Source organism: Hyla sarda, chromosome 5 (assembly GCF_029499605.1).
Source record: "Hyla sarda isolate aHylSar1 chromosome 5, aHylSar1.hap1, whole genome shotgun sequence".
Taxonomy (NCBI): Eukaryota; Metazoa; Chordata; class Amphibia; order Anura; family Hylidae; genus Hyla; species Hyla sarda.
The window spans coordinates 9,019,029-9,595,744 of NC_079193.1; the positions used below are offsets into that span (position 1 = coordinate 9,019,029).

The 576,716-nt window shown below is 44.6% G+C and overlaps 1 protein-coding gene across 8 annotated transcripts; it reads right to left on the reverse strand.

The window, feature by feature from the left end:
- Positions 1-17,824: 17,824 nt before the first annotated feature.
- ADCYAP1R1 (ADCYAP receptor type I) lies at positions 17,825-297,449 on the reverse strand. 8 transcript variants are annotated; one of them, XM_056518820.1, is made up of 17 exons: positions 297,125-297,441; positions 203,607-203,775; positions 159,027-159,129; positions 123,520-123,627; positions 97,923-97,955; positions 97,444-97,476; positions 89,877-89,980; positions 87,869-87,966; positions 84,565-84,697; positions 73,973-74,126; positions 61,811-61,871; positions 61,217-61,286; positions 56,622-56,713; positions 38,604-38,684; positions 27,476-27,605; positions 26,361-26,402; positions 23,261-24,825 (listed from the first exon to the last, which is right to left on the reverse strand). In XM_056518820.1, exons 2-17 carry the CDS (start codon positions 203,655-203,657, stop codon positions 24,607-24,609), a joined length of 1,512 nt encoding a protein of 503 aa, XP_056374795.1. In that variant the 5' UTR covers positions 203,658-203,775; positions 297,125-297,441; the 3' UTR covers positions 23,261-24,606. The 8 variants fall into 8 exon arrangements, with proteins under 8 accessions (XP_056374800.1, XP_056374801.1, XP_056374803.1 ...); XM_056518822.1 differs by having other exon boundaries at positions 23,261-24,812; positions 297,125-297,439; XM_056518825.1 differs by lacking the exon at positions 38,604-38,684 and having other exon boundaries at positions 17,825-24,825; positions 297,125-297,435.
- Between the last annotated feature and the right edge of the window lie 279,267 nt (positions 297,450-576,716).

Consider the following 576,716-nt stretch of genomic DNA (forward strand, 5'->3'; position numbering starts at 1 on the left):
CCTAATGTGGGGAACTATACTGCACCTAATGTGGGGAACTATACTGCACCTTATGTGGGGAACTATACTGCACCTTATGTGGAGGAACTGTACTACTAACCTAATGTGGGGGAACTATACTGCCAACCTAATGTGGGGGAACTACAACCTAATGTGGGGGAACTATACTGCCAACCTAATGTGGGGGAACTATACTACTAACCTAATGTGGGGGAACTATACTGCACCTAATGTGGGGGACTATACTGCACCTAATGTGGAAGAACTGTACTACTAACCTAATGTGGGGGAACTATACTGCACCTAATGTGGGGGACTATACTGCACCTAATGTGGGGGAACTATACTACTAACCTAATGTGGGGGAACTATACTACTAACCTAATGTGGGGGAACTATACTGCACCTAATGTGGGGGAACTATACTTCACCTAATGTGGGGGAACTATACTGCCAACCTAATGTGGGGGAACTATACTACCAACCTAATGTGGGGGAACTACAACCTAATGTGGGGGAACTATACTGCCAACCTAATGTGGGGGAATTATACTGCACCTAATGTGGGGGAACTATACTGCCAACCTAATGTGGGGGAACTATACTGCCAACCTAATGTGGGGGAACTATACTGCCAACCTAATGTGGGGGAACTGTACTACTAACCTAATGCGGGGGAACTGTACTGCACCTAATGTGGGGGAACTGTACTACTAACCTAATGTGGGGGAACTGTACTGCCAACCTAATGTGGGGGAACTGTACTACTAACCTAATGTGGGGGAACTATACTGCACCTAATGTGGGGGAACTATACTGCCAACCTAATGTGGGGGAACTGTACTACTAACCTAATGTGGGGGAACTATACTGCCAACCTAATGTGGGGGAACTGTACTACTAACCTAATGTGGGGGAACTATACTGCACCTAATGTGGGGGAACTATACTGCACCTAATGTGGGGGGACTATACTGCACCTAATGTGGGGAACTATACTGCACCTAATGTGGGGGAACTATACTGCCAACCTAATGTGGGGGAACTGTACTACTAACCTAATGTGGGGGAACTATACTGCACCTAATGTGGGGGGAACTATACTGCCAACCTAATGTGGGGGGAACTATACTGCCAACCTAATGTGGGGGGAACTATGCTGCCAACCTAATGTGAATACAAAAATATAAAATTGTACTATTCTGATCCCTATAGCACTTTTATTTTTCTGTATATGGGGATGTATGAGGGTCATTTTTAGCGCTGTGATTTGTAGTTTTTATCGGTACCATTTTTTTTTGCTTTTTAGATATTTGTTATGATATTTGAAGTGACCAAAAATGTGCTAATCTGATTAGTGCACTATTACGACTTTTGGGACCCCACTTCTGATTTTGCCCAGGACCATGCTAAGCCTAAAACAGGCCCTGGATCCTATCCTCCTATACTATGCAAGCAAGAGTGTGTGTGTGTGTATATATATATATATATATATATATATATATATATATATATATATATACATAAACACACACACACGCGTGCGCGGAGTGAGTTTGTGCTTTAGGGTGCACACCCTAATGCAATAGGCTGTGCACGCCTATGACAGGAGCAGTAACAGCCAAGAAAGTAGACAGAGTATACAAGAGCAGTAGCAGAGTATACAGAGTATACAGCATAAAGAAGCAGAGCATGGAGGGACACACGGCTCCTGCAACAAACCGACAGGATGAATCCTCATAACCTGCAGAGATCAGAGATCAGAATGCAGGGAGTCTGCTGATCATCCAGCTGAAGTGATCTACAAGAGGGAGACAAAGGTTAGTAATGGCGGCTGCACCGTCCGTCCATCAGTCCGACAGGACAGAAAAAAAACGCACTGTTGTTGGGGGAGTGTCCCCTCTTATAGGTAGGAGGTGGGGGGCTAATTAGGCATTAATTGCTATTTTATTTGCTTGACTTCATTAACATTCCGTCTGTCCTACCAGTTCACAGGGGCAGATATTCCCCACTGGTGCTGCTGGTTAGGACATTAGGGAAACAGTATATACCCCAGAGGAGATAATATAGCGAATATATACAGTATATACAGAGGAGATAATATAGAGAATATATACAGTATATACAGAGGAGATAATATAGAGAATATATACAGAGGAGATAATATAGAGAATATATACAGTATATACAGAGGAGATAATATAGAGAATATATACAGTATATACCCCAGAGGAGATAATATAGAGAATATATACAGTATATACCCCAGAGGAGATAATATAGAGAATAGATACAGTATATACCCCAGAGGAGATAATATAGAGAATATATACAGTATATACCCCAGAGGAGATAATATAGAGAATATACACAGTATATACCCAGAGGAGATAATATAGCGAATATATACAGTATATACCCCAGAGGAGATAATATAGAGAATATATACAGTATATACCCCAGAGGAGATAATATAGAGAATATATACAGTATATACCCCAGAGGAGATAATATAGAGAATATATACAGTATATACAGAGGAGATAATATAGAGAATATATACAGTATATACAGAGGTGATAATATAGAGAATATATACAGAGGAGATAATATAGAGAATATATACAGTATATACCCCAGAGGAGATAATATAGAGAATATATACAGTATATACAGAGGAGATAATATAGAGAATATATACAGTATATACAGAGGAGATAATATAGAGAATATATACAGTATATACCCCAGAGGAGATAATATAGCGAATATATTATCTCCTCTGTATATATTCTCTATATTATCTCCTCTGGGTATATACTGTATATATTCTCTATATTATCTCCTCTGTATATACTGTATATATTCTCTATATTATCTCCTCTGTATATACTGTATATATTCTCTATATTATCTCCTCTGGGGTATATACTGTATATATTCTCTATATTATCTCCTCTGTATATATTCTCTATATTATCTCCTCTGTATATATTCTCTATATTATCTCCTCTGGGGTATATACTGTATATATTCTCTATATTATCTCCTCTGGGGTATATACTGTATATATTCTCTATATTATCTCCTCTGTATATATTCTCTATATTATCTCCTCTGGGGTATATACTGTATATATTCTCTATATTATCTCCTCTGGGGTATATACTGTATATATTCTCTATATTATCTCCTCTGTATATACTGTATATATTCTCTATATTATCTCCTCTGGGGTATATACTGTATATATTCTCTATATTATCTCCTCTGTATATATTCTCTATATTATCTCCTCTGGGGTATATACTGTATATATTCTCTATATTATCTCCTCTGTATATACTGTATATATTCTCTATATTATCTCCCCTGTATATATTCTCTATATTATCTCCTCTGGGGTATATACTGTATATATTCTCTATTATCTCCTCTGGGGTATATACTGTATATATTCTCTATATTATCTCCTCTGTATATATTCTCTATATTATCTCCTCTGGGGTATATACTGTATATATTCTCTATATTATCTCCTCTGTATATACTGTATATATTCTCTATATTATCTCCTCTGTATATATTCTCTATATTATCTCCTCTGTATATATTCTCTATATTATCTCCTCTGGGGTATATACTGTATATATTCTCTATATTATCTCCTCTGGGGTATATACTGTATATATTCTCTATTATCTCCTCTGGGGTATATACTGTATATATTCTCTATATTTTCTCCTCTGGGGTATATACTGTATGTATTCTCTATATTATCTCCTCTGGGGTATATACTGTATATATTCTCTATAGTATCTCCTCTGTATATATTGTATATATTCTCTATATTATCTCCTCTGTATATACTGTATATATTCTCTATATTATCTCCTCTGTATATACTGTATATATTCTCTATATTATCTCCTCTGTATATATTCTCTATATTATCTCCTCTGTATATATTCGCTATATTATCTCCTCTGTATATACTGTATATATTCTCTATATTATCTCCTCTGTATATATTCTCTATATTATCTCCTCTGTATATATTCTCTATATTATCTCCTCTGTATATACTGTATATATTCTCTATATTATCTCCCCTGTATATATTCTCTATATTATCTCCTCTGGGGTATATACTGTATATATTCTCTATATTATCTCCTCTGGGGTATATACTGTATATATTCTCTATATTATCTCCTCTGGGGTATATACTGTATATATTCTCTATATTATCTCCTCTGGGGTATATACTGTATATATTCTCTATATTATCTCCTCTGGGGTATATACTGTATATATTCTCTATATTATCTCCTCTGGGTATATACTGTATATATTCTCTATATTATCTCCTCTGGGGTATATACTGTATATATTCTCTATATTATCTCCTCTGGGGTATATACTGTATATATTCTCTATGTAATCTCCTCTGGGTATATACTGTATATATTATCTATATTATCTCCTCTGTATATACTGTATATATTCTCTATATTATCTCCTCTGGGGTATATACTGTATATATTCTCTATATTATCTCCTCTGGGGTATATACTGTATATATTCTCTATATTCTCTCCTCTGTATATATACTGTATATATTCTCTATATTATCTCCTCTGTATATACTGTATATATTCTCTATATTATCTCCTCTGTATATACTGTATATATTCTCTATATTATCTCTGTATATACTGTATATATTCTCTATATTATCTCCTCTGTATATACTGTATATATTCTCTATATTATCTCCTCTGTATATACTGTATATATTCTCTATATTATCTCTGTATATACTGTATATATTCTCTATATTATCTCCTCTGTATATACTGTATATATTCTCTATATTATCTCCTCTGTATATATTCTCTATATTATCTCCTCTGTATATACTGTATATATTCTCTATATTATCTCCTCTGTATATATTGTGTATATACAGAATATACCCAGAGGAGATAATATAGAGAATATATACAGTATATACCCAGAGGAGATAATATAGAGAATATATACAGTATATACAGAGGAGATAATATAGAGAATATATACAGAGGAGATAATATAGAGAATATATACAGTATATACCCAGAGGAGATAATATAGAGAATATATACAGAGGAGATAATATAGAGAATATATACAGTATATACCCAGAGGAGATAATATAGAGAATATATACAGTATATACCCAGAGGAGATAATATAGAGAATATATACAGAGGAGATAATATAGAGAATAAATACAGTATATACAGAGGAGATAATATAGAGAATATATACAGTATATACCCAGAGGAAATAATTAGAGATGAGCGAATCGAAGTTGACGAACCTGAATTCGTTACGAATTTCATGAAAAATTCGATTCGCAACGAATGCGAATATCGCCACGAATCGCTTCATTAAACAACATTTTACAGCGTTCCAGGCTATTGGAGACCTAAGATGGCGGATCCACATGTGAGTACATGGGGCAGGGGATTATGGGAGGGTGGGAATGAAGGTAGGCGGGCTGACCCTGAACCACATGTGAGATGCAGCCTATCAGTGTTCACTGACCCCTGTGATGTCACAGCCCCTATATAATCGGCGGCCATCTTGCCTCTCTTCATTTCATCTATGCAGTCAGATGGAGAGGACGGGACTGCGTGTGTGTGAATAGCTCATACCACAGCGTTACACTGCAACTGCTAGTCACATCAGCATTAGGGAAAGGCAGGAGTGCAGAGTGCTGTGCTGCTACACTGAAAAGGATAATTGATTGCTAAACCTCCTATTCACGTTATAGAGCATTGCAGCAGAGAGGGGCAGATAGCTGTCAGCTGCCTCATACACATCTCCAAGCTGCCTCAACTTTATCAACCATCTTATCTCCTCATTGTTCAGCCCAATTGAGTTTTTCTTTTTTTGCTCCACAAATCTTCTGCTGCTCAGAATTGTGTGACAGAGTGCAATTTCGGGTTTAATCCCTGAATTTTTTCTTTTTTTGTGGTGCTGCACTGTTGGGTCCTGCTGCTGTTCAGAAATACGTGATTGTTCAGTGGACTGTAGTGCATTTGTACCATTTTGTACCTGTTAATCTGTCAAGGGACTCCATACCGTCAAAGTCCAAACAATAGTAGACAAATACTGTTTAAAGAGTAGTGTAGCGTATTGTAATACCCTCATAAACGCACTAAGTATGTCAGGGTGAGAAGTGCCAGGACGTGCATAGAGGAGTGGCAGAGGCCTAAATACTTCAGGCAGAGTTGGCAGCAGACTTGGGGCGAGTGGCAGCAGGAGTCGCAACGAGAGGCCTGAGCTCCTGTTATCAGCCAGCAGTCGTGTCTCCACCAGCAACCCATCTGCCGTCGTCGATTGGTTAACACGCTCCTCCACATCATCACAAGTGACATCTGACACCCCCAGTCAACAGTCGGTGGGTTCCTCAGAGACAACCCTCAGTTGGCATGGTCCGGGAGCAGTCCCTGTCCTCCCATTGCCTTTGTCCTATGCTGTTCCCTCTCCTAAAGAAGTATCTTATGCTGTGGGTTCAGCTCCACTATTTACTGAGGATGATCTAATAGAGGACAGTCAGCAGCTACTGGACAGCCAAGAAGGGGAGGAGACATGCGCCGCTTGCTCCACTAGGCGGGCAAGTAGTGATGCGGAGAGTGACGTGGGAGGCGGTGTTGCAAGTGTTCAGGGTCCTGAAGCAGATACTATTGGGGAACCTGAGGAGGACATCAGTGACGTGTACACAACTGTTGATGATGATGAAGCCGATCGCAATTGGGAGCCAGAAGGGGCTTCATCATCATCAGGAGAAGAGAGTTGCAGGTTGCCCTTGAGGCAGCAAGGCGGTAGCACGGTTGGCAGTCAGCGTGGTGGCAGTAGTGGAAATTCAGGAGCCAAACGTGCCCGGGGGAGACCACCTGCTTCGCAGCAGCCTACCTTTCCTGGAGGTAGTGGAACAGGGGATCCTGGAAACGGCGCCAGTATCAGTCAATTAGTGCGGACTGCGGGTGGGAAAATCGGCTACTTGGTGGTGTGGAAGTTTTTCATAAGGCATCCGGAGGAGGTTCACGTGGCCACATGCAAGATCTGTCGGCAGAAGGTGAAGCGTGGCCAGGGTCCCAATGTCGACACCACGGCCCTGCGTCAACACATGCTTTGCCACCATAAAGCGGCCTGGAAGAACCGTGGCTCCGATGTAGTGGTCCAGACTGCTGCATCACCCAGTGGCCATCCGCTCCCTCCTTCATACAGCCAAGGCTCCACCACCTCAGCCGAAGGGAGCTTTGTGTCAAACCCTCCTTCTGTCGCTCCTGCTTCTCCCGCTTGTAGTCAGCCATTCCGCCAACAATCCATCGGCGAAGCCATGTCCAAGAAACAACAGTATGCGCCCACTCATCCAATGGTGCAGAAGTTAAATGTGCTCCTGTCCAAGTTGCTGGTGTTGCAGTCCCTCCCTTTTCAAGTGGTGGACTCTTTTCAAGTGGTGGACCTTTCAGACAATGGATGGCTTGTGCCGAGCCGAGGTGAAGAGTCCCAAGCCGTAATTTCTTTGCGAAGAAGGCAGTACCAGCCCTGCATAAGTTTGTACAAGAGAAGGTGGGCCAGTCCTTGAGCCTGTCGGTGTGTTCAAAAGTGCATGGCAGCGCCGACGTGTGGAGCTGTAACTACTGGCAGGGACAATACTTGTCTTTTACGGCCCACTGGGTAAATGTGGTTCCTGCACAGCCACAACAGCAACTTGGACAGGTCACACCGCTTCCTCCTCCACGCTCTCGCTCCCAGGCAGTTGGTCCTGTTACAGTGTGCGACGCCGCCTCCTCATCCTCCACCGTGTCCTCGGCCTCCACTGCACGTCCAAATCTCGGTGGCCCTTCATTGTACCATGTGTGTAGGGCACGGCGGTGTCAAGCTGTTGTTCACATGGTTTGCCTTGGCGAACGGAGTCACACAGGGGAGGAACTGCTAAAGTTCATTCGTAAAGAAATCTCAGTATGGCTTACTCCACGAAATCTGGAAATGGGAACCATGGTGACTGACAACGGGAAGAACATTGTGTCCGCGCTGCGACAAGGAAGTGTGAAACATGCGCCCTGCATGGCACACGTGTTGAATCTGGTTGTCAAGCACTTCCTCAAGTCTTCACCCCATTTGCAAAACATCCTGAAAATGGCAAGGAAACTGTGCATGCACTTCAGCCACTCGTACACCTCCAAGCACACCTTCCTTGAGCTGCAGCGTCAGCGGTATCCCACAACATAGTCTTATTTGTGACATTGCCACGCCTTTGAATTCCACCCTCCATATGTTGGACAGACTATACGAATAGAGAAAAGCCATCACCGATTTCTTGATAATCCAAGCAGATAGAAGTACTCCCCTGTGTAACTTCAATGTGAACCAGTGGCAGCTCATACGTGACACCTGCCGTTTGCTGAGGCCCTTTGAGGAAGCCATATTATTTGTGAGTCGCCTGGATTACGCCATGAACGACGTAATTCCACTCCTACATTTCCTACAACAAATGATTGAAACCATGGCTGGTCACGGCAATGGAGACGTTGCACCTACATCTCAAGGCTACATGAGCCCTGTGGGGGCTGAACTGGAGGAGGAGGATGATGAGGGACAGAGCGGAGCACAGTTTAGGTTGGATGAGATTGCAGGTGTTTCTAGTCATCGGACAGGAGAGGAGGAGCAGGAGCAACCAGAGGAGCTGGAGGGTTATGAGGAAGGCGAGACAGAGGACCCAGACACACTGTGGCAGTATGTAATGGAGATGGAGGCAGGGAGTCCCTCCGAGTCACTGGCGCAAATGGCACGATGCCTGCTCAGTTGCTTGCGTAGTGACCCCTGAATTGTCAAAATTCGTCAGCGGGATGACTTCTGGATCTCCACCCTATTAAACCCTCGCTACCGTCCCAGAATGGGGGCCTTTTTTACACCCACTGAGAGGGAGGACAAACTGACCTACTACAGAGAGATTCTACGTAGTCAATCGCATGGCCACATGGTCCATCCACTCGCAGGTCTGACTCGGGGGGGCCCTCTGTGCTCACCTTCCACTGCCATGGCTGCTGGGGAGGGGAGGGGTGGCAGGAGCAGTACCAGCTCCATCAGCAGCAGCCTGAGTCTACAGTCGCTGATGAGTAGCTTTCTTCACCCGCATAGTGAAGCAACTCATCAGCAGCAGGTAGACATGGAGCAGGACCTGAACCAGCAGGTGGTGGCATACCTTGACATGACCATGCCAACAACCATTGAAGATCTGCTGGACTTCTGGGCAGCCAAACTTGATTTATGGCCGCAACTAGCAGAGTTTGCCCTGGAAAAGCTGTCCTGCCCGGCCAGTAGTGTGCCATCAGAGCAGGTGTTTAGTGCGGCCGGGGCCATAGTCACCCCAAGGTGAACTCGTCTGTCCACTAAAAATGTGGAGAGACTGACGTTTGTCAAGATGAATCAGGGATGGATCAGCCAGGATTTCCAGCCACCAATGCCAGATGCCTCAGAGTAGATTGACCATGCTGCTACACCAACATTTCCCAATTATGGTTGGTTATGAAACCCTCTTGGGTTATCAATTAGGGTTATGAAACCCTCTTTGGTACTGCCATTGCCTACTCCTGGCTCATCCTGTGTTCTTCAGGAACTACTTGCCTCACTGATGCTTCTGGCCTTGGGCCTTTAATTTTTGGAAGTTCAGCAGTAGCTAAATACATGCTTAATGCAAATGTTGTCACGATGCCGGCTGGCAGGAGGTGGATCCGCTGTGTCAGCGAGGGATTGGCGTGGACCGTGCTAGTGGACCGGTTCTAAGAGGCTACTGGTTTTCACCAGAGCCCGCCGCAAAGCGGGATGGTCTTGCTGCGGCAGTAGCAACCAGGTCGTATCCACTAGCAACGGCTCTACCTCGCTGACTGCTGAGAAGGCGTGGGACAGAAGGACAAGGCAGAGGCAAGGTCAGACGTAGCAGAAGGTCGGGGGCAGGCGGCAAGGTTCGTAGTCATGATGGATAGCAGAAGTTCAGGTACACAGGCTTTGGACACACTAAACGCTTTCACTGGCACAAGGCAACAAGATCCGGCAAGGGAGTGCATGGGAGGAGATCAGATATAGTCTGGGAGCAGGTGGAAGCCAATTAAGCTAATTGGGCCAGGCACCAATCATTGGTGCACTGGCCCTTTAAGTCTCAGAGAGCTGGCGCGCGCGCGCCCTAGAGAGCGGAGCCGCGCGCGCCAGCACATGACAGCAGGGGACCGGGACGGGTAAGTGACCTGGGATGCGACTCGCGAGCAGGCGCGTCCCGCTGTGCGAATCGCATCCCCAACGGCCATGACAGTGCAGCGCTCCCGGTCAGCGGGACTGACCGGGGAGCTGCAGGGAGAAAGACGCCGTGAGCGCTCCGGGGAGGAGCGGGGACCCGGAGCGCTAGGCGTAACAGTACCCCCCCCCTTAGGTCTCCCCTTTTTTTTGTCCGGTGACTGCCTCCCCTGGGATGAGGACACCGGGAAAGAATGGATGGTTTCCTCAATGGCAGGCAGTACAGCAGGAGTGGGAATGGGGAGGGAGGGCAGAGGGTGAAGCTTGGCACGGGGCAGGGGGACACAAGGACGGGAGCCATGAGGAGACACAGAGGCTTGCCTGATGGGACTGGGAGGGGGGGAGAGGCACTTCCTGTGGCAGGCAGAGTCCCAGTTCTTTATCTCCCCGGTGGTCCAATCAAGGGTGGGGGAATGAAGCCGGAGCCATGGCAGACCGAGGAGGACCTCAGAGGTACAGTTGGGGAGAATGAAGAACTCAATCCTTTCGTGGTGGGGTCCGATAGACATCAGGAGGGGTTCTGTGCGGTAACGCACGGTGCAGTCCAATCTGGCTCCGTTGACCGCGGAAATGTAGAGCGGTTTGACGAGACGGGTCACCGGGATGCTGAATTTATTAACAAAGGACTCCAAAATAAAATTCCCGGAGGCACCAGAGTCCAAGCAGGCCACGGCTGAGAGGGAGGAGTTGGCTGTAGGAGAAATCCGCACGGGCACCGTGAGACGTGGAGAAGAAGACTTAGAACCAAAAGATGCAACACCCACGTGAGCTGGGTGCGTGCGTGCGTTTCCCAGGCGTGGAGGACGGATAGGGCAATCCACCAAGAAATGTTCAGTACTGGCACAGTACAGACAGAGATTTTCTTCTCTACGGCGATTCCTCTCTTCCTGGGTCAGGCGAGACCGATCCACTTGCATGGCCTCCTCGGCGGGAGGCCCAGGCGAAGACTGCAAAGGATGCTGTGGGAGAGGTGCCCAGAGATCTAAGTCTTTTTCCTGGTGGAGCTCTTGGTGTCGTTCAGAAAAACGCATGTCAATGCGGGTAGCCAAATGGATGAGTTCTTGGAGGTTGGCAGGAATCTCTCGTGCGGCCAGCACATCCTTGATGCGACTGGATAGGCCTTTTTTAAAGGTCGCGCAGAGAGCCTCATTATTCCAGGATAGTTCAGAAGCAAGAGTACGGAATTGTATGGCGTACTCGCCAACGGAAGAATTACCCTGGACCAGGTTCAGCAGGGCAGTCTCAGCAGAAGAGGCTCGGGCAGGTTCCTCGAAGACACTTCGGACTTCAGCGAAGAAGGACTGGACTGTGGCTGTGGCAGGATCATTGCGGTCCCAGAGCGGTGTGGCCCAAGACAAGGCCTTTCCTGAAAGAAGGCTTACTACGAACGCCACCTTAGACCGTTCTGTAGGAAACAAGTCCGACAACATCTCCATATGCAGGGAACACTGAGACAAAAATCCACGGCAGAGTTTAGAGTCCCCATCAAATTTGTCCGGCAGGGACAAGCGGAGGTTAGGAGCGGCCACTCGCTGCGGAGGAGGTGCAGGAGCTGGCGGAGGAGATGGTTGCTGCTGTAGCAGAGGCAGAAGTTGCTGTAACATGGCGGTCAACTGCGACAGCTGCTGTCCTTGTTGGGCAATCTGCTGCGATTGCTGAGCGACCACCGTGGGAAGATCAGCGAGACTTGGCAGCGGCACCTCAGCGGGATCCATGGCCGGATCTACTGTCACGATGCCGGCTGGCAGGAGGTGGATCCGCTGTGTCAGCGAGGGATTGGCGTGGACCGTGCTAGTGGACCGGTTCTAAGAGGCTACTGGTTTTCACCAGAGCCCGCCGCAAAGCGGGATGGTCTTGCTGCGGCAGTAGCAACCAGGTCGTATCCACTAGCAACGGCTCTACCTCGCTGACTGCTGAGAAGGCGTGGGACAGAAGGACAAGGCAGAGGCAAGGTCAGACGTAGCAGAAGGTCGGGGGCAGGCGGCAAGGTTCGTAGTCAGGATGAATAGCAGAAGTTCAGGTACACAGGCTTTGGACACACTAAACGCTTTCACTGGCACAAGGCAACAAGATCCGGCAAGGGAGTGCATGGGAGGAGATCAGATATAGTCTGGGAGCAGGTGGAAGCCAATTAAGCTAATTGGGCCAGGCACCAATCATTGGTGCACTGGCCCTTTAAGTCTCAGAGCTGGCGCGCGCGCGCCCTAGAGAGCGGAGCCGCGCGCGCCAGCACATGACAGCAGGGGACCGGGACGGGTAAGTGACCTGGGATGCGACTCGCGAGCGGGCGCGTCCCGCTGTGCGAATCGCATCCCCAACGGCCATGACAGTGCAGCGCTCCCGGTCAGCAGGACTGACCGGGGAGCTGCAGGGAGAAAGACGCCGTGAGCGCTCCGGGGAGGAGCGGGGACCCGGAGCGCTAGGCGTAACAAATGTCAACATTGATTTTTAAATGTAAGGGGTTATGAAACCCTCTTGGGTATTGTGAATGACTGCTCCTAACTCATTCTGTGTCTTTCAGGAACTACTTGCCTCCCTGATGCCTCAGGCCTTGGGCCTTCAATTTTTGGATGTTTAGCAGTAGCTAAATACATGCTTAATGCCAATTTCAATATTGATCTTTAAATGTAAGGGATTATGAAACCCTCTTGGGTACTGCGAATGCCTGCTCCTGACTCATCCTGTGTCTTTCAGGAACTTCTTGCCTCCCTGACACTTCTGGCCTTGGGCCTTTCATTTTTGGAAGTTTAGCAGTAGCTAATACATGCTTAATGCAAATTTCAACAATGATTTTTAAATTCTCGGCGCTCTGCCAGGGCCTTCTCCTACCCCACCGGGGCCGATCCGAGGACCACACTAAACCATCCAATCGGTAGTAGAAACATGCGGTGTGTACAAAGGGCAGGGACTTAATGAACTCAAGCTTATGACCCGAACTTAGTTGTGATTCTTCTTTCCTGGCAAATAATTGCAATCCCTGATCCCTATCAGTGAAAGATAGACACACACTGGTCCGTTCAGTGTAGCGCGCGTGCAGCCCCGGACATCTGAGGGCATAACACACCTTAAAGCCTCTTGGGTACTGCTGATGCCTACTCCTGACTGCTCCTGTGTCTTTCAGGAAGTACTTGACTTCCTGATGCTTCTGGGCTTGGGCCTTTAATTTTAGGATTTTTGAAATACATACATACATGCTTAATTAAAATTTCAACATTTATGGTGCAATGTATGGGGCTATTAAACACTCTTGGGTAGTGTTTTTTTCAAATTTTCTGATAATTATCACAGTAATAAACTTGAATTTTCCACAATAATAACCATTACACCATTGAACGATTGTTGCGTGTGATTTTTTAAGTAAAATTTTCAAAAAAAATACGCAGAGGGATGAACTCTGCTTCTTTATTCCATAAAAAAATTACTTTATAGAAGAATGTCTTTTGGTGGTCCACCAGGACGCATTATAGAGTCTTCTGGACCGTTGGATATGCGCTTGTTCTTAAGCAAAGGTACAAAAACCAAAAATGGCCGGACAGGGCTATGGAGACGTTGTGCCTACATCTTACGGCCACATGAGCCCTGTGGGTGCTTGTGAGATTAGGTCCTTTGTACCCACACGGCGGGGTCCGGGACACAAATTTTGATTTAAATTTCAAATAAAAAAAAATCACACATTTCAATGGTCTCCTCATGCTGCAGCCAACTCCAGGCTGTGTCATTATGGTAATATATAGAGAGCCCTCGCTGTTCTGTTTTATTAGAGATTGTGAAGCTTTGGTGCGTACTCATGCATCAGCCAACTCCAGCCTGTGTCATTCAGGCAATATATGGTTTACCGATGGCGCTGCTGGGCCTGGGTCTGGGAATTTCAAATTTTCTCATAGGTAGCACCCGCTATCCAAAATCTTTTTAAAAAATGTATAAAATTGTTGTGTTTTTTGGGGGGGATTGTGAAGCCCTGATGTGTACTCGTGAATCAGCCAACTTCAGGCTGTGTCATTCAGGCAATATAAGCTTTACTGATGTTGCTGTGGGGGCTTGTTGGATTTGGTCCTTTGTACCCACACGATGGGGTCTGGGACACTCAAAGTTTGTTTTAATTTTCAAATAAAAAAAATGATGGCGCTGCTGGGCCTGGTAATTTCAAATTTTCTCATAGGTAGCACCCGCTATCCAAAATCTTTAAAAAAAAATTCTAAAATTGTGTTGTTTTTTTGGGGGGGGGGGGGATTGTGGAGCCCTGGTGTGTACTCGTGCATCAGCCAACTCCAGGCTGTGTCATTCAGGCAATATATACGTTACTGATGCCGCTGTGGGGCCTGGGTCTGGGAATTTCAAATTTTCTCATAGGTAGCACCCGCTATCCAAAATCTTCGGTTTAAATTTCTTAATTCATCTTTTAATCTTAGGGATTGTGAAGGCCTAGTGCCTACTCATGCTGCTGACAACTCCGGGCTGTGCCATTCATCCACTACATGGTGTCCTCATGCTGCCAACACCTCCACGCTGTGTCATTCAGCCACTATATGGTGTCCTCATGCTGCCAACACCTCCACGCTGTGTCATTCAGCCACTATATGGTCTCCTCATGCTGCCAACACCTCCACGCTGTGTCATTCAGCCACTATATGGTCTCCTCATGCTGCCAACACCTCCATGTTGTGTCATTCAGCCACTATATGGTGTCCCCATGCTGCCAACACCTCCACGCTGTGCCATTCAGCCACTATATGGTGTCCTCATGCTGCCAACACCTTCACACTGTGCCATTCAGCCACTATATGGTCTCCTCATGCTGCCAACACCCCCACGCTGTGCCATTCAGCCACTATATGGTCTCCTCATGCTGCCCACACCTCCACTCTGTCATTCAGCCACTATATGGTCTCCTCAAGCTGCCAACACCTCCACGCTGTGTCATTCAGCCACTATATGGTGTCCTCATGCTGCCAACACCTCCACGCTGTGTCATTCAGCCACTATATGGTCTCCAGACACTGATGCCACCACCAGGTTCTGTCATTGTGCTGCTGTGCGGCAGTGATTCTAAAAGCGATGCCGGTAATCTGCATGTTATTCTGAATAACAGTATTATTTCACTAACCAGCACACTCCATATGCGTTTTAGAACACAGCAAAGTGTTCTATACCCCTATAGAGGCTGTATGTAGGCTAGAAATAGCCTTTTTTAATATAGATTTGCCGTGAAAAAATTCGGATCGAAACGAACTTTTGGGGAAAATTCTGTGAATCGGCCGAATCGAATTTTTGAAAAGTTCGCTCATCTCTAGTTATATGGTAGACATGCACATGGTGTTTAGGGGATAGCAGTGGAGTCTGGTAAGTTAGAAGTAATGGCTGGGGAATCTTCAGTTCTATTGGTACGTCACTGAGGGCTGTTTACGGGCCATGACCTGCGTGCTTGGTTTCGGCATCTGCCCTTATCCCATGTCAAAGTATATAAAATACTACATACTTCCCTGGGTATGCTGGTTTTGCCCTCTTAAGGTGTACCACCCCCCCCGACGGCGGCCTGGGCACACCTCTAGCCGCAGATTAGGTGAGGTAGGTTTGGGTTTCTTATATCCTTGGACACAGGTTAGGTAAGTCGTGATAAGTTATCTCTCATTTTTTGTTAGTTTAGGTAGGCTTACATTCCATACGCACTGGAAGGCCTTGAAAATAAGTTGAAGGTTGGTTACAACCTGTGTTTATGGGAGGGGCCTGGGTCTAATAAATACTGGCACATGCATGTTCAGGGGCACGTCTGACGTCATGCTGTTCCACCCATTATCCCTCCCTCATTTCAGTATTTTTTCTTCAGTCTCATTCAGGGTATGCCCTCCAAAGGTGTACCCCTGACGGCAGAAGGCACACCTCTAGCCGCAGATTATGTGAGGTAGGTTTAGGTTTCTTATATCCTTGGATACAGGTTAGGTAAGTAGTGATAAGTTATCTCTCATTGTTTGTTAATTTATGTAGGCTTACGTTTCATACGCACTGGAAGGCCTTGACCATAAATTATAGAATGTTGCAATATCTTGTAATATCTTTTTTATTGGACTTACAGTATTTTGTAGATTTTGTAATCTTCCCTTTATCAAATCAAAAGCATTACAAAATACTGCTAGTTCAATAAAAAAGATATTACAAGATTCTGCAACAGTCTATAATTATACATCTATATAGATATATATGGGATAGACGGATAGATATGAGATAGACAGATAGATATGAGAGACAGATAGATATGAGATAGGTAGATAGATATGAGGTAGATAGATATGAGGTAGATAGATATGAGGTAGATAGATATGAGGTAGATAGATATGAGGTAGATAGATATGAGGTAGATAGATATGAGGTAGATAAATGATAGATAGATATGCGATAGATAGATAGATAGATAGATAGATAGATAGATAGATAGATAGATAAAGATAAATGGAAACGGCTGCAGCACACCAGACAAGCAAAAAGTAAAATTTTAATCCAGCTAAAAAATGTACAACGTTTCTTTGGTCTCACACCACCATTTGCGACTTGAAAATGGTGGCGTGAGACCACAAAAACGTTGTCCATTTTTTAGCTGGATTAAAGTTTTACTTTTTGCTACTCTGGTGTGCTGCAGCCGTTTCCATTTATCTTTACACTATTGGACCCAGGATTGGGGTCCCATAGATTACTTGCACCCATGGACTTATTCCAGCTTTCTTAGGAGTGCTGCTCCGTCTTTTAACTTTGCATAGATAAATAGATAGATATGAGATAGATAGATAGATAGATAGATAGATATTTGCAAGCTAAGTGCCTCACTATTTCATAGTTTCACATTTGCATCTATTACACCATAGCTGTATAGCTCTCCATGTTTTAACTGCATGTTCATGTTTCACCTATATCCTTGTGCTGGCAGTTTGCTGCTGTATTCTTTTGTTGCTGTATATCTAGCCTAGTACCGTGCACCTGCAGGCCAGGTCCATATAATAGTTTGGTATCAACTAAAGTGCTGGCTGACTTATTCTTTGACTGTATTGCACATACGGGGGAGGGGCTACCTCCATGTTGGCCTTGCACCCCACCCACCTCTATCAGGTGTGTATAAGGTGTCTTGGATGTTCCAGACCCTGCCATGCTTACTGAACTGTTCACACAGAGGCATATTCACAGTGTAGGGTCCGTCCCAATGAGGCCACCTTATCGCAGTGGGATGGTCCAAGCTATTTGACCGCCGGCGGAGACAAATTTGCGAGCTAAGTGCTATTACACCATAGCTGTATAGCTCTCCATGTTTTAACTGCATATTCATGTTTCACCTATATCCTTGTGCTGGCAGTGTGCTGCTGCATTCTTCTGTTGCTAGATAGATAGAGAGATAGATAGATAGATAGAGAGATAGATAGATAGGAGATAGATATGAGATAGATAGATATGAGATAGATAGAAATATAGGTAGATAGATACTCATTTACACAGGTTATGTAGTTAGCAAACACTGTTTAATAAGTTGACAATTTCTGTAACAAAACAGTTTTCCCCCAATATCAATACATTTCTAGTTAGATATTTCAAAAGTTAAAACAACATTCTACATAGATCAGGCGTAAACACATTGTTTTCATTTACAATTTATAAAAGAAGAAGAATGATCTAACATTAAGAAGCGGCAGATGCCGGATCGCAATACAATAAGCATTAAGAAGAAGACCACCTATCAAAATCTACAGGGGCACCTGTCGTTTACATAACATTATCAACCAAAAAGTTTAGAAGTCGTAAAAAAGGACAAAAAAGAAAGTTCAGAACAGAAGAATCTAAAGATTGTAAGTCATGATAAAAAAAAGTTTAAAAATAATAATAAAAAAAAGTTTAAAAATAAAAAAGTCAACGGTACTGAACACGGTTAAAATGTATGTGAGGTTATCATTTTATACAGACATTGAAATACACTATACATTTTATCGAACTGTTCTCTCTATTACAAAAAAAACACACGACTGTACACCACGGCTTCAGTATTAGACGCTACGACATGCTACACACCTCAAAGAGTTAATTTGGCATTGACCACTGTACAACACATAGCAACAGAGGACATGTTACATTGTATTAAAGCTGTAGCATTTTTATTATTATTTTTATGCCTTTTTTTTTTTTTGCAGAGACATCAGAAGGCCATTGGTTCAATGACACGAGTTAAGACTTTTTTCTTTCTTTCTTTTTTTTTACATCATGGTAAACACATACAAATTAATAATGGTCTGTAATTGCAATAAGATACTCGAAATGTTTAGTTGCCATGATATATAACAGAGAAAACTGATAGGTATGTCTATTTCAGGAGCACTATTCAGCTAACAGTCGAGTGAATGTTTTTGAGAGGATCTGTTACGGGGGAACAACTTATTATCCAAGCGAGTCGCTATTTGGGGGCAAATTCCCACCTTATTTAACATTAAAGGGGTACTCTTCCCCTTAGACATCTTATGATAAGATAAGCGATAAGATAAAGGATAAGATGTCTGATCCGGCCGCTGGGACCCCGGCATTCTGAACATTATGTTTAGATCACCGGCTTCAGGTGGCCATAATTGTGATGTCATGACATGCCCCCCTCCATTCATGTCTATGGGAGGAGGCGTGATGCCCCCTCCCACAGACATGAATGGAGGGGCGTGACATGATGTCATGACCACGGCCGCCTAAAGCCAGCTTGTAGATCCAGCCACTGGGACCCCCCACAATCAGACATGTTATCCCCTATGGTTTGGATAGGGGATAAGATGTCTAGGGGCGGAGTTCCCCTAGACACCAAATCCCACTTATTGAGAAACCCATAACCAGGAAGGGGTGAAGGGATCCCTAGTTAAGTGAGACTATTCCGGAAACCTTTGTTGCTTTTTGAGTCTTTATGGGACAGAATTGACATAAGAGTCGTCTGTTTTCTCCAAATCGTGGGAAGAACTTACGAGGCACTAGAGAACATAGGTCATTGGTGAAGGAATGCGGTCTCCCGGGACAGATCCTCTATAATGTGGCATGACACAAAAAAAGGAATCCAGTTGTATCATATACAGTAAAGGACATTACATTTAAAAAAAAGAATTAGCATTTTTCCGACATCGAGTGGCCCATTCAGAGGGTTATGAAATGACCACATTTTAGGGCCCATATTATGGCTATGTAGAGCCTTATGTTGATACAGATTTGGTTCAGAAGAAATGTGTAGGGTCTTGGTGTTTTTAGGTGTAAAATGCACCATTTTATGTGATCATGTTATGGCCATCTTGGCCAAAGAGACCAGAAGAGATGGAAAGGTTGGAAAAACCTTTGGAAAATTTAGTCAATGTCAATAAATCATTCTGGAAAATTTAAATAATTTAGCATTTTGATAACTTTTTTATATAATGATGCAAATGTTAAAATTTTATTTTCTATCATATTCATTGATTTTTTAGATATGATATAAATCTTTTCAAAATTTTCAGTTCTCCGTAGCTTTTCCTTAAAGTTTAGAGAGAGCTATAAAGTGGTTTTCCGACTCGTAAGCCCCTGTTTGAGAATTATAAATATTTTAAATGTAGCAATTTTTTGTTATCCTATTTTATAATACTTAACATCGTCTTATTTCTATCGTCTGAGATAAACAATTCTGAAACTTAAAAAAATACATGAATCTTGCTTTAGACTGACTTATCTAAAAATATATTGCTAGTTCTGTGTTTCATAAGTTTGGCACATATATGGGCATCCATATGACTTGTGGAAAATATCATTATGGTTGATGAAATTAAAATAGCTTTTGTCTTTTAAAATTAAATGGTATTTTTTTTTGCTTGTATGTTTTTATAATTTTTTTTATTTTATTTTACTATATATTTTAATTTCCTGCATTCAGCTTAAGCTTTATCTGAAGGATTCTTAAAGTTAAAAGCAGTTTATTCACCAGAAAAAGCTGTAAAAAATTCTAATATTATGCTTCTTAAATGCCCATATATATATATATAGCTAGTTACATATAAGTTAGTTTTACTGTATAGAGAGACTTTAGTTATAGATATATTTTCTTTGTTTTTGAAAATATAGTCATCCTTCCATTTTTAAAAAATATTTCTGTAATTTGTATTTCTGTATTTTTTGCTTTGACACTCTAATGCTTATAGTGGCTTTACTACTTTTTTAGTACAGCTGGTTTAGTTTATTAATATTTTTATTAACATGTTAAGTTCTTTAAACCCGTGTGATGGTTGAGAGACCGAAACACTGTTGTGAAAAGGCACTTGAGGGACCACTGCAGTTGTAATGAAAATGCAGAAATTTGGACTGAAATTTAAACTTTTGTGTTTGTTTTGTTTTCTTCATTTACACATAGTTTGGAATGCCATAGGTGATTTATTAAAAATTAACAATTCGCCAAGTAAAGGTGCCTCATATGTGACAATTTTTTTTAGAAGGCCACCAACATTTTGTTGGATAAGAGATCTGTTAATTACAAATTTCAATTCCATTAAGTGAATAGATCTGTCAATCTATAGATTTTCTTTTACATTTTCTCATTTCACAAACAATAGAACTTAAAGGGGTACTCTGCCCCTAGACGTCTTATCCCCTATCCAAAGGATAGGGGATAAGATGTCTGATCGCAGAGGTCCCGCTGCTGGGAACCCCTGCCATCTTGGCTGCGGCACCCCAGACATCTGATGCACTGAGCGAACTTTGCTCCGTGCCGCATGACTGGCGATGCGGGGCAGAGCCTCGTGACGTCGCGGTCACATCGCGCTCCTGCCGTCACGGCCATGCCCCCTCAATATAAGATCTGAAGCTTTAAAAAATAGAAAAATGTGTCTGGTTGCTATGGATTATATGACAGATCATCAGGTTGTATCATGTATTCAAATACAAAGTAGCAAATATAAAACATAACTGGTTTTAGATGTTATTAGCAATCTGTGATAATTTCAGAATGAGAAACTGCTAGTAAATATTTGATAGAATCTTTTCACCTTCAGAATAAGAATTTATTAATTATTTTCCATCATTAGTACACTGGGAAAGAACAATCCACTTGGAGAGCCACCAGTCAAGTTGTTTAAAGGGGAATTGTAGTGTTCATACATATTAACTATTGTTCTAATTTATAGGAATCCAAGTTATGCCCATGGTCAGATGTTTTCGTAATTGGGAAAACCACTGCCAAAATGGCCATCACACCTCTATAATTAAATCTGTAATAGTGAAGGCCCCTGGGAATATAATTTAGTGGAGGGTCCCCCTCTCCAGTAGAAGTGTCACTGGGGCTCTGATATATGTTCGATTAGAACTTTTGTCTCAAATTTTTCCATATCTAACAAAGAAGAATAGACAAGCAGACATATCAAAATGGTGTACACCACGATGAAACATAAAGGATCCCATTGATGCCAAGTCAATGGAATTGATCAAGCGCCACTGGTGTCTTGTGTACAATACAGTTTTTCAGTTTTTTCAATGATGGAACACAAAAAAAATCTCAAAGCCTGGTTAATCCTAGGTTATCCTAGACATAATTGTTAGCTAATGGGAGGCCCCTAAGCAACCAAACATAGTGGTCAAAGTTTGGCTGCTGTTCTAACTTCCGATTTACTACTTTATGACCAAAATTATGTACGGCGTAATGCACTTTAACAAAAACCCTCTCTTCAGAAGATCCTGTTGATCAAGTGTCCAATAACCTATATTTTTCTGTTTAGAGGAAAAAAGGTCAATTCAACCAGTCAATTCAACCAGTTAAGACCAGTTTTATGGGGTTGTGTCATCTACGGAAAAAAGTAAAAAAAAAAATGGTAGATGTGGTTGCCTTGGGTCTTGGTCTACTTGACTGTGAGAGCTTTGTAGTTTAGTTTGGTGGTATTGCATATTATGTTTCACTTCCATCCATGGAGAAAATTCAAGAATAGTAGATGTGATGGCATTGGTTCTTGATCAACTTTGCTACGAAAGCCTTGTAGTAAAATCTGGTGGCGTTGGAGTCTACAGACAAGATTTTATGGAATAAATCCTCTTAAAACATTGGGATATTTTCTTCTTTGTGCAGTAGTGTTCCATCCATGGAATAAAATTGAGTGGTAGAGGTGATGGCCTTGGGTGACATCTGATAATGTGTTGGGGCTCAGCAAAAAGAGTCAGTAGTAAATCTTTTTCACTTGAGTTGGATTGTTCCATCCATGGGGAAAAGTCACCAGTGGTCGTTTTTGTTCCACTTGGCCAGAAAGGCCTTGTAGTGAAATTTGGCAATGTTGTACAGGTGAGATTCATGGTAAATGTCTTCTTAAAAGTTCTACAAGGAATATGGAAACTACTTCCTATCCTACACACACAAAATAGTTATCAGTTTTCAAGATGGCTCAGAGAGAACAATGGCACAACGAATATCACAGTCCATGTTTTTGAAATTGGAAAAAAAAAAGTTGCTTTGTATCATGTAAAGTATGTGAACTATACACATTCTGCATTTATTATACACATTCTGCATTATATATATACATTCTTATTTTCTTCTTGATTTTCTTGAATCCTACGTTCAAAAGTTACATTCTATGAAGCCAAAAGTAGAACTTTTTAGGCATCTTTTCCCTTATTGTGGTCTAAAAATACATTGGCCTCCGATAAAAAAAAAATAAAAAAAAAATAAGAAACAACTAAAAAATATTAAAAAAATGCATAATTATCCAGTTTTTCTCTCTCAAAATTATTTGCTTTCTACATAAAATAAAACGACTCATTAATCTTATGTGTAAAGTGTTAATTGACATCTTATTACTGTGAGTTAAGAAAATATGTACCAGAAGCTTCTTCTGGATACAAGGCAAAAGTTATGCAAGACTGTCACAAAATATTAATAATAATAGCAATAATAATTACAGATATATATAACTTTTTATTTTTTTTTCTTCTAAAAAATATAATTTAATACTGTTAGTGTTCTATTACATTTTATGCTATTTTCCAGTGTTTATGAGAAAATTGCCATTACCCCTGCTAAATTATACAATATTATTAAAATAATACTGTACGGTAATCCATATTTTGCGTTCAACCTGCATTTTTTTTGTTGTGCAGAAACACCCTGCATCCACCGTCACCATAACCAGTGCAATCTATGTACAGAATTCACCTTTAATCACTTAATTCACATTTTGTTTAATTTATAAAACAAAAGGATAAAAATAAAAATAAAAAATAAAAAAATTAATTCAAGCTGCCTGATATAGTATTATGTTGTAAACCAAAAATACATACTTGTCTTTGCAATTATTTTGCTAAAGACAATGAAAACAAGTGCTTTCTTCCTTTTTTGGACAATGGAAGACATATTTATGAAGACTGGTACAAAATCAAGGCAAAAGGTGTTTTGTAACCTGTACCGCACTGATTTAAAAAAAAAAAAATTGTAAAAAAGAAAAAAATATATATTTAAACTTCAAAGTTGTAAAAGGTTACAGAACATATTTTGCACCAGTTTTAATAACAAATATTCCAATGAATTTAGTATTTAGACTTTATTTTTATTACACATTTTTTGTTTTTGTGTTTTTTTATTTGAAACATTGATTAATTATCTAATTATTTTAATAATTTTATTTCTATATTTTATTTTGATTTTTGAATTTGAGTTATTAACTTTATTCTTGAATTTAAATTATTGACTTTATTTTTGAATTTTAAAATATTAACTATTTTTTTAAATTTAAAATAATATATTGTTTTATGAATTTGAGTTGCCTCTATTTCTGAATGTGAATTACTAACTTTATTATTGAATTTGAAACATTAACTTTATTTTTGAATTTGAAATATTACTTTATTTTGGAATAAGAAGTATTACATTTATTTTTGAATTAGAAATATTAACTTTATTTTTTAAAGTTAAAATAATAATTTTGTTTTTGAATTTAAGTTACCTTCATTTCTGAATGTGAGTGATTACCTTTATTTTTGAATTTGACATTTTTATTTTGTTTATTTGAATTATGAATATTTTTTCGCAGTTTAAAAAAAAAAAAAGATCTTCAGTGTAACTCATGGATTGTACATTTATGAAGTTATATTGCTGGAAAACAAACCCAAAAATCCATGGAAGTGACAAATTCTAGCTTATCCCTTCCATAAACAATCCTGGTACAATTCGCCATTATTGTCTCACCTCCTTTTCACATTCACTAAAAATAGTAGAATGAAGAAAAAATTGTAATAATAAAAAAAAGCGATGTTAGAAAACGTTTAGGCAGTGTCTGAGCTCATGTCGCCAGGTTCTCCGCATTTATGCTGGACATCCGGATCTGCGAGCTGCTCTTGCTCAGAATGGACAACTGTGTCCCCCCGTTGACTCCGCTGCTCGCCAGTGATGGATGACGGTGCTTGAAATCCACAGCAAAATACCGGTTGACTTTCCAGCTCCGCCATTTTCTCTTTATTTCTGATTGCACCTTTAGGGAGAAACTTTAAAAGGTCATTTTTTTATGTACTTTTTTTGTTATGGTGCAGGTTGGTAAATATGCAAATAACTGTAATGTATATTTATAATATAATATCTATCTATAATTTATCTACATATCTATTATCTACACTGAACGATCACTGCATTAAGAACATCTATCAAATAACTGATTGGTCCATCTTTTTGGATGATCATGGTGTGGCAATGTCGCGGAACTGACTCCATGAGGTTGTGATCATTATCCATACTCAACCCATGCCAGCTGAAGCAACTCCTCCAGTTGGTGCACATTTTGGGGAAGAATGGGATCAGAAATCCATCCAGTTTATCCTAAACATGTTACAGTCCGGGGCAAAGCAAATGTGGAGAATTTATCGCTAGTGATCTGAGCCCAATGACACAAATAATTGTTCTGATGATGCTGTGGTCGGGCAGAAGACCATCTGAAGATATGGGTGCAGATGGTCAGCAAGGCACTATAGCATTGACCATTCAAGGATTGTCCTAGGGCGTAGCTGGAAAAAGCTCTTCATACCATGACACCAACACTGCTGGCCTGTTGAACCCCAAAAGTTCGCCCATGGGATACAGCTGCTAATGCCAGATGTGAACACAGTCATCTTTATGATTCAGCAGGAAATAGGACTCATCACTCCAGACAACCTTCTGCCATGTGGCCAGGTTCCACTGACATCTTTCTTTGGCCCATGTGAGGCACTGTATGCCATGAAGCAGGGTCATCAGGGGCACCCTAATTAATCTTCAGCTATTAAACCCAAGTCAACTGAAGATACACTGCAGGGTTATTGTGAGAATATGTTCTACAGTACAAGCAGGTTGTTGTACCGCAGGGTCACTTGGTCCTTTGTGGTTTGTAACTGCTGAGATACCAAACATGCTCACCTCGTGGATCAACCACATGTGGCCGGCCACTGTTGGATGCCAGCACATGGTACATCCAGTCTTGGTAAACAAGATGGTTTGAAAACAGTCAACAAGTGCAGCTGTTTCAGAAATACTGGCCCCACACCTCCAGACCTCAACCATCTGTCTGCGGTCAATGACACTCAAGTCACTGCGTTCACCCAAGACTGGCAAATGTTGTCTTCTACTGTGTAGAGAAGAGAACCACACATTATCTGAGAGCCGACTATGATGTGGCCACCAAGTGGAATCACGTTATTGGTTACAAGTTGTCAGTCGTCAGCTGTTCCTAATACAGAGATCGATCAGTATGTGTGTATATATATATATATATATAGCTATCTGCAACCTACAAAACATTATATTTCAACACACAACTCTGAACAAAATGTAACAGCTTTATTAGTAATATATGATAAAATATAAATATTATTGATGGAAATCCATTGAAAATAAAAAATGGAATAAAAAAGTGAGAATTTATTTTTACCATGTTACTTTGGCTTTGCTAATACCAATTGTAACCAAAATTTTGCTCTACTCTGGATTTCAATGTGTCCAGTCTATATTAAAAATACAATAAAAACACAATCAAGAATAAACTGGATCTTACCTCTCCATTCAGGAAGCAATAGAGGATGGCGACAACAAATCCCTGTGGAAAAACAGAGAAAAGTAAAAAACAAAAAGATATACATTGGGTCTATTACCTGTATTACCTTTATTATTAGGACCTTGAGTGGTCCTTATATGGACCTGTGGGGTACTCCCTTTTTTTCTGCATGGTGGTCTGATTAACAATATATATAGCCATGTTACCTATTTTTCATGTTTTCATGTTTTTCATGTATTTCTTTGTACTCTGATGAAACCCATTATTGAAGCAGGGGGGAAACATGTTGGGATGTTGTAGCTTGATAACAGGAATTGCTTGTTTTTGGGGTCAGGACATTACACTAAGCGTGAGCATTAGATATATTGTTGGCATCCTTAGTGTCTACTGTACTGTGGCACCCAGTTGTTTGATTATCAATTGATTTAATCTTGTTTAAGGACTATTTACTAGAGATCGACTGATTATCGGTTTGGCCGATTATTCACGATTTTGGACATTATCGGCAATTACCTTGCTGATATCGCGATAATGACCTGTTGCCGGAGGCCTGAAGCAGCGCGGACCCGACCCCGGCAACAGGTAATTATGCAACCGGGGATGGGGGGAGGCAACGGGGCAGCTGCGCCGGCAATGGGTGCCGCTGCCCCTTCTCTCCCCCTGGCTGTCGGCGCCGCTTCTCTCCCCCTGGCTATCGGCGCCGGCAATGGGGTTCCGGCACCGATAGTCAGGGGGACAGAACGGGCAGCGGCGCCGATAGCCAGGGGGAGAGAAGGGCCGACAGCAGGGCTCTAGACCCCAGGAAAGGCAGGGGGAGAGAAGCGGGCAGCGACGGCCTCTCTCCACCTGCCTTTCCTGGGGGTGTATCGGGGTATACACGCGCACACACGCACCCTCATTTTACCATGGATATTTGGGTAAAAAACTTTTTTTACCCAAATATCCTTGGTAAAATGAGGGTTCGTGTTATAGGCCGGTGCGTGATATACCCCGATAAATACGGTATGTCTAGATATTTTTCTGTCTTAAGCATGAAATAATAATAAAAAACAGAATAAATAAACATCATCAGGGAGGAACAATATGTAACTTTTTTTTATCTTCCTAATATTTACCTGGAATGATCCAAGTCCTAACTCAAACACCAGCCGTTCCCTCTTACTGACATTCTCCGGTGAAAAGGCAAAAACGGTGTAATGTATTCCGAAGAGCGGGATCAGCAGGAGTGTAGAGCGGGCCAACCTCCTATAAAAAGAAATAATACATTATGATATAACTCAGGATCAGTACAGGATAAGTAATATAATATATGTATACAGTGACCCCACCAGCAGAATAGTGAGTACAGCTCTGGAGGGTGTGGTCACTAGGTGTGTCTGTTGCTGAGCTCCTGAGACTCCAGACTTCCAGAGGAGAGAGGCTGATTTTTCCACCTGCATTCCCAGGAAGGTGGCAGCTTCCTGGGGGAGCCATCAGCATGAATCCCCTGACCTCCACTCCTCGGTCCAGGCTGGCGAGGGGTGTAGAGGGAAAGCTACCAGCCAGTTCCCCGGCTGGAGGGGTTAAAAGATCTGGCAGGGTCTGCAGCGATGTTGATTCTGTCCCTCCAGCAATGGTTGGGAGCCGCAAGGCTCTCAGCCAGGAAGAAAAGCCTGCAAGCAAGACTGGTTTAAAGAAGGTCTCTGCAGCACAGAAGAGCTCCACCAAGAGCCAGGTTGTGGAGCAGTGGGGCCAGAGAAGACCCAAGGAGTCTATGGCGACATACAGCTCCAGACTTGCTGCCAAGATTGGTGAGTACGAACTCCTTGGGAAGAAGCTGAGGAAGCTGAGAGAGGAGCTAAAGTTTGCTAGGTATCAGGCGAGCACAACTACCAAGCGGAGGAAACCAGAGTACTCTGCAAGGGTTAAGTCCTTGAGGCTGGAGCTGGAGGAGACTGAGCTGAGGAGAATGACTGTCCTGGAGGGGAGCGATTTATTTAGGGAGAAACTTCTTAATGAGGATCGCTCCTCCAGGATGAAATCCCCAGTAAAAGAAGAGGAGATTGGGGGTGATTGTTCAGCAGAAGATGAGAGCAGTAGTGAGGATGAGGTCCAAGAAATGGAGGCTGAAGAGGCTGAGGTGCTGGCAAGTGGGGAAGCTGTGGAAGCCAAGCCGCAGCCAATGCAGGGTGTGAACATGTCCCAAGCAAGTCTACCTGCAGGACAAGTGGCATTACCACCTTCATCGGGCGAGAGTGCTGGCGAGGAGGAGGAGGGTTGTGGTGGTGCCCTGCTGGCACAAATTGTAAAGATGGAGTCCCCCATGCATTTGGATAATTTTTGTTTTGGTGATGACCTTGGAGAGGAACAAATAATAAAAAAGAAGAAAAGCCAGAAAAAAACATTTGAGCAAGTAAGCATGATTTATGTTCCTTTTGTGCACCCTGGGCCGGCTGCAAAGTCAGTTCAGGGTGCAGACCCTGGTAACCTGCCTGTCCCCCCTTCTGCAAATGTGGAGCGGGGCCAGAACACCGGGGATAATACAGTAAAGATGGGGGAAAGCGCTGACCTTGCTTGTCATAGTAGCGGGGCCAGCACCTGTAAAGATACGGCCAAGGGGCTGGACAGTGTTGCGGACAAGGTAGCATGTCCCCAGTTAGGGGATATTGGCGCTGCGGGGCACTCCTCTGCAGGTGAGGGGGGGGGGGGGGGGGGGAGTCTCCAGGTGCCAGAGGCTGGTATGGAGCTCGGGCGGCCGGGCAATTATAAAGACATGGGAGAGGGCAGCTCCCAGAACAGGTCTGGCACTGCAGGGCACTCCTCTGCAGGCAAAGGGGGGAGTGTCCGGGTGTCTGGGACCGGGGCGCCATTCTCGGCGGCCCAGTCAGCGGTGTCTGGCTCTTTTGAGTTGTGGCGCTGTGGTGGGGCCGCTGTGGGTGGAGCTGGCGGTGGAGGACTGGTACCACAGGAACATGGACATGATACAACATATGAAATTTTACTAGCAGTTAAAGAAATTGAAGCCAAGGTATTGGCGGAGGCTGAGGGAAAAGTATGCGACAAAGCAGCTTCTTCCGATATTCCTAAAGGGAAGATTGCTGCAAGGTTGAGTGTGCCCAATGAAGCCAATGATGCAAGTGTAAAGCCCAGCATCATAAAGCCAGCAAGATTACATCCCAGCCAGTCCAGTGCAGCTAGACAGAAAGAGACGGGCACAAATGTTATGGGTAATGTTACTGCCTCTACTGTTGTTTCTGGGGGGAGTGGTGTCGGTCCGGCTGCCCCCCCCGGTAGCGACTGCTCCAATAAGGAGTTATGCTAATGTCGCTGCTGGGGGTCCCAGGGGATCCTCATCTCTTAATCCAGGGGAAGGTAACTTGCAACAGCGCCTCCTGGAGGCTTTAAGGAGAGGGGATAGAACACTCCAGGTAGAGGGCCGGGAGGTCGACTTGTCTTTTTGGATAGAAAGACACGGACTTGGGGCATTCCGAGAGCATAATGGGGAGGTGGTCTTGTCCCTTCCAACAAGCGGGCAGGAGCGTGGCCGGAGGAATGTGGCCCGTCTGGTATGGAGAGGCGGTGATGCATGCCCTTCTAGGGCAAAAGTTGTGGAGCTTCTTTTCCAGATGGGATTCAGGGCTAATGACATCTTTGCTCTGATCCACCCCTTCGGTACCTCTGAGTTCGACATCAGTTTTGTGAAGCCAGAAGGGCTTGAGCTCTTTTGGTCTAATCACGCACTGGTGAAGGACAAGCCTGTCTGGCGGGATTTCGCTGTGAAGGCGGTATCCCGCCAGAGTTTTGTCAAGAAAGTGACCGTTCTGACACGTAACGAGTAGTGTTGCTCGCGAATATTCGCAATTCGAATTTTATTCGCGAATATCGCATATTCGCGAATTCGCGAATATTCGCGAATATAGCGCTATATATTCGTAATTACGAATATTCGTTTTTTTTTGTTGTTTTTTTTTCACAGTACACCTCACAGTGATCATCCCTCTCTGCTTCCAGCTTATGTGGTGTAAGAAGGCTCTAATACTACTGTGTGAGACTGGTGTGCGAATTTTCGCATATGCGAAAATGTACATATTCTAATTTTCGCATTTGCGAATTTCCGCTTATGCTAATTTTTGTATATGCAAATTTTCGCATATGGTAATTTTCGCACACGCGAATATTTGCATATGCGAAAATACAACGAGAATATTACGAATATGCGAATATTCGCGAAAATGACGAATATTCGTCCATATATTCGCGAATATTCGCGAATTCGAATATGGCCTATGCCGCTCAACACTAGTAACAAGTCTCTTTCTTGCTATGACATCATGACCTGACTGAGCAGGTATGGGGAGGTGACGGACGTCCCCAAGAAAAATCTGGATGAACATGGCATTTGGTCCGGAGCCTGGATGTTTTCCGTCCGCCTCTGCTGTTCAGGTAACCCTGTCGCACACATTCCATCAGCCGCCTTTCTCAGCCGCGATAGGATCCAAGTCTTTTACCGGGGACAGCCGAAGCTGTGCCACAAGTGTGGTGATCCCACCCACTTTAGCGCAAACTGCACTAAGCAGATGTGCACATTGTGCGGTGCGAAGGGTCATCTGGCTGCCACCTGTGGCCAGATTCGCTGTAACCTGTGTGGTGACCTTGGTCACCCATTTAGCCGGTGTCCCCGCTCATTCTCCAATGCTGTGACCACCCGGGATGGGGAGAGCAGTGAGGTTGCTTCATCTGGGGTGGGGACCAGCAAAGGAGAAGGGGCACTAGAGCCAGTGAAGAAAGTTAAGAACAAGAGCCCCTCTAAGCTTAGGAGGGAGGAGAGGCGCAGAAGGAGCAGGGATCTTGAAAGTTCCCTGGTAGAAGGTGTAGTCCGGGATCCTGCTCCGGACGCTGGCTCAGAGAAGACAGCTGAGGCTCTTGGGGACAAAGAGTTAGATGAAGAGATAAGGAAACTTCGTAAAGAGGAGGCAAATAGGGCCATTTCCTCAAGTTCCTCTCAATGTGAAAGTTTGGATGAGGAAGATTAGAAAGGGCAAAAGGAAAAACAAAAGAGCGGCAGAAGGAGGCAGGGCCAGAGGGTACTCAGGGCATCATCTTCCTCCTCCGGTGTTGCAGGCCAAGTGCCTGGGAAAAGCCTGACCAACCCCCCTCTAATCGTTCTATCCAATAGGTATCGGGCCCTTGGCAAGGACTCTTCCCTTTCTTTGGAGGGGGAGGCTGAGAGTCTTTATTCAGAGGCGGAGGAACCTCCGGGAGGTGCTGAGCCTGTTCCTTTTGAGGTAACTTCCTTGGGAGGGCAGGTGGCCCCTGGGTCAGGAGATGAGGATCGCAGGATGGATATATCAGCATCCCCAAAGAGGTCTAAAAAGAAGGAAAGGGTGTCTTCTTCTGACGGGGAAGGGGAGAAGGGTAAGAGGTAAAGGGAATAGGCCATCCAACTCGATCACTCAGGATGGCGGCACTCACCCCATTGACGCTGGCATCCATTAACTGTGCCAACATTAAGTCTGATACGGCTAGATTTGCAGCCTTTGATTTTTTCGGCCGAGTTGAAGCCGAAATTTTTTATCTGCAGGAGACCAGGTTGTCAGATCTAGCCTCCCTGGTAAAAGCCAGGAGAGAGTGGAGGCGCGGGCCCTCCCACTGGTCTCTTGCGGCTGAGCCGTATAGTGGGGTGGTGGTCCTTTTTACCGCTCCTGTTGAATGCAGACGGGTTATCGAGTTGGAAATAGGAAGGTGCCTGATCTTAGATGTCCTCATGAAGGGGCAAGAGCTCTGGCTCATTAACATCTACGCCCCACAAACAAAGTGGGACCGTAAAAGCCTCTTTATGAGGATCAAGCCCTTGCTTTTTACAAGTCGGCAAGTGATCTTTGGAGGGGACTTCAATACTGTCACGAGGTCCCAAGATAGGAGAGGCTCCAATGGTCCGCTGGCTTATGATAGTATAGCCCTCAATAGTATAGTTAGGGAGCTTGCCTAGAGGACGCCCACATCCGGAGCCCCTCAGGCCACACAGGTTTCACCTATCATCGAGGTAGCAGCAGGTCTAGGATAGACAGGTTTTATTTAAAGGAGGAAGCCGTCTCTTCCGCAGTGTCCGTGGTTGAGGTGGAGTTCTCCGATCACTGTATGATTTTGTTTTCCTTGAATGTTTCAGAGACCCCCGGATGGGTAAAGGTTATTGGAAGCTGAATTCATCCCTCCTGGAGGAAGCGGAGGTAAGACAGTCCTTTGAGGTTTTTCTTCAGAGTCAGGTACCTTTACTGGACCTATGTAGTAGTAAGAGTGGTGGGAGATGTTCAAGAAGCGGGTTGCGGGGTTCTTCCGCCAGCTCTCGAGCCTCAGGTCCCTGAACAGGTATCGCCTGTATCAGGGACTGAGGAGGAAACTTTAGCTTCTTGTTTCGACTGGAGGTAGCCGAGAGGATATCTCCAGAGTGAAATTCTTGCTGAGGAGGTGTCAGTACGATAGGCACACATCTTTGGTTTTTGAGAGGGATTTCGGGAAATACCGCTCGCCCGACCCTTACAGAAACTGTAAGATGTCAGTGAGTAGTAAAGTCATTTCAGGACTGATCGATAGTACAGGATCTCTGAATCGGTCCAGATCAGGGATCTTTGTAGGTCGTCAGATCCTTCTACTCGCACCTCTTGGGAAGGAAGGATCTAGATCGAGACAGGATGTCGGCTTTCCTGGCTGAAACCATTCCTGAGCCAGGGGTAGACCCCTCTCTTGATGTTTTGGCAGAAGAAATCGGGGAAGAGGAAGTGAGACTGGCGATCGAGGGGCTTGCCCCTAAGAAGTCACCAGGTCCGGATGGCTTAACATCCGAGTGGTACAGGACCTTTAAGGAGTCTTTAGCTCCCCTCTTGACTGAGGTATTCAATGAGTGTCTCTCCTCGGGCACTCTGCCGAAGTCAATGAGGAGGTTGGCCCTGATTCGTCTCTCAAAGGTTAAGGATCCTAGCCGGATTGAGAATTGGAGGCCCATAGCTCTTCTCAATACGGACAGGAAGCTTCTGGCCAAGATACTGTTTAATCGATTGGTGAAGTTTTCACCCCGGCTCCTTTCGGGGCTCAGCACTGCTCTGTTCCAGGCCGAAGCACCTTAAGTGCTGTCCTTAGTGTCAGGGAGGCAGTGGAGCAGAGTAGTGCGGGTCTCTGGACGGGGTACTTGTTGTCCCTGGATCAGGCCAAAGCATTTGATCGGGTGAACCACGAGTACCTCTGGTCCGTCCACCTGAGATATGGCTTACCGAGTACTTTTGTGAATTGGCTTGTCACCTTATATGCAGGGGCAGAGAATATACCGCTGGTGAACGGTTGGTCTGGCCGCTCTTTTGAGGTGGGGTCCGGAGTCCGTCAGGGTTGTCCTTTGAGCCCGCTGTTATAAGTGTTCGCAATCGATCCCTTCGTCCGGAGGGTAGATTGTGGGCCGGTGGCGGGAGTCGGGATGAGTCTGGCGGAGCCGGATGTCGCCCAGAGAGTGGTGGCGTACGCTGATGATGTCACCATTTTCGTCTCCTCGAGTGGGGAGGTCGAGGTGGTAATGTCGGAGGTGGACCGCTACTCGGAGGCATCCGGGTCCAAGATCAATCGGGATAAGTGTGAAAGTCTCTGGCTGGGAGGGGGGGATCCCACGTTTGATCTCCCGGACACCCTTTCAGGGCCCCAAGAGTCAGCAAAAGTTTTGGGCATCACATTCGGCCAGAATGATTATCCCACCAAAAACTGGGACGATAAGCTCCAGGATGCCACTCAGAAGGTGGACCAGTGGAAGGGTTGGTCTATGACCCTCAGGGAAAGGGTACACCTGATCAAATCGTACCTGCTCCCCTTGTTTATCTATCTGGGCAGCGTATGTATCTTGCCAGAGGCTTACTACACTAGGGTCTACAGCCTGTTTTTACAACTGTTATGGGGGAACAGGTTGAACCTAGTCAAGAGGGACGTTACGTACCGCACGAGGAGACTAGGGGGTTTATCTATGGTAAACCCTGTGGTGTTCTTAACGAACTCCTTCTTGAAAGCCAACATTGCAAACCTCTGGAAAGAGAGGGCTCCTCCGTGGATACTCTCCTGCAGGGAATGGTTTCGGCCTTTCTTCCAGGAATGGGAGAGAGGAGGGCGAGTGAAGGACCTCCGTACGCCCCATGGATATCTTCCGGCTTACGCTACCCCGACTCTGAAGGCGATATGTCGGTGGGGTCTGGGAGTGTGGGAGATCAGGACCCAGTCAAGGCAATTCCTTGACAAACGGGTTCTGTTGACCCACTTCCAGAAGCCTCTGGCGCTCAGGGACTGCCCAGGTCGGGATTTGAGGGTTGGTTTAAGTCTTTTGAACTCAAAACGGATCCCCCAGAAGTTTTGGGACTTGGCCTGGCGCTGCTTTCAAGGGAAGCTATGTGTAAGGGACAACCTGAAGTGTAGGAGGTCTGATGACCGGGACTGTCCCCGAGAAGAGTGCGGGAACATGCTGGAAAGCATGGACCACTTCCTGCTTCATTGTCCCTTTAACATAGGGGTCTATAACAGGGTGGGCGTTTCCATCGGCTGCAGTCAACTTGCCGGCCTTGCCTATCCGGTGTGGGCTTATGGAGCGTTCAAGATCCTGGGTGGCCGAGATCGGTGCACATTATTTTTAGTCAGTTTAGTGGTTAGGTACCACACGTGGAATGCACGGTGTTTAGTATCTACACAGCAAAAAGTCCTCTCTGAGGTGAAGGTCTGTAGGAATATCACTGGTGACCTCGGGAAGATCAGGTCTTTAGAGTATGGCAGATTGGGTACAAGTAGGGCTTCTCTCCTATGGAGAGGGTTTTCATTTGATGTGCCCTAGATGCTGAACCCTTTGGGGGAGGCACCTTAATTCTGGTTAGGGATAGAGTGGTAGGGTCAGTGTTAGGGTCAGTGTGTAGGGACAACTTAAACTTTAGGGGCAGCGATAGTGTGAGTCTAGGGAAATTAGGTGAGGGAAAGGTTTTAAAAATTATTTGGTATCTGGTCTGCCATACTCTGATCCCGGTGGAGGGCTGGCGCATCTCACCTTTAGCTTTTTGTTTTGTTTTAGGGAAATGAGTGTATGAAGGGCTTGCAGGTAACTGAACTTTGGCCTTACAATTGTTATGTATATAGTAATGTAGTTATATGTATAGTTATGTTATGTATATAGTTATGTTTATGTTAATAAGTGTATAGTATGTGTTTAAGTAATTATGTTGTGTGGCAAACCTTTTGGTGGCATGGCTGAATAGGCCTTGCTTTTACTTTCTTGTATATATGTATATAGGGGGCTATAGAATAGGTTGGGTGGGGGAATGGGGGGTAAGAGGTGAGCTGGGTGGAGCCATTGATGAACAATATTGGACTCCATGATGCCCGGCTCCTGGTGTGGATTATGGACTGGACTGGACATTTATACCATCTCATGGCCAGAGGGGCTGGAGGGGATTTGGGATTAGATAGTGAAAGAGTTGTTATTGTTATTCATTTACCTGTATTTCCGTATATTTATGCTAACTAATGTTTAGTTACCTTTCGTTTTAGTTAAGGCAGCCAGATCTATTTGTTTTGAAATTTTTTATATATATTAGGAGAGGATGGGTATGAGTGTGATATCCGCTAATGATGGTGGTGAGGATGGGTGTGAGTGAGTGTGGAATCGGCTGGTGAGAGAGAGAGAGAGAGAGAGAGAGAGAGAGAGAGAGAGAGAAAAGAAGAAAAAAAAGTGTATGTATGTTTATATGAATGTTTATATGTATGTTTATGTTTGTGTATGTTTATATGTATGTTTATGTTTATGTGTATGTTTATATGTAAGTGTTGTCTGTAATGTATCTGCTGCCTGTTAGTCAATATTTTCATTATGTCCAGGTTTGGACGGCTTTTATTTTCTATTGCCGAGCATGGCAGAGTTTTTGTTTGTGTAATTGGTGTGATGTATGGTGTGAGTTTGGTGTGATGTATGGTGTTGGGGTACACATATTATTTCATTAGTTTACGTACACGTATATATAATTAGTTTTAATTGAAACTGGACTGGCTGGTAAAAGTTACGTTTTTGTTATAATGACAATTTGTCTTATTTTGTTTCATATTTATGGTGCATGTAAGCTGAGTTTATGTTATGTATTATTGATTATGTCTGTTATGTTTTATATTTTTATATTAAAAAGATTTACAGGATATAACTCAGGATCAGTACAGGATAAGTAATGTAATATATGTACACAGTGACCTCACCAGCAGAATAGTGAGTACAGCTCTGGAGTATAATACAGGATATAACTCAGGATCAGTATAAGATAAGTAATGTAATGTATGTACACAGTGACCTCACCAGCAGAATCGTGAGTACAGCTCTGGAGTATAATACAGGATATAACTCAGGATCAGTACAGGATAAGTAATGTAATGTATGTACAGTGACCTCACCAGCAGAATAGTGAGTACAGCCCTGGAGTATAATACAGCATCAGGATCAGTACAGGATAAGTAATGTAATGTATGTACACAGTGACCTCACCAGCAGAATAGTGAGTACAGCTCTGGAGTATAATACAGGATATAACCCAGGATCAGTACAGGATAAGTAATGTTATGTATGTACACAGTGACCTCACCAGCAGAATAGTGAGAACAGCTCTGGAGTATAATACAGGATATAACTCAGGATCAGTACAGGATAAGTAATGTAATGTATGTACACTGTGACCTCACCAGCAGAATAGTGAGTACAGCTCTGGAGTATAATACAGGATATAACTCAGGATCAGTATAGGATAAGTAATGTAATGTATGTACACAGTGACCCCACCAGCAGAATAGTGAGTACAGCTCTGGGGTATAATACAGGATATAACTCAGGATCAGTACAGGATAAGTAATGTTATGTATGTACACAGTGACCTCACCAGCAGAATAGTGAGTACAGCTCTGGGGAATAATACAGGATATAACAAGGATCAGTACAGGATAAGTAATGTAATGTATGTACACAGTGACCTCACCAGCAGAATAGTAAGTACAGCTCTGGAGTATAATACAGCCTTTGACAGTCTGGGCATGCTGGGAATTGTAGTTTTGCAACAGCTGGAAAACACTGGCCTAAAGGGAAGGAAATCTCTTCATATCAGTCATTTCCAGCCCTTCAGGCTCGGCACAGTCTAACATTCTAGGCCTTGCTGACTGGGAACACTTGGGGTTACGTGTGTAAATCCCAATTTATTTCTTATCAAGTCTTACAGGAGGCTTTTCAGTGACTTTGAGATGAAATTGTACAAGTATCTCAAAGCAATTCTAGGACCTGCAAGGGTTTCAGGCAAGGCCTAGAGATATTGAGGCTATGAATTCCAAGGCCTGCATCCTACAGTGGACACTGCAGCTCAAGTTCCAAGGCCTGCATCCTACAGTGGACACTGCAGCTCCAGTGACCTGAGATACTTGAAAGCCAATAGTAAAGATTTCCTCAAGTAAAATATTCATATACCTACACCCCATGAGGTACCTCTTGTTGTAACTACTGTACTGCTAGTACTAGTCCTGTTGTCACTGTCGGTCACCACAATACAACCACTATAACCAGGTGTCAAGTTCTGGGAAAAAAAGAGTGCGGGAACTCACCCAAGATTTCCACTGAAGGGCCGGTCCTGCAGAACTACTGCTAATGGGAATGGTGTTCATGCTGTGGAAAAAGTGCAGGAACTTAGTTCCCACGCATTCCTGCAGGACTTGAGCCCTGACTATAACTATGTCAGAGGGCGTAAGTACTGTAATGCGCAGCCTGATCTACAGGGGGTGACATTACAAGGTAAGATTTATATTCTGAAAGCTGTAGACATCTTAATAAATGTATGAATGAAAAGTCCAACACTTAAAGGGGTACTCCGCTGCTCAGCATTTGGAACAAACTGTTCCGAACGCTGGAGCCGGTGCCGGGAGCTCTTGATGTCATAGCCCCGCCCCCTCAATGCAAGTCTATGGGAGGGGGCGTGACAGTCGTCACGCCCCCTCCCATAGACTTGCATTGAGGGGGCGGGGTGTGATGTCATGAGGGGGCATGGCTATGACATCACGAGCTCCAGGTGCTGGCTCCAGCATCCGGAACAGTTTGTTCCAAATGCTGAGCAGCGGAGTACCCCTTTAACAGTGACAGAGACAATGACACAGATAAAACATGCAGACAACAAATATGACACACACAACACATATGACGGCACGTATCATGCGGAACGGCACAGGGTAGTGCACACTTACAGCGTGACGATGGATAGCTCAGACATCTTGAATGAGTACTGGTTAACCCTCTTATTGTTACAGAAGCATTTCTGAAGGCAGCTGATGGACATGACAAGAGTAATATATATCAGCGGAGTACACGCCTGGACACGACTAACACAGACACGACTAACACAGACCCGGACACGACACCGCACAGCACAAGTACAGAACAAAACCACAAGACAACAAACAAAACAAGTACAGACATAATAGATATATTTTATGTAAGACATGAACAAGACATTCACAGCATGGAGTCTTATGTAATGTCACATGATAAAATTATACCAGAGGGGGCGGTATTATAGTAGTTATATTCTTGTACATAGGAGGCAGTATTATAGTAGTTATATTCTTGTACATAGGAGGCAGTATTATAGTAGTTATATTCTTGTATATAGGAGCAGTATTATAGTAGTTATATTCTTGTATATAGGAGGCAGTATTATAGTAGTTATATTCTTGTATATAGGAGCAGTATTATAGTAGTTATATTCTTGTATATAGGAGCAGTATTATAGTAGTTATATTCTTGTATATAGGAGCAGTATTATAGTAGTTATATTCTTGTTTATAGGGGCAGTATTATAGTAGTTATATTCTTGTATATAGGCAGCAGTATTATAGTAGTTATATTCTTGTATATAGGAGGCAGTATTATAGTAGTTATATTCTTGTATATAGGAACAGTATTATAGTAGTTATATTCTTGTATATAGGAACAGTATTATAGTAGTTAAATTCTTGTATATAAGAGCAGTATTATAGTAGTTATATTCTTGTATATAGGAGGCAGTATTATAGTAGTTATATTCTTGTATATAGGGGGCAGTATTATGGTAGTTATATTCTTGTATATAGGAGCAGTATTATAGTAGTTATATTCTTGTATATAGGAGCAGTATTATAGTAGTTATATTCTTGTATATAGGAGCAGTATTATGGTAGTTATATTCTTGTATATAGGAGCAGTATTATAGTAGTTATATTCTTGTATATAGGAGCAGTATTATAGTATAGTAGTTATATTATTATATATATGGGCAGTATTATAGTAGTTATATTCTTATATATAGGAGCAGTATTATAGTAGTTATATTCTTATATATAGGAGCAGTATTATAGTAGTTATATTATTGTATATAGGTGGCAGTATTATAGTAGTTATATTCTTGTATATAGGAGCAGTATTATAGTAGTTATATTCTTGTATATAGGAGCAGTATTATAGTAGTTATATTCTTGTATATAGGAGCAGTATTATAGTAGTTATATTCTTGTATATAGGAGCAGTATTATAGTAGTTATATTCTTGTATATAGGAGCAGTATTATAGTAGTTATATTCTTGTATGTAGGAGCAGTATTATAGTAGTTATATTCCTGTATATAGGAGCAGTATTATAGTAGTTATATTCTTGTATATAGGAGGCAGTATTATAGTAGTTATATTCTTGTATATAGGAGCAGTATTATAGTAGTTATATTCTTGTATATAGGAGGCAGTATTATAGTAGTTATATTCTTGTATATAGGAGCAGTATTATAGTAGATATATTCTTGTATATAGGAGCAGTATTATAGTAGTTATATTCTTGTATATAGGAGCAGTATTATAGTAGTTATATTTTTGTATATAGGAGCAGTATTATAGTAGTTATATTCTTGTATATAGGAGGAGTATTATAGTAGTTATATTCTTGTACATAGAGGGCAGTATTATAGTAGATATATTCTTGTATATAGGAGCAGTATTATAGTAGTTATATTCTTGTATATAGGAGCAGTATTATAGTAGTTATATTCTTGTATATAGGAGCAGTATTATAGTAGTTATATTCTTGTATATAGGAGCAGTATTATAGTAGTTATATTTTTGTATATAGGAGCAGTATTATAGTAGTTATATTCTTGTATATAGGAGCAGTATTATAGTAGTTATATTCTTGTATATGGGGGCAGTATTATAGTAGTTATATTCTTGTATATAGGAGGCAGTATTATAGTAGTTATATTCTTGTATATAGGAGGCAGTATTATAGTAGTTATATTCTTGTATATAGGAGCAGTATTATAGTAGTTATATTCCTGTATATGGGAGCAGTATTATAGTAGTTATATTCTTGTATATAGGAGCAGTATTATAGTAGTTATATTCTTGTATATAGGAGGCAGTATTATAGTAGTTATATTCCTGTATATAGGAGCAGTATTATAGTAGTTATATTCTTGTATATAGGAGGCAGTATTATAGTAGTTATATTCTTGTATATAGGAGCAGTATTATAGTAGTTATATTCTTGTATATAGGAGGCAGTATTATAGTAGTTATATTCTTGTATATAGGAGCAGTATTATAGTAGATATATTCTTGTATATAGGAGCAGTATTATAGTAGTTATATTCTTGTATATAGGAGCAGTATTATAGTAGTTATATTCTTGTATATAGGAGGAGTATTATAGTAGTTATATTCTTGTACATAGAGGGCAGTATCATATCGGTTTTATTTTTATACGTAAGGGTCAGTATTATAACAGTCATATTATTTTGTATATTGCTTCTGGTATGTGGAGAGGAATATACAGATTACTACATGATTTAGGTTTAGTTGTGTATGTATGAGTTGTTACTTTTACAGTCTATGAATTGATGAGTAACATTTGTATGTTACTTTGTATTAATATTTATTATCATTAGACGTCTTCCATGATTCCTTCACAATTGGCTCCATGTTTATAGAAGTTTCTGTGTTTTGCACACGGGAACATTATCTGATCCTGTTATAATGGTTACAGACACATGTGACATCTGGTTTACCGTCCTGACATTTTCTTGTGAGGTGTCTGACATTTGGCGTCCGGGTACGGTATCGGCGCTGAATACTGAGCAGCACCTCCTCGGTGACCACCGGCAGAAGAAACTGTCACTGACTAATGGTGGAGAACACGACAGTAATAGACCGGTGTACAGCCAGGACTCTGCAGAATTCTCACTGTGTCCATTGTACTTACTTTAGGCCGACAAGTAAAAAAAAAAAATCTTCTTTCTTAAAGAGGTACCCCGTCCCTAGACATCTTATCCCCTATCCAAAGGATAGGGGATAAGATGTCTGATTGCGGGGGACTCGCATCTGGGACCCCCGTGATCTCTGTGCTGCACCCGGTGTTCTTTAGGCAGGGTCATGATGTCATGGCCCCACCCCTTGTAGCATCACGAGGGGCATGGCCGGGACGTCACAACCCACGACACCCTCTCCAAGTGTCCGGAACAAAATCGGCAGTGGAGTACCCCTTTAAAGAAAAACTGAGAAGCCAGACAACTCTAACGTTCCTATATTACTGTAATAGTCTTTGTTATGTATATATATTGCTGTAAACATTTGTGCCAATACCTGCCCATATCTTGGATTCTTTCTGAGAGAAAGCAACAAATCCCCTGCATAACTTTATATGGTAAATATGAAGTAGCCTGGAGCTGGCACTAGGGGGCGCTCACTGCTTATATATACAGCTTCTACTAAAATCACTGAGAATTATGCTCCAGGCTGGGTACTGTGTGACCATTGATGCGGAGGGGTTTGGATGCCGCCCTAGACCACCGATGCAGTAGAGGAGGGAATCTGCTGTATTTTGAGCCTAGTTCCCCCATAACAGAAACAACCACGATGTCTTCATAATAGCGACAGTCATCCCGTAACACAGCTAAAAAAGACCCCATAACAAAGGCTTCTATAGGGCCTGCATATCAGATACAACCACAGTGCCCCCACAGGGGAAAGCACAGTGCCGCATAGTGAAGAACATAGGCCTCTACAACCCCCCATAACAATGCCATCCAGGGTACCTCTATAACATAGGCCTCCGCAACCCCCATAACAATGCCATCCGGAATAACCGCTATAACATAGGCCTCCATAACCCCCCTAACCATGTCATCCACAGTAATCTCTATAACATAGGCCTCCATAACCCCCATAACAATATCATCCAGAATAACCTCTATAACATAGGCCTCCATAACCCCCCATAACAATGCCATCCGGAATAACCTCTATAACATAGGCCTCCACAACCCCCCATAACAATGCCATCCACTGTACCTCTATAACATAGACCTCCACAGTACCCCATAACAATGCCATCCACATTACCAAACAACAATGCCAGTCACAGTACCTCATATTAATGTCTTCTAAAGAACATCAATAACATAAGCATCCACAGTGTCCCATAACTATGCCATTCACAGTGCCCCATAACAATGCCATCCACAATGCCCCATAACAATGCCATCCACAGTGCCCCATAACAATGCCATCCACAGTGCCCCATAACAATGCCATCCACAGTGCCCCATAACAAAGCCATCCACAGTGCCCCATAACAAAGCCATCCACAGTGCCCCATAACAATGCCATCCACAGTGCCCCATAACAATGCCACCCACAGTGCCCAATAACAATGCCACCCACAGTGCCCTATAACAATGCCATCCACAATGACCCATAACAATGCCATCCACAGTGCCCCATAACAATGCCACCCACAGTGCCCCATAATAGTGCCATCCACAATGCCCCATAACAATGCCATCCACAGTGCCCCATAACAATGCCATCCACAGTGCCCCATAACAATGCCATCCACAGTGCACAATAACAATGCATTCACAGTGCCCCATAACAAAGCCATCCACAATGCCCCATAACAATGCCATCCACAGTGCCCCATAACAGTGCCATCCACAATGCCCCATAACAATGCCATCCACAGTGCCCCATAACAATGCCATCCACAGTGCCCCATAACAATGCCATCCACAGTGCCCCATAACAATGCCATCCAGAGTACTTCTATAACATAGGCCTCTACAACCCCCATAACAATGCCACCCACAGTGCCCCATAACAATGCCATCCACAGTGCCCCATAACAATGCCATCCACAGTGCCCCATAACAATGCCATCCACAGTGCCCCATAACAGTGCCATCCACAATGCCCCATAACAATGCCACCCACAGTGCCCCATAACAATGCCATCCACAGTGCCCCATAACAATGCCATCCACAGTGCCCCATAACAATGCCATCCACAGTGCCCCATAACAGTGCCATCCACAATGCCCCATAACAGTGCCATCCACAATGCCCCATAACAATGCCATCCACAGTGCCCCATAACAATGCCATCCACAGTGCCCCATAACAGTGCCATCCACAGTGCCCCATAACAGTGCCATCCACAATGCCCCATAACAGTGCCATCCACAGTGCCCCATAACAATGCCATCCACAGTGCCCCATAACAATGCCACCCACAGTGCCCCATAACAGTGCCATCCACAGTGCCCCATAACAGTGCCATCCACAGTGCCCCATAACAATGCCACCCACAGTGCCCCATAACAATGCCACCCACAGTGCCCCATAATAGTGCCATCCACAATGCCCCATAACAATGCCATTCACAGTGCCCCATAACAATGCCATCCACAGTTCCCCATAACAATGCCATCCACAGTACCTCTATAACATAGGCCTCTACAACCCCCATAACAATGCCATCCCCCACATGTGGACTTTGGCCTGACTGGTATGTATGACTTCTGCACATGCTGAATCTTCTATAGGATTTGCTCAGTTTGGGCTTTTTTAGACACTAAAATCTGCATTTCTGTGGAAAATCCTTGCGTGTACAGTGCTGGGCTTCATTTTGGGTCTATGTCCAGATAATCTATGGGGTTGTCTGACTTTCTAATTTGGTAATTAAAGTTTTTACTTTGTCATATAATTGTGAAAATTGTTCAGGCTACCAGATGTGCAAAATGCGAAAAAAAAAGGGGGGTAGTGAAAGGGTTAAAGAATGAAACGTACGGAGTGTAACTTATCATTCCTGTTCTGCACTGATACAATGTATCCTCCGTAACAAGGTGAGAATAACAATGTCTAACACTGAGTCACCTTGTCACACGTCACTGTCACATAGTAACAGAATGACAGCTCCGATAAGGTGAGCGCTGCGGTAATTAGAATGCAGACCGACGCCGCGCTGACATTATGGCTCCGGCTACATAACAAAGCACCGCGCCAAAGCGAAAAGGTCACAAATACCCAGAGAAAGCGTCAGCAGGATGAAAGGTTATGGAAGGTTCTGTATCCGCATCTGGTATAAAGAGGATCAGCGGATATCAGCTGTATATAGAGAAGCTTGTGAACCCTTCAGACTTTTTCTACATTTCTGCATAAATTTTACCCAAAATTACATCCTAAAAGTAGATAAAGAACATTATGGAGGAAAATTATCCAATGTGACATATCTGTGAGTGGTAAAAGTATGTGAACCCTTGGTGTCAGTATCTGGTCAGATAATATACTGACATACTGATCTCATTGAGATAGCGGCAACAGTAGCAGTATACAGATAGAGCTGGAGGGGAGGTGGATAACTACTATGTATCCTGATCCCATAGAGATAGCAGCAGTATACAGATAGAGCTGGAGGGGAGGTGGATAACTACTATATATCCTGATCCAAGAGAGATAGCAGCAGTATACAGATAGAGCTGGAGGGGAGATTTATAACTACAATATATCCTGATCCCATTGAGATAGCAGCAGTATACAGATAGAGCTGGAGGGGATGTATAACTACTATATATCTGATCCCATTATATACTGTACTGTAATATATATATATATATATATATATGCAGTAACAGGTATATACAGTATATATTATATACAGGCACTTACAGGTATATACTCTATATTATATATATTCCCTTACAGGTATATACTCTATTTACAGTAAAATCTCCCTAAGTGGACACCTCCCAATAGCGGACATGGACACTCCCAATAGGGGACAAAATACTCCCAATAGGAGACAAAATACTCCCAATAGGAGACAAAATACTCCCAATAGGAGACAAAATACTCCCAATAGAGGAAAAAACACTCCCAATAGGTGACAAAACACTCCCAATAGGTGACAAAACACTCCCAATAGGGGACAAAACACTCCCAATAGAGGGGACAAAACACTCCCAATAGGGGACAAAACACTCCCAATAGAGGAGACAAAACACTCCCAATAGGGGACAAAACACTCCCAATAGAGGGGGACAAAACACTCCCAATAGGAGACAAAACACACCCAATAGAGGAGACAAAACACTCCCAATAGAGAACAAAACACTCCCAATAGGGGACAAAACACTCCCAATAGGGGACAAAACACTCCCAATAGGGGGACAAAACACTCCCAATAGGGGGACAAAACACTCCCAATAGGGGGACAAAACACTCCCAATAGGGGGACAAAACACTCCCAATAGGGGGACAAAACACTCCCAATAGGGGACAAAACACTCCCAATAGAGGACATAACACTCCCAATAGAGGACATAACACTCCCAATAGGGGACAAAACACTCCCAATAGGGGGACAAAACACTCCCAAAAGAGGGGGACAAAACACTCCCAATAGAGGACAAAACACTCCCAATAGGAGACAAAACACTCCCAATAGAGGACAAAACACTCCCAATAGAGGGGACAAAACACTCCCAATAGGGGACAAAACACTCCCAATAGGGGACAAAACACTCATAATAGGGGACAAAACACTCATAATAGGGGACAAAACACTCATAATAGGGGACAAAACACTCATAATAGGGGACAAAACACTCCCAATAGGGGGACAAAACACTCCCAATAGGAGACAAAACACTCCCAATAGAGGACAAAACACTCCCAATAGAGGGGACAAAACACTCCCAATAGGGGACAAAACACTCATAATAGGGGACAAAACACTCATAATAGGGGACAAAACACTCATAATAGGGGACAAAACACTCCCAATAGGGGACAAAACACTCCCAATAGGGGGACAAAACACTCCCAATAGGGGGACAAAGCACTCCCAATAGGGGGACAAAGCACTCCCAATAGAGGACAAAACACTCCCAATAGGAGACAAAACACTCCAAATAGAGGGGACAAAACACTCCCAATAGGGGACAAAACACTCCCAATAGAGGGGGACAAAACACTCCCAATAGGGGACAAAACACTCCCAATAGAGGGGACAAAACACTCCCAATAGAGGACAAAACACTCCCAATAGGAGACAAAACACTCCCAATAGACGGGACAAAACACTCCCAATAGGGGACAAAACACTCCCAATAGGAGACAAAACACTCCCAATAGAGGACAAAACACTCCCAATAGGGGACAAAACACTCCCAATAGACGGGACAAAACACTCCCAATAGAGGACAAAACACTCCCAATAGAGGACAAAACACTCCCAATAGACGGGACAAAACACTCACAATAGGGGACAAAACACTCCCAATAGGAGACAAAACACTCCCAATAGACGGGACAAAACACTCCCAATAGACGGGACAAAACACTCCCAATAGAGGACAAAACACTCACAATAGACGGGACAAAACACTCCCAATAGAGGACAAAACACTCCCAATAGACGGGACAAAACACTCCCAATAGAGGGGACAAAACACTCCCAATAGAGGGGACAAAACACTCCCAATAGGGGACAAAACACTCCCAATAGGGGACAAAACACTCCCAATAGGGGACAAAACACTCCCAATAGAGGGGACAAAACACTCCCAATAGAGGGGACAAAACACTCCCAATAGGGGACAAAACACTCCCAATAGAGGGGACAAAACACTCCCAATAGGGGACAAAACACTCCCAATAGAGGGGAAAAAACACTCCCAATAGGGGACAAAACACTCCCAATAGGGGACAAAACACTCCCAATAGAGGACAAAACACTCCCAATAGACGGGACAAAACACTCACAATAGGGGACAAAACACTCCCAATAGGAGACAAAACACTCCCAATAGACGGGACAAAACACTCCCAATAGACGGGACAAAACACTCCCAATAGAGGACAAAACACTCACAATAGACGGGACAAAACACTCCCAATAGAGGACAAAACACTCCCAATAGACGGGACAAAACACTCCCAATAGAGGGGACAAAACACTCCCAATAGAGGGGACAAAACACTCCCAATAGGGGACAAAACACTCCCAATAGGGGACAAAACACTCCCAATAGGGGACAAAACACTCCCAATAGAGGGGACAAAACACTCCCAATAGAGGGGACAAAACACTCCCAATAGGGGACAAAACACTCCCAATAGAGGGGACAAAACACTCCCAATAGGGGACAAAACACTCCCAATAGAGGGGAAAAAACACTCCCAATAGGGGACAAAACACTCCCAATAGGGGACAAAACATTCCCAATAGAGGACAAAACACTCCCTGCAGGGAGCCCCAGCACAAAAGCAGAAGATCGATGTGTAAACAGTGGTCTCCTGCTTCTGTACATCTGCCAGCCACATTGCTCCCCCCCTCTGATCCCCCCGTGCTGCTTTATTCCCTGTGTGCCAAATCACCCCCCCCTTTATTACCCCCTGTGCCATTTCATTCCCCCTTTATTACCCTCTGTGCAAATTCATCACCCCCTCTTTACCACACCCCGTGCCATTTCTTTCGATCCTTTATCCCCCCTTTGTTATTTCTTGCCCCCTTTATCCTTCAGTACCACTTTATTCCACCTGTGCCATTTCATCCCCCTTCATCCCCTGTGCACTTTATTTCCCCTGTGCCCTTTGCCCCTCCCCCTCACTCCTTGTGCCACATAACTTTTCCTTTTTCCTCCTCTCTCTGTTGTTCCTACCTGGCCAGCAGGCTCAGGTGCAGGGGCTCTCAGCAGGTTTGACATTCTTCTGACGTCCTCTGTGCTGCATTTACTGTGGGCAGCGGCTCCGGGCACTGAAGAGTGACATTGTTGCTGTGAGTGCAGCTCAAAGGATGTCAGGAGAACGGTAAACCCGCTGAGAGCCCCTGCACCTGAGCCTGCTAGCTAGGTAAGAAGAACAACAGGGGGCAGAGGGAAGGGGAAATTATGTGGCACAAGAGGTGAGGGGGGGATGATTTTGCACAGGGCACAGTAGGAATAAAGTGGCACAAGGGGATAAAGGGGCAATGAAATTCCACAGGGGGATGAAATGGCACAGGTGGGATAAAAGGTGGGAAAGAAATGGCAAAGGGGGGATGAAATGGCATTGAGGTGAAGAGGGGGCGATGAATTTGAACACAGGAAAATAAAGGGGGAATGAAATGGTACGGGGGGGGGGGATGAAATAGTATTGGGGGGTTATCAAACATCCCTGGGAGATTCTACTGTATTATTGCTTTTTATCGTGTTTTATAGTTTATTGCACTCTGAAGTGAGTACAGGACAGGATTCCATCATTTAGAAAGGTTTTTCAGCCTTTTGTCCCAATAGGGGACATCTCTCAATAGGGGACATCTCTCAATAGGGGACATCTCTCAATAGGGGACATCTCTCAATAGGGGACACTTTTTTCCCCCTGAGAATGTCCACTATTGGGAGATTTTACTGTATATATTAAATACGGGCACTTACAGGTATATACTGTATATATTATATACGAGCACTTACAGGTATATACTGTATATATTATATACTGCACTTACAGGTATATACTGTATATATTATATACGGGCACTTACAGGTATACACTGTATATATTATATACGGGGCACTTACAGGTATATACTGTATATATTATATATACGGGCACTTACAGGTATATACTGTATATATTATATTTATGCACTTACAGGTATATACTGTATATATTATATATATGCACTTACAGGTATATACTCTATATTATATACGGCACTTACAGGTATATACTCTATATTATATACGGGCACTTACAGGTATATACTCTATATTATATTGTTACGCCGAGCGCTCCGGGTCCCCGCTCCTCCCCGGAGCGCTCGCTACACTTCCCTCACTGCAGCACCCCGGTCGGTTCCACGGACCCGGGGCGCTGCGTTACCACCTCCAGCCGGGATGCGATTCGCGATGCGGGTAGCGCCCGCTCGCGATGCGCACCCCGGCTCCCGTACCTGACTCGCTCCCCGTCAGTTCTGTCCCGGCGCGCGCGGCCCCGCTCCCTAGGGCGCGCGCGCGCCGGGTCTTTGCGATTTAAAGGGCCACTGCACCGCTGATTGGTGCAGTGGTTCCAATTAGTGTTTACACCTGTGCACTTCCCTATATCACCTCACTTCCCCTTCACTCCCTCGCCGGATCTTGTTGCCCTAGTGCCAGTGAAAGCGTTCCTTGTGTGTTCCTTGCCTGTGATTCCAGACCTTCTGCCGTTGCCCCTGACTACGATCCTTGCTGCCTGCCCCGACCTTCTGCTACGTCCGACCTTGCTTCTGTCTACTCCCTTGTACCGCGCCTATCTTCAGCAGCCAGAGAGGTTGAGCCGTTGCTAGGGGATACGACCTGGTCACTACCGCCGCAGCAAGACCATCCCGCTTTGCGGCGGGCTCTGGTGAAAACCAGTAGTGACTTAGAACCGATCCTCTAGCACGGTCCACGCCAATCCCTCTCTGGCACAGAGGATCCACCACCTGCCAGCCGGCACCGTGACAGTAGATCCGGCCATGGATCCCGCTGAAGTTCCTCTGCCAGTTGTCGCTGACCTCACCACGGTGGTCGCCCAGCAGTCACAACAGATTGCGCAACAAGGCCAACAGCTGTCTCAACTGACTGTTATGCTACAACAGTTACTACCACAGCTCCAGCAATCATCTCCTCCGCCAGCTCCTGTACCTCCTCCGCAGCGAGTGGCCGCTTCTGGAATACGACTATCCTTGCCGGATAAATTTGATGGGGACTCAAAGTTTTGCCGTGGCTTTCTTTCCCAATGTTCATTACACTTGGAGATGATGTCGGACCAGTTCCCCACCGAAAGGTCTAAAGTGGCTTTCGTAGTCAGCCTGCTGTCTGGAAAAGCCCTGGCTTGGGCCACACCGCTCTGGGACCGCAATGACCCCGTCACTGCCTCTGTACACTCCTTCTTCTCGGAAATTCGAAGTGTCTTTGAGGAACCTGCCCGAGCCTCTTCTGCTGAGACTGCCCTGTTGAACCTGGTCCAGGGTAATTCTTCCGTTGGCGAGTATGCCGTACAGTTCCGTACCCTTGCTTCAGAATTATCCTGGAATAATGAGGCACTCTGCGCGACCTTTAAAAAAGGCCTATCCAGCAACATTAAAGATGTTCTGGCCGCACGAGAAATCCCTGCTAACCTACATGAACTCATCCATCTTGCCACTCGCATTGACATGCGTTTTTCCGAACGGCGTCAGGAGCTCCGCCAGGATATGGACTCTGTTCGCACGAGGCGTTTCTTCTCCCCGGCTCCTCTCTCCTCTGGTCCCCTGCAACCTGTTCCTGTGCCTCCCGCCGTGGAGGCTATGCAGGTCGACCGGTCTCGCCTGACACCCCAAGAGAGGACACGACGCCGCATGGAGAATCTCTGCCTGTACTGTGCTAGTACCGAACACTTCCTGAGGGATTGTCCTATCCGTCCTCCCCGCCTGGAAAGACGTCCGCTGACTCCGCACAAAGGTGAGACAGTCCTTGATGTCTACTCTGCTTCTCCACGTCTTACTGTGCCTGTGCGGATGTCTGCCTCTGCCTTCTCCTTCTCTGCTGTGGCCTTCTTGGACTCAGGATCTGCAGGAAATTTTATCTTGGCCTCTCTCGTCAACAGGTTCAACATCCCGGTGACCAGTCTCGCCAGACCCCTCTACATCAATTGTGTAAACAATGAAAGATTGGACTGTACTATACGTTTCCGCACGGAGCCCCTTCTAATGTGCATCGGATCTCATCATGAGAGGATTGAACTGTTGGTCCTCCCCAATTGCACTTCTGAAATCCTTCTTGGACTTCCCTGGCTTCAACTCCATTCCCCAATCCTGGATTGGTCCACTGGGGAGATCAAGAGTTGGGGGCCCTCTTGTTCCAAGGACTGCTTAAAACCGGTTCCCAGTAAACCTTGCCGTGTCCCTGTGCTTCCTCATGTAACCGGTCTCCCTAAGGCCTATATGGACTTTGCGGACGTTTTTTGCAAAAAACAAGCTGAGACTCTACCTCCTCACAGGCCTTATGATTGTCCCATTGACCTCCTCCCGGGCACTACTCCACCCCGGGGCAGAATCTATCCTCTGTCCGTCCCAGAGACTCTTGCCATGTCTGAATACGTCCAAGAAAATTTAAAAAAGGGCTTTATCCGTAAATCCTCCTCTCCTGCCGGAGCCGGATTTTTCTTTGTGTCCAAAAAAGATGGCTCTCTACGTCCTTGCATTGACTACCGCGGTCTTAATAAAATCACGGTTAAGAACCGCTACCCCCTACCCCTCATCTCTGAACTCTTTGATCGTCTCCAAGGTGCCCATATTTTTACCAAACTGGACTTAAGAGGTGCTTATAATCTCATCCGCATCAGAGAGGGGGATGAATGGAAAACGGCATTTAACACCAGAGATGGACACTTTGAGTATCTGGTCATGCCCTTTGGTCTATGCAACGCCCCTGCCGTCTTCCAAGACTTTGTTAATGAAATTTTTCGTGATCTCCTATACTCCTGTGTTGTTGTATATCTGGACGATATCCTGATTTTTTCTGCCAATCTTGAAGAACACCGCCAGCATGTCCGTATGGTTCTTCAGAGACTTCGTGATAATCAACTCTATGCCAAAATAGAGAAATGTCTGTTTGAATGCCAATCTCTTCCTTTTCTAGGATACTTGGTCTCTGGCCAGGGACTACAAATGGACCCAGATAAACTCTCTGCCGTCTTAGATTGGCCACGCCCCTCCGGACTCCGTGCCATCCAACGTTTTTTGGGGTTCGCCAATTATTACAGGCAATTTATTCCACATTTTTCTACCATTGTGGCTCCTATTGTGGCTTTAACAAAAAAAAATGCCGATCCCAAGTCTTGGCCTCCTCAAGCGGAAGACGCCTTTAAACGACTCAAGTCTGCCTTTTCTTCGGCTCCCGTGCTCTCCAGACCTGACCCATCTAAACCCTTCCTATTGGAGGTTGATGCCTCCTCAGTGGGAGCTGGAGCTGTCCTTCTACAAAAAAACTCTTCCGGGCATGCTGTTACTTGTGGTTTTTTTTCCAGGACCTTCTCTCCGGCGGAGAGGAACTACTCCATCGGGGATCGAGAGCTTCTAGCCATTAAATTAGCACTTGAGGAATGGAGGCATCTGCTGGAGGGATCAAGATTTCCAGTTATTATTTACACCGATCACAAGAACCTCTCCTACCTCCAGTCTGCCCAACGGCTGAATCCTCGTCAGGCCAGGTGGTCTCTGTTCTTTGCCCGATTTAATTTTGAAATTCACTTTCGGCCTGCTGATAAGAACATTAGGGCCGATGCTCTCTCTCGTTCCTCAGATGCCTCTGAAATTGAACTCTCTCCTCAACACATCATTCCTCCTGACTGCCTGATTTCCACTTCTCCAGCCTCCATCAGGCAAACTCCTCCAGGAAAGACCTTTGTTTCTCCACGCCAACGCCTTGGGATCCTCAAATGGGGTCACTCCTCCCATCTCGCAGGTCATGCGGGCATTAAGAAATCTGTGCAACTCATCTCTCGCTTCTATTGGTGGCCGACTCTAGAGACTGATGTGGTGGACTTTGTGCGAGCCTGCACTATCTGTGCCCGGGATAAGACTCCTCGCCAGAAGCCCGCTGGTTTTCTTCATCCTCTACCTGTCCCCGAACAACCTTGGTCTCTGATTGGTATGGATTTTATTACTGACTTACCCCCATCCCATGGCAACACTGTTATTTGGGTGGTCGTTGATCGATTCTCCAAAATGGCACATTTCATCCCTCTTCCTGGTCTTCCTTCAGCGCCTCAGTTGGCTAAACAATTTTTTGTACACATTTTTCGTCTTCACGGGTTGCCTACACAGATCGTCTCGGATAGAGGCGTCCAATTTGTGTCTAAATTCTGGAGGGCTCTCTGTAAACAACTCAAGATTAAATTAAATTTTTCTTCTGCATACCATCCTCAATCCAATGGACAAGTAGAGAGAATTAACCAGATCTTGGGTGACTATTTACGACATTTTGTTTCCTCCCGCCAGGATGACTGGGCAGATCTTCTACCTTGGGCCGAATTCTCGTATAATTTCAGAATCTCTGAATCTTCCTCCAAATCTCCGTTTTTCGTGGTGTACGGCCGTCACCCTCTTCCCCCCCTCCCTACCCCCTTGCCCTCTGGTCTGCCCGCTGTGGATGAAATTTCTCGTGATCTTTCCACCATATGGAAAGAGACCCAAAATTCTCTCTTACAGGCTTCTTCTCGCATGAAGAGATTCGCAGATAAGAAAAGAAGAGCTCCTCCCATTTTTTCCCCTGGAGACAAGGTATGGCTCTCCGCTAAATATGTCCGTTTCCGTGTCCCGAGCTATAAGTTGGGACCACGCTATCTTGGTCCTTTTAAAGTTTTGTGTCAAATTAATCCTGTCTCTTACAAACTTCTTCTTCCTCCTTCTCTTCGTATCCCTAATGCCTTTCACGTCTCTCTTCTTAAACCTCTCATCCTCAACCGTTTTTCTCCTAAATCTGTTCCTCCCACTCCTGTCTCCGGCTCCTCGGACATCTTCTCTGTCAAAGAGATCTTAGCCTCAAAAAAGGTCAGAGGAAAAACTTTTTTTTTAGTGGATTGGGAGGGTTGTGGTCCAGAAGAGAGGTCCTGGGAACCTGAGGACAATATCCTGGACAAAAGTCTGATCCTCAGGTTCTCAGGCCCCAAGAAGAGGGGGAGACCCAAGGGGGGGGGTACTGTTACGCCGAGCGCTCCGGGTCCCCGCTCCTCCCCGGAGCGCTCGCTACACTTCCCTCACTGCAGCACCCCGGTCGGTTCCACGGACCCGGGGCGCTGCGTTACCACCTCCAGCCGGGATGCGATTCGCGATGCGGGTAGCGCCCGCTCGCGATGCGCACCCCGGCTCCCGTACCTGACTCGCTCCCCGTCAGTTCTGTCCCGGCGCGCGCGGCCCCGCTCCCTAGGGCGCGCGCGCGCCGGGTCTTTGCGATTTAAAGGGCCACTGCACCGCTGATTGGTGCAGTGGTTCCAATTAGTGTTTACACCTGTGCACTTCCCTATATCACCTCACTTCCCCTTCACTCCCTCGCCGGATCTTGTTGCCCTAGTGCCAGTGAAAGCGTTCCTTGTGTGTTCCTTGCCTGTGATTCCAGACCTTCTGCCGTTGCCCCTGACTACGATCCTTGCTGCCTGCCCCGACCTTCTGCTACGTCCGACCTTGCTTCTGTCTACTCCCTTGTACCGCGCCTATCTTCAGCAGCCAGAGAGGTTGAGCCGTTGCTAGGGGATACGACCTGGTCACTACCGCCGCAGCAAGACCATCCCGCTTTGCGGCGGGCTCTGGTGAAAACCAGTAGTGACTTAGAACCGATCCTCTAGCACGGTCCACGCCAATCCCTCTCTGGCACAGAGGATCCACCACCTGCCAGCCGGCACCGTGACATATATACGGCACTTACAGGTATATACTCTATATTATATTCGGGCACTTACAGGTATATACTGTATATATTATATACAGGCAATTACAGGTATATACTGTATATATTATATACGGCACTTACAGGTATATACTGTATATATTATATACGGGCACTTACAGGTATATACTCTATATTATATTCGGGCACTTACAGGTATATACTGTATATATTATATTTATGCACTTACAGGTATATACTGTATATATTATATACGGGCACTTACAGGTATATACTGTATATATTATATACGGCACTTACAGGTATATACTGTATATATTATATTCGGGCACTTACAGGTATATACTGTATATATTATATACGGGCACTTACAGGTATATACTCTATATTATATACGGGCACTTACAGGTATATACTGTTTATATTATATACGGGCACTTACAGGTATATACTCTATTATATTCGGGCACTTACAGGTATATACTGTATATATTATATACGGGCACTTACAGGTATATACTCTATATTATATTCGGGCACTTACAGGTATATACTGTATATATTATATTCGGGCACTTACAGGTATATACTGTATATATTATATATGGGCACTTACAGGTATATACTCTATATTATATACGGGCACTTACAGGTATATACTGTTTATATTATATACGGGCACTTACAGGTATATACTGTTTATATTATATACGGGCACTTACAGGTATATACTGTTTATATTATATACGGGCACTTACAGGTATATACTCTATATTATATTCGGGCACTTACAGGTATATACTGTATATATTATATTCGGGCACTTACAGGTATATATTCTATATTATATATGGGCACTTACAGGTATATACTGTATATATTATATACGGGGCACTTACAGGTATATACTTTATATATTATATTCGGGCACTTACAGGTATATACTCTATATTATATACAGGCACTTACAGGTATATACTGTATATATTATATTCGGGCACTTACAGGTATATATTCTATATTATATACGGCACTTACAGGTATATACTCTATATTATATTCAGGCACTTACAGGTATATACTGTATATATTATATACGGCACTTACAGGTATATACTGTATATTATATACAGGCACTTACAGGTATATACTGTATATATTATATTCGGGCACTTACAGGTATATACTCTATATTATATACAGGCACTTACAGGTATATACTCTATATTATATACAGGCACTTACAGGTATATACTGTATATATTATATTCGGGCACTTACAGGTATATATTCTATATTATATGGCACTTACAGGTATATACTCTATATTATATTCGGGCACTTACAGGTATATACTCTATATTATATACGGGCACTTACAGGTATATACTGGATATATTATATTCGGGCACTTACAGGTATATATTCTATATTATACACGGCACTTACAGGTATATATTCTATATTATATACGGCACTTACAGGTATATACTCTATATTATATTCGGGCACTTACAGGTATATACTGGACTCGTTGCCGCCGATGTCCGGGGACTGAAGCTTCTGCACTAAGATGATGATTATTCCGACAAACAGGACGAAGTTGATCTGTTGGACAAAGTGAGAATTGAAAAGAAGAAACATTATTGGATTTTCTCGGTTTCTCGGAGACTTATTATCACATTCTTATGACCGTGAGAGGAGGAGTAATGATTGCGGCCGTAGAGCGCGGTGCCCAAGACATCGCAATGCTTCTGCAGTAGTGCGGCAGGATGTATAGACATAGGATAGAAGCTGCACGGCTTGGGATTGTTTTTCTATTATGGCTTATATTCATAAATGTATCATATACCAAAAATATATCATATACTATATATACATACATATATATATATATCTATATCTATGTTTTTAGCTCCACCCACTACAAACAGGGCCATGAAATCCAGCAGCCAAGCAACAGCCATAGATAGACATTGGCGGAAGAATGCGTCAAGCTTCTTTTATACAGGCAATGAACTGAGATTAGGAGAAGCCCCTTTAAAGGGGTACTCCGGCCCTAAGACATCTTATCCCCCTCCCAAAGAATAGGGGATAAGATGTCTGACCGCGGGGTTCCCCCGCAATATTGCATTTGGCACCCACCTCTTTGAGCTGCATGCCGCGCTGCCAGCTCACAAACTGCCAGGTGCCGACCATGGGATGGAGAATCGTGATGTCAGGACTCCGCCCCCGTGTGACGTCACACCCCCTGCCCCCGCTATGCAAGTCTATGGGAGGGGGCGTTTTGGCCGTCGCGCCCCCTCCCATAGACTTGCATAGCGGGGGTGATGCGTGATGTCACGATTCTCCAGCCCCGTGGTCGGCACCCGGCAGTTTGTGAGCTGGCAGCGCGGCGTGCAGCTCAGAGAGGTGGGTGCCGGATGTAAGATTGCGGAGGACCCCAGCGGCGGGACCCCCACGGTCAGACATCTTATCCTTATATTCTTTGGATAGGGGATAAGATGTCTTAGGGCCGGAGTACCCCTTTAAGAGAGTGCTCCTAATCTCAACTTCTAACCTGTATAAAAGACACCTGGGAGCCAGAAATCTTGCAGATTGATAGGGGGTCAAATACTTATTTTACTGATTAAAATGCAAATCAAGTCACAACTTATTTGAAATGCGTTTTCTGGATATTTGTTGTTATTCTATCTCTCAATGTACAAATAAACCGCCTGTACCCATTGGACCCGGCCAGGCTGCACATGTTGTTCTCAGATCAGGCAAGAGTTTCCGGCCCGGGCCAATCGGCAGCTAGAAGGGGTTATTTGTGGTCACCTGAGCCTTTCTAGATGGCTGCTAATTCTACTTCTACTTTGTCTCTGTATGTAATCAACTGGTGCCAGAAAGTTAAGCAGATTTGTAAATTACTTCTAAAAAAAAATCTTAATCCTTCCAGTACTTATCAGCTGCTATATGCTCCACAGGAAGTTCTTTTCTTTTTGAATTTCCTTTCTGTCTGACCACAGTGCTCTCTGCTGACACCTCTGTCCATGTCAGGAACTGTCCAGAGCAGGAACAAATCCCCATAGCAAACCTCTCCTGCTTTTCTAGTTAGTCTAGTGTGAAGTGTTGCATCCTGAGCTACACTGCTCAAAAAAATAAAGAGAACACTTACACAACACAATGTAACTCCAAGTCACTGACACTTGTGTGAGATCCCACTGTCCACTCAGGAAGAACACTGATTGATAATCAATTTCATATGCTGTTGTGCAAATGGAACAGACAACAGGTGGAAATTATAGGCAATTAGCAAGACACCTCCAATAAAGGAGTGGTTCTGCAGGTGGTGACCACAGACCACTTCTCAGTTCCTATGCTTCCTGGCTGATGTTTTGGTCACTTTTGAATGCTAGCGGTGCTTTCACTCTAGTGGTAGCATGAGACGGAGTCTACAACCCACACAAGTGGCTCAGGTAGTGCAGCTCATCCAGGATGGCACATCAATGTGAGCTGTGGCAAGAAGGTTTGCTGTGTCTGTCAGCGTAGTGTCCAGAACATGGAGGCGCTACCAGGAGACAGGTCAGTACATCAGGAGACATGGAGGAGGCCGTAGGAGGCAACAACCCAGCAGCAGGACCGCTACCCCCGTCTTTGTGCAAGGAGGAGCAGGAGGAGCACTGCCAGAGCCCTGCAAAATGACCTCCAGCAGGCCACAAATGTGCCTGTGTCCACTCAAACAGTCAGAAACAGACTCCATGAGGGTGGTATGAGGGCCCGACGTCCACAGGTGGGGGTTGTGCTTACAGCCCAACCCCGTGCAGGATGTTTGGCATTTGCCAGAGAACACCAAGATTGGCAAATTCACCACTGGTGGCCTGTGCTCTTCACAGATGAAAGCAGGTTCACACTGAGCACATGTGACAGACGTGACAGAGTCTGGAGACGCCATGGAGAACGTTCTGCTGCCTGCAACATCCTCCAGCTTGACCGGTTTGGCGTTGAGTTAGTAATGGTGTGAGGAGGCATTTCTTTGGGGGCCGCACAGCCCTCCATGTGCTTGCCAGAGGTAGCCTGACTGCCATTAGGTACCGAGATGAAGTCCTCAGACCCTTTGTGAGACCATATGCTGGTGCGGTTGGGTTCCTCCTAATATAAGACAATGCTAGACCTCATGTGGCTGGAGCAGGGCCGGATCATCATTTAGCGCTGATGGAGCACCTGCTCCGGGCCCCGTGCCCGCAGGAGCCCCCGTCACATTCGGGACATCCCTGCGGGCTGCTCAGTAGCAGATCGGGGCCCCCCCGATAGCCCGGCCACGGTCACTTTAAAACAGTGACCAGCGGTGGCTCCTGTGGGCCCGCCCCGGACTCCTGCTTTTTCTATATTTCATATTCCCTTACCTGGCCACACTCGGCAGGCTCAGGTGATGCGTCGGGTCATGTGGGCTGTGACGAGTGACGTCTCCTGCGGCTCCTCTGCACAGCGTCAGAGACGTCACTCCTCATTTCCGCCAGCCGCGCCGCTACAGGGCATAATTAAGTGCTCCGTCCTCCAGGCAGCCTTAATCTGGCCCTGGGCTGGAGTGTGTCAGCAGTTCCTACAAGAGGAAGGCATTGATGCTATGGACTGGCCGCCCGTTCCCCTGAATCCGATTGAGCACATCTGGGACGTCTCGCTCCATCCACCACAGACTGTCCAGGAGTTGGCGGATGCTTTAGTCCAGGTCTGGGAGGACATCCCTCAGGAGACCATCCTCCACCTCATCAGGAGCATGCCCAGGCATTGTAGGGAGGTCATACGGGCACGTGGAGGCCACACACACTACTGAGCCTCATTGGGACTTGTATTAAGGACATTACATAAAGTTGGATCAGCCTGTAGTGGAGTTTTCCACTGTGATTTTGAGTGTGACTCCATATCCAGACCTCCAGGGGTTAATACATTTGTTTTCCATTGATAATTTTTGTGTGATTTTGTTGTCAGCGCATTCAACTATGTAACGAGGAAAGTATTTCATACGATTAGTTCATTCATTCAGATCTACGACGTGTTATCACAGGGTTCACTTTAGTTTTTTTGAGCAGTGAATATAGTGTCTGACCTCAGTTAAAGGGGTACTCCGCTGAAAATATCTTATCCCCTATCCGGCAGCACCCGGAACACTGAAGCTTGCAGCTTCTGCATTCGTTATGTCACGCCACGCCCCCTTTATTCATGTCTATGGGAGGGGGCGTGACGTGAATGGAAGGGGTGTGGTGGCTGGCATGGCCACTGAATGACAGGTGTGCCGCATCGGAGATCATGGGGGTCCACAGTGGCGGGACCCCCGCAATCAGACATCTTTTCCCCTATTCTTTGTATAGGGGATAAGATGTTTTCCGCGGGGAACCCCTTTAGCCTTCCATCCCCTGCATTCCTGGTTTAGTCCCGCCATTACATATTTCTAGTTGTCCGTTTTTGTTATCATTACCATTCTTACCGTATCTGTCTTTCGCTTTATACCTGCTGCCATGTTTTCCTGATATCTATTTGTAACTACTTTGCATTTTTGCTGTTATTTAGTGTCCTGCTTCCCTGTCTGTTTTAGTTGATAACCTTTCATATCCTGACCTGTGTCACTGACCTTGTACTCTTATTTTGACCATGCTGCCCCTGCACTTCAGTCAGCAGAGGGACTGGTGCCCAGTTGTAGAGCCGCCGCTTAGGGCGTCTATGCAAGTAGGTAGGGAAAGCGGTTCTGAGATAAGCTCAGTGAGCACTCTTCCCTGATGTCATGGTCACGCCCCCTCAATGCAAGTCTATGGGAGGGGGCGTGGCGGCCGTCACACACCCTCCCATAGACTTGCGTTGACGGGGCATGGCTGTGACGTCACGAGCCTCCGCCTTGCATCGCCAGTCATCCAGCACGAAGTGAAGTTCGCTCCGTGCACTGGATGTCTGGGGTCCCGCAACTGGGGTCCTTTGGATAGGGGAGAAGATGTCTAGGGGCAGAGTACCTCTTAAATATAATAGACTGATCATTTCTTTGTATTTTTCCACCATAATAATTTTTGAGGGACACATAATAACCCATCGTACAACTCAAACACAACATTTTTGCCATCCATGTAAATCCCAACGTACCATGATGGAGCCGATGACAGGACCTTTAATCACCCACCAGAGGGCCACATTATTGTTCATTTCCCAGCAGCTGAAAAAACATAAAAAGCCCAATACAATTAACTTATATCATAACAATTATAACAGTAGAAGTCATGTATACAGCCAGATTGGTTTGTATTGGACAGCGCCCCCTCTAGTTGCCCATTGTGACCAATATGAAGGTTTTAAACATGGTAAAACTCCCAAACTCCTTGGAGCCAGTTGTCCATTCGGAAGCTCTCTCTGCTGTACGACAACCACTGTGTGCGTCATTAAATTATGGGATCGGTCCGTAGTGGCTCATGTTACGGGATCCTCCAACCAACGCGGAAGTAGTTTCCTTTCCCGATCCCATAATTTTATGACGCGTTTCAACTCTCACCATCCCCAATGTTCTAATTTTCTGGTCAGTTTCCTAGACCGATTGGCATTGAGAGTTTATATTTATCTTGATAACTGATCTATGATCTAAGAAAAATATCAAAATCATGTTTTTTTTGGTTTTGTCTTTTCACCTTCTCAGACTGTTCTATTCTAAGATGCTTGTGGTGGCTGAATAAATCTCATACGTACCCTTGGTCATCGAAGTGAAGTCTTAGGACGGCCCATATGGTCACACAGATCAGGGGGGTCCCTAAGGGAGAGGAAAAAGCTGTCAGTGAAGATGTAAAATATTTTATAGATCCGATTGCGTATAAAGGAGAAACTGATCGCTCCATCACCTGTCGCTCCATCACCTGTGTCACCAGGACGTCTGTCAAGTGTTACCAAGGAAAAAAACCTAACTGAAGGCGGCCATACACCCCGATGACCCAAACAATATCTACCCCACCTCAGGCCTCTTGTGTATATTAAAGAAGCACTCCGGAATATTCTTTTTTTACTTACATGCAACACAAGCTATTATTATAGAATAATGTAAAGGTTCTTGTGTATTCCTTGTGCTTACCTGTTTTAGCTGATGAGATTATATTACCCCATCAGTGGGTGGAGCCAAGATATTATATTACCCATCACTAGATGGAGCCAAGATATTATATTACCCCATCAGTGGGTGGAGCCAAGATATTATATTACCCCATCACTAGATGGAGCCAAGACATTAAATCACCCCATCACTAGATGGAGCCAAGATAATATATTACCCCATCACTAGATGGAGCCAAGACATTAAATCACCCCATCACTAGATGGAGCCAAGATATTATATTACCCCATCAGTGGGTGGAGCCAAGATATTATATTACCCATCACTAGGTGGAGCCAAGATATTATATTACCCATCACTAGATGGAGCCAAAATATTATATTACCCCATCAGTGGGTGGAGCCAAGATATTATATTACCCATCACTAGGTGGAGCCAAGATATTATATTACCCATCACTAGATGGAGCCAAAATATTATATTACCCCATCAGTGGGTGGAGCCAAGATATTATATTACCCATCACTAGATGGAGCCAAGATATTATATTACCCCATCACTAGATGGAGCCAAGACATTAAATCACCCCATCACTAGATGGAGCCAAGATAATATATTACCCCATCACTAGATGGAGCCAAGACATTAAATCACCCCATCACTAGATGGAGCCAAGATATTATATTACCCCATCAGTGGGTGGAGCCAAGATATTATATTACCCATCACTAGGTGGAGCCAAGATATTATATTACCCATCACTAGATGGAGCCAAAATATTATATTACCCCATCAGTGGGTGGAGCCAAGATATTATATTACCCATCACTAGGTGGAGCCAAGATATTATATTACCCATCACTAGATGGAGCCAAGATATTATATTACCCATCACTAGATGGAGCCAAGACATTAAATCACCCCATCACTAGGTGGAGCCAAGATAATATATTACCCATCACTAGATGAAGCCAAGATAATATATTACCCCATCACTAGATGGAGCCAAGATATTATATTACCCATCACTAGGTGGAGCCAAGATATTATATTACCCCATCCCTAGATAAAGCCAAGATATTATATTACCCCATCACTAGATGGAGCCAAGACATTAAATCACCCCATCACTAGATGGAGCCAAGATATTATATTACCCATCACTAGGTGGAACCAAGATATTATATTACCCAATCACTAGATGGAGCCAAGATAATATATTACCCATCACTAGGTGGAGCCAAGATATTATATTACCCATCACTAGGTGGAGCCAAGATACTATATTACCCATCACTAGATGGAGCCAAGATAATATATTACCCCATCACTAGATGGAGCCAAGATATTATATTACCCATCACTAGGTGGAGCCAAGATATTATATTACCCATCACTAGATGGAGCCAAGATATTATATTACCCATCACTAGATGGAGCCAAGACATTAAATAACCCCATCACTAGGTGGAGCCAAGATAATATATTACCCATCACTAGATGAAGCCAAGATAATATATTACCCCATCACTAGATGGAGCCAAGACATTAAATCACCCCATCACTAGGTGGAGCCAAGATATTATATTACCCATCACTAGGTGGAGCCAAGATATTATATTACCCATCACTAGGTGGAGCCAAGACATTAAATCACCCCATCACTAGGTGGAGCCAAGATATTATATTACCCATCACTAGGTGGAGCCAAGATATTATATTACCCATCACTAGGTGGAGCCAAGATACTATATTACCCATCACTAGATGGAGCCAAGATAATATATTACCCCATCACTAGATGGAGCCAAGATATTATATTACCCCATCACTAGATGGAGCCAAGATATTATATTATCCCATCACTAGATGGAGCCAAGATATTATATTACCCCATCACTAGGTGGAGTCAAGATAATATATTACCCATCACTAGATGGAGCCAAGATATTATATTACCCCATCACTAGATGGAGCCAAGATATTATATTACCCATCACTAGGTGGAGCCAAGATATTATATTACCCCATCACTAGATGGAGCCAAGATATTATTTTACCCCATCAGTGGGTGGAGCCAAGATATTATATTACCCCATCACTAGATGGAGCCAAGATATTATATTACCCATCACTAGGTGGAGCCAAGATATTATATTACCCCATCACTAGATGGAGCCAAGATATTATATTACCCCATCACTAGGTGGAGCCAAGATATTAAATCACCCATCACTAGATGGAGCCAAGATATTATATTACCCATCACTAGATGGAGCCAAGATATTATATCACCCATCACTAGATGGAGCCAAGATATTATATTACCCATCACTAGATGGAGCCAAGATATTATATTACCCATCACTAGATGGAGCCAAGATATTATATTACCCATCACTAGATGGAGCCAAGATATTATATTACCCATCACTAGATGGAGCCAAAATATTATATTACCCCATCAGTGGGTGGAGCCAAGATATTATATTACCCATCACTAGGTGGAGTCAAGATATTATATCACCCATCACTAGATGGAGCCAAGATATTATATCACCCATCACTAGATGGAGCCAAGATATTATATTACCCCATCACTAGATGGAGCCAAGATATTATTTTACCCCATCAGTGGGTGGAGCCAAGATATATTACCCATCACTAGGTGGAGCCAAGATATTATATCACCCATCACTAGATGGAGCCAAGATATTATATTACCCATCACTAGATGGAGCCAAGATATTATATTACCCATCACTAGGTGGAGCCAAGATATTATATTACCCATCACTAGATGGAGCCAAGATATTATATTACCCATCACTAGGTGGAGCCAAGACATTAAATCACCCCATCATTAGGTGGAGCCAAGATATTATATTACCCATCACTAGATGGAGCCATTCAGATAAAAAGAACAGAGGCGCCAAATACATCCGCACGTAGACTGGAGTGAGCAAAGTGGTGGTGATTATGGCGGCCAAGATATTGATACAGGTCACTAACCACACCAGACAGTACCTCACCTGATATATACTATAGCTTAGATACCCCAGCACACCAGACAGTACCTCACCTGATATATACGATAGCTTAGATACCCCAGCACACCAGACAGTACCTAACCTGATATATACTATAGCTTAGATACCCCAGCACACCAGACAGTACCTCACCTGATATATACTATAGCTTAGATACCCCAGCACACCAGACAGTACCTCACCTGATATATACGATAGCTTAGATACCCCAGCACGTCAGACAGTAGTGCACATAATTGGCTTACATACATCAGCTGACCAGACAGTATCCCACATCATAGCCTTAGATACATCAGCACAGTAAACGGTATCACACATCATAGGCTCAGATATAGTGGCAGTGCTGACCATATCCCATATGACAGACTTCAAAAAGCTGCTTACCAGTCAGTATCACACATAATAAGCTTAGATACAGTGGCTCAGCAGACAGTATCACACATGACAGCTTAAGATACATAGCTCAGCAGATACTATCACTCATAAAAAACTTAGATACAGCAACTCAGCAGCAAACACTATCACACATGGTAGGATTGGATACTCTGCTAAGGATATAACACACAAAAGGCTTAGATACAGTATCTCAGGAGACATTCTGCATGACAGGCTTAGGTACAGTGACTCAGCAACGCTGTTTCATAAATGATAGGCTTAGATACACAGGAACAGTAAGCAGTAACACAAGTGATAGGGTTAGATACACCAGCTCAGCAGACAATATCACACAAGACCGGCTTAGATACAGTTTCTCAAAAGACAGTGTTAGGCATGATAGGCTTAGATATAGTGACTCTGCTGCACAGTATCACACGATAGGCTTAGATACACAGGAACAGTAAACAGCATCATATATGATAGGCTTAGATACACAGGCACAGAAAACAGTATCACACACGATAAACTTAGATACACAGGAACAGTTAATCGCATGACACATCATGGGCTTAGATACACAGGAACAGTAAACTGTTTCACACATGATAGGCTTAGATACACCAGCTCATCAGACAATATCACACATGATAGGCTTAGATACAATGGCTCATAAGACAATATCGACACACCACAGGCTTAGATACAATGGCTCATAAGACAATATCGACACACCACAGGCTTAGATACAATGGCTCATAAGACAATATCGACACACCACAGGCTTAGATACAATGGCTCATAAGACAATATCGACACACCACAGGCTTAGATACAATGGCTCATAAGACAATATCGACACACCACAGGCTTAGATACAATGGCTCATAAGACAATATCGACACACCACAGGCTTAGATACAATGGCTCATAAGACAATATCGACACACCACAGGCTTAGATACAATGGCTCATAAGACAATATCGACACACCACAGGCTTAGATACAATAGCTCATAAGACAATATCGACACACCACAGGCTTAGATACAATGGCTCATAACACAATATCGACACACCACAGGCTTAGATATAGTATCTCAGAATACAGTCTCAGACATAATATGTTTAGTTGTAGTGACTCAACAGCACAGTGTCACACATCATAGGCTTAGATACACAGGCACAGTAAATAGTATCACACATCATAGGCTTAGATACAAAGGCACAGTAAATAGTATCACACATCATAGGCTTAGATACACAGGCACAGTAAATAGTATCACACATCATAGGCTTAGATACACAGGCACAGTAAACAGTATCACACATCATAGGCTTAGATACACTGCAACGGTAAACAATATCACCTATGATAGACTTAGATACACAGGAACAGTAAATAGTTTCACACATCATAGGTTTAGATACACAGGCACAGTAAACAGTATCACACATTATAGGCTTAGATACACAGGCACAGTAAACAGTATCACACATCACAGACTTAGATACACTGCAACGGTAAACAATATCACGTATGATAGACTTAGATACACAGGAACAGTAAATAGTTTCCCACATCATAGGCTTAGATACACAGGCACAGTAAACAGTATTACACATCATAGGCTTAGATACACAGGCACAGTAAACAGTATCACACATCATAGGCTTAGATACACTGCAACGGTAAACAATATCACGTATGATAGACTTAGATACACAGGAACAGTAAATAGTTTCACACATAATTGGCTTAGATACACAGGCACAGTAAACAGTATCACACATCATAGGCTTAGATACACAGGCACAGTAAACGGTATCACACATCATAGGCTTAGATACACCGCCACGGTAAACAATATCACGTATGATAGACTTAGATACACAGGAACAGTAAATAGTTTCACACATAATTGGCTTAGATACACAGGCACAGTAAACAGTATCACACATCATAGGCTTAGATACACAGGCACAGTAAACGGTATCACACATCATAGGCTTAGATACACCGCCACGGTAAACAATATCACGTATGATAGACTTAGATACACAGGAACAGTAAATAGTTTCACACATCTTAGGCTTAGATACACAGGCACAGTAAACAGTATCACACATCATAGGCTTAGATACACAGGCACAGTAAACAGTATCACACATCATAGGCTTAGATACACTGCAACGGTAAACAATATCACATATGATAGACTTAGATACACAGGAACAGTAAATAGTTTCGCACATCTTAGGCTTAGATACACAGGCCCAGTAAACAGTATCACACATCATAGGCTTAGATACACCGCAACGGTAAACAATATCACGTATGATAGACTTAGATACACAGGAACTGTAAATAGTTTCACACATCATAGGCTTAGATACACAGGCACAGTAAACAGTATCACACATCATAGACATAGATACACCGCAACGGTAAACAATATCACGTATGAGACTTAGATATACAGGACAGTAAATAGTATCACACATCTTAGGCTTAGATACACAGGCACAGTATCACACATCATAGGCTTAGATACACCGCAACGGTAAACAATATCACGTATGATAGACGTAGATACACAGGAACAGTAAATAGTTTCACACATCGTAGGCTTAGATACACAGGCACAGTTAACTGTATCACACATCATAGGGTTAGATACACCGCAATGGTAAACAATATCACGTATGGTAGACTTAGATACACAGGCACAGTAAACAGTATCACACATCATAGGCTTAGATACACAGGCACAGTAAACAGTATCACACATCATAGGCTTAGATACACAGGCACAGTAAACAGTATCACACATCATAGGCTTAGATACACAGGCACAGTAAACAGTATCGCACATCATAGACTTAGATACACAGGCACAGTAAACAGTATCACACATCATAGGCTTAGATACACAGGCACAGTAAACAGTATCGCACATCATAGGCTTAGATACACAGGCACAGTAAACAGTATCACACATCATAGGCTTAGATACACAGGCACAGTAAACAGTATCGCACATCATAGGCTTAGATATACAGGCACAGTAAACAGTATTGCACATCATAGACTTAGATACACAGGCACAGTTAACTGTATCACACATCGTAGGCTTAGATACACAGGAACAGTAAATAGTTTCACACATCATAGGCTTAGATACACAGGAACAGTAAATAGTTTCAAACATCATAGGCTTAGATACACAGGCACAGTAAACAGTATCACACATCATAGGCTTAGATACACAGGCACAGTAAACAGTATCACACATCATAGGCTTAGATACACAGGCACAGTTAACTGTATCACACATCATAGGCTTAGATACACAGGCACAGTAAACAGTATCACACATCATAGGCTTAGATACACAGGCACAGTAAACAGTATCACACATCATAGACTTAGATAGACAGGCACAGTAAACAGTATCGCACATCATAGGCTTAGATACACAGGCACAGTAAACAGTATTGCACATCATAGACTTAGATACACAGGCACAGTTAACTGTATCACACATCGTAGGCTTAGATACACAGGAACAGTAAATAGTTTCACACATCATAGGCTTAGATACACAGGAACAGTAAATAGTTTCAAACATCATAGGCTTAGATACACAGGCACAGTAAACAGTATCACACATCATAGGCTTAGATACACAGGCACAGTAAACAGTATCACACATCATAGGCTTAGATACACAGGCACAGTTAACTGTATCACACATCATAGGCTTAGATACACAGGCACAGTAAACAGTATCACACATCATAGGCTTAGATACACAGGCACAGTAAACAGTATCACACATCATAGACTTAGATAGACAGGCACAGTTAACAGTATCGCACATCATAGGCTTAGATACACAGGCACAGTAAACAGTATTGCACATCATAGACTTAGATACACAGGCACAGTAAACAGTATCACACATCATAGACTTAGATACACAGGCACAGTAAACAGTATCACACATCATAGGCTTAGATACACAGGAACAGTAAATAGTTTCAAACATCATAGGCTTAGATACACAGGAACAGTAAATAGTTTCAAACATCATAGGCTTAGATACACAGGCACAGTAAACAGTATCACACATCATAGGCTTAGATACACAGGCACAGTAAACAGTATCACACATCATAGGCTTAGATACACTAGAACACTGCTCCACTTCTGTCAGATGATGTATCTCCAGACACACAATGTATAATGCGTTCTCAGTGATGAGAGGAGTCACATTATAAAGGAGACTCAAGGATGAAACACAAAACAAAAAAACAAAAAATAAAAAAAAGCTTTAGCGCCGCCCGATGATGAAAACGCTGAAGATGAAACGCGGCGAGGCCGCCATGAGAGCCGCGGCACCCGATCCTTTGAAATGTAAAAGCTGGAAACCAAAGGCGACACCGGAATAAATTGTCCGAGATGGAATCGGCTCTTCTGATGGGAAACGTGCAATTAAAATGCAAATGAATGTCGCGCAGCGGCGCGGCGGCCCGGACGCCCTCTACCCCCTGAATTATTTAACGCCGCTCTCAGAACACGTGCCGAAACACAAGGTAAAAATTTCATCACCGACCCGTAAAAAAAATAAAAATAAATCCTATGTAGATCAAATGTTATTACTGACGGTGAGCAAGGGGTTAATTTTATATCATGTCTTTTCCTTTATATTAAGTCTTAATCTGGGAGGAATCGACAGATCCATCGTATTTGGTTGATGAATAGAGACTGACACTTAATACCTGTTGCAAAACTACAATTCCCAGCATGCCCGGACAGCCGAAGGCTGTCCGGGCATGTTGGGAGTTGTGGTTTTGCAACAGCTGGAGGCACCCTGGTTTCGAAATACTAGCATCTAGCGATTGTTACAATGTATCAGCATACTTGTACAGCTTAGATACCCCAGATCCTCACACAGTATCTATACAGTCATGGCCGTAAATGTTGGCACCCCTCAAATCTTCCTATAAAATGAAGTATTTCCCACAGGAAAGGATTGCAGTAACACATGTTTTGCTATACACATGTTTATTCCCTTTGTGTATATATATAGATCTCCTCTCCTCTGTATATATATATATATAGATCTCCTCTCCTCTGTATATATATATATATAGATCTCCTCTCCTCTGTATATATATATATATATATATTGCAGTAACACATGTTTTGCTATACACATGTTTATTCCCTTTGTGTGTATTGGAACTAAACCAAAAAAGGAGGAAAAAAAGCAAATTGGACATAATGTCACCAAACTCCAAAAATGGTCTGGACAAAATTATTGGCCCCTTTCAAAATTATGGATGAATAAGATTGTTTCCAGCATGTGATGTTCCCTTATACTCACCTGGGGCAAGTAACAGGTGTGGGAAATATAAAAATCACACCTGAAAGCAGATAAAAAGGAGAGAAGTTCACTTAGTCTTTGCATTGTGTGTCTGCGTGTGCCTCACTAAGCATGGACAACAGAAAGAGGAGAAGAGAACTGTCTGAGGACTAGAGAACCAAAATTGTGGAAAAATATCAACAATCTCAAGGTTACAAGTCCATCTCCAGAGATCTAGATTTGTCTTTGTCCACAGTGAGCGACATTATCAAGAAGTTTACAACCCATGGCACTGTAGATAATCTCCCTGGGCGTGGACGGAAGAGAAAAATTGATAAAAGGTGTCAACGCAGGATAGTGCGGATGGTGGATAAGCAGCCCCAAACAAGTTCCAAAGATGTTCAAGCTGTCCTGCAGGCTCAGGGAGCATCAGTGTCAGCGCGAACTATACGTCGACATTTAAATGAAATGAAACGCTATGGAGGAGACCCAGGAGGACCCCACTATGGAGGAGACCCAGGAGGACCCCCCTATGGAGGAGACCCAGGAGGACCCCGCTATGGAGAAGACCCAGGAGGACCCCACTATGGAGGAGACCCAGGAGGACCCCACTATGGAGGAGACCCAGGAGGACCCCACTATGGAGGAGACCCAGGAGGACCCCACTATGGAGGAGACCCAGGAGGACCCCACTATGGAGGAGACCCAGGAGGACCCCACTATGGAGGAGACCCAGGAGGACCACACTACGGAGGAGACCCAGGAGGACCACACTATGGAGGAGACCCAGGAGGACCCCACTATGGAGGAGACCCAGGAGGACCCCACTATGGAGGAGACCCAGGAGGACCCCGCTATGGAGGAGACCCAGGAGGACCCCACTATGGAGGAGACCCAGGAGGACCCCACTGCTGACACAGAGACATGAAAAAGCAAGACTACATTTTACCAAAATGAACTTGAGTAACCAAAATCCTTCTGGGAAAACGTCTTGTGGACAGATGAGACCACGATAGATCTTTTTGGTAAAGCAAATCATTCTACTGTTTACCGAAAACAGAATGAGGCCTACAAAGAAAAGAGCACAGTACCTACCGTGACATATGGTGGAGGTCAGTGATGTTTTGGGTTGTTTTGCTGCCTCTGGCACTGGGGGCCTTGAATGTGTACAAGACATCATGAAATCTGAGGATTACCAATGGATTTTGGGTCGCACTGTACAGCCCAGTGTCAGAAAGCTGGGTTTGTGTCCGAGATCTTGGGTCTTCCAGCAGGACAATGACCCCAAACATACGTCAAAAAGCCCCAGAAATGGATGACAACAAAGCGCTGGAGAGTTCTGAAGTGTCAGCACTGAGTCCAGATCTAAATCCCATTGATCACCTGTGGAGAGATCTTATAGTTACTGTTGGGAAAAGGCGCCGTCCAATAAGAGACCTGGAGCAGTTTATAAAGGAAGAGTGGTCCAACATTCCGGCTGAGAGGTGTAAGAAGCTTATTGATGGTTATAGGAAGAGTGGTCCAACATTCCGGCTGAGAGGTGTAAGAAGCTTATTGATGGTTATAGGAAGAGTGGTCCAACATTCCGGCTGAGAGGTGTAAGAAGCTTATTAATGGCTATAGGAAGAGTGGTCCAACATTCCGGCTGAGAGGTGTAAGAAGCTTATTGATGGTTATAGGAAGAGTGGTCCAAAATTCCGGCTGAGAGGTGTAAGAAGCTTATTGATGGTTATAGGAAGCCACTGATTTCAGTTATTTTTTACAAAGGGTGTGCAACCAAAAATTATGTTAAGGGGCCAATAATTTTGTCCAGACCATTTTTGGGAGTTTGGTGACATTATGTCCTATTTGCTTTTTTCCCTCCTTTTTTGGTTTCGTTCCAATACACACAAAGGGAATAAACATGTGTATAGCAAAACACGTGTTACTGCAATTCTTTCCTGTGAGAAATACTTCATTTTCTAGAAAAATATCAGGGGGGCCAACATTTACGGCCATGACTGTACATAAGCTGACCAGACAGTATCTCACATCATAGCCTTAGATACATCAGCACAGCAAACAGTATCAGACATCATCGGCTTAGATATAGTGGCACTGCTGGCCATTTCCCATATGACAGACTTGAAAACAGCTGCAAACCAGACAGTATTGACCATGATAAGCTTAGATACAGTGGTTCAGCAGACATTATCACACATCATAAGCTTAGATACAGCGGTTCAGCAGACAGTATCACACATAACAGCCTAAGACACACAGCTCAACAGATAGTATCACGCATAAAAACTTAGATACACTAGTTCAGCAGACAATATCACACATGATAAGATTAGATACACTCCTCAGGATCTAATAGGACACACAACAGGCTTAGATACAGTATCTCAGAAGATATTTTCAGGCATAATAGGCTAAGGTATAGTCAGCAAAGTGTCACACATTATAGGCTTAGATACATAGGAACAGTAAACAGTATTGATTGCACATGATAGGCTTAGATACAGAGGTGCAGTAAACAGTATCACACATGATAGCCTTAGATACACCAGCTCTGCAGACATCAGCATTGAATAGAATGCCAGACTTACAGTGTAGACTGACATTTAAAGGGGTACTCTGCTGCTCAGCATTTGGAACAAACTGTTCCGAGCGCTGGAGCTGGCGCCGGGAGCTCTTGACGTAATAGCCCCGCCCCCTCATGACGTCACACCCCACCCCCTCAATGCAAGTCTTTGGGAGGGGGCGTGACAGCCGTCACGCCCCCTCCCATATACTTGCACTGAGGGGGCGGGGCTATGACATGACAAGCTAGCAGCGCCGACTTCAGCGCACGGAACAGTGTTTTCCAAATGCTGAGCAGAGGAGTACCCCTTTAAACCTTTTGCAAAATGACAACTAACAGCATGTCCAGAAAGCTAACAGCTGTACAGGCATGTCGGGTGTTGTAGTTTTGAAACAGCTGGAGGCACACTGGTTGGGAAATACAAGTATATATTAGAACACATACCCCATCCGATTATTGTGTACCAATAGAAATATCTTCTCTCTGGAAAAAACGTTTCCACCAGGAGTGTGAAGAGGTAAAGTCCTTCTATGAAGAGCCAGAAGTAGTTGGACATGACGCAGTAGTGAAAAAAAACCATCACAGCTTTACATTCCACCTGCAAATATAAAAATAACGTATAAAATATTGTCGACCGGTCACAAAATGTGTCACTGAGTTAGTATAAATAGGATTTAAGGAGATCCTTGCTCCTCATGGGCGGAGCTACCAATCTGAGGAGCTCAAGAATTCAATTCTACCACTGATCCTTTTCAGAAACTGTCACCAAACTGAGATGCAAATTAGCTTTCCTCTAGAAGGAAGAACCTGGCAAGGGTCCTAACTGGCAAGAGAATGTAGTTGAGTTAAAGCGGTATTCCAGGAAAAAAAATGTTTTTATATATTAACTGGCTCCAGAAAGTTAAACAGATTTGTAAATGACTTCTATTAAAAAATCTTAATCCTTCCAATAATTATCAGCTGAAGTTGTTCTTTTCTGTCTGGCAACAGTGCTCTCTGCTGACATCTCTGCTTGTCTCAGGAACTACAGTGAGTAGAAGAGGTTTGCTATGGGAATTTGCTTCTACTCTGGACAGTTCTCTGAGAAGTAATTTACAAATCTGTTTAACTTTCTGGAGCCAGTTGATATATAAAAAAACGTTTTTTCCTCGAATACCCCTTTAGTTTGCATACTTTTTCCCCATAAAGCATTACCTGAAAACAGAACTATATGCATCAACTGTGTTACTTAGTTTTGTGGGTGGCAGGTCCAGGAAAAGTCCTGGTTGTTCCTTCTTCTTCCATGTAAGAATTATGGAGACCTCTGAGTTCTATGGAGCTTTCAGTGCAGCAGAAATGTTTTGTCCCCTTCCCCAGATCTGTGCCCCCACACAATCGTGTCTCTGAGCTCTACAGGCATTTCTTTCCACCTCATGGCTCGGTGTTTGCTCTGATATACATTGTCAGCTGTGAGACCTTATATAGACAGGGCTGTGCCTGAGCTCTACAGGCAGTTCTTTCCACCTCACGGCTTGATGTTTGCTCTGATATACATTGTCAATTGTGAGACCTTATATAGACAGGGCTGTGCCTGAACTCTACAGGCAGTTCTTTCCCCCTCATGGCTTGGTGTTTGCTCTGATATACATTGTCAGCTGTGACACCTTATATAGACAGGGCTGTGTCTGAGCTCTACAGGCAGTTCTTTCCCACTCATGACTTGGTGTTTGCTCTGATATACATTGTCAACTGTCAGACCTTATATAGACAGGGCTGTGTCTGAACTCTACAGGCAGTTCTTTCTCCCTCATGGCTTGGTGTTTGCGCTGATATACATTGTCAGCTGTGAGATCTTATATAGACAGGGCTGTGTCTGAGCTCTACATGCAGTTATTTCCTCCTCATGACTTGGTGTTTGCTCTGAAATACATTGTCAGATGTGAGACCTTATATAGACATGGCTGTGTCTGAGCTCGACAGGCAGTTCTTTCCCCCTCATGTCTTGGTGTTTGCTCTGATATACATTGTCAGCTGTGAGACCTTATATAGACAGGGCTGTGTCTGAGCTCTACAGACAGTTCTTTCCCCCTCATGGCTTGGTGTTTGCTCTGATATACATTGTCAGCTGTCAGACCTTATATAGACAGGGCTGTGTCTGAGCTCTACAGGCAGTTCTTTCCACCTCATGACTTGGTGCTTGCTCTGATATACATTGTCAGCTGTGAGACCTTATATAGACAGGGCTGTGTCTGAGCTCTACAGGCAGTTCTTTCCTTCTCATGGCTTGGTGTTTGCTCTGATATACATTGTCATCTGTCAGACCTTATATAGACAGGGCTGTGTCTGAGCTCTACAGGCAGTTTTTTCCACCTCATGACTTGGTGTTTGCTCTGATATACATTGTCAGCTGTGAGACCTTATATAGAGAGGGCTGTGTCTGAGCTCTACAGGCAGTTCTTTCAACCTCATGGCTTGGTGTTTGCTCTGATATACATTGTCAGCTGTGAGACCTTATATAGACAGGGCTGTGTCTGAGCTCTACAGGCAGTTCTTTCCCCCTCATGGCTTGGTGTTTGCTCTGATATACATGGTCAGCTGTGAGACCTTATATAGACAGGGCTGTGTCTGAGCTCTACAGGCAGTTCTTTCCTTCTCATGGCTTGGTGTTTGCTCTAATATACATTGTCAGCTGTCAGACCTTATATAGACAGGGCTGTGTCTGAGCTCTACAGGCAGTTCTTTCCACCTCATGACTTGGTGCTTGCTCTGATATACATTGTCAGCTGTGAGACCTTATATAGACAGGGCTGTGTCTGAGCTCTACAGGCAGTTCTTTCCTTCTCATGGCTTGGTGTTTGCTCTGATATACATTGTCATCTGTCAGACCTTATATAGACAGGGCTGTGTCTGAGCTCTACAGGCAGTTTTTTCCACCTCATGACTTGGTGTTTGCTCTGATATACATTGTCAGCTGTGAGACCTTATATAGAGAGGGCTGTGTCTGAGCTCTACAGGCAGTTCTTTCAACCTCATGGCTTGGTGTTTGCTCTGATATACATTGTCAGCTGTGAGACCTTATATAGACAGGGCTGTGTCTGAGCTCTACAGGCAGTTCTTTCCCCCTCATGGCTTGGTGTTTGCTCTGATATACATGGTCAGCTGTGAGACCTTATATAGACAGGGCTGTGTCTGAGCTCTACAGGCAGTTCTTTCCTTCTCATGGCTTGGTGTTTGCTCTAATATACATTGTCAGCTGTGAGACCTTATATAGACAGGGCTGTGTCTGAGCTCTACAGGCAGTTCTTTCCTTCTCATGGCTTGGTGTTTGCTCTGATATACATTGTCAGCTGTGAGACCTTATATAGACAGGGCTGTGTCTGAACTCTACAGGCAGTTCTTTCCCCCTCATGTCTCGGTGTTTGCTCTGATATACATTGTCAGCTGTGAGACCTTATATAGACAGGGCTGTGTCTGAGCTCTACAGGCAGTTCTTTCCCCCTCATGGCTTGGTGTTTGCTCTGATATACATTGTCAGCTGTCAGACCTTATATAGACAGGGCTGTGTCTGAGCTCTACAGGCAGTTCTTTCCTTCTCATGGCTTGGTGTTTGCTCTGATATACATTGTCATCTGTCAGACCTTATATAGACAGGGCTGTGTCTGAACTCTACAGGCAGTTCTTTCCACCTCATGGCTTGGTGTTTTCTCTAAGAAACATTGTCAGCTGTGAGACCTTATATAGACAGGGCTGTGTCTGAACTCTACAGGCAGTTCTTTCCCCCCTCATGTCTTGGTGTTTGCTCTGATATACATTGTCAGCTGTGAGACCTTATATAGACAGGGCTGTGTCTGAGCTCTACAGGCAGTTCTTTCCCCCCTCATGGTGTTTGCTCTGATATACATTGTCAGCTGTGAGACCTTATATAGACAGGGCTGTGTCTGAGCTCTACAGGCAGTTCTTTCCCCCCCTCATGGTGTTTGCTCTGATATACATTGTCAGCTGTCAGACCTTATATAGACAGGGCTGTGTCTGAGCTCTACAGGCAGTTCTTTCTCTCCTCATGGCTTGGTGTTTGCTCTAATATGCATTGTCAGCTGTGAGACCTTATATAGACAGGGCTGTGTCTGAACTCTACAGGCAGTTCTTTCCCCCTCATGTCTTGGTGTTTTCTCTGATATACATTGTCAGCTGTGAGACCTTATATAGACAGGGCTGTATCTGATCTCTACAGGCAGTTCTTTCCTTCTCATGGCTTGGTGTTTGCTCTGATATACATTGTCAGCTGTCAGACCTTATATAGATAGGGCTGTATCTGATCTCTACAGGCAGTTCTTTCCCCCTCAAGTCTTGGTGTTTGCTCTTATATACATTGTCAGCTGTGAGACCTTATATAGACAGGGCTGTGTCTGAGCTCTACAGGCAGTTCTTTCTACCTCATGTCTTGGTGTTTGCTCTGATATACATTGTCAGCTGTGAGACCTTATATAGTCAGGGCTGTGTCTGAGCTCTACAGGCAGTTATTTCCCCCTCATGGCTTGGTGTTTGCTCTGATATACATTGTCAGCTGTGAGATCTTATATAGACAGGGCTGTGTCTGAGCTCTACAGGCAGTTCTTTCCCCCTCACGTCTTGGTGTTTGCTCTGATATACATTGTCAGCTGTGAGACCTTATATAGACAGGGCTGTGTCTGAGCTCTACAGGCAGTTCTTTCCCCCTCACGTCTTGGTGTTTGCTCTGATATACATTGTCAGCTGTGAGACCTTATATAGACAGGGCTGTGTCTGAGCTCTACAGGCAGTTCTTTCCCTCTCATGGCTTGGTGTTTGCTCTGATATACATTGTCAGCTGTCAGACCTTATATAGATAGGGCTGTATCTGATCTCTACAGGCAGTTCTTTCCCCCTCAAGTCTTGGTGTTTGCTCTTATATACATTGTCAGCTGTGAGACCTTATATAGACAGGGCTGTGTCTGAGCTCTACAGGCAGTTCTTTCTACCTCATGTCTTGGTGTTTGCTCTGATATACATTGTCAGCTGTGAGACCTTATATAGTCAGGGCTGTGTCTGAGCTCTACAGGCAGTTATTTCCCCCTCATGGCTTGGTGTTTGCTCTGATATACATTGTCAGCTGTGAGACCTTATATAGACAGGGCTGTGTCTGAGCTCTACAGGCAGTTCTTTCCCCCTCACGTCTTGGTGTTTGCTCTGATATACATTGTCAGCTGTGAGACCTTATATAGACAGGGCTGTGTCTGAGCTCTACAGGCAGTTCTTTCCCCCTCACGTCTTGGTGTTTGCTCTGATATACATTGTCAGCTGTGAGACCTTATATAGACAGGGCTGTGTCTGAGCTCTACAGGCAGTTCTTTTCCCCCTCACGTCTTGGTGTTTGCTCTGATATACATTGTCAGCTGTGAGACCTTATATAGACAGGGCTGTGTCTGAGCTCTACAGGCAGTTCTTTCCCCTCTCATGGCTTGGTGTTTGCTCTGATATACATTGTCAGCTGTCAGATCTTATATAGACAGGGCTGTGCCTGAGCTCTATAGGCAGTTCTTCCCCCTCCTCATGTCTTGGTGTTTGTTCGGATAAAAATGAAAGGGTATGAATACTTTCTGAATGCCTTGTAGAAGAACACGTGTATTAGCTCCAGAGCCGTTTCTTTCTTACTCCTTGCCCTTTGGAAACCTCCTGCATGTAAACGGTGTTAACAGCCGAGTGTAACATCTTCTCCCTGAAATTGATCTCAATGACGTCGGTGACACATGAAGTCCAGTAAGATTTCTATGGTTACATTTTCTTTAAAATTTTAAGCATCTAGTTATTGCCTAAAAGTTCTGCCATCAAGAAAGCCTCCAATCCTCTAAGGAGAAAGGCAATGTTTCCATACTAGTGCGGCTCCAGCTGTTGCAAAACTACAACTCCCAGCATGCCCGGACAGCCAACGGCTGTCCGGGCATGCTGGGAGTTGTAGTTTTGCAACATCTAGAGGACTGCAGTTTGCAGAATACTGGATTAGGACATCATATTTTTAAACTTTTTTATTTATTTATTTATTTATTTATTCATTCATTCATTCATTTAATTATTTATTTTTATTATTTATCTACATACTGATGTTTATTTTTTCTATTATATTATATATTTTATTTATTTAAATGATTATTTATTTTAATTCATTTATTTGAGAACACTGGATTAGGACATCATATTTTTAAACTTTTTTATTTATTCGTTTTATTATTTTTTTTAAATTATTTATCTACATACTAATGTTTATTTTTTCTATTATATTATATATTTTATTTATGTAAATCCTTATTGATTTTTATTCATTTATTTGAGAACACTGGATTAGGACATCATATTTTTAAACTTTTTTATTTATTCGTTTCATTATTTATTTTTATTATTTATCTACATACTAATGTTATTTTTCTATAATATTATACATTTTATTTATTTAAATGATTATTTATTTTAATTCATTTATTTGAGAACACTGGATTAGGACATCATATTTTTAAACTTTTTTATTTATTTATTTATTTATTCATTCATTTAATTATTTTTTTTTATTATTTATCTACATACTTATGTTTATTTTTTCTATTATATTATATATTTTATTCATGTAAATCCTTATTGATTTTTATTCATTTATTTGAGAACACTGGATTAGGACATCATATTTTTAAACTTTTTTATTTATTTATTTATTCATTCATTTAATTATTTTTTTTTTATTATTTATCTACATACTTATGTTTATTTTTTCTATTATATTATATATTTTATTATGTAAATCCTTATTTATTTTTATTCATTTATTTGAGAACACTGGATTAGGACATCATATTTTTAAACTTTTTTATTTATTCGTTTCATTATTTATTTTTATTATTTATCTACATACTAATGTTATTTTTCTATAATATTATACATTTTATTTATTTAAATGATTATTTATTTTAATTCATTTATTTGAGAACACTGGATTAGGACATCATATTTTTAAACTTTTTTATTTATTTATTTATTCATTCATTTAATTATTTTTTTTTATTATTTATCTACATACTTATGTTTATTTTTTCTATTATATTATATATTTTATTCATGTAAATCCTTATTGATTTTTATTCATTTATTTGAGAACACTGGATTAGGACATCATATTTTTAAACTTTTTTATTTATTTATTTATTTATTTATTCATTCATTTAATTATTTTTTTTTTATTATTTATCTACATACTTATGTTTATTTTTTCTATTATATTATATATTTTATTATGTAAATCCTTATTTATTTTTATTCATTTATTTGAGAACACTGGATTAGGACATCATATTTTTAAACTTTTTTTATTTATTCGTTTAATTATTTATTTTTATTATTTATCTACATACTAATGTTATTTTTTCTATGATATTATACATTTTATTTATTTAAATGATTATTGATTTTTATTCATTTATTTGAGAACACTGGATTAGGACATCATATTTTTAAACATTCATTCATTCATTCAATGATTTATTTGTATTCTAATTGATTATCTACATACTAATGTTTGTTTATTCTATTTATTTATTTACATCATTGTTATTTATTTGTATTAATTTATTTCCAGGCATGCTGGAAGTTGTATTTTTGCAACATCTGGATGGCCACAGTTTGGAGACATAAAATGTTTAAACTTTTAGTTAGTTATTTATTCATTCATTCATTTAATTAGGTATTTTTATTTATAATTATTGATTTACATATTGTTGTTAAGCTATTCTAATATATTATAGTATATTTATGTATTTACTTATTTGATTCATTGTTATTTATTTTTATTAATTTATTTGAGAGCACTGGATTAAGACATCATATTTTTAAACATTTATTTATTGATTGATTTAATTATTTATTTGTATTATTTATAAATACACATAATTTATTATATTTATTTATTTATTTATTTATTTAATGAAATTCATTGTTATTTATTTTTATTCATTTATTTCTCAGCATGCTGGGAGTTATAGTTTTGCAACATCTGGAGGGCCACCATTTGGAGACTACTAGATTAAGGCATCATATTTTTGAACATATGGAAATTTGACATTTATTTATTTACCTTTAGCTTTAATAATTTACTTATGTATTGTTATGTATTTATTTTTATTTTTCTATTTTTTTTTAACTCATTGGTATTTATTTATTTTTATTTATTTATTTCCAAGGCATGCTGGGAGTTGTAGTTTTGCAACATGTGGAGGGCCACAGTATAGAGAACACTGGACTAGGACATCATGATTTTGAACTTTATGATTTTTTTTTGTTGTTTATTTAATCAATTAATTTTAATTGTTTATTTATTTACATATTGTTATTTATCTATTTATTCATTTATTAAAGGGGTACTCTGGTGAAATATTTTTTTTTTTAAATCAACTGGTGCCAGAAAGTTGAACAGATTTGTAAATTACTTCTATTAAAAAATCTTAATCCTTCCTGTACTTATTAGCTGCTGAAAACTACAGCGGAAATTCTTTTATTTTTGAAACACAGGGCTCTCTGCTGACATCATGAGCACAGTGCTCTCTGCTGACATCACGAGCACAGTGCTCTCTGCTGACACCTCTGTCCATTTTAGGAACTGTCCAGAGCAGCATATGTTTGCTATGGGGATTTCCTTTTACTCTGGACAGTTCCTAAAATGGACAGAGATGTCAGCAGAGAGCACTGTGCGCGTGATGTCAGCAGAGAGCTCTGTGTTCCAAACGGAAAATTATTTCTACTGTAGTATTCAGCAGCTAATAAGTACTGGAAGGATTAAGATTTTTTAATAGAAGTAATTTACAAATATGTTTAACTTTCTGGCACCAGTTGATTAAAAAAAAAAAAAAGTTTTTCACCGGAGTACCCCTTTAATTTATTTCTTTATTGAATTCATTGTTATTGTTATTTACTTCGCGCCATGAGCAGTGAGGTCCTGGCGGGCTCCTGCACTTGCTTCATGTTCATGGAGCAAATGTACATTATGGTGCGTTAAGTACCAGGACGACACAACGTACATTTACGCCCTTCATCCTCTAGGGGTTAAAGGGGTACTCTGCCCCTAGACATCTTATCCCTGTGGTCCTGCAGCTGCGATCCCTGTGTAGCACCCGGCGTTCATTTAGAATGCTGGGTGGGGGGGGGGGGGGGGCAGGACGTCAGGACCACGCCCCTCATGACATCAAGTCACGCCCCCTCAATGCAAGTCTATGGGAGGGGACGTGACGGCCGAACGATGGGGGAGCGGAGTATCCCTTTAAAGTAAATGGTTCCAAGTTGTAATACCACACACAACCTGAAAACAGAAGTGGCGCTGTTTTTAAATAAAACCAGCTATGTTTTTCTAATCCCGGGTAACCGCTTTAACATATAGTCATCATAGACCATCAGGTTTGCACTGGTAAGTTACCTGAGGGATCATTGGCATTCATACACACCCCAATAAATCATTTGTAAAGTCATCAAAAATAAGGCAAAAATAAATAAATAATCTGTCCGGCTTACTGACGGCTTCCTATGAGAATCACTAGTGGAGTGGCACTTAAATTGAAGAGGTTGGCTGCATTTAAAGGGGTACTCCACCCCTAGACATCTTGTCCCCTGTCCACAGGATAGGGGATAAGATGTCTGATCGCGGGGGTCCCACCGCTGGGGACCCCCCCCCCCCCCCAATCTACTTGCTGCACCCGGCATTCATTTAGAGCAACAGGTTCAGCGCCGGAGGCTCGTGACATCGCGGTCACGCCCCCTCAATGCAAGTCTATGGGAGGGGGCGTGACGGCCGTCACGCCCCCTCCCATAGACTTGCATTGAGGGGCCATGGCCGTAACGTGACTGTGATGTCACCAGCCTCTGCCTCGCATCGCCAGTCGTCCGTCACGTTCGCTCCGTGCACCAGGTGTCTGGGGTGCCGCAGCCGAGATCGCAGGACCCCAGCGATCATATAGGGCATAAGATGTCATGCACAGAGTGCCCCTTTAAATAGATGAAGATTTAAGGCTAAACATGATTTCATAAATCACATGTTCTATATCCTGGCTACCTCCAGAGCTGTATTCACAATTCTGCTGGTCGCTACTTGGAAATGCAATGGGAACTGTGTTTGTTAAAGGGGTACTCCACTGGAAAACATTTTTTTTTTAAATCAACTGGTAGCAGAAAGTTATACAGATTTGTAAATGACTTCTACAAAAAAAAAAAATCTTAATCCTTCCAGTACTTAACAGCTGCTATATCCTCCCCAGGAAGTTCTTTTCTTTTTGAATTTCCTTTCTGTCTTACCACAGTGCTCTCTGCTGACACCTCTGTCCATTTTAGGAACTGTTCGGTACGGAGAGGTTTGCTATGGGGATTTTCTCCTACTCTGGACAGTTCCTGACATGGACAGAGGTGTCAGCAGAGAGCACTTGTGGTCAGACAGAAAGATAATTCAAAAAGAAAAGAACTTCCTGTGGAGCATATAGCAGCTGATAAGTACTGGAAGGATTAAGATTTTTTTTAATAGAAGTAATTTACAAATCTGTTTAACTTTCTGCCACCAGTTGACTTAAAAAGAAATGTCTTTTTCCAGTGGAGTACCCCTTTAAATGCGCATAATAGGCAATATTGGTGATATAACCAGAGTATAGTGTGTGGTCTCTGTAGCTTCTGTGTCCAGACTGTGAATGAAGCTGCTCTCGATCCCCATCTCCCAGCAGGAAGTCCCAGCAGGAAGTCCCAGCAGGAAGTCCCAGCAGGAAGTCCCAACAGGAAGTCCCAGCAGGAAGTCCCAGCAGGAAGTCCCAGCAGGAAGTCCCAACAGGAAGTCCCAGAATAATAAAGATAAGTGAACCCAACTGATTCGTTACGATAACTATACCCTCCCTACTGTGTTCACATAGAACACTGGGAGCCTGGGTGCTTATGTTTACCTCTCACTCCAAAATCTCTAGTTCCACTGACTACAAATCCCAGCATGGCCTCATCATTTACACATGAGGCCTAAGAGGATACTTTCTACGTACCGTCGACACATGGCAGTGGTAGCTGTCTTGCTCGGCGTAGAGAACTTCGTCTTTAATAAAAACAGAGATAGCCCTCAGGATGAAGGAGACAAACAGGTTCATGTGGATGAAATTTCTGGTGCAGTGGAGTTTCCTGAAATAGTGAATTAACAATCAATTCATAAAAAACAATACATTAAATAAACAAATAAATAAAATAAAAAACAAGCAAATAAATAACTAAATTAATAAATAAGGTGGATAAAGTTTCTGATGCAGTGGAGTTTCCTGAAATAGCAATAAATAAATAACTAAATAAATAAATAAACAACAATGCGTAACTAAAATAAAAAATAAACAAAAATAAATGAATAAATACCGTATATACTCAAGTATAAGCCGAGTTTTGCAGCACGATTTTTTAGTGGTCTTCAACCTGCGGACCTCCAGATGTTGCAAAACTACAACTCCCAGCATGCCCGGACAGCCATCGGCTGTCCGGGCATGCTGGGAGTTGTAGTTTTGAAACCTCTGGAGTTCTGCAGGTTGAAGACCACTGCGGCCTTCGTCATCATCCAGACCCCCCCCCTTTTGTTTTCTACTCACCTCCCCTCAATAGGAAGGAAGGGTGAGCTGGTCCGGGCCGTCCATATTCGAACTCCTATGCTGCAGGGACCGTCCGGTGGGGAGGGTTAGTCGTTCCAGGTTGTCCGTCTTCACCGGGAGGCCCTCTTCTCCGCTCTGGGCCGGCCCCGGACTAGTGATGCTGCCTTGACGACGACGCGCAGGGACGTCCGTGCACAGCAGACGTCCGTGACATCCCTGCGCGGTGGCGTCAAGGCAGCGTCATTATTCCCAGGCCGGCCCGGAGCGGAGAAGAGGGCCTCCCGGTGAAGATGGACAACCCGGAACGACTAACCCTCCCCGCCGGACGCTCCCTGCAGCATAGATGGCCCGGACCAGCTCACCCCTCCTTCCCACCGAGGGGAGGGGAGTAGAAAACAAAAGGGGGGTTTGGATGATGACGAAGGCAGCAGTGGTCTTCAACCTGCGGACCTCCAGATGTTTCAAAACTACAACTCCCAGCATGTCCGGACAGCCGATGGCTTTCCGGGCATGCTGGGCGTTGTAGATTTGCAACATCTGGAGGTCCGCAGGTTGAAGACCACTGAGAAGGGATTGACAGGCGGTGATGATGAAGGGGGGATGATGACGAGGGGGATGATGACGAGGGGGATGATGACGAGGGGGATGATGACGAGGGGGATGATGACGAGGGGGATGATGATGGGGGGATGATGACGAGGGGGATGATGACGAGGGGGATGATGACGAGGGGGATGATGACGGGGGGATGATGACGAGGGGGATGATGACGGGGGGATGATGACGGGGGGGGGGATGATGACGAGGGGGATGATGACGAGGGGGATGATGACGGGGGGATGATGACGGGGGTGATAATGACGAGGGGGATGATGACGAGGGGGATGATGACGAGGGGGATGATGACGAGGGGGATGATGACGAGGGGGATGATGACGAGGGGGATGATGACGAGGGGGATGATGACGGGGGGATGATGACGAGGGGGATGATGACGGGGGGATGATGACGGGGGGGGGGATGATGACGAGGGGGATGATGACGAGGGGGATGATGACGGGGGGATGATGACGGGGGTGATAATGACGGGGAGGGATGATGACGGGGGGATGATGACGGGGGTGATAATGACGGGGAGGGATGATGACGGGGGTAATGATGACGGGGGTGATGATGACGAGGGTGATAATGACGGGGGGATGATGACGGGGGTGATGATGACGGGGGTGATGATGACGGGGGGTGATGATGACGGGGGTGATGATGACGAGGGTGATGATGACGGGGGTGTGATGATGACGGGGGTGATGATGATGGGGGTGATGATGACGGGGGTGATGATGACGGGGGGTGATGATGACGGGGGTGATGATGACGGGGGTGATGATGACGGGGGTCTGGATGATGACGAGGGGGATGATGACGAGGGGGATGATGACGAGGGGGATGATGACGGGGTGATGATGACGGGGGTGATGATGACGGGGGGTGATGATGACGGGGGTGATGATGACGGGGTGATGATGACGGGGTGATGATAACGAGGGTGATAATGACAGGGGGATGATGACGGGGGTGATGATGACGAGGTGGATGATGACGGGGGGATGATGACGGGGGGTGATGATGACGGGGGTCTGGATGATGACAGGGGGGGATGATGACATGGGGGATGATGTATTTCACACCCTAGGCTTATAGTCAAGTCAATAACTTTTCCTGGGTTTTTGGGTTGAAATTAGGGGCCTCGGCTTATATTCGGGACGGCTTATACTCAAGAATATACGGTAAAACATTTTTAATAAATAACGTGGATAAAGTTTCTGGTGTAGTGGAGTTTCCTTAAATAGTGAAATAACAATAAATAAAGGAATAAATATATGAATAAAAATTTATAAAATAAAAAAAAAATGTATTAATTAAATAAAATCTAAATAAAAACAAATAAATAACAAAGCATTAATAAATAATGAAAAGAAAAAAATAAACATAAATAAATGAATTATTAAATAATAAATTTTTAATAAATAAAGTGGATAAAGTTTCTGGTGCAGTGGAGTTTCCTGAAATAGTGAATTAACAATAAATAAATAAAGGAATAAATAAATAAATTAATAAATACAAATAAAATAAACAAATAAATAAATTAAATAAAAATAAAAACAAATAAATAATGTGTAAATAAATAATGAAAATTTAAAAAATAAACAAAAATTAAATAATTAATTTTTAATAAATGAAGTGGATAAAGTTTCAGGTGCAGTGGAGTTTTCTTTAAAAAAAAATTGTGAAAAAATGTATTTAGTAAAAAAAAACACTAAATAAATAACTAAAATAACCACTGAGACCCAGTCCAACAAATATCAGTAAGTTATGTGAATCTGTTCCATAATTGCAATAACATTTGTAGGTTTATTTATTCAGAAAAACAAAACAAATGACAACTATCTTATGGGCAATGCAAGTGTCAAAGGGGCGTGGCCTAGAGTCTGCTGAGCCCTAGGTCTGCAACGTTATTTTTATACGTTATGTCAGTAGATAAAAATTTACATTGGGGGAAAAGTAAAGAACTGACTGAAGGGAGTAAAAAAAAACGGACATAAAAGAAGCAACGGGATAAAATATTGTAGAATGGCGGTAAAATGGCGAATTCCATACAATTACAACATGGAAATGGACCAAGAACCAAGGACCTGGAAAATATAATGTAGGAAATTACCTGAAGCGGCACAGGATGACCATGGCGGTGGTGAGGGCCACGAGGGATGTGCTGTATCCTACTGTGTACAAGGCTTTCACAGACAGAAAGTAAGTGTCCTGCAGAAAACACCGGGAGGGATCAGAAGGGTCAGTAAATGGACAATAACTGTCTACCGCAATACGGAATCTCCCAATAGCGAACACTCACCTGGAATAAAAAAGTGCCACTTTATTACCCCTGTGCCACACCATTGCCCCTTTATCCCCAGTGTCATGTCATCCTCCCTGTGCCATTTCATTCCCCCTTTATCCCTCTGTGCCCAATCATCCCCCTTAATCCCTGTGCCACATCACCTTTCCCCTTCCCTCCTCCCCTGTTGTTCTTCTTACCAGGCCAACAGGCTCAGGTGCAGGGGCTCTCAGCTCTCAGGTTTGACATTCTCCTGACATCCTCTGCGCTGAACTCACTGAGAGGCTGTGAGCAGTGGCGCCTGTCATCAGTGACGAGTGACGCTCCTGACATTACTTGTCAGCGCCCGCAGCCGCTGCTGCTCTCAGTAAGTGCAGCGCAGAGGACGTCAGGAGAATGTCAAAACCCGCTGAGAGCCCCTATACCTGAGCCTGCTGGCCAGGTAAGAAGAACAACGGGGAGGAATAAAGGGGAAAAGTGATGTGGCACAAGGGGGAAGGGGGATTATATGGCACAGGGCACAGGGGAATATAGGGGGAATGCAATGGCACAGGGAGGAGACAGTATTATAGTAGTTATATTCTTGCAGACAGGGGGCAGTATTATAGCAGCTATAATCTATAAACCCGTTACATGATAGGTAGGACAGTAATTACTACCTTGAGGATGTTAACGTTGATATTGACTGAAAATTTATTGTATTTTATTGTTCTGTGTAGCAGTAGGTATATAGCAGTATGATTTTCACCCTGTGCTACCTACTGTAACCCTACACAGCATGCGGGAAACGTTTTACCCTGGATCTTTTTTTCTGGATAACAATTGTGATGTTTGTTCTGTATTCCGCACATCGGTAGCTGACAATCCATTATCTTCCACGTGCAGTCGGCTTCAGCTCCGAACGTCTGTCATTTCTTATTTTGTAACCCTGACCTACATTGGTAAATCCCACTCTAGATGTGTCTGTACGGAGGAGCGGAGTCTGTGCTGGATGAGGCGGGATCTTTTATAGAAAACGTGTGGAGGACAAAGCCCTATAAAGAAGTATCGGCAGGTTCTGAGCCCTTGTTGTGCTTTTTGCAAATTCTTGTGCTTTTCATCCCGGTTGGTTAAAGTGGGTACTCCGCCACCATACATCTTATCTCCTATCCAAAGAATGGGGATAAGACGTCTGGTCGTTGCACCCGGCATTTGTTTAGAACGTCGGGCACAGCGTCGGAGTCTCTTGACGTCACGGCTACGCCCGCTTGTGACGTCATGGTCACGCCTCCTCAATGCAAGTCTATGGGAGGGGGCGTGACGTACGTCACGCCACCTCCCATAGACTTGCATTGAGGGGGGCATGGCCTTGACGTCACAAGCGAAGCACGACTGTGACGTCACAAGCCTCCATTCCATATCGCCAGTCATCCGGCAGGGAGCGAAGTCCGCTCCGTACACCGGATGGCTGGGATGTCGCGGCCGAGATCGCGGTGATCCCCCGCGATCAGACATCACATCCCATCTCCTTTGGATAGGGGATAAGATGTCTAGGGGCGGAGTACCCCTTTAAGAGACACCATGTGACCTCATATTCAGTCATACATATAGTATTGGACCCATAAGGAGCTCTACAAATCGTCGTGCGGCCATCTTTTCTTATTGATTACCGATCTCTTGTGTAAAGATTATTTTTTTCATGTCTCCAGTCACATCCAGAGCTGCATTGAAGATTTTGCCTCATTGAGGTTATTTCCCACAATGCAGTGCACCGGGGGGGCAGACTCTCCTGGACCCTCATTGATGGTTATGGATAGAGATAAGTGATGGCTCATAGAGGAGGAGACGATTTTCTAACCTGGTCCTGACCCGTCTGATTGAGGTCGAAGCCGCAGGCGTCAGAGTAGTGGGGGAAGGGATCCGACCAGCCGCTCTCTGTGCAGTTCCGGCTGATAATTCCTTCTGTGGACGGGAAGAGGACAGAAAGACTTCACATAAGGGCCTTATAGGACTATTATAGGCTCCTCCTCATGGGGTGGAACATGACGGTCATCACTCATCATTGTTATTATCATCATCCTCAATATTACTGTCATCAATATCATTATCATCTCCACTAATATCATCTACAGTAACACCACTATCAATATCAGCATCATCACCAACCATATCCTCATCATCATCATCACCAACCATATCCTCATCATCATCATCACTAACCATATCTCATCATCATCATCATCATCACCAACCATATATCATCACCATCATCACCAACCATATCCTCATCCTCATCATCACCAACCATATCTCATCATCATCACCAACCATATCCTTCATCATCATCATCATCATCACCAACCATATCATCATCATCACCAACCATATCTCATCATCATCATCATCACCAACCATATCTCATCATCATCATCACCAACCATATATCATCATCATCATCATCATCACCAACCATATGTCATCATCATCACCAACCATATATCATCATCATCATCATCACCAACTATATATCATCATCATCATCATCATCATCATCACCAACCATATGTCATCATCATCACCAACCATATATCAGCATCATCATCACCAACCACATACCATCATCATCATCATCACCAACCATATGTCATCATCATCATCACCAACCACATATCATCATCATCATCACCAACCATATGTCATCATCATCATCATCACCAACCATATCCTCATCATCATCATCACCAACCATATGTCATCATCATCATCATCACCAACCATATCCTCATCATCATCACCAACCATATCTCATCATCATCATCACCAACCATATCATCATCATCACCAACCATATCTCATCATCATCATCACCAACCATATCTCATCATCATCATCACCAACCATATCATCATCATCATCACCAACCATATCTCATCATCATCACCAACCATATGTCGTTATCATCATCATTAACAACCAAATCATCATCATCACCAACCAACCATATATCAGCATCATCACCAACCATATATCAGCATCCTCATCATCATCACCAACCATATATCAGCATCATCATCACCAACCATATCTCATCATCATCATCACCAACCATATCATCATCATCATCACCAACCATATATCATCATCATCACCAACCATATGTCGTCATCATCATCATCACCAACCATATCATCACCATCACCAACCATATCATCACCATCACCAACCATATGTCATCATCATTATCATTACCAAATATATGTCATCATCATCATCATCACCAACCATATCATCATCATCATCATCACCAACCATATCATCATCATCATCATCACCAACCACATATCATCATCATCATCATCACCAACCATATCATCATCATCATAACCAACTATGTCATCATCATCATCACCAACCATATATCAGCATCATCATCATCACCAACCATATATCATCATCATCATCATCATCACCAACCATATATCAGCATCCTCAACATCATCACCAACCATATCATCATCATCATCACCAACCATATCTCATCACCATCACCAACCATATATCAGCATCATCATCACCAACCATATCATCATCATCATCATCATCATCACCAACCATCTATCATCATCATCACCAACCACATATCAGCATCATCATCATCCCCAACCATATATCATCACCAACCATATATCATCATCATCATCATCACCAACCATATTTCATCATCATCATCATCATCATCAACAACCATATCATCATCATCATCATCATCATCACCAACCATCTATCATCATCATCACCAACCACATATCAGCATCATCATCATCCCCAACCATATATCATCACCAACCATATATCATCATCATCATCATCACCAACCATATTTCATCATCATCATCATCATCATCAACAACCATATCATCATCATCATCACCAACCATATATAAGCATCATCATCACCAACCATATTTCATCATCATCATCATCATCATCATCATCACCAACCATATATCAGCATCATCATCACCAACCACATATCATCATCATCATCACCAACCATATATCATCATCATCATCATCACCAACCATATATCATCATCATCATCATCACCAACCATATATCAGCATCGTCATCACCAACCACATATCATCATCATCATCATCATCACCAACCATATGTCATCATCATCATCATCACCAACCATATATCAGCATCATCATCATCACCAACCACATATCATCATCATCACCAACCATATTTCATCATCATCTTCATCATCACCAACCATATCATCATCATCACCAACCATATATAAGCATCATCATCACCAACCATATTTCATCATCATCATCATCATCACCAACCATATCCTCATCATCATCATCACCAACCACATACCATCATCATCACCAACCATATCCTCATCATCATCATCACTAACCATATCATCATCATCATCACCAACCATATGTCATCATCATCATCATCACCAACCATATCCTCATCATCATCATCACCAACCATATGTCATCATCATCATCATCACCAACCATATCCTCATCATCATCACCAACCATATGTCATCATCATCACCAACCATATGTCATCATCATCATCATCACCAACCATATCCTCATCATCATCACCAACCATATGTCATCATCATCACCAACCATATGTCATCATCATCATCATCACCAACCATATCCTCATCATCATCACCAACCATATCTCATCATCATCACCAACCATATGTCATCATCATCATCATCACCAACCATATCCTCATCATCATCACCAACCATATCTCATCATCATCATCACCAACCATATCTCATCATCATCATCACCAACCATATCATCATCATCATCACCAACCATATATCATCATCATCACCAACCATATGTCGTTATCATCATCATTACCAACCAAATCATCATCACCACCAACCAACCATATATCAGCATCATCACCAACCATATATCAGCATCCTCATCATCATCACCAACCATATGTCGTCATCATCATCATCACCAACCATATCATCACCATCACCAACCATATCATCACCATCACCAACCATATGTCATCATCATTATCATTACCAAATATATGTCATCATCATCATCATCACCAACCATATATCATCATCATCACCAACCATATGTCGTTATCATCATCATTAACAACCAAATCATCATCATCACCAACCAACCATATATCAGCATCATCACCAACCATATATCAGCATCCTCATCATCATCACCAACCGTATGTCGTCATCATCATCATCACCAACCATATCATCACCATCACCAACCATATCATCACCATCACCAACCATATGTCATCATCATTATCATTACCAAATATATGTCATCATCATCATCATCACCAACCATATCATCATCATCATCATCACCAACCACATATCATCATCATCATCATCATCACCAACCATATCATCATCATCATAACCAACTATGTCATCATCATCATCACCAACCATATATCAGCATCATCATCATCATCACCAACCATATATCAGCATCATCATCACCAACCATATCATCATCATCATCACCAACCATATCATCATCATCATCACCAACCATATATCAGCATCCTCAACATCATCACCAACCATATCATCATCATCATCACCAACCATATCTCATCACCATCACCAACCATATATCAGCATCATCATCACCAACCATATCATCATCATCATCATCATCATCACCAACCATATCATCATCATCACCAACCACATATCATCATCATCATCATCATCATCACCAACCATCTAACATCATCATCACCAACCACATATCAGCATCATCATCATCCCCAACCATATATCATCACCAACCATATATCATCATCATCATCATCACCAACCATATTTCATCATCATCATCATCATCATCATCATCAACAACCATATCATCATCATCATCACCAACCATATATAAGCATCATCATCACCAACCATATTTCATCATCATCATCATCATCATCATCATCATCACCAACCATATATCAGCATCATCATCACCAACCACATATCATCATCATCATCATCATCACCAACCATATATCATCATCATCATCACCAACCATATATCATCATCATCATCATCACCAACCATATATCAGCATCATCATCACCAACCACATATCATCATCATCATCATCATCATCATCATCACCAACCATATGTCATCATCATCATCACCAACCATATATCAGCATCATCATCATCACCAACCACATATCATCATCATCATCACCAACCATATTTCATCATCATCTTCATCATCACCAACCATATCATCATCATCACCAACCATATATAAGCATCATCATCACCAACCATATTTCATCATCATCATCATCATCATCATCATCACCAACCATATATCAGCATCATCATCACCAACCATATTTCATCATCATCATCATCATCACCAACCATATATCAGCATCATCATCACCAACCACATATCATCATCATCATCATCACCAACCATATATCATCATCATCATCATCATCACCAACCATATATCATCATCATCATCATCACCAACCATATATCATCATCATCATCATCACCAACCAGATATCATCACCAACCATATGTCATCATCATCATCACAGACCATATATCATCATCATCATCATCACCAACCATATCATCATCATCATCACCAACCATATCATCATCATCATCATCACCAACCATATATCAGCATCATCATCATCACCAACCATATATCATCATCATCATCATTACCAACCATATATCATCATCATCAGCACATTCATCATCTCTATCATTCTCACATCAATATCATCATTGTTATCAACATTATCATCCTCAAGCACCACTATCAATAATATCATCATCATCATTAATATCATCATCATCATTAATATCATCATCATCATCATCATCATAATTAATATCATCATCATCAATATTATAATCATCATCATAATTAATATCATCATCATCATCATTAATATCATCATCAATATTATTATCATCATTAACCCCTTAAGGACCAAGCCTATTATGACCTTAAGGACCCGGCCATTTTTTGCACATGTGACCTCTGTCACTTTAAGCATTAATAACTCTGATGCTTTTACTTATGAATTTGATTTCGAGATTGTTTTTTCGTGACATAATTCTACACTGCATTTTTTTTTTTACTTTGTAGCTCACTGCTTGTAAGGAAAATGAATATTCCAAGTAAATTATATATTGATTCACAAATACAATATATTGAGATGTTTTTACTTTTGGAAGACACCAGAGGCTTCAAAGTTCAGCAGCAATTTTCCAATTTTTCACAAAATTTTCAACATCGTAATTTTTCATGGACCAGTTCAGTTTTGAAGTTGATTTGAAGGGTCTTCATATTAGAAATACCCCATAAATGACCCCATTATAAAAACTACACCCCTCAAAGTATTCAAAATGACATTCAGTAAATGTGTTAACCCTTTAGGTGTTTCAAAGGAATAGCAGCAAAGTGAAGGAGAAAATTCAAAATCTCCATTTTTTACACTTGCATGTTCTTGTAAACCCAGTTTTTTTTATTTTTACAAGAGGTAAAAGGAGGAAAAGACCCCCAAAATTTGTAACTCAATTTCTCTCGAGTAAGGAAATACCTCATATGTGTATGTGAAGTGTTCGGGGGGCGCAGTAGAGGGCTCAGAAGGGAAGGAGCGACAAGCGGATTTTGGAGAGTGAATTTTGCTGAAATGGTTTTTGGGGGGCATGTCACATTTAGGAAGCCCCTATGGTGCTAGAACAGCAAAAAAGAAAAAAAAAAAGAAAACACATGGCACGCTATTTTGGAAACTACACCCCTCAAGGAACGTAACAAAGGGTAAAGTGAGCCTTTACACCCCACAGGTGTTTGACAAATTTTCACTAAAGTTGGACATGAAAATTAAAAAAAAAAAATTTTCACAAAAATGCTGGTGTTACCCCAATTTTTTTTTTCACAAGGGGTAATAGGAGAAAAAGCCTCCCAAAATTTGTAACACCATTGAAATACCCCATATATGGATATAAAGTGCTCTGCGGGCGAACTACAATGCTCAGAAGAGGAGGAGCGCCATTGAGCTTTTGGAGAGAGAATTTGGTTGGAATGGAAGTCTGGGGCCATGTGCGTTTACAAAGCCCCCATGGTGCCACAACAGTGAACCCCCCCCCCCCTCCCACATGTTACTCTATTTCGGAAACTACACCCCTCACGTAATGTAATAAGGGGTGCAGTGAGCATTTACACCCCACAGGTGTCTGACAGATTTTTTGAACAGTGGTCCATGAAAATGAAAAATAAAATTTTTCATTTGCACAGCCCACTGTTCCAAAGATCTGTCAAATGGCAGTGGGCAGTGGACAGATCTTTGGAACAGTGGGCTGTGCAAATGAAAAATTTTATTTTTCATTTTCATGGACCACTGTTCAAAAAATCTGTCAGACACCTGTGGGGTGTAAATGCTCACTGCACCCCTTATTACATTACGTGAGGGGTGTAGTTTCCGAAATAGAGTAACATGTGGGAGGGGGGGGGGGGTTCACTGTTGTGGCACCATCTGGGCTTTGTAAACACATGGCCTTCAATTCCAGCCAAATTCTCTCTCCTAAAGCCCAATGGCGCTCCTTCTCTTCAGAGCCCTGTAGTGCGCCCGCAGAGCACTTTACATCCACATATGGGGTATTTCCAAGCTTAGAAGAAATGGTGTTACAAATTTTAGGGGGCTTTTTTCTTATTACCCCTTGTGAAAATGAAAAATTTGGGGTAACACCAGCATTTTAGTGAAACATTTTTTTTTTCATTTCAACATCCAACTGTAATGAAAATTCGTCAAACACCTGCGGGGTGTTAAGGCTGACTATAGCTCTTGTTATGTTGCGTGAGTGGTGTAGTTTCCAAAATGGGGTCACATGTGGGTTGTTTTTTTTGCATTTATGTCAGAACCACTGTAACTATGAGCCACCCCTGTGCAAATTACCTCAAATGTGGTGCGCTCTCACTCCTGAGCCTTGTTGTGCGCCCGCAGAGCATTTTACGTCCACATATGGGGTATTTCCATTTGCGTTACAAATTTTGGAGGTCTTTTTTTTTTTCCTTTTATCTCTTGTGAAAATGAAAAGTATGGGGCAACCCCAGCATGTTGGTGTAAAAAAAATATCCTCATCAATATTATCATCATCAGATACAATCAGATCAATGCTCCTGTTCACATCAGATTTCAACTCCAGTTTCTTCCATGTCCTCTATAGCATCCGTTGGCTGTCCAAGCATGCTGGAAGTTGTAGTTCTGCAACAGCGGGAGGGCTACAGTTTGGAGACCACTACTCTAGAGGATGGAACATGTATAATGTATAACCTTCTTACCTGACTGCAGCTCCTCCAGACTCTCCAGGGTCTCTGAATGATGGAACCAAACAAGATGATCAGTTATACAAGATACAATGTAACAATATACAGAGTCATGTGACCTGTGGGGATTAACCATAAAGGTGCCAACAGAGTTACCAGTATAAGTGTCGTCAGATCTATGGGGGATGAAAATATTGTGATGGCACCTCAGTCCTGGGGGTGTAGGAGACCCCAGCTGTTAATAAATTCCCATCAGCCTTTTACTCTGCAATCACTGCCCCATAGGTCAGTGTTTCCCAACCAGGGTAGCCTCCAGCTGTTGCAAGACTACAACTCCCAGCATGCCCGGACAGCCAACGGCTGTCCGGTCATGCTGGGAGTTGTAGTTTTGAAACAGCTGGAGGGCCCCTGGTTGGGAAACACTGCCATAGGTGATGTACTAATATGCCAGTCCTGTTATAGGGTATATATATATATACATGTCGAGGTCTTACCCAGTTCAGATTGCCCATCGGTGAAGTCCATACCTGCAACAAACAGAAAAAAAAAATATAAAAAAAATGACACCAAATCCATTGTATTGCCTGCACCATTTATTAAAAAATTATTTTGTTTCTATTATTTTTTAAATTTTTTTTTTTCATTTGTTACCATTCACTGACAGCAAGCAGAGATCTTGACAACAGTGAAGAATATAAACACAAAATAACACTTTTTTTTGCGTTTTTTAGTGGTTTTCTGGCTTGCGCCTTGTTTATTATTGGTTTTTGCTATTTTTTTCTTTGCGCAATTCTGCACTTGCTTTTTCTTTTATGTTATTTTTTATTTTAATATTATTTTTTACAAGGCTTAGTCTTGTAAACAGATAGATTCATTGGAATAAAAAAAAAAAAAAATATATATATATATATATATATATATTATTTTTTTTTTTTGCTCAAAATATCTCAAGTATTCTCCGCTTCCTGGGTGGCGTAGTCTTTTTGCCTGTTGTGTGTTTTTTTTTTCTCCCACAATTTATTCTGACAAAATCAGACATGGAAACCTCAACTTTGCGAATGGAAAGTAAAATTGTGCAATTTTTTTTTACGCAAATGATAGATCCTCCTTTAATGTATTATCGGAAGCTGCAGATTTTTTATTTATTTATTTATTTTTGTTTATTTATTTGTTTATTCAGATTTTGTATTGATTTATTGTTATAGATTTTGCAGTCACTTATTTTTTTATTTATTTTTTTATATTATACAATGATTAAAGGGGTACTCCGGTGGAAAACTTTCTTTTTAAATCCACTTGTGCCAGATTTGTAAATTACTTCTATTAAAATTCTTAATCCTTCCAGTACTTATTAGCGGCTGTATACTAAAGAGGAAATGAATTTCTTTTTGGATTTCTTTTCTGTCATGACCACAGTGCTGTCTGCTGACACCTCTGTCCATTTTAGGAACTGTCCAGAGAAGAATATGTTTTCTATGGGGATTTTCTCCTGCTCTGGACAGTTCCTAAAATGGACAGAGGTGTCAGCAGAGAGCATTGTGCTCGTGACAGAAGAGAAATCCAAAAAGAAAATAATTTCCTCTGTAGCATACAGCCGCTAATAAGTACTGGAAGGATTAAGAATTTGTAATAGAAGTAATTTACAAATCTGTATAACTTTCTGCAACCAGTTGATTTAAAAAAGAAAAAAAGTTTTCCTCTGGAGTACCCCTTTAAGATTTATCCATATAACACCAAAGTAGTTCTTTGCGGCATGGCTGGTGCTGACGGAGAAGCTCCCGCCACTAGGACACGGTATCAGCATAAAATAATAAAAATTTCCCATACAATAATCCCGTTCACAATGAAATTTCGTGCTACAGTATGAAAACTTTTCCAGTGATTTTTGTATTTACAGGAATGATACTTTTTTTAAAGTTTCATTTTGCAACAAGGCCGTCATAAAAATGTTGACCACTAGATGGCGACATAGTGACGCACATTTTCTGGGGGACTGAACGCGGTAGATAATGGGCTATTGTTGGGATCACTAGGGAAACCTCACGGAAGCTGCGGCAAAAAAGGAGACATTTAACATGCATCGGCCATAGGAATACAGTGCAATATGGGGGACAGGCACCCCAAAATAGGGCACCCTCAAATTCCTTATCTAGGGGGAAATTAGGTGATTTTCCCTATATCATTAAGGTGTACTGTAATCATAAGGTAAGATGTAGACCCTAAGACTCTAAACTGCATACCTCCAGCTGTTTATAAAACTACAGCATGGCTGTCTGGGCATGCTGGGAATTGTAGTTGTGCAACAGCTGGAGGTCCACAGTTTGAAGACCACTCAGTCCGTCAGATGGTCTATGTCAACTTATTACAAAACAATGCAGAAATCCAAGTTATTTTGAAAGGTTCAATAACTTTTTCTCTCTGCACTGTGGATGTTTACTCAATGTGCTCAATAATAGACACGAACAGTACAGCTGTCTGCGTGTTATTGGTTTAGTTACGTTGCGACTAAATGTGACTTAAAGAACAGTCAGACAGCAACTTAGTAATGAAGCATTCCAGGTAATTCTTAATGGTTCAACCACTTTTTCTTCCTGCACGGTGGATGTTTACCCAATGTGTTCAACAATAGATATGAATGGTGCAACTGTCTTTGTGTTATTGTTTAAAGAACTACAGCATGGCTGTCTGTGCATGCTGGGAATTGTAGTTGTGCAACAGCTAGAGGTCCGCAGTTTGAAGACCACTGTTCTATGGAGATGTAGACTTACGATATGTTGCAAAACTACAACTCCCAGCATGCCCGGACAGCCGTTGGCTGTCCGGGCATGCTGGGAATTGTAGTTGTGCAACAGCTGGAGGTCCACAGTTTGAAGACCACCGTTCTATGGAGATGTAGACTTACGTTATGTTCCAAAACTACAACTCCCAGCATGCTGGGAATTGTAGTTGTGCAACAACTGGAGGTCCACGGTTTGAAGACCACTCAGTCAGTCAGATGGTCTATGTTGAAGGTGATGCACCCATGTAATGTGAAGGGGGTGAGAATGACAGTAAGTGCTCATTGGCCTTCCAGTCCAGTGATTTTTCAATACAGCAAGGACAGAGGATCATAAACTGTAAGTAACTGTACCCCAGTGAGGAAAGGGTTATTAGGAGGAAATATGATGATTCTGCAATTCCCCTTTAAATATGTAGATTAAGCAGAGCTGAGTTTGTCCTTTTTACTGTTTGCACTCCACTGCTCTTGTATACAAATAACATAATAGATTTATATTTCGTCTAGCGGAAATCCTCATATATTACATTGTGCAATCCACAAGAGCCCAGTGATGAGCCGAACGGTTCCAGAACGGAAGTGTGAACTTACCCTTAGTTACATTGTGTTTGTATATAAATGGGACTTAGAGAACAATCAGACAGCAACCTAAAACAATGCAGAAATCCAAGTTATTTTGAAAGGTTCAATAACCTTTTCTCTCTGCACTGTGGATGTTTACTCAATGTGCTCAATAATAGACACGAACAGTACAGCTGTCTGCGTGTTATTAGTTTCGTTACGTTGCGACTAAATGTGACTTAAAGAACAGTCAGACCGCAACTTATTAATGAATCATTCCAGGTAATTCTTAAAGGTTCACTCACTTTTTCTTCCTGCACGGTGGATGTTTACCCAATGTGTTCAACAACAGATATGAAGGGTGCAACTGTCTTTGTGTTATTGGTTTAGTTAAATTGTGTTTGAATATACTGTAAATGTGGTATCGAGAACAATCAGGGCCCATTTAAAGGGGTACTCTTGTGGAAAACATAGGTTTTTTTTCAATCAACTGGTGGCGGAAAGTTAAACAGATTTGTAAATTACTTCTATTTAAAAATCTTAATCGTTCCAGTGTTATCAGCTGCTGTATGCTCCACAGGAAGTTGTATAGTTCTTCCCAGTCTGACCACAGTACTCTCTGCTGACACCTTTGTCCATGTCAGGAACTGTCCAGAGCAGGAGAGGCTTTGCTCCTGCTCTGGATAGCTGATAAGTACTGGTAGGATTAAGATTTTTAAATGGAAGTAATTAACTACTCTATTTCACTTTCTGGCACCAGTTGATTAAAAAAAAAATGTTTTCACCCAAGTACCCCTTTACCAGCAGAATATCCAACCAAATGGGCGTATAAACAGCAATTTATTTTGAATTAATACAGAATATACATCCAAATGGATCCATAAACAGCAATTTATTATGAATCAATACAGAATATCCATCCAAATGGGCCCATAAACAGCAATTTATTATGAATCAATACAGAATATCCATCCAAATGGGCCCATAAACAGCAATTTATTATGAATCAATACAGAATATCCATCCAAATGGGCCCATAAACAGCAATGTATTATGAATCAATACAGAAATCCAGGTAAATCCAGGTTAACCTACTTTTTTCTCCCTGCACTGTGGATGTCTAGGTGAACCTAGAAAGGTGCAACTGTCTGTGTGTTATCAGTTTAGCTACATTGTGTTAATCAGATCTCAATGGAGAAATCTGCATTAATTTTTCTTGCGACTCTTTTGTATTTACTATGATTTTTTGTATTTTCATGAATTTTGGATCATGCCGCCTGCAGCGCGCACTGTAATAATGTGTCCCTCTGCTGTCATTGTGTGCAGTAAGTGGCTTGTGGAGGGAATTTACACCATAATAAGCATTTTTCCACTTTTTGCTCCTAAATAATAAATGTTCGCGAGGCTCAGACATGTCCGATATATTATTTATTTGCCTAAACATGGCTGCTACAAGAGAGCAGGCGACGCTGCCGTCCAGCTGGTATCTGTAGGTAAACTAATGAATACTTAATTCGATAAAATGCGCATCTGGGGAGCGAGGACGAGGAAAATCTGCTTCTGCTTATCGCTTCTACGTATCTCAATGTGAGAGACAAGGGGGCGAAGAATTACAGCAACAAAAACCAAAAAGCAGCCATAGACATGGGGGGGTGGTAGGGAGAAATACTCTATTGGGGAATTATGGGTTAATAATGTGGGATCCTGATCTGTAAGCCAACAAAGGGCGCCTCCCTCTGGAGGACTCAGCACAGTTATGCTTCACATTGACAACCTATTGATATGAATAGACACTGTGTAATACTTCATTTGCCCTCTGGAGGTGCTGCAGGGAAGCTGAACACTTACTGCTAGGTTTCCCTGCAGATTACAGCTGAACGCCAGAGGTTGCCCCAGCAGGACTCTCCGTGATCAACTTCATCACTAGGGGAGAGCTCTACTAAAAAAAGGGACCAATCGAAATGGAGAAGCACGCCACACCTATCCTCAGGTTGTGTGTGGTATTACAACTTGGCTCCGTTTACTTCAGGGGAAATGAGATGCAGAACCGCACCTAACCTGAGGACAGGGGTGGCGCTGTTTTAGGCAAAAAAAAACTAGGTTTGTTTTTTCATTCCTGTATAATATTAATCATTTATATACAGTCCTGGCCGTAAATGTTGGCCCCCCTGAAATTTTTCAAGAAAGTGAAGTATTTCTCACATGAAAGGATTGCAGTAACACACGTTTTGCTATACACATGTTTATTCCTTTTGTGTGTATTGGAACTAAACCAAAAAAGGAGGAAAAAAAGGAAATTGGACATAATGTCACCAAACTTCAAAAATGGGCTGGACACAATTATTGTCCCCCTTAACGTAATATTTGGTTGCACACCCTTTGGAAAAAATAAGTGAAATCAGTGTCTTCCTATAACCATCAATAAGCTTCTTACACCTCTCAGTCGGAATGTTGGACCACTCTTCCTATAACCATCAATAAGCTTCTTACACCTCTCAGCCGGAATGTTGGACCACTCTTCCTATAACCATCAATAAGCTTCTTACACCTCTCGGCCGGAATGTTGGACCACTCTTCCTATAACCATCAATAAGCTTCTTACACCTCTCAGCCGGAATGTTGGGCCACTCTTCCTATAACCATCAATAAGCTTCTTACACCTCTCAGTCGGAATGTTGGACCACTCTTCCTTTACAAACTCCTCCAGGTCTCTTATTGGACGGCGCCTTTTCCCAACAGTAATTATAAGATCTCTCCACAGGTGATCAATGGGATTTAGATCTGGACTCATTGCTGACACTTCAGAACTCTCCAGCGCTTTGTTGTCATCCATTTCTGGGGGCTTTTTGACGTATGTTTGGGGTCATTGTCCTGCTGGAAGACCCAAGACCTCGGACACAAACCCTTTCTGACACTGGGCTGTACAGTGCGACCCAAAATCCATTGGTAATCCTCAGATTTCATGATGTCTTGTACACATTCAAGGCCCCCAGTGCCAGAGGCAGCAAAACAACCCAAAACATCACTGACCTCCCCCATATGTCACTGTAGGTCCTGTGTTCTTTTCTTTGGAGGCCTCATTCTGTTTTCGGTAAACAGTAGAATGATTTGCTTTACCAAAAAGCTCTATCTTGGTCTCATCTGTCCACAAGACGTTTTCCCAGAAGGATTTTGGTTACTCAAGTTCATTTTGGTAAAATGTAGTCTTGCTTTATGTCTCTGTGTCAGCAGTGGGGTCCTCCTGGGTCTCCTCCATAGTGGGGTCCTCCTGGGTCTCCTCCATAGTGGGGTCCTCCTGGGTCTCCTCCATAGTGGGGTCCTCCTGGGTCTCCTCCATAGTGGGGTCCTCCTGGGTCTCCTCCATAGTGAGGTCCTCCTGGGTCTCCTCCATAGTGGGGTCCTCCTGGGTCTCCTCCATAGTGGGGTCCTCCTGGGTCTCCTCCATAGTGGGGTCCTCCTTAGTCTCCTCCATAGTGGTGTCCTCCTGGGTCTCCTCCATAGTGGGGTCCTCATGGGTCTCCTCCATAGTGGGGTCCTCCTGGGTTTCCTCCATAGAGGGGTCCTCCAGGGTCTCCTCCATAGTGGGGTCCTCCTGGGTCTCCTCCATAGTGGGGTCCTCCTGGGTCTCCTCCATAGTGGGGTCCTCCTGGGTCTCCTCCATAGCGTTTTATTTCATTTAAATGTCTATGGATAGTTCGCGCTGACACTGATGCTCCCTGAGCCTACAGGACAGCTTACTTATCTTTGGAACTTGTTTGGGGCTGCTTATCCACCATCCGGACAATCCTGCGTTGACACCTTTCATAAATGTTTCTCTTCCGTCCACGCCCAGGGAGATTATCTACAGGGCCATGGGTTGTAAACTTCTTGATAATGTTGCGCACTGTGGACAAAGGCAAATCTAGATCTCTGGAGATGGACTTGTAACCTTGAGATTGTTGATATTTTTCCACAATTTTGGTTCTCAAGTCCTCAGACAGTTCTCTTCTCCTCTTTCTGTTGTCCATGCTTAGTGTGGCACACACAGGCACACAATGCAAAGACTAAGTGAACTTCTCTCCTTTTTATCTGCTTTCAGGTGGGATTTTTATATTGCCCACACCTGTTACTTGCCCCAGGTGAGTATAAAGGAGCATCACATGATTGAAACAATCTTATTTATCCACAATTTTGAAAGGTGCCAATAATTTTGTCCAGGAGTTTGGTGACATTATGTCCAATTTGCTTTTTTTCCTCCTTTTTTTGGTTTAGTTCCAATACACACAAAGGGAATAAACATGTGTATAGCAAAACCTGTGTTACTGCAATCCTTTTCTGTGGGAAATACTTCATTTTCTTGGGGTGCCAACATTTACGGCTATGACTGTAGCTGTTGCAAAACTACAACTCCCAGCATGCCCGGACAGCCTACGGCTGTCCGGGCATGCTGGGAGTTGTAGTTTTGCAACAGCTGAAGGCACATAGGTTGGGAAAAACTGTTATGTACAATATCCTATAAGAGTTTGAAATAAACAAGAAACTAAATCACATTGAAAGCGCTAATCAATTTTACTTGCAATACAAGGGCTGACCACTTGGGGTGCTGTTGAGCTATATGTAGTTTAATGTCTTACAGCAACACCTAGTGGTGTTAGTGGCATTTACAACAAAGAGAAATCTGCTTCTGCTTATCGCTTTCACGTATCTCAATGTGAGAGACAAGGGGGTGAATAAATACTACAACGAAAACCAGCCATAGACATGGGGGGGCTGGTGGGGAGAAATACTCTATTGGGGAATTATGGGTTAATAATGTGGGATCCTCATCTATAAGCCAACAAAGGGCGCCTCCCTCTGGAGGACTCAGCACATTGATGAACTGCATGGACAACCTATTGATAGGCATAGACACTGTGTAATACTTAATCTGCCCTCTGGGGGCACTGCAGTGAAGCTGAACACTTACTGCTAGGTTTCCTTGCAGATTACAGCAAAAATAAAAAAATGTACAGACCCTGAACAGGTTGGAGCACATCCTATGACAGCCGTAACATTAATTTCCATTACTGAGTAAACATCCACTGTGCAGGGAGAAAAATAATCTGATCACATGTATTAATGGGGTACTCCGGTGGAAAACTTTTTTTTTTTTTTTAAATCAACTGGTGCCAGAAAATTAAACAAATTTGTAAATTACTTCTATTAAAAATTCTTAATTCTTTCAGTACTTATTAGCTGCTGAATACTACAGAGGAAATTCTTTTCTTTTTGGAACAGAGTGCTCTCTGCTGACATCACGAGCACAGTGCTCTCTGCTGACATCATGACCACAGTGCTCTCTGCTGACATCATGACCACAGTGCTCTCTGCTGACATCTCTGTCCATGTTAGGAACTGTCCAGAGCAGCATATGTTTTCTATGGGGATTTTCTCTTACTCTGGACAGTTCCGGATTTTCTCCTACTCTGGACAGTTAAAATGGACAGAGATGTCAGCAGAGAGCACTGTGCTCGTGATGTCAACAGAGAGCTCTGTGTTCCAAAAAAGTAAAAAATGACCTCTGTAGTATTCAGCAGCTCATAAGTACTGGAAGGATTAAGATTTTTTAATAGAAGTGATTTACAAATCTAAAAAAGTAGCCAACCCCTCTAGGCTAGCATCAGTTGCCTGATACAGTGATGTAATGGTAAAAATGATGACTAGATCATGCTTCAATTATAATATGAAAGTGCAAATTTATTACACAATAAAATACATATAAAATATAAAATGTAGAAAATATAAACAATAACTCCTCGAAACACAAGGGCCCTTGTGCCGAGGAAAAATTACAATATAAAACTTATAAAACTTATACACACACCAATAGCTAGCATTAAGATTTTTTGAAAATTTTTTGAACAATGCAATAATACTTTAAATCCGGCCTCCGATAATGGGTTAAATGTCCCTTAAAGGTATGAATTCCAATTATACGTAAGGTAAAGTCCCATATAGGATATAGATTCCAAATTTTAAACGTAGAATGGGTAAATTATAGTTACCAGTCTGCAATACATCCTGATAAAAAGTCACCTTGAGTTGAAATGTGGAGTTCGCACGATTAGGTGGTACCAGCCCTCTTACCTCGGCTAGTTAATTGTGAGCTGCACATCCCCAGTGATTTACAAATCTGTTTAACTTTCCAGCACCAGTTAATAAAAAAAAAAAAAAAAAAAAAAGTTTTCCATCGGAGTACCCCTTTAATAAATGTGATCAGATTCTTTTTCTCCCTGCACAGTGGATGTTTACTCAATAAAAGAAATGAATGTTACGGCTGTCTGTGTGTTAGTTTAGTTTCATTTTATTTGTCTTTAACCCCTTAAGGACCAAGCATTTTTCTGTTTTTACACTTTTGTTTTTTCCTCCTTACCTTTTAAAAATCCTAACCCTTTCAATTTTGCACCTAAAAATCCATATGAGGGCTTATTTTTTGCGCCACCAATTCTACTTTGGAATGACATCAGTCATTTTACACAAACATTTATGGCGAAACGGAAAAAAAAACCATTGTGCGACAAAATTGAAGAAAAAACACCATTTTGTAAATTTTGGGGGCTTCTGTTTCTAGGCAGTACATTTTTCGGTAAAAATGACACTTTATCTTTATTCTGTAGGTCCATACGATTAAAATGATCCCCTACTTATATAGGTTGGATTTTGTCGCACTTCTGGAAAAAATCATAACTACATGCAGGAAAATGTATACATTTAAAATTGTCCTTTTCTGACCCCTATAACTTTTTTTATTTTTCCACGTACAGGGCGGTTTGAGGGCTCATTTTTAGCGCCGTGATCTGAAGTTTTAATCGGTACCATTTTTATTTTGATTGGACTTCTTGATTGCTTTTTATTCCTTTTTTTATGGTATGAAAAGTGACCAAAAATACGCTATTTTGGACTTTGGAATTTTTTTGCGTGTACGCCATTGACCGAGCGGTTTAATTAATGATGTATTTTTATAGTTCAGACATTTACACACGCGGCGATACCACATATGTTTATTTTTATTATGGTTACATATTTTTAATATGGAATTTGGGAAAAGGGGGGTGATTTAAACTTTTAATAAGGAAGGGGTTAATGTGTGTGTGTTTTTAAACTTTTTTTTTAACTTTTTTTTTTTTACACTTTTAGTCCCCTTAGGGGACTTTTAGGAGGAATCATTAGATTCCTCATACAGATCATTGTGGTTTCATAAAACCACAATGATCTGCGTGCTCTGCGCTCGATTGATAAAGCCTGGACCTGCCAAGCTTTATCATTCAGATCACCGGAGCCGCCGCAGCAGGAGAGGTAAGCCCTCAGGCTACCTCAGTAGTGGATCGCTCCCCCGCGATCGCGCTGCGGGGGGGCGATCCACCCCACTGGACCACCAGGGACGGGATACAGGCACCTTTAGATGCCGCTGTCAACTTTGACAGCGGCGATCTAAAGGGTTAATAGCCGGCCGCGGCGATCGCCACATGTCGGCTATTAACGCCGGCCCCAGCTACAGGAATCAGCTGGGGGCTGGCCGGTATGACGCGGGCTCGAGTCGGGAGCCCGCGTCATACCCCGGTAACGGCCATTGGACGAGTATAGACGTCCATGGTCGTTATCGGGTTAAGCTTGCCCTGGAATCCAATCACAATTCATTAATAATTAGGCCGGGTTCACACCACGTTTTTGCAATACAGTTCCCGTATCAGGTTTTTGGATGAAAAACGGATTCCTCAAAACCGGACTAAACTGTATCAAAATGTGCGTACAAATTTTAACCTGTAAACAGTTAGAAACCGTATACGGTTTGAAAAATAATGTTCGGTTGCATCTATTTTTTTAAGAAAAAAAGAAACTTATATGTTTTTAACTTTTCACTCCATTATGAATAAAGTTTCACTTGTTTGATTGAAATTCCAAGGAAGAAACTTTCTGTGTGCACTGCGCATGTGCAAAGTCAAGAACCGTATGATGAAAACCGGATGGAAACGTACGCACATACAGTTCTGTACGGTTCTCATTGACTCCCATGTTAAAAAAAAAAAACGTATACGTTTCAATACGGTTTTTCACCCGGACCCAAAACCGTGGTAGGCTATGGTTTTGGGTACGGAAAAAAAACTGACAAAACCGTACAGGATGCAAAACGGACACAACCGGATGCATCCTTTGACGTACGGTTTTCAATGGAGAGTCAATGCATACGGTTTTCTATACGGTTCAATACTGTTTTCAAATTAAAAACGCATATGGGAACTGGATTGCAAAAACGTGGTGTGAACCCACCCTTAAAGGGGTACTCCGCTGCTAGACATCTTATTCCCTACCCAAAGGATGGGGGATAAGCTGTCTGATCGCGGGGTCCCGCCACTGGGACCCCCCCAGGATCTCCCTGCAGCACCCGGCGTTCTGAACATTATGTTCAGAATGCTGGGTTTAGGCAGGCGCAATCGTGACATCACACCACGCCCCCTCCATTCATGTCTATTGGAGGGGGCATTGTCTGGCTGCTGGGATAGGGGATAAAATGTCTAGGGCAGGAGTACCCCTTTAAGGCAGAAATCCAGGACATACCACAGGGTTCGCTTACATTTTCTTACATTTGTTTTGCATTTACTGCAGTTTTCTTAATTATTTTGAAATGATTGGTCAGGGCCTAAACACTCATGAGGTGGGTTTAACCCTATGGTTTCAGATGAGATCCAGAAGACCTTTATCACCCTCAGCCTAAGGTCTGCTAAGAAGTTCATCTTTATAATAATAATAATAATGAGCTACAGTTTACTAATAAATACAAATACTTTTTTTTTCTCCCTGCACGGTGGAGGTTTACTCAATATGCTCAATAATTTAAATGAATGGTGCCACTGCCTGTGTTATTAGTTTAGTTGCATTGTGTTTGTATATAAATGTAACTTAAATCTGGGTAATTCTGAAAGATTTACTTACCTTTTCTCCCTGCACTGTAGATGTTTACTAAATTTTCTCAATAATAGACATGAACAGTAGAGCTGTCGGTGTTATTAGTTTAGTTACATTGTATTTAACTATAATGGTGCCCCGGACTGCAATCAGATCCCAATGTATTAGTGATTAATGCAGAAATTCTGCACACATAATGGAAAAAAAAAGTAAGAGAACCCTTTGGTATTAACTGTGATATTCTTGCATTTTTATGAATTTTTAAAGGTTTGAACACTCCATGAGGTATCAGATAAGGCCCAGAAGACCTTCAGCCTAGGATTTGTTGATGAATAGTCGCAGTCAGTTATATTCGGCTTTTTAATTCGTCCCTCCATGAATTGATGCCAGAAGATGATGGAGATGCTACCCGTGTGCCCTGGCATACCTACAGTAGAGGCAGGGCACACCACTGCTATGGCGCCTGGCACTAGGGCTTACCATGGTATTGTCTTTCCAGTGTACAACCACTAGGGGGCACTGGTAGAACTCAAGGATAATCAGTTCTGGTCCACGACCAATGTACGTCAACGTGACTCAGGCTTGTGTCATGGTTCAGCTCTGCCGGGTGTCATTTATCTTCTTAAATATATCAGCGGGCTATGACACAGGGAGGCGACGTCTCACATGACGCGCAGCCCACATAATACTGAATCACAGCTGCTCAACATTTCACCAAGTTTTATTTTGTAAGTTTTAACTTGTGTGATACATTGTGTGAGAACGTTACAGAAAAGGGTTAATTCTAATAATTAGTACATTTCCCTCCATTACCATGACGGCAGTAACGCAGTGTGCACAGGACATTCCCTACTGCCCATCATTGTGAATAATATCCCATCGGTTCGTGTACAATTGGGACAGGATTGAACTAAATTCCAAACATTTTCATAGAAAACGAGGAGTAAATAAATTCCTGGGGCCCCATTGCAAACGACATGGGCCCCCACCACCAAATGATGGAAAACTGAAACAGTGGTATAGGTAATAAGGCATGGATCATTGTAAATATATCAGATAAATAATATCACCATAGATCAGATAAATAATAGCACTATATATATCAAATAAATATTATCACCATAGATCAGATAAATAATAGCACCATATATCAGATAAATAATAGCACCAGATATCAGATAAATAATAGCACCATATATCAGATAAATAATATCACCATAGATCAGATAAATAATATTACTATATATCAGATAAATAATAGCACCATATATCAGATAAATAATATCACCATAGATCAGATAAATAATAGCACCAGATATCAGATAAATAATAGCACCATATATCAGATAAATAATAGCACCATATATCAGATAAATAATAGCACCATAGATCAGATAAATAATACCACCATAGATCAGATAAATAATAGCACCATAGATCAGATAAATAATAGCACTATATATCAGATAAATAATAGCACCATAGATCAAATAAATAATATCACCATAGATCAGATAAATAATATCACCATAGATAAGATAAATAATATCACCATAGATCAGATAAAAAATAGCACCATATATCAGATAAATAATAGCACCAGATATCAGATAAATAATATCACCATATATCAGATAAATAATATCACCATAGATCAGATAAATAATAGCACCATAGATCAGATAAATAATATCACTATATAGCAGATAAATAATAGCACCATATATCAGATAAATAATAGCACCAGATATCAGATAAATAATATCACTATATAGCAGATAAATAATATCACTATATATCAGATAAATAATAGCACCATATATCAGATAAATAATATCACTATATATCAGATAAATAATATCACCATATATCAGATAAATAATAGCACCATATATCAGATAAATAATATCACTATATATCAGATAAATAATATCACCATATATCAGATAAATAATAGCACCATATATCAGATAAATAATAGCACCATATATCAGATAAATAATATCACTATATATCAGATAAATAATAGCACCATATATCAGATAAATAATAGCACCAGATATCAGATAAATAATATCACTATATAGCAGATAAATAATATCACTATATATCAGATAAATAATAGCACCATATATCAGATAAATAATATCACTATATATCAGATAAATAATATCACCATATATCAGATAAATAATAGCACCATATATCAGATAAATAATAGCACCATATATCAGATAAATAATATCACTATATATCAGATAAATAATAGCACCATATATCAGATAAATAATAGCACCATAGATCAGATAAATAAGAGCGCCATGTAGTAAATAAATAATAGTGCCATATACCAGATAACTAATAGTACCATATATATCAGATAAATAATAGCACTATATATCAGATAAATAATATCACTATATATCAGATAAATAATAGCACCATATATCAGATAAATAATAGCACCATATATCAGATAAATAATAGCACCATATATCAGATAAATAATAGCACCATGTATCAGATAAATAATAGCACCATATATCAGATAAATAATAGCACCATATATCAGATAAATAATAGCACCATATATCAGATAAATAATAGCACCATATATCAGATAAATAATAGCACCATATATCAGATAAATAAGAGCGCCATATACCAGATAATTAATAGTAATAAATATCAGATAAATTATAGCACCATATATCAAATAATTATTAGCGCCATATATTAGATATATAATATCACAATATAGCATATAAATAATAGCATCACATAATAAATAATTAATTGCACCATATATCACATAAATAATAGCACCACATATCCGATATTTATTAGCACCATTTATCAGACAAATAATAGCGCTATATAGCAGACAAATAATAGAACTATATATTAGACAATTATTAGGCTCATATATCCCATAAATAATAGTGCCAAATAGCAAATAAATAATAGCGCCATATAGCAGACAAATAATAGCGCCATATAGCAGACAAATAATAGAACTATATATTAGATAATTATTAGGCTCATATATCCCATAAATAATAGTGCCAGATAGCAAACAAATAATAGCGCCATATAGCTCTAATAATTAAAAGTGCCATATAGCAGCTTAATAATAGCACCAGATAGCATATTAATAATAGTGTCATATATTACATAATTAACAGCACCATATTTAGATAAATTATACTGCTATATAAAACATAAATAATAGGGCCATGTATAAGTTAATTAATACTTCCATATATCAGATAAATAATCGCACCATATATCTGATAAATAGCATTATACATCAGATAATTAATAGTGCCGTATAGCAGGTAAATAATAAGGCTATATATCATCGGATAAATAGTGCCATGTATGAGATAATTAATTGCGCCACATATCAGGTAAATAATAGCGCCATATATAAGTGAAGCCACATAGTAGTACTAAATAGCGGAAAGTCACCATTGCCAAATTTATTCCAAAAAGATACAGTATTTGCCCCTTAGTGGCCCCCTCAACTCCCTCTATGGTTATTGTTACGCCCCCACTATTCTCAGGATAGGCCATTGATATCAGACTGGTCTCATATCCCCGCCCCTCTACCAAATGTTTTCCAGAGCTCCCCCGTGTGGCAGGGACCCATATAGCATTTCATCCTGATCTTACTGGTTCACGAATAGAATTCTAGAAAGGCAGCGAAGACTGACACGGAATCCGCTCCTGCAAAAACTGCTCCAAAAACTGCGCGTGTGATTCCAGCCTTAAAGGGGTACACCGCTGGAAACTATTTTTTTTTTACATCAACTGGTGCCAGAAAGTTAAACAGATTTGTAAATGACTTCTATTAAAAAAATCTTAACCCTTCCAGTACTTATCAGCTGCTGATAATCTTTTTGAATTTCCTTTCTGCCTGACCACAGTGCTCTATGCTCTATTTACTCCTACTCTGGACAGTTCCTAAAATGGACAGAGGTGTCAGCAGAGAGCACTGTGGTCAGGCAGAAAGGAAATTCAAAAAGAATATCAGCACTGTGGTCAGACTGGGAAGAACCGCACAACTTCCTGTGGAGCATAAAGCAGCTGATAAGTACTGGAAGGATTAAGATTCTTTAATAGAAGTAATTTACAAATATTTTTAACTTTTTTGCACCAGTTGATTAAAAAAAAAAAAAAAAGAAAAATGTTTTCCAGTGGAGTACCCCTTTAAGCTCCCGGCTCCACACATATGTGGGTCTTCACTGCCGCACAGTCAGGGTGTAACGCTCTATGGACTCCTCCCACACGGATGAGCATGGGATTGTGGGAAGCAGAATTTAGTGAACTGTCCTCAGGAGCTGCGATCTTGGGGGGGGGGGGGGGGGGGAGAAATCTTACGGTCGAAGATAAAATCCGTCATTTCTTCTTTTTTTTCTTCTTTTTTTTTCTTCTTTTTTTTTTCTTCTTTTTTTCTTCTTTTTTTTCCGGATAGAGAGGAATTAGATCAGTTTTAGGCGCAGTAAAGCGTTGTCAAGGTGTTTAGCCGCCGCACCTGCCGCTCTCCGATTATCTCGTCCCAATTAGGCAAACAAGATACAGAAACACCACTCGTTACCGTATCCACGGTAACCAGTGGAAAGCAGGCGGCGCGCAGAACTGGGGGGGGGGAATGAGAGGTTAATGAATGCTGCTGCACCCGCACCGTCTGCTCCCCGGAGCTGTCATACAGTCTGCGATCTGTCACTACGCAGGGGCCCCGGAACGTGGATAGAGTCCCAGGCATTTAACTATTAGATGCATCTATTCGGTTAAAGGGGTACTCCGGTGGAAAACTTTATTATTTTTTTTTTTTTAAATCAACTGGTGCCAGAAAGTCAAACAGATTTGTAAATTACTTCTATTAAAAAAAATCTTAATCCTTCCAGTACTTATTAGCTGCTGAATACTACATGGGAAATTCTTTTCTTTTTGGAACACAGTTCTCTCTGCTGACATCACGAGCACAGTGCTCTCTGCTGACATCTCTGTCCATTTTAGGAACTGTACAGAGCAGCATATGTTTGATATGGGGATTTTCTCCTACTCTGGACAGTTCTTAAAATGGACAGAGATCTCTGTGTTCCAAAAAGAAAAGAATTTCCTCTGTAGTATTCAGCAGCTGATAAGTACTGGAAGGATTAAGATTTTTTAATAGAAGTAATTTACAAATCTGTTTAACTTTCTGGCACCAGTTGATTTAAAAAAAAGTTTTCCACGGGAGTTGCCCTTTAAACCAGTGTTTCCCAACCAGAGTGCCACCAGCTGTTGCAAAACTACAACTCCCAGCATGCCCGGACAGCCTTCGGCTGTCCGGGCATGCTGGGAGTTGTAGTTTTAAAACAGCTGGAGGCACCTTGGTTGGGACACATTGGGTTAGACAGAGCAAGAGGCGTTCCCACTGTACCCTGTAGATTCACAGAATCGCAGCACGGAAACAGAGTAGCGCAGCGCCAAACATGTTGGTGGACGCTACGTCAGTATTCAGCTCCCAGATCCGCAGCGGCAGATTCAACAAAAAAAACAAAAACAAAAAAAACGAATTAAAAATAATAATAATAAAATTGTAAATATTGACTTTTCATTGCTAAAAAAAAAATCCACAGCATTTCCTTCCCCTGAAAGCATCCACAAAATCTTGTCAAGTTTTCTAGAAACATTCATACTTACCGCGTTTCTTTCGTCCTTTTATTTATGATAAATAGGCTGTTTTAAAATGCCAATTGACATGTTTGTCTTGTTAAAATTTTCAATAAAAAGTATATTGAAAAGAAAGTTGAAAAAAAAAAGTTTAAAGCGAAAATAAAAAAAATCTCGTAAAATAAAAAAATTGTTTAAATAGAAAAAGCCTAACTTAAGAAAACTAAAAGAAAAAACAAAGAAAAGTAAATCCCAAACTGCAAAAAACTAAGTTTCAATGGAGAAAATCCAAAATTCTGAGAAAAAAAAAATAGAGAAGATCCAGAATTCCTCCCCCCCCCAAAAAAAAAGTTTACATAAAGAAAATAAAAAATTCCCCCAAACAACCAAAGTTTAAAAAGAGAAAATCCTAAATTTCTAAAACAAAAACACAAAAATTCCCCCCCCAAAAATCTAAGTTTCAATGGAGAAAAAAAATATATAAAAATTTATAGAAAAGATCCAGAATCCTCCCCATCCCCCAAATAAAGTTTATATAAAGAAAATCCAAAATTCCTTCAAACAATCAAAGTTTAAATAGAGAAAATCTAAATTCCCCCAAAAAACTAAGTTTAAATTGAGAAAATTCTAAAAGAAAAAAAACAAAACAAAACAAAGTTTTAATAGAGAAGATCACTCCCCCCCACCCAAAAAATAAAATAAAATAAAAAGGGGGGTTACATAGAGAAAATCCCAAATTCCCCAAAACAACCAAAATAGGGAAGTTCAAAATTCCAAAAAGAAAATGAAAAACAAAGTTTAAATAGGGAAAATCCAAATTTTTAAACAGAAAAACAAAAACTAATTTTAAATAGAGAAAATCCCAAAAAATCCTGAAAATCTAATTCCTCTTCATCCGGAATATTAAAAATCCCCAAAAGAAAACAAAAATAGTACTTTCTAGTGACATCACTCATTTTACCATAATATGTACGGCAAACCCAAAAAATTATTAGGTGTGTGAGGAAATTCAAAAGAAAAGTGACATTTTGCAAATTTTGGAGGGTTTTGTTCTCCCGCTGTACATTTTATGGTAAAAACGACAGGTTCTCTTTATTCTGTGGGTCAATACGATTAAAGTGATCCTACGATTACTCACTTTTCTAATATTTTACCGCTTAAAAAAAAACTTGAACTTTTTTCACAAAATCATTATGTTTATAATCGCCCTATTCTGACCACCTAGAACTTTCTTATTTTTCCGTATACGCGGCTTTATGAGGGTCATTTTTTGCACCGTGATCTGTAGTTTTTTTGGTACCACTTTTGCTTCTACTGTATGTGACTATTTGATCACATTTTAATTATTATATATTTTTTATTTTTATTTGGGACTTGATGTGACCAAAACACAGCAATTTTGGACTTTTTTTTTTACATTTACGCCGTTTACCGTACGGGATCATTTACATTATATTTTGATCGTTTGGACATTTACACACACTGCGATACCAAAAATGTTTATTTATTATTTTATGCTTTTTGGAGGTAAAATCTGAAAAAAGGGCAATTTACATATTTATTGGGGGAGGGGATTTTTCACATTTTTAAAAAACTTTTTAAAAACTTTTTTTTTAACACTTTTTATGTCCCCATAAAGGACTATTTATAGCAATCATTAGATTGCAGATGCTGATCGGTGCTATGTATAGGCATAGCACTGATTAGTATTATCGGTGATCTACTTCTCTGGTCTGCTCGATGTCAGACCAAAGGAGAAGAACATGGGATGATGGCCACATCAGGTGAGGGGACCTCCGTCCGCCATCTTGGATGATCGGATCCCCGTGGCAGTGCCGTGGGTGATCCCATCATCCATTCAAAGTCTGCCGCAGATGCCATGATCTTTATTGATCACAGCATCCGAGGGGTTAATGGCGGACATCAGCACGATTGCTGATGTCCGCCATTACTGGCGGGTCCCTGGCTGCTGATAGCAAACAGGACCTGCTGAGCATGATGCGAGCACTGTTCCGATACTCGCGTCATGTACAGGATGCAAATCTACGTCCTGGTCCCAGTGGATTAAGACGTACATTTACGTCCTGTGTCCTTAAAGGGGTACTCTGGTGGAAAACTATTTTTTTTCCAATCAACTGGTATCAGAAAGTTATACAGATTTGTAAATTATTCAATTAAAAAATCTTAATCCTTCCAGTATTTATTAGCTGCTGTATGCTCCAGAGGAAGTTGTATTGTTCTTTCCAGTCTGACCACAGTGCTCTCTGCTGACACCTCTGTCCATGTCAGGAACTGTCCAGAGCTGCAGAGGTTTGCTATGGGGATTTGCTCCTGCACTGGACAGCTACTGACATGGATAGAGGTGTCAGCAGAGAGCACTGTGCTCAGACTGGAAAGAACAATACAACTTCCTCTGGAGCATACAGCAGCTAATAAGTACTGGGAGGATTTAGATTTTTAAATAAAAGTGTCAGGATCTGGATGGGTATACTTTGAGGATACTGGTGGTGGGTGAATCCTCTGTGTCAGTGGGGTGATGACGTGGGCCGTACCAGGGGAACGGAGTCTAAGGGGTTACTGGTTTTCACCAGAGCCCGCCGCAAAGCGGGATGGACTTGCAGCGGCAGGTAACCCCCTGGTCGTTCCACCCGATAGCGACTCAACCCCAACTGACGGCTGAGACAGGCGCGGTACAAGGGATTAGGCAAGAGCAAGGTCGGACGTAGCAGAAGGTCAGGGCAGGCAGCAATGATCGTAGTCAGGGGCAACGGCAGAGGGTCTGGAACACTGGCTAGGAACACACAAGAAACGCTTTCACTGGCACTGAGGCAACAAGATCCGGCAATGCTAGGAAGGGGAAGTGGGTTTTTATAACGAGGGCACAGGTGTGAGTACTGATTGGGCCAGGCGCCAATCAATGGCGCACTGGCCCTTTAAATAGCAGAGAGCCATCGCACGCGCGCCCTAGAGAGCAGGGCCGCGCGCGCCGGGACTGAGCCGACGGAGGACAGGATAGGTGAGGGGATCGGGTGCGAGCCGCGAGCGGGCGCGTCCCGTTACGCGGGTCGCATCCCCACCGGTAACACTGATGTAGCGCTCCCGGTCAGCGGGTCTGACCGGGGCGCTGCATGAAGGTGAACGCCGCGAGCGCTCCGGGGAGGAGCAGGGACCCGGAGCGCTCGGCGTAACAGTACCCCCCCCCTTGGGTCTCCCCCTCTTTTTGGAGATCAAGAACCTGTGAATGAGCTCCTTGTCGAGGATATTATCCACGGGTTCCCAAGACCTCTCTTCGGGGCCACAATTCTCCCAATCTACGAGAATTTTTTTTCCAACTCTGACCATCTTGGAAGCGAGGATTTCCTTAACAGTGAAGACATCAGAGGAGCCAGAGACAGGAGCTGGAGCAACAACCTTGGGGGAGAAGCGGTTAAGGACGAGAGGTTTGAGAAGTGAGACATGAAAGGAGTTAGGAATACGGAGAGAAGGGGGAAGAAGAAGTTTGTAGGAGACAGGATTGATTTTACTCTTGATTTTAAAAGGTCTAAGGTAACGTGGTCCCAGCTTATAGCTGGGAAAGCGGAAGCGGATATACTTGGCACAGAGCCACACTTTGTCCCCAGGAGCAAAGACAGGAGGAGTTCTTTTCTTCTTATCGGCATGTCTCTTCATACGAGACGAGGCCAGTAGGAGCGACTTATGAGTCTCCTTCCAGATAATAGAGAAGTCCCGGATAACTTCATCCACAGCAGGCAATCCAGAAGAAGTGGGAATGGGGAGGGGGGGGGGGGCAGAGGGTGACGGCCGTATACCACAAAGAACGGGGATTTGGCGGAGGATTCAGAATTTTTAAAATTGTACGAGAATTCAGCCCAGGGTAGAAGGTCGACCCAATCGTCTTGACGGGAGGAGACAAAATGTCGCAAATAGTCACCAAGAATCTGGTTTACTCTCTCTACTTGCCCATTGGATTGGGGGTGATAGGAGGACGAGAAGTTTAATTTGATTTTTAATTGATTGCAGAGAGCTCTCCAAAATTTCGATACAAATTGAACGCCTCTATCTGAGACGATATGCGTGGGTAGCCCGTGAAGGTGAAAAATATGCATAAAAAATTGCTTCACCAATTGTGGCGCAGAAGGAAGACCTGGAAGCAGAATGAAATGTGTCATTTTGGAGAAACGATCAACGACCACCCAGATGACGGTGTTGCCATGGGATACAGGCAGATCAGTAATAAAATCCATGGCAATTTGGGACCACGGCTGCTCAGGAACAGGTAAAGGATGGAGGAGTCCAGCAGGCTTCTGGCGAGGGGTCTTATCCCGGGCGCAAACTGTACAGGTCCGAATGAAGTCAGTGACGTCACCCTCCAGCGTAGGCCACCAATATAAACGAGAAATAAGCTGGATGGACTTCTTGATGCCAGCATGGCCAGAGAGGTGAGAGGAATGTCCCCATTTGAGGATCTTGAGGCGCTGGCGTGGAGGGACAAAGGGCTTTCCAGGAGGAGTTTGACCAATAGTAGCTGGGGCAGAGGAGATCAGGCACCCAGGAGGTACGATATGCTATAGAGGGACTTCAGATTCGGTGGCATCAGAGGAACGTGAAAGGGCGTCAGCCCTGGCGTTTTTGTCAGCAGGACGAAAGTGAATCTCAAAGTGAAAGCGGGCGAAAAACAATGACCACCTAGCCTGGCGAGGGTTCAGACGTTGGGCAGACTGGAGATTTTTGAGAGATTTTTGTGGTCAGTGTAAAGGACAATGGGGTGTTTGGAACCCTCCAATAGATGCCTCCATTCTTTGAGTGCTAACTTGATGGCTAGAAGTTCACGATCACCAATGGAGTAATTTTTTTCTGCCGGAGAGAAGGTTTTAGAAAAGAAACCACAAGTAATATTACGTCCAGTAGAGTTTTTTTTTGAGAAGTACAGCTCCGGCTCCGACTGAGGAGGCGTCTACCTCCAACAAGAAAGGTTTCGATGGATCAGGTCTGGACAGCACTGGAGCAGAAGCGAAAGCAGTTTTGAGGCGGTTGAAGGCCTCATCCACTTGAGGAGGCCATGATTTAGGGTTGGCATTCTTCCTAGTCAGGGCCACAATAGGGGACACAATGGTGGAAAAATGGGGAATAAACTGTCGGTAATAGTTGGCAAATCCTAGGAAGTGTTGGATAGCACGGAGTCCAGAAGGGCGTGGCCAATCTAAATCCGCTGACAGTTTGTCTGGGTCCATTTGAAGTCCCTGGCCAGAGACTAGGTAACCTAGGAAAGGAAGAGATTCACATTCAAAGAGACATTTCTCCATTTTGGCATACAGGTGATTTTTGCGGAGTCTCTGGAGCACTAGGCGGACATGACGACGGTGTTCCTCTAGACTAGAGGAGAAAATCAGGATGTTGTCCAGGTAAACCACAACACAGGTATATAACAAGTCCCGAAATATTTCATTAACGAAGTCCTGGAAGACCGCAGGAGCGTTGCAAAGCCCAAAGGGCATAACAAGATATTCGAAATCTCCGTCTCTGGTATTGAATGTGGTCTTCCATTCATCCCCTTTCCTGATGCGAATAAGATTATATGCGCCTCTTAAGTCCAATTTAGTGAAAATATTGGCGCCACGAAGACGGTCAAAGAGTTCAGAGATCAAAGGCAGGGGATAGCGGTTTTTGATGGTGATTTTATTTAAACCGCGATAGTCAATGCATGGCCGTAGGGAACCGTCTTTTTTAGAAACAAAGAAGAACCCCGCTCCAGCAGGGGATGAGGACTTTCGAATGAATCCCCTCTTTAGAATTTCCTGGATATAGTCAGACATGGCTTGAGTCTCTGGGGCGGACAGAGGGTAGATCCTGCCACGGGGTGAAGTAGTACTAGGAAGGAGGTCAATAGGGCAGTCATAAGGCCTATGAGGTGGCAAAGTCTCTGCTTGCTTTTTACAGAAAACATCGGCAAAGTCCTGGGAGGCCTTGGGAAGACCTGGTGTAGGTGGAGCCACAGAGGTTTGACTAATGGGAGCAGATGTGAGGCATTGTTTGAGACAAGACGAACCCCAACTCTTGATCTCCCCGGTGGTCCAGTCAAGGGTAGGAGAATGACGTTGGAGCCATGGTAGACCGAGGAGGATTTCAGAGGTGCAGTTGGGTAGGACAAAATTTTTTATTTTTTCGTGATGCAGTCCAATGCACATTAGCAGGGGTTCTGACGTCCCTGACTACGCATCCAGTCTCCAGCCTCAGACCTTAGCTTTACCCAGCCCACGACCTACCGACCAGCGGAAGCGACCAGGACGTCGCCTGCCGGTAGGTCGTGGGCTGGGTAAAGCTAAGGTCTGAGGCTGGAGACTGGGTGCGTAGTCAGGGACGTAGCAGAAGGTCAAGGGCTGCCGGCTAAGGTACGAAGTCGGGGACGTAGCTTAAAGGTCAGGTAGCACAGGTAGTCAACAGTAGTGGTACGCTTTCTCTAGGGCAATAGCACAAAGATCCGGCAGGGAACAAGGGAAGTGAAATGCTTAAATAAGGTGGGACCAACTAAGTGACAAATAGAAAGGGTACTGTCCCTTTAAATCTCACAGAGTGGCGCGCGCGCGCCCTGGGGGAGAGACGCGCGCGCACCAGCACTGCAGGAGGATGCACGGGAGACGCGCCGAGAGAAGCCCAAGGACGCGGCTCCCGTGCGAGCGGGACAAGGATGCTGCCCAGCGGGAGTGACAGAGGAGGAAGGTAAGTGGCGGGGAGGAGAATGCCGGGGCACGGGCACACAGGAGCGGGAGAGGAGGCGCAGACGGCCCCGCGCAGGGCACCGGGACACGGTGCGGGCCGTGACAAAGTGTAGGGAACATTGAGACAGGAAACCACGGCATAGTTTAGAGTCCCCATCAAATTTGTCCGGCAGGGACAGGCGGAGGCTGGGAGCAGCCACTCGCTGCGGAGGAGGTGCAGGAGCTGGCGGAGGAGATGGTTGCTGAAGCTGTGGCAGAAGTTGTTGCAGCATGACAGTCAGTTGGGTCAGCTGATGTCCTTGTTGCGCTATCTGTTGAGATTGCTGGGCGACCACCGTGGTTAGGTCAGCGACAACTGGCAGCGGGACCTCAGCGGGATCCATGGCCGGATCTACTGTCAGGATCCGGATGGGTATACTGTTAGTATACTGGTGGTGGATCCTCTGTGTCAGTGGGGTGATGACGTGGGCCGTACCAGGGGAACGGAGTCTAAGGGGTTACTGGTTTTCACCAGAGCCCGCCGCAAAGCGGGATGGACTTGCAGCGGCAGGTAACCCCCAGGTCGTTCCACCCAATAGCGACTCAACCCCAACTGACGGCTGAGACAGGCGCGGTACAAGGGACAAGGCAAGAGCAAGGTCGGACGTAGCAGAAGGTCGGGGCAGGCAGCGAGGATCGTAGTCAGGGGCAACGGCAGAGGGTCTGGAACACTGGCTAGGAACATACACAAGAAACGCTTTCACTGGCACTGAGGCAACAAGATCCGGCAATGCTAGGAAGGGGAAGTAGATTTTTATAACGAGGGCACAGGTGTGAGTACTGATTGGGCGGGGCGCCAATCAATGGCGCACTGGCCCTTTAAATAGCAGAGAGCCGGCGAGCCCTAGAGAGCAGGGCCGCGCGCGCCCTAGAGAGCAGGGCCGCGCACGCCGGGACTGAGCCGCCGGAGGACAGGATAGGTGAGGGGATCGGGGTGCGAGCCGCGAGCAGGCGTGTCCCGCTACGTGAGTCGCATCCCCACCGGTAACACTGATGCAGCGCTCCCGGTCAGCGGGTCTGACCAGGGCGCTGCATGAAGGTGAATGCCGCGAGCGCTCCGGGGAGGAGCAGGGACCCGGAGCGCTCGGCGTAACAAAAAGTAATTTACAAATCTGTTTAACTTTTTGGCACTAGTTGATATAAAGAAAATTGTTTTCCACCGGAGTACCCCTTTAAGGCTTAAAGGACTTCACAACCTCACATGCTTTTCTTCAGCTCATAGAATGAGATAGTAAATTCCTGCAGCCACCATAAGGGGGAGCCTAAGAGCTTCATTATGAACTATATACATCTGTAATGTGCGCCCCCTGGTGGTACCTCCAGGCAGTACAGTAATAGAGCACATTTTTGCTGCTGGTCACCCAGCTTTCCCAGGAACTGACATAACTAAGGGAGCTTAGAGCAGGTGACACTCACCATCCTCAGAATCGATCATGCTGAACCAGGCCGGGCATCGGGTATAGGCCACCTTGCCAACCACTGTGGGCATCCAGCAGGTTATGTTATCCCACATCCCCGGGCATCCTGAGACAGAAGAGAACAATGGGTCGTTAGTACAGGACAGAACGAAGAGTCAAACAGGGTTTCATCTGCTTGTTACAATGTAACATCTGATCCTAATAATGCACAACAAAAAGATTCATGAGAACGTGACCCTAAATCACTGTTTTCCAACAGGGCGCCTCCAGCTGTTGCAAAACTACAACTCCATGCATGACTGGAAAGCTTTCAGCTTTCCAGGCATGCTGGAAGTTGTAGTTTTGCAACAGCTGGAGGCACCCTGGTTGTGGAACACTGCCCTAAAGTGACACTCTGCCCTTAAACAGCTGGTTGTATGTTGATTTTGTTTTTAAATCTAATTCAATGGCTCTCCAGCTGTTTCAAAACTACAACTCCCATCATGTAGTAACAATCTTATAGGCTGTCAGGGCATGATGGGAATTGTAGTTTAGCAACAGGTGGAGATCCATTTGGTTGTCAAAGCATGATGGGAGTTGTAGTTTTTACAACAGCTGGCGAGCCACAGGTTGGGAAACATTGATCTAATAGATGGAATTTGGGCTGTAAATCAATGTCATCTACCCTTTTAATAAATCTTAATTAAATATAATATTTTTAGTTACAATAATAATAAAAATAATAACACAGATAAATAAATACATTTGTGGGAAAAAAATAAAAATAAAATAAATATATATATATATATATATATATGTATTAGTAAACAATATTATACTGATATTATACTAAAAATAATATTAGTTGTTATTATTCTTAAAAATATTTTTTTTACATTTGTTCATATTTATATGTTTTTATATATATTTTTTTACTTTATTATTTTTTTATTTTCATAATTATATTATTACCCAATATAAGATGTCAAATGTGAATGTAATATATTTTTTTGGATTTTTCTTTCTAGATAAATAAAGCAAACACTAATATTATTATTATAATTTTTATTATTATTATTTTTGTTATTATTATTAATAACAATAATAATAATAATACCAGGATAAAAACAAAACAATATACTAATAAAAATTAAGAAAAACTATTGCACTTCCACAAGGGACATGACTAAATATGATAGGGGGTGTGGCTTAATGATAAAAGGGGTGTGGCTTTCAATGCAAGAAGTTTTGGAGTCAAATAAGCAAATCAATTGTTGGACTAAAATTACACTAGACCAGGGTGCCTCCAGCTGTTTCAAAACTACAATTCCCAGCATACTCAGACAGCCAACGGTATTATATCCTGGAAAGGTGTGGGTGGCGCGGAGAATGCCCAGAATGGGGACGTCGCTGTATTGTAACTAACTACAATGCGTCACTTCATGGCCGACATTACTATAGTCCAAAAATAAATGACAATCACCAAAGTTGTTGTTTACAGGGAGATGGTGATGGAGCTGTAGAGGCTGGTCAGAGGTGGTGACATCACTCAGGGGGTGGAGCTAGAGTTCAGACATAAGATCCAGCCACACCTCCTGAGACAGCAGTGGATGATGCATCAGGAGAGAGGGAGGGGCCAGGGAGCTGCTAAGACAACACCACACTGAGCATGATAGGACTACAAAACTTCCTGTCAGGAGAGAGGAAGGAGCCGGGGAGCTGATGAGACAACACCACACTGACAGTGAGAGGACTACACAACTTCCTGTCAGGAGAGAGGAAGGAGCCGGGGAGCTGCTGGGACAACACCACACGGAGCATGATAGGACTACACAACTTCCTGTCAGGAGAGAGGAAGGAGACGGGGAGTTGCTGAGACAACACCACACTGACAATGAGAGGACTACACAACTTCCTGTCAGGAGAGAGGAAGGAGCCGAGGAGCTGCTGACACAACATCACCCTGACAGTGAGAGGACTACACAACTTCCTGTCAGGAGAGAGGAAGGAGCCGGGGAGCTGCTGAGACAACACCACACGGAGCATGATAGGACTACACAACTTCCTGTCAGGAGAGAGGAAGGAGTTGGGGAGTTGCTGAGACAACACCACACTGACAATGAGAGGACTGAAGAACATCTTGACAGTACAATTAGTGATAACACAATATAAGTAAGTTATATGTCTTGGGGTATTTTCTGATATCGGAATACCACTTTAAAGCTCTGATTTTGGTGACAGACAGTAGGATATTGAGATTATGATGAACCGTCCCAGATTACGTTCTTTTGACATGAAGATACATGGGAACATTGTGAGGGGTGGAGGGTGAATACACATGTGCTATGATCTCCCCTCATACTCAGGAATATTTAGTGCACAGGTTTAAAGGGGTACTCCGGTGGAAACTTTTTTTTTTTTTTTTTCCATCAACTGGTGCCAGAAAGTTAAACAGATTTGTAAATGACTTCTATTAAAAAATCTTAATTCTTCCAATACATATTAGCTGCTGAATGCTACAAAGGAAATTATTTTCTTTATGGAACACAGAGCTCTCTGCTGACATCATGAGCACAGTGCTCTCTGCTGACATCTCTGTCCATTTTAGGAAGTGTCCAGAACAGCATATGTTTGCTATGGGGATTTACTCCTACTCTGGACAGTTCTTAAAATGGACAGAGATGTCAGCAGAGAGCGCTGTACTCATGATGTCAGCAGAGAGCTCTGTGTTCCAAAAAGAAAATAATTTCCTCTGTATTATTCAGCAGCTAATAAGTACTGGATGGATTAAGATTTTTTTAATAGAAGTAATTTACAAATCTGTTTAACTTTCTGGCACCAGTTGATTTAAAAAAAAAAAAAAAAAGTTTTCCACCGGAGTACCCCTTTAATCCCTTAAGGACCAGGCCAATTTCATATTAGCATTTTTGTTTTTTCCTCCTCGTCTTCTAAAAATCATAACTCTTTTATATTTTCATCCACAGACTAGTATGAGGGCTTGTTTTTTGCGCGACCAGTTGTCCATTGTGATGCCATCACTCATTTTACCATAAAATGTATGGCGCAACCAAAAAAAATACTATTTGTGATGGGAAATTAAAAAGAAAACCACAATTGTGCAAATTTTGGAAGGTTTTGTTTTCACGCCGTACAATTTACGGTAACAATTATGTTTTCTTTATTCTGTGGGTCAATACAATTAAAATGATACCCATGATTTTATACTTTTCTATTATTGTTGCGCTTAAAAAAAATTGCAAACTGTTTAACCAAATTAGTATGTTTAAAATCCTTCTATTTGACGACCTATAACTTTTTCATTTTTCCATATAAGCGGCGGTATGAGGGCTCATTTTTTGCACCATGATCGGTACTTTGATTGATACCATATTTGTGTATATAAAACTTTTAATAATTTTTTTATTTTATATATTTTTTAAATAAAATGTGACAAAAAAGCAGCAATTTAGCGCTTTATTTATAATTTTTTTTACATTTACGCCGTTCACCGTACAGGATCAATAACATTATATTTTAATAGTTCGGACATTTACGCATGTGGCGATACCAAATATGTGTATAAATTTTTTTTTTACACTTTATCGGGGTAAAATGGGAAAAAAGGACATTTTAAATTTTTATTGGGGGAGGGGTTTTTTCACATTTATTTTTACATTTTTTTATAACTTTTTTTACTTTCATTTTTACACTTTAATAATCCCCATAGGGGACTATCTATAGCGATCCTTTGATTTCTAATACTGTTCAGTGCTATGCATAGGGCATAGCATTGATCAGTGTTATCGGTCATCTTCTGCTCTGGTCTGCTTGATCTCAGACCAGGGCAGAAGATCCATGGAAGGCAGCGGAGGCAGTTGAGGGGACCTCCGGCCACCATTACAGATGATTGGATCACCTCGGCAGTGCTGCGGGCGATCCGATCATCCATATATCTGTATTGATCACAGCATCTGAGGGGGTTAATGGCAGACATCCGCACGATTGCGGATGTCCGCCATTACCGGTGGGTCCCTGGCTGCGATCAGCAGCCGGGACCAGCTGCGCATGATCTGGGCCGGATCCTTGTGCGCTAAGTACCGCAGCCCCAGGACGTAAATTTACGTCCTTGGTCTTTATGGGGTTAAGTAAGCCAAACACCCCCCCCGCCGCCCCTGTTGTGGGAGGTTCCCCCTATTTTCATTCTCAGCTCCATCATATCCTTATGAAATACTGAATAAAAAGAAATCCCATTTGCTATATGATTGGTTCTTGCGGTATCCAGCCGGGGCCCCTCCTGCACATCCAGGCCCTGGGTGCTGCACAACCTCTTGTCATGTCTCATCTCTCAAACAGACCCTAATGTATATATAAGAGGACAGGACTGTATAGAATGTAATGGTGACATGGTGATCCGACCCGTCACATCTCACCGCCACCGTTATTACATCCGAGTGCCGGAAAACCCCGGGCGCTGCATGTAAGTCACTATTACAATGAAGCCATTGATGATCTGTCTTACAATGTTTTCACACTCTGGCCTCAATATACACTTCAGCCTCCAACAACTTCTCCGCCATCGCCTCATTGGCGCCATTCTGTAAATCACGTAAGTGAATGAATGTGATATAAGACGCATTGTGTTACAATTAAAGGGGAGTTCTTGTCTTATGTAAATGGACAGGGGTGTATACAGTAGACCACCCGGACGGGGATGTATACAGTAGACTGCCCGGTCGGGGGTGTATACAGTAGACTGCCCGGACGGGGATGTATACAGTAGACTGCCCGGTCGGGGGTGTATACAGTAGACTGCCCGGTCGGGGGTGTATACAGTAGACTGCCCGGTTGGGGGTGTATACAGTAGACTGCCCGGTCGGGGGTGTATACAGTAGACTGCCCGGTTGGGGGTGTATACAGTAGACTGCACGGTCGGGGTTGTATACAGTAGACTGCCTGGTCAGGGTTGTACACAGTAGACTGCACGGTCAGGGGTGTATACAGTAGACTGCCCAGTCAGGGTTGCAAACAGTAGATTGCCCAGTCAGGGGTGTATACAGTAGACTGCTCATTCGGGGTTGTATACAGTAGACCGCCCGGTCAGGGGTGTATACAGTAGACCGCCCGGTCAGGGGTTTATACAGTAGACTGCCTAGTCGGGGGTGTATACAGTAGACTGCCCGGTCGGGGGTGTATACAGTAGACTGCCCGGTCGGGGGTGTATACAGTAGACTGCTCGGTCGAGGTTGTATACAGTAGACTGCCTAGTCGGGGGTGTATACAGTAGACTGCCTAGTCGGGGGTGTATACAGTAGACTGCCCGGTCGGGGTTGTCTACAGTAGACTGCCCAGTCGGGGATGTATACAGTAGACTGCCAGGTCGGGGGTGTATACAGTAGAATGCCCAGTCGGGGGAGTATCCAGTAGACTGCCCAGTCGGGGGAGTATCCAGTAGACTGCCCGGTCGGGGGTGTATACAGTAGACTGCCCGGTCGGGGATGTATACAGTAGACCGCCCGGTTGGGTTGTATACAGTAGACCGCCCGCTCGGGGGTGTATACAGTAGATTGCCCGGTCGAGGATGTATACAGTAGACCGCCCGGTCGAGGATGTATACAGTAGACCGCCCGCTCGGGGGAGTAGTTATGTCACATCTTCTGTTACTGTTCGGTTGTATTTGTTACAATGTTTCAGGACATCTTGTATACAGGATTCTGGGGATTATCATTGTGTCGCTCTTGGATTCACCTTCTTCCCACTGACCAGATGATGGCGCTCTTCTTGCCTCTCTTGAGAAGATCCAGACACCTGACAATGGCAGAATAGTCACAGGGATTGCGGTATACAACGGAGGCGCGATGGGTCACCAGGAAAAATACCGAATGTGCAGTAAAGAATAAACTCATATAAACAGGTTTATTATCTGTATATTATAAGACTATAAAAGACGGATAATCCTACGGAAGGAATGTAGCGCTGGATTACTGGAGATTTCCTATTTTCATATCCAGGAAGACAAAACATAAAGAAAAACTAAGCAACGATATAGAAAGAATTAAAATACTCAAAAAATAACTAAATCAAATAACTAAATAAAATTAATACCAGACATCAACTATATTTCTTGCTGAGGTGAAGCGATGACTTGTCCCCAATAAACACATATATGAGTGGTACGAGATAGATAGATAGATATGAGATAGATAGATAAATAGATATGAGATAGATAGATAGATAGATATGAGATAGATAGATAGATATGAGATAGATAGATATGAGATAGATAGATAGATAGATATGAGAAAGATAGATATGAGATAGATATGAGATAGATAGATAGATATGAGATAGATATGAGATAGATAGATATGAGATAGATAGATAGATATGAGAAAGATAGATATGAGATAGATATGAGATAGATAGATAGATATGAGATAGATATGAGATAGGTAGATATGAGATAGATAGATAGATAGATAGATATGAGATAGATAGATAGATATGAGATAGATATGAGATAGATAGATAGATATGAGATAGATAGATAGATAGATAGATAGATATGAGATAGATAGATAGATAGATAGATATGAGATATACAGTTATGGCCGTAAATGTTGGCACCTCTGAAATCTTCCTATAAAATGAAGTATTCCTCACAGGAAAGGATTGCAGTAACACGTGTTTTGCTATACACACGTTTATTCCCTTTGTGTGTATTGGAACTAAACCAAAAAAGGAGGAAAAAAAGCAAATTGGACATAATGTCACCAAACTCAAAAAATGGGCTGGACAAAATTATTGGCCCCTTAACTTAATATTTGGTTGCACACCCTTTGGAAAAAGTGAAATCAGTGTCTTCCTATAACCATCAATAAGCTCCTTACACCTCTCAGCCGGAATGTTGGACCACTCTTCCTATAACCATCAATAAGCTTCTTACACCTCTCAGCCGGAATGTTGGACCACTCTTCCTATAACCATCAATAAGCTTCTTACACCTCTCAGCCGGAATGTTGGACCACTCTTCCTTTACAAACTGCTCCAGGTCTCTTATTGGACGGCACCTTTTCCCAACAGTAATTATAAGATCTCTCCACAGGTGATCAATGGGATTTAGATCTGGACTCATTGCTGACACTTCAGAACTCTCCAGCGCTTTGTTGTCATCCATTTCTGGGGCTTTTTGACATATGTTTGGGGTCATTGTCCTGCTGGAAGACCCAAGATCTGGGACACAAACCCAGCTTTCTGACACTGGGCTGTACAGTGCGACCCAAAATCCATTGGTAATCCTCAGATTTCATGATGTCTTGTACACATTCAAGGCCCCCAGTGCCAGAGGCAGCAAAACAACCCAAAACATCACTGACCTCCCCCATATGTCACTGTAGGTACTGTGCTCTTTTCTTTGTCGGCCTCATTCCGTTTTCGGTAAACAGTAGAATGATGGGCTTTACCAAAAAGATCTATCTTGGTCTCATCTGTCCACAAGACGTTTTCCCAGAAGGATTTTGGTTACTCAAGTTAATTTTGGTAAAATGTAGTCTTGTTTTTTTATGTCTCTGTGTCAGCAGTGGGGTCCTCCGGGGTCTCCTCTATAGTGGGGTCCTCCTGGGTCTCCTCCATAGTGGGGTCCTCCTGGGTCTCCTCCATAGTGGGGTCCTCCTGGGTCTCCTCCATAGTGGGGTCCTCCTGGGTCTCCTCCATAGTGAGGTCCTCCTGGGTCTCCTCCATAGTGGGGTCCTCCTGGGTCTCCTCCATAGTGGGGTCCTCCTGGGTCTCCTCCATAGTGGGGTCCTCCTGGGTCTCCTCCATAGTGGGGTCCTCCTGGGTCTCCTCCATAGTGGGGTCCTCCTGGGTCTCCTCTCCATAGTGAGGTCCTCCTGGGTCTCCTCCATAGTGGGGTCCTCCTGGGTCTCCTCCATAGTGGGGTCCTCCTGGGTCTCCTCCATAGTGGGGTCCTACTGGGTCTCCTCCTTAGTGGGGTCCTCCTGGGTCTCCTCCATAGTGGGGTCCTCCTGGGTCTTCTCCATAGTGGGGTCCTCCTGGGTCTCCTCCATAGTGGGGTCCTCCTGGGTCTTCTCCATAGTGGGGTCCTCCTGGGTCTCCTCCATAGCGGGGTCCTCCTGGGTCTCCTCCATAGCGTTTCATTTCATTTAAATGTCGCCAGATAGTTCGCACTGACACTGATGCTTCCTGAGCCTGCAGGACAGCTTGAATATCTTTGGAACTTGTTTGGGGCTGCTTATCCACCATCCGGACTATCCTGCATTGACACCTTTCAATTTTTCTCTTCCGTCCACGCCCAGGGAGATTATCTACAGTGCCATGGGTTGTAAACTTCCTGATAATGTTGCGCACTGTGGACAAAGACAAATCTAGATCTCTGGAGATGGACTTGTAACCTTGAGATTGTTGATATTTTTCCACAATTTTGGTTCCCAAGTCCTCAGACAGTTCTCTTCTCCTCTTTCTGTTGTCCATGCTTAGTGAGGCACACACAGACACACAATGCAAAGACTAAGTGAACTTCTCTCCTTTTAACTGCCTTCAAGTGTGATTTTTATATTGCCCACATCTGTTACTTGCCCAAGGTGAGTATAAAGGAACATCACATGCTGGAAACAATCTTATTTATCCACAATTTTGAAAGGGGCCAATAATTTTGTCCAGACCATTTTTGGAGTTTGGTGACATTATGTCCAATTTGCTTTTTTTCCTCCTTTTTTGGTTTAGTTCCAATACACACAAAGCAAAACCTGTGTTACTGCAATCCTTTCCTGTGAGAAATACTTCATTTTATAGGAAAAATTCAGGGGTGTCAACATTTACGGCCATGACTGTAGATATGAGATAGTCAGATAGAGACCACTCATACTTAGTGGTCTGAAACTGTGGCCCTCCAGATGTTGCAAACCTTCAACTCCCAACATGCCCGGACAGCTGACATCTTGAGGGCCACAGTGTGAGACGACTGATGTAAATGAATATACAGTCATAGAACTATTAAAGACCATGAGATTAAATACTGAGACGACATCAGCTACATGTAATATAACATATATATATATATATATATATATAGGTGACGGACGTCTGTATTATTGTCACTTTCCTCTAGATGTTTCCTCTCAGATTCCCGGTCCATCTCGTATATTCTGAGGCTGCGCCATTCCTAATCTCTCGGCCGCACTCTCACACACTATCAAACCTTCTCTAACATTCTCTCCAGTCAAGTATCTTCTTCAAAGTGTGTTTGAAACGCGTCCACTGCTACTTGTGCTGAGTCGGCGTCATGGAGGATTCAAGGCACAAGTCCTCAGTGACCTGGATAACGGTGTCTGTAGATCAATAATGACTACATATCCACTAATCTGAGAACAGAAGAGGGAGCGCCACGGCGGACATGACAGTGCAGGAGGCCAGAGAACTCCTGAGAATATAACTACTATAATACTGCTCCTATGTACAAGAATATAACTACTATAATACTACTCCTATATACAAGAATATAACTACTATAATACTGCTCCTATATACAAGAATATAACTACTATAATACTGCTCCTATATACAAGAATATAACTACAATAATACTGCTCCTATATACAAGAATATAACTACTATAATACTGCTCCTATATACAAGAATATAACTACTATAATACTGCTCATATATACAAGAATATAACTACTATAATACTGCTCCTATATACAAGAATATAACTACTATAATACTGCTCCTTTATACAAGAATATAACTACTATAATACTGCTCCTATATACAAGAATATAACTACTATAATACTGCCTCCTATATACAAGAATATAACTACTATAATACTGCTCCTATATACAAGAATATAACTACTATAATACTGCTCCTATGTACAAGAATATAACTATTATAATACTGCTCCTATATACAAGAATATAACTACTATAATACTGCTCCTATATACAAGAATATAACTACTATAATACTGCCCCTATATACAAGAATATAACTACTATATGTCACGATGCCGGCTGGCAGGTAGTGGATCCTCTGTGCCAGAGAGGGATTGGCGTGGACCGTGCTAGAGGATCGGTTCTAAGTCACTACTGGTTTTCACCAGAGCCCGCCGCAAAGCGGGATGGTCTTGCTGCGGCGGTAGTGACCAGGTCGTATCCCCTAGCAACGGCTCAACCTCTCTGGCTGCTGAAGATAGGCGCGGTACAAGGGAGTAGACAGAAGCAAGGTCGGACGTAGCAGAAGGTCGGGGCAGGCAGCAAGGATCGTAGTCAGGGGCAACGGCAGAAGGTCTGGAATCACAGGCAAGGAACACACAAGGAACGCTTTCACTGGCACTAGGGCAACAAGATCCGGCGAGGGAGTGAAGGGGAAGTGAGGTGATATAGGGAAGTGCACAGGTGTAAACACTAATTGGAACCACTGCACCAATCAGCGGTGCAGTGGCCCTTTAAATCGCAAAGACCCGGCGCGCGCGCGCCCTAGGGAGCGGGGCCGCGCGCGCCGGGACAGAACTGACGGGGAGCGAGTAAGGTACGGGAGCCGGGGTGCGCATCGCGAGCGGGCGCTACCCGCATCGCGAATCGCATCCCGGCCGGAGGTGGTAACGCAGCGCCCCGGGTCCGTGGAACCGACCGGGGCGCTGCAGTGAGGGAAGTGTAGCGAGCGCTCCGGGGAGGAGCGGGGACCCGGAGCGCTCGGCGTAACAGTACCCCCCCCCTTGGGTCTCCCCCTCTTCTTGGGGCCTGAGAACCTGAGGATCAGACTTTTGTCCAGGATATTGTCCTCAGGTTCCCAGGACCTCTCTTCTGGACCACAACCCTCCCAATCCACTAAAAAAAAGGTTCTTCCCCTGACCTTTTTAGAGGCCAAAATCTCTTTGACAGAGAAGATGTCCGAGGAGCCGGAAACAGGAGTGGGAGGAACAGATTTAGGAGAAAAACGGTTGAGGATGAGAGGTTTAAGAAGAGAGACGTGAAAGGCATTAGGGATACGAAGAGAAGGAGGAAGAAGAAGTTTGTAAGAGACAGGATTAATTTGACACAAAACTTTAAAAGGACCAAGATAGCGTGGTCCCAACTTATAGCTCGGGACACGGAAACGGACATATTTAGCGGAGAGCCATACCTTGTCTCCAGGGGAAAAAATGGGAGGAGCTCTTCTTTTCTTATCTGCGAATCTCTTCATGCGAGAAGAAGCCTGTAAGAGAGAATTTTGGGTCTCTTTCCATATGGTGGAAAGATCACGAGAAATTTCATCCACAGCGGGCAGACCAGAGGGCAAGGGGGTAGGGAGGGGGGGAAGAGGGTGACGGCCGTACACCACGAAAAACGGAGATTTGGAGGAAGATTCAGAGATTCTGAAATTATACGAGAATTCGGCCCAAGGTAGAAGATCTGCCCAGTCATCCTGGCGGGAGGAAACAAAATGTCGTAAATAGTCACCCAAGATCTGGTTAATTCTCTCTACTTGTCCATTGGATTGAGGATGGTATGCAGAAGAAAAATTTAATTTAATCTTGAGTTGTTTACAGAGAGCCCTCCAGAATTTAGACACAAATTGGACGCCTCTATCCGAGACGATCTGTGTAGGCAACCCGTGAAGACGAAAAATGTGTACAAAAAATTGTTTAGCCAACTGAGGCGCTGAAGGAAGACCAGGAAGAGGGATGAAATGTGCCATTTTGGAGAATCGATCAACGACCACCCAAATAACAGTGTTGCCATGGGATGGGGGTAAGTCAGTAATAAAATCCATACCAATCAGAGACCAAGGTTGTTCGGGGACAGGTAGAGGATGAAGAAAACCAGCGGGCTTCTGGCGAGGAGTCTTATCCCGGGCACAGATAGTGCAGGCTCGCACAAAGTCCACCACATCAGTCTCTAGAGTCGGCCACCAATAGAAGCGAGAGATGAGTTGCACAGATTTCTTGATGCCCGCATGACCTGCGAGATGGGAGGAGTGACCCCATTTGAGGATCCCAAGGCGTTGGCGTGGAGAAACAAAGGTCTTTCCTGGAGGAGTTTGCCTGATGGAGGCTGGAGAAGTGGAAATCAGGCAGTCAGGAGGAATGATGTGTTGAGGAGAGAGTTCAATTTCAGAGGCATCTGAGGAACGAGAGAGAGCATCGGCCCTAATGTTTTTATCAGCAGGCCGAAAGTGAATTTCAAAATTAAATCGGGCAAAGAACAGAGACCACCTGGCCTGACGAGGATTCAGCCGTTGGGCAGACTGGAGGTAGGAGAGGTTCTTGTGATCGGTGTAAATAATAACTGGAAATCTTGATCCCTCCAGCAGATGCCTCCATTCCTCAAGTGCTAATTTAATGGCTAGAAGCTCTCGATCCCCGATGGAGTAGTTCCTCTCCGCCGGAGAGAAGGTCCTGGAAAAAAAACCACAAGTAACAGCATGCCCGGAAGAGTTTTTTTGTAGAAGGACAGCTCCAGCTCCCACTGAGGAGGCATCAACCTCCAATAGGAAGGGTTTAGATGGGTCAGGTCTGGAGAGCACGGGAGCCGAAGAAAAGGCAGACTTGAGTCGTTTAAAGGCGTCTTCCGCTTGAGGAGGCCAAGACTTGGGATCGGCATTTTTTTTTGTTAAAGCCACAATAGGAGCCACAATGGTAGAAAAATGTGGAATAAATTGCCTGTAATAATTGGCGAACCCCAAAAAACGTTGGATGGCACGGAGTCCGGAGGGGCGTGGCCAATCTAAGACGGCAGAGAGTTTATCTGGGTCCATTTGTAGTCCCTGGCCAGAGACCAAGTATCCTAGAAAAGGAAGAGATTGGCATTCAAACAGACATTTCTCTATTTTGGCATAGAGTTGATTATCACGAAGTCTCTGAAGAACCATACGGACATGCTGGCGGTGTTCTTCAAGATTGGCAGAAAAAATCAGGATATCGTCCAGATATACAACAACACAGGAGTATAGTAGGTCACGAAAAATTTCATTAACAAAGTCTTGGAAGACGGCAGGGGCGTTGCATAGACCAAAGGGCATGACCAGATACTCAAAGTGTCCATCTCTGGTGTTAAATGCCGTTTTCCATTCATCCCCCTCTCTGATGCGGATGAGATTATAAGCACCTCTTAAGTCCAGTTTGGTAAAAATATGGGCACCTTGGAGACGATCAAAGAGTTCAGAGATGAGGGGTAGGGGGTAGCGGTTCTTAACCGTGATTTTATTAAGACCGCGGTAGTCAATGCAAGGACGTAGAGAGCCATCTTTTTTGGACACAAAGAAAAATCCGGCTCCGGCAGGAGAGGAGGATTTACGGATAAAGCCCTTTTTTAAATTTTCTTGGACGTATTCAGACATGGCAAGAGTCTCTGGGACGGACAGAGGATAGATTCTGCCCCGGGGTGGAGTAGTGCCCGGGAGGAGGTCAATGGGACAATCATAAGGCCTGTGAGGAGGTAGAGTCTCAGCTTGTTTTTTGCAAAAAACGTCCGCAAAGTCCATATAGGCCTTAGGGAGACCGGTTACATGAGGAAGCACAGGGACTCGGCAAGGTTTACTGGGAACCGGTTTTAAGCAGTCCTTGGAACAAGAGGGCCCCCAACTCTTGATCTCCCCAGTGGACCAATCCAGGATTGGGGAATGGAGTTGAAGCCAGGGAAGTCCAAGAAGGATTTCAGAAGTGCAATTGGGGAGGACCAACAGTTCAATCCTCTCGTGATGAGATCCGATGCACATTAGAAGGGGCTCCGTGCGGAAACGTATAGTACAGTCCAATCTTTCATTGTTTACACAATTGATGTAGAGGGGTCTGGCGAGACTGGTCACCGGGATGTTGAACCTGTTGACGAGAGAGGCTAAGATGAAATTTCCTGCAGATCCAGAGTCCAAGAAGGCCACAGCAGAGAAGGAGAAGGCAGAGGCAGACATCCGCACAGGCACAGTAAGACGTGGAGAAGCAGAGTAGACATCAAGGACTGTCTCACCTTTGTGCGGAGTCAGCGGACGTCTTTCCAGGCGGGGAGGACGGATAGGACAATCCTTCAGGAAGTGTTCGGTACTAGCACAGTACAGGCAGAGATTCTCCATGCGGCGTCGTGTCCTCTCTTGGGGTGTCAGGCGAGACCGGTCGACCTGCATAGCCTCCACGGCGGGAGGCACAGGAACAGATTGCAGGGGACCAGAGGAGAGAGGAGCCGGGGAGAAGAAACGCCTCGTGCGAACAGAGTCCATATCCTGGCGGAGCTCCTGACGCCGTTCGGAAAAACGCATGTCAATGCGAGTGGCAAGATGGATGAGTTCATGTAGGTTAGCAGGGATTTCTCGTGCGGCCAGAACATCTTTAATGTTGCTGGATAGGCCTTTTTTAAAGGTCGCGCAGAGTGCCTCATTATTCCAGGATAATTCTGAAGCAAGGGTACGGAACTGTACGGCATACTCGCCAACGGAAGAATTACCCTGGACCAGGTTCAACAGGGCAGTCTCAGCAGAAGAGGCTCGGGCAGGTTCCTCAAAGACACTTCGAATTTCCGAGAAGAAGGAGTGTACAGAGGCAGTGACGGGGTCATTGCGGTCCCAGAGCGGTGTGGCCCAAGCCAGGGCTTTTCCAGACAGCAGGCTGACTACGAAAGCCACCTTAGACCTTTCAGTGGGGAACTGGTCCGACATCATCTCCAAGTGTAATGAACATTGGGAAAGAAAGCCACGGCAAAACTTAGAGTCCCCATCAAATTTATCCGGCAAGGATAGTCGTATTCCAGAAGCGGCCACTCGCTGCGGAGGAGGTACAGGAGCTGGCGGAGGAGATGATTGCTGGAGCTGTGGTAGTAACTGTTGTAGCATAACAGTCAGTTGAGACAGCTGTTGGCCTTGTTGCGCAATCTGTTGTGACTGCTGGGCGACCACCGTGGTGAGGTCAGCGACAACTGGCAGAGGAACTTCAGCGGGATCCATGGCCGGATCTACTGTCACGATGCCGGCTGGCAGGTAGTGGATCCTCTGTGCCAGAGAGGGATTGGCGTGGACCGTGCTAGAGGATCGGTTCTAAGTCACTACTGGTTTTCACCAGAGCCCGCCGCAAAGCGGGATGGTCTTGCTGCGGCGGTAGTGACCAGGTCGTATCCCCTAGCAACGGCTCAACCTCTCTGGCTGCTGAAGATAGGCGCGGTACAAGGGAGTAGACAGAAGCAAGGTCGGACGTAGCAGAAGGTCGGGGCAGGCAGCAAGGATCGTAGTCAGGGGCAACGGCAGAAGGTCTGGAATCACAGGCAAGGAACACACAAGGAACGCTTTCACTGGCACTAGGGCAACAAGATCCGGCGAGGGAGTGAAGGGGAAGTGAGGTGATATAGGGAAGTGCACAGGTGTAAACACTAATTGGAACCACTGCACCAATCAGCGGTGCAGTGGCCCTTTAAATCGCAAAGACCCGGCGCGCGCGCGCCCTAGGGAGCGGGGCCGCGCGCGCCGGGACAGAACTGACGGGGAGCGAGTAAGGTACGGGAGCCGGGGTGCGCATCGCGAGCGGGCGCTACCCGCATCGCGAATCGCATCCCGGCCGGAGGTGGTAACGCAGCGCCCCGGGTCCGTGGAACCGACCGGGGCGCTGCAGTGAGGGAAGTGTAGCGAGCGCTCCGGGGAGGAGCGGGGACCCGGAGCGCTCGGCGTAACACTATAATACTGCTCCTACATACAAGAATATAACTACTATAATACTGCTCCTATATACAAGAATATAACTACTATAATACTGCTTCTATATACAAGAATATAACTACTATAATACTGCCTCCTATATACAAGAATATAACTACTATAATACTGCCTCCTATATACAAGAATATAACTACTATAATACTGCTCCTATATACAAGAATATAACTACTATAATACTGCTCCTATATACAAGAATATAACTACTATAATACTGCTCCTATGTACAAGAATATAACTACTATAATACTGCTCCTATATACAAGAATATAACTACTATAATACTTCTCCTATATACAAGAATATAACTACTATAATACTGCTCCTATGTACAAGAATATAACTACTATAATACTGCCTCCTATATACAAGAATATAACTACTATAATACTGCTCCTATATACAAGAATATAACTACTATAATACTGCTCCTATATACAAGTATATAACTACTATAATACTGCCTCCTATATACAAGAATATAACTACTATAATACTGCTCCTATATACAAGAATATAACTACTATAATACTGCCTCTATATATAAGAATATAACTACTATAATACTGCTACTATATACAAGAATATAACTACTATAATACTGCTCCTATATACAAGAATATAACTACTATAATACTGCCTCCTATATACAAGAATCTAACTACTATAATACTGCTCCTATATACAAGAATATAACTACTATAATACTGCTCCTATATGCAAGAATATAACTACTATAATACTGCTCCTATATACAAGAATATAACTACTATAATACTGCTCCTATATACAAGAATATAACTACTATAATACTGCCTCCTAGCTGTGAGGTTGTGTGTTTGTGGTTCTCCTCATGTCTGGAGCAAGCCCAGGGCGGGGCCACCCTGGGCGGGGAAGCTCCCCAAGCAAGGCCCAGGCTTCTCGGCCTACACTGGGGGAAAACTCCCAGGCTTCTTCTAATGTGGATGTAAATCCTGAAGTCATTGCAGTACAGAAGAATACTGAGCATGTAAGTCCAGCCATTGTAAAGAAGGAAAATACAGCAATGGACGTATGTAAAGAGAAGAAAGCAGCAGCAGCAGCAAGTATGTGTAAGGAATGTGATGTGGAACAGTCTGCCAGCCATGGTGAACAGTGTGATGGTAATATGACTGAATTCAAGACAGAATCCATTGTGGGAACTCCAAAGTCTGCTAACCGAGGCCATGTTGGTGCACAGGAGGTGAGGGGATCACATGGAGGTGCACAGGAGCTGGGGCAGAGTGGATCACATGTTGGTGCACAGGAGCTGGGGCAGAGTGGATCACATGGAGGAGCACAGGAGCTGGGGCAGAGTGGATCACATGGAGGTGCACAGGAGGTGAGTGGATCACATGGAGGTGCACAGGAGGTGGGGCAGAGTGGATCACATGTTGGTGCACAGGAGCTGGGGCAGAGTGGATCACATGTTGGTGCACAGGAGCTGGGGCAGAGTGGATCACATGGAGGAGCACAGGAGCTGGGGCAGAGTGGATCACATGGAGGTGCACAGGAGGTGAGTGGATCACATGGAGGTGCACAGGAGGTGGGGCAGAGTGGATCACATGTTGGTGCACAGGAGCTGGGGCAGAGTGGATCACATGTTGGTGCACAGGAGCTGGGGCAGAGTGGATCACATGGAGGTGCACAGGAGCTGGGGCAGAGTGGATCACATGGAGGTGCACAGGAGCTGGGGCAGAGTGGATCACATGTTGGTGCACAGGAGCTGGGGCAGAGTGGATCACATGGAGGTGCACAGGAGCTGGGGCAGAGTGGATCACATGTTGGTGCACAGGAGCTGGGGCAGAGTGGATCACAGGCAGCAGGTGTGCAGCTCCACTCTCCAGCACAGAGACAGAGGAGGACATCTCTGGAGAGACAGACCTTACAGGAGAACCTGCAGCAGCAAGATGTGGTCTCCAGCATGGCCCGCTCAGGCCGCACCAGATCCCAGGCTGGAGGTAAGAGCCATAACACTGCAGAGGGGTCTATGGAGGTGACACCTGGGAAATCTGCCGAAAAATCTGAAAGTGTTTACAAAACTGTTCCTGCCCCAGACCCTGGTGTATGTGACCGGGCCTCAGGAGATCCAGCCAGCCATGGCTCCGCTGTGTTTACCCAGCCTGAGAGACTGTCCAGACCCCTCCAGCAGGGCAAAGAGACCGCCCGGGCACCAGAGCTACAGCTGGCGGAGGAGATCCCTGCACTGGTGAGGAGGATGGAGGAGCTGAAGCATCAAAAACAAATGCTGCAAATGCAGATAGACTGTGTATATAAACTGAAGACAGCGAACCCACAGTACAAGACAATGCATGATAATAAACTGTATACACTGAGCACAGAACTGGCCACCATAGTGAGCGAGATGGACTCTATACTGGAGAGGATGGGACCTTTGGCGGAATCCTATATGAACAAGGAACGCTTTTTCAAGTACCAGCTTAGTTTTGGTGCAGAGCCCAGATCGGATGTGGTACCTGTCATCACCCCAGATGAGCCCCAGGAGGTGACAAGACCCCTTATAAAACCCCCAAGTTTCACCTTCAAGGATCGGCATGTTCATAAGCCCGAGGAGCAGCAACCTCAGAGACCTGCAGCTGTTCCGGAGCCTGCAACTCAGTTACCAGCAGAGGCACCACAAGTCCCAGAAGTCCCAGTGCATCAGGAGGACAGTGGACATTCGCCAGTCTATGAAGGTGATAGGGTGATGGAGCAGAGCTCTAATGTTTGGGCACGGACTGGGGGTGAGGACTGTGATGATGTTGGGGCACGGACTGGGGGTGCGGACTGTGATGTTCCTGAGGGGTTGGTGGCTGGAGGGGGTGCACAATCTGTGTGGGGTGTTGTGTCTGATGATGATATAGAGGTGGATGGGACAGGTGATGTTGTACACAATACTGTGCAGGATTTCCCCCCTTTACCTACAAGCACAGCAGCTGTGGCAGGGCCCCCTAGAGTAGACCCCAACCCTGTAAGACAGGACGCAGGTACCCACCAGGTTCCTCCTAGAAATGCCCGGAGCCGTGGTGCTCCATCCTTCACCTCCAGCGCCAATTACACTGGCCAGGCATTTAAAAGGAGGAACGTGGTGCGATTCCGGCACAGAGGTGCCAAGGAGGACCTTCCAGATAGCAGGTTTGTGGTGAGGGAGCTCCTGTGTCACCAGATGGGGTTTGTGCCAGCGGACATCTTGGCGGTAATAAACCTACCAGATAGACAGGGCTATGATGTCAGCTTTAAGCTAATGTCTAATCTGGATAGGTTCTGGTCCAACTTCCCTAGGTTCAGAGACCAGGATGGATAGAGTAAATTTAGTTTTATTCCCATATCCAAGCCAGATACCGTCATCATCAATATCATCTTCTGGAATGAAGCTGTTCCTCCCCAGGACATTGTGGTGTGGCTCCGCAGACATTGTGACCTGGTGTCTGATCTCACCAAGAACAGAGATGATGACGGTATCTGAACTGGAGGGTGGAAGGTCTTGGTGAAGCTGCGCCAACACGGGAACATCACCCAACATCTGCCAAATTCCTTCTTCATTGGTAGAGAGAAGGGCGTTTGTTTCTACCCCGGTCAGCCCAGAAAGTGTTTTAAATGTGGTAAACCTGGGCATCTGGCAAACACCTGTACTGTGGTAAAATGCAACCTGTGTGGTGAGACTGGTCATGTAAGTGCCGACTGCCAGAACATCAAGTGTAATTTCTGTGGTGAGATCGGTCACCCTCACCGGGACTGTCCCAATGCCTGGCACAACATCTGCCGGGAGCTTCCTGATGAGGACCTTGTGGCGGGGGCAGAGGCTGTAGAGGAGGAGGCTTTAATATCAGGCCCTATTCTGACCAGACAGGAGGTCCAGACAGATGTGAGTAACACTGCACCAACACCTCAGCAGTCAGAGAGCACACAGGGGGACATGGAGGTTGTACCACAAGACCAGCAGCAGCCGGGGGTATCCTCTTCTGTGTCTGAGGGGAATAGGATACAAGCAAAATAAAAGGAGGAAAAAAGACAAGTCCTCCCGCAGGCCTGAGGGAGAGAACAGCTCCGGCCAAAGTGTGAAGAAAAGGGCTGACAACAGGGCAGGAGTGATGGTTGTGTCCAACAGGTACGAGGTTCTGTCAGAGTCCGAGGGAGATTTGGACACTGAGATAAAAAGAATAGAAGGTGAATGTGATGGTGACACCAGGGACCAACCCCCAATGAAAAGAAAACCGCAGAGTGTGAAAGATAATGTAGAGTCAGACATGGAGACAGGTGGTGGCCAGCGGGACTCAGACTCTGACTTGTGATGATGGGGATCAGGTCTCTGCTCTTCTGTCTTATCATGGCTGGGTTTACTTTAAGGGTCCTTTCTAGTAATGTGAACAGTATTAAAGTTAGGAGGACACGGCACATAGTCTATGACCATCTTAGAGACCTGGACGCAGATGTCATCTTCTTACAGGAGACGCGCCTGACTACACTGGGGCACTTACGTGAGGCTGAGAGGGAATGGACGTCTGGGCCTTCTTTCTGGTCACTGGCTGTGGAGCCTTATGCCGGAGTGGCCATACTGTTTACCACCAGGGATGTGACAGTACATAGGATGACAGAGGTCGTCATGGGTAGGTGTCTGATTTTGGAGGTCACTAGCCATGGTAGGAGGTTCCGGCTCATAAATATCTATGGCCCACAGACAGTGACAGAAAGGATCCAGCTATTTAATGATGTCAAGCCATATCTATTCACATCTGTTCCTGTTATAATGGCCGGGGATTTTAATGTCACTGTCACGATGCCGGCTGGCAGGTAGTGGATCCTCTGTGCCAGAGAGGGATTGGCGTGGACCGTGCTAGTGGATCGGTTCTAAGTCACTACTGGTTTTCACCAGAGCCCGCCGCAAAGCGGGATGGTCTTGCTGCGGCGGTAGTGACCAGGTCGTATCCACTAGCAACGGCTCAACCTCTCTGACTGCTGAAGATAGGCGCGGTACAAGGGAGTAGACAGAAGCAAGGTCGGACGTAGCAGAAGGTCGGGGCAGGCAGCAAGGATCGTAGTCGGGGGCAACGGCAGGAGGTCTGGAACACAGGCTAGGAACACACAAGGAAACGCTTTCACTGGCACAATGGCAACAAGATCCGGCGAGGGAGTGAAGGGGAAGTGAGGTATAAATAGGGAGTGCACAGGTGAACACACTAATTGGAACCACTGCGCCAATCAGCGGCGCAGTGGCCCTTTAAATCGCAGAGACCCGGCGCGCGCGCCCTAGGGAGCGGGGCCGCGCGCGCCGGGACAGGACAGACGGAGAGCGAGTCAGGTACGGGAGCCGGGATGCGCATCGCGAGCGGGCGCTACCCGCATCGCGAATCGCATCCCGGCTGGAGACGGTATCGCAGCGCACCGGGTCAGTGGAGCTGCCCGGAGCGCTGCGGTAGCGAGAGAGAAGCGAGCGCTCCGGGGAGGAGCGGGGACCCGGAGCGCTCGGCGTAACAGTACCCCCCCCCTTGGGTCTCCCCCTCTTCTTAGAGCCTGAGAACCTGAGGAGCAGACTTTTGTCTAGGATGTTGTCCTCAGGTTCCCAGGATCTCTCTTCAGGTCCACAGCCCTCCCAATCCACCAAAAAGAACCTTTTTCCTCTGACCGTCTTGGAGGCCAGTATCTCTTTCACTGAGAAGACGTCAGAAGAACCGGAGACAGGAGTGGGAGAAACTAATTTGGGAGAGAAACGGTTGATGATGAGTGGTTTAAGAAGAGAGACATGAAAGGCATTAGGAATACGGAGAGAAGGAGGAAGAAGAAGTTTGTAAGAGACAGGATTAATTTGGCACAAGACTTTGAAAGGACCAAGATAGCGTGGACCCAGTTTGTAACTGGGGACACGAAAGCGGACATATTTAGCGGAGAGCCATACCTTGTCTCCGGGAGCAAAAATGGGGGGAGCTCTTCTTTTCTTATCGGCAAACTTTTTCATGCGAGATGAAGCCTGTAAAAGAGAATCTTGGGTCTCTTTCCATATGGTGGAAAGATCACGAGTCACTTCATCTACAGCGGGCAAACCAGAGGGCAAGGGAGTAGGGAGGGGGGGAAGAGGGTGACGGCCGTACACCACGAAAAATGGGGATTTGGAGGAAGATTCAGAGACTCTAAAGTTATACGAGAATTCGGCCCATGGTAGAAGATCTGCCCAATCATCCTGGCGGGAGGAAACAAAATGTCGTAAATAATCACCCAAGACCTGGTTAATTCTTTCTACTTGTCCATTGGATTGAGGATGATATGCAGAAGAAAAGTTTAATTTAATCTTGAGTTGTTTACAGAGAGCCCTCCAGAATTTTGACACGAATTGGACGCCTCTATCCGAGACTATCTGTGTGGGCAACCCGTGAAGACGAAAAATGTGTACAAAAAATTGTTTAGCCAACTGAGGCGCTGAAGGAAGACCAGGAAGAGGGATGAAATGTGCCATCTTGGAGAATCGATCAACGACCACCCAAACAACAGTGTTGCCACGGGATGGGGGTAGGTCTGTAATAAAATCCATACCAATCAGAGACCAAGGCTGTTCGGGGACAGGCAGAGGATGAAGAAAACCAGCGGGCTTCTGGCGAGGAGTCTTATCCCGGGCACAGACAGTGCAGGCTCGCACAAAGTCCACGACATCCGTCTCCAGAGTCGGCCACCAATAGAAGCGAGAGATGAGTTGCACAGATTTCTTGATGCCTGCATGACCTGCGAGATGGGAGGAGTGACCCCATTTGAGGATTCCGAGGCGTTGGCGTGGAGAGACGAAGGTCTTTCCTGGAGGAGTTTGCCTGATGGAGGCTGGAGAAGTGGAAATCAGGCAGTCAGGAGGAATGATGTGTTGCGGAGAGAGTTCAACTTCCGAGGCATCCGAGGAACGAGAGAGAGCATCGGCCCTAATGTTCTTATCGGCAGGCCGAAAGTGAATTTCAAAATTAAATCGGGCAAAGAACAGAGACCACCTGGCCTGGCGAGGATTCAGCCGTTGGGCAGACTGGAGATAGGAGAGGTTCTTGTGATCGGTGTAAATAATAACTGGAAATCTTGATCCCTCCAGCAGATGCCTCCATTCCTCAAGTGCTAATTTAATGGCTAGAAGCTCTCGATCCCCGATGGAGTAGTTCCTCTCCGCAGGAGAGAAGGTCCTAGAAAAAAAACCACAAGTAACAGCATGCCCGGAAGAATTTTTTTGTAGAAGGACCGCTCCAGCTCCTACAGAGGAGGCATCAACCTCCAATAGGAAGGGTTTAGATGGGTCAGGTCTGGAGAGCACGGGAGCCGAAGAAAAGGCAGACTTGAGCCGTTTAAAGGCGTCTTCCGCTTGAGGAGGCCAAGACTTGGGATTGGCATTTTTTTTGGTTAAAGCCACGATAGGGGCCACAACGGTAGAAATATGTGGAATAAATTGCCTGTAATAATTGGCGAACCCCAAAAAACGTTGGATAGCACGGAGTCCGGAGGGGCGTGGCCAATCTAAGACGGCAGAGAGTTTGTCTGGATCCATTTGTAGTCCCTGGCCAGAGACCAAGTATCCTAGGAAAGGAAGAGATTGGCATTCAAACAGACATTTCTCTATCTTGGCATAAAGTTGATTGTCACGAAGTCTCTGAAGAACCATACGGACATGCTGGCGGTGTTCTTCTAGATTGGCAGAAAAAATCAGGATATCGTCCAGATATACAACAACACAGGAGTATAAGAGATCACGAAAAATTTCATTAACAAAGTCTTGGAAGACGGCAGGGGCGTTGCACAGGCCAAAGGGCATGACCAGATACTCAAAGTGTCCATCTCTAGTGTTAAATGCCGTTTTCCATTCATCCCCCTCTCTGATGCGGATGAGATTATAAGCACCTCTTAAGTCCAGTTTGGTAAAGATGTGGGCACCTTGGAGGCGATCAAAGAGTTCAGAGATGAGGGGTAGGGGGTAGCGGTTCTTTACCGTGATTTTATTAAGACCGCGGTAGTCAATGCAAGGACGTAGAGAGCCATCTTTTTTGGACACAAAGAAAAATCCGGCTCCGGCAGGAGAGGAGGATTTACGGATAAAGCCTTTTTTTAAATTTTCCTGGATGTACTCCGACATAGCAAGAGTCTCTGGGGCGGACAGAGGATAGATTCTGCCCCGGGGTGGAGTAGTGCCCGGGAGGAGGTCAATAGGACAATCATAAGGCCTGTGAGGAGGTAGAGTCTCAGCTTGTTTTTTGCAAAAAACATCCGCAAAGTCCATATAGGCCTTAGGGAGACCGGTTACAGGGGGAATCACAGAGTCACGGCAAGGGGTACTGGGAACCGGTTTTAGGCAGTCCTTGAAACAAGAGGGCCCCCAACTCTTGATCTCCCCAGTGGACCAATCCAGGGTTGGGGAATGGAGTTGAAGCCAGGGTAGTCCAAGGAGGATTTCGGAAGTGCAATTGGGGAGGACCAAAAATTCAATCTTCTCGTGATGAGGTCCGATGCACATTAGAAGGGGCTCCGTGCGGAAACGTATGGTACAGTCCAATCTTTCATTGTTTACACAATTGATGTAGAGGGGTCTGGCGAGACTGGTCACTGGGATGTTGAACCTGTAGACGAGAGAGGCCAAAATAAAATTTCCTGCAGATCCGGAATCCAAGAAGGCCATAGTAGAGAAGGAGAAGGCAGAGGCAGATATCCGCACAGGCACAGTAAGACGTGGAGAAGCAGAGTAGACATCAAGGACTGTCTCACCTTTGTGCGGAGTCAGCGTACGTCTTTCCAGGCGGGGAGGACGGATAGGACAATCCTTCAGGAAGTGTTCGGTACTGGCACAGTACAGGCAGAGATTCTCCATGCGGCGTCGTGTCCTCTCTTGAGGTGTCAGGCGAGACCGGTCGACCTGCATAGCCTCCACGGCGGGAGGCACAGGAACGGATTGCAGGGGACCAGAGGAGAGAGGAGCCGGGGAGAAAAAACGCCTTGTGCGAACAAAGTCCATATCCTGGCGGAGCTCCTGACGCCTTTCGGAAAAACGCATGTCAATGCGAGTGGCAAGATGGATGAGTTCATGTAGGTTAGCAGGGATTTCTCGTGCGGCCAGAACATCTTTAATGTTGCTGGATAGGCCTTTTTTAAAGGTCGCGCAGAGGGCCTCATTATTCCAGGATAATTCTGAAGCAAGAGTACGGAATTGTACGGCGTACTCGCCAACGGAAGAATTACCCTGGACCAGGTTCAACAGGGCAGTCTCAGCAGAAGAGGCTCGGGCAGGTTCCTCAAAGACACTTCGAATTTCCGAGAAGGAGTGTATAGAGGCAGTGACGGGGTCATTGCGGTCCCAGAGCGGTGTGGCCCATGACAGAGCTTTTCCAGACAGAAGGCTGACTACGAAAGCCACCTTAGACCTTTCAGTAGGAAACTGGTCCGACATCATCTCCAAGTGCAGGGAACATTGGGAAAGAAAGCCACGGCAGAATTTAGAGTCCCCATCAAATTTATCCGGCAAGGATAGTCGTAGACCAGAAGCGGCCACTCGCTGCGGAGGAGGTGCAGGAGCTGGCGGAGGAGATGATTGCTGAAGCTGTGGTAGTAGCTGCTGTAGCATCACGGTCAGTTGAGACAGCTGTTGGCCTTGTTGCGCTATCTGTTGTGACTGCTGGGTGACCACCGTGGTGAGGTCGGCGACAACTGGCAGAGGAACTTCAGCGGGATCCATGGCCGGATCTACTGTCACGATGCCGGCTGGCAGGTAGTGGATCCTCTGTGCCAGAGAGGGATTGGCGTGGACCGTGCTAGTGGATCGGTTCTAAGTCACTACTGGTTTTCACCAGAGCCCGCCGCAAAGCGGGATGGTCTTGCTGCGGCGGTAGTGACCAGGTCGTATCCACTAGCAACGGCTCAACCTCTCTGACTGCTGAAGATAGGCGCGGTACAAGGGAGTAGACAGAAGCAAGGTCGGACGTAGCAGAAGGTCGGGGCAGGCAGCAAGGATCGTAGTCGGGGGCAACGGCAGGAGGTCTGGAACACAGGCTAGGAACACACAAGGAAACGCTTTCACTGGCACAATGGCAACAAGATCCGGCGAGGGAGTGAAGGGGAAGTGAGGTATAAATAGGGAGTGCACAGGTGAACACACTAATTGGAACCACTGCGCCAATCAGCGGCGCAGTGGCCCTTTAAATCGCAGAGACCCGGCGCGCGCGCGCCCTAGGGAGCGGGGCCGCGCGCGCCGGGACAGGACAGACGGAGAGCGAGTCAGGTACGGGAGCCGGGATGCGCATCGCGAGCGGGCGCTACCCGCATCGCGAATCGCATCCCGGCTGGAGACGGTATCGCAGCGCACCGGGTCAGTGGAGCTGCCCGGAGCGCTGCGGTAGCGAGAGAGAAGCGAGCGCTCCGGGGAGGAGCGGGGACCCGGAGCGCTCGGCGTAACAGTCACTAGGACATCAGGTGACAGGTCCTCAGGTAGAACGGTGGCCAGGGACTCCAAGGTCCTAAATAACATGATCTTGTAGTCTGGTCTGAATGATGTGTTCACACAGGGTGGAAGAAAACCAAAACTCACATACACCTGTTCTGACAGGAGCAGTAGAATAGATATGGCGTTTGTGCGTCCTGAAGAATTTATTAGTGATAGGACTGAGAGAACTGTCCCTTATTCAGATCACATGGCCTTAGTTTTCCATCTTGGTGTCACTAAGCGCCCAGATATTGGAAGGGGGCTCTGGAAGCTCAATTCTAGTATCTTGGATGATGTCTATGTCCAGAAATGTGTTTTTTCCTTCATGCAGAGCCAGCTAGAGCGGGTGGACTTCTATGATGATATGGCCGCCTGGTGGGAGGATGTCAAGGATGAGATCAGAACCCTCTTAAAGAGACTGTCCTTTAAAAAGGGGAGGAGTAAGTATGGCCAGTATCTCAAGCTGCGGAAAGAATTGGAGTCACTATATTCGGCGGGTGGGGACCAACAAAGGATAGACCGGCTGAAATCTGAGATAAGGCAGTATCAGTACAGCAGGTATACCTCCCTGGTTCTTGAACGGGATTATGGGTCCTTAGGGTCTCCTGATCCCTTTGAGAATTGCCGGGAGCGAGTGGCAAATAAATCTGTCACCGGTCTCACTGACTCCCAGGGTGTTTTGCAGGAATCTCGGGAGGGTATCCTGGGGGTGGTGAGATCGTACTATGCTGACTTGTTTCAGAGGAAGGTTTTGGATAGAGACAAGATGACCCAATTCTTGGAGGCGACTCCGCTCCCTGATACTAATGATTTGGACTTTTCTCCTTTGACAGCAGAATTGACGGTGGCGGAGGTTAAAGAGGCCATTGATAAGTTACATGTGAAGAAGGCTCCAGGTCCAGATGGGATAACAGCAGAATTCTATAAGACATTCAAAGATCCTGTTTTCTAGGTTAGTTTGTCTGTCCCCGGCACTGTTGGCAGGCTGTCAGTATGGCACAGTAAAAGGGCGGAACATCTCTGGGGCAGTGATCTCCATAAGGGAGATGTTTGAGAGATGTAAAGCCCTGAGGTGTGGGAGATATGTTGTCAGTCTTGACCAGGCTAAAGCCTTTGACAGAGTAGATCACGAGTATCTATGGGCCACTTTGTCAAAGTACGGTATTCTGGGACAATTCATCGATTGGCTGAAGACTTTGTATTGTGAGGCTGAGAGCTTTCCTCTGATCAATGGTTGGCAGGGTGACACCTTCAGGGGTGAGGCGGGGGTGAGACAAGGTTGCCCACTGAGCCCGCTGCTGTATGTATTTGCCTTAGATCCGTTTCTGAGGTCACTGCAGGAGTGTGGTTTTCAGGGGGTGCCGGTCCCCCACTGCCTGCCCCTGAGTGTTGTTGCCTATACGGATGATGTGACTGTAGTGATATCTGAGCCTCGTGAGGTGGAGATGTTGTCTGCGGCCATCAGAAGTTACTCGGAGGCCTCAGGGTCTCTGGTCAACCTTGAGAAGAGTCAAGCTCTCTGGATATCAGATACTGATCCAGACTTTGATCTGCCCCAATTTGTGAGAGCCTCCACCTATATTAAAATCCTAGGGGTCAAATTCGGGAGGGACGATAATGCCAAACTAAATTGGGAAGAGAAGTTGGAAACCGGAAATGCAAAGGTTCAGCGATGGAAGAACTGGAGGCTGACCTATAGAGAAAGGGTTAAAATGTTGAAGACTTACCTGGTCCCCGTCTTTTTGTATGTCTCTGTCGTTTTTCCTTTGCCAGAATGTTTCTCCGCTCGGCTCTTTAGCCTGTTCTTCCAAATGTTTTGGGGGAACAGGTTGAACCCAATAAAAAGAGGGATCACCTACCTACAGAGGAGAGAGGGTGGATTGGATATGCTGAATCCAAGGGTGTTCTTTGACTCCATGTTTCTAAAAGTTAATTTTGATTGCCTGGACTCAAACAACAGCTCCCTGTGGGCGAATAGTATCAGGGACTGGATATTGCCTTTTGCAGAGTCTTGGGTGCGAGGCGGCAGTCTCAAGAGGGGGAGATGGACGCGTGACTACCTCCCCCCGTACCTGGAATATGGGCTCAGATGTCTGAAGAGATGGCGCATTGAGAAGTCCTATATAGAGAGTAAGCCAAGGAAGGATCTATACGTAAGGGTTTGTAGGGCTTTCTTCTGCTCTCCACTTGCCTTGAGGGACTGTGTGACCAGCACTTTACAAGAAAGTCTTAAGTTCCTCAATGGGAAACGACTCCCCGCAAAATTCTTTGACATAGCTTGGCTGTCGCTCCATGGGAGGCTCTTTGTCAGGGGTAACCTGAAATATCTAAGTGTCTCAGATAGGAACTGTCCTCTGGGTTGTCAGCGGGAGGAGACCATGGAGCATTTCATATCTGACTGCAGGGCCGGGAGGAGGATATGGGAAGAAGTGTCCAGTAAGCTGAACATCCCATTACTGCAGAACCTGACGTATCCTGACATCATATATGCTGTACCATCCAGTAACAGGACTGTAGACAGGGGGACAATGTACATAATTATAACAATCATTAAATATTACCATTGGCACATGAGAACTAGAGTGTCCATACACAATGAGCCATTCCATCACAACACAGCAGTAAGACAGATCATGTCCGAGCTCCAGTGGGTAAAATCATTAGAAATGAGGAGAAACCAAAATAATGGGAAATTATGGAGGAATGTCTCTTTGGTTTAACACAGATGATGTCATGTTATTTTATTAAATTTTTTGTGTTTTTCCTTTTCCAGCAAATGTGGACTTTCTAAGTTTAATATTACTCTGTACATACTCTAGTTGAGTAGTCATTGTGTGTACAATGCTTGTTATTTTTGTTTTGCATTGTAAGAATTTGTTGATTGTAATTTTGTTTGTTTTCACAATAAAAATTGCCTCCTATATACAAGAATATAACTACTATAATACTGCTCCTATATACAAGAATATAACTACTATAATACTGCCTCCTATATACAAGAATATAACTACTATAATACTGCCTGCTATATACAAGAATATAACTACTATAATACTGCTCCTATATACAAGAATATAACTACTATAATACTGCTCCTATATACAAGAATATAACTACTATAATACTGCCCCCTATATACAAGAATATAACTACTATAATACTGCCTCCTATATACATAAATATAACTACTATAATACTGCTCCTATATACAAGAATATAACTACTATAATACTGCTCCTATATACAAGTATATAACTACTATAATACTGCTCCTATATACAAGAATATATCTACTATAATACTGCTCCTATATACAAGAATATAACTACTATAATACTGTTCCTATTTACAAGAATATATCTACTATAATACTGCTCCTATATACAAGAATATAACTACTATAATACTGCTCCTATATACAAGAATGTAACTACTATAATACTGCTCCTATGTACAAGAATGTAACTACTATAATACTTCTCCTATATACAAGAATATAACTACTATAATACTGCTCCTATATACAAGAATATAACTACTATAATACTGCTCCTATATACAAGAATATAACTACTATAATTCTGCTCCTATATACAAGAATATAACAACTATAATACTGCTCCTATATACAAGAATATATCTACTATAATAATGCTCCTATATACAAGAATATAACTACTATAATACTGCTCCTATATACAAGAATATAACTACTATAATTCTGCTCCTATATACAAGAATATAACTACTATAATACTGCCTCCTATATACAAGAATATAACTACTATAATACTGCCTCCTATATACAAGAATATAACTACTATAATACTGCCTGCTATATACAAGAATATAACTACTATAATACTGCCTCCTATATACAAGAATATAACTACTATAATACTGCCTCCTATATACAAGAATATAACTACTATAATACTGCCTCCTATATACAAGAATATAACTACTATAATACTGCCTCCTATATACTAGAATATAACTACTATAATACTGCTCCTATATACAAGTATATAACTACTATAATACTGCCTCCTATATACAAGAATATAACTACTATAATACTGCTCCTATATACAAGAATATAACTACTATAATACTGCTCCTACATACAAGAATATAACTACTATAATACTGCTCCTATATATACAAGAATATAACTACTATAATACTGCTCCTATATACAAGAATATAACTACTATAATACTGCCTCCTATATACAAGAATATAACTACTATAATACTGCTCCTATATACAAGAATATAACTACTATAATACTGCTCCTATGTACAAGAATATAACTACTATAATACTGCTCCTATATACAAGAATATAACTACTATAATACTGCCTCCTATATACAAGAATATAACTACTATAATACTGCTCCTATATACAAGAATATAACTACTATAATACTGCCTCCTATATACAGGAATATAACTACTATAATACTGCTCCTATATACAAGAATATAACTACTATAATACTGCTCCTCTATACAAGAATATAACTACTATAATACTGCCTCCTATATACAAGAATATAACTACTATAATACTGCTTCTATGTATAATTATAAAATTAATTGATTAGTGGCCTTTAAAGAAGAAAATTTAGATCTGCTTTCTATGTTTCACATTATTTTCTAGTGCTGCCCCCACAGGAGAAACATGGTATTGCAGTGGAATGTTATGTAAAGCAATGCCATTTATATATTTCTGTATCTCTATGACTCGTGTAAATTTTGTTGGGCTGCGACCTTCTGTCTCGATCCAGTTACAGTATTAAATTTTAATAAGATTTCTTGGTTGTTTGTTTTGCTCCTTGGCCGTTCACATCAGGGAATTCTATCCAGATGTTTTGTCTTTTGTTATTTTGTTCCAGTAAATGTCTGATGAACATAAGAGGAGACCCGGCTGTATAAGACCGCCTCCCCCTGTCCCGTTATATTAGTGTCTGCGGTGTAACGACTAAAAATATTTTCTCGCGGTTGAGGCCATCACGGTTTTATTGAGATTGTTTATTATTCTCTGTTCTGTTCTTTTTTTAGGCATTTGGGACAAAGTTGGGTAAAATATTAAATGGAAAATTCCCAATTTTAATCTTGTGAAATCACAGTTAACATTGTATCACATTTATGTGGTTTTTATACCACAAGTAACTCATTGTGTGCCGGGCCAGGGCTAGTGGTTGGATTATTGGGAGTTTTAATATTTGTTTTATTTTTTATTATATCTAAAGGGGATGTTATCACCATAGACACTTCTTCTCTCCTATCTTCTCTCTCTTCTCCGGATAGGGGGATGTGTCTGATTGTGGGGGCTTGACTGCTGGAACCCCCTGTGGAGTTGAGAATGGGCTCTCAATTGGTAGCAGTACGCAGACTTAAAGGGGTACTCCGCTCCAAATGATAGGGGATAAGATGTCTGATCGCGGGGTCTCACTGCTGCACTGCTGTTTAGAGCGTCGGATGCAGCGCCATGGGCTCGTGACGTCATGATCACGCCCGCTCGTGATGTCATGGCCACGCCCCCTCAATGCAAGTCTATGGGAGGGGGTGTCTGCCGTCATTCTCCCTCCCATAGACTTGCAATGAGGGGGCTTGGCCGTGATGTCATGAGCCGGGCGTGACGTCACAAGCCTCCGCCCCGCTGTCAGGGACCGACCGGGGGAACAGGGAGAGTGAGCCCTAAACAGGGAGAGTGAGCCCTAAACCCTAAAACATCTCTCCCTGCCTACTTGCCCACTCACCCTAAACGGTGAGTCAACAACTGGGAGCCGGTCCCTTCCTGCGCTAAAGTGCAGTGGCGGAAAAAAAAATTATAAACATAGTCGGTCACAGGCCAGAAAAGGAAAACTACTAAACAATACAAATACTAACAGGGCAGAACTCACAAACAGATCAGAATATAGTGACTAAACAAACAGTTCACTAAACCAGATATCAGATAAATGGCAGACATGATAAAAATGAACAAGACTAGGCAGAATATGAGTATACAGCAGGAGTATATACAGGAGATGAAGGGGATAGCGGAAGAACTGAGAGCCAAAACACTAAAACTGAATGGGTAAAATAGAACACTGGTCACATACAGGTACAAGTACAAAGAATAGAACAACCAAACCAAATACAAATATGACACTGTTCATACTGGGAAACAGAACATACAAACTGGACTTCACAAAAAAGGATACAAGAACACCAAACTCTACAACGTAGAGGAACACTGGTCAGGATACTAGACAGGATATTTCTCAAGATACAAGAATGGTACAAGTACAAACTAGTGTGTGAATACACACCAAAAGAGAAAAATACAAAAACAAACGGGCATTACACCCGCATTGCCAGTCATCCGGCACGGAGCGAAGTTCGCTTCATGCACCGGATGTCTGGGGTGCCGCAGCCGAGATCACAGGGATCCTTTGGATAGGGGATAAGATCTCTATGGGCGGGGTACCCCTTTAATCACCCTCCATTCATTGACTAATGAAACTTTTTTACCACAATAGACATTCCCTATACCCCAATTCTGTGGATAGGGGATGTGTCTTGTTGTGGGGGCTTGACTGCTGGAACCCCTTACATTCTTGACAATTGAGTCTGAATGAAGCAACAGTGCTCAGACTCAACTGCTGCTCCATTTGTTGTCTATGGGAGCACCAAAGATAGCGGAGTGCTGTTCTGGTTGATGAAACCATTTTACCACCATAGACACTTATCCCCTATTCTGTGGATAAGGGATGTGTCTTATTATGGCGGCTTGACTTCTGGAATGCATGCACAAACTCAACCACTCCATTTGTTGTCTATGGGAGCACCAATGATAACAGATTTCTGTACTGGTTGATGGAACTGTTATACCACCATAGACACTTTTATTCTGTGGACAGAATATGTGTCTTATTGTGGGGGCTTGACTGCCTGAAGTTCCCTGCATTCTCAAGAATGGGATCTGCATGGGTTGAGAGTGCTCAGAATTAACTGTTGCTCCATACGTTGTCTATGGTAGTACCAAAGATAGCAGAGTGCTGTGCTGGCTGATGGGACTGTTTTACCACCATAGACACTTGTCCCCTATTCTTTGAATAGGGCATGCTGTTAATGGGGCGCCAGTGTGCAAACTCAACCACGGCTCCATTCATTTTCTATAGAAGATCCCATCATGCTATCTGGCTGTTCTGGCTGATGGAACTGCATAGTCAGGAGTATTGCTAGGGGTTAACAGCAGGGAAGTAATGAACATATTATGGGCTGCAGGATAAGACATAGCTGCAGTACAGCACGTACCAGAAGAGAAATTAATGGAATGAGGGAGAAGCAAAATCCAAAAAACAATGGCAAGATCAGAATCTGTAACTGGAGCCATTTAAAGGATACACCTTAAAGGAGTACTCCGGTGGAAAACATTATTATTATTATTTTTTACTCAACTGGTGCCAAAAAGTTAAACAGATTTGTAAATTGCTTATATTAAAAAATCTTACTCTTTCCAATACTTATCAGCTGCTGTATACTACAGAAGAAGTTGTGTAGTTCTTTCCAGCCTCACCACAGTGCTCTCTGCTGACACCTCTGTCCCTGTCAGGAACTGTCCAGAGCAGGAGAAAATCCCCATAGTAAACCTCTCCTGCTCTGGACAGTTCCTGACATGGACAGAGGTGTCAGCAGAGAGCACTGTGGTCAGACTGGAAAGAACTTCACAACTTCCTGTGGAGCATACAGCAGCTGAAAAGTACTGGAAGGATTAAGATTTTTTAATAGAAGTCATTTACAAATCTGTTTAACTTTCTGGAATCACTTGATTTAAAAAAAATATATAGTTTTCTACCAGAGTACCCCTTTAATACAGAGCAGTATGGTGAGGCTGGTGGTGGAAAACATGAGATCCACAGCCAGGACCGGAAATGCCACAGATGTAGGAGGCCTTGCCGAACCAGAGTCAGGTGACCAGTGGACCCATCACTGGACCAGGTAAAGGCGACTGACAGGGTAAACCCTACACCATATTTATTATATTATTATTACTGTTACTTTGTTATTGTCAGTTTATACTGCAGTTCTGGCATTATATTCACGAACCGGAAGGCACAAGATGAAGAAAGTTCCTAACATAGTCCCTACATTGTGTATGTGGCTGTGTACTCCCACACAGCTGCTGTGACCGCTATAGGAGAGGATCTCGTGAGTATAGTGGGAGATATTATTAGCCACATACAGGAGGCCGCGCCAATCATTCCCGTATACGCCGAGAGTAATGATACAAATGAGTAGACTCCATAAATGTAAGTGTCAGGTTCAATCTACAAGTCCTAGGTCTGAGATGGTCTCTGCTAATAAGAGTCCGCAGATTAAATTAATTTATTGCGCTGAGTTTATTTAGATGATAATATCTCGCTGGTATCCTCTTATAATGATGTCACTGTACGGGGTAATGAGATAATCCAGACCTGAAGGGCCTGTCCGGGACTATATCAGTATAATAGGACCAGACCCCCACATTATAAAGGTGTCTATAGAGCCGCCTCAATGTCTCATGGGAAATTAAGGAAAAAGATCACAATCAGCGTGTAGGACAAAAATCCCAAATCAGATGTGAGAATATCCTGGGTTATATCCTGAATAGTGAGAATATCCTGGGTTATATCCTGATTAGTGAGAATATCCTGGGTTATATCCTGATTAGTGAGAATATCCTGGGTTATATCCTGAATAGTGAGAATATCCCGGGTTATATCCTGAATAGTGAGAATATCCTGGGTTTTATCCTGAATAGTGAGAATATCCCGGGTTATATCCTGAATAGTGAGAATATCCCGGGTTATATCCTGAATAGTGAGAATATCCCGGGTTATATCCTGAATAGTGAGAATATCCTGGGTTTTATCCTGAATAGTGAGAATATCCTGGGTTTTATCCTGAATAGTGAGAATATCCTGGGTTATATCCTGATTAGTGAGAATATCCTGGGTTATATCCTGAATAGTGAGAATATCCTGGGTTATATCCTGATTAGTGAGAATATCCCGGGTTATATCCTGAATAGTGAGAATATCCTGGGTTATATCCTAATTAGTGAGAATATCCCGGGTTATATCCTGGTTAGTGAGAATATCCTGGGTTATATCCTGATTAGTGAGAACATCCCGGGTTATATCCTGTTTAGTGAGAATATCCTGGGTTATATCCTGATTAGTGAGAATATCCCGGGTTATATCCTGAATAGTGAGACTATCCCGGGTTATATCCTGGTTAGTGAGAATATCCCGGGTTATCTATGATCTTTGTTACTTTGTTACTTTTTGTATCTGATAATAAAACAATAATAATATCACGTGACGCCATATACGACAATAATACAGGAGCCAATTACCTGGCAGTGAATCGTTCCACAGCTCAGACTCGTATCTCTGTATTTTCTCCGCACAGGCTTCCTCCTCCTTCTTGATCACACAGTACGGGTGCATGACGGCCATCTGCAAAAATCACAAAACCATACGGGTCACATGACTGCGGCTTTTTACCAACAATTTTTGGGTTGTATAACATTGCAATGAGCGCTAAATACAATGGAACCACCCTCATATTTTACCAACTGCCATCAAGATAAAGGTAAGTTCCCTCCTATGAGAAAATATATACTAAATAAAAAAGTATTCCTTACTTTCGTTCTAATTAGAGATGAGCGAACTTACAGTAAATTCGATTTGTCACGAACTTCTCGGCTCGGCAGTTGATGACTTATCCTGCATAAATTAGTTCAGCTTTCAGGTGCTCCGGTGGACTGGAAAAGGTGGATACAGTCCTAGGAAAGAGTTTCCAGCCACCGGAGCACCTGAAAGCTGAACTAATTTATGCAGGATAAGTCATCAACTGCCGAGCCGAGAAGTTCGTGACGAATCGAATTTACTGTAAGTTCGCTCATCTCTAGTCCTAATCTAATATTGCTTCCAATAAATTATGAAAAGATTTATTTTACAGCAAATTTCCCTTCCTACTCTATTTATCCAACCAATCCACCAATTTCTGGAATGTTGCACCATAACCTATACCCAGTGTTTCCCAACCAGAGTGCCTTCAGCTGTTGCAAAACTACAACTCCCAGCATGGCCGGACAGCCAACGGCTGTCCGGACATGCTGGGAGTTGTAGTTTTGCAACAGCTGGAGGCACCACTGGTTGGGAAACACTGACCTATACTATTATATAGTCCAACATGCTGAGAGTTGTAGTTTTGCCACAGCTGGAGGCACCACTGGTTGGGAAACACTGACCTAAACTATTATATAGTCCAACATGCTGGGAGTTGTAGTTTTGCAACAGCTGGAGGCACCACTGGTTGGGAAACACTGACCTAAACTATTATATAGTCCAACATGCTGGGAGTTGTAGTTTTGCCACAGCTGGAGGCACCCTTGGTTGGGAAAAACTGACCTATACTATATACAACTATATATTCCAACATGCTGGGAGTTGTAGTTTTTTAACAGCTGGAGGCACCCTTGTTTGGGAAAAACTGACCTATACTACTATATAGTCCAACATGCTGGGAGTTGTAGTTTTGCAACAGCTGGAGCCACCCCTAGTTGGGAAACACTGACCCATACTATATACTACTATATAGTCCAACATGCTGAGAGTTGTAGTTTTGCTACAGCTGGAGGCACCCCTGGTTGGGAAACACTGACCTATACTATATACTACTATATAGTCCAACATGCTGGGAGTTGTAGTTTTGCAACAGCTGGAGGCACTCCTGGTTGGGAAACACTGACCTATACTGCACTATATATTATATGGGCATGCTGGAAGTTGTAGTGAGTAACTAACTGCAACTCCCGAATTTAATTAAAAAAGGGATCAAAAAGTCCCATCAAAACAAAAGTGGTCCTGTTAAAAACTGCAGATTGGGGCACAAAAATGACCCTCATACAGCCCGTATAAGGAGAAAAAAATAAGTTATAGGGGTCAGAATAGGACACAATTGCCCCCCACATATGTGTTTTATCTCCGATGTCACTTCCTGTGATGTCATGCATATTTAATTATTTATGCAAATTAGCATGGCCAGTATTTTTTTGCAAGGAAGGTGGCGACCCTATCTCCGAGTTCTCCTCTTCTGTAAGGAGACAGGCTTCTGCACCAGCCCAACCCCACTTCCTATGATATGTTCTGCCCCTTAGTCGGATGACAGTGGGATAGATCAGGAGCAGTGGCTTCCTACCACAGAGACAGGGTACACCACTGCTATGGGGCCTGGCGGATCGGGGGGCTGGGTCAAGAACCAAATGGCAAACTACCCGATGTTGATTATAATGTTGGGCGGTTTGGGCAGCCGACCCATCCACCCAATTATCTAGTACACATACCTCAGATCCCCAGACCACCGAGCACCACCAAGCTGTTGGTGTAGACGAGACAGTGTCAAGCATATGGAGCGGGAGCGGAGACTGACTTCTGCCCTGGCACTTGCCACCTGCATCAGAGCAGAGAAGGTGGGCTGGCTGCTGTTCTATAGTTATTATTTTAGCAGGTAGGGACCACTGGCGGGGGGTTTCCTGGCAAATCTGGGCACTACCTGCCAAATTTGGAGAACTGCCTGCCTATTGGGGGATTGCTTGTCTACTAAGGGGGTACCTGGCTAATGGGGGGGCTGGGAGACTACCTGCCTATTGGGGTGGCTAACTAGTTACTGGTGAAACTACATGACTACTGAAGGTGCTACCTGACTACATGGGGGACTACCTGCATACTGGATGGGCTATCTACTTACCTGGGGACTACCTGCCTACTAGAGCGACTATCTACGTACTAGGGGGACTACCTGCCTATTGGAGGGGCTATCTACTTACTGTAGGGATTGCCTGCCTACTAGGGGGATTACCTGCCTACTGGAGGAGCTATCTACTTACTAGGGGGATAGCCTACTGGAGGAGCTATCTACTTACTGGAGGGATTACCTGCCTACTAGGGGGACTACCTGCCTACTGGAGGAGCTATCTACTTACTGGAGGGATTACCTGCCTACTGGAGGGGTTACTTGCCTACTGGAGGGGTTACTTGCCTACTGGAAGGGTTACTTGCCTACTGGAAGGATTACCTACCTACTGGAGAGGTTACTTGCCTACTTGAAGGATTACCTGCCTACCAGAGGGGTTACCTGCCTACTAGGGGGATTACCTGCCTACTGGAGGGGCTGTCTACTTACTGGAGGGGTTACCTCCATAATGGAGGGATTACCTGCCTACTGGAAGGGTTACTTGCCTACTGGAGGGGTTACTTACCTACTTGAAGGATTACCTGCCCACTGGAGGGGTTACCTGCCTACTGGAGGGATTACTTGCCTACTGTGGGGACTACCTGCCTACTTGGGGGATTTATTGCCTAATGAGGGGACTATGTGCCTCCTGCTATCCATCGGGGGGGGGGGGGGGGGGGGGGGATTCTATGTAGGCTCCTGATAAGGAGAAATTAGTCTTCTGTGTTTGAGAAGATGGCACCAGGAGCGTAAAATCAACAAGCCAGTGATAAAGGTTTTGGACTTGCCAAGAGCCAGTCAAGTGCACAACATATTTGTATTGGTTTATTGACCAGGAAAATGGTGACCTTCCACGGCAGTGGGTGGATAGACTGATCTCTACCCCTCCTCCTGCGCTCCGCCGCAGTGTCTAAACATGTCACAGCCTATACTTTGCCCCCATATTGAAGCCTCCGCCTTCCATTCTGTGTAAAGTGTCGAAAATTACAGTCATTTCATAGACACTTAGGGAAAAAATGAAAGAACAATCTTGTGTAATCCCCGCAGAAAGTGGCTCAGACAATTTGTATTACTTTCTGAGAAGGAAAAAATCATAGACATTCAGGAACGAAGCTACTAAGTCATTGAAATGTTCGGTTCTTAAAATATAACCCATTATGGGGAAGGTCCGGGGGGAATACAGAAAGACTGGCAGGAAGGGGCTCCGCATCACACTGTCTCCTGGAAATATTGGCGTTCTCCGTATGGGATAATTACACTTGTCTCTTCTCAGTCATTTATGATGGTGGGAGTAGTAGTCATAATAAGACATCAACATAATTCACCCGACATTAAAGTTAATCCTGTAGAGAACAACATGAGCCGCAGTAGGGACTGCAGCAGCCGAGGTGAGTGTTATTGGGATATGTTAGGTCCATGGAGTGACAAAAAGTTGGTCTTTAGATCGATGGTATAGACGCTGGTCTTGGAGACTTTCCTCGGTTTGGTGAAGGTCACCCGCATACAGGAGAAATTGCACCTTGGTGTCCTGGAGGGTGAGATCTGGTGCTGAGGAGGACACTAGAGCTCGGTCCAGTTCATCGATATGGATGTTGGGTGTAGACTACAGCCCTAACTCCTCGGCTATGCTGCTCCCATTTACCTTCAAGCACCATCGGTTCCGTGTCCGAGCTTCTGATGACATCATACGTCTTCCCTCCGATTCCACTCTCCAGCAGTTTCAGAACAGGTCCAGGGACCACACTGACTCATAGGCCTTTCTGAAGTCCACAAAACAGGTGAATATTCTTCCCGGGGACGCGGCTCTGGATGAGACTGTGCCGGGTGCGGTGGATTGGCATAAACCTGCTCGCCATCTGCTGAGGACATCTTGCTGGGTGAGGGAGCTGAGGAGTCTCTGCTTCAGGATGGTATTGAGCACTTTTCCCAGGTTGCTGCAGACACATATCCCCCAGTAGTGGGCCGGGTCCTACCTGTCCCCGCTCTGGTGTATCGGACCTATAAGGCCTTGGTATTTCGGGTGGGCTGTAGTTCATCATATCGGGTGGGATGTTATCTGGGCCTCTGGCTTTTTTTACACCCTATGGCTGAGATTGTCTCTGAGACCTTCTGCAGCGTTATTTGTTATCTACAGGGTCTTTCCTGCAGTTTTGTTATAATTTGTTGTGTTCAGGATTTATTCCTCCTTCACGATGTCTTTGTACAGATTTGATATATTGGAGCCAGATGTTACTGTTTTGCATGTTAGACTTGTTTATCTTATAATTTTCTTACATTTTTCTCTATAAATTAAGTATTGTTCTTCCATTCTCCCCCCCTCCCCCCTCTCTCTTTCTCTCTCTCTCTCTCTCTCTCTCTCTCTCTCCTCTCTCCTCTCTTTCTCACTCTCCCCTCTCTCTCCCCCCCCCCTCTCTCTCCCTCACCTCTCTCTCTCGCCCTCTCTCTCTTTCTTCCCCTCTCCTCTCTCTCCCCCTCTTTCTCTCTCTCTCTCTCTCTCTCCCCTCTCTCCCCCTCTCTATCCCCCCCTCTCTCTCTTGCCCCCCCTCTCTCTCTCTTTCTCCCCCCTCTCTCGCTCTCTTTCTCCCCCCTCTCTCGCTCTCTTTCTCTCCCCCCTCTCTCTCTTTCTCTCCCCTCTATCTCTCTTTCTCTCCCCTCTATCTCTCTTTCTCTCCCCTCTCTCTCTCTTTCTCTACCCCCCCTCTCTCTCTCTCTCTTTCTCTCTCTCTCTCTTTCTCCCCTCTCTCTTTCTCTCCCCTCTCACTCTCTCCCCCTCCCCCCTCTCTCTCCCCTCTCACTCCCCTCTTTCTCTTTCTTTCTTTCTCTCTCTCTCTCTCTCTCTCTCTCCCCCCCCCTCTCTCTCTCTCTTTCTCCCCCCCCCCTCTCTCTCTCTCTCTCTCTCGCTCCTCTCTCTCTCTCATTTTCTCCTTCTCTCTCCCTTATTTTCCTATTTTCTGTTCCTGTCCTGTCTGTGATGATAAGGAGGAGGCTGCTGGTAAGTGATCTGTCAAAAAGTAGATAGAGAAGACAATAGATGAAGCTTACAAATCAGCCTCCCCCTCCCTGTAGAATGACCTCTCCAAAGGTCACAGAGTGCGCCCAGTTCATATCAATTGGACAGCTCCTGTGTTTTGTGGTCGTCTAGGGGCTTGCTGTAAAGCGCATCTCTAAATGCTGTTCAAAACAGCCCAGGCAAGATGGCCACCCACTAATAATATACAAACATGGAAAAAAATCTAACATAAAATTACAGAAAATTCAGAAAAAAAGAAACAGATAAGGAAAAAAAAATAATATAGCTCTAATCAGTAATAAACTATAAGTAGGTGATACATTCCCTGTAAGTCTTTGACTTGAGCTTCAACCCTAGGTGCCCCCTCTCCCCCCACTACATCAGTTGTTCCTCGCTTCATTGTGATGTCAGGTCAGGTGACTTGTCCTTTGGTTGTCACCTTATGACTGTCCCCATATATATTTTTAAACCCCACATAGAGACAAAGGGGGAGATTTATCAAAACCTGTGCAGAGGAAGAGTGGTGCAGTTGCCCATAGCAACCAATCAGATTGCTTCTTTCATTTTCCACAGGCCTCTAAAGAGGCCTGTGGAAAATGAAAGAAGCAATCTGATTGGTTGCTATGGGCAACTGCATCACTCTTCCTCTGCACAGGTTTTGATAAATCTCCCCCAAAGAGGGAAATTTATCAAAACCTGTCCAGAGGGAAAGTTGCTGAGTTGCCCATAGCAACCAATCAGATCGCTGCTTTCATTTTTGAAAAGGCTTTTGGAAAATGAAAGTAGCGATCTGATTGGTTGCTATGGGCCACTCAACAACTTTTCCTCTGGACGGGTTTTGATAAATCTCCCCAGTAGAGACTGTAGTGACACATGACGTAATGACAGGCGTTCCCCATAATATTCCTCCCTGACTGTTTATACAGTGTATGACTGTAAGTGATCCAGATGGGCTTAGTACCGGGTGGGTCTACGTGACTCAGATCCAGCTGTCGGATCGACTTTAAGAAGCCAAAAAAAGTAAACGCGCAGAACCATATTCCCATCAGGTACATCGAAATCTGTGATGGATCCTCCGATGCAGGGGGAGCAGGGTCTGAGGTTGGTCATACATGTGGTATGAGGTGTGAGATGCAGGGCGGATGGCATTAACCCCTTGTATTCGTGACGCCAGGGCGTGGTTTATCCTCAATACCACCCGAAGGTATACCGCTGGATCCTGGGCTAGGCACAGGGACAATAATGACTCCGACACCAAGTTACGGACAACGGTAGTTTTACTAAGTGGACAGATGGCACAGTCTATACAGTTCAGCCAGGGCCCAGGGAGGTGACCAGTGACTTCAGAGACCTTAAGGGCTTGCTGGGACTTGCAGTGGTTTTGGACAATTTAATGCAGGCCACGTTGACTTGACAATAGATGACTGTGAATTGACTTGACTGGAGACAGACTAAGCTGTGACTGTATGTGTGGGTCCCCATAGCCAGAGTCCCTAGGACGTAGGGACCCCTGTTGTGTAGCCTAGCCCTTGTCGCCTCTATTCCAACTAATAGCCTAGTAATGTATGTAAGGGTAATGTAAATATAGTAATATATATGTAAATAAATGGTTAATTACCGGTTCCATAGCGTTGCAGGACCTGCGGGTCACGTGACTAGGTAAATTCTATGGTATTTTGCTTAAGGACCTTTGGGGGCCCTGTGACGTATGCTATCCCTTTACTCTGTGAAATGGTGAGTGACAGATGTTCGGACCAATCGGATTCACCCCGCCCCCTGCCCATATAAGGGAGCGGCGGCCATCTTTTCTCTCTCTTGTTCCTGGGCTGTCAAACGAGAAGGATCTGCGCAGCAACTATCGCAGTGAGCTAGGCCCGAGCCTTGCGGCAATGGCTGAGTAATTCAGAATATAGAGTGTATCAATCCCCAGACACTCTGCAGCATCACCGGACCTAATATAACCCCTAAATCCGGACGGATCTGCAAATATCTACCCTAAATTCAGAGACTTTCTAAATAGCTCAAGGTCCGCAACAACTGTCAGTCACTGAGAAATATAAGGACTGTTTGTACGAGACTGTTACTGTGCCTTGGATGTATCGCAAGCACTTAAGTAAAGTTCAAGTTCAATCTCCTTGAGGACCTTCAGTCATTTCATGCACCTATTGTTACTGGGAAGGGCGGCAATAGGCCGGAGCATTGCCTCAGCATACCAGCCCTCAGCCTGGCGTCACGAACTATAGGGTTAACATTAACCCCTCATATACCGATACCATACCACCACTACCATACACCCCCCAAGGGCTACCACACAGTCTATACAGTTCAGCCAGGGCCCAAGGAGGTGACCAGTGACTTCAGAGACCTTAAGGGCTTGCTGGGACTTGCAGTGGTTTTGGACAATTTAATGCAGGCCACGTTGACTTGGCAATAGATGACTGTGAATTGACTTGACTGGAGACAGACTAAGCTGTGACTTTTTCTTACTTGTAGCTTCAAACTTGACTTGAGGCCCCTATGACTCCAGACTCTTAGGCTCGACTGCACCTCAGCAAAGACTCAGGAACTAAGAGACTCATCCCAGGGCTTTTATGGGGGAGACTCTGGTGGGGGTCCCATTGGTCACCCTTAAGTCACCTGGTCACTGATACCTCCTGGGTAACAATCACATGACCACTCACATGACAACTGGTGATCACATGTTAACCTTTCTTAAAGATACAACATTCTTATATACATAATATAGGGGATAATATACAATTACTGTAGAACAGATGCAGGGGGGGGGGGGGGGCGGGGGGGAAGGGGGGCAGGGGACACTGCAGGGAGGCTGCCTGACAGGACAGCAAGGGTACGGGGTAATAACTCCCATATTGGGCCACCACATACATGTAACCATAGATGTCCATGACCCAAGAGAGCGTCCTTAAGGTCTTCATCAATCAATATACACTCACTGGCCCCTTCATTAAAGGGGTATTCCGGCATTAGACATCTTATCTCCTATACATAGGATAGGGGGTTAGATGTCTGATCGCGGGGGTCCCACCGCTTGGACCCACGCAATCCCAATTCAGCACCCGGCAATCTGTGCGGGGTGCTGCTTCAGTCTCGGAAACATTGGTTTTCCGAGATGGAGACGTGAAGTCACGCCACCCCCCCCCCCCCCCACCTCCATTCATGTCTACGGGAGGGCGGCATGGCGGCAGTCACGGCCCTCCCATAGACTTGAATGGAGGGGGCGTGGCGTGACCTCACGTATTCAGTCCTGGAAACCAGTGTTTCCTAAACTGGAGCAGAATGCCGGGTGCTGCATGGAGATCCCGAGGGGGGGGATTGGTCCCAGCAGCGGGACCCCCGAAATCAGACATCTTATCCTCTATACTTCGGATAGGGCATAAAATGTGTAAGGCTGGAATATCCCTTTAGATACACCTGTTCAATTCCTTGTTAATACAAATAACTAATCAGCCAATCACATGGCAGCAGCTCAATGCATTTAGGCATGTAGACATGGTGAAGACAACATGCTGAAGTTCAAACCAAGCATCAAAATGGGGGAGAAAGGGGATGTAAGTAACTCTGAACCTGACATGGTTGTTGGTGCCAGATGGGCTGGTCTGAGTATTTCACAATCTGCTAATCTACCTGGATTCTCACACACGACCATCTCTAAGGTTTATAGAGAACGATCCTGAAAATAGAAAATATTTAGTGAGCGGCAGCTATGTGGATGAAAATGCCTTGTTGGTGTCAGAGGAGATTGGGCAGACTGGTTCAAGATGACAGAAAGGTAATAGTAGCTCCAGTAACCCCTGGTTACAACCAAGGTCTACAGAATACCAATCTCCGACTGCACAACATGTCCAACCTTGGAGCAGATGGGCTATAGCAGCAGAAGACCACACCGGGGGCCACTCCTGTCAGCTAAGAACAGGAAACTCAGGCACCAAAACTAGAGAATGGAAGATGGAAGAACGTTGTCTGGTCTGATGAGTCTCCATTCCAGCTGTGACATTCAGATGGGTCAGGATTTGTATAAACATCATAAAGCCTGGATACCTCCTGCCTTGTATCAGCGGGCCAGGCTGGGGGTGGTGTCATGGTGGGGGGGAGGGGGTACATTTTCTGGGCACACTTTGGGCCCCTTAGTACCAATTGAGCCTGGTGTAAACACCACAACCTACCTGAGTATTGTTACTGACCATCCCTTTATGACCACAGTGGACCCATATTCTGATACTTCCAGCAGGATAATGCCCCATGTCAAATGACATCATCTCATACAGGACAATGAGGTCACATGACATTATCTCATACAGGACAATGGGGTTACATGACATCATCTCATACAGGACAATGAGGTCACATGACATCATCTCATACAGGACAATGAGGTCACATGACTCCAATGGCCTCCACAGTCACCAGATCTCATCCAATAGATCACCGCTGGGATATGGGGAAACCGGAGATTCTCAAATACATTTGTGGTAGCCCTTGGGGGGTGTATGGTAGTGGTGGTATAGTATCGGTTTATGAGGGGTTAATGTTAACCCAATAGTTCGTGACCCCAGGCTGAGGGATAGTATGCTGAGGTAATGCTCCGGCCTATCGCCGCCCTTCCCAGTAACGATAGGTGCATGAAATGACTGAAGGTCCACAAGGAGATTGAACTTGAACAACTTTACTTAAGTGCTTGCGATACATCCAAGGCACAGTAACAGTCTCGTACAAACAGTCCTTATATTACTTAGTGACTGACAGTTGTTGCGGACCTTGCTATTTAGACAGTCTCTGAATTTAGGGTAGATATTTGCAGATCCGTCCAGATTTAGGGGTTATATTAGGTCTGGTGATGCTGCAGAGTGTCAGGGAATTTATACACTCTATATTCTGGATTACTCAGCCGTTGCCGCAAGGCTCGGGCCTAACTCACTGCGTTAGTTGCTGTACAGGTCTTTCCATGTCAGGAGTACAGGAGCAAGAGAGAGAGAGAGAAGATGGCCGTCGCTCCCTTATATGGGCAGGGGGCATGGTGAATCTGATTGGTCCGAACATCCGTCACTCACCATTACAGAGAGTAATGGGATTGCTTACGTCACAGGGCCTCCAAAGGTCCTTAAGCTTAATACCATAGAGTTTACCTAGTCATGTGACCTGCAGGTCCTGCAACCCTATGGAACGGGTAACTAACCATTTATTTACATATATATTACTGTATTTACATTACCTTTATATAAATTACTGGTCTATGAGCTGGAATAGAGGCGACAAGGGGTAGGCTACACAACAGGGTTCCCTACGTCCTAGGGACTCTGGCTATGGGGACCCACACATACATATGTACCGTATAAGATGCGGTACCGGGGCACCACAAACCCCCTTACTTAAGATAAGTCGGCCTTGACGTCTGTCCCCTGAGACAGACAGACTAGGACTAGAACAGGATGCTATATAACAGGTTGATCTGTACTTTTGCCATACATCCTAAGTAGATTAAACACATTTACATTATTTTGATACCTTTACTAGTATTTGGATTGGGTAATTAGAAATCTATCTAGACATATAATGCTATTGTTACGCCGAGCGCTCCGGGTCCCCGCTCCTCCCCGGAGCACCCGCTTCACTCTCACTACCGCAGCGCTCCGGGCAGCTCCACTAACCCGGTGCGCTGCGATACCGTCTCCAGCCGGGATGCGATTCGCGATGCGGGTGGCGCCCGCTCGCGATGCGCATCCCGGCGGCTCCCGTACCTGACTCGCTCTCCGTCTGTCCTGTCCCGGCGCGCGCGGCCCCGCTCCCTAGGGCGCGCGCGCGCCGGGTCTCTGCGATTTAAAGGGCCACTGCGCCGCTGATTGGCGCAGTGGTTCCAATTAGTGTGTTCACCTGTGCACTCCCTATTTATACCTCACTTCCCCTTCACTCCCTCGCCGGATCTTGTTGCCATTGTGCCAGTGAAAGCGTTTCCTTGTGTGTTCCTAGCCTGTGTTCCAGACCTCCTGCCGTTGCCCCCGACTACGATCCTTGCTGCCTGCCCCGACCTTCTGCTACGTCCGACCTTGCTTCTGTCTCCTCCCTTGTACCGCGCCTATCTTCAGCAGTCAGAGAGGTTGAGCCGTTGCTAGTGGATACGACCTGGTCACTACCGCCGCAGCAAGACCATCCCGCTTTGCGGCGGGCTCTGGTGAAAACCAGTAGTGACTTAGAACCGATCCACTAGCACGGTCCACGCCAATCCCTCTCTGGCACAGAGGATCCACTACCTGCCAGCCGGCATCGTGACAGTAGATCCGGCCATGGATCCCGCTGAAGTTCCTCTGCCAGTTGTCGCCGACCTCACCACGGTGGTCGCCCAGCAGTCACAACAGATAGCGCAACAAGGCCAACAGCTGTCTCAACTGACCGCGATGCTACAGCAGCTACTACCACAGCTTCAGCAATCATCTCCTCCGCCAGCTCCTGCACCTCCTCCGCAGCGAGTGGCCGCTTCTGGTCTACGACTATCCTTGCCGGATAAATTTGATGGGGACTCTAAATTCTGCCGTGGCTTTCTTTCCCAATGTTCCCTGCACTTGGAGATGATGTCGGACCAGTTTCCTACTGAAAGGTCTAAGGTGGCTTTCGTAGTCAGCCTTCTGTCTGGAAAAGCTCTGTCATGGGCCACACCGCTCTGGGACCGCAATGACCCCGTCACTGCCTCTATACACTCCTTCTTCTCGGAAATTCGAAGTGTCTTTGAGGAACCTGCCCGAGCCTCTTCTGCTGAGACTGCCCTGTTGAACCTGGTCCAGGGTAATTCTTCCGTTGGCGAGTACGCCGTACAATTCCGTACTCTTGCTTCAGAATTATCCTGGAATAATGAGGCCCTCTGCGCGACCTTTAAAAAAGGCCTATCCAGCAACATTAAAGATGTTCTGGCCGCACGAGAAATCCCTGCTAACCTACATGAACTCATTCATCTAGCCACTCGCATTGACATGCGTTTTTCCGAAAGGCGTCAGGAGCTCCGCCAGGATATGGACTTTGTTCGCACAAGGCGTTTTTTCTCCCCGGCTCCTCTCTCCTCTGGTCCCCTGCAATCCGTTCCTGTGCCTCCCGCCGTGGAGGCTATGCAGGTCGACCGGTCTCGCCTGACACCTCAAGAGAGGACACGACGCCGCATGGAGAATCTCTGCCTGTACTGTGCCAGTACCGAACACTTCCTGAAGGATTGTCCTATCCGTCCTCCCCGCCTGGAAAGACGTACGCTGACTCCGCACAAGGGTGAGACAGTCCTTGATGTCTACTCTGCTTCTCCACGTCTTACTGTGCCTGTGCGGATATCTGCCTCTGCCTTCTCCTTCTCTACTATGGCCTTCTTGGATTCCGGATCTGCAGGAAATTTTATTTTGGCCTCTCTCGTCAACAGGTTCAACATCCCAGTGACCAGTCTCGCCAGACCCCTCTACATCAATTGTGTAAACAATGAAAGATTGGACTGTACCATACGTTTCCGCACGGAGCCCCTTCTAATGTGCATCGGACCTCATCACGAGAAGATTGAATTTTTGGTCCTCCCCAATTGCACTTCCGAAATTCTCCTTGGACTACCCTGGCTTCAACTCCATTCCCCAACCCTGGATTGGTCCACTGGGGAGATCAAGAGTTGGGGGCCCTCTTGTTTCAAGGACTGCCTAAAACCGGTTCCCAGTACCCCTTGCCGTGACTCTGTGGTTCCCCCTGTAACCGGTCTCCCTAAGGCCTATATGGACTTTGCGGATGTTTTTTGCAAAAAACAAGCTGAGACTCTACCTCCTCACAGGCCTTATGATTGTCCTATTGACCTCCTCCCGGGCACTACTCCACCCCGGGGCAGAATTTATCCTTTGTCCGCCCCAGAGACTCTTGCTATGTCTGAGTACATCCAGGAAAATTTAAAAAAGGGCTTTATCCGTAAATCCTCCTCTCCTGCCGGAGCCGGATTTTTCTTTGTGTCCAAAAAAGATGGCTCTCTACGTCCTTGCATTGACTACCGCGGTCTTAATAAAATCACGGTAAAGAACCGCTACCCCCTACCCCTCATCTCTGAACTCTTTGATCGCCTCCAAGGTGCCCACATCTTTACCAAACTGGACTTAAGAGGGGCTTATAATCTCATCCGCATCAGAGAGGGGGATGAATGGAAAACGGCATTTAACACTAGAGATGGACACTTTGAGTATCTGGTCATGCCCTTTGGCCTGTGCAACGCCCCTGCCGTCTTCCAAGACTTTGTTAATGAAATTTTTCGTGATCTCTTATACTCCTGTGTTGTTGTATATCTGGACGATATCCTGATTTTTTCTGCCAATCTAGAAGAACACCGCCAGCATGTCCGTATGGTTCTTCAGAGACTTCGTGACAATCAACTTTATGCCAAGATAGAGAAATGTCTGTTTGAATGCCAATCTCTTCCTTTCCTAGGATACTTGGTCTCTGGCCAGGGACTACAAATGGATCCAGACAAACTCTCTGCCGTCTTAGATTGGCCACGCCCCTCCGGACTCCGTGCTATCCAACGTTTTTTGGGGTTCGCCAATTATTACAGGCAATTTATTCCACATTTTTCTACCGTTGTGGCTCCTATCGTGGCTTTAACCAAAAAAAATGCCAATCCCAAGTCTTGGCCTCCTCAAGCGGAAGACGCCTTTAAACGGCTCAAGTCTGCCTTTTCTTCGGCTCCCGTGCTCTCCAGACCTGACCCATCTAAACCCTTCCTATTGGAGGTTGATGCCTCCTCTGTAGGAGCTGGAGCGGTCCTTCTACAAAAAAATTCTTCCGGGCATGCTGTTACTTGTGGTTTTTTTTCTAGGACCTTCTCTCCGGCGGAGAGGAACTACTCCATCGGGGATCGAGAGCTTCTAGCCATTAAATTAGCACTTGAGGAATGGAGGCATCTGCTGGAGGGATCAAGATTTCCAGTTATTATTTACACCGATCACAAGAACCTCTCCTATCTCCAGTCTGCCCAAAGGCTGAATCCTCGCCAGGCCAGGTGGTCTCTGTTCTTTGCCCGATTTAATTTTGAAATTCACTTTCGGCCTGCCGATAAGAACATTAGGGCCGATGCTCTCTCTCGTTCCTCGGATGCCTCGGAAGTTGAACTCTCTCCGCAACACATCATTCCTCCTGACTGCCTGATTTCCTCTTCTCCAGCCTCCATCAGGCAAACTCCTCCAGGAAAGACCTTCGTCTCTCCACGCCAACGCCTCGGAATCCTCAAATGGGGTCACTCCTCCCATCTCGCAGGTCATGCAGGCATCAAGAAATCTGTGCAACTCATCTCTCGCTTCTATTGGTGGCCGACTCTGGAGACGGATGTCGTGGACTTTGTGCGAGCCTGCACTGTCTGTGCCCGGGATAAGACTCCTCGCCAGAAGCCCGCTGGTTTTCTTCATCCTCTGCCTGTCCCCGAACAGCCTTGGTCTCTGATTGGTATGGATTTTATTACAGACCTACCCCCATCCCGTGGCAACACTGTTGTTTGGGTGGTCGTTGATCGATTCTCCAAAATGGCACATTTCATCCCTCTTCCTGGTCTTCCTTCAGCGCCTCAGTTGGCTAAACAATTTTTTGTACACATTTTTCGTCTTCACGGGTTGCCCACACAGATAGTCTCTGATAGAGGCGTCCAATTCGTGTCAAAATTCTGGAGGGCTCTCTGTAAACAACTCAAGATTAAATTAAACTTTTCTTCTGCATATCATCCTCAATCCAATGGACAAGTAGAAAGAATTAACCAGGTCTTGGGTGATTATTTACGACATTTTGTTTCCTCCCGCCAGGATGATTGGGCAGATCTTCTACCATGGGCCGAATTCTCGTATAACTTTAGAGTCTCTGAATCTTCCTCCAAATCCCCATTTTTCGTGGTGTACGGCCGTCACCCTCTTCCCCCCCTCCCTACTCCCTTGCCCTCTGGTTTGCCCGCTGTAGATGAAGTGACTCGTGATCTTTCCACCATATGGAAAGAGACCCAAAATTCTCTTTTACAGGCTTCATCTCGCATGAAAAAGTTTGCCGATAAGAAAAGAAGAGCTCCCCCCATTTTTGCTCCCGGAGACAAGGTATGGCTCTCCGCTAAATATGTCCGCTTTCGTGTCCCCAGTTACAAACTGGGTCCACGCTATCTTGGTCCTTTCAAAGTCTTGTGCCAAATTAATCCTGTCTCTTACAAACTTCTTCTTCCTCCTTCTCTCCGTATTCCTAATGCCTTTCATGTCTCTCTTCTTAAACCACTCATCATCAACCGTTTCTCTCCCAAGTTAGTTTCTCCCACTCCTGTCTCCGGTTCTTCTGACGTCTTCTCAGTGAAAGAGATACTGGCCTCCAAGACGGTCAGAGGAAAAAGGTTCTTTTTGGTGGATTGGGAGGGCTGTGGACCTGAAGAGAGATCCTGGGAACCTGAGGACAACATCCTAGACAAAAGTCTGCTCCTCAGGTTCTCAGGCTCTAAGAAGAGGGGGAGACCCAAGGGGGGGGGTACTGTTACGCCGAGCGCTCCGGGTCCCCGCTCCTCCCCGGAGCGCCCGCTTCACTCTCACTACCGCAGCGCTCCGGGCAGCTCCACTAACCCGGTGCGCTGCGATACCGTCTCCAGCCGGGATGCGATTCGCGATGCGGGTGGCGCCCGCTCGCGATGCGCATCCCGGCTCCCGTACCTGACTCGCTCTCCGTCTGTCCTGTCCCGGCGCGCGCGGCCCCGCTCCCTAGGGCGCGCGCGCGCCGGGTCTCTGCGATTTAAAGGGCCACTGCGCCGCTGATTGGCGCAGTGGTTCCAATTAGTGTGTTCACCTGTGCACTCCCTATTTATACCTCACTTCCCCTTCACTCCCTCGCCGGATCTTGTTGCCATTGTGCCAGTGAAAGCGTTTCCTTGTGTGTTCCTAGCCTGTGTTCCAGACCTCCTGCCGTTGCCCCCGACTACGATCCTTGCTGCCTGCCCCGACCTTCTGCTACGTCCGACCTTGCTTCTGTCTCCTCCCTTGTACCGCGCCTATCTTCAGCAGTCAGAGAGGTTGAGCCGTTGCTAGTGGATACGACCTGGTCACTACCGCCGCAGCAAGACCATCCCGCTTTGCGGCGGGCTCTGGTGAAAACCAGTAGTGACTTAGAACCGATCCACTAGCACGGTCCACGCCAATCCCTCTCTGGCACAGAGGATCCACTACCTGCCAGCCGGCATCGTGACAGCTATCTAGACATTCAATGCTATCTAGACATTTAATGCTATCTAGACATTTAAAGAAGCTATCTATCCCTTAGTTTCTAGCTTCCTATACAACTTTATCAAACTTATTATACATTTGAAGCTTACTAGACAATTAGGCAGCTATCAGACATGTAGTTGCTCCTAAGACACTTTATTAGCTCTCTATACATTTTTATGAGGCTAAACTGAACATTAGCACATACTTCTATACATAAGGCTAACTAGACATTTGTACAGCTCTCTATACAGTTAGCTTCAAGCTGACTAGGCATTTGTATTATCTCACACATTCTATTTGCCAACAATAAGTTACCTGTTAGTTAGTACACGAAAGGTATACTGGCTAGCCGGAAGCTAGGTCACAGTAAGGGTGTCTGCTAGGGTCGATTGGCTACACGCTACTTATCCCTAGAGCACTTTCAAAACAACCTATTAGGTTATTCTTAGAATTACGTGCTTATTTTTGTTTTTGCAAGAGCACCTACTGGCCAGGCAGAGCATCTCACACATGCAATGAATAAAGAAAAGAAGAAGTGTACCTAACAGTGGCAGGAATTGGGTATCAATATGCTACAATTCCTTAAGTGTTTTTCTTTAACCCCTTAAGGACTGAGCCCTTTTTCAAATCTGACCACTGTCAATTTAAACATTAATAACTCTGGAATGCTTTTAGTTATCATTCTGATTCCGAGATTGTTTTTTCGTGACATATTCTACTTTAACTTAGTGGTAAAAATTTTTGGTAACTTGCATCCTTTCTTGGTGAAAAATCCCAAAATTTGATGAAAAATTTAAAAATTTTGCATTTTTCTAACTTTGAAGCTCTCTGCTTGTAAGGAAAATGGATATTCCGAATAATTTTTTTAATTCACATATACAATATGTCTACTTTATGTTTGCATCATAAAGTTGATGAGTTTTTACTTTTGGAAGACACCAGAGGGCTTCAAAGTTCCGCAGCAATTTTCCAATTTTTCACAAAATTTTGAAACTTGCTTTTTTTCAGGGACCAGTTCAGGTTTGAAGTGGATTTGAAGGGTCTTCATATTAGAAATACCCCATAAATGACCCCATTATTAAAACTGCACCCCCCAAAGTATTCAAAATGACATTCAGTAAGCATTTTAACCCTTTAGGGGTTTCACAGGAATAGCAGCAAAGTGAAGGAGAAAACTCACAATCTTCATTTTTTACACTCGCATGTTCTTGTAGACCCAATTTTAGAATTTTTGCAAGGGGTAAAAAGGAGAAAATTTTTACTTGTATTTGAAACCCAATTTCTCTCGAGTAAGCACATACCTAATATGTCTATGTTAATTGTTCGGCGGGCGCAGTAGAGGACTCAGAAGGGAAGGAGCGTCAAATGGTTTTTGGGGGGCATGTCACCTTTAGGAAGCCCCTATTGTGCCAGAACAGCAAAAAAAAAACACATGGCATACTATTTTGGAAAATAGACCCCTCGGGGAACGTAACAAGGGGTAATGTGAACCTTAATACCCCACAGGTGATTCACAACTTTTGCATATGTAAAAAAAAAAATGTTTTACCTAAAATGCTTGGTTTCCCTAAAGTTTTACATTTTTAAAAAGGGTAATAGCAGAAAATACCCCCCAAAATTTGAAGCCCAATTTCTCCCGATTCAGAAAACACCCCATATGGGGGTGAAAAGTGCTCTGCTGGCACACTACAGGTCTCAGAAGAGAAGGAGTCACATTTGGCTTTTTTGAAGGAAATTTTGCTCTGGGGGCATGCCGCATTTAGGAAGCCCCTATGGTGCCAGGACAGCAAAAAAAAAACACATGGCATACCATTTTGGAAACTAGACCCCTCGGGGAACGTAACAAGGGGTAAAGTGAACCTTAATACCCTACAGGTGTTTCACGACTTTTGCATATGTAAAAAAAAATAAAAAAAATAACCTAAAATGCTTGGTTTCCCAAAAAATTTAAATTTATACAAAGGGTTAAAGCAGAAAATACCCCCCAAAATTTGAACCCCAACTTCTCCCGATTCAGAAAACACCCCATATGGGGGTGAAAAGTGCTCTACTGGCGCACTACAGGTCTCAGAAGAGAAGGAGTCACATTTGTCTTTTTGAAAGCAAATTTTGCTCTGGGGGCTTGCCGCATTTAGGAAGCCCCTATGGTGCCAGAACAGCAAAAAAAAAAACACATGGCATACCATTTTGGAAACTAGAGCCCTCAGGGAATGTAACAAGGGGTTAAGTGAACCTTAATACCCTACAGGCGTTTCACGACTATTGCATATGTAAAAAAAAAAAAAAAAAATTTTACATTTTTAAAAAGGGTAAAAGCAGAAAATACCCCCCAAAATTTGTAACACAATTTCTCCCGAGTACGGCGATACCCCATATGTGACCCTTAACTGTTGCCTTGAAATACGACAGGGCTCCAAAGTGAGAGCGCCATGCGCATTTGAGGCCTAAATTAGGGATTGCATAGGGGTGGACATAGGGGAATTCTACGCCAGTGATTCCCAAACAGGGTGCCTCCAGCTGTTGTAAAACTCCCAGCATGCCTGGACAGTCAACGGCTGTCCGACAATACTGGGAGTTGTTGTTTTGCAACAGCTGGAGGCTCCGTTTTGGAAACCGTGGCGTACCAGACGTTTTTCATTTTTATTGGGGAGGGGAGGGGGGCTGTGTAGGGGTATGTGTATATGTAGTGTTTTTAACTTTTTATTTAATTTTTTGTGTTAGTGTAGTGTAGTGTTTTTAGGGTACAGTCGCACGGGCGGGGGTTCACAGTAGTTTCTCGCTGGCAGTTTGAGCTGTTGCAGAAAATTTGCTGCAACTCAAACTTGCAGCCCGATACTTACTGTAATCCTCCGCCCATGTGAGTGTACCCTGTACATTCACATTGGGGGGGGGGGGACATCCAGCTGTTGCAAAACTACAACTCCCAGCATGCGCTGACAGACTGTACAAGCTGAGAGTTTTAGTTTTGCAACAGCTGTAGGCACACTGGTTATGTATCACTGAGTTTGTGACCTTACTCAGTGTTTCAAAACCAGTGTGCCTCCAGTTGTTGCAAAACTACAACTCCCAGCATGTACGGTGCATGGTGTAAGGTGACTGCTGGGAGTTGTAGTTTGCAACAGCTGGAGGCACACCAGTCATGAAACACTGAGTTAGGTAAAAAAAAAAAAATGGGTTTCACAACCAGTGTGCCTTCAGCTGGTGCAAAACTATAACTCTCAGCAGTCACCGACAGCCAACGGGGATGCTGGTAGTTGTAGTTATGCAACCAGCAGATGCACCACTACAGCTCCCAGCATGCACTTTAGCTGTTTGTGCAAGCTGGGAGTTGTAGTTATACAACAGCTGAAGTTACACTTTTCCATAGAAAAAATGTGCCTCCAGCTGTTGCAAAACCATAAGTCCCAGCATGCCCATAAGGGAATGCTGGGAGTTGTGGTGGTCTGCCTCCTGCTGTTGCATAACTACAGCTCCCAGCATGCCCGATTTGCATGCTGGGAGCTGTTGCTAAGCAACAGCAGGAGGCTGTAACTCACCTCCTGCTGCTGCTCCATCGCAGGACTGTCCCTCGCCGCCGCCGCCGCTCCTGGGGCCCCGATCCCAACATGAACGCCGGGGATCAGGGTCCCCAGCACCCGGGGTCGTCTTCCCGCACTCGCTCATGCCCTCCGGAAGAGGGGCGGAGCGGGTGCGGGAGTGAGACCCGCAGCAGGCGCCCTGATTAGTCGGCCGGTAATCCGGCCGACGAATCAGGGCGATCGTGAGGTGGCACCAGTGCCACCTCACCCCTGCAGGCTCTGGCTGTTCGGGGCCGTCAGAGACGGCCCGAACAGTCAGTAATTCCGGGTCACCGGGTCACTGGAGACCCGATTGACCTGGAATCGCCGCAGATCGCTGGACTGAATTGCCGACATGGTGGGGCATAATGACCCCCCTGGGCGATATGCCGGGATGCCTGCTGAACGATTTCAGCAGGCATCTGGCTCCGGTCCCCAACTGGCTAGTGGTGGGGACCGGAATTCCCACGGGCGTATGGATACGCCCTGCGTCCTTAAGGACTCGGAATGCAGGGCGTATCCATACGCCCTGCGTCCTTAAGAGGTTAAGTGAGATATTTATTTTGATATATGTACTAGAGAAATTTTGAGGTAATACATTTAAGTGAGTAATCTAGGGTACTGAAAAGTGATTGGCAGAGCATTGAAGTGGGTTATCAAAGGTACTATGTGTGCAGGTACTAAATGTGAGTCCTGGTACCTTATGGGTAGTTTGCCCTGTGTAGTCCTTTGAGACTGCCGCAACACCACCTCAGAGTCATCAGGAGTTCCTTCACTTGAGGATTCTTCAGAGACTTCAGTCCCTGAGGGACCGGCTGGAGGGCTGGAAACGGGAGCAACATCTTCGGTTGAACTGAGGGGTTCTCTTAAGACAGGTGGAGTAGTGGCATCAATATCTGGAGAAGTTACTGGAGCAGGAATGATGTTGGGTGTAGCAACCAATGGTGGTTGACAGGGAGCAACAGCTACTGGTAACTGACTGGGTGGTGCAACCAGTGGCGGCTGGCTGGATTGATCTGGGAACGGTATGCCCCAATACATGGTAGGCTGCTGAGATGGGAACAAAGGAACGTCCATAGTGGGATGAATTCCTTCTCCCGGCACATATTCTCTCATTGGCCTTGGTGGAGGTGGAGTAGAAATAGCAGGAGGAGGGGCCAAGCATATCTTCTTTCAGGCACACTTTTATCCTATTCCGGTGAACCACCTGTGGCTCGAAACCGTCTTTTTGTATCTCGTACACGTCCGTTTCAGGATAAGGAACCACAGTAATGGTGTATGGCTCCGTTTCCCACAGTGAGTCCAATTTATGGGTTCTAGGAAATTTTCTGAGCCACACTTTATCTCCAAGCTGCAAGGGCTGAGCCGAAGCATGTCGATTATAATCTTTCTGTTGGCGTTCATGAACTTCACCCATTTTCTTCTCAACGATGTCCTTGGCTTCCTCAATTCTTCGTCGATGCTCTGACACCCAACCTTGGGAAGCCTGAGGAGAATTGTTGAAAGGTGCCTGAAGCCCGAAGGTTCGATCCTTTGGCAATTGGCCGTGTCGGCCCATCATCAAGAAAAAGGGCGTATACCCCATAGAGCAGTGAACAGTGTTGCTGTAAATTTCCAGGAGTTCAGGCAACAGCTGAGGCCACTCTTCGTGCTTCGAGACAGAGGCTGCTCTGAGCATCTGGATGAACACTTGATTGATACTCTCGCAGAGCCCATTCCCTTGGGGATGGTAGGCCGTTGTCCGGAGCTTCTTGCAATCATGCAACCGGCAAAGTTCCTGGAACAACTGGGCTTCAAAGGCAGTTCCCCGATCCGTGAGGACCGATTCGGGACACCCCAGAGGTTGGATCCAATGTCGATAGAAGAGCTGAGCAGCAGTCTTGGGGGTAAGATCCTTGACGGGGACCACGACCACCCACTTGGAATAATGATCCACCATTGTTAGAGCATGACAATAGCCAGATCGAGTGGAGGCCAGCTTCACATGGTCCAAGGCAACAATTTTATTCGGCCTTTCTGTACAGATGGGATGCAAAGGGGCTCTTGCGTCCCTCCGGGGGTTCTTTATCACGTTGCACACGGAGCACTCGGCACACCATTTCTCAATGTCTCCCCACATCCCAATCCAGTAAAATCTCCTCCTGACGGTGATTTCTGTCTTATGGACCCCCAAGTGTCCGGACTGATCATGATAGGCATTCAGAACCATGGCTGCATCCCTCCTGGGGACCACAATCTGGTGTATGCGGTCTCCTGAGACTGGGTCCAGGGAATTTCTGTAGACCAACCCCTTGTGCAGCAACAGGCGATTTCTCTGCCACCACAGCCGCTTCAATTCAAAGTCTACGTGGGCCTTGCGCACCCGAGTAGGCACATTCTTGTGGCGGCAATAGTCGAGGAGGTCCCCGATAACTCTGCTTTCATCCTGAAGTGTCTTCCAGGTGGACAGATCTTCAGAGACTTTGGGAGATTCAGGTCCGTCACCTGCCTGGGCAGTTAGAGCGTTCTGGCTCACGTACCATCGGTAGAAGGGAGGCATTTCTACATTTTCCCACACATCTTCAGCAGGAGGTGCTTCTCCCGGGGCCATGCGAGAAAGTACATCCGCATTAACATTGGTTTTTCCGCTGCGGTACTTAATGTTGAAATAATAGTTGGCCAACTGGGAGGCCCAACACTGTTCAAGAACTCCCAGCTTAGCAGTGTTCAATTTAAAGCCCAGCATTGGCTCTTCCAGTGTCCATTCTTGTTACAATAGCTACAGACGGGTCTCTGACTCCCAGGTGGTCTCACAGGAGGGATACTAGATGGAGTAACAGGGCGAGGGTCAGCCTTCTTAGGTGGTGGTGTTGCAGATCTAGGAGGATTTGGCTGTACCGCCATTTCTTTAAAGGCCTTGGCTAACTGTTCAATGTCTTGTTTAATGTCTTGTAAGTCAGCTGTCCAAGGACTAGAAGAAGGTGTTGGTGGGGCAGATTGAAAAGGGACAGGCGGCTGGGGCACGGGCCCCGTAGATTCAGCAGCGGGGACACTAATCTCCTCTGTCTGAGGTCCTGACTCTATCACTTTAACCGCGAGTCTCTTAAAAGCTGGGAAAGCCATGTCGGGATTTTGCACGGCCAGCATCCTAAGTTGGGCCTTGTCCCATTTGTTTAGCGCCCCTTCTATAAAACGGTCCATCAGTACTCAGTTGCCCTGATCGGGCGTGATGCCGTCCAACTTCTGTACCGCCTCTAATGTGCTCTGCAAAGCCACTGCATATGCTCGGAGGGTCTCACCTGGCTTATGGGGTCGTTCATAGAGTCGGAGGCGTACCTCCGAGGGAGAATGAGATTCAAACACTTGAGAAAGTCCTTCAAAAATCTGTCCCACTGTGGCCTTATCAGCCGCTGGCCAGGTGCAAATTTCTTCCAAGGCGGGTCCCTGGAGTTGTCCCAGAAGCAGCTGTACCTGTTGATGAGGGGGAAGTGCATAAAATCCAAAGAGGCTGTTGAATTTTTCTTTAAAGTCTCTTAATGTAAAAGGGTCACCACTGTAGGTGGGAAGCACAGGATTCCCTAAGAAGACAGGTGCAGCGACTGGGGCTCCCAACACATAGGGGGAGACTGAAGGTGAACTGGTTGGGTCCTGTTCCGCCTGTGCTGGAGGTCTTGCTGGCATCACAGGCAGAGCATGTCCTTGTGAGGTCGAGAGCGTTGGTGAAGGCGGCAACATTCTTCTGGCTTGGGGTGGAGACCCCACTGGTGGGGCCACTGGAGCATCGCCCCCTTGCTGTTCAGGCGGGGACCGTAGGGCTGCAGGTTCTGACATCTATGTATTTGGTACGCTGGCCCTTTAAATAGATTTTGGATTCCTAGATCCCAAAGAAATGTGCAGTTGTTCTTTAATCTGGAACTTGAGAGCGTAGATTTCAAATTTGAGAGCGGTGACCTGAAACTCAACAGCCTTTAATTGAAATTTGAGTGCGTTGATCGGCAGCTGAAGCGACTCTATGCGGGACTTCAATTCGGCAATCTGATGTCTCAGAGTCCCGTACTGTTCCGGTTCCTCACAGCTTCCAGCCGGTTGTCGCACTCTGCGCCTTTTCCCGCGCTGAGCTGTCTTTCCTTATTGGTTCCTGGCACTAGGCTCCGACAAATGGCCGCCGCGGCACCGAGAGCTTCGGTGGGCGGGGTCTCTGGATCACGTGCGCCGGGATGTCCCGCACTAACTTGAAGCTCCGCTGTACTGTTCACCTCCCCCCTTACTTTACATGCGCACTTCCTCTACACAGCACCATGTGCGCAACCCCTTACTCCGGAGTAGAAATCTCAGTACATTAATAAAGTTCACTTCTTATGGTGGGAGTACACTTTCACTTGTGGCAATAGCAGGCACACACCCGAATCGTGCAACGCCAAAAAGGCTTTGTGGTAGCCCTTGGGGGGTGTATGGTAGTGGTGGTATAGTATCGGTATATGAGGGGTAATGTTAACCCTATAGTTTGTGACGCCAGGCTGAGTGCTAGTATGCTGAGGTAATGCTCTGGCCTATCGCCGCCCTTCCCAGTGACGATAGGTGCATGAAATGACTGAAGGTCCACAAGGAGATTGAACTTGAACAACTTTACTTAAGTGCTTGCTATACATCCAAGGCACAGTAACAGTCTCGTACAAACAGTCCTTATATTAATAGGTGACTGACAGTTGTTGCGGACCTTGCTATTTAGACAGTCTCTGAATTTAGGGTAGATATTTGCAGATCCCTTTGGATTTAGGGGTTATATCAGGTTCGGTGATGCTGCAGAGTGTCTGGTAATTGATATACTCTATATTCTGGATTACTCAGCCGTTGCCGCAAGGCTCGGGCCTAACTCACTGCGTTAGTTTCTGTACAGGTCTTTCCACGTCAGTAGTACAGGAGCAAGAGAGAGAGAAGATGGCCGCCGCTCCCTTATATGGGCAGGGGGCGTGGCGAATCTGATTGGTCCGAACATCCGTCACTCACCATTACAGAGAGTAATGGGATTGCTTACGTCACAGGGCCTCCAAAGGTCCTTAAGCTTAATACCATAGAGTTTACCTAGTCATGTGACCCGCAGGTCCTGCAACGCTATGGAACTAACCATTTATTTACATATATATTACTGTATTTACATTACCTTTATATAAATTACTGGTCTATGAGCTGGAATAAAGGCAACAAGAGGTAGACTACATGACAGGAATCCCTACGTCCTAGGGACTCTGGCTATGGGGACCCACTCTGGCTATGGGTACCGTACATTATGTAGAGGCTGTTATGTGTATGATCTGGAGAATGGTGGTCCTCAGCCCCCCTTCAGAACAGATCGGCCCTGCTTGGCAATATTCTGCAGTCCCATAGACAACGAATGTAAGAGTAGTGGGTATGCCAGACTGCCATTCCATTCCCATTGGAGAGTCACCGCCTCCATTCCTGAGATCAGAATGGTCAAACCCGCGTGATCATCTTTTCCCTATACCGTGGATAGTGGAGGACCCCTTAAAAGTAACACTAAATATAACATTTAAAAAACAAAGAATAGACACCCTTCCATCCATTAGTCATAAGTTGTATAATATTAAAAATTTAATTTTCTCAATTTATCTCAGGAGGCAAACTATGTCCCCCCTCTTCGTCCTCACTATCAATTGTTGGGCTATAAGACAACTAGCTGCAGCAGGAGCCTCCCCCCTCTGGCCTATCTGCAGTAGGAAAAAATAGACTGGTAAAGGGGTACTCCAAACTTTTTTTTTACTTTTTAAATCAACTCACAGCAGAAATGTAAACAGATTTGTAAATTACTTCTAATTAAAAATCTTAATCCTTCCAGTACATATCGGCTGCTGTATGCTCCACAGGAAGTTGTGTAGTTGTGTAGTTCTTTCCAGTCTGACCACAGTGCTCTCTACTGACACCTTTGTCCCTGTCAGGAACTGTCCAGAGTAGGAAAATCCGATAGCAAACCTCTCCTGCTCTGGACAGTTCCTGACAGCGACAGAGGTGTCAGCAACGAGTGGGGCGTTATGAGGGCTAATTTTTTTGTGCCGTGATCTGAAGTTTTTATCGGTACCATTTTTGTTTTGATCAGACTTTTTGATCGCTTTTTATACATTTTTTTTAGGGTATACAAAGTGACCAAAAATACGCAATTTTGTACTTTGAAATTTTTTTACGTGTACGCCATTGACAGTGCGGTTTAATTAACATATTTTTATAGTTCGGACATTTATACACATGGAATTTGGGAAAAGGGGGTTGATTCAAACTTTTAATATGGAAGAGGTTAATTGCTGTTTTTTTTAATTTTTAATTTACCTTTTTTCTTTACACTTTTAGTCCCCTTAGGGGACCTTTAGGAGGAATCAGTAGATTCCTCATACAGATCAATGTAATTTCATAGAACCACATTGATCTGTGTGCTCTGCACCTGATTGATAAAGCCTGGTTCAGCCATGATGAATCACAGAGCCGGGATAGCCGCAGCAGGAGAGGTAAGCTCGCTGGCTACCTCTGCAGTGGATCGCCCCCCCCCCCCCCCCCTCCCCGTGATCGTGCTGCAGGGGGGGGGGGGCATCCACCCCACTGGACCACCAGGGATGGTTTAAATGTCCTGTTTGACGCCGCTGTCAACATTGACAGCGGCGATCTAAAGGGTTAATAGCCGCCCGCGCCGATCGCCGCATGTCAGCTATTAACGCCAGCCCCCAGCTATAGGAATCAGCTGGGGTCCACCCGGTATGAAGCGGGCTCGAGTCCATCTGTACCCAATTCCTCCCTAACCTATCCCTTGTATACATTGTAATTTATTTGTCCTTTTTGTATGATGATTTCCAATTCTTTCGTGTCCCGGTTAGGCTGTAAATGGGTCACTATGTTCTGGGTCCTCTTTTCTTTCGATTCTTTTCTGTCGATTCTCTTGCGCAGTGAATCAGTATTTCTTTCAATGAGCCGCACATTCCATTCACAATGGAGAGAGCGCCGAACGTACGTCTGAAACATCACAAGATGAATCACCCGCAATTCAGAGTCACCTTGAAGAGGAATTCCAGTCACAGGTGATACCAACATGAATGGCGGAAATATGTGAAATACAAATTATTTTACTATAAATCCGTCTTATTGTAAAGAAATGTTTTACTATGTTATCTGCTCTCCCCCATCGGAGTGATGTAATATGTACAGGAGAAAAATGATGGCTCTAAATCATTGGTCTTAAACTGTGGCCCTCCAGATGTTGCAAAACTTCAATTCCCAGCATGCCCGGACAGCCGTTGGCCCATCACCTGCCCAATACCATCCCTACAGTATTCATGGTGGGGGCATCATCATGTCTGGAGGAAACCAGGCACTGCCCATCACCTGCCCAATACCATCCCTACAGTGATCATGGTGGGGGCAGCATCATGTCTGTAGGAAACCAGGTACTGCCCATCACCTGTCCAATACCATCCCTACAGTGATCATGGTGGGGGCAGTATCATGTCTGGGGGAAACCAGGCACCTCCCATCACCTGCCCAATACCATCCCTACAGTTATCATGGTGGGGGCAGCATCATGTCTGGAGGAAACCAGGCACTGCCCATCACCTGCCCAATACCATCCCTACAGTGATCATGGTGGGGGCAGCATCATGTCTGGGGGAAACCAGGCACTGCCCATCACCTGCCCAATACCATCCCTACAGTGATCATGGTGGGGGCAGTATCATGTCTGGGGAAAACCATGCACCTCCCATCACCTGCCCAATACCATCCCTACAGTTATCATGGTGGGGGCAGCATCATGTCTGGAGGAAACCAGGCACTGCCCATCAACTGCCCAATACCATCCCTACAGTGATCATGGTGGGGGCAGCATCATGTATAGAGGAAACCAGGCACTGCCCATCACCTGCCCAATACCATCCCTACAGTGATCATGGTGGGGGCAGCATCATGTCTGAGGGGAAAGCAGGCACTGCCCATCACCTGCCCAATACCATCCCTACAGTGATCATAGTGGGGGCAGCATCATGTCTGGAGGAAACCAGGCACTGCCCATCACCTGCCCAATACCATCCCTACAGTGATCATGGTGGGGGCAGCATCATGTCAGGGGGAAACCAGGTACTGACCATCACCTGCCCAATACCATCCCTACAGTGATCATGGTGGGGGCAGCATCATGTCTGGGGGAAACCAGGTACTGCCCATCACCTGCCCAATACCATCCCTACAGTGATCATGGTGGGGGCAGCATCATGTCTGGAGGAAACCAGGCACTGCCCATCACCTGCCCAATACCATCCCTACAGTATTCATGGTGGGGGCAGCATCATGTCTGGAGGAAACCAGGCACTGCCCATCACCTGCCCAATACCATCCCTACAGTGATCATGGTGGGGGCAGCATCATGTCTGGAGGAAACCAGGCACTGCCCATCACCTGCCCAATACCATCCCTACAATATTCATGGTGGGGGCAGCATCATGTCTGGAGGAAACCAGGCACTGCCCATCACCTGCCCAATACCATCCCTACAGTGATCATGGTGGGGGCAGCATCATGTCTGGAGGAAACCAGGCACTGCCCATCACCTGCCCAATACCATCCCTACAGTATTCATGGTGGGGGCAGCATCATGTCTGGAGGAAACCAGGCACCTCCCATCACCTGCCCAATACCATCCCTACAGTGATCATGGTGGGGGCAGCATCATGTCTGGGGGGAAACCAGGCACTGCCCATCACCTGCACAATACCATCCCTACAGTGATCATGGTGGGGGCAGCATCATGTCTGGAGGAAACCAGGCACTGCCCATCACCTGCCCAATACCATCCCTACAGTGATCATGGTGGGGGCAACATCATGTCTGGGGGAAACCAGGCACTGTCCATCACCTGCCCAATACCATCCCTACAGTGATCATGGTGGGGGCAGCATCATGTCTGGAGGAAACCAGGTACTGCCCTTCACCTGCCCAATACCATCCCTACAGTGATCATGGTGGGGGCAACATCATGTCTGGGGGAAACCAGGCAATGCCCATCACCTGCCCAATACAACCTTACAGTGATCATGGTGGGGGCAGCATCATGTCTGGGGGAAACCAGGCACTGTCCATCACCTGCCCAATACCATCCCTACGGTGATCATGGTGGGGATAGCATCATGTCTAGAGGAAACCAGGCACTGCCCATCACCTGCCCAATACCATCCCTACAGTGATCATGGTGGGGGCAGCATCATGTCTGGAGGAAACCAGGTACTGCCCATCACCTGCCCAATACCATCCCTACAGTGATCATGGTGGGGGCAGCATCATGTCTGGAGGAAACCAGGTACTGCCCATCACCTGCCCAATACCATCCCTACAGTGATCATTGTGGGGACAGCATCATGTCTAGAGGAAACCAGGCACTGCCCATCACCTACCCAATACCATCCCTACAGTGATTATGGTGGGGGCAGCATCATGTCTGTAGGAAACCAGGCACTGCCCATCACCTGCCCAATACCATCCCTACAGTGATCATGGTGGAGGCAGCATCATGTCTGTAGGAAACCAGGCACTGCCCATCACCTGCCCAATACCATCCCTACAGTGATCATGGTGGGGGCAGCATCATGTATAGAGGAAACCAGGCACTGCCCATCACCTGCCCAATACCATCCCTACAGTGATCATGGTGGGGGCAGCATCATGTCTGGGGGAAACCAGGTACTGCCCATCACCTGCCCAATACCATCCCTACAGTGATCATGGTGGGGGCAGCATCATGTCTGGAGGAAACCAGGCACTGCCCATCACCTGCCCAATACCATCCCTACAGTATTCATGGTGGGGGCAGCATCATGTCTGGAGGAAACCAGGCACCTCCCATCACCTGCCCAATGCCATCCCTACAGTGATCATGGTGGGGGCAGCATCATGTCTGGGGGGAAACCAGGCACTGCCCATCACCTGCACAATACCATCCCTACAGTGATCATGGTGGGGGCAGCATCATGTCTGGAGGAAACCAGGCACTGCCCATCACCTGCCCAATACCATCCCTACAGTGATCATGGTGGGGGCAACATCATGTCTGGGGGAAACCAGGCACTGTCCATCACCTGCCCAATACCATCCCTACAGTGATCATGGTGGGGGCAGCATCATGTCTGGAGGAAACCAGGTACTGCCCTTCACCTGCCCAATACCATCCCTACAGTGATCATGGTGGGGGCAACATCATGTCTGGGGGAAACCAGGCACTGCCCATCACCTGCCCAATACAACCTTACAGTGATCATGGTGGGGGCAGCATCATGTCTGGGGGAAACCAGGCACTGTCCATCACCTGCCCAATACCATCCCTACAGTGATCATGGTGGGGATAGCATCATGTCTAGAGGAAACCAGGCACTGCCCATCACCTGCCCAATACCATCCCTACAGTGATCATGGTGGGGGCAGCATCATGTCTGGAGGAAACCAGGTACTGCCCATCACCTGCCCAATACCATCCCTACAGTGATCATGGTGGGGGCAGCATCATGTCTGGAGGAAACCAGGCACTGCCCATCACCTGCCCAATACCATCCCTACAGTATTCATGGTGGGGGCAGCATCATGTCTGGAGGAAACCAGGCACCTCCCATCACCTGCCCAATACCATCCCTACAGTGATCATGGTGGGGGCAGCATCATGTCTGGGGGGAAACCAGGCACTGCCCATCACCTGCACAATACCATCCCTACAGTGATCATGGTGGGGGCAGCATCATGTCTGGAGGAAACCAGGCACTGCCCATCACCTGCCCAATACCATCCCTACAGTGATCATGGTGGGGGCAGCATCATGTCTGGAGTAAACCAGGTACTGCCCATCACCTGCCCAATACCATCCCTACAGTGATCATGGTGGGGGCAGCATCATGTCTGGAGGAAACCAGGTACTGCCCATCACCTGCCCAATACCATCCCTACAGTGATCATTGTGGGGACAGCATCATGTCTAGAGGAAACCAGGCACTGCCCATCACCTACCCAATACCATCCCTACAGTGATCATGGTGGGGGCAGCATCATGTCTGTAGGAAACCAGGCACTGCCCATCACCTGCCCAATACCATCCCTACAGTGATCATGGTGGGGGCAGCATCATGTCTGGAGGAAACCAGGCACTGCCCATCACCTGCCCAATACCATCCCTACAGTATTCATGGTGGGGGCAGCATCATGTCTGGAGGAAACCAGGCACCTCCCATCACCTGCCCAATACCATCCCTACAGTGATCATGGTGGGGGCAGCATCATGTCTGGGGGGAAACCAGGCACTGCCCATCACCTGCACAATACCATCCCTACAGTGATCATGGTGGGGGCAGCATCATGTCTGGAGGAAACCAGGCACTGCCCATCACCTGCCCAATACCATCCCTACAGTGATCATGGTGGGGGCAACATCATGTCTGGGGGAAACCAGGCACTGTCCATCACCTGCCCAATACCATCCCTACAGTGATCATGGTGGGGGCAGCATCATGTCTGGAGGAAACCAGGTACTGCCCTTCACCTGCCCAATACCATCCCTACAGTGATCATGGTGGGGGCAACATCATGTCTGGGGGAAACCAGGCAATGCCCATCACCTGCCCAATACAACCTTACAGTGATCATGGTGGGGGCAGCATCATGTCTGGGGGAAACCAGGCACTGTCCATCACCTGCCCAATACCATCCCTACGGTGATCATGGTGGGGATAGCATCATGTCTAGAGGAAACCAGGCACTGCCCATCACCTGCCCAATACCATCCCTACAGTGATCATGGTGGGGGCAGCATCATGTCTGGAGGAAACCAGGTACTGCCCATCACCTGCCCAATACCATCCCTACAGTGATCATGGTGGGGGCAGCATCATGTCTGGAGGAAACCAGGTACTGCCCATCACCTGCCCAATACCATCCCTACAGTGATCATTGTGGGGACAGCATCATGTCTAGAGGAAACCAGGCACTGCCCATCACCTACCCAATACCATCCCTACAGTGATTATGGTGGGGGCAGCATCATGTCTGTAGGAAACCAGGCACTGCCCATCACCTGCCCAATACCATCCCTACAGTGATCATGGTGGAGGCAGCATCATGTCTGTAGGAAACCAGGCACTGCCCATCACCTGCCCAATACCATCCCTACAGTGATCATGGTGGGGGCAGCATCATGTATAGAGGAAACCAGGCACTGCCCATCACCTGCCCAATACCATCCCTACAGTGATCATGGTGGGGGCAGCATCATGTCTGGGGGAAACCAGGTACTGCCCATCACCTGCCCAATACCATCCCTACAGTGATCATGGTGGGGGCAGCATCATGTCTGGAGGAAACCAGGCACTGCCCATCACCTGCCCAATACCATCCCTACAGTATTCATGGTGGGGGCAGCATCATGTCTGGAGGAAACCAGGCACCTCCCATCACCTGCCCAATGCCATCCCTACAGTGATCATGGTGGGGGCAGCATCATGTCTGGGGGGAAACCAGGCACTGCCCATCACCTGCACAATACCATCCCTACAGTGATCATGGTGGGGGCAGCATCATGTCTGGAGGAAACCAGGCACTGCCCATCACCTGCCCAATACCATCCCTACAGTGATCATGGTGGGGGCAACATCATGTCTGGGGGAAACCAGGCACTGTCCATCACCTGCCCAATACCATCCCTACAGTGATCATGGTGGGGGCAGCATCATGTCTGGAGGAAACCAGGTACTGCCCTTCACCTGCCCAATACCATCCCTACAGTGATCATGGTGGGGGCAACATCATGTCTGGGGGAAACCAGGCACTGCCCATCACCTGCCCAATACAACCTTACAGTGATCATGGTGGGGGCAGCATCATGTCTGGGGGAAACCAGGCACTGTCCATCACCTGCCCAATACCATCCCTACAGTGATCATGGTGGGGATAGCATCATGTCTAGAGGAAACCAGGCACTGCCCATCACCTGCCCAATACCATCCCTACAGTGATCATGGTGGGGGCAGCATCATGTCTGGAGGAAACCAGGTACTGCCCATCACCTGCCCAATACCATCCCTACAGTGATCATGGTGGGGGCAGCATCATGTCTGGAGGAAACCAGGCACTGCCCATCACCTGCCCAATACCATCCCTACAGTATTCATGGTGGGGGCAGCATCATGTCTGGAGGAAACCAGGCACCTCCCATCACCTGCCCAATACCATCCCTACAGTGATCATGGTGGGGGCAGCATCATGTCTGGGGGGAAACCAGGCACTGCCCATCACCTGCACAATACCATCCCTACAGTGATCATGGTGGGGGCAGCATCATGTCTGGAGGAAACCAGGCACTGCCCATCACCTGCCCAATACCATCCCTACAGTGATCATGGTGGGGGCAGCATCATGTCTGGAGTAAACCAGGTACTGCCCATCACCTGCCCAATACCATCCCTACAGTGATCATGGTGGGGGCAGCATCATGTCTGGAGGAAACCAGGTACTGCCCATCACCTGCCCAATACCATCCCTACAGTGATCATTGTGGGGACAGCATCATGTCTAGAGGAAACCAGGCACTGCCCATCACCTACCCAATACCATCCCTACAGTGATCATGGTGGGGGCAGCATCATGTCTGTAGGAAACCAGGCACTGCCTATCACCTGCCCAATACCATCCCTACAGTGATCATGGTGGGGGCAGCATCATGTCTGGAGGAAACCAGGTACTGTCCATCACCTGCCCAATACCATCCCTACAGTGATCATGGTGGGGGCAGCATCATGTCTGGAGGAAACCAGGCACTGCCCATCACCTGCCCAATACCATCCCTACAGTGATCATGGTGGGGGCAGCATCATGTATAGAGGAAACCAGGCACTGACCATCACCTGCCCAATACCATCCCTACAGTGATCATGGTGGGGGCAGCATCATGTCTGGAGGAAACCAGGTACTGCCCATCACCTGCCCAATACCATCCCTACAGTGATCATGGTGGGGGCAGCATTATGCTGCAGAGACAGAGAGACTGGTTAGGGTTGAAGGAAAGCTGACTGGAGAAAAGTACAGAGATATTCTTAATTGAAAGCTGATCTAGAGCTCTGGGCCTCAGAACGGACAGAAGGTTCACCTTCCAACAAGACAATGGCCTCCATTTACTATTGCAAACCTGACATCTTTTGTCGGGTTGTGCGCCAGATTCTGTCGCATTGCGCCAGAATGTGCGCCAGCATTTGCGGCAGAATTGAAAAAACCCCGACTACCTCTCCATTTTGCTAAGAAAACCCGAAAAAGGGGCTAGGCGGCGGGAAAAGGGGGCGTGGTCTCCGAAAAGGGGCCTGGTCCCGACATTTTCACAAAAACCCAACATATTTACTAAGGTTTCCACATAATGTAGGGAAGTGAATACCTTAGTAAACACTCTTAGTAAATACTGTGGAAAATAAATTGTAGGGAATTAAAACCCACAAAGAAACCTACACAACACTCTTAGTAAATGAGGGAGATTTATCAAAACCAGTGTAAAGGAAAAGTGGACCAGTTGTCCATAGCAACCAATCAGATTGTTTCTTTCATTTTTCAAAGGCTTTTTAAAAAAAAGAAAGAAGCGATCTGATTGGTTGCTATGGACAACGGGTCCACTTTTCCTTTACACAGGTTTTGATAAATCTCCCCCAATGACCCTAAGCACACAGCCAAGACAAGACAACACAAGAGCAGCTTAGGGACAACTCTGTAAATATCATTGAGTGGCCCAGCTAGAGCCCAAACCCAATATAACATCTCTGGAGAGACCTGAAAATGGCTTCCACCAAGGGCCCTCATCCAACCTGACAGAGCTGAGAGGATCTGCAGAGAAGAATGGACAAAATCCCTATATACAGGTATGAAAAACTTGTAACCTCCTCCCCAAGAATATAACTACTATAATACTGCTCCTATGTGCAAGAATATAACTACTATAATACTGCTCCTATATACAAGAATATAACTACTATAATACTGCTCCTATATACAAGAATATAACTACTATAATACTGCCCCTATATACAAGAATATAACTACTATAATACTGCTCCTATATACAATAATATATCTACTATAATACTGCTCCTATATACAATAATATATCTACTATAATACTTCTCCTATATACAAGAATATAACTACTATAATACTGCTTCTATATACAAGAATATAACTAATATAATACTGCTCCTATATACAAGAATATAACTACTATAATACTGCCCCTATATACAAGAATATAACTACTATAATACTGCTCCTATATACAATAATATATCTACTATAATACTGCTCCTATATACAATAATATATCTACTATAATACTGCTCCTGTTACGCCTAGCGCTCCGGGTCCCCGCTCCTCCCCGGAGCGCGTACGGCGTCTCTCTCTCCGCAGCGCCCCGGTCGGTCCCGCTGACCGGGAGCGCTGCACTGTCATGGCCGTCGGGGATACGATTCGCACAGCGGGACGCGCCCGCTCGCGAATCGCATCCCAGGTCACTTACCCGTTCCCGTCCCCTGCTGTCATGTGCTGGCGCGCGCGGCTCCGCTCTCTAGGGCGCGCGCGCGCCAGCTCCCTGAGACTTAAAGGGCCAGTGCACCAATGATTGGTGCCTGGCCCAATTAGCTTAATTGGCTTCCACCTGGTCCCTGACTATATCTGACCTCCTCCCATGCACTCCCTTGCCGGATCTTGTTGCCTTGTGCCAGTGAAAGCGTTTTGTGTGTCCAAAGCCTGTGTACCAGAACTTCTGCTATCCACCCTGACTACGAACCTTGCCGCCTGCCCCCGACCTTCTGCTACGTCCGACCTTGCTTCTGTCTACTCCCTTGTACCGCGCCTATCTTCAGCAGCCAGAGAGGTTGAGCCGTTGCTAGTGGATACGACCTGGTCACTACCGCCGCAGCAAGACCATCCCGCTTTGCGGCGGGCTCTGGTGAAAACCAGTAGTGACTTAGAACCGGTCAACTAGCACGGTCCACGCCAATCCCTCTCTGGCACAGAGGATCCACCTCCTGCCAGACGGCATCGTGACAGTAGATCCGGCCATGGATCCCGCTGACATCCCTCTGCCTTATATCTCTGATATCACCACGGTGGTCGCCCAGCAATCCCGACAGATCGCCCATCTAACCCACCAGCTGTCGGAAGTATTCACCATTGTGCAGCAACTTCAGTCGCAACTTCAGCAGCAATCATCTCCTCCGCCAGCTCCTGCACCCCTTCCGCAGCGAGTGGCCACTCCTAGCCTCCGCCTGTCCTTGCCGGACAAATTTAATGGGGACTCTAAGTTTTGCCGTGGCTTTCTTTCGCAATGTTCCCTGCACTTGGAGATGATGTCGGACCAGTTTCCTACTGAAAGGTCTAAGGTGGCTTTCGTAGTCAGCCTTTTGTCTGGAAAAGCCCTGTCATGGGCCACACCGCTCTGGGACCGCAATGACCCCGTCACTGCCTCTGTACACTCCTTCTTCTCGGAAATTCGAAGTGTCTTTGAGGAACCTGCCCGAGCCTCTTCTGCTGAGACTGCCCTGCTGAACCTGGTCCAGGGTAATTCTTCCGTTGGCGAGTACGCCATACAATTCCGTACTCTTGCTTCTGAACTTTCCTGGAATAATGAGGCCCTCTGCGCGACCTTTAAAAAAGGCCTATCCAGCAACATTAAAGATGTTCTGGCCGCACGAGATACTCCTGCTAATCTGCATGAACTCATTCATCTAGCCACTCGCATTGACATGCGTTTTTCTGAGAGGCATCAAGAGCTCCGCCAGGAAAAAGACTTAGATCTCTGGACACCTCTCCCACAGTCTCCATTGCAATCTGCGCCTAGGCCTCCCGCCGAGGAGGCCATGCAAGTGGATCGGTCTCGCCTGACCCTGGAAGAGAGGAATCGCCGTGAGGAAGAGAATCTTTGTCTGTACTGTGCCAGTACCGAACATTTTTTGGTGGATTGCCCTATCCGTCCTCCACGTCTGGGAAACGCACGCTCGCACCCAGCTCTCGTGGGTGTGGCGTCTCTTGATGCTAAGTCGGCTTCTCCACGTCTCACGGTGCCTGTACGGATTTCTTCTTCAGCCAGCTCTTCCCTCTCAGCCGTGGCCTGCCTGGACTCTGGTGCCTCTGGGAATTTTATTCGGGAGTCCTTGGTGAATAAATTCCGCATCCCGGTGACCCGTCTTGTCAAGCCACTCCACATTTCCGCGGTCAACGGAGCCAGGTTGGATTGCACCGTGCGTTTCCGCACGGAGCCCCTCCTAATGTGCATCGGACCTCATCATGAGAAAATTGAGTTTTTGGTCCTCTCCAATTGCACTTCTGAAATTCTCCTTGGACTACCCTGGCTTCAACACCATTCCCCAACCCTGGATTGGTCCTCAGGGGAGATCAAGAGCTGGGGTACCTCTTGCTTCAAGGACTGCCTTAAACCGGTTCCCAGTACTCCCTGCCGTGACCCTGTGGTTCCTCCTGTATCCGGTCTCCCTAAGGTCGTTATGGACTCTGCCCGCCTTAAGAAGTGCCTCTCCCCCCCTCCCAGTCCAGTCAGTCAAGCCTCGGTGCCTCCTCGTGGCCCTCGTCCTGGTGTCACACTGCCCCGTGCCAGGCCTCGCCCTCTGCCCTCCCTCCCCATTCCCACTCCTGCTGTACTGCCTGCCGTTGAGGAATCCCTCCATCCTTTCCCGGTGTCCTCATCCCAGGGGGGGCAGTTACCGGACAAAGAGAAGGGGAGACCTAAGGGGGGGGTACTGTTACGCCTAGCGCTCCGGGTCCCCGCTCCTCCCCGGAGCGCGTACGGCGTCTCTCTCTCCGCAGCGCCCCGGTCGGTCCCGCTGACCGGGAGCGCTGCACTGTCATGGCCGTCGGGGATACGATTCGCACAGCGGGACGCGCCCGCTCGCGAATCGCATCCCAGGTCACTTACCCGTTCCCGTCCCCTGCTGTCATGTGCTGGCGCGCGCGGCTCCGCTCTCTAGGGCGCGCGCGCGCCAGCTCCCTGAGACTTAAAGGGCCAGTGCACCAATGATTGGTGCCTGGCCCAATTAGCTTAATTGGCTTCCACCTGGTCCCTGACTATATCTGACCTCCTCCCATGCACTCCCTTGCCGGATCTTGTTGCCTTGTGCCAGTGAAAGCGTTTTGTGTGTCCAAAGCCTGTGTACCAGAACTTCTGCTATCCACCCTGACTACGAACCTTGCCGCCTGCCCCCGACCTTCTGCTACGTCCGACCTTGCTTCTGTCTACTCCCTTGTACCGCGCCTATCTTCAGCAGCCAGAGAGGTTGAGCCGTTGCTAGTGGATACGACCTGGTCACTACCGCCGCAGCAAGACCATCCCGCTTTGCGGCGGGCTCTGGTGAAAACCAGTAGTGACTTAGAACCGGTCCACTAGCACGGTCCACGCCAATCCCTCTCTGGCACAGAGGATCCACCTCCTGCCAGCCGGCATCGTGACAGCTCCTATATACAAGAATATAACTACTATAATACTGCTCATATGTACAAGAATATAACTAATATAATACTGCTCCTATATACAAAAATATAACTACTATAAAACTGCCCCTATATACAAGAATATAACTACTATAATACTGCTCCCTATATACAAGAATATAACTACTATAATACTGCTCCTATATACAAGAATATAACTACTATAATACTCCTCCTATATACAAGAATATAACTACTATAATACTGCTCCTATATACAAGAATATAACTACTATAATACTGCTCCTATATACAAGAATATAATTACTATAATACTGCTCCTATATACAAGAATATAACTACTATAATGCTGCTCCTATATACAAGAATATAACTACTATAATACTGCCTCCTATATACAAGAACATAGCTACTATAATACTGCTCCTATATACAAGAATATAACTACTATAATACTGCTCCTATATACAAGAATATAACTACTATAATATTGCTCCTATGTGCAAGAATATAACTACTATAATACTGCTCCTATATACAAGAATATAACTACTATAATACTGCTCCTATATACAAGAATATAACTACTATAATACTGCTCCTATATACAAGAATATAACTACTATAATACTGCTCCTATATACAAGAATATAACTACTATAATACTGCCTCCTATATACAATAATATATCTACTATAATACTGCTCCTATATCCAAGAATATAACTACTATAATACTGCTCCTATATACAAGAATATAACTACTATAATACTGCTCCCTATATACAAGAATATAACTACTATAATACTGCTCCTATATACAAGAATATAACTACTATAAAACTGCCCCTATATACAAGAATATAACTACTATAATACTGCTCCCTATATACAAGAATATAACTACTATAATACTGCTCCTATATACAAGAATATAACTACTATAATACTCCTCCTATATACAAGAATATAACTAATATAATACTGCTCCTATATACAAGAATATAACTACTATAATACTGCTCCTATATACAAGAATATAATTACTATAATACTGCTCCTATATACAAGAATATAACTACTATAATACTGCTCCTATATACAAGAATATAACTACTATAATACTGCTCCTATATACAAGAATATAACTACTATAATACTGCTCCTATATACAAGAATATAACTACTATAATACTGCTCCTATATACAAGAATATAACTACTATAATACTGCTCCCTATATACAAGAATATAACTACTATAATACTGCTCATATATACAAGAATATAACTACTATAATACTGCTCTTATATACAAGAATATAACTACTATAATACTGCCTCCTATATACAAGAATATAACTACTATAATACTGCTCCTATATACAAGAATATAACTACTATAATACTGTCCCTATATACAAGAATATAACTACTATAATACTGCTCCTATATACAAGAATATAACTACTATAAAATATATCCATCTATAGCAGTAACACAGGGGTGTCTCTTTTACCGTACTTTGAACCCATCTCACCACAGTCACTACAACCGCTACCTGTCCTGACGTCCCCCTCCCTGTGGAGTTATATAAACCGAGCGATATCTATGGAAACAGATCCCTGTGAATTATCGCTGCCTGTTAAAACACCTGCATTGCAGTCGAGTTTATTATTCGCTTCCAACACGGAGCCAAATTTATGACTCACGATTTTCGAATTTTCTTTTTTTACTTCGTGAGCCTTTTGCAACCTAAAAGAATGGCATTCCGGGGTTAATGAAATATCATTGCCGCACTTCCACCCTGAACGTCCATAGAAAAAAAAACAGCGGGGCATAGGTTGAAAAAACCAAAGAAATGCGTAATCCAGCCGGGAAAGAGCCGATTCATACGCCGTGATTACTGCGGCACCAGACGATCGGGAGGGGGGGAGGATAGGCAAAGAAAACTACTGTGTACAGTTTTAGGGGATGTTTCAAAACTACAACTCCCATCATGCCCGGACAGCCGTTGGCTGTCCGGGCATGCTGGGAGTTGTAGTTTTGTAACATCAGGCCCTCCTATCAACTATATTAAATTGCTGAAGGTGATAAGCTGCAGTACCAGGCACCACCACATCCTAATTGGTGTCACTGTACAGCTTGTTTATTCTCATGGGGACTCCCTGAAATCATCTCTTGATGGCCTATGCTAAGGAGATACCCCACCCTCTAAGGATGAGATGACTCTGCTGACCCCTCCCTCTAATGATGAGATGACTCTGCTGACCCCACCCTCTAAGGATGAGATGACTCTGCTGTCCCCGCCCTCTAATGATGAGATGACTCTGCTGTCCCCGCCCTCTAATGATAAGATGACTCTGCTGTCCCCTCCCTCTAATGATGAGATTACTCTGCTGTCCCCGCCCTCTAATGATAAGATGACTCTGCTGTCCCCTCCCTCTAATGATGAGATGACTCTGCTGTCCCCGCCCTCTAATGATGAGATGACTCTGCTGTACCCGCCCTCTAATGATGAGATGACTCTGCTGACCCCGCCCTCTAATGATAAGATGAATCTGCTGACCCCGCCCTCTAATGATGAGATGACTCTGCTGTCCCCTCCCTCTAATGATGAGATGACTCTGCTGACCCCGCCCTCTAAGGATGAGATGACTCTGCTGTTCCCACTCTCTAAGGATGAGATGACTCTGCTGACCCCTTCCTCTAATGATGAGATGACTCTGCTGACCCCACCCTCTAATGATGAGATGACTCTGCTGTCCCCGCCCTCTAATGATGAGATGACTCTGCTGACCCCGCCCTCTAATGATGAGATAACTCTGCTGTCCCCGCTCTCTAATGATGAGATGACTCTGCTGTCCCCGCCCTCTAATGATGAGATGACTCTGCTGTCCCCACCCTCTAATGATGAGATGACTTTGCTGACCCCGCCCTCTAATGATGAGATGACTCTGCTGTCCCTGCCCTCTAATGATGAGACGACTCTGCTGTCCCTGCCCTTTAATGATGAGATGACTCTGCTCTCCCCGCCCTCTAATGATGAGATGACTCTGCTGTACCCGCCCTCTAATGATGAGATGACTCTGCTGTCCCTGCCCTTTAATGATGAGGTGACTCTGCTGTCCCCGCTGTCTAATGATGAGATGACTCTGCTGTCCCCTCCCTCTAATGATGAGATGACTCTGCTGTCCCTGCCCTTCAATGATGAGATGACTCTGCTGTCCTCGCTCTCTAATGATGAGATGACTCTGCTGACCCCACCCTCTAATGATGAGATGACTCTGCAGTTCCCGCCCTCTAATGATAAGATGACTCTGCTGTCCCCTCCCTCTAATGATGAGATGACTCTGCTGACCCCGCACTCTAATGATGAGATTTTTTTATTTATTTATTTATTGAAAGAGCTTTATTGATCATTCAGTCATTACAAGTCATACAATAGCTATTGATGGCCTATGCTAAGGAGACACCCCGCCCTCTAATGATGAGATGACTCTGCTGACCCTGCCCTCTAATGATGAGATGACTCTCCTGACCCCGCCCTCTAATGATGAGATGACTCTGCTGTCCCTGCCCTCTAATGATGAGATGACTCTCCTGACCCCGCCCTCTAATGATGAGATGACTCTGCTGTCCCTGCCCTCTAATGATGAGATGACTCTCCTGACCCCGCCCTCTAATGATGAGATGACTCTCCTGACCCCGCCCTCTAATGATGAGATGACTCTGCTGTCCCTGCCCTCTAATGATGAGATGACTCTACTCACCACGCCCTCTAATGATAATGTGATGACTCTATTGACCCCGCCTTCTAATGATAATGAGATAACTCTTCTTACCCCGCCCTCTAATGATAATAACATGACTTTCCAGACCTCGCCTTCTAATGATAATGAGATGACTCTGCTGACCCCACCCTCTAATGATAATGAGAGGACTCTGCTGACCTCGCCCTCTAATGATAATGAGATGACTCTGCTGACCCTGCCCTCTAATGATAATGAGATGACTCTGCTGACCCCGCCCTCTAATGATAATGAGAGGACTCTGCTGACCTCGCCCTCTAATGATAATGAGATGACTCTGCTGACCCTGCCCTCTAATGATAATGAGATGACTCTGCTGACTCCGCCCTCTAATGATAATGAGATGACTCTGCTGACCCCACCCTCTAATGATAATGAGATGACTCTGCTGACCCCGCCCTCTAATGATAATGAGAGGACTCTGCTGACCTCGCCCTCTAATGATAATGAGAGGACTCTGCTGACCTCGCCCTCTAATGATAATGAGATGACTCTGCTGACCCTGCCCTCTAATGATAATGAGATGACTCTGCTGACTCCGCCCTCTAATGATAATGAGATGACTCTGCTGACCCCACCCTCTAATGATAATGAGATGACTCTGCTGACTCCGCCCTCTAATGATAATGAGATGACTCTGCTGACTCCTCCATCTTATGATAATGAAGTAGCGGTATGTAAAGGAGAATATGGTTCGGGCCTGCTAGTTGGGTCCCGCAATCATACATCTTATATCCCCTATCCTTTTGAGGGCAAGATGTTTAGGGGCTGAGTAGCCCTCTTAGTAATCGAGTGCCGTTAACATAGAACAATGTAATGCAATAACAGCTAATGATGGCTTAAAGGGGTTATCCACCATAAGGTGATTTTAGAACGTACCTGGACATGCTTAAGAAGGATCTGCACTTGTCTTGGGGCTAAATGGCTATGTTGTGAGATACCATAACACTGTGGCTAGCTTTTTGTGAACTGGTATTTCCTGCTTGAGTTTTCTTCTTTGCCTACAAATCCCATAATTTCATTTTGCTCCCTCCCACACATCAGCCACCCCACCCATTGAAACATAAATGAGCTGCATCCATTTAAAAGACCTGTGGTTTTCAGTCAGGGTGCCTACAGCTGTTGCATTAGTTGCAGATAGATCTCTCCCACCAAGCGATCGCTCCACCCACTGAAGCAGACAGGCTCCCTGTCATCAGCTGATAAGGTAGGCCCCTGGGGAGGGGGGCTCAAAATGTTTAAAAAAAATATAAACCCCCAATAAAAATTCAACTCACCCCCTTTTTTCTATTTTTCAAGTAAAACACATACTTGGTATCGCCTCGTGCGTAATTGTCTGAACTGTTAAAATATGACGTTCCAGATCCTGCACAGTAAACAACGTGAACGCAAGTAAAAATTCCAAACACCAAAATTGTTGATTTTAGGTCTCATCATGTCCCATAAAAACATAATTAACAGTGATTAAAAAGTCACATATACGCAAAAGTAGTATCATTAAAAAACTTCAGCTCATGGCGCAAAAAACAAACCCTAACACAGCTCCGTAGGTGAAAAAAAAAAAAAAATATATAGGGCTCAGAACACGGCAATTAACAAACTTTTGGTTTTCTTTTTCAAGTTTTCTATTTGTTGTTTTTTTTTTTACCATAAAACGAAAGAAAAATTATCCAAATTTGGTATCATTGGAATCATACTGATCCATGGAATAAAGTTTCCATGTCAGATTTACTGTAATGTGAACTTCAAAAAAATTATTGCTGGCTCCATAATACAATATATGATAAAATAAAAGTGCGCCAATAAAAAAATACAACTTTAGGAAGCCCAAATATAATTGTACAATCTGAGGAGGGTCATGCTGGGTCATGAAGGGGTTAGTGATAATAAGATTACTCTTCTGACCATGCCCTCAAATGAAAAGGAGATGACTTTGCTGACTCCACCCTTTATGAATAATTAGATGATTCTAGTGACCCCACCCTCTTCTGACCCCGTATTTTAATGATAATAAACTGACTCTGCTTACCCTGTCTCAGTCTACACAGCACAGTAGAAACGTAAGCTACAGAAAACAGAAAATGATAAAACCTACCAGAGAGGACGCCACAGTGAGCAGTAGGCACAGCCTGAAAATTGTCTCCATTTTTCTCTTGTGTGAAGATTTGCCTTGAATGACTCCGTTCAGTTCTCAGTAAATAATAAAAAAAAAAATAAAATAAAAAAATCTGCACGACAAAAGCTTCGGATTTCAGTCCAGGGCTCTGTAACAAATAGAAGAAGAAGAGGGTTAGAAGAAATAGTGGGAAAAATTATATCAACACAATTGGATCTCTGCCTGGGAAATTACACGGAAATTGAACCATAGAAAATTGTGAATTATTCTTTTTTTTTTTTTCTTTTCAAAAAGCCGAAGGAGAAATGTCTGTGAGGGACGAGACATGAAGTATTAGTTGTGAAATACTTAAATCCATGCGTAGTTATACACAGGACATTATACGTACATACTGGTGATGTCACATGACGTGTGCATCTGTCAAATACAAGTGTATAACAAAGGAAATTAAAGGGGTACTCCGCCCCTAGACATCTTATCCCCTATCTAAAGCATATGGGATAAGACATCTGATCCCAAGGAAACCCGCCACTGGGGGCCCCCGCGATCTCGGCTGCAGCACCTCAGACATTTGGGGCACGGAGCGAACTTTGCTCCGTGCTGAATGACTGTCGATGTGGAGTGGAGGCTCGTGACATTACGGCCACGCCCCACTCGTGACACCACGCCCCTTCCATAGACTTGCATTAGGGGGCGTGGCCATGACATCACGAATGGGGTGCGGCTGTATTGTCACAAGCCTCCGGCGTTGCTCCCGACACTCCAAACGAACGCCGGGTGCAGCAGGGAGAAAGGGGATAAGATGTCTAGGGGCCGAGTACCCCTTTAACAGACAGCTGATTTATTGCTGTGGGACAAAACAAGCTGTGGGGGTAACACCCACAAGGTGGAGATGAAACCCATGAGCTTGAAGTAACACATGCTGGACATAGCACTCACAGGCTGGAAGTGACACCCATGAGCTGGAGGTAAAACCCACAAGCTGGAGGTAACACCCATGAGCTGGAGGTAACACCCACAAGCTGGAGGTAACACCCATGAGCTGGAGGTAACACCAACAAGCTGGAGGTAACACCCATGAGCCTTTTAAGTAACGCCCCCAAAAGCTAAAAGTAAGACCTGTAAGATGGGGGAGACACCCATAAGCTAGAGGTAGCACACACAAGCTGAAAGTGACACCCATGAGCTGGAGGTAACATCCATTAACTGGAGGTAACACCCAATGAGCTTTTGAAGTAACACCCCCAAAAGCTAAAGGTTAGACCCACAAGGTGGGGGGTGACACCCATGAGCTGGAGGTAACATCCACAAGGTGGAGGTATCACCCATGAGCTGAAGTTAACACCCAGATGGTGGAAGTAACACCCATGAGCTGGAGGTAACACCCATGAGCTGGAGGTAACACCCATGAGCTGGAGGTAACACCCATGAGCTGGAGGTAACACCTTTGAGCTGAAGGTAACACCCATGAGCTGGAGGTAACACCCTTGAGCTGGAGGTAACACCCATGAGCTGGAGATGCAACCCACAAGCTGGAGGTAACACCCATGAGCTGGAGGTAACACCCATGAGCTGGAGGTAACACCCTTGAGCTGGAGGTAACACCCTTGAGCTGGAGGTAACACCCACAAGCTGGAGGTAACACCCATGAGCTGGAGGTAACACCCTTGAGCTGGAGGTAACACCTTTGAGCTGGAGGTAACACACTTGAGCTGAATATAACATTCACCTGGAGGTAACACTTATGAGCTGGAAGTAATATCACCATACAGTACCCAGCGAGCACTAGGCCTTCACAATGCGCAGATGACAGATACTCAGCTATTGGGTCACAAGTCTGACATTGGAGCCTGGCTAAACTGCTGTCTGTTACAAAGGGCGACCAGCAGAATTTTAAAAGCAGCTTTAGATGTGAATGGAAAAAGGGTACGAAATAAAGTTAGTTTTTGCTGTAATCCAGAATTATGTTTCTAATCCACGTGTTTTTCTTATGTTTCTTGCAAAAAAAAAGGAAAGCTGAGGGAGAAAGGAGGGGGGAGGCTAGGACTTTGCACCACAGTGTAGACAGTTTGACAAAAGTAAAGACTACAAAAATCAGGTGTGCCAGGGTCAGAATAGCTATAGGGGGTGCAGATTTATCAGTCACACCAGGCCTTGTTGCCTGAAATGGCCTAAAGGCCCCCTCTGTCATGTCAGAAGACACCTGTATAACAGATGGTAAGAGTGGGGGGTGGGGGCCATGGGTCTGGGCACAAGTATGGGGATTAAGCCTTATATAAAATCTATATCAAGTTCCCACCTACTATGTGTGATTTATAATACTGGTGTCTTCTTATGTGGCAGAGAGGTCCATGGGCAGTGCACCCTTATGCACACATCACTTCTATAAGGTAGAAATAAGGATGAAGGCCCGGACACACCCCTGAGGTACCAGATCATGTTCCACACGTTATTCTAGATTGAACAGTAAGTGAAACATGAAGTTTATCTTCCTGTGGTTTACTGCCAGGAGGAGCTGAGAGAGGAAGGTAACAAATAATGAACGGATTGTGAAAAATCTATCATTGGCCATTAGAGATGAGCGAATCGGACGGAGTTGAATTCGTTCCGAATTTCATGAAAAATTTGATTCGGACCGAATCCGAACTTCGACTCAATTTGAAATAATTTTTTTCATTAGCGACACCCGCTGCGATCGTCCTGTATAATGTATAGATGCGAGCGGCTTTCTCCTGCGCTCGCATCTCTGCAATAGGACGAACGCATCGGGTGTCAGGAGTGACAACCGCTGTGATCTGCCCTTAACTGCAGTGATCTGCAATTAACTGCAGGTATTACTGCTCCCAACATGGAGCACACTCTGTAGTACCTACATTAATAGACAGATCGCAGCGGTGTCACTTCTGACACCTGTTGCTAATTGTCTATTAATGCAGGTACTACAGCTCCCAGAATGGAGCAGAGTGTGCTCCATGTTGGGAGCAGTAGTACCTGCAGGTAAGGAAAGATTAAAGTGGGTGTCACTCCTGACACCCGCTGTGATTGCCCGGTATAATGTATAGATGCGGGCTGTCGGACGCTCTTCTCTGGTCCCACTGTAGTATGAGTATATGCCATATATATACCTATTATTCATATTTCCCGTAAGAGAGCTGTGATTGGCTGGAACCATCTGGCCCATCACAGCTCTCTGCGGGAAATATGAATAAGTGATGTGAATTCTATTCACATCACTGGCCGGCCGGAGTATAGTGCTGAGATGCAAGCGCAGGAGAAAGCCGCTCCATCTCTGCAATAGATAAGACAATTGCATCGGATGTCAGGAGTGACACCTGGGGCGATCTGTCTATTAGTACAGATATTACAGCTCCCATCATGGAACAGTCTGTTCCATGCTGGGAGTAGTAGTACTACCTAAAAAATTTAAAACATAGAGAGAAAAAAGTGAGACACACACACACTATTAAAATACATTACTAATACAAAAGTGGTAAAAATGTATTTAAATGGCCCCTTTCCACATTTTTATTATTGTCGGCTACATTTTTAGGTCCATGCCCGCTCACATATATTGATCCCTGTTTAAAAATTCATTTTCAATTTTTGGGAGCGGGCAGGGACCAGAAAATTCAGCACTCAATATTGAATATGAATGAGGAGTGCATTTCATAATTTATTTTCTAGTTTTTGTTCTAAATCATAATTTTTTTTATTCATTTTTATTATTTTCACTTTACGTTTTTAGCCCAATTTATAAAATTTTTTGGGCATTTAGATGTGCTGCCATGAATAATTGCGGGGGTCAGAGATGAGCCGAGAACAGGGACATCAGTAATATGTATAATACAGTAGGTAAAAAAAAAGGCTGAATTTCCTTAATTTCCCAAAAATCCATAAATTTACAGAGGTCTTCTATCAGAAATTAAAGATACTTCAAATTGTTATTTGCTAAGGCAGATGTCCGGGACAATAATGTATGTACGTATTTAATGAAATTGTGAAGGGCGATGTCATTGTAATTATACAATATGAGCTGGTTTTAAATCACAAATTACTGCAATACTCTTCTTGTAATTCCAATGTCTCTGCATATGCAGGAAGACATGGATGGGAGCTATAATTTCAGTAGGATGGAAAGGACTTTTTCGTTGCTGTAAGCTGTCGAAGGGAATATGTAAACATGGATGTGAGATGTGGGATTACCTTTTTATGGGAGTTGTAATTCTTGAATTCCAATTGCCCCCACTTGCAATCACAGTGGCTGCAGTGGGGACCAGCAGGCAGTTACTGGGGCCCTATGAATGGAAGAAAGAAACTTTTGAAATATACAATAGCTACTCTAATTGGAGCTAATTAAGTTTAATTGAATAATAAGACCGCAGCCAATTAAGGTCAAATAGGTAATAGAAAATCAAAGAAATGTAGGTCAAGTGGTTTGACCTTAATTGGCTGTGGTCTCATTATTCAAATAACCTTAATTTGCTCCAATTAGAGCAGCTACTGTACATTTCAAAACTTTCTTTCTTCCATTCATACGGCCCCAGTGACTCCCTGCTGGTCCTCGCTGCAACCACTGCGATTGCAAGCAGGGACAACTGGAATTCAAGAATTACAACTCCCATCATCCCCTACATAAAAAATAAAAAATAAAAGTCCTGAGCTGAGAGTACTGAACTTCCGGTGGAAGGACCAGAACCCTTTCAGCATTAGTCCTAAAAGCTGTACACTTGCTATGAAAAGCATAGGAAGCTGCCTGCAGACCAGGCATAGTAGAGTGACCCCTAGTGGCCAAAAGTATAAAATGAAAAAACTGGTATAAATATTAATATTTTTTAATGAAGATATATTACAATATCTCTTCATGATTATGAACAACATATTAAAAGTTTTTGTTGATGACAGGTACTCTTTAAGTTATGATAAAAGACCTCTGTAAATTTATGGATTTTTGGTAAATTAGGGAAACTCAGCCTTTTTTGCTTACTGTATTATACATATTACTGATGTCCCTGTCCTCGGCTCGTCTCTGACCCCTGCAATTATACATGGCAGCACATCTTAATTCCCCAAAAAAATAAAATTATGATTTACAACGAAAACTAGAAGAAAAAAAAATCAAACACACTTAATTTTTAATATTGAGCACTAAATTTTCTGGTCCCTGCCCGCTCCTAAAAATTGAAAGAAAAAAAAATGTTAATGTAAATTTTTAAACAGGGATCAATTTATGTGAGCGGGCAGGGACCTAAAAATGTAGCCGACAATAATAAAAATGTAAAAAGGGGCCAATTAAATGTAAAAATAATATATTTTTTTTATAATAATTGTTTTAAAAGTTTGTATTAGTAATGTATTTTAATATTGTGTTTAATTAAGTGTGTGTGTATGTGTGTTTCACTTATTTTTTTCTATTTTTTTAAATTTTTTAGGTAGTACTACTACTTCCAGCATGGAATAGACTGTTCCATGATGGGAGCTGTAGTACCTGTACTAATAGACAGATCGCCCTGGGTGTCACTGCTGACACCCGATGCAATTGTCCTATCTATTTCAGAGATGGAGCGGCTTTCTCCTGCACTATACTCTGGCCGGCCAGTCATGTAAATAGAATTCACATCACTTATTCATATTTCCCGGAGAGAGCTGTGATTGGCCAGATGGTTCCAGCCAATCATAGCTCTCTTACGGGACATATGAATAATAGGTACATACACGACATATACTCATACTACAGTGAGACCAGAGAAGAGCGTATACATTATACAGGACGATCACAGCGGGTGTCAGGAGACACACACTGTGATCTTTCCTTACCTGCAGGTACTACTGCTCCCATCATGGAGGACACTGTGCTCCATTTTGGGAGCTGTAGTGCCTGCATTGATTGACAATTCAAGTAGCAATTATGAAAAAACGCCACCAACAACTTGATTGCTTTATAAATTGCTTTAGTGAAAAAATGTTTAAAACATTCACAAAATGTAAGAATGAGTCTCATTGTTTTAAAAAAAATTTCAGTAAAGCAATTTAAAAAGCAATCAAGTTGTTGGTGGCGTTTTTTCATAATTGCTACTTGGAAACTCAGTGAGTTTGAGCCCTCACTATTGAAAAATGCAAGACCCCCGCCCAAGTGTGAACAGGTGACAATTAATATATTTGCTGGACTTAAGTGACAATTCGCAACAGGTGTCAGAAGTGACACCCGCTGCGATCTGTCTATTAATAAGGTACTACAGCTCCCAGCATGGAGCAGAGTGTGCTCCATGTTGGGAGCAGTAGTACCTGCAGTTGAGGAAAGATCACAGCGGGTGTCACTCGTGACACCAGATGCGATCGCCCTATCTATTGCAGAGATGCGAGAAAGCCGCCCGCATCTATACATTATACAGGACGATCGCAGCGGGTGTCAGGAGTGACACCCGGGGCGAGCTTTCTATTACCACAGGTACTACTACTCCCATCATGGAACAGTCTGTTCCATGCTGGGAGTAGTAGTATTACCTAACAAATGTTAAAAAATAGAGAAAAAAAAGTGAAACACACACACACACTTTATTAAACACATTATTAAAATAAATTACTAATAAAAATTCGCTACAAATAAAAATTTGACACAAATTTATTTGGATCCAATTAAAATTTTTGGGAAAAATTTGCTCATCTCTACTGGCCATACACATTGGTTATGTGTTGCACAAACCCACTAATTCTGTTGGGACATGTCCACCATCTAATGGCAACCTCCAGACACGTGTCAGCAGAGGGAATGGTTGGACCTGTTGGATTTCAACTCCCTCATTGTTTTTGATCCCATCAGTTGATGAGCTGCTGCCAGAGGTGTCTGACACCAGCTCCCCCCACCCCTCCGATTGAGAGAGAACTGTAGCGCCACCTCAGTTCCTCAGGGGTTGTCCCTCACTGGTCCTCAAAGCTGATCTGCCCAGTACTACATCTCACGACCTCCGCAAGAAAATTCCTTTAAAGGGGTACTCCGCAGCTAGACATCTTATGCCCTATGCAAAGGATAGGGGATAAGATGTCTGATCGCCGAGGTCCAGCTGCTGGGGCGCCCGCGATCTCTCGGAATTCTAAACAAACGGGTTCCTGCAGCAGTGGTCGTGACATCACAGACACGCCCCTTGTGACGTCCCACCATGCCTCCTCTATTCATGTCTATGGGAGGGGGCGTGGTATGACATTATGAGGGGGCCTGGCCGTGATGTCACAATCACAGCCTCTGGCTCTGAGCATTCTGAACAAAGTGTTCAGAGTTCTGGAGCACCAGAGTACCCCTTTAATTATTATAACCAACATCTAACAGTGATCTGAATGACGGGATAATCTCCGACTCGATGATACGTTCTTCACACATCTGCAGCAAGAAATCCTATAATTGGGCATCAGACGAAATAAAGCGATGCTTAATTACTGTGAAAATCCAGAGAGGAGATAAAAAGCCTCCAATTACTGCGGAGTGTGATCTGTGTCCTCCGCATTGTCACAGACCTATGAGTTTCATAATGGCGGTGACGGTGGGATACATTCTGCACGTTAGGAAATATATACATCATAATATAAAACTAATTAAACAATAATAATAATTACTTGCAATACCAGGCCTGACCACATGGTGCGCTGTTGCAAGAAAACTACAGCGCTATCATAGAGCACAGTCTTTCTTGTAAATGTACATGAAGCACAATGCAATACAGTGCCCCTAGTGGTAGAGAAAATATTGATTGCAGTCCATACAATATCACAGGGGTACACATAAAGCAATCAATTCACAAGAACAACACTTTATCAAGGATAACTTAGTCTTAAAGGGGAACTCTTGTGGAAAAGTGGAATTTTTTCCCCCCCAAATCAACTGGTGGCAGAAAGTTCTACAGATTTGTAAATGACTTCTATTAAAAAATCTTAACCCTTTCTGTACTTATCAGCTGCTGTATGCCCCACAGGAAGTTGTGTAGATATTTCCAGTCTGGCCACAATGCTCTCTGCTGCCACCTCTGTTCGTGTCAGTAATTGTCCGAAGCAGGAGAGGTTTGCTATGGAGATTTGCTTCTACTCTGGACAGTACTTTACACAGACAGAGGTGGCAGCAGAGAGCACTGTGGTCACACAGGAAAGAACTACACAACTTCCTCTGGAGCATACAGCAGCTGATAAGTACTGGAAGGGTTAAGATTTTTAAATAGAAGTAATTTCCAAATCTGTGGAACTTTCTGCCAACAGTTGCACCCCTTGGCACATATGTCTCCAAATATATCAACATGGCGCACGCTACATAATATATATTGGGCAAAAGATCGCAACGCTCTAGGCACAAATGTGCCGCCTCCTGGTACGTCTACACCAAAATATTACTATATCAGCCCTAGTCACAGCTGCAATACCACATACAGCCTGTGGGCAGGAGTGGCGCTGTTTTTTTTTTTAAAGTAAGTAGCCGTGTCCTGTTCAACCGTTTGATTATTTTTGGTGATGTCATAACCCAATGATATCATATGTTTAGGGGGGGAAAAAAAGTCAAAAATTATGGAAAACTCATCCAAGGACAGTGGACGACTTATCTCTACGGATATTTCCAAGCAGGTTACTGAGGTTTTCTTTTGTACTATGATGTATTTTTTTCTTTTGGCCTTGGACGGGAGCTCGTATTCATTCCACTAATATGTCTGGAGTCCCCACTTTAACCCCTGAAGTTTCAAGAAAAACAAACGTTTGTATAAATAGGAGATGGATTATATTTATTTACTCTGCTTAGTTTTTTTGGCGTAACAAAACCATACAGTATCGGCAATGTACCGCCATGTAGTAATTGCATGGAAATGGCGTGCCATAGGGCACGCCATTTCCATGCAATTACTACGTGGCGGTACATCGCATTGCATTAATTGTATAGGATTAAACACATAACTTTTATCCATCCAGATGTATGGGCAAAACCATAACAATGTGACCCTATATCAAAAACAGGTTAGATATTTGGAATCATATATGGTGTGAAGGGTTCCTAATCCTGAATGCAGGGCCACCTATAATGATCCAGTGATAAGTGCAGGTTATACACAAAAGAAATCCATGTACTAAACAAAAACATCCCTACGTGTTTCACCCAGATGGTGCCAGGATCATCAGGGGACAAACTGTAAGCAACTGACCTAGGAAATCATATATGATGTGAATGGTTCCTGAATATGAATGCAGGGCCATGTATGATTAGTGACAAGATTATCCAGTGATAGGTACAGGTTATATAAAAAAAATGTACTAAACAAGCATGTCCCTATGTGTTTCACCCAGATGGAGCTGGAATCATCAGGGGACAGATTGGGAGCAATGGACCAAGGAAATCATATATGGTGTGAAGGGTTCCTAAACTTGAATGCAGGGCCACATATAATGATCCAGTAATAAGTGCAGGTTATACACAAAAGAAATCCATGTACTAAACAAAAACATCCCTACGTGTTTCACACAGATGGTGCCAGGATCATCAGTTGACAAACTGGGAGCAACTGACCATAGAAAACATATATGATGTGAAGGGTTCCTGAATATGAATGCAGGGCCACGTATGATTAGTGACAAGATTATCCAGTGATAGGCACAGGTTATATATATATATATATATATATATATATATATATATATAAAAAAATGTACTCAACAAACACGTCCCTATGTGTTTCACCCAGATGGCACTGGAATCATCAGGGGACAGATTGGGAGCAATGGACCAAGGAAATCATATATGATGGTAAGGATTCTTAAACCTGAATGTAGGGCCACATATAATGATCCAGTGATAAGTACAGGTTATACACAAAAAAAATCCATGTAATAAACAAAAACGCCCCTACGTTTTTCACCTAAATGGTGTTGGGATCATCAGGGGACAGACTGGGAGCAATAGACCAAGGAAATCATATATAATGTGAATTTTCCTAAACCTGAATGCAAGGCCATTTAAAATTAGCGACAAAATGATCCAGTGCTAAGTACAGGTTATATACACAAAAAAAACATGTACTAAACAAACACGTCCCTACGCGTTTCACAGAGATGGTGCAGGAATCTTCAGGGAACAGACTGAGAGTATTAGGCCAAGAAAATCATATATGACGTAAAGGGCTCCTAAACCTGAATGCAAGGCCACATAAAATTAGTGACAAAATTATCCAGTGATAAGTACAGGTTATATACAAAAAATAATAAACTAAACAAACACGTCCCAATGTGTTTCACCCAGATGGTGCTGGGATCATCAGGGGGCAGACTGGGAGCAATAGACCAAGGAAATATAGACATAAGATAATGTCTCCAGATGGACTGGAAAAAACAGTTACCAAGTGCCATGAAATGTAGTGGTAAAAATGGGCAGAGCCTCTTACTGCTACCCTGAGCCTTGAGCGAAGGCCGGTAAAAGGAGCCTAATGATAGTCCACTGACTTTAATAAGGACTGTATAATGCTTCATTAGCCCTTTAAGGGGACTGACAGGATGCTCCACAGATCACACCTAAACATTGGGGGTGACATCCTCCCTGCTGACAGTGGAAAAGGATAAGCATGGAAATATGGGGTAGGTGAACTCGGATGTATAGGGTTAAAAGCAAATATGGTGTCTCTTCACAGTACCACAACTGTCCATGGGCTGTTTCTGACTTGACAATTCAACTTCATTGTAGTGAGTGAAACTGCAATACCACATACAACCTGTGGGCAGGTGGCGGTGCTGTTTCTGTAAGAAATTATCCTTTTTTTTTTTTTTTAAATAAATCCTGTACGATCCTTTTCAGCTAACATTATGGTGCTGTTTGAGGCTGTCACTTAAAGAGTACAAGAGGACACTTACTCAGTACCTAATCCTAATAAGGTACATATAGTTTTTATGTTTCTTACACCTATATTTCTCTCACAATGACCTTCTATCTGTTGCTCACTTGGTTTGTCATCCTGTGCTCTGGAGGGGGCGAGTCCTCACTTGACATGACTTATCTTCCCCCCTGAGTCTGCTGTGCTGTCCTGGGTATCTTCATTCAATCCCTGCAGGCTGCTCTGTAACCCCCCTCCCCTGTTTTCATGCTGCAGTCTGATAGGACAAGAGCGGGCACAGAGAAGTACTAGTCCCGCCCTCACTGGACTTTGTCCCCCTAGTGGTCTTTTTTATAATCCATGATTTCTATAAAAAATTAATCAAATTTTCTTATGAAGTATATTAGATAGTTGAATGTTTTGCCAAGATGTACAACCGATAAAAAGTTTTTGAATCTGACAGTGCCTATTTAAAGGTCTTACTGTTGGGAGGTGGCATTCCCCTTTTTTTTTTACAGATAGGCTAAAATTGGCCCTGGTAATTTTACAGCCAAAGTTGAGGAACCCCATTCTAAATAAATCAAATATGATCAGAATTTCCTTCAAAATCCAGGTTAGTTTGAAGCTCAATTCACCTTGATAGTGTAGCGCATCATGGAACAGGATCAGGGACTCCTGTTAAAGACAGACATCCCTGCTCCTGTACATTTTACTGAGCCCGGTGTTGAGTGCTTGGCCCAGCCAGTGTTTGCAAGTAGGAACTGTCGCTTATCTGTCGCTTACATGTGATACAGTACATGTGCTGAACCGTGTGCTCTGCCACTCAGTGGACAGGACCAGGAACTTCTATCTTTTAACAGGAGTCCCCGTTCCTGCACAAATTCAAATCCAATTGGATGGCCAATTAGAGTGAATCCAGACAAAATACATTTTGAGATATTTGTTCATCTCTAATGGCGGTCTAAGAATTACTCCAAGCAGTCTCGGAGGGTGGAAGTGATCCTACAGGCTTAGGGTGGACCACCATGTTATTTGGTGACCATTTAGCCAATTGCAACCTAAATACAAAAAAAAAAATCTAAAATACAAAACACGGCACACCATAAAGGGCTAATGCAAAAATGACCGAATCTGGATCTAATCTGATAGCTAGCCTTGGCTTCCTGCCCTTTTCTGTCCTCCGTCCGGGCCTGGCATAACAAAATCATAAGCGATAAAGTTTTCTGCAGGATATCAAATCAGACTAATGTCCATGGCAAACAACGCTCCGTCCTGATAAATGATCTTCATGGTTGATGTCATTGTCTCCTCCAGGATGACATTAGCAGCTTCTGTTTCTCGTTAGGACGAGGAACATTTCCTATGTCCTCATGGAGAACATTGGAGAATTAGGTTTTTAGGAACAGTTTGATGGGGTCCTATCCGAATAGTAAATTACATTGTTGCTTGGCTACTAAGACTGGCAAAGGGCAAGGAAGATTCTTTGGATTTTTAGACCAAACATGTTGAAAGGTCCATACTGGCCGGAGGTCTGGGAGATAAGACACTCAAAGGCAATAGTGCTATAGAATCGATGGAATCTACTTAAGCTGTGGTTTCAGACTATGGTCCTCTAGATGTTGCAAAACTTCAACTCCCAGCATGCCCGGACAGCCGTTGGCTGTCCGGGCATGCTGGGAGTTGAAGTTTTGCAACATCTGGATGGCCCCAGTTGGGGAACGCTACACTAAAGCCTACGAGCATGGGTGACCGGGATCAAGACTGGGATCCTTTTCCTATGGACACTGTTGGGACTTCTATCTTCTAGTCCTTCACTAATGGGATCTTTCCAACAAGCCTGGAGATATAAGAACAACCAGAACGGGAATTGACTCCATCATTCTGGATAGTGTCCCGGACCCCATATTGATTCCTACTGATTCCTCACATCTATTACAGGCAGATGAAATTCTAGAATCATCCTTGATATAAGGGGAACCAGGACATAGAGGCCAAGAGATCATCAGATGATGATGAGGTCAGATGGGCCATTATCACATGATGAGGTATTGGGGGATCATGGGGGATAAAGACTTCCTGTATAGCTGAGGATGACTTGTGATACATACAAGTAATAGGATGGTGGCCGGTGGCTTTTACAGGTCAGGAGGACCAGCTCTGAAGAAAGAAGAAGGACAAGGAGAAAAAGAAGAAGAAGAAAGCAGAAGAAGGAAGAAGAAGAAGGAAGGATGATGAAGAAGGAGGAAGAAGAAGAAAGGAGAAGAAAAGGAGAAATTGGAAGAAGAAGGAAGGAAGGAGATGAAAAAGGAAGAGGAAGAAAGAAGTAAAAGAAAACGAAGGAATGAAAAGAAGGAAAAAGAATAATAAGAAGAAATAGGGAAATAGAAGTAAGAAAGAAGAAGAAGGAAGGAAGAAGAAGGAAGAAGTAGGAAGGAGAAGAAGGAAGAAGAAAGAAGAAGATGAAGAAGGAAGAAGAAGACGTAGAAGGAAGAAGAAGACGTAGAAGGAAGAAGAAAGAAGAAGAAGAAGAAAGTAGAAGGAAGAAGTAGAAGGAAAGGAGAAAAGGGAAGAAGAAGGAAGGAAGGAGATGAAAAAGGAGGAAGAAAGAAGTAAAAGGAAAAAGAATTAAGGAAAAGAAGGAAAAGGAATAATAATAAGAAGTTGGGAAAAAGAAGTTAGAAAGAAGAAGAAGGAAGGAAGAAGAAGAAGTAGGAAGGAGAAGAAGGAAGATGAAAAGACAAAAAAGGAAGAAGAAGACGTAGAAGGAAGAAGAAAAAGATGCAGAAGGAAGAAGAAAGTAGAAGGAAGAAGTAGAAGGAAGGAGAAGAAGGAACAAGAATAACAAGAAGAAAGGAAGAAGGGAGGAGAAGAAGAAGGAAGAAAGAAGGTATAAGAAAGAAGGAAGAAGAAGACATAGAAGGAAGAAGAAAGAAGAAGAAGTAAGAAGACATAGAAGGAAGAAGAAGAAAGAAGAAGGAAGAGGAAGAAAGAAAAAGGAGTAGAAGAAGAAATGTCTTTGTTAAGTCCCTGAGGATGTTTTTCTGGTCAGATGGGTGTTGAGTAGATGATCCCATGTAGTGTAGAGTCTGGAGCAGAGACTGGAGCGATTCAATGTCCCATTGTTATCCAGACTAAAGGTTTCCACCGGAGGCCATTAGCATTCTACACACGAGCCTCCTGTCACCCGACAAAAATTGTCTTGCCTCAGCGAGCCGCCGAGTGTGTATTTAATGAGAAGGAATTTCTCCTCGTGCACCATTCTTCACCAGAAAAGAATCTAATTATGAGTTAACCAGTGATCTGCTGGAAATTACCGCGGTCGACTGATAGCATTGTGGATGAGGCTGGAGATGTGTTCAGGGACGAGTCACAAAACTAAAAAACTTCAGGGGGCCAAAATGTGATAACATAATATACAAAAAGAAGAAGGAACACTGTCCCCATACAAGTCCCAAGATACATCACTGTCCCCATACAAGTCCCAAGATACATCACTGTCCCCATACAAGTCCCAAGATACATCACTGTCCCCATACAAGTCCCAAGATACATCACTGTCCCCATACAAGTCCCAAGATACATCACTGTCCCCATACAAGTCCCAGTATAGTTCCCCCACAATGGTAGGCAGCTCCTCCCCCCCCCCCCACAATGGTTGGCAGTATAGTCCCCCCACAATAGTTGGCAGTATAGTCCCCCCACAATGGTAGGCAGCTCCTCCCCCCCAATAGTTGGCAGTATAGTTCCCCCACAATGGTAGGCAGCCCCCCCCCCCCCCCACAGACATACAGCTTCCAGCCATATACAGTGTATGGCTGGAGGCTGTATGTCTGTGTGCTGCCCCCACAGTGTTCCGGTCACTGCTCCTCTGACCCGGTGTCACAATCTACTGCTATGGCCTAGGGACCATAGCAGTAGGTGGCGGGACCGGAGGAGCGGTGACCGGAACGCTGAAGATTACACACCGCCGGTCAGTCACCAGGCCCCGATCGGCGCGCGTCTTCCTCCGGTCCTCCTGTCCTCCGGCGCCTCTATGGTTGTAGGCACGGGACGTCACTGAGGTCCCGTGCGTACAACCATAGAGAGGCGGAGGATCGCAGGAAGACCGCAGGAGGACCGGAGGAGGGCGCGCATCGGCTGGGGAATGGTTAGTGACCCGCGGACATCCTTATGTCCCGAAAAGATTTTTCGGGACATAGGGATGTCCGGCATAGGAATACCTATGATTTTATCTGCCCGGGCCGGCTCCTGTGTGTGGCTGCAGGCGGGGGCCGGTCAGAGCAGGTAAAAAATAATACTGTATATTAAAAACCAGGGGGCCTCCAGCTGTTGTGAAACTACAACTACCAGCATGCCCAGACAGCCTTTGCCGGTCCGGGCATGCTGGGAGTTGTAGTTTCAGAACAGTTGGAGGCACCCTGGTTTTTAGTATACAGTTATTAGTAATTCACTTGCCCAGCGCCCGGAACTGTATGTTCCAGGCGTATGGCAATAAACATAGCCGGTGTGAGGTGAAAAATTCACCGGCGGTCATGAGGCTGCTGCGGGTGGGGAGTGGGTAGTCAGCGCTGTACCGCACCGCCGCAGTCTCTGTACTTACCGCTGACTTCCCGCTCTCGCCCGCAGCAGCCTCGGGCGTATATTCGCCGTATAAGACGCACCAACTTTTCCCCCCACGTTTTGGGGAAGAAAAGTGCGTCTTATACGACGAAAAATACAGTAAGGGGTAGTATTGTAGTAGTTATATTCTTGTATATAGGAGCAGTATTATAGCAGTTATATTCTTGTATATAGGAGCAGTATTATAGTAGTTATATTCTTGTATATAGGGGGCAGTATTATAGTAGTTATATTCTTGTATTTAGGAGCAGTATTATAGTAGTTATATTCTTGTATATAGGAGCAGTATTATAGTAGTTATATTCTTGTATGTTGGAGGCAGTATTATAGTAGTTATATTCTTGTATATAGGGTCAGTATTATAGTAGTTATATTCTTGTATATAGGAGGAGTATTATAGTAGTAATATTCTTGTATATAGGTGCAGTATTATAGTAGTTATATTCTTGTATATAGGAGCAGTATTATAGTAGTTATATTCTTGTATATAGAAGCAGTATTATAGTAGTTATATTCTTGTATATAGGAGCAGTATTGTAGTAGTTATATTCTTGTATATAGGAGCAGTATTATAGTAGTTATATTCTTGTATATAGGGGCAGTATTATAGTAGTTATATTCTTGTATATAAGAGCAGTATTATAGTAGTTATATTCTTGTATATAGGAGCAGTATTATAGTAGTTATATTCTTGTATATAGGGGCAGTATTATAGTAGTTATATTATTGTATATAGGAGACAGTATTATTGTAGTTATATTCTTGTATATAGGAGGCAGTATTATAGTAGTTATATTCTTGTATATAAGAGCAGTATTATAGTAGTTATATTCTTGTATATAGGAGGCAATTTTTATTGTGCAAACAAACAAAATTACAATTAACATAATTTCTTACAATGCAAAACAAAAATAACAAGCATTGTACACACAATGACTACTCAACTAGAGTATGTACAGAGTAATATTAAACTTAGAAAGTCCACATTTGCTGGAAAAGGAAAAACACAAAAAATTTAATAAAATAACATGACATCATCTGTGTTAAACCAAAGAGACATTCCTCCATAATTTCCCATTATTTTGGTTCCTCCGTATCTCTAATGACTTTACCCACTGGAGCTCGGACATGATCTGTCTTACTGCTGTGTTGTGATGGAATGGCTCATTGTGTATGGACACTCTAGTTCTCATGTGCCAATGGTAATATTTAATGATTGTTATAATTATGTACATTGTCTCTCTGTCTACAGTCCTGTTACTGGATGGTACAGCATATATGATGTCAGGATACGTCAGGTTCTGCAGTAATGGGATGTTCAGCTTACTGGACACTTCTTCCCATATCCTCCTCCCGGCCCTGCAGTCAGATATGAAATGCTCCATGGTCTCCTCCTGCTGACAACCCAGAGGACAGTTCCTATCTGAGACACTTAGATATTTCAGGTTACCCCTGACAAAGAGCCTCCCATGGAGCGACAGCCAAGCTATGTCAAAGAATTTTGCGGGGAGTCGTTTCCCATTGAGGAACTTAAGACTTTCCTGTAAAGTGCTGGTCACACAGTCCCTCAAGGCAAGTGGAGAGCAGAAGAAAGCCCTACAAACCCTTACGTATAGATCCTTCCTTGGCTTACTCTCTATATAGGACTTCTCAATGCGCCATCTCTTCAGACATCTGAGCCCGTATTCCAGGTACGGGGGGAGGTAGTCACGCGTCCATCTCCCCCTCTTGAGACTGCCGCCTCGCACCCAAGACTCTGCAAAAGGCAATATCCAGTCCCTGATACTATTCGCCCACAGGGAGCTGTTGTTTGAGTCCAGGCAACCAAAATTAACTTTTAGAAACATGGAGTCAAAGAACACCCTTGGATTCAGCATATCCAACCCACCCTCTCTCCTCTGTAGGTAGGTGACCCCTCTTTTTATCAGGTTCAACCTGTTCCCCCAGAACATTTGGAAGAACAGGCTAAAGAGCCGAGCAGAGAAAGATTCTGGCAAAGGAAAAACAACAGAGACATACAAAAAGACAGGGACCAGGTAAGTCTTCAACATTTTAACCCTTTCTCTATAGGTCAGCCTCCAGTTCTTCCATCGCTGAACCTTTGCATTTCCGGCTTCCAACTTCTCTTCCCAATTTAATTTGGCGTTATCGTCCCTCCCGAATTTGACCCCTAGGATTTTAATATAGGAGGAGGCTCTCACAAATTGGAGCAGATCAAAGTCTGGATCAGAATCAGATATCCAGAGAGCTTGACTCTTCTCAAGGTTGACCAGAGACCCTGAGGCCTCCGAGTAACTTCTGATGGCTGCAGACAACATCTCCACCTCACGAGGCTCAGATATCACTACAGTCACATCATCCGCGTAGGCAACAACACTCAGGGGTAGGCAGTGGGGGACCGGCACCCCCTGAAAACCACACTCCTGCAGTGACCTCAGAAACGGGTCTAAGGCAAACACATACAGCAGCGGACTCAGTGGGCAACCTTGTCTCACCCCCGCCTCAACCCTGAAGGTGTCACCTTGCCAACCATTGATCAGAGGAAAGCTCTCGGCCTCACAATACAAAGTCTTCAGCCAATCGATGAATTGTCCCGGAATACCGTACTTTGACAAAGTGGCCCATAGATACTCGTGATCTACTCTGTCAAAGGCTTTAGCCTGGTCAAGACTCACAACATATCTCCCACACCTCAGGGCTTTACATCTCTCAAACATCTCCCTTATGGAGATCACTGCCCCAGAGATGTTCCGCCCTTTTACTGTGCCATACTGACAGCCTGTCAACAGTGCCGGGGACAGACAAACTAACCTAGAAAACAGGATTTTTGCCAGAATCTTCCTGTCGACATTCAAGAGGGCAATTGGCCTCCAGTTCTTGATGTCACTCGGCTCTTTACCTTTCGATAGCAGAATCAGCGAGGACACTCTCATGGATGGAGGCATCAGGTGACTTTCTAGACAATTTGTGTAAACATCCACGAGGATTGGGGCCAAGAGGTCTCTGAATGTCTTATAGAATTCTGCTGTTATCCCATCTGGACCTGGTGCCTTCTTCAGATGTAACTTATCAATGGCCTCTTTGACCTCTGCCACCGTCAATTCTGCTGTCAAAGGAGAAAAGTCCAAATCATTAGTATCAGGGAGCGGAGTTGTCTCCAAGAATTGGGTCATCTTGTCTCTATCCAAAACCTTCCTCTGAAACAAGTCAGCATAGTACGATCTCACCACCCCCAGGATACCCTCCCGAGATTCCTGCAAAACACCCTGGGAGTCAGTGAGACCGGTGACAGATTTATTTGCCACCCGCTCCCGGCAATTCTCAAAGGGATCAGGAGACCCTAAGGACCCATAATCCCGTTCAAGAACCAGGGAGGTATACCTGCTGTACTGATACTGCCTTATCTCAGATTTCAGCCGGTCTATCCTTTGTTGGTCCCCACCCGCCGAATACAGTGACTCCAATTCTTTGCGCAGCTTGAGATACTGGCCATACTTACTCTTCCCCTTTATAACTGACAGTCTCTTTAAGAGGGTTCTGATCTCATCCTTGACATCCTCCCACCAGGCGGCCATATCATCATAGAAGTCCACCCTCTCTAGTTGACCCTGTATAAGAGAGTGAACCTGCCTCTGCACAGAAGGATCCTCTAATAGGCTGGAATTCAGTCTCCACAACCCTCTACCTGTCTCAGGACCCTGTGTGACACCCAGACAAAAATATAAGGCCAGATGGTCAGAATAAGGGACGATCTTCTCATCTTTCTCACCAATCGTCTCTGTAGGACTAACCAGAGCCAAATCTATCCTACTGCTTCTTCCACCACAAAAATAGGTATACTTTGCCTTCCGACCACCCTGCACAAACACATCTGACAACCCGGCCTGTAGAATGATTTGGTTTAAGACCTTGGAGTCTCGGGTTAGAGGTCTATTAGAGGATCTGTCACTAGTTGTTCTGGAGGCATTAAAATCTCCAGCCAAGATGACGGGGACAGACGTGAAGAGATATGGCTTCACTTCATTATAAAGGTTAACCCTTTCAGTCACTGTCTGTGAACCATAGATATTAATGAGTCGGAGCCTTCTACCCCGAATAGTAACTTCTAGCATTAGGCACCTTCCCATCAATACCTCTGTCAGCCTATGTACAGTTACATCATTGGTGGTAAACAGAATAGAGACCCCGGCACTTGGTTCCACAGCCAGTGACCAAAAGGATGGACCAGACCGCCATTCCCGCTCTGCCTCACGTAACAGTCCTTGAGTATTTAAACGTGTCTCCTGTAAGAAGAAGATGTCAGCATCAATAGACTTTAGATGGTCATATACGACGTGTCTGGTCCTCCTCACTCTGACACTGTTCACATTACTGGAGAACACTTTAAGGGTAAAGTCGGCCATCATAACAAAGGAAAGCAGAAGAAGCAGATATGTCACCCCCATCATCACAGATCTGAGTCTGAGCCCTCCTGCTGACCACCTGTTTCCATGTCCGATTCGGACAGACGTTTATCCCGCGGGGGTCTCCTTTTTGTGGGGGGATCACCCTCTTGGTCCTCATTAAATTCATCTACCACTCGCTTCAACTCCCTCTCCATCTCTTCCTCAGCGTCTGACTCTGACAACACACTGTACCTATTTGTGATGGTCATTACACCTGACCCGGGGTCTACTTTCTTTTTGGAGGGCTTTTGGACAGTGGTCCATCCCTCCTCAGGCTTACGGCTGGTTTTGTCTTTTTTCCGTCTCTTCTGCGGATTTATTGATGCTGGGGCGGAAGAAGACATGGCCACAACCTGCTCAGTGACCTCCCTGTTCCCCTCAGTGGCTCCTGGCTGGGACTGGTCGGGCACTGTGTCACCAATATTGTCACCCATATTGTCACCCCTAGTGTCACCTACAGTGTCACCCATATTGTCACCCCTAGTGTTATGCTGAGGCTCGGGCTGTGTCACTGCTGACCCTGACACCAACGTCTCCTCCTCCAGGTCCTCTGCCCCCTCCAGCAGGTCCTCATCAGGGAAGTCCTTACAGATGTTATGCCAGGCGTCAGGACAGTCCCTGTGGGAGTGACCGGTCTTACCACAGAGGTTGCAGCGGATGTTCTGGCAGGTGGCGCTGACATGGCCGATCTCCCCACATAAATTACACTTCACCAGGGTGCAGACACTCGCGATATGACCGGTCTTCCCACACTTGAAGCATTTTCTGGGCTGACCTGCATAGAAACAAACCCCTTTCTCCCGGCCAATGAAGAAAGAATTGGGCAGATGTTGGGTAATGTTATTAATCTGCCGTAACTTTACCAGGACCTTCCACCCGCCCGTCCATATGCCGTCCTCATCCCTGGTCTTAGTCAGGTCTGACATTAGGTCACAGTGTCTCTTTAACCATACGACAATATCCTGGGGGGGGACAGACTCGTTCCAGAATATAATGGTGACATTCGCTGTGTCCGGTCTGGAGATGGGGACAAAGCTGAACTTATTCCAGCCATCAGCATCTCTCACCCGGGTGACATGGGCCCAGAAGCGGTCCAGGTCAGACATGAGTTTGAAGCTGACGTCATAGCCCTGCCTGTCAGGAAGGTTTATCACTGCCAGGATGTTAGATGGCAGGAAGCCCATTTGGTGGCACAGAAGTTCACGGACCACAAACCTCCTGTCAGGCAGCTCCTCCTTGGCCCCTCTATGTCTGAACCTGACCACGTTCCTCCTCTTGAAAGCCTGACCCGTGTAGTTTACATTAGACATGAATGGTGACCCACGACTCCAGGCATTACCAGAGGAGGCGCCACTACTTCTACCCTCCTGCTGTACTTGGGGGCGCTGTGATGGCTGCTGACCAGCCGTACTAGGGGGGTCTGACACTTGTGTGACTAAAGGGGGGAAGTGTTGTGCATCAGACTGTACAGCCCCCTCCCCACCATCAACCTCTATACTCTGGGGGTCACAAGCCTCTGGAGGCTGAACTAATGGTGGACCTGACCCCAGAGATGACCCCAGATCCCACACAGACTGTGAAGCGCCCCCCTCTGCAGACACATTATCAGTAATATCACATACATTCATATCATTGCAGTCACTGGCAGTATGATCCTGCACTACAGAGCCCAGCAAGCCCTGCAGAGCCATGTCCTGTGAACTCTCTGCTGCACTGCTGCCTTCAGGTAAGAGTCCACAGTCCTGCTGCTCTCTACTGCCCCCAGGGGCTTGTGGTGACTGCACTACTGTTACAGAGTTACCTTCAGGTATGTGTCCATAGTCCTGCTTCACCGTGCTGACTGCTGGGACTTGTGGTACCTCTGGAGGAGTCTCTGCAGGTCTCTGATGTTGCTGGACGCTTGCTTCTGCTTGTCTGTACAAATCCCCTTTTTCAAAAGGGAAGCTGGCTGGTCTGAGGAGTGGTCTTGCACAGGACTGCTGGATGTCCTCTTGTCTTGTACAGGACTGCTGGGTGTCCCCTGGTGAGGCTGTAGACTTGAGTCCAGCAGTAGATGGAGAGGACTTTGTTGCTGGTCTTTCCTTATATCCCTCAAATCGCTGCTGGTTTCTGAAGGTCTCAGCGACTGGTCCCATCTGGTCCAATACGTCCTCCATGTCCTGCACAGTGTCAGCGAGCTGCACAGCGAGGGAGCTCAGCTTCTTATCATGTACAGCCTGGTTATTGGGGTTTGCTGCCTTTAGCTTGTAAATACATTCAATTTGTTTCTGCAGCTGTAACTTTGTCTTTTTTAAAGTCTCAAGTCTCTTTACCAGAGCTGGGATCTGCTCGGCCAAACACAGTTCAGGCGCCCGCTGAGTATTGGGGGGCCGCGCTGGTGGGGTACTCACAGGACTCTGCTTCTGAGGTGGGATCTGACTCGGTGCTGTGGTCACTGCTGCGGGGTCACAATCTCCAGACTGGGGACTGGGCCCCTGGTTCTTCTCAGTGACCGCACTTGTGGCCCCCTGAAGCCTTCCTGGTTTATTCCCTCTGGTCTCATCTGGCGTGCTTGTAACTTTTGCGCTGCTCCCGCTCCCGTATCGTGTGCGGTCAGAACGTATCAGGACAGGCTGCTGCAGATTCTCCTGCATGGTCTGCTTCTCCAGGGATGTTCTCCTCTGTCTGACTGCAGGAGGGGTGGATTGCACCTGCAGCCATTACCTTACTTGATGATTCCTTCTTTAGTTCCACAACTTTCTTCTCATCTGTGCTTCTTACTGCACCAGAACTGACAACATTCTGAACATTTCTCACATCCAGAGAAACTTTAGGATTTTCATCCATGGATTGTGGTGTCTGGGGATTAATTCCCAGAATAGGCCGAGAAGCCTGGGCCTTGCTTGGGGAGCTTCCCCACCCAGGGTGGCCCCGCCCTGGGCTTTCTCCAGACATCAGGAGAGCAACACACACACAACCTCTCAGCTAGGAGGCAGTATTATAGTAGTTATATTCTTGTATATATGGGCAGTATTATAGTAGTTATATTCTTGTATATATGGGCAGTATTATAGTAGTTATATTCTTGTATATAGGAGGCAGTATTATAGTAGTTATATTCTTGTATATAGGAGCAGTATTATAGTAGTTATATTCTTGTACATAGGAGCAGTATTATAGTAGTTATATTCTTGTATATAGGAGCAGTATTATAGTAGTTATATTCTTGTATATAGGAGCAGTATTATAGTAGTTATATTCTTGTATATAGGAGCAGTATTATAGTAGTTATATTCTTGTATATAGGAGCAGTATTATAGTAGTTATATTCTTGTATATAGGAGCAGTATTATATTAGTTATATTCTTGTATATAGGAGCAGTATTATAGTAGTTATATTCTTATATATAGGAGCAGTATTATAGTAGTTATATTCTTGTGTATAGGAGCAGTATTACAGTAATTATATTCTTGTATATAGGAGCAGTATTATAGTAGTTATATTCTTGTATATAGGAGCAGTATTATAGTAGTTATATTCTTGTATATAGGAGCAGTATTATAGTAGTTATATTCTTGTATATAGGAGCAGTATTATAGTAGTTATATTCTTGTATATAGGAGCAGTATTATAATAGTTATATTCTTGTATATAGGAGCAGTATTATAGTAGTTAAATTCTTGTATAAAAGAGGCAGTATTATAGTAGTTATATTCTTGTACATAGGAGCAGTATTACAGTAATTATATTCTTGTATATAGGAGCAGGATTATAGTAGTTATATTCTTGTACATAGGAGCAGTATTATAGTAGTTATATTCTTGTATATAGGAGCAGTATTATAGTAGTTATATTCTTGTATATAGGAGGCAGTATTATAGTAGTTATATTCTTGTACATAGGAGCAGTATTACAGTAATTATATTCTTGTATATAGGAGCAGGATTATAGTAGTTATATTCTTGTACATAGGAGCAGTATTATAGTAGTTATATTCTTGTATATAGGAGCAGTATTATAGTAGTTATATTCTTGTATATAAGAGCAGTATTATAGTAGTTATATTCTTGTATATAGGAGCAGTATTATAGTAGTTATATTCTAGTATATAGGAGCAGTATTATAGTAGTTATATTCTTGTATATAGGAGATAGTATTATAGTAGTTATATTCTTGTATATAGGAGCAGTATTATAGCAGTTATATTCTTGTATATAGGAGCAGTATTATAGTAGATATATTCTTGTACATAGGAGCAGTATTATAGCAGTTATATTCTTGTATATAGGAGCAGTATTATAGTAGTTATATTCTTGTATGTAGGAGCAGTATTATAGTAGTTATATTCTTGTATATAGGAGCAGTATTATAGTAGTTATATTCTTGTATATAGGAGCAGTATTATAGTAGTTATATTCTTGTATATAGGAGCAGTATTATAGTAGTTATATTCTTGTATATAGGAGCAGTATTATAGTAGATATATTTTGTATATAGGAGCAGTATTATAGTAGTTATATTCTTGTATATAGGAGCAGTATTATAGTAGTTATATTCTTGTATATAGGAGCAGTATTATAGTAGTTATATTCTTGTACATAGGAGCAGTATTATAGTAGTTATATTCTTGTATATAGGAGCAGTATTATAGTAGTTATATTCTAGTATATAGGAGCAGTATTATAGTAGTTATATTCTTGTATATAGGAGCAGTATTATAGTAGATATATTCTTGTATATAGGAGCAGTATTATAGTAGTTATATTCTTGTATATAGGAGCAGTATTATAGTAGTTATATTCTTGTATATAGGAGCAGTATTATAGTAGTTATATTCTTGTACATAGGAGCAGTATTATAGTAGTTATATTCTTGTATATAGGAGCAGTATTATAGTAGTTATATTCTAGTATATAGGAGCAGTATTATAGTAGTTATATTCTTGTATATGTTACGCCTAGCGCTCCGGGTCCCCGCTCCTCCCCGGAGCGCTCACGGCGTCTTTCTCCCTGCAGCTCCCCGGTCAGTCCCGCTGACCGGGAGCGCTGCACTGTCATGGCCGTTGGGGACGCGATTCGCACAGCGGGACGCGCCCGCTCGCGAATCGCGTCCCAGGTCACTTACCCGTTCCCGTCTCCTGCTGTCATGTGCTGGCGCGCGCGGCTCCGCTCTCTAGGGCGCGCGCGCGCCAGCTCCCTGAGACTTAAAGGGCCAGTGCACCAATGATTGGTGCCTGGCCCAATTTGCTTAATTGGCTTCCACCTGGTCCCTGACTATATCTAACCTCCTCCCATGCACTCCCTTGCCGGATCTTGTTGCCCTTGTGCCTAGTGAAAGCGTATTGTGTGTCTAAAGCCTGTGTACCAGAACTTCTGCTATCCACCCTGACTACGAACCTTGCCGCCTGCCCCCGACCTTCTGCTACGTCCGACCTTGCTTCTGTCTACTCCCTTGTACCTCGCCTATCATCAGCAGTCAGAGAGGTGACCCGTTGCTAGTGGATACGACCTGGTCACTACCGCCGCAGCAAGACCATCCCGCTTTGCGGCGGGCTCTGGTGAAAACCAGTAGTGACTTAGAACCGGTCCACTAGCGCGGTCCTCGCCAATCCCTCTCTGGCACAGAGGATCCACTACCTGCCAGCCGGCATCGTGACAGTAGATCCGGCCATGGATCCCGCTGACGTCCCTCTGCCTTATATCTCTGATATCACCACGGTGGTCGCCCAGCAATCCCGACAGATTGCCCATCTAACCCACCAGCTGTCGGAAGTATTCACCATTGTGCAGCAACTTCAGTCGCAACTTCAGCAGCAATCATCTCCTCCGCCAGCTCCTGCACCTCCTCCGCAGCGAGTGGCCACTCCTAGCCTCCGCCTGTCCTTGCCGGACAAATTTAATGGGGACTCTAAGTTTTGCCGTGGCTTCCTTTCGCAATGTTCCCTGCACTTGGAGATGATGTCGGACCAGTTTCCTACTGAAAGGTCTAAGGTGGCTTTCGTAGTCAGCCTTCTGTCTGGAAAAGCTCTGTCATGGGCCACACCGCTCTGGGACCGCAATGACCCCGTCACTGCCTCTGTACACTCCTTCTTCTCGGAAATTCGAAGTGTCTTTGAGGAACCTGCCCGAGCCTCTTCTGCTGAGACTGCCCTGCTGAACCTGGTCCAGGGTAATTCTTCCGTTGGCGAGTACGCCATACAATTCCGTACTCTTGCTTCTGAACTTTCCTGGAATAATGAGGCCCTCTGCGCGACCTTTAAAAAAGGCCTATCCAGCAACATTAAAGATGTTCTGGCCGCACGAGAAACTCCTGCTAATCTACATGAACTCATTCATCTGGCCACTCGCATTGACATGCGTTTTTCTGAGAGACATCAAGAGCTCCGCCAGGAAAAAGACTTAGATCTCTGGACACCTCTCCCACAGTCTCCACTGCAATCTGCGCCTAGGCCTCCCGCCGAGGAAGCCATGCAAGTGGATCGGTCTCGCCTGACCCTGGAAGAGAGGAATCGCCGTAAGGAAGAGAATCTTTGTCTGTACTGTGCCAGTACCGAACATTTTTTGGTGGATTGCCCTATCCGTCCTCCACGTCTGGGAAACGCACGCTCGCACCCAGCTCTCGTGGGTGTGGCGTCTCTGGATGCTAAGTCGGCTTCTCCACGTCTCACGGTGCCTGTACGGATTTCTACTTCAGCCAGCTCTTCCCTCTCAGCCGTGGCCTGCCTGGACTCTGGTGCTTCTGGGAATTTTATTCGGGAGTCCTTGGTGAATAAATTCCGCATTCCGGTGACCCGTCTTGTCAAGCCACTCCACATTTCTGCGGTCAACGGAGCCAGGTTGGATTGCACCGTGCGTTACCGCACGGAGCCCCTCCTAATGTGCATCGGACCTCATCACGAGAAAATTGAATTTTTTGTCCTTCCCAATTGCACTTCCGAAGTTCTCCTTGGACTACCCTGGCTTCTACACCATTCCCCAACCCTGGACTGGTCCACTGGGGGGATCAAGAGTTGGGGTCCCTCTTGTTCCAAGGACTGCCTTAAACCAGTTCCCAGTACTCCCTGCCGTGACCCTGTGGTTCCTCCTGTATCCGGTCCCCCTAAAGTCGTTAGGGACTCTGCCTGCCACAAAAAATGCCTCTCCCCCCCTCCCAGTCCCTTCAGGCAAGCCTCTGTGTCCCCTCATGGCTCCCGTCCTTGTGTCTCCCTGCCCCGTGCCAAGCTTCACCCTCTGCCCTCCCTCCCCATTCCTACTCCTGCTGTACTGCCTGCCATTGAGGAAACCATCCATTCCTTCCCGGTGTCCTCATCCCAGGGGAGGCAGTCACCGGACAAAAAAAAGGGGAGACCTAAGGGGGGGGGTACTGTTACGCCTAGCGCTCCGGGTCCCCGCTCCTCCCCGGAGCGCTCACGGCGTCTTTCTCCCTGCAGCTCCCCGGTCAGTCCCGCTGACCGGGAGCGCTGCACTGTCATGGCCGTTGGGGACGCGATTCGCACAGCGGGACGCGCCCGCTCGCGAATCGCGTCCCAGGTCACTTACCCGTTCCCGTCTCCTGCTGTCATGTGCTGGCGCGCGCGGCTCCGCTCTCTAGGGCGCGCGCGCGCCAGCTCCCTGAGACTTAAAGGGCCAGTGCACCAATGATTGGTGCCTGGCCCAATTTGCTTAATTGGCTTCCACCTGGTCCCTGACTATATCTAACCTCCTCCCATGCACTCCCTTGCCGGATCTTGTTGCCCTTGTGCCTAGTGAAAGCGTATTGTGTGTCTAAAGCCTGTGTACCAGAACTTCTGCTATCCACCCTGACTACGAACCTTGCCGCCTGCCCCCGACCTTCTGCTATGTCCGACCTTGCTTCTGTCTACTCCCTTGTACCTCGCCTATCATCAGCAGTCAGAGAGGTGACCCGTTGCTAGTGGATACGACCTGGTCACTACCGCCGCAGCAAGACCATCCCGCTTTGCGGCGGGCTCTGGTGAAAACCAGTAGTGACTTAGAACCGGTCCACTAGCGCGGTCCTCGCCAATCCCTCTCTGGCACAGAGGATCCACTACCTGCCAGCCGGCATCGTGACAGTATATAGGAGATAGTATTATAGTAGTTATATTCTTGTATATAGGAGCAGTATTATAGTAGTTATATTCTTGTATATAGGAGCAGTATTATAGTAGTTATATTCTTGTATATAGGAGCAGTATTATAGTAGTTATATTCTTGTATATAGGAGCAGTATTATAGTAGTTATATTCTTGTATATAGGAGCAGTATTATAATAGTTATATTCTTGTATATAGGAGCAGTATTATAGTAGTTATATTCTTGTACATAGGAGCAGTATTACAGTAATTATATTCTTGTATATAGGAGCAGGATTATAGTAGTTATATTCTTGTACATAGGAGCAGTATTATAGTAGTTATATTCTTGTATATAGGAGCAGTATTATAGTAGTTATATTCTTGTATATAGGAGGCAGTATTATAGTAGTTATATTCTTGTACATAGGAGCAGTATTACAGTAATTATATTCTTGTATATAGGAGCAGGATTATAGTAGTTATATTCTTGTATATAGGAGCAGTATTATAGTAGTTATATTCTTGTATATAGGAGCAGTATTATAGTAGATATATTCTTGTATATAGGAGCAGTATTATAGTAGTTATATTCTTGTATATAGGAGCAGTATTATAGTAGTTATATTCTTGTATATAGGAGCAGTATTATAGTAGTTATATTCTTGTACATAGGAGCAGTATTATAGTAGTTATATTCTTGTATATAGGAGCAGTATTATAGTAGTTATATTCTAGTATATAGGAGCAGTATTATAGTAGTTATATTCTTGTATATAGGAGATAGTATTATAGTAGTTATATTCTTGTATATAGGAGCAGTATTATAGTAGTTATATTCTTGTATATAGGAGCAGTATTATAGTAGTTATATTCTAGTACATAGGAGATAGTATTATAGTAGTTATATTCTTGTATATAGGAGACAGTATTATAGTAGTTATATTCTTGTATATAGGAGCAGTATTATAGTAGTTATATTCTTGTATATAGGAGCAGTATTATAGTAGATATATTCTTGTACATAGGAGCAGTATTATAGTAGATATATTCTTGTACATAGGAGCAGTATTAGTCTGGGTTCCCACTACGTTTTCCCTCATACAGGAGCGCATATGGCAGGGGAGAGCTAAAAACTTGCGCTCCCGTATGTAATTCATTTCAATGAGCCGACTGATGCGCTTTTTCCCAGCACCTAAAACTGTGATCAACCACGGTTTTAGGTCCGGTTGTAAAAGCACATACGGGGCAAAAATGAGCCGACCGGACCGAACGTTTCACTGCGGTTGGCTCATTGAAATGAATTACATATGGGAGCGCATAGAAAGGCATACGGGAGCACAAGTTTTTAGCTCTCCCCTGCTGGATGCGCTCCTGTATGGGGGGAAACGTAGTGGGAACGCAGCCTTATAGTAGTTACTATACTATAATAGTTACTATAATACAACCAGTCTCCTTTAAGGAAACCACATGAAGTTGTCACAGCTCCGCCTCTCCTTCTTGCATATTAGGCTATGGTAACATGCACTCCCCCCCATTTTGTTGTGGTTAGGGGTCTGCATCTCCCGCTCACCATTCCCTATGAATTTATGCAGAAAAAATATATATTTGTAAGTTTCCGTGTCGCTTTAGAATTTTAATATGAGGTGGTTTAGTGTCCACGTTATGACGGTGGCAGATGGGTAATTTATATGGTGCCTACAGAGCGCGGCTCAGCCTCACGCTGAGACAACTATATATTTGCATTAAAGGAGATCAGGTTGCTAAGCAACAGCAATGTTGGTGCTACATTCGATCTGCATGGTACATACCGAACAATGGGAGAATTAACTTTATGAGCGAAATGTTCTGTGGGGGACATGGCGCCAAATCCACAGAATGTTCCGTTTACTTTTTCTAAACTATGAATATGAAAGGAAAATAAATATGAATGAAACTGATGCAATATTGGACAATGAGAAAACTCCCCACCCTGTCAGTCCTGTCCACGGGGGTCCGAGCCTTCTGTGTGCGCCAAATACGTACGACTGTGAGAAGTAACAGATATACCCTGCTACAGGATCATTCTGAAGGATCAACACATAAGATAAACCATAGTATTTCATGTCCAGACCTGGGAAGAAACAGCGATTCTGTATATAAATGGTGCAGATTATGATGCCAGGAAAGTAAACAAGATTCTACTGCAATACTGCTCCTATGTACATTAATATATCTACTATAATACTGCTCCTATATACAAGAATATAACTACTGTAATATTGCCTCCTATATACAAGAATATAACTACTATAATACTGCTCCTATGTACATTAATATATGTACTATAATACTGCTCCTATATACAAGAATATAACTACTATAATACTGCTCCTATATACAAGAATATAACTACTATAATACTGCTCCTATATACAAGAATATAACTACTATAATACTGCCTCCTATATACAGGAATATAACTACTATAATACTGCTCCTATATACAAGAATATATCTACTATAATACTGCTCCTATATACAGGAATATAACTACTATAATACTGCTCCTATATACAAGAATATAACTACTATAATACTGCTCCTATGTACATTAATATATCTACTATAATACTGCTCCTATATACAAGAATATAACTACTATAATACTGCTCCTATATACAAGAATATAACTACTATAATACTGCTCCTATATACAGGAATATAACTACTATAATACTGCTCCTATATACAGGAATATAACTACTATAATACTGCTCCTATATACAAGAATATAACTACTATAATACTGCTCCTTTTATACAAGAATATAACTACTATAATACTGCTCCTATATACAGGAATATAACTACTATAATACTGCTCCTTTATACAAGAATATAACTACTATAATACTGCCCCAAAACACAAGAATATATCTACTATAATAATGCTCCTATGTACAAGAATATAACTACTATAATACTGCTCCTATATACAAGAATATAACTACTATAATACTGCTCCTATGTACATTAATATATGTACTATAATACTGCTCCTATATACAAGAATATAACTACTATAATACTGCTCCTATATACAAGAATATAACTACTATAATACTGCTCCTATATACAAGAATATAACTACTATAATACTGCCTCCTATATACAGGAATATAACTACTATAATACTGCTCCTATATACAAGAATATATCTACTATAATACTGCTCCTATATACAGGAATATAACTACTATAATACTGCTCCTATATACAAGAATATAACTACTATAATACTGCTCCTATGTACATTAATATATCTACTATAATACTGCTCCTATATACAAGAATATAACTACTATAATACTGCTCCTATATACAAGAATATAACTACTATAATACTGCTCCTATATACAGGAATATAACTACTATAATACTGCTCCTATATACAGGAATATAACTACTATAATACTGCTCCTATATACAAGAATATAACTACTATAATACTGCTCCTATATACAAGAATATAACTACTATAATACTGCCTCCTATATACAAGAATATAACTACTATAATACTGCTCCTATATACTGGAATATAACTACTATAATACTGCGCCTTTATACAAGAATATAACTACTATAATACTGCCCCAATATACAAGAATTTAACTACTATAATACTGCTCCTATGTACAAGAATATAACTACTATAATACTGCTCCTATATACAAGAATATAACTACTATAATACTGCACCTATATACGAGAATATAACTACTATAATACTGCTCCTATATACAAGAATTTAACTACTATAATACTGATCCTATATACAAGAATATAACTACTATAATACTGCTCCTATATACAAGAATATAACTACTATAATACTACCTCCTATATACAAGAATTTAACTACTATAATACTGCTCCCATATACAAGAATATAACTACTATAATACTGCTCCTATATACAAGAATATAACTACTATTATACTGCTCCTATATACAAGAATATAACTACTATAACACTGCCTCCTATATACAAGAATATAACCACTATAATACTGCTCCTATATACAAGAATATAACTACTATAATACTGCTCCTATATATAAGAATATAACTACTATAATACTGCTCCTATATACAAGAATATAACTGCTATAATACTGCTCCTATATACAAGAATATAACTACTATAATACTGCTCATATATACAAGAATATATCTACTATAATGCTGCTCCTATATACAAGAATATAACTACTATAATACTGCCTCCTATATACAAGAATATAACTACTATAATACTGCTCCTATGTACAAGAATATAACTACTATAATACTGCTCCTATGTACAAGAATATAACTACTATAATACTGCTCCTATATACAAGAATAAAACTACTATAATACTGTTCCTATATACAAGAATATAACTACTATAATACTGCCTCATATATACAAGAATATAACTACTATAATACTTCTTCTATATACAAGAATATATCTACTATAATACTGCCTATGTACAAGAATATAACTACTATAATACTGCCCCTTTATACAAGAATATAAGTACTATAATACTGCCTCATATATACAAGAATATAACTACTATAATACTGCCTCCTATATACAAGAATATAACTACTATAATACTGCTCCTATATACAAGAATATAACTACTATAATACTGCTCCTATATACAAGTATATAACTACTATAATACTGCTCCTATATACAAGTATATAACTACTATAATACTCCTCCTATATAAAAGAATATAACTACTATAATACTGCCTATGTACAAGAATATAACTACTATAATACTGCCCCTATATACAAGAATATAATTACTATAATACTGCCTCATATATACAAGAATATAACTACTATAATACTGCTTCTATATACAAGAATATTTCTACTATAATACTGCCTCCTATATACAAGAATATAACTACTATAATACTGGTTCCTATATACAAGTATATAACTACTATAATACTGCCGCTATATACAAGAATATAACTACTATAATACTGCCCCTATATACAAGAATATAACTACTATAATACTGCTCCTATATACAAGTATATAACTACTATAATACTGCTCCTATATACAAGTATATAACTACTATAATACTCCTCCTATATAAAAGAATATAACTACTATAATACTGCCTATGTACAAGAATATAACTACTATAATACTGCCCCTATATACAAGAATATAACTACTATAATACTGCCTCATATATACAAGAATATAACTACTATAATACTGCTTCTATATACAAGAATATATCTACTATAATACTGCCTCCTATATACAAGAATATAACTATTATAATACTGCTCCTATACACAAGAATATAACTACTATAATACTGGTTCCTATATACAAGAATATAACTACTATAATACTGCCGCTATATACAAGAATATAACTACTATAATACTGCTCCTATATACAAGAATATAACTACTATAATACTGCCCCTTATATACAAGAATATAACTACTATAATACTGCTCCTATATACAAGAATATAACTACTATAATACTGCCCCTTATATACAAGAATATATCTACTATAATACTGCCTCCTATATACAAGAATATAACTACTATAATACTGCTCCTATATACAAGAATATAACTACTATAATACTGCTCCTATATACAAGAATATAACTACTATAATACTGCCCCTTATATACAAGAATATATCTACTATAATACTGCCTCCTATATACAAGAATATAACTACTATAATACTGCTCCTATATACAAGAATATAACTACTATAATACTGCTCCTATATACAAGAATATATCTACAATAATACTGCTCCTATATACAAGAATATAACTACTATAATACTGCTCCTATATACAAGAATATAACTACTATAATACTGCTCCTATATACAAGAATATAACTACTATAATACTGCTCCTATATACAAGAATATAACTACTATAATACTGCTCCTATATACAAGACTATAACTACTATAATACTGCTCCTATATACAAGAATATAACTACTATAATACTGTCTCCTATATACAGGAATATAACTACTACAATACTGCTCCTATATACAAGAATATAACTACTATAATACTGCTCCTATATACAAGAATATAACTACTATAATACTGCCCCTTATATACAAGAATATATCTACTATAATACTGCCTCCTATATACAAGAATATAACTACTATAATACTGCTCCTATATACAAGAATATAACTACTATAATACTGCTCCTATATACAAGAATATATCTACAATAATACTGCTCCTATATACAAGAATATAACTACTATAATACTGCTCCTATATACAAGAATATAACTACTATAATACTGCTCCTATATACAAGAATATAACTACTATAATACTGCTCCTATATACAAGAATATAACTACTATAATACTGCTCCTATATACAAGACTATAACTACTATAATACTGCTCCTATATACAAGAATATAACTACTATAATACTGCCTCCTATTTACAAGAATATAATTACTATAATACTGCTCCTATATACAAGAATATAGCTACTATAATACTGCTACTATATACAAGAATATAACTACTATAATACTGCTCCTATATACAAGAATATAACTACTATAATACTGCCTCCTATATACAAGAATATAACTACTATAATACTGCTCCTATATACAAGAATATAACTACTATAATACTGCTCCTATATACAAGAATATAACTACTATAATACTGCCTCCTATTTACAAGAATATAATTACTATAATACTGCTCCTATATTCAAGAATATAGCTACTATAATACTGCTACTATATACAAGAATATAACTACTATAATACTGCTCCTATATACAAGAATATAACTACTATAATACTGCCTCCTATATACAAGAATATAACTACTATAATACTGCTCCTATATACAAGAATATAACTACTATAATACTGCTCCTATATACAAGAATATAACTACTATAATACTGCCTCCTATTTACAAGAATATAATTACTATAATACTGCTCCTATATACAAGAATATAACTACTATAATACTGCTCCTATATACAAGAATATAACTACTATATTACTGCTCCTATATACAAGAATATAACTACTATAATACTACTCCTATATACAAGAATATAACTACTATAATACTGCTCCTATATACAAGAATCTAACTACTATAATACTGCTCCTATATACAAGAATATAACTACTATAATACTACTCCTATATACAAGAATATAACTACTATAATACTGCCTCCTATATACAAGAATATAACTACTATAATACTGCCCCTATATACAAGAATATAACTACTATAATACTGCCCCTATATACAAGAATATAACTACTATAATACTGCTCCTATATACAAGAATATAACTACTATAATACTGCCTCCTATGTACAAGAATATAACTACTATAATACTGCCTCCTATATACAAGAATATAACTACTATAATACTGCCTCCTATATACAAGAATATAACTACTATAATACTGCCTCCTAGCTGAGAGGTTGTGTGTGTGTTGCTCTCCTGATGTCTGGAGAAAGCCCGGGGCGGGGCCACCCTGGGTGGGGAAGCTCCCAAAGCAAGGCCCAGGCTTCTCGGCCTATTCTGGGAATTAATCCCCAGACACCACAAACCATGGATGAAAATCCTAAAGTTTCTCTGGATGTGAGAAATGTTCAGAATGTTGTCAGTTCTGGTGCAGCAAGAAGCACAGATGAGAAGAAAGTTGTGGAAGTGAGGAAAGAAACTTCATCAAGTAAGGAAATGGCTGCAGGTACAATCCACCCCTCCTGCAGTCAGACAGAGGAGAACATCCCTGGAGAAGCAGACCATGCAGGAGAATCTGCAGCAGCCTGTCCTGATACGTTCTGACCGCACACGATACGGGAGCGGGAGCAGCGCAAAAGTTACAAGCACGCCAGAGGGGACCAGAGGGAATACACCAGGAAGGCTTCAGGGGGCCACAAGTGCGGTCACTGAGAAGAACCAGGGGCCCAGTCCCCAGTCTGGAGATTGTGACCCCGCAGCAGTGATCACAGCCGCACCGAGACAGATCCCACCTCAGAAGCAGAGTCCTGTGAGTACCCCACCAGCGCGGCCCCCCAATACTCAGCGGGCGCCTGAACTGTGTTTGGCCGAGCAGATCCCAGCTCTGGTAAAGAGACTTGAGACTTTAAAAAAGACAAAGTTACAGCTGCAGAAACAGATAGACTGTATATACAAGCTAAAGGCAGCAAACCCCAATAACCAGGCCGTCCATGACAAGAAGCTGAGCTCCCTCGCTGTGCAGCTCGCTGACACTGTGCAGGACATGGAGGACGTATTGGACCAGATGGGACCAGTCGCTGAGACCTTCAGAAACCAGCAGCGATTTGAGGGATATAAGGAAAGACCAGCAACAAAGTCATCTACTGCTGCACCTAAGTCTTCAGCCTCACCAGGGGACACCCAGCAGTCCTGTACAAGACAAGAGGACATCCAGCAGTCCTGTGCAAGACCACTCCTCAGACCAGCCAGCTTCCCTTTTGAGAAAGGAAATTTGTACAGACAAGCAGAAGCAAGCGTCCAGCAACATCAGAGACCTGCAGAGACTCCTCCAGAGGTACCACAAGTCCCAGCAGTCAGCACGGTGAAGCAGGACTATGGACTCCTACCAGAAGGTAACTCTGTAACCGTTGTGCAGTCACCACAAGCCCCTGGGGGCAGTAGAGAGCAGCAGGACTGTGGACTCTTACCTGAAGGCAGCAGTGCAGCAGAGAGTTCACAGGACATGGCTCTGCAGGGCTTGCTGGGCTCTGTAGTGCAGGATCATTCTGCCAGTGACTGCAATGATATGAATGTATGTGATATTACTGATAATGTGTCTGCAGAGGGGGGCGCTTCACAGTCTGTGTGGGATCTGGGGTCATCTCTGGGGTCAGGTCCACCATTAGTTCAGCCTTCAGAGGCTTGTGACCCCCAGAGTATAGAGGTTGATGGTGGGGAGGGGGCTGTACAGTCTGATGCACAACACTTCCCCCCTTTAGTCACACAAGTATCAGACCCCCATAGTACAGCTGGTCAGCAGCCACCACAGCGCCCCCAAGTACAGCAGGAGGGTAGAAGTAGTGGCGCCTCCTCTGGTAATGCCTGGAGCCGCGGGTCACCATTCATGTCCAATGTGAATTATACAGGTCAGGCTTTCAAGAGGAGGAACGTGGTCAGGTTCAGACATAGAGGGGCCAAGGAGGAGCTGCCTGACAGGAGGTTTGTGGTCCGTGAACTTCTGTGCCACCAAATGGGCTTCCTGCCATCTAACATCCTGGCAGTGATAAACCTTCCTGACAGGCAGGGCTATGACGTCAGCTTCAAACTCATGTCTGACCTGGACCGCTTCTGGGCCCATGTCACCCGGGTGAGAGATGCTGATGGCTGGAATAAGTTCAGCTTTGTCCCCATCTCCAGACCGGACACAGCGAATGTCACCATTATATTCTGGAACGAGTCTGTCCCCCCCCAGGATATTGTTGTGTGGTTAAAGAGACACTGTGACCTAATGTCAGACCTGACTAAGACCAGGGATGAGGACGGCATATGGACGGGAGGGTGGAAGGTCCTGGTGAAGTTACGGCAGATAAACAACATAACCCAACATCTGCCCAATTCTTTCTTCATTGGTCGGGAGAAAGGGGTTTGCTTCTATGCAGGTCAGCCCAGAAAATGCTTCAAGTGTGGGAAGACCGGTCATATCGCGAGTGTGTGCACCCTAGTGAAGTGTAATTTATGTGGGGAGATCGGCCATGTCAGCGCCACCTGCCAGAATATCCGCTGCAACCTCTGTGGTAAGACCGGTCACTCCCACAGGGACTGTCCTGACGCCTGGCATAACATCTGTAAGGACTTCCCTGATGAGGACCTGCTGGAGGGGGCAGAGGACCTGGAGGAGGAGACGTTGGTGTCAGGGTCAGCAGTGACACAACCTGAGCCTCAGCATAACATGGGTGACACTAGAGGTGACGATATGGGTGACAATATTGGTGACACTAGCAGTGACAATATGGGTGACAATATTGGTGACACAGTGCCCGACCAGTCCCAGCCAGGAGCCACTGAGGGGAACAGGGAGGTCACTGAGCAGGTTGTGGCCATGTCTTCTTCTGCCCCAGCATCAATAAATCCGCAGAAGAGACGGAAGAAAGACAAAACCAGCCGTAAGCCTGAGGAGGGATGGACCACTGTCCAAAAACCTTCCAAAAAGAAAGTAGACCCCGGGTCAGGTGTCATGACCATCACAAATAGGTACAGTGTGTTGTCAGAGTCAGACGTTGAGGAAGAGATGGAGAGGGAGCTAAAGAGAGTGATAGATGAATTTAATGAAGACCAAGAGGGTGATCCCCCCACAAAAAAGAGACCCCCACGAGTAAAACGTCTGTCCGAATCGGACATGGAAACAGGTGGTCAGCAGGAGGGCTCAGACTCAGATCTGTGATGATGGGGGTGACATCCCTGCACTTTCTTCTTTCCTTTGTTATGATGGCCGACTTTACCCTTAAAGTGTTCTCCAGTAATGTGAACAGTGTCAGAGTGAGGAGGACCAGACATGTCGTATATGACTATCTAAAGTCTATTGATGCTGACATCATCTTCTTACAGGAGACACGTTTAAATACTCAAGGACTGTTACGTGAGGCAGAGCGTGAATGGCGGTCTGGTCCATCCTTTTGGTCACTGGCTGTGGAACCAAGTGCCGGGGTCTCTATCCTGTTTACCACCAATGATGTAACTATACATAGGCTGACAGGGGTATTGATGGGAAGGTGCCTAATGCTAGAAGTTACTATTCGGGGTAGAAGGCTCCGACTCATTAATATCTATGGTTCACAGACAGTGACTGAAAGGGTTAACCTTTATAATGAAGTGAAGCCATATCTCTTCACGTCTGTCCCTGTCATCTTGGCCGGAGATTTTAATGCCTCCAGAACAACTAGTGACAGATCCTCTAATAGACCTCTGACACGAGACTCCAAGGTCTTAAACAACATCATTCTACAGGCCGGGTTGTCAGATGTGTTTGTGCAGGGTGGTCGGAAACCAAAATTTACCTATTTCTGTGGTGGAAGAAGTAGTCGTATAGATTTAGCTCTGGTTAGTCCCACAGAGACCATTGGTGAGAAGGATGAGAAGATCGTCCCTTATTCTGACCATCTGGCCTTATATTTTTGTCTGGGTGTCACACAGGGTCCTGAGACAGGTAGAGGGTTCTGGAGACTGAATTCCAGCCTATTAGAGGATCCTTCTGTGCAGAGACAGGTTCACTCTCTTACAGAGTCAGCTAGAGAGAGTGGACTTCTATGATGATATGGCCGCCTGGTGGGAGGATGTCAAGGATGAGATCAGAACCCTCTTAAAGAGACTGTCAGTTATAAAGGGGAAGAGTAAGTATGGCCAGTATCTCAAGCTGCGGAAAGAATTGGAGTCACTATTTTCGGCGGGTGGGGACCAACAAAGGATAGACCGGCTGAAATCTGAGATAAGGCAGTATCAGTACAGCAGGTATACCTCCCTGGTTCTTGAAAGGGATTATGGGTCCTTAGGGTCTCCTGATCCCTTTGAGAATTGCTGGGAGCGGGTGGCAAATAAATCTGTCACCGGTCTCACTGACTCCCAGGGTGTTTTGCAGGAATCTCGGGAGGGCATCCTGGGGGTGGTGAGATCGTACTATGCTGACTTGTTTCAGAGGAAGGTTTTGGATAGAGACAAGATGACCCAATTCTTGGAGACAACTCCGCTCCCTGATACTAATGATTTGGACTTTTCTCCTTTGACAGCAGAATTGACGGTGGCAGAGGTCAAAGAGGCCATTGATAAGTTACATCTGAAGAAGGCACCAGGTCCAGATGGGATAACAGCAGAATTCTATAAGACATTCAGAGACCTCTTGGCCCCAATCCTCGTGGATGTTTATACAAATTGTCTAGAAAGTCACCTGATGCCTCCATCCATGAGAGTGTCCTCGCTGATTCTGCTGTCTAAAGGTAAAGAGCCGAGTGACATCAAGAACTGGAGGCCAATTGCCCTCTTGAATGTCGACAGGAAGATTCTGGCAAAAATCCTGTTTTCTAGGTTAGTTTGTCTGTCCCCGGCACTGTTGGCAGGCTGTCAGTATGGCACAGTAAAAGGGCGGAACATCTCTGGGGCAGTGATCTCCATAAGGGAGATGTTTGAGAGATGTAAAGCCCTGAGGTGTGGGAGATATGTTGTGAGTCTTGACCAGGCTAAAGCCTTTGACAGAGTAGATCATGAGTATCTATGGGCCACTTTGTCAAAGTACGGTATTCCGGGACAATTCATTGATTGGCTGAAGACTTTGTATTGTGAGGCCGAGAGCTTTCCTCTGATCAATGGTTGGCAGGGTGACACGTTCAGGGTTGAGGCGGGGGTGAGACAAGGTTGCCCACTGAGCCCGCTGCTGTATGTATTTGCCTTAGACCCGTTTCTGAGGTCACTGCAGGAGTGTGGTTTTCAGGGGGTGCCGGTCCCCCACTGCCTACCCCTGAGTGTTGTTGCCTACGCGGATGATGTGACCGTAGTGATATCTGAGCCTCGTGAGGTGGAGATGTTGTCTGCGGCCATCAAAAGTTACTCGGAGGCCTCAGGGTCTCTGGTCAACCTTGAGAAGAGTCAAGCTCTCTGGGTATCAGATACTGATCCAGATTTTGATCTGACCCAATTTGTGAGAGCCTCCTCCTATATTAAAATCCTAGGGGTCAAATTCGGGAGGGACGATAATGCCAAACTAAATTGGGAAGAGAAGTTGGAAGCCGGAAATGCAAAGGTTCAGCGATGGAAGAACTGGAGGCTGACCTATAGAGAAAGGGTTAAAATGTTGAAGACTTACCTGGTCCCCGTCTTTTTGTATGTCTCTGTTGTTTTTCCTTTGCCAGAATCTTTCTCTGCTCGGCTCTTTAGCCTGTTCTTCCAAATATTCTGGGGGAACAGGTTGAACCTGATAAAAAGAGGGGTCACCTACCTACAGAGGAGAGAGGGTGGGTTGGATATGCTGAATCCAAGGGTGTTCTTTGACTCCATGTTTCTAAAAGTTAATTTTGGTTGCCTGGACTCAAACAACAGCTCCCTGTGGGCGAATAGTATCAGGGACTGGATATTGCCTTTTGCAGAGTCTTGGGTGCGAGGCGGCAGTCTCAAGAGGGGGAGATGGACGCGTGACTACCTCCCCCCGTACCTGAAATACGGGCTCAGATGTCTGAAGAGATGGCGCATTGAGAAGTCCTATATAGAGGGTAAGCCAAGGAAGGATCTATACGTAAGGGTTTGTAGGGCTTTCTTTTGTTCTCCACTTGCCTTGAGGGACTGTGTGACCAGCACTTTACAGGAAAGTCTAAAGTTCCTCAATGGGAAACGACTCCCCGCAAAATTCTTTGACATAGCTTGGCTGTCGCTCCATGGGAGGCTCTTTGTCAGGGGTAATCTAAAGTATCTAAGCGTTTCTGATAGGAACTGTCCTCTGGGTTGTCAGCAGGAGGAGACCATGGAGCATTTCATATCTGACTGCAGGGCCGGGAGGAGGATATGGGAAGAAGTGTCCAGTAAGCTGAACATTCCATTACTGCAGAACCTGACGTATCCTGACATCATATATGCTGTACCATCCAGTAACAGGACTGTAGACAGGGGGACAATGTACATAATTATAACAATCATTAAATATTACCATTGGCACATGAGAACTAGAGTGTCCATACACAACGAGCCATTCCACCACATCACAGCAGTAAGCCAGATAATGTCTGAGCTCCAGTGGGTAAAATCATTAGAGATACGGAGGAACCAAAATAATGGGAAATTATGGAGGAATGTCTCTTTGGTTTAACACGGATGATTTATAAATTTTTTTTGTGTTTTTCCTTTTCCAGCAAATGTGGACTTTCTAAGTTTAATATTACTCTGTACATACTCTAGTTGAGTAGTCATTGTGTGTACAATGCTTGTTATTTTTGTTTTGCATTGTAAGAATTTATGTTACTTGTAATTTTGTTTGTTTTCACAATAAAAATTGCCCCCTATATACAAGAATATAACTACTATAATACTGCTCCTATATACAAGAATATAACTACTATAATACTGCCTCCTATATACAAGAATATAATTACTATAATACTGCACCTATATACAAGAATATAACTACTATAATACTGCTCCTATATACAAGAATATAACTACTATAATACTGCCTCCTATATACAAGAATATAATTACTATAATACTGCTCCTATGTACACCCTTTTTCTTAATTTCTTATTTGGACCTATGGTTGATGGTGGAGGACCACTATACTTTTCAACAGCCCTGAAAAACCAGGCCACAGAATGGACAGGGATTATGTACACTGTATCCAAAGTGGATTTATATGTTGTTTTTCTGGGTTATTTATCGGAATTTCCAAGCAGTCTCGAGGACGGGACACATATATTCCAATTTTGACTTTTTCTTTAAAGATATCAAATAGGTATGACAAGGACAATCGTTAATTTCAATGGGCACCTGTAGTTTCAGCTAAGGATCCGGCAGCAGTCTGGTGATTGTTGGTGCCAACTGGGCGGGGTTTATGTTTAAAGAGAAATTTCTGTTTTTTAACAGCATTTAGGGCTACGCTTTACAGCAGGACCCATGGTAAAGGTAACAATAGACAGAAGCTGTCCCTCTGAAATGAAAATGTAATCTGTCTGGGCATGCTCTGTGACCTTTTCAGGGATCATTCTACAGGGAGAGGGGGAGGCTGAGAAGTGAGTAGTAGCTATTGTGTGCTACTCTATCTATTGTGAATTTGTAATTTTATATTGCATAACCAAGTGTTTCCCAACCAGTGTGCCTCCAGCTGTTGCAAAACTATAACTCCCAGCATGCCCGGACAGCCGTTGGCTGTCCGGGCATGCTGGGAGTTGTAGTTTTGCAACAGCTGAAGGCACACTGGTTGGGAAACATTGGCTTAACCGCTCATTTTAATGGGCTCACCATATTGTGCACATTGCCCTTTATATGGGGATTTTCAAGAATTTTCTCAACCGGTAATCTCTCATGTTTCCTGCGGGTGGCGATGTCTCGTGGTGATGAATCTAATGAGCCATACGATGGACGTGTCAGGCGGTGAGCTGATACTGAGTGCCGCTCCGGCCGGATACTGCTGCCGTCATAGTGATTCATTGATTCATTAATTGGATTCTCTATGGTTACAGCCATAATATTCCTAGAGATGGTAATTTCCTGAGTTACAGAGTCAGAATGAAGAAATGCGTCGACTGACGGTGAGGACCATAGGAGGATCAGTTATGAGGAGAAATCCACCAGAATTACAGGAAAATGTCATTCTATGCTACCCTTACACCTTCCTGTGTTATCCCCTGGTGAACCCCAGACAGTATGAGGAAACACGTAGGGATTTTATGGTGTGTTACAGGAATTGAATGTTTAGGGATCTCTATGAACTTTTCTCAGATGACTTTTTGTGGTGTATGGGTTCAGGTGACTTTTTGTTGTATATGGGTTCAGGTGACTTTTTGTGGTGTATGGGTTCAGATTACTTTTTGTTGTATATGGGTTCAGGTGACTTTTTGTTGTGTATGGGTTCAGGTGACTTTTTGTTGTATATGGGTTCAGGTGACTTTTTGTTGTGTATGGGTTCAGGGGACTTTTTGTTGTGTATGGGTTCAGGTGATTTTTTGTGATGTATGGGTTCAGGTGACTTTTTGTTGTGTATGGGTTCAGGTGACTTTTTGTTGTATATGGGTTCAGATTACTTTTTGTTGTATATGAGTTCAGGTGACTTTTTGTGGTGTATGGGTTCAGGTGACTTTTTGTGGTGTATGGGTTCAGGTGACTTTTTGTTGTGTATGGGTTCAGGTGACTTTTTGCTGTATATGGGTTCAGATTACTTTTTGTTGTATATGAGTTCAGGTGACTTTTTGTGGTGTATGGGTTCAGGTGACTTTTTGTGGTATATGGGTTCAGATTACTTTTTGTTGTATATGGGTTCAGATGACTTTTTGTTGTATATGAGTTCAGGTGACTTTTTGTGGTGTATGGGATCAGGTGACTTTTTGTGGTGTATGGGTTCAGATGACTTTTTGTTGTATATGGGTTCAGATGACTTTTTGTTGTGTATGGGTTCAGATTACTTTTTGTTGTATATGGGTTCAGATGACTTTTTGTTGTGTATGGGTTCAGATGACTTTTTGTTGTGTATGGGTTCAGGTGACTTTTTGTTGTATATGGGTTCAGGTGACTTTTTGTTGTGTATGGGTTCAGGGGACTTTTTGTTGTGTATGAGTTGAGAGGACTTTTTGTTGTATATGGGTTCAGGTGACTTTTTGTTGTGTATGGGTTCAGGTGACTTGTTGTGTATGAGTTCAGGTGACTTTTTGTGGTGTATGGGTTCAGGTGACTTTTTGTTGTGTATGGGTTCAGGTGACTTTTTGTGGTGTATGGGTTCAGGTGACTTTTTGTGGTGTATGGGTTCAGGTGACTTTTTGTGGTGTATGGGTTCAGATGACTTTTTGTTGTATATGGGTTCTGGTGACTTTTTGTTGTATATGGGTTCAGGTGACTTTTTGTGGTGTATGGGTTCAGGTGACTTTTTGTGGTGTATGGGTTCAGGTGACTTTTTGTGGTGTATGAGTTCAGATGACTTTTTGTTGTATATGGGTTCAGATCACTTTTTGTGGTGTATGGGTTCAGGTGACTTTTTGTGGTGTATGGGTTCAGGTGACTTTTTGTGGTGTATGGGTTCAGGTGACTTTTTGTGGTGTATGGGTTCAGGTGACTTTTTGTGGTGTATGGGTTCAGGTGACTTTTTGTGGTGTATGGGTTCAGGTGACTTTTTGTGGTGTATGGGTTCAGGTGACTTTTTGTGGTGTATGGGTTCAGGTGACTTTTTGTGGTGTATGGGTTCAGGTGACTTTTTGTGGTGTATGGGTTCAGGTGACTTTTTGTGGTGTATGGGTTCAGGTGACTTTTTGTGGTGTATGGGCTCAGGTGACTTTTTGTGGTGTATGGGCTCAGGTGACTTTTTGTGGTGTATGGGCTCAGGTGACTTTTTGTGGTGTATGGGCTCAGGTGACTTTTTGTGGTGTATGGGTTCAGGTGACTTTTTGTGGTGTATGGGCTCAGGTGACTTTTTGTGGTGTATGGGCTCAGGTGACTTTTTGTGGTGTATGGGTTCAGGTGACTTTTTGTGGTGTATGGGTTCAGATGACTTTTTGTTGTGTATGGGTTCAGGTGACTTTTTGTTGTATATGGGTTCAGATGACTTTTTGCGGTGTATGGGTTCAGGTGACTTTTTGTGGTGTATGGGTTCAGGTGACTTTTTGTGGTGTATGGGTTCAGGTGACTTTTTGTGGTGTATGGGTTCAGGTGACTTTTTGTTGTATATGGGTTCAGATGACTTTTTGTGGTGTATGGGTTCAGGTGACTTTTTGTGGTGTATGGGTTCAGGTGACTTTTTGTGGTGTATGGGTTCAGATTACTTTTTGTTGTATATGGGTTCAGGTGACTTTTTGTTGTGTATGGGTTCAGGGGACTTTTTGTTGTGTATGGGTTGAGAGGACTTTTTGTTGTATATGGGTTCAGGTGACTTTTTGTTGTGTATGGGTTCAGTTGACTTGTTGTGTATGAGTTCAGGTGACTTTTTGTGGTGTATGGGTTCAGGTGACTTTTTGTTGTGTATGGGTTCAGGTGACTTTTTGTTGTGTATGGGTTCAGGTGACTTTTTGTGGTGTATGGGTTCAGGTGACTTTTTGTGGTGTATGGGTTCAGGTGACTTTTTGTGGTGTATGGGTTCAGGTGACTTTTTGTGGTGTATGGGTTCAGGTGACTTTTTGTGGTGTATGGGTTCAGGTGACTTTTTGTGGTGTATGGGATCAGATGACTTTTTGTTGTGTATGGGTTCAGGTGACTTTTTGTTGTGTATGGGTTCAGGTGACTTTTTGTTGTATATGGGTTCAGGTGACTTTTTGTTGTGTATGGGTTCAGATGACTTTTTGTTGTGTATGGGTTCAGGTGACTTTTTGTTGTATATGGGTTCAGGTGACTTTTTGTTGTGTATGGGTTCAGGGGACTTTTTGTTGTGTATGAGTTGAGAGGACTTTTTGTTGTATATGGGTTCAGGTGACTTTTTGTTGTGTATGGGTTCAGGTGACTTGTTGTGTATGAGTTCAGGTGACTTTTTGTGGTGTATGGGTTCAGGTGACTTTTTGTGGTGTATGGGCTCAGGTGACTTTTTGTGGTGTATGGGCTCAGGTGACTTTTTGTGGTGTATGGGTTCAGGTGACTTTTTGTGGTGTATGGGTTCAGATGACTTTTTGTTGTGTATGGGTTCAGGTGACTTTTTGTTGTATATGGGTTCAGATGACTTTTTGCGGTGTATGGGTTCAGGTGACTTTTTGTGGTGTATGGGTTCAGGTGACTTTTTGTGGTGTATGGGTTCAGGTGACTTTTTGTGGTGTATGGGTTCAGGTGACTTTTTGTTGTATATGGGTTCAGATGACTTTTTGTGGTGTATGGGTTCAGGTGACTTTTTGTGGTGTATGGGTTCAGGTGACTTTTTGTGGTGTATGGGTTCAGGTGACTTTTTGTGGTGTATGGGTTCAGGTGACTTTTTGTGGTGTATGGGTTCAGATTACTTTTTGTTGTATATGGGTTCAGGTGACTTTTTGTTGTGTATGGGTTCAGGGGACTTTTTGTTGTGTATGGGTTGAGAGGACTTTTTGTTGTATATGGGTTCAGGTGACTTTTTGTTGTGTATGGGTTCAGTTGACTTGTTGTGTATGAGTTCAGGTGACTTTTTGTGGTGTATGGGTTCAGGTGACTTTTTGTTGTGTATGGGTTCAGGTGACTTTTTGTTGTGTATGGGTTCAGGTGACTTTTTGTGGTGTATGGGTTCAGGTGACTTTTTGTGGTGTATGGGTTCAGGTGACTTTTTGTGGTGTATGGGTTCAGGTGACTTTTTGTGGTGTATGGGTTCAGGTGACTTTTTGTGGTGTATGGGTTCAGGTGACTTTTTGTGGTGTATGGGATCAGGTGACTTTTTGTTGTGTATGGGTTCAGGTGACTTTTTGTTGTGTATGGGTTCAGGTGACTTTTTGTTGTATATGGGTTCAGGTGACTTTTTGTTGTATATGGGTTCAGGTGACTTTTTGTTGTATATGGGTTCAGGTGACTTTTTGTGGTGTATGGGTTCAGATGACTTTTTGTTGTATATGGGTTCAGATGACTTTTTGTTGTATATGGGTTCTGGTGACTTTTTGTTGTGTATGGGTTCAGGTGACTTTTTGTTGTGTATGGGTTCAGGTGACTTTTTGTGGTGTATGGGTTCAGGTGACTTTTTGTGGTGTATGAGTTCAGATGACTTTTTGTTGTATATGGGTTCAGATCACTTTTTGTTGTGTATGGGTTCAGGTGACTTTTTGTGGTGTATGGGTTCAGGTGACTTTTTGTGGTGTATGGGTTCAGGTGACTTTTTGTGGTGTATGGGTTCAGGTGACTTTTTGTGGTGTATGGGCTCAGGTGACTTTTTGTGGTGTATGGGCTCAGGTGACTTTTTGTGGTGTATGGGCTCAGGTGACTTTTTGTGGTGTATGGGCTCAGGTGACTTTTTGTTGTATATGGGTTCAGATGACTTTTTGTGGTGTATGGGTTCAGGTGACTTTTTGTGGTGTATGGGTTCAGGTGACTTTTTGTGGTGTATGGGTTCAGGTGACTTTTTGTGGTGTATGGGTTCAGGTGACTTTTTGTGGTGTATGGGTTCAGGTGACTTTTTGTGGTGTATGGGTTCAGATGACTTTTTGTGGTGTATGGGTTCAGATGACTTTTTGTGGTGTATGGGTTCAGATGACTTTTTGTTGTGTATGGGTTCAGATGACTTTTTGTGGTGTATGGGTTCAGGTGACTTTTGTGGTGTATGGGTTCAGGTGACTTTTTGTGGTGTATGGGTTCAGGTGACTTTTTGTGGTTTATGGGTTCAGATGACTTTTTGTGGTGTATGGGTTCAGATGACTTTTTGTGGTGTATGGGTTCAGATGACTTTTTGTGGTGTATGGGTTCAGATGACTTTTTGTGGTGTATGGGTTCAGATGACTTTTTGTTGTGTATGGGTTCAGGTGACTTTTTGTGGTGTATGGGTTCAGTTGACTTTTTGTGGTGTATGGGTTCAGGTGACTTTTTGTGGTGTATGGGTTCAGGTGACTTTTTGTGGTGTATGGGTTCAGGTGACTTTTTGTTGTGTATGGGTTCAGATGACTTTTTGTTGTGTATGGGTTCAGATGTCTTTTTGTGGTGTATGGGTTCAGGTGACTTTTTGTTGTGTATGGGTTCAGGTGACTTTTTGTTGTATATGGGTTCAGATGACTTTTTGTGGTGTATGGGTTCAGATGACTTTTTGTTGTGTATGGGTTCAGATGACTTTTTGTTGTGTATGGGTTCAGATGTCTTTTTGTGGTGTATGGGTTCAGGTGACTTTTTGTTGTGTATGGGTTCAGGTGACTTTTTGTGGTGTATGGGTTCAGGTGACTTTTTGTGGTGTATGGGTTCAGATGACTTTTTGTTGTGTATGGGTTCAGGTGGCTTTTTGTTGTGTATGGGTTCAGGTGACTTTTTGTGGTGTATGGGTTCAGGGGACTTTTTGTGGTGTATGGGTTCAGATGACTTTTTGTTGTGTATGGGTTCAGATGACTTTTTGTGGTGTATGGGTTCAGGTGACTTTTTGTGGTGTATGGGTTCAGGTGACTTTTTGTGGTGTATGGGTTCAGGTGACTTTTTGTGGTGTATGGGTTCAGGTGACTTTTTGTGGTGTATGGGTTCAGGTGACTTTTTGTGGTGTATGGGTTCAGATGACTTTTTGTGGTGTATGGGTTCAGATGACTTTTTGTGGTGTATGGGTTCAGGTGACTTTTTGTGGTGTATGGGTTCAGATGACTTTTTGTTGTATATGGGTTCAGGTGACTTTTTGTGGTGTATGGGTTCAGGTGACTTTTTGTGGTGTATGGGTTCAGATGACTTTTTGTTGTATATGGGTTCAGATGACTTTTTGTTGTATATGGGTTCTGGTGACTTTTTGTTGTGTATGGGTTCAGGTGACTTTTTGTTGTGTATGGGTTCAGGTGACTTTTTGTGGTGTATGGGTTCAGGTGACTTTTTGTGGTGTATGAGTTCAGATGACTTTTTGTTGTATATGGGTTCAGATCACTTTTTGTTGTGTATGGGTTCAGGTGACTTTTTGTGGTGTATGGGTTCAGGTGACTTTTTGTGGTGTATGGGTTCAGGTGACTTTTTGTGGTGTATGGGTTCAGGTGACTTTTTGTGGTGTATGGGCTCAGGTGACTTTTTGTGGTGTATGGGCTCAGGTGACTTTTTGTGGTGTATGGGCTCAGGTGACTTTTTGTGGTGTATGGGCTCAGGTGACTTTTTGTTGTATATGGGTTCAGATGACTTTTTGTGGTGTATGGGTTCAGGTGACTTTTTGTGGTGTATGGGTTCAGGTGACTTTTTGTGGTGTATGGGTTCAGGTGACTTTTTGTGGTGTATGGGTTCAGGTGACTTTTTGTGGTGTATGGGTTCAGGTGACTTTTTGTGGTGTATGGGTTCAGATGACTTTTTGTGGTGTATGGGTTCAGATGACTTTTTGTGGTGTATGGGTTCAGATGACTTTTTGTGGTGTATGGGTTCAGATGACTTTTTGTGGTGTATGGGTTCAGATGACTTTTTGTGGTGTATGGGTTCAGATGACTTTTTGTGGTGTATGGGTTCAGGTGACTTTTGTGGTGTATGGGTTCAGGTGACTTTTTGTGGTGTATGGGTTCAGGTGACTTTTTGTGGTTTATGGGTTCAGATGACTTTTTGTGGTGTATGGGTTCAGGTGACTTTTGTGGTGTATGGGTTCAGGTGACTTTTTGTGGTGTATGGGTTCAGGTGACTTTTTGTGGTGTATGGGTTCAGATGACTTTTTGTGGTGTATGGGTTCAGGTGACTTTTGTGGTGTATGGGTTCAGGTGACTTTTTGTGGTGTATGGGTTCAGGTGACTTTTTGTGGTGTATGGGTTCAGATGACTTTTTGTGGTGTATGGGTTCAGGTGACTTTTGTGGTGTATGGGTTCAGGTGACTTTTTGTGGTGTATGGGTTCAGGTGACTTTTTGTGGTTTATGGGTTCAGATGACTTTTTGTGGTGTATGGGTTCAGATGACTTTTTGTGGTGTATGGGTTCAGATGACTTTTTGTGGTGTATGGGTTCAGATGACTTTTTGTGGTGTATGGGTTCAGATGACTTTTTGTTGTGTATGGGTTCAGGTGACTTTTTGTGGTGTATGGGTTCAGTTGACTTTTTGTGGTGTATGGGTTCAGGTGACTTTTTGTGGTGTATGGGTTCAGGTGACTTTTTGTGGTGTATGGGTTCAGGTGACTTTTTGTTGTGTATGGGTTCAGATGACTTTTTGTTGTGTATGGGTTCAGATGTCTTTTTGTGGTGTATGGGTTCAGGTGACTTTTTGTTGTGTATGGGTTCAGGTGACTTTTTGTTGTATATGGGTTCAGATGACTTTTTGTGGTGTATGGGTTCAGATGACTTTTTGTTGTGTATGGGTTCAGATGACTTTTTGTTGTGTATGGGTTCAGATGTCTTTTTGTGGTGTATGGGTTCAGGTGACTTTTTGTTGTGTATGGGTTCAGGTGACTTTTTGTGGTGTATGGGTTCAGGTGACTTTTTGTGGTGTATGGGTTCAGATGACTTTTTGTTGTGTATGGGTTCAGGTGGCTTTTTGTTGTGTATGGGTTCAGGTGACTTTTTGTGGTGTATGGGTTCAGGGGACTTTTTGTGGTGTATGGGTTCAGATGACTTTTTGTTGTGTATGGGTTCAGATGACTTTTTGTGGTGTATGGGTTCAGGTGACTTTTTGTGGTGTATGGGTTCAGGTGACTTTTTGTGGTGTATGGGTTCAGGTGACTTTTTGTGGTGTATGGGTTCAGGTGACTTTTTGTGGTGTATGGGTTCAGGTGACTTTTTGTGGTGTATGGGTTCAGATGACTTTTTGTGGTGTATGGGTTCAGATGACTTTTTGTGGTGTATGGGTTCAGGTGACTTTTTGTGGTGTATGGGTTCAGATGACTTTTTGTTGTATATGGGTTCAGGTGACTTTTTGTGGTGTATGGGTTCAGGTGACTTTTTGTGGTGTATGGGTTCAGATGACTTTTTGTTGTATATGGGTTCAGGTGACTTTTTGTGGTGTATGGGTTCAGATGACTTTTTGTGGTGTATGGGTTCAGATGACTTTTTGTGGTGTATGGGTTCAGGTGACTTTTTGTGGTGTATGAGTTCTGCACTCCCCAACTACATTGTGGACATTGCTCCACCTACCAACTACACCATGTACTGGAGGAGTCTGCGCGCTGAGCTCTGCTATGTCGGCTTATAGATATCTAAACATTGTCTGCACGGGGCCGGGACGCTGATCCCTTTTGTCTCCAGAATGGCTGCGGGATATTACGGTGCAGGAGACTGATCCCTGACGCCCTCTAATCCTCAACACCAAAAATCCTATAATATAAACAACATGAAAGAATATGAAATATTGATAAATGGCTGCGGCGTCCGAGACCCAAGACGAGACGGAAAGTTCTCTGTTGTCTAATATATCCATCTGTATACCCATCTATATACCCATCTATATACCCATCTGTATACCCATCTATATACCCATCTATATACCCATCTATATACCCATCTGTATATCCATCTATATGCCAATCTGTATACCCATCTATATACCCAACTATATACCCATCTGTATACCCATCTATATAGCCATCTGTATATCCATCTATATACCCATCCGTATACCCATCTGTATATCCATCTATATACCCATCTGTATACCCATCTATATACCCATCTGTATACCCATCTATATACCCATCTGTATATCGATCTATATACCCATCTATATACCCATCTGTATATCCATCTATATGCCACTCTGTATACCCATCTATATACCCAACTATATACCCATCTGTATACCCATCTATATAGCCATCTGTATATCCATCTATATACCCATCCGTATACCCATCTGTATATCCATCTATATACCCATCTGTATACCCATCAATATACCCATCTGTATACCCATCTATATACCCATCTAAATATACCAATCTGTATACCCATCTATATACTCATCTGTATACCCATCTATATACCCATCTAAATATACCCATTTATATACCTATCCGTATACCCATCTGTATACCCATCTATATACTCATCTGTATACCCATCTATATACCCATCTGTATATCCATCTATATACCCATCTGTATACCCATCTATATACCCATCTGTATACCCATCTATATACCCATCTGTATATCGATCTATATACCCATCTATATACCCATCTGTATATCCATCTATATGCCAATCTGTATACCCATCTATATACCCAACTATATACCCATCTGTATACCCATCTATATAGCCATCTGTATATCCATCTATATACCCATCCGTATACCCATCTGTATATCCATCTATATACCCATCTGTATACCCATCAATATACCCATCTGTATACCCATCTATATACCCATCTAAATATACCAATCTGTATACCCATCTATATACTCATCTGTATACCCATCTATATACCCATCTAAATATACCCATTTATATACCTATCCGTATACCCATCTGTATACCCATCTATATACTCATCTGTATACCCATCTATATACCCATCTGTATACCCATCTATATACCCATCTAAATATACCCATTTATATACCTATCAGTATACCCATCTGGGCACCTATATGACTGATACTATAATATGGGCACCACTATGACTGATACTATAATATGGGCACCACTATGACTGATACTATAATATGGGCATCACTATGACTGATACTATAATATGGCCACCATTATGACTGATACTATAATATGGGCACCACTATGACTGATACTATAATATGGGCACCACTATGACTGATACTATAATATGGGCACCACTATGACTGATACTATAATATGGGCACCACTATGACTGATACTATAATATGGGCACCACAATGACTGATACTATAAAACTGGGCACCACTATGACTGATACTATAATATGGGCACCACTATGACTGATACTATAATATGGGCACCACTATGGCTGATACTATAAAACTGGGCACCACTATGACTGATACTATAATATGGGCACCACTATGACTGATACTATAATATGGGCACCACTATGGCTGATACTATAAAACTGGGCACCACTATGACTGATACTATAATATGGGCACCACTATGACTGATACTATAATATGGGCACCACTATGGCTGATACTATAAAACTGGGCACCACTATGACTGATACTATAATATGGGCATCACTATGACTGATACTATAATATGGGCACCACTATGACTGATACTATAATATGGGCACCACTATCTATATACCCATCTATATACCCATCTAAATATACCCATTTATATACCTATCAGTATACCCATCTGTATAACCATCTGCAAAGCCTTACACAATAGTCTCCCTACCCTACCCCACCCCACACCTGCAGCACAGGGGGCACCACGGCAAAGAAGGGAAATTGGGCATCATGAGACCTTTGGATAGTGGATAGTATTATATAGGGCACTGGCTGGCACCTCATAGGGCACTTTGGATGGTATTTATGTGACATTACACTAAGTGATGTATGTATATTATAGATTACCACTAACACAGTACAGAAAGACAGGAAGGGAGGAAAGTCTAATACTATAAAACTGGGCACCACTATGACTGATACTATAAAACTGGGCACCACTATGACTGATACTATAAAACTGGGCACCACTATGACTGATACTATAATATGGGCACCACTATGACTGATACTATAATATGGGCACCACAATGGCTGATACTATAATATGGGCACCACTATGACTGATACTATAATATGGGCACCACAATGACTGATACTATAAAACTGGGCACCACTATGACTGATACTATAATATGGGCACCACTATGACTGATACTATAATATGGGCACCACTATGACTGATACTATAATATGGGCACCACTATGGCTGATACTATAAAACTGGGCACCACTATGACTGATACTATAATATGGGCATCACTATGACTGATACTATAATATGGGCACCACTATGACTGATACTATAATATGGGCACCACTATGACTGATACTATAATATGGGCACCAATATGACTTATACTATAATATGGGTACCACTATGACTTATACTATAATATGGGTACCACTATGACTGATACTATAATATGGGCACCACTTTGACTGATATTATAATATGGGCACCACTATGACTTATACTATAATATGGGCACCACTATGACTGATACTATAATATGGGCACCACTATGACTGATACTATAATATGGGCACCACTATGACTGATACTATAATATGGGCACCACTATGACTGATACTATAATATGGGCACCACTATGACTGGTACTATAATATGGGCACCACTATGACTGATACTATAATATGGGCACCACTATGACTGATACTACAATATGGGCACCACTATGACTGATACTGTAATATGGGCACCACTATGACTGATACTGTAATATGGGCACCACTATGACTGATACTATAATATGGGCACCACTTTGACTGATACTATAATATGGGCACCACTTTGACTGATACTATAATATGGGCACCACTATGACTGATACTATAATATGGGCATCACTATGACTGATACTATAATATGGGCACCACTATGACTGATACTATAATATGGGCACCACTATGACTGATACTATAATATGGGCACTGATATGACTGATACTATAATATGGGCATCACTATGATTGATACTATGATATGGGCACCACTATGGCTGATACTATAATATGGGCACCACTATGAGTGATACTATAATATGGGCACCACTATGACTGATACTATAATATGGGCACCACTATGACTGATACTATAATATGGGCACCACTATGACTGATACTATAAAACTGGGCACCACTATGACTGATACTATAATATGGGCACCACTATGACTGATACTATAATATGGGCATCACTATGACTTATACTATAATATGGGCACCACTATGACTTATACTATAATATGGGCACCACTATGACTGATACTATAATATGGGCACTGATATGACTTATACTATAATATGGGCACCACTATGACTGATACTATAATATGGGCACTGATATGACTTATACTATAATATGGGCACCACTATGACTGATACTATAATATGGGCACCACTATGACTGATACTATAATATGGGCACCACTTTGACTGATACTATAATATGGGCATCACTATGACTTATACTATAATATGGGCACCACTATGACTGATACTATAATATGGGCACCACTATGACTAATACTATAATATGGGCATCACTATGACTGATACTATAATATGGGCATCACTATGACTGATACTATAATATGGGCACCACTATGACTGATACTACAATATGGGCACCACTATGACTGATACTATAATATGGGCATCACTATGACTTATACTATAATATGGGCACCACTATGACTTATGCTATAATATGGGCACCACTATGACTGATACTATAATATGGGCACCACTATGGCTGATACTATAAAATGGGCACCACTATGACTGATACTATAATATGGGCACTGATATGACTGATACTATAATATGGGCACCACTATGACTGATACTATAATATGGGCACCACTATGACTGATACTATAATATGGGCACTGATATGACTGATAATATAATATGGGCACCACTATGACTGATACTATAATATGGGCACTGACATGACTGATACTATAATATGGGCACCACTATGACTGATACTATAATATGGGCACCACAATGACTGATACTATAATAAGGGCATCACTATGACTGATACTATAATATGGGCACCACTATGACTGATACTATAATATGGGCACCACAATGACTGATACTATAATATGGGCATCACTATGACTGATACTATAATATGGGCACCACTATGACTGATACTATAATATGGGCACCACTATGACTGATACTATAATATGGGCACCACTATGACTGATACTATAATATGGGCACTGATATGACTGATACTATAATATGGGCACCACTATGACTGATACTATAATATGGGCACCACTATGACTGATACTATAATATGGGCATCACTATGACTGATACTATAATATGGGCACTGATATGACTGATTCTATAATATGGGCACTGATATGACTGATTCTATAATATGGGCACCACTATGACTGATACTATAATATGGGCACCACTATGACTGGTACTATAATATGGGCACTGACATGACTGATACTATAATATGGACACCACTATGACTGGTACTATAATATGGGCACTGACATGACTGATACTATAATATGGGCACTGACATGACTGATACTATAATATGGGCACTGATATGACTGATAATATAATATGGGTACATAACAATTCTTCTTCCTGAGATGTCGGCTTTGTACGCAGCGCGGCGATGATTAGTGCGCGGGCCGCGCACACTGACGGGTTCACCGCTCCGGTACGATCACATCATGGTGTACACGTCGCGTCTGTGCGGGGTGAGGATTTACTATCTGATCATTCTCAGCACAGACACAATGACTAGTGAACTCTATCGGGCCGAGCACATGTACAATCTGCAGTAATTAGACAGCGGGGGGAGGGGCGGCCACATCCGACATCGAAGATCAGCGCAGATTCTTGATTAGGCTTCGTGTAAGATACATAAGATATAGACTATAAACCGCCATAAGTGGGAGGGGCACCCATACCGAGCGCTGAAAGTACAAATACAGAGCAATATCCACTTTATAAGACACCATAGTTGACGTGCTATACATTGGCCCCATAGGTCGACTTTTCTCTACAACGTAAGGATGAAATTTATGGAATCTCATCCACTTTGCTGTTACGGTCACCGCAGTTCTCCTCATGACTGAGGCCTCGCTCCTCCGGTTCTTTCCTACGTCAATGAAGACGTCGGCCAAGATCATGATCCTCAAGGCATCTGTGATCTCCACTGGTGAAAAACAAGCAGCAAAAACCGTCAAAGTAAAAATAACCATACCATGGAAAAGTATGTAGGGGAGAAAAAAGAGACAGATGTGGCGCTAATATAGTGCCGGGTATCCGTGGATAACGGATGGTTAGTAGAGAGTAGGGATTGACCGATTATCGGTTTGGATGATATCATCGGCCGATAGTCGCGATTTTGGACATTATCGGTATCGGCAATTACCTTGCCGATATGACGATAATGCCCCACCCCGCCCGTCACTGCCCCCCCATTGCCTCCACCCATCCCCTGTGTTATATTTACCTTTTCCCGGGGGTCAGCGATCCTTCTGGCTCCTGCGCTGTTGCTGTGCGCTGTGCTGCACTGCGTAATGACGAGTGACGTACCCAACGCGACGTCACCATCAGTACGCACAGTGACAGCGCAGGACACCGACGGAGCCAGAAGGATCGCGGACCCCCGGAACAGGTAATTATGACACCGGGGATGGGGGGAGGCGATGGGGCAGCGGCGGTATGTGGGCAAAGGATGGGGGGAGGCGATGGGGCAGCGGCGGCGGCATGTGACCAGAGGATGGGGGGAGGCAATGGGGCAGCGGCGGTGGTATGTGGGCAGAGGATGGGGGGGGAGGGAGGCGATGGGGAAACTCTGGTGGTTAGACCCAGGACAGGCAAGGGGAAGCGGGTGGTGGCGGCGGTCTCTGGCACTGCTGAAGTTCATTGATTTAAAGCGCCCGCTTTAAATCATTGATCTGCAACGGCTTCTGCCTCGGGGGGGGGGGGGGGGGGGGGGTTGAAATAGCCGATAACTTATACCGGAATATCGGTATAAGTTATCGGCTATTGGCCTGAAAGGTGACAGATAATCGGTATCGGCCCTGAAAAATCAATATCGGTCGATCCGAGAGATAAGAGCCTGCTCACCTTTAAGTGTTGCGCTAATTTCAGGCGCAACACTGATGTAAGTTTTGAGCAGGTCTTTCCGTAGGTACGCCGGGAGCAGCTGGGGGTCGGTCCCGTCGGAGACGGTGGATAAGATAATGTAGCAGATGTGGGAGGTTGGAATCCCGGCCCGGGTTTCCTAAACCTTCCCGTGGGTGACGACTTCGGCGCTGCAGCGCTACACCGGCGGGGTCATACAGCAGTTGGAGAGGGTGCAGAGAATAGTGATAGCTGTTTATTGTATAATCATAAATAGGATCGGTGCTTAGTTGGACAACGTGTTTCGGAGGGGCTCTCTCCTTCGTCAGGTCCACATGCGGACCTGACGAAGGAGGGAGCCCCTCCGAAAAGCGTTGTCCAACTAAGCACCGATCCTTTTTATGATTATACAATAAAAAGCTATCACTATTCTCTGCACCCTCTCCGACTGCTGTTTGACCGCGCCAGCATACTATGGAAAAGACCTATATGTATAAATACATAAAAGTTTGGTGTGGGGGCTTCATATATGACCTCCTGATCAAATAGATGAACACTAAATTACTATGGAGTCATTTCAATAAAGTTTAAAACATTATAATGTTAATTATTTCATTTAAAAATGCATATAGCACAATGGTAAAAACATATAAGAAAAGGGGAAACAAGTCCACTGGGGAGACGAAACAAGGGGGCGGCACTACCTGCTCATAGGATGACAATAGATAAGGTGCATGAAATGCCCACTCTTCTAGAGCACATGTCTTAGGGGTTAAAACCTCCAAAAAGTGCAACAAACAGATGGGCATAACAGTACATACCGAGCATTAGAGCGTACAATGTAACGCATGTTTCTGTGAGTCCTTCGTTCTGGGGGTCAAGGACGAAGGACTCAACGAAACGTGCATTGGGGTGGGGGTTTCCCCTTTTCTTATATGTTTTTACCATTGTGCTATATGTATTTTTAAAGGAACTAATTAACATTATAACGTTTTAAACTTTATTGAAATGACTCCATAGTGATTTAGTGTTGATCTCCATTGGTGTCACATGGAATTTAACTTAAGTTGGACCAGACGATTTAGGTCTACGATTTAAGATCTACGTTGAAGCTCCATACAGGAGAGTCCATCACAGTGTCCATACCGAAGAGTCCATCACAACGTCCATACAGGAGAGTCCATCACAGAGTCCATACCGGAGAGTCCATTACAAAGTCCATACCAGGGAGTCCATCACAGAATCCATACAGGAGAGTCCATCACAGAGTCCATACCGGAGAGTCCATTACAAAGTCCATATCGGGGAGTCCATCACAGAATCCATACAGGAGAGTCCATCACAGAGTCCATACCGGGGAGTCCATCACAGAGTCCATACCGGGGAGTCCATCACAGAGTCCATACAGGAGAGTCCATCACAGAGTCCATACCGGAGAGTCCATCACAGAGTCCATACCGGGGAGTCCATCACAGAGTTCATACCAGAGAGTCCATCTCAGAGTCCATACCGGGGAGTCCATCACAGAGTCCATACCGGAGAGTCCATCACAGAGTCCATACCGGAGAGTCCATCACAGAGTCCATACCGGGGAGTCTATCACAGAGTCCATACCGGGGAGTCCATCACAGAGTCCATACCGGGGAGTCCATCACAGAGTCCATACCGGAGAGTCCATCACAGAGTCCATACCGGAGAGTCCATCACAGAGTCCATACCGGGGAGTCCATCACAGAGTCCATACCGGAGAGTCCATATCAGAGTCCATACCGGAGAGTCCATCACAGAGTCCATACCGGGGAGTCCATCACAGAGTCCATACCGGGGAGTCCATCACAGAGTCCATACCGGAGAGTCCATCACAGAGTCCATACCGGAGAGTCCATCACAGAGTCCATACAGGAGAGTCCATCACAGAGTCCATACAGGAGAGTCCATCACAGAGTCCATCACAGAGTCCATACAGGAGAGTCCATCACAGAGTTCATACTGGAGAGTCCATCACAGAGTCCATACTGGAGAGTCCATCACAGAGTCCATACTGGAGAGTCCATCACAAAGTCCACACCGGGGAGTCCATCACAGAATCCATACCGGAGAGTCCATCACATCCCGGCTCCGCCAATTCACTCTGACCGGAGACTTTAGTCTCTGTTCTCAAGATCATGGGGGTCCCAGCACATGGCCCTCACCTGTGATCAGATCATTCTTCTCTATCCTGTGGAGATAGGATAATTTGGCAGGTTAGGACAACCCCTTTAAAGGGGCATCCAGTGCATCCGGTGCTCCAGCATTCTGAACATTTGATCGTGACATCATGGCCACATCCCTTCATGACATCACGTCACACCCACTCTATTCTTGTCTATGGGAGGGGGCATGTCAGCCGACATGCCCCCTCCCATAGACATGAATTGAGGGGGTGTGGCATGACGGCACGAGGGGGCATAGCGTGACATCATGACCACTGCTGCAGAAAGCCGTATTTGTTTAAAACGTCGGGTGCTGTGTGAGATTGTGGGGGCCCCAGCAGCGGGGCCCCTGCGACCAGACATCTTATCTCCTATGCTTTGGATAGGGTATAAGATGTCTAGCAGCGGAGCACCCCTTTAAGGACTGGAGGAGGAATTATCACTCATAGACTGACCCTGGGGTTATCATTTATGGACTGAATTTTATCATTTTTGGATTTGAGCTGGAACTATCCCTTATTGATTAGGACCAGGACTGCAGTTTGGGGCTGGGATTACGTTGCCAGAGTTATGGGACTCAGGGGCTTGGAAAACGCTTCCAAAGTCCATACAATCCAACCTGTGACCCTACTGTGTGGATCCAGAAGAAGGGTTTATTTTACTTATGTGCTGCATTAGGACGTGTTATCTTCTCTTATGAAAGGTTTTACTTACCGTATGTTGATATTAAATTGCTTTAAGTCTATATATATATATATATATATATATATATATATATATATATACAGTGAAATCTCCCTTAGTCGACACCTCCCAATAGGGGACAGTTTTTAATTCCCCGGAAGAGTCCCATAAGACTTTATGTATTTGCACCCTCCAAATAGGGGACACTCCCAATGGCGGATGTGGACACACCCAATAGGGGCCAACCAGGCTTATGTGTTGGCCTTACCTTGTAGGGCCGCCATCAGGGGCCCAGGCCACCCGCTGCACTTCATAAAGAGGGGGTGATGAATTTACACAGAGGGTAATAAAGGGGGAATGAAATAGCACAGAGGGTAAGGGGGGGGGGGAATAAGGTGACACAGGGTAAAAATGGTGGTGGGGGGGATATGATACGGGAGAGGGATCAGGGGAGATTAAACGGCACTTGGAGATTCTACTGTAATATTGCTTTTTATCATGTTTTATACATCATATTTTTGAGCCTTGTTGCTCACTAGGGGACGTCTCTCAATAGGGGACATTTTTTTATTGCCGGTGAGTGTCCGTTATTGGGAGATCCTGCTGTATATACTCTGGGCCCCAGCACTATGGATACATTTAGCCGAGGACTCACAATATGAGATGTGAATGACGTCTATCTGCAATAAAGGAATCTGAGATAGATTTGATCTTGTGGGATTCCTCATCCAGGGGGCACCTTGTATGTGATGTGTCTCATGTCTCGTACCTCACGTCTCATGTCTCGTACCTCATTCTTCATGTCTCGTACCTCACTCTTCATGTCTCGTACCTCACGCCTCATGTCTCGTACCTCACATCTCATGTCTCGAATCTCACTCTTCATCTCGTACCTCACTCTTCATGTCTCGTACCTCACGTCTCATGTCTCATACCTCACTCTTCATGTCTCGTACCTCACGTCTCATGTCTCATACCTCACTCTTCATGTCTCGTACTTCACTCTTCATGTCTCCTACCTCACGTCTCATGTCTCATACCTCACTCTTCATGTCTCCTACCTCACGTCTCATGTCTCATACCTCACTCTTCATGTCTCGTACCTCACGTCTCATACCTCCCTCTTCGTGTCTCCTACCTCACGTCTCATGTCTCATACCTCACTCTTCATGTCTCGTACCTCACTCTTCATGTCTCGCATCTCACTCTTCATGTCTCATACCTCACTCTTCATGTCTCGTACCTCACTCTTCATGTCTCGTACCTCACGCCTCCTGTCTCATGTCTTGCACTTCACACTCTGTTCTCTCCTCAGTACAGTGACCCAGTGGCGGTGTCAGACTCACATTCGCTGTCAGACCTCGTGTGTGACAAGAGATAAAAGACTCAGCGGGGAATCGTGTGGTGGAGATGGAGCACAATAGAGCGGCTGAGGAGCTTGCATCCCTCCCGCTGGCTCATACACTGAGCGCCTGTAGAGAGCCATCCAAAATATGAGCGAGTGGGAGAGTAACAAGTCTGTACAGCGACGCGGGTCATTCTACCCAAGGAACCGTATTCATCTGTATGTAATGATTGGGGAGGCGGACAAGAGCCCCCACAATGTGACATAATGGCGGCAGCAAAATAGCGAAGTGAATGGGGGTGCCGGAAAAAAATGCCACCAGGCTCCATGTATGTGACGGTCTCCCCTGAACAGCGCAGGATGAGCACTGATACTGGTAACCATATCATATACTTGGTTTGTTACAATGTGGCATTCAGGGGTCATAGTGTCTTTTTTTGTGGAGTTGGTAATTACTGGATCCTGGAAAAGCTAAGAGGTGGCATCCGATACCCAATTGCCTCACCAATAACGTCTTCCCATTAATAGGGCACAATCCATAGACTCCCAACCCTCAGAACAGGACTAGTAAAGGAAAAAAACTTGGTCGTAATTCTTTGCAGTAACAAATGTGTCTTCTCTAACTCAGCTCTTCTCTGACAAAGTCTCTTCCCTCCACATGGAACAAGTGACGTGCACACCTCTCAGCAGAGAGGCTGCCTCTTCCTTCTCTCCCTAGAGGTATAACTGGCTGAACTTCGTTTCCCTCAGCAGAAAGGCTGCCTCCTCAAGCTAAAGGTGATTGTACAACTGGCAGAACGCCCTTTCTCTCAGCAGAGAGGCTGCCTCTTCCTTCTCGACATAGAGGTTACACTGGCTGAACTTCCTCTCCCTCAGCAGAGAGTCTGCCTTCTCAAGCTAGAGATTATTCTACGACAGGCAGAACTTTTTTTTCTCTCAACAGAGAGGCTGCTTTATTCTCCTTTCCCAAGAGGTTACACTGGTTGAGTTTCCTTTTCTTCAGCAGAGAGGCTTCCTCCTTAAGCTAAAGGTTATTGTCCAACCAGCAGAACTTCCTTTGTCTCAGCATAGAGGCTGCCTAATTCTCCTCTCACTAGAGGTTACACTGGATGAGCTTCATTTCCACAGTAGAGAGGCTGGACTAGAACAAACTCCTCCCTTCCCACTGAAATGTTCCCATATTATGGGGTAACCCTTCTTCTCCAGTATAAACATATATAAAACAAGACACTGGCTGGATGACACCCAACCACAACCCCACAGGGATCCTAGTAGGACATTGCAGTCATGTATCAGTCTATATGGACAAATCAACAAACATCTCTCTCTTGTCCTGACTTCAAAACAGTTACCTGCCCCCAGGTGTGCAAGAAGAAATATTCATACCCTAACATAGTTATCAATGTACTTGATACATACAGATTCCGTAGAGAAACAATGCAACATGTACCAGCAGGACCCCATTCACTCTGCGTGTAGACCCAAACGAACCCCCCTTTATGTTAGAAGGACGGCAGGTACCCGCACATGACCTCCTCAGCCGCCTCTGAACCCTCATCCCCAGCAATTTCTACTACAAAAGGAGGAAAGTGAATTAGAGATTCCAAGAACTCGGATTCTAAGAACACCGAGAATGATGAACCAGGACTAAAGGAACGGAGGAGCGGAGGAGGGGGGGGGGTGAAGACTTCTTTGTGCTGCTCAGCATCAGTCTATATCAAGTCAACCATTTTTTCCTACAAAAATAAATCCTTATTTTTCACTAGACACAGGATCAAAAGTATTTGCCCCCCTGAATATGGCATTTATACGATTGGTACATTAAAAATGGAGTTAATTCCTCTCCTTATTCTATACACCTCCCTCCACTCTTCCAGTAGTCATCTCCATCCAGAACCCAATGACTGGTGAGGGGGTAATGATGGGTGGTCAGGCCGGGCTGAGGTCAGGATGCTGCGCAGACTCCAGACTATGCCAAGATGGGACTGGACCTCCCAAGACTGTCCTCAGAGAAGCATCACCCTCCACAATGTAAGTCTATGCTGGAGAACCTTCTGGAAAAGGGAAGAAGGATAAATGGGATAAACAATGGAGAAATGAAGGAGTATAAGGAGAAGGGAAAGTATGAGGAAGAACGGGAAGAGGAGAAAAGGGGGGGGGGAAGGAAACGAGGAAGAACAGAGAGCAGAGGAAAGAGCATAATGAGGAAATAAGAAGCAAGGATTCATGGGAGGAGAAATGCATAAAACCGTAACAGTAAAAAGGAAGTGAGGGAGAGGAAGTGAGGGAGAGAAGAAGAAGGGAAGAAAATGATAGAGACATTAAAAAGGAAGAGGAAAAAAGGAAAAATGAGGACAAGGAGGAAGAGAGAAGAGATGATATTGGATATGTATGGCGAGGTTAAGGGGGAAAGAAAGAAAGAAAGAAAGAAAGGAGGTAAAAGAAGAAGAAGGGAGAAGGAAGGGATAGAAGAGGAAAATGGAGGGACTAAACAGATTAGAAAAACAGAAAAAGGAAGGAAATAAGGAAGTTAAAAAGGAAAAAAAAGGGGAGGAGGAAAGAAGGAATGACAGAAGAAAGGAAGAGAGGAAGGAATGAAGGAAGGAAGGAAGGAAGAAGGGAGGGAAGGAAAAGAGGAAGGAAGGAAGGGAGGGAGGGAGGGAGGAAGAAGGGAGGGAAGGAAAAGAGGAAGGAAGGAAGGGAGGAGGGAGGGAGGGAAGAAAATGGAAAGGTGAAAAAAGAGTGATAAGGAAGATAAAAGATAAAAAGGAAGGGAAAGAGGAATAAAGGGAGGAAGAGAGAGACGAAGCAAGCAAGGATGAACAGAGGAAGAGAGGGAGGAAGGAGGGAAGGAAAGAAGGAATAAGGAAGAGAGAAAGGAAAGAATAAAAAAATGGGACAAGAAGAGAATGACCTTTAGCTCTGATTCTTCTTTTCTTCACCAGTTTTGATTAATCCCCCTAATTTATAAGAAAAGTCTATGGATATAGGGGTTGAGGGGTGTAAGCTATAGTCCGGGGGGGGGGGGGGGGGCGCGGGATGGCTCATTTATTCCTCTACATTAATGGAGGTCTCCGGCTGACCCCTGAGGATCCCTCACCACAGCCTCATTGTAGATTTTCTACAAACCAAACCAATTTCTCATCCTGCAAAAACATCCAGTCCCCTGCGGAGGAGAAATACGGGGTCAAGGAGGAGGAGCTTACATACAGGGGCCCTGTCTGCCTAATGGAAGCCACTCCATAACATCTCTGGGCACCTCCATGTCCTCCCCCGGGGGGCTCATTGTCACAAATTGTTCCCGTTCTCTTATTATTTCAGCATGCAGCAAAAAAACAAAACAAAAAAGAATCAAGAAAAGAATCAAGTGAACGCACAGGAGAAAAATACATCTATTTCTTCATATTTCCTTATATTTCTTCATATTTCATTCTATTTCTTTATATTTCATTCATATCTCTTTATATTTCTTTATATTTCCTTCTATTACTTATATTTTTTATATTTCTTTATATTTCTTCATATTTCCTTATATTTCTTCATATTTCCTTATATTTCTTTTTATTTCTTTATATTTCTTTACATTTCCTTCTATTTCTTTATATTTCCTTCCATTTCTTTATATCTCTTTATATTTCTTTATATTTCCTTCTATTCCTTATATTTTTTTTATTTCCTTATATTTCTTTATATTTCCTTATATTTCTTTATATTTCATTCATATCTCTTTATATTTCATTGATATCTCTTTATATTTCTTTATATTTCCTTATATTTCTTTATATTTCATTTATATCTCTTTATATTTCATTCATATCTCTTTATATTTCTTTATATTTCCTTCTATTTCTTTATATTTCATTGATATCTCTTTATATTTCTTTATATTTCCTTCTATTCCTTATATTTTTTATATATTTTTATATTTCTTGATATATCCTTATATTTTCATTTCCTTCTATTCATTATATATTTTTTTTACATTTCTTGATATTTCTTTATATTTCCTTATAATTTTTTTAATATTTCTTTATATTTCCTTCTATTTCTTTCAGATCAGCCCACAATAGTAATTGCCGGAAGCTTTTTATCATTTCTATTCATAGTAACCTCCAGAACAGTCGCCGCGGTGCTACCGAATACGTTTGGCTTTGGGCTACACCCGGGATATATGTCTGTGTGGATCTTCAACTGTTGCAAAACTGCAACTCCCGGCATGCTGAGAGAAAACACAGCGCTTCCCCAATGTGCACGTCTCAGTTGTATCATCTATGACATATCAAAGGGATTGACAGGATTTACCCAGGGCCGGCTCTGCCTAAAGGCAAAACAGGCAGCTGCCTAGAGAGCACTCTTGATGGGGGCGCCGCTCTGCCTGCTGCAATAAAGTTAGCCAACATCTGAAGCTCCTGCCCATCCAGCAAAACTTCACCACAACGCTTTGTTACAGTGTGTCACCCCAGTAGTAAGGAGATTGCATGAGGAGGAGGTTTGTTACAGTGTGTCACCCCAGTAGTAAGGTGATTACATGAGGAGGAGGTTTGTTACAGTGTGTCACCCCAGTAGTAAGGAGATTACATGAGGAGGAGGTTTGTTACAGTGTGTCACCCCAGTAGTAAGAAGATTACATGAGGAGGAGGTTTTTTACAGTATGTCACCCCAGTAGTAAGGAGATTACATGAGGAGGAGGTTTGTTACAGTGTGTCACCCCAGTAGTAAGGAGATTGCATGAGGAGGAGGTTTGTTACAGTGTGTCACTCCAGTAGTAAGGAGATTATATGAGGAGGAGGTTTGTTACAGTGTGTCACCCCAGTAGTAAGAAGATTACATGAGGAGGAGGTTTGTTACAGTATGTCACCCCAGTAGTAAGGAGATTACATGAGGAGGAGGTTTGTTACAGTGTGTCACCCCAGTAGTAAGGAGATTACATGAGGAGGTGGTTTGTTACAGTGTGTCACCCCAGTAGTAAGAAGATTACATGAGGAGGAGGTTTGTTACAGTGTGTCACTCCAGTAGTAAAGAGATTACGTGAGGAGGAGGTTTGTTACAGTGTGTCACCCCAGTAGTAAGAAGATTACATGAGGAGGGGGTTTGTTACAGTGTATCACCCCAGTAGTAAGGAGATTACATGAAGAGGGGGTTTGTTACAGTGTGTCACCCCAGTAGTAAGGAGATTACATGAGGAGGGGGTTTGTTACAGTGTGTCACCCCAGTAGTAAGGAGATTACATGAGGAGGTGGTTTGTTACAGTGTGTCACCCCAGTAGTAAGAAGATTACATGAGGAGGAGGTTTGTTACAGTGTGTCACCCCAGTAGTAAGGAGATTACATGAGGAAGAGGTTTGTTACAGTGTGTCACCTCAGTAGTAAGGAGATTACATGAGGAGGAGGTTTGTTAAAGTGTGTCACTCCAATAGTAAGGAGATTACATGAAGAGGAGGTTTGTTACAGTGTGTCATCCCAGTAGTAAGGAGATTATATGAGGAGGTTTGTTACAGTGTGTCACCCCAGTAGTAAGGAGATTACATGAGGAGGAGGTTTGTTAGTGTGTCACCCCAGTAGTAAGGAGATTACATGAGGAGGAGGTTTGTTACAGTGTGTCACCCCAGTAGTAAGGAGATTACATGAGGAGGGGGTTTGTTACAGTGTGTCACCCCAGTAGTAAGGAGATTACATGAGGAGGTGGTTTGTTACAGTGTGTCACCCCAGTAGTAAGAAGATTACATGAGGAGGAGGTTTGTTACAGTGTGTCACCCCAGTAGTAAGGAGATTACATGAGGAAGAGGTTTGTTACAGTGTGTCACCTCAGTAGTAAGGAGATTACATGAGGAGGAGGTTTGTTAAAGTGTGTCACTCCAATAGTAAGGAGATTACATGAGGAGGAGGTTTGTTACAGTGTGTCACCCCAGTAGTAAGGAGATTACATGAGGAGGAGGTTTGTTACAGTGTGTCACCCCAGTAGTAAGAAGATTACATGAGGAGGAGGTTTTTTACAGTATGTCACCCCAGTAGTAAGGAGATTACATGAGGAGGAGGTTTGTTACAGTGTGTCACCCCAGTAGTAAGGAGATTGCATGAGGAGGAGGTTTGTTACAGTGTGTCACTCCAGTAGTAAGGAGATTATATGAGGAGGAGGTTTGTTACAGTGTGTCACCCCAGTAGTAAGAAGATTACATGAGGAGGAGGTTTGTTACAGTATGTCACCCCAGTAGTAAGGAGATTACATGAGGAGGAGGTTTGTTACAGTGTGTCACCCCAGTAGTAAGGAGATTACATGAGGAGGTGGTTTGTTACAGTGTGTCACCCCAGTAGTAAGAAGATTACATGAGGAGGAGGTTTGTTACAGTGTGTCACTCCAGTAGTAAAGAGATTACGTGAGGAGGAGGTTTGTTACAGTGTGTCACCCCAGTAGTAAGAAGATTACATGAGGAGGGGGTTTGTTACAGTGTATCACCCCAGTAGTAAGGAGATTACATGAAGAGGGGGTTTGTTACAGTGTGTCACCCCAGTAGTAAGGAGATTACATGAGGAGGGGGTTTGTTACAGTGTGTCACCCCAGTAGTAAGGAGATTACATGAGGAGGTGGTTTGTTACAGTGTGTCACCCCAGTAGTAAGAAGATTACATGAGGAGGAGGTTTGTTACAGTGTGTCACCCCAGTAGTAAGGAGATTACATGAGGAAGAGGTTTGTTACAGTGTGTCACCTCAGTAGTAAGGAGATTACATGAGGAGGAGGTTTGTTAAAGTGTGTCACTCCAATAGTAAGGAGATTACATGAGGAGGAGGTTTGTTACAGTGTGTCATCCCAGTAGTAAGGAGATTATATGAGGAGGTTTGTTACAGTGTGTCACCCCAGTAGTAAGGAGATTACATGAGGAGGAGGTTTGTTAGTGTGTCACCCCAGTAGTAAGGAGATTACATGAGGAGGAGGTTTGTTACAGTGTGTCACCCCAGTAGTAAGGAGATTACATGAGGAGGAGGTTTGTTACAGTGTGTCACCCCAGTAGTAAGGAGATTACATGAGGAGGAGGTTTGTTACAGTGTGTCACCCCAGTAGTAAGGAGATTACATGAGGAGGAGGATTGTTACAGTGTGTCACCCCAGTAGTAAGGAGATTACATAAGGAGGAGGTTTGTTACAGTGTGTCACCCCAGTAGTAAGGAGATAACATAAGGAGGAGGTTTGTTACAGTGTGTCACCCCAGTAGTAAGGAGATTACATGAGGAGGAGGTTTGTTACAGTGTGTCACCCCAGTAGTAAGGAGATTACATAAGGAGGAGGTTTGTTACAGTGTTTCACCCCAGTAGTAAGGATATTACATGAGGAGGAGGTTTGTTACTGTGTGTCATTCCAGTAGTAAGGTGATTACATGAGAAGAAGGTTTGTTACAGTGTGTCACCCCAGTAGTAAGGAGATTACATGAGAAGGAGGTTTGTTATAGTGTGTCACCCCAGTAGTAAGGAGATTACATGAGAAGGAGGTTTGTTACAGTGTGTCACCCCAGTAGTAAGGAGATTAGATGAGGAGGAGGTTTGTTACAGTGTATCACCCCAATAGTAAGGTGATTACATGAGGAGGAGGTTTGTTACAGTGTGTCACCCCAGTAGTAAGGAGATTACATGAGGAGGAGGTTTGTTACAGTGTGTCACCCCAGTATTAAGGAGATTACATGAGAAGGGGGTTTGTTACAGTGTGTCACCCCAGTATTAAGGATAATCGATGAGGAGAACGTTTGTTACAGTGTGTCCCCCCCAGTAGTAAGGTGGGGCATGTCAAAGGGTTGAGCCAATGGGCGGCAAAATTAGCTTTTGCCTAGGGTGGTAAAAACTCCTTGCACCAGACCTGGATTCACCCCTGACAGGAAGTTGTGTATTCCTCTCATTGTGGTGTTGTCTAAGCAGATGCCCTGCTTCTCCTTCTTTCCTGACAGGAAGTCATGTAGTTCTCTCATTGTCAGTGTGGTGTTGTCTCAGCACCTCCCCGACTTCGCCCTCTCTCCTGACATAAAAGTTTTGTAGTCCTCTTATTGTTAGTGTGGTGTTGTCTCAGCAGCTCCCTGACTCCTCCCTCTCACCTGATAGGAAATTGTGTAGTCCTCTCATTGTCAGTGTGGTGTTGGGCATGCTGGGAGTTGTAGTTTTGCAACATCTGGAGATCCACATTTTGGAGACCACTGCTCTATGATGATGGACGGATCAAGATTACTTAAGTGTTGGCCAGGGATAGGTGGGGGACTGTGTATAGGCACAGGCCATTTAAAGGGGTACTCCGGTGAAAACCTTCTTTCTTTTAAATCAACTGGCTCCGGAAAGTTAAACAGATTTTTACATTACTTCTATTAAAAAATCTTAATCCTTCCTGTACTTATTAGCTGCTGAATACTACAGAGGAAATTATTTTGTTTTTGGAATGCTCTCTGTTGACATTATTATAATAATAATAAGTCTTTATTTATTTATTGTTGTCCTTAGTAGGATTTGAACCCAAGGCCCCAGCACTGCAAGGCAGCAGTGCTAACCACTGAGCCACCATGCTGCCCTTAGCATTCATCTGCTATGCACGGTTGCTAAAATGAACAGAGATGTCAGCAGAGAGCACTGTGCTCGTGATGTCATCAGTCTTCCAAAATGAAAGGAATTTCCTCTGTAGCATTCAGCAGCTAAGAAGTACTGGAAGGATTGGGATTTTTTTTAAATAGAAGTAATTTACAAATATGTTTAACTTTCTGGCACCAGTTGATTTAAAAGAAAAAAGGTTTTCACCTGAGTACCCCTTTAAGAATGAACAAGATTACGTGCATGCCCCCTAAAGGCCAGAACTGGAAGTGCCAGCAAGGGAGCAAGGCCGAAGGAGAGCAGCAGCATGCGGCACATTATGGAATCTGATAGCGTCGTTCGTGCACCGCAACGCAGAGGGAGAGCTCGGTCCCGCCTCTTGTTTTTGCTGGCTAAATGCAGCCGACGGAAACAAGAGTGATTGACAGGGTGAGGAACCAATGACTCTTCACCCTGTCAAACTTCCCACCCAGCGCCCCATTTAAGGCGGCATTCACACCACGTTTTTGCAATACCGTTCCCGTATGAGTTTTTTTTAATGAAAAACGGATTCCTCAAAACCGGACTAAACTGTATCAAAACGTGTGTACAAATTTCAACTCGTATACAGTTAAAAAACGTATACGGCAGTGGTCTTCAACCTGCAGACCTCCAGATGTTGCAAAACTACAACTCCCAGCATGCCCGGACAGCCAACGGCTGTCCGGGCATGCTGGGAGTTGTAGTTTTGCAACATCTGGAGGTCCGCAGGTTGAAGACCACTGCCGTATACGGTTTGAAAAATGATGTCCGGTAGAATCCGTTTTGTAAGAAAAAAACGTATACGTTTATAACTTTTCACTCCATTTTGAATAAAGTTTCACTTGTTTGATTGAAATTCCAAGAAAAAAAAAATGTGGAAAGTCAAAAAACCGTATGGTGCAAACCGGATGGAACCGTACGCACATACAGTTCTGTACGGTCCCCATTAACTCCCATGTTAAAAAAATAAAAACGTATACGGTTTAATAAAGTCTTTCAACCGGACCAAAAAACTGTGGTAGGTTACGGTTTTGGGTACGGGAAAAAAAACGGACAAAACCGTACAGGATGCAAAACGGACACAACCGGATGCATTGTTTTGCATACGGTTTTCAATGGAGAGTCAGTGCATACGGTTTTCAATACGGTTCCGTGCGGTTTTCACATTGATAACGTATACGGGAACTGTATTACAAAAACGTGGTGTGAATGCTGACTAACTGTAGGAGGCATTTACAGTTAAATACGGGTCATGTGGGGGCACAGTGTGAATATACTAAACCAAAGTCTTATTATTTGTTTTATAATTTATATTACATTTTATTATTCTATGTATATTGTATTTTTATTGTTACATTTAAAGGGGTACTCCGGTGAATTTTTTTTTTTTTTTAAATCAACTGGTGCCAGAAAGTTAAAAAAATTTGTAAATTATTTCTATTAAAAAATCTTAATCCTTCCAGTACTTATTAGCTGCTGAATACTACAGCGGAAATCTTTTTGAAACACAGTGCTCTCTGCTGACATCTCTGTCCATTTTAGGAACTGTCCAGAGCAGCATATGTTTGCTATGGGGATTTCCTTTCACTCTGGACAGTTCCTAAAATGGACAGAGATGTCAGCAGAGAGCAATGCGCTCGTGATGTCAGCAAAGAGCTCTGTGTTTCAAACGGAAAATAATTTCCTTTGTAGTATTCAGCAGCTAATAAGCACAGGAAGGATTAAGATTTTTTTTTAATAGAAGTAATTTACAAATCTGTTTAACTTTCTGGCACCCGTTGATTTAAAAAAAAAAAAAAAAAAAGTTTTTCACCGGAGTACCCCTTTAATGGTATTATCAATTTTATTCTTCTTCTTATTATTAATATTATATGTATAATATTTTATATTAAATTATACTACATTATGGTTAGCATATTTTTACTGTTATATTTAATTGTATCATTATTATTATTAGATGTAAAATATAGTATATTACATAATACAACATTATGTATAGTGTATTTTTACTGTTTTTTTAATTGTATTATCATTATTATTATTAGATGATATTTTATATGACATTATAAAACATTATATATAGCGCAAATTTCTTTATTAGAATTAATATTATTTCTATAATATTTCAAAAAAATTAACTACATTACAAATAGTGTATTTTTCTGATATTATATATTCAATTGTATTATTCGTATGGTTATTATTATTATTATTATTATTATTATATTAATAATATTTTATTAGACATTATATATAGTGCACATTTCTTTATTAGAATTAATATTAGTTTTATAATATTTAAAAAAAAAAACTTAAAGGGGTTATCCAGGAAAAAACTTTATATATATATATATATATATATATATATATATATATATATATATATATATATATATATATATATATAAATATCAACTGGCTCCAGAAAGTTAAACAGATTTGTAAATGACTTCTATTAAAAAATCTTAATCCTTTCAGTACTTATGAGCTTCTGAAGTTGAGTTGTTCTTTTCTATCTAAGTGCTCTCTGATGACACGTGTCTCGGGAACTGCCCAGTTTAGAAGGAAATCCCCATAGCAAACCTCTTCAAAACTGGGTGGTTCCCAAGACACGTGTCATCAGAGAGCACTTAGACAGAAAAGAACAACTCAACTTCAGAAGCTCATAAGTACTGAAAGGATTAAGAGTTTTTAATAGAAGTAATTTACAAATCTGTTTAACTTTCTGGAGCCAGTTGATATATATATATATATATATATATATATATATATATATATATATATATATATATAAAGCGTTTTTTCCTGGATAACCCCTTAACTACATCATGAATAGTGTATTTTACTGATATTATATATTAAACTGTATTATTCGTATGGTTATTATTATTATTATTTTGCCTTTTCCTATTTATTTGTATTTTTCGGTGATGATTCATACACTCAATACCATCGTGCTACATCACAATCAATCCCATCTAGACGTTGCTGTGTTACGACCCTTGTCCTCTCTAATGACTCTTCATTAATTATAATGACATTTTCCCGTTCATTATAAGGAACATTCTATGGAACAGTTTCTTGGAATAAATAAGTGTTTGGAAGCCCATAGAAATTCTCAGGGGAAAAATGACTTATTATTCTATTAAAATTGCTCTTCATTTCCTTCTCTGACATCAAATTGATAATTTCATGGTTTCTACCTTCTGTTCATTTTAACATTAATCTTTTTATTTCTACTGAATAATAATTTTCTTACAAGACATTAAACAGATAGAAAAAAAAACTACTCTATTTTTTCAAAATTAAAAAAAAATGAGGACGATTTATGTTAAATTGTATTAGCAATTGGTATTTCAGGCGAAAACTGGTGTTCGAGTCTAAACCCTGAGGCCTAATATACAAGAATGTAACATGTGTAGAGATCTACAGGTCTATAGGATGATATAGGTGATAACTACGACATTTATACATCAATCCAAGGGAATAAACCCTATAGAAATAATTACACACTGAAGAGGGAAACATTACAGTTATGTTCTTATTCATAGAAGGCAGTATTATAGTAGTTATATTCTTGTATATAGGAGAAGTATTATAGTAGTTATATTCTTGTATATAGGAGCAGTATTATAGTAGTTATATTCTTGTACATAGGAGCAGTATTATAGTAGTTATATTCTTGTATATAGGAGCAGTATTATAGTAGTTATATTCTTGTATATGGGAGGCAGTATTATAGTAGTTATATTCTTGTATATAGGAGCAGTATTATAGTAGTTATATTCTTGTATATAGGAGCAGTATTATAGTAGTTATATTCTTGTATATAGGAGCAGTATTATAGTAGTTATATTCTTGTATATAGGAGGCAGTATTATAGTAGATATATTCTTGTATATAGGAGCAGTATTATAGTAGTTATATTCTTGTATATAGGAGCAGTATTATAGTAGTTATATTCTTGTATATAGGAGCAGTATTATAGTAGTTATATTCTTGTATATAGGAGAAGTATTATAGTAGTTATATTCTTGTATATAGGAGCAGTATTATAGTAGTTATATTCTTGTACATAGGAGCAGTATTATAGTAGTTATATTCTTGTATATAGGAGCAGTATTATAGTAGTTATATTCTTGTATATGGGAGGCAGTATTATAGTAGTTATATTCTTGTATATAGGAGCAGTATTATAGTAGTTATATTCTTGTATATAGGAGCAGTATTATAGTAGTTATATTCTTGTATATAGGAGCAGTATTATAGTAGTTATATTCTTGTATATAGGAGCAGTATTATAGTAGTTATATTCTTGTATATAGGAGCAGTATTATAGTAGTTATATTCTTGTATATAGGAGCAGTATTATAGTAGTTATATTCTTGTATATAGGAGCAGTATTATAGTAGTTATATTCTTGTGTATAGGAGCAGTATTATAGTAGTTATATTCTTGTATATAGGAGCAGTATTATAGTAGTTATATTCTTGTATATAGGAGGAGTATTATAGTAGTTATATTCTTGTATATAGGAGCAGTATTATAGTAGTTATATTCTTGTATATAGCAGTATTATAGTAGTTATATTCTTGTATATAGGAGCAGTATTATAGTAGTTATATTCTTGTATATAGGAGCAGTATTATAGTAGTTATGTTCTTGTATATAGGAGCAGTATTATAGTAGTTATATTCTTGTATGTAGGAGCAGTATTATAGTAGTTATATTCTTGTATATAGGAGCAGTATTATAGTAGTTATATTGTTGTATATAGGAGCAGTATTATAGTAGTTATATTCTTGTATATAGGAGCAGTATTATAGTAGTTATATTCTTGTATATAGGAGCGGTATTATAGTAGTTATATTCTTGTATATAGGGGAAGTATTATAGTAGTTATATTCTTGTATATAGGAACAGTATTATAGTAGTTATATTCTAGTATATAGGAGCAGTATTATAGTAGTTATCTTCTTGTATATAGGAGCAGTATTATAGTAGTTATATTCTTGTATATAGGAGCAGTATTATAGTAGTTATATTCTTGTATATAGGAGCAGTATTATAGTAGTTTATATTCTTGTATATAGGAGGCAGTATTATAGTAGTTATATTCTTGTATATAGTGGCAGTATTATAGTAGTTATATTCTTGTATATAGGAGCAGTATTATAGTAGTCATATTCTTGTATATAGGAGCAGTATTATAGTAGTTATATTCTTGTATATAGGAGCAGTATTATAGTAGTTATATTCTTGTATATAGGAGCAGTATTATAGTAGTTATATTCTTGTATATGGGAGGCAGTATTATAGTAGTTATATTCTTGTATATAGGAGCAGTATTATAGTAGTTATATTCTTGTATATAGGAGCAGTATTATAGTAGTTATATTCTTGTATATAGGAGCAGTATTATAGTAGTTATATTCTTGTATATAGGAGCAGTATTATAGTAGTTATATTCTTGTATATAGGAGCAGTATTATAGTAGTTATATTCTTGTATATAGGAGCAGTATTATAGTAGTTATATTCTTGTATATAGGAGCAGTATTATAGTAGTTATATTCTTGTGTATAGGAGCAGTATTATAGTAGTTATATTCTTGTATATAGGAGCAGTATTATAGTAGTTATATTCTTGTATATAGGAGGAGTATTATAGTAGTTATATTCTTGTATATAGGAGCAGTATTATAGTAGTTATATTCTTGTATATAGCAGTATTATAGTAGTTATATTCTTGTATATAGGAGCAGTATTATAGTAGTTATATTCTTGTATATAGGAGCAGTATTATAGTAGTTATGTTCTTGTATATAGGAGCAGTATTATAGTAGTTATATTCTTGTATGTAGGAGCAGTATTATAGTAGTTATATTCTTGTATATAGGAGCAGTATTATAGTAGTTATATTGTTGTATATAGGAGCAGTATTATAGTAGTTATATTCTTGTATATAGGAGCAGTATTATAGTAGTTATATTCTTGTATATAGGAGCGGTATTATAGTAGTTATATTCTTGTATATAGGGGAAGTATTATAGTAGTTATATTCTTGTATATAGGAACAGTATTATAGTAGTTATATTCTAGTATATAGGAGCAGTATTATAGTAGTTATCTTCTTGTATATAGGAGCAGTATTATAGTAGTTATATTCTTGTATATAGGAGCAGTATTATAGTAGTTATATTCTTGTATATAGGAGCAGTATTATAGTAGTTTATATTCTTGTATATAGGAGGCAGTATTATAGTAGTTATATTCTTGTATATAGTGGCAGTATTATAGTAGTTATATTCTTGTATATAGGAGCAGTATTATAGTAGTCATATTCTTGTATATAGGAGCAGTATTATAGTAGTTATATTCTTGTATATAGGAGCAGTATTATAGTAGTTATATTCTTGTATATAGGGGCAATATTATAGTAGTTATATTCTTGTATATAGGAGCAGTATTATAGTAGTTATATTCTTGTATATAGGAGCAGTATTATAGTAGTTATATTCTTGTATATAGGAGGCAGTATTATAGTAGTTATATTCTTGTATATAGGAGCAGTATTATAGTAGTTATATTCTTGTATATAGGAGCAGTATTATAGTAGTTATAGTCTTGTATGTAGGAGCAGTATTATAGTAGTTATATTCTTGTATATAGGAGCAGTATTATAGTAGTTATATTCTTGTATATAGGAGCAGTATTATAGTAGTTATATTCTTGTATATAGGAGCAGTATTATAGTAGTTATATTCTTGTATATAGGAGACAGTATTATAGTAGTTATATTCTTGTATATAGGAGCAGTATTATAGTAGTTATATTCTTGTATATAGGGGCAGTATTATAGTAGTTATATTCTTGTATATAGGGGCAGTATTATAGTAGTTATATTCTTGTACATAGGAGCAGTATTATAGAAGTTATATTCTGGTATATAGGAGCAGTATTATAGTAGTTATATTCTTGTATATAGGAGCAGTATTATAGTAGTTATATTCTTGTATATAGGAGCAGTATTATAGTAGTTATATTCTTGTATGTAGGAGCAGTATTATAGTAGTTACATTCTTGTATGTAGGAGCAGTATTATGGTAGTTATATTCTTGTATATAGGAGCAGTATTATAGTAGTTATATTATTGTATATAGGAGACAGTATTATAGTAGTTATATTCTTGTATATAGGAGCAGTATTATAGTAGTTATATTCTTGTATATAGGAGCAGTATTATAGAAGTTATATTCTTGTATATAGGAGCAGTATTATAGTAGTTATATTCTTGTATGTAGGAGCAGTATTATAGTAGTTATATTCTTGTATGTAGGAGCAGTATTATAGTAGTTATATTCTTGTATGTAGGAGCAGTATTATAGTAGTTACATTCTTGTATGTAGGAGCAGTATTATGGTAGTTATATTCCTGTATATAGGAGCAGTATTATAGTAGTTATATTATTGTATATAGGAGACAGTATTATAGTAGTTATATTCTTGTATATAGGAGCAGTATTATAGTAGTTATATTCTTGTATATAGGAGCAGTATTATAGAAGTTATATTCTTGTATATAGGAGCAGTATTATAGTAGTTATATTCTTGTATGTAGGAGCAGTATTATAGTAGTTATATTCTTGTATGTAGGAGCAGTATTATAGTAGTTATATTCTTGTATATAGGAGCAGTATTATAGTAGTTATATTCTTGTATATAGGAGACAGTATTATAGTAGTTATATTCTTGTATATAGGAGCAGTATTATAGTAGTTATATTCTTGTATATAGGGGCAGTATTATAGTAGTTATATTCTTGTATATAGGAGCAGTATTATAGTAGTTATATTCTTGTATATAGGATGAGTATTATAGTAGTTATATTCTTGTATATAGAAGCAGTATTATAGTAGTTATATTCTTGTATATAGGAGCAGTATTACAGTAGTTATATTCTTGTATATAGGAGCAGTATTATAGTAGTTATATTCTTGTATATAGGAGCAGTATTATAGTAGTTCTATTCTTGTATATAGGAGCAGTATTATAGTAGTTATATTCTTGTATATAGGAGACAGTATTATAGTAGTTATTTTCTTGTATATAGGAGCAGTATTATAGTAGTTATATTCTTGTATATAGGAGCAGTATTATAGTAGTTATATTCTTGTATATAGGAGCAGTATTATAGTAGTTATATTCTTGTATATAGGAGCAGTATTATAGTAGATATATTCTTGTATATAGGAGCAGTATTATAGTAGTTATATTCTTGTATATAGGAGCAGTATTATGTAGTTATATTCTTGTATATAGGAGCAGTATTTTAGTAGTTATATTCTTGTATATAGGAGCAGTATTATAGTAGTTATATTCTTCTATATAGGAGCAGTATTATAGTAGTTATATTCTTGTATATAGGAGCAGTATTATAGTAGTTATATTCTTGTATATAGGAGGCAGTATTATAGTAATTATATTCTTGTATATAGGAGCAGTATTATAGTAGTTATATTCTTGTATATAGGAACAGTATTATAGTAGGTATATTCTTGTATATAGGAGCAGTATTATAGTAGTTATATTCTTGTATATAGGAGCAGTATTATAGTAGTTATAGTCTTGTATGTAGGAGCAGTATTATAGTAGTTATATTCTTGTATATAGGAGCAGTATTATAGTAGTTATATTCTTGTATATAGGAGCAGTATTATAGTAGTTATATTCTTGTATATAAGAGCAGTATTATAGTAGTTATATTCTTGTATATAGGAGCAGTATTATAGTAGATATATTCTTGTATATAGGAGCAGTATTATAGTAGTTATATTCTTGTATATAGGAGCAGTATTATAGTAGTTATATTCTTGTATATAGGAGCAGTATTATAGTAGGTATATTCTTGTATATAGGAGCAGTATTATAGTAGTTATATTCTTGTATATAGGAGCAGTATTATAGTAGTTATATTCTTGCATATAGGAGCAGTATTATAGTAGTTATATTCTTGCATACAGGAGCAGTATTATAGTAGTTATATTCTTGTATACAGGAGAAGTATTATAGTAGTTATATTCTTGTATACAGGAGCAGTATTATAGTAGATATATTCTTGTATATAGGAGCAGTATTATAGTGGTTATATTCTTCTATATAGGAGCAGTATTATAGTAGTTATATTCTTGTATATAGGAGCAGTATTATAGTAGTTATATTCTTGTATATAGGATCAGTATTATAGTAGTTATATTCTTGTATATAGGAGCAGTATTATAGTAGTTATATTCTTGTACATAGGAGCAGTATTATAGTAGATGTATTCTTGTATATAGGAGCAGTATTATAGTAGTTATATTCTTGTATATAGAAGCAGTATTATAGTAGTTATATTCTTGTATATAGGAGCAGTATTATAGTAGTTATATTCTTGTATATAGGAGCAGTATTATAGTAGTTATATTCTTGTATATAGGAGCAGTATTATAGTAGTTATATTCTTGTATATAAGAGAAGTATTATAGTAGTTATATTCTTGTATATAGGAGCAGTATTATAGTAGTTATATTCTTGTATATAGGAGCAGTATTATAGTAGTTATATTCTTGCATATAGGAGGCAGTATTATAGTAAGTATATTCTTGTATATAGGAGGCAGTATTATAGTAGTTATATTCTTGTATATAGGGGGCAGTATTATAGTAGATATATTCTTGTATATAGGAGCAGTATTATAGTAGTTATATTCTTGTATATAGGAGCTGTTAGGATTCAGCAGGCTGAATGTGGATCCTCTGTGTCAGCGAGGGATTAGCGTGGACCGTACCGGTGGACCGGTTCTAGGTTGCTACTGGTATTCACCAGAGCCCGCCGCAAAGCGGGATGGACTTGCTGCGGCGGTAGCAACCAGGTCGTATCCACCGGCAACGGCTCAACCTCGCTGACTGCTGAGAAGGCGGGGGACAGAAGGACTAGACAGAGGCGAGATCAGACGTAGCAGAAGGTCAGGGCAGGCGGCAAGGTTCGTAGTCAATGGTGATAGCAGAAGGTCTGGAAACACTGGTAAGGCAAACACAGGAAACGCTCTCTCTAGGCACAAGGGCAACAAGATCTGGCAATGCTGGGAAGGGGAAGTCAGGTTATATGAGCAAGGAGCAGGTGGAAGCTAATTACAGTGATTGGGCCAGGCACCAATCAGTGGTGCACTGGCCCTTTAAATCTTAGAGAGCTGGCGCACGCGCGCGCCCTAGAAATCGGAGCCGCGCGCGCCAGGACGTGACAGCCGGGGACCAGGACAGGTGAGTAGCTTGGGATGCGATTCGTGAGCGGGCGCGCCCCGCTATGCGAATCGCATCACCGCCGGCAGTGTGAGTGCAGCGCTCCCGGTCAGCAGGTCTGACCGGGGCGCTGCAGAGAGGGAAACGCCGCAAGCGCTCCGGGGAGGAGCAGGGACCCGGAGCGCTCGGCGTAACAGTACCCACCCCCCCTTAGGTCTCCCCCTCTTTTTGTCTACTTGTCCCTTCATGGGAGACGAGGTGATTGGGAGCGATTCTTTAGTTTCTTTCTGGAAGACAGAGAAGTCCTGGGTAAATTCATCAATGGCAGGCAGTCCAGAAGAAGTGGGAATGGGGAGGGGGCAGAGGGTGAAGCTTGCCACGGGGCAGAGTGTTACCAGGAAGGGGGCTATGAGGAGGCAAAATCTCTGCTTGTTTTTTGCAAAAAACACCGGCATAGTCCTGATAGGCCTTGGGGAGACCTGGTATAGGAGGAGTCACTGAGGTTTGACTGACGGGACTGGGAGCAGACGTGAGGCATTTTTTGTGGCAAGAAGCACCCCAGTTCTTGATCTCCCCAGTGGTCCAGTCAAGGGTAGGAGAATGGCGTTGGAGCCATGGCAGACCGAGGAGGACTTCAGAGGTGCAGTTGGGCAGAACAAAAAATTCAATCTTTTCGTGATGCAGTCCAATGCTCATAAGCAGGGGTTCTGTGCGGTAATGCACAGTGCAGTCCAATTTTACTCTGTTGACCGAGGAAATGTAGAGCGGCTTGACGAGATGGGCCACAGGGATGTTGAACCTATTAACAAAAGAGGCCAAAATAAAATTTCCCGCAGAACCAGAGTCCAAGAAGGCCACAGCTGAGAAGGAGGAGTTGGCAGAAGGAGAAATCCGCACGGGCACCGTGAGACGTGGAGAAGCAGACTTTGAACCAAGAGACACCACACCCACGTGAGCTGGGTGCGTGCGTGAGTTTCCCAGACGTGGAGGACGAATAGGGCAATCCACTAGGAAATGTTCGGTACTAGCGCAGTACAGACATAGATTTTTATCTCTGCGGCGAGTCCTCTCTTCATGGGTCAGGCGAGACCGATCCACTTGCATAGCCTCCTCGGCGGGAGGCACAGGGGTAGATTGCAAAGGATACTGGGAGAGAGTTGCCCAAAGATCAAGGTCCTTTTTCTGGCAGAGCTCCTGGTGTCTTTCAGAAAAACGCATGTCAATACGGGTGGCCAAATGGATAAGTTCATGCAGGTTGGCAGGAATTTCTCGTGCGGCCAGCACATCCTTGATGTTACTGGATAGGCCTTTTTTAATGGTCGCGCAGAGAGCCTCGTTATTCCAAGATAATTCAGAGGCGAGGGTACGAAATTGGATGGCGTATTCGCCAACAGAAGAATTTCCTTGAACCAGGTTCAGCAAGGCTGTTTCGGCAGAAGAGGCTTGGGCTGTTCCTTGAAGACACTACGAACCTCAGCGAAGAAGGACTGAACAGTGGCGGTGACAGGATCATTGCGGTCCCAGAGCGGTGTGGCCCATGACAAGGCCTTCCCAGACAGGAGACTAACCATGAAAGCCACCTTTGACCGTTCTGTGGGAAATTGGTCCAACAACATCTCCAAATGTAGGGAACATTGAGACAGGAAACCTCGGCAGAGTCTAGAGTCCCCATCATATTTGTCCGGCAGGGACAAGCGGAGGCTAGGAGCGGGCACTCGCTGCGGAGGAGGCGCAGGAGCTGGCGGAGGAGATGATTGCTGCTGTAGCTGAGGCAGAAGTTGCTGTAGCATGGCGGTCAACTGCGACAGCTGCTGTCCTTGTTGAGCCTAGTTGCGCTATCTGTTGAGACTGCTGGGCAACCACCATGGTAAGGTCAGCGACACTGGCAGCGGGACCTCAGCGGGATCCATGGCCGGATCTACTGTTAGGATTCGGCAGGCTGGATGTGGATCCTCTGTGTCAGCGAGGGATTGGCGTGGACAGTGTCGGTGGACCGGTTCTAGGTTGCTACTGGTATTCACCAGAGCCCGCTGCAATGCAGGATGGACTTGCTACGTCGGTAGCAACTAGGTCGTATTCACTGGCAACGGCTCAACCTCGCTGACTGCTGAGAAGGCGGGGGACAGAAGGACTAGGCAGAGGCAAGGTCAGACATAGCAGAAGGTCGGGCAGGCGGCAAGGTTCGTAGTCAATGGTGATAGCAGAAGGTCTGGAAACACTGGTATGGCAAACACAGGAAACGCTTTCTCTAGGCACAAGGGCAACAAGATCCGGCAATGCTGGGAAGGGGAAGTGAGGTTATATGAGCAAGGAGCAGGTGGAAGCTAATTACAGTGATTGGGCCAGGCAACAATCAGTGGTGCAGTGGCCCTTTAAATCTTAGAAAGCTGGCGCGCGCGTGCCCTAGAGAGCGGAGCCGCGCGCGCCAGGACGTGAAAGCCGGGGACCGGGACAAGTGAGTAGCTTGGGATGCGATTCGCTAGCGGGCGCATCCCGCTATGCGAATCGCATCCCCGCCGGCAGTGTCAGTGCAGCGCTCCCGGTCAGCGGGTCTGACCGGGGCGCTGCAGAGAGGGAAACGCCGCGAGCGCTCCGGGGAGGAGCTAGGACCCGGAGCGCTCGGCGTAACAGGAGCAGTATTATAGTAGATATATTGTTGTATATAGGAGCAGTATTATAGTAGTTATATTCTTGTATATAGGAGACAGTATTATAGTAGTTATATTCTAGTATATAGGAGCAGTATTATAGTAGTTATATTCTTGTATATAGGAGCAGTATTATAGTAGTTATATTCTTTTATATAGGAGCAGTATTATAGTAGTTATATTATTGTATATAGGAGCAGTATTATAGTAGTTATATTCTTGTATATAGGAGCAGTATTATAGTAGTTATATTCTTGTATATAGGGGCAGTATTATAGTAGTTATATTCTTGTATTTAGGAGCAGTATTATAGTAGTTATATTCTTGTATATAGGAGCAGTATTATAGTAGTTATATTCTTGTATATAGGAAGCAGTATTATAGTAGTTATATTCTTGTATATAGGAGCAGTATTATAGTAGTTATATTCTTGTATATAGGAGCAGTATTATAGTAGTTATATTCTTGTATATAGGGGCAGTATTATAGTAGTTATATTCTTGTATTTAGGAGCAGTATTATAGTAGTTATATTCTTGTATATAGGAGCAGTATTATAGTAGTTATATTCTTGTATATAGGAGCAGTATTATAGTAGTTATATTCTTGTATATAGGGGCAGTATTATAGTAGTTATATTCTTGTATATAGGAGCAGTATTATAGTAGTTATATTCTTGTATATAGGAGCAGTATTATAGTAGTTATATTCTTGTATGTAGGAGCATTATTATAGTAGTTATATTCTTGTATGTAGGAGCAGTATTATAGTAGTTATATTCTTGTATATAGGAGCAGTATTATAGTAGATATATTCTTGTATATAGGAGCAGTATTATAGTAGTTATATTCTTGTATATAGGAGGCAGTATTATAGTAGTTATATTCTTGTGTATAGGAGCAGTATTATAGTAGTTATATTCTTGTATATAGGGGCAGTATTATAGTAGTTATATTCTTGTATATAGGAGCAGTATTATAGTAGTTATATTCTTGTATATAGGAGGCAGTATTATAGTATATATATTCTTGTAGATAGGAGCAGTATTATAGTAGTTATATTCTTGTATATAGGAGCAGTATTATAGTAGTTATATTCTTGTATATAGGAGCAGTATTATAGTAGTTATATTCTTGTATGTAGGAGCATTATTATAGTAGTTATATTCTTGTATGTAGGAGCAGTATTATAGTAGTTATATTCTTGTATATAGGAGCAGTATTATAGTAGATATATTCTTGTATATAGGAGCAGTATTATAGTAGTTATATTCTTGTATATAGGAGCAGTATTATAGTAGTTATATTCTTGTATATAGGAGGCAGTATTATAGTATATATATTCTTGTAGATAGGAGCAGTATTATAGTAGTTATATTCTTGTATATAGGGCCAGTATTATAGTAGTTATATTCTTGTATATAGGAGCAGTATTATAGTAGTTATATTCTTGTATATAGGGGGCAGTATTATAGTAGTTATATTCTTGTACATAGGAGCAGTATTATAGTAGTTATATTCTTGTATATAGGGGCAGTATTATAGTAGTTATAATATTGTATATAGGAGCAGTATTATAGTAGTTATATTCTTGTATATAGGGGGCAGTATTATAGTAGTTATATTCTTGTATATAGGAGCAGTATTATAGTAGTTATATTCTTGTATATAGGAGCAGTATTATAGTAGTTATATTCTTGTATATAGGAGCACTATTATAGTAGTTATATTCTTGTATATAGGGGGCAGTATTATAGAAGTTATATTCTTGTATATAGGAGCAGTATTATAGTAGTTATATTCTTGTATATAGGAGCAGTATTATAGTAGTTATATTCTTGTATATAGGAGCAGTATTATAGTAGTTATATTCTTGTATATAGGAGGCAGTATTATAGTAGTTATATTCTTGTATATAGGAGCACTATTATAGTAGTTATATTCTTGAATATAGGAGCACTATTATAGTAGTTATATTCTTGTATATAGGAGCAGTATTTTAGTAGTTATATTCTTGTATATAGGAGGCAGTATTATAGTAGTTATATTCTTGTATATAGGAGCAGTATTATAGTAGTTATATTCTTGTATATAGGAGCAGTATTATTGTAGTTATATTCCTGTATATAGGGGGCAGTATTATAGTAGTTATATTCTTGTATATAGGGGGCAGTATTATAGTAGTTATATTCTTGTATATAGGGGGCAGTATTATAGAAGTTATATTCTTGTATATATTGGCAGTATTATAGTAGTTATATTCTAATACATAGGGGGCAGCAAACCTATTAATGGTAATTTTGTAAATCTTGACAACTAGATATTGGTTTGTAAATCTACCTTTTGTGCCTACAGAGCTATTGCTTTGTGCCATCCTAACACCTTATGGTTATTATTATGATTCATGGCTATTAGACTGATAAGTTGCAGATATTTTCTGTATAGTGTCTCATTTATAATCAGAATATTCCATGTTATAATAGATGTCTGTGATTTGTCCTGATCCGGTCAGGTTCCCCACTAATGATGTGTATACTTGTGTTTGTAGTGTGGTTTGTTGTTACCGCTGACAGAACAAACACTGAGTACTTCCCGTCCCGCGGGGCCTGTTACGCAGTGAAGTTATGAGATGGATCTCTGACCGCTGCGGTAGTCACGGAATAGATACTTCAGCTGTTTAATGCAGAAATCCAAACACCTGATAGCTGGAGCCGTGTCGAAGGGGTACTCCGCCCCTAGACATCTTATCCCCTATCCAAAGGATGGGGGACAAGATGTCTGATCAAGGGGGTGCCGACGCTGGGGACCCCCGCGATCTCCCTGCGGCACCCGGCATTCGTTTAGAGCATCCGGTGCAGCGCCAAAGGGTTGTGACGTCACAGCCGCACCTCGTTGGAAATCATGGCCACGCCACCTCAATGCAAGTCTATGGGACTTGCATTTAGGTGGCATGGGCATGATGTCACGAGAGGGTCGTGACCCTGACGTCACGAGCCTCCGCATCGCCAGTCATCCGGTCGCCAGTGGCGGGACCTCCGCGATCAGACATCGTATCCCCTTTCCTTTGGATAGGGTATAAGAATGTCTAGGGGCAGAGTCCTCCTTTAAAGGGGCCTTCTACTTAAAGGGGTACTCTGCTGCTTAGCGTTTGGAACAAACTGTTCCGAACGCTGGAGCCGGCCAGGAGCTCGTGACATCTTAGCCAAGCCCCCTCAATGCAAGTCTATGGGAGGGGGCGTGACAGCCGTCACTCCCCCTCCCATAGACTTGAATTGAGGGGGCGGATGTGACGTCATGAGGGGGTGGGGTTATGATGTCGCAAGCTCCTGGCCGGCTCCAGCGTTCGAAACAGTTTGTTCCAAACGCTGAGCAGCGGAGTACCCCTTTAACTGCTTTGATTCTAATGTTTATTTATTTACAGTTTAATTAATTAAATTCATATGTTACTGACACAATGGGAAACACCTGTGACTGTCCACATAGGGGGGTTATCATTGGTTTTACCCTGTTTTTGTGATGTTTATTTCTCAGCCCTTTTGTTGCAGTTGCTGTAGAGACTTTTCATTGCGTCTTTTGCTGTAGAAGCTTTTTGTAATATTGTGTAGTTGTGCCACAGTGGTCATGAGTTTATCATTCACTATTTGTCACAGAATTTATCGCAAAGCCATAAATTTGTCGTAAACCTACACCAGCCATGACCTGGCTTACTAAACTGGCTGGGGACCACTTTTGTAAAAAGTCGCACATTTTAACACAATGGTTTAAGAAGAGTAGGATCCATACAAAGTGGAGTACTGGGGTCTGGACTGGGGTCTTTATTAGTTTAGGAATCTGGTCTGGGGCCTGTATTAGTTTAGATGTCTGGTCTGGGGTCTGTATTAGTTTAGGGGTCTGGTCTGGGGTCTGTATGAGTTTTGGGGTCTGATCTGGGGTCTGTATTAGTTTAGGGGTCTGGTCTGGGATATGTATTAGTTTAGGGGTCTGGTCTAGGGTCTGTATTAGTTTAGGAGTCTGGTCTGGGATATGTATTAGTTTAGGGGTCTGGCCTGGGGTCTGTATTAGTTTAGGGGTCTGGTCTGGCGTCTGTGTTAGTTTAGGTGTCTGGTCTGGGGTCTGTATTAGTTTAGATGTCTGGTCTGGGGTCTGTATTAGTTTAGGGGTCTGGTCTGGGGTCTGTATGAGTTTTGGGGTCTGATCTGGGATATGTATTAGTTTAGGGGTCTGGTCTAGGGTCTGTATTAGTTTAGGAGTCTGGTCTGGGGTCTGTATTAGTTTAGGGGTCTGGTCTGGGGTCTGTATTAGTTTAGAGGTCTGATCTGGGATATGTATTAGTTTAGGGGTCTGGTCTGGAGTCTTTATTAGTTTAGGAGTCTAGTCTGGGATATGTATTAGTTTAGGGGTCTGGTGTATGGTCTGTATTAGTTTAGGGGTCTGGTCTGGGGTCTGTATTAGTTTAGGAGTCTGGTCTGGGGTCTGTGTTAGTTTAGGTGTCTGGTCTGGGGTCTGTGTTAGTTTAGGGGTCTGGTCTGGGGTTTGTATTAGTTTAGGGGTCTGGTATGGGGTCTGTATTAGTTTAGGTGTTTGGTCTGTGGTCTGTATTAGTTTAGGAATCTGGACTGGGGTCTGTATTAGTTTAGGTGTCTGGTCTGGGGTCTGTATTAGTTTTTAGCATAAGTCATATGCACTACCTGTGATTCAAATGGCCTAGGATGGGTGGAAGAATTATATATATATAGGCAGGGAATATGGTAAGAAATGCTGTGCCCTCCTCAGTAGATCTCTTCTTAGAACCATATAAATCTTGACAACCTCGCCTACAGGCATCTATGGACATTACTATACTCAGGCCAATGTATATGAGATGAGAACTGATGGCCGCTCTGCGAGTCCATCTCTGTTAGTGTCGGTCGGCTCTGCCTCATACATTGCACTATATTGTCTCCAAGGTTATTGGACGGTTTTGTCTCCATGAAATTATTTTTGTCTTTTCTGTGATTTTTTGATCATGAAAGCTACATGTCATCAGTTTCTTCATTTTTCCTTCAGCTCAGAAGAAATTCTCTTCAAATGCAATTTCATGGAGGCATCTGAATGATATGAATGGATATGGGTGCGCACTGCCTTCCGGAATAGAGACAGGAATGTATATATAAGACGCCATGATGTTTATACAAGTGACAGGGGATATATGTGTGCAGAGTCGGCAATGCGTAGTGTCAGCTCATTCACCAACGCCAGGTTATCGGAAAGCCGTACGGCTGTTTACATGTATGATATATTGTATATACAGTAACAGAAGCTATAAATGGATGCCGGATAAAAATAAAAGTCAGTAGGTAAAAAACCTCCTGGAATTCAGAATACAGTATAGAAAAAATCCTTAAATGTGGCTAATGACAGTCCAACATTTATAGGATTTAATGTAGTTATTTAGCCTGCAGCATGTAGAGCTGTGTACCATAGATACATGGCAAGAGGATGATGTATGGCTCCTCATGGGAGGGGCCTGACTTGTTATAACAATGTAATATACTTCCTGAAGACACCAGTAGGAGGAGCTCACTATGTAAGTTGATTTACATGTGGTGTATCTACCATAGAGGAGGGGCAAGTAAATTCTGTGGGGTTCTTCATGGGTTGTTGTGACAAGTGTGCAATAGACAACCTACAGCCACCACTAGGGGGAGCTCACTGTATACAGATGAAGAAAGCCATATACAGAGTACAAAGCTCCTAGTACTCTTCCAAGAGCCCTCTGATCCACATGGCAGGTTTTATATTTTTTTACTAATACAATGCCAGGAGTCACGATGATTAACCCTTAATCTTCACATTTTGTGGCATAGTAGTGGTAAAGATCAAACCTTTTATATAATTTTTTTACTGAATTTTACTTGTAACTGTTCTATAATTATCTGAACCACCAAAAACCATTGGTTTTGTTGGTATCCTGTCCCCTATTGTGGTGGCCCGGTACAGGAGTTGTACCCCTGTACCCTGTCAGGCAGCCTTCCTGCATTGTCCCCTGGGCCCCCTGCACCTGTACCCCCTGTATAGTAATCTTTATGCTGTGTATTGTATATAAAAGTGTTATGTCTGTAAGAACCGTTGTCATGTGATTGTAACCCAGTGAGGTATCAGTGACCATGTGACCTTAGGGTGACCTATGAGACCCCTCCTAGTCTCCCCCATATAAGCCCTGAGAGGAGCTATCTCTCTCTCTTGATTTCCAGTTAAATATTTGCTGAGGTCCAGTGCAGTCAAGTCCTAAGAGTGTGTCTGGAGTCCAGAGGAGGCCTCAAGTCAACCACGTTACCACAAGTCCACAACCCCATGGTCCCAGTCCCCTGCAAGTCCCAGCAAGCCCTAAGGTCTCTGAAGTCACTGGTCACCTCCGTGGGCCTGGCTAAGCCGTATAGACTATTCAATCTGTCTAACTCAATAAATCTACCGTTGTTCTGTTACTTGGTGTTGGAGTCATTATTGCCCCCCGTGCCTAGCCCAGGATCCAGCGGTATACCTTTGGGTGGTATTGAGGATAAACCATGCCCTGGCGTCACGAACACAAGGGGTTAATGCCATATGCCTCTCGGGTCATTCCATCTGCCCTCATCACAACCACTACCACACTATTACAGTGTTTCCCAACCAGGATGCCTCCAGCTGTTGCAAGACTACAATTCCCAGAATGCCCGGACAGCCAATATATCCTGTATTATACTTCAGAGCTGTACTCACTATTCTGCTGGTGAGGTCACTGTGTACATACATTACATTACTTATCCTGTACTGATCCTGAGTTATATCCTGTATTATACTCCAGAGCTGTACTCACTATTCTGCTGGTGAGGTCACTGTGTACATACATTACATTACTTATCCTGTACTGACCCTGAGTTATATCCTGTATTATACTCCAGAGCTGTACTCACTATTCTGCTGGTGAGGTCACTGTGTACATACATTACATTACTTATCCTGTACTGACCCTGAGTTATATCCTGTATTATACTCCAGAGCTGTACTCACTATTCAGCTGGTGAGGTCACTGTGTACATACATTACATTACTTATCCTGTACTGATCCTGAGTTATATCCTGTTTTATACTCCAGAGCTGTACTCACTATTCTGCTGGTGAGGTCACTGTACATACATTACATTACTTATCCTGTACTGATCCTGAGTTATATCTTGTATTATACTCCAGAGCTGTAATCACTATTATGCTGTATTATTCCCCTGTATAACTGGTTTGATTTATAAATGTATTGTACTTTCCTGGTGATCAGCGACTGCTCTATGTATTTCTATTCTTATTTTGGGACAGGAAGATAATGTGTTAGATATCAGACCAGAAATATTCAATCTTAGACCAATAATTCTATGGTTATTGTCTGGCATGGCGTCTCCATTGCAGATGCGCCCTGATCACATGACCATGTTTTGTAGCCCTGACCATATGTTGCCCCTGCAGCACCTAGATGACAAGGTCAAGGGGAAATTAAAAGAATTCAAGGACATAAGTCATTGAGGGGTTAACAATGGGGACGGTCCAGCAAGACGCATCGAACCAAAGCTATTGATCCCATCTGATACCGCGCGCAATATTGATCGTGAGCGCTGCAATCACAGACCCTGAGCGACGCGGCACGGTGACATTGCAGCAGATCCTCCGACACTTTTTGGTGCTACAGTATGACATCATCTGATCCAATCAACCACAGAAAAAAAAAATAATAATAATAATTGAACCATCATTTACACCCTGTGAGAGCAAAATACCTGTCACCAGTTTATACCACATAAAAAAAATGATGTAAGAATATTTAAAATAAGATTATAATACAAAATAGTTTAAATAGTAAAAATACATAAATAAATATAATAAATAAAGAAATGAATACAGAAATATATAATAGAAAAAAAATGAATCTAGGAAAAGATTAAAAAAAAAAAAAAAAAAGAAAGATTCAGATGTCAAACCTCGACGTATTTAAAAATAAAATAAATATAAATAAATAAATAAAACAGAAGCAGATGGAAACAAATACTTGGCTCCAAGATCCAGGATGATCTAATCTGTTTCAGACCAGCCCTGGAGTGTTAAGGGATTATTACGGTTAGGTATTGGGAGTGAGAATAAAATAAAATAAAACAATAAAATATAAAACAATAATTTAAAATATTAATACTGATATTATTAATAATAATAATAATAATAAATATATATAAATATATATAAAAAAATTTACGAAAAACATTTTTAATGTTTAGGTATTGGGAGTGAGAATAAAATAAAATAAAGTAAAATATAAAACAATAATTTAAAATATTAATACTGATATTATTAATAATAATAAATAATAATAATAATAATAAATATATATATATATATAAAAATTTTACGAAACATTTTTAATGTTTAGGTATTGGGAGTAAGAATAAAATGAAATAAAATAAAATAAAATATAAAACAATAATTAAAAATATTAATACTGATATTAATAAAAATAATAAATAATAATAATAAATATAAGCATTTTACGAAACATTTTTAATGTTTAGGTATTGGGAGGGAGAATGAAATAAAAAAATTAAATTAAATAAAACAATAAAATATAACAATAAAATAATTTAAAATATTAATACTGATAATAATAATAATTATTATTAATAATAATAATAATATATATATATATATAAAAATGTGACTAAACATTTTTAATGCAATTAAAATTTATTTTCATGTTAATAAACATTTCAAATATATATATATATATATATATATATATATATATATATGTATATATATATATATTATCTGCAAGATTTTTTCCGGCTTTAATCCATCAGCTACGTAACTGCATCCAATAGACATATTGCATTATCCTCTACGTGATCCCCATGAACAATTCAGGTACCATAGCAGAGCACTGCACTGGAATCTACACCAATGAGCTTACTAACCCCCCACCCCCCCCCACCCCCCTTCCTCTTTTTTCAAGCTGCAAAAAAAAAAAAAAAAAAACACAAAATATCTCCAAAATCCATCGCCGGTTCTATCCTGATCTCCATAAGATTCCTCAGGCAGAGAAGAGCCATTCAACCAGTGATCACAACATGTTGTTACTGTGACTACAAGGGCTGCGGAGAACAGAGAGGAGGGGAGGGTGTGTGTGTGTGTGTGTGTGTGGGGGGGGGGGGTATCTGCAATTGTATGAATCAGTGGTCTCCAACCTGCGGACCTCCAGATGTTGCAAAAGCGGTATACCGGCGATATACCTTCGGGTGGTATTGAGGATAAACCATGCCCTGGCGTCACGAACACAAGAGCTTAATGCTATCTGCCTCTAGGGCTATTCCATCTGCCCTCATCACACCCTCTACCACACTATTAGAGTGTTTCCCAACCAGGGTGCCTCCAGCTGTTGCAAAACGACAACTCCCAGCATGCCCGGACAGCCGTTGGCTGTCCGGGCATGCTAGGAGTTGTAGTTTTGCAACAGCTGGAGGTCCACAGGTTGGAGACCACTATATATATATATATATATATATATATATATATATATATGGCACAATGCATGGAAGTTAGAGATGAAGGTGAACACCTACCTCCCCTCTGTTCATAGTCTTAAATGACAGATTCAGCTCTGCTACATTGCATAGAACCAACAATAAATATACTGTCAGGTTCACTTACTTTTTATTGGAGGCGCCACAGTATCTGTTGGAACCAATTCCTTGTATCAGGTCTTCCCTCCTGCAGTCCAGGGGTATGTGATGTGAATACAGACTCCAGACACCAGGACCACATTCCCTTACAGGATACAAGATGCCATCCAGAAGTTGTGGTGTCTGTGAAGGGTAAATATGTCCTAGACCTAGACAGTATATATCCTCAGTGATACAATGTATCCCCAGCGGCTTCTGGTGTGAATTGTGTCTCTCAGGGAATTGCAGGTCCCTCTTCTTTAAGCACCAGACAAAGCACAGTAAACCTTGCAGGTCTTGCTGAGAGATGAAGACCACCCTACAGTCAGGGAGGGGGAGACACCGCAGCCAATCACTTCTAAGGCAGCGATCCTCATGAATATTCATTGGGTCCAGCGGGCCAATTGGGGGTGTGAATGGGACTGGGCGTATTGAAATTATACTACTAAATCAAACTGAGTCATTGAAGTCCGGGAGAAGGGACCCGGGTGCTGGGCTGTGATGCTGAGGGGAGCAGTGCTGGGTGCTGGGCTGTGATGCTGAGGGGAGCACTGCTGGGTGCTGGGCTGTGATGCTGCAGGGAGCAGTGCTGGGTGCTGGGCTGTGATGCTGCGGGGAGCACTGCTGGGTGCTGGGCTGTGATGCTGCGGGGAGCACTGCTGGGTGCTGGGCTGTGATGCTGCAGGGAGCAATGCTGGGTGCTGGGCTGTGATGCTGCGGGGAGCACTGCTGGGTGCTGGGCTGTGATGCTGCGGGGAGCACTGCTGGGTGCTGGGCTGTGATGCTGCAGGGAGCAATGCTGGGTGCTGGGCTGTGATGCTGAGGGGAGCACTGCTGGGTGCTGGGCTGTGATGCTGAGGGGAGCATTGCTGGGTGCTGGGCTGTGATGCTGAGGGGAGCATTGCTGGGTGCTGGGCTGTGATGCTGAGGGAAGCAGTGCTGGGTGCTGGGCTGTGATGCTGAGGGGAGCACCACTGGGTGCTGGGCTGTGATGCTGAGGGGAGCACCGCTGGGTGCTGGGCTGTGATGCTGAGGGGAGCACTGCTGGGTGCTGAGCTATGATACTGCGGGGAGCAATGCTGGGTGCAGGGCTGTGATGCTGCAGGGAGCACTGCTGGGTGCTGGGCTGTGATGCTGCAGGGAGCACTGCTGGGTGCTGGGCTGTGATGCTGCAGGGAGCACTGCTGGGTGCTGGGCTGTGATGCTGCGGGGAGCACTGCTGGGTGCTGGGCTGTGATGCTGTGGGGAGCACAGCTGGGTGCTGGGCTGTGATGCTGCGGGGAGCACCGCTGGGTGCTGGGCTGTGATGCTGCGGGGAGCACTGCTGGGTGCTGGGCTGTGATGCTGCAGGGAGCAATGCTGGGTGCTGGGCTGTGATGCTGCCGGGAGCACTGCTGGGTGCTGGGCTTTGATGTTGAGGGGAGCACCGCTGGGTGCTGGGCTGTGATGTTGAGGGGAGCACTGCTGGGTGCTGGGCTGTGATGCTGCGGGGAGCACAGCTGGGTGCTGGGCTGTGATGCTGCAGGGAGCACTGCTGGGTGCTGGGCTGTGATGCTGCGGGGAGCACTGCTGGGTGCTGGGCTGTGATGCTGCGGGGAGCACAGCTGGGTGCTGGGCTGTGATGCTGCAGGGAGCACTGCTGGGTGCTGGACTGTGATGCTGCAGGGAGCACTGCTGGGTGCTGGGCTGTGATGCTGCAGGGAGCACTGCTGGGTGCTGGGCTGTGATGCTGCGGGGAGCACTGCTGGGTGCTGGGCTGTGATGCTGCAGGGAGCACCGCTGGGTGCTGGGCTGTGATGCTGGGGGAGCAATGCTGGGTGCTCGGCTGTGATGCTGAGGGGAGCACTGCTGGGTGCTGGGCTGTGATGCTGCGGGGAGCACTGCTGGGTGCTGGGCTGTGATGCTGCAGGGAGCAGTGCTGGGTGCTGGGCTGTGATGCTGCAGGGAGCATTGCTGGGTGCTGGGCTGAGATGCTGCAGGGAGCAATGCTGGGTGCTGGGCTGTGATGCTGCAGGGAGCAGTGCTGGGTGCTGGGCTGTGATGCTGCGGGGAGCACTGCTGGGTGCTGGGCTGTGATGCTGAGGGGAGCACTGCTGGGTGCTGGGCTGTGATGCTGCGGGGAGCACTGCTGGGTGCTGGGCTGTGATGCTGCGGGGAGCACTGCTGGGTGCTGGGCTGTGATGCTGCAGGGAGCAATGCTGGGTGCTGGGCTGTGATGCTGAGGGGAGCACTGCTGGGTGCTGGGCTGTGATGCTGAGGGAGCATTGCTGGGTGCTGGGCTGTGATGCTGAGGGGAGCACCGCTGGGTGCTGGGCTGTGATGCTGAGGGGAGCACCGCTGGGTGCTGGGCTGTGATGCTGAGGGGAGCACCGCTGGGTGCTGGGCTGTGATGCTGAGGGGAGCACTGCTGGGTGCTGAGCTATGATACTGCGGGGAGCAATGCTGGGTGCAGGGCTGTGATGCTGCAGGGAGCACTGCTGGGTGCTGGGCTGTGATGCTGCAGGGAGCACTGCTGGGTGCTGGGCTGTGATGCTGCAGGGAGCACTGCTGGGTGCTGGGCTGTGATGCTGCGGGGAGCACTGCTGGGTGCTGGGCTGTGATGCTGTGGGGAGCACAGCTGGGTGCTGGGCTGTGATGCTGCGGGGAGCACCGCTGGGTGCTGGGCTGTGATGCTGCGGGGAGCACTGCTGGGTGCTGGGCTGTGATGCTGCAGGGAGCAATGCTGGGTGCTGGGCTGTGATGCTGCGGGGAGCACTGCTGGGTGCTGGGCTGTGATGTTGAGGGGAGCACCGCTGGGTGCTGGGCTGTGATGTTGAGGGGAGCACTGCTGGGTGCTGGGCTGTGATGCTGCGGGGAGCACAGCTGGGTGCTGGGCTGTGATGCTGCAGGGAGCACTGCTGGGTGCTGGGCTGTGATGCTGCGGGGAGCACTGCTGGGTGCTGGGCTGTGATGCTGCAGGGAGCACTGCTGGGTGCTGGGCTGTGATGCTGCGGGGAGCACCGCTGGGTGCTGGGCTGTGATGCTGGGGGAGCAATGCTGGGTGCTCGGCTGTGATGCTGAGGGGAGCACTGCTGGGTGCTGGGCTGTGATGCTGCGGGGAGCACCGCTGGGTGCTGGGCTGTGATGCTGCAGGGAGGAATGCTGGGTGCTGGGCTGTGATGCTGCAGGGAGCACTGCTGGGTGCTGGGCTGTGATGCTGCAGGGAGCAATGCTGGGTTCTGGGCTGTGATGCTGCAGGGAGCACTGCTGGGTGCTGGGCTGTGATGCTGCGGGGAGCACTGCTGGGTGCTGGGCTGTGATGCTGCAGGGAGCACTGCTGGGTGCTGGGCTGTGATGCTGCAGGGAGCACTGCTGGGTGCTGGGTTGTGATGCTGCGGGGAGCACAGCTGGGTGCTGGGCTGTGTTGCTGCGGGGAGCAATGCTGGGTGCTGGGCTGTGATGCTGCAGGGAGCAGTGCTGGGTGCTGGGCTGTGATGCTGAGGGGAGCACTGCTGGGTGCTGGGCTGTGATGCTGCGGGGAGCACTGCTGGGTGCTGAGCTATGATACTGCAGGGAGCAATGCTGGGTGCAGGGCTGTGATGCTGCAGGGAGCACTGCTGGGTGCTGGGCTGTGATGCTGCAGGGAGCACTGCTGGGTGCTGGGCTGTGATGCTGCGGGGAGCACTGCTGGGTGCTGGGCTGTGATGCTGCGGGGAGCACTGCTGGGTGCTGGGCTGTGATGCTGTGGGGAGCACAGCTGGGTGCTGGGCTGTGATGCTGCAGGGAGCACCGCTGGGTGCTGGGCTGTGATGCTGCGGGGAGCACTGCTGGGTGCTGGGCTGTGATGTTGAGGGGAGCACCGCTGGGTGCTGGGCTGTGATGTTGAGGGGAGCACTGCTGGGTGCTGGGCTGTGATGTTGAGGGGAGCAATGCTGGGTGCTGGGCTGTGATGTTGAGGGGAGCACTGCTGGGTGCTGGGCTGTGATGTTGAGGGGAGCACTGCTGGGTGCTGGGCTGTGATGTTGAGGGGAGCACTGCTGGGTGCTGGGCTGTGACGTTGAGGGGAGCACTGCTGGGTGCTGGGCTGTGATGCTGAGGGGAGCAATGCTGGGTGCTGGGCTGTGATGCTGAGGGGAGCAATGCTGGGTGCTGGGCTGTGATGCTGCGGGAGCACTGCTGGGTGCTGGGCTGTGATGCTGCAGGGAGCATTGCTGGGTGCTGGGCTGTGATGCGGGGAGCGCTGCTGGGTTCTACGCTGCGATGCTGCGGGGAGCACCGTTGGGTGCTGGGCTGTGATGCTGCAGGGAGCACTGCTGGGTGCTGGGCTGTGATGCTGCAGGGAGCAATGCTGGGTTCTGGGCTGTGATGCTGAGGGGAGCACTGCTGGGTGCTGGGCTGTGATGCTGCGGGGAGCACTGCTGGGTGCTGGGCTGTGATGCTGCAGGGAGCACTGCTGGGTGCTGGGCTGTGATGCTGCAGGGAGCACTGCTGGGTGCTGGGTTGTGATGCTGCAGGGAGCACAGCTGGGTGCTGGGCTGTGATGCTGCGGGGAGCAATGCTGGGTGCTGGGCTGTGATGCTGCAGGGAGCAGTGCTGGGTGCTGGGCTGTGATGCTGAGGGGAGCACTGCTGGGTGCTGGGCTGTGATGCTGAGGGGAGCACTGCTGGGTGCTGAGCTATGATACTGCAGGGAGCAATGCTGGGTGCAGGGCTGTGATGCTGCAGGGAGCACTGCTGGGTGCTGGGCTGTGATGCTGCAGGGAGCACTGCTGGGTGCTGGGCTGTGATGCTGCGGGGAGCACTGCTGGGTGCTGGGCTGTGATGCTGCGGGGAGCACTGCTGGGTGCTGGGCTGTGATGCTGTGGGGAGCACAGCTGGGTTCTGGGCTGTGATGCTGCAGGGAGCACCGCTGGGTGCTGGGCTGTGATGCTGCGGGGAGCACTGCTGGGTGCTGGGCTGTGATGTTGAGGGGAGCACCGCTGGGTGCTGGGCTGTGATGTTGAGGGGAGCACTGCTGGGTGCTGGGCTGTGATGTTGAGGGGAGCACTGCTGGGTGCTGGGCTGTGATGTTGAGGGGAGCACTGCTGGGTGCTGGGCTGTGATGTTGAGGGGAGCACTGCTGGGTGCTGGGCTGTGATGTTGAGGGGAGCACTGCTGGGTGCTGGGCTGTGATGCTGAGGGGAGCAATGCTGGGTGCTGGGCTGTGATGCTGAGGGGAGCAATGCTGGGTGCTGGGCTGTGATGCTGCGGGAGCACTGCTGGGTGCTGGGCTGTGATGCTGCAGGGAGCATTGCTGGGTGCTGGGCTGTGATGCGGGGAGCGCTGCTGGGTTCTACGCTGCGATGCTGCGGGGAGCACCGTTGGGTGCTGGGCTGTGATGCTGCAGGGAGCACCGCTGGGTGCTGGGCTGTGATGCTGCAGGGAGCACCACTGGGTGCTGGGCTGTGATGCTGCAGGGAGCACCGCTGGGTGCTGGGCTGTGATGCTGCAGGGAGCACTGCTGGGTGCTGGGCTGTGATGCTGCAGGGAGGAATGCTGGGTGCTGGGCTGTGATGCTGCAGGGAGCACCGCTGGGTGCTGGGCTGTGATGCTGCAGGGAAAACTGCTGGGTGCTGGGCTGTGATGCTGCAGGGAGCACTGCTGGGTGCTGGGCTGTGATGCTGAGGGGAGCACTGCTGGGTGCTGGGCTGTGATGCTGCAGGGAGCACCGCTGGGTGCTGGGCTGTGATGCTAGGCTGTGATGCTGCAGGGAGGAATGCTGGGTGCTGGGCTGTGATGCTGCAGGGAGCAATGCTGGGTGCTGGGCTGTGATGCTGCAGGGAGCAATGCTGGGTGCTGGGCTGTGATGCTGCAGGGAGCACTGCTGGGTGCTGGGCTGTGATGCTGCAGGGAGCACTGCAGTGATGTCTTCAGCCTCCTCTCCCATTGATGTGCAGATGCTGCTGTACTCCAGGCGCCCGTCACGTGAGCCCATTGCAGGGTTGCACACATTCATGCCGCCTCTCTGACCTTAGGGGTGAAAGAAAAAAAGGAGAAGCAGAACAATGAAAGCTGCAGAATGTATGAGGCGGTATTTTACACTCATAAGAACATTGTTTGGTTTATTAGGGGCCTCTCTCTTGTGATGGGCTGCATCCTTCTGCACTTTTTACTTGCACTTGTGTGAATGGAGAGCAGTATCTTGGCTCTTAATAAGAACATTAATCCCAATAAGTTCTGTGGTGTTGGGTTTCACCCCTTAGATCTTAGGAGGTCTGCTGTTTGTTCCCACCTCCCTTCATGATCCTAAGGGTTAACAATATATTGGGGAGCTCAGTGCAGGTTCTTACACTCCAGTATGGGATCAGGTATAACTAGGGCCCCTCTCTCCAAGGGCCCCATAACAGCCCCTGGTCTGCACTGATGACGTCCTCCTATGTTCGGGATAATACTATATGGGTACAGAGGTAAGAGACACACATGACCCTAACACCTGAAGGGGCCCAAAAGTCTCCAGTATTATTAGTAACACGAACATCCTGGACCCCAGACTGATACATTGTACATAGCTAGTCCTGCTCGCAGCTGAGAAGTGATACAATTTTATCCAGTCTAGACAATTGTTACGCCTAGCGCTCCGGGTCCCCGCTCCTCCCCGGAGCGCTCACGGCGCCTTTCTCCCTGCAGCTCCCCGGTCAGCGCTGACCGGGAGCACTGCCCTGTCATGGCCGTTGGGGATGCGATTCGCACAGCGGGACGCGCCCGCTCGCGAATCGCATCCCAGGTCACTTACCCGTTCCCGTCTCCTGCGGTCATGTGCTGGCGCACGCGGCTCCGCTCTCTAGGGCGCGCGCGCGCCAGCTCCCTGAGACTTAAAGGGCCAGTGCACCAATGATTGGTGCCTGGCCCAATTAGCTTAATTGGTTCCCATCTGTTTCCTGGCTATATCTAGTCTCCTCCCTTGCACTTCCTTGCCGGATCTTGTTGCCCTTGAGCCTAGTGAAAGCGTTTTTGTGTGTTTATACCCTGTGTACCAGAACTTTGCTATCTCCCCTGACTACGAACCTTGCCGCCTGCCCCCGACCTTCTGCTACGTCCGACTTTGCTTCTGCCTACTCCCTTGTACCTCGCCTATCTTCAGCAGCCAGAGAGGTGAGCCGTTGCTAGTGGATACGACCTGGTCACTACCGCCGCAGCAAGACCATCCCGCTTTGCGGCGGGCTCTGGTGAAAACCTGTAGTGTCTTAGAACCGGTCCACTAGCACGGTCCTCGCTATCCCTCTCTGGCACAGAGGATCCACTACCTGCCAGCCGGCATCGTGACAGTAGATCCGGCCATGGATCCCGCTGAAGTTCCTCTGCCTGTTGTCGCCGACCTCCCCACACTGGTCGCCCAGCAAGCCCGACAGATTGCCCAACAAGAACACCAGCTGTCGTACTTGACCACCATGACTCAGCAACTCCAGTCGCAGCTACAGCAGATTCAGTCTCAGCTACAGCAGCAGCAACCATCTCCTCCGCCAGCTCCTGCACCTCTTCCGCAGCGAGTGGCCACTCCTAGCCTCCGCCTGTCTTTGCCGGACAAATTTAATGGGGACTCTAAGTTTTGCCGTGGCTTTCTTTCCCAATGTTCCCTGCATCTGGAGATGATGTCGGACCAGTTTCCTACTGAAAGGTCTAAGGTGGCTTTCGTAGTCAGCCTTCTGTCTGGAAAAGCCCTGTCATGGGCCACACCGCTCTGGGACCGCGATGACCCCGTCACTGCCTCTGTACACTCCTTCTTCTCGGAAATTCGAAGTGTCTTTGAGGAACCTGCCCGAGCCTCTTCTGCTGAGACTGCCCTGCTGAACCTGGTCCAGGGTAATTCTTCCGTTGGCGAGTACGCCATACAATTCCGTACTCTTGCTTCTGAACTATCCTGGAATAATGAGGCTCTCTGCGCGACCTTTAAAAAAGGCCTATCCAGCAACATTAAGGATGTTCTGGCCGCACGAGAGACTCCTGCTAACCTGCATGAACTCATTCATCTAGCCACTCGCATTGACATGCGTTTTTCTGAGAGGCATCAAGAGCTCCGCCAGGAAAAGGACTTAGATCTCTGGACACCTCTCCCACAGTCTCCACTGCAATCTGCGCCTAGGCCTCCCGCCGAGGAGGCCATGCAAGTGGATCGGTCTCGCCTGACCCTGGAAGAGAGGAATCGCCGTAAGGAAGAGAATCTTTGTTTGTACTGTGCCAGTACTGAACATTTTTTGGTGGATTGCCCAATCCGTCCTCCACGTCTGGGAAACGCACGCTCGCACTCAGCTCTCGTGGGTGTGGCGTCTCTTGATGCCAAGTCGGCTTCTCCACGTCTCACGGTACCTGTTCGGATTTCCACTTCAGCCAGCTCTCCCCTCTCAGCCGTGGCCTGTCTGGACTCTGGAGCTTCTGGGAATTTTATTCGGGAGTCCTTTGTGAATAAATTCCATATTCCGGTGACCCGTCTTGTCAAGCCACTCCACATTTCCGCGGTCAACGGAGCCAGGTTGGACTGTACCATACGTTTCCGCACGGAGCCCCTTCTTATGAGCATCGGATCGCATCACGAGAGGATTGAACTTTTGGTCCTCCCCAATTTCACCTCGGAAATTCTCCTTGGACTTCCCTGGCTTCAACTTCATTCCCCAACCCTGGATTGGTCCACTGGGGAGATCAAGAGTTGGGGGTCCTCTTGTGCCAAGAACTGTCTAAAACCGGTTCCCAGTAACCCTTGCCGTAACTCTGTGGTTCCTCCTGTATCCGGTCCCCCTAAGGTCATTAAGGACTCTGCCTGCCACAGGAAATGCCCCTCCCCCCCCTCCCAGTTCCATCAGGCAAGCTTCTGTGTCCCCTCATGGCCCTCGTCCTGGTGTCACACTGCCCCGTGCCAGGTCTCGCCCTCTGCCCTCTCTCCCCATTCCTACTCCTGCGGTTCTGCCTGCCGTTGAGGAATCCCTCCATCCTTTCCCGGTGTCCTCATCCCAGGGGAGGCAGTTACCCGATAAAGAGAAGGGGAGACCTAAGGGGGGGGGTACTGTTACGCCTAGCGCTCCGGGTCCCCGCTCCTCCCCGGAGCGCTCACGGCGCCTTTCTCCCTGCAGCTCCCCGGTCAGCGCTGACCGGGAGCACTGCCCTGTCATGGCCGTTGGGGATGCGATTCGCACAGCGGGACGCGCCCGCTCGCGAATCGCATCCCAGGTCACTTACCCGTTCCCGTCTCCTGCGGTCATGTGCTGGCGCGCGCGGCTCCGCTCTCTAGGGCGCGCGCGCGCCAGCTCCCTGAGACTTAAAGGGCCAGTGCACCAATGATTGGTGCCTGGCCCAATTAGCTTAATTGGTTCCCATCTGTTTCCTGGCTATATCTAGTCTCCTCCCTTGCACTTCCTTGCCGGATCTTGTTGCCCTTGAGCCTAGTGAAAGCGTTTTTGTGTGTTTATACCCTGTGTACCAGAACTTTGCTATCTCCCCTGACTACGAACCTTGCCGCCTGCCCCCGACCTTCTGCTACGTCCGACTTTGCTTCTGCCTACTCCCTTGTACCTCGCCTATCTTCAGCAGCCAGAGAGGTGAGCCGTTGCTAGTGGATACGACCTGGTCACTACCGCCGCAGCAAGACCATCCCGCTTTGCGGCGGGCTCTGGTGAAAACCTGTAGTGTCTTAGAACCGGTCCACTAGCACGGTCCTCGCTATCCCTCTCTGGCACAGAGGATCCACTACCTGCCAGCCGGCATCGTGACAACAATGCTCTGTGAGCTAACCACCCTGGACTCCAGACTGATACATTGTACATAGCTAGACCTGCTCTCAGCTGAGAAGTGATACAATTGTATCCAGTCTAGACAATGCTCTGTGAGCTAAACATCCTGCACCTCAGACTGATACATTGCACATAGCTAGTCCTGCTCTCAGCTCAGAAGTGATACAATTGTATCCAGTCTAGACAATGCTCTGTGAGCTAAACATCCTGGACTACAGACTGATACATTGTACATAGCTCGTCCTGCTCTCAGCTGAGAAGTGATACAATTGCATCCAGTCTATAGACAATGCTCTGTGAGCTAAACATCCTGGACTCCAGACAGATACATTGTACATAGCTAGTCCTGCTATCAGCTGAGAAGTGATACAATTGTATCCAGTCTAGACAATGCTCTGTGAGCTAAACATCCTGGACCCCAGACTGATACATTGTACATAGCTAGTCCTGCTCTAAGCTAAAAATTGATACAATTGTGTCCAGTCTAGACAATGCTCTGTGAGCTAAACATCCTGGACCCCAGACTGATACATTGTACATAACTAGTCCTGTTCTCAGCTGAGAAGATACAATTGTATCCAGTCTGGACAATGCTCTGTGAGCTAAACATCCTGGACTCCAGACTGATACATTGTACATAGCTAGTCCTGCTCTCAGCTGAGAAGTGATACAATTGTATCCAGTCTAGACAATGCTCTGTGAGCTAAACATCCTGGACCCCTGACTGATACATTGTACATAGCTAGTCCTGCTCTCAGCTGAGAAGTGAAACAATTGTATTCAGTCTAGACAATGCTCTGCGAGCTAAACATCCTGGACTCCAGACTGATACATTGTACATAGCTGGTCCTGCTCTCAGCTGAGAAGTGATACAATTGTATCCAGTCTAGACAATGCTCTGTGAGCTAAACATCCTGGACTCTAGACTGATACATTGTACATAGCTCGTCCTGCTCTCAGCTGAGAAGTGATACAATTGTATCCAGTCTAGACAATGCTCTTTGAGCTAAACATCCTGCACCCCAGACTGATACATTGTATATAGCTAGTCCTGCTCTCAGCTGAGAAGTGATACAGTTGTATCCAGTCTAGACAATGCTCTGTGAGCTAAACATCCTGGACTCTAGACTGATACATTGTACATAGCTTGTCCTGATCTCAGCTAAAAAATGATACAATTGTGTCCAGTCTAGACAATGCTCTTTGAGCTAAACATCCTGGACTCCAGACTGATACATTGTACATAGCTAGTCCTGATCTCAGCTGAGAAGTGATAATATTGCACCCAGTCTAGACAATGCTCTGTGAGCTAAACATCCAGGACTCCAGACTGATACATTGTACATAGCTAGTCCTGATCTCAGCTGAGAAGTGATACAATTGTATCCAGTCTAGACAATGCTCTGTGAGCTAAACATCCTTGACCCCAGACAGATACATTGTACATAGCTAGTCCTGTTCTCAGCTGAGAAGTGATACAATTGTATCCAGTCTAGACAATGCTCTGTGAGCCAAACATCCTGGACTCCAGACTGATACATTGTACATAGCTAGTCCTGCTCTCAGCTGAGAAGTGATACAATTGTATCCAGTCTGGACAATGCTCTGTGAGCTAAACATCCCGGACTCCAGACTGATACATTGTACATAGCTAGTCCTGCTCTCAGCTGAGAAGTGAAACAATTGTATCCAGTCTAGACAATGCTCTGTAAGCTAAACATCCTGGACTCCAGACTAATACATTGTACATAGCTAGTCCTGCTCTCAGCTGAGAAGTGATACAATTGTATCCAGTCTAGACAATGCTCTGTGAGCTAAACATCCTGGACTCCAGACTGATACATTGTACATAGCTAATCCTGCTCTCAGCTGAGAAGTGATACAATTGTATCCAGTCTAGACAATGCTCTGTGAGCTAAACATCCTGGACTCCAGACTGATACATTGTACATAGCTAGTCCTGCTCTCAGCTGAGAAGTGATACAATTGTATCCAGTCTAGACAATGCTCTGTGAGCTAAACATCCTGGACTCCAGACTGATACATTGTACATAGCTAGTCCTGCTCTCAGCTGAGAAGTGATACAATTGTATCCAGTATAGACAGTGCTCTGTGAGCTAAACATCCTGGACTCCAGACTGATACATTGTACATATCTAGTCCTGATCTCAGCTTAGAAATGATACAATTGTATCCAGTCTAGACAATGCTCTGTGAGCTAAACATTCTGAACTCTAGACTGATACATTGTACATAGCTCGTCCTGCTCTCAGCTGAGAAGTGATAAAATTGTATCCAGTCCAGACAATGCTCTGTGAGCTAAACATCCTGGACTCCAGACTGATACATTGTACATAGCTAGTCCTGCTCTCAGCTGAGAAGTGATACAATTGTATCCAGTCTAGACAATGCTCTGTGAGCTAAACATCCTGGACTCCAGACTGATACATTGTACATAGCTAGTCCTGATCTCAGCTGAGAAGTGATACAATTGTATCCAGTCTAGACAATGCTCTGTGAGCTAAACATCCTGGACTCCAGACTGATACATTGTACATAGCTAGTCCTGATCTCAGCTGAGAAGTGATACAATTGTATCCAGTCTAGACAATGCTCTGTGAGCTAAACATCCAGGACTCCAGACTGATACATTGTACATAGCTAGTCCTGCTCTCAGCTGAGAAGTGATACAATTGTATCCAGTCTAGACAATGCTCTGCTTGTATACTGCTGCTACCTCTATGGGATCAGGATATGTAGTAGTTATAACCCTCCAGCTTTATCTGTATACTGCTGCTCCCTCTATGGGATGAGGATATATAGTAGTCATACACCTCCCCTCTAGCTCTATCTGTATACTGCTGCTACCTCTATGGGATCAGTATATATAGTAGTTATACACCTCCCCTCCAGCTCTATCTGTATCCTGCTGCTATCTCTATGGGATCAGGATATATAGTAGTTATACACCTCCCCTCCAGCTCTATCTGTATACTGCTGTTATCTCTATGGGATCAGGATATATAGTAGTTATACACCTCCCCTCCAGCTCTATCTGTATACTGCTGCTACCTCTATGGGATCAGGATATATAGTAGTTATACCCCTTCCCTCTAGCTCTGTCTGTATACTGCTGCTATCTCTATGGGATCAGGATATATAGTAGATATACACCTCACCTCCATCTCTATCTGTATACTGCTGCTACCTCTATGGGATCAGGATATATAGTAGTTATACACCTCCCCTCCAGCTCTATCTGTATACTGCTGTTATCTCTATGGGATCAGGATATATAGTAGTTATACACCTTCCCTCCAGCTCTATCTGTATACTGCTGCTACCTCTATGGGATCAGGATATATAGTAGTTATACACCTCCCCTCCAGCTCTATCTGTATACTGCTGTTATCTCTATGGGATCAGGATATATAGTAGTTATACACCTTCCCTCCAGCTCTATCTGTATACTGCTGCTACCTCTATGGGATCAGGATATATAGTAGTTATACTCCTCCCCTCCAGCTATATCTGTATACTGCTGCTATCTCTATGGGATGAGGATATATAGTAGATATATCCCTCCCCGCCAGCTCTATCTGTATACTGCTGTTATCTCTATGGGATTAGGATATATAGTAGTTACACTCCTCCCCTCCAGCTCTTTTTGTATACTGCTGCTATCTCAATTGAATCAGGATATATTGCAGTTATACACCTCCCCTCCCGCTCTATCTGTATACTGCTGCTGCTGCTATCTCTATGGGATCAGGACATATAGTAGTTATCCACCTCCTGAACTGACCCCAACCCACTTTTGAGTTTAATCAGTTTCCCTGAGTGACCTCTATCAGCCTAATTATATAACCAGGTGCAGTGATCAGACTCCACCCCTTCATTAGGAAAGTATTTCAATGATGGAATTGCAATCAGTATTGCTGAAAAGTACCATACCTGCCACATAAGCTAAAACAAGTAAGCACAAGGAATACACATTTGTAAATTACTTCTATTAAAAAAATCCCAATCCTTCCTGTACTTGTCAGCTGCTGTATGCTCCACAGGAAGTTCTTTTCTTTTTTAATTTCCTTTCAGTCTGACCACAGTGCTCTCTGCTGACACCTCTGTCCATTTTAGGAACTGTCCAGAGTAGGAGCAAATCCCCATAGCAAACCTCTCCTGCTCTGGACAGTTCCTGACATGGACAGAGATGTCAGCAGAGAGCACTGTGGTCAGACAGAAAATAAATTCAAAAAGAAAAGAACTTCCTGTGGATCATAACAGCAGCTGATAAGTACTGGAAGGATTAATATTTTTTCATAGAAGCAATTTACAAATCTGTTTAAAAAACATTTTTTCCCAGTGTAGTACCCCTTGAATAATTGAACTACTGGTTAGTCGCCGACTAATTGAGCAATGTACTGCCCTTTTTGGTGTTACAGTCTTCCGTGTCGCAGTGTATCCGTTGGCGCTGGATACTCCGCTCTCGGAGTGGACTTTGAATATTAAAAGAGTCAGGGGGTCTGTCTGAGTCCTTTCGGATTTCATTTTTTCGGTAATAATGGAATTTGCGCTCCGTTCGTTATTAACATGACACGACCCAACGGTGATATGCAATATTGAGCAGCATTTAATAAAACTCGAAGCGGCGTCATCCCCGGAGATCTTCATCATCCCGCTGATCCTTCCCTGGCAACCTATACGAATGCTTCAGATAAGTAGGCGGGGCTTAACTTACATTAGTTACAGCCGCAGGCTGTCAGGGCTGGCTGGGAGTTGTAGTGTTGCAATACCTGGTGGGAGATCATTGCTCTACGGCAGTGTTTTCCAACCAGTGTTCCTAAAGCTGTTGCAAAACTACAACTCCCAGCATGCCCAGACAGCCAAAGGCTGTCCGGGCATGCTGGGAGTTGTAGTTTTGCAACAGCTTGGGGCACACAGGTTGATGAACCATCGAGATACAGAGTAAAAAAAAAGTGAAGACAGATTTCACTTTAGTCCAAACTTTTATCAACAAGCAGCGTTGCAGTAAAGCATTAGGGGCAGTACATTGGATTGAGCCTGTGGTGAGATAGGCACCGGTGAGCTGTTACTTATACACAGCAGTCAGTCTGAACAAGCAGAGCTGCAGTGTAAAGCACAGGGGACAGAATCAGTGTGCTGGTGCTTATACACTGCATTCAGTCTGAAAAAGCAGGGCTGCAGTGTAAAGCACAGGGGACAGAATCAGTGTGCTGGTACTTATACACAACAGTCAATCTGAACGAGCAGAGCTGCAGTGTAAAGCACAGGGGACAGAATCAGTGTGCTGGTACTTATACACAACAGTCAATCTGAACGAGCAGAGCTGCAGTGTAAAGCACAGGGGACAGAATCAGTGTGCTGGTACTTATACTCTGCAGTCAGTCTGAACAAGCAGAGCTGCAGTGTAAAGCACAGGGGACAGAAACAGTGTGCTGGTACTTATACTCTGCAGTCAGTTTGAACAAGCTGAGCTGCAGTGTAAAGCACAGGGGACAGAATCAGTGTGCTGGAACTTATACACTGCAGTCAGTCCGAACAAGCTGAGCTGCAGTGTAAAGCACAGTGGACAGAATCAGTGTGCTGGTACTTATACACTTCAGTCAGTCTGAACAAGCAGAGCTGCAGTGTAAAGCACAGGGGACAGAAACAGTGTGCTGGTACTTATACTCTGCAGTCAGTCCGAACAAGCTGAGCTGCAGTGTAAAGCACAGGGGACAGAATCAGTGTGCTGGTGCTTATACACTGCAGTCAGTCTGAACAAGCAGAGCTACAGTGTAAAGCACAGGGGATAGAATCAGTGTGCTGGTGCTTATACACTGCAGTCAGTCTGAAAAAGCAGAGCTGCAGTGTAAAGCACAGGGGACAGAATCAGTGTGCTGTTACTTATACACAAAAGTCAATCTGAACGAGCAGAGCTGCAGTGTAAAGCACAGGGGACAAAATCAGTGTGCTGGTACTTATACACAACAGTCAATCTGAGCGAGCAGAGCTGCAGTGTAAAGCACAGGGGACAGAATCAGTGTGCTGGTACTTATACACAACAGTCAATCTGAACGAGCAGAGCTGCAGTGTAAAGCACAGGGGACAGAATCAGTGTGCTGGTACTTATACTCTGCAGTCAGTCTGAACAAGCAGAGCTGCAGTGTAAAGCACAGGGGACAGAATCAGTGTGCTGGTGCTTATACACTGCATTCAGTCTGAAAAAGCAGGGCTGCAGTGTAAAGCACAGGGGACAGAATCAGTGTGCTGGTACTTATACACAACAGTCAATCTGAACGAGCAGAGCTGCAGTGTAAAGCACAGGGGACAGAATCAGTGTGCTGGTACTTATACACAACAGTCAATCTGAGCGAGCAGAGCTGCAGTGTAAAGCACAGGGGACAGAATCAGTGTGCTGGTACTTATACACAACAGTCAATCTGAACGAGCAGAGCTGCAGTGTAAAGCACAGGGGACAGAATCAGTGTGCTGGTACTTATACTCTGCAGTCAGTCTGAACAAGCAGAGCTGCAGTGTAAAGCACAGGGGACAGAATCAGTGTGCTGGTGCTTATACACTGCATTCAGTCTGAAAAAGCAGGGCTGCAGTGTAAAGCACAGGGGACAGAATCAGTGTGCTGGTACTTATACACAACAGTCAATCTGAACGAGCAGAGCTGCAGTGTAAAGCACAGGGGACAGAATCAGTGTGCTGGTACTTATACTCTGCAGTCAGTCTGAACAAGCAGAGCTGCAGTGTAAAGCACAGGGGACAGAAACAGTGTGCTGGTACTTATACTCTGCAGTCAGTTTGAACAAGCTGAGCTGCAGTGTAAAGCACAGGGGACAGAATCAGTGTGCTGGAACTTATACACTGCAGTCAGTCCGAACAAGCTGAGCTGCAGTGTAAAGCACAGTGGACAGAATCAGTGTGCTGGTACTTATACACTTCAGTCAGTCTGAACAAGCAGAGCTGCAGTGTAAAGCACAGGGGACAGAATCAGTGTGCTGGTACTTATACTCTGCAGTCAGTCCGAACAAGCTGAGCTGCAGTGTAAAGCACAGGGGACAGAATCAGTGTGCTGGTACTTATACACAACAGTCAATCTGAACGAGCAGAGCTGCAGTGTAAAGCACAGGGGACAGAATCAGTGTGCTGGTACTTATACTCTGCAGTCAGTCTGAACAAGCAGAGCTACAGTGTAAAGCACAGGGGACAGAATCAGTGTGCTGGTGCTTATACACTGCATTCAGTCTGAAAAAGCAGGGCTGCAGTGTAAAGCACAGGGGACAGAATCAGTGTGCTGGTACTTATACACAACAGTCAATCTGAACGAGCAGAGCTGCAGTGTAAAGCACAGGGGACAGAATCAGTGTGCTGGTACTTATACACAACAGTCAATCTGAACGAGCAGAGCTGCAGTGTAAAGCACAGGGGACAGAATCAGTGTGCTGGTACTTATACTCTGCAGTCAGTCTGAACAAGCAGAGCTGCAGTGTAAAGCACAGGGGACAGAAACAGTGTGCTGGTACTTATACTCTGCAGTCAGTTTGAACAAGCTGAGCTGCAGTGTAAAGCACAGGGGACAGAATCAGTGTGCTGGAACTTATACACTGCAGTCAGTCCGAACAAGCTGAGCTGCAGTGTAAAGCACAGTGGACAGAATCAGTGTGCTGGTACTTATACACTTCAGTCAGTCTGAACAAGCAGAGCTGCAGTGTAAAGCACAGGGGACAGAATCAGTGTGCTGGTACTTATACTCTGCAGTCAGTCCGAACAAGCTGAGCTGCAGTGTAAAGCACAGGGGACAGAATTAGTGTGCTGGTACTTATACACTGCAGTCAGTCTGAACAAGCAGAGCTACAGTGTAAAGCACAGGGGATAGAATCAGTGTGCTGGTGCTTATACACTGCAGTCAGTCTGAAAAAGCAGAGCTGCAGTGTAAAGCACAGGGGACAGAATCAGTGTGCTGTTACTTATACACAACAGTCAATCTGAACGAGCAGAGCTGCAGTGTAAAGCATAGGGGACAAAATCAGTGTGCTGGTACTTATACACTGCAGTCAGTCTGAACAAGCAAAGCTGTAGTGTAAAGCACAGGGGACAGAATCAGTGTGCTGTTACTTATACACAACAGTCAATCTGAACGAGCAGAGCTGCAGTGTAAAGCACAGGGGACAGAATCAGTGTGCTGGTACTTATACACTGCAGTCAGTCTGAACAAGCTGAGCTGCAGTGTAAAGCACAGATGACAGAATCAGTGTGCTGGTACTTATACACTGCAGTCAGTCTGAACAAGCTGAGCTGCAGTGCAAAGCACAAGGGACAGAATCAGTGTGCTGGTACTTATACACTGCAGTCAGTCTGAACAAGCAGAGCTGCAGTGTAATGCACAGGGGACAGAAACAGTGTGCTGGTACTTATACTCTGCAGTCAGTCTGAAAAAGCTGAGCTGCAGTGTAAAGCACAGATGACAGAATCAGTGTGCTGGTACTTATATACTGCAGTCACTCTGAACAAGCAGAGCTGTAGTGTAAAGCACAGGGGACAGAATCAGTGTGCTGTTACTTATACACAACAGTCAATCTGAATGAGCAGAGCTGCAGTGTAAAGCACAGGGGACAGAATCAGTGTGCTGGTACTTATACACTGCAGTCAGTCTGAACAAGCAGAGCTGCAGTGTAAAGCACAGGGGACAGAATCAGTGTGCTGGTACTTATACACTGCAGACAGTCTGAACAAGCAGAGCTGCAGTGTAAAGCACAGGGGACAGAATCAGTGTGCTGGTACTTATACACTGCAGTCAGTCTGAACAAGCAGAGCTGCAGTGTAAAGCACAGGGGACAGAATCAGTGTGCTGGTACTTATACACTGCAGTCAGTCTGAACAAGCAGAGCTGCAGTGTAAAGCACAGGGGACAGAATCAGTGTGCTGGTACTTATATACTGCAGTCACTCTGAACAAGTAGAGCTGTAGTGTAAAGCACAGAGGACAGAATCAGTGTGCTGTTACTTATACACAACAGTCAATCTGAACGAGCAGAGCTGCAGTGTAAAGCACAGGGGACAGAATCAGTGTTCTGGTACTTATACTCTGCAGTCAGTCCGAACAAGCTGATCTGCAGTGTAAAGCACAGGGGACAGAATCAGTGTGCTGGTACTTATACTCTGCAGTCAATCTGAACAAGCAGAGCTGCAGTGTAAAGCACAGGGGACAGAAACAGTGTGCTGGTACTTATACTCTGCAGTCAGTTTGAACAAGCTGATCTGCAGTGTAAAGCACAGGGGACAGAATCAGTGTGCTAGTACTTATACACTGCAGTCAGTCTGAACAAGCTGAGCTGCAGTGTAAAGCACAGGGGACAGAATCAGTGTGCTGGTACTTATACACTGCAGTCAGTCTGAACAAGCAGAGCTGCAGTGTAAAGCACAGGGGACAGAATCAGTGTGTTGGTACTTATACTCTGCAGTCAGTCCGAACAAGCTGAGCTGCAGTGTAAAGCACAGGGGACAGAATCAGTGTGCTGGTACTTATACACTGCAGTCAGTCTGAACAAGCAGAGCTGCAGTGTAAAGCACAGGGGACAGAATCAGTGTGCTGGTGTTTATACACTGCAGTCAGTCTGAAAAAGCAGAGCTGCAGTGTAAAGCACAGGGGACAGAATCAGTGTGCTGTTACTTATATACTGCAGTCACTCTAAACAAGCAGAGCTGCAGTGTAAAGCACAGGGGACAGAATCAGTGTGTTGTTACTTATACACAACAGTCAATCTGAATGAGCAGAGCTGCAGTGTAAAGCACAGGGGACAGAATCAGTGTGCTGGTACTTATATACTGCAGTCACTCTGAACAAGCAGAGCTGTAATGTAAAGCACAGGGGACAGAATCAGTGTGTTGTTACTTATACACAACAGTCAATCTGAACGAGCAGAGCTGCAGTGTAAAGCACAGGGGACAGAATTAGTGTGCTGGTACTTATACACTGCAGTCAGTGTGAACAAGCTGAGCTGCAGTGTAAAGCACAGGGTACAGAAACCCTGTGCTGGTACTTATACTCTGCAGTCTGAACAAGCTGAGCTGCAGTGTAAAGCACAGGGGACAGAATCAGTGTGCTGGTACTTATACACAGCAGTCAGTGTGAACAAGCAGAGCTGCAGTGTAAAGCACAGGGGACAGAATCAGTGTGCTGGTACTTATATACTGCAGTCACTCTGAACAAGCAGAGCTGTAGTGTAAAGCACAGGGGACAGAATCAGTGTGCTGTTACTTATACACAACAGTCAATCTGAACGAGCAGAGCTGCAGTGTAAAGCACAGGGGACAGAATCAGTGTGCTGTTACTTATACACACCAGTCAATCTGAACAAGCAGAGCTGCAGTGTAAAGCACAGGGGACAGAATCAGTGTGCTGGTACTTATACACAGTAGTCAATCTGAACAAGCAGATCTGCAGTGTAAAGCACAAAGGAGAGCACATTGGATTAAACTTGTGATGAGATAAGGCCTGAGATGGTATTATACACGGTAGTCAATCTGAACAAGCAGAGCTGCAGTGTAAAGCACAAAGGACAGTATATTACACATTTATCACTCTAGGCTGCTCTTGCTCTGTGCTATTTTGTTACAGTTTTTAAAGCCGGTCAGTTGCAATGCCAAACACAACCTATGAGCAGGGCTGGAGCTTTTTCTGGTTGAAAGTAGTTGTACAACCAATACACTGGCTGGGCAAACAGGAAGCTCTGGAGTCTCCTGTAGTGTCCCCATAATTATGGAGGAGGCGGGAGCACTGTCACCGTATGAGCCACCCCCACCGCCATCATCATCACCATCATCATCGCTGCCACTGACAATATATATATATAATCAAGCTAAAAAGAGAAAAAAGAGTGCTCCATAGCATAATACCGTAGGTATAGGGTCCACAGGTAGAGTAGAAAATGCCCTTACCAAATGCGGTTGTGTAAGCTCACACACAACAGTGGTCAGAGTGAGTGAGAGATGGATCCAGTCTGCAGTCTTCCTATCCGAACACGGCAATAGCAGGAAAAGGACTTCTAAGGATGATGGGATTCAATGGCGCTGACAGGAGCAGACACATCAGGTAGGTAGATAGATAGCTTTATTAAAACAATGCAACACGTTTCACCACAGGTGCGGCTTCATCAGGCATCAGATGAAGCCGCACCTCTGGTGAAACGGGTTGCATTGTTTTAATAAAGCTATCTTTCTACCTACCTGATGTGTCTGCTCCTGTCAGCGCCATTGAAACATTGGATAAGTAATGTAATGTATATACACAGTGACCTCACCAGCAGAATAGTGAGTACAGTTCTGGGGTATAATACATGATATACCTCAGGTCAGTACAGGATAAGTAATGTAATGTATGTACACAGTGACCTCACCAGCAGAATAGTGAGTACAGCTCTGGAGTATAATACAGGATATAACTCAGGATCAGTACAGGATAAGTAATGTAATGTATGTACACAGTGACCTCACCAGCAGAATAGTGAGTACAGTTCTGGGGTATAATACAGGATATAACTCAGGATCAGTACAGGATAAGTAATGTAATGTATAAACACAGTGACCTCACCAGCAGAATAGTGAGTACAGCTCTGGAGTATAATACAGGATATAACTCAGGATCAGTACAGGATTGTTACGCCGAGCGCTCCGGGTCCCTGCTCCTCCCCGGAGCGCTCGCTACACTCTCCTCACTGCAGCGCTCCGGTCAGATCCACTGACCCGGGGCGCTGCGATACTGCCTCCAGCCGGGATGCGATTCGCGATGCGGGTAGCGCCCGCTCGCGATGCGCACCCCGGCTCCCGTACCTGACTCGCTCTCCGTCGGTCCTGTCCCGGCGCGCGCGGCCCCGCTCCTTAGGGCGCGCGCGCGCCGGGTCTTTGCGATTTAAAGGGCCACTGCGCCGCTGATTGCGGCGCAGTGGTTCCAATTAGCCTGATCACCTGTGCACTTCCCTATATCACCTCACTTCCCCTGCACTCCCTCGCCGGATCTTGTTGCCATCGTGCCAGTGAAAGCGTTTCCTTGTGTGTTCCTAGCCTGTGTTCCAGACCTCCTGCCGTTGCCCCTGACTACGATCCTTGCTGCCTGCCCCGACCTTCTGCTACGTCCGACCTTGCTTCTGCCTACTCCCTTGTACCGCGCCTATCTTCAGCAGTCAGAGAGGTTGAGCCGTTGCTAGTGGATACGACCTGGTCACTACCGCCGCAGCAAGTCCATCCCGCTTTGCGGCGGGCTCTGGTGAAAACCAGTAGTGACTTAGAACCGATCCACTAGCACGGTCCACGCCAATCCCTCTCTGGCACAGAGGATCCACTACCTGCCAGCCGGCATCGTGACAGTAGATCCGGCCATGGATCCCGCTGAAGTTCCTCTGCCAGTTGTCGCTGACCTCACCACGGTGGTCGCCCAGCAGTCACAACAGATAGCGCAACAAGGCCAACAGCTGTCTCAACTGACCGTTATGCTACAGCAGTTACTACCACAGCTTCAGCAATCATCTCCTCCGCCAGCTCCTGCACCTCCTCCGCAGCGAGTGGCCGCTTCTGGTCTACGCCTATCCTTGCCGGATAAATTTGATGGGGACTCTAAGTTTTGCCGTGGCTTTCTTTCCCAATGTTCCCTGCACCTGGAGATGATGTCGGACCAGTTTCCCACTGAAAGGTCTAAGGTGGCTTTCGTAGTCAGCCTTCTGTCTGGAAAAGCCCTGTCTTGGGCCACACCGCTCTGGGACCGCAATGACCCCGTCACTGCCTCTGTACACTCCTTCTTCTCGGAAATCCGAAGTGTCTTTGAGGAACCTGCCCGAGCCTCTTCTGCTGAGACTGCCCTGTTGAACCTGGTCCAGGGTAATTCTTCCGTTGGCGAGTATGCCGTACAATTCCGTACTCTTGCTTCAGAATTATCCTGGAATAATGAGGCCCTCTGCGCGACCTTTAAAAAAGGCCTATCCAGCAACATTAAAGATGTTCTGGCCGCACGAGAAATCCCTGCTAATCTACATGAACTCATTCACCTAGCCACTCGCATTGACATGCGTTTTTCCGAAAGGCGTCAGGAGCTCCGCCAAGATATGGACTCTGTTCGCACGAGGCGTTTCTTCTCCTCGGCTCCTCTCTCCTCTGGTACCCTGCAATCCGTTCCTGTGCCTCCCGCCGTGGAGGCTATGCAGGTCGACCGGTCTCGCCTGACACCTCAAGAGAGGACACGACGCCGCATGGAGAATCTCTGCCTGTACTGTGCTAGTACCGAACACTTCCTGAGGGATTGTCCTATCCGTCCTCCCCGCCTGGAAAAACGTACGCTGACTCCGCACAAAGGTGAGACAGTCCTTGATGTCTACTCTGCTTCTCCACGTCTTACTGTGCCTGTGCGGATGTCTGCCTCTGCCTTCTCCTTCTCTACTATGGCCTTCTTGGAATCTGGATCTGCAGGAAATTTTATTTTGGCCTCTCTCGTCAACAGGTTCAACATCCCAGTGACCAGTCTCGCCAGACCCCTTTACATCAATTGTGTAAACAATGAAAGATTGGACTGTACCATACGTTTCCGCACGGAGCCCCTTCTAATGTGCATCGGATCTCATCACGAGAGGATTGAACTTTTGGTCCTCCCCAATTGCACTTCTGAAATTCTCCTTGGACTTCCCTGGCTTCAACTTCATTCCCCAACCCTGGATTGGTCCACTGGGGAGATCAAGAGTTGGGGGCCCTCTTGTTCCAAGGACTGTCTAAAACTGGTTCCCAGTAACCCTTGCCGTGACTCTGTGGTTCCTCCAGTAACCGGTCTCCCTAAGGCCTATATGGACTTTGCGGATGTTTTTTGCAAAAAACAAGCTGAGACTCTACCTCCTCACAGGCCTTATGATTGTCCTATCGACCTCCTCCCGGGCACTACTCCACCCCGGGGCAGAATTTATCCTCTGTCCGCCCCAGAGACTCTTGCCATGTCTGAATACGTCCAGGAAATTTTAAAAAAGGGCTTTATCCGTAAATCCTCCTCTCCTGCCGGAGCCGGATTTTTCTTTGTGTCCAAAAAAGATGGCTCCCTACGTCCTTGCATTGACTACCGCGGTCTTAATAAAATCACGGTTAAGAACCGCTACCCCCTACCCCTCATCTCTGAACTCTTTGATCGCCTCCAAGGTGCCCACATCTTTACTAAACTGGACTTAAGAGGTGCTTATAATCTCATCCGCATCAGAGAGGGGGATGAATGGAAAACGGCATTTAACACCAGAGATGGACACTTTGAGTATCTGGTCATGCCCTTTGGCCTGTGCAACGCCCCTGCCGTCTTCCAAGACTTTGTTAATGAAATTTTTCGTGATCTTTTATACTCCTGTGTTGTTGTATATCTGGACGATATCCTGATTTTTTCTGCCAATCTAGAAGAACACCGCCAGCATGTCCGTATGGTTCTTCAGAGACTTCGTGACAACCAACTCTATGCCAAAATTGAGAAATGTCTGTTTGAATGCCAATCTCTTCCTTTTTTAGGATACTTGGTCTCTGGCCAGGGTCTACAAATGGATCCAGACAAACTCTCTGCCGTCTTAGATTGGCCACGCCCCTCCGGACTCCGTGCTATCCAACGCTTTTTGGGGTTCGCCAATTATTACAGGCAATTTATTCCACATTTTTTTACCGTTGTGGCTCCTATCGTGGCTTTAACCAAAAAAAATGCCGATCCCAAGTCTTGGCCTCCTCAAGCGGAAGACGCCTTTAAACGACTCAAGTCTGCCTTTTCTTCGGCTCCCGTGCTCTCCAGACCTGACCCTTCCAAACCCTTCCTATTGGAGGTTGATGCCTCCTCAGTGGGAGCTGGAGCTGTTCTTCTACAAAAAAATTCTTCCGGGCATGCTGTCACTTGTGGTTTTTTTTCTAGGACCTTCTCTCCGGCGGAGAGGAACTACTCCATCGGGGATCGAGAGCTTCTAGCCATCAAATTAGCACTTGAGGAATGGAGGCATCTGCTGGAGGGATCAAGATTTCCGGTTATTATTTACACCGATCACAAGAACCTCTCCTACCTCCAGTCTGCCCAACGGCTGAATCCTCGCCAGGCCCGGTGGTCTCTGTTCTTTGCCCGATTTAATTTTGAAATTCACTTTCGGCCTGCCGATAAGAACATTAGGGCCGATGCTCTCTCTCGTTCCTCGGATGCTTCGGAAGTTGAACTCTCTCCGCAACACATCATTCCTCCTGACTGCCTGATTTCCACTTCTCCAGCCTCCATCAGGCAAACTCCTCCAGGAAAGACCTTTGTTTCTCCACGCCAACGCCTCGGAATCCTCAAATGGGGTCACTCCTCCCATCTCGCAGGTCATGTGGGCATCAAGAAATCTGTGCAACTCATCTCCCGCTTCTATTGGTGGCCGACTCTGGAGACGGATGTTGTGGACTTTGTGCGAGCCTGCACTATCTGTGCCCGGGATAAGACTCCTCGCCAGAAGCCCGCTGGTTTTCTTCATCCCCTGCCTGTCCCCGAACAGCCTTGGTCTCTGATTGGTATGGATTTTATTACTGATTTACCCCCTTCCCGTGGCAACACTGTTATTTGGGTGGTCGTTGATCGATTCTCCATAATGGCACATTTCATCCCTCTTCCTGGTCTTCCTTCAGCGCCTCAGTTGGCTAAACAATTTTTTGTACACATTTTTCGTCTTCACGGGTTGCCTACGCAGATCGTCTCGGATAGAGGCGTCCAATTCGTGTCTAAATTCTGGAGGGCTCTCTGTAAACAACTCAAGATTAAACTAAATTTTTCTTCTGCATATCATCCCCAATCCAATGGACAAGTAGAAAGAATTAACCAGGTCCTGGGTGATTATTTACAACATTTTGTTTCCTCCCGCCAGGATGACTGGGCAGATCTCCTTCCATGGGCCGAATTCTCGTATAACTTCAGAGTCTCTGAATCTTCCTCCAAATCCCCATTTTTCGTGGTGTACGGCCGTCACCCTCTTCCCCCCCTCCCTACCCCCTTGCCCTCTGGTCTGCCCGCTGTGGATGAAATTTCTCGTGACCTTTCCATCATATGGAGAGAGACCCAAAATTCTCTCTTACAGGCTTCATCACGCATGAAGAAGTTCGCGGATAAGAAAAGAAGAGCTCCTCCCATTATTTCCCCTGGAGACAAGGTATGGCTCTCCGCTAAATATGTCCGCTTCCGTGTCCCTAGCTACAAGTTGGGACCACGCTATCTTGGTCCTTTCAAAATTTTGTGTCAGATTAATCCTGTCTCTTACAAACTTCTTCTTCCTCCTTCTCTTCGTATTCCTAATGCCTTTCACGTTTCTCTTCTTAAACCACTCATCATCAACCGTTTCTCTCCCAAATCTGTTCCTCCCACTCCTGTTTCCGGCTCCTCGGACATCTTCTCCGTCAAAGAGATTCTGGCATCAAAAAAGGTCAGAGGGAAAACCTTTTTTTTAGTGGATTGGGAGGGTTGTGGTCCAGAAGAGAGATCCTGGGAACCTGAGGACAATATCCTAGACAAAAGTCTGCTCCTCAGGTTCTCAGGCTCTAAGAAGAGGGGGAGACCCAAGGGGGGGGTACTGTTACGCCGAGCGCTCCGGGTCCCTGCTCCTCCCCGGAGCGCTCGCTACACTCTCCTCACTGCAGCGCTCCGGTCAGATCCACTGACCCGGGGCGCTGCGATACTGCCTCCAGCCGGGATGCGATTCGCGATGCGGGTAGCGCCCGCTCGCGATGCGCACCCCGGCTCCCGTACCTGACTCGCTCTCCGTCGGTCCTGTCCCGGCGCGCGCGGCCCCGCTCCTTAGGGCGCGCGCGCGCCGGGTCTTTGCGATTTAAAGGGCCACTGCGCCGCTGATTGGCGCAGTGGTTCCAATTAGCCTGATCACCTGTGCACTTCCCTATATCACCTCACTTCCCCTGCACTCCCTCGCCGGATCTTGTTGCCATCGTGCCAGTGAAAGCGTTTCCTTGTGTGTTCCTAGCCTGTGTTCCAGACCTCCTGCCGTTGCCCCTGACTACGATCCTTGCTGCCTGCCCCGACCTTCTGCTACGTCCGACCTTGCTTCTGTCTACTCCCTTGTACCGCGCCTATCTTCAGCAGTCAGAGAGGTTGAGCCGTTGCTAGTGGATACGACCTGGTCACTACCGCCGCAGCAAGACCATCCCGCTTTGCGGCGGGCTCTGGTGAAAACCAGTAGTGACTTAGAACCGATCCACTAGCACGGTCCACGCCAATCCCTCTCTGGCACAGAGGATCCACTACCTGCCAGCCGGCATCGTGACAAGGATAAGTAATGTAATGTATGTACACAGTGACTCCACCAGCAGATTAGTGAGTACAGCTCTGGAGTGCAATACAAAATGTAATTCAGGACCTCAGCTCTTTATGTAGATTACATCTTTCTCTAAACATGTTGCTTGCAGATGGACATATGTTTCTATAGATTCCTCCCCGCGGTCTGTACATTAGACCATTGTTTTGTACATTAATAATGTATCTGCACATGATTCTGGTAGAATATATTTCTCCTTCAGGGCTGAGCCGTTGCTCATTAATTGTTATTCCTTTACATTGTGGAGTGTGATATGTTACATTATTTAGTATACAGTGAGGCTGACGGATACATCAAAGTATCTTCAGTCAATGCAGGCGAGGGAAAGATGAAAACGTATGTGATAGTTCAGTATTATAAATAATACCGCCACATTCCACTCATCCAGAATGAAGAGACACCAACATGTCTTACCTGATGCCTCAGTTCATGATAAGTTCATGATATCACATCTATCTATCTATCTATCTATCCATCTCATATCTATCTATCTATCTCATATCTATCTCATATCTATCTATCTCACATCTATTTCATATCTATCTATCTCATATCCATCTATCTATCTATCTATCTCATATCTATCGATCTCATATCTATTATCTCATATCTATCTCATATCTATCTATCTCCTATCTAACTCATATCTATCTCATATCTATCTCTTATCTATCTATCTATCTCATATCTATCTCATATCTATCTATCTATCTATCTATCTCACATCTATTTCATATCTATCTATCTCATATCCATCTATCTATCTATCTATCTATCTATCTATCTATCTATCTCATATCTATCTCATATCTATCTATCTAACTCATATCTATCTATCTATCTATCTCACATCTATTTCATATCTATCTATCTCATATCCATCTATCTATCTATCTATCTATCTATCTCATATCTATCTATCTCATATCTATCTATCTCATATCTATTATCTCATATCTATCTATCTCCTATCTAACTCATATCTATCTCATATCTATCTATCTCTTATCTATCTATCTATCTCATATCTAGCTCATATCTAGCTCATATCTATCTCTCATATCTATCTATCTATCTATCTATCTATCTATCTATCTCATATCTATCTCATATCTATCTCATATCTATCTATCTATCTCATATCTATCTATCTATCTATCTTATATCTATCTATCTCATATCTATCTATCTCATATCTATCTATTTATCTATCTATCTTTCTATCTATCTATCTCATATCTATCTATCATATTTATTTATCTATTTATCTATTATCTATCTATCTATCTATCTCATATCTATTATCAATCTATATATCTAATATCTATCTATTATCAATCTATCTATCTCATATCTATCTCATATCTATCTATTTATCTATCTATCTTTCTATCTATTTATCTATCTATCTATCTATCTATCTATCTCATATCTATCTATCTATCTCATATCTATCTATCTATCTAATCTCATATCTATCTATCTCATATCTATCTATCTATCTATCTATCTATCTCATAGCTATCTATTTATCTCATATCTATCTATCTATCTATCTCATATCTATTTATCTCTCTCATATCTATCTCATATCTATCTATCTCATATCTATCTATCTATCTATCTATCTATCTATCTATCTATCTAAACAGAAGGAGAGCAGCACATCCCCAATGTAAGATGCACGGGTACCATCAACATAGAGCCCAGGTTCAGGGGTCCATAGAATAGCAGCAGATAGGCAGCAGCAACTTTAATGGAGTTGCTGCTGCCTATTTGCTGCTATCTATCTATCTATCTATCTCATATCTATCTATCTCATATCTGTCTATCTCAAATTTATCTATCTATCTATTTATCTATCTCATATCTATCTATCTATCTCATATTTATCTATCTATCTATCTCATATCTATCTATCTCATATCTATCTATCTCATATCTATCTATCTCATATCTATCTATCTATCTATCTCATATCTATCTATCTATCTATCTATCTATCTATCTAGAGAAAACAAGAAAGCAGCACTCCAAATTAAAAAAGTGCACAGGTGCCTACTGTGACAGATCCAGGTTGGGGACCCCCTTAGCTACAAAATCCAAAAGAACAGATGCACACCAGGTGTACAAAAGAATAGGTGATTTATAAAAACAAAAATTTGTAAGGCGATTTTCAAGCAGCAAATGACACTCAGTGGTAAGTATATATAGGGTATACAGACATTAACAATCAATTACATTTATTGGTATACAAATACGTGCAAAATACATGAAATACAATAAATATGATAATAAAGAAGTGTTTAGGACCCATATGCACATCGGGTATATGATCCGTAAACCGTATCGCAGTCCGATGTACATCTGTGTTTACATTATAAAGTGCATAGTGCAGGTGCACAGGTGTAGATTAAAATACGGAATCAACTGGGCGGGGAGATGAATAACACGCCACGAGGACGCCATTGTCAAGGGAACAACACACGCCAGGAGGTCATGTGACATTGCGTATAGTGCGCCGTGGCGCATGCGCAGAGCGTTAGGCAGAAGCATTGTCAGCCATCTTGATTATGGGCACACTCATACACATTGTAGTGAGGCGCACAGCAGTCTTCTAGGCAGTGTCAAAAACCCGTCTCTGCCTAGCGAACCTGTACCTCCTACTGTCCAGAGCACCAGTATCCCTGATGACACCGGGTTTCGGTGGCGCTGTATGGCACCATGTGAAGAAGTGCAACCTCTTTCCTTCGTGTTGGCCGGATGGCTTTCATATGTGCAGGATGACTTCATAGTAGAATACATTCTTTGCTGTTACGCCGAGCGCTCCGGGTCCCTGCTCCTCCCCGGAGCGCTTGCAGCATTTCTCTCTCTGCAGCGCCCCGGTCAGACCCGCTGACCGGGAGCGCTGCACTGACATTGCCGGCGGGGATGCGATTCGCATAGCGGGACGCGCCCGCTCGCGAATCGCATCCCAAGTCACTCGCCTGTCCCGGTCCACCGGCTGTCACGTCCTGGCGCACGCGGCTCCGCTCCTTAGGGCGCGCGCGCCAGATCTCTAAGATTTAAAGGGCCAGTGCACCAATGATTGGTGCCTGGCCCAATCAGTCTAATTAGCTTCCACCTGCTCCCTGTGTATATTACCTCACTTCCCCTTCACTTCCTTGCCGGATCTTGTTGCCTTTGTGCCTGGAGAAAGCGTCTATTGTGTTTGCCATTACTGTGTTCCTGACCTCTTGCTATCACCATTGACTACAAATCTTGCCGCCTGCCCCGACCTTCTGCTACGTCTGACCTTGCCTCTGCCTAGTCCTTCTGTCCCACGCCTTCTCAGCAGTCAGCGAGGTTGAGCCGTTTCCGGTGGATACGACCTGGTTGCTACCGCCGCAGCAAGACCATCCCGCTTTGCGGCGGGCTCTGGTGAAAACCAGTAGCAACCTAGAACCGGTCCACCGACACGGTCCACGCCAATCCCTCGCTGACACAGAGGATCCACATCCTGCTAGCCGAATCATAACAGTAGATCCGGCCATGGATCCAGCTGAGGTCCCGCTGCCAGTTGTCGCTGACCTTACCACGGTGGTCGCCCAGCAGTCGCAACAGATTGAGCAACTTGGACAACAGTTCGCCCAACAAGAACGGCAGCTGTCGCAGTTGACCGCCATGCTACAGCAACTTCTGCCACAGCTACAGCAGCAACCATCTCCTCCGCCAGCTCCTGCACCTCCTCCGCAGCGAGTGCCCGCTCCTGGCCTCCGCTTGTCCCTGCCGGACAAATTTGATGGGGACTCTAGACTTTGCCGTGGTTTCCTGTCACAATGTTCCCTACATTTGGAGATGTTGTCGGACCGTTTTCCTACAGAACGGTTGAAGGTGGCTTTCATGGTCAGTCTCCTGTCTGGGAAAGCCCTGTCATGGGCCACACCGCTCTGGGACCGCAATGATCCTGTCACTGCCTCCGTACAGTCCTTTTTCGCTGAGATTCGAAGTGTCTTCGAGGAACCAGCCCGAGCTTCCTCTGCCGAGACTGCCCTGCTGAACCTGGTCCAGGGTAATTCTTCACTAGGCGAGTACGCCATCCAATTTCGTACTCTCGCCTCCGAATTATCTTGGAATAACGAGGCCCTCTGCGCGACCTTTAAAAAAGGCCTATCCAGTAACATCAAAGATGTGCTGGCCACACGAGAAATTCCTGCCAACCTGCATGAACTCATCCATTTGGCCACCCGCATTGACATGCGTTTTTCTGAAAGACACCAGGAGCTCCGCCAGGAAAAAGACCTTGATCTCTGGGCACCTCTCTCACAGTATCCTTTGCAATCTACCCCTGTGCCTCCCGCCGAGGAGGCTATGCAAGTGGATCGGTCTCACCTGACCCTTGAAGAGAGGACTCGCCGCAGAGATACAAATCTATGTTTGTACTGCGCTAGTACCGAACATTTCTTGGTGGATTGCCCTCTTCGTCCTCCACGTCTGGGAAACGCACGTACCCAGCTCACGTGGGAGTGGCGTCTTTTGGTCTGAAGTCTGCTTCTCCACGTCTCACTGTGCCCGTACGGATTTCTCCTTCTGACAACTCCTCCTTCTCAGCTGTGGCCTTCTTGGACTCTGGTTCTGCGGGAAATTTCATTTTGGCCTCTTTTGTTAATAAGTTCAACATCCCTGTGACCCGTCTAGCCAAGCCGCTCTACATTTCCTCGGTCAACGGAGTGAAATTGGACTGCACTGTGCGTTATTGCACAGAACCCCTGCTCATGAGCATTGGACGGCATCACGAAAAAATTTAACTTTTTGTTTTGCCCAACTGCACCTCTGAAGTCCTCCTTGATCTGCCATGGCTCCAACGCCACTCTCCTACCCTTGATTGGACCACCGGGGAGATCAAGAGCTGGGGTGCTTCTTGCCACAAAAAATGCCTCACATCTGCTCTTAGTCCTGCCAGTCAAACCCCTATGTCTTCTCCTATACCTGGTCTCCCCAAGTCCTCTCAGGACTATGCCGTGCCTCCTCATAGCCCCCGTCTTGGTAACACTCTGCCCCGTGCCAAGCCTCACCCTCTGCCCCCCCTCCCCATTCCCACTCCTTCTGAACTGTCTGCCGTTCATGATCATACCCAGGACTTCACTGTCCCCCAGAAGGAGACTCTACAATCGCTCCCAATGTCCTCGTCCCATCCGGACAAAAAGAGGGGGAGACCTAAGGGTGGGGGTACTGTTACGCCGAGCGCTCCGGGTCCCTGCTCCTCCCCGGAGCACTCGCGGCGTTTCTCTCTCTGCAGCGCCCCACTGACATTGCCGGCGGGGATGCGATTCGCATAGCGGGACGCGCCCGCTCGCGAATCGCATCCCAAGTCACTCAGCTGTCCCGGTCCCCGGCTGTCACGTCCTGGCGCGCGCGGCTCCGCTCCTTAGGGCGCGCACGCGCCAGCTCTCTAAGATTTAAAGGGCCAGTGCACCAATGATTGGTGCCTGGCCCAATCAGTCTAATTAGCTTCCACCTTCTCCCTGTGTATATTACCTCACTTCCCCTTCACTTCCTTGCCGGATCTTGTTGCCTTTGTGCCTGGAGAAAGCGTCTATTGTGTTTGCCATTACTGTGTTCTTGACCTCTTGCTATCACCATTGACTACGAACCTTGCCGCCTGCCCCGACCTTCTGCTACGTCTGACCTTGCCTCTGCCTAGTCCTTCTGTCCCACGCCTTCTCAGCAGTCAGCGAGGTTGAGCCGTTTCCGGTGGAAACAACCTGGTTGCTACCGCCGCAGCAAGACCATCCCGCTTTGCGGCGGGCTCTGGTGAAAACCAGTAGCAACCTAGAACCGGTCCACCGACACTGTCCACGCCAATCCCTCGCTGACACAGAGGATCCACATCCAGCCTGCCAAATCATAACATTTGCATTAAAGGTCTCACTGTTGTTGGCGTGTGTTGTACAGTAAAAATAAGACTGTTATCCATCTCCAATGTCCAGTGATCTGAAAAGAATAAAAAAGAAAATACATAAGTAGGTTGTCAAAAAATACAGAGAGACAGCCAGTCAGGAAATAGTCAAATTGGTTATGCATTATATATTTCGTGTGTCACATTAAAATCAACATTGAGACCTAAGGGTCTCAAAGTATTTAACTCATAAATCCACCGTAATTCTTTGCACTTCAATATGGCCGTTCAATTACCTCCCCACTTGGGTACCGATACATGATCAATCAACATGAATTTTAAATCCTTCTCACAGTGTCCAAATTCAGAAAAATGTCTAGGAACTGGAAGATCAGTATGTTTTTTTATGAATAGAATAGGGGGGTTGGTTTAATTTTGTTTTGGCGTCTAATGTGGTCTCCCCTATATGTATTAAATTGCATGGACATTGTAAGATGTATATAACATGGTTCGAATTACATGTAACGTAATAACGGTTCGTGTATTTTTTGCCTGTTTTCGGATGTATGAATTCATTTTCATCATGTATGTGCAATTAACACAAGAACAGCACAGAAAAGATCCCTTGTTGGGTACTGTCAAATATCTCTGTTTTGGTTTGGCAAAGGACACGTCAGATTTCACTAGTCTGTCTTTTAGATTTGTCGCTCTGCGGTAAGACATGAGTGGAGGAGTAGTTAGTTCAGGTATGTGTGAAAGTCCAGTACTTAGTATCTTCCAGTGCTTCCTGACTATATTTGCTAACTTTTGTGATGCTCCTGAGTAAGTAGTGACAAATGCAATTCTATTATCTTGTTTTTTTATTGTATTGGTTTGTAATCTGTCTAGGGTCTGTGTCTGTCTAGGGTCCGCACTTTGTTTTTACATGTGGTTGCATATCTGTTTGAAAATTTTTCATCATGTTGTCTATTGCCGGTTCAACTTTTTGGTCAGTGCTGATTAGAGCGTTTTGCTCTGATCATCTGACTGACCGGTAAGGACCTAACCATACTCCATGGGTGGTTGCTGTCAAATCTTAATGTAGAATTGCAGTCTGTTTGTTTTACAAAGATGTCTGTCTCAAGATGATCACCTACTATAGAGACCATCGTATCCAGGAACTGGATACCCATAGTGGAGGAGGTTAAAGTGAACTGTATGCCTGGAGTGGTGAAATTGAGAAAGCTGCGGAACTCTGTCAGTTGATCTGCTGTTCCAGACCAGATCAGGAAGAAATCATCAATATATCTCCACCACCCCAGCACACGGCTGAAGTGCGGAAATATATAGATGGGTGATTCCTCAATACTTGCTACAAACAAATTGGTGTAGGTTGGAGCCACGTTCGTGCCCATGGCGGTCCCAGTTAGTTGGATGTAAAAATCGTCATTATAAGTGAAATAATTTTTTGTCAGTACCAGTTGTAGGAGTTGAATGAAAGTCAGTTCTGTCGGTAGAGAAATCTTTTGAGATCATGGACCGCACTGCCTGTACACTCATGTGGAATAGAGGTGTACAGGGTAGTGATGTCCAGAGATGTCAAGATGGTATTGTGAGGGACCTGTATGTCTTTCATTTTATTCAGAAAATCTCCGGTGTCTCTCAGGTAGAATTTTGCGCCATAAACATATGGTCTAAGAATCCTATCCAGGAAGATGGAGATGTGACTTGTTAATGATTTACACCTGGAGACAATGGGATTGCCGGGTGGATTTTGTACACACTTATGAATTTTCGGCAGTAAATAAAATACCGGAGTCACAGGATGTTTAACAATCAGAAAGTCAAGTAACGGTTTATCTATGATCTCTGAATCAAAAGCCTGTTTCACAATGTCCTCTATTTGGCGACTGAATTCCCATTTGGGATCTGAATGTAGTTGTTTATATGTCATGGTATCTAACAATTGACGTGTAGCTTCATAAATATATTTCAAACGATTCATGACCACAACCGCACCCCCTTTATCCGAGGGTTTTATTATCAGGTTGTGGTCATGGATCAGTTCGTTAAGTGCTGACACTTGGGACCTGGTCATGTTTGGATGCACAAGAGTATTTGAGGTGCTTTTTAATTTTTCAATGTCTTTTCTTTGACTTTGAGCGGTTTTTCTATAAACAGAAAGACTTTCTAAAAAAACTATGACAGGAACAGGAGGATGTAAAGCGACAAAGTGGGCGGGGGATACGAATTACTATGCGAATGGAAAAATGTATTGCTGGGGTGTACAGTCCCCAACTCCTAAATGGATTAACAAAAAATACAAGGATCCTAAGAGTGACTTTACTAGGAGAAATACTGATGTTGATTTAATTTCCTCTACAGATAAACCAAATTTTTAAGAGGTACAGGACTTGCCATTAGAAAACCCACCAGGCGAGGAGGCCGCCGGTGCAAACGGCACGGTACGGACCCGAGGACAACATATGACCAACAAGAAAGGGACACAGCCGAAAATTAATTTTGCCAAGAAGGGGGCATTGAGAAAGACGTGGTAAATATATGATCTATTACATTATCTATGGAACAAATTTGTTTATTGTCCAAGAGACTGGATTTTTGCCCTACTAATACTGCTGACTGTTTTCAACTTGACTTAGACCTACAGCAATTTAGTAGAAAGTTAAAACTTAAAATGTGGTTTAATTGTAAATCTGCTACTCCAATTGATGTTTCTATTGATGGCACTGCATGTAGTCACTGTTTTTCCTTATCTGGTGTTGGTATTAAAGTACCCAGTGACTTTCAACCACCTATGTCCTCACCAATGATAGACACATACCACACTCTTGTTAGAAATGACAGTGAAATATTAAAAATACACCTCAAATGCTCTTGTGCATCCAAACATGACCAGGTCCCAAGTGTCAGCACTTAATGAACTGATCCATGACCACAACCTGATAATAAAACCCTCGGATAAAGGGGGTGCGGTTGTGGTCATGGATCATTCGAAATATATTCATGAAGCTACACGTCAATTGTCAGATACCATGACATATGAACAACTACATTCAGATCCCAAATGGGAATTCAGTCGCCAAATAGAGGACATTGTGAAACATGCTTTTGATTCAGAGATCATAAATAATGACTTTCTGATTGTTAAACATCTTGTGACTCTGGTATTGTATTTACTGCAGAAAATTCAAAAGTGTGTACAAAATCCACCCGGCAGACCCATTGTCTCCGGGTGCGAATCATTAACAAGTCACATCTCCATCTTCCTGGATAGGATTCTTAGACCATATATATATGGCACAAAATCCTACCTGAGAGACACCAGAGATTTTCTGAATAAAATGAAAGACATGCAGGTCCCTCACAATACCATCTTGACATCTCTGGACATCACTACCCTGTACACCTCTATTCCACATGAGTGGGGTGTACAGGCAGTGCGGTTCATGATCTCAAAAGATTTCTCTACCGACAGAACTGACTTTCTCATTCAACTCCTACAACTGGTACTGAAAAAAATGCATTTCACTTTTAATGACGATTTTTACATCCAACTGACTGGGACCGCCATGGGCATTAATGTGGTGGCAACCTTTACCAATTTGTTTGTAGCAAGTATTGAGGAATCATCCATCTATATATATCCCCACTTCAGCTGTGTGCTGGGGTGGTGGAGATATATTGATGATATCTTCCTGATCCGGTCTGGAACAGCAGATCAACTGACAGAGTTCCGCAGCTTTCTCAATTCCACCACTCCAGGCATACAGTTTACTTTGACCTCCTCCACTATGGGTAACCAGTTCCTGGATGTGATGGTCTCTATAATAGGTGATCATCTTTAGATAGACATCTATGTAAAATAAACAGACTGCAATTCTACATTAAGATTAGGCCGCAAACACCCACGGAGTATGGTTAGGTCCTTACCGGTCAGTCAGATGATCAGAGCAAAACGCGTAATCAGCACTGACCAAAAAGTTGAACCGGCATTAGACAACGTGATGAAAAATTTCAAAGAGAGAGGCTATCCTAAGAAATTAGTCCCACAAGATAAAGAGGAAGTACTCTCCATGGATAGACAGACACTTCTTCATCCTAGAGGTCTCTTATCTCATATCTATCTATCTCATATCTATCTATATATATATCTCATATCTATCTATCTATCTATCTATCTATCGATCTATCTCATATCTATCTATCTATCTTATATCTATCTATCTCATGTCTAGCTATCTCACATCTATCTATCTAACCAAAGAATAAGTTGGCCAGCACTATTGATTCCAAACTATTATATGGGCCTGGCTTACAGGTGCAGGCTGCTAGGATAAATATACAGCAACAGGAGAATACAGCAGCACACTGCTAGCACAAAGATATAGATAAAACATGAGTATATAGATGAAACATAAGTATATAGATAAAACATGAAAAGCTATACAGCTGTAGTGCAATAAATGAAAATATGAAATCATGAAACAGTGAGGTACTTAGCTTGCAAATTTGGCGGCCAAATAGCTTGGACCGTCCCACCACGGTAAGGTGACCTCATTCTGGGAAGGACCCTACACTATGAATATGCCTCTGTGTGAACAGTTCAGCAGGCATTGCAGGATCTGAAACATCCACGGCAACTTATATACACCTGATAGAGGTGGGTGGGGTGCAGGAGCCAACATGGAGGTAGCCACTCCCCCATATGTGCAATACAGACAAAGAATAAGTTGGCCAACACTATTGATTCCAGACTATTATATGGACCTGGCTTACAGGTGCACGCTGATGGGCTAAATATACAGCAACAGGAGAATACAGCAGCACACTGCTAGCACAAAGATATAGATAAAACATGAGTCTATAGATGAAACATGAGTATATAGATAAAACATGAAAAGCTATAGAGCTGTAGTGCAATAAATAAAAATATGCAGTAAGTAAGTACCTCACTGTTTCATAATTTCATATTTTCATTTATTGCACTACAGCTGTATATCTTTTCATGTTTTATCTATATACTCATGTTTCATCTATATCTTTGTGCTAGCAGTGTGCTGCTGTATTCTCCTGTTGCTGTCTATCTATCTATCTCATATCTATCTATCTCATATCTATCTATCTATCTCATATCTATCTATCCCATATCTATCAATCTATCTTATATCTATCTATCTATCTATACAAGAAAAAAGAAAGATAGCCGGCACAACAGCCTAATACACGGGTGCACACTGCCATGGCATCAGAGTATACAAAAAAAGAGGATTGCAGCAGCACACATTGGTCAAAAAAATTGAGGCTCTTAGCGCACTTTTTGATCAAAACGTGTCCCCCATCCACCACGGGGAGGTGGCCTCATTTAGGATGGGAACCTAGCACAAATTCTGAGCCTAACACTCAACTATCCACTCACCTCTGCTGGGCATATAGCCTCTGACTGGGTGACATGCTGGATCCATTTAAAACTCCACCTGTGAGAAAGGGGGAGGGGTGCACAGCTAAACAGGGTGCCATTACCCCCTGAATTGTACATACAAGAAAAAAGAAAGATAGCCAAGCGCTAAGAGCCTCAATTTTTTTGACCAATGTGTGCTGCTGCAATCCTCTTTTTTTGTATACTCTGATGCCATGGCAGTGTGCACCCGTGTATTAGGCTGTTGTGCCGGCTATCTTTCTTTTTTCTTGTATGTACAATTCAGGGGGTAATGGCACCCTCTTTAGCTGTGCACCCCTCCCCCTTTCTCACAGGTGGAGTTTTAAATGGATCCAGCATGTCACCCAGTCAGAGGCTATATGCCCAGCAGAGGTGAGTGGATAGTTGAGTGTTAGGCTCAGAATTTGTGCTATGTTCCCATCCTAAATGAGGCCACCTCCCCGTGGTGGATGGGGGACACGTTTTGATCAAAAAGTGCGCTAAGAGCCTCAATTTTTTTGACCAATGTGTGCTGCTGCTTTCTATCTATCTATATATCTATCTATCTATCTATCTCATATCTATCTATCTCATATCTATCTATCTCATATCTATCTATCTCATATCTATCTATCTATCTCATATCTATCTATCTTATATCTATCTATCTTATATCTATCTATCTATCTCTCTCATATCTATCTATCTATCTATCTTTCTCATATCTATCTCATATATATCTATCTATCTCATATCTATCTATCTATCTATCTCATCCCTAGCTATCTCATATCTATCTATCTATCTATCTATCTATCTCATATCTATCTATCTCATATCTATCTATCTTATATCTATCTATCTATCTATCTTATATCTATCTATCTATCTCTCTCATATCTATCTATCTATCTATCTATCTATCTATCTATCTATCTCATATCTATCTCATATATATCTATTTATCTATCTCATATCTATTTATCTATCTCATCCCTAGCTATCTCATATCTATCTATCTCATCACTTTCTATCTCATCACTATCTATCTCATATCTATCTATCTTATATCTATCTATATATCTATCTATCTCATATCTATCTATCTATCTATCTATCTATCTCATCACTATCTAACTCATATCTATCTATCTATCTCATATCTATGTCTCATATCTATCTATCTCATATCTATCTATCTATCTCATAACTATCTATATATCTATCTATCTCATATCTATCTCATATCTATCTCATATCTATCTATCTCATATCTATCTATATATCTATCTATATATCTATCTATCTATCTCATATCTATCTATCTATCTATCTATCTATCTCATATCTATCTCTATCTATCTTTTAGTTATTCTCACTGTAGCCTTCCAGAATAAGATAATATTAATAAAAACATACTTAATAAAAATATCTATATGCTTTTTTAGATCCCCATAAATATTGCGCAGACGATGAGTCTCTCAGTTTGTTGCGCTGTAATCCCAATGAACAGACTTCAGTATTTCACGTCCTGATCCTTCGCTTTACATCGTGAAGTTTAATTTCTTTTACATTTTTGGGGATATTCTGCAGCTGCCGAGCGAAAATTTTGGATGAAAGTTAAAAATCATTTCTCCCGCAGTGAACTTTGTAAGAAGATTAACCTCTGCTCCATCAGTGATGAAGGCGGCAATGGAGGGAGATTAGCGCAACAATTGGCATGGAGTATAGCGGGAGGCTGAGAATATTCTTCATAAATATCATTATATCCCAGTGGGGGATAAGAGGTTGTATTGCTGAACGCCTTTCATTATATGACCCAGCAGTAATATCATCATTGCAGTAAAATGTGTCGTAACTTAAAGGGGACCCCTCCCAATGTCACTTCCTGTTGTATCAGGACTTTTCTGTGATGCCATATAAGAGGGGACCTAGTTGTACCCTAAGTTGAAAATAGACAATGTAACATTGAGCCAGTGTAATCTGTTTCATCCCAGCTCAGATTAATTCATTTTTGATCCTTTTATAATGGCAACTGTGTCACTTGATTCACAATCCTACTGCTAGTCCCAAGCTTCCTACCTTGTGTGGAGGGCCTCCTACTAAATACAGGATTACTTTAGCATCTATCAAACCCTTCCGGGCAATATAGACCCATCCCAACCCAGCTCCACCATTATTGTTCCAATGGCTTCAAATGTTTTTTTGGGTGCATACAGTGCTGCTAAAGAGATCAACTCAACACCAGGAGTGCAGTGATGTTTTAGGTGAGTTCATTCAATTATTATCTGCAGAGTTATAAAACTTCCCTGACTCAGGCTGTCTTCTCCTTCTATATGTAAGTGCTGTTTGCTGAGAGTACAGTGTATTCCTGTGAGATGCAGTTTCACACTTGCCTGTAATAACTGATAGGGGAAAGCAGTGTGAAGCAGCACCTCATAGGATATACTGGATTCTCAGCACCCAGCACTAACAGATAAAGGCAATATGAATCAGGGCCTTTTATAATAAATGTCCTAGTGTCTTACTGCTCCCCCTGCCTCCTGATTGTTAATGTTAGTTCTCTCCCTTTCCCTTGTATAAGCAGATCACAAGGGGGAGCAGTGAGAAGCTGCATCTCATGGGAATACACTGGGATCTCAGCAAACAGCACTTGCATACAGCAGAGACAGAGAGTGTGAGTCTGGAAAGTTTCTTCATCAGCATCTATGAGCAGAAGACAAGGGGGAGTAGTGAGAAGCTGCATCTCATAGGAATACACTGGGATCTCTGCAGACAGCAGTTGCATACAGCAGAGACAGGGAGTGTGAGTCTGCAATATTTTCCAACACTCCTTCTGACGGTTCCCCTCATCTGTGTTTGATTGGTTAAGTGTTTGTAGTTTGTCTCCAGCTGTTGGAAAACTACAACTCCCAGCATGCCTGGACAGCCAAGACGCATTGTTTGGAAAACACTGGATTAGTTATTCCTTTCGTATCTATACTCAGGAGGCATAGGAGAGCAGTGTGAAGCTGCATCTCATAGGAATACACTAGGATCTCTGCACTTGCAAACAGCACAGAAAGGCAGTGTTAATTTTCTCCCTTTAACTTGTATAAGCAGAAGGCAGGGAACAGCGGTGTAAAGCTGCATCTCATAGGAATGCACTGGATTCTCTGCACACAGCACTTACAGATAGCAAAGTAAGGCAGTATGATTGAGTGGGTTTTATAATTATGCTTCAAATTTATTCTTCAAGCATGTTCGCTCCGGGTCTGATTACTGTCGATCACCGGGCCGGAGCGCTGTGACGTCAAGGCGGCTCCGCCCCGTGTGAGGTCATGCTCCGCCCCCTCAATGCAAGCTTATGGGAGGGGGCGTGACAGCTATCATGCCCCCTCCCATAGGCTTGCATTGAGGTCACATGGGGCGGAGCCTTGACGTCACAACGCTCCGGCCCCGTGATCGACAGTAATCAGACCCGGAGCAAACACGCTCCAGGGACTGATTTTAAACGGGGTGCGGCGTGCAAAATCACGGGGGTCCCCAGTGGCAGGACCCCCGCGATCAGGCATCTTATCCCCTATCCTTTGGATAGGGGATAAGATGTCTAAGCGCCAGAGTACCCCTTTAACCTGCATCCTGTTTGTGAATGATAAAAACATAATAGGAGGCAAAGTGGAGCAGTGTGAAGCTGCATCTCCTAGGAATACACTGGGATCTCTGCGCAAAGCACTTATAAATAGCATAGAAAGTAAAGGAGATCCTGAAAAGTTTTATAACTTATAACCTTTGCCGAGGCATCACCAGCCTGTTGCTTGTGATTGATAGGTCTCTCCCTGTCACGTCTTCTGAACAGGAGGCAGCAGACAGCAGGAGGCAGGGAAGCTCTCAATATTATGTGTTTTCTACAGAATTCAATGTGTTCTGCAGCTTAGACCTGTTCTTATGGATTGCAGTACTGGTTGCCTCCTCTAGTTTTGTCTCATGCACCGGTGTAGTATTCCAACTGAAGAATAATTTTAGCTTATTGCATTGAGTAGCTGCATCTTATAGGAATACACAGGGGATTTTGCAGTATAAGTCAGGGGACAACCATACTACAGTGCCACTAAGTTTTATCACTGTTCTTACATATGAATTAAAGGCGTTCTCCGCCCCTATCCAAAGGATAGGGGATAAGATGTCTGATCGCGAGGGTCCCTAGACATCCGGTGCACGGAGCAAACTTCGCTCCATGTCGGATGATTGGCAATGCGGGGAAGAGGCTCGGGACGTTGCGGTCATGGCCGCTCATTATATCACAGCCACACACCCCTCAATGCAAGTCTGTGGGAGGGGGCATGACGTCTATCATGCCCCCTACCACAGATTTGCATTGAGGGGGCATGGCTGTGAAATCACGAGCGGGGCGTTACCATGATGTCACTGGCATCTGGCGCTGCACCCTACGGTCTAAACGAACGCCGGGAGCAGCAGGAAGATTGCGGGGGACCAGCAACGGGACCCCTGGAATCAGAAATCTTATCCCCTATCCTTTGGATAGGGGATAAGATGTCTAGAGGGGGAGTACCCCTTTAACATGATAGGACTAGGAGCAATGCCAAGAACGGTAGGAGGAGGCTCCATCCTCTTTGTCTCTGAAAAGCCAAAAGCATTATGGGAAACAGAGGCTTCATGGCTACACATTAGACTGCATTAGGAGAAATATAAGCCAAGATGGCAGATAAGCTACAGCGCCCATCAGCTAAAACAGCCTCTATTATGCTTTAATAATATTTTATGTTGCACTATAAAGGCAGAAGAAATTACCGAAGTGCTCCTTTAAGTACAAGTCTGCAGAGATGGCCAATTATTCCTAATTTCTGCCAGGCGTGAGTCATATTGCTGTTGCTTTTAATAGAGATGTAATAATCTATTATGATGGGAAACATTCCTTCAGAAAATATGAGCAAGGGAAGGATGATGCAGTGAGTGAGCCCAGGCGGCCATCGGGGGGACTTAAAGGAGAATAACCGGAGGAGGAACAAACAGCACACCAAGAAAACCAGCGTCTTATTCCTACAATTATTATATCTGGAATTACTGGCTTCCTGGAGGAACATCTTCGGTATACTGTGTCCCCATGACAACACTTCCTGCTCCTGGTATAGAACCTAATGGAAATCAATTCATAAAAAAAAAACATGAAAAAAAATTAATAATTCTTAACAAGCCTCCGTTTAACGGGTAGGGCAAAAACTAAAAGGCCATGTACAGTGGGGCAAAAAAGTATTTGGTCAACCACCAATTGTGCAAGTTCTCCCACTTATAAAGATGAGAGGCTGTAATTTTCATCATAGGTTATAACCTCAACTATGAGAGACAGAATGAGAAAAAAAATATCCATAAAATCACATTGTCTGATTTTTTAAGAATTTATTTGCAAATTATTGTGGAAAATAAGTATTTGGTCAATAAGAAAAGTTCATCTCAATACTTTGTTAAATCCCCTTTGTTGGCAATGACAGAGGTCAAAGGTTTTCTGTAAGTCTTCACAAGGTTGTCACACACTGTTGCTGGTATTTTGGCCCATTCCTCCATGCAGATCTCCTCTAGAGCAGTGATGTTTTGGGGCTGTCGCTTGGCAACACGGACTTTCAACTCCCTCCAAAGGTTTTCTATGGGGTTGAGATCTGGAGACTAGCTAGGCCACTCCAGGACCTTGAAATGTTTCTTACGAAGCCACTCCTTGGTTGCCCGGGCGGTGTGTTTGGGATCATTGTCATGCTGAAAGACCCAGCCATGTTTCATCTTCAATGTCCTTGCTGATGGAAGGAGATTTTCATTCAAAATCTCACAATACGTGGCCCCATTCATTCTTTCCTTTACATCCATCAGTCCTCCTGGACCCTTTGTTGAAAAACAGCCCCAAAGCATGATGTTTCCATCCCCATGCTTCACAGTAGGTATGATGTTCTTTGGATGGAACTCAGCATTCTTTCTCCTCCAAACATGACGAGTTGAGTTTTTACCAAAAAGTTCTACTTTGGTTTCATCTGACCATATGACATTCTCCCAATACTCTTCTGGATTATCCAAATGCTCTCTAGTAAACTTCAGACGGGCCCGGACATGTACTGGTTTAAGCAGGGGGACACATCTGGCACTGCATGATTTGAGTCCCTGGCAGTGTAGTATGTTACTGATGGTAGCCTTTGTTCCTTTGGTCCCAGCTCTCTGCAGGTCATTCACTAGGTCCCCCCGTGTGGTTCTGGGATTTTTGCTCACCGTTCCTGTCATCATTTTGACACCACGGGGTGAGATCTTGCGTGGAGCCCCAGATGGAGGGAGATTATCAGTGGCCTTCTATGTCTTCCATTTTCTAATAATTGCTCCCACAGTTGATTTCTTCACACCAAGCTGCTTGCCTATTGCAGATTCAGTCTTCCCAGCCTGGTGCAGGTCTACAATTTTGTTTCTGGTGTCCTTCGACAGCTCTTTGGTCTTGGCCATAGTGGAGTTTGGAGTGTGAGTGTTTGGGGTTGTGGACAGGTGTCTTTTAGACTGATAACAAGTTCAAACAGGAGCCATTAATACAGGTAACGAGTGGAGGACAGAGGAGACTCTTAAAGAAGAAGTTACAGGTCTGTGAGAGCCACAAATCTTGCTTGTTTGTAGGTGACTTAAGTCTTATGTAGAAGGGAAGATAATAAGGGTCCCTCTAATACCCTAACAGATAATGCACACCCTTGGTGTAAAGTAAATTATATCCACAAAGAAAGTACACCAATTAGGTAAATGTATAAAACATAACTTTTACTTATAGATCATAAACATAAAATAAGTCAAATACGAGGTTACTGCAATAACATCATCAGTGTGGGCGAATGGGGAAAAGGGTACAGGTGAATACCTAATCTTGACTACCTAATATAGTGTGGATAGGGTAAGGGAATTAAAAGCAGATAGTGGCAGAACTCCAACGCGTTTCATCCTGTAATGTGCAGGACTCATCAGGGAGTAGACATCAATTGGTAGTGCTATCAATATTCAAGATCTAATACCAATAAACAGTAACACATGTAGAACAGAAAGTAAGTTAGGTCAGTCAGACACTGTCATATGCAGTCAGTAATATGGTCGGGTCGTAAGGAGTAGTGACAGTAAAGATGTAACTTTACACATTAAGCACTGTTATATCAACACAGAATCAAAATATAAGATAATATAGAATGAATTCCCAGGGGATCCAAAATCGATCCAAGATGTACAAAATCCCTGAAAATGATACAAATATTCAGTATATGGTCCATAATGTAAGTATATAAATGTAAAGCTGATAATAATAATGGAGCTTACCTAACAGGTAAGTACTGGGTGATTATTGTAATAGTCATAAAAGATGTAACAGTGCAGTAAGAACGGTCTCTAGAGGTAAATTAGAGAAATAATAAGGGTCAATACAAAATCAGATAAATAAATAAATGTTTGATCCAAAGGTAAGAATCTTACCTATAGTCACTAAATTCCAGACCCGGTTATACCAGATGATAAGATGCAAATATAGACCCAAATACAAAATGACTGAGAAAAAAGCAATAAGAAAGGAAATCCTTAAGTGAAGGGACGAAAAAATCAAGGGAATAAGCCCCTATATAAGATAACACAATTACCTGCTAGTGGCTGAAGTGAATACTTCAAGAAGGTAGCAACCAAAAGACCACAGTGCAGGTCAGTGAAATAACCTATGGCCCAAATAGGGCTAAACAAGAAGTATGTATATGTAAAACCTATATTAGATATGACCCCAATAGATAACTAACAATGAAAAAGATGTAAATTACCTACTGAGTGAAGCAGCAAGGATATTGCCGACGATCCCTCCAGGTGGAGGACGCCACTGACATCTTGAGCAGAATGCGCTTGTTTTATATTACCCGGGCCGGAAGTACAATGACTTCACATCCGGCCGGTGGAATGCAAATGCGTTCCACCATAGAAAAGATAGGGGCGGGATGTATATGGCACCTGAGACCACCAGGATGGTAAACGCGGCCTCAATTGGGGTCTTAGGGTAATGATAGATGAAAATAGATAATCGAACAACTAATATATTTCAGAAATTCATAGTTAAGGAAAAAATTCCAGAAACGGAAAACCGGAAGTATCGACAACTTCCGGTCTATGGAACGCATATGCGTTCCACTCAAAGATGGTGATTATGAGCATAGGACAGTCCAAAATGATAAACAAAAGACAGATAATGAAAAGATATCTCATAAAACAATAGAAAATAGATAGAAGGTCAGTCAATTATTGTGATGAAGATGGACATAATTAAGGATATATGATATTATGATATAGATGGAGATAGGAGAGAGATAAATGAAAGCCATAAATTTATACAGAGAATCTAATATAGAGTAATTAGTACATGATTAATAATATAAAAAATGATGACATGATCAATGATGTAGACAATGGGATCAGAGAATAAAAGATGTAAAAGAAAGTGACTCGTTTAGACCAGATGGTGTCACGGTCTGTAGGCGATGGATCCACCTAGCCTCAACTTGCAGAAGTTTGGTATCAAAATTGCCTCCCCTGGGATCCTTTTTGGGCGTTTCAATCACCTGGAAGGATATATTAAATGAATCATCTGGATGGAAAGTCAACACATGATTTGCTAGGGGTTTGTCTCTCCTTTGTTTAATATCCCCTATATGTTCCAAGATACGCCTTCTCAGTTCTCTTTTTGTTTTGCCCACATATCCCAGGGGGCAAGGACAGGTGGCTAGATATATTACACCAGTTGATTTGCAGTTGGCATCATTAAAATTTTTAAAGATATGTTCATCTGTATACCTTTTGAAAGATTTGGATACTTGTACAAAAAGGCAAGCCTTACATGAACCACATCTGTAGGTCCCAATCGTTTTTTCCCCCAACCAGGTGGCTGTTCTTTTGGGTGGGGGTGGAGGGACATAGTGGCTATGCACCAGCCGATTACTGAGGTTATTGGCCCTCCGGTATGTGATGATTGCTCGTTCCTCTACAAGATTACTTATCAAGGGATCAGATTTTAAAATGGGCCAAAACTTGGTTATGATCTCACTTATTTCAGGGGCCGCTGCATCATATGTCCCTATTATTCTTGGAAGCGAACTCGAAGAGGATGGTTTCTCTTTTGGGCATAATAGAGTATTTCTGTTTATCCCTTTTACGCAGTTATACGCTGTTTTTAGGACCGAATTTGGGTAACCTCTCTGTCTAAATCTAGTTTTAAGATCTTGTGCTTGTAAACAAAAAGTTTCTTCTGATGAACAATTCCGTCTTATTCTGGTATATTGGCCTTTTGGAATTCCTTTTTTGAGGGAAGTAGGATGGTGAATATCCCAAACGAGGAGATTGTTACCCGCTGTGGGTTTGCGGTATACCATAGTGTCTAGATTCCCAGTCGAATTTTTTGTGATGGCAACATCAAGGAACATCAATTGATCTTTGTTGATTTCATGAGTAAAGTACAATCCTATTGTATTATTATTGAGAGAAATGAAAAATTCTTCAAAGAGAGATTTTTATCCTGACCAGATGATAGCAATATCGTCTATGTAGCGACCCCAGAAAATGATATTGTTATGGTAAGATTGATGGTGTTCACTGAAGACAATAGTCTCCTCCCACCAGCCCAGGAGCAAGCTGGCATATGTGGGGGCCACTGGGGACCCCATTGCCGTGTCCCTGAGCTGATGGTATAATTTCCGGTTGAAAGTGAAAAAGTTATGGGTAAGTATAAAGGACAAAAGAGAGATGATGAACTGGTTGTGAGCAGCTAAGTATATACTTCTTCTTTTAAGAAAAAATTCCACTGCAGTAAGTCCAGCTGAGTGAATAATTGAGCTATACAGAGCCTCCACATCAATAGAGCAAAGCCACATATCATCCTCCAAAGTAACATCCTCCAATTTTAGAAGCAAATCAGTTGTGTCTCTAAGGTACGAAGGTAAACCATATACAAACGGACGCAAGATTTGATCAAGGTAAGTACTAACGTTTTGAGTTAGATTTCCAATTCCGGAAACAATTGGCCTACATTTGAGGGGTGATGTGCCTTTATGAATTTTTGGAAGTCCATAAAAAGTGGCCAATCGAGGATGTGATGGAAAAAGGAAAGGGAATTCATCAGTGGTTATGAGATTGCTGCTTTTGGCTTGATCCATAATATCTTTCAGTTCCTTTTGAAACCTCATCGTGGGGTCACTACTAAGGATCTTATACGTGGAGGAGTCATTCAATATATTTAGGCACATTTTTTCGTAATCTAGGTGGTCAAGAAGAACGATGTTGCCACCCTTATCAGATGGTTTAATAATGAAATGTGCATCCTGTTCTAGTCTTTTAAGAGACTGGGATTCCTGATATGATAAATTAGAGTTAGTACTATGAAAATGAGTAAGTAATAATTCAAGTTCTGCACTAACTGTATCGACAAATGTGTCGATACAGTCTTTTTCTCCAAGTGGGGGGAAGCTGGTATTTTTAGGTCTACAAAGGGAAAATGGCCCCTCTCCTGGGTTCCGTTCATTATCCTGTAGAAGTGAATTTAGAGTGTTTACACCTTCAAGGTCAGTTAGGTTGATACCTAGATTGGTACATGTGCGTTGGTCCTTTAACGCTAATTTTTTTTTCCATTTAACTGGGTACAAAGGATAGTCCTTTTCTCAATAGTGCCAACTCTGTAGTAGTTAGAACATGACTGGAGAGATTAATGATCTGATGATCTTCTCCAGTATTTCCTACAGCTGTGAGGGTTGGGTCATTAGACCCTTCTCCAAAAAATGAGACGATGAGGAGGAAGGCATTGAAGGTGCAGAGGAAGGACCAGTTCGTGGTTGTAAATTTGGTCCTTGACTTTGTTCGGGCTGATGTCCCGGTTTTGTGTTCTTTTTGCCTGTATTTTTTCCTCGGCCTCTGGAATTGTTTCCTTTCCATGTATCCCCATGTCTGGTACGGTACGGTGATCTGCTCCATTGATTTCTTTGTGATCTAGCAGATTTATCAGTGTCTGAGGTATCAGTCTCAGATGCCGACAGATCTGTCTCAGATATAGAGTGTTGATTTTGTCTAATAAATGTATATGCTCTGTTCTCTTTGAATTCTAACAGATCTTTCTTAAACTGTTTATGTTTTCTTTCTTTTAGCAAGAATTTATATTTCTCTATATTATTCTGTAGCTCGCCTTCTTTTTTACTAAATTCTAGATCACCCCTCAGAGTATTAGCGATTTTTATTTGTTCCTCAAGTTCAACCTATCCAGAGTACACTTTTCCTCTTCTAATAAAATATGCATTAAACGGATCGATGAGTTAGTTGCCTCCTTTTCCCATCTTTCCATTAGGGATGGAGTATGTGCTCGAATAGCAGGTATAATTGGAATCCTCAGTCCTTTAGGTACTATATTATGGGAGATATAATTCTCCAAAGACCTAGTCTCCCACCATGATTTAGTTTGTTCAGTATAAGTTACTTGTAGATCCTTAAAGACACTGGTAAGGGTTGGTGTAATTTTGGCTGTATGAACCAGATCTCTATCAGAAAAAACCTCCTCCATCCATTTATCAACATTTAATGATTCTAGAAAATTGCTGGCCATATCAAATGATAAATGATATTACCAGTGAACAAAACACTGGAAAAACGGACAGGCCACTGAAGGCCTCACATCAAAACTTAAGTCTTATGTAGAAGGGAAGATAATAAGGGTCCCTCTAATACCCTAACAGATAATGCACACCCTTGGTGTAAAGTAAATTATATCCACAAAGAAAGTACACCAATTAGGTAAATGTATAAAACATAACTTTTACTTATAGATCATAAACATAAAATAAGTCAAATATGAGGTTACTGCAATAACATCATCAGTGTGGGGGAATGGGGAAAAGGGTACAGGTGAATACCTAATCTTGACTACCTACAGTGGGCCCTTCCTAATATAGTGTGGATAGGGTAAGGGAATTAAAAGCAGATAGTGGCAGAACTCCAACGTGTTTCATCCTGTAATGTGCAGGACTCATCAGGGAGTAGACATCAATTGGTAGTGCTATCAATATTCAAGATCTAATACCAATAAGCAGTAACACGTGTAGAACAGAAAGTAAGTTAGGTCAGTCAGACACTGTCATATGCAGTCAGTAATATGGTCGGGTCGTAAGGAGTAGTGACAGTAAAGATGTAACTTTACACATTAAGCACTGTTATATCAACACAGAATCAAAATATAAGATAATATAGAATGAATTCCCAGGGGATCCAAAATCGATCCAAGATGTACAAAATCCCTGAAAAATGATACAAATATTCAGTATATGGTCCATAATGTAAGTATATAAATGTAAAGCTGATAATAATAATGGAGCTTACCTAACAGGGTGATTATTGTAATAGTCATAAAAGATGTAACAGTGCAGTAAGAACGGTCTCTAGAGGTAAATTAGAGAAATAATAAGGGTCAATACAAGATCAGATAAATAAATAAATGTTTGATCCAAAGGTAAGAATCTTACCTATAGTCACTAAATTCCAGACCCGGTTATACCAGATGATAAGATGCAAATATAGACCCAAATACAAAATGACTGAGAAAAAAGCAATAAGAAAGGAAATCCATAAGTGAAGGGACGAAAAAATCAAGGGAATAAGCCCCTATATAAGATAACACAATTACCTGCTAGTGGCTGAAGTGAATACTTCAAGAAGGTAGCAACCAAAAGACCACAGTGCAGGTCAGTGAAATAACCTATGGCCCAAATAGGGCTAAACAAGAAGTATGTATATGTAAAACCTATATTAGATATGACCCCAATAGATAACTAACAATGAAAAAGATGTAAATTACCTACTGAGTGAAGCAGCAAGGATATTATGGAGGACGCCACTGACATCTAGAGCGGAATGCGCTCGTTTTATATTACCCGGGCCGGAAGTACAATGACTTCACATCCATTTGTTTGTAGGTGACCAAATACTTATTTTCCACCATAATTAGCAAATAAATTCTTTAATAATCAGACAATGTGATTTTATGGATTTTTTCTCATTCTGTGTCTCATAGTTGAGGTTATAACCTATGATGATAATTACAGCCTCTTATCCTTATAAGGGGGAGAACTTGTACAATTGGTGGCTGACTAAATACTTTTTTGCTCCACTGTATAAGTTTTATTTAGGGGTCTGGTCTGAGGTCCGATAATTTAGGACTCTGGTCTGGGGTCTAATAATACAAGGGTCTTGTATTAGGTCTGATAATTTGGGGTCTGGTCTGAAGTCTGATATTTTGGGGTCTGATCTGTGGTCTGGTAATTTAGGGTTCTAATAATTTAGGGGTATGGTTTGGGATCTGAATACATTTGGGGCTCTGTTCTTGGGTCATATAATTGGGGGTCTCGTCTGGGGTAACATGGCAGTTTATCTGTCACATTATTCCTAAGCAAAAACAAAAAAAAAGGTCAGTGCACACTTGGCAACCATGTATTTTAATTACCGTATTTTTCGCCGTATAAGACGCACTTTTTCTTCTCCAAAACTGGGGGGAAAAAGTCGGTGCGTCTTATACGGCGAATACACCCCTATCGCGGCGGTCCCTGCGGCCATCAACGGCCGGGACCCGCGGCTAATACAGGACATCACCGATCGTGTTGATGCCCTGTATTAACCCCTCAGACGCGGCGATCAAAGCTGACCGCCGCGTCTGAAGGGAAAGTGACACTAACCCGGCTATTCAGTCGGGCTGTTTGGGACCGCCGCGATTTCACCGCGGCGGTCCCGAACAGCCCGACTGAATAGCCGGGTTAGTGCTTACAGGACACCGGGAGGGACCTTACCTGCCTCCTCGGTGTCTTCTATAGTGTTGCTCGCGAATATTCGCAATTCGAATTTTATTCGCGAATATCGCATATTCGCGAATTCGCGAATATTCGCGAATATAGCGCAATATATTCGTAATTACGAATATTCTTTTTTTTTTTTTTTTCACAGTACACATCACAGTGATCATCCCTCTCTGCTTCCAGCTTATGTGGTGTAAGAAGGCTCTAATACTACTGTGTGAGACCGGTGTGCGAATTTTCGCATATGCGAAAATAAAACGAGAATATTACGAATATGCGAATATTCGCGAATATGACGAATATTCGCCCATATATTCGCGAATATTCGCTAATTCAAATATGGCCTATGCCGCTCAACACTAGTCTTCTACGTTCAGGGATCCCCTGTATGGCCGGCGCTCTCCTTCCTCGTCATCACGTTGTCGCGTATGTGTGTCGGCATGCGTAACGACGTGATGGTCGGCGACGGAGAGCGAGGATACCCGGCCGGCAGCAGAGACGTTCCGGAGCGACGGAGACACCGCGACAGCGATGGAGCGACATCCAGGGACACGTGAGTATTACCTTCTATGCAGTGGTCTTCAATCTGCGGACCTCCAGATGTTGCAAAACTACAACTCCCAGCATGCCCGGACAGCCAACGGTTGTCCAGGCATGCTGGGAGTTGTAGTTTTGCAACATCTGGAGGTCCGCAGGTTGAAGACCACTATTGGGTTCAAAATCTTTATTTTTTTAGATTTTGCACCTATAAATTGGGTGCGTCCTATAGGGCGAAAAATACGGTAATTTATTTATTTTATGCAACTTATGTGAAAAAAATATATATATTTGCCTAGATCTGGTGAGGGTTCATGTCAGGGGCTCCATTCAGTAGTATATTTTGGGGGCCCAACCTTTTCTAGTTAGACCCCTGCATCCCAGATTTTTATCAGAGCCATCAGGGGCGCTACAGTGAAAAGAGATGGGGGGCACCATACAGCCTAAGGCTGGCCTGTCTATAGACACATATATACATATACACATTGATTGTATACATATACTGTATATATATATATACACTGTGCATGTTACGTACTCATACATATCTATATATACAGATAACACTCAGAAACGTATAAGTGGACAATCATATACCACCCATATACTGTACACACCTATTCCACATATACACTTACATACTCATACATACATATAACACACATATAAACACAACATTCAGATACATGGGTAAACATCATTTATAAGCAGATAGTAAATGTACACACCTATTCCACATATATGCTTACATACACCTTAATTTAGATATATACACACCAAATTCACATATACACTCACATACATTTACATACATACCAATCCCCATATGGTCACTTATATCCTCACATATACACTCACATACATATACATACATACACACCATTCCCCATATGGTCACTTATACCCTCACATATACACTCACATACATATACATACATACATACACACCATTCCCCATATGGTCACTTATACCCTCACATATACACTCACATACATATACATACATACCAATCCCCATATGGTCACTTATACCCTCACATATACACTCACATACATACCAATCCCCATATGATCATTTATACACTCACATACATATACATACATACACACCATTCCCCATATGATCACTTATATCCTCACATATACACACACATACATACCAATCCCCATATGATCATTTATACACTCACATACATATACATACATACACACCATTCCCCATATGATCACTTATATCCTCACATATACACACACATACATACCAATCCCCATATGATCACTTATATCCTCACATATACACTCACATACATATACATACATACACACCATTCCCCATATGATCACTTATATTCTCACATATACACTCACATACATATACATACACACCAATCCCCATATGATCACTTATACCCTCACATATACACTCACATACATACATTACACACCATTCCCCATATGATCACTTATATCCTCACATACTGATGCACCCAGTAATAAATCGAACACCTTGTATTATTCATGGTTATTTATAATTCATGCAGCACATGGAGCCGTGATAACAGGTCAGGAGACAAAGGGAATAAAACCTCCGCCTGTAGAACATATAACGTGGGGGTTGTATGGGGCGACAGTCTCACATTTATCTCCCGGACCCCGCACCTATCCGCCAGGTATTTTGTGTCTTCTTCGGTGCCTAATCTTTCAGCTAATATCTGTTACATTATACAATTATACTCGGAGGAGTCACTGAGGGTCCGTAAAAAGATGGAACATATTCTATATCCAGAGATGATAAAATTAATGCAGAAAAAAACTATCCTGTGAGGAGAATAATACCGCCTGTCCGGTGAGGAGAATAATATGGCCTATCCTGTGAGGAGAATAATACCGCCTATCCTGTCAGGAGAATAATAGCGCTTATCCGGTGAGGATAATAATAGCGCCTATCCGGTGAGGAGAATAATAGCGCCCATCTGGTGAGGAGAATAATACCGCCTATCATGTGAGAAGAATAATACGGCCTATCCTGCGAGGGGAATAATACGGCCTATCCTGCGAGGGGAATAATACAGCCTATCCTGCGAGGAGAATAATACCGCCTATCCTGTGAGGAGAATAATACCGCCTATCCTGTGAGGAGAATAATACCGCCTATCCGGTGAGGAGAATAATACCGCCTATCCTGTGAGGAGAATAATATTGCCTATCCTGTGAGAATAATAGCGCCTATCCAGTGAGGAGAATAATACCGCCTATCCTGTAAGGAGAATAATACCGCCTATCGTGTGAGAAGAATAATACGGCCTATCCTGCGAGGGGAATAATACGGCCTATCCTGCGAGGGGAATAATACAGCCTATCCTGTGAGGAGAATAATACCGCCTATCCTGCGAGGAGAATAACACCGCCTATCCTGCGAGGAGAATAATACCGCCTATCCTGCGAGGAGAATCATATGGCATAACCTGTGAGAGGAATAATATGGCCTATACTGTGAGGGGAATAATACGGCCTATACTGTGAGGGGAATAATACGGCCTATCCTGTGAGGAGAATAATACAGCCTATCCTATGAGGAGAATAACACAGCCTATTCTGTGAGGAGAATAATACCGCCTATCCTGTGAGGAGAATAATGCCGCCTATCCTGTGAGGAGAATAACACAGCCTATTCTGTGAGGAGAATAACACAGCCTATCCTGTGAGAAGAATAATGCCGCCTATCCTGTGAGGAGAATAACACAGCCTATTCTGTGAGGAGAATAATACGGCCTATCCTGTGAGGAGAATAACACAGCCTATCCTGTGAGGAGAATAACACAGCCTATCCTGTGAGGAGAATAACACAGCCTATACTGTGAGGAGAATAACACAGCCTATCCTATGAGGAGAATAACACAGCCTATCCTGTGAGGAGAATAATACAGCCTATTCTGTGAGGAGAATAACACAGCCTATCCTGTGAGGAGAATAACACAGCCTATCCTGTGAGGAGAATAACACAGCCTATTCTGTGAGGAGAATAATGCCGCCTATCCTATGAGGAGAATAATGCCGCCTATCCTGTGAGGAGAATAACACAGCCTATCCTGTGAGGAGAATAATACAGCCTATCCTGTGAGGAGAATAATGCCGCCTATCCTGTGAGGAGAATAATGCCGCCTATCCTGTGAGGAGAATAACACAGCCTATCCTGTGAGGAGAATAATGCCGCCTATCCTATGAGGAGAATAACACAGCCTATCCTGTGAGGAGAATAACACAGCCTATCCTGTGAGCTGTGAGGAGAATAACACAGCCTATCCTGTGAGGAGAATAACACAGCCTATCCTATGAGGAGAATAACACAGCCTATCCTGTGAGGAGAATAACACAGCCTATCCTGTGAGGAGAATAATGCCGCCTATCCTGTGAGGAGAATAACACAGCCTATTCTGTGAGGAGAATAATACGGCCTATCCTGTGAGGAGAATAATGCCGCCTATCCTGTGAGGAGAATAACACAGCCTATCCTGTGAGGAGAATAATACGGCCTATCCTGTGAGGAGAATAACACAGCCTATCCTGTGAGGAGAATAATACGGCCTATCCTGTGAGGAGAATAATACCGCCTATCCTGTGAGGAGAATAACACAGCCTATCCTGTGAGCTGTGAGGAGAATAACACAGCCTATCCTGTGAGGAGAATAATACCGCCTATACTGCAGCTTTCTTCAGAGCTGAAGGGGGTATACATATTAACAAAGGTGTAGGTTGTTCTAAATGCTGATCGCCATTTCTCTACAGAAAAGGTGTTACCTATAAATACTTTCTTTTCACCCACGAAGAAAAAGAGTTACCCACATTCACACTGACCCCATAGCACCTGGTGAGCATAGATGTATCAGTGTGCTGGTATTAGTTAAGTATTAAATGGCAGTACTATTTGGGCACTGTGGGGGAGATTTATCAAAACCTGTGCAGAGGAAAACTTGCCCAGTTGCCCATAGCAACCAATCAGCTCACTTCTTTCATTTTCATGAAGGCCTGTGAAAAATGAAAGAAGTTATCTGATTGGTTGCTATGGGCAACTGGGCAAGTTTTCCTCTGCACAGGTTTTGATCAATCTCCCCCTGTGTGTATCATTTAAACACTAAATTGTAGTATTATTATTTCAACAAAGTATGGTGGTATTATTTATGTATTAGATGGCAATATTATTTGAGAACTGTTTGGTGGTATTATTTAAGTATTAGATGGCAGTATTATACACTGCATAGGGATATTATTAAAGTATTAAATGGTAGTATCATTTGAGCACTGTATGTAGTATCATTTAAATGGGCACTGTCAGTTACAAAAACATTTTATATGTTGTACATCTTGGCAAAATATAAACTTTTCTAATATACTTCCAAAGAAAATTGTATTTCCTTCTTATAGAAATCATGAATTATAAAAAAAAGACCACTAGGGGTCCTCATACCATTTAGAACATAATCCTGTCCGGCTGCAGCATCATCTATGTCCCAGATAAAGTAAAGGCAGGAACAAAGTCCAAGAAGAGAGGGTGAGACTAGCACTACTCTGTGCTCACTCCTGTCCTATCAGACTGCAGCATAAAAACAGAGAGGAGGGGGTTACAGAGCATCCTGCAGTGATTGGATGAATAGACCCAGCACAGCAGACTCAGGGAGGTGGAGGAGTCATGCAGAGTGAGGACACGCCCCCTACAGAGCATAGGATGACAAACCATGTGAGTGTCAGGAATGGGTAGGGAAGGAGTGCACACTAATCTCGCCCGCTCCCTGTCCCTGCCTACTTACATACCTGCCCTAAACAACAGGTCCGTAATCACAAAGACTGTCCCTTCCTGTATACGTGCGGTGCGTAATTGTCAAAATAATAAACTATAATGAAACTGACTAAGTCCGGGGACAGTGGGATAACAGACAGACTAACAAAATACGACTACACACTCACACAATAGTCCAGAGTCAACTAACCGCATCTAAGCCAGGAGAAGTCAAAGTACCAAGTCGCTAATATCAGAGAGAATAGTCAGAGAGAGGAGCCAAAGGTTCGAAATGCCAGATATACAAATACAGAAGACCGCTAGCTAGAGTACAAACTGAGCTCTATAGCAAGCACTGACTGGGAGTAGACTGCCAGCTTATATGAAGCCAGAACAGGTGCTGCAACCAAGGTCAGCTGACCAGTCCAGACAGCCGGGCGTAACCCAGCAACAAAAAACAACAAAGAAGCTGTCAGAACCTCTTAACCCTATAGGTTCTGACAATGAGCAGCAGAATGAAGGTATTTGTGAGAGAAATATAGCTGCTAGACACATAACAATTTTATTTAGATGATCAGAATAAGGTACTGAGTAACATATAACTTTTTTGGGGGGATATGGCAGGTACTCTTTAAGTATTAGATGGCAGTATTTTTTGAGCACTCTATTGTGATATAATTAGAGGGTAGTATTATTTCAGCAGATTTTTTTGGACACTGCGTAGTGATATTATTTAAGTATTAAATGGCAGTATGGCAGTATTATTGCCCTCCCCCTGTGCCGTAGCTGTCAGATTTTCCAATGTCCTGTGATTGGAGGAAACAAGATGTCATGGGAAGTAGAAAAGAGAGATCTGACAAGCCAAAGTGATGGGGGAGCAGGGCCGATAAGTATGGTGGTTTTTGTTGTTTTAATGGAGGGGAGGGGGGGCATGTACATCATCTTTTCATTTTCTTGGCAAACTTCTTTTATATTGCAGTATTACAGGTGCTCTGTATGGGGATATTATTTGGACACTGTATGACAGCACTTTGTGGTGGTAATATCTGAATACGATATAATCACTGTTCCTGTGCAGTATCTCATGCATGTACTCTGTGTCATTTTTTATTTAGACAACCAAATAAACATATGGCACAATTATTTCTCAACATATAATTTGACACTGCACCGTACACTGTAGTATTGCTTAGGCTGTATATGGCGGTGTCATTTTTAAGGCATTTTTAATACAGTATGACACTCTGTTGGAGCCCTGGGTGGTATTTTATGTTGACATCAACTTTATTGCTAGTGTTGGGCGCGAATATTCGCATTTCTAATTTTTTTTTGTGAATATCACAAATTTGCTATATATTCGAAATTACGAATATTCGCTTTTTTTCTGCATATGCGTATATTCCTTCTTTTCACTTGTGGGCCAATTAGAATGATGCAAATACACTTGTCAGAGGTTATAAACAACATCCCTAGCAACCAATAGTAATGTTGCCCACCCCCTCACTGTTTTCTTCCTCGAATACGCGAATATGCGAATATAACGAATATGTGAAACTCGCACCATGTATGGGGGAGGTTCGTGTATGGCGGAGGTCCATGTATGGTGGAGTTCCTTGTATGGCGGAGGTCCATGTATGGCCATGGTCCATGTATGGTGGTGGTCCATGTATGGTGGAGGTCCATGTATTGTGGAGTTCCTTGTATGGCGGAGGTCCATGTATGGCCTTGGTCCATGTATGGAGGAGGTCCATGTATGGTGGAGGTCCATTCATGGCGGTGGTCCATGTATGATGGAGGTCCATGTATTGTGGAGTTCCTTGTATGGCCGTGGTCCATGTATGGCCGTGGTCCATGTATGGTGGAGGCCCATGTATGGTGGAGGTCCATGTATGGCCGTGGTCCATGTATGGTGGAGGTCCATGTATGGTGGAGGTTCATGTATGGCCGTGGTCCATGTATGGTGGTGGTCCATGTATGGTGGAGGTCCATGTATGGCCGTGGTCGATGTATGGTGGAGGTCCATGTATGGTGGAGGTCCATGTATGGCCGTGGTCCATGTATGGTGGAGGTCCATGTATGGTGGAGGTCCATGTATGGCGGAGGTCCATGTATGGCCGTGGACCATGTATGGTGGAGGTCCATGTATGGTGTAGGTCCATTCATGGCGGTGGTCCATGTATGGTGGAGGTCCATGTATTGTGGAGTTCCTTGTATGGCGGAGGTCCATGTATGGCCGTGGTCCATGTATGGTGGAGGTCCATGTATGGTGGAGGTCCATGTATGGCCGTGGTCCATGTATGTTGGAGGTCCATGTATGGTGGAGGTCCATGTATGGTGGAGGTCCATTCATGGCGGTGGTCCATGTTTGGTGGAGGTCCATGTAATGTGGAGTTCCTTATATTGCACAGGTCCATGTATGGCCGTGGTCCATGTATGGTGGAGGTCCATGTATGGTTGAAGTCCATGTATGGAGGAGGTCCATGTGTGGTGGTGATCCATGTATGGCAGAGTTCCATGAATGGTGGAGGTCCTTGTATGGCGGAGGCCAATGTATGGAAGAGGTGTTTGTATGGTGGAGTTCCTTGTATGATGGAGCTCCATGTATGGCAGAGCTCCATATATGGTTACGTTCCCTATTTGGAGGCTGTCAATGAATAGTGGAGGTCCATGTACGGTGAAGGTCCATGTATGGAATTGATTCATGTATGGCGGAGATCTATGTATGGTGAAGTTTCATGTAGGGCGGAGGACCATATATGGTGAAGGTCCATGACTGGGGTCTATGTATGACGGAGGTCAATGTATTGTGCAGGTCCACGTACGGCGGTGCATTTGCCCATTTTTTCCATTGCTATATTCCATCTATATACAGTGATAAATAGAAGCGACAGGTGATTTAATAATAGTTATTAGCGCGGCCGTGTCAGGTTCCTATAAATGGTTAATGTTGCGTTGGATGCTATTACTTTATTAGTGATTAAGATAATGGAGGAATCGTCACTGTCGGCAGGTTCAGCCGTGTTGTTGCTATGGAGCCAATCTTGGAAGTTTGCTTACAAGCTGTCAGGAAGCAAATTATTCCATTAGGAATTTAACCGTTTGTGTCCGGGGTGTATGACAATCCGCGAAAAATCCGATCCATCGATCATCTACAGAGAATCCACAATCCTAAAATCCAGAGGATGATAAACATTGGTGTTTGTATTGACTAAAATATCAGCGAGAACAGATTCAGATCATTATAATCACGACAACGATTCAGTTTAATCATCAACATAATAAATTATCAGAGATAGAAGGTTCTGCAGAAAAATAAGTGCCCCCCCCCCCACCCCAAATCAATAACCAATAATTTATAAAAAAATATATGTATATTTTATCACAACAAACGTATCAAGTCATATACAGATTTACTTCAAACATATCTGGAAGTTTCTTTCAGTTATAAAAAAGTTACTGTATTTTCTGGCGTAGAAGACGACTTTTTAACCCAGGAAAATGTTCTCAAAAGTCGGGGGTCGTCTTATAGGGAGGGAGGGGAGGGGTGCTGCAGTCCGCCGGGACACCCGGGGTATGGATAGAGAGAGAACGGCGCTGTGCCCAGAAAAACACGCATCATTCAAGCGTCCGGCCCGTCTTTGTATGTATCCTATTACTGTACCTCTTTCTCTGCTCTCAGATCTCGCTCCTGAGGACTGCAGTGAAGCGGTGCGCATGTGCGAGATCTGAGGCGGCGCAGGCGTGAATGTGCGAGATCTGAGGCGGCGCAGGCGTGAATGTGCGAGATCTGAGGCGGCGCAGGCGTGAATGTGCAAGATCTGAGAGGCGGCGCAGGTGTGAATGTGCAAGATCTGGCCGGCGGAGCTGGTGTGCATTTGCGAGATCAGAGAGGCGGAGAAGGAGGTACGGTAATGGGATACAAGGGCGGGCCAGATGGGTGAAAGAGGCCTGTACCGATCTGATACAGGGAGACAGGGAGAGCCGACCAATCCAACCAGGCTCTGTATACAACAACCAGACAATCACTGGTGAGGTAGCGTACATCGCGGTAGAGGGGGTAGTCTTAAATTTTAACTCTAAAAATTGTGGGTTGTCTTATACGCCCAGTCATCTTATACGACGGAAAATAGGGTAGTTATATCCTGTATTATACCCCAGAGCTGTACTCACAATTCTGCTGGTGAGGTCACTGTGTACATACATTACATTACTTATCCTGTACTGATCCTGAGTTATATCCTGTATTATACTCCAGAGCTGTACTCACAATTCTGCTGGTGAGGTCACTGTGTACATACATAACATTACTTATCATGTACTGATCCTGAGTTATATCCTGTATTATACTCCAGAGCTGTACTCACAATTCTGCTGGTGAGGTCACTGTGTACATACATAACATTACTTATCATGTACTGATCCTGAGTTATATCCTGTATTATACCCCAGAGCTGCACTCACTATTCTGCTGGTGAGGTCACTGTGTACATACATTACATTACTTATCATGTACTGATCCTGAGTTATATCCTGTATTATACTCCAGAGCTGTACTCACTATTCTGCTGGTGAGGTCACTGTGTACATACATTACATTACTTATCCTGTACTGATCCTGAGTTATATATCAGACAGGAGGCGAGTATCTTATGCATTATTCTTTCTTTAATAATGCCCATAGCAGAAACAAAATTCAGTAACAATCAGTGTAGAGAAAAAACTACAACTCCCAGCAGCCCCAGGACCACAGCAGCCACTCCTAGACTGTAGCCCCTATATAAGGACTGCCCACATATAGATCCTCCTCTTTCTTTCTGCTCATGGCAGAGCATACAAGCTAAGTTTTTCTGTGATTTCATACATTGTGTTTTCCTCATTCTTAAGCTATTATAGATATTGTAGATTTTAGAGCTTTTAGTGTTGTGGGAGCGGTTATTTCTCCCCTTCATATATTGTACATTGTTTCCTTGTCGGTCAGCGGCTTCTCCGGTGCTAACCCCTTGTGCCGCTTTACCGCTCCGCTATTCTTTTCTCTGCTTTCCGCTTCATCCTACCCTTAACCGTCCTCCCTTTCCCCTCTTCCGGCGCCATTTTACCTGCGCCTAAGCTCTTTTCTCCTCCGTCTTCGGCGCTTTCGCGCGCGCGGGAAAGGGGCGGATCCTCCGGGTGTCGGCCACATTCCTCCTCGCGGCCTTCTCTCTGAGAGGGGAGGAGTTCTTACTCTCGTCACTGGAAGGCACTCCCGCGCCTTCCAATCAGACCCCTGCCGGACGTAGTCTCGTGAGACTTCGTTCCTGGGTACAGGGACTCTCGGGCTCACCTCCCACCGCTGCATCAGTGCAACGCTAGCGGTGTGGAGGACGGAGCCTGTACTACCCTTACTGTTCTACTGTAGGTAGATTTACCCCTTAAGACAGGAATTTATTCCTTTCCCTTGTTATACTTTAGCTGTTCTATTATCCTGTAGGTAGATTTACCCCCTAAGACAGGAATTTATTCCTTTCCCTTGCTATACTATACTATTAACCTGTTACTCACCATGGCTGAAGAACCTTCATCTGTTCCCCTCAGAGGGGAGAGTTCTTCTTTAGATGCTGCCCAATTCATGACCGCCAACCAGATACAGGATTTAATTAATAAATCTGTTCAGGCGGCTTTGGCTTCCGCCATGATACCCTCCGGATCACTACCTGTGGTATCCGGTGTGTCTATCCCACCATTTCAGGGCGGAGAACCGCCGATTAAAAAGGGCAAAGTTTCCCATAAAAGGAAACATACTTTGGCGACATCTGACTCCCTGGCAGGGGAAGACAATAATGTGCTCCAGGCAACCCCTACCCCGGTCTGCCAACCCCAGCATCCATCAGACTCCACTCGACCCCTGGGCCTCAGGGAGTTACAAGAGAAGAGGCACAGATCCGCTAGGCGGACCAAACCCGACTCATACGTAGATTCCTCGGATGAGGATTCGTCGGGATCATCCAACGAGTCTGACGGTTATGAATCCACTCCTGATATCGAGGATGCTGGGGATACGGCGTTTGACACCGACGCCAACCCTGTTGCACAGGGCACTGTGATCCTAGACTCCCTAGGTGAACCCCTTTTTCACCCTGATTCAATCTCTCATCCAAGATCGGGCGAATGGTCCCCACTCCCCCACGTAGCCCAGTATGTGGAGCTTTGGGCTCGTAAGTCCCTAGACAGGACCAGCCGTAACAAACTGAGGGCTGAGTGTCTTAGACCCTTTATTCCCAATAAAGTGGTGGCTACCCCCGAAGTAGACCCCATTTTGACAAAATATCTTATGAAATCGGGTAAATTCCCTAAAAAGGGAATAGTACGCTCCTTTAAAACCATTCAGGAGCGTATTCTGGACTTAATGGGCCCTCTCACTAAGATACTCAACCTGTCTGAAAAGGCCGCAACGACGGATCAACCCGTCGATACCCGTCAACTCCGCGGGTGGGCCCAGAGAGCCATATGTCTAGCAGGTACCGCCAACACCACCTGCTCGACTGAAAGACGTAGGTCGATTCTTATGCGCCTCGACCCACAACTGTCCCACCTGGCTAAGACCGAGTCTGGGCCTGCAGCAGCAGGGATGCTTTTTGGGGACAACCTGATGAAAGACATTAACAGGTTTGTCGGCCTATTTACAGGATTGGATAAGGCCCAGACTTCATTAAAGAAATCAGGGGCCAGTAAACTTTTTCCTCGGGCCGGCAGAGGTAGAGGCCGATCTGCCGGCCGCACCCCCCCCCTATAGGCCACAGGGCAGACCCCATGCCCAATACCAATACCCTCAGGCTCCTCCGTCCTACACCGTCCCAATGGCACAACCGTCGCCTTTCTTCCCTCCCAGAGGCCGACCTTGGCGCGGACGTGGCGGACGCGGATAACCCCGTTCCCGTCCACCTACCGGTAAGTGTGCCTGGTATTCCACATGTTCACATTCCTGTGGGGGGGCGCCTGATGTATTTTTCCCACGCCTGGTCTGCGATTACGGCAGACGCGTGGATTCTTCAGACAGTAGCAGGATTCCACATAGAACTCCAATCCCTACCGGTTCTAGGTGTGCGACCAACCCCTATCCGTTTTTCACAACAAAACATAGTTCTCATAGACAACGAGATCCAGGATCTCCGATCCAAACAGGCGATCCAAGAGATCGACCCATCTTCCCTAGGATTCGTAAGCAACCTCTTCCTAGTGAAGAAAAAAGGGGGCGGTTACCGTCCGGTCATAAACCTTCGGGAACTAAACCAACATGTCACGTATCGCCATTTCAAGATGGAGGGAATTCACTCCCTTCGCGATCTATTGCAACCAGGCGACTGGCTAGTAAAGGTGGATTTGAAAGACGCCTACCTCACCGTCCCTATCCACCAGGATTCCCAACATTTTCTTCGTTTCCTCTGGAAAGACCACATGTGCCAGTTTACTTGCCTTCCGTTCGGCCTTTCATCAGCCCCGTGGTGTTTCACAAAACTGATGAAACCGGTGGTGGCATCCTTGAGGAGCAGAGGGGTATGTCTGATCATTTATCTGGACGACCTCCTCATCATGGCCCGCTCCAAAGCTCAGGCCTCTCTCCACATGTCATGGACGGTACTGCTACTGCAGAGTGTGGGATTCATAATCAACCGAGAAAAATCGGTTTTGGTCCCAATGCAGGAGATGGAGTTCCTTGGCTTCTTGGTGGACACCAACCAGGCCGTTCTCCGCCTTCCCAAATCCAAATTGGCCCTGATCCGCAAGGAGATCAGGGCAGTCTTGCGCAGAGGGTGCTTATCATTAAGAGTACTAGCACGTTTGGTGGGGCTTCTAGCGGCCTCTATCCAAGCCATCTTCCCGGCCCCTTTGCACTACAGGGCCCTTCAGAGACTCAAGATCATGCATCTGCGTCAGGGCCTCAGATATGCGGACGAGGTTCCTCTTTGTCCGGCAGCCATCACGGAGTTACAATGGTGGCTTCGTCATGCCGTCGAGTGGAACGGCAAAACCATAGTCAACTCCTGTCCGGACATCATCATAGAGTCGGACGCGAGTCGTCTCGGCTGGGGTGCACGGTGCGGGGAGGCTTCCACAGGAGGGACTTGGTCCGCCACGGAGGTCGATCTGCACATCAACGCCTTGGAACTCCTGGCGGCATTTTTTGCCGTCAAGAGTTTCATGCCACAGGCATCCAATTGTTGTGTTTTGTTACGCATGGACAATGTGGCGGCGGTCCAATACGTCAACCGCCTAGGGGGCACCAGGTCCAAGATCCTAGCAGATCTGGCCAAGGACTTCTGGCACTTCTGCCTACATTGCAACGTTATCCCGGTGGCGGAGTATATTCCGGGGGTCTCCAACACGGTGGCCGACTGGAATTCTTGCTATTTACTAGATTCCAGCGATTGGCGGCTGGATCGGTCCGTTTTCGTACGGTTGAGACAGCTTTGGGGTCCATTATGCAAGGATCTCTTCGCTTCTCGCCTCAATTATCAGCTGCCTCGTTTTTTCAGCTGGAGACCGGACCCGGAGGCGTCGGCAGTCGACGCTTTCCCTCTCATCTGGCCCAGGGGAACGCACTACGCATTTCCCCCATTCCAGATGATCTCCAGAGTCCTCCTACATACGATGAACCAGAGGGCGACGATTGTGCTGATCACTCCTTGGTGGCCGACACAACCGTGCTTTCCTCTCCTTCTGGGGATGGCCGTGGACTATCCCAGACTTCTACCCCAATTTCCGCAGCTTCTCTCCAACCCGACTGGGGGTCTCCACCCTCTGGTAGTGGAGGGCAACCTTCCTCTCCTAGTGTGGTTGGTTTCGGGGTCCCGGATGCGGATCGCGACCTTTCAAGATCAGCTAGGGATCTCCTCGCCCTGGCCTGGGCCCCCGGGACTAGATCGGCTTATCGATCAGCCTGGAGGCTCTGGGTTCGTTGGTGTGATCAACGACAGATTGATCCCGTACATGCACCTGTGTCTGTAGTGGTGAACTATTTGGCAGATTCTTTTGAATCTGGAAAATCTTATAGTTCCATCAACGTATACCGATCGGCTATCGCGGCTTACCATTGCCCAGTGGACTCTTTGCCGGTGGGCAAGCACCCGCTGGTATGTAGGCTTCTGCGCGGCATTAAGTTCAAGCGTCCCCCTCGACCGAGATATCAGTCGACCTGGGATGTCTCCAGGTTACTCGAGATGTTTGTTTCTTGGGAGGACAATGACGATCTTTCCCTGAAATTGTTGTCATATAAACTGACTGTTCTTTTATATTTAGTGTCTATTAAGCGCGTCTCAGACGTGAAGGCTTTGGACATCTCTAGGCGACAATTTTCGCCTCAGGGGGTCAAGTTTTCGGTGGTCCGACGGACCAAGACGGGTATCCACTCAGTTTTCTACCCGTTCTTTCCCGCGCACCCTCGACTTTGTGTGGTTCGTTGCCTGCAGGCGTACGAATCGCAGACTGCGGATCTGCGTTCTCCGGATTTTTCTCAACTTCTCATCTCTTATGTCAGACCTCATCATCCAGTGGCTTCCGCTACTCTGGCGCGTTGGGTGCGTTCGGCCATGGATATGGCGGGCATAGACGTCTCCCTGTTCGGAGCTCATTCTTCCAGGGGTGCTATGGCTACTAAAATAGTCACAACAGGGGGCTCCCTTTCTGACTTGCTCATGGCTGCTGATTGGTCTTCAGAGACCACCTTTCGCCGGTTCTACTTCAGGCCGGAGGCCCATGTTTCCATGTCAGTTTTATAATGCTATGTCTGGTTTGTCGTCTTTTGTCGCTACTTGTTAGCTTTGAACTTGCATAAGATATGAGCCTCCTGTCTGATATATAAATCTAGATTTTCCTAGCTTGTGACGGAAAATATTAGTTATATGAAGACAGGAGGCGAGTATCTTCCCTCCCTACCCACCCTATTACGATTTTTTGTTATATTTTTCAGGATACTGAATGCATCGGCTGTTTTCCCGATTACGGATAACCTATTGGTTACGCATTGCTTGGGTTCCTTACGGTCCCCGTTGGGACGAAGTTAGGCCGACATTTGGCCTTGTTTCCTGAGTTCCGGACCGGCTGGCCGAAGATGCAAGGAGCGGTGTGGACGTCTGACTGGAGTTCGGTTTCCTGTGCGGCTCTGATTCGCATGAAGAAAGAGGAGGATCTATATGTGGGCAGTCCTTATATAGGGGCTACAGTCTAGGAGTGGCTGCTGTGGTCCTGGGGCTGCTGGGAGTTGTAGTTTTTTCTCTACACTGATTGTTACTGAATTTTGTTTCTGCTATGGGCATTATTAAAGAAAGAATAATGCATAAGATACTCGCCTCCTGTCTTCATATAACTAATATTTTCCGTCACAAGCTAGGAAAATCTAGATTTATATCCTGTATTATACTCCAGAGCTGTACTCACTATTCTGCTGGTGAGGTCACTGTGTACATACATTACATTACTTATCCTGTACTGATCCTGAGTTATTTCCTGTATTATACTCCAGAGCTGTACTCACTATTCTGCTGGTGGGGTCGCTGGGGGAGATTTATCAAAACCTGTGCAAAGGAAGAGCGGTGCAGTTGCCCATAGCAACCAATCAGATCTATTCTTTAATTTTTCACAGGCCTCTTTAAAAATGAAAGAAGCGATCTGATTGGTTTCCATGGGCAACCACACCACTCTTCTTCTACACAGGTTTGATAACCTGCGCGTCTTTAGCTGTTTCAAAACTGCAACTCCCAGCATGCCCAGACAGCCGAAGGCTTAAATGGGCACTGTCATGAAAAATAATTTTTGATATGTTGTAGTACTCAAGTACTACAACATATCTCTAATATACTTTTATAAAAAAAAAATGCTTTTAAAACATTTTAAAAGCAATTTGAAATTCGGCCACTAGGGGGCGCCCTCCTAGTGGCCGAATGCAATGCGGAGTGACGTCACTGCAAAATTCCGACTGATTCCGGCAGGGCATCAGTCGAAATTTTGCGCAGGCGCAGTAACAGCCAGGGCTCCGCATCGGCTTCCCGCACTCGCCGACGGCCCTGCTGCAAGGTGCAGGCGGCGCGGGGGGTTGGCTGCTACAGCAAGGTGCGGGAAGTGCTGCTCCAAGGTACGGGGGGGATGGGGAGAGCTGCTGCAAGGTGCGGGGCGCTGCTGCAAGGTACGAGCGGGATAGGGGGCGCTGCTGAAAGGTACGGGGGAGGATGGGGGGCGCTGCTGCAAGGTACGGGGGGGGGGGGGGGGTTTACTTACCGAGCGGCAGGAAGAGTCTCCCCCGCACCCGTCCCTCCCGCATCGGCTCCTGGCTCACTCCTTCCCCCATGAAACTCCTGTCCTGGGTGCCTCCAGTTGTTTTACCACTACAACTCCCAGCATGCCCTGACAGCCAATAGATGTCAGGGCATGCTGGGAGTTGTAGTGGTGAAACAGCTGGAGGCACCCTGTTGGGAGAACTAAGGGCGGAAGTCCCCCCCAGCAGGCATCAGTGACGTGGTGCCTGCTGGGGAAGTCTGCCTGGTAGTGAGCACCCTACCAGGCAGACTAAATACCATTTTAAAAATAGTAAAAAAAATAAATAAAGGCAGGGAGGGTGTTAGGGATAGAAGTGCAATAGGCAGGGACAGAAAAAAAAAATCATGATGGTGGGAGCTACCCTTTAATGCTAAAATGCTAACTACATGTCCGACAATTTTCTTTTAACCCTTAACAGTTTGTTGTTTTTTTTATTATGGTTTATTTTTTTGCAATTTTTTTTTGTATAAATTTAAACCATAGTAATAAAAAGTCGCAGTAATATCTTTATATTTTTCACATCTCCGGAACTTTGAGCTGCTCTGCAAAAATATTCACACCTTTGCCAAATTGCGCGGTTCTGCTCCAGTCCGGTAGACGTCCAGGGGTTAGCGCGCGAATCTCCCCTCTGCCTCGCGCTGCCAATACCGTTGTCATGGAAACATCAGACGGCTGGAATTAAAAGACAACAAATTTTTTTTTTAAAGGATTTTGAGAAAAAAGAAAATGGAAAAAAAAAATAACGAAATAAAAAGGAGCGCTGCTCCGGGGGGTAAAGCGCCGATCACAGAGAGAAGCTGATGTGTATTGTTCTCAGGTCCTGATCACTATGATTTACATGATTGTCACTGTTCACTCCACACGATATCGCCCACATACGCCACACGCTGTACCGTACAGGGGAGGGGGTATCAATCACTGCTGCAGGCTGCAAGGGAAAAGTATTCATACCCCCAAAATTATCATGTAACATAGATCACCAGAAGATTAAACTCTGGCTCTCTAGCGCCATCTGTTGGATAGAGCAATGCTTGGCTTATAATACCCCCGTATCGGCAGCCACCTCCCCGAGGAGAAACATTACCCCCTTAAAGGGGTACTCTAACATCAGGTTAAAAAAAGCCATAAAAAAATGCTATAAAGGCTTATAGCATCACTTACCTGTCTGCCCCAGCTCTGAAAACACCAAAAGTGTATTTGTTTTGGGGTCTTAGTCCTGTACTTCCTGAATGAGCAGTTGCTCAGTACTACAATTCCCAGAACGCATTGCTTCCCCTCAGGTCTCCATCACAGTTCCCCACCCTGCCTTTTCCCCTCTCCTCACTACTGCAAGTTCCCCGCCCAGAACTGCTGCAGAACATCTCATTTTACAGCAGATTATGACTGTATGGAGGGTGCAGCACCTGCCTGAGTCATTCCCTGTCTGCTCCTCTGCCTTTGACATTGTTTAGTACAAGACAGCATGTTGTAACCACACCACATTCTTCCCTAAATGTCCAAATAAACAGCTATATGTGTATGTGACAGGGAGATGGTGATGTAGTTGTAGGGGTTGGTCAGAGGTGATGACATTATTTAGGGGTGGGACTAGAGATCAGTGACAAGATCTAGCCATGCCTCCTGAGACAGCAGATATGTTGTTTCAAGAGAGGGAGGATCCTGGGAGGTGCTGAGACAACACTGCACTGATAATAAGAGGACTACAACACTTCCTGTTAGAAGAAAGGGAGCAATGGGGATGCTGCTGAGATGCTGAGACACCACCAAACTGACAATGAGAGAACTACACAAATTCCTGCCAGGAGAAAGGGAGGAGCCAAAGAGCTGCTTAGACAACACAACTCTCACAATGCCAGGACTTTACAACTTTCTGTTAGGAGAGAGGGAGGAGCCAGGAAACTGCTGAGACAACACCACACTGACAATGAGGGGACTACACAACTCCCTCTCAGGGATGAATCAAGCAAAAACATGCTGAAGCTAATACAAATAGTGTTAACACATTAGTCAGATATATGTCTTGGGGTGAAATATTGAAATACAACCTGATCTTGAAATACTCCTTTAACCCCTTAAGGACCCGGGGTTTTTCCGTTTTTACATTTTCGTTTTTTCCTCCTTACCTTTAAAAAATAAAAACTCTTTCAGTTTTGCACCTAAAAATCCATATTATTGCTTATTTTTTGCGCCACCAATTCTACTTTGTAATGACGTCAGTCATTTTACCCAAAAATCTACGGCAAACAGAAAAAAAATCATTGTGAGACAAAATAGAAATAAAGAAAATGCCATTTTGTAACTTTTGGGGGCATCCTTTTCTACGCAGTACATTTTTCGGTAAAAATGACACCTTATATTTATTCTGTAGGTCCATACGGTTAAAATGATCCCCTACTTATATAGGTTTGATTTTGTCGGACTTCTGGAAAAAATCCTAACTACATGCAGGAAAATGTATACGTTTAAAATTGTCATCTTCTGACCCCTATAACTCTTTTATTTTTCCGTGTATGGGGCGGTATGAGGGCTCATTTTTTGCGCTGTGATCTGAAGTTTTTATCGGTACCATTTTTGCATTGATAGGACTTATTGATCATTTTTTCATGATATAAAAAGTGACCAAAAATCCACTATTTTGGACTTTGGAATTTCTTTGTGCGTACGTCATTGACCGTGCGGATTAATTAACGATATATTCTTATAATTTGGACATTTCCGCACGCGGCGATACCATAAATGTTTATTTTTATTTACACAGTTTTTTTTATGGGAAAAGGGGGGTGATTCAAAGTTTTATTAGGGGGTTTTATTAACTTTTTTTTTCACTTTTTTTTTTGCAGTGTTATAGCTCCCACAGGAGACTATAGCGCTGCACACACAGACCTCTTATACTGATCATTGTTATCCCATAGGGGGCTATAACACTGCACATACTGATCTTTTACACTGATCATTGTTATCCCATAGGGACCTATAACACTGCACACACTGATCTTTTATACTGATCATTGTTATCCCATAGGGACCTATAACACTGCACACACTGATCTTTTACACTGATCATTGTTATCCCATAGTGAGCTATAACACTGCACACACTGATCTTTTACATTGATCAGTGGTTTCTCATAAGAAACCACTGATCGACGATTCTGCCACTTGACTGCTCATGCCTGGATCTCAGGCACTGAGCAGTCATTCGGCGATCGGACAGCGAGGAGGCAGGTAGGGACCCTCCGGCTGTCTTGTAAGCTGTTCGGGATGCCGCGATTTCAAGCGCACATGTATACGGTTCCATATGGGAAACCGTATACGGTTTTTACTTTGCACATACGCATTTGCCTCCTAAAGTCCCCAACCAAAACCCCTCCCATTAAAAATGGACAAAATTTTCAAAAACGTAAAGCGCAGTATGATTCATCCGACCACCGGCAACCAGGAAGTAGGTCGCGGCGGAGACTGGAGCCGGTTACCGGAGGCCCCGGGGGAGCGAAGGAAGGTATGTACATGTTTATTTTTTTTACTGCCGGCACTATGGGCGACAATTTTTATATTCCGGAGTTCTCCGTTTTTGCATTTTCATTTTTTCCTCATCACCTTCTAAAAATCATAACGCTTTCAATTTCGCACATAAAATTCCATATTATGGCTTATTTTTTGCGCCACCAATTCTACTTTGCTGTGACATTAGTCATTTTACCCAAAAATCCACGGCAAAATGGAAAAAAAATTTATTGTGTGACAAAATTGAAGAAAAAATTTCATTTTGTAACTTTTGTGGGCTTCCGTTTCTACGCAGTGCAAATAACCTATTATCTTTATTCTGTAGGTCCATACAGTTAAAATGATCCCCTACTTATATAGGTTGGATATTGTCGTACTTCGGAAAAAATCATAACTACATGCAGGAAAATTTATATGTTAAAAATTCTCATCTTCTAACCCCTATAACTTTTTTTTTTCTGCATATGGGCCGGTATAGGACTCATTTTTTGTGCCATGTTCTGAAGTTTTTAGCGGTACCATTTCTGTATTGATCGGTATTTTTGATCGCTTTTTATTAATTTTTTCATGATATAAAAAGTGATCAAAAATACGCTATTTTGGACTTTGGAATTTTTTTGCACGTACACCATTGACCGTGCGATTTAATTAACAATATATTTTTATAGTTAGGACATTTCCGCACGCGGCGATACCACATATGTTTATTTTTATTTACACTGTTTTTTTTTTATGGGAAAAGGGGGGTGATTCAAACTTTTATTAGGGAAGGGGTTAAATGACCTTTGTTAACCTTTTTTTTCCCCACTTTTTTTTGCAGTGTTATAGGTCCCATAGGGACCTATAACACTGCACACACTGATCTCTTATACTGATCATTGTTATCCCATAGGGACCTATAACACTGCACACACTGATCTCTTATACTGATCATTGTTATCCCATAGGGACCTATAACACTGCACACACTGATCTCTTATACTGATCATTGTTATCCCATAGGGACCTATAACACTGCACACACTGATCTCTTATACTGATCATTGTTATCCCATAGGGACCTATAACACTGCACACACTGATCTGCTATGCTGATCCCTGCAAAGCCATAGCCAGGCAGAGATGTTGGTTTCTTCCCATATTCTTTTAAAGGGGTACTCCAGTGGAAAACAATGTTTTTTTTTGTTTTTTTTATCAACTGGTGCCAGAAAGTTTGTACAAATGTACAGAGGTGTACATATTTGTAAATTACTTTTTTTTTTTTATCTTAACCCTTCCAGTACTTATCAGCTGCTGTATGCTCCACAGGAAGTGCTTTTCTTTTTTAATTTCTTTCCAGTCTGACCACAGTGCTCTCTGCCACCACCTCTGTCCACGTCAGGAACTGTTCAGAGCAGGAGAGGTTTGCTATGGGAATTTGTTCCTACTCTGGACAATTCCTAAAATAGACAGAGGTGTTAGCAGAGAGCACTGTGGTCAGACTGGAAATAACTACACAACTTCCTCTGGAACATACAGCAGCTGATAAGTACTGGAAGAGTTAAGATTTTTTAAATGGACATAATTTGCAAATCTGTATAACTTTCTGGCACCAGTTGATTAAAAAAAATATATATATGTTTTCCAGTGGAGTACCCCTTTAAATGTTGACTTTCATGTGTATTATGTGTAACCAGAATCTAGGGCATCACAGCGGTGGAGAACGAAAATGTGCTTAAGTACAGCACTCGTCTTTTTTCTTCATCCACAAAAGATCTAAGCTTTTCTTTTATTACCACTATTATTATTGTTATTCTTCGGGACTGAAAATGGGTTGAATAGCTTTTAGCTTAAAACTAGTGCAGGCAGGACACAAAAGACGAGATCCTCATGTTTGTAATGATAGCTGAGGCCCGGGAAGGACGACATATCTGAACAATGTTGTGTTCGGCGGTGGGGGCTTCGTCGATTTATTTTATGCCATGTAGCAGAGTCAATAGAACGCTGCGCTTTGTCACTACACAATATCTGTAATCAACTCGGCAGAAAGGAACACATGAACCCCATCCCCCCCCCCCCCCCCGGCCCACCGCGCCGATATTGAACTCCGAGCACACTAGTGCAGTAATGAGCGAGTGTGAATGCAAGGCTACACAATGCAGGCGTAATGAACTCCCTACCAAAGATGGAGACAATGGCGCAATATGGAAATATGTTATGATACCACCATGGTGCCCCTCCTGTAGACCACAATGAGAGAGGAAGTCATCCCTGATGTGACAATCAAAGGTAGGAACAGGGGCATGACTAGTCAGAGACAGAGACAATGCAGAGGCAGACATAAAGAAAAAGGAATTGGAGTACGTTAAGAATCCATCACAAAATAATATTCAGAAATGTAAAAATTCTCAGGCGTTATAAGATAATATTTTGTTGGAAAAGGCGCAACATAGTCTGTTCTTTAAAGGAGAAGTATCGTGGACAAAACGTGTTCCCTAGCCACAGGAAAGGGGATAAGTTTTCGATTGCGAGGGGTCCAAGTGCTGGGGCCCCCGCGATCTCCTGTATGGAGCCTTGCCCTTGCCCGAAGTGGGCGCCACCACGCCCATATAGCTCTATGGGAGGGCCGTTCGGCAATCTTTGTCTCTCCCATAGAGCTATATAGAGGGAGCATGGTGGCCCCCACTTCGGGCAGGGATTGTGACGAGTTGCTGTGGAGGAGAGCCGGCGCTCCATACAGGAGATCGTGGGGGGCCCCAGCGCTAGTATCCCCCCCACGAGCCGACCGGTCGCTCCAGGCATGTATCAAAATGTAAAGAAAATGTTGGCTGAAATAAAGGAAGAGGACGTGATTCAAGAGATCCAGAGTGCCTGGGCGGTGCCACTCGTCCTGGTCAAAAAGAAGGATGGAGCTATCTATTTCTGTGTGGACTACAGGAAACTAAACAATGTCACACACAAGGACGCTTATCCATTACCACAAATTGAGGAGTCACTTACTGCCCTCGGGTCTGCTGCTTACTTCACCACCCTGGACTTAACCAGCGGATACCAGCAAGTGACCATGGCCCCGGAGGATCGGGAGAAGACCGCCTTTGTGACACCCATGTGTTTGTTCAAGTTCAAAAGTGTGCCGTTTGGGCTGTGCAATGCCCCTGCTACATTCCAGCGTCTGATGGAGTGGTGCCTGGGACATCTGAACTTCCAAAGTGTCTTGTTGTACCTGGATGATGTCATCGTGTATTCCAAGTCTTACCAGGAACACCTTGGTCATCTTTCAGACGTCTTCCAAGTCCTGATCAAGCATGGGCTGAAGATCAAACCGTCAAAGTGTCACTTGTACAAGCCCCAAGTTCATTATCTGGGCCACGTTGTCAGCGCAGAGGGAGCTCAGACAAATCCTGAAAAGGTGGAAGCTGTCAAGAGCTGGCCTACGCCTCGCACGGTGAAAGATGTCTGGAGCTTCCTGGGATTTGCCAGTTTTTACCGCTGTTTTATTCCGCACTTCGCCCAAATTGCAGAACCCCTTACAGCCCTCCTGCGGGGGACAGCAAGGAGAACTACAATGGAAGACTTGATTGGGCCGAAAAGCAAGAGGCAGCGTTTCAAGCCCTTAAGCGTCTGCTGACACAGCCACCCATCTTGCCGCACCCGGATTACAGTCAGCCATTCCGGCTATATACTGATGCCAGTTTTGAAGGCCTAGGAGCCGACCTGTTCTAAGTCCAAGATGGTCAAGAGTGAGTGATTGCATACGCCAGGCGGAATCTGCGAGGAGCAGAGAAGAATGATGCTTATTATAGCTCTTTCAAGTTGGAACTTCTTGCCCTTGTATGGGCCGTGACTGAGAAATTAAAAGATTATTTGGCAGCCACACCATTTACAGTTTATGCCGATAACAATCCCTTGGCACACTTGAACACCGCTAAACTGGGCGCTCTTGAACAGCAATGGGCCTTGAGGTTAGCCAACTACATGTATAGCAGCGTCAAATCAAATGTCAATGCCGATGTGCTATCCCGGATGACCCCAGGCGAAGAGCTGCCCCAAGAAGACAAGATGGAAGATGTGGAGATGCCTCTGTTTTACCAGTGGTTCATCCATCAAAATTTTGTCACTACCCTTTTTGAGGGTGAATCAAGGCCAGAGAGGGTTAAAGAGGATTTCTATACTTGGAAGATTCTATAAGACGAAAGTCGAGTCATGTGAGACCTGATGGATTACCTCCTGGCGAAAAAAGTACCAACCCGACTGAGTCAGGCCCATTGTGACTATGAGTTGAAGCGACTGTGGCGTCAGAGGAAATGACTGTTTGTGCACAAAGGACTGTTGTATTGCAATTCTTTGGATCCGATCTCCGGTGAACGACTACATCAGATTCTGGTTCACAGAAGAGATGCGGCTATGGTTCTCAACGCCTACCATGACCAGTCGGGACACTTCAGAGTCCATAAGATGAAAGCCACAGTTCAGAGAAGATTCTACTGCATTGGGATGCAGAGTGATGTCAAGAAATGTTGCAGCGAATGCTCTGTCTGCAATGTTACAAAAAATGGACGTAAGGATGCGAGGGCGCCATTCCATCTCATCCAGAGCAACAGACCTAACCAGTTGGTCGTGCTAGACCATGTGAAATTGGCTCCTATTCGATCCGGGTACACCTACGCTCTCACTATGGTCGACCACCTCTCCAAGTGGGTTGTCATTTTTCCAGTCAAAGATCTCACACTCCAAATTGGTACAAACGCTGGGATGCCCAGAGTCTGTCTTTACTGACCATGGACCAGCCTACGCGTCCCAACTATTCCAAGAACTCTGTTAATTCCACAATTGCAAGAAGCTCAGGACTACCGCCTACCATCCCCAAGGTAATGGGTTGTGTGAGAGGATTAATCAAGTGCTCATTCACATGCTGTGAGCAGCCTCTGTGTCGCGTCATGAGGAGTGGCCTCAACTGTTACTTGAACTGATAGAGATATACAACAACACTGTCCACTGTTCCACTGGGTATACACCCCTCTACCTGATGATGGGGAGGCATGGGCAGCTGCATAAGGACTGGACCTTCGGGCTACAAGCCCCAGCTGCCAACTCTCCCTTGTTACCCCACGAATGGGTATCTGATCATCAAAAGCGAATCCATCAGGCCCAAGAGAGGCAACAAGATGACTACAACCGCCATGCAGTGGCCAAACCATTACTTATTGGCGACAAAGTCTGGTTAAAGAAGTTTCGTAGAACAGATAAGTTGGACTCCATCTGGGAGATGGAGCCCTACAAGATAATGGCTATTCCCTACCCTGAGTCTGATGTCTATGAACTGCGAAAGCCTGATCGTGAACCACAAGTCGTCCACAGGAACCGCCTCAAACTCTACCTGAAGGAGGACCTGCCAGTGCGTGTGCAACCATCGCCTCCTCCACCTGTGGCGCCTGTTCATGAATGCATTCCTGGTGAAGGGAAACATCCTTCTATGGACTTCCCCATGTTTTCTACCCCAAGATCCTACTCCTCAAGAGGTGGTGCTGCGCAGATCTCAGTGGTCTACTCAGGGGCAACTACCTGCTAGGTATCAAGAATAAATGAGTACATACTGTATTGCTAGTCAGTAACAAAATGTCTATTGTTACAATAGGATTGTATAGCCTGCAAGAAAAGTATACATATGAAGGTACAGAGGTATTCAAGTAAAAGGATATAGTATGGGGAACCTAAGACAATGGATTGTTACAGTATTCAAGTATCAGGATACAGTATAGGTAACTGTGGTAGGCCTCCGGGGTAGGAGTAGTGTAATCAGGGTTTTGCTTCAGTATATCAGGGGTTAAGGTTAACCCTATTGTTCGTGACGCCAGGCTGAGGACTAGTATGCTGAGGTAATTCTCCGGCCTATCGCCGCCCTTCCCAGTAACGATAGGTGCATGCATAAAATGACTGAAGGTCCACATGGTAGTTGAACTTGAACTTGGGTACACTTTACTTAAAGGATTGCGGTACATCCAATGAACAGTAACAGTCTCATTAATACAGTCTCCATACACTTCAGTGACTGACAGTTGTTGGGGACCTTGACTTTTGTTATAAGTCTCAGAATTTAGGGTAAAGATCCGTCCGGATTTAGGGGATAGATAAGGTCCGGTGATCTTGCAGAGTGTTTAGGGATTGATACACTCACGGTTTTGTAATGATCAGCCGTCGCAGCAAGGCTCGGGCCTAAACTCACGGATGACAGCAGCGCAGATCCTTCTCTAACAACAGCCCACGAGGAAAAAGGGCTAACAATGGCCGCCGCTCCCTTATAAGGGCAGGGGCAGGGTCGCTTTGATTGGTCCGAATAACTGTCACTCACCGTTACAAGGAATGATGGATGCAATACGTCATAGGGACCTCCAAAGGTCCTTAAGCAAAAACCATAGAGTTTACCTGATCACGTGACCCGCAGGTCCTGCTACGCTCCGTACAGGTAATTAACCAATTATATACATTTGTACAATTATATTTATATAAATCCTGAATAAACTATTAGATTACTAATACCTAGATGAGAGGTGACAAGGGGCGGACTAGATAAGAAGGACCCCGATGTCCTAGGGACTCTGGCTATGGGGACCTCTACACAGGTACCGTATAGGATGCGGTACCGGGACACCACATAACAATGGATTGTCACAATATTCATATGTCAACTGGCTCCGGAAAGTTTAACAGATTTGTAAATTACTTCTATTAAAAAATCTTAATCCTTCCAATAGTTATTAGCTTCTGAAGTTGAGTTGTTGTTTTCTGTCTAAGTGCTCTCTGATGACTCACGTCCCGGGAGCTGTGCAGTTCCTATGGGGATATTCTCCCATCATGCACAGCTCCCGGGACGTGAAATCATCATTGAGCAGTTAGACAGAAAACTTCAGAAGCTAATAACTATTGGAAGGATTAAGATTTTTTAATAGAAGTAATTTACAAATCTGTTTAACTTTCCAGAGCCAGTTGATATATATAAAAAAAAGTTTTTTGCCTGGAATACCCCTTTAACTTCCTGTTTGTGGCACATTAGTATATGTGAGGGGGGGAAACTTTTCAAGATGGGTGGTGACCATGGCGGCCATTTTGAAGTCGGCCATTTTGGATCCAACTTTAGTTTTTTCAATAGGAAGAGGGTCATGTGACACATCAAACTTATTGGGAATTTCACATGAAGAACAATTATGTGCTTGGATTTAACGTAACTTTATTCTTTTATGAGTTATTTACAAATTTCTGACCACTTATAAAATGTGTTCAATGTGCTGCCCATTGTGTTGGATTGTCAATGCAACCCTCTTCTCTATATACTACTATATACTACTATATACACCGCAGGAGAAATGCTAGAAGAGGCTTCCAGAATCCGTATACACTGCTATATACTACTATATACACTGCAGGAGAAATGCTAGCACAGGCTTCAAGTATCCGTATACACTGCTATATACTACTATATACACCGCAGGAGAAATGCTAGCACAGGCTTCCAGTATCCGTATACCCTGCTATATACTACTATATACACCTCAGGAGAAATGCTAGCACAGGCTTCCAGTATCTGTATACACTGCTATATACTACTATATACCGCAGGAGAAATGCTAGCACAGGCTTCCAGTATCCGTATACACTGCTATATACTACTATATACACCGCAGGAGAAATGCTAGCACAGGCTTCCAGTATCCGTATACACTGCTATATACTACTATATACACCGCAGGAGAAATGCTAGCACAGGCTTCCAGTATCCGTATACACTGCTATATACTACTATATACACCGCAGGAGAAATGCTAGCACAGGCTTCCAGTATCCGTATACACTGCTATATACTACTATATACACCGCAGGAGAAATGCTATCACAGGCTTCCAGTATCCATATACACTGCTATATACTACTATATACACCGCAGGAGAAATGCTAGCACAGGCTTCCAGTATCCGTATACACTGCTATATACTACTATATACACCGCAGGAGAAATGCTAGCACAGGCTTCCAGTATCCATATACACTGCTATATACACTACTATATACACCGCAGGAGAAATGCTAGCACAGGCTTCCAGTATCCGTATACACTGCTATATACTACTATATACACCGCAGGAGAAATGCTAGCACAGGCTTGCAGTATCCGTATACACTGCTATATACTACTATATACACCGCGGGAGAAATGCTAGCACAGGCTTCCAGTATCCGTATACACTGCTATATACTACTATATACACCGCGGGAGAAATGCTAGCACAGGCTTCCAGTATCCGTATACACTGCTATATACTACTATATACACCGCAGGAGATATGCTAGCACAGGCTTCCAGTATCCATATACACTGCTATATACTACTATATACACCGCAGGAGAAATGCTAGCACAGGCTTCCAGTATCCGTATACACTGCTATATGCTACTATATACACCGCAGGAAAAATGCTAGCACAGGCTTCCAGTATACACTGCTATATACTACTATATACACTGCAGGAGAAATGCTAGCACAGGCTTCCAGTATCCATATACACTGCTATATACTACTATATACACCGCAGGAGAAATGCTAGCACAGGCTTCCAGTATACACTGCTTTATACTACTATATACACCGCAGGAGAAATTATAGCACAGGCTTCCTGTATCCATATACACTGCTATATACTACTATATACACCGCAGGAGAAATGCTAGCACAGGCTTCCAGTATCCGTATACACTGCTATATACTACTATATACAACGCAGGAGAAATGCTAGCACAGGCTTCCAGTATCCGTATACACTGCTATATACTACTATATACACCGCAGGAGAAATGATAGCACAGGCTTCCAGTATCTGTATACACTGCTATATACTACTATATACACCGCAGGAGAAATGCTAGCACATGCTTCCAGTATCCGTATACACTGCTATATACTGCTATATACACCGCAGGAGAAATGCTAGCACAGGCTTCCAGTATCCGTATACACTGCTATATACTACTATATACACCGCAGGAGAAATGCTAGCACAGGCTTCCAGTATCCGTATACACTGCTATATACTACTATATACACCGCAGGAGAAATGCTAGCACAGGCTTCCAGTATCTGTATACACTGCTATATACTACTTTATACACCGCAGGAGAAATGCTAGCACAGGCTTCCAGTATCCGTATACACTGCTATATACTACTATATATACCACAGGAGAAATGCTAGCACAGGCTTCCAGTATCCGTATACACTGCTATATACTACTATATACACCGCAGGAGAAATGCTAGCACAGGCTCCCAGTATTAAGTTTGTAACTTTTGGGGGCTTCCGTTTCTACATAGTGCATTTTTCGGTAAAAATGACACCTTATCTTTATTCTGTAGGTCCATATGGTTAAAATGATCCCCTACTTATATAGGTTTGATTTTGTCGTACTTCTGGAAAAAATCATAACTACATGCAGGAACATTTATACGTTTAAAATTGTCTTATGGGGCTCATTTTTTGCGATGAGATCTGAAGTTTTTAACGGTACCATTTTTGCATTGATAGAACTTATTGATCGCTTTTTATTCATTTTTTCATCATATAAAAGGTGACCAAAAATGCACTATTTTTGACTTTGGATTTTTTTTGCGCATACGCCATTGACCGTGCTGTTCAATTAATTATATTTTTTTATAATTCGGACATTTCTACAAGCGGCGATACCACATATGTTTTTATTTTTATTTACATTTTTTAAATGGGAAAAGGGGGGTGATTCAAACTTTTATTTGGGAAGTTGTGAAATGATCTTTATTCACTTTTTTTTTTTTGCAGTGTTATAGCTATAGAGACTATAACACTGCACATGCTGATCTCTTATACTGATCGTTGTTATCCCATAGGAGACTATAACACTGCACACACTAATCTCTTATACTGATCGTTGTTATCCCATAGGAGACCATAACACTGCACACGCTGATCTCTTATACTGATCGTTGTTATCCCATAGGATACTATAACACTGCACACACTGATCTCTTATACTGATCGTTGTTATCCCATAGGAGACTATAACACTGCACACACTGATCTCTTATACTGATCGTTGTTATCCCATAGGAGACTATAACACTGCACACGCTGATCTCTTATACTGATCGTTGTTATCCCATAGGAGACTATAACACTGCACACGCTGATCTCTTATACTGATCATTGTTATCCCATAGGAGACTATAACACTGCACACGCTGATCTCTTATACTGATCATTGTTATCCCATAGGAGACTATAACACTGCACACACTGATCTCTTATACTGATCATTGTTATCCCTTAGGAGACTATAACACTGCACACACTGATCTTTTATACTGATCATTGTTATCCCATAGGGGGCTATAACACTGCACACGCTGATCTCTTATACTGATCATTGTTATCCCATAGGAGACTATAACACTGCACACACTGATCTTTTATACAGATCATTATTATCCCATAGGGGGCTATAACACTGCAGACACTGATCATTGTTATCCCATAGGGGCTATAACATGGCACACACTGATCTCTTATACTGATCATTGTTATCCCATAGGGGGCTATAACACTGCACACACTGATCATTGTCATCCCATGGGGGCTATAACACTGAAGACACTGATCATTGTTATCCCATAGGGGACTATAACACTGCACACACTGATCTCTTATACTGATCATTGTTATCCCTTAGGGGGCTACAACACTGCACACACTGATCTTTTACATTGATCATTGTTTTCTCATAGAAAACCATTGATCAAGGATTCTGCCGCTTGACTGCTCATGCCTGGAATACTGAGCAGTCATTTGGCGATCGGACAGCAAGGAGGCAGGTAGGGACCCTCCGGCTGTCTTCTCAGCTGTTCGGGATGCCGCGATTTCGCCACGGCGATCACGAACAGTTCCCTGAGCTAACCGGCAACGTTTTAGTTTCACTTTAGACGCGGCGATCAACTTTGAATGCCGCGTCTAAAGGGTTAATAGCACGCAGCACCGCGATCAGTGCTGCGCGCTATTAGCCACGGGTCCCGGCCGTTGTCAGACTATTAGCCGTGGTCCTGCGTTATAGAATGGGAGAGGACTCATCCTTAACAGGTTAAATATTGGGCTGGAAGAAGCTGAGGATAGAAATGTTATTATAAAACTTTTGGGGTTGGCCGGACTGATAATATTAAGGGGATGAGTGAAGAAATGTGGATTAAAGGGGTACTTCGGTGGAAAACAATTTTTTTTTCAAATCAACTGGCTCCAGAAAGTTAAACAAATTTGTAAATTACTTCTATATAAAAATCTTAACCCTTCCCGTACCTATCAGCTGCTGAATACTACAGAGGAAGTTGTGTAGTTCTTTCCAGTCTGACCACAGTGCTCTCTGCTGACACCTCTGTCCATGTCAGGAACTGTCCAGAGCAGGAGCAAATCCCCATAGCAAACCTATGCTGCTCTGGACAGTTCCTGACATGGACAGAGGTGTCAGCAGAGAGCACTGTGGTCAGACTGGAAAGAACTACACAACTTCCTGTGGAGCATACAGCAGCCAATAAGTACTGAAAAGGTTAAGATTTTTAAATGGAAGTAATTTACAAATCTGTATAACTTTCTTGCATTAGTTGATTTGAAAAAAAAATAAAAAATGTTTTCCACCGGAGTACCCCTTTAATGGAATGCAAAGAAAAGAAGGTATACAAGAGACTAAAAAAGAACTTGAAAAAATGGAGTCAAAATTACGTTTTTTTTAATGTTCTCCACTGACGTAGAGGGAGGGGCTATAAATGTGTAATGTTGATATTGATATTATCATATGTATTGTATATTATATTGTATATTATTTATATGGAGAAAAAAATGAGTAAGAAGGCACCATTATTATTTCGGTAGGTGGGGGGACCTGTTGAAGATTTTGTATTGGGGCTGCAGAGGCCACAGATGCAACTGGGTCCCATAGCCTGGGAGTCCCAACACCTCCCTGACCACCTGACATGCAAGCACTAGTTCCCTGACAAGCATGCCATGTCCCTTTTGTGGGCCATAGAGCAGCGTAGGGCACTGTCTGCCATATCCTGCCCACAACCTGGTACACCGGGCCTGTCACTCCACCATTTCACCAGTTGGACATGTTCTCAGCAGTGCCACTCTACATGCCCCATCCTCCTAGTGGGCACTTTCCCATGGGCAACCCTGAAAGACCCCATTGGCAAGATGCTTCAAGGCACAGTCACCACTACACTCGGACCCCACTGTGGAGCCTTGTAGCAGCCTTGTGTGCATGTAGCCTGGTGTGTGCCCAAGTGCTGTATAGGGCTCTGGATCCAATACAGTAATGGACATGCTTAGGAAAGATCTGTGTTTGTCTAAATGGCTATATTCTGAGTCCACTATACCATTGCTGCTATCTTTTTGTAAAATGGCTATTTCTTGTCGGAATTCCCTCCTTCCAACAACAAGTCCCATGATTCCTTGTTTGTAAGTGTGAGGTCACTTTTCTCCCTCCCACACATCAGCCACCCCACCCATTAAAGTGTACCTCTCATCAAAAAACGTTTTATATATTAAAGATAAAGCCCTACTGAATACATTTTTAATTAATTTTATTTAAAAAATGTTCCTCCTTTCATGTTTTTTTTTTTAACTTTAAAATCTTCTTCACTAGCAGTCTCCCTAGCAATCCTGTCAGCAAGCATTTGGGACTTAGTGAGTGAGTCTGAAATCTGCTCTGTGCAGCTCCAAGCCTGTCAGACAGGCAGGAGGGAGAGAGGGAGCACTGGGCTCATACACAAGCAGGGAGCAGGATACATTCCCTCTTCTCTTTTTCTCAGTTCCTCTCCCCTCTCTCCACTTTCCACATGGCTAATTATATATGCAATGCTTATCTGCTCTCTCCACGACTTGCCATTGCTATGACAACCTACTGTTCATTGTGCATTGAATTGAGCTACTGGAGAGCATAGAAAAAAAGGTATTTTTAGTTGTTTTTTTTAAAGCAAAATAAACGCAGAGATAGAGTTAGTCAGGGACAGATGGGGAGAGGGATTAGGAAAAGATGGTGATAGGTACTCTTTAAAGCACAAATGAGCTGCCTTCCCTGAAGTGCTGTAAACAAATACCACTGTTTTCTGACCAGGGTGCCTCCAGCTGTGGCAAAACTACAATTCCCTGCAGAATGATCACCTTCCCACCAAGCGGTCGCTCCACTCATTGAATCAGGCACGCTCACTTTGCACACCTGACTAGTGATGTAATGTCTCCGCACTGCAACCTTGGAAAACCTGAGATGACACTCATTTTGTATGCTGTTAAATAAACAACATTGGGGCAAAAAACACAGAATTGTGAGACTACCATCACACACAGGTACAGACACTATATTATAAACTACACTAACTTTACAGCCCCTGTAGCATAGTCAATAAAAAAATCCTGGAATACCCCTTTAAAGAAGACTATTACCCCAAGGTATATATTTGCTAATGTGGTGTTGTCACACAGTGTACTGGCTGCAAAATCTTTTTGTGTGATTCACCCCTTACAGGAAGTTATGTAGTCCTCTCACTGTCAGTGTGGTGTTTTCTTAGCAGCTCCTTGCTCCTCCCTCTCTCCTGACAGGAAGTTGTGTACTCCCCTCACTGTCAGTGTTGTGTTGTCTCAGCATCTCCCCTGCTTCTACCTCTCTTGTGACAGGAAGTTATATAGACCTCTCAGGGGCGTACCTACAGCATTTGGCACCCGGGGCGGACCCTTTATTTGGCACCCCACACACACACACACATGCACCCCCCCCTTAATTACACCCCCTCCCCTCCCCCCAGGGGCGGACTGACAACACTCGGGGCCCCCGGACCAAAAAAAAGGCAAGGGCCCCTGCTAGGCTCTGCAGCTCGTCAATCTTCTGCCACGCTCCTATTCCACCCAAATCCCACACACAATAAATGTAAATTTATATACCGTATTTATCGGCGTATAACACGCACCCTCATTTTAACAGGGAAATTTAAGTAAAAAAAATAAAATGTAAAATAAATGACTTGGACTAAATGCCACATCATCCCCCCAACTTCGTTTTCTTCTGCACCTGTTTGGTCCTGTCCCCTCCAGTGCCACATGATTCCTTTCCTTTTATCAGTCCCTGTGCCACATTTACCCCTCATCGCCACCCTCATGTCTCATCATTCCCCCATGTCTCATCATTTCCCTCTGTCATAGACCACCACTAGCCATACAGACATTAAGGATTTAATGCCTCCCCCACCATCATTTTCCCCTGTCTCATCATCCCCCACCGTCTCATCATGTCCCCCATCATTCCCCCTTCATCATCCCCCCCCCACCCTGCCTCATCATACCCCCCTCATCATTTCCCCCTCATCATCCCCCCACCCTGCCTCATCATCCCCCCCTCATCATTTCCCCCTGTCTCATCCCCCATCATTCCCCCCCCCCCTCATCATTTCCCCGTCTCATCATCCCCCCCATCATGTTCCATCCAGTGGTCTTCAACCTGCGGACCTCCAGATGTTGCAAAACTACAACTCCTGCCTGGACATACTGGGAGTTGTAGTTTTGCAACATCTGGAGGTCCGCAGGTTGAAGATCACTCTTCCCCTTTCCTTACTTGTCTGCGCTTCGGCTGTCTTGCGGGTTGCGGGGTCAGTGAAGCAGATGAGGTACGTCCTCTCCCGACTTCTCTGTGCGGCATCAGGGATGTCACTTTTCGGCGGCGACTACAGGAAATGAAAAGTGACATCAGTGATGCCGCACAGAGAAGCCGGCAGAGGATGTCACTCATCTGCTGACCGCAGCCCGCAAGACCCTCCGCCTGACCTGACCTGCCGAAGCGCAGCCAGGTAAGGAAAATAAACAAAACTATGAAAAGCAGGAAAAGGGGGAATGATGAGGGAGGGGGAGGTAGGGAAAAGGGGGAATGATGAGGGAGGGGAGAGGTAGGGAAAATGAAAAGTAAAACTGTCACTTGTTTTCTCCCGCACTATCCACAGGAACTATTGTATAGTGCGGGAGACGCTGATTAAGAGGTAGGGCAGATCCGGACAAGGTAGGGCTCATTTTAATCAGCGTCTCCCGCACTATCCACCACACCAGTACCTGTGGATAGTGCGGGAGAAAACAAGTGACAGAGCGGGGAGGAGACGCCGCTGGTCACTGATTTAAAGTGGCCGCGGTCATGCTGTTAATACTTAACAAGCAGACGCTGCTGCGGCCACTTTAAATCAGTGACCAGAAGACTTATCGGCATATAACACGCAGGCAGACTTTTTGCCTTAAATTTAAGTTTTAAAAGTGCGTGTTATATGCCGATAAATACGGTATGTAAGAAACACTTTAAAGTAGGTAAATTTCTTTTTTTTTTTCCAACTGTAATTTTTATTAAGGATTTTCACAAAAGAAAACAGGAGTCCGCTAAGACTTAGGCAAATCAGAGTCCGGGGCGCAGCCCAGCACAATTACAATAGGGGTAAGTAACAATCCAATATAGAGAGCAGGACAAATAAAACAGTTGTACATCTGGACAATTAGCCCCGACTGCAGACAAACCATCAACCCAGCAAATATACAGAAGATAAGAAGCCATATAGTGAATTACTCAAAGGAGAGAACTGAAAAATTCTCCAACATGAAGGACCGAGAGAGAAGACAAACAGAAGACAGAAGGAGACAAAGACACCAAAGCACAAACACATTAGGGGAGAAGGAAGGAAGAAAGAGAAGGGAGGGAAGGGGGGGGGGATAGGGAGAGTTTTCGGTAGAACCTTAAGGAGGTTGCCTGTCAGAGAAACGATCCCACGGCTCCCAAACTGAAAGGAAGGTGGGGATAGTATTATTGAGAGAGGCTGTGAGGTATTCTAGAGAGCGTATTTCACTAATACGGGAGAGTAGGTCTGACTCAGAGGGAGGAAGAGTCCTCTTCCAGCATTTAGCAACTAAGGTCTTAGCCGCCCAAAAAATGTGCATAGCCAGTTTAAACAACCTCTTGGGTAGAGCTGAGTGCGAGAGGTGCAAAAGATAGACCTGAGGGTTAGGAGGGACCGATACTCCAAAAACATCCGAAAGTAAGCGACTCACTAACTCCCAATATCCCGTGATGAGCGGGCAAGACCAAAAAATATGAAACAACGTACCCAAACCCACCCCACATCGCCAGCACTGGGGGGGGACACTGGGATTCAGTCTATTCAATAACTCCGGGGTATGGTACCAACCCATAATCAGTTTGTATTGAGTCTCCTTGTAAGCAGTACATATGGATGCCCTAGAGGCCCTCTCCCATATTATCTTCCACTGAGGAAGGGTAATAGACATATTAAGCGCTTCCTCCCAACGAGACATATACCGGTGGGATACCTGGACATCCCCCATAGGCCGGGTAAGCAAAGAGTAAATATCGGAGAGAAGACCCCTCGCCTGAGGTCCACCACGACACAGCCTTTCAAAGCCTGTAGGCAAGGACACCACAAGGGAACCGAGCGTGGAGGACATAAAATGCTGTAGCTGTAAATAATGAAAATGCTCAGACGAAGGGAGATCCCAACGAGACTGCAACTGAGAAAAAGGCAAGAGAGTTCGCGACAAGGGATCAACCACATCTGCCCAGCAAAAAAGGCCTCTAGACCCCCACTCCCTCACCATAAGAGAAGTCCGGCCGGGGGGAAAACTAGGATGATAAAGGAAAGATCGAAGAGGGGAGGAGGGAGACAGTAGTTTAAATTTGACAGAGCAGTAACCCCACACATATCTGGAAAATGCCATAGGGCCCAGGAGAGGGGAGAGAGAAGGAGCAGAGGCAGGAAGAGTCCAAAGGAGAGCGTTAGGGTGGACAGGCGCTAACCATAGCTTCTCTAGCTCCATCCAATGGCTATAGGCATGATAGGTAGACCATGCCGCTAGATGGCGCAAGTGGGAAGCCCAATAGTACTTTACCACATCCGGGACCGCCAAACCACCAAACGCCCTCCCGGCCATCATCACGGACATCGGGAGCCGACGTCTTTTCCCATCCCAAATAAATCGAAAAATAGCCGCCTGTAGAGAGCGCAGGGCTGACAGTGGGACCCGAACCGGCAGGGTCTCAAAAAAGTAAAGAAGCTTCGGGAGAATAGTCATTTTCACCGCAGCAATGCGACCAAAAAAAGAGATGTATTGCGAGCGCCATTTTTCCATAAGAGCATGGAGCTCCCGAAAGAGGGGAAGATAGTTGGTGGAATAAAGTGAGGAATAGTTAGAAGAGATCCAGACCCCCAAGTACTTAATAGCAGAGGGAGACCACCGGAAAGAATAGTCAGAGCGTAGAAGAGCAGAAAACGAAGAAGGGAGATTGAGAGGAAGGGCCTCCGACTTAGCAAGGTTAACCTTATAGCCGGAAACCACCCCATAGTCATGCAAAACCTTTTAAAGAGAAGGAAGAGACAGTAGAGGGCGAGAAAGTGTAAGAAGAACATCGTCAGCAAACAGACAAACCTTGAATTCCCTATCATGTAAGGAAATACCAGTAATGTCCGGATCACCTCTGATCATAGCGGCTAAGGGTTCAATACATAGCGCAAAGATCAGGGGGGATAACGGGCAACCCTGACGAGTTCCATTAAATAAAGAAAAAATAGGAGATGGCGAGTGAGGAAGCTTGAGTGAGGCTGTAGGAGAGGAATAGAGACCCCGCAGTGCAGTCAAAAACTTCCCCGAAATCCCAAATTTTTGTAAAGTAGCAAAAAGAAACGGCCACCCCAGCCTATCGAAAGCTTTTTCAGCATCTAAACTAAGAATTAAGGCCTGCTCAGATCTCCGATTGATCAAATCAATCAGGTCCACCACCCTCCTTGTGTTGTCTCCACCTTGGCGACAAGGGATAAATCCAACCTGGTCTTTATGAATGAGAGCCGGGAGGAAGGAGCAAAGTCTAACAGCCAATACCTTAGAATAAAGCTTAAGGTCAGAGTTAAGGAGGGCAATGGGCCGATAGCTGGAGCAATCGTGAGGATCTTTGCCGGGCTTGGGTATAAGGGTGATAAGGGAGTGAAAGAAAGACTGCGGAATCGCCTCACCGTCCAGAAAGGAATTGAAGAGAGGAATGAGTTTAGGCACCAGCAGAGTGGAGAATGTCTTATAATACAGATATGGGAAACCATCCGGCCCAGGAGAACGATCAGTCGGGAGAGATTTAAGGACCTCCAAGACCTCCTCTCCCGTAATAGGGGCATTTAGAACATCCCGGTCGGCACCTGAAAGAGAAGGCAATCCACACCGAGAGAGATAGGCGTCTAAGGTGGCTGCCCTCTCCCCCGGGTCGGACGGCAACTGGGAAGGAAGTGAGTAAAGACCAGTGTAATAGTCAACAAAAAGACGGGAGATATCAGCAGGGTGGTAATGGAGAACCCCATTAGGGTCCTTCAAAGCAGAGGGGGATTGAGCAGAGAGCATGCGCACCATCGGAAGATTCCCAAAAAAAAAAGTCAATACGCGTATGCAACTTGTGTGGGTGCGAATAAAAACTAAAAGAGCGCTCCGTCGGGTGGCCAATCCTCCACAAATCGTAGAGCGAGGAGTTACGGATGAGACGCCGAAAAATTGAGGCAAGACGCAGCTGCGCAGGCACAGGGGGAGCGCCGGTGACTGAATGGCGGTCCAAGGAGGGGGAAAAGATGAGGTTAAAATCTCCACCCACTAACCATGCTGACGGGGGATACCTCTGGAGTTTAGTAAGGACCCTACGCAGAAAAGGAACTTGCGAAGTGTTAGGAGCATAGACATTACAAAGCAAAAGGGAGACCCCGCCCAGGGAACCCTCCAGTATGACATACCTCCCCTTAGGATCAAGAAGAGAGGAAGAGACTTGTAATGGGCAGGACCTAGACACCAAAATAGCTACCCCCGCCCTCTTCCTATCCATGGTAGCCGAGTAACAAAGAAGCAAAGAAAGCAGACAGTGGGATGGATAGGTTAGAGAGGGGTCAGGACATAATGGCGGGTGGAGAGGAGTCCTGTGGGGGGAGGTTAAGAACAGTGGATAAGGAGATTCATGCGTTACAAACCAGCTGTAAAAATAAATGTAGCCCGAAAAATTGTAATCCCAATAATTCAAAAAATTCCATTAGCCCCAATAACTCAATAACTACAATAAGCCCCATTAACTCAAAAAATACCATTAGCCCCAATAACTTAAATAACAACGTTAGACGCAATAACGCAAAAAATCCCATTAGCCCCAATAACTTAAATAATAACGTTAGACCCAATAACTCAAAAAATCCCATTAGCCCCAATAACTTAAATAGTACAATTAGCCCTTATAACTCAAAAAATGACATTAACCCCAATAACTCTGAAAATCCCATTAGTGAGACTATATGTGTAAAACTTAATGGAAATGTAAAGTGTATGTTCACAAATGCCAGAAGCCTAGCAAATAAAATGGGGGAGCTTGAGGCCTTGATACTGGAGGAACATATTGATATAGTTGGGGTCACTGAGACATGGCTGGGGATATAGTTGGGGTCACTGAGACATGGCTGGTGATATAGTTGGGGTCACTGAGACATGGCTGGACTCCTCGCATGACTGGGCTGTTAATCTGCAGGGGTTTACATTGTTTCGCAAGGATGGAATGAACAGAAAAGGTGGTGGAGTCTGTCTGTATGTAAGAAGTGGTATGAAAGTCAGTGTGAACGATGCCATAGTGTGTGATGATTCTGAGGAGGTGGAATCACTGTGGGTAGAATTACAAAAGGAGGGAAATACTGAAAAAATAATATTTGGTGTAATTTACAGACCCCCTAATATCACTGAAGAGATAGAAGGTCGGCTGTATAAACAAATAGAGAGGGCCGCCCGGGCAGGTACAGTGGTAATAATGGGAGATTTTAACTATCCAGATATAGATTGGGGCCGGGGTTGGCTAAAACTACAAAGGGGAGAAAATTCCTAAATTTATTGCAGGATAATTTTATGGGCCAGTTTGTGGAGGACCCAACAAGAAGTGATGCCTTGTGGGATCTGATCATTTCCAACAACGCAGAGCTGGTTGGTAATGTAACTGTGCGGGAAAACCTTGGTAATAGCGACCACAATATAGTTACTATTGACTTAAAATGTAGAAAACAAAGACAGACGGGGAAAGCAAAAACATATAACTTTAAAAAGGCAAATTTCCCTGGGCTGAGGGCTGCACTACAGGACATAGACTGGGGGGAGGTGTTGTCAAATACTGATACAGAAGGGAAATGGGACATCTTTAAATCAACTCTAAATAACTATACAGCTAAATATATACCAAAGGGGAACAAATATAAACGATTAAAACTAAATCCTACATGGCTGACAAATGAGGTTAAAAGAGCAATAAACAACAAAAAAATAGCCTTCAAAAAATACAAATCTGATGGGTCAGCTATAACATTTAAACAGTACAAGGAGCTTAATAAAATCTGTAAAAATGTAATAAAAACAGCAAAAATTCAAAATGAGAGACAGGTGGCCGAAGAAAGCAAAACTAATCCTAAATATTTTTTTAGATATATAAATACAAAAAAACCAAGGACAGAGCATGTAGGACCCCTTAATAATGATAATGGGGAGGTTGTCACGGGCGATCAAGAGAAGGCGGAGCTACTGAATGGGTTCTTTAGTTCTGTATATACTATGGAAGAAGGAGCTGACATTGGCCAGGTCAGTGCTGGTAACACATCATGTACAGGTCGGTGCTGGTAACACATCATGTACAGGTCAGTGCTGGTAACACATCATATAATGTATTGAACTGGCTTAATGTAGAGATGGTACAAGGTAAGTTAAGTAAAGTAAATGTAAGCAAATCTCCAGGGCCGGATGGACTACACCCAAGAGTTCTTAGAGAGGTAAGTTCAGTAATATCTGTACCCTTGTTCATGATATTTAGAGATTCTCTGGTGTCTGGTATAGTGCCAAGGGACTGGCGCAAGGCTAATGTGGTACCAATCTTCAAGAAGGGCTCTAGGTCTTCGCCAGGCAATTATAACCCGGTAAGTCTAACGTGCATTGTGGGTAAATTGTTTGAAGGACTTATAAGGGATTACATACAGGAATACATAGGGGATAATAGTATTATAAGTGATAGCCAGCATGGGTTTACTAAGGATAGAAGTTGTCAAACCAATCTAATTTGCTTTTATGAAGAGGTGAGTAGAAGCCTTGACAGAGGAATGGCTGTGGATATAGTGTTTCTGGATTTTGCCAAAGCATTTGATACTGTCCCTCACAGACATCTGACAGGTAAGTTAAGGTCCTTGGGCTTGGAAACTTTAGTTTGTAACTGGATTGAACACTGGCTCATGGATCGTACCCAGAGAGTGGTGGTAAATGATTCGTACTCTGATTGGTCCCCGGTTATTAGTGGTGTACCCCAAGGTTCAGTACTGGGCCCGCTGCTGTTTAATTTATTTATCAATGATATAGAGGATGGTATTAACAGCTCTGTATATAGAGGGGGGCTGTGTATATAGAGGATGGTATAACAGCTCTGTATATAGAGGGGGGGCTGTGTATATAGAGGGGGGCTGTGTATATATAGAGGATGGTAATAACAGCTCTGTTTCTATCTTTGCAGATGACACCAAGCTTTGTAGCACGGTACAGTCTATAGAGGATGTGCATAAGTTACAGGATGACTTGGATAGACTAAGTGTCTGGGCATCCACTTGGCAAATGAGGTTCAATGTGGATAAATGTAAAGTTATGCATCTGGGTACTAATAACCTGCATGCGTCGTATGTCTTAGGGGGGATTAAACTGGCAGAGTCACTGGTAGAGAAGGATCTGGGTGACTTGTAGATCACAGACTACAGAATAGCACAATGTCAGGCTGCTGCTTCCAAAGCCGGCAGGATATTGTCATGTATAAAAAGAGGCATGGACTCGAGGGGCAGGGACATAATACTCCCCCTTTATAAAGCATTGGTACGGCCTCACCTGGAATATGCTGTTCAGTTTTGGTCGCCTGTTCATAAAAGGGACACTGCGGAGTTGGAAAGGGTGCAGAGACGCGCGACTAAACTAATATGGGGCATGGAACATCTTAGCTATGAGGAGCGATTAAAGGAGTTACAATTGTTTAGTCTTGAGAAGAGACGTTTAAGGGGGGATATGATAAACGTATATAAGTATATAAATGGCCCATACAAAAAATATGGAGAAAAACTGTTCCAGGTTAAACCCCCCCAAAGGACGAGGGGGCACTCCCTCCGTCTGGAGAAGAAAAGGTTTAGTCTAAAGGGGCGGCACGCCTTCTTTACCGTGAGGACTGTGAATTTATGGAACGGTCTACCTCAGGAACTGGTCACAGCAGGAACAATTAACAGCTTTAAAGCAGGGTTAGATACATTCCTGGAACAAAATAACATTAATGCTTATGCAGAATTATAAAACTACATCCCTTTCCCTTATCCCCTTACATCCTTCCCTTCAATCCCCTGGTTGGACTTGATGGACGTATGTCTTTTTTCAACCATACTAACTATGTAACTATGTAACACTGGGGGAACAGGTGTTGAATGAATTGGAAGGATCCAGAATGGTCAAAGTGCGTCTCCTGAAGGAAAACTATGTCAGCGCGTTGACTAACCAACTCCCTTTGCAACAGGCGTCGCTTAGTAGGGGAATTAAGCCCCTTAACATTCAGGGAGACGCACTTGACCATGTCGGATAACAAGAGGAAAATACACAGCCAGTAAGAAGCATACTCACGAAAACAGGCCAAGAGGACAGAAAGGGCATCACAGGATCCACCATGAGAACCGGATAAGAACAGGGATCAGCAACAATTTGTACAGGAACAGGCAACCTAAGGTAGGAAGAAAAGAGGGAGGTGGGGTAGGAAAGGAAAGACAGAAAGGGACCAAAGAAGAAGACACGAAGGGGAAAACATACAATACACAACCAGACAGGACACCACATGACAAAGAAAAAACAACAATAATCAGTGAAATAAACCATTGACCAAAAAGCCAATGCGGAGGCCAGGACCACCGAAGTGGGCCATGGTCCAGAGCATGGGCAGACCATTGCCACAGCCTCAAGAGGGGATATGGAAGGAGGCCAACTAAGAACAACCCTCAAAAAAGTGGGGCACCCCACTCCAAGGCCGTGGCAAGTGAATAAATGAAACGAAAACCCATAGGCGACCAAAAAATTCGAAAACACCAAAAAAGCAAAAGTGACTATGAAGAAACAACAGTGCTGGCCCCCCCATAGAAAGACAGTCCACAGTCAGGTGAGGAGTCTAAACATAATCATCCCCATGCAAGCCAGGATATGTAGATAACATCTCAGGGAAAGTCAACCCCACTTGTCGGGGGGGGGGGGGGCAGTAGAACCAGAGGGGACCAGCAGAGTCCAATATAGAGGAACCATGTAGCGAGACCATCTGCTCAAGGGGGGGCTGGTGGGGCTCCCTTGGAGGGAGAGAAGGGGGGTCACGTCGGCCACCAGCCTGTCGGGATCGGACAGGCTGCCACACCGGGGGCAGGGGAGGAGGGGGAGACATCAGGTCCCAGTCCGCCATCTTCAGAGTCGGGAGGTCCAGGGCGGAGCAGAATGCCTGGAGGTCATGAAAGGAGCGAATAAAAGCAGAGGGTCCCTCCCTGCGTGCCTGCAGGCCAAACGGAAAAGTCCAGCGGTATGGCACATGATGGGAGCGAAGTATTTCCAGGAGAGGTTGCAACAAACGTCTCTTTCTGAGAGTAAGCCAGGACAGATCTTGGTAAATCTGGACAGGAGCTCCATCAACGTCGAAATTGCGCAGGGATCGAGCTTTAGCCATGATGGCCTCTTTGATCTGAAAATCGTGGACACAGCAGATGACGTCTCGAGGAGCGCCCGTGGCTGACTTGGGGCGGAGCGCTCTGTGTGCTCTGTCAAGTTTAATCCTATGCGATGGCGGTTCACCAAGAATCTTATTAAAGATGGTCTCCAAGGTGCCAAAGAGGTCTTCTTCCCTTGTTGCCTCCGGCAGCCCTCTCAGTCGGATATTATTGCGTCTCCCCCTGTTGTCGAGATCCTCAACATGGGCGTGGAGATCACCCAAGAAATCCTTCTGGGAAGCAATGGTGGAGTGAAGTTGGGCTATATATGACCGTGTTTGATCATGGGCATCCTCCAGGTCATCCACCCGATTCGAGACATGCTGGAGATCCCGGCGCATTTCTGAGATCTCAGCCCGGCAGGTCTCCTTGACCTCCGCAACCAGGGAGCTAAAGTCCTCCTTCGAAGGAATTTGGGCAAGCAACTGACTCAAATCTGGAATTGCGGCCGACAGCAGTGAACCCCCGGAGCAGGGTATGCCGGAGACAGGGAGAGCATCCCAAGAGGGTGAAGGTGGTGCCGCCTCAGGGGTCAGGGGAGGCTGATGCAGATGGCAAGGGGTCCCAGGAGGGGACCGGCGTCCGGATCCCACAGACATCACCGTAGCAGAGTGGGGCCTCTGTGGTCTAGGGGTGCCAAGAGGGGTATAGCAGGCTGCTAGGAGGTCCAGGGGAGGCACAACAGGGAACCCCAGGGGATCAGGGGGAGACCTAGGAGAGGAGCAGATAACAACCCCCTCAAGGATTCCAGAGGAGGGGGAGCCTGAGCAGGGTGAAGCAGCTAAGGAGGCAGCAGGCAGGCTTGTGGTCCCCTGAAGAGGAGCGCTGGCCCCCACCACGGCAGCCCAGGTGATGGCAGCAGGGGGACTGCCAGGAGGAATGGGAGAAGGGTCCGCCAGGAGGGGTGGTGATACTGCAAGAGGGAGAGGGTCAGGGAGTGAAGGTGAGCCCTCCGCAGCCAGCACGGGAGTCAGCGCACTACACAGGGGATCGCCGGTGTCACTTACTGCACGTCCCCGGAGCGCACACGTGTCCAGCACAGAGGCGCTTCCTGTCAGCGGAGGGGTCCGGGATCCAGACACCGCAGGAGCAGAAGGTGCGATCGGGACCAGGAGAGAAGGTAAGCTCAGGGTCTCCGATCGTCGTGGGCTATCTTCCTGAGAGGGATCCCGCCCCACAGGGAGGCGGCAGCTGGAGCGAGATCGCAGGCCTAGAGCAGGGCCTGTAATGGCGGATCTGGAGTGCAGAGCAGAGGTAGGAGGGAGTCGCCACAGACGCTGTAGGGGTCCATGGGCCGGAGCAGAGAGCCTGGCAGGTGCGGAGGGTGTTCTAGTACGTTTAGAACGTTTCCCCATGGGGGTGCTGGGTCGCCAATGCGGGTCTGTTAGGTGCTAAACGGCTCAGGGAGCGGGAGCCTCTTCAATGTGCGGCCATTCTTGTCAGCGCCAAGCCACGCCCCCCTAAAGTAGGTAAATTTCAATGACCTATAATACTGGTACACAAGGAGTAAATATATACCACCACACAATAACTGGATAATACCGCCATACTGTACTGGATAAAACCACTATACACAGACCAGTATACTATAAAGAAGCTGTATACAATATAAGTGATTATATACAGGACCATATGGTGGTAGATATCAGCTGTACACAGGATGTGTATACCATATAAGCGATTACAGTTACATTTTGGGACTCACAATTACGTCTTTTCTGATCAGCGGCGTCCTCTTTCCTTTTCTTCTCCGTCCGGATAAGACCGCCATGTGGATCTCTTAACATCTGCAGGAAAAACATGTCAGACTCTGCATTTTTTAGTGCCCTCCCCTCCTATACACAATCTGCCCATCTATAGGCCCACAAACTGTAATAATGCCCTCCTTGGTGTCCTGCACAGTAAAAGGGCAGGTAGGTAGCCAGGTAACCCCCTCTTTCTCATAGGTATATGCAGAGTTACATCCCCCCTCTTTCCCATAGGTATATGCAGAGTTACACCTCCCTCTCTTTCCCATAGGTATATGCAGAGCTACACCCCCTCTCTTTCCCATAGGTATATGCAGAGTTACACCCCCCTCTTTCCCATAGGTATATTCAGAGCTACACCCCCCCCCTCTTCCCCATAGGTATATGCAGAGCTACACCCCCCCCCTCTTCCCCATAGGTATATGCAGAGCTACACCCCCTCTTCCCCATAGGTATATGCAGAGCTACACCCCCCTCTCCCTCCATTTTCCATAGGTATATACAGAGCACCCCCCCTCTCCCTCCCTTTCCCATAGGTATATACAGAGCACCCCCCTCTCCCTCCCTTTCCCATAGGTATATACAGAGCACCCCCCCTCTCCCTCCCTTTCCCATAGGTATATACAGAGCACCCCCCTCTCTCCCTCCTTTTCCCATAGGTATATGCAGAGCACCCCCCCCCTTCCTCCCTTCCCCATAGGTATATGCAGAGCTACAGCCCCCCTCTTCCCCATAGGTGCATGCAGAGCTACACCCCCCCTTCCCCATAGGTATATGCAGAGCTACACCCCCCCCTCTCCCTCCCTTTCCCATAGGTATATACACAACACCCCCCTCTCTCCCTCCCTTTCCCATAGGTATATGCAGAGCACCCCCCTCCCTCCCTTTCCCATGGGTATATACAGAGCACCCCCCTACTCCCTCCCTTTCCCATAGGTATATACAGAGCACCCCCTCTCGCTCCCTTTCCCATAGGTATATACAGAGCACCCCCCTCTCCCTCCCTCCCTTCCCCATAGGTATATACAGAGCACCCCCCGTTCCCCATAGGTATATACAGAGCACCCCCCCTCTCTCCCTCCCTTTTAGGCATATACAGAGCACCCCCTCTCTCCCTTTCCCATAGGTATATACAGAGCACCCCCCTCTCCCTCCCTTTCCCATAGGTATATGCAGAGCACCCCCCCTCTCCCTCCCTTTCCCATAGGTATATAGAGAGCACCCCCACCCTCTCCCTCCCTTTCCCATAGGTATATACAGAGCACCCCCCCACTCCCTCCCTTTCCCATAGGTATATACAGAGCACCCCCCTCTCCCTCCCTCCCTTCCCCATAGGTATATACAGAGCACCCCCCCCTTCCCCATAGGTAGATACAGAGCACCCCCCCCCCTATAGCTACACCCCCCTCTCCCTCCATTTTCCATAGGTATATACAGAGCACCCCCCCTCTCCCTCCCTTTCCCATAGGTATATACAGAGCACCCCCCTCTCCCTCCCTTTCCCATAGGTATATACAGAGCACCCCCCCTCTCCCTCCCTTTCCCATAGGTATATACAGAGCACCCCCCTCTCTCCCTCCTTTTCCCATAGGTATATGCAGAGCACCCCCCCCCCCCTTCCTCCATTCCCCATAGGTATATGCAGAGCTACAGCCCCCCTCTTCCCCATAGGTGCATGCAGAGCTACACCCCCCCTTCCCCATAGGTATATGCAGAGCTACACCCCCCCTCTCCCTCCCTTTCCCATAGGTATATACACAACACCCCCCTCTCTCCCTCCCTTTCCCATAGGTATATGCAGAGCACCCCCCTCCCTCCCTTTCCCATGGGTATATACAGAGCACCCCCCTACTCCCTCCCTTTCCCATAGGTATATACAGAGCACCCCCTCTCGCTCCCTTTCCCATAGGTATATACAGAGCACCCCCCTCTCCCTCCCTCCCTTCCCCATAGGTATATACAGAGCACCCCCCGTTCCCCATAGGTATATACAGAGCACCCCCCCTCTCTCCCTCCCTTTTAGGCATATACAGAGCACCCCCTCTCTCCCTTTCCCATAGGTATATACAGAGCACCCCCCTCTCCCTCCCTTTCCCATAGGTATATGCAGAGCACCCCCCCTCTCCCTCCCTTTCCCATAGGTATATAGAGAGCACCCCCACCCTCTCCCTCCCTTTCCCATAGGTATATACAGAGCACCCCCCCACTCCCTCCCTTTCCCATAGGTATATACAGAGCACCCCCCTCTCCCTCCCTCCCTTCCCCATAGGTATATACAGAGCACCCCCCCCTTCCCCATAGGTAGATACAGAGCACCCCCCCCCCCTATAGGTATAGGCAGGGTTACAAAATAAATAAAAAGGATGCTCACCTGATGTCCCACGCAGCGATCTCTTCAGCAGCATGGCCCGCGTCTTCTCCCCTCCACAGTACAGGCGCTGATGAGTGACGTCACCGGCGATTGTACTGCGTGCTGCGTGGGGGCGGAGGTCATGTCTCCTCTGTGTAGCTGCAGATGCGGCTCACACAGAGGGGATGCCTTCTCCTGTATGTGCGTGTATCGTGCATACAGGAGAATGTAGCGCTGTCTGCTGGGGATCTGGGACGAGTGTCCCAGATCTTCAGTAGTTACGGCGGCGGGTCAGTCCGCCCCGGCACCCCCCCTTAAGAGTGGCACCCGGGACGGGACTTCCTTTATTGTGATATAGTCTGCTGTGTGTTATGCTCTATGTTCTTCAGCAGCTCTGGGCACACCTGATGCCAGAGTACCCCTTTAATATAAGGTGAATATTTGCCAGTAATGCCATGTAATGCATCCAGTTATGGCTTGACAAGGAATAGTAATCTGAAGCGTACGTCACACACCAGATCTGCCGTCTGATGGCGAACAACCTATGTAGCTCGAAGCGGTAAATTATGAGGGGGGAAAAAATCTGATTAATTAAAAAAATTAAAATCAGCAATTTTAAGCTTAACAGGTTGAATGCCATGGAAACGATTCCTGCTAAAGAATAGATGTAATCTACAATAATACAGAACAGATCTTATAGCTCCAGGTGAATACGCCGCGCGCTGCTCTCCAGAGGAACATGTGCTGCAAACAAGAATGGAAACCGGCACAGAGGACAGAATTTTATTATTTCTTCCCCCCAAAACACAATTTTATTTAAATTTTTTACAAATAATATTATCATATAATACTAATACTACTACTAATAATATATAATATAACTATATGCAATAATATTATACTATACCATGTTACATATTACGATATAACATATAATCATAGCTAGTATTTATATATCTCCTACCCCCCCCAGCTCTATCTGTATACTGCTGCTATCTGTATGGAATCAGGATATATAGTAGTTATACACCTCCCCTCCAGCTCTATCTGTATACTGCTGCTATCTCTATGGAATCAGGATATAAAGTAGTTATACACCTCCCCTCCAGCTCTATCTGTATACTGCTGCTATCTCTATGGGATCAGGATATATATTAATTATACACCTCTCCTCCAGCTCTATCTGTATACTGCTGCTATCTAAATGGGATCAGGATATATAATAGTTATACCCCTCCCCTCCAACTCTATCTGTATACTGCTGCAACTATATCTATTGGATTAGGATATATAGTAGTTATATTCCTCTCCTCCAGCTCTATCTGTATACTGTTGCTATCTTAATGGGATCAGGATGTATAGTAGTTATATACCTCCCCTTCAGCTCTATCTGTATACTGCTGCTATCTTTATGGGATCGGGATATACAGTGGTTATACACCTCCCCCCCCAGCTCTATTTGTATACTGCTGCTATATCTATGGGATCAGTATATATAGTAGTTATATACCTCCCCTTTAGCTCTATCTATATACTGCTGCTATCTTTATGGGATCGGTATATATAGTAGTTATACACCTCCCCCCCCAGCTTTCTGTATACTGCTGCTATCTCTATGGGATCAAGATATATAGTAGTTATATTGTGTTAAATTGTGGCAAAAAATAGTGTCTTTTTAACTGTAACAGTGCAAACGTGAATTTTTTTTTACGTGGTTTTGGAAATTCACAGCATAAATAGCCAAGATGCAGTCTGGGCATGCTGGGAGTTGAAGGTTTGCAACAGCTGGAGGCACACTGTTTGGAAAACACTGCTATAAGGTATGTATGCTCTTGTCTCTGGTAGTCAGGGAGTGATGCTTCACTGCAAAGCAATGTCACTTCTGAGGCTATAGTGTGTGCTTTGTGTAAAGAAGCGGAGAAGCGGCGGCTGATCATCTCTTATCTGACTTTTTTTGCTCATTTTCACGGCTGTGAATTATTCAGTTTCCTTTTTCTGCCGCCATTTCCCATTTATTTCTTAAATGACTTTTTGAGTCCACAAAGTCTGAATAATGGCCGAAACCATCGCCGCAATTTAAAGGAAGTTATGTTGATTTATGGGACGCTGAAGCGGCTGTCATTGCGTCTTGTCAGAAATTAATAATTTTTTTCCCTCATTGGTGGAGAACGTCGCGTTGTATCGAGAATTAGCTGTAACATTGTAATTAGATGTCCAAAGTAGCAACAACAAAGCAATAAATTATAAAGTATATATGCGCAATGACCCACTACAAAGTCCTGCCTCCATTGATCTATAGATTGTCGGATGGTTGCAGTGATGTCATTACGTGTCCTGCCTCCACTGATCTATAGATTGTCGGATGGTTGCAGTGATGTCCCTACGTGTCCTGCCTCCATTGATCTATAGATTGTTGGATGGTTGCAGTGATGTCATGACGTGTCCTGCCTCCATTGATCTATAGATTGTCGGATGGTTGCAGTGATGTCATGACGTGTCCTGCCTCCATTGATCTATAGATTGTCGGATGGTTGCAGTGATGTCACTATGTGTCCCTCCTCCATTGATCTATAGATTGTCGGATGATTGTAGTGATGTCACTACGTGTCCTGCCTCCATTGATCTATAGATTGTCGGATGGTTGCAGTGATGTCATTATGTGTCCTGCCTCCATTGATCTATAGATTGTCGGATGGTTGCAGTGATGTCACTACATGTCCTGCCTCCATTGATCTATAGATTGTCGGATGATTGTAGTGATGTCACTACGTGTCCTGCCTCCATTGATCTATAGATTGTTCGATGGTTGCAGTGATGTCACTACATGTCCTGCCTCCATTGATCTATAGATTGTCGGATGGTTGCAGTGATGTCACTACATGTCCTGCCTCCATTGATCTATAGATTGTCGGATGGTTGCAGTGATGTCACTATGTGTACTGCCTCCATTGATGTATAGATTGTTCGATGGTTGCAGTGATGTCACTACGTGTCCTGCCTTCATTGATCTATAGATTGTCGGATGGTTGCAGTGATGTCATTACGTGTCCTGCCTCCATTGATCTATAGATTGTCGGATGGTTGCAGTGATGTCATTATGTGTCCTGCCTCCATTGATGTATAGATTGTTCGATGGTTGCAGTGATGTCACTACGTGTCCTGCCTTCATTGATCTATAGATTGTCGGATGGTTGCAGTGATGTCACTATGTGTCCTGCCTCCATTGATCTATAGATTGTTCGATGGTTGCAGTGATGTCACTACGTGTCCTGCCTTCATTGATCTATAGATTGTCGGATGGTTGCAGTGATGTCACTATGTGTCCTGCCTCCATTGATCTATAGATTGTCGGATGGTTGCAGTGATGTCACTATGTTGTATAATCTCTCTGTGCTGTGAGTTGATGATCTATGTTTCTTGCCACCGAATAGGAGTCATTCTCATCAGAGGGGAGAAGAATTGACAAGTGCTCCTCTGGTACAAGTGCTTGTCTGGTACATCAAGAAAGCCGAATCCAGAGCCATGTGTAAGCTAACGGGTCAGGAGTCAGGTCTCCGCTAGACCAGCATCCTTTTAACGGTTACCCTACATATAGGAAAGCAGAGTCTACATATGGCTTAAGGTTATGCCAAAGCATTCCAGCTAAAGATGAGCCAAATTCTCGAAGTTTATTTTGGGTCCCTCCCAGAAACAAATGCAGTCCTTTCTAAGGGACTATTAGGTATCCTGTTGCCTCCAAGGAGTGATCTATGTATTCCACCCCCATGAAGGAGTGATTCTAGTCAGAGGGGAGAAGCCTTTACAAGTGCTCCTATGCTCATCTAACAGTGTTGAGCACGAATATTTTAAATGCAAATTTTTACTGCGAATATCAGCACTTCTCCAACCAATTTGGTTGAATCAGATTTAATTTGGATTCCAAAGTGCCCTAAAAAGTCATGTATGATACTCTGAGGTTTCCAAGGACTGTTTCCAACTGTATCTGAGATGTCAGGACAGCATAAACCTGACCTTAAAGGGGTACTCCGGGGAAAAACATATATATATATTTTTTTTAAATCAACTGGTGCTAGAAACTTAAACAGATTTGTAAATTACTTCTACTTTAAAATTGTAATTCTTCCCGTACTTATCAGCTGCTTTACGCTCCACAGGAAGTTATATGTCTTTCTGGAGTTCTTTCCAGTCTGACCACAGTGCTCTCTGCTGACACCTAATGTCCATGTCAGGAACTGTCCAGAGCAGGATATGTTTGCCATGGGGATTTGTTCCTACTCTGGACAGTTCCTGACACAGACAGAGGTGTCAGCAGAGAGCACTGTGGTCAGACAGGAAAGAATTTCAGAAAGAAATGCAACTTCCTGTGGAGCATACAGCAGCTGAAAAGTACTGGAAGGATTAAGATTTTTAAACAGAAGTAATTTACAAATCTGTTTAACTTTCCGGCACCAGTCGATTAAAAAATAAAATGTTTTTCACCAGAGTACCCCTTTAAGTTAGAGATAGGTTAGGGTTAGTAGGGTTGGAGGTCCCTCTCTCTAACCCTACTTACTCTTCTCATCCTAAAATATAGTCCTTACCCCTAATCCTTCTTCTGATCCAATTTTTGTGCAATTTGCCCAAAATGATTGAAAAAATGAAAAACTTTTTGGGAAATCTGAAACAAATTAGATTTATTAAAGGAGTAGTCCAGTGGTGAACAACTTATCCCCTATCCTAAGGATAGGGGATAAGTTTGAGATCGCGGGGGGTCCGACCACTGGGGCCCCCTGCGATCTCCTGTACGGAGCCCCGACAGCCCGCGGGAAGGGGACGTGTCGACCTCCGCATGAAGCGGCGGCCGACACGGCCGCTCAATACAACTCTATGGCAAAGCCGGAGCGCTGCCTTTGGCAATCTCCGGCTCTGCCATAGAGATGTATTGAGGGGGCGTGTTGGCCGCCGCTTCGTGCGGAGGTCGACACCCGCTATCTGGCCGGAGAGCCTGGCCCCCGTACAGAGAGATCGCAGGGGGCCCCTGCGGTCGGACCCCCTGCGATCTCAAACTTATCCCCTATCCTTAGGATAGGGGATAAGTTTTTCACCACTGGACTACCCCTTTAAGGATTGATGTTGCAAAAACTACCACTCCCGGCATGCCCGGACAGCCAACGGCTGTCCGGGCATGCCAGGAGTGGTAGTTTTGCAACAGCTGGAGGTCCACAGTTTGGAGACTTGTGTGCCCTACCGTGGTGTGAACGGAGCCATCACTTGTGTTGTTTATGGTTAAACCCAACACAGGAACAGCTGCGAGCAAAAAGTTGTAATCATCTTGATCTTCAGACAAGTACAATTACGGGCTCGGATCAATCCTTTCCTCCCGCCAGACCCGAGCGTTGACGCGCTCTGCGAGCTCCTTGCACCATCATTACCATCCAGATTGAATTTTTATTACAGGCCGCTGCCGCCCATCGCCTCGCCGCTTTTTTTTTCGTCCTCTTTCTTCTGCCTCTCGCTCTTTGTTTCATCAACATTCTCCCGATTTTCTGCTTCCATGGTTTTCCAGTATTATTCTGTATGTGTTGTACGTTATGTGTCCATTCACATGTAACACTCAAAGGGGGGGGGGGGGGGGGGGGGGGGCGGCATTGGGCAACCTCTAAAAAAAATAAACAGTTCCTAGAGGTCTGTATGCCAATGGGCCCATTGAGTACATCTTGCCAGGTTCCCTCAACCCCTAAAAACAAAACAGTTCCCAGAGGTCCCCATGCATCCCAGGTAAAATTGGTTGGGGACCAGAAGTGGAGCTTTAGGCTAAGTTTATGTCTTGTCTTGGGCCCCATGTCGGGTCACAGATCAGAAAGGAATGCCGGCACATAACTCTAGTGAGTTGCTGATGGGCCCGTTGAGTACATCTTGCCAGGTCCACATTAATGGACCCTTGGGCTAAGTTCACACCTAATCTTTTGCCCCATGTCGGGTGATAGATCAGAAAGGGATGCCGACGCAACCACTGGGCCCCCCCGGCGATCTCAAAAACTGGGCCATGTCTCTCTCTGTATAAATCGGTGCGTTGGCACAGACATCATGCATTTACTAGGTTAGCGTAGGAGATACACGACCACTGTACCTGAGTTACTTTGGTGCTCCGCTTTATTATAATTTCTGCACAAAGGTGGTGGTGGGGGGGGGGGGGGAGATAGGTGGCACCAGGGCCACCTTTGCCTATAGGCAAAAGAAGCACCAGCCTAGAGTGCACTCTTGATGGGTGCGCCGCTTTGCCTGCAGCAATAAAGTTAGCTATCATCCATCCAGCAAAACCTCGCCAATACCCCTGATTGATTATATTAGGAGGAAGTTTGTTACAGTGTGTCACCCCAGTAGTAAGGAGATTACATGAGGAGGGGGTTTGTTACAGTGTGTCACCCCAGTAGTAAGGAGATTACATGAGGATGGGGGTTTGTTACAGTGTGTCACCCCAGTAGTAAGGAAATTACATGAGGAGGAGGTTTGTTACAGTGTCACCAGAGTGGTAAGGAAATTACATGAGGAGGAGGTTTGTTACAGTGTGTCACCCCAGTAGTAAGGAGATTACATGAGGATGGGGGTTTGTTACAGTGTGTCACCCCAGTAGTAAGGAAATTACATGAGGAGGAGGTTTGTTACAGTGTGTCACCCCAGTAGTAAGGAGATTACATTGGGAGGAGGTTTGTTACAGTGTGTCACCCCAGTAGTAAGGAGATTACATGAGGAGGAGGTTTGTTACAGTGTGTCACCCCAGTAGTAAGGAGATTACATGAGGAGGGGGTTTGTTACAGTGTGGCACCCCAGTTATAAGGAGATTACATGAGGAGGAGGTTTGTTACAGTGTGTCACCCCAGTAGTAAGGAAATTACATGAGGAGGAGGTTTGTTACAGTGTGTCACCCCAGTAGTAAGGAGATTACATGAGGAGGAGGTTTGTTACAATTACATGAGCAGGAGTTTGTTACCGTGTGTCACTCAGTAGTAAGGTGGGGCAAGACAATGGGCGTGGTCAAGGGGTGGACAAATGAGCTTTTGCCTAGGTGGCAAAAATCCTTGCACCAGTTCTGGGTGGCTCTAGACCCTACTTGTCCTTAGGAGCCTAAAAATGACGGGTCCATAGTCATTATAAAGTTCTTAAAATTCAAAGAACCTACGACAAAAAACAAAAACAAAAATCCCAGGATGGAGTTTATGGTGGCGCGTACGTCGTCACTTTTCAAAACGTACATATTCTTGCGGAAGCCTTATTTACTCAAAGATTGCTGAAAGGGTTTAGAGAAACATGTCGGCTTTCTTCCATACACAGGGCCACAGCTATCCATGAGTTGCGTGCAGTCCTGCATCTGGGCCCCATCTAATTCAAAGTGGCTGAGCTGTAATACCAGCACCGACCATGGACCGCTGTGGCGCTGTCTCTGGAATAAAGCAGGCAGTTTTTATTTATTTTTTATTCCGGAGGAGCCCTTAAAGGGGTACTCAGCTGCTCAGCGTTTGAACAAACTGTTCCGAACGCTGTAGCTGCTGCCGGGAGCTCGTGATGTCATAGCCCCGCCCCCTCAATGCAAGTCTATGGGAGGGGGCGTGACGGATGTCCCGCCCCCTCTCATAGACGTGCATTGAGGGGGCGGGGCTATGATGTCACGAGCTCCAGTATTAGGAGTACCCCTGAGCAGCGGAGTACCCCTTTAATAATAAGGATAGAAAGAATGTTTTTGGTGCTGTGACGCGGACACACAAGGATTCCGCGTGAAGTAAAAACATTTTATTATTTGCCTCTGTAATTACATCTCCCCAAATGAATCTAATAGGATTGAAGGAATCGGCTGTAAAGTCGTCTAATAGCCAAAAATGTAATTAGATTGAGAGATAGAAATTAGATTCGAAGCTGCCGAAGTAACATCGGTCTAGGAAATGATGCAAGCGCCTTCTCCGGCAGACACCAAGATGCCGATTCTGGCGGAGGTATTTTTGGCTCAGCCCTGGAAGGGTTAATCTGCCATGATGACTCCAGAATGTCTGTACAGATGAAGAGTTCTACAGCGTCCCGATATACCGTGTGCGTCATTTCTACAATGTTGTTGCGGCAGCAGGATACACGGTCAAACTCCTGGCAACTCTGTAGCCGGCTGAAAACCGAGTGGTCTTCGGAAGTCCCATGCAAGTCTAAGGGACCTCTGGGACGCTGAAGGACCTGTGGTGCCTTGGGGGGGGGGGGGGGGGGTGTATGGCAGTTGGGGTGTTGCTGTGCGGTATGTCAAGGGTGTAATTAACTCTTGTCAGTCGTGACGCCAGGGTGAGGGTTAAATGCTGAATGGCATTAGGGTTAGGTTTAGGTCCAGGGTCCTTGCCGATATTTGCGAGGAAATTTAGAAGAACTCACTAATTGATTAAGTCGAGGCCGCAAGGCTTTGGCCTAGTAATTGTCGTTGAAAGTTGCAGAGGTCCTACCTCATTCAGTGACAGCAACCCAAGAGAGAGAATCATGGCCGCAGCTCCCTTATATGGGCAGGGGCTGGCCATTCTAGGATTGGTCCACACCTTCTGTCAATCAGCCTCACAAAGCATTGTGGGTATCACATGTCCCATGAACCTCCAAAGGTCCTTTTTACCTTCCATAGAGACTAAAACATCATCACGTGACCCGCAGGTCCTGCAACGCTAGCGCAAGGTAAGTGCACTTTTTATATACATTTATTTACATTTACCTGAATAATATATTAACTATTTAAGGGGTGCCTAGGGGAGGACTAGACCTGAGGACTGAAAGGTTCTCTGTCTACTCAGTACCCCTGGTGCTAGGTCCAATTTGGCTTAAGGCTTGTACTGGCCAGGAGAGCGTCTTGTCAGGTGTGGAAAAAATACATGCACACAAGATGCCCTCTAAGTACGCTCTGTTTTACTATTAACTAACGTTCATATATATATATACCATGTTGCTTAATAGTTACAAGTCAGTAGAGCACAATAACAGGATGTACGTGCACAACAGTTACGAATCAGCAGTTGGGAAAACAAGAAGTACGGTACGGGCCTTGCGGTTACAAAAAGCAGAATTAAGATATATGATACAAGATTACAGATCTGTATTATTTTATCAAGACCCTTGTATCCATCAAGGACCCCCACGGTTCCTAGGAACTCTGACTTTGGGGACCCCTACAAAGGTACGGTATGCAATACGGTACCGGGACACCACAGACCTCTGTATGGTGCCTTTACATGTGCAATATGCCGCTATGTGCAAACACACTGAAGCGATGTGTGAGTCGCTGCGCATGCGCGGTGTACTCGCACGCATCGCGGACACTCCTCCTGAGCTAGGCCAAGAGCTGCCGCGATGAGCGAGTATATAGAGGCAGCATGCAGAGGTCCTTCAGAGGAGGATCCGCAGCGAAATATGCACGGAAAATCCGCTCGTCTGAACGTACCCTTATTCTGGGTTTTCTCTGTAACTTCATTGGAACAGATGATGGTGGTCCTTGAGGACTGGGTCGGGACCTCTCATGTAGACCACTCACTTTAGATATGGGTTACAGACAGGGGTCAAGTCCTGGGGGAAAAAAAATGTGGGAACTCCTCTACTAAAGGGCTGGTCCTGCAGGATTCCTCCTAATGGGAACGGTGTTCCTGCTGTAAAAAAAAAAGTGCAGGAACTGCCCCATAACACCAGTATAGATACCCTTTATTTATTATTAAAGGGGTACTCCATTGCTCAGCGTTTGGAACAAACTGTTCCGAACGCCGGAGCCGGCACCGGGAGCTCGTGACGTCATAGCCCCGCCCCCTCATGATGTCACCCCCCGCCCACTCAATGCAAGTCTATGGGAGGGGGCGTGACGGCTGTCATGCCTCCTCCCATAGACTTGCATTGAGGGGGTGGGGCATGATATCATGAGGAGGCGGGGCTAAGATGTCACAAGCTCCCGGCTCCAGCGTTTGTTCCAAAGCTGAGCAGCGGAGTACCTCTTTAACTTCTTTCCTTGCTGTCAGGGAATGAGGATACTCTGTAGCAGAGGACGTCAGCTCGCCCGGCTCTCAGCTGGTTTCATGCTCACGGTTCGCCGTGTCCTTCACTTTCAGCTGGGTTGTTCTGGATGCACATGGTTTGGTTCTCTCTTTGTGTTGTTGACCACAATTACTTCTGCCTAAGGGTCTATTCACATGGCAGAATTTCCGCTTGCAGAATTCCACCTCAAATGAAAGGGGTATTCCAGTAAAAAACTTTTTTAGTTATAGTTTAGGCATTTCTTGTGTTATTTATCCTGGCAAATACTCGGCTTGTACCTTGTACTTCTGCCGGAACCTCATCTAGCATGAACTCCATCTGCTATGACCTTAGTCCGACTATGAATTCCATCTTCTGCCTTGGTATCTGTCACGTTGGGTAGGGATTGAGTGAAGCCCTAATCTTGCCCACACCCTCTGTCCCTGCCTACTTACTTACTCATCCTAAACAACGGGTCCACAACCACGAGAACGTTCCCTTCCTACTACGTGCAGGGACAGACAGAGTCAAAATAATAAACTACAAAACAGTAGGAGCTGGGGAACAGCTGGAGGCACACAAACTAACAGAGATACACTAAAACAACCAAAACACAGTCAAAACGTAGTCAGTCAGCCAAAAATCGGTAGCAGGAGATAGCAAATACATAGTTAGTTAGCACGGTCGAAAAAAGACACATGTCCATCAAGTTCAACCAGGGAATAGAAGGGTAGGGGTGTGGCGCGATATTGGGGAAGGGATGGGATTTTATATTTCTTCATAAGCATTAATGTTATTTTGTTCCAGGAATATATCTAATCCTGTTTTAAAGCTGTTAATTTTTCCTGCTGTGACCAGTTCCTGAGGTAGATTGTTCCATAAGTTCACAGTTCTCATGGTAAAGAAGGCATGTCCCCCCTTGAGACTAAACTTTTTCTTCTCCAGACGGAGGGAGTGCCCCCTCGTCCTTTGGGGGGGGTTTAACCTGGAACAGTTTTTCTCCATATTTTTTGTATGGGCCATTTATATACTTATATACGTTTATCATATCCCCCCTTAAACGTCTCTTTTCAAGACTAAACAATTGTAACTCCTTTAATCGCTCCTCATAGCTAAGATGTTCCATGCCCCATATTGGTTTAGTCGCACGTCTCTGCACCCTTTCCAACTCCGCAGTGTCCCTTTTATGGACAGGTGACCAAAACTGAACAGCATATTCCAGGTGAGGCCGTACCAATGCTTTATAAAGAGGGGAGTATTATGTCCCTGTCCCTTGAGTCCATGCCTCTTTTTATACATGACAATATCCTGCTGGCTTTGGAAGCAGCAGCCTGACATTGTGCTATTCTGTAGTCTGTGATCTACAAGTCACCCGGATCCTTCTCTACCAGTGACTCTGACAGTTTAATCCCCCCTAAGACATACGACGCTGCAGGTTCTTAGTACCCAGATGCATAACTTTACATTTATCCACATTGAACCTCATTTGCCAAGTGGAGGCCCAGACACTTAGTCTATCCAAGTCATCTTGTAACTTATACACATCCTCTATAGACTGTACTGTGCTACAAAGCTTGGTGTCATCTGCAAAGATAGAAACAGAGCTGTTAATACCATCCTCTATATATACACAGCCCCCCTCTATATACACAGCCCCCCCTCTATATACACAGCCCCCCTCTATATACACCTCCTCTATAGACTGTACCGTGCTACAAAGCTTGGTGTCATCTGCAAAGATAGAAACAGAGCTGTTATTACCATCCTCTATATCATTGATAAATAAATTATACAACAGCGGGCCCAGTACTGAACCTATGGGTACACCACTAATTACCGGGGACCAATCAGAGTACGAATCATTGACCACCACTCTCTGGTTACGATCCATGAGCCAGTGTTCAATCCAGTTACAAACTAAAATTTCCAAGCCCAAGGACCTTAACTTACCTGTCGGACGTCTATGAGGGACAGTATCAAACGCTTTAGCAAAATCCAGAACAAAGTAACAATGCAAATACCAGAAGAGAAGTCAAGAACCAAGCCAAAAGATCAGAGTCCCAAAATAGACAATAGAGAGATAGGAGTGCTAGCTTCAGTCAACAGGTAACTTTCACAAGCAAAGCACAAGAGAAAGTGACTTCCTTATATATGAGAGTGTAGGTGAAAGGAGAATACTGATTAAAAAAAGAAACCAGAGTACAGATAGGCTGGGAAAAAAACACAACCACAACCAAGAAGCTCAGGGCATTGTCCCAGAGCTATGCAGAATTAACCCTACGGGTGCAAACAGAGCCAGTCATTACAGTATTTTTTCTAAAACTCCAAATTAAACAAGAGTCATCAATTTTAATGGGAGACTACTCCAGGAGTAGCGACCTGGGGACTTTCTTGTGGGAAAGATCACGAAAGTTCATACCTCCTCACAGGGGATAAGGGTGATGAATCACATAATCCCTTACTCTACCTATTTTAGTCCATTGTCAAATCAGTATCAACCAGGGGGGGGACGTGTCCATGTTCCAGGTAAGTGTCCACATAGTTTGCTCAGGCCATGGACCTTCACGGACATTCTTCTTCCCGCAGTTCACAGCTTAATTACTCATTGTCTGTGATGTACTCATCGAGGGCATATGCTTCGAAGTCTTGTCTCATTGGATGCCTTGATGTCCTTGGGTTTTGCTATACCTGATGCTATTACTCCGAGACCAGTGCGACTGCCACCTTTACAAGGTCTCAGCAATCCGGGCAGGGCCGGCACCGCTCTGCCTACTGCAATAAAGCCAGCATCCGAAGGACTCGTCCATCCAAAGCACCTGCCGATCAAGCATAACCCTGCCACGCTACCCCCACCCCACCTGTACTATAATAATTGGCATTTTTCAGCCTGCTGGAGGAGCACAATGCCAACCCCCGAGGGGCGATCACTAAGGTCAGGTCCGTCCAACATCCTGACATCGCGCGCGCCTCCACATATCGGGAGGAGCCAATGGGCGGGGTCAAGGGGCGGCAAAATTAGCTTTCGCCTAGGGTGGCAAAAATTCTTACACCAGGCCTGAATCTAGGTTTTCTCTTCTGGATTTAGCAACAATGCCAAGACATGCAGAGGATTATTAAACCAGTGTACCATCCGTTTTGAAGTGCAGGTTCCCTCTAATTTGGCACCACCGTACATTGTTTACATATGTGTCGACAATAATTGATAGGATGGCACCCCTATACTTCTCACCACAGATCAATGGACGCTCGATTATAGGATATGTGGTGCCGACAACAATAAAGAGTCCCATGGAGGTGCCAGGAAGTAATTCAACGCTCCTTCATGGAGAAGACCGGAGGACCAGGCTTCAGAAGATACGTGGGCGCTCCAAGCGCCCACGTATCTTCTGAAGCCTGGTCCTCTGGTATTCTCCATGTAGGAGCGTTGAGTCCAGAACCCAGTGCAGGATGCTGATCGTTGTTTTTCTACTTGCTAGTTATTGTACATTGTTTCTCTAGTTGTCTTGGGAAGTACCAGCATATAAATAATCTTTTTGGGGAACAAAACGATCGTCTGATGTCCAAGCTACAAGAATATTTGGCGACCAACAAGAAAGTATTTTAAGAACCTGGTTGGACCTCTTCTACCGATTCCTCCTTGTTTTTCAATTCTGCACCCTGGCCTCTGAATTAAACTGGAATATGAGCGAGGTTGGACCCCCTATTTCCAGCCCCTTCTCACATACACACCGATGACTTAAATAGTGAGCCATTGGTCCAGCTAAAGTCAGACACACCTCAAACCAATAGACTATCATTCCCTAGTCAAGTCTACAAGCAAGATCCAAGACAATCTGCCTAGCCGATTCCCACAGCAAGGATACTTTATATCTGTTGTAAGGATTCCTCCCTGGGGATAGCTCTGGAATCGCCCTTGACACCGCCAACGCACACGTTTCCTCTATATAACCGGCAAACAACAGTTCTTGATGCAAATCTGGCTCCTTGCCAGCTTTATTAGACAGGTTGCAGGATAAATAAAACATAAAGCAGGAACAGAACAAAACCCTAGACCGTCCGGTCACTAGCTAAACAGATCAGCATGCCCTGACTAACAACTGGTGAGCTTCTCTCGGTCAGTTAAACTTATGCCTCCTGCAACCTTCTACTTACGGTTCACACCACTCTTTGGGGCCACTCACAGCTCGGGCTGGGTGTTCTTCTGCAGGACCCCGGTCTCTCCCCTACAGCCAGCTTGCTGTTTCCTAGGGAGAGCCCAGACTACACTGTTTAGTGTTCTTATATGCATACCTCCCTTCTCTGCTGCCTCATTAATTAGACCACAGGTGGAGGTTTCTCCAGGGTGAGCCAGGGAAATACACCCTTTCCTTGCCACAGTATCACATATTCCCCCCCCCCCCCCCTCCCTTTGCTCAGACCACCTGGAAGGAGCACTTGCATTCAAAAGGCAGAGTCCAACTGCTTTTCCTTTTTCCTGGACAACTCTGTCCAACAGGTTCTGAGGTCCTTGGCTTCCTTCTTCAGCAGCATTCACCTGCACCACTCCGATGGTGCATCCCTCCTTCACACGCACTCTCAACAGCCATCAAGCACAAGTCTCCTGGTCACCTTTGACAAATTCCCTGCCAAAGGTTCCACTCAGGTCACACCTTTCCAACACCAGGTTCTTCACCTTGGTGCAGAGCTCTTGACACTAAGTGCGGACAAGGCAAATGCTCCAGGCCTTTGTCTTCTTCTGTCACCGGTATGGCCATCACCCAAACTTTGCTGGTGGCCAACCAAGCCTGGATCACCGATTTGCAGGACTTCTACAGTTATGTCCATATCTCTGCAGCTTAAGGGGACCATTCATATGGTTTCACCTCAGTCTCAGCTTCAGAGGACTTCCCATATGGTTTCACCTCAGTCTCAGCTTCAGAGGACTTCCCATATGATTTCATCTCAGTTTCAGCTTCAGAGGACTTCTCATATGACTTTTTCTCATGGCGTTCAGACTCTTTTAGAGAAAGCATCCCTGTTTCCAGTAGCTTTTGCCCCACAAGCAGCCATTCTTCTTCTACACTGCCGGCTGTGGCTTTGGCCTCAGTTTCGATTTGAGACACTTTTAGCCTCTCTTTGGCCAGTTCCGCTACAGCTTGATCTCTGCTGTCTTTTAGGACCTTCATGTCTCCTTCAAGCTTTAAATGTTTCAGCTGCTCACTCTTGAGCTTAGCCGAGTTCATCTTCTCACTGTCCAGCAACTCTGTCAAGTTTTTGACAGTTGCTTCCAGGGACATTAGTTGTTCTCTCAACTGCTCATTGTCTTTTAGCAGAGCCTCTTGTTCGGAGAGCTGCGTTCCCAGCAAATCCAAAGTAGCTGCATGAGACTTAATGTGCGTTTCGTTCTGCACCTCCAGGCTCTGTACCTTATGAGCCATTACTACTTTCTCCTTCTCCAGCTCTTCCATGGCTACCAACCTAGCCTTGTGATCACTCCGTAGAGCCTGATATGTACCATGCAGAACACTCACTTCTTCCTTGAAGGAGATCTGCTTGGCCAGACTCTCCAATTCATTCTCCTTGCTGGTCACAAGACCCTGGGAGTGGGACAGTTCCTCCTGCAGAGCCGCAAACTCACTTTTGTGGCGCTCCGTGTCTTTTTTCAGCTGAAGCTTCGCTTCCTTCTCTTTCTTCAAGTCTGCAAGCTTTTTTTCCTTCTCCTCTGTCAGGTGCTGGACCTCTTCTTCCTTTTGCACCAGTTTAGCAGAAACCATCTGTAAGGTTTATTCCAGATTCTGGATCTGCTCCCTTTTCTTCTCAAGACCAGCTCGTCTTTTCCGAGACTTCTTACTCACAATGGTCTCCTCACTCTCGCTGTTGGACCTGGAGACATTTTCTTGTCCTCTGACACCTGCCCTTGGCCTGTCTCTTCCTTCAAGCCAACTCGTTCCAACTCTTCTCCAACTTTAGGAGTAGTCTCCCCCTTTGCAGGGGTATTGGCCACTTGGGCCTCAGGGAAGTTCCCGAACAGTTTCTCTGGACTGTGTCTCTGCTCACTGGCAGACTTTTCTTTCACTTCAACACAGTCTCTCCGCTGACCAGCAGCAATGTCTAGGGCTCCTGGGTCTGCAACAACATCTGGTCCAGTGGTTCGACCTTCCTGGTCACGATCCATCTCTGGTCCAGATGTTACATCTCCTTCACTCAGGACTCAGCACCCAGCTCCACATGTACTCTCTTCAGTAGTTCTGTATTAAAGGGGTACTCCCATGGAAAACTTTTTTTTTTAAATCAACTGGTGCCAGAAAGTTAAGATTTGTAAATCACTTCTATTAAAAAATCTTTATCCTTCCAGTACTTTTTAGGGGCTGTATACTAAAGAGAAATCCAAAAAAGAAATGCATTTCCTCTGATGTCATGACCACAGTGCTCTCTGCTGACCTCTGCTGTCCATTTTAGGAACTGTCCAGAGCAGCATATGTTTGCTATGGGGATTTTCTCCTACTCTGGACAGTTCCTAAAATGGACAGCAGTGGTCAGCGGAGAGCACTGTGGTCATGACATCAGAGGAAACGCATTTCTTTTTTTGATTTCTCTTTAGTATACAGCTCCTAAAAAGTACTGGAAGGATTAAGATTTTTTAATAGAAGTGATTTACACATCTTAACTTTCTGGCACCAGTTGATAAAAAAAAAAAAAAAAGTTTTCCACGGGAGTACCCCTTTAACCCCAGACATCTCTGTAGCTTCTTTTCCAGTCACCTCTTGGACTTGCCTCATGGACTGGTCTTCAGCTCCCCTAGTGGTCTGGCGCACTCCTATCTGACATATATCTAGTGACTGCTGACACTCCCCGTCCTCAGCCTCTGACGAGTAACTTTCAACTACTATGTGGTGCAAGTGCAATGTTGTGGGCCTATCAGGTGTTCCTGCTCTAGTCACCTGACAGTCTTCCCATAACTGTTGAAAAAACGGAAAATCTGTCCCCAGTACTACATCATACTCCAAGGAGGGCTCTATTGCAACCTTGTGACCTATAGTACCATAGGGAGAAGAAATACAGACATTAACCGTTTTATAAACCCAAATACCGGCCTGTATAGACACTATAACGGGGTCCGGCTTTCTACCACTGGCCTTTACCAGACATTATACACCTACGACCTACGCCGCTGGGGACCCCCGTGATCTTGCACACAGCACCCCAGTTAAAATCAGTCCCTGGAGCCTGTTCGCTCCGGGTGTGATTACCGGCGACCACGGGGCAGGTAGCGTGTGACATCACGCCTCCGCCCCGTGTGACATCACGCTCCGCCCCTCAATGCAAGCCTATGGGAGGGGGCGTGACAGCATCACGCCCCCTCCCATAGGCTTGCATTGAGGGGCGGAGCGTGACGTCACACGGGGCGGAGGCGTGACGTCACACACCGCCTGCCCCTTCACAAACGGAATTATGTCCGGCATGACTCTGGATACAGCCTGGTGACAGTCCAGATCCACAAACAGTGAGATTCCACCCACCAGTAACTCACGGGTCCTCACATCCATCTTGGCGACCACCGGTTGTGGTCCAAATCAGTTGGTCCTAGCAACGGCATTTCGACGCCGATCCATCTTTCAGAAAAAACAACACAGCTTACTCCTGTTGCGCTGCACAAGTGGCCCTTCCACCTGTCTCCTTAGCTAAGAGAGCGCTCACTTGTTTGACGCGATCCGTTGCCCCTAGTAACGTTTTCACCACAGGCTCAGTCCTGCTCTTGTACTCGACAGCTGGGCTCATCCGACTTGCAACATGCAGGGTGGGTTGCTCCTAGCAACAACTTTACTGCAACTCAACCGTTGGTTGCCCTTAGCAACGTGATGCCTGCATCCTCCACCAAAAGTAAGGATTCCTCCATGGGGATGGCTCTAGGATCACCCTTGACACCACCATGGGACACGTTTCCTCTCAATAAACCAGCAAACAACAGTTCTTAATGCAAGTCTTGCACCCTGCCCGCTTTATTAGACAGGTTGCAGGATAAATAAACATAAAGCAGGAACAAAACAAAACCCTAGACCGTCTAGTCACTGACTACACAGATCAACATGCCCTGACTAACAACTGGTGAGCTTCGCTCGGCCAGTTTAACGTATGCCTCCTGCAACCTGTTACTCACAGTTCACACCACTCTTTGGGCCACTCACAGCTCGGGCTGTGTGTTCCTCAGCAGGACCCCTGTCTCTCCCCTGCAGCCAGTTTGCTGTTTCCTAGGGAGAGCCCAGACTACACTGTGTCTTTTCCTTTTACACCTTCAGTAATACAGGTAAAGAGTACAGAACATGTAATACCTCCCTGTACTGTAGGGGGCGCTACCAGACACCAGTCAGTACATACACTTCTGTATACTCATTACCTGTATTACTGAAGTGCATGCACTGACTTGTGTCTGGTAGCGCCCCCTACAGTACAGGGAATTATTACATGTTCTGTACTCTTTACCTGTATTACTGAAGTGTATGCGCTGACTGGTGTCTGGTAGCGCCCCCTACAGGAAAGGGAGGTATTACATGTTCTGTACTCTTTACCTATATTACTGAAGTGTATGCACTGACTTGTGTCTGGTAGCGCCCCCTACAGTACAGGGAGATATTACATGCTCTGTACTCTTTACCTGTATAACTGAAGTGCATGCACTGACTGGTGTCTGGTAGCGCCCCCTAAAGTACAGGGAGGTATTACATGTTCTGTACTCTTTACCTGTATTACTGAAGTGTATGAAGTGACTGGTGTCTGGTAAAGCCCCCTACAGTACAGGGAGGTATTACATGTTCTGTACTCTTTACTGTTACGCCGAGCGCTCCGGGTCCCCGCTCCTCCCCGGAGCGCTCGCTACACTCTCGCTACTGCAGCGCTCCGGTCAGATCCACTGACCCGGTGCGCTGCGATACCGCCTCCAGCCGGGATGCGATTCGCGATGCGGGTGGCGCCCGCTCGCGATGCGCATCCCGGCTCCCGTACCTGACTCGCTCTCCGTCGGTCCTGTCCCGGCGCGCGCGGCCCCGCTCCCTAGGGCGCGCGCGCGCCGGGTCTCTGCGATTTAAAGGGCCACTGCGCCGCTGATTGGCGCAAGTGGTTCTAATCAGTGTGTTCACCTGTGCACTCCCTATGTATACCTCACTTCCCCTGCACTCCCTCGCCGGATCTTGTTGCCATTGTGCCAGTGAAAGCGTTTCCTTGTGTGTTCCTAGCCTGTGTTCCAGACCTCCTGCCGTTGCCCCTGACTACGATCCTTGCTGCCTGCCCCGACCTTCTGCTACGTCCGACCTTGCTTCTGTCTACTCCCTTGTACCGCGCCTATCTTCAGCAGTCAGAGAGGTTGAGCCGTTGCTAGTGGATACGACCTGGTCACTACCGCCGCAGCAAGACCATCCCGCTTTGCGGCGGGCTCTGGTGAAAACCAGTAGTGACTTAGAACCGGTCCACTAGCACGGTCCACGCCAATCCCTCTCTGGCACAGAGGATCCACCTCCTGCCAGCCGGCATCGTGACATTTACCTGTATTACTGAAGTGTATGTAGTGACTGGTGTCTGGTAGCGCCCCCTACAGTACAGAGAGATATTACATGTTCTGTACTCTTTACCTGTATTACTGAAGTGCATGCACTGACTGGTGTCTGGTAGCGCCCCCTACAGTACAGGGAGGTATTACATGTTCTGTACTCTTTACTTGTATTACTGAAGTGTATGCACTGACTGGTGTCTGGTAGTGCCCCCTACAGTACAGGGAGGTATTACATGTTTTGTACTCTTTACCTGTATTACTGAAGTGTATGTAGTGACTGGTGTCTGGTAAAGCCCCCTACAGTACAGGGAGGTATTACATGTTCTGTACAGCAAAGAAAAAAAAAATGAAAATGTAGCCAGCACCTAAACCCAATACACGGGTGCACGCTGCTGTGGCAAGTACAAAACATGTAAAAAAAGAAAATGGCAGCAGCACACTTGGTCAACAAAATGGAGGCTCTTAGCGCACTTTTTGATCAAAACGTGTCCCCCATCCACCACGCGGAGGTGGCCTCTTATCGGATGGGTCCCTAAACACTCACCTACCTCAGGCTGGGTGACATGTTGGATCCACTAACGATCCAAACCACCTCCTGTGAAAATAGGGGAGGGGATGCACGGCTACAGAGGGAGCCACTCCCCCCAAAATTGCACAGCAAAGAAAAAAAAAAATGAAAATGTAGCCAGCACCTAAACCCAATACACGGGTGCACGCTGCTGTGGCAAGTACAAAACATGTAAAAAAAGAAAATGGCAGCAGCACACTTGGTCAACAAAAAGTGTGCTGCTGCCATTTTCTTTTTTTACATGTTTTGTACTTGCCACAGCAGCGTGCACCCGTGTATTGGGTTTAGGTGCTGGCTACATTTTCATTTTTTTTTTTCTTTGCTGTGCAATTTTGGGGGGAGTGGCTCCCTCTGTAGCCGTGCATCCCCTCCCCTATTTTCACAGGAGGTGGTTTGGATCGTTAGTGGATCCAACATGTCACCCAGCCTGAGGTAGGTGAGTGTTTAGGGACCCATCCGATAAGAGGCCACCTCCGCGTGGTGGATGGGGGACACGTTTTGATCAAAAAGTGCGCTAAGAGCCTCCATTTTGTTGACCAAGTGTGCTGCTGCCATTTTCTTTTTTTACATGTTTTGTACTTGCCACAGCAGCGTGCACCCGTGTATTGGGTTTAGGTGCTGGCTACATTTTCATTTTTTTTTTTCTTTGCTGTGCAATTTTGGGGGGAGTGGCTCCCTCTGTAGCCGTGCATCCCCTCCCCTATTTTCACAGGAGGTGGTTTGGATCGTTAGTGGATCCAACATGTCACCCAGCCTGAGGTAGGTGAGTGTTTAGGGACCCATCCGATAAGAGGCCACCTCCGCGTGGTGGATGGGGGACACGTTTTGATCAAAAAGTGCGCTAAGAGCCTCCATTTTGTTGACCAAGTGTGCTGCTGCCATTTTCTTTATTACATGTTCTGTACACTTTACCTGTATTACTGAAGTGTATGCACTGACTGGTGTCTGGTAGCGCCCCCTACAGTACAGGGAGGTATTACATGTTCTGTACTCTTTACCTGTATTACTGAAGTGTATGTACTGATTGGTGTCTGGTAGCGCCCCCTACAGTACAGGGTGGTATAACATGTTCTATACTCTTTACCTGTATTACTGAAGTGTATGCAGTGACTGATGTCTGATAGCGCCCCCTACAGTACAGGGAGGTATTACATGTTCTGTACTCTATACCTGTATTACTGAAGTGTATGCACTGACTGGTGTCTGGTAGCACCCCCTACAGTACAGGGAGATATTACATGTTCTGTACTCTTTACCTATATTACTGAAGTGTATGCACTGACTGGTGTCTGGTAGTGCCCCCTACAGTAAAGGGAGGTATTACATGTTCTGTACTCTTTACCTGTATTACTAAAGTGCATGTACTGACTGGTGTCTGGTAGCGCCCCCTACAGTACAGGGAGGTATTACATGTTCTGTACTCTTTACCTGTATTACTGAAGTGTATGCACTGACTGGTGTCTGGTAGCGTCCCCTACAGTACAGGGAGGTATTACATGCTCTGTACTCTTTACCTGCATTACTGAAGTGTATGCACTGACTGGTGTCTGGTAGCGTCCCCTACAGTACAGGGAGGTATTACATGTTCTGTACTCTTTACCTGTATTACTGAACATGTAATACCTCCCTGTACTGTAGGGGGTGCTACCAGACACCAGTCAGTGCATACACTTCAGTAATACAGGGGCTTTACCAGTAAATTGCCTATTCTGATTGGTCAGTTCTTCCGGCCATTGACATGTTTCACAGATCTGGACTGTCTGTACATTGTATATTGAGTCTAGTTTCAAGTTACGATGGTCCAGAAAAGACCAGAAAAGATCATTGTATGTTGAAAATATTGTAAGTTTAGGGATCACTGTACTGTCAAAACAGTAGTTTAGATGTTTTATCAACAAAGGGGTGTGTGTATGTGGGGGTTTAGTACGGCAGAAGGTCAGGTGTTGCGCATGTTTTAGGATGTGGCATTTAAAGGGGCTTCCTAGTGTAGGGGAGTTTCTGGTAATCTGTTGACCCCATTACCTTCTATATGAATTCAGTAAATTAAAATTGTGAGAATTTAAGAAAATAACTAAAATCAGATTGAAGAAACCCAAAATAGACTAAACCTTGGCCACCACGGCCGTATAATCGTCTCCTCTTCCTGCGTTTCCCGTTGTGCGGATGATGAAATCACTTATGTAGATGACTCATTGAGGCCGACTTATGAGCCCATAGAGGATAGAACAATCGCACTGATTTGTTTTACATCCTACGGCAGCGTTCTCGCCTCTACTCCACCGTGAATCAAAGACGGGGAAAATGACGTTGACGCTTTTTATCAAATATTAAATTCTTTCAAATAGAAAATTGCTCGGTTATTCAGAAAAAAAAAAAGAAGGCAACAATAAGGCGCGGAAACATTACCGAGAGGAGAGAACGGAGAATGAACTCATAAATATGGAACGATCCAGTCTTTGTTTATCTTATTGTGGGTTTTTGGGGAAACTTTTTTTGTTATTCCTTCGTACAGTAATTTTTGCAAAAAAAACTTTTGTATTCTTTGTAGAACTAAGTTAGTAAAGTTAATGGAAAGTTTATAAAGTAGGCAAAGTTGTGTCCATCGACCCTTTAAAGGGGTACTCCGTCCCTAAGACATCTTATCCCCTATCTGCTGGGGACCCCCGCAATCTTGCATTTGGCACCCACCTCTTTGAGCTGCACGCCGCGCTGCCAGCTCACAAACTGCCGGGTGCCGACCACGGGGCCGGAATATCGTGATGTCACGAGTTTGCCCAATGTGACGTCAAGTCCCGCCCCCGCTGTGGGAGGGGGCTGGGAAAAATCCGAGACAACAGTCATTTTGTATGCTGTTAAAAATAAATAATAGGGTTAAAATCACAGAAGAATTATGAGAAAACCATCACACACAGGTACAGACACTATATTATGATCTACACTAACTTTACAGCCCCTGTAGCATAGTCAAATAAAAAAAAATTCCTGGAATACCCCTTTAAGTGCACCATCCAGAAGTTAACCACCAGGGGCGCTTCTCCTATGAAGCCACTTACATAAGTAGCCTTAGACGGCTTCGCCTGGTGTCAGAAGAAGGGGCAGAACAAATGAAACCCTTCACAACCCATATCGTACATTTATGTCATAGGTTGCGAGAAGTAATATGGTGCACACTTAAAGGGGTACTCTGGTGCTCCAGCGTTCTGAACATTTTGTTCAGAACTCTCGGAGCTGGAAGCCGTGATCGTGACTTCACGCCACACCCCCTCCATTCATGTCTATGGGAGGGGGCGTGTCGGCCGATACGCCCCCTCCCATAGACATGAATGGAGGGGGCGTGGTGTGACATCACGAAGGGCGTGGCCGTGACATGACCACTGCCGCAGGAATCCAGCGTTTGTTTAGAACACAACGTGCTGCGGAAGATCGCAGGGGGTCCTCTGCGATCAGGCATCTTGTCCCCTAACCTTTGGATAGGGGATAAGATGTCTAGCAGGGTAGTACCCCTTTAACTGTTAAAATGAAGTAGGGATCACAACATTTCAACAGTTTTTGGCGCACAGCCCTTGTGGTCTGAGCCCTCCTTGCCTGCTGTGCCTCTAATGTGGATACAACCAACCTGTGACAGGCTGTACCAACAGAGCACCGATCTGATAGATCCATCTAATGTCTATGCATTACATTGATCTATAATAAGCAATCGAATGATTGCTTATAAGTGGGCCCTAGGGGACTAAAAATGGACATGGTGTTTTGTTGTTTTGCGATTTTTTTTTATATGTAAATGATTGTCAGTGTATTGTGGCTTTAAGGGAGCTAATGCAAAGAAACCATGTGATTCTTATGCCCAATGGGATGCTCTTAGCCTGCGCCTTAAACCGTGTACAGGGGAGGAGCTAGTTAGTTGGAGGAGTTAGTCGAGCTGAGGTAGCAGAGTGGAGAGGAGTTAGGAGAAGTCTGTGGTAACCTGAAGGAGTCCTGTGGAGAAGTCAAAAGTCTGTAGCCACACATCTAGAAGTGCCCCGCCGCAAAGGTTCAGTCTGGAAGTTTAGGATAGCAGGAGATAGAAAGCCTCAGGCAACTCAGTCCAAAAGTCTACAGTCCAAGCTTGGCAGTAAGCTAATTCCGGGGAAGCAATGCAGTAAGTCTCAAGTCAGCATGGGTGGCTGCAAGTCTAAGGCCGAGAAGTCAAAGCCTAAATACAACGGTAACAAAAATTCAGTCAAGTAAAAAGTACTGCAAGTCCCAGCAAGGCAAAAGGCTCCATAGGGTTACTCTGCATTTCCCCTTCTCTGAATGTACTGTTAAGGATTTCAACAACTATCCTCTCCTCAGCAAAAGGCAATTTCCTTAAAGGAGTAGTCCAGTGGTGACTCAGTGGTGAACAACTTATCCCCTATCTTAAGGATAGGGGATAAGTTGCAGATCAAGGGGGGTCCGAGTGCTGGGGCCCCCTGCGATCTCCTGTATGGAGCCCCGACAGCCCGCGGGAAGGGGGCGTGTCGACCTCCGCATGAAGCGGCGGCCGACACGCCCCCTCAATACAACTCTATGGCAGAGCCGAAGCGCTGCCTTCGACAATCCCCGGCTCTGCGATAGAGATGTATTCAGGGGGCGTGTTGGCCGCTGCTTCGTGCGGGGGTCGACACCCGCTATCTGGCCAGAGAGCCGGGGCCCTGTACAGAGAGATTGCAGGGGGCCCCAGTGGTCGGACCCCCCGCAATCTCAAACTTATCCTCTATCCTTAGGATAGGGGATAAGTTTTGCACCACTGGACTACCCCTTTAACCCTGCACTTGGTGTCTTTATTGCCCAGTAGAACTTCTGAACCTTGTAGCATGGTGGTTAACGCTACCCTGGCGTCACGAGTGATTGTCTGTCTGTCTGCTGCACCCCAACACTAACATTCCAACACGCCATTACATCCCACCACTCTAAGTTTCTTTGACAACTGACTTGTTTAGAAAATATTTTTTGCGCGTTGTACGTCGTAACGTTTTCTTCGCTCCCCCGGTGGATCAGGAAGGATGTACGGATGTCACCGTGTGTATACAGGCAGCGCAGTCTCATAACATTTTTACCAACATCTCCATAATGTCAGAAATTGAGTGAGGGGAAATTAGAGGAAACAATGGCTGTCAGCGTGACGTGCTGCGTGATGCGCCGTGCCGCTCTTAACACGGACCTCAACAGTTTCTGTCAAAAGCATAAAAAACCTGCGGTAACATAATGACGGTTCTCTGGTTAGCGCCTCCTCTCATGCTGAGATTCTCCCCCCGGTAAATGCCGTTTCCATGTTTACTTGGGAAATAGAAATGGAAGAGAACAAGAAAACAATATGGAGGGGGGGGGGGGGGCAGAAGGAAACCGCGGTGCCCTACTTTATGATGGATGGTGAATAGAACAGCAGAAGACGCCCCCTGCTGGCAGAAGACCTCATTTCTTTTTTTGTTATATTTTTGTCAACATTTTTATTATCGATTTACAACAATAAGAAACATCATTTTCCGATATTAACGTGTCATTCAGGTGGCGCCTACTTTTTACCTTTTCATGTACCTTGCTCTCCATGCCATCCGGGTTTGTATGTTTTTTTTTTTTTTCTACCCCTATCATACGCACTCACCTACATCGCCATCTGTTTCATTCCAGCACAGCTGCATCCATTTGTTTCTTTACTGTAACTGGGTCATGTGATCACTAGTCTCACCCCAGAAAATCTAAGTTTTGAGAAGTGGTCCCTCCTGGGTCAGATGACTTTCTATGAACTACAGGATGACATCATCACCTATCAGATTCCTCCCCCTCCAGCTCTATCTGTATACTAGTAAAATACAGCGGTCCCTCAGCATACGATGGTAATGCGTTCCAAATCGGCCATTGTTTGTTGAAACCATCGTATGTTGAGGGATCCGTGCAATGTAAAGTATAGGACAGTGGTCTACGACCTGCCGACCTCCAGATGTTGCAAAACTACAACACCCAGCATGCCCGGACAGCCAACGGCTGTCCGGTCATGCTGGGAGTTGTAGTTTTGCAACATCTGGAGGTCCGCAGGTTGAAGACCACTGGTATTGGAGGTTGTACTCACCTGTCCCCGCCGCTCCGGACCGTCGCCACTCGTCACCGCTGCCCTGGATGTCGCCGTCCATCACTGTCGCCGCGTCCCCGGGGTGTCCCCGACGCTCCGGCAAGGCCTCTGCTTCCCCGGCATCCGCGCTCTCCATCGCCGCTATCACGTCTCTACGCACACTGCTTCTATTGGATGACGGGACGGCGTGCGCAGCGATGTGATGACGACGATGGAGAGCGCCGACGATGCAGAGGATCCCGAAGAGGACGCGCTGGGAGTTGTAGTTTTGCAACATCTGGAGGTCCGCAGGTTGAAGACCACTGGTATTGGAAGTTGTACTCACCTGTCCCCGCCGCTCCGGACCATCACCGCTCGTCACCGCTGCCCTGGATGTCGCCGTCCATTGCTGTCACTGCGTCCCCGACGCTCCGGTAAGGCCTCTGCTTCCCCGGCATCCTCGGTCTCCGTCGCCGCCATCACGTTGCTACGCACACCGCTCCTATTGGATGACGGGACGGCGTGCGCAGCGACGTGATGACGACGATGGAGAGCGCCGACGATGCAGGGGATCCCGAAGAGGACGCGCCGGAGCCCCGAGGACAGGTAAGTGATCGTCAGCGGACCACACGGGGCACCGTAAACGGCTATCCGGGGCAGCTGAAGCAGTCTGCGCTGCAGGATGGCCGTTTATGCGATGGCCCCGACATACAAAAGCATCGGATGTTGATGCTGCCTCTGAGAGGCCATCGCATGTTGAAATGATCGTATGTCGGGGCCATCGTAGGTCGGGGGGGGGGTCACTGTATGGGGGATGGGTTGCTCAACCAAAAAAGTAGAGATAGATTCGTTATTATGCCAGACGAGTACTAATGCAAAAAAAAAACATCATGTCTCATACAACTTGAACAAATATAAAATATAAAAGGGGGCACTTTCCTCAAGACTGGTCTTAAAATGTAACTAGAGATGAGTGAACTTACAATAAATTCGATTCGTCACGAACTTCTCGGCTCGGCAGTTGATGATTTTTCGTGCATAAATTAGTTCAGCTTTCAGGTGCTCCGGTGGCTGGAGACTCTTTCCTAGGACTGTATCCACCTTTTCCAGCCCACCGGAGCACCTGAAAGCTGAACTAATTTATGCAGGATAAATTCATCAACTGCCGAGCCGAGAAGTTCGTGACGAATCAAATTTACTGTAAGTTCACTCATCTCTATAGATAAAGGTAAATATCAGAAGAATATATAATAAGATATAGATTCATGTATACAATACTTCAGTTGTTTGTAGATTTAGCCAAAATAACACCAAATGTAATTAACCAAGATACTGTAGTTTACATAAATATTGTGTGCGGCCTCCTAAAGAGAGGAGGAAAGATCAATCAAATAAAGTGATTCAGATGGACAATCCCGTCTACTGGGAAGACTTCCTCAATAGATACTATGTATCTGCACAGTATATAGTCCTGAGGAAAGTGCCCCTTCTGTATACTCCTGCTGCTATCTCTATGGGATCAGGATATATAGCAGTTATATACCTCCCCTCCAGCTCTATCTGTATACTGCTGCTGCTATCTCTATGGGATCAGGATATATAGTAGTTATACACCTCCCCTCCAGCTCTATCTGTATACTGCTGTTATCTCTATGGGATCAGGATATATAGCAGTTATATACCTCCCCTCCAGCTCTATCTGTATACTACTGCTGCTATCTCTATGGAATCAGGATATATAGTAGTTATACTCCTCCCCTCCAGCTCTATCTGTATACTGCTGCTATCTCTATGGGATCAGGATATATAGTAGTTATACACCTCTCCTCCAGCTCTCTCTGTATACTGCTGCTATCTCTATGGGATCAGGATATATAGTAGTTATACTCCTCCCCTCCAGCTCTATCTGTATACTGCTACTATCTCTATGGGATCAGGATATATAGTAGTTATACTCCTCCCCTCCAGCTCTATCTGTATATTGCTGCTATCTCTATGGGATTAGGATATATAGTAGTTATACACCTCCCCCTCCAGCTCTATTTGTATACTGCTGCTATCTCTATGGGATCAGGATATATAGTAGTTATACACCTCCCCTCCAGCTCTATCTGTATACTGCTGCTATCTCTATGGGATCAGGATATATAGTAGTTATACACCTCCCCTCCAGCTCTATCTGTATACTGCTGCTATCTCTATAGGATCAGGATCTGTAACAATGTGAAAGATATTGAATTGTTTCATTATACAGCCCATAAGCTTTTATTGGCAGAAACTGGAATATCCCTTTAAATTGAGAACATTTCACGACACAGCAAACCCCAATATTCCCCTTCCCCTGGCAGAGATTTTTCAGGGGCGGAGGGTCCTCTACGGAACATAATCTGCCGCCTTTCAGGAGGTGACATCAATTTTGGAGCACAGACCCATCACGGAGCAGAACGCGCTATAATTAAGTGATAACACAAGATTTCCTTTGAAGTGTAGAATTACTTTATATTTCCTTCAAGTCCATCATTTTTTTTCCTTCTGTCATTCGAGTGTAAGATTCCTGCACTTTTATATTGGAGATTTTAATTTGACGAAGATTTTCATCTGTAAAAGACGACTGTAAATGTCACGTCGCCTCTGTCTGCGAAGAAACAGACCCTTAAAGTGGTACTCCGGTGGAAATTATTATTATTATTTTTTTTATCAACTGGTGTCAGAAAGTTAAACAGATTTGTAAATGACTTCTATTAAAAAATCCTAATCCTTCCAGTACTTATTAGTGGCTGTACACTACAGGGGAAATTATTTTCTTTTCTGTCACAACCACAGTGCTCTCTGCTGACACCTCTTTCCGTGTCAGGGACTGTTCAGAGCAGGAGAAAATCCCCATAGCAAACATATGCTGCTCTAATCAGTTCCTAAAATGGACAGAGGTGTCAGCAGAGAGCACTGTGGTCAGACAGAAAGGAAATTCGAAAAGAAAAGAATTCTCTCTGTAGTATTGAAAAAAACTAACAACCCCCCCCCCCCCCCTCTCTTTTTGTACACAGGCACAAGAGGAAGGTAGAAGGGCAGGGTCAAATTTGCAGCAGTAAATTTCCAAGTCACTCGCTATCCTTTTGGATAGGGGCTAAGATATCTATGTATATAAAACTCAATGTGTGTGTATGTATATATGTGTGTGTATGTATGTGTATATATGTGTGTGTGTGTATGTGTGTATATGTATATATGTGTGTGTGTGTATGTGTGTATATGTATATATGTGTGTGTATGTGTGTATATGTATATATGTGTGTGTATGTGTGTGTATGTATGTGTGTATATGTATATATGTATGTGTGTATATGTATGTATGTATATGTATATGTGTGTATATGTATGTATGTATGTGTGTATATGTATGTATGTGTGTATATGTATGTATGTATGTGTGTATATATATGTATGTATGTATGTATGTATGTATGTATGTGTGTGTGTGTGTATTTTCCACAAAAACTTTCAAACGGCTAAAGATATTAACATGAAACTTGGCCACATGTTACTTATATGTCACCAACAAACATAGGATAGGTGATTTAACCCTTACTCACCCCCGGGGTAGGAGGTCGGGATAGGAGGATGGGATAGGAGGACGGGATGGGAGGTCGGGATAGGAGGTCGAGATATGAGAACGGGAAAGGAGGACGGGATAGGAGGCCGGGATAGGAGGTTTGGATAGGAGGCCGGGATAGGAGGTCGAGAAAGGAGGTCGAGATATGAGAACGGGAAAGGAGGACGGGATAGGAGGACGGGATAGGAGGCCGGGATAGGAGGCCGGGATAGGAGGTCGAGAAAGGAGGTCGAGATATGAGAACGGGAAAGGAGGACGGGATAGGAGGCCGGGATAGGAGACCGGGATTGGAGGTCGAGAAAGGAGGTCGAGAAAGGAGGTCGGCATAGGAGGTCGAGATTGGAGGACGGGATAGGAGGACAAGATAGGAGGACGGGATAGGAGGACGGGATAGGAGGACGGGATAGGAGGTCGGGATAGGAGGACGGGATAGGAAGACGGGATAGGAGGACGGGATAGGAGGACGGGATAGGAGGTCGGGATAGGAGGTCGGGATAGGAGGTCGGGATAGGAGGACGGGATAGGAGGACGGGATAGGAGGACGGGATAGGAGGACGGGATAGGAGGACGGGATAGGAGGTCGGGATAGGAGGACGGGATAGGAGGTACGGGTCGGGATATGAGGACGGATGGGAGGTCGGGATATGAGGACGGGATAGGAGGTACGGGTCGGGATATGAGGACGGATGGGAGGACGGGATATGAGGACGGGATATGGGGTTGGGATATGACAACAATATATGAGGATGGAATATGAAGTCAAAAGCTTCCTCCTTTGTTGATTTTCCTCCCCAACAAGGATGAGGAAGGAAAAACCGGGCAATGCCGGGTACTCAGCTAGTTTTTAATAAATTCTGACCCCAGATCAGGCCTCCTAAATAAATTCCAACCACAGACCAAACCCTTATATAAAATCAGACTCCAGGCCACACCCCAAAAATTTCTTCCGAACCCAAAATAAGGGGGTATTGCTATCTGGGACATGGTCACAGAGATGGAAAATTCCTAATATAAATTTACACCCCAGACCAGGCTCACTAAATAAATTCTGACCTCAAATCAGACCCTAAATTTTATTTAGACCCTGGACCAGACCCCCCAAAAAGGGGGTTATCCAATCTTGGACATCGATGGCTCATACACAGGATGTCTCACAAATGTCTAATAGACGAAGGTCCTAATTCTGTGACCCTCATCTATCTAAAGAATAAAGGCCCCTTAGTTCCCTCCCACCTGGTTGCTTGCAGGAGCATCTCCTGTTACCGTCTGTGGGAGTTTTCGCAAATTTGTCTGTTTTTGGAATCTCAGTCGCTGTGACCAGGCCGGATAGGACTAGAGGGTCCTCGATCTAGAGATGAAAAATTAATTAAAGGGGTACTCTGGTGCCCGAGTGTTCTGAACACTTCGTTCAGAACGCTCAGAGCTGTAGGCCGTGATCGTGATATCACGGCCGTGCCTCTCATGACGTCACACCACACCCCCTCCATTCATGTCAATGGGAGGGGGCGCGTCTGCCGACACGCCCCCTCCCATAGACATGAATGGAGGGGGCGTGGTGTGACATCGTGAGGGGCGTGGTCGTGATGTCATGATAATTACCTACAGCTCTGAGCGTTCTAAACGACATGTTCAGAACGCTGGGGCACCAGAGTACCCCTTTAATTAATTTTGGTGTCTGGTCTAGGGTCTGGAACAGGCCTTTGTTTAGGATGCCATACACTGTGGAAGATAGTGGGGGGGGGAGGGGGGGCCGCAATCAGACAGACATCTTGTCCCCTATCCTTTGGACTCCAGTCCGTTCACCAAAAGCAGACCAGACCAAAATAAATTTAGCCCCAGATATTAAAAATAAGTAATAAATATGGCCCCCAGGGCATGTGGCCCCTGAAGATGAAGCAACCTCGAGGTGAAGAGTGGTGAGTGATGCAATTCAAACCTAATAGATATCTCCAGGGCCGGGGACAAAGGACAATGGGGATATCCTGCCCCCAGTGTGTTCACTACGGACATCAGCAATTATAAATATATATATATATATATATTACAATAGGAGCTTAAAACAGTCCAACCAGGCCTGGTGGTCATAGGATTCAAGGGAGAACTATAGGGCCGAAAAACAACAATAAACTGACAAAACCAGCTCTGCTACATCTGAATAAGGAGCGTGCAGGTTATGGGACTGACAACTGTGTCCTCCATCTAGAACAGACAGATTCCTGCTGAATAGTAGTTATATTTAAGTATATAGGAGGCAGTATTATAGTAGTTATATAGTTATATTCATGTATATAGGAGCAGTATTATAGTAGTTATATTCTTGTATATAGGAGCAGTATTATAGTAGTTATATTCTTGTATATAGGGGCAGTATTATAGTAGTTATATTCTTGTATATAGGAGCAGTATTATAGTAGTTATATTCTTGTATATAGGAGCAGTGTTATAGTAGTTATATTCTTGTATATAGGGGGCAGTATTATAGTAGTTATATTCTTGTATATAGGAGCAGTATTATAGTAGTTATATTCTTGTATATAGGAGCAGTATTATAGTAGTTATATTCTTGTATATAGGAGCAGTATTATAGTAGTTATATTCTTGTATATAGGAGTAGTATTATAGTAGTTATATTCTTGTATATAGGAGCAGTATTATAGTAGTTATATTCTTGTATATAGGAGCAGTATTATAGTAGTTATATTCTTGTATATAGGAGCAGTATTATAGTAGTTATATTCTTGTATATAGGGGCAGTATTATAGTAGTTATATTCTTGTATATAGGAGCAGTATTATAGTAGTTATATTCTTGTATATATAGGAGCAGTATTATAGTAGTTATATTCTTGTATATAGGGGCAGTATTATAGTGGTTATATTCTTGTATATAGGAGCAGTATTATAGTAGTTATATTCTTGTATATAGGAGCAGTATTATAGTAGTTATATTCTTGTATATAGGGGCAGTATTATAGTAGTTATATTCTTGTATATAGGAGCAGTATTATAGTAGTTATATTCTTGTATATAGGGGCAGTATTATAGTAGTTATATTCTTGTATATAGGAGCAGTATTATAGTAGTTATATTCTTGTATATAGGAAGCAGTATTATAGTAGTTATATTCTTGTATATAGGAGCAGTATTATAGTAGTTATATTCTTGTATATAGGAGCAGTATTATAGTAGTTATATTCATGTATATAGGAGGCAGTATTATAGTAGTTATATTCTTGTATATAGGAGGCACTAATATAGTAGTTATATTCTTGTATATAGGAGCAGTATTATAGTAGTTATATTCATGTATATAGGAGGCAGTATTATAGTAGTTATATTCATATATATAGGAGCAGTATTATAGTAGTTATATTCTTGTATATAGGAGACAGTATTTTAGTAGTTATATTCTTGTATATAGGAGCTGTATTATAGTAGTTATATTCTTGTATATAGGAGACAGTATTTTAGTAGTTATATTCCTGTATATAGGAGCAGTATTATAGTAGTTATATTCTTGTATATAGAGGACAGTATTATAGTAGTAATATTCTTGTATATAGGAGGCAGTATTATAGTAGCTATATTCTTGTATATAGGAGGCAGTATTATAGTAGTTATATTCCTGTATATAGGAGCAGTATTATAGTAGTTATATTCTTGTATATAGGAGCAGTATTATAGTAGTTATATTCTTGTATATAGGAGCAGTATTATAGTAGTTATATTCTTTTATATAGGAGCAGTGTTATAGTGGTTATATTCTTGTATATAGGAGGCAGTATTATAGTAGTTATATTCTTGTATATATGAGCAGTATTATAGTAGTTAGATTCTTGTATATAGGAGCAGTATTATAGTAGTTATATTCTTGTATATAGGAGGCAGTATTATAGTAGTTATATTCTTGTATATAGGAGCAGTATTATAGTAGTTATATTCTTGTATATAGGAGCAGTATTATAGTAGTTATATTCTTGTATATAGGAGCAGTGTTATAGTAGTTATATTCTTGTATATAGGTGGCAGTGTTATAGTAGTTATATTCTTGTATATAGGGCGGCAGTATTATAGTAGTTATATTCTTGTATATAGGAGCAGTATTATAGTAGTTATATTCTTGTATATAGGGCGGCAGTATTATAATAGTTATATTCTTGTATATAGGAGCAGTATTATAGTAGTTATATTCTTGTATATAGGAGGCAGTGTTATAGTAGTTATATTCTTGTATACAGGAGCAGTATTATAGTAGTTATATTCTTGTATATAGGGCGGCAGTATTATAATAGTTATATTCTTGTATATAGGAGCAGTATTTTAGTAGTTATATTCTTGTATATAGGAGCAGTGTTATAGTAGTTATATTCTTCTATATAGGAGGCAGTATTATAGTAGTTATATTCTTGTATATAGGAGCAGTATTATAGTAGTTATATTCTTGTATATAGGAGCAGTATTATAGTAGTTATATTCTTGTATATAGGAGCAGTATTATAGTAGTTATATTCTTGTATATAGGAGCAGTTATATAGTAGTTATATTCTTGTATATAGGAGCAGTATTATAGTAGTTATATTCTTGTATATAGGAGCAGTATTATAGTAGTTATATTCTTGTATATAGGAGCAGTATTATAGTAGTTATATTCTTGTATATAGGAGCAGTATTATAGTAGTTATATTCTTGTATATAGGAGCAGTGTTATAGTAGTTATATTCTTGTATATAGGAGCAGTATTATAGTAGATATATTCTTGTATATAGGAGCAGTTATATATTAGTTATATTCTTGGATATAGGAGCAGTATTATAGTAGTTATATTCTTGTATATAGGAGCAGTATTATAGTAGTTATATTCTTGTATATAGGGGGTAGTATTATAGTAGTTATATTCTTGTATATAGGGGCAGTATTATAGTAGTTATATTCTTGTATATAGAAGCAGTATTATAGTAGTTATATTCTTGTATATAGGAGCAGTATTATAGTAGTTATATTCTTGTATATAGGAGCAGTATTATAGTAGTTATATTCTTGTATATAGGAGCAGTATTATAGTAGATATTTTCTTGTATATAGGAGCAGTATTATAGTAGATATATTTTTGTACATAGGGAGCAGTATTGGAAAAATGATAATTGTTTCCATTATCTGTCATAGGTATTTTCTCTTTGGTTGATTATTTATCTATATGACTACAGTGGATTCATTTGTTCTTTACATTCTGTTCTTTCCGATTCTTGAATTGCGCATTTTACATTTGGTATCTTTGTGATCCTGCTATAAATGACTCACCCTCTGACTATTTTCTCAGCGGGCACAGCTTTGCCTGTAAAGGGCTAAGTGGTAGGATATCGGGTTGGGCCCCGCAGAGGGTGGCCCTCAGTATTGATTTACAATCAGAGAAGAAAGCTCTGTCCGGCCATTATCTTCTTGTCTCCACAGTCGCTGCTCATTTCTTCCCCGGGTGTAATTAGTTCCTTTTGGAATAATCCTCGCTGATCATCACAATCGTCCTAATAACACGTTATGTCAGGTCTTTGTAATGAGCAGCAGCTAAAATAGACGTTCTGCTGCTTATACAAAGAGAGCAGTAATGGCCTGTCAGGCAGGAGGAGGCTTTTAGGAAGGGGGATTTACATTTTGTTCTGATCCCATACGGTTCCATCAGATTCGGCGCGGTCACATTTTCAGCTTTGATGGAGAAGTCGTATTTTATTCATCTATAAAGAACATGAACATTTGGCAGGAACAGATGAATGGCGACCTAAATGTGGACGTTTCCTCCAGAACACGCGTGACGCCAGGAGTTTATATAACACTTTGCGGAGCGCTTCGAGCGCTCTGCAACAAACACCATCTCACAACTGCTGCATTGAACTCTATTGCTGCCCTTATACCATCTACAGCATCACCTGACCCCTCCTGCCTGTATCCCTGGTGCTTGGCATTGAGTTGTTCTCGTCTGCCAACTAACCGGGACCACTCTTCCGGTAGTGACCTGGTATCTCCCATGCAGCTGAAGTCGAGCCTCACACCCTGGAATGGGATAAACATTTCTCCTGATGTACATTGACAGGACAGCTTTCTTTCACCTGGGGGTACTTACCTCCTGGTAGTTAGGCTCATGTTAATCCCCTGAAGTTTAATCTTGACACATTTAGGTACCACATTGGATAAACTCTTTCCACCCAACCATGAGTCAGGATCAGGAGTGACACGGTCGACACCAAAGTGCCAAGCCTGTGGATGGCGGTCACACCCGTAGACATGGAGGCAGTATGTGAATGCCATCTTAGATCTATATTATGTTGTCATGCAGTTTCAGTGGTTGATGTCAGCCATCCCTGATATCCCGTCCTCACCATTCCCTCATTAACCAGCGCTCTTCCTGTGCGATAGAAGAACCTTCAGTCAGGCAATATTAAAGGATAACAAGAGCAAACGTTCACACCGGTGGGATCAGCACTTCATCCATAATGTACAACGTGCGTATGTGCGGAATCTTCAGATACAGATGACGTAATAGAGAAGAAGTCCGAGCTACATGAAGAGATTTTCAATGAAGAAATTCTCCAGAGGAAAACTAAGCAATCAATGATGGTGAATGGGAAGAGCGTGGGGCTGTCTATCCAGTATAACAATGATTGACAGGTATATGTGCCACCCTTCTAGTCTGGGTAGGGTTCACACTGATGACCCTTAAGACTTATTTAACCATTTCATATAGTACAGACGATAATTCACTATTGTTTAGATCTACATTGTTACTAGAGATGAGCGTATTTGTGAAAAATTCAATTCGGACGTTTTGCCGAATGTTCAGAAAAAAATTGGTTCGGTCCGAATTTATTTGCGGTGAATCGCTATTAAAAACGGCTATTTCTGGCCTACAGAGAGCCTCAATAGGGGTGTAGAACACTTTGCTTTGCTGAAAGACACATATGGAGTGTTACGCCGAGCGCTCCGGGTCCCCGCTCCTCCCCGGAGCGCTCGCTACACTCTCGTTACTGCAGCGCCCCGGTCAGATCCACTGACCGGGTGCGCTGCGATACCGCCTCCAGCCGGGATGCGATTCGCGATGCGGGTGGCGCCCGCTCGCGATGCGCACCCCGGCTCCCGTACCTGACTCGCTCTCCGTCGGTCCTGTCCCGGCGCGCGCGGCCCCGCTCCCTAGGGCGCGCGCGCGCCGGGTCTCTGCGATTTAAAGGGCCACTGCGCCGCTGATTGGCGCAGTGGTTCTAATTAGTGTGTTCACCTGTGCACTCCCTACTTATACCTCACTTCCCCTGCACTCCCTCGCCGGATCTTGTTGCCCTTGTGCCTAGTGAAAGCGTTCCCTTGTGTGTTCCTAGCCTGTGTTCCAGACCTCCTGCCATTGCCCCTGACTACGATCCTTGCTGCCTGCCCCGACCTTCTGCTACGTCCGACCTTGCTTCTGTCTACTCCCTTGTACCGCGCCTATCTTCAGCAGTCAGAGAGGTCGAGCCATTGCTAGTGGATACGACCTGGTCACTACCGCCGCAGCAAGACCATCCCGCTTTGCGGCAGGCTCTGGTGAATACCAGTAGTGACTTAGAACCGATCCACTAGCACGGTCCACGCCAATCCCTCTCTGGCACAGAGGATCCACCTCCTGCCAGCCGGCATTGTGACAGTAGATCCGGCCATGGATCCCGCTGAAGTACCTCTGCCAGTTGTCGCTGACCTCACCACGGTGGTCGCCCAGCAGTCACAACAGATAGCGCAACAAGGCCACCAACTGTCTCAACTGACCGTGATGCTACAGCAGCTACTACCACAGCTTCAGCAATCATCTCCTCCGCCAGCTCCTGCACCTCCTCCGCAGCGAGTGGCCGCTTCAGGCCTACGACTATCCTTGCCGGACAAATTTGATGGGGACTCTAAGTTTTGCCGTGGCTTTCTTTCACAATGTTCCCTGCACTTGGAGATGATGTCGGACCAGTTTCCTACTGAAAGGTCTAAGGTGGCTTACGTAGTCAGCCTTCTGTCTGGAAAAGCTCTGTCATGGGCCACACCGCTCTGGGACCGCAATGACCCCGTCACTGCCTCTGTACACTCCTTCTTCTCGGAAATTCGTAGTGTCTTTGAGGAACCTGCCCGAGCCTCCTCTGCTGAGACTGCCCTGCTGAACTTGGTCCAGGGTAATTCTTCCGTTCGCGAGTACGCCATACAATTCCGTACTCTTGCTTCTGAACTATCCTGGAATAATGAGGCCCTCTGCGCGACCTTTAAAAAAGGCCTATCCAGCAACATTAAAGATGTTCTGGCCGCACGAGAAATTCCTGCTAATCTACATGAACTCATTCATCTAGCCACTCGCATTGACATGCGTTTTTCCGAAAGGCGTCAGGAGCTCCGCCAGGATATGGACTTTGTTCGCACGAGGCGTTTTTTCTCCCCGGCTCCTCTCTCCTCTGGTCCTCTGCAATCCGTTCCTGTGCCTCCCGCCGTGGAGGCTATGCAAGTTGACCGGTCTCGCCTGACACCTCAAGAGAGGACACGACGCCGCATGGAGAATCTCTGCCTGTACTGTGCCGGTACCGAACACTTCCTGAAGGATTGTCCTATCCGTCCTCCCCGCCTGGAAAGACGCACGCTGACTCCGCACAAAGGTGAGACAGTTCTTGATGTCTACTCTGCTTCTCCACGTCTTACTGTGCCTGTGCGGATATCTGCATCTACCTTCTCCTTCTCTACTATGGCCTTCTTGGATTCCGGATCTGCAGGAAACTTTATTTTGGCCTCTCTCATCAACAGGTTCAACATCCCGGTAACCAGTCTCGCCAGGCCCCTCTACATCAATTGTGTTAATAATAAAAGATTGGACTGCACCATACGTTACCGCACGGAGCCCCTTCTAATGTGCATCGGACCTCATCAAGAAAAAATTAAGTTCTTGGTCCTCCCCAATTGCACTTCCGAAATTCTCCTTGGACTACCGTGGCTCCAACACCATTCCCCAACCCTGGATTGGTCCACGGGGGAGATCAAGAGCTGGGGTATCTCTTGTTTCAAGGACTGCCTTAAACCGGTTCCCAGTACTCCCTGCCGTGACCCTGTGGTTCCCCCTGTAACCGGCCTCCCTAAGGCCTATATGGACTTTGCTGATGTGTTTTGCAAAAAACAAGCTGAGACTCTACCCCCTCACAGGCCTTATGACTGTCCTATTGACCTCCTCCCGGGCACTACTCCACCCCGGGGCAGAATTTATCCTCTGTCCGCCCCAGAGACTCTTGCTATGTCTGAGTACATCCAGGAAAATTTAGAAAAGGGCTTTATCCGCAAATCCTCCTCTCCTGCCGGAGCTGGATTTTTCTTTGTGTCCAAAAAAGATGGCTCCCTACGTCCTTGCATTGACTACCGCGGTCTTAATAAAATCACGGTAAAGAACCGCTACCCTCTACCTCTTATCTCAGAACTCTTTGATCGCCTCCAAGGTGCCCACATCTTTACCAAACTGGACTTAAGAGGTGCTTATAATCTCATCCGCATCAGGGAGGGGGATGAATGGAAAACGGCATTTAACACTAGAGATGGACACTTTGAGTATCTGGTCATGCCCTTTGGCCTGTGCAACGCCCCTGCCGTCTTCCAAGACTTTGTTAATGAAATTTTTCGTGATCTCTTATATTCCTGTGTTGTTGTGTATCTGGACGATATTCTGATTTTTTCTGCCAACCTAGAAGAACACCGCCAGCATGTCCGCATGGTTCTTCAGAGACTTCGTGACAATCAACTTTATGCCAAAATGGAGAAATGTCTGTTTGAATGTCAATCTCTTCCTTTCCTAGGATACTTGGTCTCTGGCCAGGGACTACAAATGGATCCAGACAAACTCTCTGCCGTCTTAGATTGGCCACGCCCCTCCGGACTCCGTGCTATCCAACGTTTCTTGGGGTTCGCCAATTATTACAGACAATTTATTCCACATTTTTCCACCATTGTGGCTCCTATCGTGGCTTTAACCAAAAAGAATGCCAATCCTAAGTCCTGGCCTCCTCAAGCGGAAGACGCCTTTAAACGGCTCAAGTCGGCCTTTTCTTCTGCTCCCGTGCTCTCCAGACCTGACCCATCTAAACCCTTCCTATTGGAGGTTGATGCCTCCTCAGTAGGAGCTGGAGCGGTTCTTCTACAAAAAAATTCTTCCGGGCATGCTGTTACCTGTGGTTTTTTTTCTAGGACCTTCTCTCCGGCGGAGAGGAAATACTCCATCGGGGATCGAGAGCTACTGGCCATTAAATTAGCTCTTGAGGAATGGAGGCATCTGCTGGAGGGATCTAAATTTCCAGTTATTATTTACACCGATCACAAGAATCTCTCCTATCTCCAGTCTGCCCAACGGCTGAATCCTCGCCAGGCCAGGTGGTCTCTGTTCTTTGCCCGGTTTAATTTTGAAATCCACTTTCGCCCTGCCGATAAGAACATCAGGGCCGATGCTCTCTCTCGTTCCTCGGATGCCTCGGAAGTAGAGCTCTCTCCGCAACACATCATTCCTCCTGACTGCCTGATCTCCACTTCTCCAGCCTCCATCAGGCAAACTCCTCCAGGGAAGATCTTCGTCCCTCCACGCCAACGCCTCGGAATCCTCAAATGGGGTCACTCCTCCCATCTCGCAGGCCATGCGGGCATCAAGAAATCCGTGCAACTCATCTCTCGTTTCTATTGGTGGCCGACTCTGGAGACGGATGTTGTTGATTTTGTGCGGGCCTGCACTGTCTGTGCCCGGGACAAGACTCCTCGCCAGAAGCCTGCTGGTCTCCTTCACCCTCTGCCTGTCCCCGAACAGCCTTGGTCTCTGATTGGTATGGACTTTATTACTGACTTACCCCCATCCCGTGGCAACACTGTTGTTTGGGTGGTCGTTGATCGATTTTCCAAGATGGCACATTTTATTCCTCTTCCTGGTCTTCCTTCTGCGCCTCAGTTGGCAAAACAATTTTTTGTACACATTTTTCGTCTTCACGGGTTGCCCACGCAGATCGTCTCGGATAGAGGCGTCCAATTCGTGTCAAAATTCTGGAGGGCTCTCTGTAAACAACTCAAGATTAAATTAAATTTTTCTTCTGCTTATCATCCTCAATCCAATGGGCAAGTAGAAAGAATTAACCAGGTCCTGGGTGATTATTTACGGCATTTTGTTTCCTCCCGCCAGGATGACTGGGCAGATCTTCTACCATGGGCCGAATTCTCGTATAACTTCAGAGTCTCTGAATCTTCTTCCAAATCCCCATTTTTCGTGGTGTACGGCCGTCACTCTCTTCCCCCCCTCCCTACTCCCTTGCCCTCTGGTTTGCCCGCTGTGGATGAAATAACTTGTGAGCTTTCCACCATATGGAAAGAGACCCAAAATTCTCTCTTACAGGCTTCATCACGCATGAAGAAGTTTGCTGATAAGAAAAGAAGAGCTCCCCCCATTTTTTCTCCCGGAGACAAGGTATGGCTCTCCGCTAAATATGTCCGCTTCCGTGTTCCCAGCTACAAATTGGGACCACGCTATCTTGGTCCTTTCAAAGTTTTGTGCCAGATTAATCCTGTCTCTTACAAACTTCTTCTTCCTCCTTCTCTTCGTATTCCTAATGCCTTTCATGTCTCTCTTCTTAAACCACTCATCCTCAACCGTTTCTCTCCTAAACTTATTTCTCCCACTCCTGTCTCCGGTTCTTCGGACATCTTTCCTGTAAAGGAGATACTGGCCTCCAAAAAGGTCAGAGGGAAAACCTTTTTTTTGGTTGACTGGGAGGGCTGTGGTCCTGAAGAGAGATCCTGGGAACCTGAGGACAATATCCTGGATAAAAGTCTGGTCCTCAGGTTCTCAGGCTCAAAGAAGAGGGGGAGACCCAAGGGGGGGGGGGTACTGTTACGCCGAGCGCTCCGGGTCCCCGCTCCTCCCCGGAGCGCTCGCTACACTCTCGTTACTGCAGCGCCCCGGTCAGATCCACTGACCGGGTGCGCTGCGATACCGCCTCCAGCCGGGATGCGATTCGCGATGCGGGTGGCGCCCGCTCGCGATGCGCACCCCGGCTCCCGTACCTGACTCGCTCTCCGTCGGTCCTGTCCCGGCGCGCGCGGCCCCGCTCCCTAGGGTGCGCGCGCGCCGGGTCTCTGCGATTTAAAGGGCCACTGCGCCGCTGATTGGCGCAGTGGTTCTAATTAGTGTGTTCACCTGTGCACTCCATATATATACCTCACTTCCCCTGCACTCCCTTGCCGGATCTTGTTGCTCTTGTGCCTAGTGAAAGCGTTCCCTTGTGTGTTCCTAGCCTGTGTTCCAGACCTCCTGCCGTTGCCCCTGACTACGATCCTTGCTGCCTGCCCCGACCTTCTGCTACGTCCGACCTTGCTTCTGTCTACTCCCTTGTACCGCGCCTATCTTCAGCAGTCAGAGAGGTCGAGCCGTTGCTAGTGGATACGACCTGGTCACTACCGCCGCAGCAAGACCATCCCGCTTTGCGGCGGGCTCTGGTGAATACCAGTAGTGACTTAGAACCGATCCACTAGCACGGTCCACGCCAATCCCTCTCTGGCACAGAGGATCCACCTCCTGCCAGCCGGCATTGTGACATGGAGTGTGCTGGGTTAGTGACATAATACTGTTATTCAGAATAACATGCAGATTACAGGCATCGCTATTAGAGTCACTGCTGCAGAGCGGCACAATGACAGAGCCTGGAGGTGGCATCAGTGTGAGGAGACCATATAGTGGCTGAATGACAGTGTGGAGGAGGCGGCAGCATGAGGAGACCATATAGTGGCTGAATGACACAGCTTGTGTGGTGTCCCAGTACAGGTACATTGTGTCAAGGTATTGTAGGCCCTGTTAGATTGAGACCTCCAGTGTTCTGGGGGCTCCCCTGCAGGGACTCAACCATTTCTAATGTGTATTTGCACTGTTATAACTTAGCAATCCGTTATTAGGTGTCTGTAGCTTTAAGTATGTTGCCTAGCAACCTCATGCTAAGTCAGGGTATGTGAGAGTGGATGACTGAGGGCTAGACTAAACTTTTGTGTAAGGTGTTATATTATGTTATTACTTGTATGTAACTTTATTGTAAATCCTAAAGGGATACAGACAACTCTATGATCCACAGCTGCCTGGCCAATGGGCTTTAGTTTAGCCTTCCCTTATAAGGGGTGGCATTTCCTGTGTGAAGGAGAGTAGGAGAGCAAGAGAGTATGAGAGTAGAGGAGGAGAGGAGTTGAGAAGAGTGGTGTGGAATTCAGAGTACAGAGTGAAGGTCCGAGCAAGTTCAGAGGAGGTGAAGCTCCAGAATAGCAGAGAGAATCCGCAGAGGAGTGAGAGCAAAGATGAGAGGGAGATAAGAAAAACATGAAGTAACCCCAACTAATAGCAAGCCTTTACTTCAGCCTTGATCAGAGAATTCCTAAAGGACAATTCATTATCTTCCGGCGAAAAGCCACAAATCTAGCGACACTTCAGTAAGTGACTTTAATCTCAAGCCTAATATAGCGCAGACCTAAAACTTCTAGTCCGGCCGTAAGAGCCAAGCATATATGCAATATCAAGTCCAAGAACTGCAAGCTGTGTGGTCCTCTAGAGACTGTCTGTTAACCCTTCGGGAGACTCTGGTTGAGCGCTGTGGAGATTGTACCACCTATCTTCAAGTTAGTAAAGAGTCCGTTAAACTGCAACCTAGTGTGGAGTCAATTCTTTCCTTGCTAGCCTGTGGGGAGATGGAGTTCCCCGTACCTGTAGTACCCCGGGAGATACCAAGACTACAGTGGCGTCACGTGACATTAAGGGTTAATACCATCCGACCCTGGGTTCATAACCCCCAAGAACCAAGTAGCTAACCCCAGCGTAGTGGCAGTCGCGGGTTTCCCTCGTGGTTACCACACTTGGATGAGGCTGAAGCATGAGGACACCATATAGTGGCTGAATGACACAGCGTGGAGGTGTTGGCAGCATGAGGAGACCATATAGTGGCTGAATGACACAGAGTGGAGTTGTTGGTAGCATGAGGAGACCATATAGTGGCTGAATGAGACAGCGTGGAGGTGTTGGCAGCATGAGGAGACCATATAGTGGCTGAATGGCACAGTATGGAGTTGTTGGCAGCATGAGGAGACCATATAGTGGCTGAATGACACAGCGTGGAGGTGTTGGCAGCATGAGGAGACCATATAGTGGCTGAATGACACAATATGGAGGTGTTGTCAGCATGAGGAGACCATATAGTGGCTGAATGACACAGCCTGGAGGTGTTGGCAGCATGAGGAGACCATATAGTGGCTGAATGACACAGCGTGGAGGTGTTGGCAGCATGAGGACACCATATAGTGACTGAATGACACAGCGTGGAGATGTTGGCAGCATTAGGAGACCATATAGTGGCTGAATGGCACAGCGTGGAGGTGTTGGCAGCATGAGGACACCATATAGTGACTGAATGACACAGCGTGGAGGTGTTGGCAGCATGAGGAGACCATATAGTGGCTGAATGACACAGCGTGGAGGTGTTGGCAGCAGGAGGACACCATATAGTGGCTGAATGACACAGCGTGGAGGTGGCGGCAGCATGAGGAGACCACATAGTGTGGAGTTGGCATATAGCCTCAATAGGAGTGTAGAGCACTTTCACTATCATGCATAAGGAGTGTGCTGTGTTAGTGAAATAATACTGTTATTTAGTATGACATGCAGATGCTATTTGAATCACTGCCGCAGAGCATTTGGATGTGGCAGCAGGGAGACGATATGGCATAGAAATTGAAGAGAATAAAGAGATTTTTTATGTAATTTTTATTTTATTTAATTAGAATTTATTTAAAAAAATGTGAGTGCCCATTCTGGCTGTCCTCCGCCAAATGATACCACCTGTTCCAGGCCCTGCCTCTCAGTGCTCCTCTGACTGTGAAAGTGCGAATGTTTCATTTAATCTGTTGTTTCATTGTTATCGCTCCAAGCTGTTTCATTGGATTCTTGTGTTAATTTCACAGGTAATATATGATGTCGACGACCATAGGGCTTCAGTCTTGAAAAGATTACATTGATTTTTTTAATTTTTAATTTAAGATTTATATTAGATTCCAAAGTTTAATGTCCCTGCATTTACTTTGAACTAATACTGTATCGCCACAAAACCCAATCTAACAAGGAGTCATATGGCGGCACAATGACAGAGCCTAGAGGCGGTAGCAGCTCGACAAGACCATAGGGCCTCACAATAGAAAAGATTAAAGATATTTTGTAAAATTTAAATTGAAGATTTTAGATATATGAACATTTTAAAAGTTTAATCTAAGATGCCAACAGCATAAGGAGACCATATGGTGGCACAATAACACAGCCTGGAGGTGGCAGCAGCATGAGGAGACCATAGGGCCTCACAATTCCAAAGATTAAAAGATACATTTTCAAATGTTAATTGAAGATTTATGGTAGCTAGTGCTACCATAATTTTTTTTTAGGTAATATCCCAGCAGCATGAGGAGACCACATGGCAGCAAAATGACTCAGCCTGGATGTGGCACCAGCATGAGGAGACCAAAATGTGGCAAAATGACCAAGCCTGGAGGTGGCAGCAGCAATAGTAGACCATATGGTGACAGAATGACACAGCCTGGAGGTGACGGCAGCCTGACCAGACCAAAGGGCCTCACAATTTAAAAGATTAAAGATGTTTTTTTTTTTTTTTATTGCATGCAGGCATGTTAACATCCTTCGGATACTTGATGAAAAACTACCACACCACAGAGTAGCTGATTTTCCCCCCAACAGTCTGCACTGACTGACTGCTACTGCTGCCGACTCCAGGGACCCCTGTTCCACTACCTCCTGGGCAGGTAGGCTGCCCCGAAGCAAGTGGTCTACCCCGGGCACGTTTGGTTCCAGACTTCCCATGGCTGCTACAATGCTGACTCCCAACCATGCTACCACCTTGCTGGCTCAACTGCTGCCTCACGGGCAACCTGCAACCCTCTTTTCCTGATGATGATGATGATGATGATGAAGCCCCTTCTGCACCCGGCTCCCAAGTGCGAACGGCTTCATCATCATCGAGGTGTGTCTGCACGTAACTGATTTCCTCCTCAGGTTCCTCAACAATGTGTGCTTCAGGAGTCTGAACACTCCCAAAACCACCCACCACACACCTCTCCTCATCACTACTTGCCCGCCTAGCGAAGGAAATGGGGGATGTCTCCTCCACTTCTTGGCTGTGCAGTAGCTGCTGACTGTCCTCTATTAGATCGTCCTCAGTAAATAGTGGAGCCAACAGCATAGGATACTTCTATGGGGGGTGGAAACAGCATAGGACAAAGGCAATGGGAGGACAGGGACTGCTCCCGGGCCATACCAACTGATGGTTGTGTTTGAGGAACCCACCGACTGTTGACTGGGGGTGTCAGATGTCACTTGTGATGAAGTGGATGGTCAATTTAACCAGTCAATGACAGCAGACTGGGTTGCTGGTCGAGACACAAACGCTAGCTGATACCAGGAGCACAGGCCTCTCGCTGCAACTCCTGCTGCCACTCGCCCCTAGTCTGCTGTGACCTCTGCCTGCGCCTGATGAATTTAGGCCTCTGCCACTCCTCTGTGCACATCCTGGCCCTTCTTTGCCTGATATACTTAGTGTGTATATTAGGGGATTACAATAAGCTTCACTACGCATAAAACAGTATTAGTCTAGAACAGCAGCAGGTGTGTACTTTCGGCAGGCCTTTCACAGTAACTAGGCCCTTAAGAATTTAACAGGAATAAAATGGTACAACACTTAGATGTACGTAGGTGGTATGCACTTATGAGGGGAGGTCAATGAACTCCAGTGTGCTTTAGACTGTATTTGTCTACAACACCAGCAGGTGTGTACTTTTGGGCAGGTGTGTACTTTTGGCTGGCCTTTTACAGTAACTAGGTCCTTAAGACTTTAACAGGAACAAAATAGTACACCACTTAGATGTAAGTATGTGGTCTGCACTTATGAGGGGAGGACAATGCGCTACAGAATGCTTAAAAAAGTATTTGTGTACAACACCAGCAGGTGTGTACTTTTGCCTGGCCTTTCACAGTATCTAGGCCCTTGAGACTTTAACAGGAACAAAATAGTACACTACGTAGATGTAGGTATGCGGTATGTACTTATGAGGGGAGGACAATGCGCTCCAGTACGCTCAAAAAGTATTTGTGTACAGCACCAGCAGTACACACCAGTGCTGCAGCACACAGTCATTGTATACTACACCCAAAATTGCACTTTCTGTCTCAATCTCACTCCCTTCCCTATCAGTGCTTCTAGGCAGGATTTGTGCTTAAGCTGAATCGCTGCTGTTCTGTGCAACACACTGCTCTCTGTCCCTCTCTGTAATGGAACGCTGTAGTGACAGGGAGTTGAATGGCTGCAGTAAGGATACTTTTCTGTGTAACGCACACTGCTCTCTGTCCCTCTGTGCAACAGAACGCAGATGTGACTAGGAGGTGAATCGCTGCTCTATCTATCTCTTTGCAATGAAAGGCTGAAGTGACTGACCGCAATAAGGCTGCGGCAATAGGGCTGTGACATCACAGGGCTGACTTGATGCTGATAGGCTGCATGCTGCATGTGATTCAGGGTCATCCCACCTACCCTTGATCCAGCCTTCTCAGGATTCCTTGCCCCATGTCCTCACATGTTACCTTATATTTGCCCATTGGTTGGATTTTTGCTATATTAATATATACACGGCCCAACGCCTATTGACTCAGTATATGGACATTATGGAAACTCACATTTTTAGAGTTCACTGCACAGAACATAGAGACATTTTTTTCTGTTTTCACATTCTTTTTTTATTTTTCTGTTCCCACATTCATAAAAGTCCAAAGCAAATACCAAATCCAGTACAAGACTTAGAATTCACTGAGGCGTTACTGGTGTTAGTATGGCTTATCCTGCTCCTCAATCTTGTTCTATCAAGTGCGACAGGGTCACAGTTTAGGTAACTCTACTACTCAATTCCCCAGCTTAAGACTCCACAGCGTACAGGGGTATTCCAGGATTTTTTGTTATTTGACTATGCTACAAAGGCTGTAAAGTTAGTGTAGTTCATAATAAAGTGTCTGTACATGTGTGTGTGACTGTTTTCTCACAATTCTCCAGTGATTATCGCCCCAAATATTAATTTTTAACAGCATGCAAAATTACTCATGTCTCAGGATTTCCCAGGTTGCAGTGTATCGAGACCTGACATCACTAGTCAGGTGATCAGAGGGAGCCTGTCCTGCTTTAATTTTGCAACAGGTGTAGGCCCCCTGATTAGAAAACACTGTGTTTCTTACTAAGGGAATTACTAACTTTAATGTTTTCAGATTGATACCAAACCAAGTTCTTTCTTTCTGTAAAAGAAAAAAAAAAGGAAAAAACTAAAGAAACAAGTAGATGATGTGTGGAGGTGTCTTTTTTGTGTACTTATTTTTGGCTTTGTAGTGGAAGCCTGACACAGGATATCCTTTACTATGCCAGGGCCTAGCTGTAGCCCATGAAATGTCTAGTTTACAGCCTCCGTTATTACCATGGTACCCACAGGCGCAAAAAGTTTAAAAAACAAACAAACAGTTACGTATTTGAAATCCTGGTTTTCTTTCTTTAAAAAGAAAAACTTACCGTATATACTCGAGTATAAGCCGACCCGAGTATAAGCCGAGACCCCTAATTTCAACCCAAAATCCCAGGAAAAGTTATTGACTCGAGTATAAGCCTAGGGTGGGAAATACCTCATCCCCCCCTGTCATCATCCAGACCCGTCATTAACATCCTCATCATCCCCTTGTCATCATCCCACACATCCCCCCTTCATCATCCCCTTGTCATCATCCCACACATCCCCCCTTCATCATCCCCTTGTCATCATCCCACACATCCCCCCTTCATCATCCCCTTGTCATCATCCCACACATCCCCTTATCATCCCACACATCCCCCCTTCATCATCCCCTTGTCATCATCCCACACATCCCCCCTTCATCATCCCCTTGTCATCATCCCACACATCCCCTTATCCCACACATCCCCCCTTCATCATCCCCTTGTCATCATCCCACACATCCCCTTATCATCCCACACATCCCCCCTTCATCATCCCCTTGTCATCATCCCACACATCCCCCCTTCATCATCCCCTTGTCATCATCCCACACATCCCCTTATCCCACACATCCCCCCTTCATCATCCCCTTGTCATCATCCCACACATCCCCTTATCCCACACATCCCCCCTTCATCATCCCCTTGTCATCATCCCACACATCCCCTTATCATCCCACACATCCCCCCTTCATCATCCCCTTGTAATCATCCCACACCCCCCCCTTCATCATCCCCACACCCCCCCCCCCCTTCATCATCCTCTTCTCATCATTCGCCCTCAGTGGTCTTCAACCTGCGGACCTCCAGAGGTTTCAAAACTACAACTCCCAGCAAGCCCGGGCAGCCATCGGCTGTCCGGGCTTGCTGGGAGTTGTAGTTTTGAAACCTCCGGAGGTCCGCAGGTTGAAGACCACTGCGGCCTTCAACCTGCGGACCTCCAGAGGTTTCAAAACTACAACTCCCAGCAAGCCCGGGCAGCCATCGGCTGTCCGGGCTTGCTGGGAGTTGTAGTTTTGAAACCTCCGGAGGTCCGCAGGTTGAAGACCACTGCGGCCTTCAACATCATCCAGCCCCCCTCTCACCCCCTTTAGTTCTGAGTACTCACCTCCGCTCGGCGCTGGTCCGGTCCTGCAGGGCTGTCCGGTGAGGAGGTGGTCCGGTGAGGAGGTGGTCCGGGCTGCTATCTTCACCGGGGGCGCCTCTTCTCCGCGCTTCCGGCCCGGAATAGAGCCGTTGCCTTAACAACGACGTATCTGCGTCGTTGTCAAGGCAACGTGACTATTCTGAGGCCGGGCCCGAAGCGCTTAGAAGAGGCCTCCCCGGTGAAGATAGCAGCCCGGACCACCTCCTCACCGGACCACCTCCTCACCGGACAGCCCTGCAGGACCGGACCAGCGCCGAGCGGAGGTGAGTACTCAGAACTAAAGGGGGTGAGAGGGGGCTGGATGATGTTGAAGGCCGCAGTGGTCTTCAACCTGCGGACCTCCGGAGGTTTCAAAACTACAACTCCCAGCAAGCCCGGACAGCCGATGGCTGCCCGGGCTTGCTGGGAGTTGTAGTTTTGAAACCTCTGGAGGTCCGCAGGTTGAAGACCACTGCGGGTGGGGGAGTTCACTCGAGTATAAGCCGAGGGGGGTGTTTTCAGCACGAAAAATCGTGCTGAAAAACTCGGCCTATACTCGAGTATATACGGTAATAACATTTTTTTTTAAATATAGTAAAATAAAAACCATACTTAACTCATCTATCCAGTGCCAATTGTGCCTACTGTCACAGGGTTTCCAGGCCAGAAGCAGAAAGTTTCTGGCTGGGAAACCCCATAGCAGTCAGAAGTCAGCAGCATTGTGTCCAGAAGTGTTGGCTTGTTGTGCAGTTTATAGGAATGAATTCCTAAGATGAGCCTAAGTCCGTCCAACCTAAGGTAATCTTTTAAAAGTAATGTAAAGTCTGTTTCTGACAGAACTAGTTTTGTCCAAATAGAACTTTTTTTTTTCATGCCATCTTGAGACATTCAAGAAGTGCACAAGTCATACTAGCCAGTAAAACTGAGGATTTGCCTAGCAATGTTATTTATTTTGGGCACTCTGCTGACATCTTTTATGAAGCCACTGTCATAGTGGAAGAGTCTCCCGTTCTCACACTTTTTTAATGGCAGACGGCTCCTTGGGTTGCACTGGCGAATCATACAGAACATAGTGAGCATCAGTCCCGCTGGAATGTCATTCTAAAGCCAGATTATCTCTGAGCGCGCCGGGACTCTGTAGGCTCATTTAGTCGCACTTGATTTTCAAAAGCCCGTTTTCAGCAAAGTCTCTTCTGTAATAAGTGCTACTTGGGAATTAAGAAGTTTATCTATAGTCCAGAATGGTAGAGTGTGCATCTTGTAACCCTGGATAAGGTATGCAGAGCGAGCGTATGCTGTTACCATGGAAACACCCGGAGTACAAGTGTTAATATTGCAAAGTAAATTGTTATACAGAAATGGCAATGAGTATGGATTAAGGAACATGTGATTCCTTAAGTGTTCAGCACAACACATGAAAACTGTGCAAAACACTACAGAAAAGAAGACTGAGGCTCAACCTATAGATAAAAAGAACCTGCAAATCATATCATAGGCATCACCGGACTCATGGTAACATATTTCATAAGGTTGAAAAAAGACCAGAGTCCACCAAACTCAACCTATATCCCTAATCAGTCCCTATTGAATTGATCCAGAGGAAGGCTGCAATTGTGGTGTGAATACAATTGCCGGATCTGGCGGGGGAGGGGAAAACCGGGCACTCCCGTACCCCAGCCGGACCGGCGCTTAAATCAATTCACTTTAATGAGCTGACGTGAGTCAAACAGTGACTCCGGTTGGCTCATTTCTGTTCGGAATCTGGTTTTGTGACCGGACCTAAAAGCGTAGTATACTACGGTTTTCCTCTCCCTCGGCCGGATCCGGCAAACATAGGCTGCAATCGTGGTGTGAATGCAGCCAAAGGCAAAAACCCTCAAACTAGAGGTAAAAATTCCATCTCGACTACAAATATGACATCAGAATAAATCCCTGGATCAACGTTCTATTCCTATAAATCTAATATACATAACCTGCAATGTTATTATTCTCCAAAAATGCATCTAGACCCCTTTTGAACTCTTTTACAGAGTTCCCCATGACACCTCCTCCGGGAGAGAATTCCACAGTCTCACTGCTCTTACAGTAAAGAACCCCCGTCTGTGCTGGTGTAGAAACCTTCTTTCCTCTAGACGTAGAGGATGCCTCCTTGTTATAGATACAGTCCTGGGTATAAATAGATCATGGAGAGATCTCTGTACTGTTCCCTGATATATTTATACTGTGTTATTAGTTAGTTAGTTACCCCAAATCTGATAATCTCTCTGGGTACTGGAGTCCTCCCATTCCCCGTATTACCCTGGTTGCCCGTCTTTGAAACTTCTCCAGCTCCACTATATCTTTCTTGTACACTGGTGCCCAGTACTGTACACAGTATTCTATGTGTGGTCTGACCAGTACTGTACACAGTATTCCATGTGTGGTCTGACCAGTACTGTACACAGTATTCTATGTGTGGTCTGACCAGTACTGTACACAGTATTCTATGTGTGGTCTGACCAGTACTGTACACAGTATTCCATGTGTGGTCTGACTAGTGATTTGTAGAGCCGTAGAAATATTTCCTTGTCATGGGCATTTATGCCCCTATTGATGCCCCCCATGATTTTATTTGCCTTGGCAGCAGCTGCCCGACACTGGTCACTACAGCTAAATTTACTGTTAACTAAGAATCCTAAGTCCTTTCACACGTCAGTCGTCCCAAGTGTGCTCCCATTTAATACATAATCCCAGCCCGGATTTTTCTTTCCCATGTGTATTACCTTACATTTATCAGTGTTACCTCATCTGCCACTTCTCAGCCCAAACCTCCAACCTATCCAGATCCATTTGTAACAGTGCACTGTCCTCTATAGTGTTATCTACTATACATAGTGCACAGTCCTCTATAGTATTTACCGCTTTACAGAGTTTAGTATCATCTGCAAAGATTTCTATTTTACTATACAACCCCTCTACAAGGTCATTAATGAATATATTAAATAGAACAGGACCCAAGACTGACCCCTGTGGTCCCCACTAGTAACAGTCACCCAATCAGAATAAGTACCATTAAAACCACCCTCTGTTTTCAATCACTGAGCCAGTTACTTACCCACTTAAACAAAGAATATAACTACTATAATACTGCTCATATATACAAGAATATAACTACTATAATACTGCCCCTATATACAAGAATATAACTACTATAATACTGCTCCTATATACAAGAATATAACTACTATAATACTGCTCCTATATACAAGAATATAACTACTATAATACTACTCCTATATACAAGAATATAACTACTATAATACTGCTCCTATATACAAGAATATAACTACTATAATACTGCCTCCTATATACAAGAATATAACTACTATAATACTGCCCCTATATACAAGAATATAACTACTATAATACTGCTCCTATATACAAGAATATAACTACTACAATACTACTCCTTTATACAAGAATATAACCACTATAATACTGCTCCTATATGCAAGAATAAAACTACTATAATACTGCCTCCTATATACAAGAATATAACTACTATAATACTGCTCCTATATACAAGAATATCACTACTATAATGCTGCTCCTATATACAAGAATATAACCACTATAATGCTGCTCCTATATACAAGAATATAACCACTATAATACTGCCCCTATATACAAGAATATAACTACTATAATACTGCTCCTATATACAAGAATATAACTACTACAATACTGCTCCTATATACAAAAATATAACTACTATAATACTGCTCCTATATACATGAATATAACTACTATAATACTGCTCCTATATACAAGAATATAACTACTATAATACTGATCCTATATACAAGAATATAACTACTATAATACTGCTCCTATATACAAGAATATAACTACTACAATACTACTCCTTTATACAAGAATATAACCACTATAATACTGCTCCTATATGCAAGAATAAAACTACTATAATACTGCCTCCTATATACAAGAATATAACTACTATAATACTGCTCCTATATACAAGAATATCACTACTATAATACTGCTCCTATATACAAGAATATAACTACTACAATACTGCTCCTATATACAAAAATATAACTACTATAATACTGCTCCTATATACATGAATATAACTACTATAATACTGCTCCTATATACAAGAATATAACTACTATAATACTGATCCTATATACAAGAATATAACTACTATAATACTGCTCCTATATACAAGAATATAACTACTATAATACTGCTCCTATATACAAGAATATAACTACTATAATACTGTTCCTATATACAAGAATATAACTACTATAATACTGTCTCCTATATACAAGAATATAACTACTATAATACTGCTCCTATATACAAGAATATAACTACTATAATACTGCCTCCTATATACAAGAATATAACTACTATAATACTGCTCCTATATACAAGAATATCACTACTATAATGCTGCTCCTATATACAAGAATATAACCACTATAATACTGCCCCTATATACAAGAATATAACTACTATAATACTGCCTCCTATATACAAGAATATAACTACTACAATACTACTCCTTTATACAAGAATATAACCACTATAATACTGCTCCTATATGCAAGAATAAAACTACTATAATACTGCCTCCTATATACAAGAATATAACTACTATAATACTGCTCCTATATACAAGAATATCACTACTCTAATGCTGCTCCTATATACAAGAATATAACCACTATAATACTGACCCTATATACAAGAATATAACTACTATAATACTGCTCCTATATACAAGTATATAACTACTACAATACTGCTCCTATATACAAGAATATAACTACTATAATACTGCTCCTATATACATGAATATAACTACTATAATACTGCTCCTATATACAAGAATATAACTACTATAATACTGATCCTATATACAAGAATATAACTACTATAATACTGCTCCTATATACAAGAATATAACTACTATAATACTGCTCCTATATACAAGAATATAACTACTATAATACTGTCTCCTATATACAAGAATATAACTACTATAATACTGCTCCTATATACAAGAATATAACTACTATAATACTGCCCCTATATACAAGAATATAACTACTATAATACTGCTCCTATATACAATAATATATCTACTATAATACTGCCCCTATATACAAGAATATAACTACTATAATACTGCTCCTATATACAAGAATATAACTACTATAATACTGTCTCCTATATACAAGAATATAACTACTATAATACTGCTCCTATATACAAGAATATAACTACTATAATACTGTCTCCTATATACATGAATATAACTACTATAATACTGCCTCCTATATACAAGAATATAACTACTATAATACTGCTCCTATATACAAGAATATAACTACTATAATACTGCTCCTATATACAAGAATATAACTACTATAATACTGCTCCTATATACAAGAATATAACTACTATAATACTGCTCCTATATACAAGAATATAACTACTATAATACTGCTCCTATATACAAGAATATAACTACTATAATACTGCACTAAGTGGCAGTATTAGACTTTTATTGAGCCCTTTCTGTAGCTTAAATGTTGCATAGGACCCCAGTGTCTCCTCCGGGTGAAATTTGGGGTATAGATCTGTGGGTTTTATAGGAAGAGGTTATTTGGCGGTGTATCTGCGGTGCTTTCCCGGAGGAGCTGAGGTTCTTCCGTCCTCTTGAAATCTATCATTAATTTATCTAGTGTCCTTCTCGGAGCGGTAATTTTATTCATTTGCTTTTGTAATCCTTTTCCATTCTTATGTTATGAACCCCCGGAGAGCGGAGAGCTCTAATTAATAGCGTATTAGCATTCCTCTCAGCTCTCTCCATATATTCCACCGCACTCTCTCCTCACATCGGTGATTAAAACCGCAACCACATCCATTAGTTGAGCGTATTCAGTGTTAATATCTATCACTCATGGAAGCTGTGAATTTGTGTGAAAGGAGGGGGATCGGGCTCATGGGCGCTCTACGGTATAGAACAGTGGTCTCAAACTGTGGGCCTCCAGATGTTGCATAACTTCAACTCCCAGCATGCCCAGACAGCCAACGGCTGTCTGGGCATGTTGGGAGTTGAAGTTTTGCAACAGTTGGAGGACCGCAGTTTAAAGACCATCACACTAAGGGATAAGATGAGAGGGAAGCCTTGATTTACCTTTCAGGGACAGTGTGCATCCTGTGGAGGAGGCAGACAGACCTTCAGTGTCCGCACATGCTGGGAGTTGAAGTTTTGCAACAGTTTGAGGGCCCTGGGTTTAGAAGTCCAGTGGGTGGTCCTACTCAGTAACTGACAGTTATCTACATAGACAGGACCGCCCCCTGGACTCCCAAGCCCAGAAGAAGCAGAGATTGACATGAACAAATAGAAAATTCTTCTGAATCTATTTTCCAGCCGTCGGCTGTCCAGGCATACTGGGGGTTGAAATTTTGCAACAGCTGGAGGACCGCAGTTTGAAGACCAGTGCACTAAGGGATAAGATGAGAGGGAATCCTTGATTTACCTTTCAGAGACAGTGTGCAACCTGTGGAGGAGGCAGACAGACCTTTGGTGTCTGCGCATGCTGGGAGTTGAAGTTTTGCAACATTCGGAAGGCCCTTGGTTTAGGAGTCCAGTGGGTGGTCCTACTCAGTAATTGGCAGTTATCTACATAGACAAGACTGCCCCCTGGACTCCCAAGCTCAGAAGAAGTGAACAAATGGCAAGTTCTTCTGAATCTATTGTCCAGCCATTGGCTGTCCAGGCATGCTGGGAGATAACGTTTTGCAACAGATGGAGGACTGCAGTTTAAGAACCACTGCACTAAGGGATAAGATGAGAGGGAAGCCTTGATTTGCCTTTGGGGGAAAGAGTGCATCTTTTGGAGGGAGTTGAAGTTTTGCATACATCTGGAGGGCCACTGTTTGAGACCATTGGTATAGAACATGCAAATACTATCATATTATGGTAATATTCTACAAACATAGTGCCTAGCAAGTGGAGCACAAACTCTGACCTGCTGAAAATATGTGCCCCCTCTCAACTTTGGTAACATTTTAAAATCCAGTATAGAGCCCTTCAGTATTTATATAGTAACATTAGTGCTTGCAAGGGTCCCGGGGGGGTGGTCTTGACCCTGATTCCGGGCGGTACTACAACATCCCAGAATTGTTCCATAGAGGTTTCAACTGATTTTTTTGTTGTCTGGAGGCTTAATAAATGTTAAGATTTGGTCTTGGGGTTTGAAGCTATTTTGGGGTCTGGTTGGGTCTGGATACATTTTAGGATCACGCTAGGATTTATAGGTATTGTGGTGGTGTGGTCCAGGATCCAATTTGGAGCTAGGAGTCTGAATTTATTTTTGGGTCTGGTAAATGCTCTTTGGGGGTGGAGTTTGTATGGGGCTCAGGGTAGTACTGAGGAACCCATAAATGTTTAGCCTAAGATGTTGTTGTGGTTACACCCTGGCCCATCCCTGGTTCTGTCTATCTGGCTGATTAGGGACCTTGTGTGACCAAACCTGGTCAGCTGCCTATATAAGCCTGCAGTGCGCTAATACAAGAAGAAATGTCTGAAGCTATAGCAATATCTGTATTGTATCCTGTATTCTGACTTTGGCCGTTTCCTGGTTAACCCTTTGCATACTGATTCGACATTCCTCTAGTTCTCTCGGTTCTGACCTTGGTTTTACCTGTGATTTGTCTCCCTCTGTATTAGTTTGTGTGTTTGCATACCTTTGCTATTCCTGACTGTTTCGCCCTGACCCTTTTACTGTTTTTATGTAGATTGTTATTTTGACTTGACGTCCCAGCACTTTAGGTTAGGAAGGGACCATCTTTTTGGGTTGTGGATCCATTGCTTAGGGCGGAAACCCAATAGGCAGTGACCGAGGCTGCAGTTGGGTGCAGGACTTATCTTATTCCCTGCCCATACGTGACGCCAATGGGTTTATCATTATCTGGTTATCATTGATTTAAGAATCTAGGCTTATCCGATGCCAGAAGAAAACTTCTTGGATTCATGAATAGTGAAAGGGGTACTCCGGTGGAAAACAATTATTTTTTTTATTTTTATTTTTTCAAATCAACTGGTGTCAGAAATTTTAACAGATTTGTAAATTATTTCTATTAAAAAATCTTAATCCTTCCAGTACTTATCAGCTGCTGTATTCTCCAGAGGAAGTTGTGTAGTTCTTTTGAGTCTGACCACAGTTCACTCTGCTGCCACCTCTGTCCATGTCAGGAACTGTTCAGAGCAGGAGAGGTTTGCCATGGGGATTTGCTTGTACTCTGGACAGTTCCTGACACGGACAGAGGTGGCAGCAGAGAGCACTGTGGTCAGACTGGAAAGAACTACACAACTTACTGTGGAGCATACAGCAGCTGATAAGAACTAGAAGGATTGAGATTTTTTAAACAAATCTGTTTAACTTTTTGAAGCCAGTTGAATTTTTTCCACCGGAGTACCCCTTTAAGAGAAATCTGAATGGTCATGACATCGTTGGATGTCCGGGCATGCGTGGAGTTGTAGTTTTGCAACATCTGGAGGTCCGCAGGTCGGAGACCACTGTTCTAGAGAATTCTGAGCTTCTTACAGCACAAAGAAAAGTCAATAAAAAAAGGTTTTGTGAGTCTGCCCAGGCATGCTGGGAAATCGTAAGGTCCACAGTAGGGATCGACCAATATCGTTTTTTTAGGGGCGATACCGATAATCGGTGGAGGTTAGGGCCGATAGCCGATAACTTATACCGATATTCCGGTATAAATTATCGGCTATTTACACCCCACCCCCTCCACACACCGCTGCAGATCATTGATTTAAAGCGGGCGCTTTAAATCAATGAACTGCAGCGGCTTTTGCGGTGCCATAGACCACCGCCGCCACCACCCGCTACTCTCCCCCTGCCTGTCCGGGGGTCCTGAGTCCTATCACCGCCACCGCGAAGTCGTCCCCCCCACCGCCGCACCGCGCCGCTCTGCGCCCCCTACCACCCCACCGCACCACGCCGCACCCCCCTAAGCACCGCCCCGGCCCCATTGTCTCCCCCATCCCCGGTTTTATAATGACCTGTTCCTGGGGCCCTGGGCCCACTCTACATCTGGCTCTGGTGGCGTCCTCCTGAGCTGTCACTGTACGCACTGACGGTGACGTTGCGTCGTGTCACGTCACTCGTCATTGTGCACAGAGTAACGCAGGACGCAGCAGGAGCCAGAAGTAGCGCGGACCCCGGGCTCCGGGAACAGGTAATTATAAAACCGGGGATAGGGGAGGCAATGGGGCGGTGCAGTGGGGGGTGCGACACGGTGCGGTGGGGCGGTAGGGGGGACGGTCGTGGTGCGGTGGGGGCGGTGCGGGGGGCGGGGCATTATCGGCATATCAGCAAGGTAATTGCCAATACCGATTAGGCCCAAAATCGTGATTGTCGGCCAATAATATTGGCCAATCCGATAATCGGTCGATCCCTAGTCCACAGTCTGGAGACCACTGGCCCAAGCTCTATGCACCAAGCAACAAAATAGAATCTCAAACATCTTCACTCTCGCAACCTATTCAGCGGTAAAGGCTACAGGACTCTTCTGGTGTGTACCCCTAATGGACTGTGAGGGGTGACCTCCTTATTTTGGATATCTGCCCTCTTCAATGCTGCAGACCGAAACTGCCCTGTGCCGTAAAAAAAAGTGAACAGCGGGAAAAGCCATTTATTCATTTCAATTTCTGCTCCTTCTGGGTTTAGGAGTCCAGTGGGTGGTCCTCCTCCTGGACTCCTAAACCCGGAAGAAGCAGAGATTAAAGTAGAAAAATGGAAACTTCTACTGAATATTTTCCATTAGACCTATATATCATCTGCTCAGCTCCTCCTGCTCTATAACATGATACCTGCAGATTGTACTGTATTGTATATATAATCTGCTCAGCTCCTCCTGCTCTATAACATGTTATCTGCAGATTGTACTGTATTGTATATATAATCTGCTCAGCTCCTCCTGCTCTATAACATGATACCTGCAGATTGTACTGTATTGTATATATAATCTGCTCAGCTCCTCCTGCTCTATAACATGTTATCTGCAGATTGTACTGTATTGTATCTATAATCTGCTCAGCTCCTCCTGCTCTATAACATGATACCTGCAGATTGTACTGTATTGCATATATAATCTGCTCAGCTCCTCCTGCTCTATAACATGTTATCTGCAGATTGTACTGTATTGTATATATCATCTGCTCAGCTCCTCCTGCTCTATAACATGATACCTGCAGATTGTACTGTATTGTACATATATTATCTGCTCAGCTCCTCCTGCTCTATAACATGTTACCTGCAGATTGTACTGTATTGTATATATCATCTGTTCAGCTCCTCCTGCTCTATAACATGATACTTGCATATTGTACTGTATTGTATATATCATCTGCTAAGCTCCTCCTGCTCTATAACATGATACCTGCAGATTGTACTGTATTGTATATATCATCTGCTCAGCTCCTCCTGCTCTATAACATAATACCTGCAGATTGTACTGTATTGTATATTTCATCTCCTCAGCTCCTTCTGCTCTATAACATGTTACCTACAGATTGTACCGTATTATATATATCATCTGCTCAGCTCCTCCTGCTCTATAGCATGATACCTGCAGATTGTACTGTATTGTATATATCATCTGCTCAGCTCCTCCTGCTCTATAACATGATACCTGCAGATTGTACTGTATTGTATACATCATCTGCTCAGCTCCTCCTGTTCTATAACATGATACCTGCAGATTGTACTGTATTGTATATATCATCTGCTCAGCTCCTCCGGCTCTATAACATGATACCTGCAGATTTTACTGTATTGTATATATCATCTGCTCAGCTCCTCCTGCTCTATAACATGTTACCTGCAGATTGTACTGTATTGTATATATCATCTGCTCAGCTCCTTCTGCTCTATAACATGTTACCTGCAGATTGTACTGTATTGTATATATCATCTGTTCAGCTCCTCCTGCTCTATAACATGATACCTGCAGATTGTATTGTATTGTATATATCATCTGCTCAGCTCCTCCTGCTCTGTAACATGATACCTGCAGATTTTACATATATCATCTGCTCAGCTCCTCCTGCTCCATAACATGTTACCTGCAGATTGTACTGTATTGTATATATCACCTGCTCAGATCCTCCTGCTCTATAACATGTTACCTGCAGATTGTACTGTAATGTATATATCTTCTGCTCAGCTCCTCCTGTTCTATAACATGATACCTGCAGATTGTACTGTATTGTATATATTATCTGCTCAGTTCCTCCTGCTCTATAACATGATACCTGCAGATTGTACTGTATTGTATATATTATCTGCTCAGCTCCTCCTGCTCTATAACATGATACCTGCAGATTGTACTGTATTGTATATATCATTTGCTCAGCTCCTCCTGCTCTATAACATGTTACCTGCAGATTGTACTTTATTGTATATATCATCTGCTCAGGTCCTCCTGCTCTATAACATACCTGCAGATTGTACTGTATTGTATATATCATCTGCTCAGCTCCTCCTGCTCTAAAACATGATACCTGCAGATTGTACTGTATTGTATATATCATCTGCTCAGCTCCTCCTGCTCTATAACATGATACCTGCAGATTGTACTGTATTGTATATATCATCTGCTCAGCTCATCCTGCTCTATAACATGTTACCTGCAGATTGTACTGTATTATATATATCATCTGCTCAGCTCCTTCTGCTCTATAACATGATACCTGCAGATTGTACTGTATTATATATATTATCTGCTCAGCTCCTTCTGCTCCATAACATGATACCTGCAGATTGTACTGTATTGTATATATCATCTGCTCAGCTCCTCCTGCTCTATAACCTGATACATGCAGACTGGGCTGTAGGTTTAATGGGACAAGCTGCACTTGCTGAAGATCCAGGGCGCCGGGCAGAAAATTTTAAGGCGCGATAGTAACCTATTCCAGTGTTTGACAACGGTAGTATCTAACATGCAACTGCAGTCAATGTTTATATTATCACTTTATTTATTTTATGAAATTCCTACTAATGTGATTATTATTGATTATCAGTGTATTATTGTTCTTTATTTTATAAAATTATCAGTTGTTTTTTTTATTATTATTTTATAAATGACAAAGTTTTTACTATTGTTGGTATGTGTATTATAAGATTATGATTATCATTTTTAGTTACTACTGTTAGTTTTATTATTAGATAATAATAGGAAGAAGAATAGCAATTATTTTTTATTATTATTATCTTTATTATTATTAATAATAATATTTTTATTTTATGAACTTATTACTATTATTATTTTATTTTCTGATTATTAGGATTTCATGAAATTATTACTATAATTATCTTTGTTTTCAGATTATTATTAATTTATAAACTTCACTTTGTTATCATTATATTATGACATTTTAGCAATTTTTCATTTATTATTATATTTTTTATTATTAATAATGGTATTATTATTATTATTATATTTAATATTATTTTATAAAAGTATTACTATTATTAGAGTTTTATCATTATTAGTATTGTATCACTGTTTTATTCTATCTGTCATTACTTTTTTACAATTATTTACTTTATCGTTTCACAATCCTCTATTCAAAATGCTGATATTATTTTATATTATTTTTGTTGTTATTATTATTACAGTTTTTCTTCTACTTTTATTATTTGCACTATTTCTATTTTTCTTATTTCTAATGTCTTTTTTTTTTTTTATCTATTTATTAAAAGAATATTCCTCTTGGCCATTGGATAGCCATCACTAATAATCCGGGTGCCCTCCAGCGCGTCCTGTATTTCCGGTGTAGGTGGATTCTGTCATTTCGGAGGCATTCGCTCTGGAATAACATAAAGCAGCTGTTTGTTTACCTCCTCGGGGAAGCAATCAGGATGCAGGAGACGGGCTCGGAGCGGCGCAGATTGCTGCTATGGTAACGGAGTTTCTCCGCCGGTCCCTTTATTTTCAGCAGGCGCGGCACCAGTCGTGTCTCTTACATTTTCGTGGTAATGAGCGGATTCTTCCTTTGCAGCCTTTTCATTAATTATTACAGAGTGTTCTATTCGCCGCGGGGCGCGCACCACGGCCTCCACGACGCCTTGCAAACATCGTGTCCACTCTCTCCGGTGGCAGGTCAGGCCGGCCACCGGATTATCGCCACAATTATGCTTCTAATGTGGGAGCGGAGGTGGAACCTCGCCAGTATCGCATAATAATAAAGTCATAGCATGATCAGCGGCAGTAGAAAAAAAAAACAGTTCAGAAGCATTTTGCGATCTCTGCACCGATCCAGCACCCTAAGGGTGAAATCACATTCGGCGTATTTATTGTCCGGGACTGTTCCATTCGTTCTCAGAACAGTGGTCTCCAAACTGTGAACCTCCAGCTGTTGCAAAACTACTACTCCCAGCATGCCCGGACAGCCTTTGGCTGTCCGGGCATGCTGGGAGTTGTAGTTTTGCAACAGCTGGAGGTACAAAGTTTGGAGACCACTGTCTTGGTACACTCCTCAGACTCTCAATGAACCTGTCAATAAGTGTTCAGCTTCTCCACAGTGCCTCCGCAGGGGAAATGAAGCATTGCACAAAGCTCATTTAAATCAATGAATTGTTTCTGAAAAGTTTATTGTAGCCGCTATTGTTACAAAATAAAGGTCCTAAACAATAGACAGTGGAACAATTGACCGATCCCTCCAACTATCTCAGAATTTCCTTTTAGGGTACATAAAAATGTGTTTTCTAATGTGGATAGCTAGTTCTGCTCTTATCTGAGAAGTGAGACAATTGTATCCAGTCTAGACAATGCTCTGTGAGCTAAACATCCTGGACTCCAGACTGATACATTGTACATATCTAGTCCTGCTCTCAGCTGAGAAGTGATACAATTGTATCCAGTCTAGACAATGCTCTGTGAGCTAAACGCTAAACATCCTGGACTCCAGACTGATACATTGTACATAGCTCGTCCTGCTCTCAGCTGAGAAGTGATACATTTGTATCCAGTCTAGACAATGCTCTGTGAGCTAAACATTCTGGACTCCAGACTGATACATTGTACATAGCTAGTCCTGCTCTCAGCTGAGAAGTGATACAATTGTATCCAGCCTAGACAATGCTCTGTGAGCTAAACATCCTGGACTCCAGACTGATACATTGTACATAGCTCGTCCTGCTCTCAGCTGAGAAGTGATACAATTGTATCCAGTCTAGACAATGCTCTGTGAGCTAAACATCCTGGACTCCAGACTGATACATTGTACATAGCTAGTCCTGCTCTCAGCTGAGAAGTGATACAATTGTATCCAGTCTAGACAATGCTCTGTGAGCTAAACATCCTGCACCCCAGACTGATACATTGTACATAGCTAGTCCTGCTCTCAGCTGAGAAGTGATACAATTGTATCCAGTCTAGACAATGCTCTGTGAGCTAAACATCCTGGACCCCAGACTGATACATTGTACATAGCTAGTCCTGCCCTCAGCTGAGAAGTGATACAATTGTATCCAGTCTAGACAATGCTCTGTGAGCCAAACATCCTGGACTCCAGACTGATACATTGTACATAGCTAGTCCTGATCTCAGCTAAGAAGTGATACAATTGTATCCAGTCTAGACAATGCTCTGTGAGCTAAACATCCTGGACTCCAGACTGATACATTGTACGTAGCTAGTCCTGCTCTCAGCTGAGAAGTGATACAATTGTATCCAGTCTAGACAATGCTCTGTGAGCTAAACATCCTGGACTCCAGACTGATACATTGTACATAGCTAGTCCTGCTCTCAGCTGAGAAGTATATACAATTGTATCCAGTCTACACAATGCTCTGTGAGCTAAACATCCTGCACCCCAGACTGATACATTGTACATAGCTAGTCCTGCTCTCAGCTGAGAAGTGATACAATTGTATCCAGTCTAGACACAATGCTCTGTGAGCTAAACATCCTGGACCCCAGACTGATACATTGTACATAGCTAGTCCTGCCCTCAGCTGAGAAGTGATACAATTGTATCCAGTCTAGACAATGCTCTGTGAGCTAAACATCCTGGACTCCAGACTGATACATTGTACATAGCTAGTCCTGCTCTCAGCTGAGAAGTGAGACAATTGTATCCAGTCTAGACAATGCTCTGTGAGCTAAACATCCTGGACCCCAGACTGATACATTGTGCATAGTGTGGGAAATTAGCTCCAAAGAACCAGTAAAATAGAGGCAAAATAGCAGTCAGCGGCAGGGAAATGACAATAATGGTTAAACAGGGCTTCTCCTGTCTTTCAGTAACAAGACACATGCAACCTTTAACTTCAGAAATAAACAAATACAATATATATCCTGCGCTTCCAGTAGTAGCTACAAAAATGTTCACGCTCTATACAGATGGCTTACTACCAGTCACTCTACAAAACAATCAGCAAAAAAGTCCTCACACAAGGTTAGTGTTCCCTTTCTCAAGATGACTACCTCAGGACTCCACCTTCATCAGGGTTTCCTCAAAGCCTCTTAGTGCAGAGTTGGTTACACCCTTTGTAAGCCCTGTAATAACTGTCCTCAGCACCTGTGCTGACTTTGGTCAACTCAAAAACCTGGACTTGCCCATTCAAGGGCCCCATTACTGAACCTTCCTTTCATCCCAATAAAATTCAGGCCCTTTAGTATGATATATAATGTGTAGTATGATTTAGGGCACCGCCATCAGGTTGTAACCCCCCCCCCCCCAACCCCCCCCCCACAGGGCTCGGCTTCCTCCATCGTCCGGGTGTTTCGCAGTGTTTCATGTCTCTTGCACAAGGTCACAGAGACTTATTATATTACCATCTGCCTCTGGTAAATGAATGGGAAATGAAAGTTGTGTGGTTCAGCATTAATGTGTGCAATCTCCTGACACCGGCCCCGCGCCCAGACTGCTGAGCGGACACACAACGCATGCTAAATACGGAGGATGGGAAGACGCGGGTCCAGGGACAAGACAACAAGCTAATGCGGAGAGAGGAGAAATATGGAGCCAGGAAACTGCATCTATCTATCTCATATATATCTACACAAAGGGGAGAGAGAGCAGCATACGGTAATGCCCGCGTGCCGGCAGGTGAAGAACCCGGGTCAGGGTCTCAAAACATAGTCCAGCAAAGAATCACTTACAGCACTGCTTTTGGTGAAAAAACGTGATTAGCTTTTATTCCATCATGTGAACGGGATGCAACGTTCCAGTTGCCCTTGCAACCATTATCAGGCATACCATAACAGTGACGCAGTGGGGGAATATATATGTGACACAATAGGTGCTTAACAATTAATCAATTAGCAAAAATAAAGTGCATAATATTGTAATACAGACATATTGTACAAATATATTACAGCATGACCATATATAAAGTGCATCATGTATGGATCAATATACGATCATTATAAAAATAAAAAAAAAGCTGTCATTATTATTACGGGGGAGTGGCTACCTCCATGTTGGCCTTGCACCCCACCCACCTCTATCAGGTGTGTATATAAGGTGTCTTGGATGTTCCAGACCCTGCCATGCTTACTGAACTGTTCACACAGAGGCATATTCACAGTGTAGGGTCCGTCCCAATGAGGCCACCTTATCGCGGTGGGATGGTCCAAGCTATTTGACCGCCGGCGGAGACAAATTTGTGAGCTAAGTGCCTCACTATTTCACAGTTTCACATTTGCATCTATTACACCATAGCTGTATAGCTCTCCATGTTTTATCTGCATGTTCATGTTTCACCTATATCCTTGTGCTGGCAGTGTGCTGCTGTATTCTTCTGTTGCTGTATATTTAGCCTAGTAGCGTGCACCTGTAGGCCAGGTCCATATAATAGTTTGGTATCAACTAAAGTGCTGGCTGACTTATTCTTTGTCTGTCATTATTACTAGAGATGAGTGAATTTTTGAAAAATTCAATTAGGCCGATTCACTGAATAAAAAAAAAATATTAGTTTCGGTACAAATCTATTCACAGCGAATTGCTATTAAAAACGCCTATTTCTGTCCTAAAGAAAGCCTCAATAGGGGTGTAGAACACTTTTCCCTGCTGTAACACGCATAGGGTGTGTGCTGGGATAGTGAAATAATACTGTTATTCAGTATGACATGCAGATCAGAGGTGTCACTGTTAGAATCACTGTCACAGAGCTGCACAATAACACAGCCTGGAGGTGGCATCAGTATGAGGAGACCATATAGTGGCTAAATGGCAAAGCGTGGAGGTGGCAGCAGCATGAGGAGAACATATAGTGGCTGAATGACATAGCCTAGAGGTGGAGGCAGCATGAGGAGAACATATAGTGGCTGAATGACACAGCGTGGAGGTGGCGGCAGCATGAGGAGAACATATAGTAGCTGAATGAAACAGTGTGGAGGTGGCAGCAGCATGAGGAGACCATATAGTGGCTGAATGACACAGCATGGAGGTGATGGCAGCATGAGGAGAATATATAGTGGCTGAATGACACAGCGTGGAGGTGGCGGAAGCATGAGAAGAACTTATTGTGGCTGAATGACACAGCCTAAACATGGCCGCAGCATGAGGAGACCATATAGTGGCTGAATGACACAGCGTGGAGGTGGCGGCAGCATGAGGAGAACATATAGTGGCTGAATGACACAGCCTAGAGGTGGAAACAGCATTAGGAGACATATAGTGGGTGAATGACAGGGTGGACTTGGCGGCAGCATGAGGAGACCATATAATGGCTGAATGACACAGCCTGGAGGTGGCGGCAGCATGATGAGAACATATAGTGACTGAATGACACATCCTGGAGTTTGCGGCAGCATGAGGAGAACATATAATGGATGAATGGCACAGCCTGGAGGTGGCGGAAGCATGAGGAGACCATATAGTGGCTGAATGACACAGCCTGGAGTTGGTGGCCGTATGAGGAGACCATATAGTAACTGAATGACACAGCCTGGAGGTGGCGGAAGCATGAGAACATATGGTGGTAGAATGAGACAGCCTGGAGGTGGCATCAACACGAGGAGAACATATGGTGGCAGAATGAGACAGCCTGGAGGTGGCAGCAGCATCAAGAGTCCTGAAAGTGACCCGGAGACAGAATGGTGCGGTGGGTGGCAATACCATTACCCGGTGATGAAGGTGGCTGAAAAAAGAGAACTTGGCATCAGATGTGGGGCATCAGGCAGGTGGCAGGATCAGAATAGTAGCTGAGGCAGGTAGGCAGAAGAAAATGGTCTCTTTTGTAAAAGTGTTGGTGTGCACAAGTTAGTAATGAGGATATGCATTACGTAAAACTTAACTTTTAATAATATTCTTAGGATAAAATACTTGGACCCAAAATGTTTTTTTTTATTAAACAAAAGGAAAGGTGTGCTAAAAAATACCATGTGCTCCTACACCACTAAGTACTGATGTGCTGCAAAGACCTCTAAAAGGTGGAAGGGAACAAAGTATGGTCCATTGTAACTGGTGGGGGTAAAAACTTCTCCTGTAAGGCCCTAAACTCGCATTATTAATTCCTTTCTTGGCAAGTGTTATTCGCCCTAAAAAGGGCGGCCCCACACAGGAACCTCTCCCTATTTCCACCTACAAACACTGCCATTTCCCAGGGTTTTTAGGTGGAAATAGAGAGAGGTTCCAGTGTGCAGCCGCCCTTTTTAAGACAAGTAACACTTTCCTAGAAAAGGTGGAAGGGAACAACGTATTGTCCATTGTAACAGGTGGGGGTAAAAACTTCCCCTGTTAGGCCCTACTCTCTCCCTATTAATTCCCTTCTTGGCAAGTGTTACTCACCCTAAAAAGTGCGGCCCCACACAGGAACCTCTCCCTATTTCCACCTAAAAACCCTGGGAAATGGCCGTGTTTGTAGGTGGAAATAGGAAGAGGTTCCTGTTTTTGGCCGCCCTTTTTAGGGCGAGTAACACTTGCCAAGAAGGGAATTAATAATGCGAGAGTAGGGCCTTATAGGGGAAGTTTTTACCCCCACCGGTTACAATGGACCATACGTTGTTGCCTTCCACCTTTTAGAGTTCTTTGCATCACATCAATACTTGGTGGTGTAGGTGGCACATGGTGGTTTTTGCACCTTTCCTTTTGTTTGATTTAAAAAAATTGGGGTAAATATATTTTATCCTAAGAAAAGTGAAGTTTTAGCTAATGCATATCCTTAATACTTACTTGTGGTCTGATGCGGAGGAATGTCTGTAACTGGGGAGCAGCACCTTAAATCTGTTTGGCACTATCCATATTTGTGAAGTGTTGGTGCGGCACCATGGTGAATCTTCTCTGAGGCATCTGGCATTGGTGGGTGGAAATCCTGGCTGATCCATTCCTGATTCATCTTGACAAACGTCAGTCTCTCCACATTTTTCATGGACAGAAGAGTTCGCCTTGGGATGACTATGGCCCCCGCAGCACTAAACACACGCTCTGATGGCACACTACTAGCCAGGCAGGACAGCTTTTCCAGTTGCGGCCACAAATCAAGTTTGGCTGCCCAGAAGTCCAGCGGATCTTCAATGGTTGTTGGCATGGTCATGTCAAGGTATGCCACCACCTGCCGGTTCAGGTCCTGCTCCAGGTCTACCTGCTGCTGATGAGTTGCTTCACTATGCAGGTGAAGAAAGATACTCATCAGCGACTGTAGACTCAGGCTGCTGCTGATGGAGCTGGTACTGCTCCTGCCACTCCACCCCTCCCCAGCAGCCATGGCAGTGGAAGGTGAGCGCAAGGGGCCCCCCAATTCAGACATGCGAGAGGATGGGCGATGGCGCAGATAGGCATCGGCCAACTGACCTATGTAGGATGCCTCTGTAGTTGGTCAGTTTGTCCTCCCTCTCAGTGGGTGTAAAAAAGGCCCCCATTTTGTACCGGTAGCGAGGGTCCAATAAGGTGGAGAGCCAGAAGTCATCCTACTGCCGAATGGTGACAATTCGGCGGTCACTATGCAAGCAACTGAGCATGCATCGTGCCATTTGCGCCAGTGACTCGGAGGGACTACCTGCCTCCATCTCCACTGCATACTGCCACGGTGTATCTGGGTCCTCTGTCTTGCCTTCCTCATAACCCTCCAGCTCCTCTAGCTGCTCCTGCTCCTCCTCTCCTGTCAGAGAATTAGAAAAAAACGCCCATCTCATGAAACCTAAACTGTGCTTCATTCTGCCCCTCATCATCCTCCTCCAGTTCAGCCCCCACAGGGCTCATGTGGCCGTGAGATGTAGGCGCCACGTCTCCAGTGCCGTGACCAGCCATCGTTTCCAACAAGTGTTGTAGGAAATGAAGCAGTGGAATTACATCGTTCATCCCGTAATCCAGGTGACTGACTAATAATGTGGCTTCCTCAAAGGGCCTCAGCAAACGGCAGGTGTCACGTATGAGCTGCCACTGGTTCAAATTGAAGTTAACCAGGGGAGTACTCCTATCCACTTGGATCATCAAGAAATCGGTGATGGCTTTTCTTTGTTCGTATAGTCGGTCCAACATATGGAGGGTGGAATTCCAACATGTGGCAACGTCACAAATAAGACTATGTTGGGGGATACCGTTCTGACACTGCAGCTCAAGGAAGGTGTGCTTGGCGGTGTACGAGTGGCTGAAGTGCATGCACAGTTTCCTTCCCATTGTTAGGATGTCTTGCAGATGTGGGAACACTTCAGGAACCGCTTGACAACCAGATTGAACACGTGTGCCATGCAGGGCGCATGTCTCAGGCTTCCCTGTCGCCGAGCAGACAAGATGTTCTTCCCGTTGTCGGTCACCATGGTTCCCATTTCCTGTTTTTGTGAAGTAAGCCATGATTCGATTTCTTGATGAATGACATTTAGCAGTTCCTCCCCTGTGTGACTCAGTTCGCCAAGGCAAACCATGTGAAGAACAGTGTGACACAGCGGTGTCACAGTGTTGTTGGTGGGGCACTGAGACTTGTCATGGCAGTGGAGGCTGAGGACACAGTGGAGGATGAGGAGGCGGAGTCTCACACTGTCACAGGACCAACGGCCTGAGAGCGTGGAGGAGGAAGCGGCGTGACCTGTCCAAATTGCTGGTGCAGCTGTGCAGGAACCACATTTACCCAGTGAGCCATAAAGGACATGAATTGTACCTGACCATAGTTACAGCTCCTCACGTCGGCACTGCCGTGCACTTTGGTACACACACGACAGGCTCAAGGACTGGCCCACCTTCTGTTCCACAAAATTGAGCAGGGCTGGTGCTACCTTCTTCGCAAATAAATGACGGCTTGAGACTCTCCACCTCGGCTCGGCACAAGCCATCAGTTCTCTGAAACGTGCAGAGTCCACCACTTGAAAAGGAGGGACTGCAGCACCAGCAACTTGGACAGGAGCACATTCAGCTTCTGCACCATTGGATGAGTGGGTGCATACTGTTGTCTCTTGGACATGGCTTCGCGGATGGATTGCTGGCGGAATGACTGACTCAAAGTAGGAGAAGCAGGAGCATCTAGAGTGGCTGAGGTGGTGGAGCCTTGGCTGGCTGAAACAGGGAGCGGCGTGCCACTGGGTGATGCAGCAGGCTGGACCACCCCATCAGAACCACCGTTCTCCAAGGCCGCTTTATGGTGACGTTGCATATGTTGACGCAAGGCTGTGGTGCCAACATCTGGACCCTGGCCATGCTTCACCTACTGCCTACACATTTTGCATGTGGCTACGTGAACCTCCTCCGGATGCTTGATAAAAAAACTGCCACACCTCCGAGTAGCCGATTTTTCCACCAACAGTCTGCACTAATTGACTGCTACTGGCGCCGTCTCCAGGAACCCCTGTTCCACTACCTTCCGGGAAGGTGGTCTCCCCCAGGCACATTTGGCTCCAGAATTTCCATTTCTGCCACCATGTTGACTGCCAACCATGCTACCACCTTGCTGGCTCAGCTGCTGCTTCACGGGTAAGCTGCCACTCTCTTCTCCTGATGATGATGAAGCCCCTTCTGCACCTGGCTCCCAAGTGCAATTGGCTTCATCATCATCGAGTTGTGTGTGCACGTCACTGATGTCCTCCTCAGGTTCCTCAACAGTGTCTGCTTCAGGACCCTGAACACTTGCAACTCCGTCTCCCACGTCACTCTCCGCATCCCTACTTGGCTGCCTAGTGGAGCAAGCGGCGCATGTCTCCTCCCCTTCTTGGCTGTTCAGTAGCTGCTGACTGTCCTCTATTAGAACATACTCAGTAAATAGTGGAGCTGAACCCACAGCATAAGATACTTCTGTAGGAGAGGGAACAGCATAGGACAGAGGCAATGGGAGGACAGGGACTGCTCCCGGGCCATGCCAACTGAGGATTGTGTCTGAGGAACTGTTGACTGGGGGTATCAGATGTCACTTGTGATGATGTGGATGAGCGTGTTAACCAATCAACGACGGCAGATGGGTTGCTGGTCGAGACACGACCGCTGGCTGATAACGGGAGCTCAGGCCTCTCGCTGTGACTCCTGCTGCCACTCGCCCCTACTCTGCTGCCAACTCTGCCTGAAGTATTTAGGCCTCTGCCACTCCTCTGTGCACGTCCTGGCACTTCTCTGCCTGACATACTTAGTGCGTATATGAGGGGAGTACAATAAGTTCCATTACACTTAAAACAGTATTTGTCCACAACAGCAGCAGGTGTGTACATTTGGCTGTCCTTTCACAGTATCTAGGCCCATAAGACTTTAACAGGAACAAAATAGTACACAGCTGAGATGTAGGTATGTGGTATGCACTTATGAGGGGAGGACAATGCGCTCTAGTATGCTTAAAAAAGTATTTGTGTACAACACCAGCAGTACACACCAGTGCTGCAGCACACAGTCGCTGTATACTACACCCAAAATTGCACTCTCTCTCTCAATCTCACTGCCTTCCCTATCAATGCTTCTTGGCTGGATTTGGGATTGAAGTGAATCGCTACTGTAAAAAAAGCATTTCTGTGCAACACACTGCGCTGTCTGTCCCTCTTTCTCTGCAGTAAAAGTCTGAAGTGACTGGCCACAAGATGGCTGCCAATTATATATGTCTGTGACCTCACAGGGGTGACTCGCTGCTGATAGGCTGCATGCTGCATGTGATTCAGGTTCATCCCGCCTACCCTTATTCCCGCCTTCCCAGGATTCCTTGCCCCATGTCCTCACATGTGGATCCGCCATTTTAGATGCCCTGGAGCCTGGACCGTGCTAAATGGAGTTTAATGAAGCGATTTACGCAATAAAATTTTTCCTGAAATTGGTAACAAATTCGGATTCCGCAGATTCGATTTGCTCATCCCTAATTATTACAATATCTGGTGTACAGTGATAATTACCGTGCATCTGTGTCTAATAACATGATCACAGAGGGAGGAGACTGGGAATTGGAACCGGAGTAGAAAATTTACAGTTACACATTCAACCGTGCCATACATCAACGTGATCTGGCGTCCTATGTCCGATACCGGAAGTGCGTCAAGATGTGTTGAGCGGAAGAGCTCGCAAGCATAGCGCGTTGCCATGGTTCTATATAGCACATGTGCACTAATGAATTATTGCCATGTCGGCCATCTTTACAAAGGGCAGTCGCTGTATAGATGTAATTTGGGTCCTATTAAAGAAAAAGACCAAGCGGACATTGCACAGTACATTCATAAAAAACATTCATAGGACATCTTAGCCCATAAACTCCTCATGGGACCCCATCATGCAAACAAATGCTGCACCGTACTCAATGATGAATATGCCAGTGCTCCAGATGTTGGCCATGGACGTGGCTACATCAAGGAGGAAACTGGAGGGGACCCAACTATAGAAGAAGGGGGTATTTGTCAAACCCAATAGGCCAGTCCACATTCTAAGCAAAAAATGAGTAACCATGCATACCCAGCGCAAATGTCCAATGGGAAATATGTAGTAAAAATGTGACTTGTTAGAATATGAATAATCAAGATAGATCTGAGGATCTCTTCCACCTTGAAGAATATTATTGTACAATACAAGAAGGTTCGGTCCCAATTTTGTCTCTGGTGAAATATAAAGATAGAAACTTCTATTAAGAATAGATAAAACAAGGTCGACACCTATATTCAGTGGACGTATTCAGATCCAGAGTTCTCGATATACAGACGCTTTATGCATTGAGTACATTATGGGGGACAGAATAATCTACATTTAACCCTTGGGGTTTTAGAGACCTCAGCTCCTGTATCCACTTATGTTTGCATCGTATGAGCTTAGCCACTCGGTCTCCTCCCCTCTTGGGAACCGGTACATGATCGATCATGTAAAGATGGCCGACATGGCAATAATTCATTAGTGCGCATGCGCTATGGAGAACCATAGCAACGCGCTATGCTTTGGAGCTCTTCTGACCAACGCAACTTGACGCACTTCCGGTATCGGCCATAGTGTGGCGCGGCCGAATCTGTAACTGTAAATCTTCTACTCCGGTTCCAGTTCCCAGTCTCCTCCATCGGTGATCACGTTATTAGACGTGAGAAAGCGGTAAAAAAAAAAGGACGCCCTCCTAGCACAACACAGGCTACAGGACGTCATACGTTAATTGTTTTGTGGACCTGAGGAAGCCACATGCTAGTGCCGAAACGCGTTGTCATATCGCTTTGAACCTTAATAAACTTTCCTGTACAGTGGCGTCCTGAATCCTTTTCTCAATAGCAGTAGCGCTCGCTCATCTCCCCCTTTTTCTTGTTCTCCATTTCCATGTTATTAGACACAGCTGCACGGTAATTATCACTGTACGCCAGATATTGTAATAATCATCCATACATGATGCACTTTATATATGGTCATGCTGTAATATATTTGTACAATATGTCTGTATTACAATATTATGCACTTTATTTTTTCTAACTGATTAATTGTTAAGCACCTATTGTGTCACATATATATTCCCCCACTGGGTCACTGTTATACTATGCCTGATAATGGATGAATCCTGTTCACATGATGGAATAAAAGCTACTCACAATTTTTCACCAAATGGAGTGCTGCATGTGATTCTTTGCTGGGCTATCTATCTATCTATCTATCTCATATCTATCTATCTATCTCATATCTATCTATCTATCTCATATCTATCTATCTATCTCATATCTATCTATCTATCTCATATCTATCTATCTCATATCTATCTATCTCATATCTATCTATCTATCTATCTCATATCTATCTATCTATCTATCTAATATCTATCTATCTATCTCATATCTATCTATCTATCTATCTATCTCATATCTATCTATCTCATATCTATCTATCTATCTATCTATCTATCTATCTCATATCTATCTATCTATCTCATATCGATCTATCTATCTATCTCATATCGATCTATCTATCTATCTCATATCTATCTATCTCATATCTATCTATCTCATATCTATCTATCTATCTATCTATCTCATATCTATCTATCTATCTATCTCATATTTATCTATCTAGCTATCTCATATCTATCTATCTAGCTATCTCATATCTATCTATCTCATATCTATCTATCTCTCTCATATCTATCTATCTATCTCATATCTATCTATCACATATCTATTTCATATCTATCTATCTATGTATCTATCTCATATCTATCTATGTATCTCATATCTATCTATCTCATATCTATCTATGTATCTCATATCTATCTCATATCTATCTATCTCATATCTATCTATCTATCTATCTCATATCTATCTATCTCATATCTATCTATCTATCTATCTCATATCTATCTCATATCTATCTATGTATCTCATATCTATCTATCTCATATCTATCTATCTCATATCTATCTATCTCATATCTCTCTATCTATCTCATTTCTATCCAACTCATCTCATATTTATCTATCTATCTATCTATCTCATATCTATCTATCTATCTATCTATCTCATATCTATCTATCTCATATCTATCTATCTATGTATCTCATATCTATCTATCTCATATCTATCTATCTATCTATCTATCTATCTCATATCTATCTATGTATCTCATATCTATCCCTCTCTGCATGCTAAATAAGGAGGACAAGAATACCTCATAGAGTTGTTTGCCCCCTTCCCCATATACTGTTGTAGGACTCCAGACTGTGCCCCCATATAGTTGTAGATCACTTCCCACATCTATAGTGTTAGGCCCCCTCATTTGTCTTTGCCCCCGCCCTATAGTTGTATGCCCCCTTCTTCCATATATAGTTTTAGGACCCTATAATGTGCCCGCATATAGTTGTAGGACCCCAGACTGTGCGCCCATATAGTTGTAGGACCCCTGTCTGTGACCCATATAGTTTTAGGACCCCAGACTGTGCCCCCATATAGTTGTAGGACCCCAGTCTGTGCCTCCATATAGTTTTAGGACCCCAAACTGTGTCCCCATATAGTTGTAGGACTTCAGTCTGTGCCCCCATATAGTTGTAGGACCCCAGACTGTGCCCACATATAGTTGTAGGACCCCAGACTGTGCCCACATATAGTTGTAGGACCCCAGACTGTGCCCCCATATAGTTGTAGGACCCCAGACTGTGCCCCTATATAGTTGTAGGACCCCAGACTGTGCCCCCATATAGTTGTAGGACCCTATCTGTGCCCCCATATAGTTGCAGGACCCCAGACTGTGCCCCCATATAGTTGTAGGACCCAAGTCTGTGCCCCATATAGTTGCAGGACCCCAGTCTGTGCCCCCATATAGTTGCAGGACCCCATCTGTGCCCCCATATAGTTGTAGGATGCCAGTCTGTGCCCCCATATAGTTGCAGGACCCCAGTCTGTGCCCCCATATAGTTGCAGGACCCCAGTCTGTTCCCCCATATAGGTGTAGGTCTCTTTTCCATTGATGGACCAGGATTCCCGGCTTTAATATGAAGCTGAGGATAATAAAATGGAGGCGGATGAGGACCATGGAGTCACCGGCTCCTCCAATACAAGGTACTTAGAGCGGCGGATACATTACTCCGGAGTCTTCTGCTGGTGTTAATAGACGTCTCGTAGCTAATAAGATTATTCAGTGATAAGTGTGAGGACGTGTAAACCTGAGACAAGATGTTGGTTAAACAGATTCTAAGGAGGAAGGAAAACGTGTGAAACATTTGTGAGTCTGAAATTGAATCATTAGCGGTGACACGTATTTATCGCGTCGACGAAAATGAGCCAAATGTGGTAATAACATTTATAGAAAGGAGGAAGAGAAGGGAGGAAGGAATGGAAAAGAGGAAGAGGAGGAAGGAAGGAATGGAAAAGAGGAAGAGGAGGAAGGAAGGAATGGAAAAGAGGAAGAGAAGGGAGGAAGGAAGGAATGGAAAAGAGGAAGAGGAGGAAGGAAGGAAGGAATGGAAGGAATGGAAAAGAGGAAGAGGAGGAAGGAAGGAATGGAAAAGGGGAAGAGGAGGAAGGAAGGAATGGAAAAGAGGAAGAGGAGGAAGGAAGGAAGGAATGGAAAAGAGGAAGAGGAGGAAGGAAGGAAGGAATGGAAAAGAGGAAGAGGAGGAAGGAAGGAATGGAAAAGAGGAAGAGAAGGGAGGAAGGAATGGAAAAAAGGAAGAGGAGGAATGAAGGAATGGAAAAGAGGAAGAGAAGGGAGGAAGGAATGGAAAAGAGGAAGAGGAGGAAGGAATGGAAAAGAGGAAGAGGAGGAAGGAATGGAAAAGAGGAAGAGGAGGAAGGAAGGAATGGAAAAGAGGAAGAGAAGGAAGGATGGAAGGAATGGAAAAGAGGAAGAGGAGGAAGGAAGGAATGGAAAAGAGGAAGAGGAGGAAGGAAGGAATGGAAAAGAGGAAGAGAAGGGAGGAAGGAATGGAAAAGAGGAAGAGGAGGAAGGAATTAAGGAATGGAAAAGAGGAGGAAGGAAGGAATGGAAAAGAGGAAGAGAAGGGAAGAAGGAATGGAAAAGAGGAAGAGGAGGAAGGAATGAAGGAATGGAAAAGAGGAAGAGGAGGAAGGAAGGAATGGAAAAGAGGAAGAGGAGGAAGGAATGGAAAAGAGGAAGAGAAGGGAGGAAGGAATGGAAAAGAGGAAGAGGAGGAAGGAAGGAATGGAAAAGAGGAAGAGGAGGAAGGAAACAAAGGGAAAGAGGAAGAGGAGGAAGGAAGAAAACAAAGGGAAAGAGGAAGAGGAGGAAGGAAGGAAGGAATGGAAAAGAGGAAGAGGAGGAAGGAAGGAAGGAAGGAATGGAAAAGAGGAAGAGGAGGAAGGAAGGAATGGAAAAGAGGAAGAGAAGGGAGGAAGGAATGGAAAAGAGGAAGAGGAGGAAGGAAGGAATGGAAAAGAGGAAGAGGAGGAAGGAAGGAATGGAAAAGAGGAAGAGAAGGGAGAAAGGAATGGAAAAGAGGAAGAGGAGGAAGGAATGAAGGAATGGAAAAGAGGAAGAGGAGGAAGGAAGGAAGGAATGGAAAAGAGGAAGAGGAGGAAGGAAGGAATGGAAAAGAGGAAGAGGAGGAAGGAAGGAAGGAAGGAAGGAAGGAAGGAATGGAAAAGAGAAAGAGAAGGGAGGAAGGAATGGAAAAGAGGAAGAGGAGGAAGGAAGGAATGGAAAAGAGGAAGAGGAGGAAGGAAGGAAGGAAGGAAGGAAGGAATGGAAAAGAGAAAGAGAAGGGAGGAAGGAAGGAATGGAAAAGAGGAAAAGGAGGAAGGAAGGAATGGAAAAGAGGGAGAGGAGGAAGGAAGGAAGGAATGGAAAAGAGGAAGAGGAGGAAGGAAGGAAACAAAGGGAAAGAGGAAGAGGAGGAAGGAAGGAATGGAAAAGAGGAAGAGGAGGAAGGAAGGAATGGAAAAGAGGAAGAGAAGGGAGGAAGGAATGGAAAAGAGGAAGAGGAGGAAGGAATGAAGGAATGGAAAAGAGGAAGAGGAGAAAGGAAGGAAGGAATGGAAAAGAGGAAGAGGAGGAAGGAAGGAATGGAAAAGAGGAAGAGGAGGAAGGAAGGAAGGAATGGATAAGAGTAAGAGAAGGGAGGAAGGAATGGAAAAGAGGAAGAGGAGGAAGGAAGGAATGGAAAAGAGGAAGAGGAGGAAGGAAGGAATGGAAAAGAGGAAGAGGAGGAAGGAAGGAGGAAGGAATGGAAAAGAGAAAGAGAAGGGAGGAAGGAAGGAATGGAAAAGAGGAAGAGGAGGAAGGAAGGAATGGAAAAGAGGGAGAGGAGGAAGGAAGGAAGGAATGGAAAAGAGGAAGAGGAGGAAGGAAGGAAACAAAGGGAAAGAGGAAGAAGAGGAAGGAAGGAATGGAAAAGAGGAAGAGGAGGAAGGAAGGAATGGAAAAGAGGAAGAGGAGGAAGGAAGGAATGGAAAAGAGGAAGAGAAGGGAGGAAGGAATGGAAAAGAGGAAGAGGAGGAAGGAATGAAGGAATGGAAAAGAGGAAGAGGAGGAAGGAAGGAATGGAAAAGAGGAAGAAAAGGTAGGAAGGAATGAAAAAGAGGAAGAGGAGGAAGGAATGAAGGAATGGAAAAGAGGAAGAGGAGGAAGGAAGGAATGGAGAAGAGGAAGAGGAGGAAGGAAGGAAGGAAGGAATGGAAAAGAGGAAGAGGAGGAAGGAATGGAAAAGAGAAAGAGGAGGAAGGAAGGAATGGAAAAGAGGAAGAGGAGGAAGGAAGGAATGGAAAAGAGGAAGAGGAGGAAGGAATGGAAAAAAGGAAGAGGAGGAAGGAAGGAATGGAAAAGAGGAAGAGGAGGAAGGAAGGAAGGAATGGAAAAGAGAAGAGGAAGAGGAGAAAGGAATGGAAAAAGGGAAGAGGAGGAAGGAAGGAATGGAAAAGAGGAAGAGAAGGAAGGAAGGAATGGAAAAGAGGAAGAGGAGGAAGGAAGGAAGGAATGGAAAAGAGGAAGAGAAGGGAGGAAGGAAACAAAGGGAAAGAGGGAAAGAAGGGAGGAATGGAAAGGAAGAAAAAGAAAGAAAGAAAGAAAGATGGAGCCAAAAAAAAAGAGGAAGGAAGTAAGGGAAAGAGAAAGAAGGAAGAAGGGAAGGGAGGGAGGAATGGAAAGGAAGGAGGAATGAAGAGGAAGTAGGAAGGAACAAAGGAAGAAGTGGAAGGAATACAAAAAGAAGGATGGACTAAAAAAAGAGGAAGGAAATAAGAACAAAGAAGGGAAAGGAAGAGAAAAAAGCAATAAGGGGAAGATAAAGGAAAACAGTTAATGGTAAAAAAAAGAGAAGGGTGTAATAAACGGGAAGTGGAATTGAAAATCTGCAACAAGATGAAACTAAACAGAGGGAATTCTAGAAGGAAAAGGAATAAAATAAAAGGAGGGAAATAGAAAAAAGAAACTGAGAAACAATCAGGGGAAGAAAAGAAAGTAGATGTGAAGTGAGCAATAAGGAGGAGGGAAAAGGAAGAGAAGACATGAGGAGAGGAAAGAAAGAAGAGAAGAATGAGAAGGAAATGGAATTAAAAGGGAAGATGAGAAACACAAATGAGGCAGGAAAAGGGGAAAAAAGAGGAAGACAATAAGATAAAAGAAACAAAGGAAAACAATAGGGGGAAGGGAACAAAGGAAGACACAATAAGGGGAGGGAAATAAAGAAGACACAGTAAGGGGAAGGAAATAAAGAAGACACAATAAGGGGAAGGAAATAAAGAAGACACAATAAGGGGAAGGAAATAAAGGAAGACACAATAAGGGGAAGGAAATAAAGGAAGACACAATAAGGGGAAGGAAATAAAGGAAGACACAATAAGGGGAAGGAAATAAAGGAAGACACAATAAGGGGAAGGAAATAAAGGAAGACACAATAAGGGGAAGGAAATAAAGGAAGACACAATAAGGGGAAGGAAATAAAGAAGACACAATAAGGGGACGGTATCTATCCCGGTCTTTGTGGGGTCTGAGCATCTGAATTATCCGGCTCATTACGCTGTATCTGATGTGAAGCGGTATACAGGATATATATATATATTATCCATGTCATATCCATTGTCTATATACAAGGACATGCTGTGATTCTGTGTGTGCAGGTCGTCAAGCACCAGCAGGGGGCGCTCTGCTCAGTGTTAGTGTAATTGTTTCACCTAAACTGCTGGCAATGAAAAAAAAGTTGAACACGGAATAATTTAACTCCGAACGTTCTTCTCCTGAGTGTCTCACACCTGCTTGAGCCCCATTATACTCTATCTAGATCAGTGGCGGTCTGGGCATGCTGGGAGTTGTAGTTATGCAAGAGCTGGAGGTCCACTGTTTGGAAACCACTGTTCTATGGAGATGTAGACTTACAATCTTCTACAAAACTACAACTACTGGCATGTCGTTGGCTGTCCGCTTAAGGCTGGGAGTTGTAGTTTTGTGACAGCTGGTGTCTCACCAGCGCCCCCTATAGTGACACTGCTAGTCTCTGCCCTCCAGATACATGGCCTGACAGCGCTCCCCTACAGACTGTGACTCCCCCACATTGTCGGGATGAAATGTGATTATACGAAATGTTTAAATATGTTTTTATTTGTAATTTGTTTTTGGAGGCGGTGAACACTTCCAGGTGGCGGAGCGCGGCCGCACATCGCTCCAGACTCAGCCGGGCTTTGGGGAAATCTAATTGGTTTCTTATTAAAATCTTCCCCTTCCCAAGACGATCACATTGACAAGTGTCCCTGGGGTTTACAGAGCTCAGATCGCGGACCGACGGCAGCACCGGGCGATTAGTAAATTCTTTACGGGACAAATATCATCCATTATGTAAGGGAATTATCCCCAAGATAAAATGACATCATCACCGTATATACTGGATTATAGGGGAAACAAATCAGACCCTGATCTATTTAAAAAAATCATCTATCTCATATCTATCTCATATCTACTTATCTCATATCTATCTATCTATCTATCTATCTCATATCCATCTCATATCTACTTATCTCATATCTATCTCATATCTATCTCATATCTACTTATCTCATATCTATCTATCTATCTATCTATCTCATATCCATCTCATATCTACTTATCTCATATCTATCTCATATCTATCTATCTCATATCTACTTATCTCATATCTATCTATCTATCTATATATCTCATATCTATCTATCTATCTCATATCTATCTCATATCTATCTATCTCATATCTATCTATCTATCTCATATCTATCTATCTCATATCTATCTATCTATCTCATATCTAGCTATCTTATATCTATATATCTATCTATCTATCTCATATCTATCTCATATCTACCTATCTCATATCTATCTATCTCTCTATCTCATATCTATCTATCTCATATCTATATATCTATATATCTATCTCATATCTATATATCTATATATCTATCTCTTATCTATGTATCTCATATCTATCTATCTCATATCTATCTATCTCATATCTATCTATCTCATATCTATCTATCTCATATCTATCTATCTCATATCTATCTCATATCTACCTATCTCATATCTATCTATCTATCTATCTATCTCATATCTATCTCATATCTACCTATCTCATATCTATCTATCCATCTCATATCTATCTATCTATCTATCTATCTCATATCTATATATCTATCTATCTCTTATCTATGTATCTCATATCTATCTATCTCATATCTATCTCATATCTATCTATCTCATATCTATCTATCTCATATCTATCTATCTATCTCATATCTATCTCATATCTATCTATCTCATATCCATCTATCTCCTATCTATCTATCTATCTATCTCATATCTATCTATCTCATATCTATCTATCTATCTATCTCATATCTATCTATCTATCTATCTCATATCTATCTATCTTATATCTATCTATCTCATATCTATCTATCTATCTCATATCTATCTATCTATCTATCTATCTATCTCATATCTATCTATCTCATATCTATCTATCTCATATCTATCTATCTATCTATCTCTATCTATCTCATATCTATCTATCTATCTCATATCTATCTATCTATCTATCTCTATCTATCTCATATCTATCTATCTATCTCATATCTATCTATCTATCTATCTATCTCATATCTATCTATCTCATATCTATATATCTATCTATCTCTTATCTATGTATCTCATATCTATCTATCTCATATCTATCTCATATCTATCTATCTCATATCTATCTATCTATCTCATATCTATCTCATATCTATCTATCTCATATCCATCTATCTCCTATCTATCTATCTATCTATCTATCTCATATCTATCTATCTCTCATATCTAGTATCTATCTCATATCTATCTATCTCTATCTATCTCATATCTATCTATATATCTCATATCTATCTATCTCATATCTATCTATCTCATATCAATCTTTCTATCTATCTCTATCTATCTCATATCTATCTATCTGATTTATATCTATCTATCTCATATATATCTATCTAACTCATATCTATCTATATATCTCATATCTATCTATCTCATATCTATCTATCTCATATCTATCTATCACATATCTATCTATCTATCTCATATCTATCTATCTATCTATCTCATATCTATCTATCTTATATCTATCTATCTCATATCTATCTATCTATCTATCTCATATCTATCTATCTATCTCATATCTATCTATCTATCTCATATCTATCTATCTATCTATCTCATATCCATCTATCTCATATCTATCTATCTCATATCTATCTATCTATCTTATATCTATCTATATCTATCTCATATCCATCTATCTCATATCTATCTATCTCATATCTATCTATCTCATATCTATCTATCTATCTATCTCATATCTATCTATCTCATATCTATCTATCTATCTCATATCTATCTATCTCATATCTATCTATCTATCTATCTATCTCATATCTATCTATCTATCTCATATCTATCTATCTATCTCATATCTATCTATCTATCTATCTCATATCTATCTATTTATCTATCTATCTCATATCTATCTATATATCTATCTATCTCATATCTATCTATCTATCTATTTATCTCATATCTATCTATCTATCTATCTATCTATATATATCTATCTCATATCTATCTATCTCATATCTATCTATCTATATCATATCTATCTATCTATCTCATATCTATCTTTCTCATATCTATCTATCTCATATCTATCTATATATCTATCTATCTCATATCTATCTATCTATCTATCTCATATCTATCTATCTCATATATATCTATCTATCTCATATCTATCTATCTATCTATCTATCTATCTATCTCATATCTATCTATCTATCTCATATCTATCTATCTCATATCTATCTATCTATCTATCTATCTCATATCTATCTATCTCATATCTATCTATCTATCTTATATCTATCTATCTCATATATATCTATCTATCTATCTTTTATCTATCTCTGTACTGTACATATTGTGATCTCTCCTTTTATCCCAGTCATTGTCTTTTCTTTTATCTCCTTCATTATTTGCTGTCATATTATTTTCTTATGACTATGAGATGTTTTATCATGTTACACAATACATTATTAGTCCTATTGTTATGTGTCGTCTGCAGTCACTGAGCCGCGCAGGGTCCCAATATCAATCCTTCTGCGGAGCTTCATACTGTGCACTAGAGGTCCCCAACCAGCATCTCAGGGGCCACACACTGGGCCCCCTATTATTACCAGGTGCAGATACTCCTGTACACCCATGGCATTGCCCAAATGTTCCTGTTAATGGATCCAATAGAAATGTATTTATATAGTTTAGTGTCATGTTGTGTCATTGAGTTCTATCCCTTAATACTCCCCTGTCCCTACATTACACCCTCTGTCTCTTCATTACACTTCTCTATCTCTTCATTACACTCCTCTGTCTCTTCATTACACTTCTCTATCTCTTCATTACACTCCTCTGTCTCTTCATTACACTTCTCTATCTCTTCATTACACTCCTCTGTCTCTTCATTACACTTCTCTATCTCTTCATTATACTCCTCTGTCTCTTCATTTCACTCCTCTATCTCTACATAACACTCCTGTCTCTTCATTACACTCCTGTCTCATCATTTCACTCCTCTGTCTCTTCATTACACTCCTCTATCTCTTCATTACACTCCTCTGTCTCTTCATTTCACTCCTCTATCTCTACATTACACTCCTCTGTCTCTTCATTACACTCCTGTCTCATCATTTCACTCCTCTGTCTCTTCATTACACTCCTCTATCTCTTCATTACACTCCTCTATCTCTGCATTACACTCCTCTGTCTCTTCATTTCACTCCTCTATCTCTACATTACACTCCTCTGTCTCTTCATTACACTCCTGTCTCATCATTTCACTCCTCTGTCTCTTTATTAAACTCATGTGTCTCTATATTACACTACCCTGTCTCTTCATTACACTCCTCTGTCTCTACATTATACTCCCCTGTCTCTACATTATACTCCCTGTCTCTTCATTACACACCCCTATCTCTACATTATACTCCCATCTCTTCATTACACCCCCTGTCTCTACATTACACTCCTCTGTCTATTCATAACACCCACTGTCTCTACATAACACTCCTGTCTCTTCATTACACACCTATCTCTACATTACACTCCTCTGTCTCTTTATTACACTCATCTGTCTCTACATTACACTCCTCTGTCTCTTCATTTCACTCCCCTGTCTCTACATTACACTCCTCTGTCTCTTCATTACACTCCTCTGTCTCTTCATTACACTCCTCTGTCTCTTCATTTCACTCCTCTGTCTCATCATTTCACTCCTCTGTCTCTTTATTACACTCATCTGTCTCTACACTACACTCCCCTGTCTCTTCATTACACTTCTCTGTCTCTACATTATACTCCCCTGTCTCTACATTATACTCCCCTGTCTCTTCATTACACACCCCTATCTCTACATTATACTCCCATCTCTTCATTACACCCCCTGTCTCTACATTACACTCCTCTGTCTCTTCATTACACTCCTCTGTCTTCATTACACACTTCTGCCTCTACATTACACTCCTGTCTCTTCATTACACTCCCCTGTCTCTACATTACACTCCTCTATCTCTTGATTACACTCCTCTGTCTCTTCATTACTCTCCGCTGTCTCATTACACTCCCCTGTCTCTACATTGCACTCCTCTGTCTCTTCATTACACTCCTCTGTCTTCATTACACACTTCTGCCTCTACATTACACTCACCGGTCTCTTCACTCCCCTGTCTCTACATTACACTCCTCTATCTCTGCATTACACTCCTCTGTCTCTTCATTACACTTCCCTGTCTCTTCATTACACTCCCCTGTCTCTACATTACACTCCTCTGTCTCTTCATTACACTCCTCTGTCTTCATTACACACTTCTGCCTCTACATTACACTCCTCTGCCTCTACAGTACACTCCTATGTCTCTTCATTGCACACTTTTGCCTCTACATTACACTCCTCTGTCTCTTCATTACACTCCCCTGTCTCTACATTACACTCCTCTATCTCTTGATTACACTCCTCTGTCTCTTCATTACACTCCCCTGTCTCATTACACTCCCGTCTCTACATTGCACTCCTCTATCGCTTCATTACCCTCCCCTGTCTCTTCATTACACTCTCCTGTCTCTACATTACACTCCTCTATCTCTGCATTACACTTCTCTGTCTCTTCATTACACTCCCGTCTCTTCATTACACTCCCCTGTCTCTACATTACACTCCTCTATCTCTTCATTACACTCCCCTGTCTCTACATTACACTCCCCTGTCTCTACATTACACTCCTCTATCTCTTCATTACACTCCTCTGTCTCTTCATTATGCTCCCCTGTCTCTTCATTACACTCCCCTGTCTCTTCATTACACCCCCCTGTCTCTTCATTACACTCCCCTGTCTCTACATTACACTCCTCTATCTCTTCATTACACTCCCCTGTCTCTTCATTACACTCCCCTGTCTCTTCATTACACTCCCCTGTCTCTACATTACACTCCTCTGTATCTTCATTACTCACCTCTGCCTCTACATTACACTCCTCTGTCTCTTCATTACACTCCTCTATCTCTTCATTACACTCCTCTGTCTCTTCATTTCACTCCTCTGTCTCATCATTTCACTCCTCTGTCTCTTTATTACACTCATCTGTCTCTACATTACACTCATCTATGTCTTCATTACACTCCCCTGTGTCTACATTACACTCCTCCATCTCTTCATTACACTCCCCTGTTTCTTCATTACACTCCCCTGTCTCTACATTACACTCCCCTGTCTCTTCATTACACTCCCCTGTCTCTTCATTACACACCTCTGCCTCAGGCCAGACTATTTCCAGGCACTTAGCAGAGGGAAATTTGGTGTTACATTGTCCATCCTCCCCCTGCTGGTGTGATGATCTGGGGAGCACATTGCATATGACAGTCGGTCACCCCTAGTACTGATATAAAGGACACTTACAGGTGAGTTATATGTGCAGGACATCCTGGGGCCACGTGTGCCGCCTCTCATGACTTTGGTCACTTAGACACAGTTTACTTCCTTGTCTGGCCAATCACCAGATTTATCACCAATTCATCATCTATGGCGCCATGTTCACCAACCTAGGAGTGTGCAGGCCCCGCTGTATCATCTGGAGGTGAATGTTGTTGTTTTGTACTTTTATTACTTTCATTTCTCCTCTTTGCTCCTCGGTTTAGTTGAGGAGATTTTGGGTCCGGAGGCTGAATGTTCCTCAGATGATTCCTCTAATCTTCTCAGGCCTCTCTCTCTCTCTCTCCATTGTCTCTCACCATTTCTCTTTCTGCCGGTGTCACATATTTTCTGGAGCCGCACAATAGGATTCGGCCTTGGAGGGAGTCGGGGCCTGTGGATTGAGCTTCGCCTCGCGGAAGATGTTACACATTCTCGTGATTCTCCTCTGATGGGTTTAAAGGGGTACTCTGCCCCTTATCCCCTATCCAGTGCCTGCCATAGACTGAGTGTGATATGTTATAGACCTCCATATCCTGAGCCCTGGGTGTGTCCCCATCCCATTATTATGCACTTCTATACCCGACCTCCAGGTGTCCCCATCCTCCTCCCATTATTATAATAGGCCATGCACTTCTATACCCGACCTCCAGGTGTCCCCATCCTCCTCCCATTATTATAATAGGCCATGCACTTCTATACCCGACCTCCAGGTGTCCCCATCCTCCTCCCATTATTATAATAGGCCATGCACTTCTATACCCGACCTCCAGGTGTCCCCATCCTCCTCCCATTATTATAATAGGCCATGCACTTCTATTCCCGACCTCCAGGTGTCCCCATCCTCCTCCCATTATTATAATAGGCCATGCACTTCTATACCCGACCTCCAGGTGTCCCCATCCTCCTCCCATTATTATAATAGGCCATGTACTTCTATACCCGACCTCCAGGTGTCCCCATCCTCCTCCCATTATTATAATAGGCCATGCACTTCTATACCCGACCTCCAGGTGTCCCCATCCTCCTCCCATTATTATAATAGGCCATGCACTTCTATACCCGACCTCCAGGTGTCCCCATCCTCATCCCATTATTATAATAGGCCATGCACTTCTATACCCGACCCCTGGGTGTCCCCATCCTCCTCCCATTATTATAATAGGCCATGTACTTCTATACCCGACCTCCAGGTGTCCCCATCCTCCTCCCATTACTGTAATAGGCCATGCACTTCTATGCCCGACCCCTGGGTGTCCCCATCCTCCTCCCATTATTATAATAGGCCATGCACTTCTATACCCGACCTCCAGGTGTCCCCATCCTCATCCCATTATTATAATAGGCCATGCACTTCTATACCCGACCCCTGGGTGTCCCCATCCTCCTCCCATTATTATAATAGGCCATGTACTTCTATACCCGACCTCCAGGTGTCCCCATCCTCCTCCCATTACTGTAATAGGCCATGCACTTCTATGCCCGACCCCTGGGTGTCCCCATCCTCCTCCCATTATTATAATAGGTCATGCACTTCTATACCCGACCTCCAGGTGTCCCCATCCTCCTTCCATTATTATAATAGGCCATGCACTTCTATACCCGACCCCTGGGTGTCCCCATCCTCATCCCATTACTATAATAATAGGCCATGCACTTCTATACCCGACCTCCAGGTGTCCCCATCCTCCTCCCATTATTATAATAGGCCATGCACTTCTATACCCGACCCCTGGGTGTCCCCATCCTCCTCCCATTATTATAATAGGCCATGCACTTCTATACCCGACCTCCAGGTGTCCCCATCCTCCTCCCATTATTATAATAGGCCATGCACTTCTATACCCGACCCCTGGGTGTCCCCATCCTCCTCCCATTATTATAATAGGCCATGCACTTCTATACCCGACCTCCAGGTGTCCCCATCCTCCTCCCATTATTATAATAGGCCATGCACTTCTATACCCGACCCCTGGGTGTCCCCATCCTCATCCCATTATTATAAGAGGCCATGCACTTCTATACCCGACCCCTTGGTGTCCCCATCCTCATCCCATTATTATAATAGGCCATGCACTTCTATACCCGACCTCCAGGTGTCCCCATCCTCCTCCCATTATTATAATAGGCCATGCACTTCTATACCCGACCCCTGGGTGTCCCCATCCTCCTCCCATTATTATAATAGGCCATGCACTTCTATACCCGACCTCCAGGTGTCCCCATCCTCCTCCCATTATTATAATAGGCCATGCACTTCTATACCCGACCCCTGGGTGTCCCCATCCTCCTCCCATTACTATAATAGGCCATGCACTTCTATACCCGACCCCTGGGTGTCCCCATCCTCCTCCCATTATTATAATAGGCCATGCACTTCTATACCCGACCCCTGGGTGTCCCCATCCTCCTCCCATTATTATAATAGGCCATGCACTTCTATACCCGACCTCCAGGTGTCCCCATCCTCATCCCATTATTATAATAGGCCATGCACTTCTATACCCGACCCCTGGGTGTCCCCATCCTCATCCCATTATTATAATAGGCCATGCACTTCTATACCCGACCCCTGGGTGTCCCCATCCTCCTCCCATTACTATAATAGGCCATGCACTTCTATACCCGACCCCTGGGTGTCCCCATCCTCCTCCCATTATTATAATAGGCCATGCACTTCTATACCCAACCCCTGGGTGTCCCCATCCTCCTCCCATTATTATAATAGGCCATGCACTTCTATACCCGACCTCCAGGTGTCCCCATCCTCATCCCATTATTATAATAGGCCATGCACTTCTATACCCGACCCCTTGGTGTCCCCATCCTCCTCCCATTATTATAATAGGCCATGCACTTCTATTCCCGACCTCCAGGTGTCCCCATCCTCCTCCCATTATTATAATAGGCCATGCACTTCTATACCCGACCCCTGGGTGTCCCCATCCTCATCCCATTATTATAATAGGCCATGCACTTCTATACCCGACCCCTGGGTGTCCCTATCCTCCTCCCATTATTATAATAGGCCATGCACTTCTATACCCGACCCCTTGGTGTCCCCATCCTCCTCCCATTATTATAATAGGCCATGCACTTCTATACCCGACCCCTTGGTGTCCCCATCCTCCTCCCATTATTATAATAGGCCATGCACTTCTATACCCGACCCCTTGGTGTCCCCATCCTCCTCCCATTATTATAATAGGCCATGCACTTCTATACCCGACCCCTTGGTGTCCCCATCCTCATCCCATTATTATAATAGGCCATGCACTTCTATACCCGACCCCTGGGTGTCCCTATCCTCCTCCCATTATTATAATAGGCCATGCACTTCTATACCCGACCCCTTGGTGTCCCCATCCTCCTCCCATTATTATAATAGGCCATGCACTTCTATACCCGACCCCTTGGTGTCCCCATCCTCCTCCCATTATTATAATAGGCCATGCACTTCTATACCCGACCCCTTGGTGTCCCCATCCTCCTCCCATTATTATAATAGGCCATGCACTTCTATACCCGACCCCTGGGTGTCTCCTTCCCTCATTCTCCTATAATGTAATGAGAGCTGTATAAATCTGCATTCATTGAGCTCCCCCTAGTGGTAATTGAAGTCATCCAGAATGTAATTATTTTATCTCATGATGGGTACAGGGGGCCCTAATGCTTTGGGCCCTTGGACTGAACAGTCATCCCTTATTGTTTAATTTCCTGGGATCTGCACTCACTACTCCCAGACTTTATATTTTTGGCTTCACTTATTTTTGGAATAGATGTTTATTACATTTCACATTTCAATGTTGTTTTCTTTTTAGTTTTTTTTCGATTTTTGGTTTCCAGGCACTTAATAATGCGAGGATTCTGCTGCTGCCGCCACAATGAGTCGGTAAATGTCAGCCGCCTTAGTTACCATCGTGGCGTTTAGCTGTAATTACGGTTTACAGCGCGGTGTATGGCAGGAGTCCATGTCCTACCCTCCCGGCTGTTGTGAGGCCTAAAAGGGTCAACAAATGGTAATCCGGGATTTGTGTGGTGTTTGTGATGACAATTTCTGATCATTTATTCTATTAGGCCACAAAGAGGTGATCAGCTGATCAGCGAGAGTCAGGGGGTCTCAGGGGGTCCTGCACTGTGAAAAGACAATGAAAATCACAATGTTTCACCTGAATGGGTTTTCTGTAAATAAAGCAAAAGTTTACATTCAAATTCTACAACTTTTCAATAATTGTTTTAATTCCACATAATTTTCAACATCTGTACTTTCTGTATCTAGGCTTTTTTTGCTCACAGAGCATTGTCTAGACTGGTACAATGTATCAGTCTTGGGTCCAGGATGTTTAGCTCACAGAGCATTGTCTAGACTGGATACATTTGTATCACTTCTCAGCTGAGAGCAGGACTAGCTATGTACAATGTATCAGTCTGGAGTCCAGGATGTTTAGCTCACAGAGCATTGTCTAGACTGGATACAATTGTATCACTTCTCAGCTGAGAGCAGGACTAGCTATGTACAATGTATCAGTCTGGGGTCCAGGATGTTTAGCTCACAGAGCATTGTCTATACTGGATACAATTGTATCACTTCTTAGCTAAGAGCAGGACTAGCTATGTACAATGTATCAGTCTGGGGTCCAGGATGTTTAGCTCACAGAGCATTGTCTAGACTGGATACAATTGTATCTCTTCTCAGCTGAGAGCAGGACTAGTTATGTACAATGTATTAGTCTGGGGTCCAGGAAGTTTAGCTCACAGAGCATTGTCTAGTCTGGATACAATTGTATCACTTCTCAGCTGAGAGCAGGACTAGCTATGTACAATGTATCAGTCTCGGGATGTTTAGCTCACAGAGCATTGTCTAGACTGGTACAATGTATCAGTCTGGGGTCCAGGATGTTTAGCTCACAGAGCATTGTCTAGTCTGGATACAATTGTATCACTTCTCAGCTGAGAGCAGGACTAGCTATGTACAATGTATCAGTCTGGAGTCCAGGATGTTTAGCTCACAGAGCATTGTCTAGACTGAATACAATTGTATCACTTCTCAGTTGAGAGCAGGACTAGCTATGTACAATGTATCAGTCTGGAGTCCAGGATGTTTAGCCCACAGAGCATTGTCTAGACTGGATGCAATTGTATCACTTCTCAGCTGAGAGCAGGACTAGCTATGTACAATGTATCAGTCTGGAGTCCAGGATGTTTAGCTCACAGAGCATTGTCTAGACTGGATACAATTGTATCACTTCTCAGCTGAGAGCAGGACTAGCTATGTACAATGTATCAGTCTGGAGTCCAGGATGTTTAGCTCACAGAGCATTGTCTAGACTGGATACAATTGTATCACTTCTCAGCTGAGAGCAGGACTAGCTATGTACAATGTATCAGTCTGGAGTCCAGGATGTTTAGCCCACAGAGCATTGTCTAGACTGGATACAATTGTATCACTTCTCAGCTGAGAGCAGGACTAGCTATGTACAATGTATCAGTCTGGAGTCCAGGATGTTTAGCTCACAGAGCATTTTCTAGACTGGATACAAGTGTATCACTTCTCAGCTGAGGGCAGGACTAGCTATATACAATGTATCAGTCTGGAGTCCAGAATGTTTAGCTCACAGAGCATTGTCTAGACTGGATACAATTGTATCACTTCTCAGCTGGGAGCAGGACTAGCTATGTACAATGTATCAGTCTGGAGTCCAGGATGTTTAGCTCACAGAGCATTGTCTAGACTGGATACAATTGTATCACTTCTCAGCTGAGAGCAGGACTAGCTATGTACAATGTATCAGTCTCGGGATGTTTAGCTCACAGAGCATTGTCTAGACTGGATACAATTGTATCACTTCTCAGCTGAGGGCAGGACTAGTTATGTACAATGTATCAGTCTGGAGTCCAGGATGTTTAACTCACAGAGCATTGTCTAGACTGGATACAATTGTATCACTTCTCAGCTGAGAGCAGGACTAGCTATGTACAATGTATAAGTCTGGAGTCCAGGATGTTTAGCTCACAGAGCATTGTCTAGACTGGATGCAATTGTATCACTTCTCAGCTGAGAGCAGGACGAGCTATGTACAATGTATCAGTCTGGGGTCCAGGATGTTTAGCTCACAGAGCATTGTCTAGACTGGATACAAATGTATCACTTCTCAGCTGAGAGCAGGACTAGCTATGTACAATGTATCAGTCTGGGGTCCGGTGTGTTTAGCTCACAGAGCATTGTCTAGACTGGATACAATTGTATCACTTCTCAGCTGAGAGCAGGACGAGCTATGTACAATGTATCAGTCTGGAGTCCAGGATCTTTAGCTCACAGAGCATTGTCTAGACTGGATACAATTGTATCACTTCTCAGCTGAGATCAGGACTAGCTATGTCCAATGTATCAGTCTGGGGTCCGGGAGGTTTAGCTCACAGAGCATTGTCTAGACTGGATACAATTGTATCACTTCTCAGCCGAGATCAGGACTAGCTATGTACAATGTATCAGTCTGGAGTCCAGGATGTTTAGCTCACAGAGCATTGTCTAGACTGGATGGATCTTTAGTGCTGATTGAGCATTTCTCCACTGTTGTGGCAAACCCTTTCCAAACTCTGTCTCTCTAGATTTAGCAAAACTACAACTCCCATGTCCGGGCATGCTGGGGGTTGTAGTTTTAAAACATTGGCCGGGCTTCAGTTTGGAGACCACTGGTAACGGGGAACAAAAATGTCCTGAAGATGACCACCTCTAGCTGCTACTGTGTAGAAACCATACTGTAACACTGAATAGTGGGAACATGAAGCTCATATGCCCAGATTTAAAGGGGGATTCTTAAAAATCAAGTTAATACGGCTAAAAAAAAGAAAATGGTGACATATTAGCGATCACGCCATTGTATCACACTTATAGTGATGCTTCCCAGCGATTTACACCCCTCCTTACTTCCTGCCCCCTTTATCCCACCCCCATACCCCCCCCCCCCCCAGTCTTACATTACAATCCCCTTCCCCGCTGATTCCTTATACGATCTCTTCGCTTCTGTTGGGCGTCTTTGGCTCCAGGAATAAATGAGCCGAGCTGTTGCTAGGTGATTCATGTTCCAGTTTATATATATATCATATTATATATAAAAGTTTAACCCTTGCTTTGTCTTCTTTCAGATACTATTCCGTAATTTTTTTTCAATCTTTTTAAATTAAAGGGGTACTCCGGTATTAAGACATCTTAACCCCTATCCAAAGGATAGGGGATAAGATGCCTGATCGCGGGGGTACCACCGCTGGGGACCCCCGTGATCTTGCATGCAGCACCCCGTTAATTTTGGTGAACAATTAATTATTTTCCCGTTTTGCCAGGGATTTTTGGTAAAATGACTAATGTCACTGCAAAGTAGAATTGGTGGTGCCAAAAATAAGCCCCATTATGGAATTTTAGGTGCAAAATTGAAAGCATTATGATTTTTAAAAGGTAAGGAGGAAAAAAGAAAGTGCAAAAACGGAAAAACCCTGCGTCCTTAAGGGGTTAATACAGAAAGTTTGGTCTCCTCCCGGGCTGGCAGGATACCAAACTTAAGAACTGTTTCTCTGCAATGAGCTTGATTGACAGATGCACAAAAAGTGAAAGCTCCACAGATTCTCACAGAAAGCTGCACAGACTGAAACCTGCAGGAGAGCCTCTCTGAATACTGCACAGACTGAAACATGTACAGAGCCTGAGGTCTTTTATTCATCACAGCACTGCAACCATGTGAGGGCAGAAGTGGTCCCCCAGCAGGCTTCAGTGTCATGCCTGCTGGGAAACGCCCACTTTCTCCTGCTGGGAAATTGTACTATGTGAACAAGAATAAAGGTATGATACAAATTTTTTTTAAAGCAATAAAAAAAAAATTTAAGGGCTGGAGGGGTGTTCAGAGTAGTTAGGAAATACAGCTTGAGTTAATTTAGAACAGTTTATTTGGTGACAGGTACTTTTTAACTATTTTATACTTTTTTTATTATTATGATCATTTACATTTTATTATTTATTATTATTACTATTTTTATTACTTTATGTTACTATTATTATAATTTTGATTCCATTATTATTAGTATTATTACTACTATTATTATTATTATTATTACTACTATTATTATTTTATGTTATCTTTATGCTTTTATTGTTATTCTTTAATAAGTTATCCTTATGTTTTTATTATTATATTATTTATTATTATTATTATTGCTATTATTATTTTATACATTATACTTATTTTTTTTATTATTACTATTATTATTATCATCATTTTATATGTAACTATTACATTTGATATATATATGTTATCATTCTATGTTATCATTATTATTATTATTTTATTATTAGATTTTTTTTAGGTCTCTTCCAGATGACAAAATAAATACATAAAAAAACATTCTGCTGTTCACTCTGTTCCATTATCGGAGGATAAAAGGGGGTAAAAAAATAAAAAAAAGTAAAATAAACAATAAATAAAATTCAATAGAGGTAATAAGTGCAAAGCTTTCATCGGAAAAAGAGCAGCGAACGGCCGTGGTCTCCGCAGAGCCGGTTACCATGGCGATGCTAAATGCGGAGAAGTACAAAAAAAGAATTGTCAGTTACACATATCAGAAGACATTATTTCAGAAAATCATAGCAATTAAAGTAACAAGTTCTAATAAGCCGGGATAAATATATTTATATGCCTGTCATCTGCCCCGCTACATTTCATTAAAAAATAAGATGTGGCGCTGGATCGCGTTAAACGAGAGACCCCTGACTTCTAAGGTATAAATCAGATCCCCCAATTCAAACATATAAAGAAAAACAACAAATTGAAACAATGTAACATTTTTTTGCAATTGCATTTAACTGAAATTTTTTGAAATTTTTGAAAAAATAACTAAAAAAGCTCTGTCTTAAAGGGAAAGAACACATTTAATTAAGTTCTGCACTCTCTTTGTAGAACAACAGCATTGAAGCCCCTGGTTCTTCTGAGAATGTGAGTCAAAGTTTTAGGAATCTTTGATCAGCGCTGAAAGCAGGTCTAGAGCTTAAAGGGGTACTCCGGTGGAAAACTTTTTTTTTTTTTTTTTATCAACTGGTGCAAGAAAGTTAAACAGAATTGTAAATTACTTCTATTAAACAACCTTAATCCTTCCAGTACTTATTAGCTGCTGAATACTACAGAGGAAATTATTTTCTTTTTGGAACACAGAGCTCTCTGCTGACATCACGAGCACAGTGCTCTCTGCTGACATCTCTGTCCATTTTAGGAACTGTCCAGAGCAGCATATGTTTTCTATGGGGATTTTTTCCTATTCTGGACAATTCTTAAAATGAACAGAGGTGTCAGCAGAGAGCACTGTGCTCATGATGTCAGCAGAGAGCTCTGTGTTTCAAACGGAAAATAAATTCCTCTGCAGTATTCAGAAGCTAAGAAGTACTGGAAGGATTAAGATTTTTTTTATAGAAGTAATTTACAATTCTGTTTAACTTTCTGGCACCAGTTTCCACCGGAGTACCCCTTTAAAGGGTTAAAGGAATAAGATTCCTGATCACGGGGGTCTCACTGATGGGGGCCCCCGCGATATCCCGCAACACCCGACCTTCTAAACAAATGTACGGTTCCTGCGGCAGTGGTCGTGACGTTACCGACATGCCCCCTCCCATAGATATGAATGGAGGGGGTGTGGCATGACGTCACGAGGGGGTGTGGCCCTGATGTTCAGAATGAGGGAGCACCGGAGTACCCCTTTCAACTCCTTATGGCCCAGACTACATATATCAAATGGCTCCAGAAAGTTAAACAGATTTGTAAATTACTTCTATTAAAAAATCTTAATCCTTCCAATAATTATCAGCTGCTGAAGTTGACTTGTTCTTTTCTGTCTTGCAACAATGCTCTCTGCTGACACCTCTCTTTGTCTCAGGAACTGCACAGAGTAGAAGGGGTTTGCTATCAGGATTTGCTTCTACTCTGGACAGTTCCCAAGACAGGTGTCATCAGAGAGCACTTAAGACAGAAAAGAACAACTCAACTTCAGCAGCTCATAAGTACTGAAAGGATTAAGATTTTTTAATAGAAGTAATTTAGAAATCTGTTTAACTTTCTGGAGCCAGTTGATATATATAAAAAAAATGGCTGCCATCGATCGACTGGATTGGAATCTCACACTAAGAATCCAATACTGTGTCAGAGAACTGAAAAAAATAATTTCCCTGCCCGTCACCTTTTGTCTTAAATGACATAAAAATTCTGGAGCATTTGCTATAGTAAATCTTCACCCTCAGGTTTTATTTCCTGTTAATAGGGAATTAAAGGGTTTTTATGGTATCAAAACATATAGCTGATTAATTCAGTGTTATCACAATTTGTACTGGCTTCAGGTTTTTTTTTATTATTCACCCCTGAGGTCACATTGGGCAGGGATATGTGCAGCCCTGAGCTTGTCCACAGGCACCATCACTGCCTACTTGAATATATCCACAATAAAACAATGGATTGTAACGTAAAAATAAGAGAGCAAACAAAGTACAGAGGTCGTGGAATCGTTTTGGCCACAATGGGTTAAACCAAAGCGCAAACTAGGCAGCATAACACAGATAACAGTAGGCGACAAACTGACAAACAAAACTGAGTCAAATGGGCCAAACCAGAAAGTTACGCAGTACCAAAACACTAAGCAAAGGGGTAGTCAGAGAACAATCCGAAGGTCGGTAAAACCAGAGATCAGGATAATAAATGCAGACAAGGAGCTAGTGCTAGGAGAAATATATCACAGACCACATACAGAGAATGACTGAGGTATTTGTAGCCCAGCTCAACGGGGGTGGACACCAAGGCAGTATACCATTGGCTAGTAGTCCAAGCCCCCAGATTGGGCCGGGATCATCTTGGCAATGAGCGACACTACAGCTAAAGACAGGAGGGATTGGGACTACAAACGGAGCCATAGGAAAAATGCCCATTACAACTGACAAGTTGTGTAGTCCTCTCATTGTCAGTGTGGTGTTGTCTTAGCAGCTCTCCAGCTCCCTGGCTCCTCTGTCACCCCTAACAGGAAATTGTGCAGTACTCTCACTGTCAATATGGTGTTGTCTCCAGCTTCCCGGCTCTTCCTTCTCTCCTGACAGGAAGTTATATAGTCATCTCATTGTCAGTGTGGTGTTGTCTCAGCTTACTCCCCCTTACTCCTGACAGAAAGTTGTGTACTCCTATCATTTTCAGCTGGTGTTTTGTCCAGCTCCCTGGCTCCTCCCTCTCTCTTGATAGGAACTTGTGTAGTCCTCTCACTGTCAGTGTGGTGTTGTCTCCAGCACCTCGGCTCCTCCCTCTCACATTACAGGAATTTGTGTAGTCCACTCACTGTCAGTGTGGTGTTGGCTCCTCTCTTTCTCCCGAGATGACGCTTCATCCTCTGCTGTCTCAGGAGGCCTGGCTAACTCTTGCCTCTGAGCTCTAGCCCAGCCCCCGAGTTATGTCATTCCCTCTGTCCAGCTCTTACAGCTACATCACCATCTCCTTATCATATACACACACACACACACACACACACACACACACACACATATATATATATATATATATATATATATATATATACACACATCTTTTATGGGACATTTGGGAAAGAAAGAAGTGTAGTTACAGAATGCTGCCTTGTGCTGAGTAATGCCACAGACAGAGGAGCAGATGGGGAATGAATACAGCAGGTGCAGCAATCTTAATGATTAATTTATTATGCAATAAACTACTGTGAAATAAGATGTTCTGCAGCAGCTCTGGGTGGGGAACAGGCAGGCATGCCTGTGGGAGGGGAGTAGGCAGGGTGGGAGGGCTGTGATGGAAATCAGAGGGAAAGCAATGCATTCTGGGAATTGTAGTACTGAGAAACTGCTCAATCAGGAAGCACAGAGATTATCGGACATGGTAAGAGATCCACAGACACAAAAACTAACATTTTTTGATGGTTTCAGTCCAAACCAGAATTACTGAAATACCTGAGAAGCTACATTTCTAGGTTTGTCTTATACAATGGAAATTCTGAAATGAGAATAGTCTATGGCAGTCGTCTCAAACTGTGGCCCTCCAGATGTGGCAAAACTTTAACTCCCTGCATGCCCAGACAGCCAACAGCTGTCTGGGCATGCTGGGAGTTGAAGTTTTGCACCATCTGGAGGAACATAGTTTAAAACAAATGGTCTATGGAAACTGGTACTTAAGATACACACGGTTCCTTAAAGGGGTACTCCAGGGAACTGCTCCCATAGCCCATCCTTTCCCTCTCACCAACCGATTTCATTGTCTAAATATAATTTATTAGATATATAGATCAGATTCTCCTCTTTCAGTTGTCACTTACATGCAGGGAGTGAGGAAAATACATCCTTTACTGTCATCCTTTGTGTCTCCATCAAAACCTCTCTCTGAAAGCAGCCCCCACCTTCCTGAGAGACACAGACCAGGTGGCTTTTGCCCTGCATTGATGATTCATTCTCCCTTTAGTGTTGATAGCTGGGAGGTGTGTGTAGCCTCAGCCAATCAGACACTGAATCTCTCTTTGCTGCTCAGGGCAGGAGGGTGGGGGCTGCTCTCAGAGAGGGAGCTGGACGGCAAAGAAGAGCTGCAATGATTCCTGGGAAATGTAGTATCTATGAGGCAAAAATGGCAAGGAATATGAAGCATCTGGAGAAGACCACAGGGGCCACTGGAGCCATGCATATCAGGTGGGATCATTTACAGGGAACATATCCAGGTAGTGTGGTGGCTTCGGGCTTTTTTTTTTTATATATATATACATATGTATACTTCCCTGGAGTACCCCTTTAAGGTTCCTTACTTTAAAAAAAAAATCTGGAAATGAAGTCAATCGGCTACAAGACAAAGCAGAACTAATTAGAAGTTGGCATCATGGCGGCTCCTAATAAGTTTCATCGCTTCCTCGCCAGGAACCACAACCTATTCATCCTTAAGAAATGACTCCAACCCTTGTGCAATGAAGAAGGATGAATAAGACTGTGTGATCCCGGGGCCCCACCATAACATCACAGCCCAAGGAATTGGATGGACACTAAGCAACGAGTCAGCCGGCATCTCCGAGATCTTCCCAATTATCTTTGTCTTACGGATCTCAGGAAACTTGAGAAGTTGTCGGCGACCAGTTAATGGCTTCTTCCCATTATAACTCCGATTTGGCCAGAGGTGAATGGAAGATTAATAAGAGGTTTACACTTTGGGGCTGTGTGAACGAAGCGATGGGAAAGTGTGCAGAGATGATTCTCCGTAGAAAAGCCTGACCTCATAGTTGGCTGTGGGATTTATCCAGGAAAATCCTTTTTTTTTTATTTGCAGTACCATCTTTCACCACATGGTGTGCTGTTGTGTTTTCATATAATGATATAAAATAATATAAATTCAGTTTTCCTGCAGCGCCACCACAGGGCAAATTAGGCATTACACGAATCCCACTCTTATCAGTAGGATGTCTGTGTAATGCTGAACAGGACAGGTCCTCCACTCTATGTAAACAGTCTTCATTGTTCTGAAGAAGATTGTGTTCTTCCTTAAAGGGGTACTCCACCCCTAGACCTCTTATCCCCTATCCAAAGGACTAAATTATCAACTACAGTAACTTTACAGCCCCTGTAGCATAGTCATATAAATAAAATAAAATCCTGGAATACCCCTTTAAGGTAAAAAATAGTGAATCACTCTATACCCACCTAGTGGTTTAACGTACTTACTGCAATCCTTTACATTTTCTACTCTGTAAAATATACATTATCCTAAGGAAGTGTTTCCGAACCAGAGTGCCTCCAGCTGTTGCAAACTACAACTCCCGGCATGCCCAGACAGCCGTTGGCTGTCCGGCAGGAATGGATCATCATTGGCGCTCATGGAGAGCCTTCCCTGGGCCATCAGTGGGCCTCCCCTTACATTCGGGACATCCTTGTGTCCCAAAAAATCTTTTCAGGACACAAGGATGCCCCGGTTACCTCTCTGCGGCCCAGCGTTAATTTTAAAACGCAGGGGCCACCGGGAGGTAGCGCGCGCAGGGACATCACTGACGTCCCGTGTGTGCGCCCATGAAAGAGGAGAGCAGAGCATCGAGGAGGACGCGTGCATGGTAAGTCAGCACTCACCAGCACGTCATCTTCAGTGTTCCAACCGCGGTGGTCAGAACAATGAAGTGGGGCAGTAAACAGGCATACAGCCTCCAGCCATACACTGTATATAGCTGAAGGCTGTATGTCTGTGTGGGAACTATACTGCACCTAATGTGGGGAACTGTACTGCACCTAATGTGGGGGAACTGTACTGCACCTAATGTGTGGGAACTGTACTGCACCTAATGTGGGGGAACTATACTGCACCTAATGTGGGGGAACTATACTGCACCTAATGTAGGGGAACTGTACTGCACCTAATGTGGGGGAACTGTACTGCACCTAATGTGTGGGAACTGTACTGCACCGAATGTGTGGGAACTATACTGCACCTAATGTGTGGGAACTGTACTGCACCTAATGTGGGGGAACTGTACTGCACCTAATGTGGGGGAACTGTACTGCACCTAATGTGGGGGAACTGTACTGCACCTAATGTGGGGGAACTGTACTGCACCTAATGTGGGGGAACTGTACTGCACCTAATGTGTGGGAACTGTACTGCACCTAATGTGTGGGAACTGTACTGCACCTAATGTGGGGGAACTGTACTGCACCTAATGTGGGGGAACTGTACTGCACCTAATGTGGAGGAACTGTACTGCACCTAATGTGTGGGAACTGTACTGCACCTAATGTGTGGGAACTATACTGCACCTAATGTGTGGGAACTGTAATGCACCTAATGTGGGGGAACTGTACTGCACCTAATGTGGGGGAACTGTACTGCACCTAATGTGGGGGAACTGTACTGCACCTAATGTGGGGGAACTGTAGTGCACCTAATGTGGGGGAACTATACTGCACCTAATGTGGGGAGCTATACTGCACCTAATGTGTGGGACTATACTTCACCTAATGTGGGGAACTATACTGCACCTAATGTGGGGGAACTGTACTGCACCTAATGTGGGGGAACATACTGCACCTAATGTGTGGGAACTATACTGCACCTAATGTGGGGAGCTATACTGCACCTAATGTGGGGGAACTGTACTGCACCTAATGTGTGAGAACTATACTGCACCTAATGTGGGGAGCTATACTGCACCTAATGTGGGGGAACTGTACTGCACCTAATGTGGGGGAACTGAACTGCACCTAATGTGGGGGAACTATACTACACCTAATGTGGGGCAACTATACTACACCTAATGTCGGGGAACTATACTGCACCTAATGTGGGGGACTATACTGCACCTAATGTGGGGGAACTGTACTGCAGCTCATGTGGGGGAACTGTACTGCACCTAATGGGGGGGAACTATACTACACCTAATGTGGGGGAACTATACTGCACCTAATGTGGGGGAACTATACTGCACCTAATGTGGGGGACTATACTGCACCTAATGTGGGGAACTATACTGCACTTAATGTGGGGAACTGTACTGCACTTAATGTGGGGGAACTATATTGCACCTAATGTGGGGGAACTATACTGCACCTAATGTGGGGGACTATACTGCACCTAATGGGGGGAACTATACTACACCTAATGTGGGGGAACTATACTGCACCTAATGTGGGGGAACTATACTGCACCTAATGTGGGGGACTATACTGCACCTAATGTGGGGAACTATACTGCACTTAATGTGGGGAACTGTACTGCACTTAATGTGGGGGAACTATATTGCACCTAATGTGGGGGAACTATACTGCACCTAATGTGGGGGAACTATACTGCACCAAATGTGGGGGAACTATACTGCACCTAATGTGGGGAACTATACTGCACCTAATGTGGGGCAACTATACCGCACCTAATGTGGAGAACTATACTGTACCTAATGTGGGGGAACTATACTGCACCTAATGTGGGGGAACTATACTGCACTTAATGTGGGGAACTGTACTGCACACCTAATGTGGGGGAACTGTACTGCACCTAATGTGGGGGAATTGTACTGTACCTCATGTGGGGGAACTGTACTGCACCTAATGTGGGGGAACTATACTGCACCTAATGTGGGGAACTATACTGCACCTAATGTGGGGGAACTATACTGCACCCAATGTGGAGAACTATACTGCACCTAATGTGGAGAACTATACTGCACCTAATGTGGAGAACTATACTGCACCTAATGTGGGGGACTATACTGCACCTAATGTGGGGGAACTATACTGCACCCAATGTGGGTGAACTGTACTGCACCTAATGTGGGGGAACTGTACTGCACCTAATATGGGGGAACTGTACTGCACCTAATGTGGGGGAACTGTACTGCACCCAATGTGGGGGAACTGTACTGCACCTAATGTGGGGGAACTGTACTGCACCTAATGTGGGGGAACTGTACTGCACCTAATGTGGGGGAACTGTACTGCACCTAATGTGGGGGAACTGTACTGCACCTAATGTGGGGGAACTGTACTGCACCTAATGTGGGGGAACTGTACTGCACCTAATGTGGGTGAACTGTACTGCACTTAATGTTGGGAACTGTACTGCACCCCTAATGTGGGGGGAACTGTATTGCACCTAATGTGGGGGAATTGTACTGCACCTAATGTGGGGGAACTGTACTGCACCTAATGTGGGGGAACTGTACTGCACCCAATGTGGGTGAACTGTACTGCACCTAATGTGGGGGAACTGTACTGCACCTAATGTGGGGGAACTGTACTGCACCTAATGTGGGGGAACTGTACTGCACCTAATGTGGGGGAACTGTACTGCACCTAATGTGGGGGAACTGTACTGCACCTAATGTGGGGGAACTGTACTGCACCTAATGTGGGGGAACTGTACTGCACCTAATGTGGGGGAACTGTACTGCACCTAATGTGGGGGAACTGTACTGCACCTAATGTGGGGGAACTGTACTGCACCTAATGTGGGGGAACTGTACTGCACCTAATGTGGGGGAACTGTACTGCACCTAATGTGGGTGAACTGTACTGCACTTAATGTTGGGAACTGTACTGCACCTAATGTGGGGGAACTGTACTGCACCTAATGTGGGGGAACTGTACTGCACCTAATGTGGGGGAACTGTACTGCACCTAATGTGGGGGAACTGTACTGCACCCAATGTGGGTGAACTGTACTGCACCCAATGTGGAGGAACTGTACTGCACCTAATGTGGGGGAACTGTACTGCACCTAATGTGGGGGAACTGTACTGCACCCAATGTGGGGGAACTGTACTGCACCTAATGTGGGGGAACTGTACTGCACCTAATGTGGGGGAACTGTACTGCACCTAATGTGGGGGAACTGTACTGCACCTAATGTGGGGGAACTGTACTGCACCTAATGTGGGGGAACTGTACTGCACCTAATGTGGGGGAACTGTACTGCACCTAATGTGGGGGAATTGTACTGCACCTAATGTGGGGGAACTGTACTGCACTTAATGTGGGGGAACTGTACTGCACCTAATGTGGGGGAACTGTACTGCACCTAATGTGGGGGAACTGTACTGCACCTAATGTGGGGGAACTGTACTGCACCTAATGTGGGGGAACTGTACTGCACCTAATGTGGGGGAACTGTACTGCACCTAATGTGGGGGAATTGTACTGCACCTAATGTGGGGGAACTGTACTGCACTTAATGTGGGGAACTGTACTGCACCTAATGTGGGGGAACTGTACTGCACCTAATGTGGGGGAACTGTACTGCGCCCAATGTGGGGGAACTGTACTGCACCTAATGTGGGGGAACTGTACTGCACCTAATGTGGGGGAACTGTACTGCACCTAATGTGGGGGAACTGTACTGCACTTAATGTTGGGAACTGTACTGCACCCCTAATGTGGGGGGAACTGTACTGCACCTAATGTGGGGGAATTGTACTGCACCTAATGTGGGGGAACTGTACTGCACCTAATGTGGGGGAACTATACTGCACCCAATGTGGGTGAACTGTACTGCACCTAATGTGGGGGAACTGTACTGCACCTAATGTGGGGGAACTGTACTGCACCTAATGTGGGGGAACTGTACTGCACCCAATGTGGGGGAACTGTACTGCACCCAATGTGGGGGAACTGTACTGCACCTAATGTGGGGGAACTGTACTGCACCTAATGTGGGGGAACTGTACTGCACTTAATGTGGGGAACTGTACTGCACCTAATGTGGGGGAACTGTACTGCACCTAATGTGGGGGAACTGTACTGCACCCAATGTGGGGGAACTGTACTGCACCTAATGTGGGGGAACTGTACTGCACCTAATGTGGGGGAACTGTACTGCACCTAATGTGGGGGAACTGTACTGCACTTAATGTTGGGAACTGTACTGCACCCCTAATGTGGGGGGAACTGTACTGCACCTAATGTGGGGGAATTGTACTGCACCTAATGTGGGGGAACTGTACTGCACCTAATGTGGGGGAACTATACTGCACCCAATGTGGGTGAACTGTACTGCACCTAATGTGGGGGAACTGTACTGCACCTAATGTGGGGGAACTGTACTGCACCTAATGTGGGGGAACTGTACTGCACCCAATGTGGGGGAACTGTACTGCACCCAATGTGGGGGAACTGTACTGCACCTAATGTGGGGGAACTGTACTGCACCTAATGTGGGGGAACTGTACTGCACCTAATGTGGGGGAACTGTACTGCACCTAATGTGGGGGAACTGTACTGCACCTAATGTGGGGGAACTGTACTGCACCTAATGTGGGGGAACTGTACTGCACCTAATGTGGGGGAACTGTACTGCACCTAATGTGGGGGAATTGTACTGCACCTAATGTGGGGGAACTGTACTGCACTTAATGTGGGGAACTGTACTGCACCTAATGCAGGGACTTATACTGCACCTAATGTGGGGGAACTACAAACTAATGCCGGGGACTGATATTGCATCTAATGTGGGGGAACTGTCGGGGGGGGGGGGGGGCATCATAATGAGGTGCTTCCAGGCAGCCTTAATCTGGCCCTGCTGTCCGGGCATGCTGGGAGTTGTAGTTTTACAACAGCTGGAGACACCCTAGTTGGGAAACACTGTCCTAAGGAAATATTTTACATTAACCCCTTCTCCATCTGGGACCTGCTGCACCGTGGCGTAAATTTTTGTGGTTATAATCCCATGGGTGCTGCTGCCGCATCAGGCGGTGATGGAATTAACCTCTTTAGTAAAATCCGGGATGCAAAAAAGATTTTTTTAAATTTGCATGGTCCTTGAGCCTAAAAATGGCTTTTAACCCCTTAAGGACCAGAGCGTTTTTTGCACATCTGACCACTGTCACTTTAACCCCTTAAGGACCGGAGGTTTTTCCGTTTTTGCATTTTCGTTTTTTGCTCCTTGCCTTTAAAAAATCATAACTCTTTCAAATTTACACCTAAAAATCCATATGATGGCTTATTTTTTGCGCCACCAATTCTACTTTGTAATGACGTCAGTCATTTTGCCCAAAAATCTATGGTGAAGCGGGAAAAAAAATCATTGTGCGACAAAATTTAAAAAAAAACGCTGTTTTGTAACTTTTGGGGGCTTCCGTTTCTACGTAGTACATTTTTCGGTAAAAATGACACCTGATATGTATTCTGTAGGTCCATACGATTAAAATGATACCCTACTTATATAGGTTTGATTTTGTCGGACTTCTGGAAAAAATCATAACTACATGCAGGAAAATTAATACGTTTAAAATTGTCATCTTCTGACCCCTATAACTTTTTTATTTTTCCGTGTATGGGGCGGTATGAGGGCTCATTTTTTGCGCCGTGATCTGAAGTTTTTAACGGTACCATTTTTGCATTGATAGGACTTATTGATCGCTTTTTATTCATTTTTTCATGATATAAAAAGTGACCAAAAATGCACTATTTTGGACTTTGGAATTTTTTTGCGCGCACGCCATTGACCGTGCGGTTTAATTAACGATATATTTTTATAATTCGGACATTTCCGCACGCGGCGATACCATTTATGTTTATTTTTATTTTTATTTACACTGTGTTTTTTCTTTTATGGGAAAAGGGGGGTGATTCAAACTTTTAATAGGGAAGGGGTTAAATGATGTTTATTCACTTTTTTTTGCACTTTTTTTTTGCAGTGTTATAGGTCCCATAGGGACCTATAACACTGCACACACTGATCTCTTATACTGATCATTGTTATCCCATAGGGACCTATAACACTGCACATACTGATCATTGTTATCCCATAGGGACCTATAACACTGCACACACTGATCTTTTACATTGATCACTGGTTTCTCATAAGAAACCAGTGATCGATGATTCTGCCGCATGACTGCTCATGCCTGGATCTCAGGCACTGAGCAGTCATTCGGCGATCGGACAGCGAGGAGGCAGGTAGGGGCCCTCCCGCTGTCCTGTCAGCTGTTCGGGATGCCGCGATTTCACCGCGGCTATCCCGAACAGCCCACTGAGCTAGCCGGCATGCTTTCGGTTTCACTTTAGACGCGGCGTTCAACTTTGAACGCCGCGTCTAAAGGGTTAATAGCGCGCGGCACAGCGATCAATGCCGCGCGCTATTAGCCACGGGTCCCGGCCGTTGTTAGAGGCCGGGCCCGACCCGCTATGACGCGGGGCCACGCCGTGGCCCCGCGTTATAGATCGGGAGTGGACACATGACGTTCCAGTACGTCATGTGTCCTTAAGGGGTTAAACATTAATAACTCTGATGCTTTTACCTTTCATTCTGATTCCGAGATTGTTTTTTCGTGACATATTCTACTTTAGGTTAGTGGTAAAATTTTATGGTACCTTGCATAGTTTCTTGGTGAAAAATTCAAAAATTTGTTGAAAAAGTTTTGAAGCTCTCTGCTTGTAAGGAAAATAGACATTCCAAATAAATTATACATTGGTTCACATATACAATGTGTCTACTTATTGTTTCCATCATAAATTTGACAAGTTTTTACTTTTGGAGACACCAGAGGGTTCAAAGTTCAGGAGCAATTTTACAATTTTTCACAACATTTTCTAAATCAGAATTTTTCAGGGACCAGTTCAGGTTTGAAGTGGATTTGAAGGGTCTTCATATTAGAAATACCCTACAAATGACCCCAAGATAAAAACTGCACCCCCCAAAGTATTAAAAATGACATTCAGTAAGTGTGTTAACCCTTTAGGTGTTTCACAGGAATAGCAGGAAAGTGAAGGAGAAAATTCACAATCTTCATTTTTTACACTCGCATGTTCTTGTAGACCCAGTTTTTGAATTTTTACAAGGGGTAAAAGGAGAGAAATCTTCCTAAAATGTGTAGCCCAATTTCTTTCGAGTAAGGAAATACCTCATATGTGTATGTAAAGTGTTCGGCGGGCGCAGTAGAGGGCTCAGAAGGGAAGGAGCAACAATGGGATTTTGGAGGGTGAATTTTTCTGAAATGGTTTTTGGGGGGCATGTCACTTTTAGAAAGCCCCTATGGTGCCAGAACAGCAGAAAACCCCACATGGCATACTATTTTGGAAACTACACCCCTCAAGGAATGTAACAAGGGGTACAGTGAGCCTTAACACCCCACACGTGTTTGACGACTTTTCGTTAAAGATGGATGTATAAATGAAATTTTTTTTTCACTAAAATGCTGGTTTTCCCCCAAATTTTACATTTTTACAAGGGGTAATAGGAGAAAATGCCCCCCCAAAATGTTTAACCCCATCTCTTCTGAGTATGGAAATACCCCATGTGTGTACTTCAAGTGCTCTGTGGGCGAACTACAATGCTCAGAAGAGAAGGAGTCACATTTGGCTTTTGGAAAGCAAATTTTGATTAAATGATTTTTGGGGGGCATGTCACATTTAGGAAGCCCCTATGGTGGCAGGACAGCAAATAAAATTCACATTGCGTACTATTTTGGAAACTACACCCCTCAAGGAATGTAACAAGGGGTACAGTGAGCCTTAACACCCCACAGGTGTTTGACGACTTTTCGTTAAAGTTGGATGTGTAAATGAATTTTTTTTTCACTAAAATGCTGCTTTTCCCCCAAATGTTACATTTTTACAAGGGGTAATAGGAGTAAACGACCTCCAAAATTTGTAACCCCATTTCTTCTGAGTATGGAAATACCCCATGTGTTGAAATCATTTGCTCTGCTGGCAAACTACAATGCTCAGAAGAGATGGAGCGCCATTGAGCTTTCGGAGAGTGAATTTGTTTGGAACGGAAGTCAGGGGCCATGTGCATTTACAAAGCCCCCCGTGGTGCCAGAACAGTGGACCCCCCCACATGTGACCCCATTTTGGAGACTACACCCCTCACAGAATTTAATAAGGGGTGCAATGAGTATTTACACCCCACTGGCGTTTGACAGATCTTTGGAATAGTGGGCTGTGCAAATGAAAAATACAATTTTTCATTTTCACGGATGACTGTTCCAAAAATCTGTCAGACACCTGTGGGGCGTAAATGCTCACTGTACCCCTTATTACATTACATGAGGGGTGTAGTTTCCAAAATGGGGACACATGTGGGGGGGGGGCATTGTTCTGGCACTATGGGAGCTTTTTAAACACACATGGCCTTCAATTTCAGACACATTCTAACTCCATAATCCCAATGGTGCTCCTTCTCTTCTGAGCATTGTAGTTCACCCGCAGAGCACTTTACATTCACATTTGGGGTATTTTCTTACTCAGAAGAAATGGGGATACACATTTTGGGGGGCTTTTTTCCTATTTTCCCTTGTGAAAATGAAAAATTAGTGAGAATTTTTTTTTTCATTTTCCCATCCAACTTTAATGAAAATTCTTCAAACACCTGTGGGGTGTTCAGGCTCACTATACCCCTTGTCACATTCCATGAGGGGTGTAGTTTCCAAAATGGGGTCACATGTGGGTATTTATTTTTTTGCGTTTATGTCAGAACCGCTGTAAAATCAGTCACCCCTGTGCAAATCACCAATTTAGGCCTCAAATGTACATGGTGCGCTCTCACTCCTGAGCCTTGTTGTGCGTCTGCAGAGCATTTTACGCCCACATATGGGGTATTTCCGTACTCAGGAGAAATTGCGTTACAAATTTTGGGGGTCTTTTTTCCCTTTTACCTCTTTCTTTTAAAGTATGGGGCAACATCAGCATGTTAGTGTAAACATTTTAATTTTCTTTACACTAACAGGCTGGTGTAGCCCCCAACTTTTCCTTTTTATAAGGGGTAAAAGGAGAAAAAGCCCCCCCAAAATTTGTAGTGTAATTTCTCCCGATTACGGAGATACCCCATATGTGGCCCTTAACTGTTTCCTTGAAGTACGACAGGGCTCTGAAGTGAGAGCGCCATGCGCATTTGAGGACTAAATTAGGGATTGCATAGGGGTGGACATAGGGGTATTCTACACCAGTGATTCCCAAACAGGGTGCCTCCAGCTGTTGATAAACTCCCAGCATGCCTGGATAGTCAGTGGCTGTCTGGAAATGCTGGGAGTTGTTGTTTTGCAACAGCTGGAGGCTCCGTTTTGGAAACACTGCTGAACAATAGGTTTTTCATTTTTATTGGGGGGGGGGGGACAGTGTACGGGGTGTATATGTAGTGTTTTACCCTTTATTGGGTGTTGGTGTAGTGTAGTGTTTTTAGGGTACATTCACACTGTCGTGTTACGGTGAATTTCCCGCTAGGAGTTTGCACTGCGGCGAAAAATTTGCCGCAGCCCAAACTTGAAGCAGGAAACTCACTGTAAACCTGCCCATTACCTGTACATTCACATGGGGGGGCAAACCTCCAGCTGTTTCAAAACTACAACTCCCAGCATGTACTGACAGACCGTGCATGCTGGGAGTTGTATTTTGTAACAACTAGAGGCACACTGGTTGGAAAACCTTCAGTTAGGTTCTGTTACCTAACTCAATATTTTCCAACCAGTGTGCCTCCAGCTGTTGCAAAACTACAACTCCCAGCATGTATTGATCGCCGAAGGGCATGCTGGGAGATGTAGTTATGCAACAGCTGGAGGTACGCAACTACAACTCACAGCATGCCGAGACAGCTGTTTGCTGTTTGGGCATGCTGGGAGTTGCAGTTTTGCAACATCTGGAGGGCTATAGTTTTAGAGACCACTGCACAGTGGTCCGTAGGATCCAGGGAGCCGTCCTCTTCTGCCGCCTGCTGCCATCGCCGACGGGTAAGTGGACTCCGGCGCCGGTCCTCGGTCGTTTACCCCGTTCTGCCCTGCCTATTGTGAGTGGGCAGAACGGGGAAACCGAAAGTAAAGCCCCCTGCCCCGATCTGCTATTGGTGGTTGCGTCTAGACCACCAATAGCAGGGATAGGAGGGGTGGCACCCCTGCCACCTCACTCCTATCCCTTCAGGGGGATCGTGGGCGTCTTAGACAACCGCGATCCCCCTTATATTCCGGGTCACAATAGACCCGTATGACCCGGAATCGCGCAAATCGCAAGTGTGAATTCACTTGCGATTTGCGCTGATCGCCGACATGGGGGGGTCTGATGACCCCCCTGGGCATTTGCGCGGGGTGACTGCTGATTGATATCAGTAGACACACCGGTCCGGTCCCCACCCGGCACGCGGCGGGGACCGAAATTCTCCATGACGTACGCGTACGTCCTTGGTCCCTAACAGGTTAAAGGGGTACTCCCCTGGAAAACATTATTTTTTTTTTTTTATGAACTGGTCCCAGAAAGTTAAACAGATTTGTAAATTACTTCTATTTAAAAATCTTAATCCTTCCAGTACTTATAAGCTACTGTTATGATCCACAGGAAATTCTTTTCTTTTTGAATTTCCTTTCTGTCTGACCACAAGTGCTCTCTGCTGACACCTCTGTCCATGTCAGGAACTGTCCAGTATATGAGCAAATCCCCACAGCAAAGGTCAGGCAGGGGCAATAAAGAGTCCAAGGCCAGGTGAAGGTTTACGGTGTCTTTTCCTGAGGTGAGACAGGTGGTGCAGTCTATACAGTGCAGCCAGTATCCCAGAGCGGTGACCAGTGACACAGAGAGACCTCGCAGGCTTGCTGGGACTTGCAGTAGTTAGACTGACTTTAGTGCAGGCCACGGTGACTAGACAGTAGACCTGACTTGATGACTATTAGAGGACTTGAGCTATGGGAGAGGGTGTGACAGGGCAAATAAAGAAACGGTAAGAAGGAGTGTGACCAGGGCAGCCCGCGCTGTGTAAGGACAGGAAAGGATCAATTTATTTGGGTGCCACAGGTTCTCCTTATGTGACGGTGATATTTATTGTCATCATATAATCACCAGAGGGCAGTATAAACAAACACATTCACCAAATGGCAGTATTATAACACATTCACCAAATGGCAGTATTATAACTGATTCACCAAATGGCAGTATTATAACACAGTCACCAAATGGCAGTATTATAACACATTCACCAAATGGCAGTATTATAACACAGTCACCAAATGGCAGTATTATAACACAGTCACCAAATGGCAGTATTATAACACATTCACCAAATGGCAGTATTATAACACAGTCACCAAATGGCAGTATTATAACTCATTCACCAAATGGCAGTATTATAACACAGTCACCAAATGGCAGTATTATAACACAGTCACCAAATGGCAGTATTATAACACAGTCACCAAATGGCAGTATTATAACACATTCACCAAATGGCAGTATTATAACACAGTCACCAAATGGCAGTATTATAACACATTCACCAAATGGCAGTATTATAACACAGTCACCAAATGGCAGTATTATAACACAGTCACCAAATGGCAGTATTATAACACAGTCACCAAATGGCAGTATTATAACTAATTCACCAAATGGCAGTATTATAACACAGTCACCAAATGGCAGTATTATAACACATTCACCAAATGGCAGTATTATAACTAATTCACCAAATGGCAGTATTATAACACATTCACCAAATGGCAGTATTATAAATAATTCACCAAATGGCAGTATTGTAACACATTCATCAAATGGCAGTATTATAACACAGTCACCAAATGGCAGTATTATAACACAGTCACCAAATGGCAGTATTATAACACATTCACCAAATGGCAGTATTATAACACAGTCACCAAATGGCAGTATTATAACACATTCACCAAATGGCAGTATTATAACACAGTCACCAAATGGCAGTATTATAACACATTCACCAAATGGCAGTATTATAACACAGTCACCAAATGGCAGTATTATAACACAGTCACCAAATGGCAGTATTATAACACAGTCACCAAATGGCAGTATTATAACTAATTCACCAAATGGCAGTATTATAACACAGTCACCAAAAGGCAGTATTATAACTAATTCACCAAATGGCAGTATTATAACACAGTCACGAAATGGCAGTATTATAACACAGTCACCAAATGGCAGTATTATAACACTGTCACCAAATGGCAGTATTATAACACAGTCACCAAATGGCAGTATTATAACACAGTCACCAAATGGCAGTATTATAACACAGTCACCAAATGGCAGTATTATAACACATTCACCAAATGGCAGTATTATAACACAGTCACCAAATGGCAGTATTATAACCCATTCACCAAATGGCAGTATTATAACACAGTCACCTAATGGCAGTATTATAACACATTCACCAAATGGCAGTATTATAACACATTCACCAAATGGCAGTATTATAACACAGTCACCAAATGGCAGTATTATAACTCATTCACCAAATGGCAGTATTATAACACAGTCACCAAATGGCAGTATTATAATACAGTCACCAAATGGCAGTATTATAACACATTCACCAAATGGCAGTATTATAACACAGTCACCAAATGGCAGTATTATAATACAGTCACCAAATGGCAGTATTATAACACATTCACCAAATGGCAGTATTATAACACAGTCACCAAATGGCAGTATTATAACACATTCACCAAATGGCAGCATTACAACTCATTCACCAAATGGCAGTATTATAACACATTCACCAAATGGCAGTATTATAACACAGTCACCAAATGGCAGTATTATAACACAGTCACCAAATGGCAGTATTATAATACAGTCACCAAATGGCAGTATTATAACACATTCACCAAATGGCAGTATTATAATACAGTCACCAAATGGCAGTATTATAACACATTCACCAAATGGCAGTATTATAACACAGTCACCAAATGGCAGTAATATAACACAGTCACCAAATGGCAGTATTATAATACAGCCACCAAATGGCAGTATTATAACACATTCACCAAATGGCAGTATTATAACACAGTCACCAAATGGCAGTAATATAACACAGTCACCAAATGGCAGTATTATAATACAGCCACCAAATGGCAGTATTATAATACAGTCACCAAATGGCAGTGTCACGATTCGGCTTACAGATTGTGGATCCTCTGGTGGACCGGTTCTAAGAGGCTACTGGTATTCACCAGAGCCCGCCGCAAAGCGGGATGGTCTTGCTGCGGCAGTAGCAACCAGGTCGCATCCACCGGCAACGGCTCAACCTCGCTGACTGCTGAGAAGGCATGGGACAGAAGGACTAGGCAGAGGCAAGGTCAGACGTAGCAGAAGGTCAGGGCAGGCGGCAAGGTTCGTAGTCAAGGTGGATAGCAAGGGTTCAGGTAACACAGGCTTGGACAACACTAAACGCTTTCACTGGCACAAGGCAACAAGATCCGGCAAGGGAGTGCAGGGGCAGTGAGCAGATATAGCCAGGGAGCAGGTGGAAGCCAATTAAGCTAATTGGGCCAGGCACCAATCATTGGTGCACTGGCCCTTTAAGTCTCAGAGAGCTGGCGCGCGCGCGCCCTAGAGAGCGGAGCCGCGCGCGCCAGCACATGACAGCAGGGGACCGGGACGGGTAAGTGACTTGGGATGCGATTCGTGAGCGGGTGCGTCCCGCTGTGCGAATCACATCCCCGACGGCCATGTCAGTGCAGCGCTCCCGGTCAGCGGGACCGACCGGGGCGCTGCAGGGAGAGAGACGCCGTGAGCGCTCTGGGGAGGAGCGGGGACCCGGAGCGCTCGGCGTAACAGTACCCCCCCCCTTAGGTCTCCCCCTTTTTTTGTCCGACAACTGCTTTACCTGGGACGAGGACACCGGGAGTGAATGGAGGGTTTCCTCAAAGGCAGGCAGTACAGCAGGAGTGGGAATGGGGAGGGAGGGCAGAGGGTGAAGCTTGGCACGGGGCAGTGTGTCACCAGGACGGGGGCCATGAGGAGGCACTGAGGCTTGCCTGACGGGACTGGGAGGGGGGGAGAGGCACTTCCTATGGCAGGCAGAGTCCCAGTTCTTGATCTCCCCGGTGGTCCAGTCAAGGGTGGGAGAATGAAGCCGGAGCCATGGCAGACCGAGGAGGACCTCAGAGGTGCAGTTGGGAAGGACGAAGAATTCAATCATTTCGTGATGGGGTCCAATACACATTAAGAGGGGTTTTGTGCGGTAACGCACGGTGCAATCCAATCTGACTCCGTTGACCGCGGAAATGTAGAGCGGCTTGACGAGACGGGTCACCGGGATGCAGAATTTATTCACCAAAGACTCCAAAATAAAATTCCCAGAGGCACCAGAGTCCAAGCAGGCCATGGCTGAGAGGGAGGAGTTGGCTGAAGGAGAAATCCGCACGGGCACCGTGAGACGTGAAGAAGCAGACTTAGAACCAAGAGACGCCACACCCACGTGAGCTGGGTGCGTGCGTGCATTTCCCAGACGTGGAGGACGAATAGGGCAATCCACCAAGAAATGCTCGGTACTGGCACAGTACAGACAAAGATTTTCTTCCCTACGGCGATTCCTCTCTTCCTGGGTCAGGCGAGACCGATCCACTTGCATGGCCTCCTCGGCGGGAGGCCCAGGCATAGATTGCAAAGGATGCTGTGGGAGAGGTGCCCAGAGATCTAAGTCTTTTTCCTGGCGGAGCTCTTGGTGTCGCTCAGAAAAACGCATGTCAATGCGGGTGGCCAAATGGATAAGTTCTTGCAGGTTGGCAGGAATCTCTCGTGCGGCCAGCACATCCTTGATGCGACTGGATAGGCCTTTTTTAAAGGTCGCGCAGAGAGCCTCGTTATTCCATGATAATTCGGAAGCGAGAGTACGAAATTGGATGGCGTACTCGCCCACTGAAGAATTACCCTGGACCAGGTTCAGCAGGGCAGTCTCGGCAGAAGAAGCTCGGGCTGGTTCCTCGAAGACACTACGGACTTCAGCGAAGAAGGACTGGACTGTGGCTGTGGCAGGATCATTGCAGTCCCAGAGCGGTGTGGCCCAAGACAAGGCCTTTCCTGAAAGAAGGCTCACTACGAACGCCACCTTAGACCGTTCTGTAGGAAACAAGTCCGACAACATCTCCATATGCAGGGAACACTGAGACAAAAATCCACGGCAGAGTCTAGAGTCCCCATCAAATTTGTCCGGCAGGGACAAGCGGAGGCTAGGAGCGGCCACTCGCTGCGGAGGAGGTGCAGGAGCTGGCGGAGGAGATGGTTGCTGCTGTAGCAGAGGCAGAAGTTGCTGTAACGTGGCGGTCAACTGCGACAGCTGCTGTCCTTGTTGGGCAATCTGCTGCGATTGCTGAGCGACCACCGTGGTAAGGTCAGCGAGACTTGGCAGCGGCACCTCAGCGGGATCCATGGCCGGATCTACTGTCACGATTCGGCTTACGGGTTGTGGATCCTCTGTGTCATCGAGGGATTGGCGTGGACCGTGCTAGTGGACCGGTTCTAAGAGGCTACTGGTGTTCACCAGAGCCCGCCGCAAAGCGGGATGGTCTTGCTGCGGCAGTAGCAACCAGGTCGTATCCACTAGCAACGGCTCAACCTCGCTGACTGCTGAGAAGGCGTGGGACAGGAGGACTAGGCAGAGGCAAGGTCAGACGTAGCAGAAGGTCGGGGCAGGCGGCAAGGTTCGTAGTCAGGATGGATAGCAGAAGTTCAGGTACACAGGCTTTGGACACACTAAACGCTTTCACTGGCACAAGGCAACAAGATCCGGCAAGGGAGTGCAGGGGAAGTGATCAGATATAGTCTGGGAGCAGGTGGGAGCCAATTAAGCTAATTGGGCCAGGCACCAATCATTGGTGCACTGGCCCTTTAAGTCTCAGAGAGCTGGCGCGCGCGCGCCCTAGAGAGCGGAGCCGCGCGCGCCAGCACATGACAGCAGGGGACCGGGACGGGTAAGTGACTTGGGATGCGATTCGCGAGCGGGCGCGTCCCGCTGTGCGAATCGCATCCCCGACGGCCATGTCAGTGCAGCGCTCCCGGTCAGCGGGACCGACCGGGGCGCTGCAGGGAGAGAGACGCCGTGAGCGCTCCGGGGAGGAGCGGGGACCCGGAGCGCTCGGCGTAACAGGCAGTATTATAACTGATTCACCAAATGGCAGTATTATAACTGATTCACCAAATGGCAGTATTATAACTGATTCACCAAATGGCAGTATTATAACACATTCACCAAATGGCAGTATTATAACACAGTCACCAAATGGCAGTATTATAACACAGTCACCAAATGGCAGTATTATAACACATTCACCAAATGGCAGTATTATAACACAGTCACCAAATGGCAGTATTATAACTCATTCACCAAATGGCAGTATTATAACACAGTCACCAAATGGCAGTATTATAACTCATTCACCAAATGGCAGTAGTATAACACAGTCACCAAATGGCAGTATTATAACACATTCACCAAATGGCAGTATTATAACACATTCACCAAATGGCAGTAATATAACACAGTCACCAAATGGCAGTATTATAACTCATTCACCAAATGGCAGTATTATAACACAGTCACCAAATGGCAGTATTATAACTAATTCACCAAATGGCAGTATTATAACACAGTCACCAAATGGCAGTATTATAACACAGTCACCAAATGGCAGTATTATAACACAGTCACCAAATGGCAGTATTATAACACATTCACCAAATGGCAGTATTATAACACATTCACCAAATGGCAGCATTACAACTCATTCACCAAATGGCAGTATTATAACACATTCACCAAATGGCAGTATTATAACACATTCACCAAATGGCAGTATTATAACTGATTCACCAAATGGCAGTATTATAACACAGTCACCAAATGGCAGTATTATAACACTGTCACCAAATGGCAGTATTATAACACAGTCACCAAATGGCAGTATTATAACACAGTCACCAAATGGCAGTATTATAACACATTCACCAAATGGCAGTATTATAACACATTCACCAAATGGCAGCATTACAACTCATTCACCAAATGGCAGTATTATAACACATTCACCAAATGGCAGTAATATAACACTGTCACCAAATGGCAGTATTATAACTCATTCACCAAATGGCAGTATTATAACACAGTCACCAAATGGCAGTATTATAACTAATTCACCAAATGGCAGTATTATAACACATTCACCAAATGGCAGTATTACAACTCATTCACCAAATGGCAGTATTATAACACAGTCACCAAATGGCAGTATTATAACACAGTCACCAAATGGCAGTATTATAACACAGTCACCAAATGGCAGTATTATAACTCATTCACCAAATGGCAGTATTATAACACAGTCACCAAATGCCAGTATTATAACTCATTCACCAAATGGCAGTATTATAACTCATTCACCAAATGGCAGTATTATAACACATTCACCAAATGGCAGTAATATAACACAGTCACCAAATGGCAGTATTATAACTAATTCACCAAATGGCAGTATTATAACACAGTCACCAAATGGCAGTATTACAACACATTCACCAAATGGCAGTATTACAACACAGTCACCAAATGGCAGTATTATAACACAGTCACCAAATGGCAGTATAATAACACAGTCACCAAATGGCAGTATTATAACACATTCACCAAATGGCAGTATTATAACACAGTCACCAAATGGCAGTATTATAACACAGTCACCAAATGGCAGTATTATAACTCATTCACCAAATGGCAGTATTACAACAGTCACCAAATGGCAGTATTACAACACATTCACCAAATGGCAGTATTATAACACATTCACCAAATGGCAGTATTATAACACAGTCACCAAATGACAGTATTATAACTAATTCACCAAATGGCAGTATTATAACAGTCACCAAATGGCAGTATTACAACACATTCACCAAATGGCAGTATTATAACACAGTCACCAAATGGCAGTATTATAATACAGTCACCAAATTACAGTATTACAACACATTCACCAAATGGCAGTATTATAACACAGTCACCAAATGGCAGTATTATAACACAGTCACCAAATGGCAGTATTATAACACATTCACCAAATGGCAGTATTATAACACATTCACCAAATGGCAGTATTATAACACAGTCACCAAATGACAGTATTATAACTAATTCACCAAATGGCAGTATTATAACACAGTCACCAAATGGCAGTATTACAACACAGTCACCAAATGGCAGTATTATAACACAGTCACCAAATGGCAGTATTATAACACAGTCACCAAATGGCAGTATTACAACACAGTCACCAAATGGCAGTATTATAACACAGTCACCAAATGGCAGTATTATAACACAGTCACCAAATGGCAGTATTATAACACATTCACCAAATGGCAGTATTATAACACATTCACCAAATGGCAGTATTATAACACAGTCACCAAATGGCAGTATTATAATACAGTCACCAAATGGCAGTATTATAACTCATTCACCAAATGGCAGTATTATAACACATTCACCAAATGGCAGTATTATAACTAATTCACCAAATGGCAGTATTATAACACAGTCACCAAATGGCAGTATTATAACTAATTCACCAAATGGCAGTATTATAACACAGTCACCAAATGGCAGTATTACAACACATTCACCAAATGGCAGTATTACAACACAGTCACCAAATGGCAGTATTATAACACAGTCACCAAATGGCAGTATAATAACACAGTCACCAAATGGCAGTATTATAACACATTCACCAAATGGCAGTATTATAACACAGTCACCAAATGGCAGTATTATAACACAGTCACCAAATGGCAGTATTATAACACATTCACCAAATGGCAGTATTATAACACATTCACCAAATGGCAGTATTATAACACAGTCACCAAATGGCAGTATTATAACACAGTCACCAAATGGCAGTATTATAACTCATTCACCAAATGGCAGTATTATAACACAGTCACCAAATGGCAGTATTACAACACATTCACCAAATGGCAGTATTATAACACATTCACCAAATGGCAGTATTATAACACAGTCACCAAATGACAGTATTATAACTAATTCACCAAATGGCAGTATTATAACAGTCACCAAATGACAGTATTATAACACATTCACCAAATGGCAGTATTACAACACATTCACCAAATGGCAGTATTATAACACAGTCACCAAATGGCAGTATTATAATACAGTCACCAAATTACAGTATTACAACACATTCACCAAATGGCAGTATTATAACACAGTCACCAAATGGCAGTATTATAACACATTCACCAAATGGCAGTATTATAACACAGTCACCAAATGACAGTATTATAACTAATTCACCAAATGGCAGTATTATAACACAGTCACCAAATGGCAGTATTACAACACAGTCACCAAATGGCAGTATTATAACACAGTCACCAAATGGCAGTATTATAACACAGTCACCAAATGGCAGTATTACAACACAGTCACCAAATGGCAGTATTATAACACAGTCACCAAATGGCAGTATTATAACACAGTCACCAAATGGCAGTATTATAACACATTCACCAAATGGCAGTATTATAACACATTCACCAAATGGCAGTATTATAACACAGTCACCAAATGACAGTATTATAACTAATTCACCAAATGGCAGTATTATAACAGTCACCAAATGGCAGTATTACAACACATTCACCAAATGGCAGTATTATAACACAGTCACCAAATGGCAGTATTATAATACAGTCACCAAATTACAGTATTACAACACATTCACCAAATGGCAGTATTATAACACAGTCACCAAATGGCAGTATTATAACACAGTCACCAAATGGCAGTATTATAACACAGTCACCAAATGGCAGTATTATAACACAGTCACCAAATGGCAGTATTATAACACAGTCACCAAATGGCAGTATTATAACTGATTCACCAAATGGCAGCATTACAACACAGTCACCAAATGGCAGTATTATAACACATTCACCAAATGGCAGTATTATAACACATTCACCAAATGGCAGTATTATAACACATTCACCAAATGGCAGTATTATAACTGATTCACCAAATGGCAGTATTATAACACAGTCACCAAATGGCAGTATTATAACACATTCACCAAATGGCAGTATTATAACACATTCACGAAATGGCAGTATTATAACACAGTCACCAAATGGCAGTATTATAACACAGTCACCAAATGGCAGTATTATAATACATTCACCAAATGGCAGTATTATAACACATTCACCAAATGGCAGTATTATAACACAGTCACCAAATGGCAGTATTATAATACAGTCACCAAATGACAGTATTACAACACATTCACCAAATGGCAGTATTATAACACAGTCACCAAATGGCAGTATTATAACACAGTCACCAAATGGCAGTATTATAACACAGTCACCAAATGGCAGTATTATAACTGATTCACCAAATGGCAGTATTATAACACATTCACCAAATGGCAGTATTATAACACAGTCACCAAATGGCAGTATTATAACACAGTTACCAAATGGCAGTATTATAACACATTCACCAAATGGCAGTATTATAACACATTCACCAAATGGCAGTATCTCCATACAGTCACTAGATGGCAGTGTTATAACACATTCACCAAATGACAGTATCTTCATACAGTCACTAGATGGCAGTATTATAACATATTCACCATAGGCAGTATCTTCATACAGCCACCAGATGGCAGTATTGTCAAAAATATTTTAATTTCTGAAAATGAGTGGGTCGTGTCAACAGTCGAAAATGTTAGATTTAAAACCATAACCTTTTTAAGGGATTTGTGCACCATATCACTTACAGTACAGAGATGATCACCGGATATTAACCCCGCAGGGTGTGAGGTATCTGACTGCTGGAATCTGATGTTTATGTTATTCTAACTTTTTTCTTATGTTGCTTTTGTGTAAAGATAAAAAGTTGAGAAAATCTACAAATGGGGGACGTAAACCTCGAGGCCTCAGACTGGTTCAGGGGGATAAGGTCCTATACAAGTGGTCTCAAACTGTGGCCCTCCAGATGTTGCAAAACTTCAACTCCCTGCTAGAGATGTCGCGAATTGTTTGCCGGCGAACAGTTCCCGGCGAACTTAGCATGTTCGCGTTCACATCGCCAGACGAACATATGTGAAGTTCGATTCGCCACCTATACTTTAACATTGCGCTAAACTTTGACCCTGTGATTCAGAGTCAGCAGACACATTACAGCCAATCAGCAGCTTTCCCTCCCTTCCAGACCCTCCTACCTCCTGCACGGACACCATTTTACCCTCATTCGGCATGCTGCAGGCTTAGAAAGTGGAGGGTCAGAAAAGCTGCTCCTGCTGTATAGGGAAAGCGATAGCTAGGTTGCTGCTAGGTGGTGTATTCAGGGTCCACTTTACTCCTAAAGCACTAGTGTAACATCTGCTTTAAGGACAGCAACCAAAAAAGCCCTTTTTAGGGCTCAAATATCAGTCTGTGTGTCTTGCAACAGCTGGAGGCACCCTGGTTGGGAGGGAACCGCTGGTTAAAAGGGGTACTCCAGTGTAAAACTTAAGTTCCTTCAAGCAACTAACTACAGTATTAAAAGGGCTATAAGTTCAGTCCGTGTGTCTTGCAACTGCTGGAGGCACCCAGGTTGGGGACCTCTGCTTAAAAGGGGAACTCCGCTGGCAACCTTTTTTGCTCATTGTCACACTAGTGCAAATCACATTTGGTGTGACAGTTGTTCAAATAAAAATAAAAAAATACCTCTTTTGGCTGTGAAATAAAACCAGTGCTGCCTAAAGGGGGCTCTAACTATGTGCTGCCTAATATGGGGGAATCTATGTGCTGCCTAAAGGGGGATCTAAATATGTGCTGCCTAATATGGGGGAATCTATGTGCTGCCTAAAGGGGGGCTCTAACTATGTGCTGCCTAATATGGGGGAATCTATGTGCTGCCTAAAGGGGGGATCTAACTATGTGATGCCTAAAGGAGGGCTCTATGTGCTGCCTAAAGGGGGCTAAAGCACGTTATTCCAAACCATTTAGGAATAATAGGCGATTTATGCCCTTTATGGATTAAAACCAGACTCTGCATCAACTATGTAATTTTCCATGGGAGTTTTGCCATGGATCCCGCTCCGGCACGCCACAGTCCAGGTATTAGTCCCCTTCAAACAACTTTTAAATCACTATTATTGCCAGAAAGAATCCCTGTGGGTTTTAAAATTCGCCTGCCCATTGAAGTCAATGGCGGTTCGCCTGGTTCGCCCGTTCGCCAACATTTGCGGAAGTTCGCGTTCGTCGTTCGCGAACCGAAAATTTTATGTTCGCGACATCACTACTCCCTGCATGCCCTGACAGCCAACGGAGTTTAAGTTTTGCAACATCTGGAGGACCGCAGTTTGAAGACCACTGCAATAAGGGATAAAATGAGAAGGAAGCCTTTATTTACCTTTTAGGGACAGTGTGGATCCTCTATAGAAGGCAGACAGGCTTTTGGCTGTCCGGGCATGCTGGGAGTTGAAGTTTTGCAACATCTGTAGAGTCACAGTTTGAGACCACTGTTCGATACTGATGTCACTTATTATTACGTGCCAATGAGGAGGATGTGTGTAGCAGTACAGGCTAGCTGGGGGTTGTAGTCCCTCAGAAGACGTATGCTGTGATAATGTCACGTATGGCAGAGTGGTCTAGCTAACATGATCCCCTTGTAAGCCCAAAAAAAACTTTTTTCGTTGGGGAGGATCATGAATAGTGTTGAGAACAAATATTTATAATGCAAATTTTTATAGTGAATATCGAGAATATATATATATAGTGCTATATGGTCGTAATGAAGAATATTCTTTTTTTGTGTTCTTTTTTCACATGCAAATTTTTATGCAAATTTTCCATGCAAATTTTCACATGGAAAATAATCATCAATATATTTGCAAATTCGAATATGGCCCCTGCCGCTCATCACTACCTGGAAGACTACTCCCTCAGCCTTTCTGGAGGTTTCTGCACAGAAACTAGCTGAGGTGAATCATGTGACCAAGGTTCTATACATTCCTGCAACAAGAATGCATCTCTATCCATCCCACCACACCACGTGTACACAAATTATTCAGAAGTTTAAGGTTCACAGGACTGTTGACGAATTTTCCCCAAAAAATTTGTTTTAATCCGAATTTATTCGCGGCAAATCACTATTAAAAATGGTTATTTCTGGCCTACAGAGAGCCTCAATAGGGGTATGGAACACTTTGCCTTGCTGTAACATGCATAGGGTGTGTACTGGGTTAGTGAAATAATACTGTTATTCAGTATGACATGCAGATCGGAGGCGTCGCTATTAAAATCACTGTCACAGAGCTGCACAATGACAGAGCCTGGAGGTGGCGGAAGCATGAGGAGACCATATAGTGGCTGAATGACACCATATAGTGGCTGAATGACACAGCCTGGAGGTGGCGGAAGCATGAGGAGACAATAAAGTGGCTGAATGACACAGCGTGGGGGCGGCAGTAGCATGAGAAGACCATATAGTGGCTGAATGACACAATGTGGAGTTGGCGGCAGCATGAGGAGAACATATAGTTGCTGAACGACACAGCTTGGATGAGGCGGAAGCATGAGGAGACCATATAGTGGCTGAATGACACAGCCTGGAGGTGGAAGCAGCATGAGGAGAACATATGGTGGCAGAATGAGACAGCCAAGAGGTGGCACCAGCATCAGAGGTCCTGAAAGTGACCCAGTGACAGAGTTGGGCGGTGGGTGGTAATACCATTAACCGGTGATGAAGGTGGCTGAAAAAAGAGAACTTGGCATCAGATGTGTGGCATCAGGCAGGTGGCAGGATCAGAATAGTAGTTGAGGCAGGTAGGCAGAAGAAAACAGTCTCTTTTGTAAAAGTGTTGGTGTGCACAAGTCAGTGTTGAGGATATGCATTACATAAAACTTAACTTTTAATAAAATTCTTAAGATAAAATTTTTGGACCCAAATTTTTTTTTTTAAATCAAACAAAAGGAAATGTGAGCAAAAATCACCATGTGCCACCTACACCACCAATTACTGATGTGATGCAAAGACCTCTAAAAGGTGGAAGGGAACAATGTATGGTCCATTGTAACCGGTGGGGGGTAAAAACTTCCCCTGTAAGGCCCTACTCTCACATTATTAATTCCCTTCTTGGCAAATGTTACTTGCCCTAAAAAGGGCGGCCCCACACAGGAACCTCTCCCTATTTCCACCTAAAAACCCTGGGAAATGGCCGTGTTTGTAGGTGGAAATAGGGAGAGGTTCCTGTGTGGGGCCACCCTTTTTAGGGCAAGTAACATTTGCCAAGAAGGGAATTAATAATGTGAGAGTAGGTCCTTACAGGTGAAGTTTTTACCCCCAATGGTTACATTGGACCATACGTTGTTCCCTTCCACCTTTTAGAGGTCTTTGCTTCACATCAATACAGTGAGCACTCAACTTACAATGGCCTCAACATACAATAGTTTCAACATACAATGGTCTTTTCTGGACCATTGTAAGTTTAAACCAGACTCAACATACAATTCTACAGACAGTCCAGATCTGTGAAACGTGTCAATGAACTGACCAATCAGAATGGGCATTCACTGGTAAAACCCCTGTATTACTGAAGTGCATGCACTGACTGGTGTCTGGTAGCGCCCCCTACAGTACAAAGAGATATTACATGTTCTGTACTCTTTACCTGTATAACTGAAGTGTATGCACTGACTGGTGTCTTGTAGCGCCCCCTACAGTACAGGAAGGTATTACATGTTCTTTACTCTTTACCTGTATTACTGAAGTGTATGCACTGACTGGTGTCTGGTAGCGCCCCCTACAGTACAAAGAGATATTACATGTTCTGTACTCTTTACCTGTATAACTGAAGTGTATGCACTGACTGGTGTCTTGTAGCGCCCCCTACAGTACAGGAAGGTATTACATGTTCTGTACTCTTTACCTGTATTACTGAAGTGTATGCACTGACTGGTGTCTGGTAGCGCCCCCTACAGTACAGGGAGGTATTACATGTTCTGTACTCTTTACCTGTATTACTGAAGTGTATGCACTGACTGGTGTCTGGTAGCGCCCCCTACAGTACAGGGAGGTATTACATGTTCTGTACTCTTTACCTTTATTACTGAAGTGTATGCACTGACTGGTGTCTGGTAGCGCCTCCTACAGTACAGGGAGGTATTACATGTTCTGTACTCTTTACCTGTATTACTGAAGTGTATACACTGACTGGTGTCTGGTAGCACCCCCTACAGTACAGGGAGGTATTACATGTTCTGTACTCTTTACCTGTATTACTGAAGTGTATGCACTGACTGGTGTCTGGTAGCGCCCCCTACAGTACAGGAAGGTATTACATGTTCTGTACTCTTCACCTGTATTACTGAAGTGTATGCACTGACTGGTGTCTGGTAGCGCCCCCTACAGTACAGGGAGGTATTACATGTTTTGTACTCTTTACCTGTACCAGGGTTAGCTGCTCCTTTGGACACCAGGTGAGGGCGGCTCCATGTTACTTTTTTAGCACATTGCGTGTACTCTACAGGACCCTGAAGAAGCTCCTGTTCTCTAAATTGACCAGTGCTTCCCAAGCAATGTGTCCCCAGCTGTTGCAAAACTACAACTCCCAGCATGCCTTTGGCTGTCCGGGCATGCTAGGAGTTGTAGTTTGGCAACAGCTGGAGGCACCCTGGTTGGGAAACACTGAAATAGACAGGGATTTACAGCTCCCAGCAGATCTTTATTACTTTTATATGTAAGGATTTGCTTTATCTATATTAGTTATCTACTTATTTTTCTTTATTTCTCACTTTTTCCTATTTTTGGATGACATTTTGGTGCCTTTAGAACCAATTACCAGGTTTCCATAGAGTTATGGTTTCAACATACAATGGTCGTCCCAGAACCAATTAATATTGTAACTTGAGGGACCACTGTACTTGGTGGTGTAGGTGGCACATGGTGGTTTTTGCACCTTTCCTTTTCTTTTATTTCAAAAAATGTTTGGTTCCATATATTTTATCCTGAGAAAAGTGAAGTTTTAGCTAATGCATATCCTTAATACTTACTTGTGGTCTGATGCGGAGGAATGTCTGTAACTGGGGAGCAGTTTGGCACTATCCATAATTGTGAAGTGTTGGTGTGGCACCAGTGGCGTTGCGACCCGGGTGCGGGGGGTGCGGCCCGCACCAGGTGACACCAACTTAATGGGGTGACACCAAGACGCTCCGCAGCACCCCCCATCTGTGCCCAACCGGCCTCCCATCCATCAGTGGCACCATGGCCAATCTACTCTGAGGCATCTGGCATTGGTGGGTGGAAATCCTGGCTGATCCATCCCTGATTCATCTTGACAAACGTCAGTGTCTCCACATTTTTCATGGACAGACGAGTTCACCTTGGGGGTGACTATGGCCCCGGCCGCACTAAACACCCGCTCTGATGGCACACTACTGGCTGGGCAGGACAGCTTTTCCAGGGCAAACTCTGCTAGTTGCGGCCATAAATCAAGTTTGGCTGCCCAGAAGTCCAGCGGATCTTCAATGGTTGTTGGCATGGTCATGTCAAGGTATGCCACCACCTGCTGGTTCAGGTCCTGCTCCATGTCTACCTGCTGCTGATGAGTTGCTTCACTATGCAGGTGAAGAAAGATACTCATCAGCGACTGTAGACTCAGGCTGCTGCTGATGGAGCTGGTACTGCTCCTGCCAACCCTCCCCTCCCCAGCAGCCATGACAGTGGAAGGTGAGCGCAGAGGGCCCCCCGAGTCAGACCTGCGAGTGGATGGACCATGTGGCCGATAGGCAACAGCCAACTGACCACGTAGGATGTCTCTGTAGTTGGTCAGTTTGTCCTCCCTCTCAGTGGGTGTAAAAAAGCCCCCCATTTTGTGGTGGTAGCGAGGGTCAAATAAGGTGGAGAGCCAGAAGTCATCCCGCTGCCGAATGGTGACAATTCGGTGGTCACTGTGCAAGCAACTGAACATGCATCGTGCCATTTGCGCCAGTGACTCGGAGGGACTACCTGCCTCCATCTCCACTGCATACTGCCATGGTGTATCTGGGTCCTCTGTCTTGCCTTCCTCATAACCCTCCAGCTCCTCTAGCTGCTCCTGCTCCTCCTCTCCTGTCAGATGACTAGAAAAACCGGCAATCTCATCCAATCTAAACTGTGCTCCATTCTGCCCCTCATCCTCCTCCTCCTCCAGTTCAGCCCCCACAGGGCTCATTTGGCCGTGAGATATAGGCGCCATGTCTCCAGTGCATTGACCAGCCATGGTTTCCACCATCTGTTGTAGAAAATGAAGCAGTGGAATTACATCGTTCATCCCGTAATCCTGGCGACTGACTAATAATGTGGCTTCCCCAAAGGACCTGAGCAAACGGCAGGTGTCATGTATGAACTGCCACTGGTTCACATTGAAGTTACACAGGAGAGTTCCCCTATCTGCTTGGATCATAAAGAAATCGGTGATGGCTTTTCTCTGTTCGTATAGTCTGTCCAACATATGGAGGGTGGAATTCCAACGTGCGGAAACATCACAAATAAGACTATGTTGGGGAATACCGTTCTGACGCTGCAGCTCAAGGAAGGTGTGCTTGGCGGTGTACGAGTGGCTGAAGTGCATGCACAGTTTCCTTCCCATTCTTAGGATGTCTTGCCTGACAACCAGACTGAACACGTGTGCCATGCAGGGCGCATGTTTCACACTTCCTTGTCGCAGCGCAGACAAGATGTTCTTCCCGTTGTCGGTCACCATGGTTCCCATTTCCAGTTTTCGTGGAGTAAGTCATGATTCCATTTCTTGATGAATGACTTTTAGCAGTTCCTCCCCTGTGTGACTCAGTTCTCCAAGGCAAACCATATGGAGAACAGCGTGACACCGCCGTGCCCTGCACACATGGTATGCTGGAGGGGCACTGAGACTTGTCTGGCAGTGGAGGCTGAGGACACGGTGGAGGATGAGGAGGCCTCTCACTGTGACTCCTGCTGCCACTCGCCCCTAGTCTGCTGCGACCTCTGCCTGATAAATTTAGGCCTCTGCCACTCCTCTGTGCACATCCTGGCACTTCTCTGCCTGACATACTTAGTGCGTATATGAGGGGAGTACAATAAGCTCCACTACGCTTAAAACAGTATTTGTGTACAACACAGGCGGTGTGTATTTTTGGCTGGTCTTTCACAGTATCTAGGCCCTTAAGACTTTAACAGGAACAAAATAGTACACCACGTAGATGTAGGTATGTGGTATGCACTTATGAGGGGAGGACAATGCGCTCCAGTAAGCTTAAAAAAGTATTTGTGTACAAGACCGGCAGTACAATCCAGTGCTGCAGCACACAGTCGCTGTATACTACACCCAAAATTGCACTTTCCCTCTCAATCTCACTCCCTTCCCTATCAGTGCTTCTAGGCAGGATTTGGGCTTGAGGGGAATCTTTGCTGTTCTTCTGTGCCACACACTGCTCTCTGTCCCTCTCTGTAATAGAACGCTGTAGTGACTGGGAGGTGAATCGCTGCTGGAAAAAAGCTTTTCTGTGTAACACACAGCGCTGTCTGTCCCCCTCTCTATCTCTGTAATAAAAGGCTAAATTGACTGACTGCAAGATGGCTGCCAATTATATAGGGCTGTAACATCACAGGGGTGACTGGCTGCTGATAGGCTGCATCCTGCATGTGATTCAGGGTCATCCCACCTACTTCCCTTCCCGCCTTCCCTGGATTCCTTGCCCCATGTCCTCACATGTGGATCCGCCATTTTAGATGCCCTGGAGCCTGGATTGCACTAAATGGAGTTTAATGAAGCAAAGTGAATTTCATAACAAATTTGGATTCGTCAGATTAGATTCGCTCATCCCTAGAGGTGAACTCCAAGGTCAAGGTCCATCAGTGTACACTAAGGAACGGCAACTCCATCCAGGAAAGGTGTTATTACGTAGATGCTCATTGATTTGAATGGACACCTTGTAATACTACACATCTCCAGCAGAGACCACTGAGGCAATAATACTTGACTAGATGCAAATTGACCCATCAGGTTGAACCGTTCACCGTGATCAGCTGATCAGGGGCAAACAAGTTCCCACTAATGCAGGAGATGGGTTCAGAAATAGCTTGTCCTGGTCCTCAGAGAGGATTTGTTTCTGCTTGGTGGGAAAGAAATAGGGACATATAGAACTCTTCCTCCTCCTCCTCAGGCCTCAAAGATATGGACCAAGTGTTTGCAGGAAGTCCAGGTATCAGCTGGAGGTCCGGGTATCTGCAGGAAGTCCAGGTATCAGCTGGAGGTCCGGGTATCTGCAGGAAGTCCAGGTACCTGCAGGAAATCCATGTATCGGTAGGAAGTCCAGGTATCCAAAGGAACTCTAGGTATCTGCAAAAGGTCCGGGTATCTGCGGGAGGGCCAGGAATCTGTGGGAAGTCCAGGTATTTTCCGGAAGTCCAGGTAACTGCAGGGATGGACATGTTACTACTTGGATGAACATTTGACATCTGGGATCCTCACGGTTGCTGTTCAGGTATCTGCAGGAGGTCCAGGTATCTGCAGGAAGTCCAGGTATCTGCAGGAAGTCCAGGTATCTGCAGGAAGTCCAGGAATCTGCATGAAGTCCAGGTATCTGCAGGAAGTCCAGGTATCTGCAGGAAGTCCAGGTAACTGCAAGGATGGACATGTTATTGCTTGGATGAACATCTGGGATCCTCACTGTCCAAGTATCTGCAGGAAGTCCAGGTATCTGCAGGAAGTCAATGTATCTGCAGGAGGTCCATGTACCTGTAGGAAGTCCAGATATCTGTGGGAACTTCTGGTTATCTGTGGGAAGTCCAGGTTTATGTGGAAAGTCCAGGTATCTGCAGGAAGTCCAAGTATGAGCAGAAAGTCCAAGTATGTGCAGGAACTTCAGGTATCTGCAGGAAGTCCAAGTATCTGCAGGAAGTCCAAGCATCTGCAGGAGGTCCAGGTATCTGCAGGAGGTACAGGTATCTGCAGGAAGTCCAGGTATCTGCAGGAAGTCCAGGTATCTGCAGGAGGTCCAGGTATCTGCAGGAAGTCCAGGTATCTGCAGGAAGTCCAGGTATCTGCAGGAGGTCCAGGTATCTGCAGGAAGTCCAGGTATCTGCAGGAAGTCCAGGTATCTGCAGGAAGTCCAGGTATTTGCAGGAAGTCCAGGTATCTGCAGGAAGTCCAAGTATCTGCAGGAAGTCCAGGTATCTGCAGGAGGTCCAGGTATCTACAGGAAGTCCAGGTATCTGCAGATATTGAGATGTTACTAATTGGATGAACATCTGGGATCCTCACGGTCGCTGTCTACTCTGGTGTTTGGCACCGACAATAAGAACTCAACAAGGAACAGATTTTGTTTTTTCTAGTTTCTGCTGAGAATTTAAAATTATTTCAACCAGAGAATTGAAAAGGAATCAATGAAAATATCTGTAGGGACAAGCGGAGGCCAGAGACTGTGACGACATGGAAGATGGGGCCACGTCCCAGGGATTCACTCACTGCCATCAGAACATGTGGAAAACCATAAAACCAAGGCTGGCAGCTTAATAATTTACATAAACCCCAAAAATCGATCCAGAAAAACATCCTGTGAGCAGATGGGGGCCCCATGGTAGAGATCAAAATAGGTCTCCAATTTTTGCTTTCCAAACCGATGTACTTTGGAATATTTGTATATACAGATGAAATAAACATCAAATGTTATTTTTATTTTCAACGTTTTGACAAATTAGGACATTTTTTCATAAAGCTTTAATGTTCTGCAGAACGCAAAAAAAAGTTAATTATTGCAGTTATCATCTCTAACACTAGGGGCTGCTGCAGAGTATTGTGCTGTATGTAACAGCACACCATGTGGCTGTGTGTGACATTGCAAGTTTAATAAATAAATACGATGCTTTTGTATGTCGGGGCCATCGCATAAACGGCTATCCTGCAGCGCAGACTGCTTCAGCTGCCACAGGATAGCCGTTTACGGTGCCCCATGTGGTCCGGTGACGATCACTTACCTGTCCTCGGGGCTCCGGCGCGTCCTCTTCGGGATCCCCTGCATCGTCGGCGCTCTCCATCGTCGTCACCCCGGGGACGCGGCGACAGTGATGGAGGGCGACATCCCGGACAGCAGTGACGAGCGGTGACGGTCCGGAGCGGCGGGGACAGGTGAGTACAACTTCCTATGCCAGTGGTCTTCAACCTGCGGACCTCCAGATGTTGCAAAACTACAACTCCCAGCGAATCCTCTTCGGGATCCCCTGCATCGTCGGCGCTCTCCATGGTCGTCATCACATCGCCGCGCACGGCGTCCCTTCATCCAATAGGAGCGGCGTGCGTAGCGACGTGATGGCGACGGAGAGCGAGGATGCCGGGGAAGCAGAGGCCTTGCCGGAGCGTCGGGGACACCTCGGGGACGCGGCGACAGCGATGGACGGCGACATCCAGGGCAGCGGTGACGAGCGGTGACGGTCCGGAGCGGCGGGGTCACGTGAGTATAACCTCCAATACCAGTGGTCTTCAATCTGCGGACCTCCAGATGTTGCAAAACTACAACTCCCAGCATGCCCGGACAGCCGTTGGCTGTCCGGGCATGCTGGGTGTTGTAGTTTTGCAACATCTGGAGGTCCGCAGGTTGTAGACCACTGTCCTATACTTTACATTGCGCGGATCCCTCAACATACGATGGTTTCAACAAACGATGGTCCATTTGGAGCGGATTACCATCATATGTTGAGGGACCACTGTACTCCAATACTCAACTTGATAGAAGGTTCATTTTTCGTTTAGCCCCATTGGTCTCTACAGAGCGTAACGATGGGGGAACAGTCCTGCCGAGATGGAGTTCTGGACGCAATGAGTGAGGACTGGTCCTTCATTTCTTCAGTATCCAGGGAGCCATTAGACCGTGTGCTGGACAATAACCTTCCCAAAGTGACCTGGGAAAGGACCCAACACCAGGACTGGTACTAGGATAGAGAGAAGCACCGAGCCAGCAGAGACCCTCCAGGTACATGTTTCTGTGTAATTGTAAATCCAAAAATAGCCAAAAAAAGCAGCCACTCCTCTACATACAGACGCCTAAACTAATACAGTCCTTATACCTGACCACTGAACTAATACAGTCCCCATACCTGACCACTAAACTAATACAGTCCTTATACCTGACCACTAAACTAATACAGTCCCCATACCTGACCACTAAACTAATACAGTCCCCATACCTTACCACTAAACTAATACAGTCCCCATACCTGACCACTAAACTAATACAGTCCTTATACCTGACCACTAAACTAATACAGTCCCCATACCTGACCACTAAACTAATACAGTCCCCATACCTGACCACTAAACTAATACAGTCCCCATACCTGACCACTAAACTAATACAGTCCCCATACCTGACCACTAAACTAATATAGTCCCCATACCTGACCACTAAACTAATACAGTCCTTATACCTGACCACTAAACTAATACAGTCCCCATACCTGACCACTAAACTAATACAGTCCTTATACCTGACCACTAAACTAATGCAGTCCCCATACCTGACCACTAAACTAACACAGTCCCCATACCTGACCACTAAACTAATACAGTCCTTATACCCGACCACTAAACTAATACAGTCCCCAGACCTGACCACTAAACTAATACAGACTCCATACCTGACCACTAAACTAATACAGTCCTTATACCTGACCACTAACCTAATACAGTCCCCATACCTGACCACTAACCTAATACAGTCCTTATACCTGACCACTAAACTAATACAGTCCTTATTCCCGACCACTAAACTAATACAGTCCCCATACCTGACCACTAAACTAGTACAGTCCTTATACCCGACCACTAAACTAATACAGTTCCCATACCTGACCACTAATACCAACTCCATACCTGACCACTAAACCAATACAGTCCTTATACCTGACCACTAAACTAATACAGTCCCCATACCTGACCACTAAATTAATACAGTCCTTATACCCGACCACTAAACTAATACAGACTCCATACCTGACCACTAAACTAATACAGTCCCCATACCTGACCACTAAACTAATACAGTCCCCATACCTGACCACTAAACTAACACAGTCCTTATACCTGACCACTAAACTAATACAGTCCCCATACCTGACCACTAAACTAATACAGTCCTTATACCCGCCCACTAAACTAATACAGTCCTTATACCCGACCACTAAACTAATACAGTCCTTATACCCAACCACTAAACTAATACCAACTCCATACCATACCACTAAACTAATACAGTCCTTATACCTGACCACTAAACTAATACAGTCCCCATACCATACCACTAAACTAATACAGTCCTTATACCTGACCAATAAACTAATACAGTCCCCATACCTGACCACTAAACTAATACAGACTCCATACCTGACCACTAAACTAATACAGTCCCCATACCTGACCACTAAATTAACACAGTCCTTATACCCGACCACTAAACTAATACAGACTCCATACCCGACCACTAAACTAATACAGACTCCATACCTGACCACTAAACTAATACAGTCCTTATACCCGACCACTAAACTAATACAGTCCTTATACCCGACCACTAAACTAATACAGTCCTTATACCTGACCACTAAACTAATACAGTCCCCATACCATACCACTAAACTAATACAGTCCTTATACCTGACCACTAAACTAATACAGACTCCATACCTGACCACTAAACTAACACAGTCCTTATACCCGACCACTAAACTAATACAGACTCCATACCCGACCACTAAACTAATACAGACTCCATACCTGACCACTAAACTAATACAGTCCTTATACCCGACCACTAAACTAATACAGTCCTTATACCCGACCACTAAACTAATACAGTCCTTATACCTGACCACTAAACTAATACAGTCCCCATACCATACCACTAAACTAATACAGTCCTTATACCTGACCACTAAACTAATACAGACTCCATACCTGACCACTAAACTAACACAGTCCTTATACCTGACCACTAAACTAATACAGTCCCCAGACCTGACCACTAAACTAATACAGTCCCCAGACCTGACCACTAAACTAATACAGTCCCCAAACCTGACCACTAAACTAATACAGTCCCCATACCTGACCACTAAACTGATACAGTCCCCATACCTGACCACTAAACTAATACAGTCCCCATACCTGACCACTAAACTAATACAGTCCCCATACCTGACCACTAAACTAATACAGTCCCCATACCTGACCACTAAACTAATACAGTCCCCATACCCGACCACTAAACTAATACAGTCCTTATACCTGACCACTAAACTAATACAGTCCCCATACCTGACCACTAAACTAATACAGTCCCCATACCTGACCACTAAACTAATACAGTCCCCATACCTGACCACTAAACTAATACAGACTCCAGAACACTTGCTCCAGCATCTATAGATTACCTTAAAGGGGTACTCCGGCCCTTAGACATCTTATTCCCTACCCAAAGGATAAGTGATAAGATGTCTGATGGCATCGGTCCTGCCGCTGGTGACCCCCAAATTCTTTCATGCAGACACCCGCCTGTGGCAGCTGCACAGAGTGATGTTCGCTCCATGTCTGAAGGGTCACTACTACGGGGGCTGGAGTTTGGTGACATTATGACTCCGCCCCCTTGTGGCTTCCCGCCCAGCCCCCTGCAAGTCTTCGGGAGGGGGCATAGTCGTGACACTTCAGACACGGAGCGAACGTCACTCTATGCAGCTGCCACAGATGGGTGTCTGCATGAGAGACTGCGGGGGTCCCCAGCAGCGGGACCCCCGTGATCACACATCTTGTCCCCTTTCCTTTGTTTTATCACCATGGTTACTATAAATGCCGCCGTACTTTACTGATAAAAACGTTGCCAGAATCATTTTTAATCTCCTATTTAAACCCTTTAAAGGGGTACTCCGGTGGAAAAATCTTTTTTTAAATCAACTGGTGCCAGAAAGTTAAACAGATTTGAAAATTACTTCTATTAAAAAATCTTAATCCTTCCGGTACTTATTAGCTGCAGAATACTACAGAGGAAATTCTTTTCATTTTGGAACACAGAGCTCTCTGCTGACATCATGAGCACAGTGCTCTCTGCTGACACCTCTGTCCATTTTAAGAACTGTCCAGGGTAGGAGAAAATCTCCATAGAAAACATATGCTGCTCTGGACAGTTCCTAAAATGGACAGAGATGTCAGCAGAGAGCACTGTGCTCGTGATGTCAGCAGAGAGCACTGTGTTCCGAAAAGAAAAGAATTTCCTCTGTAGTATTCAGCAGCTAATAAGTACTGGAAGGATTAAGATTTTTTAATAGAAGTAATTTACAAATCTGGCACCAGTTGATTAAAAAAAATAAAAATAAAGTTTTCCACCGGAGTACCCCTTTAAGTGGCGAACAGGATGAAGAGGGGTACAGGAACAAAGAGAGGTCCCATCCTTTGCATGATTTCCATAGAAGTATAATAGTAAGATGGTCCCTATGGGACCTGTGGGCAGGCTGACCTTTTTTGCTCTATGCTACATAAGGGGTCCCCACAGATGTACTTGGTCCCTATGGTAGGCTATAGCAGGTACGGAAAAACTATTTTTGACTATTTTTAGTAGTAACGTGTAGAGTTGGAGGCAGGTACAGAACAGAAGGTAAACAATACCCATTTAACAACAGTAACAATTACTGTATTTTTCGCCGTATAAGACGCACTTTTTCTTCTCCAAAACTGGGGGGGAAAAAGTCGGTGCGTCTTATACGGCGAATACACCCCTATCACGGCGGTCCCTGCGGCCATCAACGGCCGGGACCCGCGGCTAATACAGGACATCACCGATCGCGGTGATGTCCTGTATTAACCCTTCAGACGCGGCGATCAAAGCTGACCACCGCGTCTGAAGGGAAAGTGACACTAACCCAGCTGTTCAGTCGGGCTGTTCGGGATCGCCGCGATTTCACCGATGTGGTCCCGAACAGCCCGACTGAATAGCCGGGTTAGTGCTTACAGGACACCGGGAGGGACCTTACCTGCCTCCTCGGTGTCTTCTCCGTTCAGGGATCCCCTGTATGGCCGGCGCTCTCCTTCCTCGTCATCACGTCGTCGCGTACGTGCGTCGGCGTGCGTAACGACGTGATGGCGGCGACGGAGAGCGAGGATGCCCGGCCGGCAGCAGAGACGTTCCGGAGCGACGGGGACACGGCGACAGCGATGGAGCGACATCCAGGGCAGCGGTGACGGGTCCGGAGCAGCGGGGACACGTGAGTATTACCTCCTATGCAGTGGTCTTCAATCTGCGGACCTCCAGATGTTGCAAAACTACAACTCCCAGCATGCCCGGACAGCCAACGGCTGTCCGGGCATGCTGGGAGTTGTAGTTTTGCAACATCTGGAGGTCCGCAGGTTGAAGACCACTATTGGGGTTCAAAATCTTAATTTTTTTAGATTTTGCACCTATAAATTGGGTGCGTCTTATACGCCGGTGCGTCCTATAGGGCGAAAAATACGGTACTCCTTTACCTTCACCTTCTTCTAGTAAACCAATACAAATATTCGTTCATATGCAATGTTTATAGATGTCACTAGAGATGAGAGAACTTACAGTAAATTCGATTCGTCACGAACTTCTCGGCTCGGCAGTTGATGACTTTTCCTGCATAAATTAGTTCAGCTTTCAGGTGCTCCGGTGGGCTGGAAAGGGTGGATACAGTCCTAGGAGACTCTTTCCTAGGACTGTATCCACCTTTTCCAGTTCACCGGAGAACCTGAAGGCTGAACTAATTTATGCAGGAAAAGTCAGCAACCGCCGAGCTGAGAAGTTCGTGACAAATCGAATTTACTGTAAGTTCGCTCATCTCTAGATGTCACTAAAGTACAATAAATAGATTATGCTCTTGTGGTTGCTTGGGGGGTGTAGGGTATGGGGAGTGTAGCTGTGCAGGTATTAAAGGGTGTTTGTTAACCCTTGCTATTCGTGACACCAGGGTGCGGGCTCCTCAATAAAGCTTTTCCTACCGCCGCCCTTCCCAGGAACGATAGGGAGGTAGATGATACTGAGTTTAAGTAGAGAGTAATAATGGATTGTCCACAACCGGAAAGCAGCGCTAAATTTACTGAAGATTTTCTGTACACTTCATTAACATAACAGTCTCTCATCAATACAGCTTCCTTTTGGAGATTGACAATGGTCGGGACTTTAGCTTTAAGAGTCTTTTGGTCTATTGCGCTGCTCCACTGGATTTAGGGAAATTAGTTGGGGTCTAGTAGTCACGCTAGTATTAGCAGGATTTAGAATAAGACTCACGATTTTTGGTTCTGCTGAGGCCGGGGGTTTTGAGGCCTAGCGTGTCGTTGAAAGTTGCGTAGCCCCGTCCTGTTAGTCCGGCATCCACGAGAGCAGCAACCCAAGAGAGCGATAATTGGACGCAGCTCCCTTATATGTGCAGGGGCTGGACTAAAGCTAATTGGTCCATACGGATGTCAATCACCATCACAGAGAATGCTGGGTAACACGTGACTCAATGACCTCCTAAGGTCCTGCAACATACCATAGAGGTTACTAGCATGGTCACATGACCAAAGGTCCTGCAACGCTGAACAAGGTAAGTACTATACATTCCTATATAGATAGAATTACTAATATATACATTTATTAATATACAAGTTAAATTTAAGGAGAGGCGACTAGGGGCTGTCCCACCTGAGGAACCCCACCTGAATGTAGTTACTCTGACTTTGGGGACCTCTACACTAGGTATTGGATGCAATACGGTACCGGGACACCACACTCTGCTGTTTACACATTCTTCAAAAAGTACAAAAATAGGGTTATAACGGTGGAAAATTAACACTTCAAGAGCTGGTGTTCGAGTTGCATGTCCTACAGCTCAGGAAATCCACATTGTAGGGACATTGCATATGAAATTTCTGTATTGATTTATTTGCTATAATCTCCATGAATATTCATGAGGTCGCTCAGGGTAGTTACCTCCCATGTTTTCTATATAATTGTACACAGGCATCCAGGTCAGAAGGATCAAAACTGGTTTAGGGCAGCATAGAATTTCTATTCATTTGTAGGCTTTAGGGGTTCTTTTAAAGTTTAAAGTTTCATTAAAAAAAATTCCAGTAGCATCAAAAAAAGTTGCGGGAATTACGTTGCGGAACAGTGGTAGCAATTTCCAATTTAGTATTTTGCTTTATAATTAAAGGGGCTAATTTCTGTGGTTGGTAGACAAGTGAAAGCATGTGGCATGGTCTATATGGCCTAAATAATAAGGCCTGTAGTGTTACCCCCCCCCTCCCCCTTCCTCCGAACTACAAAACAAGCTAATGCTGTTGTATGCAGTCTTGAAATGCTGCCAACTGCCGACTGCCACAGGGTTTCCCAAACTGAAGCATAAAGTTTTTAGGGCGTTTTACATTTTTTTACAGGAAGAAGGCCATGACTTTGTAATATCAAGAACTAAAGAAATATGATTTTATTTTGCATTATAAAAGGTTCAACGAGGAGCCTTGAGTTTTTTTTATTTCAATAACTTTTTTGTTAAACCTGACTTTTGGCTTAGTAGTCATTTGATAGAAAGTGTCCATTTCCATGCCAGGGATTACCATTAACCAGTAAAAAGCTAACGCTAAACCCACACCTTCCATTATTACCCCAGTACCCACCTTCAATGAAGTAACTGTTACGCCTAGCGCTCCGGGTCCCCGCTCCTCCCCGGAGCGCTCACGGCGTCTCTTTCCCTGCAGCTCCCCGGTCAGTCCCGCTGACCGGGAGCGCTGCTCTGTCATGGCCGTTGGGGATGCGATTCGCACAGCGGGACGCGCCCGCTCGCGAATCGCATCCCAGGTCACTTACCCGTTCCCGTCCCCTGCTGTCATGTGCTGGCGCGCGCGGCTCCGCTCTCTAGGGCGCGCGCGCGCCAGCTCCCTGAGACTTAAAGGGCCAGTGCACCAATGATTGGTGCCTGGCCCAATTAGCTTAATTGGTTCCCATCTGTTCCCTGGCTATATCTAGTCTCCTCCCTTGCACTCCCTTGCCGGATCTTGTTGCCTTAGTGCCAGTGAAAGCGTATTGTGTGTTTTATAGCCTGTGTACCAGTACCTTTGCTATCTCCCCTGACTACGAACCTTGCCGCCTGCCCCCGACCTTCTGCTACGTCCGACCTTGCTACTGCCTACTCCCTTGTACCTCGCCTTTCTTCAGTATCTTCAGCAGCCAGAGAGGTGAGCCGTTGCTAGTGGATACGACCTGGTCACTACCGCCGCAGCAAGACCATCCCGCTTTGCGGCGGGCTCTGGTGAAAACCTGTAGTGGCTTAGAACCGGTCCACTAGCGCGGTCCTCGCCAATCCCTCTCTGGCACAGAGGATCCACCTCCTGCCAGCCGGCATCGTGACAGTAGATCCGGCCATGGATCCCGCTGAGGTTCCCCTGCCAGTTGCCTCTGATATCACCACGGTGGTCGCCCAGCAAGCCCGACAGATCGCCCATCTAACCCACCAGATGTCAGAAATGTCCACCATTGTGCACCAACTTCAGTCGCAACTTCATCAGCAATCATCTCCTCCGCCAGCTCCTGCACCCCTTCCGCAGCGAGTGGCCACTCCTAGCCTCCGCCTGTCTTTGCCGGACAAATTTAATGGGGACTCTAAGTTTTGCCGTGGCTTCCTTTCGCAATGTTCTCTGCACTTGGAGATGATGTCGGACCTGTTTCCTACTGAAAGGTCTAAGGTGGCTTTCGTAGTCAGCCTTCTGTCTGGAAAAGCCCTGTCATGGGCCACACCGCTCTGGGACCGCAATGACCCCGTCACTGCCTCTGTTCACTCCTTCTTCTCGGAAATTCGAAGTGTCTTTGAGGAACCTGCCCGAGCCTCTTCTGCTGAGACTGCCCTGCTGAACCTGGTCCAGGGTAATTCCTCCGTTGGCGAGTACGCCATACAATTCCGTACTCTTGCTTCTGAACTATCCTGGAATAATGAGGCTCTCTGCGCGACCTTTAAAAAAGGCCTATCCAGCAACATTAAAGATGTTCTGGCCGCACGAGAGACTCCTGCTAGCCTGCATGAACTCATTCATCTAGCCACTCGCATTGACATGCGTTTTTCTGAGAGGCATCAAGAGCTCCGCCAGGAAAAAGACTTAGATCTCTGGCCACCTCTCCCACAGTCTCCACTGCAATCTGCGCCTAGGCCTCCCGCCGAGGAGGCCATGCAAGTGGATCGGTCTCGCCTGACCCTGGAAGAGAGGAATCGCCGTAAGGAAGAGAATCTTTGTCTGTACTGTGCCAGTACTGAACATTTTCTGGTGGATTGCCCAATCCGTCCTCCACGTCTGGGAAACGCACGCTCGCACTCAGCTCTCGTGGGTGTGGCGTCTCTTGATGCCAAGTCGGCTTCTCCACGTCTCACGGTACCTGTTCGGATTTCCACTTCAGCCAGCTCTCCCCTCTCAGCCGTGGCCTGCCTGGACTCTGGAGCTTCTGGGAATTTTATTCGGGACTCCTTTGTGAATAAATTCCGTATTCCGGTGACCCGTCTTGTCAAGCCACTCCACATTTCCGCGGTCAACGGAGCCAGGTTGGACTGTACCATACGTTTCCGCACGGAGCCCCTTCTTATGAGCATCGGATCTCACCACGAGAGGATTGAACTTTTGGTCCTCCCCAATTGCACCTCGGAAATTCTCCTTGGACTTCCCTGGCTTCAACTTCATTCCCCAACCCTGGATTGGTCCACTGGGGAGATCAAGAGTTGGGGGTCCTCTTGTTCCAAGAACTGTCTAAAACCGGTTCCCAGTAACCCTTGCCGTAATTCTGTGGTTCCTCCTGTATCTGGTCCCCCTAAGGTCATTAAGGACTCTGCCTGCCACAGGAAATGCCCCTCCCCCCCTCCCAGTTCCATCAGGCAAGCTTCTGTGTCCCCTCATGGCCCTCGTCCTGGTGTCACACTGCCCCGTGCCAGGTCCCGCCCTCTGCCCTCTCTCCCCATTCCTACTCCTGCGGTTCTGCCTGCCGTTGAGGAATCCCTCCATCCTTTCCCGGTGTCCTCATCCCAGGGGAGGCAGTTACCCGATAAAGAGAAGGGGAGACCTAAGGGGGGGGGTACTGTTACGCCTAGCGCTCCGGGTCCCCGCTCCTCCCCGGAGCGCTCACGGCGTCTCTTTCCCTGCAGCTCCCCGGTCAGTCCCGCTGACCGGGAGCGCTGCTCTGTCATGGCCGTTGGGGATGCGATTCGCACAGCGGGACGCGCCCGCTCGCGAATCGCATCCCAGGTCACTTACCCGTTCCCGTCCCCTGCTGTCATGTGCTGGCGCGCGCGGCTCCGCTCTCTAGGGCGCGCGCGCGCCAGCTCCCTGAGACTTAAAGGGCCAGTGCACCAATGATTGGTGCCTGGCCCAATTAGCTTAATTGGTTCCCATCTGTTCCCTGGCTATATCTAGTCTCCTCCCTTGCACTCCCTTGCCGGATCTTGTTGCCTTAGTGCCAGTGAAAGCGTATTGTGTGTTTTATAGCCTGTGTACCAGTACCTTTGCTATCTCCCCTGACTACGAACCTTGCCGCCTGCCCCCGACCTTCTGCTACGTCCGACCTTGCTACTGCCTACTCCCTTGTACCTCGCCTTTCTTCAGTATCTTCAGCAGCCAGAGAGGTGAGCCGTTGCTAGTGGATACGACCTGGTCACTACCGCCGCAGCAAGACCATCCCGCTTTGCGGCGGGCTCTGGTGAAAACCTGTAGTGGCTTAGAACCGGTCCACTAGCGCGGTCCTCGCCAATCCCTCTCTGGCACAGAGGATCCACCTCCTGCCAGCCGGCATCGTGACAGTAACTAGGAGGAGTCAGACAACGGCAGGACCAGGACAGTCAAAAATATTGATCTGGGCTTGGGGAAGTAGCAGGCTGGTATTAATAAATGGCCCTTGCCACCCATTTAGTGCCAAACTGCTGCTTGGTATTATATGTGGTTGGTTAAGGAAAGTAGGGGGACCGCCGTTTTTTAAATATCTATTTAAGAATAAAAATGCATAGGGTACATCTCTATTTTCCATAACCAGCGACAGACAAAAAACAAGCAGCAGCAGCCTGGCACTTCAAGGGTGGCAAGGTCATCTGTGTTTGTTTTTGATAGCCTAATAATGCCAGCCTGCTATTCCCTCAGACCAATACCTGGTTCTTTCCCATACCCCTAGTTCTGATGGGTACTGAGGAAATAATGGGGGTTTGCATCAGTTGTTTTAAAGATTAACCCTAATTGGTAATGAATGCCGCCTATCAGATGGTTCCCATAAGTAAGCAAAGTAAGAAAAAAGGAGAAAACTGAAACATTGCTGTTTTTGATGTCCTGTTCTGTTATGAGATAGATTAGATAGATAGATAGATAGATAGATAGATATGATATAGATAGATATGAGATAGATAGATAGATATGAGATAGATTAGATAGATAGATAGATAGATAGATAGATAGAACCAGTGGAGCAGCATTACCACAAAGATGAGACGTCAACGGGTGGCAGCAGTGTAATGCCCCAGGTTAGGGGTCACATATCTACACCAAAAGGAAGGGTACTGCAGCACCCCAGGTTAGGTAAACGTGAATGAAGTTTATTGACCTGACATCAAAAAGCAACTTTTCAGCTGCCCGTTCGCAGTCTTTCTCAAGCCGCAGTGATTTTCCTGTTCCTCTATCCACTCATGGAATCCTGTGACCTGAGGTGTCCGCTCTGACGTGCACCCAGCTAAGTTTACCTTGGGAGTGCTGCTACCTTCTTCTTTTTAGATAGAAAGATATGAGATAGATAGATAGATAGATAGATAGATAGATAGATAGATATGAGATAGATAGATATGAGATAGATAGATAGATATGAGATAGATAGATAGATAGATAGATAGATATGAGATAGATAGATAGATATGAGATAGATAGATAGATAGATAGATATGAGATAGATAGTTGGATAGATATCAGATAGATAGATAGATAGATACATATGAGATAGATAGATATGAGATAGATAGATATGAGATAGATAGATATGAGATAGATAGATAGATAGATATGAGATAGATAGATATGAGATAGATAGATAGATAGATATGAGATGGATAGATATGAGATAGATAGATATATAGATGAGATAGATAGATAGATATGAGATAGATAGATAGATAGATAGATATGCGATAGATAGATAGATATGAGATAGTTGGATAGATAGATAGACATGAGATAGATAGATAGATAGATATGAGATAGATAGATATGAGATAGATAGATATGAGATAGATATGAAATAGATAGATAGATAGATAGATAGATAGTATAATGCAGCTTTCTTTCTTCCTTGACCAGCTGGATTGCTGATATTATCTAGAACTATGAAATTCTTGTATAAATATATCCCAGATCCTTGTGTAATAGAGAACTTTTCCCTCCGCGGTGTCTGTACAGCGTCCAATAGAAATATTATTCCTGATCCGATATCTTCTCCCAGTGCTGAGTCCTCTAAGATTTATCTAAGTCCTCATCTGATTGGTCGGCAGACAAATAACCCCTCTTCCTCTCACTCTTATTATTTTAGGAGCCCGGAGGGTTCTCCTGCTCATCCTAAATAGACTCTACTTATTGTTCCAGGATCAGATGTGACTTTCTCCTCAGAGATAAGACGTGGCAGGAAGTCATAGCCGGGATCTCCGCCATCGCTCCGTCTAGATATTAGAGGATTTGTCATCTCCAGTTCTATGTCTATATCTGAGTTATTCTATACTGTCCGCCTGAGACCAGAGTCAAACTAAATATTTTTTAGGCTTTTTTTGGTAATTTGTTTAAACCGTTAGGACGCAACGATTTTTCATTTATGTGTTTTCATTTTTTCCTCCTCGTCCCCTTAAGGACAATGGATGTAAATGTACGTCCTGATGCAGTGGGACTTAATGCACTAGGACATACATTTACGTCCTATACATGACGTGAGCACTGGAGCGGTGCTCGCATCAAGCATGGCAGGTCCTGGCAGCAAGGGACCTGCCGAAAATGGCGGACATCAGCAGTCACGCTGATGTCTGCCAATAACCCCTCAGATGCTGTGATCAATACAGATCACAGCATCTGCGGCAATGCGGCACTTTAAATGGCTGATCTGATTGCTGGCGACACGGCTGTGGGGATCAGATCAGCCAAGATGGCGGATGGAGGTCCCCTCACCTGTCTCTGCCGCTCTCCCAGGGTCGTCTTCTCTGGTCTGACATCGAACAGACCAAAGAAGAAGATTCCCGAAAATACTGATCAGTCCTATGCCCATGTATAGCACCCAACAGTAATAGCAATCTAATGATTGATATTAATAGTCCCCTATGGGGACATAAAAAGTGTTAAAAAAAACGTGAAAAATCCCCTCCACCAAGAAAAATTAAATTGTCCCTTTTCCCTATTTTACTCTTAAAAGCGTAAAAAAAAAATGAATAAACATATTTGGTATCGCTGCATGCATAAATGACCCCGTACGGGGAACGGCGTAAACGTAAAAAAAGTCCAAAATTGCTGGGTTTTGGTCATCGCACATTCCAAAAAAAAGTATAATAAAATGCAATCAAATAGTCACATACACGCAAAAGTGTTAAAAAAAATACAGATCATGGCGCAAAAAATTAGAGAGTTATAGGTAGTCAGAATAGGGCGATCTTAAAGGGGTATTCCAGGCAAAACCTTTTTTTTTTTCATATATCAACTGGCTCCGGAAAGTTAAACGGATTTGTAAATTACTTCTATTAAAAAATCTTAATCCTTCCAATAGTTATTAGCTTCTGAAGTTTTCTGTCTAACTGCTCAATGATGATGTCACATCCCGGGAGCTGTGCATGATGGGAAAATATCCCCATAGGAGCTGCTAAGCTCCTGGGACGTGAGTCATCAGAAAGCAGTTAGACAGAAAACAGCAACTCAACTTCAGAAGCTAATAACTATTGGAAGGATTAAGATTTTTTAATTGAAGTCATTTACAAATCTGTTTAACTTTCCGGAGCCAGTTGATATATAAAAAAAAAGTTTTGGCCTGGAATACCCCTTTAACCCCTTAAGGACCAGGCCATTTTACACCTTAGGACCAGAGCGTTTTTTGCACATCTGACCACTGTCACTTTAAACATTAATAACTCTGGGATGCTTTTAGTTATCAATCTGATTCCGAGATTGTTTTTTCGTGACATATTCTACTTTAACATAGTGGTAAAATTTTGTGGTAACTTGCATCCTTTCTTGGTGAAAAATCCCAAAATTTGATGAAAAATTTGAAAATTTTGCATTTTTCTAACTTTGAAGCTCTCTGCTTGTAAGGAAAATGGATATTCAAAATAAAAAAAAAATTTATTCACATATACAATATGTCTACTTTATGTTTGCATCATAAAATTGACATGTTTTTACTTTTGGAAGACACCAGAGGGCTTCAAAATTCAGCAGCAATTTTCCAATTTTTCACAAAATTTTGAACCTCGCTTTTTTTCAGAGACCAGTTCAGGTTTGAAGTGGATTTGAAGGGTCTACCCATTAGAAATACCCCACAAATGACCCCATTATAAAAACTACACCCCCCAAAGTATTCAAAATGACAATCAGTAAGTGTTTTAACCCTTTAGGTGTTTCACAGGAATAGCAGAAAAGTGAAGGAGAAAATTCACAATCTTTATTTTTTACACTCGCATGTTCTTGTAAACCCAATTTTTGAATTTTTACAAGGGGTAAAAGGAGAAAATGTATACTTATATTTGTAGCCCAATTTCTCTCGAGTAAGCACATACCTCATATGTCTATGTAAAGTGTTCGGCGGGCGCAGTAGAGAGCTCAGAAGGGAAGGAGCGACAAGGGGATTTTGGAGAGTACGTTTTTCAGAAATGGTTTTTGGGGGGCATGTTGCATTTAGGAAGCCCCTATGGTGCCAGAACAGCAGAAATAACCCACATGGCATACCATTTTGGAAACTAGACCCCTTGGGGAACGTAACAAGGAATAAAGTGAGCCTTAATACCCCACAGATGTTTCACGACTTTTGCATATGTAAAAAAAATATTTTTTTTTCCCACTAAAATGTGTGTTTCCCCCCAAATTTCACATTTTTGCAAGGGTTAATAGCAGAAAATACCCCCCAAAATTTGTAACTCCATCTCTTCTGAGTATGGAGGTACCCCATAAGTTGGCATGAAGTGCATTACGGGCGAACTACAATGCTCCGAAGAGAAGGAGTGATATTTGACTTTTTGAGAGCAAATTTTGCTCGGGGGGCATGTTGCATTTAGGAAGCCCCTATGGTGCCAGAACAGCAAAAAAAAAACACATGGCATACCATTTTGGAAACTAGACCCCTTGAGGAACGTAACAAGGAATAAAGTGAGCCTTAATACCCCACGCGGGTTTCACGACTTTTGCATATGTAAAAAAATATATATATTTTTTTCACTAAAATGTGTGTTTCCCCCCAAATTTCACATTTTTGCAAGGGTTAATAGCAGAAAATACCCCCCAAAATTTGTAACTCCATCTCTTCTGAGTATGGAGGTACCCCATAAGTGGACCTGAAGTGCACTACGTGCGAACTACAATGCTCAGAAGAGGAGGAGCACCATTGAGCTTTTGGAAAGAGAATTCGTTTGGAATGGTAGTCAGGGGCCATGTGCATTTACAAAGCCCCCCGTGGTGCCAGAACAGTGGACCCCCCCCACATGTGACCCCATTTTGGAAACTACACCCCTCACAGAATTTAATAAGTGGTGCAGTGAGCATTTACACCCCACTGGCGTTTGACAAATCTTTGGGACAGTGGGCTGTGCAAATGGAAAATTACATTATTCATTTTCACGGATCACTGTTCCAAAAATCTGTCAGACACCTGTGGGGCGTAAATGCTCACTGTACCCCTTATTACATTACATGAGGGGTGTAGTTTCCAAAATGGGGTCACATATGGGGGGGGTCCATTGTTCTGGTACCATGGGGTCTTTGTAAACACAAGTAGCCTTCAATTCCGGAAAAATTTTCTCTTCAAAATCCCAATGGCGCTCCTCCTCTTCTGAGCATTGTAGTGCACCCATAGAGCACTTTACATCCACATATGGGGTATGCTCTTACTCATAAGAAATTGGGTTACAAATTTTGGGGGGCTTTTTTTTATTTTCCCTTGTGAAAATGAAAAATTTAGGGTGACACCAGCATTTTAGTGAAAAAAATATTTTTTTTTCACTTTCCCATCCAACTTTAATGAAAATTTGTCAAACACCTGTGGGGTGTTCAGGCTCACTATACCCCTTGTTACGTTCCGTGAGGGGTGTCGTTTCCAAAATGGGGTCACATGTCTGTATTTATTGTTTTGTGTTTATGTCAGAACCACTGTAAAATCAGCCACCCCTGTGCAAATCACCAATTTAGGCCTCAAATGTACATGGTGCGCTCTCACTCCTGAGCCTTGTTGTGCGCCCGCAGAGCATTTTACGCCCACATATGGGGTATCTCCGTACTCAGGAGAAATTGCGTTACAAATTTTGGGGGTCTTTTTTTCCTTTTACCTCCCGTGAAAATAAAAAGTAAAGGACAACACCAGCATGTTAGTGTAAAAAAAAATTTTTTTTACACTAACAGGCTGGTGTAGACCCCAACTTTTCTTTTTCATAAGGGGTAAAAGGAAAAAAAGCCCCCAAAATTAGTAACGCAATTTCTCCCGAGTACGGAGATACCACATATGTGGCACTAAACTGTTTCCTTGAAATACGACAGGGCTCCAAAGTGAGAGAGCGCCATGCGCATTTGAGGACTAAATTAGGGATTGCACAGGGGTGGACATAGGGGTATTCTACGCCAGTGATTCCCAAACAGGGTGCCTCCAGCTGTTGCTAAACTCCCAGCATGCCTGGACAGTCAGTGGCTGTCCGGAAATGCTGGGAGTAGTTGTTTTGCAACAGCTGGAGGCTCTGTTTTGGAAACACTGCCGTACAATACGTTTTTTATTTTTTATTAGGGGGACAGTGTAAGGGGGTGTATATGTAGTGTTTTACCCTTTATTATGTGTAAGTGTAGTGTAGTGTTTTTAGGGTACATTCACACTGGCAGGTTTACAGGGAATTTACCGCTAGGAGTTTGCGCTGCGGTGAAAAATTTGCCACAGCCCAAACTTGAAGCAGAAAACTTACTGTAAACCCGCCAGTGTGAATGTACCCTGTACGTTCACATGGGGGGGCAAACCTCCAGCTGTTTCAAAACTACAACTCGTAGCATGTACTGACAGACCGTGCATGCTGGGAGTTGTACTTTTGCAACAGCTGGAGGCACACTGGTTGGAAAACCTTCAGTTAGGTTCTGTTACCTAACTCAGTATTTTCCAACCAGTGTGCCTCCAGCTGTTGCAAAACTTCAACTCCCAGCATGTACTGATCGCCGAAAGGCATGCTGGGAGATGTAGTTATGCAACAGCTGGAGGGATCGCAACTACAACTCCCAGCATGCAGAGACAGCTGTTTGCTGTTCAGGCTTGCTGGGAGTTGCAGTTTTGCAACATCTGTAGAGCTATAGTTTAGAGACCACTGCATAGTGGTCTCCAAACTGTGGACCTCCAGATGTTGCAAAACTACAACTCCCAGCATGCCCAGACAGCAAACTGCTGTCTGGGCATGCTGGGAGTTGTAGTTTTGCAAGATCTGGAGGTGCACAGTATAGAGATCACTTTGCAGTGGTCTCAAACTGTAGACCTCCAGCTGTTGCAAAACTGCAACTCCCAGCAAGCCTAAACAGCTCTCTGGGCATGCTGGGAGTTGTAGTTTTGCAACATCTGGAGGGTTACAGTTTAGAGACCACTATAGTGGTCTCAGACTGTAGCCCTCCAGATGTTGCTAAGTAACTTACCGGCTTCCGTTGGATCCAGGGAGCTGTGTCGCGGTCCTCTTCTTCCGCCGATCGTCGCCCGCTGCCTTCGCTGATCGTCGCCGCTGCCGTCGCCGATGGGTAAGTGGATCTTCGGCGCCGGTCCCTGTCGGTTTCCCCGTTCTGCCCCGCCTATTGTGGGAGGGCAGGACGGGGAAACCGAAAGTAAACCCCTCCGCCCCTGATCTGCTATTGGTGGTCGCGTCTAGACCACCAATAGCAGAGATAGGAGGGGTGGCAACTCTGCCACCTCACTCCTATCGCTACAGGGGGATCGTGGGTGTCTAGGACACCCGCGATCCCCCTTCTATTCCGGGTCACCGGGTCACCATAGACCCGTATGACCCGGAATCGGCGCAAATCGCAAGTGTGAATTCACTTGCGATTTGCGCCGATCGCCGACATGGGGGGGTCTAATGACCCCCCTGGGCATTTGCGCGGGGTGCCTGCTGATAGATATCAGCAGTCACCCCGGCGCGATCCCCGCCCGGCGCGCGGCGGGGACCGAAATTCCCACGGGCGTACAGGTACGCCCTTGGTCCTTAAGTACCAGGGAGCAAAGGCGTACCTGTACGCCCTTGGTCCTTAAGGGGTTAAACATACATATTAAGCAAAAAATTTAAAGCAGTACAATAATAGAAAAGTATGTAAACACGGGGATCATTTTAATCATATTGACCCATAGAATAAAGAATACATGTCATTTTTACCGTAGAGTGTACAGTGTGAAAAGAAAACCCTCCACAATTTGCTACATTTCAGTTTTCTTTTCAATTTCCTCACACAAATATAAATTTGTTGGATTTGCCAGACATTTTATGGTAAAATGAGTGATGTCATTGCAAAGTTTAATTGGTCACACAAAAAACAAGCCCTCAAATGGGCCTTTGAATGAAAACATGAACGTGGTATGGCTTAGAACGCGAGGAGGAAAAAACGAAAAGGCAAAAATAAAATTGGCCTGTTCTTAAGGGGTTAATAATCTATGAGTCTTTCAATTTTTCCACTTACAGAGCCATGTGAAGGTTTGTTTTATGCGGGACCAATTGCATTTTGTAATGACATCACTCATTTCACCACAAAACCAACGGGGTAAATTGAAAATAAATAAACACAATTTTGCAATTATTTGAGGGTTTACGTTTGTACACGGTGTGCTTTATTATTAAAATGATGTTATCTTTATTCTGTAGGTCCATACGATTCCAACCATACCCAATTTATATAGGTTTTCTTTTATTTCACTACTTTCAAAAATATTAAATTTTTTTGTAAGAAAAGGAGTATGCTTAAAATTGTCCTCCTCTGACCACCATAACTCTTTTATTTTTCCGTATACGGGGCTGTATTTTTTTCTCGCCATGATCTGTAGTTTTTATCGGTATAATTTTTGTTTTGATGGGACTTTTTCATCACTTAATTCATTCATTTATTTGTTTATTATAATACATTTTTATCTAGTTTATAAAGTGACCAAAAATCTGCAATTCTGACTGATCGATCTGGACTTATTACGTTTACGCCATTGATCGTGCGGTTTCATGAATATCATTTTAATAGTTCGGACATTTCCTCATGCGGCGATACCACATATGTTTATGTTTATTTTTGTTTACATTATTTTATTCGAAAAAATGGGAAAAGGGGGGTGATTCAAACTTTTATTGGGAGGGACTTATTCACATTTATAAACAATTTTTTTAACCTTTTATATACAATATAGGAGTCTATTACATGTAGATATCACAGGCAAAAGGTAGGAAAAATTCAGCTCACCGTTGTAGTTCTCAGACCCAGATCACATATATGGTAACACACCTCTCCAGTTGGAAGACTCGGAATGAGGCAAGGGCCGTGTTCCCAGATGCGGCAATTAGGCAGAGGAGAAAGTGGCATCCGGCTCCCAGACTGGATAAAATACTGGCTTTATTGGAAAATTTTAAAAACCAAACTGGAACATAATGTAGATAAGAGCAAACGAAACGCAACCAACGCGTTTCGACTTGTTAACAAATCTTAATCATGGTCAAGACTTGTTAACAGGTCGAAACGCATTGGTTGCGTTTCGTTTGTTCTTATCTACATTATGTTCCAGTTTGGTTTTTAACATTTTCTAATAAAGCCAGTATTTTATCCAGTCTGGGAGCCGGATGCCACTTTCTCCTCTGTCTATTACATGTAGTCTGTCGTGTGCAAACACTGTTCAGTGCTGTGCTATAGAATAACATTGATCAGTGTTATCGGCGCTATCTGATGGTAACTATTACAGCTTGCCCATTTTTAGGCCTATTCACACCAAAATAGTGCGGCATAAAGTATCTCTGGTTGTCGGTAGATGCCTGGGCACGGGAAGACACAGAGTCTTTATCCCAGCATGCCAAAAATTATCCCTTTTTGATGGGTTGTGTAAGTGTAGGCCTGGCTGGAAGTAGGGGGATGGTGGATTGGTGTTATTAGTAGTATCCAGCGTACAGCAGGTGGTGGCTGACTGATGTTGCTAGTGTACAGCATGAGATGGTTGACTTATGTCAATAGCGTACAGCAGGAGATGGCGGACTGAAAGTAGCAGGAAGGTGGGTTTTTTATTTAAATTTGAAAATGTTTCAATGAAGTTTTTTAATTTTGAAAAAAAAAAAAAAATGTAATTATATGGTTCCTGGACTGGTGATGCTGACATGCATGGGTTGTGTATTCGTAGACCTGGCTGAAACTACCAGCAGAACATGTAATAGTGGCTTACTGGAGGAAGTTGTAGTAGTCTAAGTAAAGAAGCAGGTTGAGACACCTTTCAAATCAATTTGAATTTGGCCAGCCAGGTGACCCAGGCCTGGCTGGAGGGAGGTGGCAACAGCGGTTTACTGGAAGAAGTTGTTGTAGCCTGCGTACAGCAGCAGTTTGAGAAACCTTTTAAAATCTATTTGAATTTTGCTCCAGCCAGCCAGGCAGCCCAGGCCTGGCTGGAAGTAGCAGGTTTGCCAAAAAATCTATTAATTTGGCCAGCTATTAACCCTGGCTGGCTGCAAACACAATGAATTAAAAATGTTTTCCAGCCAGGCGGCCCAGGCATGACTGGGGAATCCCAGAGCAGTGGAGCAAAACCTTTCTTTGAACACATATTGCCCCTGGCCGTAGATATTACTCCACGTATCAACTGGGGCATGCACTGTTCTGCACACAGACAAGTTCATGGAGTAGCCCACCCTCACCACCACATGATTGCGTAAAGCGGGGATGGCTTTCTTTGCAAAATAATGGCAACTAGGTACGTGCCACCCGGGCTGGCCACACCCCATTAGTTGCCTGAAGGCTGTGGAGTCAACAAAATGCCCCACCAACAACTTGACCAGGTAGGAATTGAGGCACACTACAACAGGGTTACTGCGAGAATACTGTTGTCTGGAGGACATGGATTCCCCAATGGATAACTGACGGATCAGGGAGGAGGAGGGCACGACACAGATGAGGCAAATCCCGTAAATGTGCTGCCTGTGGACGAGGCCTGGCTGATAGACAGTTGGGAGCGATCTGGAGGATCATCAGTCTCGACTGTCCCACACGGCCTTGTGGTGAGGTTCCTTATGTCTTTGTAGATATGTACAAGGAAGATTCAATGCCAGTGCAGAGGAAAAGTTGCCCAATTGCCCATAGCAACCAATCAGATCGCTTCTTTCATTTTGCAGAGGCCTTGTTTAAAATTAAACAAGAAATCTGGTTACCATGTGAAACTGGGAAACTTCTCCTCTGCACTGGCTTTGATAAATCTCCCCCGTAGTCCCTACACTCGGACCCTGGCCACGGCTTACTTTATGTTTGCCGAGACCACATAATGCCATGTTCTCTGCATCAGGCAAGGTTGGAGGAAAGTTCCACACATCAGAATATTGGACAGGGACTGCACCACCTGACTGTGCTCCTCCTCGGGATGGATTTTTAATAGAACCTGAACATGCAGCAGCATCACCGTCACCTGAGCTCATCAGACCAGTAGCCCTATGCCTGTTACGTTTCACAGGTTTTCTTCCCCTACCTCGGCTATGCTCTTCTTCACTGCCACTGCCACTACCCTTCAGCTCTGAACACGTCAGCTTGTCCTCAACCGGTTCCCACATTCTGTCCAACACCACATCATCGTCAACATTAAACTCCTCATCCTCCACGCCCCTCCTCTCTGCATGGACTTCTTGGGCTCCTTGCTCCCCCTCAGCATCGCCCCTTCAATGCCTTACAGTATCCCCACCACGCCTACCACCACCAGTCCCGCTTGTGCTGAGCTCGACCACTGATTCTACCTGATTCCAGACGTTTTTTTGGTTACTTTTATCCATTTTTTATCCTTTTTTCACCAATCTACTTTGTCAGATCTAAGTTTGAACACTTTTAATGCTTTTGACATGGCAGAGATGTCAGCACAATGAGTACTGAAGGTGTTTGCGGAACAATATAAAATGCACCAGAACTTGATTCCCACTACAGGCTAGATATGTGTAACTTCAACACAAATCACTGCATCTCACTGGAGCTGGTTCAGGAACACTGTTCTATTCAGGTATATGCTGGTATGAGCCTTGAAAAAGGCTTTGGATCAGTGGTAGCAAAAGATGAGCGCTTCAGAGGCTGTGAGAAGGATGTCCCCTTATCTGCTGTATAGGAGACCCCATAGGATTCTTCTTGTATGGGGATTGAATCCTGTTCACACACACACAAGGTCTCTCTTTCTAATCTGCATCTCTATCTTTCTAACCGCTAACTGTCCCTATGTCTGTCTCTCTCTCTCTCTGACTCCTGTCTGCAGAAGTTCCCAGCGCTCTGAACATTGTGGGTGACATCACTGGCCTTTTATCTGTGCCCTGGCTGTCTTCTATTGGCCTTTGTGCTGATTGAAACAGTAATCAGCAAATCATATGATAGACCTGGGTTATCATGTGATCTGCTGATGTCCCTATGTCATCTTACCGCCCTCTGCCTGCCCTGCCTCTTCCGTCTGCCAAAAAAACATGCTTGCAGTTGATTTGCGCTACTTAACTGCTCACACAAGACGAACCAGTAGAAACTTAAGTGTTCGCCAAGCCGTAAAAAAAACGAAAGTCAAATCCAAGTTCGCCGGATTAAGCCTGATCATCTCTAGAAGCGACCCTCTGGCCACGATGCAGACTGATCTCGAACCCCCAATCGCAGTGTGGAGGTCTTCATCAACATCCCTGTTATGGCAGTCTATTTTGGTAGTCCTGTGCCAGAAAGCCACATGGATTTAGTTAGACAAAGGCAAGATGGAGGATCTTCTTTAAGAGGGGTCTCCAAGGCATGATCACAGGGAACCTGTAGGTGTTTTTGTAAACATAGGTGGGCTGGAAAAGGGGGCAGAGACAACACAATAAAAGGCTTTGCATGGGGGAATGAGGGTCTCTTTCTCTTCCGGGCCAGCAACGATAAAACCTTCCATTCAACTTCCTGGAGGGACACCAACTCCCTTTCAACTTCCTGTTTGGGTCTGATCCTGAGACAAAGGACTGCAGCCTTTTCCATGCCTGTTTTTGTTGCTCATACTTGCTGTGGTGTCCCAGTACTGGACATGGTCATGTACCTTGTGTTGTAAGTCCCCAAAGTCAGAGTTCCTTCGTCCTGGTAGGAGTCTCTTAATGGGGTAACCCCTAGTCGCCTCTTCCTTCTTTAATTTAATGTGTAAATTGTATATATTTTATTATATAAAGGTTACTTCCAGGACCTTAGGTCATGTGATCTACAGTAAAATGTGTTATGCTAAGGATAAGGACCTTCCAGGTCACGTGATTGTGCCACCTGATGTACCACAATCCTTTGTAATAGGACTGACCGGTTTGGGGATCCAATAAGCTTTGAGCCTGCCCCTTGCCATATAAGGGCGCTGTATCCAATCATCTCTCTCTTGGGTTCCGGACTAACAGAGAGAACACAGCTCCGTGCATACCTACAAGACGAATCTAGGCCTGAAGCCTGTCTCTTCAGCATCTTGGTAACCGTGAGTTAATCCAACTCTCTCCTAAAATCCTACGTGACGACAGAACCTAAATCAAACCCCTAAATTCAGTGGAACAGCATAAAACAAGCCTCAAAGCTTATTCCCTACAAGGTCCCAACCAACTGTGAGGAGCCTAAATACCGGTCCTCTGTATAGACTGTTTGCTGATTTCATCCTGCATAAAATCTGCAGTAAAGTTATTCCCAGTTTACTACAATATCGTTTGTAAGACAATCCTTTATTCTTCCCTATCGTTCCTGGGACGGGTGGCGGTAAGATATATATATGAGGAGGAGCCCGCACCCTGGCGTCACGACAGTTAAGGGTTAATGCTACACCCTTTCATCACTGCACAGCTACACCACCTACCCTACACCCCCAAGCTTACCACATTGCCGTAAAGGTTCCCCGAAGCTAAATATTTCAGTATAATACTCTTTGTGTGTTTTATATATAATAGTTGTACAGATTAAGGAAAATCCACCCAAATAGCCAACAGATAGTGTCTTCTGCTATAATTGTTGTACATGTCTTTCCTTACAGAATTCCAGACAACCCCGGACCGGACAGTATGGGAGGGGGTCCATGACAGGGGACAGCTCTGGAGCGTCCGGGGTCAGGGAAAGTTCAGGGAGGGCAGATGGGGGACAAGGGGCGGAGAGTTAGGGTAAGTTATAAATAAGGGGGCAGTGGGGACAGTGACCACTGGCCGAGGAGACATCGAGGGAGAAAGTTGCTTACCATGGATGCTGCGCTGGAAGATCTGATGAGGAGGGTCTGGGACGAGGTCGTGGCGAGGGGCACTGACTGGCTGGTGCCGCAGCTGCAGGGACTTCAGGCCGGGAGCGCTCCAGAGGGATCCGGGGCCCCCAGGTCCAGTGCCCGCCGATCCAGGCCCCCTTCGCGCCTGAGCCCGGAGGTAATTCCACGCACCCGCCGCCGCCATGCGAGCCCCTTGCGGGACCCTCCTGCTACCCCTGCACCCTCCGATCCCACTCCTGAGGGCAGGGGGCGGGGAGGAATCCACCGGGCGTGCAGTGGGTGGCGGAGACGAGCGGCGCTGTCGCGGCTGCGGGGAGAGGAGGCCGCAACGCGAACCTGGACGATACGGCTGTCCCTCGCTCTGATGTTTCGAGAGCGAAGGGGGGCCGGAGGTCGGGGAGGAGGCGCAGTGTTTTTCCAGTGGCCCGGAGGGGCGCACGAACCACGCGGGTAGCAGTTGGAGTGAGCCAGGAGGAGGCTTCCGGTATCGCTGAGGCCCCCTATGGGGGCCGGAGGTCTGGGCACCATGACGACGGGAGAAGCCAAGATCCTGCACGGGGGAGGTCGGGGAATGGTCTGGCCCTGGGCACGTCTGAAGTGAGCTCAGCTGAACTGAGCAGTGATGGGGAGGGGAGGGGCCGGGCTACAGGAGAGAGACTTGCCTCTGTCGTCAGGAGAGTGGAGCCACGAGGAGTCGGGGCAGGAGGAAGACGCAGGCTGTCTGTGGCTGGGAGTGTGGTGGAGCCGCCTGCACCAGCTGGAGGCAGTGTTGCTGCTGATGGAGTGGATGATCGAGGAGCTGCAACAGCGGTGTCTGCCCGCCGCGTGCCATCTGGATCTACAGGAGCTGGTGCATCGGGTGCTGGTGGAGATTCGGGAGCTACAGCCGCTGGTCACCTGGGGCCAGAGAGGCTTGGTGAGTCTGCTTCATTGTCTAATGTGGGGGGGGGTGGTTTTGTGGGAGGGGCTACAGTCTTTGCTGCGTGATGTTAGAAGTCTTTTGCAGGACAGGGCGGTGTCTAGCGGGGGGTCCCCGGTTGCTGTGTCGGAGGCGGGACAGGGTCCGCAGGGGTTGGCGGCGGCAGACAAGGCATCTAGGGGGAGTGGGGGGTCTGCAGTGGTGACGGCTGCGGTTGGTGCTGAGGTCAGGACAGGGAGTGGTGCGACAGTGGGGGCGCCCGCGGCGCCTGCGGCTAAGGTGGGGGATGAGGTGAGATTGGCGGATGCGGCTCGGGGGGAGGTTTATGTCTGCTTTGAAGGGCCGCTGGGGGCTCATTTGAAGGCGGAGGTCAGGGAGAAAATATGGAAGGATGAGTATGTGGAGATATTTTCTCTCTTGCCTCTGGAGAAATGTAATTTAGACAGGGTGAAGCCGGAGGAGTCTAAGAAGGAAGAGGAGGAGCGTCGGCGGTATCGATTGATACCCCGGACGTTTTCCAATTGGTCGCAGGCCTTCGCCATCTTAGCCAGTGTCATTGGGGAGAAGGCGCCTGAGAATTGTTCAGGTCTTTTTTGCTACATGGATTCAGTGGGGGAGGCGTACAGGGTTTATGGGGGTACTGCTTGGTTGCGGTATGATGAACAGTTCCGGCAGCGGAAGGCGGTTAGGCCTTCCTTACGCTGGGATCATAAGGACATTGGGCTGTGGATGAGGTTGATGGCGGCGCCGAAGGGTGTGGGCCAGTCCATTCGGGACGGGGACGGTGCGACCGGATCTGGGTCCAGTCGGCCGGCGGGGACAGGTAAAGGGTGCTGCTGGCAGTTCAATGAGGGTCAGTGCCGATTCGGGGAGGGATGCTGTTTTAAGCATGAATGCTCCGGTTGCGGAGGTGCTCATAGTTTGTCCCGCTGTTTTAAAAAGGGGAAGAGAGGGGGTTGAGCACAAGGGGGAAACACCAGTGAGAATGGCAAGGATGGGGCCGTTTTTAGACAAGTACCCAAATAGGGGGGATGCTCGACTGTTGAGGGAAGGGTTTGAGTTAGGATTTCGTATCCCGTGTGCCAATGTTAAACCGCAGGGGGTGGTTAGGAATTTGGTGTCTGCTCTGCGGCACCCGGAGGTGGTTAGGGAGAAGTTGTTGAAGGAGGTGTCGCTGGGCCGCATGGCGGGCCCATTTCCGGAGGTTCCTTTGCCGGAATTGCGGGTGTCCCCTTTGGGGCTCGTTCCGAAGAAGGAGCCGAATAGAATCCGGCTCATTCACCACCTTTCACATCCGGTGGGAGGCTCGGTGAATGACGGGATTGATCCGGAGGTGTGCGCAGTGACGTATACCTCTTTTGATGCGGCGCTGACTTGGGTCCGGAAATATGGGAGGGGGCGCTCTTGGCTAAGACGGATATTGAGGCGGCGTTTCGCCTTTTGCCGGTGCACCCGGATAGTTTTGTGTTGTTGGGGTGTTGTTGGGAGGGGGAGTATTTTGTGGATAAATATTTACCTATGGGGTGCTCGGTGTCGTGCGCACTGTTTGAGTGTTTTAGCAGGTTTTTGGAATGGGTAGTGCGGGCCGAGTCTCAAGTTGATTCGGTGCTGCATTACCTGGACGATTTTTTGTTCGTGGGTCTGGGTAGTTCGGCGTTGTGTTCGGTGTTATTGCAGACTATGGAGAGAGTGGCGGCTGGCTTTGGGGTGCCCTTGGCGCCCGACAAGACGGAGGGGCCGTCCACTCAATTGAAGTTTTTGATCTTGGTAATAGACATGGTGGCCATGGAATGCCGGCTGCCTGAAGGTAAACTGAGTGAATTAAAGGTGGCGGTGGCGGCGGCGGCTGGGACGCGGAAGTTGCAGCTTAGGGAATTGCAGTCGTTGTTGGGCAGGCTGAATTTTGCCTGTCGCATTATGCCGATGGGGCGTGTTTTCTGCCGCAGGTTGGCGGCAGCGACCGCGGGGGTGATCAGGCCGCGGCATTATGTTCGCCTGACTGCGGATCTGCGAGCCAACTTGGCGGTGTGGGCGGAATTTTTGGAGGTCTATAATGGGAGGTCGGTCATCATGGGGGGGCAAGTGTCTAATTGGGATCTGGAGTTGTTTACCGATACGTCGGGGAGCCATGGGTTCGGAGCATATTGGCAGGGGGATTGGTGCGTCGGTGCATGGCCGGATGAGTGGAGGTCGGCAGGGCTGGTGCGGAACTTGGCACTATTGGAATTATTTCCTATTCTGGTGGCGGTTGAGATTTGGGGGGAAGGTGTGCTTTCGGTGCGATAATCTGGGGGTGGTGCAAGCAATTAATGCGCAGACGGCGAATTCGCCGCCGGTTGTGCATTTGTTGCGGCAGCTGGTGTTGAGGGGGTTGCGTCTTAATGCTCAGTTTGTTGCTTTGAATGTCCCTGGGGTTCAGAACGAAATAGCTGACTCCCTTTCTCGTTTCCAGTGGGGTCGATTTCGGGCGTTGGCACAGGAAGCGGAGGTCGAAGGGATCGCATGTCCGGAGGAGCTGTGGAGAGTGGTTTAACGGCGGCTTTTGGGTTTGTCAGGCGGTCGGTCTGTGCGAGCACCTGGGTCGGCTATTGTAAGTGCTGGAAAGAGTGGGAAGAGCTGGTGGCAGGTATGGGTGTGTTGCAGTCTGTGGGGGATTGGGAGGCGTCAGTCTTGTGTTTTGTGGGGAGGTTGTATGAGGACGGGGTGTCCGGGTCCGGACTTAGCCGGCGGCTGTCGGCTTTGGCGTTTTGGTTTCAGGTACGGGGAATGCAGGACGCTACTAAGGCGTTTTTGGTTAGAAAGGCGGCTAGGGGGTTTCGGAGGGGCCTGCAGGTTAGGGACTCCAGGAGGCCGGTGTCCTTTTCTTTGTTAGTGGAGTTGGGTGGTGTTTTGTCCTGGGTGTGTCTTTCGAATTTTGAGCTGGTTCTGTTTCGGCTTGCTTTTTCATTAGCGTTTTTTGGAGCGTTTCGGGTGTCTGAATTGGTGGCGCCGAGTAAGGTCTCGGTGGGAGGGTTGTTGGTGTCTGATGTGACTGATGAGGGGGGTAATTTGGCATGTGTGGTCCGGCGCTCATAGACAGATCAGTTGGGTCGAGGTTTTGTGGTGAGATTGGTGCCGTTGGTTGGGTCGGGTATGTGCCCGGTGTCTTGTTTTAGGGCGTACGTGGCTATTCGCCCGGCAATGGGGGAGGCATTGCTGATGCACGAAAGTGGTGAATTTTTATCTAGGTTTCAGTTTATTCGTGTTTTCCAGCTGGCCTTGGAAAAATTGGGTAGGGGTAGTGGGGACTTTAGTTCCCATTCATTCAGGATTGGGGCTGCTACTGAGGCTGCAAGGTGGGGGCTGGGACCAGATGCTATACGGCAGATAGGCCGGTGGGAATCTGATAGATTTCGTTTATATGTGCGTCCTCATTTGATGTAATTGGGTTTGTTGCTGTAAGGGGTTTTTGTTTGTTGTTTATGTTTTTCAGGTGCTGCGCCGTGCCTAATATGGATCCTGGGACACTCATATGTGGTGAGGGGTGCGGCGAGGGCCGCGGTGTGCCCGGATGGGCGGCAATTGGGGTTTTCCAGGGAAGAGGCACAGGTGAGGTGGCTGGGACAAGGTGGGTTGCTGTGGGGGGGAGTTCTGCCGTTCTTACAGAAATATGTCGACCTTGATAGGGCCACCGATGTTTTAGTCCTTCACGTGGGGGGCAACGACTTGGGGGGTAGGACGGCCAGGTCCTTGATGAGGGACATTAAGTTGGATCTGTTGAGAATCTGGTCGTCGTTTCCGGGGATTTTTATCATATGGTCGTACATTGTGGCCAGACTTAAATGGAAGCGGGCAAGGTCGGTGGCTAGCCTGAACAGGGCGCGGGCGAAAGTTAATAGAGTGGTCAGTCGTTTTGTGGCTAGGAACGGGGGCCTGGTGGTCAGGCACAGGGAACTGGAGGTGGCCTCTTCCGAGTTTTTGGGGCCTGATGGGGTCCATTTGAATCCCTTTGGGACGGATCTTTGGCATGGGAAATACGAGACATGTTGGAGAGGGCGGTTCAGTTGTGGGGGAGCGGCCGCTTGTAAGGAGTCACAAGAGGCCGTTGGTGGCAGGAGCTAGAGGGGGACTTGGAGACAATTGGAGAGAGTTGGCACTGAATGGGATGGTGAGGCTGGGGGCGGTACCCAGCCTCGTGTGGTGAAACCCTGCGGGAGAGGCCCAAAGGGGCGGGGGTCTCTGAAGGCGGTGCCCTGGGGTTAAGGGAAGGGACGACCCAGGGCAAAGTAGGAGACCCGAGGAAAATTTGGGATGCCTCCAAGTCCTCTCTCTGGCTAGGTGGTAGAGTCGAGTTAAAGGATATTTGCACTAGTTTGTTTGTATATGGATATGTGTGGTCAGGTAATGTTACCTGAGTATGTTAAATGTTATTTAAAGGTTAATTAATATTTGAGTATTAAGTTATGATGTTTTTAATAAAATGGCCGCTGTGGCCTTTATACCAAAAGTATGTGGTCCGTGTCTTTTATCGGGGGAGTAGGTAAAAAGAAGGGTCACAGCGCAGGTGGATGATACCCTAGTCAAGACAACCCCGGACCGGACAGTATGGGAGGGGAGGGGGTCCATGACAGGGGACAGCTCTGGAGCGTCCGGGGTCAGGGAAAGTTCAGGGAGGGCAGATGGGGGACAAGGGGCGTAGAGTTAGGGTAAGTTATAAATAAGGGGGGCAGTGGGGACAGTGACCACTGGCCGAGGAGACATCGAGGGAGAAAGTTGCCCGCCCGCCCTGATGTCGTGATCATCGGTGTGGTATATTTGAGATGTCGCAGCGGCAGGAGCTAGAGGGGGACTTGGAGACAATTGGAGAGAGTTGGCACTGAATGGGATGGTGAGGCTGGGGGCGGTACCCAGCCTCGTGTGGTGAAACCCTGTGGGAGAGGCCCAAAGGGGCGGGGGTCTCTGAAGGCGGTGCCCTGGGCTTAAGGGAAGGGACAACCCAGGGCAAAGTAGGAGACCCGAGGAAAATTTGGGATGCCTCCAAGTCCTCTCTCTGGCTAGGTGGTAGAGTCGAGTTAAAGGATATTTGCACTAGTTTGTTTGTATATGGATATGTGTGGTCAGGTAATGTTACCTGAGTATGTTAAATGTTATTTAAAGGTTAATTAATATTTGAGTATTAAGTTATGATGTTTTGAATAAAATGGCCGCTGTGGCCTTTATACCAAAAGTATGTGGTCCGTGTCTTTTATCGGGGGAGTAGGTAAAAAGAAGGGTCACAGCGCAGGTGGATGATACCCTAGTCATGTAGATTTCAGTTTCTAGCTATTAGTATTATCTTTTTTCTCTCTCTTAGTTAGAGCGTGTTTAGTTAGTTGTATATTAAACATCTTTATTTCTGCCAGCATTTGGGGGATTTTTGCATTGGATATTAGGATATAACTCTTCCAAAATTCCTAATAGGTTGGTCTGTGGGGTGCTATGAATGCATTTGGTCTCCAGTAATTCTGCTAAATGAAGTGTCTAATGCACCTGGTCTGTGAATATATTGTATTCATTAGGCCACACGGTGGCAGCCATCTTGTGTCTCAGATGCATGGTCTGCAGATATTTAACTGGTTGTATAACATTTGGAGCCAAATCTAATTCAACCCCAGAGCCACGAACCACAACAATCCCCAAAGCATTTTAACCTGTTTTAGATGCTGAAATCAACTATGATTGTGGCATCTAAAGGGTTAAGGCCGGACATCAGTGAGTCCCAGATGTGAAGTCCCACTTGCTTTACACACTGCGACTACATACGCCCTGTGTCAACACCAAAAAGAATTAAGGCACTATCCATACCATTATGTATGAAACAAATTGAATCTTTATTGAGAATAACAAAAGTGATGATAAAACATTAAAAGAATAATAGCACAATAGAGGAACCCTATGGTAAGCAAACACCATGGGAGGCTACTAAATAGCATTTATATAGAAGTAAACACCTGAACCCACTCCCATGTATCCAGTAGTTATTGGGTATATGTGTATGGTATAAATACATGTACAAATGTGTGGTGACCCAGTACGGGAGGTGTTTTACCATGTAAAGTGTTATAAAATTTAATGTTGCTTTAAAAGTTATACCATGTGATATGTCATGTGATTGTTACCCAGGAGGTATCAGTGACCAGGTGACGCCAAGAGTGACCTATGGGCTCCCTGCTGGTCTCCCCAATATAAGCCCTGGGTGGAGCTTCTCTCTCTTCCTGCTGAGGTCCAGTGCAGTCTTGTCTAGTGTGTGTGTCCAGAGTGTTGGAGACCTCAAAGTCCAGTCCTGCAGCCGCCATCAAGTCAAGTAAGATAAAGTCACCGCTTTATGAGTCAAGTCAGTCCCTGTCATCTGTCAAGTCAGCGTGGTCTGCATTAAATTGTCCAATCCTACTACAAGTCCCAGCAAGCCCTTAAGGTCTCTGAGTCACTGGTCACCCCCTTGGGCCCTGGCTGAACTGTACAGTCTTCACCAACTGTCTACCCTCAGTAAAGCTACCGTTGTCTATAACTTGGTGTTGGAGTCTTTATTGCCCCGTGCCTAGCCCAGGATCCAGCGGTATACCTTCGGGTGGTTATAGGCTAAACCACACCCTGGCATAGGAATATAAGGGGTTAATGCCGTCTGCCCCTAGGGTAACAACATCTGCCCTGCACCACACACCCAACGACCACAACTTTTGGCTTCACGAACAGGATACGGGTGCGCACCTTATGCGCAAATCCTCCCCCCCTAGTCTGAACTGTTTCCAATATTGTCTGCAAAACATGTATGGGACTAGCAAGTGAAAAGTGTTTACTCGTGGTGCTTGTGAAATAGAGGGGGAAAAGACTGTTATTTGCCATCGTGGATTGTAGAGAGTCGGTACCTGAAAGGGTTAATTGGGTCCGGTGTTTCCCGCACGCGCAAGGGGTCGCAGCTCCACCCTGTCAGTCTCCAGCACAGTGAGAAGGAACCAAACAGCCACCCTGTGTTGCACATGGGAAGACTTTGCTGACCGGACCAAAACAGGAAGTCCCCTGGGCGCAGCTATTTTGGAGGTTCCGTGCAATTGCTTACAGGACAACTCCAGGGACCAGCGTTAGAGGAAGTCTGCGAGAAGCCTCCGAGAAGGTGACTGTAGAGCAGATCTTTGAAGGACTGTACCAGGTATTAGAGTCACATTCTCCATCAGAGGTACGTCTCCAGCTGTATGAAAGGCGACAGAAGCCAGATGAGACCTTGAGAGCATATGCCGTAGCCCTACAGAATGCCCTAGAGACTGTCCAAAATCTAGATGGTATCACTCCTGAGCAGGGCAAAAAGGTGTTAATGGACAGATTTATTGATGGTGCTCATAATAAGGGGAACAAAGCTCAGCTGAGAATGTTAGCGGTCCAAAACCCCAACTTGACATTCCCAGCTTTCAAGAGACTGTGCTATCCAAGTGATTGAGTCCGGGACTAAGTTAGAGGAAGCTTGTCCACCTGTCCAAGGGGTGGTAGCCAGACCTATACCACCACTGTCACCAGCCCCCGCCCCAGTATCATCTGCTTTGCCAGTCACCGCAGCCTCAGATTTACAGAGTGTTAGGCAGGACATTGAACAACTGACTAAGGCTGTGAAGGAGCTTGCCACCCGGTCCCCCCCAGCTGACCGTAAACCGCCCCTGCCTAGAAAACCTGCCCCTGCTCCCCACAATTTCAATTACCGCAAATAGACCCTCCGCCTAATAGACCCTCAGGGACTCAAAGACCCTTTTGTACCTATTGTAATAAACCAGGACATTCGAAAATGCAGGGTTGAGATTGAAACGGATTTCCCCTGAGGTCACGAACCGGCAGGAAAACAGTCATCAGGTCCAATCCCCGAACGACCTCAGTCAGGACTCTCACTTTATGTCGCCTCCTTCCCCTATGTAAAAGTTATTGTAGAAGGTGTACCGTTGGAGGCGCTGATAGCTACAAGGTCACAAGTGTCTACTATATCTAAAAGTGTTTTCTATCAGCATTGTGATGCTAGTTTATTGTGTGATCCTGTTGATGTTAACTTCAGAGTAGTTGCTGGTAATGGGCAACCAGTCCCCAGACATGGATACTGGGAGCCAACTTTTCAGTTGGGAGAGCATGTACTTACCGGGCAGGGAGTGATTTTAACTAATGTGACAGATAAGGGGTCTGCTGAGTTTATATTGGGGATGAACATTATGAAAAACTGTTTTGTTGAAATAGTAGATGCCTTGCATGCCTATCTTCCCCGTCTGTCCCCCTCAGGCCAGCAGGCTGCGCAGCACCACTTGAAAGTTCTACAAGCGGAGTGGAAGTTTGCCAACAAGCAAGGTGAAATCTGCAGAGTTCGAGTACAAGACATCTGGCCGATGACCTTGCAACCCAACACAGAGACTATAATCTGGTGTTGTGCACGTCCTGGAGTCAAGAATAGAGACTATCGAGCCCTGCTGGAGCCTCTGCCACTAGAAGACCACCCTCTTGTCCGAGCTGCGAGAAGCCTTGTCACCGTCACCATCGGGAGACTTTCAGTCCCATTAGTAAACCTGTCTGATGCTGCTACTGTGTTACCCAAATACACCCCAGTAGCCCAGTTGTATCTCGTTGACTCAAAGGACATTTTAACAGAACATATGGTGGCCCGACAGCGTGCAGCCCAAGTGGCTGAAGGATCCACTACGAGTCCTCCCGAGCCCTGCTGGGCACAACTCCAAGTTGGAGACGACACTACCCCAAGGGACTAAGTCAAGGGAGTCATCAATGTCACCAAAAGGTACCATGAAGCTTTTAGAAAACACCCCACAGATTTCGGGCATACATCCATGATTCAATACGTAAATGATCCAACACCGAATCTTCACAGGCGACAGCCCACCTATCGTGTCAGGCATGTATCAGACTGTCAAGAAGATGCTGGCCGACATGAAAGAGGCAGACGTTATCCAAGAAAGTCAGAGTCCCTGGGCGGTGCCACTTGTCCTGGTCAAGAAAAATGACGGAACCAGCCGCTTCTGTGTCGACTACAGGAAACTGAAAAATGTCACACATAAGGACGTTGATCCTCTGCCAAGGATCGAGGAGTCACTCACCGCCCTCAGGTATGTTGCTTAGTTCTCCATCCTGGACTTAACCAGCAGATATTGGCAAGTGCCCATGGCCGTGGAAGACCGGGAGAAAACTGCCTTTGCGACACCCATGGGACTGTTCGAGTTTAAAAGTATGCCGTTTGGGCTAAGTAATGCCCCTGCTACCTTTCAGCATTTGATGGAAAGGTGCCTGGGCCATCTAAATTTTCAAAGTGTCCTATTGTACCTGGACAATGTCATTGTGTATTGCAAGTCCTACCAGGAACACCTCAGTCATCTGTCAGACATTTTCCAAGTCCTGATCAAGCATGAGCTGAAGATCAAGTCGTCAAAGTGTCACTTGCTCAAACCTCAGGTACATTACCTGGGTCATGTTGTCAGTGCCGAGGGAGTCCAGCCCAATCCTGAAAAGATGGGAGTTGTCAAGAACTGGCCTACCCTGCGCACGGTGAAAGATTTCAGGAGCTTCCTGGGAAATGCCGGCTACATCCGCCGCTTCATTCCCCACTTCATCCAGACTGCAGAACCCCTCACAGCTCTCTTACGGGGTATGGTGAAGGAGAACTACAATGGGAAACTACCTGTCCAATGGGCCGAAGAGCAAGAAACAGCATTCCGAGCTCTCATCCTGGCATACCCAAACTACAGTCAGCCTTTCCAATTATATACCGATGCCAGTTTCGAAGGTTTGGGAGCTGTCCTGTCCCAAGTCTAGGAAGGGCAAGAGCGAGTAGTTGCCTATACCAGTCATAACCTGTGAGGAGCAGAGAAGAACGATGCAAACTACAGCTCATTCAAGTTAGAACTTTTGGCCCTGGTATGGGCCGTGACCGAAAAGTTCAAAGACTACCACTGCCACGCCATTTACTGTCTACACAGATAATAACCTGTTGGCCCACCTGAACACTGCCAAGTTGGGTGCCATTGAAAAACGTTGGGCTTCAAGATTAGCCAATTACAGTTTCACCATCAAGTACAGAAGCGAAAGTCAAATGTCAATACTGATGTACTGTCTCGGATGATCCCCGGCGAAGAAAAACCCGTCGAAAATGTGTGGGAGGACGTGGAGATGCCCCCATTTTATCAATGGTTCATGAACCTGAATGTTGTGACCGCACCTGATGGCCGGTGAACCCAGGTTCGAAAAAGTTGAAGAAGACCTATACACCTGGAAGACTCTTCAAGATGAAAATCGAGTCATGCGGGATCTGTTGGACTACCTTTTGGCAAAAAAGGTACGAACCCGTTTACGCTGGCCCAGTGTGATTATGAACTGAAACGTCTGTGGTGACAGAGGAAGCCACTGTTTGTGCACAAAGGACTGTTCCGAAATTCTTTGGATCCAGTTTCCGGTGATTGACGTAATCAGATTCTGGTTCCCCGAAGAGATGCGGCGATGGTCCTCAATGCATATCATGAAACAGTCGGGACACTTTGTAGTCCACAAGACCGAAGCTACTGTCAGGTGAATATTTCATTGGATCGGAATGCGTAGCGACATTGGGAAATGGTGCAGTGAATGTGTTATCTGTAATGTCACCAAGAACGTGCACAAGGACGCAAGAGCACCCCTCCATTCCATCCAGAGTGAAAGGCCTAACCAGTTGGACGTGCTAGACCATGTCAAGTTGTCTCCTACTCGGTCCGGGTACACTTATGCTCTCACCATGGTGGATCACTAAGTGGGTTGTCGTTATCCCTGTCAAAGATCTTACAGCCAAGACAGTGGCCCAGATGTTTTACTCCAATTGGGTGCAAACCCTTGGGTGTCCGGAGTCTGTCCTATCAGACTGGGGAATGGCCATCAAGGCCCAACTCTTCCAAGAGCGGTGTAAATTCCATGCCTGCAAAAAACTCCGGACTACTGCTTATCACCCCCAGGGGAATGGGCTCTGTGAGCGCATCATTCAAGTCTTTATCCACATGTTGCGAGCAGCCTCTGTGTCAAGACAAGAAGAGTGGCCTCGACTGCTGCCCGAACTATTGGAGATCTATAATAACACAGTCCATTGTTCTATGGGATACACCCCTTTCTACTTGATGATGGGGCACAATGGACAGCTGCCTATAGACCGAACTTTTGGGCTCCAAGCTCCGTTCAACAACTCTCCGCAAGCCTCACTGGATGGGTCTCTGACTACCAGAGAAGAATCCAAGAGGCCAAAGACATTGTCAGCAAGAAGATGGGTGAGGTCCAGCAGAGACAACAGGAGGACTATAACCGTCATGCTTCTGCCAAACCACTCAAATTGAGCGATAAGGTCTGGCTGCAGAAGTTTACAAGGACCCACAAGTTAGATTCTATCTGGGAGACAGAACCTACAGGGTGATGGCCATACCCTATTCGGACTCTGATGTATACGTAGTACAAAAGTCTGGGAATGAGCCACAAGTTGTTCACCTTAACCGAATCAAGTTGTGTCTGAAAGAAGATCTACCAGCGCTCCCAGCACCACCTCCTCCAGCTGTCACACCTCCAGAATTCACCCATCCATGGATTTCCCCATGTTTTCTCCAACTCAGCCTGCGATCTACTGTGTCTCACCAACCCCGGGCCGGTTCAACCAACACTAGTCTCCACACTAGTTCCAGTCTTGTCACCATTGTCTCCAGCCTATACACCAGTCTCTAGAGTACCAACTCAGTCTCCAGCCTTTACAGTGCAGACACCAGCGACTCTGGGTCCCACCAGCCCTGGACCAACACCGCTCTTGAATTCATCGAGGAAGAGTTAGCTGCAGTTTCAGGGGTTCCAAGAGCTCCAGAAGACGCAAGAGTTCCAGATTCCCCTGAAGTCGTGTTTCGTAGGTCCCAACGGTCGACACAAGGACAAATTCCCGCCAGGTACAAAGATTAATTCATAATGTAAAGTTATGTACCACAAATAGTCATTTCACATATGGTAAAAGTAGTCCACACATATGCAAATAGTTAAGATAGGACTGGAACATTTTTTGTCATCCCAGTCCAAAAGTTCTAAATATATACAGTTTTGTGTCCTGTCCACGTGTACACGGTACTCTACTGGCCAGAGGGTTCACCTTTATATCTAGATAATGCACGTAGAGTGACAGAATTGATTAATGTAAAGGTAACACTGTTGTATAATGTAACAACATACAGTATTTTGAGTTCTTGGGAGAAGAGTTGAGAACCGAGGAGCCCTGCCAGGCAAGGCATGGGGAAGATAGCCCCCGGCAGCCCAATCCGTGAATCTATGTATATTGATATGTATATCGTTGTCTTGAGTGTCTTCAGAAAGCAGTTACTAAGTCAAATTAACCCCATATGTTTAAAGAGCATGTATGGACACTTACCATGCCACATGGACTCATCCTTATCTTGTTTTGTAATCCAGACCTGATGCCCCAGGAACTGTCACTAGGCCTTAGTGGCCATTTCAGTCCTCAGCCCTCCAGGACTGGGCATCAAGGATGACTTTAATTAAGAGGGGGAGTTTGTGGTGGCCCAGTACGGGAGGTGTTACCCCGTGGTCCAACTGTCCTGTCAGGAAGCCTCCTTCAGTGTCCCCAAGGCCCCCTGCACTTGTTTCCCCATTGTAAATATGTTTTACCATGTAAAGTGTTATAAAATGTAATGTTGCTTTAAGAGTTGTACCATGTGATATGTCATGTGATTGTTACCCAGGAGGTACCAGTGACCAGGTGATCCCAAAAGTGACCTATGGGCTCCCTGCTAGTCTCCCCAATATAAGCCCTGGGTGGAGCTAGCCTCTCTCTCTCTTTGAGCTCTGCTCTTCTGCTAAGCTGAGGTCCAGTGCAGTCTTGTCTAGTGTGTGTGTCCACAGTGTTGGAGGCCTCAAAGTCCAGTCCTGCAGCCACCATCAAGTCAAGTAAGATAAAGTCACAGCTTTATTAGTCAAGTCAGTCCCTGTCATCTGTCAAGTCAGAATGGTCTGCATTCAATTGTCCAGTCCTACTACAAGTCCCAGTAAGCCCTTAAGGTCTCTGCGTCACTGGTCACCTCCTTGGGCCCTGGCTGAACTGTATAGACTTTACCAACTGTCTACCCTCAGTAAAGCTACCATTGTCCGAAACTTGGCGTCGGAGTCTTTATTGCCACCGTGCCTAGCCCAAGATCCAGTGGTATACCTTTGGGTGGTTATAGGCTAAACCATGCCCTGGCGTCACGAATACAAGGGGTTAATGCCTTCTGCCCTGCACCACACACCCCGCCACCACAAATGCGGAAGGGAAAAGTTAGTAACAAGAGTAACCAGTATCAATCATATAATAAGCCTTACCAAGGAGTGTGCCAAACCCCTACATATGTTTCGCTCCATCGAGCTTCCTCAGGGGGCGTGCAGAAGCTCGACGGAGCGAAACATATGTAGGGATTTGGCACACTCCTTGGTAAGGCTTATTATATGATTGATATTGGTTACTCTTGTTACTAAATTTTCCCCTCTGCATTTTTACTTCTATGAATACCATATACTTATACCCAGTGGGAGTGGGTTCAACTGTTTACTTCTATATACATGCTATTTAGTAGCCTCCCATGGTGTTTGCTTACCATAGGGTTCCTCTATTGTGCTATTATTCTTTTAATGTTTTATTATTACTTTTGTTATTCTCAATAAAGATTTAATTTGTTTCATACATACTGGTACGGATAGTGTCTCTTTCCTTTGGGTATTGATTGTATAATTAGAGACATTGTTCCAATGATACGGCGCCTTGCGGTGGCATTTTCCTGCAGGATGTTTTTTGGAGCATACGCCCTGTGTCGTCTAAGGGTTAAATTATTTCTCACTTTTGTTTTCACTAGTGTCCAAGTTTCACATCTCGTTGTCAATTATTCTCGTGCGCGGTTCAGGATTTATAAGGCCGATCCCAAAAAATAACTTTCATTGATTTCTTAATTTTCTAAATTTTATTTCATTTTTTTTCCTTTTTTTCAATTTCATTTCTTTTTTTTTAAATTATTATTATTGTTTTATATATTATTTAACTATAGATCACTCCTTAGAGGCTTTTTATATCATATATTCGATATCTAATCCAGCATCATCAGGGATCTCCGCAGCTGTTTCGGGGCTGTTATTTTTAAGGATTTTGCTTTTCACATCTCATGTTGTTTTTGCGTCTTCTTTTGATCTATTCTCGTGTAATGAAACATTCCTCTTATGATGCCAGTGTCAAAAGACAATGTTTACTGTATTTTTTATCTTCTGCCGGTTTTATCTTCTGTTTTCAGTTATGTGTTAGTCAGTTCCCCAATAGGTGGAAAGTACATTGTTAGGTAGGTAGGGGGGGGGTAGATTACCGTATTTTTCGCCCTATAGGACGCACCGGCGTATAAGACGCACCCAATTTATAGGTGCAAAATCTAAAAAAATAAAGATTTTGAAACCAATAGTGGTCTTCAACCTGCGGACCTCCAGATGTTGCAAAACTACAACTCCCAGCATGCCCGGACAGCCAACGGCTGTCCGGGCATGCTGGGAGTTGTAGTTTTGCCACATCTGGAGGTCCGCAGGTTGAAGACCACTGGTATAGGAGGTAATACTCACGTGTCCCCGCCGCTCCGGACCCGTCACCGCTGCCCTGGATGTCGCTCCATCGCTGTCCCCATCGCTCCGGAACGTCTCTGCTGCCGGCCGGGTATCCTCGCTCTCCGTCGCCGCCATCATGTCGTTACGCACGCCAACGCACGTACGCGACGACGTGATGACGAGGAAGGAGAGCGCCGGCATACAGGGGATCCCTGAATGGAGAAGACACCGAGGAGGCAGGTAAGGTCCCTCCCGGTGTCCTGTAAGCACTAACCCGGCTATTCAGTCGGGCTGTTCGGGACCGCCGCGGTGAAATAGCTGAACAGCCGGGTTAGTGTCCCTTTCCCTTCAGACGTGGCGGTCAGCTTTGATCGCCGCGTCTGAAGGGTTAATACAGGGCATCACAGCGATCGGTGATGTCCTGTATTAGCCGCGGGTCCCGGCCGTTGATGGCCGCAGGGACCGCCGCGATAGGGGTGTATTCGCCGCATAAGACGCACCAACTTTTTCCCCCCAGTTTTGGGGAAGAAAAAGTGCGTCTTATACGGCGAAAAATAGGGTAATAATCCTGTAGTTATTTTAGTTAGAGTATGTCCGTTAGGTAGTTAAATCTTTAAATTCATATTTATATATTACTAGCTTGTGCCCGCGGCTTCGCTCGCGTTAAATTTGGGGTAACATAGATCTACTTTTTATGATCCTATAGTAATGAGGCCGCTCTGGGTAAAGTCTACAGGCGTCCAAAACAACCCGAATTTTTTCAACTTTGATCACCGCGTCTAAAGAGTTAATACCGGACATCTGCCGAAACCCCTTTTTCACCCCCTTAAAGGGGTTCTCCACAATAAAGTGATTTTAGTACGTACCTGGCAGACAGTAATGGACATGATTAGGAAGGATCTGCGCTTGTCTTGGGGCTAAATGGCTATGTTGTGAGATTACCATAATACTTTGGCTAGCTTTTTGTGAACTGGTATTTCCTGTTTGACTTTTCTTTTTGGACTACAAATCCCACAATTCCATCGTCCTCCCTCCCACACATCAGACCCCCCCACCCATTGAATCAAAAGACCTGTAGTCTTCAATCAGGGTGCCTACAGCTGTTGCATTAGTTGCAGATTGTTCTCTCTCCCACCAAGCGATCGCTCCACCCATTGAAGCAGACAGGCTCCCTGTCATCAGCTGACTAGTGATGTCAGGTCTCGGCCGCATTGCAACCTGGGAAAAATCTGAGACAACAGTCATTTTGTATGCTGGTAAAAATAAATATTGGGGTGAAAATCACAGAAGAATTATGAGAAAACCGTCACACACAGGTCCAGACACTATATTATGATCTACACTAACTTTACAGCCCCTGTAGCATAGTCAAATAACAAAAAATCCTGGAACACCCCTTTAACCCCTTCCCGACCCATGACATACAGGTACGTCATGAACATTACTGCCGCTACTCGCGGCACCCCGCAGCGCCCGGAAAGATGGTGGCTATCACTGATATCCAGCCATCTTACCGTGCGACCACGGGGGGTTTCATCCCCCACCCCCCCCCCCAGCGATCGCTGCTATCAGCTGGTCAAATCTGACTAGCTGATAGCAGCGTTTCGCTATGAAAATACTTAGCACCGCTCTGCTAAGTGTCCCTGACCCGTCCCCCGGCGTCACTTACCCGTCCGAGCGGTGTCCCGAGCGGTCCCGGCGGTCCCGGCGTCCTCCATGCATTCCCGGCTGCGCTGCGTCCCGGAGGTGAGTTTCCGGCAGCAGTGCGGCATCTTCATTGGCAGCAGTGAAATCGCCGTAAAGCGATCTCACTGCTGCCTCTGAGAGTTTCAAAACTGCAACTCCCAGCATGCCCAGACAGCCTTTGGCTTTCTGGGCATGCTGGGAGTTGTAGTTTTGCAACATCTGGAGGTCCACAGTTTGGAGACCACTGTATAATGGTCTCCAATCTGTGCTCTTCCAGATGTTGCAAAACTACAAATCTCAGCATGCTCAGTCTGTCCAGGCATGCTGGGAGTTGTAGTTCTCTAACATCTGGAAGAGCACAGATTGGAGACCATTATACAGTGGTCTCCAAACTGTGGACCTCCAGATGTTGCAAAACTACAACTCCCAGCATGCCCAGACTGCCCAAGCATGCTGGAAGTTGTAGTTCGGCAACATCTGATCCTTCAGATATTGCCGAACTACAACTTCCAGCATGCCTGGGCAGTCTGGGCATGCTGGGAGTTGTAGTTTTGCAACAACTGGAGGCACACTAGTTGGGAAACATTGTCCGTTTCCTACCTCAGTGCCTCCAGCTGTTGCAATTGTTGCAAAACTATAACTCCCAGCATGCACTGGCAGACCATGCATGCTGGGAGTTGTAGTTTTGCAACAGCTGGAGGCACACTGGTTTGGAAACACTAAGTTTGGTTGCAAAACACTTGAAAGTTTATTACTTAACTTAGTGTTTCCAAACCAGCGTTCCTCCAGCTGTTGCAAAACTACAACTCCCAGCATGCACGGACAGCCAAAGGGCATGCTCGGAGTTTGCAACAGCTGGATGTTTGCCCCCCCCCCCCCCAATGTGAATGTACAGGGTACACTCACATGGGCGGAGGTTTACAGTGAGTGCTGCAAGTTTGAGATGGCGCAAATTTTGCGCTGCAGCTCAAACTTCCAGCGGCAAACTTGCTGTGAACCTCTGCCCATGTGACTGTACCCTAAAAACACTACACTACACTAACACTAACCTAAAATAAAAAGTAAAAAACACTACATATACACATACCCCTACACAGCCCCCCTCCCCCCAAAAAATGAAACACGTCTGGTACGCTACTGTTTCCAAAACGGAGCCCCCAGCTGTTGCAAAATAATAACTCCCAGTATTGCCGGACAGCCATTGACTGTCCAGGCATGCTGGGAGTTTTGCAACAGCTGGAGGCACCCTGTTTGGGAATCATTGGCATAGAATACCCCTATGCAAATCCCTAATTCAGGCCTCAAATGCGCATGGCGCTCTCTCACTTTGGAGCCCTGTCGTATTTCAGGGCAACAGTTTTGGGACACATATGGGGTATCGCCGTACTCGGGAGAAATTGCCTTACAAATTTTGGGGGGCTTTTTCTTCTTTAACCCCTTATGAAAAGGTGAAGTTGGGGTCTACACCAGCATGTTAGTGTAAAAAAATAAATTTTTTACACTGACATGCTGGTGTTGCCCTATACTTTTTATTTTCACAAGAGGTAAAAGGGAAAAAAGACCCCCAAAATTTGTAACGCAATTTCTCCCGACTACGGAGATACCCCATATGTGGGCGCAAAGTGCTCTGGGGGCGCACAACAAGGCCCAGAAGGGAGAGTGCACCATGTACATTTGAGGCGATTTGCACAGGGGTGGCTGATTGTTACAGCGGTTCTGACAAACGCAAAACAATAAATATCCATATGTGACCCCATTTTGGAAACTACATCCCTCACGGAATTTAATAAGGGGTGCAGTGAGCATTTACACCCCACTGGTGTATGACAGATTTTTGGAACAGTGGTCTGTGAAAATGAAAAATAAAATTTTTGATTTGCACAGTCCACTGTTTCAAATATCTGTCAAACGCCAGTGGGGTGTAAATGCTCACTGCACCCCTTATTAAATTCCGTGAGGGGTGTAGTTTCCAAAATGGGGTCACATGTGGGGGGGGGTCCACTGTTCTGGCACCATAGGGGCTTCCTAAATGGGACATGCCCCCCAAAAACCCTTTCAGAAAAACTCACTCTCCAAAATCCCATTGTCGCTCCTTCCCTTCTGAGCCCTCTACTGCGCGCCCCGAACATTTTACATCCATATATGAGGTATTTCCTTACTCGAGAGAAATTGGGTTACAAATTTTAGGGTGATTTCTCTCCTTTTACCCCTTGTAAAAATCCAAAAATTGGGTCTACAAGAAAATGCGAGTGTAAAAAATGAAGATTTAGAATTTCCTCCTTCACTTTGCTGCTATTCCTGTGAAACACCTAAAGGGTTAAAACACTTACTGAATGTCATTTTGAATACTTTTGGGGGTGCAGTTTTTATAATGGGGTCATTTATGGGGTATTTCTAATATGAAGACCCTTAAAATCCACTTCAAACCTGAACTGGGCCCTGAAAAATTACGATTTTGAAAATCTTGAGAAAAATTGGAAAATTGCTGCGGAACTTTGAAGCCCTCTGGTGTCTTCCAAAAGTAAAAACTTGTCAATTTTTTTATGCAAACACAAAGTAGACATATTGTATATGTGAATCAATATGTAATTTATTTGGAATATCCATTTTCCTTTCAAGCAGAGACTTTCAAAGTCAGAAAAATGCTAAATTTTCAAAATTTTCATGAAATTTTTAGATTTTTTTACCAAGAAAGGATACAAATATCAGTGAAATTTTACCAATAACATAAAGTAGAATATGTCACGAAAAAACAATCTCGGAATCAGATTGATAAGTAAAAGCATTCCAGAGTTATTAATGTTTAAATTGACAGTGGTCAGATTTTCAAAAAATGCCCAGGTCATGAAGGGGTTAAGGGTTGAATTTTGTAAAAAAAAAAACCTTTCTTATTCCTCGTCTACGTCTTAAAAACAACACCTGTGCAAAAATTCAGCTTTCTAGGTCCAAGGGTTTAGGCCGGGCGTTGATGAGCCAGTGAGTCAGGCCTTCCCTTTATATATATATATATATATATATAGATTATTTATATATTACTATTTATAGATTATTTTCAGTTCTACTTTAATGTTTTTTTGTTTTTTACACTTGCAGAGTGTTTCCAAATTTTACCACAAATGACTTTCTCATTTTGACTTTGCATATAATTACCCCCCTTTTGCATTAGGATATAATTATGGGATTATCATATAATTACTTCACTACTTTATTGCACCGATCCATAATTGCTGATCGATTACGTAGCGCGCAGTGTCAGCTTTACAAGAACATTCAGCAGATGTGCGAAACGACTACTAAATAATTCTATATCATTCTGTACATTCATGGTCGGGGGTTCTCTAGGACCAGAACACTCATTCTCTATCCATGGTCGGGGGTTCTCTAGGACCAGAACACTCATTCTCTATCCATGGTGGGGGTTTCTCTAGGACCAGAACACTCATTCTCTATCCATGGTGGGGGGTTCTCTAGGACCAGAACACTCATTCTCTATCCATGGTGGGGGGTTCTCTAGGACCAGAACACTCATTCTCTATCCATGGTGGGGGGTTCTCTAGGACCAGAACACTCATTCTCTATCCATGGTCTGAGGTTCTCTAGGACCAGAACACTCATTCTCTATCCATGGTCGGGGTTTCTCTAGGACCAGAACACTCATTCTCTATCCATGGTCGGGGGTTCTCTAGGACCAGAACACTCATTCTCTATCCATGGTTGGGGGTTCTCTAGGCCCAGAACACTCATTCTTTATCCATGGTCGGGGGTTCTCTAGGCCCAGAACACTCATTCTCTATCCATGGTGGGGGGTTCCCTAGGCCCAGAACACTCATTCTCTATCCATGGTCGGGGGTTCTCTAGGCCCAGAACACTCATTCTCTATCCATGGTCGGGGGTTCTCTAGGACCAGAACACTCATTCTCTATCCATGGTCGGGGGTTCTCTAGGACCAGAACACTCATTCTCTATCCATGGTGGGGGGTTCTCTAGGACCAGAACACTCATTCTCTATCCATGGTCAGGGGTTCTCTAGGACCAGAACACTCATTCTCTATCCATAGTTGGGGGTTCTCTAGGACCAGAACACTCATTCTCTATCCATGGTCAGGGGTTCTCTAGGACCAGAACACTCATTCTCTATCCATGGTTGGGGGTTCTCTAGGCCCAGAACACTCATTCTTTATCCATGGTCGGGGGTTCTCTAGGCCCAGAACACTCATTCTCTATCCATGGTGGGGGGTTCCCTAGGCCCAGAACACTCATTCTCTATCCATGGTCGGGGGTTCTCTAGGCCCAGAACACTCATTCTCTATCCATGGTCGGGGGTTCTCTAGGACCAGAACACTCATTCTCTATCCATGGTCGGGGGTTCTCTAGGACCAGAACACTCATTCTCTATCCATGGTCAGGGGTTCTCTAGGACCAGAACACTCATTCTCTATCCATAGTTGGGGGTTCTCTAGGACCAGAACACTCATTCTCTATCCATGGTCGGGGATTCCCTAGGCCCAGAACACTCATTCTCTATCCATGGTCGGGGGTTCTCTAGGGCCAGAACACTCATTCTTTATCCATGGTCGGGGGTTCTCTAGGGCCAGAACACTCATTCTCTATCCATGGTCGGGGATTCCCTAGGCCCAGAACACTCATTCTCTATCCATGGTCGGGGGTTCTCTAGGACCAAAACACTCATTCTCTATCCATAGTGGGGGGTTCTCTAGGCCCAGAACACTCATTCTCTATCCATGGTCGGGGGTTCTCTAGGACCAGAACACTCATTCTCTATCCATGGTCGGGGGTTCTCTAGGACCAGAACACTCATTCTCTATCCATGGTCGGGGGTTCTCTAGGACCAGAACACTCATTCTCCATCCATGGTCGGGGATTCTCTAGGCCCAGAACACTCAATCTCTATCCATAGTGGGGGTTCTCTAGGACCAGATCACTCATTCTCTATCCATAAAATCGACCAGTGGTCTCAAACTGTGGCCCTCCAGATGTTGAAAAACTTCAACTCCCAGTATGCCCGGACCGCCAACGGCATAGTGGGAGTTGAAGTTTTGCAACACCTGGAGGGCCACAGTTTGAGACCACTGAGATAGACCATCAATGAATGATTGTAGGGGCCCAACCTTTGTGCCCCCCCCCCCCCCCCACGATAAGCACGATGAAGGGACCACGGTACACATTGCATGTCTGCCCCCACTGATCGATCATACTGGCTAGCAGGGATGTCCCGATACTATATTTTT

Excerpts from the sequence above, each read along its gene's own strand:
- ADCYAP1R1 (XM_056518820.1), bottom strand. The coding sequence starts at position 203,657 with ATGGAGACAATTTTCAGGCTGTGCCTACTGCTCACTGTGGCGTCCTCT. Across the intron at positions 61,872-73,972 it reads GTACACAATAATCGGATGGG|GGACCCCCCTGATCTGTGTG; the intron begins GTATGTGTTCTA and ends CCTCTCCCTTAG. Across the intron at positions 26,403-27,475 it reads TAGGACTTGGATCATTCCAG|GGATTTGTTGTCGCCATCCT; the intron begins GTAAATATTAGG and ends GTTTTTCCACAG.